This window comes from Ischnura elegans, chromosome 1 (genome assembly GCF_921293095.1).
Source record: "Ischnura elegans chromosome 1, ioIscEleg1.1, whole genome shotgun sequence".
NCBI lineage: Eukaryota > Metazoa > Arthropoda > Insecta > Odonata > Coenagrionidae > Ischnura > Ischnura elegans.
The window spans coordinates 5,808,712-6,332,288 of record NC_060246.1 but is presented as its reverse complement, the minus strand read 5'-3'; the positions used below and the strand labels follow the sequence as shown (position 1 = coordinate 6,332,288).

Sequence of the window (523,577 nt, the reverse complement as noted above, 5' to 3'; positions counted from 1 at the left end):
TCTGATGTCTCTCCATTGGCCAACTACATCCACTGGAATTGATAACTGATCTCCCAATGACTCCACCCAACCCAAAATCTCATCCTAGTGTTCCTATTTCTCACAGGTGATGTGCACCCAAGTCCCGGCCCCAATTCTAAGGTTAACCACCAGAATGTTAGAAGTTTGAAAAACAAGGTCTCTTGTACAAAAACCAGCTTTGTTGAGCTGTCTAAATTCGGCTTTACATAGTATGTTGTGAGAAACATGGCTGAACTGCAAGGTTGGTGATGGTGAACTTGGTTTTTCAACATAGCAATATATTTATCAGCATAACCGAAGGGCTAGGGGGGGGGGGGGGGGGGGGAGTAATTTTAGCCATGGATTCTTCTTTTTTCTCTATATGCAGATATGATTTCAAAAGTAACTGTGGGATAATCTGGACAGAAATGTGCACAGGAGTTGATGGGATGAGTGATTCCATCAACAGTTAATCCATGACAGGTGGAAAGTGGTTTGCAGGCTGTTTTTATCGCCCACCAAGCAGTTCTTTGTTTGCTAGAGATATGTTTTCCATCTGTTCACTATCTGTGACCTCAGCCCAAATGCAATACTAGTTGGTCACTTCACTGTATCCATAGATAGGTGGTCTGATGATTCTGGAGTCCTTGAAGACACACTGGAGGAATTTTTCCTTAACTATTTCATCAAAGGCTTGAAGATTGCTGCAGTGAAATTTGAATAGCAAAAACATTTTCAACTCCAGCCACAAATCGCTAGAGGTCCAACTTTCCCCTATCCCACAGCACAGCCATAACCCCCACAACGGAGAAAAGCACATTGGGATGCCATTAACTGTGAGGTTTCTCTTCCACAATGGGTCATCCTCAAGTATGGGTCAGTGGAGGACTCCCTTGATATTTTGTACGACTTCTTCCACAGTACCATGAATGATTTTGTCCCTACTTCCATAGAGACCCATGTGGATGTCTTGGGAAACCACCATCACCCTCTGCAACGAGGAAGCAGCTTGGGGACTCCCATCCGTCTGCTGTTTCCTCACAGCTACGGAAGCTTGCCACCATAAGTCCAGCAGGATTCCCACTACCTTACCTTTGGGATATTAAACATATTTTGGTGATGAGCATTCTCTCCCCTTCAATAACTATTTTGCAGATACCTTTGCTCAGTTGTCTCTCATCTAACAATGTCCACCCCCCTCTCCTCTTTGTTCCTACATACATATTATCTGCCATCTCCACCACTGTCTCTGTTCCTTAAATGCACTGCCAATATCTTAAATGTTCCTATACCAAAGTTTTTCAATGGAACCTTTTCAGCTGGTACTTTTCCATCTCATTGTCAGTGAAAAATGGCCAATGTCTCTCCGAGGTCTACCTTTTCTGTACTGGCCACTCGTTGAATTGCATTGTCTTCATGCATTGTGGAATAAGCTCTTCTGTTTTCTTCTAAGGTTTTCACGAGGCCTCTCTTCTTAGGCCTTTTCCAAAAGTAGTGTACTTAATAAATAGATTCGTTTGACCTCAAAGTTCTTACATGGAATTAGTCCAGGCAATACTTCTTGAACAGAGTAGAGAGACTATCATGCAAAAGGATATCTAGTTCATAATATAAGTAGTTTCTGTTTACTATTTCGTTCTAAGGCACACACACTCGATCATTAAAGAAGTTACACTCTCAAAAGAGTGAATATGATAGATCAAAGTAACCATAAAAATGCAGATTACGCATTGAGCGTGAAGAATAAATGTGATTTCATCATTGTAATTGAGAGCCTAAATCACCTGCATGGACAGACAAAATGATCCATGATCGCAATAGAAAATCATAATTTTGGTTGTTTCACGTTTAAATTCATGCCCAAAGACATTCCTCAAAAAAAAGGCACACCCCATGTGCAACATTGTGCGAAAGACAAGAGTAGGATAAAATGAATGGGGATCTGAGCCATGGACACAGTTTTAAACTTGAAGCTGCCCTGTCCAAAAATCAGTAAAAAGAGATTTTGAAAAGGCAAACGTAATGGCTGAGGATAGTCAGCACTGCCATAAAAAATCATGAGAGCCTTGAAAGTCCATCTGGTGTGCAACTTGAATGGAGACAAAGTTTATCCAATCAGCAATGTGTGGAAGAGAATTTCAACCAGGCAATACACAAATGAAGGATGGCTAACCTCATAAAAATGCAACAGATTCAGTTTTTCACCTTCGCCCTGGAGAGCAAAGCAGGATCACTTTCAAAACTAACAAGAACATTATATGTAAATGCAGTTGGATATCCCCCAATCCCTCTATTGTCAAAATTGCATGAGATAGGAAAGATTTTGTGGACCTAAATATGGACAGTGGCGTAAACTTCCATCCATAGTTGCATTGGAGCCACATGACTTCAGGAGCCAAAAATAGGACTGTTTATTTGTCACCGAAAGTGAATCATGCAATCACATTTTATTGAAATGAAAAGTTTTAGCTGCCCAATACTCAAAGCAATGCTTCAGCAGAGATGATATTAGTGGTACGCAAATAATGGTGGATCAGACTCGAGTAAACCCAACAACTCTATAAAATATGAAACTGACAGATACTGAGTAAGTTGATCCACTGCAACCAAATCATACCATATAAACAGGCGTAAGAGACAAAATGACCTATTTTGAGTATCAGAGCTAAAGAAAAACATTTTTGCAGCAATTTTTTATCCTATCGTGCCGTTTTGCAGGAGTATGCCTGGACTTTCGACAGTTATCATCACTTTCAATTCACTAAAACTTTACTCTGCATTTATCTGCTAAATTTACACGATACCCTAACAACACATGGACATCCGACGGATGTCCGTCGGATATCCAAGGCGGACGTTGCGGATGGGCCACGGATATCCGAAGGAAATCCGGCGATATCCGTCGGACATCCGTCGGATATCCATATGTCCCAAAATCCGATATCCATAGGACGTCCGCTGCCGGATATTAATACAATTTTTTGCATATTGTTGCAAGAATATACACCAAAAAGAATCCTGCACATGATAGACAACCTTATCAAGGTGGAAGGAGTCTTCATGTCCCAAATTCGACATTCTTGCAACAATATGCAAAAAATTGTATTAATATCCGGCAGCGGACGTCCTATGGATATCGGATTTTGGGACTTATGGATGTCCGACGGATATCGCCGGATTTCCTTCAGATATCCGTGGCCCATCCGCATGTCCCAAAATCCGATATCCATAGGACGTCCCCTTCCGGATATTAATACCATTTTTTGCATATTGTTACAAGAATATACACCAAATAGATTCCTTCATTCGAATGATTAATGCTTTAACTAATGACTACTGATTAAATAAAAAGAAACAAATTTGCATTAAAAACTATTTAATAGTTCTTATTTTGTCATTTGTAAGGCCTTTTTACATGATTTGAGTTATTGCATTCAAGCAAATTGACTTTCAAAATTAATGTTACCTCTTAGGAATTGGATCAATTTAAATTTAGTGAATCCAAGAATTCGAATGGAACAGGTCATACCCTGAAAGTTCAGAAAAATGATTTCCAAGGAAGATCGTAACATCTTATGCTATGAGATTTCAATAGTTTGAAGAATCACATCAACAATGGCATTGTTTATAGGTAAAATCTATATACCCAAACTTCCAACTATGCCTACTAATAAACCTGAGATGATACAATTTCTGGGTTTGCCTTTCCGTATCAATGAATAAATTCAACCTTGTAAAGTGTCCTTAATGAAAAATCGTAGCAAACAATAGTTAAGAATGATTACCACTTGGTTACAGTTGAATATTGACAAGAACCAGATAAAACAATCGTTTGATTCATCATATAAATTTAAGCTTATAAAATTAACAAAAATGGCACTTCTCTGTGAACAAATACAACATGCATGGCTTTAAAAGACAAAATTATTAAACATACATAAGTTATAACATGGAAACAAATTTCATGCTTACATTGGCACAAAATAAACTGTCCATATAGATAAGACCAATGAATTCACTTAATCTCTGAACTCCAAAACACTTATGACTAAGTAAATACAGTGCGAAAACATGTGAGCAGAGCAATACTTTGTACATTATTTTCACGGAATGCACAATAGTCTAAAATGAGATAAACAACGAAATAATAAACACCTGAGTAAGAGGAATGACAAAGTATTTCTATTCCAACGTTAACTTTTTTAACACACAATGGTTAGGCACACAACTTCACACAAGTTGGGTGCCTATAACATGGTGCATTTTCTAGTAAATTGATGCATTCATACATTTAGACAATGACTCCTACGAGTTAATGTACAGTGTAAACATGCCTTCAGGAAGAATGTGGATCAATAGATGCGAATTATCTTCATCAACCTCCTCGTTACCATTTCCGGGGATTACATGGTACATTTGCACCTCCTTGGGCTCTTCATGCTCCTGCAGTAGCTATAGAATTATTCTCTTCCTAGTTACGGGGCGGTCTGGAGAGACTGGAATGTTCTGATCCCGGCATTCACACTGTTGTTTTTATCCTCGGAGGACCTCACGTCATTTTCCAGAAGATGTATTTTTCTGCATCCTCTCCTAACTGTAAGGCATTAGCGAATATTTTACTAAAGACACAAATCAATACCTAAATGATAATGATCGGAGAGAGTTAATTGATGGCTATGTCCTGAACTGCTCATTAATTACTATAATTCTTCGACATATTCTCAATAGTTATTCATTTGTGAGAAAAACCCTTCATATACGAGTTCATTGAGATAGAGAATAATACTTAAATGCCATAAAGAACAGCTAAAAAATGGATTCTACTGCGAGAACTGATATTTAAACTTAATCGGTCTGAATGGATTGTATTTTATCACGCAAAGATCATACAAAATATTAATTACACTGAGAAATAAATTAGTCCTGAAAGGCTAGATACACACAGGTTCGTTGGTTTACTATCGAATAGAGAAACATTTTCCGTTTACTTACATTTAAATGGTCAATAAACAGTAGATTGGTCAATGCTGACTAACTGTATTCTTCTAATCCCTTTTTGCCAGTATCCACTGCAAAAAAGGGATCATTTTCCTCTTCCATGGCGTACGTCAACGTAAATTTGCTTGTAAAATAAGATTTTACACCACAGCTAAATTCACAAAGTCAAAATTACAGTAAGTACCTACGAATGTGTACACATCCGAACACAACGTTAGTGGCGATGGCTGTGGGCGCTGTAAGTCACATGTTATATAAGATGGCCGCCGGTCGTTATGGCGCAAGTTTCGAAATACGATTTTCCAAGTCCAAGTATATTTCTCGTTGTTGTTTTCCGCAGTTCCCAGCTTTGCAGCTGTCTCCTGGGGGGTTCGTTTAGTAATAATGCAGGCAGATTAGTTTATCACGTTTTACAGATTAAAAGAGTCATGGCATAATAAGACAGGGAATTAGGGGATAGGGATATGGGAAGGGTTGAGGGCACATCTGGGGAGGCGGTGTTTTGGTTTCAGCGGAGGTTCGTAGTCCCAAAGATTTTTTAACAGTGCATTATTTGTTTTATCAAATGTAAGGGCAAATTTTTCTAGAGCAGATTTTAGTTTCGCTAGAATAGAAATACGATTTTTAATCTGTTATTATTAGATAAGTACGTAATATAATGGTTCCAACGAAAAATATAATAATTATCATTGTGGAGGAAATTTGTAAATGCTATAATCACCAATTCCAAACTATAGGTGCTTTTATTCGACAGAAAACCCATATTAATAATGAGCGAAAACCAAAACTTGCAGGAAAAACTTCGAATGCCAATTCGAATAATTTTTGCATTCAGAGTTGCTATTTGTATTCAGTTAGTTTTCATCAATGAATTTGCTGTAACTGCATTGGTATTGTGCAAATCTGAATGCAATAATGGTTACAATTGTATATTATTGTTATTAAAGCTCTGTAACAGAATATCCTATGATCATCCCATTCGGACATTTTTCGGATCATCCGACTTCGGATATCCGTAGGAGATCCGACGGATATCCGTGGGAGATCCGACGGATATCCTGATTGCCGGCAGACCTAGATAGGACATAGCGGACCTGAAACGGATATTCTGCTTGCATTGCTATATGCTTGCATTCGACAGAAAACCCGTATTAAAAATGAGCGAAAACCAAAAATTGCAGGAAAAACTTCAAATGTTAACTCGAATATTTTTTTGCAGTCAGAGTTGTTATTTGTATTCATTTAGTTTTCTTCAATGAATATGGTACAACTGCATTGGTATTGTGCAAATCTGAATGCAATAATGGTAACAATAGTATATTATTGTTATTATAGCTCTGTAACAGAATATCCTATGATCATCCCATTCGGACATTTTTCGGATCATCCGGCTTCGGATATCCGTGGGAGATCCGACGGATATCCTGATTGCCGGCGGACCTAGATAGGACATAGCGGACCTGAAACGGATATCCGGTGTTGTTAGGGTATGTATGGCGCTCAGAGATAAGTAGGTATTCACTTGTAGTCTTAACCTTATGATGCTTACTAGGGGTAGTCGGATGGGGTACCTCAGATCCAGATATTCAATCATAATGCCTTTGACCTTATACTTCGGATCAAAATTCATTGAAGAAATTGAATCTGAATCCAATCTGAATCAATGCTTATGTGAATGCGTAAGATGGAGTAAAAATAGTTCTGATCATCTCTTTGCATATGCCATTGCACCGCAATGCTTGTCTGACTCGCAGACAATTCTGTTAAAAAGGTCTTGTAGGAGCACTGCAATAGAATCGCAGCCGTGGAAATTTTTAAGGCCAAACATGACAGGCTTATAGCGTGAATTTTCTCAAGAGATTGAACAATAATCGGGGGAATCTCAGTGCCGTAAGATAATAACCACGGCATAAATTTCACAAAACCATCCCCTCGGCCCTCCATCAGCCCATGCCTCTTAAGGTTTTTTTTCCTTTCCGAGACCACACAGACCATGAATCAATATCTTTGAAGGAAAATATCAAGTTCCATGGACACAATGGAAACGTGTTTCATCTTTACCCCTTTCTCACCGACTGACCTTTTTTAGTCTACCAGCTTCAATTCTTCCATTTTCTGGAGGCCTAATGCTAGATGAGTCACCTACTGAGCCGGAAGATATCTTGATAGCTTTCAGCAATGGTATGACGTGCATGAGGTTCAAAAAAAGAATGAGCTCAATGCTACACATATCTGACAGCATTTAAGTTTTTTAAGCTCTAATTGATTGCCATACGATTTATAGTTACAAAAATGCTACTAATATTCAGCATAGTCCAAACAGTACAATACCCAGACGGCACAGGAAGTTTTCGTACCTGAATACGAGGGTGGACCATCAAGATACAAAAATCGCGCTTAGGAAGTTACTAAAAAGGTTTTGTTTCTTTATTTCCTTTAATGACGAAAAAAGATGCAAGAGGACTGGCAAATTCATATGCATCGATAAAATTGTATCTCATCGATAAAACTGTATTCGGTCTGGGACTATTTTCTTTCGCTGGTGGTGCCATCGTGCCATATCCTCCTAGAAAGATCACATGCCTTCACAAGCCGTTGGAGATCGCATCGTTTACGTCACGTCTCACCACATTTCAGGGATTTTTGTGGTTAAGTTTGTGAAAAATAGAGTGTCTGGTAATGGTGAAGTTTCCCTTATTCTTTAATTTCATTCACTGGGCTTCAGAAACGTGTTTGTGAGATATTTTTGTTAAAAATGCCTTTCGTGTGTGTATTGTCGGGATGTAATGGAAACTCCGGGACATGGTTCAAGTTTTTAGCTTTCCAAAAGATCCTGAGTTGAAGAAGAAGTGCATTTGGGCGATAAGAAGAAAACATTTCACCCCTACGAAAAACTGTGAGGTATGTACTCTTTCTCGCTGTAATTATTTGGATGTAATTTTAATTCAGAAGTGGCTTCGGGATGTTGATGCATCGACATCCCGAACTATTCAGTACTGAAGTACTATAGTACTATTCAGTACTAAAAATGGTGATTCAAAATATTGTAGCAGCAATTCTTTTGAAAATTCTTGCATTTTAGTTGTCTTTTTTGTATTAATTCATTTGGTAAACGTGTGGTTAAAGGAGAAACTAGGAATAAGCTGCCAAGTTTATAGGATCGAATATTGCTTCTTAGCTTGCCCTATGGTGTATTACACGTCGGCTTTCATCATTTCAAATTATCTTATGCTATAGTTTAAAACAATAAAAATATCAGGCATACAAATATTTACTATATTTACGAGCTTAGTAATTTGATTTCTCATGCAGAAATACCAAAAATTGGAAATGATTTGACCTAATAAGTTACATGGTATTTTATTATTTATTAATTTTAGGTGTGTGAGCTTCACATCGCACCTTGTGATATAAGAAAATAATCTGTGGCCTTGGACGAGAAGACGAGGAGAAAATTCCTGCTGAATTGAAGGTGCCCAGATTGGAGGAAGGTACCATTGCTTCACTGTTACCTGTCGCCAAGAAGACAGCCATTGTGGCAGAAGTGACATATTTGTGGATGTGGATTTGATTTGTGCAAGTTGATGCTGTTGTAGGAGAGCGCGGTCGACTGCTCAGGGCAGTGGCGGCTCGTGCTATAGGTTCACTGGTTCAGTGAACCCCCAAAATAAATTGCTGCTTTGACATTTACCTAAACGGAAACGGAATTGTAAGATTTATCTTGGAAATTTCATTAAATACGTTTCAAAATTTTTGAAAGAGGGCTGAAGTTACCGCGCGTGAGCTCTACTGCTGTGCTCAGCTGTGCTGAGTTCAGTAGGAAGAATGAACCTCCTGACTTATGCCTTGTTTCCACTACGCCCTTCTTACGCGGGTTAGCGCTGACCCGGGTTACATATCGTTGTGGAAACGGCAGTTAGCGCCAACCCCGGTCAGAATTGTAACCCGGGTTGGCTGACGCGGGTTAGCAGGTAACGCGGGTTAGAAATCGTAGTGGGAACGCTAGTTTCCTGATCTAGTGAGCAATAGGGTGGTTTCCTATTATTTTTTTATTGCCTAAATCGAAAGATTATTACTCCTGGAGTACGTATTTCACGCTTTTAGATTTTTAAATGACGATATCTATTTTTCGCGATCAAATGAAAAGTGAAAAATTTCAAGCGCGCGAAAACGCGACGCGTAAGTAGGAATGAAGGGAAAAAGTCCGTACGACGCATTTCTGGTTCCCCCTCCCGCCTGGTAGGTGACCTTGATCGAGGCTCTGAGCGCTGATAGGACGCAGGATGCTAACGGGTAGCTGAGTACCTTCCTGTCTGGTAGCGCATGGCTTAAAAAAGGTTTATTAATACCTTATCAAGCGAAGAAAACTTTCCGACCTTAGCCAGTTTTAATAGGTGATTATTAAGACATGTTTCCCTGAGCTCTGTGACTCATGCATGCATTGGTAGCCTCTGACGATGCATAACTCCTATCCTCTCGTGTAGAAACTAGGTCCCTGTGACGTCACGTGGAGTGGAATCGCATGGGCGCCAATCTGGCCTTTTTCAAATGAGGATAAAATTTCACCCTTGCCATTCGTCTAAACCGGTATTTCAAAAACCAAATAATTTGTGTATTATGAATACACTAATGGTGGGTAACGAATCGCCATCAATGCCTTTTGTTTTCTTTGATGAAGGAAACTACCCTATTGACGAACGTATTTCGTCTAACAACCACGAGATCAGGCAATTATTGAAGCAAGGGGACTATTGTAATATTCGTGTATTGAAGGCAGGAAAAACGTTGCGAGTACACATTTTTTAAAATAAGAGCGGGGATGGCCAATCCTGAGAGAAAGAATTTTTTAGACGACGAGACGGAGATCTTGCTCTCGATTTATGAAGAGGAAAATATCCAACGGAGGTTTCGGGGTACATTTAAAGGCCACAAACAGGTGTGGGCAGACTTAGCTGCTCGGGTATAAAAGCGGCCTATGTTGACATCGCAGAATACCTCCACCACTGCAAGATCTGACCCAAACTTGAGGTAGTACAGTGCAATCGCTATCCTTTAGGGACGAGAATAGCTTCTCGCGTGCGCGTACTTATTTTAACGATGCTAGTCCTTATTCTATTGCACAGCATTTGAAATGTATCCCGCTGAATACGATATGTTTTTTGAAAAGCATCGGGTCATTTGGGAACATCTCCATCCCAAAACCCCTGACTGCTAACAAACCGTCAACTTCTTCTAATGTAATGCCGGGGTTTTCTTCGTAACCTATTTATAATATAGGCCCTCAGGTTCCTCCTCCGTCGCATTTCTTCTTCCATTTGTTCCGGAGGCGGATCCAATTTCGCCACAGCATTAAATAAATGTTGATCAAATGCAACAATCTAGCTACTTGAACCTACATTTTCATCACACGCTATTTCGTTACTCAACTATTTACCTCCCCCAAACTTCTGTTCCCGGCAGGGTACGGACAAACTTCCCGTTGGAACGCTGGTCAGGTTACCCATCATCCCCTAACCGCTGTAGACCCTTCGTAGTGGAAACAAGGCATTAGGCGCGGGGTTGGCGGAGGGAGGGGGGCTTGCGGCGGAATAACATGGTCTCGGAGCTGCAAAGACAGTGCAGCGACAACCGACTTCTCCCGAGAGTAACCGAACGTGTCCGAACGGTTCACGAGTCTGCCAATCCCGTAAACTGCACAACAAGAGGTTTGTCATGTCCGCCGCTAGAGTTGTTTTCGCTCCGCGCGCATTAAAATCAGCTTCAAAAATCGCCACTCGAGGCGCTGACATGCAACGGTATTCAGAGTCCTCTGAATGGCTGTTCTCGACGCTACTCTTTCTCTATATTACCAGAGTCCTCTGGATGGCAGTTCTCTACACTACTCCCTCATAGGGTCGAGTCGTTCCATACACTTCCACTATGGGAATTGAGACGTCGGCCATTTTAGTTCTTCCGTCTCTATAGAGTCTTATGGGGGAAAGTGATATAATGCCAGTTTTTTCATAAATACGCGATTCCTGTCGCATTTTCGGTAATTATAAATTATAATATATTCAGTCTTGAGGTACTAGGAACACTTTACTATCAATTTGTAAATTTTAAATCGTGAAAAATAACAAATATTCGCGCTTCAGTTAAGTTTTGATTCTTTTCACAGGACGTTTTTCTAGATATGAAACTCTCATATTTATGTCTGAAACAGGGTAAATTATTTCCAAAATTACTATTACTGCTCTCAGGGCTACTATATAGCGATTTTTTCTCGTCAAAGGAATAATTTCAGATTTTGAAAAGTACAATATCAGCTGAGAGAGAATTGTTATCTTCTGATCGGAAGAGATTTCGCATGTAATATCCGAGTAAACTTCCATGAAAACAGCGCAATGGATATTATACGAGGAATTTGAGGACAAGTCTGGTCAATTTTTAGTGCCGACAAATCGGAAATATTATCCTACCCCAAAATTAGACAAGAAAAACTACAGAAGTCACAAGCTGACATGCAGTTTTTGTACTTTTCACGAGAGTTGCAGATCATAAAAGATATCATCAAAGGAGGTATATAAAGGAAAAAATCACATTTTTCCAAAGTATATAATGTACACACACCAGAAATGTTACATTTTAAGATTTCCAGAATGATTTAACAATTCCATTGAAACTAAGATTATTTACATAATGCAAAATAAATAAATCTGAAGTGCACATGATGTAACATTTCTATTAAAATGGATTCAAATTAGTAGGAGAGAATGATGTACAGGTGATGACAGCTGCCACACATCTTGCATTATTCTCAATTTTGCTATGTTCCTTTACCACCAATGACATTGACTACTCGAGTACATGAACCTGTAATTAAAAATATAAATAAAATTTCGTTAATTACACCAAAAGCATTAATTCACAAATAATTTTCATGAACAGCATCTCAGTGATACATCAAATTCTCACAATCAACAGTCATGATAAAGTTCTATAATGTGTAGATGTTTATTAAACATGCAATCACTTAAGTTTCTATATCATATTTCATGGTTTGAGCAATAGGAAATTAATAAATTAAATTTCAATTGGCAGACAACTTTCGGGAAATTAATTACCAAGATGGCAATCTTCCTGTCAGCATACAAAATTATAAAAAGGAATAATATGACATTAACATTCCACAACACTGTTACTCAGTGGCATAACTACGGGGGGAGGAAGGGAAAGATCCCTCCCCAAAGCCTCAGAGAAATAAAAAAATTATTTATAATTATTTTATAGATTGAACTGCATCGACTAAAAGTTAAATCTTTAGTGCCAAAATGATTTCAAATGTATTTCCAGGAATTTTATTCTTCAAAAATTTTCTTTAACTGATTCGTTGTCTGATGGGGGGGGGGGGGGTGCCACCCAAGGCCATCCTATCCTTCCCAAAGCATATTCCTAGTTACGCCATTGCCATTACTCCTTGACACAAATATTTTAACATTTATCAGATCATCTAAAAATATTATCAAATTGAAGGCACACAGTCATATTAAACTACTCCATTGCCTAATCTCGACCATCATATGCTCTCCCCCTTTAAAAAATATTTACATTTTAAAACATTCCAAACAGCGGAATAGGTTGATAGATTTCACATTTAATAGGTATTCTCAAACGTATCCCATATTTTAACCCCAGAATACTGTTTAGCAAAGAATTCATGTCAATGGTGAAGGTAGGTACCCCCCAATTAATGACCCTCATTATAACGATGAACACCATTTACCTATCTCCATTAACACCATCATGGAATGTGTCATACAGTTTCCTCCGGTATTACATCCATTATAATAACATTCAGACCAGGATTAAGTAGTCAATAGTTATGGAAAAAAATTGACTGTATAAGAGGAATCTCAGAATAGTAGTGAATTTATGCACAGCAAGACCAAACTTGCTTATCAAAAGAGACACTAGTAATTATGAAGAACAGATTTCAACCCCAGAAAACTGTTCAGTGAAGAGTACAAGTCAATTTTCATGGTACCCTCAAATCAATGAGATGAACAACATTTACACTCTCCATTAACACCGTCATGGAATATATATATTTTCTTTAAGTACAACATATAATGTAGTAATTTGCCAAAAGGATTAAGCAATCCACACTTCTGGAAAGAAACTAACTTAAAAAGAGGAATCTCAGAATTGCAGTGCATTTATGCACAAAAAAACTAAACTTACCCATCAAAAGAAGTATTCTCAATTATGAAGAAGAGACTTGGCACTAGAAAAAGCTTTGAAAGCAACTGAAGCTATACCAAGAAGGGCAAGTATCGAAGGAAAAATAAATACATTGGCCTATGCTGCTGATGTAGCCTTAATAGCCTATAGTAAAAGTAACCTCAAATCAGTAGCCCAAGTAGAATAGTAATAAAAGTAGGATTACAGGTAATTGAAAATAAAACTAAATATATGAAAATTGGAAGAGTGGCAGAGCCTAACATTTCTGTCACCATTAACTGCCAAAATGAAATAGATGAAGAGATACAAATGGGGATAAATTAAGCTAATAGATGCTACAGGAGCCTATCAAAATTATCATAGATCCAACTTCTCAATATACCAACTCCAGGTATATATCAACTCAAGATAGATAAAAATTAGAATGTATACTATCATAATACAGCAAGTGCTCTTAAATGAGGCTGAGGTAAAGACCCTAACAAAGCAGCCTTAGAAGAAGTAAATAACTGTTGGAAATTAAATATTGAGAAGGATATATGGTCCAACGTTTGACGAAGGGGTTTGGAGAATACTGAAAAACATAGAGCAGGAAACTTCATAAAACAAGATATTGTCACTGTGATCAGAAGTAGGAGAATTGCATGGCTTGGTCATGTAAGAAGAAGTGAGGAGTGTGGAGAGGTCAACCAGAGGGAAGACACCCACAAGAAAGGCCAAGACTAAGATGCAATGACCCAGTGTTTGAGGGCATGGGATGAGTTGGGGAAAGGGTTGACATTATGGAGGACAGAGGAGTCTGAAGAGACAACTTGTTGGTGAGGCCAAATATCGACTTGGATTTGAGTATGGAATCATATTACTTGCAATATTTAATTTGATTAAACATGTTTTGGGCTTGAATTCCCCCCTCTCTAAGAACGACTGTTGCACTTATTTGTAATTTGATTTCAGCATTAATCTCATGAACTTAATAACATTTCATACATACTAATTTCCTCTGCAAAAATAAGGGGGTACTTCGTAACTGGAACTTTAAAACTTGACTGAAGGATAAAAAGCAGTGGCTTCATAGTATGTGGTTTACAATATCATTGATTAAAAAATTCAACCATGTTGCAATGACCTATTGCAAAATTATTTTAACCATATGCTGAAGTAGAAAATTGAAAGTAAGAATTACAACTCTACAGCATGCTTAAAACACTCTGTTGTACTTCAACCATACAGTATAGTAGGCCCTTATAATGTATTCTACTGAAGACAAAATGATTCTTTGGTGTTCTATACAAAAAATACGAGAACTAAACAAGAAACCCAAAAATTACATTTAAATATGAATTATCTTCTGCATGTTTATCGATGAAGCCATAATATCTTTGGAAAAGAATGATGCCAAGCTTAAAATGATAAAAATTCAGCCAATCAGTGATGTATAAAAAAAGTAAAGCTTATACTACAATTAAAGTTAAGTTCGAACTCAAAGAGAACCAATGCGTCTAATATTTATATGCCACTTTCATTATGAGGTTTTTGGCTTTTACTTTGCAGTGCACCATTTTCCTCTAGGAACCCTAATGAATTACCTTCAACAAATATATTCAAAGCTACAGACACTAACCTCAACCCTTAAGAAACAAATAAATGGCAATGTGGTACCCTATTCATACATACTGGTGAGAAAGGATAGTTGAACGTTCAATGTCAGGGTATTTCGTGTAAAATGTAGTTAAACTTACCCAATCAGTAATTTTAGCATCTTGCACTAGTTCTTCCTATGTTGCTCCCTCGCCAAATGACACCCTTGGAACCTGCTTGAACAGCAGGAGCAACATGCAAGTGATAATGCAAATCAAATTTATTAATTTATTCCAATGGTAAACATTATTAATCACTAGAATATAGAATCAACGCAAAAGGAAATGGCAGAAAGTCCCCCTACGGCTAAGGATAAACACCATAAATGGATTTAGGAGTACAATATCCTAGGTTTATCGCAACATATCACTAAGAAATGCATTTAATGAAGATTTTATTGCAACAGAAATCATGATATCTCCAAGATATCATTAAAACCGTATTATTTTCACACAATACCGCATCAGGTCTTGAATAAGTTATATCTACACATTAACAATAAGCTTCCACTCCACTCTTAACAATCACTATTTATACAAGATTTATAAAAGCACAATTAAACGCACAGGCTTAATAAAAGTAAATATAAAAGTAAAACAATAAGTTTTAGAGAAATGTACATGAATAATATACACACTGACAATAACGCATTGAAATTGAAATGGTGTACGAAGAAATAATCAAAAACTCCTAGTTATCCATAGCCATATTTTTTTAATAACTCTCAATAATTAGGCATGAATGGTACCGTCCTCTTTGATAATCACTGAAGCCATTTCAGAAAAACCTAATTAATTATATATTTCCATATTTTACCATTAGTTACTAAGCTCGAATACGTACCACAAGTAAATATTCGGCCAAAGATGTTGAAACTTCAAGTACACAGGAGCAGACAGCAGTATAAGCACTGGGCCACGACAAAAGTTCGGTGTTGATGTATTTTTCCGTTTTAACCAGCCCTAGGAATGTAATCCTCTTCAAACAAAACTGGAATTAAAAATTCGGAATGAGTCAAGGAAAAGATTAGTCGCAAAAGCGACTCGTCGAGATTTTAATTGCATCCTAAAATTAAGCATTCACACTACTTCGAAATATAATAGTCATTCTTCTCATGAACAACACACAAATAAAGCAATGAAAAGCGGAGTTTCGTCCACTAATATGTATCTGGATATGCAGATTCTAGTCAAAAACGTAATTTCCTTTATTGATGTAAATGACCGTAAGATTACTTCATACCGGCATTGACAAAAACAAATATTTTTATTGAATACAAAACTAGCAGCACTAATAGTTATTGTTACCCTTTCTGGTACGTAGTAAAGAACTACATCAATCATCTCTGCAACCCAGACTAAATATTATATTTTAGTCACAAAATTTCACATATTCCATTGATAAATAGAAAACACAGAAGCACAAAAACACTCGTCAAGAACCTCGCCGGATTATCTGAACCGGAATACATATTTTTAAAAATTACAACTTATGCACAGTTCAAACCTAATAATTGAAATACGTGGATCAACACTATTAAAAATTTAAGGTAATAGTATTAAAGGAACCATTAAGTGCAGAAAAACTTACCTCACGTAGGCGGGAAGACGTTGTTTGGTGTCACTTGTCCCTTCGGCGTATTTGAAGCCATTTCGCTCTTCTCTCAGTATTTTGAGGGAAACTAAAATTTTTAAACACGTCCTTGGTGCTAATGGAGCAATTAGGAGCCGAACTACAACCTATTGTGCCGTATTTCTACAACAAATAACGGAAAATCTTGCCGAGCAACTGCCAGCTACATTCACTGTCTATATGTAAACAACAAGTGCAGAGAACAAAGATGGTAGGATGCGACGACTCAACTTTGTAGTGTATTATCAACAATCCAGAGGACTCTGTATATTACTCTTCGTCAGAGTCCTCTATATTGGATTCTCAGCACCACTCCCTCACTTCATAAATAGAGGACTCTGGATACCGTTGCTCGTTAGCGTCGCAAGTGGCGATATTTGAAGCTGATTTTAATGCGCGCGGATAAGTGTGCACAGCGCTGTCAACAGCTGGCGCACGATATCGCTGCAACTCATTTGTTTACTACAATTTTTAAGTTACGTCTCTGTCAGTCAGTATTGGTCAGTATCACGAATAGTGTTTCACCGTACTGAATGTGTCATCGTGGATTGTAAATTATTTCAGTTGATTGTGAGCGACTGTATAGTGTGGGCTTAGTGCTTCGAAACGTGTCAAGGATGAACAGTGTTGCATCATTACTTAGTAGTAACTTTTGTGCCCTAACTCTTGAACAAAAATGTGCAATCAAAGCACTAGGCAGACCGACGCCGCCTTTGGACATTCGTCTACAGCAAAGTTCTCGAGGCAAAAACTACACTCGTATATTCAAGTCACATCTGTATGATAGAAATTCGTGGATTTGTGGATGTGAAGTAACCAATAGATTCTTTTGCTTCCCGTGTCTTCTATTTTATAAAGGAAAGGACACAACATGGACAACTACTGGAGTTTCAGACTTGAGTCATCTTACCCAGAAAATAAAAAAACATGAAACATCTTTGTATCATAAGAATGCCTGCTTGGATTTATCCATCTTAGGTCGTACTGAAATAAGGCAACAACTCAGTGAAGCTTTTAGGCTTAATGTTGAGAAAAATAACGACCAAGTCAGGAAAAATCGGTATGTCCTTTCAAAAATAATTGATTGTATTCGGTTTTGTGGAGAGTTTGAACTAGCTTTGCGTGGACATAATGAAAGAGATGACTCCAATAACCCCGGTATTTTCAAAGGATTAGTGAATTTCTCAGCTACATTAGATACTATTTTGAAATCACACCTGGAAGTTGCCACTGTTTTTAAAGGTACGTCCAAGGAAATTCAAAATGACCTGTTAGATTGTATGCTGCACGTCTGCAAACTACATATTCTTGAAGAAATTCGCTCAGCAGATTTTGTGTCTGTGATTGCTGATGAAACTACAGATGTGTCTGCTAAAGCTCAGATGGTTGTAGTGTTTCGCTCTGTTCTCAAAAGTGGGTTGCCTATCGAGAGATTTTGGACATTTCTAAACATCATGATGCTGAAACATTATTCGCCTGCATAAAACGTGTTCTTGTGGAAGTGCTAGGAGAGGCCAAAAACAAACTTATCTCACAAAGCTATGATGGTACAAATGTAATGAGTGGCCAATTCAATGGTGTTCAGACACGTGTCAAGGCGGAGTATCCAAATGCACACTTTGTACATTGCTACGCGCACCAGCTCAACTTGGTCATGGTTCAAGCAACAAGTCAAAACAAAGAAGTGAGGGTATTTTTTGCAAATCTTCAAGAGGTGTGTACCTTTTTTAGCCAGTCCTCACAGAGAGCTGACATTTTGGATGAAATAGTTGGAAAACGACTTCCTTCTGGCTCTTCAACAAGATGGAACTACAATTCAAGATCCGTATTAGTAGTTCACCAAAATATTCAAGAATTAATAGAATGCTTTGAAAAAATTGAAGAAACAAGCAAAATGACTTCTACTTTGAATAAAGCTCAAGGACTTAAACTGAAACTGCAGCAACCAGAGTTTAAATACTGGCTCGAATTCTTTTCAAAGGTTATGCCTCATGTAGATATTTTGTATAGCTCACTGCAAAAGAAAAATATAAACCCTGTTTGGGCAAAGGAAGCAATTTCCTCTTTCAAAAGAGAAATATAGAAAGTAAGGGAGAGTGTGGAAAGCCTGGCCACAGCAGATGAATCAGCAGAGCCTAGACCAAAGAGAAATAAGGTGGAAAACTGGCAAACATTGCGAAATGCAGCTGCCAAGGAAGTTTGTGACGCTATAGCAGCAGAGGCAGAACGCAGATTCGAATTCACTGGTCATCTAGTTGCAGCAAACTTGTTTGACAACGAAAATATGTCCGGCTATAGAAAAAGGTTTCCTGATGATATCCTAAACACGACAATAGAATCATTTGGTTTTCTTGACAAAAATAAACTAAGATGCGAGCTTCAGCTTATTTACAGCAGAGAAGATTTTAAAGAAGTTAAGAAGGCCACTCATTTGTTGTCATTCCTTCTTGAAAACAATTTAGAAGAATGTTTCAGTGAAACGGTGAAACTGCTAAAAGCACTGATCACAATACCAATGACAACGGCAGAAGCAGAACGTTGTTTTTCATGTCTGAAAAGAATTAAAACCTTCCTCAGAAGCACAATGGACGAAGACCGGCTTACAGCACTTACCATGATGTCAATTGAAAAAGAGATGGCCCGCAATATAGTGGACTTTAATGAGAAGGTGATTGACCATTTTGCCGCAAAAAAGGAGAGAAGAATGGACTTCATGTTTAAACATACAACAACTGCAGGAGTCGCTTAAAGGTTCTTATTAAAATTAGTGTGGTTTAAGTCTCATTTTAACAATGAATGTAACTTAACTGTGTAGAATATCTGTAGCTGTACGATTTTATTAGTTAAAATATACAATTGTAAAAAAATTGCCAAAGTATTAATTGCAACTTGATATTCTGATTACAGCAAGAATCTCAACTCTCGGCTCAGCTTTCGAGAGTGAGGATGGGAAAGTGTCATTTTGAGAATCGGTTCGAGTTTAAAAAATATCAAATTTCATGCAACTTCTTTATTTCATGATGTCCCTGCGAGGAAAAATCTGGGGGGGGGGGGGGGGGTGACGCCATTGAGCCTGCCTCATATAGCTATTTGTGAATTTGCAATTGCCTAAATCGTGTGTACATCAAATTAAATATGCTGGGGTTCTATTACCATTAAAAACTAAGCATAAAATATTTCAATATGCAAGCATTTGTAGGATGCTAGTGAATTCACAAAAACTTAAATAAAATAATATCATTCTTATTTTTCCTTTTCCATGGTACAACTTTTATAAAACGATAATCCATAGTAAACTAAATTAATTGCATAAAAATGTAATTGTAGATACTTATTTTCAAATAACTAAATATTTTTCAAAGCAACCAAATTGGGATCAAAATAGTTTTAAAATAGTTTTTTAAGCTCTACAAATATAAAATTTTCCTGGGATTCTCCCTCTATGGCTGGAAGGTAGACTACCCGCACCTCCCGGTTGAACCCCCGAAATAAAAGTTCACCAGCCGCCACTGGCTCAGGGCATGGACTCTTGGGGGAAACCCAAGAGGTGGGGGCGTGAAGCCCTCAACGGAAAAAAGGCTTTCGGGCCCGTTGTAAAAGAGAGAGAATAAAGCAGTTGTGGTTTGAACCTCGAAGTGAGCGAACGTTATTTTGAATATCCTTCTCCAGCGAACCGGCGCTACATTGGCGCAGTCGGTAGGATTGTGTTCTCGATCCTGAGATTTTGCGTGCGGTTCGGCGGCGGCAGCCATGGCGGGTATGGTGATGCCGGAGAAGTTTAGTGGTGCGGAGGAGTGGGAAGACTGGGTCTTCCAATTTGAGACAGTGGCGGAAATAAATAAATGGCCTGAGGAGCAGAAGACGCTCTACCTGAGACTCTGCCTCACAGGAAACGCTCTCTCGGCGTTTCGTGATCTGCCGGAGGAAAACAGAGGGAGCTATGAAAAGGCGCGGGAGGCGTTGGGGCGGCGCTTCAACCCAAGGGAAGCGAGCGAGAAGGAGAAGGCGCGATTCGTCCAAAGGGCGCGCAACCCCGGAGAAGACATCGCCGCCTTTGCCACGGACCTCTGGCGCCTTGCTCGGCGCGCATACCCTTCCTGGCCCGAGGATGCGAGAAAGGCCGTAGTGCGCGACCGCTTCCTCGATGGGCTCGACGGGAACATTCGGGTGTGGGTGAAGCAGGCGAGACCTGCTAGCCTCGAGGAAGCAATCGGCGTTGCAATCGAGATGGAGGCAATCCATTTCGCCGAGTCATCCACCAGGGGAGTGAATGCGTTGGCGCCGGCGACGCTCGTCAGGTCACAGGATATCGGTGTGGGGAGTCGAGGGTGTGGTCGCGAGGACAGAGTGGAGGCCGCGTTGACACAGAACTCAGAGACAATGAGAGAGGTGTTGCAATTTCTACGAGGGATGGTTATGTCGAGTGGTGAGGACCACGACCCCGCTCCCGCTCCGGAGAGGCGGCGCCCTAATTCCAGTGTGAGGCGCAGAGATCGGCCGCGCTGTTGGATGTGCGGCGAGGAGGGCCATCTGAGGGCCGAATGCCCACGGCTTTCCTTCTCGGGAAACGATGGGAGGCCGAGGAGACGGTAACCTTCTCGGCCGCAGACGGAAAAGGAAACCGAGACACTACTTCACCGCCCGAGGGCGTCGGAGGACGCGGAGTTAAGGAAATTTGGACAATTTTGTCCGAGTCAGTGCCCCTGGTGCGCGGATCCGTTTCGGGGATCCCCGTCGAGATACTAATAGACACGGGAGCGGCAGTGTCATTGATATCGGAAGAAATATGGAGCCGCACCGAAAATTCGGGGAAAATCATAACAGACAATGTGACACTAATAACGGCGAATGGGGAGCCATTACGGGTGCTTGGGAAGGGTGAAGTGATACTTCAGATCGGAGGGGAAGAGTTCTCTCATGATGTGCTCATCGCCCCGCGCCTATCGAAGGGATGCCTCCTGGGTGCCGATTTTCTGCGAGCACATCAGTGTGACGTGGCTTTTTCCCGGAATTGCATTCTTCTCCGCGGAAAAGCGGTGCCTTTTCTCTCAAGTGAGGGAAAGTGCGAGTGGGGCTGCGCAGTGACGTTGAAGGAGAACGTTGTTCTTCCTCCTTACCACGAAGTGGTAGTGGAGTGTTTGGTGAGCTCGGACCCGGGGTTCAAAGAAAAAGAGGGGATAATCGAGCCAAACCCAAAACTTTTAGAGCGTTATGGCGTTTTCGGTGCGCGGATTTTGCATAACGTGAAGGATACGGTGAATATGCTTTTCTTGAATCCCTTGGGAGAGACAGTGACTCTATACAAAGACACGAAAGTGGGCGTATTGCACGAGTGTTGTCGAGAACAAGTGGAAACATGTCAAAAGCCCGTTTTTAGTCTGGAGAACGCGCATCTTCCCCCAGCATCTTCCCTCTTTGACTTAAACTGTGCCGATATTAGTGAAGCGGAAATAGAGGAACTCAAAACAGTGTTGAATGAGTTTTCAGATGTGTGCTCTCGAGGACCCTACGACTTAGGGCGTACAAACATTCTTAAGCACACAATAGAGACTAGGGATGTGTCCCCGATTCGGCAACCTCCCCGGAGATTGCCAATCCACAGACGCGGAGAAGTGCGACGAATCGTAGAGGAAATGATGAGGGACGATATAATCGAAGAATCATCATCTCCTTGGAGTTCACCGATCGTTCTTGTGAAAAAGAAAGACGGATCGACGCGATTTTGTGTTGATTATAGGCGTCTGAATTCCGTGACTCACAAAGATGCTTATCCCCTCCCCCGCATGGACGACATTCTCGATTCGCTCGCCGGCGCAACAGCTTTCTCCACAATAGATATGGCGTCAGGATACTGGCAGTGCGAGGTCGCGGAAGTTGATCGAGAAAAGACAGCCTTTACCACTGGTGACGGTCTATATCAGTTTAAAGTGCTGCCTTTCGGATTGTGCAACGGACCCAGTACATTCCAAAGACTAATGGACCTAGTGCTCGCGGGTGCACAGTGGAGGTCTTGTTTGGTGTACTTGGATGACGTCATAATTTTTGGAAGGGATTTTAGGGAGCACGTAGAAAGGCTAACAGATGTGTTGATACGCCTAAGGAAGGCGGGACTGAAAATTAAGCCTGAGAAGTGCCAAATCATGAAACCATCTGTGAAATTTTTAGGCCATATAGTCTCCAAAAATGGTGTCGCGACGGATCCTAATAAAATTGCCGCGATCACACAATGGCGATCTCCAGCATCCCTTGAGGAGCTTAGGGCGTTCCTAGGAACTGTGTCTTACTACAGGCGGTTTATTAGAGACTTTTCACAGATAGCCTGCCCCCTTCACAGGTTGACCGAAAAGCATGCCTTATTTAAATGGAGTGCAGAATGTGAAGACGCCTTTCAGACTCTTAAGCGAAAGCTAACGTGTTCACCGATTTTGGCCTTCCCGCGGATGGACTGCGAATTTACGCTCGACTGTGACGCTAGCGGGATGGGTATCGGGGCCGTACTCAGCCAGAGACAGGAAGGCGAGGAAAGGGTTGTGGCCTATTATAGTCGGACGCTCTCACGTGCCGAAAAACAATATTGTGTGACGAGGCGTGAACTTTTGGCGGTAGTAAATTCTACCCGCCATTTTCGCCAATATTTATTAGGCAAACGGTTTGTGGTGCGCACCGATCATAATTCCCTACAGTGGTTGAGATCGTTTCGAGAACCGGAAGGACAAGTTGCTCGATGGCTTGAGCAATTGTCGGAGTATGACTTTTTAGTGGTGCATCGGCCGGGAAACAAACATGGAAATCCGACGGTTTATCCCGGTCTGTTTGTAAACAGTGCGCCCGGGGAGAGGGGGAGCTGATGTCAGCGGAAATCGACGCCGTCTTAGAGGCCCCCAGTGAAAGCGTGAGGGACAGGCAAAGAAAAGACCCCATGCTGAGAAGGGTAATGGAAGCACTCGAAGCAGGAATTCGGCCGTCCGAGGGAGAGAGAAGGGGTGACTGCCCGAAGGCGAAGGCTTTGTGGACACAATGGGATAGGCTAGTGTTTAAGGATGGGGCTCTCTTCCGAAGGTGGGAAGAAGAAGGAAGAGACGCCGAACGTTTACAGATAATAGTGCCTGCTGAGGCGAGGGACGAAATTCTTCGGGCTTTGCACGATTCGCCCGTCGGAGGCCATTTAGGGTATGAGAAAACTCTAGGTAAAGTGAGAGAGCGCTACTATTGGCCCGGATACACAAAAGACGTGGAAATTTGGTGCCGCACGTGTGAAGATTGTTCGCGTCGGAAATCCCCGCCTCACCAGCAACGAGCACCACTGGGTCATTGCCCGACGGGAGGACCGATGGAAAGGATTTCCATGGACATCTTAGGACCACTTCCTCAAACAAAGTTGGGAAATAAATATATATTGGTGGTCGCTGACGAGTTCACCAAGTGGACCGAAGCGTATGCCATGCATAACCAAGAGGCGGAAACAGTGGCGCATCATGTTAAGGGCTTCGTGTGCAGGTGGGGAGTGCCACGGGAAATCCATACTGATCAAGGACGCCAATTCGAATCCCGCCTCTTCCAAGAGATGTGTAAAGTGATTGGGGCGGTAAAAACAAGAACATCACCCTACCACCCGCAGTCGGACGGCCAAGTCGAGCGGTTCAATAGAACATTATTAGCTATGTTGAGCCAGTGGACGGATATGGAATCCGAATGGGATGAGCATTTGGATTCCGTCATGCTAGCCTATCGGTCGGCCAAACACAGCAGCACAGGATTTACACCTTATTTCCTTATGTTTGGGAGAGAAGTGCGCCTCCCTATTGAGTTAGAGTGGGGGATCCCTGACGTGCAGAGGGGGGTGGCGAAAGAAGGCGACTTTGTGAGACGCTTGCGAGAGAGCCTCGAGAAAGCCCATGATCTCGCACGACAGAGGCTTGGGTCGGCCCACCTCCGGCAAAAAGAACAATACGACCGCCGGTGTCACGGTGCACCCTTTGAGGAAGGGGAAAGGGTATGGCTCCACGATCCCGCTACGGCAAGAGGGAAGTGTCGCAAATTCCATCGCCCCTGGACGGGTCCTTTCCAAATCATACGGAAATTGTCCGAGGTCACGTACCGAGTGAAGAAGGTGGATAATCCTCGCCGCCGCCTAGTGGTACACTTCAACCGACTCAAAAGGTGGGAGGAAAGACCGGGAGGAGACACGGAAAAGGAATGTGATAATACGGACGGAGTTGAGGAGACAAAAGATGGGCCAAGAGAGGCCGAGACAGCGAGGGAAAAACCTGTCGTCCGCGGAGGGGGTGGATGGAAGTTTTTCTCCATTCCACCAACACATGAGGGCCAAGCGACTCCGGCAGCGAGAGAGGGGCCACCAGCTGAAGCGGTTATTGAGCCGACCATGCGATATCCCAGACGGGTGACAAGGGAACCACAAAGGTTTCAAGCTGGACTCTGAGGAAGGAGTAATTCCGGGGGTGGGGGGTGGTCTCTTTTCTTTTCCTTTCGTTTCAGAGGTAAGGAGATAAAGGCGCCAACTTTCCCAGGTCCGAAGACAGCGAAGGTTCCCGCTATGCTGACCGTCGCGAGGGCGCGACGCCTTTGAAAGGAGGGGGCCGTGTAGGAGAGCGCGGTCGACTGCTCAGGGCATGGACTCTTGGGGGAAACCCAAGAGGTGGGGGCGTGAAGCCCTCAACGGAAAAAAAGGCTTTCGGGCCCGTTGTAAAAGAGAGAGAATAAAGCAGTTGTGGTTTGAACCTCGAAGTGAGCGAACGTTATTTTGAATATCCTTCTCCAGCGAACCGGCGCTACACTGTGATAGTGGACGTTCATCGGAGAAAGTATTGAAGATAGTTTTTATGTATCGACCAGTCCTCTTTTAAATAATTTTTTATTCGAAAGAGAATAAGAGTAATTGTTTCGCTAAATTAGATATGGGATAGAAGAGAAAATTGGAAATATTATTGTGGTTGACAATAGAAAATACATAATATATGTATTGTATTTCTGTGGGTTTTTTCTTTCCTGCCTCTTTAAGATTTCTTGTGGTGGTGACTTCATGCAAAGTAAGTATAAAATCGGAGGTGTGATCTAAGAGATACCATGTTTTATTTTACAAGTGTTTATGCTGGTGATTTGGCAGGCCTTTCATATTTTTAATAGGTTGATACATTTACTGCAGTGACCTAGAGACTTTTACTCATCCCAAATAATTTTTCAAATACTTTAGCGCCTGATATGGGGAAGTTTTAGTAGCTGAGACTGAACTAAACGTTAATTTTTGCTTGCATTTTGATGAATTCGATCGTACTAATAGCAGATGTGTCAGCAATCCTGTTTCATCGGCAATTTTTATTTAAAAATTTTATTTCGTCAGGCTTTAGGGTAAGCCTTTTAATGCTCGTGGGCTATGTGATGTCTTATTTAGTGTCAAAATTAATAAGAATTTACTCTTATTAGCATCTCAAGGTTTCCAAGTAAGTACGAGCCACTTAACAATGCTGGATGCTGGGGATGCGTGAATTAGCCTTGAGAATCTCATTTTTCGCAGTTATTTAAGTGGCCGAATAAGTTTAGTAAGTTCTCATTAGGTAAATAATACTGTATCATGAATTCTAAATACCATGATATAGTATTATTTACCTGTTGAGAACTTACAATTCATAATGATTCGTATTAATGTTCTCGTAACGGTCGGTAGCTATCGATTGTGTTGCGTTCGATACATTTTTCGATCGTGCGAGTTACGATATATATCTAATTTTCGACCTAATCGATTGAGATTAGCCTGAGTGCTGTGTTCCTGCGCGCTTCGTATCCAATCGTTCGTGCTTCGTAGCGGACATTCATATGCTGCGTACGCGCTTCGTCGACAGGCCGCGAATGGAAATTATCCATTGACGAAAGGCGACGGAGCGGCACAGTATCCCCGTAGTCAATGGGTACTATGTACATACGAATTAGATACGGAGGGTTCTGTGCCGTCTGGGTACATTCAAACAAGACAGACCGGAAACTTCAGGCAATGCAAGCTGCATACATCACATTGCTGCCCCTTAGCTTAGAAGGCAACGACGTCACATGCAAGATCGGACAAGTTCATCTCTTGCTCCTTTGCTCATAACCTCGTTGCTTGAAATACAGAGGGTAGGGAGTGCACTCCTTCAGCGCTCTTCACTTAGAAGCCTTTCCGATTTCTTATATCCACCATTTTGTCCAACAATGTACACACTCGTTTGAATTTTTTTAAACTGCAGGTTTTAACACCAATATATAATGTTCAATCCTCATAATAGTGTCTTAAGATGATTTTTGAAAAATAAGGCCCTTAGCATAATGGAAATTACTCGGTACAACAGATGTTCACTATTAACCAGTCACAGTCCTTCAAAACTATGCATTTCTCTAAGTTTGATGTGCGATTACTATTTGCAGCATAAATGCTGCAGGATACCCACTCATAGCAGAAAATTTAGCCTGCCCTCTGGAGCGAAAAATCCTGTGTTCTTTTTCATAATCACCTCTGAGGTACCCACATGACGGCGCTAAGCTTACAAGTAAGAAACGCAAACAGAAGCATTGTAAAAATGTGTGTAAGAGACGCACCCCCATTTTCGGCTGCAATTTCTGGGATAAAAGGTGCGTATCTTACAAACATTTATATGGTAATTGGTTGATGTGGGGAAAAGACAGCATTTTTGTAGCTCTACAGATGCTTATACTGTGATCGTACTAATCCTTTTGCAATTGTAAAATCCCACCTCCATAATTCTGCTTACATAATACATGAGATTATCACTTGCTCATTAACTCCCATTATACTCTTACATATAGTTTGCCTGGGTAAGATTGAAAGAGAATATTTTTAACATCCTCGGACATAGCATTTTGAACAAGCTATTCTTTGAGAGGATTCTCTCTTAAACCAACTTGATTCTCTTGTGCCTATACATAAGATTGTACATATATGAATGCATGGGGGACTTTCAACAGATGTCCTAACTATAAAACCTCTTCGTACAATAGCAAGTGTCCTCTTAAAGGTACACTGCAAGCTTGTCTATAGCTATTTCTTTGGATAATTTCTATTGGGCCACAGTGTCAACCCCATCTTTAATGTATCAACCACTTGCTGACTGGAGTACCACAGCTAAGATGTACACAATAACCAATCAAACCTTAACCTGAGCTCAACATTGATTAACTTTGGTGATAAGGCCGGAACCCATGCCCATGATTCAATGTGGCTATGCACTTCCCCAATAGAGACGAATAAATTCAAAAATAAACTAAATACTTTCCTATTACATCATAGGTTTAACTAAAGAATTTGTGTATTTTATTAAATGCTCAAAGAAGCAATAATCTATCCCACAAATCAAGCATTCACTTGTTCAACAGTGAAAATCTGAAATCAAATCAAAAGATAGAACAAATTCCTTAAATATATTGATGCCTCATGGAACCACAAATGACTTCAATTTCTTCCTTTAGAATGCAACATCACTTACTCCAAATAAAGGCAATATGTTCTAGAAGTCTGGTCATCAATCACACACACCCTATCAAACATGAAAATTGTCCATTCAGTTGGCAATCACTTGCAATAACGGTCAGCTTTCATCTTGGCCCTTCGATCGAGAAGTGCTTCATGCAAGCTACCATCTTCTCTAGCTTTCTCCAAGGTATCCCTCCCTTCCTCACATACACGAAGACGCTTGTCTTGGAATTTCTGAAACTTCTTTCTGCAATGAAAAATACTGGTATGAGTTCAAAGCTGCCTCCACAAGTGAGCATGACTGTATGATTATTTTTTATATTAAGGTTACAAATATACACAGTAAACCCATGCTTTATCCATTCTGGAGAATCAATTGTGAAGTGAATTCTATTGTATATTGAATCAACATTATGTCGGTGAGAAATCAGTGTAAAGAGCATTAGCACTAATCCATCCTTCAGAGCCAATGCATATGAAATATCGGGGATTACTATAATTATAAAAAGTACTATCAAATCAATACTGAAAATTAATGCAGTAGGAATTAATAATTGGAATTTTAAAAAGTGCGCGTAATGTTAGCTTAGATTATATGTTGGATCCATCGTATAGTGGGCCTCTACTGTATAGGATTGATAACAATTTTCACTAATATTACTACATATTAATAGAGAAAAATCAATCACTTATTTAAAATCACATATGAGGAGTGCTTACCCAGCTGTAGATGACAGCATACATATATGAAAGCCTAACCATCAAACTTGCAAGACTGAGGACACATAGTGATGCGTTAACCAAAGCCTTGGAGTTTGAAGCAGTTAGGCAGTCAGTGACAGGACATCCCAAAGTACGAGACATGGAAGCTGACACCATTGGACCTCATAAAATTCAAGAATTAGTGGAGATGGCATTGGAAAAATTAAAATCCAAGATGAGAGAAATCCGATGCTGGGCTTGTGGGAAGGTTGGACACATGAGGAGCACGAGCACTGCGAAACCAAATGGGGAAGAAGGTGCAGGTATACTAAAGAGGGAGGGCCAGCTGTCAACCTGCAAACAGAAGGCCCCAACAACAATAGCAAGAGTAGCATCCCTAGCTGGCTGTAGGGGTAGTTTGTACATAGATGGATAGACAATCGAGACAGTTACTTCTCGACACAGGAGCTACCATGACCATCCTAAACAAGAAAACAGTGAAGAGGGAGGAGAAGATAAAGCCAGCAAAACGCATACTACATTCTGCTACAGGTAATCCGGTCAGAGTCTATGGAGAGGTAGCTGCTACCTTCCTTATTGGTGGCAGTACCTTCAAACATCAGGTTTTCATGGCAGAAATACAAGATGTCATCCTTGGAATGGACTTCGTCACAAAATTTGGTCTCAAGTTGGATTTGAACAAGAAGACAGTGGTTATTGGTGATGAAGAGGTCATCCTATACTCAGGGAAACCTAGCTACAGTAGAGTATTCCTGTCATTACCCATACCAGCAAGGACTCAGCTTGTGACATATGGAACGAGGACGGAAAATGAAGGGCAAGGTCAAAGTGCACTACTGAAGCCAGCAGTAAAGGAAGCCTTCACTGAGGAGTACTAGTGACCAGAACCTCATTCCTGACTGTAACCTGAGTGCAACTACTGTGTCACCCATAGGGAGCTATAGGCAGTAGTTAAAGCTGTTGGAAACTTTCACAAACATCTCTATGGAAGAAATTTTCCACTCAGAACTGATCATGCAGCAGGCTTCTTTGTTTTATAACTCCTGAAGGGCAAGTAGCAAGCTGGATTGAACGGCTGCAGGAATATGACTATGAATCAGTTCATTGAGCAGGAGCCAGTAATGGAAATGCTGATGTCCTTTCAAGAAGACCTCAGTGGAACTCGATCCTGGAAGATGATGGGGTGCCAAAAACGGTGATTGAAAATTCAACTGGAGACCTAAAGAGGCAGCAGGTGATTGTTCCACAAAACCACATACCTGAGGTTTTGAGGAGTCTGCATGATGGCGCTTTTGGAGGACATCTTGGTCTACACAAGACACTAGAAAAAGTCCAGGAAAGATTCTACTGGCCAAATTTGAATGAAAATGTCAGGGAATGATGTAGGAAGTGTACAGTGTGTTTAGCAGAAAATGGTCCACTGAATAAGAGAAGAGCACAAATGAAGACCTACATGCAATGTTGGGGCACCTTTTGAGCGTGTGGCCATGGACATATCTAGACCTTTTCCCATAACCATGGATGGAACAAATATATCCTTGTAGCCATGGGATATTTCAAGGAGTGGGTTGAAGCATATGCCCTTCCAAACCAAGAGGCTATTACAGTGTCCGATCTGTTAGTGAAACAATTCTTCAGTCGCTTTGGTGTCTCATTAGAGCTTCACTCTGATCAGGGGACATATTCTGTATTTCGTCAGTACCGCACCGATCGGTTTCCCTCTCAAGACCACCAACTGGACATCATTCCGTACCGACAACGGTTCCTGTACTGACGACGGCACTTTTAGCGATTCTGTAAGGTCGTCGATTTCAAACCAGTCAGTACGGTTCCCCCTCCTTCCCAAACAGGGAAAAACCGAATATATCCGAAGTTAGAAATCATCTGATGTGTCACCACCAATGAAAGAAGTGTAAAAACAAGTGAAGACTCATTGGCACGCAGTTTGTAGTCGTCGTTTTAAATCTTTTTATTTGCGGAAATTACGACTTATTGTTAGATTAAGATAACCATTATTGGATAACTTGTTAACAATGCTTATATAATATGTGGTAGTAATACTGTGTCTACAGAATCGAAGGAAACAATATTACAACATCACAACATAGTTTGTATGTGATGGAGATTGCTGTAGCTGGAATGAATTATTGAAACTATCCTTGAGGTCGTAGTTACTTTTTTTATGCATTGGTTCCATATATAGCTATTTATTCATGATTTGGTAATATAGTTGTCATTAAGTAGGTTCCGTCTAAATGTTATCAACGGAAGGTTATGCCATTGGCACCATAACAGACGAAAATCACATACCATGGAACGTGAACATAGTATTCAAAAGCAAATGTAAATGTTATATTAGAGGAACAAAAAAGGAAATTGTTATAAAAATATGGAGCTGGGAGTAATTAAAAGAAGTGTAACGACAACAAAGTAAAGAAATCGTGATTTGGTGAGATACATATTTATAAGTTTTGCATTCCAAGTGAGAGAAAATGATAATATTGCGGTAAACCTTCAACTTCAAACCTTCAGACTTATTACCAAATATCTTCTTTTATCGTCAAGGGAATCAATGGCTGACGATAAAATGAAATATAGTTGCCTATTACAAATGAAAGAAATTGATACCATTGCGGCAAACTTCATATTTAAATAAAAAGATCTTATTTCTATGTCGAGAGAAACGCCAAATGATGACTGAGTAAAATAATAGTTGCCTATTTAGAGTGAGATAAAGTGATAACATTGCAGCAAAACTCATATTTCATCAAATATATTTTTTATGTCAAGGGAGTAAATATATGATCATAGAGTGAGATAAATCCTATTCCAAGCAAGTGAAAGTGATGATATACATGAGAGAAAGTCATAATATGGTGGCAAAACTGATGTTTATTAACCAATATCTAATATTTATGTCAAGGTAATCAATAAACGATGACACAGGGAATTATAGTGGCCTCTTCGAAGGGGGAGAAAAGAGATAAAATTACAGTAAACCTCATTATTTAATCGGTGATGAGGGAAAAACAAAATAAAACGTTCAATGCGCACCGGGGAATTCATGAAACCCACTAGTCAGTGGCCGTACCGAAACCTTTTCGGTGCCGGTATGGCTACCGACAATCTCCCGTTTTCTTGTTGGTGCCGCACCGATTGGGTGCATACAGAATCGCACGACGTGTTGGTGTGACGTCCCACCCAACGAATCAGTGCCGCACCGATCGGTTTGGAGATACAGAATACGGCCCTAGGGAAGAAACTTTGAGTCAGAAGTATTCACCCTGGTGTGTAAGTTGATGGACATCAGGAAAACCAGAATACCACTTCACCCACAGTCTGATGGAATGGTTGAGCAGATGAACCGACCCCTGGGTAGATACTTGACAAAAATGGTTTCAGACAATCAACAGGAGTGGGACCAGCATCTCCATTTCTTTCTTATGGCCCACCGCAGTTCCCTCAATGAGACAACCAAAGAAACATCCACTTGCATCATCTTTGGGAGAGATCTGCGTTTACCCTGTGATGTCTAATTTGGGTGCAAGCCTTGAGAGGATGTTGAGAAAGAAGCTTACATCACAAAGCTCAGGAAGAGTATAGATGAAACCCATACAAGAGTACGTTCCAATCTTGAGGCAGCAAGCGACAAAATGAAGGAGAGGTATTACATCGAGGCTGACCAGGGTGGCTAGTAGGCTGGACATTAGGTGTGGCTCGACAACCCCAAAAGGATCCGTGGGTACTCTCCAAAGCTCCAGAACAAGTGGGAAGGACCGTATGAGGTAGCTACCAGGATCAATGATGTGGTGTACAGTACCACAAAACCTCCAAGAGGTAAGCCAAGAGAAGCCCATTTCAATCGTTAGGCCCCTTTTCATGGCAGTAATCGTGTGGAGAAAGGACAAGCAGCTCAGATGCAGTGCACATTGGCATCTGAAAGATTTAGGGGTGGAATTGATCCTCAGTCTCCCAAGAAGTATTAGGTGCATAATGATATATTTCGCTGCCAGGATGAAATTTTCAAGGATGAAGAGCCTGAACAGGATAGTGGCTGCTCAGAAGCTGAAGAGGATGTTGATCCTGATCATGTGACGCCTGTTGAGGGACATCCTACGGTGCAGAAAATGGCTTATTTGGAACCCACAGATGACTTACTGTCTGTAGAAAAAAGCAAGATACTCGAGTTTGAGGAGCTCTAGCGTCCAAACGAAGCAATCGATTTCAATGCAATAAAAAGCATACGAAAGAAAATTCAGTTCTACATTATATCGTGTACTTTAAAAATTCTTTGGCTAAATAGTATTTCCTGTACTTAATTTTTTCTCAAAAAAGTACCCGTTTTTTGCGCGTAAAATCAAGTTGCCCAACTTTGAGCGCTTGGCATTCTTGTAGTTTTCGCTCCTTTAACTTGGAATTTCGATATAAAGAAGCCACATCTATTACTAGCAGTTTTCCGAAAACAAATTGTTTATACCACAAAAATTAACAGAGTTGTTGTAAACAACGCAAACCTCTGCTAACTTCGAAACCAATGAGTCAATTGAAAATTGATTGGTATTGTTGTCTTCCGTAGAATGTTAGTAATGCAAGCACATATGAAATGTATATTAAATATCAATAATAACGTCAATATCATTTATTATTTATCTGGATGTTTCTATGCGCGTACCGACAGCTCCGTTGTGGGAGGGGGAGGCGAAAAGAGGCGCGTGGTTGCCACCGACTCAGCAGAGGGCGCGCTTCCTTTAAATGACGGACTCGCACGATGAAAGTATCGTTGTTGCACCCTTCAGGTAAACTTAAGGTCAGGTTGGGCTGAGCTTTCATCAAAAAGACAATCAGACACAGTTTGATACACCATTTTTTACCTTTTTGTCCATACTTTTTTCTGCTTCGCAGCGAAAAAAGCAAATTGCACTCAATACCATTTTGACTTCCGTTTCCGAAAAACCCGTTCTTGGACGCATGATTCACCGAGGGAATCTGCACTAACAATAGTCGAATCATCCCTAAAGGTAAACGTTTTAAAGCAACCAGCGAATGATTCATTAACTACTAGGGTACTGTGAGTCACGATGTGCTATGTGGCAACTGCGCACGACTTCGAGAGACTTTCTCTTTTCTGTTGCTTTGTTTAGGCTATTCCCGTCAGGCAGAGAGAAGGCGACAACAAGAGCTAAAACCAAAAATAAATATAAAAAGATATTGAATATACTGCTGACATTTAACGTGTATGATCTACGTACATGCATTACTAACATTCTACGGAAGACAACAATACCAATCAATTTTCAATTGACTCACTGGTTTCGAAGTTAGCAGAGGTTTGCGTTGCTTACAACAACTCCGTTAATTTTTGTGGTATAAACAATTTGTTTTCGGAAAACTGCTAGTAATAGATGTGGCTTCTTTATATCGAAATTCCAAGTTATAGGAGCGAAAACTACGGGAATGCCAAGCGCTCAAAGTTGGGCAACTTGATTTTACGCGCAAAAAACGGGTACTTTTTTTAGAAAAAATTAAGTACAGGAAATACTATTGAGCCGAAGAATTTTTAAAGTGCATGATAGAACGTAGAAATAAATTCTCTTTCGTATGCTTTTTATTGCATTGAAATCGATTGCTTTATTTAGACGCTAGAGCTCCTCAAACTCGAATATCTTGCTTTTTTTTACAGACAGTAGACACCCCCAACTGTCAATGGTCAAGCTCATCCCGATGAAGTGTCAGTGGTCGTGTCTCAGTAACCTTCACCCACTGTCCCAATGGTTCATCAAATGACTAGACCACCAATCATCCAGTGGGTCAATTCCTCGTGCCCCAAGAAAACCACCAACGTCTCCACCTCTCATGGCCCATGGTGAGAGCAAAGCGCTCAGGGACAGAGCAATTTCTTGGGGTGGGGGTGGTGTAGGGGTGCCCGTGTGTGACGTGGGCATTGCTGGGTGACGGGCTGTTTATTTATATAGGTTCGTTGCATTGAAGATGATGAGTTCGTATAAGATATCATTTGTTTAAGTGTTTTAAATATAGTGCTTATATAATTCTCAAGTGTTGACAGCTTATTTCAGTGTGAACCCATAAAAATATAGACTTTCACCTAGCCCCCCTCTTAAATTTCCATATCCATCCTTCACACACTCATTTCCCCAAGGACAACTGACAACTGCACTGGGTTTTCTAAGCATTGGTAGACCTTAATTCGCAAACTTGTAATTCATAAAATATCTCTCCAGAGACTTCTAGGTACATATTGCCACATAGCCAGGAGCTCAAAAAATATCCCATAAAATTACATGGCAATAATAAAAATGATGGTAAGTTTATTTCTATTGGTTACTAAGTCCGTATCAGATATAAATTGAGGTAATATATAATCTAAGAGGACATTAATATCATTATAAATAGAATACATAAAGAGACTAGCATTCACTCAGAATATACACACAGAAGGTCACAGCAACATGATGAAAGAGTTCAGTTTTCTATTGCAATCACAGTTGCATTCATTGTTTTTTGACATAATTACAGCAAAATGCTTGATGGCGAAGTAAGTTTTTCACTCATTTTGTTGAAATCATGAAAAGAAGGATGTCATTAACGTAGGAGGGTAGATTGTCGAGGGTTATTGTGGCTGAGGTGTGGTTGAGGGTAATTGTAGTGAGGACCATACAATGAAGAGTGGAGGCAGCTTTGGGATAAGTTTATGTCCGTGCTATTTTGTCTATGGTAGGCAGGCAGTACAATGTGGTGGGGGGGGGGGGGGGAGGAGGGGGAGATTTGGGTATTGAAAGTATACAGGACTTTAAACAAGTGAAGTGGTAGATTGTGATAATTGTGAAAAAGTGCTGATAAAAGGAGAGGTCCAATTCTAGAACCTTGGGGGACATCTTCATGTACTTGAGTTGCAAAGGACAAGACTGTCTTGCCAGCCAGACAAGCCAATGCTGGTTAGGCAGCAGCCTGTTGTCGAGGCAGGATCTTATGCAAAGCAGGGAAAAGCTATTTGCCCACAGCCTTGAGAGTTTTTAGTATCTTGCGATCATCATTTACAAAGACTTTACTGAGGTCATAGAAGATACCTGGAGGGCATTTCTATTGTAAATGGCCAAATGAATACGCTGAGTACCTGAAATGCGGCAGTGGAGGTAGATTTTCCAGTAAGGAGGCCACGGTGAGTTGGGCATTACAGCTTTAGTGACTAAAGAAAACTTCAAGAATGTAGAGAAAAAATGGACAAGCTACAAAGCATTGATATTGTCCAGCAGATATTCATTTTAGAATGATGACCTTTTCTTTTGGCAGGCTTCAAATAGGCTCATTTTAGTTGAATGGGTAAGGGTCCATCATCGAATGTGGCATAAATTATGTAAGCAAGGGGATTGTATGGTGAATAAGCTGCTTTCAAGATGCAGATGAGGATTTCATCAAAAACTGGTGATCATTCAATTCGGATGATATTCAACAATAAATAGACCTCATTCTGAGGCCAAGTTAAGTCTTATCCAATCATCACTAGCTAACTAGAAATTATTTATGAAATTCTTGACAGTAAACAAACAACATTTTATGATCCATGATAAAAAGTAGGCCTATTAAATCTCTGGATTGGAAAGTCTGTTTTCCCAATTTAAATTTTTTTGCCAAAGTTTCACATGACTTGATTTCTAAACAGAAAACCTAAAGACCAACCAATAAATCTAAGTAATAACAACTAAAAACAAATAAATCTAAGGGTTGTGTGATATTGACAGGTATGTCAGCAATGTTTATGATACCCAAAAAATTCATGATATTTGGCTGCTTGTAGTTTGAAAGTGAAATTGTTCATTAGAGGACTAATAACTTCCAATCATACTTACACTAGAACAAAAAATACCCAATGGCATATAAGGATTAGTTATGAAAATGTTGATAGATACAAATATTCCTAACCTTGAGTTTTAATATGAGAAAGAAATATGTACACTCCACCAGTTTAACAGAACAAGAACCATGTTGATTTGAAAAAATGGTTTCATGAAACTCAAAGATTCTTCATTTGTCAAGCAAAAAGGGAAAACAGATACGCATTTAACAAAAAACAATACCTACTCACATTACTATGATACTCACACGTAATTGATTTCCACTTGGCGTATATTTCCTTTGTCTTGATCTTCATCACCTTTACTAGTGCCAGCTCCATCCGAAGCTCGTGGAGCATTGCATCTTACCCTCACAATTTCCCCAGAACCAACTGTTTTGGCTGTAGCAACAACGTCTCCGCTACTCACGTCCTCTCCAAGGAAACGATCATTGCTACCTAAAAGGGCCATCTTCCCATCCTATTGCAGATGCAAAGAAATTAAGAGTTTTTTGTTTAATAACATCTATCAAAGTATATGATTCAAAGCTTTTCAATAATAAATTACCTATGTATAAATATCAAAATGGGAAATCTTTACCACGCAAAATCCTAGGATGCATTGACTATTCATAAACTAACAAGGTCAATACTTCCCTTCATTCAGTCAAGGCCCAGGGAACAAAACACCAGTCTTGAATCTCAATAGGCATCACGCCATTTTTGAATTTTGAATAATATGTAATTTTTCAGAACCCTAAGTGCTTATCACGGCTAGGCCCAATGAATATGAGGATTGCGTGGGAAATTTAAATCGATTAAAGAAAGAGTTCCAAGGATTCTTAGCTGATAGTATGAAGTAAGGCATCAATATTTTGAATAATGTAACCAGTTTCATCCATGTAAAAGTGAAAGTAATCTCATTAACATTCCAGGAGTGTTTAGGCACAGCTAAGTCAAAGAGTTGGACTTTAAAAATAAGGAATTGAAGTCTTACCTAAGAGGGGCATGAAAGTTATTAATAAAAATGATTCCTCAAGAACCTTAAGAGGTAACATGGGAGGGTCACCACATTTGTTATCTCATCTCTCAAATACATGCTTCTGATGCTTCCTTCACTTCAGCAATGATTTACACAGCTGCAAGGAAGTTTGAAGTCTCAATAAATAAAAATGGTTTTAAAGTCTTCTTATGATGTAATGGTGGTCAAGGGTTGGCTGGATTGACAGATAACTACCATATATTTGGTCCAGGATATCACCAGCCATCAAGAACTTATAAATATTAAACAAATTGATATTTTACATTTAAAGTATAAATACATCACCATTACGCTCCCCATATTTTAAATTAATTCACAACAATACTTATTCAAACGTTGCTATCCTTCAGAAAAATTTTGGTACATGCAATGAAGTATCCGTGCTCTTTCGCCTTGATCAGAGCATTTTCTTGATGGAATAAATTAGTTACCAGAAGTTAAATTTGTCACCATTTCACACCTGATGTAGAAATTTCCAGCATATACTAAGGGGCCTTCTTCAGAGGAATTATTCTTCAAGCATCCTACGAACTTGCCATTTACTTCAAAATCACGAGCGCTATTAAGCTCCAACACAGCCTCCACTTACCTGAAAAATAGGCTCCCACTGTTCTAAAGCTCCAATGGCATCAGACCTCCCAACAACTTTCCCAGTTCCTGGTTCCACCCGAATATATTTTCCATACCCACTCTTGAAAGCAATTTTTGTTTCTCCAACCCTCACTGCTGTTAAGATTTCCTCCGGTGAAGGTCCATCTCCTAAATTAAATTACGAGCATTTAAGGAGATTGAGGTCTCACATAAATAAATAAATTGAAAAAGGGAGGAATTGTAAACGTTTTCTTGTACACCTAAGGCCTACATTCATCAAAAGCTGGTAACTACTTTCAAGATTGACAACTTAAACAAGCACAAAGCGTTCTCTTTTCAAGACCATCTTATAAACCTTACCTTGGTCATGCGGCGCACCCACTGTGAAAAGACCATTATCTAGGGCTCTAATATAGGTCTGCTCTCCTAATTCAATGGCAATTGATCCGACAATATCTTCGGTACAGCCAGCACTCCACCATCCCCCTGAAAAAAAAACAATTTTGGCTCATTTCAGAAAAAGTTGGCATAATTAGAACTTATAATGTGACCACACTGACTTAAAAAAACGCATTACCATGATTGTTTGAGTCTTCATCTTTTCGTCCTCCCTCCTCGTCAGTTTGGTCAAGCTTCTTCCTTTTCTTCTTTTTACGGGGACTGTTGAAAGACAAAAAATATAAATCGAAGCTACAACACACCAGCAAAAAGTGTCAAATGCAAATGAATTAGTACCCTAAATCATTGCGTTTGAGGTTCAGTTTCACGGCCTTCACAGATTGATATTCTGCCATCCTTGAAAATCCAGCTCGATGCAGCTTGTTTACTGTTGTTTACTACTTTAATCGTTATTCACTTGGCAAAGCACTAGTAGTAGCACGTATACCCAGCAGAGAGCAGTGTTACTCTTTTTAAAATGGCAGCGCCATGATTAATGGCAGCGCAATATTTGTAATGCAGATATTTACAGCATTTTTAATCTAGAACATGCATTTATCAATCGCTACATAGGTTTAAATTTATTCTTATTAAAAAAGAAAACGATTCTTTGGGTGAACCGGAACTATTTAGGAAAAATAAAATATATAAATATAATAATATATATATTTAATATAAAATATCTATCCACGTAAGATCGCCCGGGCGGGTTGGGTAGGACGGGTTGTACTAAAAGGAACGGGAAATCGTTTTATCAATGGTTTCGATAATGTTTTTTCGCAGGAGAAAAATAGTTATAGAAACCGCCGCCAATACGCCAAGGGGCCTACTCCGGTCGCGCCCGATTCTTTTAGGATAAATTTAACCTCAATTGCAATGGACCAATTAAGACATGGTCCTTCTTATCTTGATATAAGTTACGTTATTGAATGCACTCGCCTTTGTACCTAATAGCCTGAGTTGACTACGAGCTTGCAATTGACTTGATTTTCATTTGCAAGTCCTTAATTGATTTGTATAACCACCTATTTCTTTTAACAAATTTTTTTCTTCGTCTTTGGCTCGTAAACTTCAAGTGTTCCGTATTTGTCCAGGATTACTTTCTATAAGGCCATTGGAGGGATGCTGCAATACATACCAACTATATGTTCTATGCTATTAATTGGAAATTATTATTATAGTATTCTACCGATTAAGGTTAGGTTTTCATGGAGTATTCAAGACGTGAGCAATAGTCGATTTAATAAATATTATGGTTTTCCAATGTGTGCGAATTGATAAAAGGTATTTCTGTGTAGGTACACACCAGAGCTCCCCCAAGCACATATCTGCCTACGTGCCTGGGGACCAGTGGCGGATCTATGGGATATCCAATCTACACTAGATAGGTTATTTTGTTCGGACTCCCGCTACTGCTGGGAGGTTGCCCTCCCCCACTTGTCCATATCCTGGATCCGCCACTGCCTGGAACCGTAGGTTGTCCGCCAAAGTTCCAGTCTGGGTAGGAAACGTAAGTATAAAAGCCATTAAACGGGGATTCGCTTTTTATGGCCTTTAACAGTGTCTCTTGATTGTCTTTGAATTTGATCATGGGCAACGAAGAGATGAGGGGTTGCAGATAATAGAATAGCCGGGAGTGGAAGTGGTCCTTCATTACACCAATTTCACGTCTTCTTCTCTGCCTTGCCTTTATTACCCAATAGTGTACTCTCCTTTTCAACCTAGTAGAGCCTCTTTTACCCTCTCACCATTGCACATTGCAATGCCACATTATCTGCCCTCCATTCCCTTCCTCACAGAGCACAATATTCTTTTTCAAATTTTTTATCTTATTCAAAACTCCATGGCGACTCCGTAGCAGGAACGAATCCATGTGCTGTTTTTAAAGATTATTTTTTTCTTCGAGTAACACAAGATACTCGGATCGTTATCACCTCGCGGCTACGGCCATTCGTCGCAGGGGAGGCATGAATCTTCATGTCGATTTTACGGAAGCGGCGATAGCTCTTGAAACGGCACTCAACATTGGGCTGTGCGAGGGAGCCGATGGAATAATGGAGAGGATTAGAAGGCAACGTCACTGCCCACTTATGGTCGATTCAAGGGTCGCGTACATTGAACTGACCGAATGAAACCTATATGTACACGACGATGAAGGCTGCAGTGCGAGAAAGTATGGCGGGAGAAAAAAGTCTGGGAATCAAAGAAAAGGGGAAGACACAAGGCCATTGCAAACCTTATTCTCACTGCAATTGCAATAGCGGAAACCTCTGACTAAAAAAAAGCACTCTGCACAGGACGGCGGTTTTTGCGTGGATGAGTGGGTTCTTGGTTGCTCAACTAAATCTTGGATTATCCAGATTTAACAGAATGGTTATGCATATGAAAGGTCGATGTTAAGGAAGAGAGAGTGTGAAGGAATTTGATGTATTGATTTGGGCCACATGCTAAACTAGGGCACGAAAGGCAATCGGGTCTGGCAGGATAAGGGTTTACCTATGCCTTTATCTCACGAGTATTCTGCTCAGCAAATAACTTAAAATTATATTGACTGTGATGCATTCCTTTATAAAAATTGCGGAGGTGTACTCTAAATAAACACTAAAAAAATTTCCACTACATTAAGTGACCACTTTTGTTGATTCCACCCCGAAACTCATCATTACCACTAAAAAAATGCCTGCAAGGAAAAGTGAAAAATTTCAATGATCTAGTTTTCATTATTTGAAATTTACTTTCAAAAAACTTTTCATTTCATTCAATCAATTTTTACACGCAGGAAGAAGTAAAACGCAATGATTAGTGATGCGATCCGACTATGTTGTGAGAGCCCAGATGGTAAACCTTCAAGGTCAAACCAACATCTAAGTATGAATTTATATTATGCGCACATATTTTTCGATAAAGGGGAACACATAAGTCAGGAGAGAAGAAGAATGTAGCATGTTCTTCCTTTGTGAAATCGTTTAGCTGGAAGTTGTGACGCTAGCACTGTAAGTTGAAAAGCGCAGTGTTGCAATCAAACAATCATGCTTACTCGTCAAGACATTATTCAGCCTGATCATCGTAGAGAGAGAACGCAATGTTAATTGCGGGTGAATTCTTCACGGGTTTCCAGCCGGGTAAGGGCCTACGTGATGGCTGCCGACTTCACATTGGGACACTCGTGCTCAGAGATGATGATGGCGATTTTTGCTCTAGACTGAAAATTGCGCCTATTCCACATGTAGTTCCTGATCGGTCCCATTAATTCAAAATCGATCAACCCCACGCGTATATTCGCCCTATTTTTTCTATGAACGTCACCATTGACGCACAGGCGCTGGAATTTCACGCTTAAATGTTCCGTGCGGATGAATTATTGCTATTTTTCTGAAAAAAAACAGCGCCTCTCTGAGGATAAAATTTTATGTTGATGGGAAAATCATGGCACTTATGATCCACTCCCCGTCCCATCACCTATCAATCAGAATAATCCTGTAATCCGCCAACGTAACGCGTTTACTTTTTAGCAAGCTCGCTTCCGCTTTATTTTTTTATTTTAATGAATTATTTTCTCTGGTACGATTCACTTTGGGGGGTTATCGAGCTTCCCACTATCCCACATCGAAAGCTTCGCGTGGCGATGCTTTTAAAACAACCGTGGAATCGAAAAGTACAGTAAGGCGTATGATGCACTTTTTTTAATTCAGCGTGTGGTGCGGCGAATGGTGCTCTCTTGCGTGGCTGCAACTTAATTCCACGCGAAGTAATGAGTCCACAAAAATGTGGAATTCGAACTTTCCACTGTATCCGTCGACCTCGGAGGGAGAGTTCCCGCGCGCCGTCGTTGAATGGTGGACAAATACGAAATGCAGACAGAGAGTATCAGAGCGGAAGAAATGATTCGCTCGATGTCGAGTGGGCTCACCGCATGTATCTTTTAGGGAGAGAAATCATCTGGCAGTTCAGCTCAAGCAGTAATAGGACACACGACCAAGTGATACGAAAAAGTGACTCCGCCCACTGTTTATAGGAAATGGGATCAGATAACGATCATATACATGAGATCGAGAGGTGTGGGAATTCATCATATGTACAATGGGAGGCAGTATTCCGGTAGAAGCTACTCGCATTTGCAGGTAGCTTTCTAGTTGGATGGCTTTCGGCTACCTAGCGTCGCGTCGCGGCTGTATAGCATCAAACAATGCAAAACCTCAGTTAATCACAAAAATACGAAAAAAAAGTGTATACAATAAATGCAATAAGTATTCATTGCATTTTACCCTTAAAATGGTTATATGATATATAATATAAAATGCTTAGTTTTTTCTCCAATAAATCGACCAAAGTTAGCTCTCGATAACACTTAAATTCTTGTTTCGGCTTTATAAATACCGGCGCGTGACCCCGCTTCTTTCGTACTCGCTTCGGCGGTACATATACTAAAATTGGAACGATACAGAGAAGATTAGCATGGCCCCTGCGCAAGGATGACACGCAAAATCGTGAAGCGTTCCACATTTTTTGCGCAACCCTATGGCCGCGCGTGCAATTCAGTTTTGGACCGGTACCGCTACGGCGCTTTTGAATCATCATCTTGTGGTGTTCTGCCCGTCGGCAGATGCCTTGCGCCAACGCCGTCTCCATTCTTTCCTCTCTCTGGCCATTTCTTTGAAGTCACTATATTTTCCTAATTTTAAGTTGTCAATAAACTTCAGCCTTCTCCTTCCCCTTCTTCTGATCCCTTCCACCGTTCCTTCCAAGGCTGCCTTCAAAATGCCATTCCCTCTCATCAAATGTCCCTGCCAGTTACCCTTCCTTTTATTTATCTTATCCACCAACGTTCTTTCCTCATCCACCCTGTTCAACACTTGCTCATTCCTAACTCGATCCGCACACCGTATTCCTTCCATCTTCCTCCAAACCCACATCTCAAACGCCCCAATCCTGTCCCTGTCTCTCTTCCCCATCGTCCAAGTCTCAGATTCATACATAAACACACTCCACACATAGCACTTCACCAATCTCTTCCTCAATTTTAAGTCCAGTCCAGCTTTTGAATGATATCGCGAATAGAGCAGATGGTATTGAGCTTTTTCCCATCCGCTTCCAATTGGCGTTGAACGGCGCATAAAAACCCTGCGTCGGTGATAACATAATTTTTTAATAATTACCAATTATGTCATGCATTTCAGTTGATTATTGCAAAATTATCAATAGGGAAATCTCATACTTTCTATAAACAGTATGCTGACATACTATAGTAAACACTTAGTACCGCAATACACTTTTTTCCGCTTAAAATTCAGTTTATACACTAGAATATTACTCCCAAAATTCTCCCGAGTTTCACGGGCTAAAAAATACCGCCACCACTAATATTACGCCGTGACGTCATAATTCAGTAGGATTCCAAGATCCAAGCCCAGTAGCTGCAGGTTTGGAAGAGCCACGTTGCGTTTTAAGGAGAACATGGCTGAAAAAAGGAACAAATATAAGTGGTGCATTGTTCCTCTGTGCAATAACACCCCAGAAAAAATTTTCGTCTGCATTCCCACGGAGGAAATTAGAAGAAAAGCCTCGATGCATGCCGTCTGTCGGGATGAGCGTTACGGGCAAATAAGAGTATAATAAACGGAATGATAAACCCGTGTGCTATGTGAGCGAAGATAACTTTAATATAAATAATATTTCCATATTTCATCGACTGAATAACTTGAAATTGAGATTTTTATATAATTCGGGCGCCGTAGAATAAAAACTCAACTTCTCAACAAAAATCGAGATACTTGTTTCTATTGAAAAGCAAATTAACTACATTCGATAGTCTGCTTAGACACTATCGATATATCGATGGTTGGTTGTAGCATGCTGTGCGATTCACACCATGTGCTCAGTTGAAGTCAATTCTGTTTCGTGTGAAGAAGAAGTTCTCATTGTATTTGTGTTTGATATTAAAATAACGTTACCACTATCTAGACGTCAATAATTTCAACAGGTTATGGACCCAGACTGCTTAATCACCGGAAATGTGCGGTCAGTTTTAGTTAGGTGTGTCTACATTTTTGAATTTTTTGTGATAAAAAATCAGAATTCAGGATAAACTTTCCTTTAAATGACGTATAGTTCATTATTATAGCATGCAGTGAATCCTGGATATAAATTTGCAAAGTACAGCGGCACATCATTTTGACGCCGACAGTAGAAGGAAACGCTGTTTTCTTGGCTGGCACTCGAATGCATGAGGATCAACGTTGCTCTTTACTTTCATATTTCCTCCCTTGATTTTAAACATCATGGAATTTTCTATGTCCTTCCGTAACTGAAATTGAACAAGTGCCATAAATAATTCGAGTCCATCGTACCCATCGAGAAACTGTTGAAATTATTGACGTCTAGATAGTGGTAACGTTATTTTAATATCAAACACAAATACAATGAGAACTTCTTCTTCACACGAAACAGAATTGACTTCAACTGAGCACATGGTGTGAATCGCACAGCATGCTACAACCAACCATCGATATATCGATAGTGTCTAAGCAGACTATCGAATGTAGTTAATTTGCTTTTCAATACTTCCTCTCAAACTAACTACACACAAGTTAAATTTATTGCATCAACTAGACCCAGCATTTCACACAAAGTCTTAAATCGTGGCCCTGCCAATGGCTTAGTGAGAATGTCAGCCACTTGTTTCAAACCCTCGACATGTCCAATGTTCAATATTCCATCACTGCACTTTTCCCGTACAAAATGGTATTTAACATCTATATGTTTCGATCTCTTATGAAACTCTGGGTTATTTGCAAGTTTTACAGCGCTCATATTATCAACTTGTAACTTTGGTGAGTCTTTTAAACATGTCACTTCAGAAAATAATCTTTTCAACCATACCAGTTCTTTAGCTGCTTCACTTGCTGCCACATACTCAGCCTCAGTGGTGGATAATACAACACTTCTTTGCTTTTGACTAAACCAAGAAATGGCACCCCCTGAGTACATACAAACCACCCCAGTCCGTGAATGTCTAGTTTTTATATCACCAGCATAGTCTGCATCACTGAATCCATGCAACACTTGCTCTGGGGAATCAACTTTATACAACAATCCATAGTCAGCTGTGCCACGCAAATACCTGAATAATCTTTTCACATTTTTCCAGTCTTTGTTTGAGGGGCTCTCAAGGGATTGGGAGACAATACTCACGGCATAGGCTATATCAGGGCGTGTAGCCACCATTAGGAACATAAGGCTCCCTACAGCCTCACGATACGGTATACTGGCATCCAAGGGTTGATCCTCAGTGCCATCGTCACCACCAGAGGCACCAGGTTCGGCGGGTGTCGAGACAGCATTTGCATCAGCAAACTGGAACCGCTCCAGAACCTTCTTCGTGTATGAAACTTGGCTCACAAAAATTGAACCATTGCTTAGCTGCTGAATTCCCATCCCAAGGAAAGAACTAAGAGGGCCCATAGTGATTTTAAACTCCATCTTTAGATGCTCTAAAAACTCACTCATTTCCCCTTCATCTGTTCCAGCAATCAGCCCATCATCCACATAGATTACAATGAACAGTTTTTTGTCCATCCTATTCCTCACAAATAGGCAATGGTCAGCAGAGCTCCTCTTCATCCCCTGTTTTGCTAAAAATGCAACCAGTCTGTTATTCCAGCAGCGAGGCGCCTGTTTCAGTCCATATATGCTTCGATTTAAGCGACAAACTCGGTTTGTACCATCCTCATACCCCTGTGGTTGCTGCATGTACACTTCTTCTTTAAGTTTTCCATAAAGAAAAGCTGTTTTCACATCAAATTGTTGAAGCTTCAATCTTTCCTCAGCAGCCACACTTAGAACCGATCGTACAGTCTCGAATCTTGCCACTGGACTAAAAGTTTCTTCGTAGTCAATACCTAGGCGTTGAGTACAACCTTTCGCTACCAAACGTGCTTTGTAGCACTGGACTGCCCCATTGGCTGAATGAGTTTTCACACGAAAAACCCACCGATTATTTATGACCTTTTTTCCATTTGGTAAATCAACTAGAGTCCACACTTCATTCTCTTTCAAGGAGTTCATCTCATCTTCCATGGCACTCTTCCACAAGTCTCCATCTTTTGAATTTATCGCTTCACTAAAAGATGATGGAGATGTTGACTCTGCTGCCATGACATAGTCCTTCAGATATGCAGGCTGCTTTACTTGCCTTTTGGGACGCAGCTGGGGCATCTCTTCATCTTCAGATGGTTCTTCCTCTACTTCTGAGTCGTCCACGGATTCAAGATCTCCTACCTCCTGATTATTGTGTGGTTCAGTATTATTCTCATCCACATTTCTCTTCTCAGGATGATTACTGATTCTAAACTCTGACTTATTGGGCAAAACTTCTATTGGTTTAAACAAAACATCTCGGCTCATTATTACTCTTTTTGAGTTTGGCAGCCAGCACCTATACCCATCCCTTTCATCGCAGTATCCTACAAATCTGGCATATGTTGATTTCTTGTCCCACTTCCTCCGGCGTTGCTTAGGAACATGTACATAGCATTCTGCACCAAACACTTTCAAGTGCTCTACATTAACAGGACCTTTTTTCAGCCATACTTCCAGAGGGGATTTTCCATATACCTTTGACGGACCTGTACGATTCAAGACAAAGCATGCTGTATTCACAGCTTCCGCCCATAGTCCTTTAGGAAGATTTTGTGCATGCAACATAGATCTTGCACTCTCCACTAAAGTTCTATTTTCACGTTCTGCCACTCCATTCTGTTCTGGAGTGTAGGGCATGGACATCCGTATCTTAATACCTTTCTTTTGAAGGATTCTTCTAACACGTGCATTGTTAAATTCAAGTCCACCATCACTCATAAAAGTTTTTATCTTGTTACCTTCATTGTCTGCCTCATTCAAAAATATTTCAAGGTAATGAGGAACCATATCTTTTGTCTTCAAAAAGAATACTCGGCGGTAACTGGAAAAATCATCCTTTAGCAGTAAGAAGTACCTACTTCCTCCAAACGATGAGGTCTCCATCGGCCCACAGAGATCAGCGTGGATGATCTCACCAACGGTATCAGGTCTGCAGTCTCGAGTTCTGTAACTATCACGGTGCTGCTTTCCCATCACACATCCAACGCAGAAATCTTCTTCTTGTTGAACTTCAATACCCCTACTTTTCAGTACCTTCTTTACGTGCTGTTTACTTTGATGACAGAGCCTTTCATGCCATAATTGAAGACTAGCATCGACTGCTGTAACGTTGACTTCAGTAGAGTCCTTTGGACGTTGGACAGTCATTTTTAATTCGTACAACCCAGTCTCCGTCTTCACCCAGATAACACGGCATTTGTATTACATCTATAATACACAAAAAATACGTGACCAAATACATATGTATAAGATGGAATACGATCGTATTACATCGGAATATTTCACGTAGAAGTGGTTCAAAAGTCCCTATGGATGTATGTATTCGTGCGTATTACAAATTGGAAATCTGAATACCCATACATGAATTATACATATGTATACAATGGAATACAATCGTATTATGTCTGTATATTTCACGTAAAAGTGGCTCAAAAGTCCCTCAGGATGTATGTATACATGCGTATTACAAATTGGAAACCTGAATATCCTTACATGTAATATACATATGTATCTGCAGGCCCTCGTACACGAATTATACATATTGATTTTCTGACCCACATCCACTTAATATCAATATGGATCAAATGGATGAATAAATATAAGGAAACCAGAACATACAGATAATAAAACATTTATTCAAAGAGAAAAATAAAATAATACACACTAATAACAAGTGTGGCCATGAATATTGCTAACAAGCATTAAGGGCCAGCAAACAGTAGGTGAAATTTAGTTAAAAAAAATGGCACAAAGATAAATCAAGTACAAACAATGGTTTGAGTTGGAAAATAGAAAAAAATGTTAGCACGGAACAAGCGTTGTAACCCATTGCACAAGAAGAAACCTGAATTCAGGAAACCAACTCTGCACAATTAGCCACTTCCTGAAAGGAGAAAAGAAGAAGTCAAGTTTAAAAGTCATGCAAAAATATATCTTTTTGTAAGATCTGAATAGGAGCTCAAGGCCTTTCAATTTTATTTTTTTTTCAATTCATATAGGCAGTCAGTATTCTGTGAAGTCTGTAATTTTAGTACTAATTCTGTATTCTGAATGCAAATGAAAGTTTGGCTTCTCTGCTAGATTCCAGACATAAGTTTTAAATTTTTTCATTTACCAATTATGTCGAGGTCCCAGCTAGCACAGATTTGACCTTGTCCTTTGAGAAATCATATATTTTGGGGATATGCTTTCATTTTACAAAATTAATAGCCTTTCTCTTAAGAAGAATGAGAAATATGAGAAAAGATCATATGACTACTTTTAAATATAAATTAACTAGGAAAACGTGAATCCATTGGTATGCTTATTTAGTACATGATACTAATATATTAGTACCATGATTTAGTAGCGGATGACTCACACAGAAAAAATATAAACTTGTGATATCAAATTTTCAAACAAATAAATTTCATACATAACCGATAATTTCAGGCTTAACTTTAAGAAACCTCTCCATTATGGATAAAAAAATTTTTCCCTCAAAGCTTACCTAGGTATTAACAATTCCACCTGGTCTTCTGGCTTTGCTTCGTCGTTTTTTCCGTAATCCATTCTCCTCTTGTCCAGGCCAAGCTATTTACATCGTCACCTGCTGGGTATGCGCGAAAGGGCATGAAAAGAAAATTATAATTAATTAATTTGGCCCGTACGCACCTTTTTCTTACATATAATGACAAACTTTCGCATGAAAATTACGTATTTATTTTGTGTTAATAATAATGACGAAATGCACCTTGATTGACTGCATTTCAAGATGAAAGAAATATTACATTTTGCTTTAAGGGAACCGATATTACACGACCAATACTTCTTGTTCGTTAAATAATTAGAAGTAGAGGGAAAAACCGCTCGGAACCTCGAGGAATCTATCAGTGACAAGGCTACGCTGATAAGTCTACGGTCAAAGATGTTATGACTAAAGCATAGGATAACTAGTAATGCAAGAACTACAATACAGTAGGTCGTGGTAATAAACAGCGATAAAACAACTTACACGCGAACGAAAACATTCCTTTAAACAATTTTTTCTGCTCTTAATTAAGAGAAGAAAAAATGTAACTTCAGCCGCGAAGCACGGGATTACTATACGACGCATAATCTATTAATTTATACGTACAAGATTGACATTACTATGTTTTACCATATAACTTCAATGGACACCAGTCTCCTCGATACATAACTCAACAAAAAAGGAAAACAATAGCCAAACATAAACAAAATAATTACCTCTATTGGCGCAATGTGTTGACCACATTGCGCCAATAGTTGTATCCAAATATACTCAAATAACATAATTAATGTAGTCTATGTAGGCGTACAATACAATAAAAGATAAATCATACCTTACCTTAATAATCCAGTGACAGGAAACTGCTGGAGCTGGCTTGCACGAATCGCAATAACGTGTGGGATTGAAGCACATTTCCAGCAAAACATAGCTTCGGGTTGAGCACACCATCCACACGCACCGGTTATCGAGGATTAAAACACTATGTCAATTCTTCCAATAAGTATAATAATACAAACAAATATAAAATTAACTATACATCAGTAGCTAGTTTATAACAGATTTCCTTTTGTTTAGTAGCGTAGATGCCGAGTTCCTCCTACAGCACGTTCTCGTAGTCTCGAACGAAATGCCGAGGTTTACTGTCCACGAGATTATAACTGTATCACTCCCACTCACTTCCCTAGCGACAGTGAGCCGCGGAATTGAGAATTTAATTTTTTGTCTAAACAGTTACATTAAAATATTGTTTAAAAAATCAAACTTCGCTTTTACTTTTGATCTGTGCAAGTACTATGTTTTGTATTTTTCATGTATTGTGAACCATTTTTCCATGTGTATATTTCGCGGATAGAAACTGAATTTTACATATGTAATACGTCTGTATTTCGCGTGCATTTACAAATTAACATAAATAGCCGCCATCTTTACTACCCTTGCTCACATCGACCAGTATATGATTTATTTTTAAGCTTTCTGGGTATAAATTCGAATGGATGAATGATCATTAAAATAGGGAAATCTGGCGTTTGCTGTGAACATATTATTTCTGGAAAAAATGTTTATGAACATTTCGCAAGACGCCACGAAAATCTAGAAATCTATACCTCCCAAGTATTACAGGAAATATACATAATGTATATTTTGTGTATTTTTGACCACATTTACATATGTACTTCCTCTGTATTCATATACATATGTAAAAGTGGTACGTGTTACACGATAAATACATTTGTATTTTTGTGTATTTTTGACCACATTTACATATGTACTTCCTCTGTATTCATATACATATGTAAAAGTGGTACGTGTTACACGATAAATACATTTGTATTTTTGTGTATTTTTGACCACATTTACATATGTACTTCCTCTGTATTCATATACATATGTAAAAGTGGTACGTGTTACACGATAAATACATTTGTATTTTTGTGTATTTTTGACCACATTTACATAAGTATCCAAATTTCAAAAATACACAAAAAATACAAATGTATTTATCGTGTAACAAGTGCCACTTTTACATATGTATGAATACAAAGGAAATACATTCAATAATACATATGTACTACAGATGTAATACATAACAAAAATATATATGTATGTGACCCATGAAAATACAATATATATACATATGTATATCCAAATGTGTGTTGTTGGGGCAGTCCCACAAGTTTCACTAGCCCATTTCTTTTGAAGATGCACTTTCTCGCATCCGCACTAAATTTAAATCCCTTTTCTACAGTCCTTCCTACAGAGAGTAAATTCCTTCCCAATTCTGGAACATACCAAACATCTCTAATATCACATGAAACAAGGTTTTTGTCTATTGACGCCTTCACACTCACAGTCCCACAGCCATGCGCCTTAATTACTTCACCATTTCCTACAGTGATATTCACAGGCTTAGTAAAAGGAGTGTAGTCCATGAAGTAACTCTTATTATTAGACATATGCTGAGAGGCACCAGTGTCTGCAAGCCATGCTTCTCTAGGCACATTATTACCCTCAACTAAGAAAGATAAAAAACTTGCACCCTTGCCTGAAAAATGTTTGTTCCTCTTTTTACCTTGTTCAGGGCACTTGTTCGCTAGATGACCACGCTGATGGCATTTAAAACATTTTCTAGTCTCTTCTTTACCTTTCTTCGATTCGGCTTTCACAGCAAAAGCAGATGAGTCTATTTCCTTTTCCGGAAGCCTCATCTCAATTAATCGAAGTCTCTCAATCAGAAGATTGATAGAACGATCAGGAATGGGTATACTCTCCCACACACTTTTGAATTCAAAGTATTCCCTGGGTAAAGTCGACATAATTCTGCTCATCAAGAGCAATTCAGGGAGCACAGCATCGGTCAATCGCTTCAGCTCGTCATTCAGGTCCGTGAAGTCCTTCTGGAGACGAGCAACGTACGCTGCGATGTCTTCGGATTCCTTTTTCTCCGACGAGAAAAATTTCTCCATCAACCGATCCACTCTTTGGCCCGAACTCTGCTATACTGACAGCAGCTTCTTCCAAATTTCTTCAGCAGTGGCACATGTCGCAGTCAATTCAACATCAGCATCACCCATGCTACTCACGAGTATAATTTGTGCCAGAGAGTCGGCTTTTTCATACTCTCGCACAGCAAGTCTATGCGCAGTAATTTCACCTTCAGAAGCAGCCGTAGCAAGCATACCGGGATGTCTTCCTCCGTGAACTACATCGGCCACTTCGTGATGCTTCAAGAATAATTCTATTTGCCGTTTCCATCTACTCCAATTTTCCGCACCCTTCAGTTTTTCAATATTGGCTCGGAAATCCATTTTATAGTCCGTTTGGAACATAGAACCGAAGAACAAAGTTGCGATTGGAGTTCACAAAAAATAACGTTCTCACTAAAACTGACCGCACATTTCCGGTGATTAAGCAGTCTGGGTCCATAACCTGTTGAAATTATTGACGTCTAGATAGTGGTAACGTTATTTTAATATCAAACACAAATACAATGAGAACTTCTTCTTCACACGAAACAGAATTGACTTCAACTGAGCACATGGTGTGAATCGCACAGCATGCTACAACCAACCATCGATATATCGATAGTGTCTAAGCAGACTATCGAATGTAGTTAATTTGCTTTTCAATAGAAACAAGTATCTCGATTTTTGTTGAGAAGTTGAGTTTTTATTCTACGGCGCCCGAATTATATAAAAATCTCAATTTCAAGTTATTCAGTCGATGAAATATGGAAATATTATTTATATTAAAGTTATCTTCGCTCACATAGCACACGGGTTTATCATTCCGTTTATTATACTCTTATTTGCCCGTAACGCTCATCCCGACAGACGGCATGCATCGAGGCTTTTCTTCTAATTTCCTCCGTGGGAATGCAGACGAAAATTTTTTCTGGGGTGTTATTGCACAGAGGAACAATGCACCACTTATATTTGTTCCTTTTTTCAGCCATGTTCTCCTTAAAACGCAACGTGGCTCTTCCAAACCTGCAGCTACTGGGCTTGGATCTTGGAATCCTACTGAATTATGACGTCACGGCGTAATATTAGTGGTGGCGGTATTTTTTAGCCCGTGAAACTCGGGAGAATTTTGGGAGTAATATTCTAGTGTATAAACTGAATTTTAAGCGGAAAAAAGTGTATTGCGGTACTAAGTGTTTACTATAGTATGTCAGCATACTGTTTATAGAAAGTATGAGATTTCCCTATTGATAATTTTGCAATAATCAACTGAAATGCATGACATAATTGGTAATTATTAAAAAATTATGTTATCACCGACGCAGGGTTTTTATGCGCCGTTCAACGCCAATTGGAAGCGGATGGGAAAAAGCTCAATACCATCTGCTCTATTCGCGATATCATTCAAAAGCTGGACTGGACTTAAAATTGAGGAAGAGATTGGTGAAGTGCTATGTGTGGAGTGTGTTTATGTATGAATCTGAGACTTGGACGATGGGGAAGAGAGACAGGGACAGGATTGGGGCGTTTGAGATGTGGGTTTGGAGGAAGATGGAAGGAATACGGTGTGCGGATCGAGTTAGGAATGAGCAAGTGTTGAACAGGGTGGATGAGGAAAGAACGTTGGTGGATAAGATAAATAAAAGGAAGGGTAACTGGCAGGGACATTTGATGAGAGGGAATGGCATTTTGAAGGCAGCCTTGGAAGGAACGGTGGAAGGGATCAGAAGAAGGGGAAGGAGAAGGCTGAAGTTTATTGACAACTTAAAATTAGGAAAATATAGTGACTTCAAAGAAATGGCCAGAGAGAGGAAAGAATGGAGACGGCGTTGGCGCAAGGCATCTGCCGACGGGCAGAACACCACAAGATGATGATTCAAAAGCGCCGTAGCGGTACCGGTCCAAAACTGAATTGCACGCGCGGCCATAGGGTTGCGCAAAAAATGTGGAACGCTTCACGATTTTGCGTGTCATCCTTGCGCAGGGGCCATGCTAATCTTCTCTGTATCGTTCCAATTTTAGTATATGTACCGCCGAAGCGAGTACGAAAGAAGCGGGGTCACGCGCCGGTATTTATAAAGCCGAAACAAGAATTTAAGTGTTATCGAGAGCTAACTTTGGTCGATTTATTGGAGAAAAAACTAAGCATTTTATATTATATATCATATAACCATTTTAAGGGTAAAATGCAATGAATACTTATTGCATTTATTGTATACACTTTTTTTTCGTATTTTTGTGATTAACTGAGGTTTTGCATTGTTTGATGCTATACAGCCGCGACGCGACGCTAGGTAGCCGAAAGCCATCCAACTAGAAAGCTACCTGCAAATGCGAGTAGCTTCTACCGGAATACTGCCTCCCATTGTACATATGATGAATTCCCACACCTCTCGATCTCATGTATATGATCGTTATCTGATCCCATTTCCTATAAACAGTGGGCGGAGTCACTTTTTCGTATCACTTGGTCGTGTGTCCTATTACTGCTTGAGCTGAACTGCCAGATGATTTCTCTCCCTAAAAGATACATGCGGTGAGCCCACTCGACATCGAGCGAATCATTTCTTCCGCTCTGATACTCTCTGTCTGCATTTCGTATTTGTCCACCATTCAACGACGGCGCGCGGGAACTCTCCCTCCGAGGTCGACGGATACAGCGGAAAGTTCGAATTCCACATTTTTGTGGACTCATTACTTCGCGTGGAATTAAGTTGCAGCCACGCAAGAGAGCACCATTCGCCGCACCACACGCTGAATTAAAAAAAGTGCATCATACGCCTTACTGTACTTTTCGATTCCACGGTTGTTTTAAAAGCATCGCCACGCGAAGCTTTCGATGTGGGATAGTGGGAAGCTCGATAACCCCCCAAAGTGAATCGTACCAGAGAAAATAATTCATTAAAATAAAAAAATAAAGCGGAAGCGAGCTTGCTAAAAAGTAAACGCGTTACGTTGGCGGATTACAGGATTATTCTGATTGATAGGTGATGGGACGGGGAGTGGATCATAAGTGCCATGATTTTCCCATCAACATAAAATTTTATCCTCAGAGAGGCGCTGTTTTTTTTTCAGAAAAATAGCAATAATTCATCCGCACGGAACATTTAAGCGTGAAATTCCAGCGCCTGTGCGTCAATGGTGACGTTCATAGAAAAAATAGGGCGAATATACGCGTGGGGTTGATCGATTTTGAATTAATGAAAGTTGATCAGGAACTACATGTGGAATAGGCGCAATTTTCAGTCTAGAGCAAAAATCGCCATCATCATCTCTGAGCACGAGTGTCCCAATGTGAAGTCGGCAGCCATCACGTAGGCCCTTACCCGGCTGGAAACCCGTGAAGAATTCACCCGCAATTAACATTGCGTTCTCTCTCTACGATGATCAGGCTGAATAATGTCTTGACGAGTAAGCATGATTGTTTGATTGCAACACTGCGCTTTTCAACTTACAGTGCTAGCGTCACAACTTCCAGCTAAACGATTTCACAAAGGAAGAACATGCTACATTCTTCTTCTCTCCTGACTTATGTGTTCCCCTTTATCGAAAAATATGTGCGCATAATATAAATTCATACTTAGATGTTGGTTTGACCTTGAAGGTTTACCATCTGGGCTCTCACAACATAGTCGGATCGCATCACTAATCATTGCGTTTTACTTCTTCCTGCGTGTAAAAATTGATTGAATGAAATGAAAAGTTTTTTGAAAGTAAATTTCAAATAATGAAAACTAGATCATTGAAATTTTTCACTTTTCCTTGCAGGCATTTTTTTAGTGGTAATGATGAGTTTCGGGGAGGAATGAAGGAAAGTGTTCAATGGAAACCCGAGAAAACTTTACCAATTGGGGCAATAATAATAATAATAATAATAATAATACGTCTTTATTGGGCGAGATTGGGACTAGAAAGTCCCATCTTCCATCTAACCCTACAAGCCTAGATCTAAGAGGGGGGGAGGGGGCAAGCCAAGTTGTGACATTTTAGCATGGGAAAGAAGAAAGAGACCAACATTTAAAAAAGTTATTACAGCGCTTATTACTTTATTAGATTATTCCTTGGAAAAATACTTTTATTTTAGTTACATATCTTTTACTAATACATATAAGTTATGGTGGGTTTAAAGGGAATTTGTAGATTACTTTCGTTTCATTTCTGTACTGATTTTGCTTAAAAACTTTAGCGATTTTTCTCTCTATTGGGGGGGGGGGGCAGCTTCCCCTCGCTGGGCACGCTCATGTATAGCGTGGTTTTTATTAAGGTTTTTAATCGCTGAACCTTTTATTTCGAAGCTGAATATAGACTTGGTGCTTTCATTTTCTAACGCAGGGCAGTCGGCGCGTCGACGCAACTTCCGCTGTCTGGCGAGTCTCTAAGGCGTCTCGCCTTGTCTGTTCCTGGAGGTCAAGGGTAGGAAGGTCGCTCATCCCTGACGAGACTGCGGAACTAACCACGCCAGCGAAAATCCGACTAAATAGTGTGCGGGGACACACGTTACGAGAACGCGCTGAATATCGATCGGGGGAAGAGCACCTCGACATGCGAACCGGTCTGCGATTGAGCAGCCAGCGATCGTGCCTTGTTTCCCTCCGGCTTCGTAGTTATAGTTACTGCCCCTCCCTCTCCTACCCCCACCCCCTTATCCGTCCACTCGGGGACGTTGTCAACCAAATGCGACTACGGGGATAGTCGGAGGGCATGGGCTGGATGCTTACGGTGGATTGCACGCGACCGGCTGCTCGAATGTAGGCACTGGGATTTCAGCATTCTACTGCTTCAAAGTATTATATTAAAATGTACTGGCGATCTTCCAAAGTAAACAGAGCTTAAAGTAATGCAAAATATATTGAAACCGGGCGTGAAATTAAATCAGAGTGTTTTTGGAGAGCTTCCAGCAAATTTTAATTTAAAAACATGTCAGAATTACCCAAAATTAAGCCTGAAAAACCTCGCTGTGCATTCAAGCGAACAATAGAGCGACCGCGACGCTGTCAAAAAAATGCATGAAAAAGTCGTTCCCTGAGTGTTTGCGCTTCCTTAAAGTAACTACTCCATTGACAATCAAAGTCATTACATATGTAATTAGTTAGTTATTTTTTACTCTCTAAACTAAGTTATAAGGCCGCAAGAAACTTCGGGACATATCAAAAATACGTGAGTGGCCTGCTAGTATGAAGCAGCTCTCCCGATGAAGATTCAATATTCATAATTTACGCCTAACTTATCATTTATTCTCATTAACACTCAGCGATTGGCTTAATCTGCGTGCGAAGCGGGGTCTAACTAACTCACTAACATGGTCTACTTCACTGCTAAAAAGAAAACTGTTTATGAATGCATACCTACTGAAAAAATGGTTGGAGTTTTCTCTCACCAAGCATACCATTCTCCAAAAAACATATAGGATTAATGAGATAAGCTGTTATAAACAATTTTAATACCATTTGACGCTTAGCAATACTAATGATTATATTAATGTAAGGTCATATGTTTTCAGCGATTCAAAGATGCAATTCACAACTGCTATTATCATCCTGGATCGTTCGAGTGACACGTCGTCGTGCCTTGTTTTAAAGGGCCGACAAAGCCAGCCGCCTCACAGTCAGCGGGTCTACCAGGGTGAAAACTCGGGTTGGGAATAGGGGTCGCATCCAGGTCGCATCTTTTTCGGCCACCACGCGAGCGAGGGAAGCGATTGCCCTACCCTCCGCCAGGTGGCAGGGCCTCCGACTCTCTCCCCCTGTGTGCGGTGTTCGCCCCTGCCCCCACTCCGCCCCTGGCGTTCTCCGTCGCTCTCCTCCTCGGCGAAGTCAGTTCGTGGTGCGCGGAGCGAGTGCAACCGACGCTCCCGTCACCGAAAACTCGCTCTCGGGCAAGAGTTCGCCGCTGGTGTTATTGTCCCGCTCTCGACCTACCCCTCTCCCTCCTTCCGCCCCTCATCTGGGTCTGCATTCGAGAGAGGGAGGAAGGTGTAAACAAAGTTTCGGATTTTAAGGAGAGGAGAAGAAAGAGAGGAAGTGCTTCGTTCCGATCGGGGGAGTTGTGGGGGGAATGTGACCCCTCTTCACCCCCCCCCCCAACGAAAGCGCATTCTGAGGAGGAAGTGGATTTTGGAGGCGGATTCAGAGGATTGCGTTTCTTGAGGTGAGTGTGGAATGTTTCGTTTTTGACGCGGATGAGAGGCATTTAAAGGGACTGGAAATTTGCTCAAAGTTTTGGCGCTGCGATGTCCTCGAATCTGCCGCGCGCGAAGCTGCGGATAGGCGCGGCGAAAATATGTAGCATCTATATTCCGCGGATAAATTACACCGGGTGACGCTTTAGACCAGGCGCCTTCGACTTTTTCAATGCAAGGGGCAAAAATCACTTTTCACATCGTCCGGAGGGCCACAATGATCCACGTCACTTTACGACCACACAAATAAAAAACATATAATTTCGAAGTACAATAATCTTTATTGGTTAAAAGTTCAATCTATCAATGCGATTTTTGACATTGCTTATTTTTGACGAGTTTGTCGATATATATTTTACATTGAGGGGGGCGATTCAATATTTCTTTATTATCGCAACAAATGAGCCGGCGGTCCGCAGGTGGAAGAGCCTTGCTTCAGACGAAAAAGAATCCCTCGAGTCCGTTATTAGCGATCATTCGCTCAAATTATGATGCCTTTGCAGTTTTGCAAAAATGGATGATACTCCTTTTTAAGAATATACATTTTAATGTTTATCATCTTAAAATATGTACACTACATCAAGTAATGCGAACCACAAGCTTTTTAACAAAAAGAAGGAATGGTACATGATATTTTCTGGGTAAAATATTTAATAATAGCTTACTAACGATTGAATTTTCTTTTGAAATCTTATAATGTCACCACATACATATTTGTGATACTTATTTGCTGAAGTGCAGTCAACATTGCAGAGTGCAACGCAACGAATTAAGAAAAATGGTTTCGCAAATGACCGAATGCGAAAACTAGCCATATATAGAGATTTTTTCGTGCTCGCCGCACTACGAGAATGACCGTTTTCATGCACATTAAAGTGCCGCAGGCGAAGCAGCTTCATTAGCTGGTCAAACGAATCGGCTCTTAAGACCGTTTTACACGGGGCACGTACTTGCACAATCTGACGTGTGTGCGAAGGTGCAGTCAAAATTGCGTCGTGTAAAGCGGTGAATTGCTAGAACACATGCGAGAATGCGTGGATGTGAGATGGCAAAATAGCCCCTGTTCTAATTTCGTTCATGAATTCGCGCAATTCCACGCCATTTTAGAAATAAATGCAGCTCTAACCTGCTCAATTCCGTGCCCCGCGTAAAACGGCCTTTACGGGAACCACCTTCCTCTCCATCCGTGCCTTCATTCGCGACTTCTGTTTTCCTCAAGCGAACTTTATCATCGGTGCTACTGAAGGCGGCCAATTTAACGAGACGACTTATTTGATTAAGGAAACTATACTCCTGCCCTAATAATCCGAGGCGATCGACACCTTGACCAAGAATCCACAGTTTCAAACGGATCTTTACACGCGTGAAGCGAGGCGGCGCGGTACACGGCATTCGAAGTAAATTGCTTATACATTGGCTTTGAAAAAAAGCCTTGGAATGCAAAAGGCGTCTCCGGCACTGAAAATACTTCCTCAGTATCGTGCACACGATCAAGTCGGCTTTGGGAATTTATTTACGTAAGCGTCAGCTGTACTGTGTTTCTTTTCATGTTTTATGTGCATTAACTATAAAGAAAGAGGATGAGGAAAGGCTCCAAGTTTTTTAAATGTAGATGTGGAGGAGGATGGATTCGGTAGATGGATTGTAGTGGTTTGCAAGAGGCTTGAAGATGCGATATTCAAGCGGTGAGAAGGGGGTGAAGAAGTCACTGGCGTCCGTGTTTCTGGGGACTGCTATGATCAATGTCTTCACGGCAAGTGTTTTTGACGGTTCAGACGTGGGTCACATTAGGAAGCAAATTAAGTCAAAAGAAAAATATTTAAATTCAACCGATTTAGGCATGATATATTGAAAGTTCAACATAATAAAATAAAATGTAGTACTTTTTGCACACATGGCACATTAAAAAACTGTGAAAAAGTGAAACTACGTTTTATTTCAATATTTCAAGAAACATATTTTTAGGCGTGGTATATACTGTTTCTTTCAAAACTTACGCAGACATTGAGTTACTTAATATTAAGAATTCAGGTTTTGTTTGTTTCTGTCAAACATTTGAGGGACTCCTAACCGTCAGCTGATATCTTCACTGGATGGTTGGGTCTTCGGCACTTGTCTCACCCTCTTTTTTAATATTTCAGCGCCGTTTTCCGTCGTCGCGAAGGCGAAAGAAAGTTGACCTCTAGTTCGCAGACGCTCTCTTCTAAGAAGCAGTTTTGCCAAACCCTAGACCCTACTCTCCTGGACCCTAATGCCCTTTTCATTTCCCTTCTTAAGATGTTTGTGATTCATCAAGCACACACATCATATGCTAGGCAGCGGAGAAATAAGGGCTTCGACATTATTCTTCATCATTTCAAATTTCGATAAATCTTAAGAATTTTTAGTATATCTCCATGCAATAAAATGAGCAAGCGTTAAATTTTTATTCATTTGCAGTCAAATTACAATTATCATTTTATATTTATCAAGAACAATTATTCCTACCAATACGGGACTTTTTAGAGCAGTATAGACATAGGAGAAAAATGTTGAATTTTGGGGCATCCTTCATTAAATCCATAGACCAAGAGGATGTTTGAAACTCACCAGAGTTCCCAAAATGGATTTAAACCTGATTCTTAATCGAGATTATTTTAAACCTAAATGATCATACGGAAGATCCTAGGGCTGGTGCTAAGTCATTTGTGCCGATGAAATTCAGAGAAAATGATTAAATCATCGTTTCTGCATACGATATTCATAATGACGCAATGGTGTTTCTGGATAGTAAGGGTAAATTTAATTATCCTGTAATATTTCGGAACTCACAGATCATCGGAAGAAATCACAAATGGTAGGAAACCACTATTCTATAAAAACATAAAGAATTAGCTTTGCTAAAATGACTTAGCAAATTTCTAAATACAATTCCTTATTTATCGCTAACGCTTCGATTAAATGCACATTATTCAAAACGGGCCTTGAAGCGAGAATTTGAAAAAAAAATTGATGGCTGACAGGAATTCAAAAGAAGATTTTTTGTAATTTACAGACTATCCAATGTTCCCGCTAGACATTGCCATTTCCAATTATACTTTCTTAAAAGAGATAATTGCCAACATATCTTTCAAAAGAAAAGTAAAGATGGAGAGTGAAATTAGGCGCTTAATTATTGGAATTTCCAAATTTTATGGGAAGAACTAATACTTTTGCTTCTCAGACTTCCTTAGAAGGCATCAAATTTATTGCTATAATTTTTGATCTTATTTATTATAAACTTAAATTTATGATATTTATACTATATCATTAAAATTTATGATCATCTAATTGTATGCAATATATTTTCATAATTTTAGACAGAATGTCGTATTCAGTTGGCTCAGCTATCAACATAAACACTCTTATCAAAAAAATAAATATATACTTAAAAATATACTCTTTAGTACCTACTGAAAGAAAGAATATACCTCTGCATACGAAGAAACATAGAGTCAATCTCCTATGATAATGTATCATAAATAGTCGTCCGGAGCAAGGGAGTGATTTAAAAATTAGCCTAAATTTAAAATTTTGGATTCAATTTTAATTATTTTAATTACTAAAGTACGTCGAAAAACTTGATAGAGTTAAAAAATATACAGATACAATGAAGTTAGGCGCGCTCCTCACGTTATATTATAAATTTATTTCCCGATGGTGGATTTTGTCGGAGATAACGCATTCTAAATTGCGCTTCGGTATGAAAACGATGTCTGGGCTGTGAGTGAGTGAAATTACAATTTCTCCGGCGCTAAAAAAAGCACAAAGGGTATTGAAAAAAGCAAGCTCGTCGGGCTGTGTTAACATGGGCGAGGGCCATCGTGCGTGAGACCCGTAAATAAAAGGGAGGGAAAACCTCGGATTTTCTCCCTTGGAAGCATCCTCACTTGTCACATTTTCCTCCGCGCTCGTGAAGTGACGGCGCCCGCCGTTGAGTTGGGCCACAAGTTTTGAAGGAGGACAAATTACTCCACCAAAACGCACATTGATATGCATCGCAAATGGTTCAAACTAGGTTAACTTCAAATCTTGGATAGTTTGAATCGTATTTTTAGGCTCGTTCTCATTTATGCGAGAATAAATAAAACGTAGGTATTATTCCGCGCGTGTGTGAGCTCTTTCAAATTGTGTAATCGCATATGTCGATGAGACATTACCATCATCATTAACCTGGATATTTAGATTAACAACGATTTAAAAGCGATTATGACAGCCCTAATTAACTGTCCAGGCTTGAATGTAGCAGGAGAAAAATTGGAGTTACTAAAACAATTATTTTAGATTCAAAATACGTTCACTGCCGCTTAAAACGCCTCTAATTGAAGTGTCATAGAATATTTCAGTTATGGAATATTCTTTGGCTTTTGCAGTTTATTTTGGGAATAAAATTTACTCCGCCTCACCTGGTTTGACGTATGCATGAATTGGTTTCCTCCCAGCGTGCATTTAACTCTCCAACAACTCCAAATCAACTCTTTTCATCCGTCGTGCTCTCGAATAGTAAAAGCAACAATCCCAAATCGATTTTTAACCGAAAATTTGAAATGCATACAGTAAATTGATAAGAAAAATAAATTCTAAGAACCAAATATTATTTAAGGAAGTACTATATACAAACCCTATAGACTGATAACGACCCCAATATTTGGGATTAATGTATTTGGATAAAAACATAATTAATGAATGTGTTTTTTGATCAATCAATTTAAGGGATCGTTTTTAGTTTACCTAGAGTGATGTTCATTAAAAGAGTATTTAGTTCTTAGCGATCGTCTTGATAATTATATTGTCATCCTCAGAGCTAGTAGTTTAATTAGGAAACTAAATTCAACCATTTTGCATTAATAAATATAAAACAGTATATGGCTGAATGTTATTCCCTAGAATTGTCATTAGCTTCCAAGCTCTGCGAATCACAATAGAACTATCAGAACGTTCTTAAAGAGATAAACACTCATCTCAATTACGTGGGGACACACGATAGTACGAGCAAAAAGAGGGGGCCATGAAGTAAGTATCACTGAACGACGCCACTTGTGTCTTCCACCTTCAGTGCCACCCTAAAAGCGTGTGTGAGTGGAGGGGCGTCAACTATTTATAACTAACTCCGCCTCATCAAGCCTGATTGATATACTGGCCTGCTAGACATCGTCCAGGGGAGGAGGTGCACCTAAGAACGACCACACCGCACTCATTCCACTTAACGGAGGAAAAAATACCGCCCAGTTATGACACTTGTGATTCCCTATTGACAGTGAGGCATATGCAAACCGAGTAACGGGAGTGAAGTTTTTTGCACGGAAAAAACAAGTAAACGGGAAGCTAGAGAACATGTTTAGAAAAAATAATGAAACAAGTAACGGCGTAATACTTTTTTGAAACAGTCGAATCTCATCAATAATGTAAAGAAACGCGAGCGCTTAGTGTTGCATAAATTAAAGGGATCAAGAAAAGATTAGAGAGTGAGGCGGTCCAAAATTACCTGATTCGTCGAAGCACCTTTAAAATCATTTGCACTACTCTACCTCTCTTTTATTGAGCAGCTCTCAAGATAAACAAAGAAAAACAATCAAAAAATAGCGTCGGCAGCGGAGAAAAAATTGCAAACGCTTGGCGATGAGAAAAACGAGTTGTTGCGAGTGGCGATCGTGCTGGACACTTTCCGCGCGTCCTCCCCTGCTGCTCGGCGTGTGGCGGGGGCACGCACGCAGACGAGTCCCCGCGCCGGGGGCGCACGTGCGTGCTGGGGGGCCATGATGCGGCCGGGGGCCATGATAGCCATCTCAGCGAATGTAACACAACGCCGCCACCGCGGGCCAACCCTGGCATCCTGCACTGCCGAGCTCAAACGACGGCTAGGGCTACGAAACGGACTTTGATGAAACTAATATCACGGGAGATCAAGGACTCGACGAAATTTCACTCGAAGAAGCTACTTTTTTACCACCAGATTTATAAAAATTCTTTCTTTCATCGGTAGGTTTTCGTTATTAGAAATCAGATTCTACGAGTAAGTTTGCTTTTGATGTTAAAATTGTTGTAAGAAAACAAGGGAATTTAAGTTAATCGAGTTCAATAGCACTTAATATTTTTCAAATCAACCCTTAAAAGCATACGGGGCTCACAAAATTTGATAGTAGAGTTATGAGCGGAACGCACAACATTCGGATTCACTCGACGGCAAAAGTAAAGCATACATACCTTATCAGATTTACTGAAAAAATGAAACAATTAGAATGCTTACGCCTTCGATGAACCGAGACAATCATTTTCCAAATGCGTGAGCTCGCCGATGAAAATGGGAAGAATTGCGACCAGTAATGGTATGCTAGTAAGTGATATTCTATGTCGCTATCCCACGTCCATCCTCTTCGTGAACCTGACTTCGATCGAATTCAAATAAATGGAAACAGCACCAGGAGTAAAGCAACAGAAATTCGTACTCTCAAAAGTACTGTGACTAAGACAAATATTTTACTGGTGTTGTGCAGGATAAGTCGCTCCGCCAGAAGTTGGCATTATTAAGCAAGAGAAAAAGTTTGTGCCTCTACTCAAGACTCTCATATTTCATCCTGCGCATGTTGATCACTTCAACATAACGCCAATAATCTACTGTCTGTATTTTGACGAAACTCAGTGAAGGGAAAATTCGGGTTCTCGCGACTAATTTACAAAAAACTGTTTACTGCTCATCAGATGAAGTGCATGGAATCGTTATTAAATTTTAATATTGACATCTCATTTTTAATGAAAGCATTTTCGCGTAAAATCAGCATATAATTTTTGCCCATGATAATGGATTGCATCGAATATACTATCATAAATGCTTTAGGATTAGAACTGTAGGTCATTCGTCTCTTTAATGACTTTGGTGGCCGATTTAAATAGGCATTAGTGTAGTATAAAATTATGAAATTGGTGCTTGATTGATGATAGATGATAAATAAATCCCGTTAATAATGGCATTAGTTCAATGAAGCTGCGAGAGTATATTTTCAGAGTGATCTCCGAATCATGTTCGGTCCCCATTAATTCTCATTTCTCGAATTCCGCGATTTATTTTTTATTCCTCTAATTGAACCAAAAAATTTCACAACACATATGAAGTTACGTTTTAAATTGCTGTTTACTTCTCTGATAAACGAGTAATTCAAATGGAATGCAACAACATGCGTCACTGAGAGTGAAACATGGTTCACGCCGCTATCGATTCAATCGTTCGAGTCAATTGCTATTTTTCATCGGGATGTGAGATGGGAATGCTTTCTGGAACGTTACCAGGCAATTAACTTCCGGCTGTCAATTAACTCGCGCGCAACATTGAACAGCCTCCACCTGCGTTCATGCATTTAGGATCACGGAAGTTCCTGCAATCTAGGACCTGAATGAAATAAATTTAAAATTTAAATGTAATGCTGTAGCACATGGTTAGATATTTCCTGTAAAGTTCTAAAGCTTATAGGATCGCATATGGCATGGCAAAAGCGGTGAAAAAGTTTATGGCATATCATTCATACCTCAATTGCAATAGATATTGAGCGAGAGCTTTCATAGCTATATGCAGAGCCATTTCATTCATCCGAGACATATCAAAATTATGGTAAAATGTTATAATATTAGCTGACATATTTTTGTCATCATTTTGATTTGATTGGCACCCAAAAATGTCGTTAAGAGAAAGTTTTCCATACGCAACTGATGACTACCGTAAATACCGAGGACTTGGAGAAGGGGATCATGATTACGTTTTTTACTGTTTTACGCCGATCAATAAAGCTGAGAAATCTGCCGGCGGCAATTCTGAGAAAAGGGAAATGTCGTGTATTCGCAGAAAGAGATGATCATTAAACCATTAGAGGAAAAGTATATTGCTCAGCCGTGATCCTTACAGGATAACAGGTCACGCTATCATTGCACCTTCTCGGAATAATACTCACCACTTCCTAAGCGAATCTTATCTGTACATGTTTAGGAATATGAAATTAAATTGGTGGAATAGAAAGAGGTAATTGTAGGATGGAGATACGTAGATACTGGCAAAAAGGTCGAATCTGACCATGCCGTTCTTTGGTGCAAGGAATTCTTTCAAATTATCTTGAATATCGTTAAAGGCATGGAAATAAAGTATATTTGTTGCTCTCTCCTATTATTTCCACTGCTTCCTTCATCCTTCTAGCGAAGTAAAATTAACTCACCACTCCAAACTTCCGTCTTTAGCGATTATCACGGCTTTTAGCGATAAAGTAAAGTCATGTTCGTCATCCTGATTCAATCTCATTCGTGTACAACGCCGCCGTCTGCCGCCTGTCAGTGCCTCTCGACTGAACAAATGAATCCCAGCGCGCACAGCACGGGCTTCCGGAATCGCCGGCAGTCTCCCTCCGGGAAGCGAATGACGCGCCAGTTGAAATCTTCCGCGGCCGCTTCGTCCCAACTAACAGCCGCGAATACCACAGCAGCGGAGGGTCTTAAGGCCTGTTTACACGATACATTAACTCGTACGGGTTAATGTCTAAATGCATGAACGCGAGAATGAACGCCAAAATGCACCGTGTAACCGCCCAACTTGTGCGAATGCATGCACAGAAAATAGAACCTGTTCTAATTTTGTTCATGCATTCATACATGTTCCGTTCCTGTCCACCAAAATCATTCACGCAAACGTACATTAACTTGTACGTGTTAATGTACCGTGTAATCAGGCCTATAGGCAAGGACGGTGGTACGACAAACTAAGTGCACGCCATTTTCATTTCAAAACTCCAAAATATACTCTTCTCACCGTACTAAATCGGCAGACGGACAAGTAATAAGGATTTCCTTAGGATAAGGAAGGCTATGATTTATCAAACTCGCGATTAAAAATCAGCAGTCATCGAAACATTGTTTAATTATTAGTTAAACGACACAATGAAAAATTTCACATTAAATTGACGAAAAAAAATTTCATAGGAAGGAATAATAATAAGTACATTCAATATCACCAACTTTTCAATTTCTCCATAAATTATGCAGCCTTTGACATCACTATTCAGAGAGACTTTCGACAGTTTTAAAATCATTTAGGTATTCAAGAGCAACATTTATAATGTATTGCGATAAATCAAGGCATTATTATCATGAGTAAAAGAAGAAAAATACAAAAGCACGACGCGTAGGAGGACTCCGTGCAGCGTCTCTGAAATGCACACGATTCGGAGAGGAAGAAACTGACAACACAGGCTGAGAGAGAAAAGAAGGAAGGTGAAAGAGCATTTAAAGGAGTAGGGTGGATCACGGGAAGGGAACAGGTGACTATCGAACCGCGTGCGCTCCCCAGACGGGGCGGGCGGCACGCGAAGCACAGATAAGTATCGGTAGGTGTGGGTGGATATGAACAGCCAGCGGAAGGAGTGGGGGTAGAGGGTTAGTGTGGGGGGGGGGGGGGGAGATTCTGTCGAGACCACGTCTATTTCCTCTGGCATCGTCTCCCGGAGCGAAATACTTATTAGCGGATTTTTCAAACCATACCAATAGATTGATGAGATAGAGAGGTCTCCACTCTCCACAGGTGAAATTATCCCCTACTCCCCAGATGAATTCCCTCTCCCCCACGAATGAATTCCCCCGATGAAAACTTGAAGACAGTTTTTATTATCTCTTCTCTGAAGACTCGCTGGTGAATTATCCAAATTTGCCATTTTCAACTGATGTCATTTTCGAGATAGAAGCCTTTGTACCGATAAACAGGGTGGGTAACGCAAAGCATATTGCAACGAATTTCAATTGTATGAGGGGATGATTATCTGCTGTGAGGGCGTGCCGTGTCTCCCAACGCTTTGGAGGCATTGCTACTTATCAACGGCCTTTTATAAGACAGCATGTGCCTCCCAGATTTGATTTCATTTCAAAGCGTTCTTCCTCATTTCTCTTAGAAATGACGTCACGGGTCTTGATTACAGAAGTCTGGCGATCGATCTCCAGGAATTAGTTGTCATCTTATATAATAATATTTGCGTTCCTAATTTCATCATCAGGTTACATGAACTAATTTGAAACATTTGATACTTAATGGAAGTTTTTCTAAAGGGTTTTTATTTTCCCGGTTAGATGCATCATAGCTACGGGCAATTACTGACACCAGGATACAATATCGAAGTGGGATTTGAACCCTTGATGTTTAGGTTGACTTGTGAGAAGCTTATCTCTTTGTTAGTGTTTAATACGCGGAATTTTAATGCCTGAGCGGCTCTTACATTCGTAAGAGAGTAGGTGTCAAGGTGAAGGATACAGCTAAGCTAGCTATAATTACTCTATTCACTAAATTCCCGCTTCAACACCACAAATAGTTGGGATAGGTTAGGCTAGAATTATCCTGGACTGCTCCAAAGGCGTAGGAACGTCACACACACATGATGAGGAGGCTACCTACATTTAATGGGTCACCTCGAACGGCGGGAAGTTATTGTTTCAATGGGTTTATCTGAGTTTGAAACTGTGATCTGCAGCTGAGCGCTCTACTCACGAAGACAACACAATGTCTAGCTTTGAAATTTCCCCAGCAGCTATGGTTGAAGCAGGCTTTCAGATACCAAAGCACGGTCCAATATAAATTTGACTACCATAGAATGTTTTTATAAAATCTGAATGCCACCCAACGAAATGATCGATGAATTATTCTCATAATCGAATAATCCATAATTTCGTTGGCAAATTAAATTAGGATCATCGGTCAGCAGAGCCATTTCATTGGTAAATTAAATAATGTTTTTGCTGGTAGCGGTCCCCGTCGTCGGGCGGCGCGCGTTCGTCCTTACCTTCAATTCCTATCCTTTCCCTGGGGGCGTCGTTGGGCGTCGTGGTGACGTCTCCTATCCGTCTTTCCTCCCTCAACCCTTCCCCTCCTGAGGAGTAAAAGTCACTGACTTGCTACCCGGCCCTGAGGAGAGTAACCTTCGCGCGCCCCCCCTGGGTAACCGTTTCCATTGTGACATCCTCACTTGCATATCCAAAAGCCGCTTTACGCATTGAAATTCCCTTGTATTAAGTAACTCTGATGAATTCTCTCCGGTTTCAACCTACACTTCAAGGGTTCGACGAAGAGCCCCGTGTCAATCGGTGCGTCCAGGGTGCGTGTGCTTCACCCTGTTCGGATCTGAAACTGAATTCATGAAATGCTTCAATGCGGGATTTTTTTTCGGGATATTTGTCGTTAAAATGTATACCTACACAATATCGATTTGGATTAAAAATATGATTAAAGCTACTATCGTATGCAATTCGAGTGATGAATGTGGGCAATTACCTCCTCAGACTCCTCGTTTGAGTACCCAGTGGGTACTCAGAACTACCCACTCAGTACTACCCAGTAGTGCTCACTCTAACTGTACCCCTACCTCAACAAGAAGTTAGAGGTAAAATGCATTATTTGTTGTAATGAAACGCAATGTGTTCAAGTTTTATTTTTGGGGAAACATACAATAGATCTTCTTGAATGAATCCCGTCGGCAGTTTTAAATGATTTTGGGAAAAGTAGCTGTAAATGAATTTGTAACTCTTATCTACTAGTTACTTTTTGAAATTGCAACTTATAATACATTTTAAAAAGTTACCGTGACTAAGGCCAGTTTATTTTCTTTTGGTACTCCACTCATCTGAGTGAAATATGTTTATTAGAAGCCCATTATAGAATTTGTGATGAATAGGTCGAGACTCAATGTTTCATCGTCGCAATATGTTTTATGGGAGGGGCACGGTTAACGAGCCTATGTCCCTTTAAATTTCCCCCTCCTATTCCGATAAGGGCGTCTTCTTATCTTCGTCTCATTTTTTCCAAGAGGGCGCAGCGTCGCACGGGGAGGTGGCCTCGCAAGTGAACATCACTCTGTGATGCTGTATGAAGGTTTCGGGCGAACTGGGGCGGCATCTTGCGGCAGTCCGCAAGGGGTGGGCAAGAGCTAAGATGGGTCATGGGCTGGCTTCCAACTTTTATTGCCCTCTTCTAGGATAGTGTGTTCCGTTGGCATATAGAAAAGGTCGATCACAAGGTCGTTTCGCCACATTTGTGAACAGCACGTTTTTTCCAAGAGAAGAATTATTTTTTCAGACTAGCGTATGCAATGATTCCTTTATGTGTATAAGGGAAACATGACCGTTATAAAAAAGAGTGACTCAATCGATCGCTTATTTATGAAAGTTCACGCTTTACATTAATAGGAACTTACTTACATTAATAGGATTAATAGGGGACGCGATTCTGTTTTCATTGACGTTATTTTAACGCTGCTGGGTCAGAGCGAATACAAGGTCGGAAATAACAAGTGTATACTCTAGCTTTGATGTTAATTTTCGACCACAAGTAGCACAGCATACGATAAATTGTGGTGAGATGTGAAAAATTAGAACCGCCCGGACGATACGTGGTGCGTGCGCTCTTTCACCGTGAAGAACGGCTTGTAAATGGCGCCAAATAGAAACAGAATTCACCATGAGTTCATGGAAATCTAAATCTGAATCCAAGCTAATATTCATTCGTCGATTCATTCAGCAAAACGAAACCTTATGTCCCAATTCTAATTTACTCCGTTACCATCGGTTTGGAATATAACGGAGAGCTAATTATATTTGGATTCGATCCGAATTTATCTTTTAATCCAATTAATAACCTAATTATTTTTAAATTGCAATCACCGTTACCGATACTCCGCCGACACTTCGCATCATATTGAAACTCATTGCTTTTATGCAAGATTTTTGATATCACAAGTTTTCACGGTCAAATTAATAGAAAATTTCTTACGGAAACCCGACCTGTGGAGTGAAGTTACACGGAGACAGCGTTTTCACAGGAAACACTTTTTGGGCTTGTTTTTACCCCGGAAAAATAATATTTCACATCAAGTATTGACTTCCGAACAGAGATTATTTTTAATGTTTCAATGACTGTTTATACTTTAGATCCAAGATGACCATTCATACGCCGGAAATCTTAAGTGCCTATAATAAGCGAAGAAAACATTACCATTCCTCTTGCATTTGGGTGTTTTTAATAGAATTATTTTGATCCTCGCAAAGCGACGACGAAAAACTTCTTTCCTCTCCCACTTGATTGCTGTTTTTTGCCCTTCGCGATCAATGGAGAATGGCCGGGGTCGATTCAATATGCCCCCAAACCAAGGTTCATGGATTTGAGTTTGGAATTGCCGCCGGACGTTCAGCCCTTTCTGCGCCACTTCCCTCCACATCCAACACCGCTTCTACGAGAGAAAGTGAATTTCGCGGCGAATTTAGTGATTAATTGTGTGCCATCTCGGCGGTGAGACCTTCCCCGTCGAAAACCAGCACGTCTGATTCCGCGATTCTCTACACTAGAGCCATTCATCCCTCCCCCTCTCCTCCACGCCGCCTCGCTCTCCGAGTTTCCTTTGTTCTCCCCCTCCCCACTCCCCGACGACGCGGTGTTGTGTTTACCGGGACAAGGCCTCCCCGTAGTCATGACAACGCTCCGCGCGCGAACCACGTGACTCCCTCCTCCCCAACCTTCCAACCGCCCACCCACAACGCGTTCTCCAGAACTAAAAGCGTTGCACGTCAAGCCGAGACCGCCAAAACCAAAAACTGCCTCTCTCTCTCTCTATCTGAAGTACATACATAACTCCCTCGACAACGGTGGAGTGAGGGGCTGCATTTGCCCCGGTATGCGAACTAGAGGGTGAGGTTTCTCCGTGCGGTCACGTGACCCGAAGCGGCCTTTTCGGCGGCCACACGGATTACGACGCGCACATGCTACGTCCGTCTGCTTCCATGAAAATATGCGCCTTCGTGCCAACGCCAATTCCTGCCAAAGTATTCTTTTTCAAGCTCTCTTCTCCACGAATCTCGCAAGGCGGAATTTTGAGCCCGTTAGACATTGCCATTCGCAGACGAGTTCGTGAACTTGGTTGGCCTAGGCACAAGTTATCGAGCGGCTGGTAGACAGGAAAATGCATGCATTGGAATGGTCTACACGGAAGCAGGGTAGAAATAAGAGGAAAAACCTTTAATGCAACGCAAATAAACACATTATCAATTTAGCCTGGAGGGTGAAAGACGAAGAGTATTAAAACATTTTAAATATCTAAAAACTAATCACTGGGGCACGCACACTCTAGATATGAGCGGCTGTTTTTTGATTTACCAGCCCCAGATTTATCCTCCCTTCTCCGGCATATTCGCAAAACAAGATTAATCTCGCACTCAGTTAACACTTGTGTGTATGTACGAGTTATCTTTATGCGACTATGTGTTGTTCCTCGCGGGAGCAACTGCTCCTTGAGAAGGCGAGGCCTTGCATTTATCATCTGCTTACAGTTCAAAACTTGAGAAATTATTGGGTTACTGCAGCATTACCCGCAAGGGGAATTGGTATACTGGCTTCATATCATAGGTCCAAGTCCCAAAGGTACTTGAATGAGGAACAAAGGTGATGAATTTGGAAGTTGACATGTACAAATTCAATCTTGCTAGACTCAAATATGGTAGAGAGCAAAAGATAGAAGAATTTGCGGCATTAGGAATTACGGATGGACCTAAAAATAAAATTCCCATAAAAGATAACTAGAGGATAAAACTTCTTCCATATTGAAATAACGAGTCTAATACGAATTTATTATAAAAATTAGAAAATATTCATCGAAGTACTATCTATATGAATAAAATAAAGTCGAAAATTGTGTAGTTACACCATGTTAAGCTCTAGAACGGCTGTACCGAGTTCAATGATATTTCGTTTTTTGGATTCATCTCAGCCCTGGATAACAAAATAAACATTAAAAAATATAATTAAAGTTCACAAAAAAATAATCTTCATCTTAGGAGTATTTTTTAGGAGTTGGTAACATTGCAAAAGCTGTGAAGTCGGTCAAAACTAAAAGCTCTTTTTTGTTTTTACCAATTCATTGACTGAGCTTCTTAACTATATTAAAATTTTTTGTTAACAATCGTTAAAAAGTATTAAATATATTAAAATAATGTTAAAAGCATTTAATTCCAGCTAAGCCCAGCTCGAGATGACGAGTCACTACCATGTTTGTAAACAAATCTCCAAGCAATTTTTAATCGGCAGTGTCCGTGTTCCTGTCGACGAATCGAGCAGTTTGATTTAATTTCCTCAGAATTTTTGCAAATTCGTTTCATCGGAAGGTGAACTCATCAATAAAGTGTTCACGAATATGATTGATCACCACAAAAATCACAAATGGTTGATTAGGCGAGCAATTGTGACGGCCTAAATCGAAGATGTGGATAACTCAAACCAGGTGAATAAGGATCAAATTGTTAGTATTCTACAAATATATTGACAGAGTAACAAACGAATACGAAGTAACCAACTATCCATCTGAATTTTTAAAGTCCTTGGATGTACCTGGCTTACCAACGCACGATTTACAGCTATAGGTAGGCTCGGTGCTCATGAACTTGAGAAACCTAAGCCAACCAAAACTATGCAACGGAACGCGTTTGGTGGTAAAAAAGTAGATAATGAATGATATTCACGACACTGCACTCAAAGAAAAATTCAAAGATCAGAAAGTTCTCATTCTGAGGATTCTTATTCCAACTTATATGCCCTTTTGAGCTTAAACAGATTCAATTTTCAATTTGTGTTGCATTCGTGATAATGATTAACAAATCACAAAGTCAATCTTTCAGTGTTTGTGATGTTTGTGCTCATGAAAAACCCATGATTTTTCATACGGTAAGTACACTAGTTGGTAAACCATGCGCTTTATCTCTTTCTTTTCTACATTTATTACGATTCATCCGATTTATCTTGCACCCGATAAAAAACAAACTGTTGTATATCAGAAGGTGCTTGACTTAAGAGTGTAAACCCAAGAGAGTGAAATGTGTAGGGCACACCGTGGTGCGTTTACGCATGGAGCACGTTTACACAGTGCACTTATTCCGAACCGAGTTACTGTAACTGAGTTACTAAAAAAATTCATCACATATCGTTGCATATTAATCCTACTCTCTAGGGGCTATTCTTACACGATTTTGAGCATCATTCAAGTGCCAGTATAGCGTTGCGTAAACTTGGCCCGTTCTCGGGGCCAAGTTTACGCAACACACTTGGACCTAAAAAAATTTTGTTTTACGGTTAAAAACACAAACAGCCAACAACTGAATGCATAGAATTTTTACTTTATTAATTGCTTTATAAAACCACAATGTCTGACATTTCTTAAGTTAAAACATCAAAATTAGAAAATTCATTGAAAAAAATCCGCGTAAGCGTCCCTCGATTCACCCTATGAAGATTGAATAAAGAAAATGTCTGTCTCACAAGCAATTTTGATACTTATTTATGTGGTTTTATTGATTTTTTCCTTATTTTATTATAAAAGTCAAATCTGATTAAAACGGTACAGCCGCTCTTGATTTATGAATGGGGTAACTAAATGTTCTTCGATTGCTAGGCCGTACGAAGTTCGCCGTGTCTGCTAGTCTAATTACGTAGTACAGATTTTGAGAAAAAGAAAAAAAATGATAACAGCAACTGGTATCTTTATGGGTGTAAGATATAATTTCTATGGGCCACATTACATAAATAATATGACCAAATGGGTATTTGAATATGGCCCTTCGATTGCTGGTTAAATGTAGATCTATTATACATTATGTTACTGCAAATTTAAACGCAACTGCTCCCCGAGTTTTCAATAGTGGTTGATGTTTGATTGAATATAGTATTGTTACAAATCAATGAAACTTAAAATTATCTGTTTTGAGTATCATTAAACGTGCAATATTTTAAGAATAAAAATTTTGGTGTGGCTTAATGTTAATGCTTATCTCATATGCGACATTTTCATTTCAAGTTATGAATGAATGCAGTTAAGCTCTGGGTTAAACTCAAGCAATTCAGACAATGAAATCGTAGTTATGAAGCCTCTGTTCAGGAATTAAAATAAAATCGCGACTGACGAATCGACGCGGAGGACAACCCAGAAGCCAAACTTCGCCCACCTCTATCATAGAACTAAGATCATGTATGAGTGAATGTAATTTTGGAAGAACTTGAACTAGGGATGTTTTTTAGTCGACAGCACAAAACATTTTTGAATAGAGTGCTATCCGAGTGCATGTGAACTAGCTCGAGCGTGATTCAATTTTGAGAGCGGGGTACAGGAAATGGTCTCTTCAGCTTGGCATATGGAAATTAATCTGAGTTCCTCTGGACAAAGTCAATTCAAATTCTCCGCATAAGTTTCATCGACGGTTTTTTTCGACGGTTTCCGACCGCTCTCGCTTCAAAACGACAAAAAATAGAATGAAGAGATAATCATCGGAATGGTCGTATATTGTTGAGAGGTGGAGTGGATCAATTGTTAGTGGATGGAGAAGTGGACTGAGTGAGTGGCAAGTGGCGTGCGTTTGTGAAAAAAGCACGCACCTCTGATGCAACTACTGCCGCGGAAAGTGCCTCAAGTTGGATTTTATCGATTGGTTCGCTTGCATCGCCTCACTATCTTGCGCATTACATGCATCTCCCCCTGAAACACCATGCCGCGAAAAAAGCAGCTCACCACTGCATCGCCTTGTCGCGTCCAACACAGCGCCCTCCCCCTACTACTAATCCACTCATGTCAGTATAGCCAGCATCCGGAATTATAGTACCACCTATTGACGATTTTTGTCATCCAATTTCCATGGCTGGATCCATGCCAGTGGCTTCAATTTCGATAATGGGCAGCGAAAAATCGGAGCATGAATGTAAGTTGAAGATTACTAATAGAAGTTCAGAAGTAAGACAGGGTGTTGGGCATCATAAACTGGAATCGTTCCGATACCTACACCGATTTAAAAAAGTATACTAGAAATTTCAAAAAGAAGTTAAAATGTAGTTAGTTAAAAATTATGCGGAAATTTTTAAATATATTATATTTTCAGTTTGATAAAGAACATCGGAGTAAGAATTATTGTTTAGATTGCGGTTTTCAAGGAAACATATTCGAATTCAATTTTTTGTGCATAATTTATGTTGGGAAATCCTGTTTTTAAATACTGCGATGTCTGTCCTATGCAGCAACAGTTGCTGTTGCAGTTGAGGCATTGTATTTTATATATTGCAGTACTCAACACGACTACGAAACTACCGAAAGTAATTAAACAAAGAGGTTATTGAAAGAAATTATGCATATTTCCAAAAACGAAAATAATGTAATTAAAGATTAGGCATGGAAAATTTAAGCAAAATTGATAATAATGGAATTAATCAAAATTATGAACTGTATTACCTTAGTTACCATGAATAAACTAATGCAATTCATTGCAAACAAATAATTCCAAATTCTAGTCTCTTATTTTTGATTAATGTATGATTATTATACAAAAAATTCTTTTTTATTTTATTGCCTTAAAAAACTGTTTTAACTTTTTAGGCATGAAAATGACGCACTCATATTCATTGATAGCCCTAATGAAGGCGGATTAATATGCCGAAACGTTGGCAAACGAGCAATTTGCATTTAAAATTCTTCAAGACCTATACTCGAAGACATTGAATCATCACTAAACATAATGGCCAAGAGAAAGAAAAAACTCAATTTAATTTCTTTAATATATATTCTTTATTTAAAAAAATATTAATTTTTTAATCGATTCAATATTTAATAATATACAAAAATATTTTTTACTTAACTCACCAAAGAAAGGTCACTGAGCTTCGTTGGATGATATTTCTTGGTACCCAAATGAACAGCAATATTGCACCATTTCGCAAATCGTACGCAAGTCACGTGACACATTTCCCACGTTACCATTGTGACGCTCGGGGTATGTTGGGACCAAGACAGTGACGTCACCCGCCCTCTTCTCTACTAATCCTTAATCTTAGGCCAGCTCGGGCCATGTACGACTGCCATGAATAATTATTATGAATGGGAAAATGATAACAGTTCGACTGTCGATAGAATAGAAGATTTTGAGGCACAGCAGCTATCTCCCGAGTCACAATCTCATGCGAGCAACATGAGCAGAGGAAAAAAATCCCATGCATTTCAATCATGCATGGAAATAGGCGCAACTTCGTTTTCACCAAAAGGACGGGGTTCGGTGGTCGCAAAACCGTTTGCCTGCATTTCCCCTCCGGCCTTAATCGCGGCGGCTTCGAGTGAAGGGGCCTTGAATAGGAGTCAGGGAGGGGTTATCGAACCACGCACCGCTGTTCATATGGTGGTAGCACTGCCGAGGGCGAGTGGCTGGATCGCGTGTTCGACTCTTGGTCAGGGTGTGGCGAGATCTGTCGACTTGGTGACCGTGTACGGGAGAAGCTATTGATCGCCATCAGAATATTCTCAAGGAGGCTCCCTGCCTTCCAACGCATTGAGCGAGAAATGGCGACGCAGAATTTGAAATTATATTAAATACAGCAATTTGCAATACGGAATATATTATTTTACTGGTTCCTTAAAAACGTAACCTCAAATAAACGATAAAATCACAGATTCATTGCCACGAAATATATTAACAAATAAAAAAGTAAGCAGCAAGGCGTGTTGATTTGCCATATCGAAAACACAAAAAAAGAAATGATTTTTGTCTAGTTGTAAACTGAGTTTATACAAGGAAAATTTCATTCCTGGTATCATTTTCAAAAGTTTTCCATTATTATGCAAATGATTCTGACTTTATTTCGCAGAGATGACATGCAGCAGTTTGAAAAAAAAAAATAGTTTTCGAAAACCCACGCAGTACCCAGCCACTTTAAATTCTCTTTCAAAAGTTGATTGATCTATAAATGCTTTGCGTATCTTCATTATTTAAAGTTGCTATGCTATCTCACACCCTTTTAGTTTGTGGTTAATATCAGAACCTATATTAGACTGATGAATTTATGGCAAAACCTTGGTTAACTTAATTATTTACTTTCATAGAAAGCCTTTTAGCTGGTTACGCGTGGCGATTACCAGTGAGTTTTCAAAGATTTCCAAAAGAGTTCGTTCCTTTTTATCGATCAATTCAAAAGCTATTTGCTTTCGCTTGCTCCAAAGTATTTTAACTACCAATCGTCGTGGATAATTCAGCGGCAAGACGGAAGGGTTACTTTTTGTATGTTGCATTCTTCTTCACATGAGTGAACAACGTTGACGAGATGTCATTTTATGGAGATGGCGCATTTAGGTCGCACTGAATGATCACGATCGCCCAACTTAAACGAGTCTATCTCAGATGATTACAAAATTTTGTGTAGAAAAATCTACTGGTTTTCAATCTTTTTCTACATGATTATATCGGGACATGTGATTCCTTCGGGGGCAATATCTTCTTGGAAATGTATGACTACCCCGTCATCACTCGAAATTCAGGTGAATAATATCAATTCGCTGAAACCGTGACGTCTCGGAAGGGCTATAATTCCTCGAGTCACGCGAAATGCACTGATGACAGCTGCACGGAGGGTGCGGGATATTAGTGGAGTGGAGCGCGAAAGCCAAGATGAGGGGAGAATGCTCAGTTGGTTTTCCTTCGTTCACGTTGCGCATGACTTTGAGCGCGCTCCATAAACCGCTTTGGTACCAATCTACGAGCACTTATGCGTGCCAATTGAGATAGTTATGGACGGAATTTTGCCCATCAATATATTTTTACCCATTCATCGTTTTTATTTTGCTATACACACGTTGGCAGACAGTAAAATTTTGATATATTTTCCGGTTGTAATATGGGTGACCTCCGCGGTTTGTACGCATAATATCAACTGCACCACAATTTAGGAGCCGTTTTCCGGTCATTCAAAATTAGTGTCGCAGCCGAAAAACCGAAGTCTATGAAGAGCGCTGCGCCGCTTCGATATCTCCTCTCCCGTCATATCATTCATTCCCTCGCACGAACTCTGACCTTGACCACATTGCTATCCCTTTTTTCCTTTCGTTCGGATCGGCAGCTCAAATGAATGCCTATCCTCTGATCCGTGGCGCGACTCGTGTTATCTCCTCCACACATTTTTCATTTCACGCTGTTTGTTGGCATTTAAACGAGAGAGAGAGCCCAACAAAAACTTTTCCGCAAATCATCTTTTCACTTTTACGTGATAGAGCGTTATTACATTCATATTGTCGCATTTCTCATGTGCCTTTTCTCCATCGATTGCTCCTTTCCTTATTCAGGGTGACTATTTTTTCCTGTATTTTGGAAAATGAGCAAATGGTAATTATGCGAAACAAAGCGAAACGTGGGGTGGCCATTTCCGAAACACATATAATAAAAAATATCTACAGCAAAGTTCATTGGACATTGTATAACTTTTACTGATCGCGTCAGCATAGCGCTTTAAGTCGTCACGGGTTTGCAAATTCCTCGGATGACTGATTGATGAGATGAAATTTTATTGTTCATTTTTTTATCGAGGAGCTGATCGAAATATGAATTTGGAATGTCTATTTGAAATAATTGCCAACAAAGAAGGGTTAAATTCGACATTTATGAGTGACAAAACTTTCAGTCAGATTCAGTAATTTTCAATCGCGGTTACTCGCTGAAAATTCTTGAACATTCAATGTTTTATAAGTGATCTCGTCAGTACCATTCATAAAAATTTTCAGCGATGGATGTCAAACATTTGATTGATATGTTGAAAGCTTGCCATTGTTTGAACGACACTTGACGTGGCTGGCGATTGATGCCGATCGGAGAGTTGTGGAGTATGACAGGACCAGCTACGTCAATCGTGGTCCCAATCGAGTTTCCATTCTGAAGTAGAACGAATTGCGAATATCGTAATTGATTTTTATATAAAAAAGGGAATCAGATAAAGCCATTTGGTCGTAAACAAAGTTACGATCACAGTGGGAAATAGTGTTTTTATATTGGAAATGGAAAATAGGTCGACTTTCGGCCGACAGCAATGGGTCATCAAGGCCTCGAATTCCATATCTCGTCGTTGTCGTGTACATATTGTCGTCACCTACTACCTACGCGATTGCGGGGGCGAGTCTACTGGTGTGTTGCATAATTTATACATTCATTTTTCACTGCGTTTCAGTGGTCATGCATGGCATTCAAACGAACCACAACTGTGATTGCGATTATTCAGCCCATTCCTTGTTTTTTTAGCATTATTTATCCTCACAAAAGATATGTTTCATAAAAAATGCCTCTCATATGAATTATACGGTCGTGTAATTTTTGACTTACTACTGTTCACTGATTTTTGCTCTAACTCCTAAGCAAGGAATTTTGATTCATTTGCATGGCGATTTTTAAGCCCGTTAAAAAAGTTAAACCTTTAAAACTATTACTTAGCAATGCACAAGACACCAATTTGTTTCTGAAAGTTAATTCTCTAACGAGCTATCATTGGACATAAATTTCTCATTTATGCATCGTAGGCTTTGTATACGACAGAAAATTCATAGTTACTATTTGGTGGGGGGATAAGGATAACAATTTCATCGCTTGTTATTTTTTTTACATCTGTTTCTCCCATTCATCACCGTTCGCCTATTTCGCATCTCCATTAATTAACCACCGCATATACGCTGCAGTAAAATGTGTCCAACGAAGGATACTTTTAATTGAATATAGGAACAAATGGAAGACAGAAGGTACGTTAGCAGTTGCATTGATATCTTCAAAGGGGGAGCATTCGTCACTTGACTTTGCTGGAGACTGGTGGCGATCAGCAAGTTCTGGAATATGACGAGTCATGCTCTATCCGTATTGGTCCCAATCACATTTCTGGTCCATTCATTTTTGTCTCTAGTCTAGTTATCTTTATGACATATAGTTTTCCAGTTAGCGCCTTTGAAAACAATATTGCTCCTCTAGATTCGATGGAAGAACTTACCAATGGTTGTATGTGTACTGCATACGTTTTGTTTCTGGTTTATGTTCGTGCAGAGACGCGCTTTCTCAGTGTCTTACGGGGCATAATGCCTTTGACATGATCTACCATCAGTCATATCACACAAATACGCCATAATTTAATTTGATTTAGTACAGATGACTTCACAAATACGTGCCAAATTCACCATACGACCAACAACGAACAATGTATCGTTGCATATTTGTTTTTCGATAATTGTATGCGCTTGAAGTAATTGTGGCAAGAATAGAATTTAAGAGAAAACTCCCAAATGGGATTCTCTCAAATGACCCATTTCGCGTGTTCTTCATTAGGCGGTCTTCATTTGGAATTGGATCGGCAGTGAACTCAGTAATGCTCTTTATTCAAATTCGCAGAAAAAAATCGGATCCGTGGACCGAAATATGCGTAATTTTGTTGACTCGCTCCCGATAAAACGTGATCTAGTTTCTTTTATTGGGTCCGGAAAACACGCGCGATATCGCGACCGCGGAATTCGACGCATTTTCGTGCCTCTTTCCCCTCCCCCACCAATCAAATCTCTCTCTGATTGTGAGTCAGTTTGCCGTTGGAATTGGGCGTACTCGCTCACATTGACTCTGCCGCTCACTTTTTTAAACACAACCGCATTCTCGCCACTCCCACTGCGGATTTTTGCGAGTCCTATTCGCTGGCCCAATCTGTTTTTCCTTTCTTTAATTTGTGTTCCCATTTGGAGAGCTTCGCGGTCGCTTTGCCATCAGCAGGAAGAGTTTGGACTCTTTCAAATGTTCGCCATGGTCGGGGCGAGGCTGGAAAAGAAGGTCTGGCTGGCGGTGGTGTTGATGTGCCTGCTCGCGGCGAGAGCTTCCGCCTCCCCAACCGATGGACAGTACGAGGCCGTGGGCAACAATAGGTTCTGCAACCGGGCCGGCGACTGTTACACCAAAGAGTACCTTCCGAGCGGGGTGTTGCGCTACTGCCGGGACGGCGGCGGTTGCAGATACATGTCGGCGGCGCAGAGCGTGGCCTGTCCCCGAGGATACGCACCCAGCGAGAGCGGCTCGTGTCGAGCGGTTCGACCTCGGCCCACGCAGGGCGCGCCGCAGCACAGCGGGAGAGAGAGGACCGGTCAATCGGACAATCGCAGGGACAGGCAGAGGCAGACATCATAGGAGACGAATGCTTCATCGCCGGAAACGAGGCAGCTTCAGATTGTGTCTTGGTTTGGACCTGGTGGACGTTTCTTCTCAAACATCAACGTATTCCTAATGTTCTCTTTAGCACGAAATTATGCCGAGATAGTGTCTATTTTTATGTTGGTGTGCGTGTTATTACCTGATAAGGAATCACAAAAGGGTTTCTAGGAAATGAAGGAACTTGGCGTAATTATGCATTGGGATACTTTAAACAATTGGTCGAATTGCAAGGCTTACCAAAGTTTCTTCGGCTTACAATATTCTGCCCGAAACTTTGAATAATAGGAAATGAAACCGTCAAAATCTCTCGATGTCACCTTCTCTTTTTCATACGGCTAACAGCAAGCTTCCGCGTTCAGAGGCTGGAGTTTGATCACTGCGGTGAAACTGTACCCTTTCCGCACACAAACGCAGTGATTTATTTTGCAATAGAAACGAACGTTGGGAAATTTTTTTTCGGTCATCGGAATTTATCTTTCATACTGTATGTAAACCCCGCTTAAATACTGGTATCGCACCTTAATAATTCGGTTCCATGATATCTGTTATCGTATTTCCCCGTTTATCTCATGCAACGAAAGCGCTGCGTATTTACCAATTTTGATTGACTCTATTTAATGTCAAATAAACTTTTGGTATATAATCACGGTATATCTGAAGCATTTTGAATAAATTGACCGCATCTTATTAACGCGGCTGTGTCGGCGGTTCTCTCCGTAATTATAAATAGAAGGGATACTTATTGCCACATCTCATCACGGTTTGATATCACATCAGAATGGCTCCGCAAACGTATGGAAGGAGCGATAACCCCATTTTGCATCCACGAAAGCGCAATATAGGCTGAATAAAATTCATGGGGAAACAATACTGCGAAATACATACTGTGTAATAATTAATTAGTTTACTTGTAATGGGATAAATATTTTTAATTTCTCCGCTTTTTTATCTGGCATACTTTGAAAACTTAGCCATAACCTTATGTAAGGTAAGTCAAGGTAGAGGCCAATTTGATATTTGAATTTTGTTTTTATCGAGAGATGAACACGTAGTGGAAAGACTTTGGAGAGCAGTTATCGACTTTCACGTCGTATCATTCTCGCGAGTCAGTGCGATGGAGATAGAGATTGCGGAGTATCCTTGAATAAGAAATTTTATAGATTTCACAGTTTGACAAAATTAACAGAACGGAAAGGGTATTATCAACGGCTGCTACGTTGACTAGTGTGAATGATGTGTTTTCATTCAATTTTTGGCCTCCAACATTTCTAAATTCGTTTCTAACTTAAATAGTTTCGATATTTGGAGACAAACGCTCAACCTATCACAGTTAAAGGACTTGAAATTTATCATTCGATTAAGGGAAATATATTAATAACGAACAAAGGTTTTCTTAGGAACTGCAAAAAATAAGTTTTATTGCCTTCAATTTTCGTCAAGTTAGTGTATTCATCCAAATCAATACAAAGAAGATATAAGAATACCCGTTTCCTATCTTGCGGGAAATTCATGCTGATTCCGTTATGGGGTCTGCAGAAAAAATAATTAAAATGAAATTAAAATCATATAATTATTGAGCTATTAGCAGGACGAGGAGAAAAATGTTCTACGCAAAATAACTGTGTATAATAATTGCTCATGTATGAGTGGCTTATACACTATTTAACGTTGGGAGTGCTTAATAAAAGAAATACTTGGTAGAAATCTAATTGTTTATTCATTTATCATTTTTATTGCATACAACGAAATTTTGGTAAGCGGGAATGTATTGAAATATTGCCGATTAACATCCTCATGACCCTACTGAAGACATATTTTTGGCTTTTTCAAATTTCTGCTAAAAATATTTATCACTAAGGAAGTAAAATCTACTTGAAATGTGGAAAAAAGATGCTGAATACCCATAATTATTTCAATACGATATATATTCCTCTCATCGTCCTTAGAATTGAGGGTAAGTAGACAAATTGAAGGTTTTTTTTCGAAATAGTTGCTATTCACGTTCGCCACGTATTTAAATGACCCACAGTTCGTCATTGTCGGGAGAAAAAATTGAAAACTCGCCTCGCTCATTTATTTAGCTCTTGACCTCTCCTGATGAATTATGCTGGGGACGTCCGTCACGGCTCGCTTAATCTCGGTCGTGATGGAAATATCTCTCATATTTCCATGACTAAATTTAGATGGACGAAACCTCGCAAACGGTGCCCGCGGTGTATACTTTTGGCCTCTAGGTTCCCATCTGATATGAGCCCGAAACTTGAAAGACCTATCTATCTAGGACAATGATAAAAAAGAAATAAGTATCATCTTTTCAGATTTATCTGATTAGAAACGATAATTATTTTGAAATCAACTTCACAGTAAAGCTTCTCAAAACGTTCTCTATGAGGGAATTATTATTCTCTTTTTCATTATGAGGAATTGTGTCGCTCAGCTTTGCTTTTCTAATTCTTTTACGTTTTAAATATTCCACTTGCATTATGAAAATATGCTCCAATGCTGTAAGTACTTGAAAGTGTGCTTGACATACGTCTGGGATTTCAATTATTTGGCGCATACACTTTCCGCCTTTCCTTTATAATACTCACCATGTTTGAACTACTTTTGTGAAATAAATTACGCGTCTTCCAGTTGATGCGATGGTTTTAATGCGATGGTACTTGCCGTTCCCGGGATGATAATTTTGGACGAGGACTAAGCCGACGTTGCACGGCATTGGCATCGAAATAAGCAATCTCATGCAATGATGGCAATAGTGGTCGAACTCTGGGTGCTATCCAATCACCTTGCGCAGATTAGCTCACATCGCAACAGATTGAAACTCACTAGCGCACACTGAAACAGACGATAGGAACGCATCTGCGCTGGTGTGTTTACAAATGGCGGACCGATAGAAAGTTGAATGTTCAAATGACCTGTCGCTTATGAACTGACCTTCGCCACATGAATAATGAAGAAAGGTGATTATTTTTCGTCTATTTCATTTTGTATTTAGTGAAAGCACTAGTGAGTATTAATTGAAAGAAAATAATGGAATTATTATTACTTAATAATTACCCCTCCTGTACCGCTACAGTGCTGACAGTTATACCACGGAAGAAGATATACAATGGTTATACTTTATTTCGCATTTCTGGATTGCGATACATATACAACTTACATTCATATCACGCAGGTAAAGCCGTAAAAATTACGCCCAGCTATCCATGTAAGCTAGTGAAATAAACCTGCTTAGAATCTGAGCGATATAACAGTTTAGTTTAGCTTAAATATTCCATTCCTAATTTTTTTGATGAGGACAATTACTCGAGAAAATCTAGTAGCCTCCTCTTGCTATCGTCTTTTGTTCATGTTACATCAGTCATTATGCTTGAAGAATAAAATACCATATTTCCCAAATTACGAGGTTAATTAAACTTACCCTAGACCAAATTATTGCTTATTATTCTCAAATTATCATTATATAATTATATTTGAGATGGTGGAATTCATTTTCCGTCAGCATTATAACTTCCCGCCATCATAATTTTCGTCTGTTAGCGCAAACGAACAACGGTGCAGGATGTGTTCCCATCTGTTTAGCGCAGATGACGTCACAGCTGCGATTGAAACACGCTCTAAGCTAAACAGTTGAAAACAGATCAGCGCAGATACGCGATTGGAAAGCACCCTCTAAGAAGCCCATACTCATGTTATGAAATAGAAATGCACATTATCTAAATGAAAGAAGGCCGCAGTTTCCAAAAAAACACGCTATAACGATGACATACATTCTTATGCAGATGCAAGTGGCTTTTATTGAGGAGTTCCCTCTTCAACATGAAACTGTCTGGACTCAGCTGGAGTGCGAAGGGAGCATAATATTATGAAAAATATGAGTGGCTTCACGTGTCTGTTGCGATCTGTCTGCCAGTATTTTAGAGCTCATTTTCACTTCGCTAGTGGAGAAAATAGTGATTAATAAATTAAAATTAGTCTATTTAAAACCTTAATGTTGCGAAAAAAATTCGTGTTCATATTTTCTGTGGTTATTCTCACACAATCGTCTAAATAATTCTCTCTTGAATCCTTTCTCAATCTCATCGATGCAAATTGCACACCCTCCGCATTTCACATCCCGAACTCATTCCCCCCAACCCAATTTAGACTGCTTACATTTATACGCTCGAGTTTACAAAAACCGAATTGGATTCATAGATGAAGTCGGTTTTCATCGGTTTATATTTTAAAAAATAGATTTCTAAGGAGCTGAGTTTGATGGGTTTGCCACCTTCTATCAATATCGAGCTTTCTCCTTCCTTTTGAAAATCAGACAAAATGGAAAATTCCCGATTTGATGAGGACGTTGGCGCTTTTTGCTCGTCATATAGTACAACCTAGATTTTAAGATTGATGTTATATCTCTTTTAACAATTTTCTTCCTATATTATCCTCATTTGTATATCTTTTTTCTACTTATATTTTGGGCACAATTACTTATAATATCTCCTATGTGCATCCTGATTTCATTTCCGCTCCCATGTTCCTCCTCTCCCGTTCAGCGCCACTCCACCCGTTTTCCACTCCACCTGTGTACGCCCCTCCCCAACTTCACCTCGCCTTTCTTTGGACCGCAGAATGCGAGGCTTTGGTGTGGGATAGATTGGTCTCTTCCGACAGTTATAAAAGCGCTGTGGCGGAATGACGGCCGGGGACGAGAACGCGTTTATGTCCAGGGGATGAAACGGTGAGGGCGAAGCGGAAGTGTAAGCGAGGAACGAGTGCAAATTGAAGTGGAGGGGAAGGAAGGGAAAGAGGGAAAAGTGATAAAGGGAGGGAGAAAGAGTGAAAGTGGGGTCAGACGAAGGTCGAGAAATTAAACAAGGGAGAAGAGGTGGGCGTAGGTGGAGAGTGGGAATTTTTGTGTGCTTCGGAAGTGTAGCAAGAGGAGCGAATGAGAGAGAAAGAGAGAGATTCTGTTTGGCGTAAAGGGAGAGAGACTGATTTGCTACAATTCTAAAGGACACGGAATCCCGAACAAATGAATGAATTTCCTATCGAATGATCACGGAAAATGTGCCTGGAAATTTGAAAAGTTTTGAGAAAATTGACGCATTAGTAATACAGTTATATCCACCCTATGTTTTTCCAAAATTATTGATGGGAAATAAATCACTTTAAAACACTATGGACGTGCGAATTTTCTAAGGAGTAACTTACAGATATTTTATTCAAAGAAAACACATTCTTGCACGTTACGATACCCGATAAGTAAATGATTCGCTTTGATTGGTTTTCAAATTCTCAGTCTTTAATCAAGATCAGCGGCCGTTGACACAAAATCCAACATTCACTCATACATTTAACATGTTGCTAGCTTAAATATTTTGTGAAGGATTTTCTGAAACAATCTTCGCCAATCAGGTGTTGAATCATTCAGACGTATTTCGACGGAGTCTTAAAAATATAATAAACTCTTGGAAATGGAAGAAGAATCCAGCATAATTTGCGCCGTCGCACAGTAGTCTGAAATCGGAAAAAGCTGGACAAAAGTCCAAAATAGATTTTTTGAGATTTAATACTTAGCATAAATACTCATTAATGATTGTCAATTGTGTATTTATACCTGTATGCCATAATTTTGATCCGTTGGTGAGACACAGTAGCCCAAGCATGACCGATTTTTAAAAAACGCGCGCTATCTCGTTTTCCTCCGAAAATCTTTGAACTGAATGCGGTGGTATGATTTTTATGGAATAAAAAACACAATATTCCTTTGACCGGATGCCTTGGCTGTTTTATCTATGATTTTTGAAGAATTTGGTACACATCTGCATGGTTTTACAACGCAAAATGGCGTACACATATCTCGCGTAAAATTTGAAATAAAGAAGATATTATCTTTCGTTAACGAAAAATATTACTCGCGTAATTTATACCACACTGTGGAGTAGAGATTCCTTAAGAAGTGTACCAAGAAATCTTGGAAAAAAGTTTGCGACCAAGGATATGATGGCGATTTTTCGATCGCGCGTCAAGTCTGAGCTACGCGATGCGGGACCCTGAGGCTCGATAACTGCGGTCGGTTTATCAATTTTTTGAGAATTAATTCTTAAAAATCGTCATTTGAAGCATGGAACATGGTCATTATTGACCTAAAACACAATTACCAGGGTAATGGATCGATCGACTTGACCATTTATCGCATTAATGTAATGAAGTTGGTAAGGATTAGGTGTTTGTCCGAACCATTCTACATATAAGAAGTATGTAAGTTCGGATATTGAAGTATTGTTCAGAGACTAAGTCGGCATACAAAAGAGAGAGAAATAAACAGTTTTCGGAAAAGGTACCAACCTATGCTTTTTGACCCTACCCATCCTTTTCAATCGTCGCCGAATTAGATCGCGCGGAAAGGGACGTTTTATTACGACGAAACACAGCCTTGGACGATATTTGGATTCCTCCAAAAGGGTTTTTGCATTTAACTACAGCAAGACACGATAATTGGCCAACTAACAAGACACTCCTTCAACGATATTGAAATAAAACAGCAAGATGACATTTTTCTCTTCCGACGACAGGAAAACATATTATTTTAAAATATTATTTAAGGTAGATTTATATGGAATAAGCTCTGGGATCAAAGATATGCGATTAATTTACAATTAAATCTGATGGATAATTACTTTTTCGGTAACGCTGGATTTAATCGGGTAGTAGTTCTATATTTTTCTGCTCATTTCGAAAATGGAATGAATATTGTGAGATAATTACTCAATGGCTGTCATTTAAAAAGAAATGCGAGGGCACCCTGAATGTTTGGAGGCCTGAGGGGCCAAGGATAGTGTTTATTTGAAGAGTTTGACGCTATGATCGGTGCTGTTGCTACGGAAAAGAGAGCTGATGAAGCAAGCAAAGGATAGTTGATGTCGAAAATATTCCGGAAATGATGGGACGCAATGTTCTGAGAAGTATTGGGAGAAGGGGGAAAATAACCACGCTTCGTCTTTCGGACGTTTTGACGGACGAATTTCTTTATTTTCCTCTTTCAGCGAAATCCAACTCTCCGTCTATTAATAGCTTGCATAGTCACGCAATCGGTCGGATGACTCACATTCCTGTCTGCGTAAACTCCATCTGAATCAATTGTGTACCGGATATCCAAATTGCCAACAATTTTGATCTCAAGTAGACGCAACCTCGGAGTCTAGCGTATATTAGCTTACAATTAGTGTAAAAAAGATATTCAGGAGACATTGAAATCTGAGATGTGAGCGGTTAATATATTGTATCAGACCATTAACGTTAAAATTTTGTGTTTTTATTTCTTACAACGACCAATACATCCTCTTTTTTTTACAACTGTTTTGTTTATAAACTCACACCTTCTACGTATAAGCGAGTAAAATACATTTTGGATTTTGAAATACGTTTCGTGGGAATTAGGTCGGTGAACATAACATTTTTCTTAAGCACTTTCAAGTCATGCTTCATAATGAAGTTAAATGTCCCTCGAAATGTTTGCATTTGGCAAGTAATAAATACGAGAAAGTTCAATAACAAAAAAATAAATATCGTATAGTTTCTGTCTTTAAAATCGTCGCATGGAAGTAGTTATTTCAAGGTTAGAAAAACAGATTGTAGTGATTGCCGCACATGAAATTATTTTTTCAAGAAATGAGTAACACTGATGTATTGTAACAGCTATACAGTTGCTGCTATGAATCAGCTATTTGTGAATAATTCTCGAATGTGAAAAAAGCATAAAAGTAAAATAACTGAACGAAAAACAAAACTAAAGCGGAGAAAGTAGAAATAATGGCCACCGCATGAGAGTTATTCTACACTTTTTAGGGTTAATTGGTATTATTGGCATTGCGATAATATTTTAATCTATGCAATTAAATGTATTTATCGGCATAGAAATACTGATTGGCTAAAATACCGTATTTCGTTTGTGTGTGGCAGTACAGAGCGGCACTTTAAAGCCATCCATTTGTACGAGCTATGACGGAGAGAAAGCGACGCTATAGTAATGATACGTTGGATATGTCGAGCCTTAGGCATCGGAACACAAATGGCTTGACGCGGATAAGGTAGTGACGGATGTTGCTCACGAAACAACGTGTGTGGTCGAAGCGTGAGGAATTGATTAAAGGGGCAAGTTGTGTGTGGAATATATCGAAGGGGCCGAAAGGGGGTGGTTTTTGGGGGTGTTGGCGAGGAGAACTACCAGGGTTCGCCACGTCATGCGTCAAGGGATGTTCCCATTCAGCGAGAGCCCCGTACCCTTTTCGCTGTCGGCGGTGTTGCCAAATCCACCCAATTCCTCCCCCCCCCCCTCAATTTCCTCCCCCGTGCCCGTCCCATCCGCCCGCAGCCAGTATCACCGCACTCCAGCTCCAGCTCCAGCACCACAGAGAATCGTCCCTTCCCTCCCAAATGTCCACCTCCACTCCTCTCTCCCTCTGTTCATGCCTCACTCTTCCTCATTCTCTCTAGTGATGGTGTCCCATGCTCTCGCCCAGCTTTCCGGAAATTTGTGAGGGGACTCCTCTCTTACCCTTCCCACGAAAAAGGGTCCTCTTGGATGTGGAGCAAAGGGATACGTGGGACCCCTGCTGGAGATGAAGGGTAGCAGAGGAAAGGGATGCCTGCTGCTCCAGAATTAAGGGGCTCTGTCGATGAAATCACGGCGGAAAGAAAGGGGAGAGGATCAACCAAGAAGCCTAGCAGCATCTGTTACGTCTAGGCGGGCGAGATAACATTTGCTCTAGACTCCCGTTTCGCTTGCTTCGTGATTAAACCTCTTAGCGCTAGTTTTTATTGACAGAGGCCGCATTAGCTTTCTGCCCTCTGGGCATGAAGGTCCGGTGTGTTTTGAACTATTTCGCTCCAGCGAAGGATTCAGCCTATGTCCATGTGCGGTTGCAGTACCTTTTGCCGCAATTTACATACTCTTGTACACATAATTTTTCATCGGAATAGAAATCTGAAGCTGTGGGATAATAAAACACAGTTTAGTAACACGAAAGTATACAAAAATAAGTCCAGAAGGAAATTGAGAGATGACGCCCAATCTTGTTAAAGAACTAAAAGGTATGAAAATAGGGCACTAAGCACTCCCCTTTTAAGGCAATAACATTTTAACTTCAGCAATGATATAGCTATTGGATCTGACATAAAATACCATGACACCTTACGGTGCATCAAGACGTGATCATTCGCGTCATAACCTATACACGCTATGGATGCTGGTCAAAGGTCCGTCAAAATGTACTCGTAGTACTCGTAATAGTAACCGAAACTAGAAATAGTAATAGTCGAGTCCGCATCAACAACAAATCAGTGAGATTCTCATAAGATTTTCACAAATATTAATACCTGCATGGCATCGAATACTGTGTTTTTCAATGAAGTGAGGATGTTAACATACTAATCTGTGAAACTCATTTCTTTGAAAATTTTGAAGTAAAATTTGCCATGCAAAAGAAATATTTTTCCTAAAGCCTTGCAACTTAAATGTTAAAACTGACTTAATGTTAAATGACTAAAAATGACTTAATGTCTAAAAGCGCCTCAAATTTCGTTAAAATGGGAAGATTTACTCGGAGATAACTCGAGAAAATTGAATTAAGTCAATGAGAGAGGAGAAAATATTTTCCTCCCCATTAAAAATATTTCTCAAGGTTCAAAACTTGTCGGCTCATTTAATTTATCGTCAACGACTGTGAAATTGAATAGATAGACCTATACTCCCCGATGTGATATCCACCTAGGAACACCAGCGGTCACTTTTGGACGACGCATTCGTAATAGAGGTTATCTTACGACAAAAATGTTCGACGTTCGCAAATGAGTTCTGCAATAATCACGATACCCTAGCAATGTTCATTTTAAAGGAATTTCCAGAGCGTGTTAAGCTCGGATTCATTTCCTCACTCCGGGAGAGAGGGTGAGGTGTTTCCACAGCATGCGAGGGGAACGGGTGGGAGGGAGGTGGTCCCAATTCCATTTCCTGTGCTGGGGACTAAACGTCCACAAAAGAGCAAATTTGCGCCCGGCTGCAATCAAATTCGTTTCCCACTTTGACGCCTCTCTCATCCCAGTGGCATTCCTTTGTTGACAGCTAGGACGATGAAAGAAAATAGTACACCTACAATGGCTATTTCCTCTAGAATGATGCTTTAAACCCAGCGAAAGAGAGGTGTGGTGCAACACAACTGTTAATTACTGATTACTGATTGTGTGGACAGCACTTAAAGATCGCCGCTACAATTGACTATTCGTGCCTGGAAACGTAATTGGAAGTTGAATATTACCGAATCACCTCTATTCTCTGCATTTAAGTAGGAGGAAATACATGGATAATCATAGCGATATTAATATTTTTGTGCCAATATTAATGGAAATAGACATTACTTAGGTAGAGACAAATACGGAATCCATTTATGAGGAAAGGATGCTAGTTTATAGGAAATGAGGAGGAGAGGATGGCTGGAATGGAGTCCGGCAGCACAGCCGACGAATGAATCTTTCACAAAATCGTCCATGGATATGATAATCGATACGATAATTCGATACCACTGGTTCCATCGTAAATGGTGGATTTTATGAATTCATCTTCGGTTGCTAGTTTTTAATGCCGAAGTGCATCTTATTTGTAAGATGAGCGTTGAAAGCGTGTAGTAGTGAAGCACGGTCACTGGGATAAAATGAATTTGTCTTAGTTAAACAATGACAAATCATTTCAATTTTCCGTATCAACAAGTAAGTATTTAAAAAAATGTAAAATTGTAAAATTTTTAAATGAATTTTTTCCTAATGACGCAACTGAGTTAGATTTTTGCTCTACTTGTATCGTTCTACACAAGGTTCTTTTTCTCTCTCTATAAAATCCTAATAAAATAGTCGTGGTATTCCATTTAGAAGATTATGAACATTTATATATTCGCTAACGAGAAATAAAGAAACCGTTAAGCTTCTTTTGTAATAGATTTTGCCATCAATCAATTTTGCAATCGATCGACTGCCAATCACTGAGAGAATTGATTAAAGTCCTTCGCATAAAGCTTCGGTGACAAAGAAATGGGATGAATGCCTCACGGGGATCGTTGTGCTTTACTAGCCATCGGCTACTTATCTGTTATTTCGCCATTAAATATAAGAATATCATCATATTAACAGGAAAGAAAATGGGTGTTCCGGTAAGATGATTGTTAGCATAATTCCTGCTCAATCGACATATCATTGTAACGAGTTCACTAGTTGATGGGACTCGCCTTTTACCTCACCTCCATAGAGCGATTGATAATTATGTAACTTCAGTTACATTGCCGGCGGCTGCAATTACGCTAACAACTAGATATTATTCGAGGTATTCAGTATTAAATCGTGTCAACCAAATGACCGCGGGGCTGAAGCGAGCAGCGAAGCCTAAATAGATTGCTAAGTACTACTTATAAGCGCAGGCAGCGGCAAGTCAGGAGCCACCGCGCAGTCGAGGAGTGAGTTGCGAAGGACGGGGGATGGTGGGGACTACGTAAACACGACTCGGTGAAAATTTCATCGACAAATTTTCTAACAACCTAGTCTTCTGAATGTCTATAACCATCCGCCTTAACCGAGAGGTCAAAAAATGACGATACCTGAGTTCAAGCGGAAAATGTCGGAGATTCACTTGTAGATTAGTACTGACAGGATATCTTTTTCTGAGTGAAATTAAAAAAAAACTGAGAGATGACTTGAAAAAAAATGGACCATTGCCAAGATCATAAATTTAGTGTGAACACTGATATTGGGAACGAATGATCATAATCCTAGTTTTGAAAAAGCGATAAAACATTGATTTAACTTACTTATAAAATGTGCATTATATGACGATCATCGAGATAACGAAAATCGTTTAACATTTAGTGAAGCGCTATGCACATGGTGGTATCCCTGCGTGATTGAAGTGAAATTAAACCGTAAGTGGTGGACTCGAAGTTCGGCTAGAAGATAAGCGACACACCCCTACAGATTAGGAGAATTCAAACTGGCTTCGATCTGGGTTTTATATTTCTCAGAAGCGCGATCCACGAATCTAGCCAATCGGACCGTGTTTCATTTCATCCTGATCGCTCTCAGCCAGATGTAGCGATCTCGCAAATGGTCTCTTCCCCAATATTTTATCATTCATGATCATCCGTCACCTTCCACGGAAACAAGACAGAAAAAAAACGAGGCGCGACAATGTTCTCCTTCTCTCAGCCTCGGGCGGCAGTCGTCGTTCCCTTCGCCTTCAAAAGAACTGGATTTCTCAGTCGCTGCTTCGCTCCCTTCCTTAAAGACACTTGTCTTGTTGTCCGAGGTTAAGGAAGAGGGAGGGAGGGAGGGCGGGCGAGGCTCCGCCCTAGATTCCTTTCTCAAGGATCCAACTCCAATCGATATATCCATCCTCGATTAAAGGACTCTGCCCAATTGACTCCCGCGGATACACCTTAAAAGAAAGTTCACCGGGTCAATAATCCCGTCATTGCCTCGGCATTTTCTCAACAACGCCGAAGAGAGAGGCGCAAATCCTTTGACAAAGTGTCTCTTATATATCGTCTGCGGTGGCGATCCTTTTGGTACATCTTCCTTTAAAGCTTTCCGGAAATAACGCCTCACCTCCGAAATGCTACATTCAGTTTTTTCTTTCAGTAATGAAAATTCTTCGGAATTCTATAATTTATGAAATAATAAATTGTAATAAATTTTTATACTTTGTCATTTTGCACATTTCAATTGTGTGTATTCACAATTTTATGGTTATATGTGGTGAACGTTTTTTTCTATTGTAAAATCCTCATTCATATAATTACGAGTGACCATGTAAGATTTCCGGCTACACTTACGGGAGCCACGATTTAGGGAAATAAAAATCACATAGTACTGGTCGGTGTTAACAAATATACAGTGTGGAACGCGCCAAATTATTTTTATATTCTCTGGCTATTTTTTTTGAAAATGCACGCGTTAAAATTCTTTTAAAGCATTAATTTACACTGGATTATTTTTCGGCATAGTTTTTTCTCAAATATCTCGAAAATATTAAGTAATGGTAACGAAGCAGAGGCATGCAAAAATAACTCAAAGGATTTCTAACTGAATTTTCATTTGGATTCCTGTCAGGTAAGATAAAATAATTTTTAGGCTTCTGATTGCATCTCCTGAATGTACCGTCATCGGAGATTCCATTCTTTCGGGAATATAATGATTTCCCTTTGAAGTTTTCCGCTCTCATCAATCACTCCTGTGTACGCCGTGTTTTTTTAGGAATTCGGAAAATAGAGACACTTCCTCTACTGTTGGCGACCAAATATTTTCAATTTTTTAGCTATCACTGGCCAAAATTAACTATCGGTATTCTTTGACGGGGATTTCTTTCCATGTAAGGAATAATTTCAGCTGTTACTACAAGCTCGGTAAATGCATATCGATAGAGAAGAGGTTGATTTTCGTATTATTTGTATGCAAAAGATAGAAATTTTAAGTGGCGCTATTGGTGCCACTTAATCTTGTCTAAGATTTTGTATCATTATGCAAGTTTGGGGGAATAAATGCTACGGTAAAACTAGAGAGGTCGCTATTGCATGCATAAAAGGAAGAATATCCAGCAAAGGTCCCTTTTTGAAAAGGATTTAATAAAAAGTCCAAAAATAGAATTAGAATAGGGCGAATATCGAGGAAAGCTAATATTTAAACAGGCTTGGGTTTCATCGTTGTAGTTCAAAGTAGTTTGTGTTGCAAAGGTCAGAAAGTCTGGGTGGACCTGAGAGCTTAAGGATATCATTTTTGCCTCTGCATGACAAGAAGACGTATAGATTAGCAAACATGGTTGTTTACAAAGCAGCTTTATAGTGTTTCCCTTCGTAGTCCTTTTTCCTTACCAAAGAATCGTTTACATAAAGGGTTGGGAGTGGGAGAGGCATTCATGGCCTTCTTTTTCCTATTTTTTTCAGCAGGCGGAATTCGACCGTCATTTCTTACGCAGACGTCCCCGCAGGCCACTGCCAAAAAGTGTGCCCTCTCACCCGCCCCTCTTCATTCCTTCCCCCCCACTCCTCCAGGCCCACCCTCATTATTTACCCACCCTGCTAATTAATTGTTGCCTCCCTCATCTTCCCAAACCCCACAACACCACCATTACCTTCCACCACCCCCTTCGCCCTGTTATTTCTCTTCTTCCCCACAGATGCTCTCCTAAACTTCAAGCTTCCTCGAAAGAATGAATAGCAAAATGGCCGAGAGCTGAAATATGGTCAAGTACTGTTCTTCAGGGTCCTTTAATGGCTCAAGACCCTCTCGTTCGGATGGCATTTTTTTTCTTCGTATCGGAAAAGTTTTAGCCGGGAGCCCTGACGGAGAATAGGCTCAACAATTATTTTTCCTTGCGAAGGGCAATACTCCCCACAACGGAGGCTCGGAGAAAAACGTAACTAACGACACGGAGGCATATCGATTTTTTGAAAAATCCAGTGGCATCTCGAGGAAAATCATTATTTTCTTGGTTTTTGAGAATATTTCTCGAGCAGTGACCTTTTTTTTCGAAGAATAGACCATAACTCAGTAATTTGGCGAATAACTTCACCTCACGGTCACTTTTGCTTTGAATTTGCGCTTTCAATCTGATCGATAACGACTCCCTCAGCCCGAAACAAGACCCGCACTGGTGATATCTAGGTCGATTTTAATCCCCGCGGCCACAACGGAGCTGGAGAGGAAGGCGGAGGGGGGGACAGGTGGGGGCGCTGAGGCCGTGGATGAGTGAGGGTCGAGAGTGGATAATTGTGCGGGAGTCACACCTCGGAGCGCCTCCTCAACGGGATCGCAAGGATTCGCCGCCGGAGCAGCTGAGGCGGAGGTAACTCCATCCATCTCTGCAGCACTCGGTCTTGGCGTTGCAACCTTTGAGACTCGCACCTACGTTATGATGAGGCCATCTCATAAACTTTTTTTCATGCTCACGGTAACGGAGATATTGAGGGATTTTATTTGGCACAGAATTTGGTGTAATCATATATAGATTTTATAATACTGTAGAAGAATTTTGAACTTTTTTGGGTTTATTGTGTGCGGTGGAAGTTTGCAAAATGGCATCAGCGGACTTTGAAATTGAGGAACATGTTGCTTTCATATTTACGTAAAAACGTCTTCCTTTCAATTGAGTGGCTGTGATAGTACCTAACTGCTCAAGTGCACAGCCATACAATGGCAGATTTTGCGTCTGCTGCGCGCCCGCCGTGACAGCCTCCTCTTAGACTCAGCCTCGTGGGCGGGCCGATGTATCCTGATGCTATTGCCGCTCCTTACCCATGCGAAGGAAGGAGAGATTCCACTCGCTCTGCTTAGCAACCGTTGCCAGGGAGGGGTGACGTGGTTTGAATTTTGGGACTGTCCACTCGGTTCGCATCGCTGTGTGATACCTTTTCCCGCTCTTCTGCGAACACGTCTCTCCATTAAATTCATTCTTTGCTCTATCGCACTCCGCTATCGTTGTGTTCTTAGGATAAACATTAAATTAAGAGATCTCAAACGTAAATGCGAACGCAATAGAAATAGTGAAAACATATTTTGCATGCATATAAGCATATCCTTCCATGGCAGTACCCATTAAAATCCGCCTTTAACTCAACCTAACACGTTTTGTGGGCAAACAATTTTTATCGATGCGTTATTTGATCGAATCAAGGCATTTTTTAACGAATGTTCTTTAGAGTCCGTGCGTGGAGTTTCCTGGATGATCTGAACTCAGGATGGATTTTTGAATATGAGGCAGAGTGGATTTTTAGGTCGATTTTGAGGTGTAGCATGACAATGGGAATGGCGTCGGTAAAACTGAAATATAAGTGGATGAGCAACCATCATTCGAATATCACTGAACAAATTCCAGAGTTTGCCTCTGTAGTATTATTATTTATCGCAAGAACAAAATTATTCTCTAATTCCTTGAGCATAATGTTAGTATTGTCTAGCGATAAAGTAAGAATAGACCTCAGGAAACGAATAATGCTGGGAAAGAATGCCACTAATGACTGGAATATGGGGGGATTGCTGAGCAAATCAATTTAAAAATAGATTGTAATTGTCTTTGAATAGAAAATTTAAATTTCGTAATAACTTCCGTTAGGTAATTTATCTCGAGCGTTTTTATCGATTGCGTGCATGAGCAGCGAAAAGCCGCGTGTTTTAGTGAAGCATGGGTTAGCTGGAATGAAAGACGTTGATTTAAAACTTGGAAAAAAATAAATTTTCAGCAGCGATCCAATCTTTTACTTTATTCGGTCGAGGAATTAAAATTCAGCTCAAATTCCTATACATATATGCGTATTTTTAAAGTTAGCGCAATAGCGGAATGCTTTGTTTTGCGAGGCTTTTGATGAATGAAGGAATGTTTACGAGCGGGGGCAGGAATTCTTCGGCGGCCGCACCTGCTTCTCACCTCTCTTTCTCACGTAATGGCCCTCATTTGGACGAATTTCATCGCTGTCGCGGCTACCTCCTCCTCCTCCTCCCCGTCACCCTCCGCCCCTCCCAATTCCATCCCACCCCCCTCTCCCTTCAACCCCCCTCCTCCCACCTTCGTCACTTCCATCTCTCAAATCTCCCCCGTCAGCGTCGCTGCGAATTAATCCTCTTTCCGTCTCTTTGCGTCCTCACCATCGACGTCTTTGCCCTCCGGTTGCCATGCAGATGAGACTCCCCCTCGAAATACATCTCACTCTATATACTACCATCTATATCTACCACAGTCTACTCGGTCCCGTAATCACATGCAATTTTCCCGATGCCGACTTGCCTTGCTCCGAGCTCAGCGCCTCTGGTTGGAGTGGGAGTGCCACTAAACTGCAGCATATCTATAGTATACTCATTGGGGAACTTTAAAGTAAAAAATATTTTTAACCTTTTCCAAAGTTAGACTTTTTCTGTCTACGATTTCTTGTCACAGCATAGTTATCCTCATTAATTATTGAAGATCTCGCGAGGGATGTCAATTTTTCAACAGCTGCTGGAAAGGAAATCCATTTCAAAAGAGTGGGAGTCAAGCGCATCAAGTATTTGCTTAAAAATATTGATTCTTAGATTTTCTATCATATGCTAAATAAATGTCGGTGCATATTTTTATTCAATGAGCACATTAAATCACAGCATTTTACCCTATTTACACTCGCTTCCCGCTTGGAGCGCTGCTAGCGCCTACTCCACAAAAGGAGCTCACTTGTCGCGACTGTAGTCTGTACAGTGTGCGCTCCTGCGATCCCTTTCACTCGACGACGAGTCTTTTGATCTGATTCATCTCATCCATTGTAGCGCATCCACCCTTCCAATGGCCTGCTCGACGGATTCCACCATTTTTTCGCCTTTTCACCCCTCCGTGGCCATTTCATTCATCTCGGGGACTAATTTGATTTCTCCAGCCGAGTGTTGTAATTTCGACCTCTTTCTTTAATCTCTCCGGTCTCCTCATCCAGAGAATATCTTTAATGGCGATTCGGATTCGGTTTTCCGAATACTCACAGCTCATTTTTTCTCCCTTTTTTCATTTTGTCTCCATTTTCCGTTTTGAGGGATCTTTCTCCGTTTAAAGTTCTGACGATTGGAGAAATTCCATTGTGAGCCCAATCAAAACTGTTCTCTCTACTTCTACTAATCACAGCGTACATGGATACTTCTGTCTAAAAGAAGAGAAGATTTCAGTCACTTCTTCCTCTTTGAAGATATCTAAATTATGCTATTTTGTGCTTTCATTTCGACGTAGGCAATATTTTGATTTCGGAACTCAGAGGTGTGGAAGTGCATTTCTTTGGAAATGAAAAATCATTTGGCACTTTCCTCATTGATATTTGTCTCTTACGATATGCTTATTGAAGTGTAAGAGTGGAACGTACCAAGTTAATTTTCATTTTCCACGGATCATAAATTAACACAGCAAACTTAAAGATAATATTTTGTAAGTAAATTTGTTCGCTTTGCGAGTAAATTATTTATTCAGTAAAAGTGGATGTATTCAGTTATGTATTCTCAAAAATTTCGCGGCTTAATGTTTTTTAAACTGTTGAATAATATTCATAGACAGTCTGGTATTTTACAAACGGAGCAGGTGTTCAGTTTTTCAAAGTAATGCTTTGGTTGTTAGTTGAAAAGTATTATGAAGTTGATTTTTTTAAATTAGCGGTGAGCTTTTCTGATAAAGAGAAGGAGAAGGAACTCGTTTCAAAGAGATTAGGAGAGAGAATCAAGAGGTCGGCGGAAAAACGGAGGGGATCTCAGTAGTTGGTGAAGAGGGTGAGGGCGGCGAGCAAGATGGGCGGGGGAGGGAATGAAATTTCAAGACTGAAGGGACGTGGCAGAATTGTAGACGAGCGAAAGGACTCCAAGTGTGGTAAAATTTCGGGCTTCCATTGAAACACATAGCAGATGGCTTCCGGAATTAATATCAGTACTACTTTATTTGACATGCGAAGGAGGAAACAGTATGGCGAATATGTTTTAGGTTTTCATGCTGTATTACTCACAGGTAAAAAAAAACTTGTTGAGGCCTCTCTCCATGAATTATTTTCGGAGCTCCTAAGCACACTAGATACGTCACACTCCATACTTGATTCCTTTTCGAACAATAGATACTGAATTATTGCTCCCTTATAACTTTTTAAGAGCGTTTGAAAGAGAAAAAATACTATCCAGGCATTAAAATAAACATCCCCTGACAACTTTATAGTTTTGCAAATGTTTTTTCTGATTATATCGGCCTTATAACACTGCTCTATATGAACTCAATTAACTTTAATGCTGAGACGGTTGGCATTAAACCAACACATGTGCATATACTTACAACATGTGCATATACATAGAACGCTAAAACAAATCCATCAATAAAACCCTTGTATGATGTAGGTGGTTAAATATGACTACTTTTTGCAGAGTTTCTGTTTACATTTACATTTTACACAGTTACAGGTTAAATTTCTGTTGAGATTTTCCTGTTTCAACGCACATTAGATGGCGCTCATTTATAATCAGTGCATTAACGAACCATATTCATGACTATGATTATTCTGGAACAAATTGGCACATTTTGCATTTGATTAACAGTGAATTACAGGACTCGCGTTTTTTACTGTCTGCTGGCGGCACATATCGGATGAGAAGAAGGAAAAACTTTCTTACTTGGCTAGTCATGAATATACCGAAAATGTTACTACTCCAGGGGAAACTCCAGAGAAATTCTGTTTCGCTTCATTTCGCAATTTTTGCGTTGAGCAGCCCTTGCCATCAATTTCCTGAGCGCCCCAAATCCCAAGTTTCCCCTCCTCCCCCGCGCATTTCGTTTGCACAAGTAAGCGCGTGCTCCGCAGGAGAAGAGGAGTATGGCGGGTGGTGCCATTCTTATAAGCCAGCTCCGTTTCTCATTCCCACCTGTCAACATCAACACCCATCCCTTTGTTCACCTTGCACTAGAGCCCCTCGAAACTACAAACCATCTCATTGGAACGCAAATAAATATTCTTCTCGAGGACATTTCTGAGGTATGAGCACCTCCCATTCCATTTCTCATCCAAGTTCATTACCAGTCGTGATGAAATCCTGAACTCAAGTCCCTTAATATGCATGCCTCAAAGATTTGAAGTTTTGACCCTCATTTTCCAACCAATTCCATTTGGAACCGAAAGCCACAATTCTGCTTTCAGGCGTAGCAGATAACATGTTCATCATGGACCAAGGAAAATGAAAAAAGTTTTCGATGGTCGTACCTTCGTGAAAACATTTTCAGATCAGAGATATATTTGGACACAAAAAGGAGATAAAATTCTTGAATGACACCCAAAAATGATCCAAAATGACAATATCTGTTTTAAATGTGTGCAAAAATTAGTAAAAGAGGAAGACTTATTTTTAAATCATTACTACAGAGTAGCCATTATTACGGTTTAAACGTCATTTTTGAATGAATTACGGGGTTCAAATATGAAGGCAATGAGGCCCAATGCTCCTCATAATTACCAGCCGACCAACCTTCGAATCCTCACAAATACCAAGACAATGCTGACGACGTTAGAAATTTATTCCTTCAATTATTTTTCCCCTCATTTTAATATTTGTATTGCATTATATCGATTATAACAAGTTGTACTATTAAAGAAATCCATTGAGTCCGAGTGGAAAATTTCGAATCTCCTTTTATCACGCCATACGCATATTAAACCGACCCCGTCGAAGTGCTTCATTATCTTTTGCTTTCATTATGCACGATACCAAATATTTCCTATGCAGTCTCAGGATAAAACCGTTGGATCTCGTTCTAATGAAAAATATTCAATGCTGTACATTAACCAGGAATTTATCACCCATCAAGGAATAAACTTATTTTCTGGAATTCTTACCTTGATAACCTGTAACGCATCGTTCCTCACAAAAATCGGATGTAAAATTCAAGGGCAAATAATTGTAAAAGATTTTACACATTCTGTATATGGATTTCCCTCGGCGCCTCTCTATTTTTTTTACGAATTTGCATTGGTATTTAGGCGCGCAGGCATCAGTGCAGAGACGCGTTTCTGAATTGATGCCTTCTTCATTCACAGACACTGAGTAATGTGCACACGCCGTGATTTTTGATCAGGAAAATCAAGCCAAGGTAAGTATCGTAAGTTGCTAGTTAATAGAATTATAAAGTTAAAACATGTTTTGAATGAATTTCCTTGTTTTATCAAGTGAGCAAGGATAAGTGTGTAGTGTTGACTCTAGCACCTGTCTTAAACAGAAGCCGTCACCTTTTCTTTATAGATTACCTCAGCCATCCTCATTCAAACAGAAGCAAACGCTTTAAATTATTGGCTGACTATTTAACGATCAAGTGCCAAATTGTAATTGCCAGAAAAAATAGATACGATCTCCTAAAGTATGCTTTATTTACACTCGTATACCGTTAGAAGGTAAATTCTGAAAGATTTCGTTGTTCCGTTCATCGAAGCTCAAAAAGAAAGGGTATATAATTAGGAATTTCAATGACGTGTCCGCCACACCTCGCCCTCACAGCCTCCAAAATGCGAAAGATCCTCCCCGCGAAAGACGCCTCCATGCCGCACCATGCATATGTATGTAGTGATGGGTGGTGCGTTGCGTCTTCCGCTTTCCCTCGATCCGCTTGGCTTTAATTCTCTTTCGGATCAACCGAGCACCCCCGCTCACATGCATGAGACCCCTCACAATTCCACGCGCAAACCAAACCCTCCACCCCCAGAAACAACCCCCACGCACGCTCTACCCCCCCTCTCAATTCCTCTCCCCTGCCCACTCTCGGGGGCGCGAAATCAATAGAGGGGAGGCCAAGTCCATCACCATACCAACCCCTCCATATCCTTTCAACCCCTAACCTAGCCCTCCCTCCCTCCCCCCTCCCTGCTAAAGCTCTAGCCCCCTCCCAAACCCGTCTTCCGACCCCTTGGCTATGAAAACCCCCCTCTGCCTCGCACGCATCCCTACAAAAAGCACCGTGGCTCAGTGTGCAACTCCCCCCTCTCTTCCCCTCGGCTGCCCCTTCCCCCTCCCGTGTGCAATGGAGCCTCCCCTCACCCCACTTTCCCTTTCATCATCCCCCAGTGCATCGACCTCCCCTTTCATGGTCCGATCCATGCATCTGCACCCCTCCCCATCCGACCCAACCCTCCACTTACCCCCGAATTCGGTCGGCTTCCATACAGCCACCACTACAACCTCTCTCTCTCTCTTCTCTTGCTCCATATCTCTGTCCTTCTCAAATCGCCACTTACGTTCTCCTCTCTCTCTCTTACCAGCCTCTCTCCTCTCGTCAATTGGCCACAGGTAGGCACGCAGACACGACCCTCAGCGCTTTCGCGGCTTTTTTCGCTGTGCTCCGAGCGGAAAGATCCACAAACATGTTTGCATCCCTCGTTATTTGACCGGGAGTTTTTTTAAAATGATTTCATACGACTTTTGTGGTATTTATTATAGAAAAAAAAATGTAATGCGAAAGCTGGAGGCTGATTTAAAAAAATAAAATTACACCGCTGGAAACAAAACTTATCCTTCGGTCAATCGTAGCTACATAAAGTGTCGTTAAGTGTCGTTAAGTCGAAGGTAGTACATAAACAGCAGGAATAATGATTACAGGCTTGATAAAATCACTTCAATAAGAAAACACGGTATATCATCAGACTGGACCACTACCACTAAGAAAATATACAATAAATCATGAATTTACGAGTATCAAAGACATCTGATTAAGGGTGATAGACCCAGAAGGTTGCATGAAAATGGAAGATCAGTTCAGGGTGGCTATTGCTACAATTTATAATGTTGGCATTGAGGGAAGGACCTCGAGGAATACGACAATATACCTTCATTTTGGTGGAATAGTTAAACGTATGTAAAATATTTTTATTAATCTTACTGCTTGGACGTTACTAACTCCTCTGCTTCGTATTAAAATGTCGTTCATTAGTTATGATCGACAGTTCCCGGCTATCGTCGTAAAAAATAAGAAAAACATAATTCCCTCTTGGAACAAGCCCTTCTTTTTTTTTTTTAGCAATAAACCCTTTTCTACTTTTACGACATCTTTTCTTGGGTGAAAGACAGGATCCTTCTTTGAACATGGTTAATTGTTAGCACAGAGCTGAGAGAACACGATGATTCATTCCGCCATTTAGATTTGGGTGGCTAAGTGTGGCGTGGACATTGATCGATCGACCTCGCTATCACGACTGATTGGTTGGGAATCCTTTCCAATGCCTTCACGAAATGCCCTAAATATTTCGGAATCGTCACATTTTTGAAGTCCTGGAGGACATCTATGGCTGCTGCTTCGATTTTCCGATGGTCATCCGTTAAAACGGCTTTCATGAAAAGCACACAGAAGGTAATTTGTTTTGTCGCTCGGAGCTTTGGAAAAAAATTCGCCTAAAAACGCTCACAAATCAGTCGACCCCTTTTGAAAGGAGGAAAAAAATGCTAAGAACACGACTGGTGAATGAATTGCCTTGAGTGAATCGTATTTTGATACTGCAAATGGCTCCGAAGGTTGTTTTTTTCCGATCGTGCATGCATTCGCCCTCGATGCTGGCCAAAATAAAATAATGATACTTTTTTAAACGAGTTCCCCAACGAGTGTTTATAGTAAAGTTTGAGTGAATTCAGTTGAACCATTTCTAAAATGTCATATTCCGAGACTCTACGTTGGAAGGCTCTGGAATATTCAGCTGATTTGATAATAATTCTTGCGTCCAGAGTCCACTTTCATGGCTCCCATATTGACGAATATAAAACCCTTCGGAGGTAGAAATTGATATCGCTAGTGGCAATTCAGAAGCGTGAACTGGATTTCGCGAGCAATAAGGAAAATTTAGCTGATAAGTGCGCAATTCTATTTCCAACTACCAAAACAGGTCTTTCGGAGAATTATCCTACGTCAAAATGTTTTCGAAGAAATGTCTCAATTGATTTCTTTTGGCCGCATTTTGTCTAGGATAAATATTTTCTCACTGCATTTTCCAGCGACGTAGCGTTCTTAAACGTCTACTTTTTTCCCACCCATTAACGCAAAGGATATCATTGGGTAAAACTCGTAGGTTTCCGTGACGGTTATTAGATTATGGCGCCATATGCGAAACAGCGGACATTTTTCGTTCGATTTATGGCACGAGAATGGCGCGGGCTAATATCGCAGCAACCTGTCGAGTTTCCGCAGCCGAGTGTTAGGAATGGATCCATAAGCCTCGTAATTGGAGTCTGTGTCACGTTGCCATCGGCAATTTGCAAAGGGGTGTGGGGGGGGGGGGGGAGTTGAGGGAGGTGGGTGGGGTGAGGGTCGCCGTAATTCCGATCTCGCCTCCCCGCTTCCTTTTGCATCGAAATCGGGCATCACGTGATCCCATGGCAGACTAGTCAAATGTCGGGAAACGACCGCTTTAATGGTCGCCATGACGTACCTTGCAACCTTGCGTTCGGTCCCTCTCATCAAACCGTACTTAAGAAAGGCCTCTGAATAATGCATACTTCGGCCAAAAATGACTCCTCACTGAATTTGGGAGATACAGGCTCATTTAGGATCTTATGGAAATAAGGTACCGTCATTAAAAGCTTTACCCTTAGTTCATGCCACCCTGCAATATAAATATAAAAGTCATAACTTCTTTGTCATAATAATGGTGTTAAAGCATAAGCTTAGTGTAGAAAATAATATAACATTAAGACCACCCATTTGTTACATGATAATACTTTCGCTTAAATTATAAAGGTCTATAAATCAGTGATATCTTTTTTGATTAAGAATGTAAGACAATTTGAATCAGTACATCCGTATCTCCAGGGCAACGTGCCCTAGGTGCGAGAAATTTTATTTTCGATATAAAAAATCGTATTACAATATATTTATTGGTTATGAGGCATACATTTTGAATGGCTTTTCGGGGAGCCTCCGACAAATCGAAACATCATAAATTACCAATTTATATTCAGACAAGTAACTTTCATCTCTGAGTAATTTCATGGTCAAATTCTCTCGAAAGTTTATCACGGTGCAGTGTGTGGCTCATATGTGCTACTCTATTGGTGCCTTGAAGTTAAAACGAACGGAAATAAAGATCATGAAATCCTAATTCTTTCCATTCCACCCATTCGTGCCACACAGCTACCTCGCCTCGACCACTACGCTACCTGTCCCTCGTTCCGCTGCGCACCCCTCTCTTTTTTTAATTCTCTCACATTTTCTCCCCTATCCTTCCATGCCTTCCGTCTAATCTTCGAGTGAATTTGTTTCTCGTCTTAATTGCACCGATATTATAATGCTTAAATTTGAAGTCAGTTCTCTGGTTCCAAAAGCCTAAATTCTGTAAGTGACAACGAGGAAGTTTCATTATTGACTTACTGAAACTCTCTTTAATTGACTGAGAGATTTCATTGGAACATACCAATTCCTAATTCAGCTCTCAAACTGTATAACACAATTTCGGGTACATGAGAAGTAAGTTATCTAGACAATTATGACGCGCAAAAACTTTTCGCTGCAGGTATTTTGAGACAATTTCGACCAAATCCGCATCACATTAGCGATTATGACGGTGCTTACATTTTTACTCCTACCCAAAGAATTATGAAGGACTTGTAATCAAATTAGAAAAATAAACTGTGATTGTAACAACGGATGTATTTTAATTCTGAGGTGACGAACTGACACGTCATGGAATCAGAGTTTGGGGGAATAGCTAGGTGCTTTATTTATGGCCGATGTTCACCAAGTGAGTTTTTAAAAAATTCCTACCACATCATTTTAATTAAGTCGTTAATAAATTCTCGTGATATCAATTTAAGGGAAAGGATATACCAAAATAAAAGAGATTTTTTGTTGATTTTTTATTTTTCACAACTTTTAGAGCATGAATATTGCAATAAGCCGAAGAAAAGTACCGAAATTACAAATACTTCTGTCACTATGTTTGATTTGAGAGTGTATAAATAACTCAGATTAATAATTGATTTCAGCCATTAACCCTATCAACTACATAAAATATTTGGCGAAACACGACAGCGAGGAATGAAAAATCTTAAGCCTGAATCACACGATCATTTTTTTCGTCATTTTCGAGTGATCACTAGGAAATGATCGTCGCGCGCAGTTGTTTTTCGCTATCACTCCAATGATGAGGATTCCCATCACTTTTTTCATCACTCGTCCGGTCGCTTATTCCGTCGCTCAAACCGTCACTAAAACACCATATCAGCCAATCAGAAAGCATGCCCGTACGGAGCGATTGCAGCGCAACGTTTGACAATCGTGGGAACGACATAGGGAAACATAAGCACGCTATGTATATATTTTCCTGATGCGGGTCCTACGACAACGAGCTGTGATATCGGAAGTGATGCGAAAAGCGACGGCGGGAGGGACCGTGTGATTCAGAGAAAAATGATCACTCGAGCGATCACTTCTCCCGTCGCGAAAAGCGATCGCTAAAGTGATCGCTTTTCGCGACGAAAAAAAATATCGTGTGATTCAGGCTTTACCACAGCTAATTCGCTTTCCCCAACTACCACTTCCTATTGTTCTGTTTCTTTTTCCAAGTATCAGGTACGTGATCTTCTTTATTCACGAGTGTATCCACGAGCACATCAGCTCTTTTTCTGGTTTACCATGCACACCACCTTGTGTGGGTTTTTTCAAGCAGTGAGTTTTTTTCTGAAAAGGATAAGCTTATTAAAGTATTTAGGTACCACCTACAAGTATTCACATCTTTTCATACATTGGCAGACACAATGTTTTGCTACTTCAGTGGATTTTAATCTCTTCTGCATTAGTTATTTCACAATTTTCGTTGAGGTGCTTAATCATTTTTACCTTTTATTATATATTATTACTGACGATGAAAAAAATCAGTAAATACTTATTATTCGTCCAAGGACGAGGGGGAAAGTGGAAGAAGGGACTCCTCCTCTCAATCTTTCCCCAATTTGGGCGTTTTATTATAATTACTAATATTAAGCGTATCCAAACAAGTGCTGAAAGCCAGGAAAACGAACAGCGATTGGCGATGGCTCTATTAAATCAATAGCGGCTCCATCACGTACATCGCGATTCGACCTTTGCCATGATTGAAGGATTATAATTATTATAACGCACTTGCAGCATTCCATGCAGCTTGAAATACCTTAGTTACCACAGTACATTCATCTCCCGCGTGCAAGGATATTTGTTGAGCTGTAGGAGTAGCTATGCAGAAGAGCAATAATGTTTAGACTTAAGTAAACAAGAGCACCGATGTCTACCTAGAATTCGCTTCGCTGGGTCTCGTTCTCGTGTGGTTGATGCAGTAGAGTTCTGGGTGTATTACCGTGGCTAATAATGCTCTGAATGGATCGCTAGTACGCAGACATGCGCAGGATGAAAATTTCCTCCTTCCGTTCGGGCTCATGGACCCGCTCTTCACTGAGCTCTTCCAGCCGAGGAATTTATTTGTACGTTCTTTTTCCCAAGTCTGAAGACCCAAAGTTACACATCACGGTTGGTGAATCGATTCCAGGGGTAAGTGGTTTCAATAACTCATAATAGCGACAGAGATGCTCACGAAGCTTCCAGAGCTAAGTACTCAAATACATCCGCAGCGCCGCATTCATTTCGTGAATTGCAGCAAAAAAATGAACAAGAGAAGAGCACAGCTCGTGCACTGAACGATCGCATGATTACCCTGAACTCCCCTTGACTTGTTCGCTAAGGGATGAACGAGGAAAATTCCGAGTAGAAGGACTTGCAGCGAGATGGAGGGGATATTTTGAATGACGAGGAAGAGGAGGAGGTTGGATGGCTCGAAGTTCGGTCCGGCAGAGCTTTAATAATATTCACCGCAATTGAGGAAGGATTCAAGTCGGGGAATTTAATAATCTAGTATCGAGTGGCCTCCCGAGCGATGAGTGGGCGCACAGGGCCGACGGCGGCGGTGTCATTGGCGGTGGTCAGGGGCGGTCCTGTGCATCATCCTAGTCCGTCTCCCACTGCCCCTGCCTACGGCAAATGTCGACCCTTCCCTGGGCCAACACAACCCTCTATAACCTCGCTCGCTCTTCATCCATTTTTAAGTCCACTTATTCGCGACTTCCTCTCTCTCGCACCGCAAAACTGCCTTCGGCTTTGGTATTCTATTTGTTGAGCGTGAAAACGACCTTCGACGCTACTTCGTCTAATCTATAAAAAATATTAACTTCTCTCTCTCCCTCGATACCATAACCCGAGTGTTTTCTTTGCGAAATGCCATTCTCAGCGGCCCTGCATTCGTCTTCACGGGCGTGGAGCAAGGGGGTTGAAGTGATTATATTTTTAAGCGTCAATGGCGAATCCGCAGAAGGGCTCATTTACGATGTGGTTATGCTTCTTGTATTACTTCTCCCCCGATGGAGCAAATGCCATTCAAAATGTAACCCCGCATTAGAGATCGTGCTGGATAGAGGTACCTGCGTTCTTTTGCAGTGGACATTTTCCATTGCGCAGCCAGTCCGACAAAAACAAGAGCTCTTCTTCGATTTGGATTGCTCTCATGATAATTGATTATTTTTTCCTAAATGATAACCTCAGGATCAAATATATTTGAATTGAAAATTTACTTGAATAAGGGTCAATCAAGGTCATGTCGCAAACACACCATGTCATCTGACGACATTTTTCTCGGTACTCAGTAGCTGTTGGTATAAAAGTGATAATGTTGAAAATGGCAGTAAAATCTTTTGATGAGCTTCATTAGGATGGCTGGGCTTAGTTTGAAGTTTAGATCAGAAATATCAGAGAAATTGCTTTTTTTAATTTTTATGCTCAACCTTTTTTCTGAAAACATGGCATTGTTAGTGCCCAAATAAAAGGTTAAACCAAAATTTCATGAACTTGTACTCTTCCTTAGCTTAAAATCTCTTGAGATGTTATATTCACAGTCCTTATAAATGCATGGACTCTTAGGAAAACGTTTATTTTTGTCCCAAAAATCTGGAAAATAAATATAATGCTTTCTTGGCGTATAAAATGAACAGAGAGGGGCGGACATTAAATGGGTAAGCAAATCGAGTTGTATGACACTCGCGTACAGAGGAGACAGCACACAGCTGCTCCAAAATTGATGGACAATGTTTTCGCTCAAGATCATTGCATTGCAATGTCAGCTATTTACCTGACCCATAGAGGGTATCTATTGAATGCGAAATAAAATTTTGTGTCACTCATTGTACACAATGTAAGAAGATTGTAATTATCTTACTTTATACAACTCATTTCGGATGCTGGGAGTAAGGTGGGGTAGGGAAGAGTTAAACTCATGAGACCCTACTCAATACGCCTTTGCATTTGTAAATAAAGTCACTGCGCCTTCAAGTAATCTTTGGAGAATTTCTGACATTTTATTGCCCTTTAAGAGTCAACTCGATGGGTTCAAACCATTGAAAGGACAAATCAGTTCCTTGCTCTCGTGAGTTAGCGCCCTGAGTAATCCGATGGTAGACAAGATAGAGAAGCCGGGCGAATAATAGTTGAGATACCTATTTATTTATCAAGGGGATTTCAAGACGGATTCCATTCCGACGGAAACAAAATTGGGAGGAAGTTCGAGGGAGCGGCTTTTTTCTCTGCACCGCTAGTCGTCAACAGCCCAGCACTGACAAAAAAAAGATAGAGACCTGGCTGGAGTGTGCTTGTTTGATTCCTTAATCGGCGTCGCCTTCTTAATCGAGGCAGCGCCACCAATTTTTGCCTCTTTCCCTCCCATGCCCAGACAGACACAGTGCACCCCTTGGCCACCCTTTAGAGGGGGGCGCCGCTCGCTTCAATGCACCCTAATAACCCCCACCGAACACTCCCCACACCCCAATTTCTCTGGAATGCCCCTTGTACCCTCACCCCTCTTGCACCCCCCTCGTTCCCTTTCTTGAGCTGGCTCGAGGAGAAAAGAATGGCTGCAAGGCATTTCGGCACATTAAAGTTCTGCTTTCTTATTTTACCCATGAGATTTGAAGATCGCCGTTACAAGGACACGGAGGAAAATGGACTACTTTTTTGGAGTTCCGGCTCTTTTCTTGATCAGGTTGTAACAATATAGTTGCTTAAGTTGGCTGTGCAGTGAAAAAGAATACAGCCTATAAAGCATAAAGTCCTGTTTAATCAGTGGCGGATCCAGGATGAGTGGAGGACAAGCGGGGCTAATTGGGAGTGATCTCCCAGCAGTAGTGGGGGTCCGAAGAAAATTACAATTCTATATATTGTAAATTGGGTGCCCAAGGGGGGGGGGGGCTATAGCCCCCTTAGCCCTCATAGATCCACCACTGTGTTTAGTAGTTGCTAGTCAAATTAATTTTATTTTATCACTAATACATTTACTTAAATTTCCAAGACGTGAATTGAAATTGAATCCGTACCTGACATCATATAATTCGATTATTACCGCTATGGGAAATGTAAAGGCAAAGATTTGATAATCTTCCTTCGTCGCAGGTACACCGAAATATACCCAAAAGAGAAACAGTCATAACATATGCTAACCATGTCGTACGCAAAAGAGGGTGGAATAAATGTTTCTACCAAGGGTACATTTGGACAGTTTATTAACATAATCTTTGGTATATTTAACTTAAGTATTTTATTGTGATTTTCGTCAAGGTACATTTTATAAATTAGGTTTCAGTAGGTATATTTTACATATATTTCTTATGAATGATATTGAATTTACAATTAAATGCGATACACTTCTGAATTTGTGCCAAATAGCTCAGAGATAACTTCATATTGCTTAAATACACAAACGTCTTATCCTTACGACTCCAAAGCTTTATTTTCAAACGGATATTCATTTCCTAGAACCAGAGAAAATATGAACGAACTCTAATGACATGACAACCTCTCTAGAGGGCTGCGTATATTAGGAAGAGCCATCAATATCCAATGCCAGAGTTTTACTACATCAAAATTAAAGTTAATAATCCATTGGATGCCATATTTCTAACAGTGATGAGCCTGTAATACCAAATTGAAATCCGAAAACAGAATAACATAGATAAGTCTATTCACCAATAAGAAGATTTTGGAATCTACAATATCCAAAGGATCCTTATGTCTTCACGTCATTCTTCCATCGATATATTTATACTGTTGCTCACATAGGTGCTTATACATATGTATTTCACCCATACTTATCAAGGAATAAGTTTTCCATCTATTATCGTTGAAATTTGTATCCAGATTCCACGGATTTGTCTACGATGGAAAAATATTAGGCTTTGGAATGGTCTTCACCTTGTTCGCAGGCGTTCGTAGGTTTCCCTTGTCTTCATCCAATCACTCCCAAAGAGAACGAGACACGCAGTTTCCTAATTACCCTCTCTGCTCCCCACCCCCTCCTCACCTTATACAATCCACCACCCCCTCTCAACCATATCCACATTTCTCTCCAATGCACCCCCAAAATACACCCCCCATTTCTCCCTCCAGTGCTCACTTCCCCCTCTTCACAGCGACCCCCCTTTTTCTCTCCCTGTCTTCATACTCCTTCGGGGCACTTCCCAACCCCCTCTATTAATCATGCTTCCCTTATATGTGCCGATGTCTTTCGGAACTAGTCTCCGCACTCAAGTAACGTGGTTATTGCGCCGCTCCCGCCTGAGGAATTGGAAACTAGGAAGCCATTCTTGCCGAACAGCATTCATTACCACTCCGCGTACGTAATCGCTCCAAATGATACTTGCACCAACGGCGAATCAGTGCACCGATCGCTTAATGCACGAGGCCTCGCCGACCATAATCCAGAACTGCAATGTGGTCCACTACTCGAGCCATTCACGACTAACAAGATGTTCAGGCGATAACGGATGCGCTAATTGTAAGCGAACGAGTTTATGCGTTGCTCGTGAAAACGGGAAGGGAATAATAAGTCCTCAGTGGAAATGGCTGAACTAATCGCTGGTTTCCTGGTAGATTGCCGTGGTACATTGTGTATTGATCCTTCTGTAAGTTATTTCCTCCGTAATAGGACATTTATCCGCTGATTTCAAAATAAAGATAAAAATTATTCTCCCTTTTAATCATTTAATAGATCAATCTATCAAAGCTGCGGATAAAATCAATTCTCACGATACCCAGAAATAAATATTATGCAAGCAAAATTATTATTCTTAAGACTTATTTAATTGCTTCTAAACGTCACATTTTCAATCCATATTAATTTATTATTAGTAAAAACTGTATTATTACGGCACGCGTCTCAAACATTCCTTAATTTGGATTAATTATAAATTATTCAAGGTTGGCGACCAAGGTAAATTCTGCTTCATCATCAATGAATGTGAATGGTATTACGTAGTTGGTAGGATTTTCATGAAAAAATAAGAGTGCAATGGAAAAAAATTATTTTTCCCGGGAAGGCATGTATGTGGTTCGGCGATAGAAAAATTGAGAAAGGCCAGTATAGAAAGTAAAGGAAAACAGTGCAGCTCCAACCTGTCCTTTGGAAAACTATGGGCCAATAATTAAAGTGTTATCTAACGAATGAGATCCAGTAATTTAAGAAGTATTGACAAGCGAAAAAGGACGGAATACGATTTTTGTAAAAAATCTCCTATGCTGCGGGTAATCAAAGAAATTCCATTAAAGTATTGCTGCTTAAAATTCGTCGAACTTGTTCACTAGATTAATGCGTGAATGACTAGACATTCACTCGAAGCACGAAAATATTATCGTTGATTTTCTAAGAATGAAGATTGGGAAAAAATTGCATGCAGTTGCAAAGGTAATTAATCCATTCGTGTTCCTGTGGTCATTTATTCTCGAATGTGGTTCGACCCATTAAATCATTATCTATAATTAATTTTTCTCGGAACGTTTAAAAAAACGCTAAAGAGTATATCTAGACGGAAATTCAAGATGACGACCACAGAAAATAAGATGCCTACTGATTTGAGAGTTTTTCGAGTTTTCCATTTCCTGGTAAAATAATTTTCCTGTACACTTTAGGCAACGCGTTTAAATATTTCGTACTACGTTTCCTTATTTATCGAAGCGTTTTCAGGAAATAAAAAAGCAACCGTATCCACTGTGACTTCTGAGCTGGGGGTAATTTCCTCATAAATGACACGAGGGTGACCGGAATCCTCATTTCACCCCATAAACCAACTTGAGCCATCAAAGATGGTCGGGAAACCAATTTAACTACGTGAGATTTTTTCCGATTGGTTTTTTCCCTCCATTATACGGCATCACTCCCCCATGGCGTTATCAGCACCGATCAGATTCAAGTCCTGCGGCTAAGGGTGTCATAATTAGTGAGGGAGGGAGGGAGGGGGGGTCTGAGACCACCAGCGTAGGGGAAGGCAGGGAGTGTGGCGAACACCCCCTGTCACCCCCTGCCCTCTACCTCGCCCCCTCCCCAACCCATTCCTGCGTCCATCCGCTCAATTCCCCGGCGCGGCGTAGGCAGTCTTTTCTCATCGCCTCCCACGAATATCAAAATGGGGCAAACAGTGTTGCAATAGACTTAATTTTTGAAATTATAAAACATTAATAAATTCAAAGTTGCTGGCATTTTTCTAAAAATACTTTAATTTCTCTTCACGACGACTTTAATACAAAATGTATGGAAATAACACACAGATAATAGTATGTGTAGAAAATTACCGTAAAATTCTGATTTAGCTAAATATGTATTAGGGTAGGGGGTTATGATCTGATGTCACCGACCGAACATTAAAATCAAGTGACAACAGTCACCAATGGCGTCGCTGATGGCAATACGATCCCAATTTCACGGAGAAATAAGGTGTGTTGATGGCTGCTGATCGGAATTTACAGTAGTGATTGTATAAACTATCAAATTCTTTACTTTCCAATGCTCTTCCTCGCGAGTTCAACTATTCCATCGCAAATACTGTAATTGGATGCATCACTCATCGCCGCTCCGAGGACATTTTTAAAGCCGACAGAAATCCGCGATTAAAAGTGACAACGTATGTACTTACGTCCTGAGGGAGGCGTCCACAAGGCAGCAGCCCCCGTGGCTGTATATCGTACGCGCATTTGGGTTCGTTTCGGTGGGGGGTGGGTTCGTTTTTCTCATTTCGCCCCTCATCTCTCCTCCCCTCCTCCCTCACACAATCAACCCCCTCACGGCTCGCTCGCTCGCTCCGAAACTCTTAATATTATTGGGACACGCAATGCGCACACGTGTCCGTCTCCCATTCCTCCCGCCTCGCCTCTCCGGATTCTTCATTTCCCACTTCCCCAGCGTAAGAACAGATGAAATGCATGGTGGACACCAGGTATATATGCCTTAGTCAAGAGAAGAGGCAAAGTTGTTGGCAGTTTTTCGTCTTCTTCTACGCTTCCAACACTTATTTTACGCGTCCCATTCCTACCTGTTGGTGTTCCTTCCTCATAGAGGATTGCACCCATCAGATTTTCTATTTACATAAAGCGCAAAATATAGGTGAAATTGGTAGGATGTTCAAAAGTACAGCGACTACTAAAAGGTGGACAGCCATTATGCTATCCTTAAATTAATCGTCTTGATGACCCGATCCCGGAGAAAAATACCAATCGTTCATTACAGAGAAGCCTAGGGGCTCTGATAGGGTAAAAACGGCTATCCCAAAGGAAATGTATTTGTGATCGATGCTAATGCCTCTTTATTTGCTCATTCAAAATTCTTGATATTGAGATATCGGATTGTAAATTTCACTGTTTGAAGGATGCAAAAACTAAGTTTCATATTTTTTTAGTTCGATTATCTATACAAAAAATATTATTTCAATATAATTTTTATACCAAAAACAACGTTTTTGTCGCTAACTAAAAAGAAGAAAAAATAAATGTTCAATGAGCCTGACAGAGCCTCTACATAATTTTCCTCATGTATGTACAACGTAAAAAGTTGGGCGGGTGTTCCACTATTACAATACTTAGCATCTTCGCATAATGAAATTACACAGTGCAATGAGCTACGGCTGATGATTACATGTTAATTGATGCTCAGAATGAATTGTCAGTTATGGTGGAGCATGCGCCCAAAGTGTTTCGTTGTATTTGAAGAAATTGATTTAGAGACTCTGTCAACCTCCTAAAAAATTTATTGTACTTATTTTGCTAACGAGAAAAACGTCGTTTGTTATAAAAATTTATTTTTACTTGGTAATAATATTTTTCATCTATTTAGCTTTAGATAAAATCTTATAATCGATAATTTTTCAGATCAGATCATTCTAATTTATTTCATTTCTAAACGATAGTACTCTTTCAATGATAAAATGGCAGATAACTATCAAATTGTGGTGGTCCATCTAAATTATGGTTTATGCATATGCAGTTGCACGTACTAGATGACTCCCTATATATTTTCATAAAAATTACATGAGAAAATTTTTGAAGGCTTTGTTGTTACGTGCTAATAATTTGAATGATCCTTCATAGGAAAAATGATAACCCTGTGCGAAGGTTAATTTTGTATGTTTCATTTCTTGGTCTTACGACAGTAGGAATTGGGAACTGGAAGAACAATTGAGTCAAGAGAATCACTGGTGAGTTAATGAAGCAAATGGCTTTTTGAATTCCACCTAGTGTTAATATATGGAAATGATAGCTGGGATAAGTCAGAATAAACATAGAATCGTAAAAAGTTGGGGTTGTGGAGAATTCTTTGTGGAAAATGTAAGTGATTATACTGGAGTGAGTATTCCTTATAATTAAAAATAAAATTTCGAAATTGAAAGCATATTAAATAACTTAACAGATGGTGAGATATCTTTCATACATAAATTGTACTTCGTTGGTGGAAGTATGATATATAATGGATAGATAGTGCGTATGAGAGTAAAAGGACAGTATTGATGCAAATGTTTGTGAAGTTGTTACATACGAGGAGACTCTGCCCACAACTTTTTACGGCATAATATAGAATTTTACAATTTGCATATGAAATTTTATTATGAAAATATGAGAAGTAAAGAGGTTATGGAAAAGGAATAAGTTATAAATAATACCTTTCAGATTCATAAGCTAGTGAATATTGCGGGTTGCGCATGGCATTTTTCCGAATGAAATACTATGATTTGTGTACCTACTCAATTTCACGCCACAGATACTGAAGACATGCTATGGAATGATCGATACTATGCTAAATAGTGCTTTGCGAAATAATGCTTCAATGGAAATAAAAATTCTATGACGCTTCCCAAATCAAGAGAATATTCCTCATGGGTGACATTTGATTATGATGAAAACATAGATTAAAACCTTATGTAAACGGAAGAAATACAACAACTCGTTAACTGATAGGAAGTGATTTACCCTAGCTTCCTGAATTATTCTCCATCAGTTTCTGAAGTAAACTCAGTGCATTATTGTAGAAAGAAAATGCGGATTTATGTGTATTCATGGCTTGAACATCTTGCCTTGAGAGTCCCTATACAAGTGAGATAAATCTTCATGTTTGACCGTCTGCAGGGATGTGATTCATATTTACGATCAAATGTTTTGATACTTATCATGCGATGGGTGTGATGCATTGTTACATCCATGCCTACGCCTGGATGCTTGGCTGATGATTCTCCTGCTCTCCGATTCATAGAGGGTGGGTGGGTGAGGGCGATGCTGCTCTCCTAGTTTCATCCTTGCAACCCCCGTGGTCCCTTCGAGCCTTCTCAATTCCGCTTCACCGCTGCATTCCACCCATAGCGCCCATAAATCAGCCCGGCAACAACCGTGGCCGTGCCGGCGGTATTATAGGTGGCCTCCACAGAAGCGGAAAGTCAGCGCTTTCCGGGAAGCCGAGGAAAAAAGGGGAAACAATGGAAAAACCATGAGCGAACTTCGTACCGAAATCTAATGGAAACGAATATCCCGGTTCAAAACGCCAGGGGTCGTCTTGTCGGAAGAAAAAACGCCGTTTTAATGGCTATAAATCATGCGAGGATTTCACTTGATGTACCGTCGCGGCAGTTATTCCGGTGCTAACCATAGAAAAGTGGTATCTGAAAGAGAATTAAAAATTTTATGCGCGTTTTTATCTCTAGTCTGGCGATAGCGAGTGTATCTGTGCACTCGTTGTCAGGAGTTGTTAACAGGAGCATCCTAAAGTCATTCAAAAAATTCCATCGATTTATCACTTGCATTACCTCACACTTCTGGGAAGAAATTTAGATTGTTTAATCTCCTCAAAAGATGATGAAATTCCCTACAATTAGTGCTGAAAAAATATGTGAATTCAATCCAGATTTGATAAAATTTCCTGTCAAAAAGTTTAAAATATTAAATGAATCACAAATTAATAGGATATATTTCAATTCTCACGGAATATTAATGACTGGAAGCTGACCATAGGAAGCAGTGAGTTCAAAATTAAAGTGGTTCCATAAAACCCCAGAAATTTCTTAAATCGGAAATGAAACTTATACCCAAACTTGTTTACATAAAACTGTTCATAGAAACTATTATGGATATGGTATCCAAGCTATGGAGAAGATGAGTGAAAGACCAGGCCTTATGCATTATGAAGCGCAAATATAAGTCCTTAAATGAAATATATCTAGTCTATTCGCCCGCAATATTGTGTTATCTCAGACATTTACGTCAATAGGCTCAGGCATTTCAGCACATTTCAATATAGAAGGACGTTCGTTGATCGGCAGACATTTTGTGTCTTTTTCTGTGACGTTAGCTCAAAGGAATTATTGCGCAAAATAATATTTTGCGCGTATTGGATTTTACAATAGATTGATGGCATGCATGAAATCGGATACGTAAGGAGCTTGAGCACATCAACTAGAAAATTCATTTCGTTTTGAGAAGTAAGAAATATGTTTTCTTTCCTCGATCTGGTTTGTATTTTTAATAAATTTTCAAAAACACGTAAGTACATCTTAAGCCACAGGCATGTATCGTATTCCATTGGATTGCCATTTATGACTCAATTCTCTATTTTTCGTATAAAAATGGCTTAATTTTTAACCCATGAATTAGGATCTCAGAATTACCTCTCTCATAACAATGAACAATTAGTTAAAAGGTAATGAGAGTAAAAATTTACCTCATCAAAGAACGCTACCTCAGCCACAATAGCTCACCCCTAAAGACCACTCTTACCAGGATTTCGGGGGCGGGGGGTGGGGGCGAAATACGTTCAATTCGAGGCGCGGCAATTTCGCAGCAACGCCAATGCATTCTGGTGTTAATACAAAGACCTACAAATGATGAGATATGTTCCTAAGTCAAAATATACGGACTATCATGATTTATGCAACATTTTATTTGAGCAATAAAGATTTCCTTAAATGGCATTGAATTTATGGCTGTCATGATCCAGTGCATTAGTTTACCCATGGGATTATCGGAGGTCATTCATTTTTTTCGAGCCTCGGGCGCAATGAGGGAGTCAAAATCCGGAAAGCCCCATGCATCGAAATTTAAGCTCCGGAAGCTTTAATACAAATGTTTTTCCAAGTACAATCGCGATGGTTTGACCCCGGAGTACCAGGCGGCCTATTGGGGCATCAATATTTATTTTTCAGTCCAAATTGGAGATATTGGACTAATACTGTGTTTTCTTACACATTTTCATTTGTTTGGCCAACTCATCGTAGGATTCATCGCTGAATCCTACGATTATGATTTACAATCGAGATTTTGAAGTACAAGCAGTGAATATCATGTAATGTGTATTGTAACGCCAAGGAATTAATATGCGTGATTAAATGAACAAAAGGTCGACGAGAACCATGATGGATGAATGCGGAATTAGGGAGGTATGCAGAACTAATAGTTGTATTTGGCAACTAGAATACAAATACATGTTGGCAATTTTAATATTAACTCCTGGTGTCGATCCACAAGGGCTAACTATCAGGAGCATTCGTGATATAGGTTCATTAGTATATCAGTGAGGAGAAGAGAGGAAGGATCGAAAATTCCTCAAAGAATAGTTTTTTCAAAAGCAAAGACCAACGCCCGAAACCAAAACGGCTCGCCCAGACAGCACAAAAAGATGGAGCTCTCCCGACCACCTTGCCCTCCCCTTGTTTTGCTCCTTTTCTGACCCCCCTCCCCCCCTCTGGTGCGGGGGCACGACCACGGAGGCGACAATGGACAGTTCGCAGCGAGGGAGAATGACGGGCAGGGGGGGTTGCTCATTCACGGCTGTGCCGTCGTCATCATCATCTGTCTGTCCGGGGGTGGACGTCCATTGTCGATTCGGACGGAGTGCGACCTTCCTTTGTCCCCTTCTCGCGTCTCACCAACCTCTCTCGCATTTCAAGTAAAGCCTATAGTACAAGGGCAGGAACACAGTGAGCACAGCCACGAGTGATCCTCATCAATGGGGATCGACGCAATTTTCAAACAGAAAAGCGAAAGGGAAGGGTCCCTTCTTCCCACTTTCTGGTGAAACTAACATAAGTCGTTAAGAAGCGATTTCCTTTCGTTCAATTACGTGCTCATCACCGCAAGTCAGCAATCTTAAGTTTGGTGTGACGCAGCTCTCCACTCAGTTCTCCAATCAGCCTACCTCATACCGCGCACTAAAACGTTATATGAGATTATTCCACGACAGCGATCTATTCTAATCAAAGAGAGGGTTTATGAAGGCAACAGCTTCAATTCATGTTATACCTACACAAGCTCTAATGAGATGTTCTCTTTTCTGCGACTGAAGCCTTGATTACTAAAGAAACGACTTGAAAACCATTTATGGCTCCTGGGACGACAGTTACGGGAAAGCTAGAAAAAGAAATATGCCGAGAGAAATGTGATCCCTAGTTACGAATTTTTAACAAGTTTTTGAGTATCTCAAGCTACATATTAGTAACATTCGTCATAAAAATTAATCAATCGATTAAAATATATTTTTCCAGAGATTTTAATTTGTACTACTATTCATCATAAATCCTTCAATAAAAACGATTTTATGACGGATAAACAATGAAAAGAGTGAATAGAGGGAGACAGAAGCGGATGAAAAGTATAGAAAACTCTCCAAAAGAGAATTTCGTGGGTATAGGGTACACTTAGCAGAATACCTTGCAAATTTTGAAGGATTTTGACCGGAGGGACGATGAGGAAATCAACCATGAGAGAAAAAAAAGCACACACGGATATCTCGGTGCGGTTCACTTCATCTGTATTTACTTCGCGGCATTGCTTCAATAAAGAGCAGAATTTGTTGTCGTTCAACGTGAAAAAAAAACGTTTACTTTCGTATGTAAGTACCTTTCAGCATTCATAGTAAAAATAAATCAAAACAGAGGAACTACGTTTTTACGAAGTTTATAATCTGCAATCTTAATTAGAAATTCTTCGGACGAAAGAAAGGAATACCTGACCATTTAGCCAAATCAGAGAACCAATTTTATGCGAAACAACAAAGTATTTCCGCTCATTATTTCTAGGTTACTACACGATTGAAACAAAATAAGCAACAAAGACGTGTATAGCATGTGTACAGGATGAACCTTGGGACTCCATTTTGTCACCCTGAGGGATTAAATGACCAACACCCGATGGTTCAACAGGGTGGGAACTAGAAAAAGGGGAAAACAACAGTCCACCGATGTCCAACACGTTCCTTGTTGATCCTCGATGACCGATCGGACGCTAGACCGCGTGCTAACTCGGCCCTAACGGGAGGCACTCCACGCGCGTGGCCATTCTGAGTTGCGTGCGTCGAGGGCACTCTCCCTCGCTCTAAGCACGATGTATACATGTTGTGAGGTTAGCAGTGCCTCGCCGTCGGAGGGCACTTTTGTCGTGTTGAGGCGGTGCCCATTATCGCCTGCATGCAGAGGAGTCACCCACCATTGGGTGCGAGACATAACAGAGGCCTATCGCTTCCTCGAGGGACGTCGTCTGTACCCCAGCTCTTCGCTGCACTTCTCGCAGGAGGGGTTGGAGGGATGGCGTGGTCGAAGGCGTCTCTTGGAGGGATAGGTAATGGCCGAAGGAGGAATTATGGCACGCGTCTGTTCTCTCCTTCGCTCAATTATGCGTAAGCCCTTCGCTTCCCCTATTCTGCCGCTGTCCACCTAATGACCCTAATCTCTCACAAATATTTGGAGACTTCCGGTGAGATAATGTGCATTTTGACAGCATCGTTTTAAATGCGAGCGTTGTAAAAATCCAAATAGGTCGCAATAATGTTTTTTACAAGCGGAAGTTACCAGTATATTTTCAATTTCTGAGTCCCAGTAGCAGGTCAACCGATGTAACTGAATGTGGATGTGAGCAAACCTGTTCTCTGGTTTAAGAAAAAAATGACTCTTCGGATTGGCTATGTCCATATATGGCTAACCTTGGTTATTTCCATAATATCCTCAGCCCAAATTTTGCAATATTTGAAGGTTCATCGAAATATTTTAAAATATTTGGCTCTTTTTTCCTCTGCAAAATCGATGCGTATGAGTAGTTTAAAAATTGCTGATCGTGCTATCTGTCAATGTAATTTTGAGCGCGCTCAATCATATGTCTAATGAGCTCCCAGAGTATAAAATGAGGCGATGAAGACCCATAGTCACGTCTCTATAGAGAATTGTGTACTGCCAGGTGTTTTACCCTTAATCCAAAACATGTGGTTATGTGTTAACTAAGCTAACTACACTGGAGAACACCCATTAGACCTGTCTCACTCTCCCCACAACATGGACATGGACAACAACATGGAAGCATTCTTTCGAACATGAGACTCAGGAATTTTTGCTATACCGTGAAATATTTAATTATTCACTTTTCTGTCAAGCCACGCACGATTTGTGTTGTTCAATCCCTATTCGTAGGGAAAGGATATATTTTTTTCCGCAGATTATCTGTATTCCCCGATTTATCTTCACCAAAAGTGCACTCTTAATGCAGAAAAAAACTACTTACTCATTCACAAATGCGTAGCCTACTGGGAAATCATTCCAGGAATTCATAAAAACGTGATTTGTGGTTTAAAAAGTCTTGGAAATCAATTAAAATTCCAATCATCGACACATTTGGGGGAAGTAAACTCGTTTGCACTAAAATAACCTAATATAGCAATGCACCAGAAGCAAATTGTGCGCCTTTGCCTCATCAAGTACCATCTCCAGACTGTTTGATATGAATGATTTTGGCGGAGGGATAGATTGGAGCATTATCAGTCTCGGAGAACGCACTTTGCAAGCAAATTTCAATGGTTGGTTATCTAGCACTCAGCTTTCCTCCTCTCCACGGTTCGGAAACCAAAACATCCAGCGTGGGAAGCAGAATCGCAGATGGCTTTTGATTCCATCGGTGCATTCTAACACCTAAAAGGTCTGTGCAGTGTTTGCATGCAATTAAGAGCGAGCATTCTCACTCTGTCTAGCGGTTTACTCGCGAGCAGGCAAACAAACGATACAACCGCAGTTGCATCATGACCGCTTTGATCCGATCCAAGTCAATCTAGGGCGAATGAACTTCAAATTGCAATGGATGATTGCATCTGGATAGTAGTCGCTATTGCTATCTTCTAATTACGTGGCAGAGATAAGGGCGGTTCATACAGTTCCACATTTATTCTCTTGAGTTGCTGCTGTGGGAATCGAGCCAGTTGTAATATAACACCTTTTTACTTTCATTTGCTGCACTGTGGTGCACCGGCTGCAGCTATCAGGATGTGAAGGCCATCGTACCTTTCCCTTTCACACCCTTGCATGCGTTGACGTAATTAATATTGTAAATGATAGTAAACGCACACTACAAAGGGAGCCGCAGATAGTATTGACAAAGATAAAACTCCTCTAGACCAGACAACAAGAGTACACTGCGCCGAGCAAGGTTTAACTATAATAATTCTATCTACGAACACAGAACCATAATCTGTGTCAATTATCAGGAAATCGATAGATAGATGTGAGCATTAATTTATAAACGGAGGACCTTTTTTCAACAGAGAGTACGAACAGGAGAAGGAAAGAGGACACCGAGCTAGTATATCATCAAATTGATAGGTATTTATAAAAAGACGAAATATGAACACCTAACGCGCAACTCATTAAATTGTAACCATGGTATGAGGGGAATGTTTCGCGACGGAAAAGATAAGTTACATTAACTGAAAAAACTACGGAGCAGAAAAAATTTCAGAGCAAATATTTCAAATTAACACAGTAATATTATTCAATCGTTAAAGCTATCAAAGCGCTAATGTCCGACAAAATCTAGTAAGTAGCCATTTAATTTAAAGCCCTTCTTGATCTCAATTATTGTGTTTTTGAAGAGGCTGAATCATCATTATTTGAGTATCTGAGCATCTGAGAATGGGAACAAAAGTAAGATCAACCAGTACGTTCAGTAAACAATCATAAATAAGCCATAAAATTACGATAGCACGGATCTTAAAGAGACTAATATTGATTTCATACATTATATTTGACATTCCCACGGGAAGAATTTTCACATTCCGCAAAATTACATTCAGTTCAAGCTTTAGCTGCGACCAAATTTGACGGCGAAAGAAAATTAACTAGAGTTTCAATAGTTTTATTTGTGGACTGCTCCACGGAATTATATCACATTTTAATGCGTGACGGAGTGTTGGCTTGTCTTCTCTTTTTAAAACTCATTACACCGGTCAAATAAAGTGGATTTGCGGGGTGTTATTCAAATTATTAATTAACACTGTTTGTCATGCGTTTGTGCTTTTATATGGGATCCAATTAATCCGAGGTAAGCGTGCAAAGAACGAATCGCTGTTCGGTGTCCCTCACAAGGCTTGATGGATGGCCGACGACGACGGGCCGAGAAAAGGAAAGAGACCGCCATTTTTGAAAAATCGTCGACCTTGCTGTCGCTTTTATTACCCACGATTAAAAGCACGGATTTAGCAGTTGTAACCGCAAGAGGATTTATTCCTCCAAAATGCCATGTGTCTCGAATGCAGACGCATTGTTGACCGTGATGGAAATATTTGCCGTGATTTGGGATTTTTGAATTTATGCATCGAATAGGCAGAAACAAGTTACCAAGCTGTCTGTCTGTCTGACAAATCCTGGCCATTAATTTTTAAGCTACGCGTTCATTTATGAAAAAAAGATAAGAGATTTCCGGATTACTCTGTTTTTCCGTCTGGAATACCAGTATTTTTTCTGGGGAGCACTAATTTCATAACGTCCGAAGCGTTTGCGTCTATTTTTAGGAAAAATTTTGATGGATTAATGGAGGTCTTGATGGATATTTTTTCTAATCTAAAAATTTAGGAAAAAACACGGGGAATAAGACAACCACGAGCATATATAACGTGATAGCGGACAATAGGGGGCAAAAACATTTTACTACGCCGCAAAACATTCAACGAAGAGATTTGACACGGCTCGAAGTGATGGCTTTGTGATATACAGTATTATTATTTCCATTTATTTATTAATCAGAGTAATGTAGTAATATGATGCCCATAATCGGCTTAATTATCAGGGCGACTGCATAATTTCTCACCGAGCTTCTTCCAGCTCATAAGAATGCACCCTTAGTTTACAGAGACTAACAGGTTCACTTACCCATATGTTGATCATCAAGCAAGCTTGTCCAATCAGAAGGCTCGCGCAGCGCCAGCAACGACATCTGCAAGTGCAGTAAAATAAATTGTTGCAAAAAAATGCGATAAAATTCAATGCTTAGCACTTTATCCTTAATGATGTTCAAATATAATTCTTGTTTAGTTATGATATGACAATATGTTACAGATATGACAATTCAAATGTCAGAAATTCAAGTATTTTCCCTTTCAGGAATTGCCTGCGCTATCCACACTCACTAGGGTGGATACGAAACAGTCTTAATTTTTAAATTTTATTTAGACTTCATCCATGATTGAATTCTTCGACGATTTTTTAACGTGAAGATAATGCTGAAGACTTCTTCGCGATTCGCGATAGTGGTGTTCTTCATTTGGCTCTCATTCGTCCAGGAGTACAGGATTTTCAGGTTTCCCCAAACAGGCAAGGAGATGTGGTAGAATTTTATGCAATGGTTTATCTTCATCATTATGTGTAGTTTGTTGTCCCTCCCATCTATTACTAATTTTACACGCATGTAATATGTAAAGTCAGTTATCCATAACATATTTATTGAATCTGTGAACAAAATGTTGCTGCCAAAGTGCTGTATCGGCGCTAATAGAGGCTAATGTAACTCTTTTACAACGAAAATTATTTACGGGGTACTGAATTTATCGACAGGTTTCACTTTTGGGATCAGTATGTCGGGCTATTAGCGGAATATTTACATCGGTACAATGTTGTCACATAATGGTTCAGTGAAAGCGTGAGAGAGATGTTATAAAATTATTAAAACTGTTCGTTCGCGTTATTGCCTCGTAAGCGTTGGGCATAGACAATTTCCCTCGTGAGCTTCTGGGTGGGCGGTAGGAGAAGGTTAATCGAACTATTACGCAGGTGGGGTCTTGGGTAGAGGATTTCGTTGAAGCTGTTCTAAATCCACTGCCGAAAAAGAAAAAAAGCTTTAGGATGCGAAGACTATTGGACTATTAGCCTAATATCGCTCGGAGAAAAAGTGGACGCAGGATGTGAAATAGACGAATGGAGGCGAGGGCAAACGAGTATTTGGGCGAAGATCAGTTTGTTTCAGAAAAGGAAAGTCAACTCGAGATGCAATAGCGATAATGAGGTCCCTAGTAGAAAGGTATCAGGAATTATATGCTTGCTTTGTGGATTTTGATATAGCATTTCACATAGGGGAATGGGTAAATTTAATGGGCATTATTAAGAAAATAGGCGTAGATTGGAGGGATAGGCGACTCATTCGTAATCTGAACATGGCCCAGACTGCGCAATCGAGGGTAGCGGACGGAGAATTTGGGTGGCCAAGCATTGGCCGAGGAGTGAGGCAAGGCTGTCCTCTACTGCCATTGCTTTTTAAGATTTACGCCGAGGGGATGGTGAGAGAGGTGTGGGATGAATTGGAAGCAGGAGTTTAAGTGGGAGGAATGTCGTTTGAATCGGTCAGGTTCGCAGATGATCAGGTTGATTAGCCAATCCGTGAGAGGGCTGCAAGATGTAGTAGACAAGAATTGCGAGGAAAATGGCTGTGAAATTTATTATTTGAAAGTCACGTGGTAAATGTGCTGTGGAAAGCACCATTTAAACCTTGTGTTTCTGCTGGGGTACATGTACATAGATCTCATAATTTTTAAAACCACACCTTTTCAGTAAATCTATCCGTAATGGAAACGGGAGAACTTAAGGAATAATGATATCAGTTTTAAAATAATTTAATTTTTAACTTATTACAGCTATTTCTATTTAACCAAGCATAATTTGGGCGGCTAGAACTCCAATCTTGTGAAAATTTTGTTGTCAACTGTTATTTAAAGCATAATAATTTTGTGTTTATCATTTTTTTTATTTCGTTACTGTACATTTTATATGCAATAAAGAAAGCCTCACCTTTACTTCCTCTTCATAATCCGATGACGCAGCATTCCTAACATTAGAGCATTACCTGTAATAGTGGAAATGTCAATTTTCTGCAAAGGTTAAGGGTTTTCTTCTTATTATCTATATCTATCCACAGTAAATTACTAATGAATTTTATTTTGAAATATGATATAAATTTACCATTTATTTTGCAATATCGTTGTAAATTATGAGGTTCTCTTCGTATTTTTACGCATTGGGGTGAGGTAGGAGATCAATAATTAGGGTAATATGTTATAACGTATTAGTCAACGGAAGAACGCACTTTAGAATTGCGCGCGAGATCTGTGGCGATACAACTAACGTATCATCACTAACGATCTTAATCGGAAGTAAGAATTTACAATCAGCTATCAAAAATCTTCACCATTAAGTATCATCACCATACCAAAAAAGAACATATCGTGGTTCTCTTTTGGTATCCGAATAAAAATAAGTGCTAATTTTTTAGACAGCAGATACAGAATAAAAATGTAATTTCCAGGAGGATTCCATTGAAAAATAGCAGGCAATTAGGTGAATTGGATGGATGAGGCAGATACTTTGTGGATATCCATTATGAGATATGAAGTGAAACACTTTGCACTTTCCACATAAAAATTTATTAAACTACAGTCGACATGTTTCCCTGCACGGAAAAAAAAGTTTGATTAGAACTATCGATTTCTGATTAAATTTATCAAACTTTTGGGTTCATATGGCACATTGAAAAATTCAGTAATTATTACCAAACCAGTTTGATAAATTCTATCAAACTGATTTGGTAATTGTTACCGAAATGGCTACAGCAGTTCGATAAAAACTATCAAAATCGAAAGGGCAATAAAATCGACGTAGCGTGCACATGTGAAAGATTTTCAACCCAGAAAACACTATTACGATTGAATATAATAAAATTAGGAGTTTGGCGTAAGTTTCTGCAAAAAAAATACAAAAAAAAGTGGAAAAATAACAAGCCTGCATGAAGCATTGAACGTGGGCCCTCCGCGTGGTAGCAACGGACTCTAACAACTAGTCTAAATCGGTTGTCATAAAATTAGCTAACTTAAACGCTGTAATATGTTATTATTGTAAGTATTTAACCTTTGTTTTGAAATGTGAATAAGGTGTGGCTACAGTTTGTATGCTTAAGAGGAATACTTGATGCACACAATTGCATTACGTAGTTACTCCATATGAATATCTAGTGCAGATGCGCAAGAAAACTTTATTTGCAGGCTTATTACATCGATATAGAGATGGCATTAACGTGCTGGGTGATATCCTTAGCATGGATTGGGTGTAGTATCACGGCTTTTATCACGTTATTAAACATGATCGCGAATGATTATACCTCAGGAATACCTATAATTAAAGTTTTAATGTGTCGAAATACACAAACATCTGCTTACAGCTTTAATATCTATGATAATATGCGATTCAATCAATGTCTTTGATGCACCAGCTAACGGGTAGTATTGCAATTTAAAGCAGGAAAAAAACAGAAAAATGAACGTAAACAAAATTAAAACGTTATCGCCATCACAAATAATGAAATCAAAAGCATTTCTACCAACTTATCTTTTATGTAAGGCCTGTTTAAGAATCTTTCAACTGCAAATGTGTATTGGTATAAACATAAGAGGAACGATAGACCGTTCGATAGATTACGAAACACTTGGTAAATTCTATCAAACCAAATTTGCATAGCAATGTAGAGCTTGATAATTTTTACCAAACAAGCAATCACCTTCGTAAAATTAATCATAACTTGTATAAAAGTTATCAAACTCAGAATCGTATTGAATTAATTCTGTTATTTTTACGAAACTCTTCCGTACTATTGACCAAATTATGCAATACCAAAATGTTTGATGAAATATATCAATAGCTCACGCTAGCGTTTGGTAAAATAAATCAAGTGCTTAGTATTTTGCATCAAAGTTTAAGTATATTTAACAAAAATACTCCCTATCACACCAGTTCGATAGTTTTAATCAAATCTTTTTTTTCCGTGTGCACTGCAGCATTATCAAGACTAAACCATACCAATATATATACACAAATCGCACACTCGCAAACATTTGAGAGTTCCCCTTCCAGCCCCAATTTCTCAAATGTTTGCGAGTGTGCGATTTGTGTATATATATTGGTATGGTTAATTTCTTGGTTTAGTCTTGATAATGCTGCAGTGCAGCGAAACATGTCGACTCTAGTTTAATAAATTTTTATGTGGAAAGTGCAAAGTGTTTCACTTCATATCTCTCCATTAGATATCATTCAATAAGGTCAGGAGAATACTTCAAGAGGAACAGGAAGGGTGGCTACGTCCCTCAGCACTCAGTTGGAGTTGGCAGGTAGTCGATGGGCCCTGAAAGACCCCTGTCGTGGTTGTAGCTTTTTTCGCTCTCGGAAGTCCCTTTGAAAAGGACACAGCACTCTCGATCGGCTTCCTGAGAGCTTTCGGTTTTCTGAATCGCCGATAGCAGAGGCCCGCCCTCTGTTGCGCGACGACACAATGGCAACGTCCATCCATTCTCGATGAGCGTGCTTCACTGCTGTCCGAGGTGAGAGCTTCCCGTCAGTCTGCATCGCCTCTGTCTGTCTGTGGTCTGCACGGACGATGGGTTTCATGTTTGCCCAACTGCGCAAGTGCACCCCATCTCACGTCTTCATTCCCCCTGGCATGTTCGTTCCCACGTACAATGGAATCAGCGACAAAAGGGGCGGTGAAGCTAAAGATTTTCGCCTTTTCTTCTTCCAACTGTTCCGCGTATTCCATTTTCTCTATCTAAGGGCGTTAAAATCTTCTCAAACAATTCATTCCGACGGGAGAAAAAAGAAGGGCGGTCGTCATGGAGGCCATCTCGTCACGAAACTTTTTTGTGTAATATCTGGCGAGGGCAGCACTTCACGTAGCCACGAGTAAACTATGAGTGAGCACGCCTTACCTCCAATATCGCAATTGCTTTGGTATCGTAACCGATACAGAAAAGAATTGATTCTCCCCTCAGGGTGCGGTGGAGGGGGGAATGGAAAAAATAGCATCATCGTTGCCCAAGGCAGCTCAGCAAATAATCCATTATATCATTCTTCCGCCTCACCCTCCGCTCAATGCTCCCCTGAGTTCGCAGGCCCCCCTCTCTTCCCTCCCCCCGTCCAATATCCACCCTCTCAAAATAAAAAAGCCCATCCCCCGACACCATCTATATTTTTCCAGCCCAATATTTCTTCTTCCTCGCTCGCCCTTCCCACAAACACCCGAGCACTCACTCTCTTATTCGTGAATTTCCTCGGCCTTTTTTAATGCTGGCGTCTGAATTCCCTTCATCGTGCTGTCGATTATACATTATGACGTCCCGGCATCTCTTGAGGGTGGATGTGCAACTGGTGAGGGGAGTTCTCCATTCAAAAAGATATACAAAGATATTGGACGCCGCTGTCATTGGTTTCCAATCCGAAATGCGGTGCGAACGCATTGTTTCAGCAATTCTTCTTTCTCTTTCATAGAGCTCTGGAGGAAGGTTTGGTTGGAATGAGTTGAATTCTTCCAAATTCATTTATATGTGTATTGATATGAATATAGTGCCATATAATATGTGATGTTTAGCGAGGCAGATGGGGGGAAGGAATGAAAGAGGCGCGATGATTGTTAAACCGGAGGTAGTGGTGAAGTGGTGCATTGGCCTGAACAGAAAACTGGGCAGAGGTTGCAAAGAAGAAGGTGGATTATGTTGGTGGGTGTGCAGGTGGTAGAGGGAAATATTGGGAGGGCTTTAAGTTTGGGGAGAAAAGATGCTGGGGGTGGAGAACATATCTTAAAGGTTTTGTATGTGGGACGGTTGCGAGGCGAGGTTAGGGTGGTGGTGACTAGCTGGGATTTTTTAAGCGGGCGTGTGGCTTTAAATATGGCACTTAACTTTGGTGGCCTTTTGAATGTGATCCTTGGAGTATAAGGGAAAATCTGTGAAGTGGGTTTGCGGTTAGAAAGAATGTGGTAGTCCTTAGGGATATTCTGCAGGGAATGAGCGCCAAGGAGTGAGAAGGAAAGGGGGAGCCGCTGTTTCTGAGCGGGGTACATTCGGAAAATACGGCGTTTTCTGATTGTATTTTTTAAAACGTTTGTCGGGGTTCCTTCGGCGAAGAAGAGAGGTGTGTAATTTAGACAGAAATTTCTGAAGATCATCAGCGGAATATATAAAAAAAAAACGGAAGTGATGTTAAGGGCTTTTTTATTTTCTTTCATCGGCAGTAAAATATGTAAACATTGTTTTCCACTTCTGGAATTAAATATGAGGATGTTTATCTTACTAAATGGATGTTTTTCTCTCCTGAAAATCAAATAAAAACTGAGTTAACTTGCTCTGATAAAAATCACGGAGAATTATAGGAAGACGTTTTACAATTGATTAAATAGAAAAATTTTATTGCATGTCCAAATTACAGCATATTTTATGTCTTTTATCATATTCCGTCTCTTATGGCTGCGAAGATATTGTTGAATGAATGCGTCGCCCCAGTTACCATGAAAACAATAGAGGAACGCGGTGAATTTCCGCGCACGTTCCCCAGAGTATGCATTTCGTTTTCCCTCCCGTACACGTGCGCTCTGTTATTTGTGGTGCTGCCCGCACCTCCACCCCCAACCACTCCGCGCAGCACCGGAAGGGAGGGAGGGTGGCGGCTCCCCGTCACTGCAACTTTGTTACGCTCCCCGAGCACCCGCCGTGCTCATTGCTTTGCACTTGATGAGTCACGGATTGGTAAGGGGGGGATTTGGGCGGTTGTTCGTGATGCTTCGGCAGGTTGCAAAAGGAATGTCTCATCAGCGTATCGCCATCGATCCCGCGTCCCTCTGCATGGGAGGACCCCTCCCACAATGTCCCAAACAATGAGTATTCCCCATCCGGATCATTGCTTAAGAGGACGCAAGTATCTCTTGACGGTAGTCATTTGTTTTTATTTAGTGACGTATTACTTATCTAAAATGTATATTATAATCTTCATTTGTCAGACTATGTACGTAAATAAGACATTGCATGAGAGCATTTGTAATCTCTCATATGTAAAAAATACATCTGAGAAAATATCATAGTAAAGCGCGAAAAATCCACAGAGGAAAAATCATTCGCCTTGACCGGGATTCGAACCCGGATCATTTCATGAATGATTTCATATTTGTGCATTGCGGGTGACTCCGTAAAAAGTTATCACCGTGGCTAGTCCCGGAATACTTAAATAAATCAAAGTAAAGCGATCAAATTTCAGGATCTGAGGTTCCTGAAAATTTCAAGATGGCAGCATAATTTTTAAGTTCCTAATACGTCGTTAAAAAAGACCGGCGGAGTTAAGAGTGTTGCCTCCTCTTAGGATCTCCTCTTCCTCCTCTCTAGCCAATACCAATCGCTCTCCTTCCCATCATGACTATCTATCCTTTAAGGCGGCGCCCATTTCTGTAAATGCTCAAGCGGTGATTGAAGGGTGGGCCGCAGCAAAGGAGTGACGTGTAGGAGGGGCGCGGCGGAAAGGTTTCGGATGGAGGCACTGCAAACATTGGGGTTCCTTTTGAAGGGGTTCTCGTCCCTCCGTCGGCATTCGCCTGAGCGCCAAAGCCGAAACCGAAAAGGAGATCCAAATGAATGCGAGAGCGAACAAAAGAGCGTGCGATTCGCATCGGAGCGCGGGGCATTGTCGAAAACCGCGAATCAGAATTTGGCTTTTCGTTTATTGGTCGAACGATGGAAGGCGGAAGTGAGGATTGAGCAGAAAAGAGCACGGAGCAGACGTCTGAGTATACAATTTACAGAATCGGGACTCAATTACAAATATCATTATTCGTCTCAGAATACATAGAATTGTTCGTTTTGCCGTACATGCTCACTATTTGAACGATGCTTTTAGTAGATATGCGGAGAAACGATTGAAGGTTTGCGAAAAAATTATGCAAGATATCACATGAAAATAAATTGAACACTTTACAAATATGAACCTACTTAAAAATAGTGCCATGGATGCAGAAGGTTTTCATTTACATCTACAAATTATCCTGCAAGTCACCAATTGTTCGGCATTAGGTACTGTTTTCAACATCCCCTCCCCGCTCAGTACTCGCTCCATCCATACCTTCTGTATCATCCGTATCTAATCTAAAAGGTGCGTCTCCTCACCCACCATGTCTAGCACTTCGTCGTTTCTCCTCCTCTCCGTCCACTTCACCTTCTCCATTCTTCTCCACACCCACATCTCGAACGCCTCCAATCTTTTCTCATCCTCCTTCCAAGGAGTCCATGTTTCCGCACCGTAAAGCGCTACACTCCAAATCAGACTCTTCACTAGCTATGCTTTACGAAACTGCCCGACCTTGGTCTTCTTGCTATTAATCCTCATGCAAGGTCCTCGCAACGCGTTCACTAGAGCTTAATGCCTAGAGCGTTCACTAAACCCAATTTCTGATAGGCTAATCAACGCCTGATCATCCGCGAATCTCTCTAAGTTACATAAAGTATTATTACACATGAAACACATTCTTTGCCTGTACAGAGAAAGCCATTCTAAAAATGTGCAACATGTAACTACGAAAAATCTTTTTTGCTCAAGCTTGTCCGATTTTGTCATCAATTTTTCAGATTTTCTTACAAATGAAAGGCGAATTGATGGGAGAGCGTTAACGCCGGCTCGTTTAAAACTCGGAAAAGCATGGAATTTCAACACTAGCTTGAGAAATTTAAGTATCAAATCATAATGGCATTTTGAACTGCATTTTAATGGCATATATGACGTACTGCAATCGTCACAGAATAGAGTCAAAAATGGTTCCCATGGAATCGCCATCTTTTTCTTTCGCAGGTCATTGAATCATACGGATAAAATAATTTCATCCAAACACAAAAACTAGAATAATCAAAGCGACTTTAAATTTGAAAGTAAAATTAGTTGGTTTTCCAAAATTAAACGATTCTTTAAATATCCATTTTTCCAGCCAGCTACAAATACTCTCATCTGATGTTGAGCGTGGCTTTTTGATTCCAGGGAAGCTTATATATCCTCCCAAAGTGGAAGAATTAAGAAATATGTTCTTTGAAGTAGTTAGACCCTCGCGTGACTATTAGGATTATTTAAGTTATTGGCTTAGGACGAATTTCTGTGATATAAAAATGTATACGATTGGTTGAACAGTAGCTTTGACAGAGGGCGCAAAAGGTCACGCAACTTTGGGGGCCAATGAGGGAATACAGCCCCGTGTAAAATTCGGGCTCTTTTCATAATCGATGAAATATCATTCATCAGTTGCTCATGAAAATATAAGAATAATGCATTTTTCTTGCACATCCTTCGATAGGTTTTCCAGGTGAGATACAGGGAGAATGGAGTTAAGACATTTCCATGCATCACATTGAAAGGGATTAACTTTAAAACATCTTTTTCCAATTCGTCACTATGGGAAGCATTAATATTTAGGTCAGCATGTAGGGAATGCAGAATGATGATAGGAATATCATTCTTCATGGAATAAAATAAATGAAAACTCAAGAAAACGAATGATTAGAAAGATTGATCTATTAATTCTTCTATGAACTTCGGTTCGTAATGTACCTCCACAGCGCAGGTAAATGTGATGCCAGCGAATGATCAATGAAATGTCAAAGGACCTTTTAGAGGTATTTCGACCTTAATTTTGAACATTAAAACTTCATAACTTTAACTAGAATGACGAATATTAAATATTTAAGAATATAAAGGAGAAACGGAGAGAATATCCTGTAAAAAAACTTATAATATCATTAAACGAGTTATGAAGTTGCACAAATGTAATCAGAAAAAATGAAAAATTCTTGTCCGCTTTCCCCGTTGGAAAATTTTCTGAAGGAGCGGGCGCCTCTCGCATTTCAAAAAAATGAAAAGAAAGTGACCTCCCTTCCAGCGAATTTCACTCAATTTTACCGAGTTGGCAGAGTTAATCAAGTTTAAGGCATTCCGATCGATCCGGCGAACTAAAAGAATAGAATCGTTTAGAAATCAGCAAAATACTTTACCACTTATAGCAGTAGCAAAGGCATCGCACACATCGTGTTTCCCACGGACACATCATACCTAGTGCTTCTGATTTAGTCATTAATCGCATACAATGGTGAACTCTCGCTTGAAATTGGGGTTTTCATGACTATTTCTTTAGGCAAAATTAAGAGTTAAAGGATTAAAAATTATCTCCTACTACAAATATTTACGACGGCCATCAATAAAGCATTCAAAGAAGTTTACTTTTCTAGTGCATTTTCTTCAGATATTAAGAATCTCCTCGTTCAAATTCTTTGTTTTGCCACTTTGAAATGTATTGACCGGCCATACTTTCGAGTTGAAATTCATTGAAGCCTCGCGTGTATGGAGTGCGTCTGCACAGTTGAGAGGCAATCTATTGCGAAGACTCAATGGCCAATGTTGATGGGCCAATTGAGTCCCGATTTCTCGTCACCTGCGGTCAATATTACAATCAATGGATACGATCAATTCCGAAAAAAGCAGGACTTGGTGAGAATATAAGGATGAGAGTTAATTTTCAAGATTGTTTAAGGTTTTCATAGCTTTCAGTCCATCTTTTCACATTCACAAGAACTCTTCATAGCATACAATGCCTCCTTTTCAATTTCCTCCGAATTGATTTTTTTTATCTTCGATTCATAATGCCTTCTTTGCACCTATTCATCATTCTGTCATTCTTTTGACATTTCTGCAAATGGCTTAAGAATCGTTAATATTATAAATATTGGATGCAATTATGAATGGAGTTAAACATTTCAATAGAAATATTATATGTCAGCAGGAGAGCTAAGTAATACCATAGAGTTAATTAGTATATACTTACGCTATGGTAATACTTACGGTACAATGAAATAAGTTATAGAATACAATAAAAAAGAACAAACTTTGCATTGATCCACCAATTTATTTTCGTGGTACAACTAGTTTCGATGCAGCGGCGTCATCCTCAGGTACAAAGGTAAAAAACGATAAAATATCCTTATATATCGCCTGTAACCTTTGTACCTGAGGATGACGCCGCTGCGTCGAAACTAGTTGTACCACGAAAATAAATTGGTGGATAAATACAAATTTTGTTCTTTTTAATTGTTGAAATGAATTTCCACAAAGTTGAGTCTGAGACTATAGAGAGTAAGTTATAGAATATAGGTTTCGGTAAAAGTGTGGATAATGCCAGAAGAGAAAGTTAGCGCTACTTTTAAAGTACTTAGTAGGTACTCTTGAAATACTGGACAATAAATTCGCAATATTTTTGCTATCCTGCATTTGATTTAAATAATTTTTGTTGTTTTGTAAACTGTTTTCTTTCACTTCATAAATTTACTTGCCAAACTTTTTTAGCGGTGAATTTAAAAGAATACCAGAGGTAACTTTGATAAGTGGTGAGGTAATAACTGTAATAAACTCACCACTTGGCTTTCCGAGACAAATATATCTTCGGGAGACACTTCACCACGAATACAGCCCATCCCAACCAAAGACTATTTCTTTTCTGTAAATTTCCTCCCCTTCCCGTTTTGGTAATTAAGTCGAGAGATTCGCCATTTTTGAGAATATTTGATGGCGAAGACTGATTGCTGAGACCATTTTAGACAATTTTACGACTTAGAAAAATATTGTATTGTACAAAAAATTATTGTATTTTAGAAATTTGCAAACAATTACAGGCTATTTCTACTGAACAAAACAAATTAATTATCAATTAACGAGGATTCAAGAAGATAATTGAGAACCATAATTAGTTTTTTGTCGTTTTCATTTAGTTTATTCGCCACTATATTGGTTAACGATTGATATTAATTACTGCGTCATTGCCTAAATTTACCCATAGTTGATTAATTGAATTTTTTATTAGTTCTATCAATCATGCATAATTGGAGATGATTTTTTGCTCTGTTAGCATTTCGGCCAAACAAAATTAATAATTTAATAATGGCATAAATAAAATTAATTATCAGTTAGTGATCTCATAGGGTCCATTGAAAAATTCCTCTGCTCATTAAATTATTGTCATCATTGGAGAAGTTGCAGTCAACTAAGAAGCGAATGATTTTAAATTCTTCCCGTGATCGATCACACAGGTCAATAGTTTCAAACGCACTCTAAAGGAATAACGAAAAATATTAAGAGGTAAAAATTTCAGCAAACGCGAAAATAAACAATTATTTAAGCAATATTTTTAAAATACCCAATTTTCTCACATGCATTGAAGGAAAAAAACATGCATAGATAGAAGGTCTTATATTTCTCATTTTACATAAACGGAGACACGAAAATAAGAGTAGCGGATTTCCTACCGCTCTTTTGGGCCCAGTGACGGTGACCTTAATTTGCGTAGATTGAATGTGATCCTGAAATAGAATCGGGCTCATCTAATCAATGAAGGCCCAAACGACCCGCTTCGGAGGGAGGTCTGTCTGTTCGTCCTCGGAACCTTTCGTTAGTTTCCACATCACTCGGCCTTTGAGGCAATGCCACGGCGCGCTTTAAGAGGTCGGAAACGAAAGTGGCGAGGTAATTCCTGCTGGGAAAAGGCAACTCCAGCAAACTTCTCCCTGGGCACTCGTGGAGAAGATACTTGAGGATCTATGGGACAAAAGACAAATGACGCCGCAAAATAATTTTGGCTCAAATAAGAAGTGTGGCTGAAATGACTCGCGAGTATGAATTAGGATTTAATTTTTTGCTGAATATAATTGTAAGCGTAAATAAATGATACATTTTTCTAGTGGACGATTAAAAACTTCTGTGCGAATCGCTAAAGCTAATGAAACAAAAAATAACAACTCTCTTGAATGTAGGTGATGAGAATGGTTTCAGGTTATTCCAAATACCAGCTTATTTACTACCTACCTAACTTATTTATTGAGTTGGTCGTCAAATATTTCCTAAAAAATATAACGGCAGATAGATAATTTATCATTTTGATAAATAAACTCGTATATCCCGAAGAACATGAAACCCATGAATTACGGAATCATTCACCAATTGTAAAAAAAAAAACACGATTTGGATAGGTGAGGGTAGAGCTCGCCCCAACGTAAGCGAGAAGCATGTAAATTTCAGGGATTGGGAGAGGCAATGCACTCGATTGGGGACGGTTCCATTTCCTGGCACCCTCTCAAGCACAATAAGGATTTTCCCATTCTCAGGGAGGAGCCTTCCATCACCAGGCCGACGCTCTATCCACTAGGTTACTTTGCCCACTCCCGTCTATCACTGGCACTGAAATAAAATAGGCTTCCTTCTTTAGTGATACATAAACTGCTCATTGAACATAATTGTCCATTAGCATGTGGATTTGAAGGGATAAATATTTTGATTATCGTAGACAGTTGACCGCGATAGCATTTGGGCGATAAAATATTCATCCGTTAGCCTCTGTGCTATCTCAGGCTCTGCCTTATTGGATGTTACCGAACCGTTACGCAAATAGAAGGGGGAGAGGCTTTTCGGCGGAAAAGCCGAACCAGCCCGGCATCAATCTTCCCTGTATTTCATTATCAGCTAATGCGTGAGTCATTGGTATCACGTCAGGTGAAAAGGGCCGTCAATCTCAATAATATTCTCACTTTTCGTACACTTTTCTTCCTCTTTCACATTCAACCCAACCCAACCCAACGTCCCGCCCTCCTGTTTAGAATACTCTCTCTTCGCACCACACACAACTTCGCTCATTATGCCCTCCACCCCACTCACGGAACACATAAAATACGCTAATTTCCACTGAGCGTACCTGAGAGCAAACGTATGTGTGAAAATCATCAATGCTGCTGGTTCTTAGAGAGCGACCGAAGAATGAATATGGGTAATGTCAAAGCTTTGACGAAGGGTATATCGAGTGTACTTCGCAGCGAATTCAAATATCCGGAAATTGATTTAACGATAACCATGGCCACTAATCGCGGTGAAGGCGGTCAAAAGCAGCATTAGATATTTATCTTCTGATTCTCATCTGTTATTCGCATCATTTTTTTTCATTCGCACCAGCTGTTCTCCATTATTCGGTGCACATATACCGGTAAATGTGATACAAAGCTCTCTCTTAACAGCTAATAGTATTGTTTAAAAAGTTCTATTATAGTTACAACATTATTCTAACGTCGAATATTGTTCTAAAATAGTGTAAAAAATAAATCACTTGTAATGAAGCAAAAAGTTAACATTGCACTTCAAAGATGTTCGTTCATTCTCACGGAGGACATTGTTGTGAGTATTCATTGAATCTCTTTGAATTCGCGTATGTGTACCTATAGCGCAATAGCGTCCTGCCCCGTCCACTGCACCCGTAGGCGGCCATTATCTCGGCCCTCCGCTTCCCTTCGTTTTTATTGCCGCCGCCCCATTCTCCGCTGACCCTCGCGTGCACCCCTAGCGGGCCCTTACTTTATCCGCCTCCCTGACCCTTTGAAGGTTTTTTTCCCTCCTTCCCGCCCTCCTTCACCTCCCGCTCCTTAAAAGGGACCAATCACTTAAATGGAGGAGAAGCACTAAATCTACTGGCATAGCAATTTCACGGGTGGAAAAATCCAGAGGAGATTTTAAAAATCCTAGGTGTTCAGAGTCATAACCCAAGCTCTGATTTCTGAGTGGTGAAATTTGCCTATGAAAAGAGTAATTTGGAGATAAAACGTGACAGTTATATAAGAAATTTTAAAATATTTGGTGGCTGCTCTTGAATTGCTATTGATTGCAAAGGATAGAAAATTCCCACATGAGTCACATCGACGGAGGAAAGAATCTAGATGTTTTGTTAAAATTAGATTCGCGATTAATTTATCTGGTGAAGAATGTTATATTACATTAATTAGTTCAAAATCACGACTCAGGCCTTAAATTGTAATGAAGGAAACTTAACTCCAAGGAAGCAACCGATATTTATAATTGAAGAGTCTTTCAACTATTTCTTTCAGATAATATATAAATACCTGAAAATATTCACTGAATTTCCATGGCACGATTTTTACTACGGCCATCACGTCAGTCATCCGGGAATATTATATTTCTTTTGAATAGACTTTTGACAAAGCCTGTCATTAAATACGTTTCATTGCCGTTCCTTTTCAACCATATTGGTATTGTGATTTAAATGAACCAAGTAAAGGGCTTGCAGAGGAGAAGTTGTTTCCAATGCGGACTTCCACGCGTGCACATCGAGAATTATTTTTTTTGGAAAATCAATACAACGTTTCACATTGTTCATGTTTCCGCCCCCTCATTGTTATTTTATAATAACCAGTGGTTGAACATAGTGATACTCGTTGCAATGTCAAATTAATATTGATTGATCGATTTCAGTCCATCAATATCAATTGGCTAAACATTCATCTATAATTAGAAAACATCGATTTTATATTCTTTTATAATAAGCAGTGGTTGAACGTAGTGATACTCATTGGAATGCCAAATAAAAACTTAGTCATGGACTCCCATAACATAAATATCAGCTGATTACAAATTCGTCTTAATTAGAAAATTTTAATCAATTATTTTTACTGACGAAGGCTGAAATACATATCATTCCGTTGGAGGCCCTCAACTTCATCGATGCATGCGCTTAATTTCAGAATCAATGTGTCAGCACCAAATACGCATCAGATGTTTCGCACTTATTTTGTAGAGTATCAAATAATAAACATTTGTCTCATTAATTTTATTGTAATTACCATTTATTGAAATCATCACAGGGTACATACATGAAATCACACACATCGCGAATATAATGTGTTACCATTTCGCGTTAAATCGTGTTTTATTTCCTCCGTATTGGAAAAGTTCCTAAAAACATTTCTGACACTCTTGCCATCAGCAAATTGAACTAAGTTTCCTTGAATCCCTCAATAAATTGTTGAAATACATGATCGTCGTCCTTTTAAACCACTCACCAAAAATCTTCTCCATCACAATACTTCTTTTGTCTTTTAATATGGATAATTTAAAATGATGAATTCCTAATGGGCTTTCCTTCCTAATAATAGTTACAGACTTCGTGTGTTTAAATCTTTTGAGCCAAGATTAATCGATTACCGATGATTTGATGAGAACTCAGGTGATATCTGCTCAAATCTGTGCTCCTATAAGTGTTTGCCTGATTATTTTCCGCCCGGAATTTTTCTCGAAGTGCGGTTTTTCCACGCACCCGAGGAAAGGCTGGATGTTTTGTATCGCGGCGTTTGGAGAGGGTGGATTCGGAATTGGGGAGTTGGTTGCGTGGGGAATGGCTTCAAAGGGCTGCGCATTTGTGATCTCGAGTGCGCGGGCATAATGCTTGCATTCATTCACTCTGCACCCGCCCCCTGGGAGAGGAATTAATATGGGTGCGCACGCGCGCGACGGCATTGGATGGAGAAAGCGGTGGACCAAGCGCTCATAAAAAAACGAAAAACGCGAGGCACAATACCGCAGATGAAAGAAGACGATAAGGAACGGAATGGAAATTTGGTGTAATTTAGAAGGGATAAAATGCTTCATTTTCGTTTTTGGAAGGTGTATTGAAGGTTTTACATTGGCCCTTCCTGCTTCCGATGGGTGAGAAAGGGGGTGAAAAATGCTTCAGTAAATCGCAAGCGAAAAAAAGAAAAAGTGAACAGATAAATACATTCTACAGATAAATACATCTTCAGGAGGTTTTACAGGTATCGATTCACTCACAAGATTGTCGATTTATAATAGAGTTCCTATTGGGACGACTTCAATGTAATCAAACAAAGTTTTCATGATCTTTGTTCAACTTTTTCTTTTGAGGGTACTTCATGCTCAACGAAGAGTACGTACTGAACAAGAAGAGTACAATGGAAACCACTACAAGCGGTTTTTTAGATCGTGAAGCATCTCAGTGTAATTGTATCGTAGACAACTGAGTAACTATAATTTCCATTCATCATAAACTTCAGAATAATACGGAACAATTAATGTGATCTCAGTGAGAATTTGACGATGCATAGAATTCGGTCTAGCTTTTCCTCTCATTCGTAGGCTTGCAATAATCTCGGCTTTGTTAAAAACACGTCTGTCTCCGCCCTTTGATATGCTCGGGAGTTAACGGAAGAGATACAAAGTAAACCACCTCGTTTTGAGGAGCATAAACCATACAATTTTAATTAGCAAAGATGGTGCCCTCAATAGTTCTACTCTTTATCGGGTCCACTTTTCATCGTTAACGGCATTTGAATGAAGTCGTTCCATGAGAAATGATCTTTTGAGGTAGTAGCGATCATGATCTTCATTCTATTTCGAAGAGGAAATATGAAATTGTAACAAACTATTTCCCGTTCACTTAAACGACATTCATTTAAATCCGTCCTAAAATTGGTTCTGTCGAGTGGGTACAGCGAGAGTAAAATATAGCAGATAAAAAGGATAAAGAAATCCTTTAAGCACGAGTCCATCAACTTTTAGCGATGAAAGGCCCTCCACGCTCAATATTTCTTCCAAATGGAAGCTAATTTTAATAGAAACGCGCCATAGAACTGTAACAATAGAATTATCAGATAAAAATCTAAAGAGTTATTAAATACTCTCATTATTTACGATGCAGTGTCATCGAGCCAGCAATAAGAGACGACAAAAAAAGGGTTAATAAAATGTGAATTGTATTTTAGATCTTTGTCGCCGTCCCAGACTGACGCATGAGAACATAGAAAAACCCCGAGCACGTGCACCTGGTAGCTCTGAAACCCTCAAATGGGAAACGGTATAAAGGAGAATGTCTCGTCTATGGAGGCCGAACTCTCAAAGTCTTGTAGGAGCACCTTCTGCTGATCTCATTCGATAACGTCGCTGTTGTCAACGAATAGAGGTTGCTTTAGGAGAGGAAGTTTTTTGGGGGTGGAAGACAACGGGATACACACCTCGCCGGGGACGTGGCTTGTATTTTTAAAGAAAGATTCTTTCATATTAATGAGACATACTAGATTCTATTTCATCTTAGCTCAGTCAATACCAAAATGCACTCTGGAACATGTTACCTAATTAACAGTCATGAAGAAACGAGACTTCCTCCGAAGAACGAAGTCTCGTTTCTTCAATGGCCAAACTTCCTAGGCAAGATTCGGAATTATCCTTTTAGAAAGGGAAAATAAATGCCGATAGATCCAATTAAACGCCTCATAATAAATTTCTGGGATAGCACTGTAGTCTACCGTATACTATATTCACTCGCGGCCCGCTAGTCGTTCCTCACTCGGAACGGGCATCACATTTGTCAGATCCGCGAGGTTTGCTTTCTTTTCTTCCACTAGAACGTCTTCTACTTTTATACAAGAAGCATTCTATCGGTCGGGTGCAATTTTCAGCAGTGAAATAGGCTCATCACGCTCCAACGATAGTAATGGCAGTGATACGTACACGTGCCGCCAAAAGAGAAGATAGCTTGGAAACGTAAACTGGAGACCAAACACTAACAATTAATCAAAGTTGGGGCTATGGTGCTGCAAAAATACGTCGCTTTTGTCTCTGAGTATGATAAAAAATAAAAAACGTACAGACAGTATAAATGTATATGCATTAGAGACGTAATGAGCGAATTTAAACCAGCCAGAGAAAAAAACAAAACAATTTTATCGTTGAATGCTGTAAGTGCTTCATGCTTTGAATGGCACATTTCACCAATGCTCGGAAAATTCATATTCTCAATCCCGCCACGGGTATAGTGCTGAAGTTTGCTGCTCTATAATCTGGGAACAACCGACATGACATTCATTATTCGCTTCATTTCACTTTATGCCTAAAGTTTTCACGACTTCACTTTGCACCGCAAATGGGGGCAAAAGGCGTTAAAGGTTGAAGGCGTCGTCTTCTTGCCAGTCACATAACTTATATTTACGTCTCATAGTACAATCTTATTGCCGGGATGTTGTCATGGTGAAGGATTTCACTGATCCTAATTTATGTTTGAATGATTTTTTTGTGACAACAATATTTATTTTGATTCCTGGCAATTTAAGTTGAGATAAATATATATTAAATTCACGATGATGTTACTTCGAATACCCCCTCGGATATTATTATACGAACACTCAAATACACCAGGGATCAATAGCGCATTCAGGTTTCCCGTATCACCTACTAGCAATAGATCAAATTCTACTTAGCTATTCATATTACAAATTCTTTTTCAGACTGCATGCTTTTGCAGAAATACTTCAACAAGTTATTAAGCCGATTGAAAACCAATATATGAGTAATTTTAACCCACTAAGCAGCAACACGAACAGTACTCTCCTTATTTCGCGCTCCGCTAAAATCATCCTCAATTCCCTACGGACGGGAGTATAGTCTCTGGGAAACAAGTTGTGGAAAACATGACGCCCGTGAATAAACTGAGTAATTAATTTGCGCGGGTCTGGGAATTTCGAGAGAATTCCCATGCAAATCCCAGACTGCTCCAAGATAAGAAGCGAAGGAGCTTATAACCGTCGAGGAGTGGGGTGAGGTGCGTGAGAGGTTAAGGGTGGGGGAGAGGAGGAGGAGGGGGGGTTGGGTAGGGGGGAGGGGGGGGGTTAGGGCACTCACCTACCACCCACTCGGGGAAGTCGAAGGGTCGGACTCTGAAAATGGATTCGTGCTTTAGACACGCACGCCCACCGGGACCCACTCACGCACCCCCCATCAACGAAATAACACATACACATGCATACATACATTCTCATACACACACACAGACGCACGTGTGCATGAGAGCACTAAAATAACAGCTCCACTGCTACTCGCACATAAAGTCACCATTGTGGAGTGGGAGAGGAAGTGAAGGTCGAGGACTCTGCCGATTATTATTCCTCTGTCAAGCCGCGAAAGAAAAGCCTTTGAAGCATGGTGTAGTCAGATCACCATCGCGTTCCAAGCCTTCCATTTGAGGTAATATTTTGGGCTCTGAGACGTATTTTCCTCTGCTACTCCCAAATGGCGCGCATTTATGAAAAAGAGGGGAAAGGAGGGGCGGGGTTTGGTGGCGTTGGAAGTGTTTTCTTGGATTTAAACTTTCGGTATCAACTTCCGCCATCGCCCCTGAAGTCTGCGATTAATGAGGAGAATGCCATTTGAAAGAGGAATTTCCACGAATAAGTTACTCACGCGGCACGGACATTCGATTAGATAAAGAGTACATTAAGATAGGCCGTAAGCTGATTCTGGGGAATTATTTCTCTCTTGGACTGCGAGAATGCTAGGTTAAAGCCGATTTAGATGTCCAACATCCCCTATCTAAATGCGTGAAAGCGATGTATTCATTTATTTACACCCAAATATGACCAAATAATTAGGAGTGGTATTTTCGTTAAATTAGTATCACGAAGAGACAATTCACGAGAGAGAAGTTAACTTTCCTTAACGATTGTTAATTTGGGTTGGAAATGATTGCGATATTAACATCACAATTTCGCCAAAATTGTGGAGTTAAACAACATATATTCTGGAATAGTGACGTTAAATAAATAATAACTGGAATTGCGCCGTAAAAATATACACTAAATAATGGAGTAAGTCATTACTTTTTGTGAAATTTCATTGAAAAAGTCTGATAAATCGTATATTTTCTTGTGAAAGACAAGTTCCTACTCTCGGTTGAATGTAATCCTTTGAAATTGAGCTACGAACTCCAACAAAACTGCACGCCGTTCACAATGAGCGACTTCCGGGATGAATCAGTTCATTTCTATACAGAATAATGAAAACGCCATAAAAAGCAGAAAAAGGAATAAAACAACGCGGAAAGCAATTCACCCGCATTTTTTCAATAAATTCTTTTCCGTATTTGACCTATCACTCCAACTTTTTTTTCCTTCGTTGTGTTTTGATTTCGCGTGAATATGAAAACGAGATTTTTGAAACCGGATTCTGAGAATGTCTGCGCGTCGCGCGCGTTGAATGAAAACTGCAAACATGAGCGAGCACCCCTTGGAGCGGCAGCTCTTTGCATTCCCTTCTCCTGTCGCGATAGACTTATACTCAGAATTCAGTCACTCAGCCGGAAGGCGTATTCGACACTTGCTGCTGTTGGCATTAATCTGCTATACATTCATCAACTTCTTTGTTGAGATTCAGCAGATGAACAGGAAGGCTAGGCCAGAAAAAACTCGCGTGATGAGACCGTCACTTAAGACTCTGGGTTCATGATGCAATCCTAAGTCACGGCTAATTCTACTTCATTTTCCCTGAGCGGAGCACAATGGTTTGAGATTCCGCGAAGAAAAGTCCATTTTTCGATATCGTTCGAAACAGATTTAAAAAAATACTTTAGTGAACCAAAATCATCATTTAGCTGAAAATGAAACATTATAGCTTCCTCCTATCCCCATTTTTCGAAATATACTTTTGTTAATGGCGGAATTTGGTTGAGTAAATGTCTCTCATATTTTAGCGGAATTTTACTTAGAAATTAAAATGCGTTTTTCTCAATTCTAAAAAGCTTTCTGAGTAACTTAATTTCAAATGACGTATGTAACTCATTGATTATGGTAGCAGGCCACCATGACTCTCAGGACAACGAGTGATAACATTATGATACAAATGTATTTTTTATTCCAAACTTTAAGAGATATTAAACAACCACGGCTTACAACCGCGTACTTATCTAATACAAAGTAAGGAAAACAGTATCCCATATCCTACACCGTGACTACTAACACTGCGATACCGCTGATTAGTCAAATCTTGTTATTTCCAAAAATTTCAAGGAAAGTAGCTTCGCAATTATTTGACGTAAATGCTTTTATATCTAAGTTAACAAAATCGCAATGTGCCGTCGATTCTGCCGCCAGGTTCTGAATTAGTAAAAGAAATATGTAGAGAACAATTAACGTTCCATTTTTAGATAGAAAAATGCTCTAATTATAATATGCTAACTATGCTTTGATTTTTGATACAAAATAGCAACTTCTGAACATTCAGCATTCACTTAATTCTAATGGCGCCTCAAATCACATAGTAGACAATTGTCGACTGTCATTATAATTATTACCTCACCGTTACATTTCCCAGGTTACCCAGGCAGATGAGCCGACCACCGGGGCATCAAAACACGGAGATTGTTGGTGACGCATGCAATTAAGCTCTGTGCGCCGTAAGGAGAATACCTCGAGTTGCGGTAATAGCGGGGAAAGGAGAAAATCTGTGTCAATCCGGGAGTGAGGGAGTAGTGTGAGAGGTAAGTGCGAGACATCCCAGATTTTGTTGTTCTTTTTATCCTCGGTTCCCTCCCAATTGTTTTCTTTGTTCTTTTATTTCCATTATACTCGTGGGATGGCCCTAATTTCGATGCGCGCCACTTTCCCAAATTAAAAGAGTTCCCGCTCACCTCGGAAGGTCTTCCGCGCTTTCCTTAATTTTAATGTCTTCAGACGCAGAGTGCAGCTGGAACGGAACCATCTGGTGGTAAGCATGCAGCGAAGTTTCGGGGACACCGATAACTCTTACATTAAAAGCACCAGATTATTTCGTTTTGTTAATTGCAATGTGTACAAAAAAATAAAAAAATATCTCGCGAAACATTTTCTCATTAATTTCAAAACGAAGTCGGGATTAAAAAATTGAAACCTTCTTTTTATAAATAGAGATTTTAAAATCAATTAGATATTCAGGTCTCATGGCTAAGAAAGATTTCATTAAAAACTAATTAAAACTAAAAACTAAAAGATGCATAAATTTTAAGTAAAAATTCGTATAAAACTGTAGAAAGGATAGAAAACATTTCCTTTACAGACTGAAAATTAATCCCAAGGCAATCAAATGTTCAAACCGGGAAAAGAAATAGAGTGGAAAGGTCTTTGGGAGAGGTTTATACGCATTGGTTTCCCACAGCGATTAAACTTGCGCGATGGCAGATATCTTTCTGGAGGAAGTTGGGTATATTCAAGGCAAGATTTATGATATCAGAAATCGACCATAAATAAGTGGAAAATCCTACAAAGACAAGAAAGTACCCAGGATGAAAACTAGGAAAGGGATGGGAAAGCCGTGGTCTTCCAAGATGTAACATTTTAACACAGAAAATGTTAATCAAACAAAAATTTTAAGAATATTATGACAGCGATTTATTATTTATAAAATATTTGCTTGAAAAAATAATAATTTTTATTTTAGCTCCATCTCTTAGGCCAATATCATTTTTCATCAAAAGAAAACCTTCGTTTTGGACTTAATTATTTCCGCTTCTGAGGGGGGAGGGTAGGGTGTTGCTTATTTTTTATTTTTTCTCGGATTTTTGATTTCTACCTCTTAAAATATGCTACTGGGTGCAGAATGGATATCCTAAAAATTTCAGCTCAACTGTTTAACATTTAGAGATCGCTCAAAGAGCATAAATGCAATAACATTAAATTTTCACAATTTTTTGAAGTAACATCATTTTCCGGGGTAACGCACGATTTTATGGCCCTCTTGGACCTAAATTCGCTCCATTTTTACGTCCGCTCAACAGTTTTCCAGGAATACAATACTCTACCGCGAGCTACAGCCGCGCGTCACACCCCTGACGGCGAGCTGGTCGCTCGCGGGCCGCATTCACGGTCAACTGATCACGGCATTACGCCCCCCTCGTGCCTTCTCTAAAGAGAGTCCGTGGAAGAAAGGAGGAGTTACCTAAAAACCTGTATGGTTTTACATTGTTATATATAAATTCTGGAGACTTTTTCGTTGAGATGAATTCGTAGAATAGAATGAATTAATGAAACCATTAAGAATGATGTTTAGAGACAACTGTGTATGTTTTCTTACCCAAGTTTGCGTGTTTTACATTTTCTTTAACCTCATCGCAGCCGGATTTTGAATGGCGTAGAGTAAATTTTCGAAGTCGAAACGCTATTGATAAATACAATGTTGTTTATCGCGCGCAAGTCTAGTGAAGTATTCCTCATCGGCGTCCCTATAACAGCTATCGCTGCTTGTTTCGTAAAAAATAAGCTGACTTTGATTCGCGAAGTGCTGCAGTTGTTCTATCACCACCACTTAACCCTGAAAAAAGGATTGTATGCAAATACGAGACTAACGATGATGTCCGTGGTCCCATTCCGGAGTATTATTTCGAGAATTCAAATAATTCAAGAAATACGGGAAATATATTGAATAGAGGCACAGTGTGCAGTGAGCTGTTAAAATTCAAGATTTATTTTTGGCGGCGATCTACGAAACAGCTAAAGAATGAGATGGAATTGAATGAATAATTGGATCAGTTCTTTGATATTGCCGCGGTAAATGCTCTGGAAGTTATTCAAAACGATATGGATAAAGTGCTCTTGAAATTACAGAGACGACCGGGACACCTACTTCAAAAGATCCTAATCTTATAGAGAGAGAGTTTTCAAAATATTTTTCTTTCTGAAAAACTTCCATACATTTATTAGTTTTGAGTTTCTGCTTGCACCAACAAAACTAATCACCCAAATCATAGACATATATATTATGCGCATAATATGAAATGCATTGTAAACTGGCTGGTTGGGGTGAACTTGGCTTACCGGGACAACTATAAAGCGCCTTTGGCTTGCCAAATAATGAGATCCTTAACGAAGCACTTAATAGAGAGAGAGGCGGCAGAGAAGTCGGCGCGACGATTAGAGAGGAAGAGAAGATATGACGAGTATCGCAGCAAGTCTGAATTAAAGAGTACACAGAAAACCATGTAGGCCTTGTGAAACTAAATTGCTATCGATTCCCTTTTCATGTTATTACATTGCTGCTAATGATACGTCATTCTTTTAAGAAATGTTGATATTTTAATCTTAACTAGTGAGGATGTTTCTGAAACGAATTCTATTGATGATAAGCCAACGGAGTTGTCAAGTAAAAGATAGATTGTTGGGAAAATCCTCATTACACCCCAAATTGCACTGATCTTTGATGCCTTGTGCATTAGCGCGAGATGAGCAGCAATAATTCTTGCTGCTACTATGTTGTAGTAACAGGGGTTACTGTCTACTAAAGGAAATATTTACTAATTCGTTGAATCAAGTAATTAAAAATTATTTTGCATATTACGTCATTAGGTGGTTCTATAAATCTCATGGCTGATTGATGAAATAAAAACAACATGAAAGATTCCATAACTCACCGGAATTGCTAGTGGCCGGGCCGGGCCACTGCTGAGATTGTTCACGACTGCGTTGAATAATGGAGATTAGCGAACATAAAAAAGCATTTTCAATTGATTCAACAAGCGTAAATAGAGGTAACTAACTGTTTTCATATCTAAGGTTCTCGGTCTTATCATTTTTTTTGGGGGGGATTTTAAACCTGAGAATTTCCTTTTTTTTCATATGTTAGGTTCAAAGAACAGTGATGTAGTTAATTTAAAGGACAAACTACAGCAAACACTCGGTATGAAAAACGCCAACATAGTATATGACTCCTCCTTTCTTCCGCAGACTTTCGCTAGGGAAGGCGCGAGGGGCGTAAGGCAATGACGGTCGCTGTCCGTGAATGCGGCTCGCGAGCGACCAACTCGCCGTCAGGGGTGTGACGCGCGGCTGTAGCTCGCGGTAGAGTATTGTATTCCTGGAAAACTGTTGAGCGGACGTAAAAATGGAGCGAATTTAGGATCAAGAGGGCCATAAAATCGTGCGTTACCCCGGAAAATGATGTTACTTCAAAAAATTGTGAAAATTTAATGTTATTGCATTTATGCTCTTTGAGCGACCTCTAAATGTTAAACAATTGAGCTGAAATTTTTAGGATATCCATTCTGCACCCAGTAGCATATTTTAAGAGGTAGAAATCAAAAATCCGAGAAAAAATAAAAAAATAAGCAACACCCTAGGGGAGGGGCGAGCTGCCCCTCCATGGGTACGCCCATGTACAAATAAACATCGAATAGTACTCGTAGTGTACCAGCGTGTAACACGATAGAAATCCATGCGAACCGTTTAACGGAAAATCATGAATCATTTTCTCGTGAACCAAAATTACCTACATTGGAAAACTAAAATCTATGACGGAAAATGCGACCTCGATGGAGAATAAGGGCTGTGTGCATGAATTGCATGGATATGCAGAGTTGTGGTTTACGGTTGAAGGGACAGACTGCTAGTGAAGCGGCGTCGTAGTGGTATTGGGACTACATATCCCCAAGGGTGGCCGTGACAATGGACAATCGTGGCGATATTCCCTTTCGAAGTCGGGATTGCGGTGGGATTATGCATAGTTAAATTACTTATAAGTTCACCATATCAGCACTAGAACGGCCGCGGGGATCAATTTGGTCCTTTTCCGATTTGAGATTAATGCCATTCGAAGACTCGAAGATTAATGCCAGAAGAAGAAGGTGGGTCTTGGGAGTATTTTTTTCGTGACTATTTATCAATTTGTATTTCATGTGTGAACATAAAAGTAGAAACATCAATTCAAATCACTACTAAGTATAGAAATATCAAATTTACCTATTACCGACGCTGAGATCAAATTACTCCCTCTAAGAGAAAGGCTATTTAAAAAAATGTAAGGTTCTTCTTTGACGTAATTTTTGACACAGATAAAACTTTTTGGTTTGTGAAATTGTACCGCAAGAAAATAATTGTTACTTCGTACGTTGCAAATGGATATATGTATGAGCAGCCAATTTAGAGGGGATCAATTGGAGCGCTAGGGCCGTTGAAGGGGGTAGACCAAGTCCAGTCGTTCTAGCATTAAATTCCGTCGCAGTCATACTGATGGATATCCGATGCAGCGTACTAGAATGAATCTCAGACAATTGAAAAACACTCACGTTCTTTGACTTCGGCCAGCTTCTTTAGGCAATGGCAAAATTTTGAGAAAAAGAAGCTAAGTTTGTAAGTATATTTGAGTTCAAAATATCTGGTATATTTCGATGAGGAATGAATTACCACCAGCCCATCAGTCAGGCGTGAAATAATAATTTTATGACTTTGATTTGATACTTGAGCATATCCATGGTGAGACTGAGGGCGATTCTCAATTCGATTTCCATTGAAAATATAGGTATCGATATCGGGAATTATTGAGAATAAATATTGCGATTTTGTTTCCTGAATTCTCACTTTGTGTACAATAACGTCAATTTGATCATCTAATAAGTAAAAAAATCATTCCAGAGGCACCGGTTCTCGGTTACTGTCCTTTTTTGCACTAAAATACGGTAAATTTAAAATTGATTAAGACAATTTGTTTGCCTGAATGCTAATACTTTCTATGATAACATCTAATTAGCTTCTATTAATATCGTCGACGGATTAACAATCATTAATGAAGCGTGTTAAAGAGCTAAGTAGGGGACGGGAGCCGAGAGCCGATATCTTTTGGACGGATGATGTTTTTTCGAGTTACATTATCTATTGATCTATTGCATCGTTGATAATCTTAGAATTCAGGAAAAAAATGTCTTTATCTTTTATTAGTTAGAGGGGAGCGCAGAGCCCACTAGGCATTACTTAAAGCACGCAAGGCTTCTTAACTCATCATGAAAAGTTACTCAATGACAGAAATACTTTTGCATGGTCCTTTAATTTTGTTATTAACCCCTAGATTTCGACAACTTACGTAATTTTCAAGGTGACATTTTTATTCGAAATCTTGGTCGGTTGACATTTGAATTCTGTAAACCAGAAACGCAAAAAAAAAAACAAACGCAGAAAGGATGCTCGGGTTTTCCACCGCGTAATTGGCTCCAGGTTTCGAAGAACGTTTCAAAGAACGACTTGTTGCTCCTCTTCAGGGGATCTTCGAATGCCGTCTCTCCCCTAATTCTAGCACTAGCGCACAAAATTTTAAAATCCTTAGTTTTTGTTTGCTCTGATCGACAATTATGTCGGCAGGCACATGAATTGACTTTGCTGGCAGAATGTCTCGGAGGAGTTGGTGGTAAATCCTCAAGGTGAACAATGTTACAACGATTTTCAATCGCACAGAAACAATGCTGAAATGGAGAACTCTTGAATCGCACAGTGCCCCATTTCTGGCGATCCGTCTTCCTCGTAGAAAGCGCCGATAGGCTAATTGTGTCGGCTGTGCTTCATTCCGCATTGTGTACGCAAAGGACGATCTTCGCCCTCACCTATCTCAACCATCTCCGCCCGAGTAGAATCACGAAGGTGTAGAAGTTCTTCAACAGAATCTATTTTTAAGTATTTAATTAACTATTACGAAGCAGGGTGTTTCATTACTGGCCTCGGTAACTACAAGCTCTTCTATAGGAGGATAGAATGGGTAAAGGCAAGGTGACATGATGGTGCAAAGCAGAGGCACTGCAATGAACTTTTCTCTGGGGTGGTCGGGACAATCGGAGAGGGGCAAGGGGGAGGGTGATATTCTCTTCTTCAGTGTCAGGATGGGATTGAGTGCATGTGTGGCGGGCCACGGAAGTGAGCGCGGGTGTTGGTGGGTGGGGATTTGTCGTCGGTGATGAGCGGGAAAGGTTTTGACGCGTGTGCAGCATGGAGGGCGGCTCCTGAACATCACCCTTACACGATCTATCCATTTTATTAAAGATCCAACCATTAAAGAATAATGATATCAAAATCATTGTACTTAAACACTACAATTCGAAAGCTCTCCATCACTGCTGCTTCTCCACTGCTGTCATAGTTTATGCCTTACCAGCTCAAAGAAGCGTGCTCCAAATAAAAGTCCTTTCAGCGCTCACATTTTCAGTTCTTAGGGGACTCCTGTTTTAGAGGAAAGCCCTCTTCGCATTGGCTACTCCACCGAATATTTCCTCCTTCTTCCCAAGTAGTTGAACTTCTTCACCTTCTCAAGTTTATGGCTTCCTAGTTTCAGGACTGCATTTAATGGATGCAGACGTTTCCCATAAAAAGGAGGGACACGAAAACAAACGCCATCGCCTAAGTCAGCCAATCAGACCCATCGCGTGGTGTAGGTTTTTGCCATTTCCATCTTTGTCCCAGAATGCGTAGAAGCCGATGCGCACTCTTGTAAACATGTTTCCTGTGCGGGTGAACGCCATCCTCGTCTTTCCTAGACTGCTTCGCTCTAGGAGGGTTGGGCGACGCTTGAATCGATGGTAGGGGAATATGCATTGAGAGGGGTGCATAGAGATTGGATGAGAATGCACTCTCGCCCCCTGTTCGGGAGGCCATCTATCTCAGGATTCATTCTTTGAAGCCGCTTTTCATGGATTCGACACGGCCTTTGGATATACCCTCACGACGCTTTGTGCTCCGAAAGAGCAAATAGGCCAGTGACTAGTCGCGTGGGAGTGCTTGGGGGGCGTCAGAGGAAGGCGGAGTGCGGTCGACCGATAGCGGTAAATTATTGCCGCAAACATTGGGCGTGGGGCTGAAACATCCAGAGATGCGGCTTCATTAAATGCGCGCGCCAAACATTTGTCGGGATAAAAGGATATGGCCGAGAAAATAGGATTATTTTCCCATCATGCCCACTGATGTAGCCATGTGAAAGTTTTAAAAAATCCATTACAATACGACTGAGGTTACCGAGTTGGTGATTCATATTAAAGGAAGCTTTTGGGAATTTCTCTGTTTGCGTTACTCTTCATTTTTGTGGTAACCTCTCCTTTGAAGACGCCAAACGCTGGCTGGAGGAGCAGTCAGTCGTAAGATTACGAGGAATACATGACAGCCTCTCCGATTCAGTAATTGATGACTTACTTGCTGTTTCTGCCATTACTATACAAAATCACATACCATGCATCTCACAGGTCTCTCTCTACTGCATAAGTTTGCCGAAAATACGAGGACTTCAATTTCACAACAAATACTTGATAGCATTCAATTCATTCACAACCAAAAATTCATTTTGAAAAATGACTTTTTTGAATAAAATATACATATTATTCCATATTGCATGTATTTTTAGTCCTTTCCTTTTAATTTTGCTAAATACGGAAAACATGAAATAAAAACTATTAATGGTTTAAGCTATAATACACCTAACTCAATTGACTGCGACCCTGCACGAGAAATTGAAAAAATAAGAGGAAAACAATCATAAAAGTAATTAGTAATAATGAAAATTATAATGAAATGCATGAGACTGAATATTGAATACGTAAATAACTGTTTTTCGTGTAACATTTTCTGACAAGAACATGCATTAAAGCACTGCATGGACAAAATTTTAACGCTATTATTTCTCTCATTAAATTTCAAACTCTGACAAATGTCAAATGACATTTTCAATTTCTAATGTCATTAGAACTTGACAATTGAATTTGAAAACCTAAATACGACATGATGACATTCTTACGCATATGTATCACTCCTGAGGTATAATAGTCCCCCAATCTAGAGTGAGGACTACTGGGAAGGGAATATTGGTCAGGAAAGACAATTGCGCGATAGTGAAGGATGAATTAATTTGAAAATCCTAATTTGCAGGACGTAATATTACAGTGAGCTGCAGTGGAGATTGGTCCATTGAGAGGAGAGGTGGGGAAGAAGGCCTCGGATTGCGGGGAAGGACCATTCACAGAATTCAAAAGATTGCGTTAATCGGATTTTCCCTTACTTCTGTTCTCCCCGGTTTCTCATTACTGAGTTTAATGTATTCAAAACGCTGCGAGAGGGCCTTGAAATCGTCCCTCTCTCTCTGAAGAAGGAAGCACTGCCGAATCTCTTCTTGACCGAGGTTCGCTTGTGTAACTTTCTCCGCGAGAAAATTAATTTGAAAAAAAATCAGATGAAGGAAAAATGCTATTCCCTAACATAAACTCGTGAAAATATATTTTAAAAATAGGCATGCTCGTAAAATGAAAAGTAAATTTGAAATCCATTTCTATAAAAAAGTCGAATGTTTTGATGATCAATTTCTCGCTAAAGGAAAAAAAAAACTTCCAAGCTCTGGTCGTATGGCTATCAGTAACATAAGAAAAACAGTCAATCAACGTAGAAGCGTTGATTTTAATTACTGCGCAAAAAAGAACGTCTTTTATACTGTAATCCAAGTTAAAAAAAGTCTGTGAGCATTTAGGATATTTCTCATCAAGGCCAATCGCAAGCACATTTTATGCACCAACTACACAATAGCTGCATGCTTTAACGTTCCCTTTAATACAAAGACGGTTTAAAAATCTCGCAGGCACAGTAAATCATTAAAGATTTCATAGTATTGGAAAATCTATTTACATCGGTTTTTAAACCTGAACAATGCTTAAACAAATATTAAAATAGATGAGCTTCGAACGCAAAATATTTTCCTCTATTTTTGTTACATTGTTAACAATGGGATCGTAATCAGATAAATACAGTTGAACATCGCGAAATGAAGTATACTTAAACAAAGATAATGCGAGTTTCAGCAATTTTGCCTAAAGACGATTATATATATTAAAGCGAATGCACATTTCCCTGAAACAGCAGTATTGGTACGCTTTGGCTTTCATGACGTCATCAAGTCGTAATATTTTAATTTTCATCCACAAAGTGCCATTCGTTCATTCAGTGATTCAACCCGAAGGTTGATTTCGGTGGGAGAGGCCAGAGCTCACCCCGAACTAAGTCACAGGCGCGTGATAATCAGCTCTTTAAGGTAGAGGGGCAAGTTCCTTTCCATGGCCCACCTAACGCCACCTGTCTTTAAACTTGGCGGAAGGTTTTTGGAAGGCTAACCCGGGAATTGAACGCGGGAATCTTTGATCAGGAAGCAAGTGCCTCTCCAACTAGGCTACCACGCTTCTCCGGAAATATTAGGTAAACAGAAATAGTGAGAAGAAAATAGTTATTTACTTCGGGTGTAAAGATTTAGAATATTATAATAGTTGACCGAAGTATACTACATATATGGAAAGAGGGATGTTTAGGGTTCAAATAAAACTCTGGAAGTGTTCACTCACGATGGCATTGACGTTCGAAGGTTAGGATGAGGGGAGGTGTGTAGAGGGGGTAATGGAAGGTGAGGGAAAGAAGCGAGGGAGTGAAAAAAATTGATGAGTTGGCCCTGAGGGGCGTGAGAGAGTGAATTCACCAACAGCACGACCATTCGTCGAGAGAAAGGGAAAAAGAGAGAGCTCCCTTCCTTCCTTACGTAGGCACGATCTTTTTTCTCCTCCGAGAAGGTCCGAAAAAATAACGAATGTGTTTATTTTATGGATTTTTCGGAGGATGGGGAAAGAGGGAAATGATCACGTAAGTAAAGAGGGAGGGGGTGGTGGCGAAAAGGAGGGGGAGAGAGGAAGAGAGAGAGGTTCGAAACGGAACGGGGAGAATGAATGTGCTGAAAGGTCATGAAACGGGTTGAGGCCTCTCTTTGCGTCTCATGCCCGCTGACTAAGTTTTATTTCATGAATTTTTTCTTTTCTTTTTGTCCCTCCCAGTGGACGTCAGAGAGGTAGTCGACCCGCGCGGGAGAGAGGTAGAGAGAATGATGAAAAGGAGGATGGAGTGGATGTGTGTGTTGAGACGACGAAGGGTTGGAAGAGGGTGAAAAGGGTTAGGGAGGGGAGGGGGCAATTGCACTGGAATTGGTGGAAAAGGAGGGATTTGAAGAAAAAATGAAAAAGGCGCGTTAATCGATCCTTGTTGTTGCGAGGGAGAGCAGTTTCTAAGCATTGGCGGCAGTGGGCGTCGTCAGGCAAGGCGATGGGCTACTGTTGGCGTGCTGCTAGGGCTGGTGGGTGGGAGGGGTAGGTCGGCGGCTGTGGGGACAAAAGTGGGGTGCGAAGGTCGGGCGATGTGAATGTGGTTGAAGAGTTGCCCCTCGGGGCACATGACGAGGATAAGGCCCATCCATCCCACGAAATATACCTACCATTAATTATATATATCAGTTTTTAAAAAAAATTTGGGCTTTTTGCCGGGACAACGAAGAATTTAACATAAAATTAATATGATAGATTATAAAATTTGAGAACAACGAAAATTTATGCTGGAAAGAGTTGTTTCCGTAAATTTGGAATTTATGCGGTATCATAAGTAAATTAAACTGAAAAAAGGTTTAGTTTTTTTAGACTAGTAAATTACTGAATTTACAAAAACATATATTAATTTAGAGAATTATTTTTCAGCGGAAAAATGTCGAAAATACTAAAAATTTAAGTACATATATAATAATTATTTATTTATTTACTCCTGCATTTTGATTTCACAGCTGAATAACGAAGATAACAAAGAGAAGGAGATTTCGGTGGTCTCCAAGGTCATTGGACCAGAATTGAGCCACCATCAAATAACAAAAATGTATGCCAATAAAATAAAATAATGATGCAGTAAATAATAAGTATGCACAACTGCTATTTATTATAAAGTTTTCATTCGTCGGTGAAAATTGAGGAAACTTTGATTGAAGATTATTTTTAATTAAAATAAAATTCAGCTCAAATATTTCATGGTTAATATATTTAAATATTTTTGAAAAAAATAATGACTTTTTGTCCAATTTTGTCACTGATATTGTGGAGGTGGATTTTCTCTGCTCCTCTAAAGTATTGAAATCAGCGATATAGGTATTGCGCTTCCCCCTATTTGCGCCCTTGCAGTGACTAAGCCATTGGTGGGGATGACGCGCGTGGTTGCGGGCAGTGGGGGTGGGTGGTGAATAAGTGATGAGGACTGCCCCGTTGTGAGGAGGGGGAGGGAATGGATCCCATGCGCCCTTTAGCGCTCTGCTTCAACACAGGACAAGACGAGGACGGGAATCTCCACATTCCATGTGATAAACATTTTTCTATCACTCCATGGTAATCGTGAAGTAGTGCGCATTTTCGTCGCTCTCGCAATCAGGCCTTCGAATATGAAAATCAGTAATTATGTTCGGATTCGATGCGAAGCCGTAAAACGTACGGCTTTTAAGGCCGAGTGAGAAAAGCTCGGATTTATCGATTATAGTTATCACTTGCGTAGGCGCTGTTTGTAGATTCTATTCATATTCGGTGTTTTTTTCTGTCCGCAATAGATTTATCAGGTCGTTATGAATCCACTGTACTACTGTGGATCGGAAATTGCAAGCCATGGTGTTGGGAATGTCGCTTCGGCAAAGTGATGGTCGCGGCAGGTGCGAAGGCAGAAAGGTCGTGTCGTGATAAGGGCGCGCTGAGCTGGAATCGCGCGATCATTTTTCTCCGTCCGTTCCAAGGCCAGCCCTCCATTGGAAGCACAAACGGTCGCTTAAAAATAATAACCGTCAGCGGCAAAACATTTCGGTACGGTTCCAATGACAGCGGCTCTATCGCTTTTTACATCACTGAGCACGTCTGTTTTTCCGTCCTTGATACCGTCATTAAGCCAAATCACGTCAGCAAAGAGCAATTGTCACGCCATGTTCGCTCTTAAACGAACAAAAGTTCTAAACTGAGAAAATAATGCAGAAAAGAACAGCGACTGTGATAAAAGAACGGTTGGTTGGCGAAAATGACAGGGTAATTGCTCTGCGGAACATTTTCACGTTTTCCCAGGAGGGTTAATCAGGAAGTTACTATTTAAAATTTACGTGACTGAAATTGGGAAGACAAAAGTCGAAATATCACATTTACGGTCATAGGATGGATATCATCGGAGCATCATCTCAGAATGACAAAAAAACAAATCATTGGATACGGGCAAAACATGCGCAGATGCGATGATGGAGAATTGAGAAGACTTTCCGTGAGCAGAGGGGTAGGGGGTTGGAGGGGATGGGCGCGGAAGTGCAGGGAGGGAGGGGGGGAAGCCCTCCCCCTCGACCGGACTCGCTCAGATGGAGGGGATGCAAAACCCTCGATAGAGCGCTTTTGTTTCGTTCCCCAACAGAAGAAGAGAGTCAGGCGAAGAGAGTGAGCTTCGTTTCCGCAATTGCCCGCCCGCCTGCAAAACTAAACGCAGAACGCCACGGCTACGAACAGTCCTGATATTGTTTTTTCGTACTCCCGTCTCGATCGCTCCTCTTCATTTCCTGATCGAGTTATTTTCGGAGGCCTAGAGTTGTAGATGGAGGCATCGCGGAAACTTAAGCGGAGCAGATTCCTTGAGGTCCCTCGCATCTGTTAATGGGAGCATAGCGTCGAGAAGTTGAGATAAAGACATCGGAAATGGAGGGAGGAGGGCGCGCACTGAATAATTCAAGTGTGCCATTGCGATTCGGTCCATCGGATGAGAGGAGTCGAACGGCGTTAAAATTGATGAAACGAAGAGAGGTTGGGAGTGAATGAATGCTGCGTGTGAACAGAAAGGCTGTGAAAGAGAATGGGACGGGGAGAAGTGTGGAGTAACCCTCGGACTCCTCACCCTCGTGACCCCAATCACCAATCAATCCCATTTAAAATGCTCCGTTTTAATACGCCTATTGAAAATAAAACCTCTTCTGGGCACTCTATTAATTTTTTTATACCTTTCCGAGATTTAACAATTTTTTCTCAATTTTTATCTTACTATTCGTTTATGATAGATGAGCTGTGGGGTGAGGGAAACAGGGAGAGCCTGGCCTCATTCGTCCGAGATAAAATAAAACAATAAATTACCATTAATGGCTCATTTTTATGCAATGGTTGCTTAGCTAATTACACTGCCTCAACAGTTCTCTTATTAGACCCCGAGGAAAAAATGAAGATTAAACAAGAAAAAGATTGTATTCCCTTTCTTATATTAGATGCCATAGATATTTTTTATGTATGTTATTAAAGAAGGTGGAGAAGTTTCTGCAATGTATGTTGCAGCTTTGGTTTGGGAAAACTGCAGAATTATTTCATCGCATTTCATGCCAGTTTAATCATATTATCTGCTGAGCCATTGAATTATATTTTCTAACGCATAACCTAAAGTTTGATTAATTGAATGGTGAGTGCGGAGGGAAGAAATACTCAATATGTATATGGCACAATTTCAGCTGAAAATGAAGGATTTTTTTACCAAGTGATTTGTAATCAAATAACCAAAGCAATAATGGCAATGATTCTCTTTGTGGATCGTTGGCAAGGTTTGCGGTGATCTATCACGCAAGATTGATTAGATATTGATTTTCGACCATAAACAAAAAAAAACGAATGCGAGAGCCAAAATTTTACATTTCATATGTATGGCGAATAGGTACAATGAAGTTCCGTAGGAATCGTAACTAAGGCAGATAAAATTCAGATTTCGGGAGAGAAAGCTTTTTAAGCTCTAATTTTCTTTTACCATTATTATGAATATCTCATAAATATCAATTATTACCTTCAGCATAACACTGAAATTCATCACTTGAATGATTTATTGCTACCGACGAGTTGTTTTCCAGTCTAAGGCAGTTATGACAGCTTCAATAGATGTACGTATTTTTTCCACTGCATTTACAAAAAAACCTTGGAAGTGATCAGGAAGAAAATAGAAAAAAGGATATTATCTATGCAAAAGCTTTGCCAAAGGAGGTGTATTGCACGAGAAGACAGATTACGAAGGTCACTTTGTGTGGTAGTGAAAAAAGGCATTCGAAGAGTGTCTACGAAGAGAACGAGCGAGGAATAAACGAGCATCGCGTTGTACTGTTGTGGTCCAACTACGGAAGGAGGATGAGTTTCAGCTGCAATCGGAAAGAGCAACATGGGGGAGAATGGCGGAAGTGAGATAAGCGGTGAGGATAATGTAAAATGAAATTTCAGACAGGTTGCACAAGGATTGTGAACAGTCGGATGAGGAAGTTAGAAAAAGGGCTGGGCTGAAGAGAGAAATAGATTTGTAGTTCGTGATGGAAAGACGCTCATGAAAAGAAAGGAAGAATATAGATCATAGGTTTCATGATTGGGAAATATACGAATAGACGTGGAACACACGTCCATATATTAAAGGTATATAAAATAGTTGCATTTTGCAATTAGCGTGGATTCTGAGACTTCCATGGTTCCAATCGAAACAAGTAGATTACTCTGACTGCCTGAAATTAATTGGACCTCAACCTTTATTATTTCATTCTTATTCGAGCTCCAAACCCAACCCCTACCCTTACCAACGGCTCCCGGAAATTTCCCTACCCAACCTTCTGCTATATATACTTGTCAATTTACCTGCAATTCTTCACCTTGATAATGCTACGCTGTAACGAAACCATGGCCAATCTCAATAAATTACCGTGTGGAAATAGCAAAGTTATTATTCCTTCCATTCCTACGATTATGGATTTCCACCAAGTTACCCCCGCTACTATTAATTATATTTCATTCATCCCCTACCTACACAGTGTGATAATTATGAATACAGCTTAGTTAACTATAATTTTCTTTCGTCACTAAGTATCGTTATTTGAAATTTGATGGTCCGTTACCCTAATAATTACCGTCATTGTATGATCATATTATATCAGCATTTATCACTTGAATAATTTCCGTAATCTTTGCTGCCTACAAGTTGTTTTCAGGGTGTATTCTACTACTTAAGACGAATATTACAGATATCGACGGACCACCACTCGTCTGAGGTTCGAATGGCTCTTGCGTGGCTCTCACTCGTGGAAGGCTTTTTTTTAAAGAGGTCTGGCGGATATTTTACGGTCGTCGTGGCAATTTTCGCGGACGAGCACGGAGCGTGGAAGGGCTTCTTTACGTGCCGCCCCTCTGTGTGTCTGTGCGACCTCTGCCTTTAATAACCCTCGCCACTTTTCCTATAAATCAGGAGTTCCTTTAACTTTTTCGTGCCTCTTATAGTCCCATCTTTATTGGCCATGGCCTGTGGATACTTCGAGAGATAAACCTAGATATAACGAGTGTCTCAGGTGTGATCTTAAAAAATCGTAAGCTTTATTACCAGGCATGGATTTAAAATTTGATAAATGAGCGAGGAAAAAGTTCTCCTTCGGCTCCTAAGATATTCAAGGATTAAATTTTCTTGAAAAAATCCATTTGAGCTTTTTTAAATTGCTTTAATTCTTCCCCGTTAGAACAATAAGGAACCATTAAAGCAGGCCATTTTCATGACTAGAATTTAAGAAATTTTGAATTTTGCTATAATTCACTTATCCTTTTATGTATCCTTTGCGGGTGCGGGAGAAGCTTTTACCTAGGATGTGGCGATGAGATTTTCCGCTCATTCGACGGGCTCTTGTTTGCTCTTTCACTTGGGGTGGCCGGCGAAGCGCGTTTGCTGGGGTCATGACCCGCCGGCCCTGCCGAGGGCAGTCGGTGCAGTTTGCCGCGAGCCCCTCGACCTCTCCTTTCAGACATCGCAGGGGTTGTATGCACTCACTCTCTCACTCTACGGCGGAGAGAGAGAAATAAAAGGAAAAGGGGGCTGTTGAAGCGTCCGAGCACGAAAAGCTGTAAAAACGGCGAGAGATAGAGAGAGAGAGAGAGAGAGAGAGAGAGAGGAAGAGAGAGACGCGATTGGCTGTCTGTTGATGAGATGGGAGGGGAGGGGTTGTTGTCGCTTTGGAGTGAGGTGGTAAAAGAGAAAAGTGGCAGGGCGTGAGACGAAATGAGCGCGTGTGGAGGAGAGAATGGGTGGCCAAGTGGATTGGAACGAGGAGAACCTTCGGAGGAGATGTAAACAAAAGCACCCGACTTGGTTGCTGCGGTAACCGAGAGTTGGGAGCAACACCGAAAACACGCAACCGATCTTTAGATGCAAAATGATAAAAAGTTGCACACTAAACCTTTGAAAAATATTTCCAACCCACAGCCTTAAAATTTGTCCCTCGTGATCTCTCTCATGAAGTGAAGATGGGCTTTTGACTACACTTGAATCATTTTTCCACTACAAATCAAGCAATGCTGTCCATGGAATCAGCTTTTTCCGAGCAAAGGAAATGAAGGGGTAAGGAAATTCTCTTTCTCAGGGAATGCATGCTATCCAGGCCACATTCATTCGCTTTACACACACTCCACATCAACTGCGCTTTCATCTCGATGCTTTTTCTGTGTCTTCGTAAATTTTGCATACGCTTGCTATTCACACAGGCTTATCGTTTCTACGGCAGCTTTTTTCAATTTATGTTGTTTCTCGCTCTTTGGATTTTGTTTAGGGATGAAATATATTAATAGGCTTCTTAGAACGCAATGAGAACAAATTTGACCATATTTAAATTCAGAATTGTTTATCTTAATCTTTCCTTTTTGATTTAACTATTATAATTACCAATATCACAAATGGAGTAATAAAATTTAAAACTAAGCTCACAAATCACAAAATATTTTGCAATGCAGGGATTCGGTAACGTTCCCGTGGATGGTTGTAAAACCAAACTCTTAAAATCGTATTTTTTTCAATCCCTTACAAATTTCACAAAATGCGCCAAATTGAGGAGAGGGTTGGGTTGAAAAAGTTACTTTTAGGCGTTGCAATGACGTGGAATGACACATATGCTGCTTTTGAATTTGATTTATCGAGCTTCACCATTCTTCATTATATGCCTAAAGCATATAATGAAGAATGGTGAAGCTCGAGTTATATCGCTTAATATTACCAAAACATCAAATTGAAAATTTAAATTCCACGTTGGAATTATTTTAAGAATTATAACGGAGTTAGTTTTGCAGGCACAAGATAAAAATGGGATCTATACCAAAAAACATTGATTGATTAAATGACGGATTGCTAGTTGCAACAAAGTTTTTTCTCTGGGAACAAATCTAGGGTTACTTTCTGGCGATAAGCCTACCTATTTGAATATTTATTTCGAAAAAAAGTCAAACATTCACCTCTCCTCGAAATATTAGGATAAAAGCATTTTCTTTTACGATATGCTGTAACTAAGACAGGGGGAGGAAGGAATGTCATAATAGCGAATGAAAACGACGCCTCTGCGCGTATCCATTCTTGTGTAATTATGGAAACTGCACAGTACAGCAATTCTAACTTCCCGAGTAATAATATACATAGAAACAGGCAAATTATGGTAAAAATTTATATTTTAGCATGAGGCCAAAATAAAGCCAATTTATTCCAAAAAAATAAAGTACTTAAATGTTAGCCTACAGTGAAAATACCTTAATAATGTGTTCCTTAAATTTTTTTTAGTTTAAATAAGGGTTAGCACCCTCCAGCTAATCGCCTATTTAGACGGATTTTAGGGAATTATGTAGATGTAGAACATTGTTCAGCGCCACTTCTGATTTTCCCTTGGTTCAGAGCGCGATGGTAGAGTTAAATAAGCGATGCGTAAGAAACACTCTCGTGGTAATCGGTGAAGGGAAGCTGTAATGACTCGATCGCGGTGAAACTCGAAACTTAGTTGGGCGGGGGCAGTCTTTTAGTCTCACTCAATTAGTCACTTGCTCTCTTCCGGACGCATCTTTCTCCTCTCTCTCCCTTGGCATATATTATTCAAGCCGGAGCAATTAATCACCACGGAATGGAGACGTGCGCTATGGATAGGAGCTGGGCTGCGAAGTTAAGAGCGCTCGCTGGCTGTGGGAAGGAGCGGAGGCAAAAACAGTTGAAGAGTAAGAGGCGGGCAGATCCTCGGATGGAGAGTGAGCACCCGTTGTGGGAAGGAGGAGATGGCGTTGGTGCAGCAGGTGTGCTGGTGGCGGTGGTGCCTAATGGAGCGAATGGAATGCCATGGGGGGGGGGGGATCTTTGCTCTCGACGAGAGAGGGGGAGAATAATGATGAGGGCGGTTGGGTTGCGGTGAGGAGTTTGACGAATATGACAGAGTTTGTGTTCCTTGGGTGCGGTGGTGTTATCCTCTGATTACCTCCGCTAAAAGATACTTCCACGTTTGATGCTTAGACTTCTTTGGATTCAGCCAATTTTCTTGTTTTTTTTACCAATTTCTCTCCTTCATTTCATCATTATTAAGTAAAATAATTAGAGAAAATTGTTTTTCGCCGCAAAATCTTTTATTGTGTCTTCAACTCATTTCCAATGGAAAATTTTTAATATGCTAAATGGGGTTCCAAGTGTGTTAGCTGAGGATGAACGAGCGTATGTGAAAAGTTATAAATCTGCAGCTAATCATGCTATCACTATGTCCCATGCATTATAAAATCATGACAGTTACGTAACTTATTTAAAGAAATTAATGGTCTCAAGATTAAAAAATTCTTTTTTGGTTCAATATTTTTGGTCTCACCTTAAACTTTTTAAAAGCCAATTAGAAAAAGATAATGGAATAAAGGAATGAGATGACCTATTTTAAAGATTATTTTAAAAATTTAAGTAAGTGAGGTACATTTGGATGATTTAAAACAGGAGAAAAAACATTGCAGCAGGATATGAGGAGGTATGGAATCATTATCGTCTATGATTGGATCGAAAACACCAATGCCATCTCTGAAGACTAAATGGAATTTAACCTAATACTATTTATTATGACTATTGGTAAAACTCATTAGAGTAAGATTTTGTGGCTCATATAAGAAAATCAAGAGGGAGTTTTGGCGACTTACCAATTTTACTGGCCCACTGATATTTTGATGATTAATAACACAGTTCATTGGATGCGGTAAGTCAGTATTTTTGCAGCACTGTAGTTAGTATTTCCACACGACACTGAGCGATTCATAATGTGTGCAATTCGAAAGCCATCCTGTTTTCGCCTTCATGGACTTGGGGAGAACCCGGAACCCAGCAGTCGTCATGAACGACGCCGCGGAACTACCAACGCACGAATTTAACAAATAGCTATTTCGAAAACTTAAAGTGAAATTCGAGCGCATTGGTTACACTCCTGATTACCTTTATATATACTTCATAAATACGTAAAAAAGAGCTGCATTTCCTGGCGTTTCCGAAAGAGGTTAAGAAAAGACATGAGCATCCATTTGCTTCTCCAACCTAACTTGCAAGCTCCTCCGGTGTAAACTTAAATCCCATGTAGAATTCAATGTATTTGGGTGAGAACCATGTTACGCATCTTCACTAAAACCACAGGACCGATTTCGATGAAATTTGAATCGTTTGTTCATTACTATTAGACAGCATTAAATCCTATTCAAAGGTTCCGGGTGTACTTGCAATCCCATGAGCATGAAATTGTTGAAATAAGGTCAAACTTTGTGGAAACGTTGCATAATAACGATGAAAGAACAAACTTTGACATTTCCATAAAAATTAATTTTCCACCACAGAAAATGTTTCACCACAGCGTCGCAATTTTGGAAAATTCGAATATTTATGCTCTAATGAGTGGTGAAACACTTTCTAAAGAAAATAAATAAATGGAAAATACCAAGTTTGGTCTTTCATTTATTTATTTATTTCACACACCACCGAAAACAGCACTGTTCGGCCTTTACATCGGGGTTGATAACATTTAACAATCGCAAACACCCATGCCCTGGATATGGGTAACGTACCCAGGCGGGACCCCGACGCCACCGAGGCGAATCATAAAAGATTCACTTGTTCATACATACAAAACTATTACCGAGTACGGTAGTTACCGAACAGAGAGTATAATTACAAAAAAAGTAAATATCAAATGCTTTCGGACGTATTACCCAACTATAAGCCGAGGTAATAGAAAAGGCGTTCCGCTCAAGGTACCATTCACTTTCCCTGGGCCAGCTGCCACTTCCCACGAAGTACCCGACAAAGAGTTTGAGGGTTCTAGGTGAACCCTTCGAAGGATACAACACACCGGGGCCGGGAACCAAGCCCGATTTTTGCCAAGAGGGATTTTCGGTGGAAGCGTACACGCGAATTTGACCACAGCATTTGGACACCCTGAGGTCTGCCGACCACGCCACGCCACCACCAACAGCAGAGAGTATGAGGGTTCTGGGCGAACCCTTCGAAGGATACAACGCACCGGGGCCGGGAACCAAGCCAGTGGCTTATACGCCCGATCACCCGGGGAGGGGGAGGAGAGGAAGGGAAAAGGAGAAGAGGCGCCGCCGCGATAGGAACCCGTCGACGCCTCTGGGAAGGGAAATGGACGGAAGGGACGGGACGAGGGAAAAACACCCCAACGCTACAGAAGCGGAGAGGGCCCTACTATTAGCGAAACCAAGCATACGCAATTAATGTGCCAGCGATTTTAGTGGGTTTTCCCATGAGGATGAAAAATCCATCAATCAAATCGCTAGATACCACCAACAGCAAGAGGGGACTAGAGGAAAATTTCAACCTGAAGTACGTCATAAATTTTTATTTATTAAATTTTTTGGGTAACGCCACGCAATTTTTTGCGTAATATTATAAATGGTTAATGGACTACAATAGATATTGAATTTCTCCTCGTGTCTTCTCAAAAAATCCCATTTCAATGTCAAAAAATGACTTAACACTTTCAGTTGTACAGCAAAATGGTCGAATTAGTAATTCCAGAGCTATTTAGAGGCCGAGTCATCGCACCAAACCAAAGAAAGGCTGTAGATGTCCATTTGAAGAGAGGACTCTCCTCTCTATGTATTCTTCGTTTTTTTTCCCTCCGGGAGGATTAGTGGATGTTTTGAGGGTGCCTTTGGTCAGAGACTAACGAGGCACCACTTACAATTAGAGGCAATACGTACACTTTACGTAGGAGAAGGAGGGTGAGTTATGCACTGTCAGGGGAATAGGGGGGAGGGGGAGGATGGAGTGGGTGGGGTAGGGTGCTGAAAGGAAGGCCCAAGTAATGAGAGACTCCTAATGGAAAGAGTTTACTCTGCACTAAAAAAATAGAACTCACTTCCCTGAAACCACTCGCGGAGCGTGTGAATTCTAAAAATCCCAAAAACTCTCGCCCGCTCACAAACGCCTTCTTCAACAGCCGCCGCGCGAGAGAATGTTACAGAGGATTTTTTGAAATTTTAGGCCGAGAGACGAGCTTTTTGCTCCTGATGGGTATTTCATGTCCTTCGCCTCTCATTACTCGCTCCGAGAGAGGAGATTGAAAACATTGATGCGTTGTTTGAGCCTGCCTCTGAATACGACCAATTATCATGTTGCGAGAGTCAACCTCATTCCTACTCTCCAGGGAGTCAGAGAAAAAAGTACAGATCGCATTTGTAGTTTAAAGGCGCCGGTTTGAGGGAAGGGTGTAAGGTAATTGAAATCGTTTAACGGGAACAGTAAAAATAAATTAAGACACGGACTTAAGTAATGTATGTAGAAGTTGGCTGAAATAATTGTAAGACGAAATTAATTATAGAGTCATATAAAGAGTACAAAAATCAAGCATAATCTTTAGACCCTCTTCACTAAGAACAATAATAATTTAATGCTATTCTTTAACTTGAGATTAATGAAAAATTCATGTACGAATTGACAACACTTACGACCGATTTGGACGGTACAAAGTCAAATTAATCAAGGGGACAGTTGAGAAGCGAGTGACTCCGCATACGACAATACATGATGAATACATGAAATGGTGCTCGATCCGATTCGATATAATTTTTCTCCCAGTACATGAAACATTTATTTAATCTCCATAAATATTGGATGCAAAGTTAAACCTTTTTTTAGGATATCCAATTAAAATATAAAATAATCCTTCATTTTACATTAAATAATCATTGCGACAGTAACATACTTTTCCTCCTACCTGCCTGCATTAGCAGACGAATTAAATGATATTCTGGATGAGTTGGTGCGCATGTCCATAAAGAAATTTGGATGTTTTTTAAACCTTTTAGCCTCAATAAAATTGCATGCAAGACAATAACGGAGAAAACTTTTAATTCCATCTGGAGGACTGTTTTGATTCGGGGGATTAAGTTCCGACCGGAGCAGTTTTTTAACAGAGGAGCTTGCTCAGCAGTTGATGCGAGTTTAATTAAGTTCAGCAGATTGCAACTCAAAATCTCTTTTGCTGGGAATAATGTAAAAAGAGAAACAGGAAAATGGTGAATGCGGAGCTCCTCTGTTGCATAAACTCCATCGAAGCTCGCAATGCAATGCTTCGCCAACGGAGTCGCTTCGGATATCTTCGCCAACGGCTGCTTTTCTGAGTTGTATTCCTTTTTATTCCACGGCTCTGCATGTGGCAAATGGGAGGGACCGGAGGAGAGGGAAATTATCGCATCAGGAAAGCTTTCCGCTGAGTTGTAATAATGGAGCGGACTTTCGGAGCCACCGAAGCTCACGAAACTTGAATGCGGGGGAGGGGGTGGATATGATTAAGCTTAGAATGGAGGAGGGGGCTAATTGTTATCCCCAGGACGTCATTAGACCCCATCACATCCCAAAATGGCGTCCAACGGCTCCCTGGGTCCCACGAAGAGAAATATTGCACAAACTGAACTCTCCCTGGAAACTCCTCAACAGTCACTGCGAGGGTGAAAACTGACCGGCGGCAACTACTAGTAGTACTACTAGTAGGGGTGGATTTTAAAGTTCTCTGTGTGAAGGGTAACCAGGCATCGTCTTCCTACCCCTCTCTTACACTCTACTCTATTCCGTTCACTTTCTCCTTCAGATTGTTCCATCTCCTCCCCCTCCCCCTCCTTTCCCCTCCACAGTTAACAATAACGTAGAAATTGAATGCACTACACACTATTAGAACCACTTTGTACCTTAAAGATGGCGTTGTAACATCCAAACCTAGGTCGGAAATAAAACTTTACATTTGTGGGAAATTTCAAGTGTTTATTTACATCAATACGGAAAAATTCCACTCCATCACGCTTCGTTCTTCCGAATTTAATTTCATTAATATCGGTGTAATACTTTCTGTACGCCCTAAGCAGTTTTTGACGAATTGCTCGGCTTTTCTATATATTTCATTTAGTTCAAACATTGTTTCCGGGATTCCAACGCGTTGTTTGACGTCAATTTCGGCGGCATCCTGCGAGAATCTTCTGCGATTCCCTAAACTGAAAAAGAAACTTCAGTATAGAGGATAGAAACCCGATTTCCAACGCTTGCGAGAGACACTTGTACGGTAAACTCTCTCACACCCCAAATATGACTTCAGCCAATTAGAGAAAACCTGAATCAAAACATGCCTTTACGACCACCTATTTGGCGTAGGTCAGGAACATTTTGCATCAAACTCCACCACAGAGCTGATGAAGCTAGCAGAATTACTGGCGAAACTGTCGTCACTAAGCATTGAAGAAACGTTGTGAAATACCCCGGAAAAACATGAATAACCACCAAATAACCGGCGCACATAGCGCCCCTTTCTTAATTTAATTAGACGACACTCGCTACGAAACCAAATAATTTCTGGTAATCCGGTCGAGGTACGTAGGATGCATAAAAAATATCAACAACTCAATCCTTAAAATTTATTTTTTTTAACATATAATAAAAAAATTGGTAAAGTTTTGGTGTCGTTTTCGAAATTCAATGATTTTTAGAGTTACAGTATACAAAGATCGACGCTACTTCCGTATTGGTAGAAAAACTAGGAATATTCATTAATTTATTTTATTTAACTCAAGGTAAGGCTTTTTGTGTATTCAAGGAGCCTGTAATTCTACGATTCACCCTCTGATATTCCGCTCGTGATAGAAGCTCTAAAAGTATAAATTCATTCTAAAAACTTCTAAGTTACTGGAATAAAATCCTGATTTTATTGAATATTTAAGCTAATGTAATCAAAGGATTTTTAAGCGTATCGAGCGAATAGATTCGGTAAACAAGAATGGCGCACAAATACGTGTATATGTGACTGAATTAAATCACTGAATATGGCCATAAGACAATCAAACGTTTTATCAAACCATTTACTCCTGGAAAATACAATTAGCTAGCATACTCTGAGAATGAATTGAAGAAGGAACCCTGAATATTCTGTAATAAATCAAAGATAAGCCCGAATATAACTCTCAGAATGTTAAAACTGAAACGCATAATTAGATCGACCTCACCAGGGTTGTCAATGAGTGCTTCTGCCGGGCCCCAACCCATTAACACACCTAATTCTCCGTTACCACTTCACCAACAGCCTTATAAGGAAAGATTTTTCATAATTGATCACTGGGTGGTAACAGCTGTCAATAGAAAATCGATTCATCTATAGTAATATGATTGCTAAAAATTGAAATGAAATATATAATTGATTTTTTCCAACCATTTTCATGTGTGCGACGCGTCTTTGCTCACAGAGCCATCGTCTGGTACATGACATCCCAGTGCACGAGAAAATCACATTTGCACATTTCAGGAAGAGGATAAGACATGTTTGAGAAAGAGGTGGGGAAGTGGAGTAGGGTGGGAAAGAGAGTGAAGCCGAGGCCATAAGCAAAAATCAGGGGCAGGAGGAGGAATCTAATAAGAGCTGTAAAATAATGACACGGAGACAAAAACAATTAAATCGAATGGTTACAGCTTAATACTGTATCTAGCATACTCTGTATTGCATGTAATCGTCAAGTATATATAATTACATTTTTCCTGAAATATGGTCAGGGTAATGGGGCTAAGATACCCTATAGCAATAGCCCGTGTGTTTGCACAGGTTAGTTCGATGGAGGTGAGCAGTTGTTTATCCCCCCTCGTCTCATGGCAACGAAGCGTCCGGCCTGAAATCCGACGCGGGTCAGAGTGCAGCGACGTAATCGAGGCTTTTGCGGAGTGACGGGGGTGGGTTGTGTTTTGGGGGTTGGCAAAAGAAGAGCGGGTGGGGTGGATGGATGGGGTTGTTAATCTCGAGAGACTTTGAGGGATCGACGCCGCTATTCGATGGCAAACGAATGCAGCGCCATGCTTTATTGCCACGTCGCAGCCGCGAGACACGAGCCGAGAGAAATATGTCTCCTTCTCGCCCACCCTGCTGCGCCTTTTAATGACAAAACTTCCCTCCGCCACGACGGCCTTTTTTTATTCCGTCGCTGGAGTGAATTATTCCGGCGTCGGGTTGCGCGCGCTCAATTTTTCTTCCCGATATGAAAGTTTCACAGCTCTGTAAATAATGCATGGGATCTCATTCGGTCGCACTTACAATTGCAAAACCGGGCTAAGGTTCACTCAATGAGGGGCCATGCCGGCAGATCCATTTTCTTATATCCGCCCAAGATGTGTCTCTGTCGAGGCTGCTTTCTTCTTGCTTTTACACAATGAGGTTTTCCGTATGACTGAATGATATTTTTCTCTTTAAGTGCACTTTTTTCATTCTTTATAATGGTTTTGCAACGGATTGAGGGCGCGTGTGGCTTTAGACACTAAAAATGGTCTCGTAATTTCTTGAAGACAGGCAATACACAATACTAAAATACTGGCAAAAGGTATAAACTCCTCCTTAAGCATAATTTTTTAAAGTAAATTGCGTTTGTTCATTTCTGAAAGTTAATGCCTAGAGAGTACACAAATCTTAAGAAAAAGACTTGAAAAACTATAATTTTCCATTAATAATTTTCGAAACTCGGGAAATGAAAAACCAGTATTTTGTAATCCATTTAAAATGGAATTCATAATGTGCTTGGAAAATAACTTTCGTTGAAGCGTTGGTCTCATTCGATATCTCCATGAACAGGTATTAAAGACTAAAGCATTATGCCATGCTATAACCATTTTACAGAATATATTTTCAAATGCAATTTGGAAGTATGGACTAATTCGAAAAACTTGTGCTCGTATACGTACGTCATTAGGTAACTGTGTTGTTATGTAGGCATTGAAAGTTGTTGAATAGAGTGTACTTGTATGAATACTTCATGTTTTGCATATATCAAATAATCAGAGCATGGCTATAGAGCATCTCTTGCAGTTGCGGTCTCTGTATCTCATCCTTCCTTCGACCCGAGTTGAATACGTACTCTTCTGAATCCGTCTCTTTCAGCCTTAGAAATATTTTTGAGTCATTTTTACTATCTACCTACGAGCACAAGGAAACAAACTCGCGCATTGACGTCAGCGAATCATGAGTAAATCCTGTGTCAGTTACGCCCAGGTCTACGTCAGTTACAGTGGAAGGGGGCTTCCACTTTCCCTAGTTTGTGCAAATTTTTCGCGGGCCGGCAGCGAGGCGTGCTTGAAGCGATCCCACTCCGCCGGCGTCGAGAGGAGAGAAATATTCGAGTGTTTGGATTATCATGCTTTCAATGAGATTCAACATCGCTTGAAATTCAAAAAACCACGGGGTTGGGGGGGGGGGGCCTTCCTTGCCTTTCATTGAGAGGTCTTCCACCTGAGGCTACCCCCTCCCCCTCCCTCACATATTCGATCCGAACACCCCCATTGAAAACCTCGACACGATGATAAAAAAAAAACAAAACGATCCTCCTCATCCCCCCCACACTCCTCCGCCTGTCGCTCTCCACCCTCCCTCGGGCACAACCCCCCCGCCTCCCTCCCACCCCCCCTTCCTCCCCGTCTTCTCTATGTTAATGCCCCGTCTCGATCGAGCGTAAAGCAAACATAAATTTATACAGCCGAAAGTAATTTACTTTTTTATAGGAAACCTATTTTTACACTTTTTCCCAACAGCATGTGAATATTGAGTATTTATTTGGTGATATTATAGAGCATACGTTAACTAAAATTGACTAAACACGCAAGAACATGCAAAATAAATATGCAAAAAGAAGTGCTCTATAAAACTTTAAAAAATCATTAGAAGTTTTCCGCGAGGATTAGTTTTTTAAGGGTCAAACATTCAACTAAGAAATTCTAGTACACTACTTTTCGATGATCAATGCTTCGGCAGACCAGCAGTTCTAGTCTGATCTGGCAGTACATTGCTGCTACAGTGATGTCATGCTATTGCGTATTGTGATCTTAGATTAATGCCCATAGGTTATTCATTTATTAGTGCAAGCATGGATTACAAGTTAGGAATTAACCACTAACGTCGATTTCGAGACTACGTGGTTTAATTCATGGCTTATATTTCACGTGAATACTCTCTCGGTCGTGCTGATAGCAGCAATAAATTTCAGATGATTTTGGCAGCGGGAAAAACCTTAAGTTTCTCAAAAAGGAACCCTTTTCCGAATTTAAGTCTACGTCATGAAGATACACAGGTCTGGTGAAGACTACCACGAGCCTTAACTTCTCAAGGGCCAAAAGTAAGATAGCATATTATAACAACAATATCACTAAATACCAATCATGGCGATCTCAAGGAGGCATCTAGCGACTATGCGGTTCAAGTGCATATCGTATTCAACGCAAACCTTTTGTGCGAGTTATATTCTGATGAGATAATGAAAGAGTGAAGTGATGTCGAAATCGGTGATAGAGAGAGGGCTCTCAGGTTTTTTGGGAAGGGATGAGAGTTTGAGGATAAATAGTGAAAGGAAGAGCGTATCCCGAGATGAAGAGGGAAATACTACCGATGAATGGGCGAGTGTTCCTAATAGTAATGACGCTCGTTCCCCGGCTTTCGTTTGATCCTAGCCTAAGCGGAAGATTACCTCCCATAATAATAATAATAATCCCCCAACGATCAAAGAATCGTTTCGAATACTTCACTCCATTTCCTCCGTATTATACCCGCGAGACCCTTTCTTAAGCACCACGGTCGAATTAATATCAATTCATTCGGCCCGTTTCCTCCGACATAATGTTATGGAACGACCACCTGGATTCGGCGGAAACGAAATCCTCATTCATTTTCTTTCTTCCTCACACCCCTCGCCCTGGGCCCACTCCGATCTCCTCCCGTCCCTCCCCCTCCGCTCGCGGGGCCCTTCCCACATCGGAGACGGCACTGTGGAAGGAGAGCGCCCAAGCGTCTTGGCCGAGGGGCGGTTGAGGCGGAGTGATTTCCCTCTTTCCTTAATGGCTTTCGGGTGAGGAAGCGAGGGAAGGAGAGACGCTGGCTGGTGGACAAACGCCACTGGAATCCAGCCCATCGATCCCGCGACTCTGGTCGACAATTCTGGAGAACTTTCATCGCTGCGCTTCAGGAGGGAGTGCTTACTTCGAATTAATATCAACTAAGTGGTAGAATTCGGAAAGGGTGAATAAGGAAATCGGATTGGTCAGCGGGGAGGTTTTCCTCTTTGGCAGAGTAGCCCAAAAGTAAATCAACAGCAACGGCCCCATTGTTGGCCGATTCGTGTTTCAAAAACAGCAAAAAAAAAAGCTTTTATATTCACGTGATGGGCAGGGCGAATCCGCAAGGGTCAGGAAAGGATGGAAAGGCTCTGGAAGAGAGAATGAAGCCGTGATTGAGACTGCGAGGAACTGGCCATTAAGCCACGGATTAACTGTTCCTAGTGAGAGGGAGAATCCTTGGATCATGAAAACAGTAGATGCGATGCCAGGGCATTGTTTTAGTCCCGAAATGAAATATTTTCCATGAGGAGCTTGCCCCGTACAACTTCCTTCGCACGCCTCATAGAGTCAGGCCGCGAAAGCGCAACCCGAAACGGTGACGTGTAGATCGCCATAAATGGGCTCCTCAGGTGAAAATTAAAAAAAAAGTAACGCCAACGACCTGTGTTACTCTCACTAATTCAACCCTCTGGTTGGTTTGGATAGGTGGGGGTTCAGATCACCCCGTACTAAGCCACGGGCGTATGAATTCCACACATCTGGCCCCCTCGCACTTCGAAGATTTTGTTTTGGAGCTTCCGAGGGCTGCTGCCGAGATGTGAACCCAGGACCCATTGGTCAGAAGACAAGCGTTCTACTCTATAATACACAGTTTATTTAAAAAATAATCGTACCCATGCATAATTGTAATAAAACGAACCGGCTAGAGTATGCGTAACGTTTCCATTTTATTTTTATCTCAACCGCGTAAACACAAATCGTTAAAATGGGATCTGAAATTTCGCTATTCGCGAATATTTGGTGCCTCTTCCTATGAGGAAATAAAACACATACAAAACAAAATTTATAAATTTTAGTAAATTATGTGATGCATTTTAAGTAGGTATACGTAAAGGATTGATCATCGGAAAACTGGTACTGTGATTTACGGGTTATAAGCCTGAACTCTGAAGGAAACTCACGCCTGGGGCAGCGCGATTGGCGCTCGTGTATAAAATGCCCATGATATGGAAAGAGGAAAAATTCATTGGGGTCTGTGAACATGACAGAAAAGGATTTTCTCTTAAGGAGTGGGTGACTTCGCCGCCGCCGCCGTGGGTTTCACTTTGACATGCCTGCCTTCTGATACATTCGTGCTGTGGGGGACCCCTCTCAAATCTCCCACCCCCTTTGCCACCCCATCCCCTTCACACCCCCACCCACCCACCCACCCTCCCCGGAGTCATTTGTAAACATCTTTTTACTCCCGGCTCGCCGCACTATCGCCCTCGGATAGACGTCCCATCATTTCTCTCGCATTTTGATGTCCACCGCGATGCCCGTATTTCACGCGCGAGATATTCCTCGCCTGTCATTCTTCCAGCCTCTGTGAATGCGTCAACCACATCGAATTTAAAAGCGTGTCGTTTGCTTACAAAAACACCACTTGTAAAGCTCGCTCCGGAAATAAATTGGTTTCGTAGAAGGTACGTTTTAAAAAAATCGAACTTTAGGCCATTCTTCTGACTCGGTGCGTGACACATAGCAGTTCTCCTCATGATTGTTACAGACTTACTTGCACGTGAAAATGATAAGGAATCATTCTTACATGTTCCAGCCATTCAATGAGCTGAATCTGTTATATGACATGTGTCTATCGAGACAGAATTCCTTTCGTAACCACTGATTAATATAATTGGAACAAGTGGAAGTGCTCAATATGTTGTTAAGCACATAACTCTATCGTAATGCGTGTTTCGTACCATAAGATTGGGACACATGCATCATGGATCATTCCTTTTTGAAACCTTTCCCTTGTGAAAAATGAAAGAAAAAAACTTTGTATGGTTCATTTAATATATATTTAAAAAGGACGACCAGGGTTTCGTAGAATGTTACATCTTAAGGGATGTAACCGTGTTGAATCTGAAGATGTAAACATGTTGCGAAACCCGGGTCGTGCTTTTTAAATATATCAGGGAAGCTTAAATTTTTTTCTTTCATTTTCCATCATGAATCACATAGAGGATCTATCTTATGCCAAACTAGTATTGATTATGATGGTTCCATTGGCCGAGAAGTAAATTTTATTTTTGAAATTTATCCTCAGTTCCGGGCAGTTTATAAATGTGAATTATCGAGATCTGGGATACCCTAAATTAACTAATTTTACACTTTTCAAATAATGACAAAAAACGACAAGTTTTACAATGAGAAATTGCAAGTTTTCAATGTTTTCAATTTTATGTTATCACTGGTAATTTGAATCAAGAGAAAATGTGCCGACGGCAAATTTTCAGTAATAATACCTGTGATGATGTCGTCTACACGACAAAATTGTTATATTTGCTAAGTTTATTTATTGAACGATTGCTATGGAACGAGTGTCATCTGCTCCGCACCATCGGACATAATAAATTAATACACTCTCGACCTTTGAAAGAACATTCGATCGAAGGCTGTGGGTTCACACTGGCTCCTTCACAGTGGTTATCGTATCAGAAAATGCTAGCACAAAAATGGTTCCACCGGAAATGGGTTCCCAACCTTTGACTTGAAACATTGAGGGAATGATTTGATGTAAACGCCCAAATATTTTTTTTACATAATTAATTCATGAAATTCCTCTGCAATTATTATTTTCATGAAATCAATCCTTTTTTCGGAAATTTTCCGCATCCTGTCGACGGGATTCTGATACAAGTATAAAGCGTGACTTGCATGCTGGCTGTGATTTTCCATTCGAACTCATACCAAGTCTTAAGATATTTGTGTATCTTAGGCGAATATAACTTTAATGCTCTTCCTGCCTTTTCTCTTAACCAGGCCTGCAGATGAAATTTGGGCGTCTATCTCTTCTTGCAAATAAGGGTTCTTTTTAATCAGACCGTAGTCTGTCCGTTGCCCGTGGAATAGCCTGCAGAAATAGGCGCCAGCACAGGCTGTGTTTTGAAAAGTAAAAAGTCGATTATTTTTTAGCGAGAGCTCCGCTTCGACGCCTTCAGGCTCGCGATGCGTGAGATGTTATCTCGGTGGGAGGAGAGGCCGTCGCGCGCTCTTCAAGTGTTGGTTGGTCCCGCCATGATAGTTGCTCCCCGGCAGAGGGGGCGCTCACGTTTTTTTCCCTCGGGATCTCCAAAGGAATCCGTGCATCGTCGAACCTTCCGGTGTCGTATCTCAAACCTCCACGTGTCTCCCTCTGCGTCGTGATATCACCTTTTTCCCCCAACTATTTCTCTTTCGCCGAGATTATCCGAGTCTGCCAACGTTGTGAAAAAAGAGCGACAGAAAAACACCTACAAAGATGGATGCGGATGACGTTCAGTATTTTGGGGAAAAAATGTACTTAAAGTTTGTAAGAGAGAAAATGGAACATCGCGCCATTGGTTTGGAATTTTTCTTGCTCCAACTACGTTAGTATCCAGAATAATGAGTTTGATATTTTGCTCTTATTTTATACATGACACAATTAAGTACCATTTGGTATTAATTGATTATTGGTTCCTTTTTATTCTTTAAAATTCAGGTAATCTCAGTATTCCATTTAGATAGCACTTTGGGCAGGACTTTAACCGCATAATGTCCTCATCGACAAAAATTCCTGTTACAACCTTGTAAAACTAATACAGCAACATGGCAATGAACAAATAAACTCTGGAGGATTTGGTGCATTCCCGAGAAGACTTCATCAAAATAAACTTCGTTTTGTATTCGACTTGGACTTTAATGCTAAAAAAACATAACTCGTTCACATTATTTTCAAATAAACCTGAACTCAAAGATGGGGCAGCTATAAAGGTTGTTTGAATGGTTTAGGAAGGGGAGAAATTGATTTTCTCGTTATTTATCAAAATAATCTATCAAATTAACAACTATAGTTGACAAACGTAGTAAAATGCTGTTTCAAGATATTCAACAATAATTCCTGTAAGAACTTGGATCTCATTTGAAATATAAGAAAACGCGACAACTCTGTGGAAACGAGATGTTATAGTTCTTAGGTATTTAGCAGTAATATTTTAAAAATAACAGAACAAGGAGAATGAATTCATAAAAACCCAGCCATTATCTATAGCATAAAATAATTATTATCCTTAGGTACTCAAGAAAAGTTTTTCTTATGCTATGTTCTAAAATATGCTTAGTAAATTCTCTTATCAAGCCTTTAACCTGTTATTTAATTGACTTTAATTGGAAGCAGGGATGTTGGAAATGAAAAGAAACCTTTGAATCGGCATATGCTTCACATTTGAGAATATGCCATCCTAGATCCACTGTTTGTTGAATACTCGGAATATTCTCAGTCTATAGGAAAGCGTTTCCAGATAAAATTATATTTTAGAAGAGGCCGTAGCAGATATTTTGAAACCACTATTTTATCCCTTTATGATTGAGAAAGTTAAATTGAAATGGAAGGAGAGAAGGAGAAATCGCAGTTTCTGTAAATTCGAGGTGTATGGGACGCTTCGCTGCGTCATGGATTCACATTGAATACGACGACCCCGGTGCGTTTCAGCTTGCGTGCTCCGGTCTTTTTTCCAAATGCTGCGATCATATGACTGCTTTGATGAACATTTATGGCAAAGTTCGTACCTAAATCTGGGTGACCAGAGCTATTGCAGAAAAATCATTCTCAGCACGATCCATGAATTCCGAATGTGTCAATAAAAATATTCTTCATGAGAGTGGGATTAAAAATGAATTCATAATTCCTATTCGTATACGAAACGTAAATTAGTAAGGAATGCGCTATCGGAGTATTTCATCTTTTTGATGCGAGGAAAGAAGGGGTGAGGATTGGTATCACGTACAGAAAGAGGCGTCACGCAAGGCTTTGTTCCTGGAGAGGGATTGTGGGGGAGCCAGTCCCCCGTGGAGGAGGATATTCACATATGTCAAAGAGCATGCGGGGGCGTAGTGCATGAGATACAGTCGTCTGGATGTGTGGGGGCAGTTTGCGTGCTTCTGGAGGAGCCAGGGGTGTTTGTCGAGGTGAACGGACGATGGCAGTGCAGGAGGGTGGGTTGGGGAATGGTACTGATGAGACATTTAATTAGGCACCAGAAGGACGGTATATAACCGCAGAAATCTGATGGCTGATGTTGCCGCATGGGTGGGGGCCCCTTGCCACCGACCGGTGTTATATTTCGTGATAATTTTCTCTCCCGTGAGACATGGCGCACACAGCGCTTCATTTGTTATGGGGTTGAGAGAGGGTCCCTTAGGCGAGTCCCCAATCTCCCCCATGGGCTACGAGGGTGGAGCTTTCACGCCGAGCACCGAGTTGTAAAGTGAAAACTAGGCCTTTCTGGGTGAAACCTTGGTAAGTTTACCCCCAAGTATAACGACTTTTTCTTTTTGTTGGGAATGCACAAAGTAACCTCGGTGTTAAAAATTTTCCACTCAGAAAGAAAGTTTTGGTGGTGTATTTCTGGTTTGCGCACCCATCAATAAGAATGGAATGATGAGAATGGAGGTGGAATCGATTCCTATGTATAATAGAATTTAATTGACTGCGCAGAGGCGCCACAAAAACTAATATACTTAATAATATGTTGATTTCATTATAACGAAGGAATTTAATCGGTGATGTTTACAAATAATAGCCAATGTTAGTTATTTGTAGTAGGCAAGAAATAACATTGAATAAAGCAGCGGTAACTTAAGTAACCCTTCTTAATTACACCTCCGTCAACTTGGTTTTTTAATTTTCACTTATACACCTTTCATTGTTAATTTAAAATGTGGCTTTGATGAAGAGCGCATTTTGTGGCACAGGGAAACGTATTTACTAGAATCGTTACAAAGAAAAGAAAACGTAATATTAGAATCGAAGAATTTTTTTTGAGAAAGAGATACTCATTCGATCGTCGGGTTTTTACTGCTCTGCAGCTGGCCAGCGCTCCTCCCTATCTTGTAATCACCTCTCAAAGGAACTCATTATTCATCCATGACCACAGGTATTAGGCACAAATGAAAGAAGAATTTTCTAGTCTTCCCCCACTTATCAATTACTTCTGTTTCCTGTCTCTATTCCATCTTTATGCATTGAAATCAGGGCAAAAAAGGGCGCTATGTTTTTTTTCTGACTGGAAAATGCTAAAAAGAAAAGCCCAACACAACATTTTCCACGCCACCCGTAATCTTGCTTCATTTTCATGATTTGAATAAGAATATCACTCATGCAGTGACTCCATCCGAAGGTTGGTCTGGATAGGTGAGTGTAGAGGTCACCCCGAACTAAACCACTGGCGAGTGAATTCACAATCCAGTTCCTTTCCCTGCGACACCGACACGCACTTGTACAAATTTATTTGGGAGAGTCCGCACTCTTTGGTCACAGCCAAGCGCTCCATTTTATTATGAGGAGTTCATTTCAACAATATTAGTGCCCATAATTGTATTAAAACGTACAAACTATGCCTAATGAATATGCCTAGATACCTCTCTAAACGTAACAGCTTTTTCTTCGAGCCTAAAGTAAATAAATATATGCATTTAAAATATTTTCTGTTCAAACTGAGCCATGAAGCTCGGTTTTGCAATGTGGAATAAAATAAAATTTCTAGAATATGAACTACATGCATTCAACATGCCGCCAGTTATTGGAGTATTTCTTTCGCTTATGCAGTTGTAGAATTTCTAGCATCCGGGACAATATAATTGGTTCTGCGATGATGTGAATTAAAATCTATTGATTTAAGGTTCAGATCAAGGTATATTTAAATCACCCGAATTAATTATTACTCTCTGCCATACCTCTCCATTCAAATTCACATCAGTTGAATATAATGCTGTATTTTTCACTCTGTTTTGATTAGAAAATCCTTCTCTGTGCAGCTAAATCTTGCTGGGGCACGGGTCTTGGATCTCGAAAATAAAGTTCTTGTAAATAGTTCTTAGAAGCCAACGCCAGTTCAAAGAGGGCCCATTATCTTCCAAGACAATAAGCCAAGCTTACGAAGCCGGGTCCATTTTTCTTCTATTTTCTTCTCATCTTTCTAATAGAAACTGCGGCCCGCTCCCATTCTTATGATACCATATCAGTATTCAAATGAAGCACGTTGGACCCTCACTACTTGGCTTGCACTCCATATCTAGCCAGAAGCGCACTTCGTAAACTTCATTATGAAGGACTTTGATGCGAAAGTGAAGAAAGAACTCCATGCATATCTTTTTCCAAGAATGCTCATATACACGTCATTTCCTAGTCTGATTTTTTTTCAATTAAGCTGGAGAGAATTTTGCATAAAGGCAGAAAATTTTTATTTAACAACTATCCTCGACATCTGAATGTTCTGAAGGGAGTAAGATAGTGTGCCGTCCTGGAAGAAGACGAGTTATGAAGTCATCTTCACACAAAATATGATTTCCATCCCTTAATTATGAAACGTAATTTACTCGCGCGGGAAATGCCCCAGCTTAATTTGAAACGTTAAGTCTAATGGGAGCGAGGCTGGTGGAAACTTGGCGGGAGGCAATGAGAGAGGAAAAGGGAGAGAGAGAGAGATTCAGAGAGGGACTCCCCAAGTCAGACGAAAGAGATGAACTCCGGCGCTTGCCGCTAGATGGGGGGTCGGGCGCGTGTGTGGCAAAGGCCCGTGAATCAAAGGAGGGCGCTCATTACCATATCGGCGAGTGCATTCTCCCCTTCGTCACTAATGCACTGGAACGCTGGGATTGGTGGTTCATTTATCTCTCAAGAGTTTAATTGGTAGATGGGGCTGCGAGCGTCGACGCCAACAAAGCTGGAGAGAGAACGCAGCAGAATGGCTTCTTTGTGCGTTCGTTGCTGCTTCCAGCCCACCTGGCCGAGCCTCACTCAAAGTTTACTCGCTCTTAGCAGCAGCATTTTTTGCCATTCTTCCCGCTTTTAATATAAACTTAAAGTGTGCCTCGAGAGGAGCTTGAAGAAGTGGCTGCAAACCACAAACTGCTTCAAGAAAAAATGTTTTACTTTAAGTTTTTACTCTTTGGCATACTTAAAAGAACGAATTCATTGTCACCAGAGTAAAGTATTCAGGTAAATGATTATAGGCAAAACTGAGACTAATAACTGGGAGTATTTTATCCCATTCGTAATACTTTGGACCATTTCATTAATTTAGATTTCTCATTTTCGGCACTGAAACCCAAGCAGAACAATGATTTATTAATGTGGCCTAAAGTGAAGTGGCTGCGAGGTAATGATTATTTCAAGAAAAATATCTTAGTTTGGGTTGTCATGCTTAAGTAAATAAGTAATTGGTAAAAAATATTATAAACTGAATAAAATATCGAAGAAAGTGTTAAGTGATAACTGACCCTGAGTACTGGCAGTGTTACAGCCCGTTAGAAATATTTTCAAAGATTGAATTATTAACTTAAAATTCTCTTCCTCGTTACTGCCACACGTAGGTTTGACGTTGGTCCTTTCTCCGAGCCGTTAATAATTCACTTCGGAATACTGAAAATTGTAAAATTGAATTTGAAGAGGAAGGGATATTCTTAAAAGCGTTCAAAGGCAAACTGTGTTTCAGTCATTTGTCCTTAGCAGCCTAACTACAAAAATAACCGAAGTTTCGATGAGGTCAGAAAGGTTAATAGTGAAGCTGACATCTCCCCAAGTTGGAGCACATTCTTTGACGGATTTATATCGCCCAGAAGAGTGGGCGTATATTCTATTCGACGCCATAACCCCTCGGTTAACTGCCAGGGGTATCACCGTCCTGCGGTGCGGCTGGTGATTGGGCGCCCTCTAGATAATTCAGGGGCAGCAGCAAGCCCTTGCGAAGGGTCACAGCCGAACCTCGAATCCTGGCAAATCACGGCAAATTGGCAACAAGACCGAAACGACAGATACGTGTATTCCCTATGAGCTCACCAAATATATACATATATTTGATGAGCTCAATTATACGAGCATTATATACGACGGAAAATACTACAGTCTTTATTTTGCTTTGCTGACAAAAGATAAGCTCGTACGCTAATTTAAAACTAAGCGCAGTTCCGTTCTCAATTTGGACGGTTAAAGAATTAATTTTTTCCCGAATGCTTGAATTAAAAACTGTTTCTGCGTGGAGGCAAATTAAATGTGTATCAATCGTTTCCCAAACCATTATTTTCACTATTTATCGCAAAAAAGTGACTGATCTAGTCACCGTGAGATTTGCCATCATAATACGCACATCCATAGCTAAGGTGGATATGGATCGGATTGAGGGTAAAGGCTCGAAAATCGATGGAATAGTCACACAAGTTCACAGTCAGTCACACCTCTGACCCAAAATAGACCTCATTCCTTCGCAATTCGCCAAATTAGGGATTTCAGAGAATACGCCCAGTGTATTCCGGGGGGCCAATAGGATTCGCAATTTGGGCGTAGTCGGTGATCCTAAACACGGGATCCCCTCATTACGAAGTATTCCGAGGCACACCCTAAAATCTACTCGTCATACAAATAAAACATCTTCAGCATTACCGAGCTTTTTCTTCAGCTAATAAAAGCACAGAACTTATATCTTGAGTGAGTGTATCTATAGCAGATAAAGCAGGTTAGTCGACTCCAGCAACAGAGAATTCAGGAGAGGAAGCACTCAAAATGTGGTGCTGATGGTGAAAATGAAATGGACCAGCTGAGTGAGCAATGAGAAATTTACTCGGCCATACCTTGAGGCATTAAGCCCTGATGAGGAGAAGCGTCGAGGGACAAGTTGAAGGCAAGAACGGAAAAGGAATACCTCGGATAAAATACACTGAACAGGTAATGTAGGACGTGAATGAGAAGGAATACGTAGGCGGGAAAAGATTAGCTGATAGGAGAATTGAGTGGAGAGCTGCGTCAAACCAATCTTAGGATTGATGACCAGCAATGACGATGGAAAAAAATACAGGCAGATGGTGTTATAACGTTTTAGAGAATATTTGTATGAACCTATGAATACGCAAGAACCTATTATTTATTTCTGATGCCAACACTGGTATTATGCCAATAATTAAAGAGAAATGCAGTCTTCTCAAGTAATGATTTCTGTGGTGCCAACCAGAGAACGTATCCGGCGAAGAACATATCTACTCATTTATTAGTGGACGAGAAACTATAATGAGGAGCTAAAAATCTTTATTCGAACGGCAAGAGAATCCTCCATTCATTGTTTTAGGTAATATTTTTAGATAAACCGACAGGTAATCCAAAGTACATATTCGAAGAAATCTATCACTTGGAATAAATTGACAAGTATTACAATGACAGCCCCCAATAATTTCCATGGACATCAAAAATTCACGATATAAAAGTCATTCAGATTTTGGAAATGACCGAAGAGAAGAATGTGGGGTGTGAGACACGTATCAGTACAAGGACGGAAGCGACGTTCCGGTGGTAGCGAGTAGCAAAATATTATGAGAAAATCCGTCTATGAATTGGATGGGTAATGCATAAATTTAAACTTGACTCTACATATTTCTACAAATAGTATGTCTACCACAATGGCAGCGTCGGTTGGCCCCAACAATTTCCTTGGCTATCAGCAATTCATGAGATACAAACACTGCTCCTTGATTTTAACGAAGGCGAATTTTCTCAAATTCATATTGTTTGCAGTTTTTACTCGATTTTTAGGATTGCAGACGTTACTTACGATTTAACCACGATTTAGAAGGAAGAAGATTTCAAACCTAGCATGTCAAACCCCAAGCAATAATGAAATCGTGAAAAACATTCGTGAAAATCTGGTGGCCCCAGAATCATGGCAATCGGCTTTTAAGCATGGTTCACGAAAATTTCGATGGAAGAAGCGAGACTTTGAGAGCAGCATAAGGAGAGGGCAAGCGGTTTCCTCAGGAGAGACGCATATGCAAACGGAGAGAAGAGATTCGGGAGGCGGGAGGCGGAGAGGCAGGTTGGTGGGGTGACAGGAGGAAGGGGGTGGAGATGGATGTGCTTTCTGCCCCCACCCCCTGGCAGCGCCCTCTCCCGGGGGTGTGGTGGTTGGATTGAAGATTGATGGGGGGGGGGGGGGTAGAGTGAGTGTGTCTGCGGAGGGGTGAAACGGGCGAATAATGTTCGGAGGCGGCGGAATGATCTTGGGAACAGTAGAGGGCGAGTGGACTCCACAGAAATGTTAATCGGAGAAATTGCGAGGGGCGGAAAGAGTTATGGATTCACTAAGTTTGAAAAATACTCTAATACCTGAATAATCATTTGGGCGGCATATGATAGAAAAACTGTTTTGAAATCCGTGTTGGTTGCAAATGAAATGTGAAAATAACAAAACAGGATGGAAGTAATACATGGATAGTAGGTACTAAGATAAGCGGCGGGCGGTAGGTACACAATTTGAGCGATAAAAATATTCCTCAATTCGGAGAGGGGGCTACCTCCTACCCCCCCTCACATACGCTCTTGATTATAGGAGAAGAAAAATGTTCCACTTGCTTCTTGAGTTCATCCCGGAGTTCAATCACCTGATTTATCTGTACACTTAATTTCGTACTGCCCAGGGTTTTATTACAATTGGGCCATCATTTGGGCGGCATATGATAGAAAAACTGTTTTGAAATCCGTGTTGGTTGCAAATGAAATGTGAATTAAAACCAACTGATTTTCACAACGAGCGTGTTTAACTTCCACAAAGTGAAGCCTGAATTAATATATGAAATCATTAAGGAATTCTTTCATATAAGATATTTTCATAAAAAACTAAGGAAATCAAACGGTTGGTACCCTTTCAGCTTCTAAATACATCGATGATACCATAAATATGGTCGGTTTCAGGAAAAAAAATTGACTGTTGATTATTTTGAAATTATTTGCGGATCGGAGACTTACAATTAGTATAAATTAGTCTCGAAGTAATTGTTCCACTATCTTTGAAACAATTCCTCATTTGGTTTGCAGGACTAGTTGATACGAATTTATTCCATACGCTCCAAATTCATTCGCATAGTTGTTGTCATAATTTTTAAAAAGATGTTAAACATGTGTAAGACAATGATACAATTTAAATGAGATGAGGCAATATATCAAATAGTTATATCCGCATCACTTTCACCAGGAGATGCGGGATCAATGTTAAGGAAACTGTTAAAACATAGTTTCCCGGTAAACTTCAGCTTAATTTTTGAGCGGAGTTTTAAACTATGCCTCATGTGACTATACTTATCGCATCAAATTCTAATGATCGCTCGCGATGCCATGCTCTTTGAATACATTCCTCCACTCCAAAAGTGCGCCTCACAGATAAAGTTCGAAACATCATTTCTCAATGGCTATTATGGTTATGGCTATCGCAAGCTGCGATGTAAGTTTTTCGACTAACGAACTGAAAATTGTTTTTCATTCGTAGGGTTTCTGAAATTCCTTTAGTTATTCGCAGATATAATTTCTTTTTTAAGTAGATAGCGATGTGATAGAATGAGGATTAAAGGTCATTACAGTTTTTGGAGATGGATCGGCTGGCATACCTGAAGAGTTTATTGAGGGATTTTTTGTGCGTTATGCAAAATGAACGTGGAGCGATTTGTCAACGCAATACTTTCTCCGAATGAATAAGGTTTCAATTGCTGAGGTGAAATGAGCTGAGGGAAAAAAAAAACTGAAATGAACTGCTCGTTCCGTTACGAGTCTTTCATTCGGAGTCGAATATAAAACAAAGGATGGAATGTTTTCTCGGCTAACGGGTACATTGTATCGCCATTAGACAATTAAAGTAGGACTATCATTAAAGTATAAAAACTTCCATTTGAAGCGCCAAATAATTTCGCTTTGTACAAATAAAATGACGTCGAATGTTCGACTGCTGTTAAACTCTCATCGCTAATACGGCCATTCAGTCATAGATATGCTCTAGGAAATGTCCTCTCCCACAGTTAACTATTTTAAATCCGTGAGGTGGCTTGCTGGTACCATATGTCGTTGCCATAATTCAGAGCTCATCTATCGCCGATTTCATGCATCCTGCAATAGCTCAAAATTTCCATGCCTTAATGTGTATCAGAAATTAATGGAACAAAATGACCCACGCTTAATGGCACTCTTTACCTTCAAGTAAATCATGAAGATATTGCTCTCATACTTAAAGGTTAACAAGGATACAAATAGCCAAATCAACCCACTGATAAGCACCACTATGTTTCATAATGTAGAGGACCCAAAAACAAACCATTGGCATGGTTACTCAGCCTTTACCTTTCACCCTCACGAAGTGTGAGATGACCAATTACAGCCCTCCAGTTCTCTGGCTTCCGATGCAACAACTCCTTCCTCAGCTGCTTTGATGATCTTGTGCCTCTCTGCATCGACACGCAATATTCCGCATTGGCCGCCCGGGATGATCAAGCAAATCTCCCACGCTTCGGAAGGAGTCTGTTTTGCTGGCGAGTCACCGGGCGAATCAGCACGAGGCCTTCAGCATTCCATTTCCAGTTCAGGATGCTTCATCTTCAACGTGTATCCCTCCACAAGCCTGATAGTTCCGAATAAGGCTGATCACCTTTTGCTCCAATTCAAACCGTTCGACTCTCGACGCTAACACTATTTAAGGAAGAAATACCAACAATGTAAGTGCATTAGTTACATGATGACTTTATTAGCACAAATATAAGCTTAAATATCTGTTCAGATAAGGGTAGCCCGAGGCTGTCAAAAGTAACTGTTATCTCCAGAAACTTGCTCCAGTTCCTGTTCTCAAGCTTTTCAATTAATTTCAAAACTTGCATACAATTCAATTGATTAATATTGTGTTATTTTAGCGCAGAGAAGAGAAAAAATGATTGAAATCAATTATATATCCTAGTTGCTGAAAAAGGCCAAGTCACGTCACGTGAGTTCATGAGTAACCGACTATTTATACGCTGTATTTTAAAACAATCTCTTTCAATGGAGACCAAAGTACTCTTTTCCAACATACCTATTGGTATACTTCTAAGTATTTTATGCAGTAAAGCTTGAATCATCTACTGAATGAAGAATTAAAACGAAGTCGTATCAATAAACCGGAAAAATGCACAGTTGGAAAAAGTTTTGTACGTAGGAGTGTTTGAGGGGCATTCTATTTTACAATTGTGCCGATACATACACATTTATCGATAGTGATGCTTACTATGAGGAAATATTGCCACAGCAGTGTGTCTTATTCATGAATGGCCCCGGTATAAAATCTCAATAGCAAGCAGTGAGTCCTTGCCATTCTTCTCACTTTCTCCGGATAGTATGACGCTTTAAATCTCGAAGCGTCCAAATTTTCCCCTCGACATAGAGGACAAAGGGCGCTGCCCATTATATTCAATATTTTCCCGATCGAATGAACTCTCGAAGACCCCCCCCCCCTCAATCTCTTCTTCTCCATTCTTGCCAATCTCGATTCGGCAAGCGCAATACCTCGCCCCAAATTGAGTCGCATTGCTTCACGCTGTGCTCTCCGAGTGATGCCACATCTTCTAAGATCTCCACGGCGGGAGTGTAATACGTATTCCTCCAATGCTTGGCACCTTATATGGGCATTACCGACGTAAAACTTTTTCTCAAATGAGAGAATATCGACGATGAGAAATTGATTTTCTTATTAGATAAGATAAGTTGTCAGTCATGATTTTTGAGGAAAGAAACCATACTTCTATGCATAGAGTTAGAAGATAATTCAAGATTTGCTAGTTGAATCGCAGTACCTTCGCTAGTCACACATTTATCTTCTACCTATTATACAACTTTTCACGATTGCATTAATGCCATGGATATAGCAGTGATTTCGGAACATATTTACATACATACTCAATGTCTACAATAAACTCCCCTATGAACGAAAAATAGCTTGCAAAATTATTCATGCATTTTTCTCTTACGATATGATTAATTGGACTGAAATATATAGTTTTATCAACCAACGTGGCAATTTTAAGGCATTGCGCGTATGATAATCGCTATTTAGCGAGTTTGAACAAATCGCACCAATAGATACGAGTTGGCAATATTCGCTGGATATATTGCAATCTGCTGCGAGTGGGAAAATGGGCCGCTCCCTTCGCTGAGCGCGATTCGTTTTTTTTCGGTCGCGCTCGCTTGAAGAGGGGATTCCACGTGCCTGCACAGAGTCGGATTGAAAAAAAGGAGAAGGGGTTGGGGTGCAATCGGTTGAAGGAGGCTGAAAGACTTGCTCATCTTCCGTAGAGAGCGAAGGGAAGTTGAAGGGAGAAAACATTTTCCCCTTTGATGGACCCAGATGATAAGGGATTGTGGTGGGGAAGTAGAGATATGATTATGTTTTAAAGCGTGGGGAGGAGGAGACGAGTATGCGATATTTATAGTCGTTGGGTGAAAAGGGAAGGGAGGGAGAAAGCATTTGGAGTGAAGATGCTTTGGAGTGGACGGTGTTGAGGGGGGTGGACCTCTCTCATCATGTTCCGTCGAATGAGTGCGACGGACAGGCAAAGGGAAGCTCAAGGAGTCTCATGGGGATTTATTTGACACGAGTTATGTCTCACCAAAAGTCTCAGAGCTTCGGATTTCTTCTAACTCGTCTATTGATCAACGCTCTAAAGTCCTAGCTAAGTGTCTGTTCGAAGTAATTCTTTCCGCTGCACTAGTAATCAATACTCCCGAGTCTGAATTCTGTATTACATCTTATAATTTATCCACTAGCATGCATTAAACAAGGAAACGCATGCCTACTTGTAGAATAAAGTGAGTTCATCCTGGTCCCAAAAATACACCGAGGTATCTTTTAACAAATAATTTTATTTATAATTTTTAATGATGCTAGTATTATAGTGACTGACATTTATTTCTTTTAGAGTAATATTTCAATCAATGATTTTTAAACAAAAATGATTTATTTTAGGGGGGGTTGATATTTATTATTGATATATTAAGTAGACTTATAGTATTTTAAATTTACTAATATTTTAATTGAAAACAACTTTTCTTGAAAAGAAGGAACATGACCGAACAGCAACTTTGTATTTGCCTAGCTGGCTGGGTGGTTCTCTGGTCTAAAAAGTATCTCAATAACGTGATGGAGTTTTATTTGAAGTAAAAGACAACAGTTTTTGAGCCATATATTCACGTAGTTAGTTTGGCGTCTTAAGGTCTATGAATGGCACCCTTTATGCAAAATGTTCCACAGTTAAGAGCCCTGCACATCTGCATACATTTCAGGGAAAAGCGAGATGGAGAGAGTAAATTGGAATGCAGGGTCCTTTTGCGAAGGGGAGGGGGCGGTTGAGACCGGGAAGAGGAAGAGTAGCATTCGTAAGCGGAGAGAGAGTGAGGGGGTGGGAGGATAAATGAAGGTATAGTTTGGGCACGCTGAAGGAGGGTGGTGGATGGAAATGTTTGGTGTCGAGAGAGGGAGTTTTCTCTCTTTTTTTTTTTGAGCGTTTATTTGGATGCGGTTTGAAGCCCGACGAGTGGAATATAAATAAGCGGTGTTTTGGGGGGTGCGGCGATCGGAGGGGTGATAAGGAGGAGTGTTCAAACTGCGCCAAAGGGAAGTTGCTGCGCAGGGAACAAAGTGAATGGTTTGCGTGGGGACGCGGTGTGCTCAGGGACGCGGGGCGCATCTCCCACTCATCCCCAAGGAGGAGAAGAGCCGTTCTTCGTTCATCTGGTCCTTTAATCGCGCCCAAAGCGCTTTCATTCCGTGCGCGCGGACGACGATGGCTAAAGTTTTGGGAGCGCCGACAAAGTGGAGGGTGGTCACGAGAGGGTGACCCCGGAGGAGGAAGTGACGCTGGCTCCGAGAGAGAGAGGGCGTGAGGAGCCGAGGCCTTTAAATGTGCAATTAAGACTTCCTTCCATGTATGCGGCTGCCCTGCCTAGCACCCACGACGACTCAATACTGTTTCGCTCCATTGCAGGTTAAACTCTTCCGGGCCGCTTCACGGCTTAATTCTCACCAGAATAACATGCGGCAAAGTGTTGCGGTTGCAGGCGTGGAAATTAATTTAAGGCCGAGAAAAGTTAAAGCAGAAAGTATTGAGTTCTATCATTGACTGGATGACCCGGCGAACTTCGTACCGCATATTAATCAATGAAAAAGTTTAGTTATGCCATTTATAAATCAAGAGCGGCTACACTGAATTTAATAATTTTTGACATATTATAATAAAATAATAAAACATTCAAAAACTACGAAAATAAATATTACAATGGCTTGTGAGAAAGGCATTTTCTTTATTCATTCTATATAGGGTAGACCGGGGCACGTAATTGAGGATTTTTTAAGAAGAAATTTCTAATTTTCATGTTTTAATTTAGTAAATTTAGACTTTGTGGACTTATAAAGCAGATGATTCAGTCAAAATTTAATGTATTCAGTTGTTGGCCTATTTGTGTTTTTAACAATAAATAAAATGTGTTTCGATTCAAGTCTGTTGCGTAAACTTGCCCCGTTCTCGGGGAAAGTATACACAAAGTAAGACCGACGCTTGGATGACGCTCAAAATCTCGTGAGAATAGTCCTCAGGGAGCAGCATTAATATCATTATCAGGACATACGGCGCGCCAGTTGTAACTTGCACAGCATAAACGTGCCCCTGTCTACCCAAAACATTCTACAATGTTCTCTTTGCTCATGGCTCTGAGTCAAGTGCCCTCTGGTATGCAGCAGTTTTTGTTTTAATATAAGGCGCCGCAACAAATAAAGCGGATATTTTACCAACACGTTAACATTCCACAAATATTTTACCATGAGAAAAACACGGGTAAAAATGATGTCTATTTTATCATGTTGATAAAATTCCTGTGGACTACACAATGGCTCATCTTTAATATAGATGCTGTTCATATAATCTATTGAGTGTTCTGTCACCTGTCATAAATCCTCTTTGTAATTGCAGGAGGTTGTCGCTTGCATGGAATATCTTATGGGCGCACCATGGCTCCAAGTGTACTGAGCGTGTCTGCTTAGAGGAACGTCCTTTTTCGACCACAAAGGTAAGCTCATACATTCCTCTTCCAAAATTTAGTATGCGCGCTATAAATATACTAAGCTTCATCCTGCTTGTGCGCCGCTGTGCGTGATCGTATGCGTGTGCAACTCCCATCCAAAGAGCCGTTCAAAGCCCCTCCAAGTTCATCGTTACGATGCGAAAAATTGAGGAGATGACATTCTGTGAACGGGCAGGAAGGTTTTTTTTACGGTGCCATGCAGATGGACGAGAGCACATAAATATGTTGAGTTTAGTTTGACGCGAGGAGAGAGGTACAGGCAAATAGTGGTGAGTCGTTGAAGTATTCAAAAGGGTGCGCCCCCTCGATATGCCGACGGTCGGAAGAAGAGAGCCGGGAAGCAGTGGGGACGGGATGAAGATAAGGCGAGTGAAGTGGAGAGAGAGAGAGAGAGAAAGGGACGACGAACGGGAGAAGGCAGTGGAAATGTGGCCAGGGTGCGTTGGGGAAGAAATTGGTCCATAAAACGGATTGTAAAAGCGAATTGAAGTTCTCTCAAGCTGAGATAAAAGGGGGCTGGACACTCTGAAATGGGGTGCATGAAACTCTGACGCTTTTTGCAAATGCGGGCCCTTGCATTATTCGGTCACCTTTGAGTTTAACGCAGTTCACTGTTCTACAAATCCACAAAAAATATGCGCGACACTTTCATGAAATGATAACATGTTAAGATTACCTAATTTAGTTGAAGACCTGTATTAAATCGCTACCTTGGTTTGACAAGGTTCTAACCGACATTTTTGCAAAATTTGGTGTTTTCACTCAAGATAACTAAGTTTATGTTTCTCTATGTGTTGCACCGGTTTTTATACCTCTATGTAAAATAATAACAGATTTAGAACAGTGACAAAGTTCCAACTGCAAGGAGAAAAAACTAATATTTGGTGTGACAAGGTTCTAACTGCATTTTACTTATTTTATTACTCATATAAACATGTAAAAAAATAAAATAAATAACATATTTTCTTAAAGTAATAATTACTAGTGTATCTATTGGATCACTAGTGTATGTGCCAAAAATCAAAAATAAATTCCTATTAATTATAGAAATAGAGCAGTTTAAAACTTTGACAAGGTTTTTCTCAAAACCAGCTGAAGGTCAGTTAGAACATTGTCAAACCAAGGTAGCGAAATGCTTACAATCAACCATCGAATTTCGCGGGAGAAAAACGTAAGCGATCATCCAGAAATATTATAATATTAACTGTAGACCCTTGTTAATATTTCTATATGTTATAAAAATGATATTTTACCTCTGAAAAAAGACTACGGTAAAGTCTATTTAATTGTAGGATACAAGAAAATTTTGAAACGGCTCTACTTGGTATACTTTGAAAATTCAAGAAGGATGATTGAGTAACTATATCGCTTAAGATGTCTCGGATCGGACAAGACCGATCGAATGTTAGTGATTAATGCCTTAAGATTTCTTCTAGCAGTGCAACTGTCTCCGAAGGAACGTGCCCTTACCATTTTGTGAACCCTAAATCTTCAATTGTTGTACAACACTTATCTATTGGCAAAAGGAGGCCAACAACTAAGACTTTGTGGTCATGGATCTTCGTCATTGATTCCAACCAAAATCTAACACATCAACTTCTATCTGAGGGTCTCCAGGTAAACCAGACGTCTAAGTAATGTATCATCGGATCATTTTTCCACAAATATCGTCCTATTTCGAAATACAGTTAATATTTCTCGAATTACCAAAATTTTAAACCTTAGAATTACAGATAGCGCTTTGTAAATCAATTGATGAGAGTAGTTACGGTGAAAGGCAAGTTAGCATTATGGTACAGGTAAAGAAAACCGAAAAACATTGAGCAAAGGATAGCTTTATGAAGACCAAAATTGTTTCCAAGAGCCAGCGATCATGGAATTACCACTGAAAAGAAAGAGGAATTGAACGACCAACAATGTCACTACACAGTAACATAAAGATGTCACCAAACTGTTTTGTCCCGAAACCTAGAATTGAAGCTAATGAATCCTTTTATAATTATTTAGCCTCACAAATGTATGATACGCAATGGAAAAAAGACACTGTGGCAATATTGAAGCTGCCTTCACGCATTAATGAGAGTGTTTATAATTGATTATAATTAATTATAATTAATTATAAACACTCTCATTAATTATTATTTAATTAATTAATTATATTATAATTAATTATAATAATTAATAACGCATTAATAATTCTTCTTAATACGGATAAATAATTTCTTCTTAAACAATTAATTTTACTTTTTCAAGACAAGGGGTCCACGGATTATGTTAATTGTTCATATAACTTTGTTTATATACATTTTCCTACAAATTTTATTTGAATATATTTTTGATTATGAATATTTTCTAAAATTATATTCTTTTTGCATTTTGCATTGGTTGACGAAAGTTGTTCATTCAACTTTATTCCCAATATATATGCACAATTTGGAAGAGTTACACCTGTAAATTGGCTATTTTTGTTTAAGGCCAATACCATCTAATAAAATGTACCTTCGAGCATTACCTTACACCCATTGAATGGCAGCGCCTTCATAAGATCATTTCCACAGGGGTGCCTCATTTCACAATTTCATATTGTTGTGCATTTTTTTGATAGCGAAATAGATATATTTAGTTTTATTATTACTATTAACTCCACAAAATTCGGTAGTTTGCAACTCAATTGGACTGAATGGCGATGAGTTGGAATGACCTGATAGAGAAAGAATATTCTTTATTGAAAACCACGTCTTTTTAAAAATTCTCCGATTTATGAACCACTTTCAAAAGAGGAAATCCCCTAGCGCTCCATAAGCGAACTAAAATTTAATAACCCGTCCCCGAATTTTATAATTAAGAGAGATTATCATTAACCCTGCGGATCGTTCCCAAAAGTGCCGTGAAGTGGTGCGTGATTCCAAGACGGCCGAAATGAGAGATCAATTCGTTTGAAAGCGATGCGTTTACATCAATGATTCGGAGGAAATAACTCCACCGATCCCTTCAATAAGCGAAGGGATCTTTGCCGTGGAGCAGGGAAGATTCCCACCCACACACTCTCCCCACTCCACTCTTGCGCCCAGATGCGTGTGGCGGGCGCGCGCCCTCTGCCCCTCAATGGGCGGAACAGATGAAGAACGCCCCTCCGCATAGCGAGAGATTCTCGAAATCCGGAAATCCTTGGAAGTAGGAGCTCCCGCCGAGGGATTAGGTCAGGTGGTATCGGATATCAATGAAGCTGGGGGATGGAGAGAGTGGGTTATTCGGCGGATTAGGGAAGAAGTTAGAAGGGGGATATAAATAGAGATTGAGGGGATAGAAACGTATTAATGCTCAAGGTAAGGGAGACGAATGAAAATAAGGAGATGTATAACGGGGAAGACAAGACGTGGAGGAAAAATGGGCCGTGAAGGAAAAGCAGTGGAGGGAGGATAAGGTTGGATTGGAAGGAGGAAGAGGAAAAGAAAAGGGTCTTTAAAAAAGGCCATGGTGTGGGGAAAGTCATGGGAATTGAACGGTAAGAGGGGGAAAGAACAAGCTGGCTTTACCATCATCCCTTCTGTGGAGCCTAACTCTACTCTATTTCTTTAAAAGATATCATCCTCCACTTAGGATTTAAGAGCAAAGGGCAAGTCCCCAGATCAAGTTAAGAATCTTTCGAAGGCTTTCCGAGTTAGTTAGCTCTATGGATACGTGTTTAGTTGAGCGATCTGCACTTTTTGAGCTGAACTGTCTGCAGTGAGGCTTAGAAAGAGCTACAAATGCGTTTTCTCAAGCCTTTAGAAGTCTCTTCTCCAGTCAATGGAATACTTTCTCAGTTCAAAGAGATGCCTTTGCAATAAAAGGTAACAAAATTATCGCGTTTCTAAATTCAGCCGCGGAACTTTCGCGTGATCGCATCTCTCCCGAATTGAATCAATATTTAATCCTTTGACGTAACCCACGGAAATTTAGATCCCTCGTAAATTTACATTATTTTCGACAAACGAAGGAGCAAAACATTTTAAAGGAATTTTTATAAATATGTCCGTAGTTTAACTAAAGATAATAAACTTAGGGAGCGAATTGTATGAGAATAATTTCTGAAAAGATCTATTTTCTAATTTTTTATTTTTTCTTTGATATTATCCCAATATTCGATAAAAATATGTTGATTTTGAATATGTTCTTCACTGGAAAATGAAATAAAATCAAAGGCATTTGAATGCGTTATTTCGGTTTTCATTATGAATATTTGGCAAACTGAGCCTAAAACGCAGATTGATAGCATGTGGGAATGATTCAACTTAGGATGTAGGTACGCATTATAGACACGTCCAACATTCTCCTCCCTTGGCTCTCATTTCCAGCATTACATCATATTTGAATGCCCTTAACTCATTTCACATTGAGTTTCTACAAAGATATTCCAAGACCCTTTGAATTTTGTCCGAAGGGTATATCGACTATCAGATTAGAATTGCGTAGATCAATGGAAGTAAATAATTGTAAGATTTAACACTTTCCCGGCGAACAACATGTAAAAACTCTTCTCGGGATAACGCGCGAGTAAGATTATATGAGAGCGCAGACGTTTTGGGTACCGACTCGCTTCCCATTCTCACGGCTACCAAAGCCGGCAGCCGTGAGAGGTAGCGAGTCGGTACCCGAAACGTCGGCGATCTCATATAATCTTTCCCGTACGTTATCCCGAGAAGAGTTTTTACAAGAAGTAAAGAATTGCTTAGATACTTTATAATCATACATTAGTACTTGGTTTTTCAAATTTTACTGTTTTTTTATATTTTTTATCATAAAGGAGTGGAAAGAGGAGTGAAATAGAAGCAATTTGTTTTCACGCAGAAATTAAACGAAGCACAGCCCACTAACTGAGCCATGATACGTCTGGAATATTTAGATCCTTCCGCGTGAACGGTGGTCCTTAATTTCACCGAGGTTCGCGGTGCTAAATGTGAAAGTCTGAAATGTTCCTGAATCGCCGTCAAGAGCGCTGTAATGGGATCTACCTCTGGGTGGCAGTCGCTTCTTGGAAGGCCTTGCGTTGCCAATCCTGACGGACCGCCATAGAACTCAACTTGCCAGAGAACAATGCCAGACTAATACTATCAATTATCAGCTGAAAATAAATCGAAACTTGAAGCACGTGTGTGGTAGAAGGGCTCCATATTAATAATCAAAGACACTTTGTTTCTTCCACAAGTTTATAAAAATTTATATTTTATGACCGGTTTCGGCTATTACACCATTATCAAATACAGAAAATAAGTGGTGGGAGCAGGTTTATATATACTATGGTTGCTAATGTGGGGGTGGGGGGTAAGAGGTTTGGTTTCAAGCTGGGATTGGTTATTACTGGAGGAGAACGGGGGGAGGGGGAACACAGTTTGTCAAGCGGGTTGTGGCGGTGGGAGAATTGGGATGGTGATGAGTAATAAGGGGGATGGGTTGGGAAAGGTCATGTCATTAACCAGGTTTCCATTTGTAGATATCTCCCGAACTTCTAAGGCATCCATCCTCCTTCCTTTACCGTCAAAATGGACAATTTCTGGGTCGAAACTACTTCGGCGCCCAAGAGGTGCCGGGCGAAATCTGACGTATACAACACGCCCTGCGTTCCTTCATCCTTGCCTGTAAGTCTCGTCCCGTTTGGCCGATGTAGCATGAATCACAGTTATTAATTACTTTAATTTATAAATGCCAGATTTTAATTTGGATTCAATAACATTTTTAGCATTATTTCACTAACAGTCTTCCCTAGGTATTGTTATTATAAATTGCAACCTTATATTTATTTTTAGGGATAGCTTGGGTTACAGAGAATTTGATAAAGGTATAAGGTGTTAGCGACCATAGTATATATATAAAATTGCTCCCACCACATATCTTTTGTATTTTATAATGGTGTAATAGCCGAAACCGGTCATAAAATATAAATGTTTATAAACTTGTGGAAGAAACGGAGTGTTTTTAATTTTATTAATAATTCTCATCTGGATTTTACGAGTACATGATTAAAGTAAATTCCTCTAAATATTTCCACTAAGGCAGGGTTTAACTGCATTTGCTGTTTCTATGTTTCAAACATGGCGATGTTTGAGTAATCCGACGGGATATGATAGTGCCAGCCAATTACTCTATGCATAGACAAAACTTAATCGAGTGCGAATTAAAAGAAATAATTAATTTCCTAACCCTAGCATTCGGCTCGCCGATGGAGTCTACGCGCGCCTGATCAACTAAGCCTTCCCTTTTGGGATTCCGCCCATACTCCTGGGAGGATAACTTCTTCATGAGGATTTCTCTTAATATCCTCAAAAGCTCTCATGGTTGAGCGATTCACAAAAATCTTCGTTCTTCTCCATTCCTTTCAACTTGAAAAGAAAAATTTTCCTGCTCTGTAGTAAAGGATTATCTACCCGTTGGAAGGCAGCCTTCTCTTCGTCATGAAAGACCCGAAGAGAAAAATAAGACCGCTGGGGATATTAAATTTGGCGAATGCAATGGGCGCTGGAATGCGAGCCCTCGCTGTACTTCCTTTAGTCTTGCGAACATCATCCCCTTCTGGTGGCGATGTAATGTTGTTGGAGGGGGCGTTGCCTCCCCCTTGTTGCCAATCCCTCCCCCCCTTTCCAACCTCCCCCTCACGCTCCGCTGGCCACGCGTAGACCGCACCACTGATTCAAAATCTCCCTCCAAACAGCGTGGAGCAGCAGTCTTTCGCATTTCTCTTCTTCCTCCCTCTCTCCTTAACATACGCACACCAATCTCTCTTTGCCTGTTTCCTGATTCATCTTCCCACGACAATGTGTTTTGTTTCCATTACTCGTAGTTAAAATCACTGCATAAGAACTACTCCATGATCAGCGTGCCTTGTAGCCAAAGAACATTTCCATTCGAAAGACCACAGTCATTATCTACCATCATTATACGAGGTATTTCAGGAGGATTCTGCAATACTTCAAGCATATAAAGTGAGACTTTAAGCATTTTTTCCCATAAAAATCGGGTCGCAAATTCTTAGTTGCTGATCGATGGCAACGCCAGCATTTTGTTGGATGCAATTTGCAGGTATCATGAAAACGCATATTAACGTAATGTGCAGTGATGGAAGGGAACTGCAACTTGTGCTTATTGCTCTTGAAATGTGTTTCGTTCATTTTATGCTATCCGCAAAGAGAATAAAAGGTTATTTATGCATTGGACTCCGAATAGTTGTAGACATTTCAGCTTTCAAACGATAAAATTATTAATTTCAGAGATAACATAAAAATTTACATGCGTAATTTTTAAGAAATTTATTTCATTTATTGCAGTTAATCTCATCTACCTATAATTATTTTTTACCGAAGCGATTCTTTCAATTTAGTTCAATGAGTGAGATTGCGCAATCGCTTTGTTTATGATTTCTCAAAGCTCTCGTTCCCGTACTGTGATTGGTGCCTTTCTTGAATGGAACCCGAACATTGAGGTGAATTCATTCATCCCTCACCTCTGTCTGAGTCAATCTTCCATTGTTATCGCTCACCACCTCGGTAACTCCGTTTGTGGCAAATCGATTGATCAAAAAATGATGGAGTGGCGATTGCTGAGAATCGAAAGATAAGATTCACATAATAATAAAAGGTACGGCTGCGTGCGTGTCTTCTCCTCCTGCGAGAGACGTGTAAGCCGTGTTAAAGAGGGTCCGGAGACTTCGCTTCCACGCACGGGTGCACCTTGTCCCTGGCGGAAGGAGAGAAATCCGACCGGCACAACTTCTGGACAGCTCCTATATTTCTTCTCCACGCCACGAGGGCGCTTGGGTGGCGATTGAGGGGGAGGTTGTACTGGCGGGGAAGGGGAGAAGGAGCAGTTCTGCGTATGCGCCCAAGAGTGCAAAGCACAATACCCGAAATCACGTGATTCTCTAAACTTTCCCCCGACCTCTCCGTGACACAGAGGAGGCCACTGATTGGTTGATTCCAACAAAGGTGTTTGAAGCGAAGCGATGACCTCGTTTACGCGAAAATTTAATTCAGACTAAACAAAGGGAGAATATGATTACCTAGTGGGTAAAGCGCTTGGCTTCGGCTCGAGGGGTCCAAAGTTTAACTCCTCGAGGAAGATCATCAAAACAATCCCAAGCAAAAATCCTTGAATTTTGAGGTGGTCCAGGGAAAAAAAGTGCCTCCTCCCCCCCCCCTTACCCTATCCTGACTGTATGCTATTAATACGCCTCTAGCGAAGTCTGGGTTTGGCTCTACCATCCAAAGCTACCTTCCGTTTAAAACAATCACAATGATTGAGCAAGGAGTTGAACTAGGACTCCTGATAGAGGATCTTGTTGGTGTGGTAGCAAGAGTGTGGGCTTCAAACCCCGGGGGTACGGGTTCAATTCCCGGTGGTAGGAGAGACTTTTCTGGGGGTACTCGATACATACTTGAGTGCTATGTGGAGGGCATTTCAAGTGCAACACTCCGTCCGTCGGATGGGACATTGAGGTATGGACCAGTTGGCGTCTTTCGTTAGGAGACGGCTGATGCCGACGCCGGATTTCTCTCCAACCTACCCTTCCCACAAATGCCCTAAGCTGTCGGTCGCCCCCTCTAAATACCTGGAAGAATATGCATCGCGATTTAAATACAATTTAAACCACAAGGCAATCGCGTTCTGGCAGTGTCCTTCGCCCCTTCGTTAGAAGCAAGGGGAGGGAGGAGACGGGTGAGGGCATTCCTTCGTGTTCGCCCGCGTGACGCCACGACAAGAAGGGACTCGTGTGAGAAGGTTGTCTCGTCGGTTTGGTGGGGTGGACTGGTTGCCACGGAGACGCGTTGGGGGTAAATAAAACAAGAGTAGCGGATGGTGTGAGGACAGGTCGTTTCCCTGGCTGATCGCCCCCGAGTGAAGAGAAGGAAGGTTAACTGATGGGAGGCCGCCGCTCCGCTTGCAAGTATCGTGTTTGTTCTCCTGATGGTCTCCGTGCTTATCTGGGAGGGTCTATCCATCCGGCAGTATTCCTCGGCGAAGGGGGGGGGGGCACTTAGGAGAGAATTATTTCCGGAAATCGCGCGGAAATCGGCAGCTGAAGCTAGGCAAAGAAAAAGAAAAGCCACTTTCATCCTTTCATAACATTTTCATCCGCAGTTTTTCTGGGATATTTCTATGTTTCTCAACTTACGCTTTTGGAGGCTTAATCATATGATTAAAGAAATTGCACGGCTAACGTTTCGCAGCATTTATAAAGATTTGATTCTATTTTAACATTTTATTGATTTTGTGTGATGTTGGCTAGAGCTTATGACCACCAAATCGAATCCATTTCACTGGAAGGGCCTTCAATTCTTGGTTTAAAAACTTGGAGTAATGTAAACTTAAGAATTAAATGCTTTGGCACTCTGCCTAATTCGTGCGGAAGGAGAAATAATGCCTGAGTGCATGCATTTAAAACTCGTGGTTTAGTTATTATTTTAGTTCAGCAACATTTGAGATCAATTTCATTGAATTTTTTGTAATTTCCGCAAAAATTTTGGTCCGAGCAGCCATAACTTAAACTTCAAATCCATAACTCTCTTTCCTCTGCTCTTAGTATTCAAGCGGAGGAATGTCATTTTCACTTTTTTGAGCTGATATATGATTTCACACAGGCAGTAGAGTATTTTGGGCCCGAACGAATGTCAAATTGCACGTTTGAGGGCCCGCAATGAACGACGAGGGCTCTAGAATTTGAAACTCCCAATAATAAACGCAAATGCCAAAATTTACGAAATGGTTTTAAGAGGCAAAAGATTCGTGGTTCGATTCCCAGCCACGACAACCATCTTAAGGCCAATTCTTCATGTGAATTTTCTGGTACTAAACAAATATTGAAAAATAGCTCTTCTGAATTTATTTTCCGTACAAATCAAGATAACATGCCGATGGGAACCATAATAATTAGGAAAAGGTATTACGATTCTTCTTATTTTAACAAAAGAAAGCACCATTTATAATTCTTAGTTTCTATTTAAGATTTAAATATTGATTAGTAATTATTGGCAAGCTACGTAAGCTCAGTGCGTTAAATACATTCCAATTCAAAATACACTTTCTCCTTATAACAATTTTTGGTGATCTATAGCACTATTTTTACTTCCTCATGAGATCTCGCACCCATTGCGGGAAGGGAAAATGCCACGACCGATTAGAGAGGGAACTTTCGGCGTTGAGGAAGTGGCTTTAAAAATCTCGTTTGTCCGAATCCACCCTTCAAGTTAATCCTACGCCTAATTCTCCGCCACTTGAGGCCACCTGACATGATAAACGGCGGTGCAAGTCCTCATTGTCTAGACGCGACACATGTTCCACGAACACCTGACACTCGTCGCTCTGTCACCTGTCATGAGTGGCGAAGCACTGCCATAATTAACTCTGGAAGCCTTTGAGGAGGCCGGGCCCTCGATGCCACCGCTCCCACCTCATTCAAATTCGGACTGCTAATATATACGATGCTAATCCTCGGCAATTTAAAGAGTTTTTTGGAATTGATTTCTGCTCCCGAGTGCTCAAAGATATCTTGTGGAAAAATAGAAAGATAGCATAAAAATTGTATTCTTGTCTGGTGCAGAATAAATTGGGGAACAACAAATAAAAGCGCAGTAAACATGGAAAACGTGCGTACGGAAACTCTGTGGAAAAACCGAATTAAAACTCCAATTATGAAGTTGGTTCATAAATATTTGGATGAATCCTCCAGCAAATGGATTAAATTTAATAATGGAACTTCAAAAAGCACGAGCGTGATGTCTCAAAGAACCACCTAAAGATCCTAATTTTTCCACGAAAGGACATTCATGTCATGTCACAGAACTTATATTAAAGCAGTTTCGTAACTATTGTATGAACGTAATTTTTTCCGAGACGGCATGCTCCAGTGAACTGTTTCTCTTGATCACACGAATTTCTCGAAGTTACCTCCGTTACTTACGATTACAACGACCTGATTCCTTATACGGTAGTGTCTCGTAAATAGAAGCACTGTTAATTAAAATTTCGTATTGAACGTTTAACCAAAAAATGATTAATCCAAAGTTGCCAAGGTCTATTGCGTAGTTTTCGGTACGTAGAAGTAGCATGGATCGCATGGATCATGAAAAATACGCTTCGCTTGGTAAAATTCAATCATTCTCCGTGTACTTCGACCATGCAGTCGCTCTCATTCCCATCACGAGAAGTAATAATGCATTCACTGCAGTGGGAATTAAATTTTCCTTTGAAGAGGAAACTTTTCCAATGGCAATGATTGCATTGATACGTGCCTTCATTCTATTCACAAACTACAATATGCAATAAAATACATCCAAGTATACCTTATTATTCCATGCATCGTACGAAAAAGATGAACTAGAGTTTAGACCAGTGAGTGTAGCCTCAGAGCGTTGTGATATCGTGCAACCACAATCTGATGAATGGATTCCTTGTGATGACATCATTAGGTGTCCGTCACCAAATCGCAGCTCTAGAATTGGGCATAAAATAATATGATCCTGACGTATACACACGAGGAAACGACAAAAAAATGGCGCAGAAACCATGGTAGGGGTGCGTCCGCAAACTCTGTGGAAAAATCGAATTAAAACTCCGATGATGGAGTTGGTCCAACCAGAGAGTGTAACATGAAAAGGGAAAGGAGGTGGGGAACAAATAGTTGAAAAAATGCTCTCAAAAAGTTTTCCAACCCATTTCTTGTGCTTTTGTTTCACTGTCGGGGCGGAAAAAGCTGCGCACATGGCTCGTCTCTTCACCCCCACCCCCCTGCACCCACCCCCACCCCTCTCTCTCTGTATCTGCGTATTGGTCCCTTTTGTTCATCCCCACCCCCTAAATCCCACTAAAAACTTTGTACTTTTTTTCCCCTCCCTCGGTGTGAGAGGAGAGAGTGAGGGTGGCATATATGGCGATACGGGGTGGGCGGGGCAGGTTGTCGGTGGCGGGTAATGGCTTTTGGGAGCAACCCCAGCGGAGAGTAGTGGAAGGGAAGAGAAGGTGGCAGGAGAGGGCAACGGACGGGGGAGAGAAGGGAATTATGGGTGCGCATGGTGAGGGAGGGAGGAAGGAAGGACTAACAAGGGTGGAACAGAGGACGTAAAATAAAGCGTAAAAATGCGAACGAGAGGGAAGCGGCAGAGCCCACGAATATTGGATGAAGGGTGCTCTTCTTTTCTCACATGCGTGAGCACCTTTAAAGCTCAAATTTGCGGTTACATAATAAATTTTGGCCGCTGTGAACTTAGTCAGCTCTGCAGAAAGGTGCACCCGAGTCTCTATTGCAGTAGTGGCATTAGGGCACGCTCTAAATGTATGAGAAATGGACGCAATGTGATTGACCTTTTCAAGACCATGTCGGAGATGCGCTCACTTGCTCTTTCTGACCGAAGAGTAACGCAGCTGCTGTTTTCCAGTTTCTGTTGGCGTTAAAATTTCATGCGGCAAAGCAATGAGACTTTTAGGTGAGGCGATTCCCGCCTGCTTATTGGGCCTGTTAAAAAATTAAGTATTCACACTGTGGTACTCCTGAGTAATTCTTAACTACGGCCTCATAGCATTGTGCTAAAAGGCTATACAACCATCTACTCCCATCCAACGCATGATGGGCAATTACGCAACAAGGAAAACTGAGGAAGCATATTCATTGAGTTTTTAGCGCTACAGACGTTTCATTATTCGCAGAGAAGTTAATGTACCAGGAGCTGGAGGGATATGAATGGCATTTTCTATTTTTAGCCACAAGAAACTCTCAGGCTTCCACAAAATCTGATCTGTGCAATATAAGAGAGTGATTTGCAACATCAGAAGTGAGTGATTAAAATCCTCCAAAAATTTAGAAACGCGAAGGCAGAATAGCGAAAAAACTTTGTAGTTTAGTAATCTGTACCCTTTCTCAATATATAGGAAGAGAATTAGGCAAAAGAGTTGAAATTAAAATTTAGCAGAAACGAATGTGGGTGGCTTAAATTACTAAATTATCAAATATTTGCTAAATTAGCTACTAATAATGATAGCTTAAGGAAGTTAATTTAAGAAAATGATCAAAAATGAGAATTGTAAGGAAAAGTAAATTCAAAAATTTTCAATGGAGTTTACATTTCTCGTGAAATCATAACATTAATGCTGATAAAAATTGTGACGCTCTTCCATTTCAATCGAGATGATGTAAGGTGCAGTGGAAATGGGTCTCATGTCCATCTGCAATGTGCACATACTGTCAAGCCATTCTATCCCACTTGGAATAAGATAGCGTTGCGAAAAGCTCTGCAGCATTGAAAATTAGATTCCTATATCTTCAATGTATACTAAAAACTGACTAGAGGGTCATTCATAGTTTCCGACCTTGATCATTTGCAGATGATAAATACACTTCGTAAAAAATAAATCAGGAACACGTTTTAAAATACATCACTGCATAAATCAATGAGCAATGTACATCCTAAAAATCACTCCATTCGCACTTTGTTAGGGGTATCATACATAGAATATGCCAAACGCGTCATTTAATATCATTCAAAAGATAGGTTGACTTCCATTTGACTTCAATTCATCCAATTTCTCCGCGCATTTTAAGCTATTCCTAGTTGCTTTCCATTTAGCCCGCCATGAGCACTCATTCATTTACTTATCCACGTGACCTCTGCTCAGTATTCGTCAATATACTCGTCAAGGTTACTTACCTAGTGAATCTCATCCACATTAATCAGCGGATCATTTTTCACGCTTATTTCTCTTTCTTATTATAAGGGGAAGAGTGGTGATCTCGTGGTTAAAGTTTTGGGAACCTGATCGGAACGTCCCTGGTTCGATACCAGTTCTTGAAAACGAGACGTCACTTGGTGAAAGGAGGTCCACGGAAAGGTATAGGTGTCCTCCCTACCTCTGTGATGCGGCATTCATTTGCTTTTCTCTCTCCGTATAAAAAAAATATTAAAATTGCTGAGAAGATGAACGAATGGCCTTATTTGAAAAATTTATTTCTCAAAACTCTCTGAATTCGATTCTCGAGCAGTTTTGGACAAAAATATTTAATCGCATGAGTGTTTCAAATGAGAGCAAAGGTGGCGGCAGGGACAGTGGCAGGTGGCAGGGGCCTCCAAACGTTTCAGCGCGATGGCCGCATCAACTGTCGAACCGCAGTTTGGACCGAGAACACACGAGGTTCAAATGAAAAAGGATGTACATAATGCCTATAGTTATTGTTTATTTGGTATTATTTTTTCAGTTGCTATTGAATAACACATTGATTAACTACAGATGGACACTTGTACGAGTGGGGATGTTTACATTGCCTCCTAAATGATAACATATACGGATTTCTATTTTACGTCACAAAAATCAAAATGGACCGAATTTAACCATCACACAAGTAAATAAACATAAAACACTACTGCGCGTCACTATTTTCATTCGGTTAAAACGTAATGTCTACGTAAGCTGTGGCACACACCGGTATTTTCCAGAGTTTCATTCCGTAGATAAAAATCATCATTTGGCATGGGATAAAATAACCCAGAATCGAGAATCGAACCACGCACCATTGACTTTGCGCTGCTCTCCTTGATGGATCGAAGACGTGTGAAGGGATGTGAACCCTGAAACTCGGCACAACAAGTGAAATGGACTTTAACGAAACTGTCGTAAAGCGCAGTGGCCAAAGGTCCTCGGATCGATTCCCGGTCCCGGGAATTTCTCCCGTGGTAATTAATGATAATTTCACCGCCGTTCACCCGAAAGACTTCGACATGTTGTTCGATGGGATGAACTGCTTGATAAAAAGGTTTCGTTGCGAGAGGCTCCCTCCAGGCGCATGTAGTTGGATGGCCTACAAGCAGGGGGCATGCGCATCGGCCACCGTGGAGTGGGATCTACGCTCCCTTTGGCGGTCACCGCCGTCCGAAGAAGCAGCCCTTCCCCTCGGAGCGGCGGTGCTTGCGACCGCGCCTCGGCGGAGATGCCATCGGGGGGCGATTCTCTCGAAGTGTGTGAGCGGCAAGCGCAGAAGGGTGGAAGAAGATGAAAGGGAGCGGGTGGCAGTGGGGGTGAGAGAGTATGAAGGCCCCTTGCACGAGCTAAGAATGGGCTTTGTAATTCCTAGCGAAATGTTAACGGCTTCATTTGTAGAGAAAATATTATTATACCTGATAGAAAAACCATAATTGTCTTCATCTCTATATGAATTGACATCTCGAGGTTGTGCCGGGGGTCAAATGGCACCCATATGCATATTCGATGCCATTAACACGCTCCATACTGACCTGCCTTCTCTCTCATTGCTCCCTAGGGATTGCAATTCACTCGTCGAGTTCATGTTGCCATGGTGCATTGATCCAGCATGTTTGGTGAAATTTAGATCCGTGGAAAGAGAGAGGGCGCAATATCAGGAGGAAAACGGATTATCATTCCTCATCTTTTAATCCATTCCGATCACAGCTTAGACGCATATCACCACAGGTAAAATAACCTTGTTATGATATTATTCTTCCGAACCATTCTTGATTTAACAACACCGAGATTACGATAAGTAAAATGAAAATAAGTGAATTAATATTTTATCCTTCCTTCTTTCAATAACTTCCACGAGGGGGAAACCTTGCACTACAATTTTCGTTGTTGAAAAAGAGGGTATCAGTGCGTAATATTTTCGTTTCTTGGTCAAATATTGTCTTAGAGCTCACAAATCATTTCTCGACCCAGATGAAGGCGTGAATGCGGTATTTCTCGCGGAGCGCAGTGGTGTTTCCTTAGCGCAGTGCTCCGGAAGGAATTGGATTTTGCCAATATCCCCCACAGCCACCCAATGTGGGATTTTTTCATAAACCGCATTTCCACGCACGGTGGATGAAAAACAAATTTGGCCACGATGACGATGTGCTTAGCAGGGTGTGCAAGGAACTCCGGAAAATAAACAAAAGAAAAAAGCGAAGCAGTAAATCAAAGTAAGTAAGTAGAGTAAGCAAAAGAGTAAACCTGATGGATAAAGTACCAATTTCCTCGTTTTTATTTTTGATTGTCTTATTTTTTGTATCACGAATATTACCGTAGAAATTGCGACGAATTACTTTTGAGTCTATTTCACTTTCAGCTAGAATGAAAGATGCACTGAATGGAATAGCCTTCAACGTACAAATCATCAATATTTAAAAAAATTGCTGTGACCAACAGTTACAACAATTTATTGCGCCCACGCCTCGGTACTAACGCCGCCTTTCCACACTCCCCCACCCCCTTTTTCATGCTCCCCTCGCTTCGACACTGACCACACCCCCCTTACCCCCCCCCGACCATAATCACCACCGGAATGGATATAAAACCAAGCAAAAACGTCTCCTGTACCACTAGCATTAAATATTCTTGATAATTAAGACACGAGAGAATACATTTATGTAAAATAACAATATGAATAAAATAATGAGAGGACCTCGTTGTAGTTAACTCCAGGGCTACCCAACTTCATGTATCGGTATTTGGCATGTCTCATTGTTACAAAAAGTAGTACAAATTACAAAAGGATGACAAAATTTTCCTCAATTTGAAATATTATACTAACTCAATTGAAATATAGTAATTCTCCTTCCTTCGATTTTCGCATAGTTGGTATTCATTGCATTACGTAAAATAGATGAGAAGTTATAGGTTTAATTAAAAAGAGCCATTTCTAGAGGACATTAAATTCTCTCTAAAATGATACTGGCATTATGTCCTGATTTACTTTCAAAATTCCACCGTTTGGCACTCTGTCAAGGATCAATGGCACCAGAATAACTTTCGAGCCGCAAAGTTCCGAGCAGACTTCATTTCCTTCTGGAAGCGATCCCCTTCACTATGCATCCAGAAATTCGATTCCACTCCCCCGAGTAATAATCTGTTTGCTTTCGGAGAATCGAATGATGCCTGCGCCTGTTATCCATTTCGCCGCTCCTAAGACGCAGTCGACCTCTGTTCGCGCGCCTCAATTCCGAGAGCAGGGCTCGAGAGAGAGGCTGTGCCAAACGTCAGCTTCCCAATTGGAGGAAGGGCGACAGGAGGAAAGTGCGGAGGGAAGAGGGTTGTGTTTGGAGGGGGTGGGGGAAACAGGGAGGCGGGGTTAACTCGTTTTATCAAATTCGATCCCGCAAATCTCGATGCAGCGCCCCCACTGTTACTCAACGGAGAGTCGAGGGAAATCTCCAACAAAAAGGGTAGTTACGAGCGCGATACGGTGGGAGGTTCAGATTAGTGCAGCTTTGGAACTTTAATACCATGATTAATCATAACGTGATCGGTTTCTATACTTGCACGTAGCTACTACATCTTCATCCGGTGACTGACTAACAGTAATGCCCGAAGGAGAAATTTAAAAGCAATTCCCAACGGAGAAATTTCGCCTGGGCTCGATATCGAAACAAGGACTCCAGACTAAAGTTTCGCCGTTCCTGGGAAATATTTCACGTGGGAATTAGCGTCATTTTTGCCGCCCTTCACGCGGCAGCCACGCAAGAGTAGTAAGAAAGGATAAACTCTAACGCAAGATATGTGGCTCTCTAATTTATAATGTAGTATTGATTTTTAGGCAACTTGAAGGAGCTTACATTTTCTGAAGTTCACAATAAAGAACTCAAAACTTTAAAATAAAAGGTTCTGAAAAATTGCACATATCTACAGTAATGAAGGAGATCGGCACAATAGCCTGTTTTATATTCTCACTGAATAACTAAATTATATATCCTATTAGCGGAGAAAGTATCATATTACTGAGCAACTACGCATCTTCACATTAATAAGTGTACGAAATTAATTATTGTTACCGCATTCTATAATCGGAGAGAGTATTTTATTTCTGGGCTACTACACTTCTTCCCTTAAAATAGAGAAGCTAAATTGTCTATTCTCACCACGTTCTGTAAGCGAATAGGTTACCTAATTTATTTCTTAGGTAAAATAATATTTCACTTTAAATTGTATTCATTTACCGCGGTGTAAAAACCATTTTACAGTTTTCTTCCAGACGCTGAAAAGTGAAAGGGAAGGAGGGATGTTCGTCGCGGAAATGAGAAAGGGTTGATGCGGGCATGTGGAGAGAGAGAGAGGGAGAGAGAGAGGGAGAGAGAGATGGGGGGGGGGGGTGAGGAAGGCGCTGCAGTCGGCAGTAGTGGCGCATTTGGGGCGGAAATATCGGATGGGAGGTAGCGAGTCGGTTCAGGAATTGGGTTGGGGGGGCCAAGGTGAGATTCGAGCGACGAGTGCTTCCGCTTATCTTGGAGGGCGTGAGTTTGTCTTGCGAGCTGCCCTGCCGCTTCCATGGCGGGCCGGACACGCTGCTATCGTAAACGAGGTCAACAGACATCACACCTCATCTGCAACGAACGCCTATTCCAGACGACCGATTTATGTGGAGCAAAAGTGCTTTTTTTGTGGTGAGGAGATTGCTATTTGTGAGCGAATCAAACGTAGACTCTATCACTGATACTGTTGCCGTAATTTTTTAATGTAAATGGAATGGTTTTCAAATGGTATATATAAGAGCAAAACCTTGAATTCATCTTTGACTTAATGCAAAATACGGTTTAGAGTAGCGCTGTGTATTATACAATGAAATTAATGAAAAATTGAACGCAGTTTTGGTACCTCTTGCTAATATTTAGAGTAAGAAATATATGGATTTCAACAAGGTGTGGATGGTTGATGAAAATAGTAAGCTTTCCTAACTTACTGTTACTTTTCTTAAAACTGAATTTATTAAGCTACTCAATAATTGCATGAGTATAGATCTAAAATATGCAAGCGTATTTCTGATGAAGGTGAATAGCTAGCGCAACAGGAAAAATACCGATAAATGAAGAGGAGGAACTAATAACTTCATTACTCCATTTAATTCCTATTTTCTCTATCAGTTTTCAAAGGGCAGACCTTTCTTTCATCCATGATCGCGAAAAATAAATTAAATGGAAGATTTCAATTTTCTCTCAACATTCGTCCATTATACCTCCTACAGTCTAATGCTCTGTGGCGGCGCATCTTTAGGTTACTATATTTATATGAACTTCGCTTAGTCCTCAGAATGCCTGAAATCAGTATCTTGTTTCCAGGGTATCTTATCACCGTAAGCAGGATAATTGTTATTTTGCTTGATATTGAATATCTTCCTCAATCATCCTCGTTCATTTACATAAATAGCAACAGCAGATGACAGCATTCAGGTTTCTTTATCTGATGAAGCTGAGTAAATTCTACATTATAGCTCTCTAGCTACTGACATAATGTAATTTAATATTTGTATTTCAGACTCAACATATTTGACCATTCAATTATGCCTTATAGATATATCGGAAGAAAGTCATAAATTTCAAAAAAGAAAACAAATAAATAACTTTTTAGTAGTGTACTATATAATTTATTTATCCGGTGGCAAAGCATTGGCATCGTATACACTTAAAACCAAATTCGATGAATCACTCGAAATATTTCCTGACAACGTTACCAATGGCAACAAGAGATCGTCTCCCAAATTGGAAGAAGATCAATTAACGAAGATGAGACCCACTCTAAGGCTAAAAAGTCATGCCAATAGGGTTTCGCTCTGCAAGAATTTGGACCAACCGCCTTACTTAGTACTAGCGTAACTACTACTACTTATTTAGTAAGCATCCGAGCCTTATGCTAGTCCCCCCGGTAAAATCGAAATATGGATTCCCTATCAATAGCGTTCCCTCTGCATTTTGTGTGTACTTCCTGTGAGATGAATTAAATGGTAGAATCTTCTTATTAACACCATAAAGTAATATTGGAAGCCACCGTTATCCGTTGACGCCTACCAAACACTTCATCTATGCTCTGTTGCCACCGAAAATATTTGGTAGGTAAATATTGGGCTTTTGGGACGTAAATACGGTAATTTTTCAGTACTTCCAGCCAAGCCTCGTTGGTATGTGGAAAAAAAGCTATATAAACCACAAAAATGGTATTCCCTTTACCCTTATTATGAGATAACCCTTTTCTTAGGAAGCCCTATTAATTCAATCTTTCGCGTATAAAAATCAAATCATACGAATCGATCGAAATACTTCCTTACGATGATCAACGAGGGATCTTCCTCAAGGGGTAAGGGTCAATTTGCGATCACCCATCGTCGTAAAGCCAGGGATAGGGTTTGGCGCTTCGGGGTAATAACGCGGCTAATTGCTTTCGAGTCCTTAATGCGCGCGACATCGCCAGCCGCGGAGGGGGGGGGGGGCGCTCATCAAAGCGTGAATACTAGGGCCGGGAGGCTGCGTGGCAGCATCGCCGTGTCACCCGCCAATTCCGAGGGCCATTAAGGGTGGGTGCGAGCGAGGGGCCAATATCCGCCCTTTCCCGGCTGCTTCATTATCGCCCACGCTGTCCTCTTTCCTCCCCGAGTCGCCGAAATGTCCGCCGCGATAAGGATGCGAGTCACAAAGTTTCCGGGAGTGTTTCGCGTGCGCACCGAGCGCACACCGGTAGTACTCGCATCATCCCTCGTGTGAATGGGGTGAGAAGTCTGTCCCTTTTGGCTTTCACCCAGATGTACACTTGCGCTGATCGTGATATTGAGATCAATGTTATGATACGTTCAGCTGTGAATTAAAACTTACCAATAATTTTCCACAAACAATGTTATTCATACCGCCTATCAATAAATTTCTTAATATCGTTTGATCAGGTTCAAAATTTATACGAACTGCCGTGAGAAAAAATTCATCTGCCCCTAGACCGGGTATCGCACCACGGACCTTTGGCTTTCCGGGCCACTGCAAAGACCACAACACTTTACAAATTCCTGAATTCCCATTGCAATTATATTGAGGCTCATGGAATTCTCATTGCAATTGCATTGAGGCATATTAGGCCTGACATCTAGTAGCATAGCCTCGCCACAATCGCCATGGTAATTAAGGAAACTGGATAGCGTAGAGGTTTGCGCAATAGCCCTGAAAGCCAAAGGTTCCATTCCCGGTCAAGGGAAATTTTTCCTCGTGGCAGCCAATATATATTTCACTGCCTTTCACGCGGCAGGCTCGAAATATTACACAGGATTGAAATGTACTGAAACCGTTCGTGAGAATAACTTTGCTTGCGAAAAATTGCTAGTAAGTTTTAATTAACATTATGTACACCAGATTAAGCCTGAATCAATTATCTGTAGAGGTTCAACTCTACAGCCCTATCAAGAAAGTATTCGAATCGAAGTAGCAGGCTTTAAGTTTTTTAGGGTAGGTGTTCAGGGATGTTCACAGTAGGACAAACATAGTACAACCTAATTGGCCCTGAGGAAGTCACAACATCAAAAGCCAAAGTATATCTTTTTAAAATGGGGAGATATTTGAGAAGGATTACAGTCACATTTGTTGCACTTTCTTGGTTGAACGACCCCGAGGTCAGCGATCGCGGATAGTACCAGCTGCAACGTGAGGGAAAGGATGGCAAACGCGTCCCCAGGCGAATGGAGTAGTCGCGATGGCGAGGTCAGGTTAGAGTTAGATGTCAATACAGGGAGGATGGGAATAAGGGAGTAGTGGTGAGGAGGGGGGGGGGGGAGGGGAGGGGGATTGAGATGGGGGACTAATCACGGATAATCGGCAATGCCATTATCCTCGCAAACCGACAAAAATCTCCCCCACCCACCTTCCCTTGCGCCGTATCGCACGTCTGTCCGTTCGTGGTCTTATCCTCCAGGGACACAGACGCACGTGGAACATAAGAGAGGAAAAAAAAACACTGTCGAACGGCGATCAACCGAAACCATGTCCCCGATCGGCCTGAGCCTATTGTCCCGCTAGTTCTCGACCGCAAGTTATACGCGTACCAATACCTACTCACGCTTACCCCCCTATAGTCCAGGAAATGAAGCATTTTGGCTTGCAATTTTTTCAAACTGAATCGATTTTCTTGAAATTTTCACAATAAGTAGGGAATATACCAAGAATCAAAATCTATATCATGCCGACGGGCGCTTTTACCCTGGGGGTGGTTTCCACCCCATCTCGGGGGTGGAATATTTTAATTATATTTTGGCCACAGGGATCGATAGAAAATTAGATTCTAAGAATAAAATGTTCTTTCCATTTTTTGCGTAAAGTTAATATTTTTCGAGTTATTTGCGATTGAAAGTAACAGTTTTTTGACGAAAAAAACAACGATTTTAATCGATTATAGGCAAATAACTTGAAAAGTATTAATTTTATTAGGGAATTGTGAATTACAAAACTGTAGCTTGTAAAAAATTAAATAAAAATCTTATTTTATATTTCCTTTATGACCAATTCGGACCGAGCTACAACTTGTTGATGGTTATATATTGTTTGTCATACGCTAAATTTGAAAGATTCAATACCAAATAGCGGGAAAAATGTAATTTTCGAGGAAAAATTATGTAATCTGTTTAAAAGTGTTTTTAAAAAACTTTCTTATAATGAGAAATAATATTTTTTATCATGAAATTTGAGCGAGTTATGATTAAAAATAAGATCAGTCCCTACTTTTTTGTACGAAAAAATCAGTGAAAACAACTCCTTATTACCACACTAGACAAAATTGATCAATTCCCTTCAGTACTTCTCTTTATTTAAGTATTTGTAATTGATCCTAGAAGTTTTTTTAATGTACAACTCTAAATTTTGAAAAAATGGAGGAAAAAGTGAAAAGTCATTTTCTACAATTTCGTTAAAAATGCTCTTTTTTTTCAAAATAACTCCAAAAAAACTGGAGATATGAAAAAAATGCAGGAGTAATAAATTGTAGCTTCTTTATTTTTAAATATTTTGGTTTGTTTTAATTTTCTATACAATAAATATTTGGTGAGATATTGATAATTAAAACCTCTATTTCCAAGGGAGCTCCACCTTATTTAAACCCTTAAATCCCTCCCCTTTCAAAATTCATGACTCGAAAAAAATATAATTCGCATGACCATGTAGTCAGTAAAACCCCTACAAAATACTATTTAAATGAACTTTCTATCATAAAAAATAAAGGAGCTATGTTTGAAATACCAATCAAATTTATTTTCGAAAAATTCGAAATCCACAATTCAGAGCATAATATTCCTCATTATTAGCACATACTTTGTGTACTTTACGTTAGAAGCTAACGATACACTCAAATTTGCTACAAAATAAACACACATACCCATAAGATATACACATACGCATATGTGAGTATGTGTGCTCTCGCTCACAGTGACCTGTGAGCATGCATGTGGTGGGAAGACTGGAAGCCATACGGTCTCCGTTTGATTGTGTTTCATGTAATGTCTACATAAATATACATTTATTTGTTTATGTTACCATGACGAAGTTTGTTCTGTTTATCCTATTGTTATATCTTTTCTGTGCTGTGATTAAAATCATGAGAGAAAAAAGTGAATACATAATAAAAGGAGCAAGAAAGTGTATAAGAAGATACAATGTGATAAATAATTTTTATTTTTAGGGTAAATAATTTTTTTACATTAACCCCGGATAAGGGTTGATTATTATGGGTTGAAACGCCTTAAAATTATTTTCCAGACAAAAAAAATAATTATACAAATAATTTAAACTAAATTTTACCCGTATTTAGCTTTAAAATATAATTTTTTAAGTTTTAGCTTTTAGGGGTAGTTTTCACCCCTAAAAAATAAAATGCGCCCTTCGGCATAATATAGATTTTGAAGAAGGGGGTATGACTAGTCTAATCCCAAATATTTATGCAAATCGATTCGGTTTGAAAAAAATTTTTACAGGAGGTATGATTAGTATAAACACATATTTTTATGCAAATTGATTCAGTTTGAAAATTCTTTTTTACATTAACCCCCAATAAGGGTTGATTATTATGGGTTGAAAAGCCTTAAAGTTATTTTCCAAACAAAAAATAATTATACAAATAATTTAAACTAAATTTTACTCGTATTTAGCTTTAAAAAATAATTTTTTAAGTTCCAGCTTTTAGGGGTATTTTTCACCCCTAAAAAATAAAATGCGCCCTTCGGCATAATATAGATTTTGAAGAAGGGGGTATGATTAGTCTAATCCCAAATATTTATGCAAATCGATTCGGTTTGAAAAAAGTTTTTAAAGGAGGTATGATTAGTAAAATCCCAAATTTTTATGCAAATCGAATCAGTGTGAAAATTCTTTTTTACATTAACCCCCAATAAGGGTTGATTATTATAGGTTGAAACACTTTAAAATTATTTTCCATTCGTAAAAAAAATAATTTAAACTAAATTTTACACGTATTTAGCTTTAAAAAATATTTTTTTAAGTTCCAGGTTTTAGGGGTAGTTTTCACCCCTAAAAAATAAAAAGCGCCCTTCGGCATAATATAGATTTTGAAGTAGGGGGTGTAATTAGACTAATCCCAAATTTTGGTGCAAATCGATTCAGTTTGAAAAAATTGCAAGGTTTTTCACTTTTATGAGCTTCATTTCCTGGACTACTAACCCCCCCTCCTCCTGAATCGCAACTCTCTCGCGCGCGATACGAGAACACTTCCAATCCATCGACATTTACTGCGATCTTCCCGCCGTGGTTGCCATGCCGACGAGATTTCGGATCAGAAGGTGTAGGAGATGAGTTGGAGTGAGGAGTGGGATGGGGAAATTTGGGGGGGGGGGGGGGGGGGAGTGTGTAGAGGGGACACTCGGCGCTCAGGTGTGATTAACTGTGGAACGAAGGGCAATGGGATTACATAACCGAGCAGCGGCTACGGAATAATTAATCCTTGTCCCACGAATGACGGTCGCTAAATGCCGTTTATGATGACCCTAGCATCAGCGTGCTTGTATTTCATCCCTATCTGCGTTAGCACGATTTTTTCCTCCACAGAAAAAGTTCAATTTTTTGGATATTCAAGGACGGAACATCACCGCTCGAATCGCGTTTACAGCGGTCACGGGTCGAGAGAAACTGAGACATTCCTTGGAGATGTTAACTTATCATTATCAACGAGGGACAAAATGCAACGGGACCAATGTTTTGCATCGGATTGCGGCTGGAATGAGTAAAACTTTTAGGTAATAAATTAAAATCAGATTCTGTTCTGTGGAGAGTGGTTAACTGTGGAGCGATGGCCTCGCTCAGACGCAGCTGAAATGTTCCCCGCCCTCTCCCAATCAATGCTCATTTCTGGTCGTGAAAAATTGATGCCATCTTAAGCTTCAGTCTCTCCATCATCGCATCGCTAGTCGCCAAAGGGAAGTGAATGGATGAACAGTAGGATTGTTCACTCTCGCTCTGTTCGAGAAATTAGGAGAAATGAATCCTCATTTGGTACGGAAGTTTGGCGAAATCATTACCTAGCGACGTTTTGTAGCATATTCCATACGCATCCCATCAAATGAGACATTAACAGGGCTCGATTTAGAAAAATCGAGCAAAATCCTCGGACAACTATTTTGAATGTTTGTTATTTATTTATTTCTAGCATGATCATCACTGTGGGTGCTGAGTTCACACTTTGGAAACTTTCATGCTTAGCAAGGGACGAGGAAACGAAACAGGAACAAAAGGGCATCCAAGTTTTTCAATTACAGTGACTTCATCTCATTACATCAGTAAAAACTGCTGAAAGACTAACGCAAGTATAACCGTGCCAACCGCGGAATCAGAGGGTATCAAGAGGGTATATAATTACATAATAATGCATGTATGGCTGCTTGTCCCGTATTCATTACTACATTATACATATCATCGCCACAAAACTTGGCAAATTAATGCACCTATCTTATTACGGACAAGATATTTAAACTACTTAATGAGCTCTCAGCTTGGGTGGCTGCAGGTGCAAGGTTATGCTCTTAACGATCTTTCCTACTGCAGCATCATCTAATTAATTATAACTAGTCGTCAGGGCCAATGACGAGCCCTCTCTGTTGGTCCATATGCTAAGTATCGGGTTCAGTGCAGTGTATTAATTATCCGTTTATCAAATTTAATTTCACTTAAGATGTAGTGCTCATATTTTTTCACCAAATACATACATGGATGATGCTTCTAATCATTTCCTTAGATTTTCCTTTGCCCCTCGCATGTGACTGAAAATCGCTCATTTTTTTCTCTATTTTCAAGACTTGTCAAAATATGGCATCGTTATCGAAGTTAGCCATAAATCACCCTATTCATGTGAATATCCAAATGAGGTTGGTGGACGGTGGCCGTTTATTTTATAATTCCAGGATTTCCGAGGGCCCCGCTTCTTCTCTTCCGGTTTTTCATGTCGCTCAGATGCTTTAAAAACCCGATGATCCACAGCAAAGACCATGATTCGGACCTGCCAAGAAGCCTCTACTGAATTTTGATAACACGTACTTTGCGAAGTTGCTCCGCCGTGAGGGGCCTGGGTTCAGCAGGAAGACGACAATTTTGGGCGCCAGCTAGATAGGCTAGGACAAACTACGAAGGACAAACCATAAATCACACAAAATAATCTGATAGGGATAAATTCAGCACTTAAGAGGACGAAGTAAGATATCATATTGCGCATGACACATCTGGAACAACTAGACGAAAGAAAGACTTTTTATACTTCAGCAATCAACGCTGTTATACGAAATTAATGGCGTTCGAATAAAATGCATTTCAAACGCAATCCCCCCGGGTGCAAATGCTCTATTGAAAAACCGATTGCAAAGATGAAGGGATAATTGCAAGCAAAGAAATCCAATTATTTTTAATACCAGAGGATCTATTTACATATCGTGAAGCGTGGTGATGCAGGAAGGGATATTTTGACCAGATCTTCTTTAATTTCGATGGGTTTTAGTGCGGAAAATTTGTGCATTTCCTTGATAGGGGTGGGATATAAGTCGTCCTTTTCTCCGGGTTCACAAAGCTTGAGAACCTTCCCCTTCGTAATCAGCGCGAAAAATCTCCCCAATTATTATCGGGGTGATGTAAAAGTGAAAATTCTCTAATGAACATCATCTTTTTACGGCCAGTCGTAAATATGTATTCCAATGAGTAACGGCCCTGTTACGCATTTCGGTGCGATCGCTTTAATCGCGGAGTAATAAAAAGAGGAGAATTAATAGCATGCACATAATGCACGCTATTACTCACATGCACGAAAAATCGCTCATTTCATCGGTTTCGTCGATTGCAATCTTCCCCCTCCACTCGTGCGCCCCTCCCCACCCCCAACCCCACCCTCATGACGTCCACCCCATTGCATCGACATCCCCTCGTGGCGTGCATTGCTATCGCATGACCCCTGCTCCTCTCAACACGCCATATCCAACCTCTATTCACCCCAGCGTCCCCCGCGCACATTCGGCCGAAACGAGCGCTCTTTCGCTGAGAAGGCAGACGGGACTCGGGAGTACCTGCTTGTGATTCACGGTCGTCCCCTCAGCATCTCATGTCTTGATCATCCCTCTTCTCACAAGAAAATAATAAATAAAGCAAGGTGTCTATAGCATTCATTCATCTCTTCAAAGCCCAAACGGATATCTAAGGGTAGAGCTAATCCCAAACTAAGCCAAGGAAGGCTTAAGCTGAGGCTAACTAAGGAAGGGTTTCTTCGAAAAACGATTCTGAGGGTAGTTATCACCCCATTGAAATTAGCATTTTAAACCATCATAATAAAAGCACTGAATTTCGCGAAAACTTTTTTTAATTTTGCAACCTTATACAATGATGAAATTAAAAATTATGATTTCCCGGCTTATTTGTGTGAAGTCTTATCGGGATTTCCATCGGTTTAAATTATTGAATTTCACCGACGTTCACTCATTTCACGACGTTCATGGACGAGTGCAGCGATTTAAACTGGTGAACATCCAGAGAAGACAAAAGAAACCACTTAACTCACCGGAACTTTGCACGGTGCAGGCTCAAACAGTTTTATTGTCGCTGTTATTTTTAAATGTTCCATGGACTCTAATGCTTTCATAAGACATAAACCACTCTTAAACTCCGATTTACTCATAGCTGATTCACCATCTGCACTTGTTAACGTTTCACGCACTTTATTAAACTTTATATGCTGATCATTCTTTGATTTTCAATCATTCTTTGGTCTTTTCCTTATAGCAAACGCTGAGCTCATAAAAACACGTTTCACTTTAGCGGCTGCCACAAACAAAGTAAATTATTAATAAAGCTGAAAATTTTAACACACTTCGGAGACACGTCTACCAACAAAATGAAAAAATTGGCAGTCGTGCTCCGCAAACCCATGATATTTAAAAATTCGCGTCATTTTCTGAATAGAGCTCATAGGTGGTAGTAGCAGTAGCAAGGGTGGCATATCCGACGGAGTCACAATTACGCCCTCCCACCTCGGTCCACCCGTAGTGACATGGCCAGAGAGAGAGAGGATATCGCAAAAAAAAAACGGGAACCTCTCTTTTCTCGTCAGAAGAGCGAGAGAGTGGAATATAAACTCTCCATCCTGTCTCGTATATCAAGCCCTCCCCTTTCTCTCCCTCTCTCCCTCTTCACCCCGCAACCCCTTATCTGCACCACCCTTTATGCCTTCCTCACGCAGCGCACTCCACACCCTCCCTCCCCTTTCACTCTTTGCCCGCACCTCTCGCTATCTCCCTTCCTGTATGGAATGTCCGCCCACTCGTCGCATGTCCCTATTCCATCCCCTACGCCCATTATGGCCGCCAGGGCGGGATTTTATTTGCGCATGGAGCCGCAAACATGCTCATAAAAGTAAACATCGTCTATCCATGCATCATGAATGACATGATAACTCCATTACGAGCATAGTTACTGGGAAATAGACAAGAGGATCTCTTCAAAAACACTTGAAAAGAATGCGTTTCGTGAATTTCATCTTGAATTTCTGCATTTACGGATGCACGTGCATGACACATTAAGTACCATTTCCATACTCGTACGAACAACTTTGCCTTACATCCATGATGTTTTATAATGATCAAATGCATGTACTTCTTACTGTACCACAGTTTTTAACTTATGGTAAAATTGTCTCAACCATTGACATAAATGGACTCTATAGCCGTGGTCATTTGAGTATCCGGACGAGTGCAGTGTCTACCCCAACTGGCTAGTTTACATCAACAATAATTTTTTTCGCATTTTTTGCGTTGTCGGTGTCATGTGTGATTTGCGTGAAAAAATATCATGTGTGTATTGCTGTCCTCTTGTCAAGTTGTTAAACCTAACAACTTGACAAGAGAACAGCAATGATAATATTGAGACGATAAATAGCAGATTAATATTATTATAAAATAATATTTGATTATTATTATTATTGGATTTGAAATTATTAACCAGATAGGAAATTAAAGTGATCATGGCTGGGATTTGGAGGGCGATTGGGTGAGACGGAATGTGAATGGAGGGCCAATTTATTAAAATTGAGCTGAGCCAAAACTGAGGAAAGAATTACAATTTTCATCAAATATGATGATTCTCAATCTCTTATGCTTTCATATTTTCGTGAAAATGAAAATAGCCAGTGATAACTACACACTATAAGAGTAGGCATACGATCTGAACAACGGCGCGAGAATCAGTTCCAAGAAAAGCGAATGAAACCCATCCCGTTCTCAAGCTCACTTATATTGTGGGTACGTCAATTTTAATCCATGAAAACTATAATAATAAATTATGCATGAAAGATAGTCTTCCTTAGTAAATTATATTAATAAATAACTTGGGATTCAAGCTGAGTTAAAATAGTTTTGTGAATAATTATTTCAGGGAACACTTTTTCATCGCCCCCAGAGCATTAATTGAGATGCAAGTACGTTTGTAATTACTGCTTTGAAGATGTTGAAAATGAGTTCTGTCGAAACGTTGGCCGCAAAAATCACCGAGAACCCCGAGAGTTATTTATAAATATTTTTATGTGACCTCGCACTAAAGGTACATTTTTCACCCAACCGACATTACTGGGAAATGCTTTTCTACGTATATGATTCTTAATTTTTTAAGAAGCGCATAATTTTTCCGTAAAAACGAAGAAATAGAAAAGGTCAAAATTTTATTGGCTACTCACTCTAAACTTTAGTGCAATGCATGGAATGAGTGTCACTGGAATTGCGACCATCAGAAACTCTCCCAAGTCACGTAGAATCTGAGTGTCAACAGGAAAATAAGCAGAGAGTTCGCACCCATGCCACAGGAAGAGACTCATGATCAATCAAACTCTTCAAATTCTTTTCGATTGGGACAACAGTTGCTGCGCGTCCAGTTCCATTCCTCAGTGACCAAAGCAGTGGAGAAACGTGGACTGTTGGGACTTTAATTTTTCCTATCGAGGTTTCGCAGTCTCTCTCTTCGGCTGCTTTTGTTTGTCTCTCGGAGTATATGACGAAACGGTACTCGGATGCATGCCTATGGGACAGGTACGTCTCTACTTACGCATGCCCGCGCGTTCTTGCTTTATTTACTGGAAAACCTCTGTCGCTCGGCAACGCCACGAGGAAACTATGAGTGGAACACATTCACATGTTGCCCACCCTTCGGCACGACGCACGCACACGAGTATGTACTCAGGGATCAACTGCGGGCGACGGTGTTTTCCTCCACGGAGGTCGCGATTAATGCTTCTTTTCGTCATTCCTCTCCGTTGCACTTGAACCATTTTCCAACCTCAAGACCCTTCATCCATTATTTTTTCAGCCTACCTCCTCTCATACTCTTTCTCTCTGCACAAATCTACATACGCATGTCTATGATGTTTAAAAATTTTAAATTCTAGAACGCCATAGGACTACATCGACCTGTTTTCACAGTCGAGGCATCTTAAGGTGCATACTAAAGATGTATGAGTAGGTAAAACCACGTTTTATGTGCCTGGATATTTTTATACAAAATTCACTAACTCTTGATATACTTTGTGGTATTCCATTATAAATTTCCTGGATATCACACAATTACTTATACCACTTATTTCAAAATAAGTGGTATAAGTAAGTAAGCAAGTCGTTTTATTTTAAAATAAGTGGTATAAGTAATTGTGTAATATCCAGGAAAACTAATTACTTTATAGCCAAAATCTCTCATGTAACTATGATAAATAATGGAGGTCACAAGGTTTTCAATTTTGTAATTATGGAGCCCATTCATCGCGTTTCAAATGAAAATCATTGTTTTTCATTTTCTACCCCGACAACAGCATGGGGAGACAGTGCGAGGGATACTACGTGCTTTTATGAAGTAGCCCACCCACACTCGTATCCACTGTATATAATGTTGTCCTTAAGTTCGGAGACTGCGATAAATAACCCCAAATTTAATTCGTTTCCGATGAACTTGCGCCGCCAATCAAACTCCGCCACCCCCATGCATCTCCATCTATCCGTTTTCTTTGCTCTTCCTAACTTCACCTACATAATCCTCCCCACCTTCCCTATCTCCTTGCGTTTGCGAACGCCTACCTACTGATGAATGCATAAACGCTGTCGTTTTATTCGCAAGTGCATCTCCAACATCTACGTGAGGAAATTGTGTGCGGAATGCGTACTTGTGTCTTCGCCTCGTATTCATATGGTGAGCACCCTCTGCCATACACGATTGACGTAAGTACATGTATCTACTGGCGCAAATATTGATTCACCATATGTGACGCTGTCCTTCTCTGAGGAGACCACGATAATATAACCGAGCTCAAGCTGTTTTCCAAACTGCTTCACACTCTCCATTCTATGCATCCTCCATCCATTTCATATTCTCTTTTCTCCTCTTCGGCTCCTAATTTCAATAATTCCATGCCTTCTGACTCAATGCCCATGGCTACACTTCGTTGTTTCATCCATTCCAAATCCACGACGCTGGACAGAATGAAGACTGCGTGACCGCTCTTCAAATAACCCACATCTCCTGTCATCATGAGCCATAGGATATCATATCGATAGTCATGGCGGATGTCATATTCATAGACTTGTATCAACAATATCGATATATGTCAGTTTCAATCTCGAGGATAGGCCACGAGATTAAAAACAAATGACTACGCCTCGTTGCAGAAATTTCGGTGTGGAATTAACACCACCATCAGGGCGGGTACAACTTTATTTTTTAAGTAAAATAAAAGAATATCAACAGTTACACCTTAAAAATCAAAGTATCGTTACATTTCGATGCAATATACAAATAATGAAGCCGAAGAAATTGTTATTTGAATATTTCAAAGACGTGACGGCATTTCATAGGTCCAGGGAGCAACCACGGGCTGCACGGCACCGTAATAACATCGATTTTATTTTGTTTGTTGTGGACATTCTCAGATGATTTCTTTGGATGGACACCATATAAGGTTTGATGTAATTTTGATGCCAATATATCGAGGTTACTCGTTAAAACTCTTTTTTACAATCCTGCATAAACACAAAAATTCGACGAAAAACAGCGTCATTTTGTAATGCAGCGACGATAAAAATCACAAGACAGTGAAGAAATCACATTATAACAAATGTAAAATAAATGTGATACTCTTATATTATAGCTTTATACAATTTACTTGCTTTTAAAGATACAGATTCCAATATCAGTCGAGTAAGCTATTACCCGTGGCCAGCAGCCAGCTCCGAACTGTGCCGCACGTTGTTATATCTGGTCTAAATGTCTCGAGGTAACTCGCTGATACTTATTTCTATAATCCTACGTAAACACAGAAATTCGACGAAAACCAGGGTCCATTTCGTAACGTATCGGTCGCAAATTAAACTGCAACCAAATCGTGAAGATTGATGTGAATTACAATAGCAAACAACAGTACAATAACAAACTTTAATAATATTGTAAATTTATGTTAGCATTGTATTACTGCAAAAGGCAAGCCATTAATTTAAAAACGGCTTCCATAAAAATATACACTAATTGAAAAACTATGAAAATTTTCAACTTCAATACTCAAATGTTTGAGTTTTTGTCCAGCTTTTTTTTATTTCAGACCACTATGCTGCACCCTCTTCTAATTATTTTCGTACTGGTTCACTTTTATACCCTTACTCCGTCTATACAAGATCAGGTTCATGTTTACAGACCCGATACACATGGGTAAACTTCGTTGTTTTCTTTAGTTTTACAAGCCTGTCAATAGATGGCATTATGAGTCTGACTGTGTGGCTGCAAGTGAGGGAATTCTGTCTTTAACCTGCTCTTTGCACGAAGTGCTGTGGAATGTGTTTCATATTCATAGGCAAACATCAATGATATCGATTTTATCAGGGGCTTAAATAATGGGAAATGAAATGCGGAAAACATATTAAGTAGTACCGTAATCTGAATTATTTTTACGACTCATTTGCGAGGGTATGCAATATGTCCTTCATATACAATATTATTTGTGTAAATTTCAGTATGGAATATCGAATATAAGGTAAGGTGTCGCGAACTATGAGTATTTAAAAAACGTCAATGGATGTAAGTAAACACATTTCGAGTATGCATGCACTGTCTTCGGTTGCCCCCACTCACTCCCATGAGCGACGCTGTCCAAAGCGCGTGTCCCTCATCCCAGCACTTCCCCCTCTTCTGCCTCTCACGCGTGTCGCACGTATCCACTCCAAGCACCTCTTCCACCTCACACGCCTCTCTCCGCCGCTCCCCACATTTTAAATTCCCTCGCCCGCATCCCCTGCTGCGCCCCCCCTTGGGGGTCACTTCATTCGTGGAGCGGATGTGCGATTCCTACCGCCCAACCCCCCACCCAAAGGTGAAACACCAACACCTTCCCTCCCTCGCACGCCCTACATCTCCTTTCTATGTAATTTTCTACGATTAGAGTAGAACCATGGTCTACAATCGATTGGCATTTAATTTCATGTCTGAATATGAGGTACATATAACCTCCCAACCTTCCTTTGAAGAAATAATTTCCAAGGTTTAATTAATAATCTTCGGTGCGCCAAAAAGAGTTAACAAAAAATAGAATCTAATTGAAAATTGGAGCCATTCGTTAGTAGGAGGATGTCAAGATTGATACCACCAAAAATATTGTGACTACTGTACCAGAGAATTACTTGATTTCCTAATCCAGTAGTCGAGTTTTTTGGAAGACCCAAAATTCTCTTCTACTATCAACCAATAAAAATGCCTGAAACAACTAGACAGATGATTATTTATGACTTTTTACTTTTTCAAATCAAAGAATCAAATATTGTTTTTTAAAAGTGTAAATCATGTTAAAAATAACGGTGAATGCTTTTTATCAGTGAAAGAATTCCATACCAATAGTCTTTCACCACACCTGCCGAAAACCTCGCACCCACATATATCTACAAATAACATTCCATTATATTCTACCTCCATCCATTTTCACTCCTCAAGACAACGACCACCTAACTAGTAATTTCCAAATTCTGTCCTTCAATCAAAATTTCTAAAGGGAAACGCGCTTCGAGAAGAGTGAAGGTGTGCGGAAATGCAAATTGTTAACATTTGTGGTGAATTTGTGTCTAGCAATGTGAATACCATGAAATTTTCACCTGACTACCCAACAAATAATGACCCTGGACAGGTCGCATTTTATCAAATATATAGTCTTGGAGTTAGTGTAGCGCAACTCGACGTTATTCTTTTCATTGGTCCATTAAGATAGAGAGATTTGTAAGTTTCAAGGAGGGATTTCAGTGAAGAAGGAAGGGAATTCCCCGAAGGAAGTCCACTCCTTTGTGCTCTTTGACATGAGCACATTCTCACAAGGAACCTCCCTCAACCCCTTTCGCCATACCATTCCCCTTTTCCCCTTTCTCTCTCTTCAGCTTCCTTCCGCCGTTTACATCCTTCTCTTGTCCTCCCTTCTCTCCGGTAACCCTTTTTACCAAAACACAAGCTCCCTTTTTCCCGTAAAATTTCCATAAACATTTCCATTTCTTTCGGCCTGCCGATCCGTTGAAGTCTTTATGCGTTCATTCTCTACCTCCGTGTCTTTCCATCCTTTTCGCCACGATTTATACAAATACTGGTGTGAATCCCCGTACATTTTTAAATGGAGGGCCCTGAGATAAAAGGACTGCAGGAGGTTCTGAGCGTAATTCATCTCAGTGACTTAATAGTCGGGTAATTCTTCTGAACAGATGGCATTATTCTAAATTAAAAGTATTATCTGTGTCTTCGATGCCATTTTATTGGCAAAGTAATTGGTCATGTTTCCTCCACTTAAGAAGCTGAAGTTTGATACTACCTTTGGTAGTCAATACATGTAATTAAGTATTTCTTCTACCACGACCATGTTAAAATTGCGATATATTTAATAAATACATAAGATAGATATAACGTTTTGGACAATACCTCATATCGTATACCCATGACGCAATCATAACATCGTTTAGGTTAATCAAATAAAGGTTTGATTATGTATTAGAAGTTCCTAGGTGCGGATATGATTATGACAAGAGGGTTAAATACACAGCAATGATTAGCTAAAAAAACATTTTTTAAGTAATAAACTAAAGCCAATGAATCCCTGTCTTTACAGCGAATGCAGTTTTTTTTAGTAGCAATTAGATACTTTTCCTAGTATTGAAAAACTTAGGATTTATGCATTCTTTTTTGTGCTCAGAAAATTCTAGCATGCAAACGTTATGTTTTTAAGCTGATCCATACAACAAAATGCAAAACGTCACCCAGAGTTAATATTTACCGAATATGGGAAATTCGGTCGTGCGAGCGCGTTCGTGGAACTATGGAAGTTCGTGGTGCCAACTTGCGTTTGTGATCTCTCGTCCTTACCGTGCTTTAAGAAGGGCACTCATAAATAGGTATCTGAAATTGAAATTGGTAGGATAATTACCGACCTCTTTTCATGTGATTAATATGCTGCTACTTGAATAAGTGTAGAAGTATAAGTAAAAAATAAGTCTAAGGAATATAAAAGACTAAACTCACTTGAGTACCTAAATGTAAAAGCTACTGCAATTGAATCTTTGTATTAAGTAAATTATCAAATGTATTTGAAGCGATAGGTAGCCCAGAAAAAGTAGCAAAGAAAGATTTTATTTTTATTGTCATAAAGAGAAATTTGATGTTATATTTGCAATTAGTTCACCTGCTACTGTTCTAATATGATTACTGTCAGATTTAAATGATTTTTTAGACAAAAATTAAAGCTTATCTATAGATCTAATTATTCCCAAAACGGCTTAATCATTTCCTTCTTCCTTCCTCGGCCTGAATTTATTTTTAACTATTAATCAACATATAACTCACTATTTTTAGTCACGCATGAACCAGATATGGTTTCATTTTAGGCTGCAATTCATGGCTTATTCATAGTAAATAAAAAGGATAATGACACGCATCGGCTTTTCATACTTGTTAGGACAAAATGATGATTAAAAGCTCACAGAAGGGAAATATATGGGATCTTGAGGAAGAAGGGCTCTTGAAGGGGCAACTAGATCTTAAGGTCTAATACTCTTTCAAATGGCTACGAAGAGCTTGGATAAATGCAGCTAGGTACCCGTTTTAATCATGACGAAGCCACCTTTCAATTTGCTTGGGACCAATTTTTCCCGGAACGGATTTATATTGGGTGCGGTGCGCATGAAAACTTTTTAAGCCCCTGCTGAAAAACATCGCCGCCTCATTCGGCGTGCGCCCTCCGAGCTTCATCCACCTCCCTCTCCGTCTTCATTTCACTTTAATTCCATTTAAAGTGGGTTCTTTTCAAGCCACCCCTCCCCTCCCCCTTCAAAAAACGCTCTCGCATCCACACGCGTCTCCCCTTCACCCCCTCCTTTACTCCTCCCAAACCCCCCCCCCCACCCACCCTCTCATCGTGGGCTGCCTTCACGCCAATTACATAGAACTTCACCCTACCGTGCACGGATGAAATAAATCTAAGAAACTTCTGAGCATTTCTTCAGGGGTACAGGAAGGTGATAAATGGCAAGTAAATTGATCTTAACCACGGCTATCGAATATATGATGCCCTGCCCTTGTCCTATTTTAATAATAGAGCGGCGTAAACAAACGGCCAGCATGGTATCGCTAGTTCAGGGGATTAAAAAGAAACGACGGTGTGGCTTATACGAAGACAGTGGAACGCGGAAAGGTTTGCTCAGAAAAAAATACTTCGCTTTTTGAGGACTTCTTTTCTTTCGTACAAGTCACAAGAATCCATTTCATCAAATATTCATCGATGTGGCATGATATTTTATCACTTCAAGTGGAAGGAATCAGGGTCCTACATGAGAGAAAATATTTAAGGGACCGATTTGATCTAAGAAAATACCCTGGAAGTCGATTCATAAAAATTACGAGTATCGACGAGGAATGTCGTGAAATCTCTTACACTTGATAAGCAATACCGCCGAGTCATAGATGATATAAAGACGGTATTGGTTGGTTACATAAACTAAGGAATACAAAAATCTCAAGAAGAAATCTTTTTGAAGAGTAATAATGGGAATTCAACCTCTTAAATTGAAACGATAACTAAAATAAGTGAATTGCGCAATGTCCCAAAATAGTTTACCGGTGAAGTTTGATATTTTCCCTCGGGTGGCAGTTGGTTGTTTTGAGATAATAATGGCGGAGGACAGCTAAGAATAACAAGTCGCAAAGTGCGAGACAGGGAAAGGCTCCGTCACTCACTCAGCATTCGTCTCCCCCTCTCGCCACTTCACGTGTGCGAGCACTCGTATCCTCCGCAGATGACAAAACGCCCTCACCCCCCCCTGCCACCACTCCTCTGCATCACACCATCTGCCCACCCCCTGCTGGTGCCTGGGGGTGCCCTCTTCGCCGAGTTTCCGCCATCCTCCCAGAGAGTTGGTGTCACAGACACACTCACACGAGCCCAGTCACTCTCTCTCGACCACTCCGTCGCTATAAATAAGCAGCAAGTCCACGGGACTCGTCTCACCCTCGTCTCTGCTTCCTTATATCTAAATGAAACATCTCAAGAGAAATGAGCTTGAATCTTCCGCTGGAATAATTCCATTTCAACAGTCTCCCATTGTGATGACCATGGTAAAAAGAGCCACCTACTTCGTGAAAAGAATTATTATTATTCCAGCAGTGAATAACAAAATGGAGTTGATTTTACCCCACGCAAACTACGTGAACGGATAACTAAAATTTCAATGTGGTCGTCCACAATGTGGGATTCTGAAATGTAGTCTTGCATAAATAAATAGGTTGAAAAATCTAAAAGCAGTAAGTCACCGCAGTAGAATTCATGAGAGGGGTAGTTACTAAATAATTATTACGAAGCTCTGAATACTTCTCTGTTAATGTCTCGATATAAATTAGGCTTACCGCAGTGTGGAACACAATTAGCAAATATTTAATAATTGATAACTTACAGTGATTTCAATAGATGGCATTATTTCACTTATTTGGTAAAAATACAAATATTTCATTTGAGTATGAAATAACTCCTGAATATATTTGATATAAACGATATAGTTTGGTTGTTTGTCTCTTATACTAGCCTTACTCCTAAAAAGCCAGAAGCGTTTTCTCTATTTCACTGTAAAGGTAACAATGTCAGTCGATTTGAGATGAGGTCGATGGGGCCTCCTATCGATCAAGTCGCGTGCAATTCGGTTCATATGTAAAACGCTGACATTATGCGTAAAATTGGTCATGAATAATAACCGGGAACGTAAATTTTCAAATGAAGAAGGACAGATATTTTTGGCGAGTAATAAGGTCTATTAAACGCAGAATGTATGTCAAAAAAGTAATTATTTCTTAGTTATAATTCTTTCGGGAGAAGGACTGCGCAAACAAAAGCCGGCTGTTCTGAACGAAATATACAGTAAGACACCCCCGTGTCCCATAAACTAAAATAATAAACAAATAGTTTGAAATCCGGGGAAACCTGTGGCGCTAGAGTAAAATAAAGTCTTGGTAGTCGTGTTCTTAGCTTCTCATCCGAGTGGAGAGTGAGCTCGGCTAGCCGTGTTGGAGGAAGATTCCGGAGCAGCGTGGTCCGAGATCATAGCGACCAGATTACGGCGCTTGGAAACGCTAAGCCAACAATAAAATGCGGCGCCACTCTCTCTCTCTCTCCCCATGGGAAAGCCTCGTCATTTTGACCTTCTCATTCACTGCCCCCTTCCCTCTCTCTCTCTCAGTTATCTCTGCGAAGCTGCGCGCAAAAACGGAAGGAAGCGAGTGAGAATGCCGAAGAGAAGAGAGGAATATAAGGCCCACGTGGATACACTGCTCTGGCAGAAAGCGTCGCCGCAGAACACCACAATATCCTTTTTCTTTGCCTTCCGGAAGGGCTTAACCACTTGTAGGTTTTAGTAAATTCTTGAACATCATGGTTCTGTACAGTCATTAGGAGATACCGTTTCTTAGTAGGCGGTGTTACGCAAAAACGTAAACGTTTTTTCGTTTTTCAACAGATATTTCAAGCATGCTTGCACTCCATAAAATAAACATATTAAATAACATCAGAAAAGATTGGTTCTTTGCATGAAAACAGGAAATCATTCTACAACTCATAATACAAAGCGAAATATATGGCCAACATGAACGCACGTACCGAGTATTTTCAATATCTTAAGCACGGTGGCGTCAGAGAGGGTACCCTAACCATGAGATCTTTCATTCCATTCAGTAGCTTATAATATAACCTTACAAAACATTTTTGCGTGCCATAAAGTTTCACCATAAACGCTTTAATAAAAACTTCAGTGAGGCCTCCTGGTGTCACAATCAATAAAAATTCTCATTTTTCCGTTGCCTTAAACCTCGATTTTCGGTTGTTGTCTTACATGCTGTGCTCAAAATTATACCATGCGTCTTAAAAAAAAAACTTTTGCGGATACTCACGTTTCACGCTATCACCTAGTAAATATTTATAAATAAACTTTTCCTTGCAATCCCGTGTATGCATGTTGTGTAGTCCCGTCTATGTCGTGTAGTCCCGTTTTCACGCGGAAATGTTCATTTATTTCCGTTGCTGTTTACATTTCGACTGTCTACAGTTTCGTACCAAATTCGAATAGGTATTCATAAATAGATTAGCGCAATCATTTTCGATGCGAATAGAAGGGACCAACCCTTATTACAACTTTTTTGAGGTTTCGCTTCTCCGCCTTGGTAGCGAGCTCCCATCATGGGAGGACAGAATCCAGGCAGTGAGATGAGGGTGAGAAGTCCCCACTCACCCCCTCCGCTCTTTTCCACCCCTCTCAACGGCACCACTACCACCCCCCCCCCGCGTCATCCAATTCCCCGCGGGCCTTACTCTGAATGGATTTTGCGAAGACAAAAACAGGCAATGACGTGTATAATCAAATGAAGACCAAAACCCGTCTCTCGGCACCCGCGGAACAATGGACCTGATTTAAACAAAAGCTCTCCATTTCATTAGCGTGTGGAATGTCGCTATTTTATAATATTTGATTGGATTCTGGTGTTCGCCCTGCCTCGTGCGAAAGAAACTGGTGCCATGAATGACAGGCACTTGAGCTGTTTTCCCCGTGAATGGATTTATCCGCTCATTATTTCCTCCTCGATTGATAATATAAAAGATAAACCCGTCTTATGAATAAAACTCTTCGTTAAATTTGTTCCTTGTGGTACATTAGAAACATATTTCTTTTTAATATTTATCAATTATTCGAATCTACTCTGTCTTATTTAAACTCTATGGATGAAGTAGATAGTTTAGCTCGTTGGTAATTCTCTCACTAATCAAACTTAGGACACCTATCACATACTGAGGACACCAGACAATTTTAAATTAAATATTAAAAAAATATCACCACACAAAAATTGCTCGGTTATTAGCCTTCCACCGAATTTTAATCTTTTAAACTCTACTTTCAACTAAGATAAAATTGATTTCGGAACCCCCAATTGTTCATGAATTCGGCACTAGGTGATTGCATTGGCGTTTTTCTACCACTTTCGAGCCACTTTATAAAGGAAACGACGATATCAAACATGTGATAGATAGAGGATATAATAGGACTAAGTCTCTTTGCGGCGAACAAGCATTCCCTTAGGTTGGGAACATCGAACGAAGTTTTCTTTAGGCTCACCACGGTGCAATCCAAAATGTGCTATGTTACGACGAAGAGGGACTCGGTTTCAGAAACATCTGTAATCAGAAAGCAGCTCTTGACTCGGATGCTGCGAAACAGTCGCAAGCTTTAGGAACAGTTTAAAATTACTGCACAATTGCACACGCCTGGTAAAAATAAATCAGAAATGAGACGATTTCTTTACCTTCATTTACTGCAGCCCTGGCAATAAAATTATAATCACGTGAAAATGATTGGCGTAAAAAAAGTGCTGGCCTTTCTCTAAAAAGAAAGAAAGTTTATACGACGAACATTTCCCGAGAAAAAAAATAAATCTCAAAATTTATTTAAGCTGCCATAACTGTTCATTGTATTTAAAAGATAGTTCCATTACATGTGAGCATGAGAAGATATATCAAAAAAACCACAGCACCGCAGAAAATATAAATTAACGATCTCACTTTGTTGCTTTTCAAAAAGACCTGAATTTAAATTTTAAAGATTTCCAAGTGTCTCTATCGAACGTAACACTTTATTTGCCGCACATTGATTTTCTAAGTTACCTACCCATAAGATTCCCAGTATTCAGGATGCAAGTCTTCGTAAAAATGTAGAGAGCAAAGGCATATTTATCTACATTATTATATTTCCATTAACGATTCTCTCATGGCATTCAAATCAAAAGTTCTTAAAGTTTCCCATGGAAAGCGTTTTCTTAGATCACGGCTTGGATACATTTTTAGCATCCATGCTAGCAGCATACATTGATTCAACACTTATTTGGCATTTCACTTTGATAGCTTTAATTGGATTACCTTCTTCTCGCAGTGAATGAAAGATATAGGAGTCCTTTTTCAAATGAAAGCTTCCGTGCGAGCAGATAATATCAGCAATTAAAACAAACCACTACATTCCGAGGCATACCGGGAAGCTCTTCATCTTCCGAGCTGAGAAGATCCGCTAGCAACAAAATTGGTCTCTTCCTGTAATGGAGCCCTTAACCTTTTCCTATAGGATGAAAATTTGCTAATGATAAGAGCGTAAATCAATTTGTTAAGCAACCGACTGAGATTCACAGCGAGAGAGTTGCAAACTAGCACGCGCCTTGAATTGAAATGCGATGCAGGAAGATCCAACTGTTTTGCGTGGCGCGAGTTCTCGTGATTTTTTCATCCATCACCTTTCACATCCCTCCAACTCAGACGCGCCCTCCCACGCTTGCCCCCTTCTTTTGTCTTCGTCCCAACGCCCTCCTTCACCAACCCTCAATCCTCCGCTCTTCATTTGTTTTCTGACCTTTCCATTCTTTCCGGAATTGCCATGGATGCAGAGTTGACAGCGTCTCCTCAGGAACAAAAAGATACAGAAAGAATCTCCCTAATTACTGTTTCGCGCCGGCAAAGAAGCGCTCCCTCTCACCTCTCCGTTCGCGTAGGATGAAAAATAACTCCCCTTCAAACCCTTTGTATTCTCTCTCGCTCTCAAATGCTTATTTTAATGCTCTCGCATATTTTGCTTCACTCACCCTTGGATCGTGATTAAATATTTCGTTTTTTCTTCCAAGAATGATTGAGCATAGTCGTTCGTGACAGCGTTGATTAAATTGCAGTGCTTACGTAACTCGAATATTTTAATTTATCTCGTGAAGATGACAGAGTAATTTTAAATTGAAAGGTAGGCCACAGCTTGAAAGGAATTCCTACAACTAGTCTTATATGGAAACTTAATGCAGGTGATACCATCCTATTGAATAGATCTATAGTGGGTGTGGCGTACCAGGAATATTGTTTAATATGAATGAATTTTTATCTCTTCCAGGAACTATTAATTCCTTTGACTTATTATAACTAGGGATCTTCATATCCCCATGTTTCGTCGGTTCATTCACTCGTCAGACACAAGTTAATTTTCACTTTTTTGTACCCGCTGATGTTATTATTTATTTTTTTATAATATATTTTAAGGTGCAACATATATCAAATATATAATATATGGATAACCTCTTTTTATGATAGAGAAAGTGTAAACACCGAACAATCATCTGGTAACAAGAACTTCATCAGCTCTCTGAACCAAAATGTTCTAACACTGATCAAGAGTTGATTGACAAGAAAAGATAGCAATATTTGCTTGAGGGTTAGAATGGGTTAAATCCAAGACCAATAGAAATGTCAGTGGTCAGCACTTAAGCAGGCGTAATCTCTCGTAATTACGACTTTTGAAATCATACTCATCAGAAACCTCGATTGAAATGGGCGAGATGTCTTCGAAGTACCTTCTATCTAAATATTTTATCCGCAGTTATCATAGATAGACCAAGAGTAATATAATGAATGAATTAATCTCCCTGTTCTCATTACGTGAGATCACCTATCTCGGCTCTATGCTACCTACCAATGTCTCAAGGGCCTCCAGATTCTTAGGCGTGGGAAGGAAATCCAATTCCAGTGCATTTTTTGGTGTTTTTCAGTAAACCGATAAATTCCTGAAGCAAGACATTCTTTTCCCTTCAAAGATACTATAGGTTAAACAAACGTATATGGGTACCACAGCTCACATATTTCAGTTACATCTCAAATGCCCCGATTTGCTCTGCTAAAAGAATAAATAATCAGGGTTTAGTCTGGTAGTTCGCTCTTTAAAATGACGCTTCGAAGTTAAAATCATCAAGTATCGGATGGCAATGGGAAGAGTGGAAAATTGAATAAGTAATTTACTACACCTCCGGAACAGCACCAAGCACAATCGCAGATATTAGAGTTTATACAGTGGAGGAATTTCAATACCATTACAATCATCATCATTAGTCAACAATCCTAAGATTGGTTTGACGCAGCTCTCCATTTCTCTCTCCTATCCGCTAATCTCTTCATAGTTACATATTTATTCTCTTTTACATCCTTTATAACCTGTCCGATATAACTCATTCGGGGCCGTCCCTTGCCCTTTTTCACTTCCACTTGTCCTTCAACGATTGTCATCATCAGACCATTACAATATAATTATAAATCAAATTGCAAGTCTTTTACGAGGACGTTTATTATGCCCATCATCGACTAGCTTGCTAGAGTAAGAAGTTGTATAATTAATCGTAATTTATATGAGATAGCAGATTTCAGAGGATGTTATATAATGCAACAAAATATGTCGTACGGTAAATATACCCAATGGATAATAATTACTATTTCATATAAAAAATTTTAGGGTTTGGCAACATATTGTACCGCAAAATATTCGATTATTTTCCTTTAATAAAACCGGTAAAACCGTTGGCAACCTCCCTCCTAAAAATAATGTAGCTTCCCCTTGGTCAATAATATGCATCAACCTCTTGTTCATAACCTCATTTGCCATCCATTAAGGGAGCAGCAAGGGGCTTCCAGACTCACCCCTCACCCACATGACTCATTGGACTCCCTCCCACCGTGCAATCCTCTGGTGACCGCCCCTTCCCACCCCACCAACAAACACACCCTCCACTGCTCCTCCTCTTCATCCACTTCCTGTTCTCTCCCTCCTGTTCTCTACTCCCGCGATTGCCGCCATTCTGTCTTCGTTCCCTCCTCCTCGCTTCGTCGCCCAAAACACGATTGTCTCTCCTAATCCCAGTCCAGCAGCTCTCTCTTTGTGTGATCGTGCACATTTCCCTCTAAACCTTCCGGAGAGCAAGCGAGATCAGTGCGGGGACGATCTCCCACGCACATTTCATCTCTTCAACTCAATTATTTTCTCTCTCTCTCACCAAAAGCCAAACTTAAGCCCTTTCCTTCCCTCCTCCCGCTTTTGCCCCTTAAACTTCCATTCACAAGCATCTTGTTGCCTCACAAAAAAGGGGAATTATCACCATGGCGAAATGCTTTCGCTGCGCTCTTCGCACTGATACGAATAGCACAACTCAATAGCGAGTCGGGCGATTATCACTTTGTTGCCTGTTTTACTCCCATACGTAACTCAATTCTATATTTTCCCAATTACTTATCAAAAATAATTACGATGGAAGTCATTTTTCGACACTAAATCGATGGTTTCATGTTTTCCTGCCGTATTTTTTTAAAGCCTTTTAGTTAGGTCAAGTAGTGCAATAGGTGAGTAAAAACGAGAAAAGGAAAATTAAATCGCAATGGAAAAAGTACCTACATAGATATATCGACAAATAATTGTGCGCTACGGGTACCTCATCTTGAATTAAATTCTATGCTGTTGTTTATATTTCCAACCATGGTCCCCGAAAGATGAAAGGCTGATAAAATTGCAGCTAATGACTGCTTCCTTATGTAAAGTCTTAAAATTACTTGAGTCGTAAACGTTACGTAAACGTAAAGTATGTAAACGTAAAGTATACAGCCATACCCAAGGTTTCTTAAATCGGATAAAGCAACTGTTAGTATATTCCACTTATTCAATATAACATAGGATGACGATTACATAGGAAGAACTCATCCAATGTGAAATCCAACCGTAATTGTCATTAGATGACGGCGGTAAAAATATTGACTCTCATGGACAAAATTGAGGTTATCCGTGATAATTTCAAGCATCAGCACAGAGTGTTTTCCCATTCGCCTTTATTATTTAAAATATCGAGCAGAATATTTATATTTCTCGATATTTTCTACAATGAACGCATAAAATATTTTTTATCGTTGCTATCACAATAATATACCTCAGCCAAGATGTATTCATACTGTTTTCTTACGTGAAAATGAAGTAACTTTTCTTTATGTATTCTTCGAATGGTAAACACTAAAACCAGGATGATTCTCGTCACAAAAGAAACGAATTGCCTGAAATATGAGCGAGTACATTTTTTGCGCTTCCTCCTATCGCTTTCAGTATGATAATTGTGGCAAACAGAGGCACAGTAAATAAAGTATGTGGTCTTTCTTGTAAGAGGGCAACTCGCATTCATCTACAGGGGTACTACTGTCAGCCTTCAGCGCCATTTATCATTTTCTGTTTCAAAACATGCCCTAGTCTATTTTAATCAAGTATGATTGTAATCTATAGATCAATTTTATTATTTTATGCTCCATTTTCCAACGAGTTCGTTTTTTTCCCATAGCTACTGCATGGGAGGGATTTTTTTCGACCCTTTCCTTTGGAATTAAAATGAACTCATAGTTGGAGATGGCCTTCCTCCCTTTTGTTTCCCGCACCCACTGCGCCCCCGCACTCAGCTCCATCCGCACCGCATCCTCATGATCTGCATTGGGTCCCTTGCCTCGGGTGGACGCGAGGGGTGATTTTGGGGGGGGGGATAGGGAGTCAGTGGCAGAGCAGTGCCCCCTCGAATCCTGTGTACCCTGGGCGTGGTCGGCCACTTCCGGCAGCGAATGGAAGGCGGGGGTGCTCAAATGAGAGGGCGCTAAGGAGAGTCGTGTTTGGTGGTGGGCGGCGAAGGCGGCGGGGGTGGGAACAACTGCCCCCGGGGTGGATTGCACACGAAGGAGGCCATCATCGTGATGACGAGTGTATCCGAGGGTTGGGCGCGGCTCTTCTTAGTGCGTTCTTTCTGGGGGAGGGGACGGAGAAGAAAAAAATGAGCAGAATATTATTACAGCTTGGGGGTCCGGAGTGTTCCTATTCCAGTTGGGGAACTCGCGGCCTACACGCCATCTATTTCTTTCCGTATCAATTCATTCGTTCGTATCCCTTTATTTTACTTTCATTCCTTCCCCCGGCAGTTTCGCCCCTTTCCGCCTCATTGAGATGAGGGAGAGACGCACCTCCGAATTGCCTCCGAGAGCCATACTTGCTCCCATTGGCCGCGAGGCCCACCTCCGATTCGAGGAAAGAACGTTGTTGAATGCGAATGGCTTCATCTCAACGAAACGAGGCTAATTTTTCACCTCGAAGCGCTCTCCTTAGTTAACCGCGCAATACAGCAACAAAGAATGGATTTTAAGTTTATTGTTTTACAAGACAGCGACTTTGTCTTTTGTAAGCGGCAGAGGACTTATCTGAGAGCCACACCATCAAAAGAACCGCCCAAAGAGCACTTTCAAAGATTAAATTTGCTCCGTGAGAGATTCGCTCGCATTAGTACTTTTTCCTAGGCGGCCCTTTGTGCCCACTCTTACTAAGCCGTAAAGTAGCGATGACAACAATTTTTCTTTACTCGTGTTATGATGTCATGGGTTCTAATCAAGGTAAAGTATCACAATCACACTGTATGTTTCAAGATGAAATTTGAAATCCAGCTTAATAAAGTAATACAATGGAGTTAATTAAAAATAATGCATATTGAAAGTAGGTGTGCAATAATTTGTAGAGCCCAAAATAATTGAATGCATCACCATAAAACCGAGACATATCACTTTACGTCTGTACGGAGGCCAACTTTGATTGAAAAATAAGGGAGGTATTATTGATACATTTTAAGAGAGGTATATTCAGGGAGGTACAGTTGATAAATCCAATTGGCACTTTTCCGATTTTAGTTTTCGTTTCATATTTGCAGTAGAAAGTGAAGATATATTATTTTCAACCCTCTTAGCGTTATGAAGATATTGTAAAATTAGCAGTTTACCAGTTTGATGAATTTAGATGAATCTGCAAGTTATACAGTAGAGCTATCTTTTACAGCATAGGACAGCATCTTCATCAAATAGCTAAACCCGTAAATTTTAACATATTTACACAGTTTAATTATTTAGAGGATCCTCCAGACTTAGTGATCCATTCGTTAATCACCATTAGCTGTAGTATAGAAGGATGTTTCAGAGGTAGTTGATGATAATTCGATTGCCTCCGACACGGTTGGCGTGATTTACTGACCTCCATCTCTAAGGGTCAATGTGTAACAGTGATAGTGCGCACCAGCAGCCAAAGTCTTCCACAGAGCACCCTGAATAATGAAAGCACACGTCACACAGGAATTGCTCACCCGGCTGGAGAAAAAAAATAGACTTCACTGGGCTGACTGAAACAATTGCTAGTGGAATCAACCGAAATTAAAGTGTTGTCAACCGCAACGAATTGATTACGTCGTTTCAATAATGGATCTATTTATCGTTTGGAAAGTTGATCGATGGGTTTGCAAACGCAATTTCGTAGTAGCATGCATTGATTCACGGTGAAATTGCATTTAAGCCGCAGATGTCAATACAGCGAGAGAAAACTACGACACATCACATCTCATTTGAAATACATGTTTTAAGTCTCAATATTTTCGTTAAATGGTACGTTTTCACAAGTGTACCTAAATTCGACTCTAAATATTAACACTCATATATTCCGAGTAATATAGTGCATCTAATATAGTTAATTATTCCAATTATATATTTCTGTTCAATATTGAAAAATAACCATATTTAAGAAAATAAGATCTCAGACAAAATTTATGGCACAGTGATAGTAATATAGGTGAAGTATTAGTGTGCTACCTAGTAATATAAAATTCCAGTGTTCATTTTCCCAAGTATAGCCGAATTTTCATTGCGGAAGCGTAATTCATGATCGTATATAGTTATATTCCCAATTCCCTCCACAACTCCAACTCATTTGTTGATACATTGATCGACTACTGGAATCTATGCCGTGATTTTGCATACAAAGGTAACAATATCTTCCTTAATCCTAAAAATGAACAGTTTGTAAGGAAATAGAGTGAACAGGTTAAACTTAAAACAAAAGACAAACAAAGCACATTATACAAAGCGTTATATGTAAAGACATGTGTATGAAACCTGGGTGGTCCAATTATTCTCATGGATATGTTGAAGATTGGGCCAACACATAAGTGACAGATGAAGTCAAATTTCTGGAAGTTAAGGTAACTTCAAACCCATCGTGGGAATCACATACAAATATTTTTGGCGTAGCCCTGAGAAAGCTAGGTTTCACCAAGCGTTGAGCGGGAAGTTGTTCAAACAGAAAAGTTAAAAGGGGGTCGGTCCTCTTTGGCACTCTAGAGGCCGCACAAATTCAAAGGAATGCCACTCGAGTCGTCATAAAATGCTTCGGGCGAACAGAAGACGTTATAAAGATATTACTGGAATTAGGCTGGGAGTCGCTGGGAATAATAAGTGGCTGATCATGGACTAGGGACTAGGCACACGCTCCTTTTTATTTATTTTTTGCTGCGTTAGCGGATGGCGTCCTTACATCTCCCGCCACTCGCCTATTGAGTCAGCTTGTGCGGAGTTAAGTAGAAGTACATCAAACTTAAGTCCTTAAACCCAAAATGCCAATGCGACGCAAATGTAAACTTTTCCTCCACAGCTGATGGGGAGCTGCTTAAAATACATTATTTTAGAACACGTTTTGCAGCTGAGAGACATTATTAGAGTAACGGAAAGTCTCCTAGTATTTTCAAAGAGGAAAAAATACAATCCAAGATAGACTTCAACGACTGTTTTCTAGTCAGCTAGAAGGAAGTCCTTTGCCTTAGTTCCCAAATTCTTGATGCCAACTTCTCCGTCGAAAAGATATTTCGAAATTATAGCAATGCACTTTATCGGCCTCGAAACTCATGAATTTTTAGAATAATATTTTCCTCGTAAAATTCAGCGTCTTGCTGAGGAGTGAGATTCCTTTCATGCGAGTGACTCACTTCCTCGGAGAAGGGGATCCTTTGGCGCGAATCCTCCCTTCCCTCGATAATGAGAGGTTGTCCGCCAGCGAGAGTGGGGCTGCGTTGTCTTGCTCGGGGAATGCATCTCCACTCTCTTCCTTTTACGCCCTTATTTACGACGCGCACTCTCCACCACCCACCCAAACATCCCTTTCTTCGCACCGTCACCACCCTCTCCCTCCACCTCTTCTCGCCCTCCCCGGGCCCTCGCCCAAAGTGCACAAAGGGGCCCGCTTCCTTCGGAGGTCCTTCCTTCCTTCCTTCCTGCCCGCCCCTCCCCTCTCCATCCCTTCATCATCACCATGGCGACAGATTACGCCCATTTGTCACCCCTCCTCCTCCTCCCCCTGTCTTATTCCTCATCTCTTCCATCGTCGCCAAGAGGGACGTTAATTGCCACGGGACAGCTTCTACCTCGCGCAGATAGCTTCAACACCGCTTGGCGCTGCCTTTTACTCCCCCCCCCCCCATCCCTCCGCCCCAGAATCCGCTCTCAATTTGCCTAACCTCATATCCATCCTTGCAGTCCCCTCGGGGATATGAAATCGTTTCCCAAAACCAGTGGATCCGCGCGTCGCTGGGAGTTTGCGCGTCATTTTCGGATCTTGTTGATTGAAGAAAGTCTGACCGCATTACGACTCTTCTTGATTCGCCCAAATTTGCCGAAGGGATTCCGGTAGATGTAGGTGGAACTCTTGCTAAAATATAATCTTCGCACCTTATAATTCTGAATTTGCGATTTCTGTATTGATCTAAGGGTTATTTCAGCCATTAGTGATACTTTATTAAATTAGGAAGGAGACGATAAGTCAAATAATATAATAAAAAGGCTATTCATAGCATAAAAATCTCTTTCTTAGTTGATTTTTGTTTCAACAAATAGAACTTTATCACTACGGCAAATACTTGGAGATACAAGCCAAATTTTATGAATATTTAGAGACAATTTTGCCTCATTTTTATCTCTTTTACTTCAAATTCAATAATTAATTTGAAGATATTTCAATCCAACGTACCCCAAGCAATATGATGACTATCAAAATTTAAAAAAATTAAATTGAGCCATCGAATTCCAATTTTTTAACAGCAAGATGTTGCATCGTGTAAAATGGTGAACTCGCAACTGCCACCGAAAAAAGTGGTAACCGATTCAATGCTGGCTGTAATTCTCTGTATACTTTTGATCATTTCACAAATTCAACCGTAATGGAGGCATTCAATAGTCGTCTTTTCCATCGAAATAGTTTTCGCAGCTTTGGTTTTTCTCTCCAGGAAAGCAAAAACACTCGTGGCTCTCCATTGTGTTCGTTACCATTGCGTGAATGCCGACGCTCTCCTGGCCACTACTCACAAACAAATCAATGGCGATTACGGCCGTGAGATAGGGACTCGTAGTGGGGTCAGTCGCTGCGATAACGCGCGGGAGGCTTTAAAGACATCCATTGCCCCTATTTATGGCAGCGTCCGCTCCAAATCCCAGAGAGCCCCGATTCGATCTCTTTTAGCACGACAATAAAGATTTTTAACTTCTCCTCGTCACGAAGGAAGTGGCCGCAGAACACGTTCAGGGACAGGCATTGCTCCCCTCTCCTAAACCATCTATCGTCGAATTTAATGGCTTTAGAGTGGTAAGAGAATGAGGAAAGGAGTGGGTAAAAAGGCGCCTAAAAACATGACGATAAAAAGATAGTGAGAGCCGTTGGAGGAGTGGCGAGCAAAGGAACGCTTCAGAAAACTTAAAATAACTTGGATTTCAACGTGCCATTGAAATTTATAGCTTTCAGGAGAAAATACTTGATTTTTACTGAACTCTTCTCTCATGATCTTTTCAAGTGTAAGCTTATGCTACATGAAGGCATTCACCGAGGTTTTCAGTAAAATTCAGCTTTATTTTTATCGTAAACGATAGAGGCGTTAACGAAGAATAAGACATAAAATAGATATATAAACATTAAAGACAGCTAGTTTGCCACTGATAAGTTCAAAAGAGATGGAGTTCCGGTAGAAAGGTTCAAAGGAGAAATAAAGGAAAACAATGGTAAAATTCTTACATATTATGTGAGGCGGAGTTAATATTAGTAGAGGAATTTACATCATCTCCCGTGGTGTAGAATTATAATCTAATGTTTTTAGCCAGCCTTTTAGGAAACGAATGAGTATTTCGATGCAATCTTTTCTCTTTGCTCTTTCTATGTTATAAATTTAAAAATGAAGTATCAATGGATGTATTTAATAAAAATTTCCCAAAAAAGAGTAGGCCCAATATTGTAAAACTTGCAAAACAATGACTCAACAACGTAAATAACTTTTGAATTATTGATTTTTATGCATGAACTTAGATTTAAGATTCGTGAGATGAATTGGAGTTTCAATTTTTTGTGCAAGGCGAAAAAATTATTAAAAATAAGAAATTCATATGCTTCAGCAGGACAAAGCGCGTTGGCATCTTCATATACTTATTTGACAATTGAAAAACATGTAGAAATAGAGCACTCATAAATTATATGCAAATCTCGTCAAATTTATTCATCATCGCTTTTCCAATGCATTTCACACATTAAATGATGAGTCTGATTTCATTCCACATATAACAAAATGCTCCAAATACTGCTAATTCATAATTAATATCTTAGGATTTTAACTTTTTATCATTGTGTAACAGTATTATTAGCAAAATTACCACCAAGGAAAAGTAGTGCATTTCTCTTATATATCCGCCATACCAAATTCGAATAATTACCTACATACATGACAGAGTAAGGTTCTTTCCAGATAAATTATTTAAGTCGTTTAGCGTCAAAAATGATACCACACGGCGAAGCACAATTAGCCAAATAATCATGAGTCAAGGGAGGAATTGAATATCCCACTCGTTTGGCGAGAGATGTAAATTGTAGCTTCAATTGATGATTAAGATTCAAAATGCCTGCTGACGCTACCTCAACCTCTGCTTGTGAATTATTCTCGTTGGATCGCCGCTGCATCTTTATCATCGACTGTTCGCTCCATAAATGCCATCTTTGGCTCGCGATGGAAAATTCTCTCCTCACAATGGTCGAGACCTAATCGAGGGATCAAGTCGTCATCGATCAGCGACAAATGGAGAAGCGTATTTGGTGGTTCGACATTCCGGTCAAAAGCGGGCGCGGTATGCGAACTGAGCGAGCCTCCATCATTATCTCGCTGAGGATAACAATAATTCACGAGCGATTGCCCTCGCAAGCACCAAATAGAAGGTAGGCTGCACCGCACGCTGAGACTGCTTAGCGTGACTGCATACTCGTAAGGAACGTCACTTCATAGTAAATGAAAGATTCAATGAATCCATTTTTTCGTAGAGGGGCTAAAATTTAGCCATGCCACGTACGCGTTTCATAGACCTTCGATCTTTTTATTAACTGCGGCTGTTTTGAATTCCAAATGACCGAAAAATAAACGAAAAATCAACGGAATGCAAACTTCCGTTTCTTGTTAGGAAGAAAAAAGGCATGAATAAGAATTTTGTGATTCGAATTAAGGTAAAGACGGCCGCTATCGTTCATACTTGAAGCAAAATACTTCCAGTAAACATTGTAAGTAAGAATTGGAACTCTAATTACACCTGTCATTCACATCCGAAATTATTATGTCAACCTAAAATGTCATTAAAATCGTTGTTAATTCATTGACTCATACATTAGCATAATACCGACTAAACTTTAGACTGATGAAATAAACCACAGAAAGAACTTAAAGATAGCACAAAAAAGAAGCCAGTCTACCACTTGAAGGCTTCATGGCTTTTAATTTTGCCGCTTTCCTATTACGCAACCTTCTTATCAAGCAAAACAGTAAAATACTGATCCTACGTACAACCTAATTTCTCTCTTCCAATTACTATTGGTACGTTGGTTACTCAGCCTCAGTGATTAAACTTATGAGTCCGTTAAGTCAGAAATACTCACATTCGACTCCGTACTGACATGAGCAGCCTCAATATAGCGATGATTAGCCCTGGCTCTATGGGGAAACTTCAAAGAAAAGAGAAGCGCAAATACGCCCGTAGTATTCGGGTGAGCATCCTGCTGACAATCATCGTAAGAGGTTTATTGCGTTGATTCGCTGAATTTTTGATATATATGTGTATACATCCCTTTTCTCTCTGGTCCCATGGAAGCTCTTAATAGGCATATTACGCACCACGAAGCTCGCAAATCCGCGGGAAGCAAACATTAAGGTCGTCTCCCCTTCAGCCATGGGGAAACTGTTGGGGATGGAATTCATATCCTCGGTCACGAAAACCCGTTGGTATACGTAGACAGGGGTCAGGTGGAGAGGGGTGGGTTTTCCTCCCCTGCAATAAATGCTCCCATCCAACCCTTCTCCGCCGCCGTGGCGCTTTCCTTTCTCCTCTCCTCCCCGCGCTCCTTACACCAATTCAAACCCGTTGACTGCGACCCCTCCCTCACAAAACGCAGGAGGAATAGGAATGGAAACTGCAAAACCTCTCACCACCATTACGTCGGCCAGCTAGCAATATTAAACACACTCTTATCTAACGCTGTACCTCTTTCTTGAAGAGGCAAAAACAGAAAAACCAATGGAAAGGGTCGATTGCTTTTACAAAATCCCGGTCAACCACAGACAATTGACTTCTTTCCAGCATTTACAACACGTGAGGACAGTACACTAATGGAAAGTAAGTCATTAAAATTCACTTTATATCATCCTCCTCGTGTTTAAGAGGCCTAATTATATTTACTAATAAGTTTTACAAGTAATAAATAATAATTCAAATCAATAAGTATTTATGGCTAAATATTTCTATAAAAAAACAATTTTCTAAATAAAACTTTCTGTCATACTTAAATCCCGAAGGGCCTTACTGATTCCACTCCAACAGTAACATCTCACCATTACACTAATTCGAGAAAAATAATAGGTACTCGTAAGCAATTTAAAATATAACAAGTTAATTAACTTTAGCAACAAATAATATTACATGTCACTAAACATTTACGGGAAAGTGATAAACAATTAATTGTTGTGAATAGTTATAAAAAATGATAAGTTGATAACCAAATACATAAATACGATATGAAATAACCCGATTACCGAAAATTGTGACAAATAACTCTCAAGATGCTTTGGCTTCCAAATTAGGCTTCCTCGTCCGTCAATCGCTCTTGTTACCCATGCAGAAAATGGCTCGTGTCTTACGGTAGCATAACACTCCTACCCCCTCTCTTTTTCTTGGAACTCCAATTGAGTCCCTTGTGTTCATTCGCAAACAAAAAGGAATAGAAATCCTAATCTCCACTTCAAAATCTGGACTAGATAGGAGGATGTTAGCAGCCTATTGCCGTTTGTCCTTACGTAAAATGGCATCAAAAGAAATTGTAGGTGAAAAGGTGTAGAATTGTAGACGGTGTAGAATTAAGACACTTCCAAGCACTAAGAAATCCTACCTCGCCCGTTCTAAATCTCAATGTACAACGCTTTTTTTGTCTTGCAGAATGGAAATTATTATGACATTAATTATGTAGACATGAGAATGACGACTCATACATCCTTACCTTCATCATAAACAGCCTGGGTTTTCACCAAAGGTTGTAGCAGTTTAGTGGATACGGCTTCTAATTTTAATGCGATTGAGAGTTTTAAAAGCATAATAGTACCATTAGCATCGAGTTCTCGTGATCTTTTTAGGACTGCATTCATTCTCCTATGCATTCAGTACAACTCTCTGACCACTGAAAAAGGATTCATTCAGATGCATGTTTGTAGCTTCGGCTTTGTGTGTGCAAAGTTTAATTGTATTTTTGACGAGGAATTCAAAAAAATTCCTGAGGGGGGTATTTGGATGGGGGAGGAGCGTTATTTTTTTCCACGCTTTTCTCTCTCGCGGGGGTTGGCAACCCTCTCGACGATGTCTCCATCCTACCCCACCCCTCCCCTTTGCCTCTTGACCCCTCTCCCCCACCCCACAACCCCAATCGTACATTAACACTCCAAATTCCCCCAACCCCTTCCTTTCCCCTCCCCACCAGGGAGCCATGGACGCTTCCTTGGCATTTGCACCCCCTATCCGCCCCCTTCCCCACCGCAACCATCTCCCCTCCTTTAAGCTCACTGCAACCACCCAAACTCGCCAAAAACAACACAGTTTCCTCTCTTACGCCTCGTCGATGCAGAGAGGATTGGAACGGGTTGGGAATTTGGAGAATGGTTGCTGAAATACTTTTGAATCCGTATTTCCTCTGCTGTGATAGTATAGTATAATTGTAGGCAGATTGGCTTACAGTACATCACAGTGCAGGCGTATTCAACAACTTTGGCATTTTATTAATGCCTTTTGGCGGTATTCATACAATAAGTAAACTTTTAGATATGGTTTCTTTGTATCTTTTTGCTGTCAACGGAGCAGTGCAACCTGTTTAACAGACCTCGCCGACCAACGCTTATTTATGTGGTATTCAGAAGAATATTGTCAAGCTTTGATGATATTAGACTCCGAACATATATATTTCATACGGAATTGTAGATAGAAAATTATTTAAACGCGTAGATTGTTCGTGAAGGAAGAATTTCGATGGTCGCCGATACTCTGCATGGATTGAAAATCGGAGAATCCCGTTTCGAAAACTCCAAACAGAATGAAAAAGTGAGAGTGTGGAAGGAAGTGGGCAGGATGGGCGCGAACATTTATTCTGCGGTGCGGCAAGTGGTGAGGAGATGAAGAGAGAGGGAGGGTTGGGTTGCACCCGAGAGGGAGGGTTGGGTTGCACCCGAGAGGGAGGGTTGGGTTGCGAGGGACGAGAGTGGAAGGGAAGGAAAGAGAGGATTCCGCCGAGGATTCGAATGCATTTCTACGATTGCTCTCTCCAAAGACTTGACCCTATGCATGCGTTCCGGTCGAAACTTTGCTCAAGGCTGCCAACATCCTCCGCCATTGGAGGGCCAAGGGATTTAATTTCATCTCGAGTGCCCGCGGATCCATTTCTATCCTTTCATGCGCCACTACAATCCTCTGCTCCGTAATAATCCTCAATCTATGCTTCGTGCGGGGATTCTATTCCGATTATTTTCTCTCTCTTGCCAATAATTACCATTCGCTTAATTCATTTGGCGTAAATATGAATCTTAATTATTGAAATATATAAAAACTATTGCAATATGTTTTAATTAGCCCGTCAATATGCACGGTTAGGATTCAAAAATTTCATCCGCGTTACTCAAAGCTAACTGAAATGAAAAAGAGACATATTCTAAAGTATTTATGCATTTTAAATCGTCACTGCGTATAATTGAACCTTATTTTCTTTCATAGGAGCCATAGTAAGTAGCTTCCGCTGTCTAATTTTAATAATGTTTCAACCGTTCTTGAACAGTTATTGTTATAAATCGAATATACGAAAAAATACCAAAAACCCTAATAAATGGTAATTATAGTGACGGTATGATAAGATATTTAATTATAGTTTGAAACTTTAAAATCAAACACTAAACATAAACTTAGCAGACATGGAGATGCAGGCACTCTTTATTTTATTTAAGTCATTATATAATCAAACTATATGGAATACCATGAAAAGGGCATCTTTAATTTCCTTTTAGTCTCTTTAAAAAATTTACTCACGATACTCCAAAATCCAAGGAATTTATTTGGAGCCGACATAAGGCTAAACAAATTGAAATACTAGAAGGGTTTTTAATAAATAGGATAAATTAATCAGGCGAAGGGTGATGTCACAGGATAATGGGGATGGTTATTTACGAATAAAGTAATGATAATCACGTCAGCACTCTTGGATGCATGGAATCGTCCCCAGGAAACGAAATGACAACCCAGACACTGGTAACAGTTAGAATAATAATGTAAAAGAACAGCAGAAGATTTAAAATGACAAGAAAATGGAAAATAAGGCTTCCAGGACATTCAGTCAGCGATTGGGCAAGAGGGATTAGAGGGAGATAAAAAATAGTCAGGGAGGGTAGTCATGGTGATCGAGGATATTTGCTCAATTTGAGGGAGGAACAGAAACGGATATCGAAGGGGTGCGGCTGTCTGAGAGCTAATTCCACTCACTTCCCGCATCTAAGCCAGATATAAAATCAGAAATAAATCTTACCTAATATTCATAAAACTAAAAAAAAAGTGTAAAATGGTGGAATGAATTCGTTTTGATAATGTATTAAATGGTGTCGACAGAATAGTTCCTCCGAAAGTTTAAGTTTATCTTGTGGCTCTGACAGCGCTAGTATCGTGGAGTGTTTGCGTACTTCGAAAACATTCTATGCTAGGGAAAAAGTCGGTGATCTCAACATGGAGGTTCTCCATAGAGGCATCTGTATTTCGCAAGACATATCGTACTGAATTGCAATTGTGTTGTAAGTGGAATACATTTCTAATTATTTAATTTTGGCTGCGATTAGTTTAATATGTTTTAAAGCAAAAAATATAACACTAAAAGTATTGGAGAAACTGAAAAGCTGATAAAAGGATGTCGCAGGTAGAGGGTGATAGGGTTATCGTAATTTACAATAACTGAAGATAAATCACGCCAACTTTCACGAATGCACAGAATTAATCTCTTCAGAGGTAAATTACAAAAACAAAGTTTGACGGCTCACTTATGTCAAACCGAACGGCAAAGGTAATGAGAGATAATCAATCAATAGGAATAAGAGAAATAAATAATATGATTGATAATTTCTCTTACCCAACGTATCTCTGATGGCATGTCAGTTGCGGAGATAAGTTTACTTAAAAGTTATATTTGCGCAAGGAACCTTTGAAAACAACTCGGAAAACTATGCCACATGCACAATTCACATTACCTGCTTGGAAAAGCACTTAGAAAAACGTTTACTTTTGAATTAAACATAGGAATTTGCTAGCATACTTAGAGTGAATTTAGTTACGCTCAGCAGCAATTAAATTACATATAAAACATTAATGCAAGAAGATTCGAACGAATAAGAAGTAATAAAGTAACAATATTGATGAATTCCTAAGATAATAGCCAATGAGCTGGGTGAAAATTTAGGAAAATTTCCGTACATATCAGCGGAAAATCTTTAAGCCCATGTCAATTTAGGTAGTCATAAAAAAATAGCATTTCCCGAGAAACGGTGAAGGCTCAGGAAGACTAATGTGAATTTAGAGAAGAGCCACCCAATTGAAGATCTACTACTAAGATTCATCATTTTCCACAGCACAAAAATTTAACTCAACGAAGTTCACTTTAGAATGCATAAAACAGGCAGGGTTTAAATTTCACCTTCATCCCTTATCCTTATTTGTTTTTGTAATTTGAAAACATTTTAATCCTTTCGCGCACATTCAGGTATATGACTCAACTGTCCGCTTTAGCCTCTCTAAGCAAATGCTTTTATATTTAACGAAGCGTAGCTTTGTTTCTTCACAATTCTCTCTCCTTACAAATGAAAAGGCGTGAGCGATTCTATGTAGCGAGCGATCAACTTGCAAGGCCGACTTACGTGTATAGGCCTTGCAATGGGTTGGAGGGGGGGACGGGGAAAAGCGAGCAGCAGTGTGAGTGGTGTGGATGGGGGGGGGGAGGTGGAGGAGTCGTGGAGAGAGAGAGAGAGAGAGAGAGGGTGGGAAGCTGTAAAAGGAGAGAAACGCATTGCAAGAAGAGGGGGAGTGGCGTTTAGAGCGGAGGGGGTGAGAAGGCGCTCGACTCCTTCCTTCTCCCCCTTCCTCCTCCGCTGCTCCCTTCCCACGCCTCGCCACCAAGGAGATGGTGGCAGCCACCCGCACTCCCGGATGAACTCTTCCCAGGAGTTTTTCTGGCGAGGGAGCGTTCGGAGGCAGGTCCACGACGACACGTTGGTGCGGAGTTTTAAAGAAGAGAAAAAAATATGAATAGGGGGAGTAATAGAGTGAGGAGGACCAACACGGAAAGGAAGGGAGACCACTGTCAAAGAGTTGGCTCTCTCTCTCTCTGTCTCTGTCTCTTTCGTCTTCCCCTCTCCATCCTTCTTATTTTATTTTTTTTTCGCTGCACTCACTCACTCCGGGCGTACGTGCGTGCGTTTTCTGGAGTCCAGTCTTCTCGCCACACACCTCCCTCCCACCGAAAATGCAAAAAAAAACAGCTCCCAAAAGACCTCTCTCCGCTGCCAAATGCCATCCCCTCGCATTCATTCCTTCCTTCCTTCTCCAGCGGCGGCTTCGTGTTTTGCTTCCCTCGTCCCGCCTTAGCGGGCGCAATGCCTCTCAAGTGGATCCTATGCAATTTTCATCCTCCCCATCCTATAACCATCCCAGCTCTCCTGGCCATACCTCCTCGGAAGCGTATCGCCGCAGACAAGCGATGCCCAATATTTAAGCCTTTTTAATCTCCTCCTCTCTGCCCGTAACCCTCGACGCACGCAGCGGGGGAGAGTCGCTCATAACTAAACCGAGGAAAGCTATTCCTGGAATATTCAGCCCCATGTTTTAAATATGATTCGATTTCCTCCCCTTTCCTGAGAGCACTTTCCAGTCATGGCAAGATATAGTGTGATTGTGGTAACGGCGCAAAGTTCACTTGATCACCGATACCAACTTCGTCGTACTTTAACAAGCGGAAATGAGAGCGAGGATAGGTTGACGAATTGCTGGAAAAATTGTTCCAGAGACTTTTCTATTAGTAAGATTCAACTGATTACGAGTGTACAGATAACTGCCTAATTATCCAATTGTCGCTCCATCTTATAACGGTATACCCTATAATAGGTTTTTGAATGTCGCACAAAAATAACCAAATCAGAATGAATTTCACTTAATAACACTAAAAGTGATTTACGGTTTTTCTGTTGCTACTTAAATCTGCTTTATCTTCACAATTTAATGTACTGTAGGCATACGGAGTGCGTGACTTAGCGTATGCCACCAGGTAACCACACACCTCCGTCAGTTGACTGGTACACAAAATATCAAACAATACAACGATACTCACAAATATTTTTACTTTTACAGCAAAATCCTATCTGATTCGTGTTTTTGGGAAGGATTTATCAAGGGTATTCGCTTTGGAAGTATTCATTGTGTTCGGTCAATTTAAAAACAGACAAATATTAAATTATTTTTGCCTTCCACGAAAGCAATGCCTTGAAAACACATTTTGTTATGACGCACAATCCTTATGTACATTAAGTAGAGCTGATGAATTGATTAATTTCTTAGATTTCTATGTGTAAGAAACTTATTTCTCTCAGAAATTATATACTAATGCTTCATTATTCCAGAGCAGAGGCCCGTGGTTTGGACTCTGGGTAGCAACACAGCCTCGGGCCCCTTTCCCTCTTCTCCAACTACGTGCCGTTACTGCAAAATTCGCATTTTCTCTTCCTAAATAAAATCCTTTTTTGCAACTAATTGAGTAACTTCCCGTACACTGCAATACTTCCGCTAAAGAACTTTTTATTCGTTTTTTTTTTCAGATATATTATTTTTCTCTCCTCTGAAATTGAAATTCTTTCAGAATTTCGTTTATTCTTCTGTTGTATTAGCAATGCGATATTCACAAATTCCCTTTTATTCAGAATTTAGTAACCATCTAGAATATTCAGGAAGGCATCCCTATTATTTTCTCTTCATCAAATTGACGTTTGTATTTTTCCACAAAGCCATTAAAATTTCATTTCTGTACCCATTCCATACACCAATTATTTAGTATTTTCATTTCATTTATTTCGTCAATTGTTTTTACATCTCAACCGGTGAATTTTTCCTTTTCAATCTTCTTGAAAGAGATATAATATTCAAAGGCGAACAATTGTTAACAGGGGATTATTCTTAGCATAACATGTTCGTTAAAATTTCTTCTTCATGTTCGCATTCCGCTAGCCACAATTATTTGAATAAGCTTAAATATTGACTTGATGAGCCGAAATACAAATGGATATTATGAATATGATACTAATTGGATAAACGTACTCATTCTGACATTTCCATAATATTTTAATGCTTAGTGGAGACAAGATACACAATTTCAGAAGATTTTCGGAAATAGTAACAACATTTCTTGAGATAATATCATATTTTACGAGCCTTTTAGCCATAATGATGACAGTGTTTTCTATCTATTTTTTCAATACGCCCTAGAAGAGCTTCCTTTGTTTCGGAATAAATAGTTTAAATAGTTATGTCTAATATTTAACGGGCACCTACAATCATCACATTGGGGAGGTTCTTTCTCTTCAGTAAGGAGATACGCATGGGTCAAAGGGCTGTGCCCTATCCTCGACCGTAGAATAGAATAGAATAAAATAGAAGTAGAATAGTAAAATAAGAATAGAAGAATAGAATAAAAATAGAAGTAGTAAAATAGAAGTAGAATAGAATAAAATAATAGTTTAAATGTACCTATCGACTTTGTAAGAGTTTACGACTTAGTTTTTCGGATTCTATGATTATTTTATAGCATTCTTTGTGAGCGGATATCATTTAGCGGATAGCCATTCAAACACTTTACGTTGTGTATTCAAACTATTTAGTTGTGATTAAGTAATATAGATGAACCAAAGGGATGGATCGTGCAAATTACAGCCTCTTTCATAAGCTATTGTGGTTAAATTTTAATTTTAACAATTCATCTGTAGCATTTTTACAATTTTATCCATTGCATTTATTTCTTAAAAATGACTTATTATGATGCTTTTCTGGGCAAAATCATTTTATTAGGTGGACAGAGAGACATTAACATCCCGTTTAAAATTTCCCTTACTTTTTCACTCAACTCATTAGGCCTAAGAGAACGCCTCAGGAACCATTTTTCATTAGCCCCAGCACAATCGTGTTCCTCCCTTTTGTTTTATTCTCCCACGATAAGTCCCGGAATCCAATAAGGACATCAACTCTTAGAAGGTTGACTTAGTTTCAGCTACAAATCTCAAACCGTTTTATCACGATCCTTCTATCGGATGTTTCTTGCTCCTTACAATATCGGGTGCTCCACTCTCTCATGGGAAACTTAGAGAAATAGATGAAATAAATGGTGGAGGCTAATACTTTGCTAAATTCCATTGTGGGGTATCAAGTGAAGATACTTTTTCACATAAATATTTATTTAAAACCGAGTTTCACTTCCCTGCAGCGTCATCAGGGCTGTCCAGAGCATAATCCATGATGCTACAGTACGCAGTAAACTCATTTTTAAATAAATATTTATGTGGAAAAGTGGAAAGTATTTTTAATGCAATTCCTAGAGATTAATAGACTTAAGAATAGTAGAGCGTTGAAATGCAATTGAAGATTCTTTGTTCGAACTGTAATTATCATGAGGTCCAGCGAATTTAGCCACTCACTTTACCACGATTTATTTGAGGCGATGTAAACTAACCTTGGGTTTTATTAATTGAATGAAAAACATTCTCTCAAATTGGCTATTTTTTCATTTTTCAATTATTATAAGCTGAAGCTTAAATTACTTCATCGCTAAAATAAAGCGGTTCAGGCATTATTTTCTGTTAAATTGCGTGCAGAACTTTGTGATGCGTTGTCATTCTTCATGGGCGAATTCCAAAAACTCGTGGAAAAACTGTTTTTCGAGTCTGTGTTTTCACCACGCGATTTTTCAGAATTTCTCATCGCGATTTATCCTCGTGGAGTACCTGCGCCATCCATATAATCATTTGGGAACACCCTATGCTATGGGATCTGTTTTCACCTCGTGGTCTACTGTTTTAGTCTCGTTTAATGTTTTAATCTCGTCGGCTCTAGTGCCTTTCAAGTCAGCATATGAAAACGGTAACACTTCCCAAGAAAAGTAGCTGTTCAATTTTTTTCTTCCCATAAAAATATTTCGGCAAAGATAACACGCAACGGTAGCTTAACTAGTAAAAATATTCTAGCACTAGACACTCTGAGATCACGCAGAGTTGTACGAGCATGAGACTAACACGGAAAATCTCGGAGGAAGGTAAAAGTTTATTTAAAATCTCGTTTGAGGCATGGCTCCGCTCGTTATCACTCCTTCGCGAGGAAAAAAGTAAAGTCACTCACGCCAGCCGCGATTTTGCTTGTCTTTGTCCCGCCGTTGGAAAAGCATTCAACTCCAGAATACTTCATTTTCCCCGCCTGCGCGCGAAAAAAAATTAAAAGGAGTCGGCAAGTGAACTCAAAGCGACGACCAGGGCCGTGGTCTGAGAGCGAATCTTGAAGGAAAGCGCCGAATTCGGGCCCACGAATCACGCGCGTGCTCTCTTGACACGCCTCTGCTGTCTACACTGAGGGCGTCGAAATTTGAAGTGCCACGAATTCCGCAAAAATGGAAGTGAGTTACTAACTAAATGTGAAGTGTATTAGTATTTACGCTTTGTTTAAGAATTAGTATCACCTGATCAAGGGTTTCAGTCATTAAACTGAACGGCATCCTGCATGAAAATTTGAGGTTTAGAAATGAATAAGAGGAGAATTATTCGAAAATTTTGGACGCACGTATTCATTCTCGAAAATATACATGAGAGTCGGAGCTGAGTATTTTGTTGGTAGTTTTCAGAATCGGGTAATTTGAAGTGAGTCAACAGTTATAATCGCTAATACGGTGTATGTATTTGCATGAATAATTAAATGAATGTCGGTGCATGTGTCGCCGCAGTATTTCTGGTTGCGGGAGTGAGAAAGGTGAGGTGGGACCCGAGAGAGAAAGAGAGAGAGAGAGAGAGGTGCCTCTAAACGCCCCCCCCCCCCCCGCCGACAACGTGAATTAATAAAGCACCTTCCTCACCTCTTCCTCCATCCCTCACTCTCTCTCTCTCTCGCGATATTCTCCGCCTAAATGCGACTGCCGAGCCAAGAGGGTGGAGGAGAGCAGTGTTCTTCACATTCGCCCTCGTCGACTTCTGTTTGCTTTTCCCACTCGCGTAATTACGGGCGGACTCGACGCTGATACGAGCGACGTTTCGTCTTCTCCCTCCTCCTAGTGGCGCCCTCAAATATGTCGTTTACACCCACGCTCTTTCGCCATTTGAATGGATCAAAGGTTCTTGAACAGTCGGGGATTTCTCCATTGCGTCTTACTGCAGCTTCTCCCGGCGGACGTATTATCAGTGCATCTTGTCTCAGGCCATCCTGTGCTTCCCCGTTCCCTCTATGCTAAGAAAATAATTCCCTATACATCTAGAGGCTAACACGGAGACCGCATTTCAGACATAGTTCATCTTTCATTCAGAGTACGGTGCAGGTTCCCTCTGAAAAACCTACCAATTGTGTTTTAGAATGAGTGAATTATGTGTTATGATTACATATGCGGAGCATGAAATGCATGCTCTAATGGTTCAATCATCGGAATTTCAGTGAGCAAGTGGAATCGCATAATTAATTCGGTATTTCAATTGAGAATGAGAAGCAAACTGAGTACTTAAAAAAACGCTCAGAAGATTACATTTTGGTCTAGAGAGCGATTCATTTCGATTATTATTATTTACCAAATAAACATTAGTTAATTTCAATATTTTTTCTTAGTTTCATTTAGCGATAGTTATTTCTTTACAATATTGAACTTTTTCAAAAATGAAGGTCGAAATTCCAATCCCATTTTAATTAAAAATTCCTAATAAAAAATAAAATACGATGAAGTTATGGAGCCATGAATTTCATCCAAACCGTATTTAACAATTCATACTGCTAGGGTAAATGAAATGTTTATTTAATAATGTTTCATTACTCCCCGTTACTATGATCAAAGAAAATAATTTTAATCATCGCAAATGGCTGTTTCAAAAAGAAAAATAATTGTGAGAGATTATCAGGCATGTTGATGACGAGATTTCGCATTGATCATAAAGGAAATTCTAACCTCCATTCACGAGCAGCATTTAAACCCCAATTTTAATTAAAAGCTTATTAATTATACATTTGAAATATTTAAAACAACAACTAGACAGTTGAAAAAATTAAACCCTCGTTTGAATACACTTTGCACATAAAGGATGTAAGTTGAAAATGTAGGTAAAAAACCAGTACTGAGCGGCACTTTCCAAATGCAGCTCCAGGAAAAAAAACTGAAAAAAAGTTTGATTTATGATGCAATGCAGGTTATCTCTCACTTCTTGAGGTAAAAATATTTCCTGAGCGAATCTGCTTCAAATCCGAGGCTTGGTATTCTTCATGCACCTTACTCATTGTGTGATGGAGGACTCAGAATAAGGTACCTCTTATCGAAATTACTCAGAGGTTCTTTCTATGATTAAAGCCCTTCCATGGCTCTGGGAAGCCCAAGTCGAGCACCCTGAGAGCAGAATATGCCGCCACTTTAATTCATAAATGGCTCAATTTTATCTACTTATCTAAGTCACTTATTCGTACGACAAGCATCAAGAAAGCGTCTATAAGTGGAAAACTTAATATTTGGCACTTGTGAGGACTTCGATTGCACATAAGTGTGGTAGTAGACACATCCTGGTAGTACAATGATTCAGCACGGCCTAAAATAAATTATGTCTTCACTCTTTTTTAAATTTTGTTTTATAAGAGAAGGAAACATAAAAAGCGTCATTGATGCAACTGAATACACAGCGAAGGTATTCACTGATCGCTGGTTATCAAGCATTGATTCGTTAATTATCCTAATATCTGCAGCGGTGACTGCTAATCGTGAAAGCAATCGATAATTGCGGGATAAAAATTTCTTCCATACTGATAATTGGCAGATTTTTCGAGAGAAATGTTAATGAAAGTAATAATTATAATACTTTAGGGCCAAAACTTGAGCGGGGAGACTATAGCGGGTGGCCCGTATTTCGACGTAAACTTCGACAAGTCCTACGGGAAAGAGACTTAGTGCGTGAGAAAGGGTCAATGAATGAGATATGAACGCGTCCGGAGCAGAAAAGGGAGCTGGTATGGATGGAGCAGGTACTTTGGGAGGAATAGGCGCCAAAATTTCATAGAGTGAGGAAAGTATTGATCAAGAGGAGAGGGGAAGAAAGAGTCAATTAATCGTGAATACAGTCAAGAGCCGCCAATGCCGAGATACATACTTTTATGATGTCGTAAACGAATTGCCAAGTATTGAAAAGTTCAAAATGTTTGCTGTTTTATGTTTTACTGTGAACTTAATTGAGTATCTAGATCAGACTTCATGATTTTCACGGGCTTCAGAGGTTCTATTGCGGATGGTTAAAAAAACGACTTAATAAACTAATTTTTATCCCTGTGTAGAACACTAAGGAACTTTGAAGGGTTGATAATATTCCCTTTATTCTCCAGATATTAAATTTCAATGACAATCTTTTTATCACCTTCAACAAATTAACGGAGGTCCGGTTCCCAATTCTGCTCCCCACCTAGCATGAATGTCTGTTTCCTATTTGTCTATTACTTCCATCAGTGAATCACAGCTCGACACGGCCCTCCGTTTTCTGTATAACTACGTAAAACCGTCTATTGCTTCCACTCGGTAGCAGTAACCCACACAATTTTCAGGGCTTACCGCTAAAATTAAAATTCTTCCGGAAAATAGGCGCGATAGGCACATTGTTTCACTGATCCAAAAGTGTATCTTATCTCTACAGGAACTTAAGTTCTCCTCATCACAAAAGAGAGTCGAGGCCGAACTGGAGATAAAATTCATACATTCTCCGGTACAACTGTTTTACGCACCAGTCAAAAAGATGAAAGTCCGCGTTGAACGTCTTCGTGAATTTTTCTTCGCACACAACGCAAGAGGGTGGGAGAGGGGGTGGGAATCACCTCACCCCCAATCCCTCCCCCTACCTCTCCGTTTATTTCCTGAGATCACGCACCTCTCACTCCCCGCCTGTCTGTCGCGAGGATTCGCCCTCACTTGCGCCTCGCATTGCAAGAATTTGCACTTTGCCTTCTTCATTCTCCAAGTGCCCCCTTGAGCTCTTCTCCTTCCTCCTCCTTACGCATTTCCCTCCTCTCCTTCAGACTTTTCTCCGAATGCCGTCATAAACCCCCCCCCCACCCCCCGTCGTTCCCTCCCTGCCTTCCCTACCCCATCGCCACGCGCAGGATTGGAGACGCACGAGATGTGGCTTCCGTCGGCACGAGGGTGTGGAGGGACGCGAAATCCGTGTGCTTTAAACCTCGCTGTGTGCCACGCGAGACGTCTTTCGCCCACGAAATGCGTTCTGTTGGAGGGATCGCTTTGGATTCCCCAGGAAGAACGTGAAAATTAGACGAATGATCAGGGTTTCGAAGACTTCCCACAGAAGTTTGATGAAATAGGAAGACTTCCAATTTTCAAATGACTCAAAAACTTTTAGCTTTTGTGACCTCTGGTAAACAGGCCAAAGTTCATACGTCTCCTATTCTGCGTTCGACTGAACTTCAAGGTATTCTCATTTCGATTAAGCAATACTGATGCCTTGTAAAGCAGTGCAAATTAAAGTTATTTAATTAGTTTGGGCAAAATATTTTTACCACAGTTAATGAAGATGCATGTTCTTGTCATGGGGCATGTCTTGAGTTGGTTTATCAGATTTTTGGGCAAAATTCTCATGCTTTTGTTGGAAAACTGATGAATTGGGTTCAAATTTTACCATACATCCGAATCAAAAGATTGTGATTTGGTGGCTTTTGTAATAAAGTTTGGCTGTTTCGAATTCAATGAAGGATTTTCATGTACCTAAATATAAGCGATAGCAAGAGGGGATATTTTTTTCACAATGCTGCTGCCATCTAGCGAAGGACACCATTTGCTGACGCGCTGTAAAGCAGCTCGGAGCCTAAACGGCGACCAATCCCTCCCCTCCATCCCCTTCCACAATTCCCCCCTCTTCCCGTTTTACGGCGTCGTTACAACGGCGTGCCTCTCTCGCACCTTGATCTTCATTTGTTCTCTCTCTCTCTCTCTCTCCCCCACACAGTCGAATGGGGATTACACACTGTAGGAGTGGCGTGCGTGGATGGGAAACCCGACTACGCCCCCTTCCCTTGGGTTGACCCCTTTGACGATATCGACCGCCCTCTCTTACTCTCTTTTTTTTCCACGAAGCCAAGCGTGGTGGTCGTGGCTGAGGAGGGAGGAGGGGTTCAAACAAATCCGGTTAGTTTCCCTCCCCCCACCCCTGCACTCCACTACTCTTTCGGATGCGAACGACTTTTCTAATTTCGTCTGCTTCAGCATTATTTTATTCCGCGGGAAACCAGCATTCCACTGAATATATGCAGCGCTGAAAGAAACGCGGATTGCGCTCCGTGGGTGATGCAAGTCATTTGTGTGACCATCTTTTGTCTTGCAGAATGATATTGCAGAGTGAGTGTCACTTGGAGTAGTGTCGTTTTTGAAAACAGATCTCTCGCAATGCCGCTCGCTTCATCTCAAACTTCAACATTTATAATTTTCAATTTTATCACTATTTCTTTTTTAGCGCAATAACCTATCGAATAAAATGCATTTCATAACTATCAGTGGAATCGAATCATTCATTAAGCTCATTAATGATTATACCGAACATTTAATTACTCAACTGTAAAATTAATTGATCCTAAAAAGCTATTTTATTTTCGAAGAGGGAATAGATTAGGGAATAATTAAGAGATAAACATAAAAAATTATCCCTCGATCACTCGATCGTTGCTTTGTATCGAAGTCTCCTCTGCGCTTAACCATCCACTGCTCTCAGTTTTCTGTTCTCCAAATCTGCCTGGCACACATTCACTTCTTTCTACTCTTTATTAATTTTTTGGACGCTAAAGAATGAGAAGCCCTCAGAATTCACCCAACCGAGGAGACCATCGGGGAATGTAAAATGCTCCCTTTTTAGCCACGGCTCATTTTTTTCATCGTCTCCCGCCACGCATTCTCTCGCCATCTCGTAAATTTGATTCGATGAAGGAAACCACTCTCCTTGAAATTCGATTCTGCTGGGAAATCTCCCGGAAGTGCCGTTTCCTTAAGTTTGTTGTGTCTGTTCGTTTCTTCAACGACTTACCTTCTCCAGAGTTTTATGTTCTTTTGAAACTGCACTGTGCTCATCTTTAATCCCTCGTCATTTTCTTATCATAAAAATAGTGCAAATACCTTTATTGTATATAGAGTGGAACGCATAGCATCATGGTTTTAAATTGCTGAATAATGAAGCCAAAATGAATGCGCCAAGGTAACTTAACAGCCATCGTTGATAATAAAAAGCACTACAGCAATATAAGTAGAAAATATTTTCGATTCTAGACCCTTTTTCACGAAGACACGGAGCACGTCTTTCCGTAGACAGTCTGCTTTTCTTACTACTGGGTGGAAATTTAAAACTTCTTGAGAGCCATCTATTCAAAAATATTTCAGAGGCTCAGTAGAGAAAGACAAAATCTTGATCCATATCCTCAAACATACTTCCATGGTATTCTTCATCTACATGAATGGCGTAGCTTTTCTATGATTCAAAGAAGTGACGCAAAGCTATGATGCATACTGCATCGCGTGTGTTTCGTAAGTGTATTCTCAACGATTGCATACATCGCCCCGTCTCCATTTCTTCCTGCTTCGGAGTGACCCGAGAGAACCAATGGGAGGCTTTGAAGATCGGAGGCATTAATAATCGTCCGTTCGCCTTCACGGAGAGATCCAATAGAGAGAGCAGTGAGTGATTCCTCCCCTCGGCCCATATATAATGAATGAATGAATGCATCGGGGGGGAGGAGAAGCAGGCCAAGTCCCATGCATGCATGCCCCTGTCCATTTGCAATGCGCGTGGCAGACGAGTAATGTGGGTGGCCCGACCTGCAGGATGGGACGTGGTGGGTGATAATTATGTGAATGCACCCCCGCACGCGATTCCACGCAGCGTGCCCCAGAGCCGTGCGAAAATCTCACGCATCTTTCATTTGCTTTACTAAAAAAACAACGCAATCATTCAGAAGAAAACCCTATGAGTAGCCTATTAATGACGCCATTCGAAACGATATTTCTATTAACCCTACACTGCATGGTGTGCCATATATGGCACAGCTTATTTAATGGCTTGCACTGCGGGTATTATTCTAGATACCGGCCTGAAATTTTCAAGCCCTATTGCCTGTAGTCTGCTGAAAACCATGAAGTCCAATGTCTACCGCTACTTTGCAGCACCATTGTTTCATGTACTCACATCCATGTGAATGCGTCAAATTTTTTTTTTGCAATTTTTTAACATTTTTACTTTCTTATAAATTGAAGTTATAGCAAACACAGGCAGCCAAAATAATTTAATTATTGATAATATATGTGTATACTATATTTCTGGTAGTTTGAATAGCACAAAAGTATTTGTTTGATGCGTAAAAGTTGTTATAAGTATCTGTGCCTGATATGGCACACCATGCAGTGGTGGTCCTTTTTGTTTTCGAGTGATTTCTTCGTCACTGGCCTACTGATATGTATGCTACCTTTTTGTTCGATAGTGACGGTCTGATACCAGCACCGTGATTTAGTGCACTTCGTTGCATAGCTGTGAAATATTTGTTCTGCATAGTTTTTGCTTTATTTTCCCATTGAAGAGTACTTCCCGTGTGTACAAGTAGCCGAAGCATATAAGTGAGGTACCTCAGTGAATACTGAAATAATGTTGATTTGAATTATTCAAAAGTAATTTTTTCATGCATGGGCAATTATTATAACAGTGAGTGCACATATTTGTTGCCATTTAATGTTGACAATTTTTCGGATGGGCGAGGACTACATGGACCTGCCAAAGTTGGTTTTTTCATGGTACTAGTGGGCTTATGTTATTATGGGCGTACATTATGTTACTCTTCAAACTCCATTATGGATAACAGTACTAATTTTTCCTATCCTACCCCTCCAATGTGTAACGCTGCCTCTACAAATTAAATCAGTTCAAATATCTTTGAACGACATTCCCATTACATCGATGACCCCTGTGACGTCACCAGATAGCTATTTCATCTGCGAGATGGATAAAAAGAAGTAAATTTTGTGGCATAATTAATCGTAACATTGTAGATGCAGTGGCTCAGTTACATTGAATTAAAACAGAAGATTGGCCAACATGAAACACTCCTTGCACCTTTTTGTGTTCAATTTTACAGTATTTATTACGCTTGGCGAGCACAAAACGTAAACAGGTGCATTGTAAATGCTATGTAACTTTTAGTTGATCCCATCTCTCCATAGGTTTTTAGATGACGTCCTCCCCCAAGTTTGTATCCAATGCCTTCAAGGTCTTTCCAAATACCGTAATATACTGTAAAAAAAAGGGACGAAACCAATCGGCGTGCTGAAGAGCTTTATGTGGGTGCAAGTGCGAATGTAGTAGTGCGTCTCTGGAGTTATATTCCACAACATAAATACCATAAGGTGTTCTTTGACAACTAGGACATATCATTGCCCTTGGTGGTTTACGTAAACAAATGAGGAATTGAATCACTAGGGACATTACGAAGAAACAGAGTACAATGTCGGAAGCTCTCTTTGGAAATAGATTTGAGAAAAAAGGGACGTGGAACTTCAGAAAAATGTACCACGACAGAAGAGGAAGTAGATGTGTCATCTGTGCAATGGATGGATAACAAAGATTTCACTCTGCCCTCAAATTCATTGGCCAGCTGTCACTCAATCAAGTCAAAACAAAAGAAAACAAACAAAAAAAAAACAGAAATACACGAGAAAAAGAAAACATACTGCCCACAAATGATTATGATATATAACCATCACATGGGAGGAGTAGATCTCCTAGACAGCATAATAGGGGGATTAAAATGTAATAAAAAAGTGGTACTTTCGCCTATTCTACCACCTTCTTGATGTCATTGTGATCAACTCACGGCTATTATATGGATGAATGTTCATTCATAAGCATATCGCAAAATACACATCTCTAGCAGACTTCAGAACTGAGCTGAGGATTACTCTGTGCAAAGGGGAAGAAAATAACTTTTTGCCGGGGTCCTCCCTAGGTCACCATTCCTGACATTGCTTGCACAGTCAGACAAAAGCAAGAGGGAAAAGGCAGTAATCCTCCATCCAAAGATGGAAAAAAAAATGATGAAGTTATGCAATCCGCAGCACAACAAAACGCCATCAGTGCTCTTCATCATAGCGAGGGTGTAGAAGGGCCCATTATTTGGATTGCGGGGTGCATAATATGCAGGAGTTTTCTGGTACTTCCCGTTACTAATATCTCGAAAATTATTGAGCGTTGGTGGCGGAACAAAAACTGCATCTCATGGGTAACCATTTCCTATCACCTACCCAAATTTGAACGAGATCTGGTGGTGACACTTGAATGACTTCCTTTGCAAGTCAAGTCGTACACTATTTGTATAATTTCTCTCCTTTACTTACAATTACTGAGTGATCAGGGCCGGCGGCAATGAGAGACAGGTGGGGGTATTCGCCTGGTGGCCTGGATCAAAAATCGATTCAATTATAAATTTGACTGAAAGCAAGTATTAAAAAACTTATATAAGGTACTTACGTATGAAATAACCTGAAAGTGCCTATATCTCGTCTAAAGTGAGTAAGGGGTGGGGGGATTTAGGATCGGATTTAGTGGCTCACATGCATCAGTAATCCAGGGGCCCATGAAAGCCATCACCGGCATATATGATATCATTTAGTCTTTTAAAGAGGTAATCTGTGCTTTACATAGGCTTTAGAAAGCACTAATAAAATAGGGTGACCACTGCATGGTGTGCCATATATGGAACGGCTACTATTTTGCAACTTTAGTACTCAAAATTTTGGAAAAAAATTTTTCATTATTTTTTCCATGAACATAAGCTTAATGTACGTACCTATGATTTATTTCATCAATTTTGAAAAATTCATGCAGTGAAGGGTTAAAATGTCCGTAGGTGATAATGTATTACTAGCACGGGAAGAAGGCAATTTAATTCCTTACAATTGAAATATTTTAAATAAAAAATTACTTTTATTTAGGGACTAGAAGCTGCCGAAATTTTCGTATTCAAGAAAACGTTCGTTAAGATTCCATTGTGTGATATAATATGAAGAATCACTGGCTAAGAATTCCATCAAAACTACATTCATTATCTTCTCTTAACAAAGTCACACGAGGCCCTCCAGATAAGATGCCAAAATCTTGACATAAAATAACACTGGGATTTTTACGCTTCCAGCCTGGTCTCCTTTGATTTGGCACGAACAAAACGAACTCCCCTGCATTTTTTATAGGATAAAAAGACTTTTTCAATCACGCTCCCGGAACGGAAGTTACGAAGACTAGTTATGAAGACTTTTTATCGTTTTTAAAATCATTTTTGTTATGAAGACAGCCATTTCATTTTAACTCGGAACACTCAAAGACGCCAAAATTTCATATTTTCATCACTAAAGTTTTGCTTAAGTAGCCATAGTTTTTCTTTTCCACTCATTCCATTGCACCTTGAAAATGGTTCAAATACGTACGCATGAGTTTGTAATTTATTACGCAATTCAAAGCCGCGAGGGCTCTAATGCCTTTAAGTTGAATTTTCAATAAATGTTTTAGCCTTATAAATATATTAAATGTAATTTTGACGAATTTTATCGTGAGTTTAATTGGAGATAATTATAGTGTAAAAGTTTAACAATATCAAATATTCATAATAAAACATATAATCAGTGTTAATGTTATGTATCACCGTATTAATTTATATCTTGTTGTATCTAGAAAATAAATATGTTTTACTTTAAAAGTAAAAAACGTCATTAGTATGAAATTGTTAATTCTCTAGCCTGAGGAGAAAATACCTGGGCTAAAAATGGAGAAATAAAATCCATCGTCTTTGTCGAATAGCATACATTTCACTGGAAATACAAAGAATGTAGCATTTGAGAAAGGGGATTTTTGCTTGGCGAGAACCATGAAAACGGCGTATGAAACCTCGAGGCGAACTCTACAGGTGATGCAGAGTTAAAAATGCACGATACACGCTCCGTCCGTACTCCCGGCCGCGGAACGCCATCCTTCGGTTCTCTCTGAATGATAAATGCAAGACTTGTCTGAAGTTATAAGGCAAAGGATCCCTTCGAAAGGAACACTGGAACTTCTTATGAACGGACTCGAGGCAGGAAGAAAAAGATGAAGCGAATTTGGTCCGCAATAAAGGAGCAAGACGAAGCAGTTGCGGCGCCGCCTTTGGAGAAAATTTAGTTTTAATTAAATCCTTTGGCAGACGCATAATGCACCGATCCCTAGAACGAACGTCCCTTTCTCCACCGATCCACCTTCTCCCTCCAACTGTAATCTCCTCCTCCCTACCTCCTTCCCTGCAGACACGACCATTCAATCCCGCCAGCCTCCACCACCGCCCACCCCCGGGCCCACCTCCAACCCCACCCCTCCTCCCGCTCCCAAGATTTCTCACCCCGGGACCCGCTCCCTACACCATGCATCACTGCTTCACACTGAATCAACAACATCCCTCAAAGACCTGATGAAATTTAACAGGGCGAAATTTTAGAGCTAGAAATCTTAACTTGAAAACATAATCTTAATCTAAGACCCAAAAATTACTATTTAATACATTTTAATGAAGATTTTTACGGGCAAAACGTGAATTATCATCTGAATTTCAAATGCTAGTTGCTCAATCTGCGTAAAAAAAAATTTTATCAGTTTTTTCCGGTATAATTACTTTCTATTATGTACTCTTTTATAATGATAGCAAGAAATGCCTGTTTTATAAATCTTAATATTTTACATGATAATCGCCTCCATTTACTCGTTAATTTGAATGAAATTCTTGGATATAATTATGAATTAATATTTTCGTGTCCTCTCGTGGACAGCTGGACATGGGGCGACTCAGATTAGGGATCTTGATTGATGCTAAGGGTTTCCGGACTGCAAAAGTGGTCCTCTCGGAGGGACAGTATCGGTGAGAAATGAAAGACACGGCATTTGCCGCAAGGAATGTATTTTACACTGTTGGTTGTTGAACAATAGTGATCTCCTCCCTCGGATTCTCCGGGTCAATCGACGAGCTACTCTTCCACGGCCCTCTGGGTGCCCGCAACGCGCGTCCCGACACTACACGAAATGACCTCGAGTGAATGATGCGTGCAGTTTTTAAGGAATCGCGGCATACGACCGCCCCCCGTGCGTTCTAGAACTTTCCACTATTGCGTCATTCTTTTCTGAAAAGTGCACACTGTGACTGTCAACGATGCATTCCCCACAATCAGCATAGTTCAGCCATTATGGAATGTTCCAAGGACTCATGCACCAACTAAAAAGCGGCGAATAAGACGGACCGGGTCGGATTGAACAATAGCCTTTGCGTTCAATGATAAATTGATCGGCTAGAAAAATAAGTTAGGATATAACAATATGAATGACTATACATGCGATCAACTTCATAAAATCATTTTTTATGCAATTTTCTTGGCTCACCACACATTTATGTTTCTCACCTTTAGCAATCGAAGCGAAGTTTTTTGAAAATAATTAATGTCCGCATCCCATCATCCCACGAGGAGTCGTCCAATTACATCGCCTCCTCCCTCACCTTTCTCATTCCGCACCCGATGCATCTTTCCATCTCTCTCTCTATCTCCTACTTCCCTTCACCATCCGTTCCTTTTTATCTTAACCTCATCCCCGACACCGAGAACCTGCTGAATTTTTGAGGCCACCGGGGACATCGAGATGAAATGAGCGTGAGAAATGGAGGTGGGGGGAAGAGGGGTTGGGAATGCGCCCTCGAATGGCACCAATGGGCATCGTGCGCCCTCTCCGCCTTCGTTTTTTTTATTCCTCTCTCTCTTTCTCGCGTGTCGCCGCTCTCTTCCTCATCCTTCCTTTCTCTCTCTCTCCCTCCCTCCCTCCAATCCCATAAATCCTCACGGCAACCGTAAACCCCTCTGAGATTGTTCGCTTCACTTGAAATTGTTGCGCTACTGCTATAGCGTGCTTTTTACGTGCCAACGAACGAGGCTTGAGCTCCTCCCGATGTATTTACAGTTCCATTTCGTTCACCATTCCCGATCTATGAGGAAAGGAAACAAAAATCTATTTAATTCGCCCTTCAAATGTTGAAAACTAAGGACGGTGAAACGTGTTTTGTTCCAAACATCACTGGAGCCCCTGAGGCCATCCAACCCAAACCCCTTTGAACAGTAAAAGTATACCCCATATGGCCGTGAAAACTGAACTTTCGGACAAAAACGATATTCATTCCGTTAAGGGCTTATAATAATCAGGGTTAGGCAATGACTTCAGGTAATCAATAAAACATATAAGACAAGAAAATGGATACCAAATGAATTACATCAAAAGCTCCACGTCAACGATGATAATTCCCTATTCCATGGACAGATTAATTTATTAAGTTAATAAGTGCGAAAAAAAATTAGCAAGCATAGAGGCGCTTCTTGGCATTTACGAATCATTTTGTGTAAAAACATTGGCTATTTAAGGAATTAAAATTTTAAAACCTCAGGATTTCGATATAAAAAATACCTTTTGAACTCCATTTGAACCAACTTCAGCTGTTGTGTGATAGTTTCTAGAAAACTAACTAATGTTCAATAGAAACAATTTAACAAAAATATGGTTTTATAAAAAATATTTTTCTCCACCAACGCACGCAAAAAGTTTTTGATGCCAGCGACTTCGGACGGAACTCAAATCTAAATCTCTCTTTGACACGTCTAGAGCACAAATTGATTTCTGGATTTATTGTGGTAAGAGTGAATAAATGCTGGATTTCAATGAATTTTATTGTTTTAGGACAACCTCTTTCGGCCCCATCATTCGAACTTTTCTTTTTTAATGTTGGCATTGGAGGTGTGGAGGCGACACGTATGCAAAAGGATCTCAGTGTCAGCTCCCTCACTTGCTCTCATCTGTCATCACACTGTCCTTGATTGCCATTCCGAAACCCCCCCCCTCTCTGCACCACACTCGCCTCGCTCGTACCAACGGCACTCACACCTTTCTCTTCATCCACTCACCTCGTTCTTTTATTTTTGACATTCGCCCTTTTCACTTCTCACGCATTTCATTTCCATCTAACGGGCTCGATCTTTTCTTTCCCTGGCAGTGTTATTGTTTAAGCCAGTACTTTTTATCCTTTGCGTATCTCTGTCGTCAGCTCTGAGCTATAAACTGCAAGGGCAAATGCCGAGAGAACAATGGCAGTCGGCGGAGGGTTTCATTTTTTTCTCAAAAGAGAAAAGGGTACGCGTATTCACGTGTGCGATAACAATTTTGACCTGAGCTAAACACTTTCGAAGCAGGGGTACAAATGCATGTGAAAGACAAGGCCTAGTAATTTTTGATAGTTACCACCGCCGAGGATAATGAAGTCGCTCTGTGGGGGAGAAGAGAGGACGTCAGTTCAGGCGTCTCCGAAAAGAAAGCGTAGACTCCTGAATCGCAGTTTTGGATTCGCATAAAGTTCGCGTCATTTATCGGTTATTCGGCGTAATTTCACCAGCGACTTCTCTGCGGCTGGGGCCATTGAAATGAGGGCTTCATCAAATATGAAATACGTCTTAAATTGGTAATTGCTAGGCCTTGGCAATACCCTCAAACTTTTCCCATGTCAGACACATTTATGTTCGTGTCCCAGTTCCATCTCTCGCCTTAAGCCATTATCCTCCAAGTAACAATTTTCTTGAAATACGACGGAAAAAAATGGGCGTTGGAAATATTTAATGGACCCCTGTGTGTGAGAAAAAAATAGAAATACTTTGCAAGTGGTCTTATTCTCCTCGTTTCTTCGAGATAACATCTCTCAGATTTCTTTCCCGAGCCTCTAATAATGATCCTCTAATTACAACTCAAACCATTGACGAGTGAGGGTACAAGCATAACTTCGGGGAAAGATCTGAGCTTTATTAATACTTGCCCTCTTTATACGTTTCCCTCATTCATACTATTCGCCTCAACACTTAAGTCAACAATTCTGCTCGGCTGTTAAAATGCGATCTGTTAATGTATAGACTGCATCTTGTGAAGGGGTAGATGTTATATTTGGAAATTACTCAAAATCCCGTTGCAAACATACAGGCGAAATAGAAATTCTGAAAAAAAGAGTCGGTAGAAAATAAAATAGCAGCAAGTATAACACCACACATTTGCTTGTCGTGCGGCGAAAATTTCATTTTTAAGACATGGTCAATTACCATGCGATGAGTAATTTTTACCATTAATAATTATTGAATTATATGTTTTCAAAGTAATAAATATGATTATCATCTTTTAATAATACGAAAAACAACTGTTTTTCAAACAAGCATTTTTGACAATAAAGAGGGTCCATTAATTTTCAAAAACGCATTTCATACCAAATAGATAATACTTTTTCATAATATACGATTAACAAATAAAAACCCTAAAGCAATACACAAAGTTCACATATATTTCGACCTAAAATTGTCAACAGCAAATTCATCTTGATACTGACGATGTGTATGACACCATTCTATACTTTCCAACTAGGCGGTAGTATCAAGGGTGAAGGATAGTATTATATTGACAATTTTCGTAATAAATGAAACAAAGACGTAATAAAAGTTGTAATCAGATTGAAGCCATTCATGTGGAACTTCCTGAAGTAAAACAAATCCTTAGGGCTAATTTTTTTCTTAGTTTAATGAAAAAGTTTTTTTCTTATTGAATGGAATACATATTCTTTAAGTATAAGAGAAAATGTACACAAAGGAGCCTGGCTCAAGGAGAACATTTATGAATGCAAAAAGTTTGAATGCTGGACTGCTTTATATTCAAGCGTTTTAGGCGAATATTCATGCAGGCAAAAATGCATTTAACTCTACTTATAAAAAAAACTTATTCTCATGCAATGACGATGCGGCCAGTTGCATTTGCATTCTAAATGGCGTCTTCTGCTCCTTTCATCTCTTCATTTTCGCCGCGCGCATTAACATTTCGTTCTTCATTCACACTCGCACTGCATGACGAGATTTCCTCTTCCCTAGTCCAATTTGCTTCGCTGGACGGAGTGCACGAGGGTCAATTGTATGCACACACCACGGTGCGCAAATGCATCCCATCTTCTCTTCTTCCTCGCTTCTGTCTCCATCCACATCTGTGATGTCATCGCCATTTTCCCTTTTAGAAATCTTACATTGGAGTATTCCGACGGGAGGAGGCGGCGGAGTATTTCGTCATACCAAATCGTATCTCGCGGGTCCGAACCGCACTACGCTAAAAACCTACCTCTACCTCTATAGGGCATGGTTAATCTTAAATGTGTTTTCCAAATATATTATAATGAACGTAGATTGCGGCAGCTGTGGTCACTAGATACATTATTATTGTTCGCAAAGGGTCATAGCTGGGACAGGATTACTTTATCAATGAAACATTGTATCTTAAGATAGTCAATCCCTCCGAAAAAAACATTTTTTGTTGCATATCGTAAATACCACGGGCCATTAAAGTTGCAATGTTATTCTATTCGATACATGAAGGAGCAAAAACGTGCTCTCACGCCATAGGTTATATTTGCATAGGCTCTATTAGGCATTTTAACACCTTTACAAAGCTGAAAATGTAATGCTTAAGGCACTACATACCTCAGCTAAAGCACGAAGCGAATGTAAATAAAAGCTTGTCGCAGCGATTGCCAGCAAGGTTTACTTACGTCACCAAATGAGGACGGTTGCGTCCGTTATTTAAACCGCATGATCTGTAATTTGGCTTTTAAATTGTTGCAGCTGATGAGAACTAAATTTTTCGGAGTTGAAATTTTTATATTGAATATTTTTGCCTTATATACAATTTTTCCGTTGTTTAAAAAAATTCAAGCACTTAACTTCCGTAATTTAACATACTCGTACCGAAATGGAGCCATGGGTCCTTCTTTTGACAGCAATCCCCTTCACCATTCATATAAGCTCTTGATAACCGTTACTCATCAACAAAAAAGCGACACTTAGTTTAAACATCAAATCGTCAACAGAATGAAAAACCAAACGCCAAAATCGTCTGTTAAAGAAGTGAACCGTTTTATACGATTTATTTACAAATACTCGGCTGGACAATAACGCTTCTTTGCATGCCTTCCAATTCATATTATTTTTATCAATATTCCCTCTTATTTAAACAAACAGTCACCAATCAACTTAGGAAAAATTTCTCTTAAATTTGAAAATAAATTTAATAATTAAAAACTAGCACGAACAGCTCGTGACAATGATAAGCCCGCCTCGGTCATCAACAGCACATTCCGCGTGGGGTACATGGCGTTACTGTTCCCTCCCCACAGAGTCTTTCGCCCTCATTCCCCGGAGAGACGACGGCAGAGGGAAGCGGGAGGCGAGGGCATCGACCGCGACCACTGGAGAGAAGGGCGAGGGCGACTGCCATGCCCCCCCAAACACATATCGGGAACCCCTATCTAAGAGCACCCAAGTCTACCTTTACACGCGGAGATAGACTGAGACATGGCACCTCCAGCCTTCAAAGACCGCTAAAACTAATACCCAGCAGAAATTTCTTGTACTGCAGGCCGCCTGGTCGTGTTTTCGTACTTCCACGCCCTACAGAAATGCACAAAGCTATAACGCAACCCTTTCCGATGGCTATCTTCTTCCCCAAAAATGCTTCGATAGTTACTTCGATGCCACACCGAGATAGGCACCCGAGCATGGCTATAAAGACGATTCTACGCACTTGGAAATTTAAAATTTGTAAAAATTAGCTTTTACAGATGATATGATCAGACGAAAATCATGAAGAATGTTTAACTTACATAGAAACGAAACAGTTCTCCAAAGATTTATTACTAATATATTTATAAGTGTGATGAGTTTTTGTTACTTTCCTCGACTGAGTTACCTAATCAATTTATAAATCGTTTTTTTCTGCATGAGTAATTAGCAAAAACATTCTTCACCTAGAATGTTTTTCTTAATTTTTATGGTAGATATAATTTTTTACACATCCATGAATTAAGTCTGGAAGAGTTCTTTATTCAGAACTGAAAAACCTCAATTCATCAAAATAACTAGCTGTCACGAATTTAATCCCCAAAATCCAATAAGGTCTTGCAAAAGATTTTCATATTACGGCACAAAAATAATCCATTCATTGACTTGTAATATATAAAAGTCAACTTCCGTGAACCTCTTCCTAGCAAGTTCCTTCAGTTGGGTGAAAAAGGATGGGTAAGGAAAAAAGCGGAATAAGAAAAAATGACACATGTGTAAGTTTTTCTTTCAGATTATAAAAAAATCGCGCGCACCCAATTTTAGAAGTAGCCTGCAAAATTTATGCAGTCTAACGTAATTCCCTGTTCTTCTGATGCTGGAAAACAAAGTGAATCCATGTAACTTTAAGTACTATAGTGATATATACGTGCAGGTGTGAGGTACATGTAAAGAGAAGTTATTTTAGGTTTTAATTGAACAGACTATTACTTCAATTTTTTGTTTCTAAAATTTCGCCGCTATCTGAAGATGTCGCTCAAAAATCACAAAGTTCTTTGCTTCCTTACTTGACGGCTTTACTGAAATTCAACCTTAAAACCATACTTTAAGTTAAAACTATATAAATGCTGAAAATACTTTTCGCCCGGAGTTAAAAAATAATAGATTCAACATCTTTCACGCAATGAAATCAGTTTTAATGTAACTAAGACTTTGAAAAGCCATTCCAATTCCATGAAATCGTGATTATGTGATAATAAGACTGCACAATTTTCCCGGAGAGATGATCCTTGTCTTATGATCTTCGTAAATATCTGCAATGCATCTTTATGCCACATCAGCGACAAGAATGAGCGATTGCCTCTATTACATATCTACACTGTTTTCAGTTACTGGCATTATTTTTCATTAATGCATAGCCAAAATTTAAGTTGAAAAGCCATATTATTATAGCCGTATTTTTCCCACGTAAATAATAAAAAATATATTCATGCTAAATTTAATTCAAGTCTCTTCGATAAATTTCTTCCAGCTTCTGTGGCAAGATTTATTTGCCGGGAATAAAATGAAATAATTGTTATAAATTGTTACAATCTGTTTTAATTTCTCTGGGACAGATGGCGCGTGGTTGAGCTGTTGCCGTGACGTGATGATGGACCCGAGTGGAACTGATCCGTGACGTCATGCTCCAAGAATGACACCGGGATGGCGACGCTGGACGGCCATCTTGACCACTTACACATGTCTTCTTTTCGGAGGTAAGAGCAACTTTTATATTCCGCTTTATACAAATCCTTCACGGCTATGGAATTCAATTTTTTTAACAGACAATAAATCAATATCACAGAAGAGTACAAAGTCTCTATTTTTCAATAGGCCACCATCACTCATTTATATACCGCAGTGCTGTTCGGCGCATTTTACAGACTCGAGATCACAGCGAATTTATGCTTCATTCTCCTTCATCTCTCCTCCAAATGAAAATTTCCAAAGCTAAAGGCAAGGTTGTGACTACTTGATTGATCTCTGCAAAATTACATCCCCAGGATACACATACAGGAATCCCTAGGATAGACATGCCACTTGAAAAAAATGTCGAATTACTACAGAAAATTAAGTCAATCCATTGATTTATACTGGTAATGCGGCCACTGCCGTAATATGAGTAGGATCGTCAAATTTTTATGAGCAGAAATCAGCCAATTTGATTCATCTTTTATTCAAGTAGTTTCTCAGTAATACTTGGCAACTGGACGCCTTCAAACAGTTTCTTAGCCATGAGCGGACTTGCCAATGAAGCCAGAATTCCTGACTGTAATTAATTTATATCGATGCATATCTTTCCGCTCGTTCACCTCTTCGTAGGGGAGCTTCCATTTTCCACTTCATGGCCACCATGCACCCAAAAACCCAATCCACACTGCCAAAAATCCAACTGCTCCATTTAGGAAGCAATCCTAAATAAATAAAAAAAATGCAAAGCGAAGGGGAACGTTTTCATTCCATTAAAACTAATAATGACATAAACGGTAGTCAAAATATACCACTCTTAAACCCTAAACATAATTTTTTATTTGCTCTAATTAACTACCACCATCAGTTATAGTGTCCATGAAACATTTTTATCCTATAATCATCACTTGCCTAAAAGCATTAAGGAAAGCATTCTAAGCATGGATCTATGGATCTTGTACCTACAATTACCTCCGAATCTCTGCTGCCCTCTACATTTTCCCCACCGTGCCTCTCTTCCTCCAATATTGCTCTGCAACGGATATCGAAGATTTTTTAAATGATCTCGAGTAGTGATGTTTTAGGCCCATAGCAGGAGAGTAAATCCGTCGAGGGAGGTAAATCCTCCAATGCGTCGTCGGCCCTTCCCGCTGCCGATCCTCTCAGCCTCCGCGTCGCTCCCACACGGCAGATTCATTGGATGCTGAAGGGGGTGGTGGGGGGCGCACGCCTTTAAGCCTGCGCCAATATCTCCTGTATCTTCCGGTAATTTCGCCCTTAAATAATTCTCCTTCCTTCCATTACACCGCTTCGGATCAAACCCCGACGTTTCCCAACTACGCTACGGGAGATTTATTGGCCCAATCAAAACGAATGAGGAAGAGTCTACACGCTGCAAAATAATGATCCGCCTTGCGTAAAAAAGGACTCGATGAATAGATTCGATGCACTCCGCCATGGTGAATCCAATGATCTTTTTTGTGTTTAAGACCTACGAGCTGAATTTTATTTTCAATAATATGAGAGCGTAAAAGCGTTGGGGTAAACAAATTTACATTGGATAGCTAAATATGACGAAAATCAGTCTTAAAATCTAGTTTACTTCACTGATTTCAACTACTAACCGCTTGATGTAAATAAGGAATTAGAAAATTTTATTAGGATATTACATTGAGAAAAGAAAAAACCGTCCACCCCAACAGTTTTCTGGACTGCCGCGAATTTTTATGCCGCCTTTAGCAAAGTTAAAATAGCCGTGAATCGCCCAGCAAAGAACAGGAGGACTTGAAGGAGTTCACTAGGCAAAGTCCAAATTTCGAAATGCTTAACAGGCAATATAAAGCGAAGGAAAACTCAGTTGAACACGCGCTTGTTCTGTGTTGTATTGGGAAAACAATTATTTTCGCCTACGCATAAAATGGTATAGGATACCCAAGGGATAAGATTGCATTTGCTAAAAGCCACGGAAGAAAAATATTGAGGCTTCATGAAGGAGCAGCGAGCCATGAACGAGAGCAATTCAAGCAAGCACCAGCATGTGAATTAAATTAAGTTTGGATAGAGCAGACGATTTGTATCGCATTTAGGGAAATCGGGGTGTATAGAGGCGGTGATGGATGTGATGGGGAACTGATGGACGATATGAAGAGGAGGCAGAAGTTGTGTATAATCATCGCATCAAGCGGCTAGGGGATGCTGAAATCCGTGATACGTACTTGGTAAACACAGTAGGGGGGAGTAAGAGATTGTGGGTTTACAGAGGAAAAGCCTCAGGGTAGGCATGTGGAACCAGAGAGAAAAGCACCATGGGATTATGGGGTCGAAGGCCTTTGAACAGAGATAGCGATTATTCTGCAAGCATGCGAACCATTAATTTCTCAAATGATGATTGATATTATACAAATGATAAGGTCAACACATCTAGCTCATGAACTAAGCTAATCTGTCTAGGCTGATAAATAAAATCTAATACTTATCCATATAATAGTTGATATTATCAACTGATTAGACTTACGCAGGTAGTTTTGATGCACAACTCTGATAATTGAAATGAAGAAATCATAACTAAATAATTAAGATATGCATATGATTTTTAGTTAGCACCATGGACTAGGTGATGGTACTAATGTCGAATCGATCATTGCTTCAGTGGTATCACATGTTTTTCGGCTATCCCGGTATTTTATCTTTATATTTTAGTTGAATATTCTATCAGTAAAAAAGTTCGATGTTCCAAAGAGTCGATAAATTCTTTTTTATTTAATGATTATGAACCCGAGTGGTATAAAACATTTTGTTTTTGTAATTTTTCCTTTATATTCTAATCCTGACTTAAGATTCACGCAGCTTTTATTTAGCCATAGGTATTTAAGACGAATAAGCTATGCTCTTCCATTGTCGTTCATTACTAATTCTATTTCACAACTGAATGGATTTAAATAGCCATCTCCAGTTTCAATACTTATCTGCACCCCATACGCAATAACCTCTAAATGATGCAATCCAAGACGCGTAAGGTCAGCAAGTAAGGCCGCGTCGCCGCATAAAATTGGGTCACGTAAATCACATTTTTTGATAATTTATTTCTCTTAATATATATCAAGTGTTCAGGCTTCACTTGGAGGAGCCGGCACAGGAAAAGTTCTAGCGGAACATTACTAAGTAATTTATTTCGCACTGTTTCTCTGGTGATTCAATTATAGAAGTGAGTTATACCTGTCTAGTTTCACCTCGCTAAAAAAATATTATTGAAAATAAAATTCAGCTCATAGATCTCATATGTGGGTATAAACTCCGAAGTGCACATGCTGATGTAATTCTGCATTTCTCCCCAGAGGTGGTTCAAATCCTTCGCGAAAGAAGGTATGCTTTGCGCATTGAAGGAAAGTGTGCAACACTTTCTCCCAAAATACTTCCGCTCATACCTTTCGCCAGAGGGCTGCGTGCCTCCGTGTGATTAAGTTGGACGAACTCCATCCCTTCAAAGAGGCGTTTCGGCAAAGGCTGACCTTTTGAATGGCGCGAGACTGCTTGAAGCGTTTGCAGAAGCTGAATGAAGAGCATGGCTTTAGGAAGGAAACGAGGAAAAAACAAAACTCTTCAGAAACAGAAACGTTATCGTCTGCCGATGAAATGGATTATTTATAATGGTTTCTAGCGTGTACAGATTGCCGTTTGAAAATAAAAAGTGAACCATTAAAAAGTAAACTTTGATGCGACGCAACCCCAACAATGGGGTCGTTCACTCAAAACATAATCGCAAATCATTCCTATAACTCGCTAGAAAGAAAAGGAAAGAGAAGTTACGATGAAGAAAAATCTTCCCTTCTCAGCCAGTCTCTCTCAAGTCTGAAGTAAGAAAACGCAAAACTTCACCCCGACAATTTTTGAGCTGGTGACGCTAGGGAAGACAATAATCTCCAGTTTTCATAAAGAGCACTCCTTTTTGTCCAAGTGCTAAGCGTCCGCATGCTGGCCACTGTACCCGCATTCCTGCGTTGCGATGGTGCTTTCCTTGAATACATGGCGACCATGCACATCTTCCTGTCCTCGATCACTCCTCCCCCGTGGAAACGAAATGATTTTGCCACAACTCAGGAGCAGAGGGAAACCTTACGATGAGATAACGGTGTCGACATGAAATGAGGCCATAAAATTTCGCACGCGCAGAGGGATGATGGCGCACCCAACCCCCGCGTGAGGAGTACACATTTTTCCTCGTGTTTCCCTGCGAATGAAGGGAGTTGGGTGGAATACTATTAATGAGATTTTGGGAGGTAAAAATCAGCTTTCATTAACTGGCCTACTTTGGCACATCTTAGAATCCTTATGAAAGGCAGGTGTGAAACGCCAAAGAACGGTTTTGGATGAATTCTTCCCTCCAAAGGAATTTTGCTTGTGATTTGCGACAGATATTCCATAATCTGCCAGATAAAAGCCAATACTTTTGACGCAAATGTGACCGATATATAGTGAAACTGTAAGGATAATAGATTCCCAGGATAACATGACATGAGTGTTTCACTATTAAATAAGTAACAAGGCAAACTAGTGAATTTTCTTTTCGTATCAACATGTTTTTAAAACATCGCACTTTAAGCTCTGGACATGTCTGTTGCATTTTTCCTCTCCCTGGATTACTCCGGCTGTTTTAGTACTAGTATGTTATTGCACTTTTGAGTACTTAGTTATGATAAGTCAGAAAAAAGTCACTTGTGAGAAGAGTAGAAGAGAAGAGAAGTGTTTTGATAACCTTGACGGGACAGTTTAATGAGTCACACCAAGAGACACGATCGAATAATGAAAATTATCGCTAAAGGACAGGAGGAATAAAGAAGTGCAGAGGTAGACCTCGGGGGAAATACAAAGAGAGCAGGTGATTAGGGATGTAAATCAGAGTGATTACGTAGGTGTTACAAGATTGGCCGTTTGGATAATGGAGGAGTGGAGATTGTCTGTTGATGATTATGATGAGCAATAAGTCATAATTAGTACAAGGATATGAAATCGCGAAGCAGATAAGATGAACTTCTCAATAGTGAAATCAGATCGTAGACTTTTCCGAGGGAAATTTTCTTGGATTGGGTCAATTCTTTCGAGGCCGACGATTCGATCCGCGGATCGTCATCATCAGAGCAGGTGACGATGCGAAAGCAATCGCAGCCCCGAATTCTACACGAATAATGGAAGTTGTAAATGACAATGCGACATCCCTGAGATTAATTTTTTCAGTGCTGGTTTATAAGGAATATTCACGCACTATTAACAAAAAATACCCTGGTCATCATACCTGGAAATCAATTCTCTTTCCATTATTTGACGTCGAATAAAACAATTGTTATTATCGACAAGAATAAGTTCCCGTCCAACAATTATACTCCGCTTTATTTCCACTTAAATGATTCCTTAAAAAACAAGTACCGACGTTGTTTTATAAAGCTTTTTTGTTTTTACTTCAGCCTTTTAGACGTTAAGCATACCTTAAGGTAAGATCTTGAAAAACCGTTTGAAAACGTATATTCCAATCAAAATTCATTATATAAGCTTTCAATCGTAAATAACTTGAAAAGAATTGATTTACCAAGAATTTTCACGCGTACTTTTTCCTTAAAATGTGTTCCCCTTTTGATTTCCCAGATGTCTTAGAGAAAATCAGTTTCCACTCCCGGCAATGGATGGAAATCAACCGTCGGCATCATGGTAGCGTCAATCTGCTCTATATCACTAATGTTTGTTAACGCATTCTCAAACTGCGCATTAAATGTCATTTTTAATTGGTTAAGTTAAATACATTCGTAAGTTACAGCTTATTTTCAGCTTCAATGACTTCACTAGTAATGGGGTTCGCCAATAAGTGATGGATTTCATAGTAGGAATAAGAATGAATACCGTACTTCACTAGATAAATTATTGGTTTCTCATTGGCCATCGTATTGACATAAGTCATGAATCACCACTCAGTGAAAGAGACAGGGAATGAAGGGGCGCTCGAGTGAGTGAAATTCTCGAAGCAGAAGGCAGGCCATGAGTTGCAAGGTTTGTAAAGGCGAGGATGACGGACAGCGCTGTGGGAAAATGCCGATGCTGTGGAAGAAGAAGACATGTGAGGATGATGATGAGAGGATAGGAGGAAGATATCAGCGCGAGACGACGAGTAGAATCGCTCGCTGCAAAATGCATGTGCCGCAAAAACTCTCGTCATCCGTCGTTCGGAGGGCGGACGCATTCCAACGCCCCCGAGTAAAATTTAACCTTTCTGGAGGCAACCCCCGAAGCAGGCAGGCACGGCGCCCGCAACCCCCCTCTGCCACCCATCCACGTTTCGATCGCCATAATTCTCGGCTCTTCTGTCTGCTCTCCTATTCATTGAGCTCCAATGTGCGACCTCTCGACCCCACAACTCACTTCCTCCACTCCGCACACTCCGCTGTGCGCTTCCTCCCCCTCCCCTCCCCACTCCGACTTCCCCGCTCTCGTACGGCTTCATTCTTTCTATCCTCTTCATCCCTCGCGAACATTACAAGCCCTCCCCACTGCTCTGCTCGCACGCACCATTTACTTCGCAGTAAGACTCCCAACTGCCTGCTTAATCCTACTACAACATCCACCCTCCCCACATACTCCTCTCTCTCTCTTCACATTCCTCCTCCTACTAATCCGCGAAAAGATCTACTCCTTTGTTGTTTTCTCATAACGCACGTCGATTCATTCACTAAAGCCCTCAAATAACGTGCCCTATTATTTATTATACCATATTGGAGTGAATTTTATCCTATGTCAAAATAGACACGAGTTATCTCCGCATTTTAAACCTTAACCGGGATAGTTGGTGAATGTAGTCGATGGAATACATCTATGAAATGCTGAACTTTGTTTATTTCAAACGATAGCTTAAACAAGCGTGCATAACCCCATGGACACAATAGCACACACACACACACCTTTATAATTAGGGATTGGGCCATGTAATTCTGTTGAAAATTATCTGACAAAGAGATCATCAACACTAGTATCCACATAATTATTATCCAAAATTCAATACAATCATAGTTCTTTATATTCTCACATTGTTCCATAATTATGAAATTCAAATATCAATTAACTAGCCCTCTCAGTTCTTCTGCGAATACTAGTTCTCATGTTAAATCTCATCACGAATTATTGAAAACCTTCCGCAGGACCGTTGCCAGCAATTAAGTGATGTGGTTTTAAATTTCTAATAAATCACATGCTTTCTGCTCAGCCTCGTATATTGGTGCTATAGCATGCCCAATCAATATTTCCCTTCTCGGCTGATTAAACAATAAATGAATCAGAGGCCTTGGGAATAAATAATGAACTAGAGGTTTCCCTTATATGGAAAAAGATAAAATTGGAATATGAAGGAAGAGACTACTCCTTCAGCAGTTTCTGATGTCAACCGGAAAAATTATAAATTATTTTGACGCAAATAATTTGCCTATTATCCTCATCATCGCCCAAAATTTATGTTCAAATTAAGCGTATAGCGTAATCAGTTTTGATTCAGTTGCCTCAAGTTTTCCTGATGTAATTTCTACATTATATTGAGTTGTAAGAGCTTTAAAAGGCTATCGTACAGGTTATAGTTATTTATGTTTTTTCTCTATGTTTGTAAAACATATATAAGCATATAAAAATAATCTCTTAAGTCTACGCCACTGTATACAAGACCAGCTGATACCTTAACCTTGACCTTTTTTCCGTAATAATGTAGATACGTAGTACGAGCCATCTCACCCGTGGCATATTTGTGTACCTATTGATTAACATGTTCAAACCAGCCCGTGTGAAGCAAAATTGGCACATTAAAATACTTCTGCGTTTGTTATAATGACTTTTAAGTGATATTTTCAGAGGTGGGGAAAATTATCCCATTAAATTTTACAGAAAGCAAAGGATATAAATTGATTGATTCTCATGTCACTTTGGCGAGGAACGACAGCGATTAACGGGTATTAATATCAATTTTTATCTCTCCGCCTCTGTCAAATATAATTTTGCCTCAAAATAGATGAATTTTCTGAACCCACATGCTTTTACATCAGACTTTTATAGGTTTAACGTGATGAAATGACTTGCTGACTATATAAATCTCAACTATAAAGATTCACTGTGTTTCCATTTGTTTGCGTAATATGATATTTAATGTTAAATCCATATGTTTTCAAAACTACATTAAACTTAGATTTACTTTACTTTGAAAATATTAAATTTTGGAAGCCTTATTTTTAAACGGCATGTGATCCCTCAGATACATTTTAGAATTTTTATCGGCTGAGTGCTGAAAGCCTTTATAAGCAGTGCTGTATTCGAGTAAAATATTTTGTTACGCATAGGAATTATAAAAAGAAAAATCATCTGAAATCAAATGGAGAAAATTTTCATATCTAATAATGCGTTTAGTTTCGGTATGCCTTTTAATTTTATTTCGTACCCTCGCTTTTCGCACCATCATTTTTAGACTATTTCTTTAAAAGCCTTGCGTTATTATTATTGCAATAAACCTCCCCTTTCAGCAACGGATCATTAAAAGTATATGGCAAACACCTTCATTCTTGTACAGAAACTTTCGCGAAAAAATCTAAATAAATAATTATTTTATTCGTTTATATTTTTAGTGCTAAATTTTCTCTCTCTTTGAATAGTGGTCATTATAATATCACATATTTATGATAACTTTTGTTGAATTTTGGAGCTTATACATATTTCTGTAGGTCACATTTTTCCCTTCGATAAAAAGCACCGGTTGCGATATCTCGCTCGTCGTTTTCGCTTTTACTTATATTATTTTATTGCTTTCGGCGCAAGACCTGTTAATTTTAATTGCCAGCGTCGACGATGATATTTTTGATGAATTTCTCGAGGAACTCTCTTTCTCATTTATCGATTCCTGTCTGGGAACCGTTATTACTCCTCCGTGAAGGTCTCGCTTCGACTCTCGCTTCCCTGCAACACTTTCCCTCTCCAGCGGACCCCTTGAACTTTGCGCCGCAATCTAATCAGGACCCTTACAACTTACAGTGCATGATTTCGCTGGCGTCGCTAAGGCGACTCTCTGGGCCGTCTCTAATAGGGCCGCCGCAACAATGGAAGTGACTCGATCTCGTAGCGTTGTTACGGAAACAGGGTTAGAGAGGAAAAGTAGACTAGGAAGCAGCGACGTACAGCAGAGGGCAGATCGGAGGGAGGTTACGGCTTGGTTCCCTTTAAAAGGGATGGAGGAGGGATGATGAAATGCGATCTGCTCCAACGGGAAAAGGGAAACCTCTACTTGCTCGTGTATGCCTGAGAATGCATAATTAAATTGATAGCTGTGTACCCACGTGGAGAGAGGGTCAGATGTCCCCGGAGATTATTACTGCTAGGAGGAATTTGCAGGAAATCCATCTTCGTGGAATAGCTGGGGTTGATACCTGGTTTACACGTATATTTGGTCGCGGTGCCTTCGCAGATTTCCATACATGAATTAAGAGTAAATTTGAACTCGTGGAACGTGTTAAATCGAGCTCAACATTTGAGCATAAAATGTCGAAAGTTCTCATTTGAAAAAAACTAAAATATGAAATTGTTGAAGAGACCGCAAAAAACATAAACTAATCAAATCATGAAATATTTAAGCAACTAAATTACATCACTTGGATTTAAGCCGGCGATCGATTTTGAAGACAGCTATCGCCTATATATAGGAAGTCATGCATAGCCATATAAAAACATAAGTTATTTTCCTTTCATTTTCATTTGTATTTTCATTGCCTTTTAACATAAATTTCTTGGGGAAAAAATTCCCCTCCACAGCAAATGGAACCAAATACATTTGGTTTTGAAAGCTCACACAATCACTTCGCTTGGTACCTATCTATAATCATGTCAATATTGACCCCTTAATTCCGGTCCATCCAAAGCCGCGCACGGCGGCATATCTCAGTTTCTGCCACGTAAACAGCGGTGAAATTCACAGTAATTGACACGGAAAAAATTCCATTGACCGAAAATCAAACAACGGAGCTTTGGATTTTCCGATGGCAATTAATGCGTGCGCGGAAGCGAATGGAATAAAAGAGCAGTGAAAGCGATCAGTAAAACGGATTTATGCCAATCGAATCAGACAAAATATCGTCACTAAAATCCAGGCAAAAATAATGATTTTAAATATGCCTAAATGCTATATAATTTTCGAATTATTTCAAACGAGAGAGTTCTTTTGCTGAAATATCTCCATCTTTAGTGTTAAGTATCAACTCAAAGTTTATAAAATACCCTCACGCATTCTGTAATTCAACATGGATGGTTGGGTGGGATAGGTGAAGGTAGAGCCCGCCCCATCCTAAGCCACGAGGGTGTGTACTTCTGAAAGGGCAAGAGGGTCGCCTCCAGGGAAAGGAAGCGACGCGGGTTTTGAAGCCGGGGCCCTCCAGTCAGAAGCTAAGCACTAGGTTACCAAGCTTACCTCAAGGAGTCAATGGTTGCTCAATTTCATTACATTCGATCTCCCAGCGAAATCAGAGTTTCAGATGAACTGCATTCTGTAGAACATCATTGATTTTAGAGGAAAGGCTATTACGGTCACGCAAGCCCCATTATATAGCTTTTACGTTTTCTTCTGTGTGTATCTACCTAATTCGAATCAGAAAATAGCTCACTTCCCGTTACTTCGAAGGGTTTTCCTTTCTTCCGTTCCTCTCGCCGTACCCACAAATTCCGTGCACTCCTCGTGTCTGGGCTTCGAACCTTCCTCTTCCCTCTGAACTACCCCCATCCATTCCCAACGCACGAGCCCCCCCCCCAAATAGCCTCTCTCCATACACCCCTCCTCAGCGCACCCCACACCCCCCAACAAGGCCCCCCCCCATTTTTGCTGCACTCCCCCTCCCACATCCCCAAGTTCCCTTGCATTCGCGTAACCTCAATGTTATTATCAATGTTTCGAATCGTAAATGAAAGTCTTCCATAGCAGATTTAATGTCATTTATGGTGATAATTTCATATTATCAATGCTGATTTGCTTTTCCCTCAGTTAGTGTAAACATTCCAAAAGGTGAAAAAATCATCTACCCAGACCTTCAAACCGTATCACAAAAACATGTGCTGAGTACTTTAAGATTTAAAAATACTATCCATTTAATTTAATAATGTATAATTTATATGAAATACTCTGCCTCGTTCGCTAGAGCCACTGAAAATCCTGCAACTGAGATAATACCATGGATGTTTGCGTGATTCACGGATTCGGGGATATAACGTATCGTGTTTCGTATTCACGAGAGCGAATAATTTTTCTCCAGTGGAATGTTTGCCACTCAAATTAACTCGTGGTTAACTGCAATAGGCTCATTCGCTAGCTAATCCGCGTTTTTTTCCTAACATTGCCGTTTTTCTCCTTCAAGGTGACTCAAACGACACTAATTTCTTTCGCCCTTTCATATATTAACACCGCGAGCATAGATTCCGCTCCACGCACGCATGCAACTGACATGAGTGTCCAACTGACTCGTGCTTCTCGACGGCTGACGCATTTGGGATTGCCGCACTGAGCGAGGCAGGCGAATGAATGGGCAAGATCCGACTGGAAGCACTTTTACGGTTTCGCCTCTTCCCTCCTGCAATACTCCACACGCCCAAACCCCATTTCCACCCCCTCCCCCCCCCCCTCAGCACACCTGAACTGTAAGAGCGGCGTGGCCCCCGATGCGTCAGACCCCTCTCAACCATCCCCCATCGCCTCCAAAGGGAGGTTTTAAGCTCTCCCTCCCTCTCTAAATAAAGAGAGGCGATTCCTACCCTCCTCGTCCTGCCTCGAAAAACTGCCACTTGCAACGCACATTACATTCCCTCGGAGAGATGACCGGCAGAGAGAGGTCTCAGCCATATACAATCTATTTTATACATATATACACCTATCAATGCTCCCTCCGTCTTTCCCGCTTCCTTCCTCGATGCCACGGGGGATTACTCTGGCTGCAAGCGGAGGGGGGGGGGGGGGTTCTGATGGTCTTCGGAGGTGCGTCGCAGGGTTTTATCGGTATCGTTGCTCAGATGGGGGGCGAAAGGGAGGGAGGGAGGGGGAGAAGGATTTCTGGGAGGGGAGGAGACACCCCCCTCCGGTGGCGCTAAAGAGAGAGGGGCTTTGGGCAATTAGTCGCAACCCGGAGGCAAGTGATGTCGATCCCCGTTTGCCATCTTCCGCCTAAACAAAAGCATCGCGGGGGCGCCGCTTATTGTGGTGTGGGTTGAGTTTGCTCTGCGGCCCGGAGAGGGAGGCTGTGTGTTGGGTTGCGAAGGAATTGCCATCCATCTGCCTCAATCGCTCTGCCCCAATCTCTCCCTCCTCTCATTGGTCGCTCCAGAAAGCACGCAAGCATTCGGTGGCGGTCGGGAAGTAATTGGTTTGAGGAAGGAGCGCGCAAATCCAACTGCAAATGGAGCGACAAAACCGTTTGGTTTCTCTGCGGCTGGGAATGGAATAGAAATTGAGGAGTGTCTTCCCAGGGCGTACATTAGGCCTCGATTCAGTCAGAGGGACGAGTGAGGGATATTGCTTGCGATGCTACGGTCAACTTACACAGTGGAATTCTTCAGGGGCTTGTAATTGTCACGCGAAACTGCATTGAGTAAAACCCAATGTCTCGCCAGATGATGAAATAAGGCGTGCACGGAAATTTATGACGTTTATGATGATCAATCCCCGAATGAATTCATCCCAATGGAACCAATACAATGAAAATTTATTTCTGTTTTGGGTCCGACATAAAATAATGGCCATTTTCAAGTCAAAAGTGAAAATTATCCGACCGTTAATACTATGGCCCGTATCATAAAAGTCCCCTCGAAGTTGAAGTTGAGGATGGCCTCGTTTGAAGCCGGCCTAGCTCGACGAGGAGATCCCTCGACCGCGTCATATCATAAAAGTCTCCTCCAGCTCGGCTCATAGGAGGAGGGGTTTGAGCCAGCGGAAATGACGCATTGTTGAGGACGATGTTTCTGGTTTCAGAGTTGACAGTCTTCCAGCATTGTTCCATGTTCATTTTTTCGAATCGTATTTGCGCAGACATGCGCAGTAGCGATATACCGAATGCGGCCGGGGATATACCCGCCAATATCAACAATAGAAACAGAAATGGCTAACAAGGGGAATACACGACCTGACGACTGGGGTGGCCGATTGAGCTCAAATTTTCTGATTCGGTAGATCACGGCTATCAACTAAATATGCCGAAGCAAGGCGACGCACTTCTCAAAACTTTTCGAGAAAAAAGCAATTAAAAATCGTAAAAAACGGGTCTACGGTATATATCCGGTATTTCCTTACCTTATACAAGGCAACGGTGGCCCAGTGGTAACGGTGGTTGACTGTGGATGTAAAAAGATGGCGAATTCGATCCTCACTCATGGTCCTTTTTTTATTTTATTTTTCAAGGATTTTATTGTTTGCATTTTTAAAGATTGTTTTCTTATCTTCGTTAGCTCAATGAAAATATTTTTAATTCATTTTTTTAAACAATAATAAGTGCTGAAAGGGGTAGGAAATGAAGCAAGGGCTATACAACAGCCTTTCCAAGGGCGATTTTGTCTTTATTTGTTCTCTCTAGATATATTCTCTCTAGTCGATGCGGCGGAGGAAAGAACACGTTCTCCGTTTTTTCGAGTAGTATCCCGAAACTTGCAAACGAAGAATTTAGTAAAATAAAAAAAGTACCGTTATTGAGGATCGAACTCGCAGTCCTTACATCCACAGTCAACCACCGTTACCACTGTGCCACCGCTGTCTTGAAGTGAAGGGAAGGAAATACCGGATATATACCGTAGACCCGTTTTTTAAGATTTTAATTGCTTTTTTCTCGAAAAGTTTTGAGAAGTGCGTCGTCTTGCTTCGGCATATTTAATTGATAGCCGTGATCTACCGAATCAGAAAATTTGAGCTCAATCGGCCACCCGAAGGTCGTGTATTCCCCTTGTAAGTCGGAGCGCATGGCCAGGCAGGAGCAGGAAATTTTGTGCAATTTGGTGGTCAAGTACAAGGACGTAATTGAGTGTAAGCGCACGGATGCGGAGTCCGTTTTAAGCAAGGCAAGATGCTGGCACAAAATAACGGAAGAGTTTAATAATCGTGGATGAATAATCATCATCTTCTCGCAATGGCGGAAGTCACCTCAAACGCTTTGAGCCGACAATAATCTAACCTCAAAGTTTGAGCCGAGGCTGGCCTCAAAATTCGACGTTTTTGTGGTTGAGGTCGGTTTTATGATATCGCATCTCCTCCTCCTGACGACAATAAGGTGGAGGCCGGCTTCGAGGGGACTTTTATGATACGGGCCTATAATTGAATAGAGGTGCCATAAATGAGTTTCGAACAAGTAGTCAAAATTGCATACGATACTTCAATTCCATACGAAAACGACAGAATTGAAGCTTCAATATACAAAGTCTTTACTTTAACTTCTTTAGTCAAAATTTGAATAACGAAGAGACAAGTGAATAGAGAAATTATAGCATAAAATGAGGTGAAAATTTAAAAATTAAGTTTACGATGATAATTTTTTCTTCGCCTTAACTGTTTTCATTTGTTTCGGTAACTATGAATTTTCAGGACGCAGTCGATTCCATTAATGTATAGATGCGAATGAATGTACAACATAGGGACTTAAACTCATATTCATACGGATTGAGCAGGCGATATTCCATAGGAATTAAAAATACCAAGGAGCCTATTAAGCCTCGAAGTGTGCATTCGGTGTACACAGGATATAATTTGTACTCACTCCAGTAATTTCTTTTTTGGCATTGAAGACACTAAAATGCAAAATCCATTAAATGACTTTGTAAGACACTTTGACGGGTAGTATTTTATTGTAATTGGGCCATTACGCAGGCTTAAAAAATTACACACGCTTACATTTAGGCTTTAACTACCACCCTGGTGTAACTTTTGAATTTATAAGAAAAGTAAAATGCTCGAAAACTCAAAAAAAGAGAAAATAACCTTATTGAAAGGAATAAATTCTTCTAAGAAAGTTCGACTGTCATGCTCCAAGATCTCAGTTTCTTGTTCCGCTTTCGCCTTAATTATATACACATCTTCACGAGAACGTGAATCAGCGGGAATAAAAAGCTAAGGAAGCAGAATCGTCATGAGTTTTTGAACCTTTCCGCCTATTGCCAATCAGAAAATCCAGGGACTCGAGCAATCTTGGTGGATGATACTCGCTGATATTGCCTCTACCTGCGTCTGCGAATGTCTCTCTCTGAGAACGTCTTTTTCCATTTGGGGTCGGAGGGATAAGTGCCTCTAGGATTGCCCTCCCGTCACTGACCTCCCCTCCCGTCCATCCTCATTCGCCAACTCCCCCTCACACATCTCCTCCCGCACCCCGCTCCCCTCCAAGCCTTCGTCTCCTTGGTAGCCGTACACTCCCATGACGCTGCTCCAATGCATTTTATGGGCGCGTGGACACTGCCTGCATCGCAGTGGTTTAAAGCCACTCCGCAGGGGGACTGGCGATGGCTCAAAAGAAACTCGACCGAACGGAGATGCTCTAACGAAGAGAGATCGTTTTCGGAACAAGGAAAATTATTGGCAGCGGGCTAGTTCATTTATTTTATTTTAGTGTTACTGAATTGTATAAATGTCATATCTGTAGTAGTCAATATTCTTTCAGAAATATTGATCGAGTATAAATATTTCTCAATAATATTTTTCGTTTCTTTGCTCATTACTCTGATCTCCATAGGGTAGTTTCCTTCATCGAAGAACACGAAAGGCATAGATTGCGATTCTTTACCCACTATTAGTGTATTCATAATATACAAATTATTTGGTTTTAGAAATTCCAGTTGAGACGAATGGCAATGGTATTTTTTAACTACGTTTGAAAAAGGCGAGATTGGCGCCCATGCGAAGCCACTCCACGTGACGTCACAGGGACCTAGTTTCTGTACGAGTGGATAGGAATATTGCATCGTCTGAGATTACTAATGCATGCATGGGGCGCAGAGCTCAGAGAAACATGTGTTTATAATCACCTACCTATGGTCGGAAAGTTTCCTGCGTTTGATAAGGTATTAATAATCCTTATTTAAGCCAGGCGCTACCCGCTAGCAGGGTACTCAGCTACCTGCAAGCAGCCTGCATCGTATCAGCGCTCAAAATCTCGCCCCAAGGTCACCTCACACGGCGACAGCGGGAACTAGAATGACGTCACGCGGGGTTTTCCCAGCATTCATACTTAGCCGTCGCGTTTTCGCGCGCTTGAAAATTTTAACTTTTCATTTAATCGCAAAAGATAGATATCATCATTTAAAAATCTAAAAGCGTGAAATGCGTATTCCAGGAGTAATAATCTTTCAATTTAGGCAATAAAAAGCAAAAAAAACACCCAATTATTGATAACTATCAACAAAATAATTTACAAATAGTGTTACTTAGTGTTTTTCTTACAAATAGGATAGTTTGGACTTGAATTTTGGCTCCAATATTTAGTCAAGAATACTCATGAAAATTGTAACCACAGATAATTATACGGATTAATATTATCACAATTATAAATACACGTCTTCTGTTCTTGAACTCTCGCTTTATTTTTTAAAATATGAAATCGTTAGGTTTACGCCCTATTTTGAAAAAAACTCGCTCTTACTCGCTGAGGGCTCTCTTACCCCCCACAAGACCCTCCCGGCAAAGGACTGCAGCTTATTATGGTCACTCGACTAGTTCTTACAATTTTTGTTTGTACCTTAAGAATCGCTTTTTTCAAATGACTAGATTAGAAATAAGTGAAATTACAGGGGGGGGGGGGGAAACTTAGGATTCGATCGCATATTTGAACATCGCGGGTGACCCCGAAGAGTTATCCCCGTGGATAGTATCGGTACACTTGAATTCGATTAGAAATAAACAATATCTCCACTTTCACTGGTAAACCGAGTGTATAGTATTATAGAGCGTTCCACATTTAGTTGACAGTACGGGCCTTATGGATAACAGTGTTGCCAAGCTTCCGCTCCGCCGGCAGGCTTCTTTACAGCGTATGCAACCACACATAATAGAGCGCCAAAATGGTTAGGTTCAAAAAGGTGTTAGGGATCGCACGAAAGACGGCGTAAATTGAGGAATTTTTTAGCGTAAATTACAATACCTTTGCTGCAATATATAAGGAAAAGTCTTTTGTTATTTTATTATGTACTTATTCAATGCACAAGCTGAATAATGAGTAATCTGTAATGTAAAAAATAACAATAAATTGAAGGATGATAAAAATTATCGCCACTCCTGAATGAGACAAAATTTCTATTCCTTCCATATTATGCATTATTGTTTTGGCTCTGGCTAGTATTACATGAGAGGCGATGTTGTATAAGACACCATCAATCTTTAATTTTTCAAAAATTTCCCGTACTTGGTTTCATGTAAATTAAAGATCTCTTTTCAAGCTGACATTTTCGAAGCTAATTTCCTTAATGTTCTCTTCCTCCACCTTGTAGTAGGCAAGGATTCCAAATTCCTTGAGTAATAAGAAGCATTATCTACCACTATAATTGATCCTTCGGGTGAGTTTGCAAGAAGTGAGTGCTCAAACCATCTCTCGTAACACTCGCCACCCACTTCTTCATGCTCATCCATTGAGTTCTTTTTGTACAGAAACAAATGCGATGCTTATTTTATGAACCCATTTACCGTTCCTGCGTGTATAATAGCAAACCGTCCTCCTCGGGAAGTGGGGGCCAAGCCCAGTATTTACAATTAGTCCAGCAAGGAAAGCTTGACGCGGATTTTCTAATTGTTTGTTTCGCATACTAATGTTCACTATTTGTCCAACATTAATCCAACTTTCGCCTGTGAATATACTCGTCCTGTGTTCGCGACGATATTTTTTTAGCTGCCTTAAATAATTAATTGTGCCACCAACGAATAATATCATCCCTTTCGATAAGGTTGCTTCTTTTCTGCCTGCGTTCGTACACGAAGCCTATGTCCAAAAGAAGACGATATAGTGTTGTCCTTTTGTAATCTGGGAGAATATTTACTGAGTTTAAGATGGATTTTAAAGTCGGAGGAATATTTTTCACGAAGGACTCATGTACCGTCCTTCTAATTCCCGATCTCACAAAATCGTCGAAAATCACTGCTCTCGAATTTTTGTTAGGCTGTCTAATTTCTTTAGTTTTTGAAGGAGTTATCAATGGACCACGGGAGCTTTTCTTTCTAACTTTTTCTAACAGTGGACTCTGAGCACCCAGTAGCCTTCGAAGCTTCTCGGCAGGCCTCACTAATGCTGAGAGATTTCCTTAAATACGAGAAGACTTTGAGCACCAACTGTCTTTCGCGGCTTATGAGCTTCTCACCTTTTCTCCTCTTCTTTGTATCGGACATATTGATTGGGCGTATTACAGCAGAGATAAGTGTAAAACACACTTCACAATTCTCAAATTCAGCAGACCACACAACACTTGTTCACTCCAAAAAAAATGCAATGACAAACTGAACGCCTTCGTAAATTCTTCCCCCGGCCCCTTCGACTAGGGTCGATTTTGGTGCAGGTTTTCTGGTACCCTACGAAAGGAACTCAGAAAAAAAAACCCAAGCCCCCTTTTGTAAAAGGCGTGCACTGGATGAGAAAAAACCCAAGCCCCCTTTTGTAAAAGGCATGCACTGGAAGGCGTAGTGTTTCGCACAGATTATGAGATATTTTCTTTCTTGGCTTATGCGGTGGGACCGAAACACCCAAGGCGAAAGCGTCTTACTTCCAAGCCGCTTGCTTACTTTCGTGTATCAATGTATTCAGATAAAAACACTAATGTTACGACGTATGAGTATTCTCTGTTTAGGATATCAAACGAATAGATAAATACATTTCATAGTATGCATTGACAAAACACTCCTTTTCCGCCCGAGAATTTTCCCTCTACGCGCAAGAAAAAGCAACAAGCCCGGCCCAGCGGCGCCGTAATATTTTTTCTTGAGATCAAAACCTTGTAACTCGCTTCATAATTGATGTAAGTTAATGATTTTTTCACCAAAAATAACTTTGTCGTTTTCTTCACATTTGATATGCAGCATATAGGGACCTACGACGTAAGAAACGTAAGTTAGTAAGCGACTACTTTTTACCTTGCAAAAATCAAAATTTTCTTGTCCTAAAGGGTGTTACGTCGGTATAGCAACATTTTAACTCATAATTTGTACAATTGTTGAAGACCTTCAGAGAAAAAATAGTGTGAAGAATTTTGTGCAGAAGATTCTATTCAATACAGACAACGGTCAGGCAGAAATTGCGAGAAGAAGATAAAGTAAAAAAATACACGTTCCTGACGGATATTTAAGGAAATGTTTTTTATAGCTTTTGTTATAATTTTTATCGAAAAACTAATGGCCCCAATGAATGCAGCATCTCTTTCTACATTAGAATGCAATTTTTAATCAGTGCATAACGCAACATTAATTTTTGTGCTGTTATTGACAACACCGCGCTCCTGGCCTTATGGAGATTAACATGGGAAACGATTCTCCATAAGAGCCCATACCCCCATACTGTCAACTAAATGTGGAACGCTCTATAGTTGCGCAACTAAGTTCCCGCTGTTTGTCAACAGATGGCTCCAGCAGTGATTGCTGGCCGATTTCGATATATTATAAACGTCACAAACCAAGCTTAGATAATTGTCAAACAAACGGCTATAAGACAATGGTTAGTGTGCAATGGCGTCATATCCTAATTGTTGCGTGAAGATGTCTGAGTTCGTGCCAAGTAACCGCCATATGCGGGAAATGTTGATTTTCTTCTTTTAATCGAAGAAAACGGTGACCGAAGCGCTTCTAGAGCTCAAAAAAGTTTACGAACATGCTGCTCAAAGTGAAGCAACGTGCCATGATTGGTTCCGTTCCTTCAAAAACAGTCATTTCAAAGGCGATCGCCCGTTCATGTTAAGGAAGACCAAAAACCTTCGTAGACGATGATTTGGAGGCATGACTCGATGAAGATCCATGTCAAACTCAAGGAAAGCTTGCTTGTGCATTAGGAGTTACCCACCAAGCCGCTTTATGCAATAGAAAGGAACATGAGTTCCTCATGATTCGAAAAAGTGATTTTACAGCTTGAGAACACTCGACCCCATGCTGCCAAATCCGTTAAAATCTGCCTCGAAACGCTCAAATGAGAAGTCCTTACCCACCCGCTATATTCCCCAGGCAGTCCGATTATTACTTGTTCCGTTCGATGGCACATAGCCTAGCTGATCAGCAGTTAAGCTAATATGAAGGCATCAAAAAATGGCTTGATTCGTGGATAGCCACATAAGATGAACGATTTTTTTGTTACGATATTCGGGCTCTTCCACAATGATAAGCAAAAGTTGCAGCTAACGATGGAAAATACTTCACTTAAAACCATTTATCAATAGTTAAGTTTTATTTCCATTAAAATAACAGAGAGAACTTAGTTACGCACCTAATATAAAGATTAAAATATCAAGACAAATTGTTATCAAACAAACTACTTTTTCTATGGAACTACTAAAATCAATTTTCTATTAGCCTGACACACTCTAAATTTTATGCTCCATACACAGAGAAAAACGTAGGGCGCATGTTCATTATAAGACTCAATTTGTACTACACTAATCAAACTACGAAAATTTAATGGAACTACGAAATACAATATCCTAAAGCAAATTTCATTTTGATCGATCTTGCCCGAAATTTGATTACGTATTAGTGATTACAACAACAAATGCAATTCCTTCCTTATCTTTCTACTTTTCATGTTTGCCCCATCTTCTTATTTCCCACTTTTTATTTTCCTGTTTTTCTTCATTTCATTTTGTTTAGTTCAGTCATTCCTCCGTCACTTTTCAACTCAAATTTCTCAAGTAACTCAATCAATGTTTCAACACGCTTTGATTTAAACAAATATTTGTTCAAATGAAAACAAACCATGAAGAATTTGACTTTTCAAAAATTACGTTGTAAATTTCCTACCTTATCTTTCTCATCTTTCAGTTTTATCTTCTTCTGCCTCTTTTCCTCTTCTACCTTTCCTATTTCACTTCTGCTTCTTTTGTTGGCATAAAAAAATGTGATTTTGCGATGATTTTTTATTATATTCTTCACAATTATCACAGCGCCACCAGAGTTTGGTCGCATATTTTATAAACAATCGCCAAATTCAATTTTAAATGAATAGGTAGATAAAAAATAAAAAATGTAGTGTTTTGACATTTTCCCAAGGGTTCCAGAAATTTTAAAGGGGGTCGCTCGTATAACTTTTCGTCGTTTCTCGTCTCGTTCACCCCAAACATTTGCATGAGTGAGTGATACAGTCAGTGAGTGAGTGAGTGGTCGGAAGTGGAAGAACACGTCAAGTATTCAAGACTAATTTCACAGTGCATCGATATCCAATAAAATATGTTGACAAATAGATGTTAAACTTAAAAAATAAATTAGGAAAATGTGCATGGCACACCTTTTATGTCGTCGTTTTATTGATTGGCTTATTCCTCAAAAATATCGTTAGTTCTTTTTTTAAGTTTTAAATCTATAAATTAAAATATTTTTCCTTGATGTTTTTAAGTTAATTTTGAACACTTGATCAATTTTTATATTTATTGTGCATACCTTCTTCACATTTCACTTAATAAGCCTCTGATATGGAAAATATATTTGAGAATCGTCATCGGCAAATATGTTGTCTACATAGAAGTACTTAAACCTCAAGATCCCAATTACAAGCATGGAATCGGTAATAATCGATACAATTCATATAACAGAGCGAGGAGAGAATAAAAAAACGCCCAGGTTTACCTGTGATTATTTAACGGAGAGCTACTAATTTCGGTAAACTCATATCAAACTGGACTGAATCTGAGGACTTCAATATTGCAGAGCAAATGGTCCATTTTCCATCTCTTCCAGATGCTGATTTCTTTCTTTTCTTCACTCAATATGTCCTACTTTTGCAATTTTGAGCTTTTCAAACGAATCCGATGATGCGTCCCCCCTCAAAGCGTTCGTTCGTACTGCATTCAAATATCTCCGTTTGAATTCGAAAACAAAGCTATAGCCGTGCATGTATGAAGTAGGCCAAGTAATAAACACCCTAAATGGATTGAGAACTTAAAAAATAACTTTTAAATATGAAAACGGAAAATTTTCCTCGAAAATGAATGTAACTGCCGCAGATTCCATAGAATCCGTCAATGCGCCATGATTTTGCGAGCGAAAGGAATGTTTACTCCACTCGATGCTTTCGTAGGGACTAAAATCGATCGGTTGCATTTGCAGAGCGCTGATGTAGACGAGGAGAGGAGCGATCGAAAAGAGGACATAGAGAGAGAGAGAGAAGATAAGAACACTGCGAAATGATATCCCTGCTTCTCGTCACTCGGGCGATCCATTGTCATTCATTGTTGCTGCGTGTGGGGTGGCTGAAGGGTGTGGGCATATTCCGCAGTTCCCTCTGAGCCTCCTCCACCCTCCACATCCACCCTCCGCCTCACCGCCCCTGCTTCGATGCCTTCGCCGCACCCTCGTCGTAATACTATTCGATAATTTTAATTCACTGCACAAAACTCTTCACCCTCCATTGCATGCAATGCATTCATGTATCCAATTTTCTAGCAGCGAGCAAAAATGACATCGTCTCACCGTTGTTCATTCATTTCCATACCTTGGTAAATCGTTAAAAAGGTTAATTTCACTATATGCTTCTACCGTCCTTCATACATTCATTTGCAGGGATGTTTATGGGTTTGCCGCAGGAAAATGCTACTCCAGTAGTTGCATAAGCAGAGGTGTATCGCTTACTGTTCACCCCTACCGCAGGGCCAAAAAATGCTGTTTTAGCTTTATAATGAAATGTAAGATAAACTTAATTGAGATCTTCTATGTTTTTCATTATTCAACGTCAAATCTAAAAAATCTCAGTTTAGTAATGAGAAAAACCTTCTATTTTTCTAAAACTTTGACCAATAAAAGAGTTAATAAGATACAGTAAAGTGCTCACACACACATGTAATCCCTTAATTCGGCAGTGTGACGAATACCTCTACGACATAAACGTTACGGACTGTATTTCTGAAAGATGTCGTACCCCCAGCGGGAGAGTAATGTGGAATATATGTCGACTTAGTCATTTGCAATTTAAGGCAAATATATTGAAGGATAGATATTGAGACAATACAATCTCTAATGATTACAGGTCGAGTTAACTGATTGGTATTGAGTGACTCTTAATTCCTAGAAAATATTCCAATTGTGGAGATTATGGCGAAAAATTTACGAGTTCCGCACTTTCATCTAATCTAAAGTGTTGATAGGGCTTGAGCATCACTATATACCAATTTTTTCATTAAGAGTCACTTTTTCGATAAGCTATTCAATGGACAGGAAATAGCCGTTTGCAAATTTATCGCAGCCTAGGATTAGCTGAATATGCGGAAATTTTTCGCCGTAATCTCCACATTCAAATCCACTTCTTCATCTTAATTTGTCGTTTCTTGATCATATCCATGGTTACTTTTTTCATCTTATGGAATCATTTCTTCTCGTCCTTTCTGACGAATGGTGAACGAATCCGATCCAAAACATTCAATGAATTTGCGAGCTCCAATTTACTCCTTCACGAACGAGGAAGTAGAACTCGAAGACTTTTGGACTTGAATCCAAAAAGTCCTCCGGCCGTATTCATAGTTTCCTTAGTAAGCTACTAACGCCCAAGTAGCGTTCTAAGTAGTAGCATACTAGCAAACTGGTATTCATAGATCGTTAGTAAGGGCTACTAAGCTTAGAATGCTACTATCTTAGTAGCCGGTTCTTAGTCGCCCTCCGGCCTTGTTTAAGGGAGCTACTAAATATGGCGGACCGTTGTGGATGATCGAACTCCGGTTTTATTTGTATACTGTTATAGAGTTTTTATGCATTTGTGCCAAAATGGAATACGAGAATCCATTCTTCAAGTAAGGCAGGCAACGTATGTAGTGTAATTGTTGGCAGGAATTGAAAGTTTTTCGTAGCTGCGAGGAAGCTACGACTTGCAGTGAACTTGTGCCTCTAGTGTAAGTGAACACAATTTGTACATTCAATCCGACCCTAAGTGAATTGATTGCATATAGACGATGAAGTAAAGAGTGAAGCGACAAGTGAAGTGATTTGTGAGTGTATGAGCTTCGACAAAATTATTTATTTCTTTCATACTGGTTTAACCATTTCGATCAAAGGTATCTACTAGCTGTTGCGAAGGGGATATGTTTCATATTTGAAGCAGTTGTTCTTTAGGGATACAGCAAACAATTATAAATTTTCATTCGTTTGTACGCTTATAATTTGTGTTTGATTATATTACTTATTCTAGTCACTTTATCGTGAGCTTTCGGCAGTGTTTACATTTCGCGTATTTCGTTGCGCTGTTGTTTTTGTTTTGGTTACGGTACGAGTGATAGTGGAGAGTGAGATTGGAAGTTTGTAGATGTTACAATTTCTGGTTTAAACATTTGTTTCAGCCTATTTATTTCATTGTCTACGTAATGGTAATTTTAAATAACATCAACTGATTCTAAATCATTAGTGATGAGTGGGAAGTGAGATGTGAAGAATTCTTTCGAACGTCAACGAGTGCAAATTCTTTTGGTGTGTGCAGAGTGATTGGAAAACTGATTATCATTGTTTACTAGAGTTACGTTATAGTGTTTTAAATTAAGTGTGAGTCAAGCTTTTCATTGAACCAGTTGATTCAGAATGTACGGATTATAAGTGTCATAAAGACAGCTCGTGAAATGTGAAGTGAAATGTTGTGTGTGTTGTAGTGCTGTTTGTGATATTATCAGCAATAAATAAGTAAAACAAGTTACGTTAATTATGCTTTGTTTTTTACATTAACCACCTCTAGTAAAGTATATGTCGTATATTTCCGCACGCTGTCAATATTTGAAATATTTAAATGTAGCGAAGCAGATTGTTGTTTCCTTGACTAACATTTTAGGAGTTGCAAACATATGTTACTAATTGCTCGCACGTAGGTGTTTGTAACGTAATAAATGTGTATCATTCACACATTTATCTCAACGTTATTTTCTTAACGATTCATTTCTGCATTGCAAAAGTTTTCGTTTCTACTCCGACATTGAGGTGTATTTCTGCTTTCCGAATACATATATGTATAGTACTGACGTTGCTAGTTATGTTTTTCCATACTAATCACGCATACACTAATGGAAACAAATATCAGAAGTGCAAACAATACGCAATGTATATGATCAATAAATATACGGCCGTTTGTAAAGCAATAACTGCATCTCAAACATACAAATGCTTCGGTATTACTCATAAATCTACCCTTTCCCAAAGGTATTGCATAATTTTTGTGTACAGCAATAAAAAAATATGTCTGAGATGCGATATCACATCGAATTATCCATTATGAAGTAAAAATTTCAATGCATTTTGCTGAATCAATTTCTTTTGTTTGATAGTGTTACGAATTTTGCGCGCCGCGGAGGAGTCAGATGCAGTGTTGTCAAGCGTAGCCTAGCGGGTTGAACCCAAATCGCTACCGAGTATCGGCTGCCGAGCTGGCTAGTAGCATACTAAGTTAGTAGCTCTTAGTAGCTCACGTAATACAATCCATGAATACCATATCTTAGTAGGCGACGAAAAGGTCTTAGTAGCCGACTAAGTTAGTCGCCCTACCAGCGTGTTTTAGCGGAAATCTATGAATACGGCCGCTCGAATCCAAAATTTCTCAAGCGCTAAAGGAAGAAACAAATGAAGAGAGAGAAGCGGATGTAAGGAGGTCTCAACGGAAGCAGTCGCGTATATTTCTCCGAGCGGTCGCTGGGGCACGAGTTGAGAGGGACTGACCCCTGACCTCGACAGCAGTCGACGGGGGTGACATCCTTAACACCCCCCAGCCAACTCCCCCCCACCCCCCAAGCCCCAAAGGCAGGAATGGAATGGACCCACGTCTTCCGCATGCAGCCGCGGTTTAATGCGAGAAGTTTGGATGGAGTGAAGAGATGGTGGGGGTGGCTGGAGGTTTCCCTCCCGCGCACTTTGAGACGCACGGAAAACCTGTGACGGCAGCGAAGGAAATACATTCTCCCGCTTCCGCCGCGCTCTCCGAAATGGAACTTAGAATTGTGACTTTGATAGCTTGTCCCTTCCAGGAAATTTTCGAGTCGGATACCTCTGTCTCGTAAGTCGAAGGACACGCTATACGTGCACTTGATGTTTAAGTAAATAGTTCACGTTGATTTCTCCATCCAATATACCTGGTATATCAACCGTAGTTCAAACGCTATGCATTTTCTGCACGAATATTCGTCAATGGTTTACGAAAAAAATCAATGACAAGCAATAGTGACAGCAAATTTTAGCAGAAATACTAATTCAAAGTTCATTCACACATAAATCAAGGTAATGAAAGCATGATCACGGGAATATTTTCAACAATAATTCACATATAATTATAGAACCACTGAGCGTGCAACTACGCACTTCTCATGAGGACTATTAAGGGAAAACCGATTAATAAAAATATGCTGTTTTAATTCCTATGGCACTGAATTTATCTCTAAATATTCATAGCGGATATTTATTCGAATATTCTGGAAGGGTGTGGCGAGAAAAGACACCACTTCCCTCTCATGAATGCATAAGCATTGAAACGCGCCACCTCTGAGAAATCAGCGATGGCACGAATGTATGTATTCTGCTGCTGTTGCCGTCGGGAACCCGAGAGGAGTTTGGACTTTGATAGCACGTTCCATTCAGGAAATATTCGTCCCCGACTGCTTCTCTTCCATTTCAAGTACTACGAGGTACAAAGTATATATTCGCTCCTGAAGTAACCTTTTCTACCTCTCCTCTCAGGAAAAGTTTGCCATCAATCTTTTTTGTTTGATATGATCATCTTTGCTCCAACTCAATACACACATAGTATACCTCATCCCCAAATATTTACCAAAAACGTGGAAAAGAGTATAATATAAATGGTAGCAGCAATATTTATACGGCTCCTAATATTAGCATGAAATTTAAATTCGCTGATATTCAGTACTAAATTAAAGCACAGTTATGAATTTGTAAATAATTGGCATATAATACAACCTACAGGCAACCTATCTCCCTCAAATCGAAACATTGCTTCATATTTGTATTACCTAATCGCCTTTCAAATCCAAAAATAATACCTCTTCAAATCCAAAATATTGCTTAAGCATTGCATTTGTTAATTTTACACTTGAATAATTCCTCCTACATCTTCAGCCTTGGGGCTGAGGAATTTTTAGCGGTGCACATCGGAGGTATTTAACACTCAAAGTATTAGGCTGGGTAGAATGAGATAAGCTAATAAAGATTCTTCCAATAAAGGAAGTAGCCTGTAAGGATAGGATGCAGACAAGGGAATTGTATGAGATCATGGCGGTGGCTATTGAAGTTAATGGAAATTTGACAAAACGGATTGAGCTGGGCAGGGGGCTCACCCACGCTATTTGGAACATACATGGAGGAGATGGTCAGTAAAACCGTGGAAAGTGAAAAAGGGAAATAGGGATTGGAGGAGGAGAGATAAAATGCATTAGGTTTGTCAACGACATGGTGATCCTAGCCGATGGCAGTTCGAGGAATGTTAAAAATTATTAAGGAAAAAATGAAAGACTATAATGTGAAATAAATGTTGAGAAAACGAAAGTTATGAGAGTGAATAATGGTGGAAATGTGAATGCTAAGATCAACCGGGAAAGGACAGAGCAAATTAGAAGGTATAGATATTTATGAAGCATGCTGACTGAAGGCTGGACGAGTGAGACAGAGATGAACTCAAGAATATCGACGGTAAATGAAGATTTAAATAAGAAGAGAAAGGTTTTATGTAGCAGTATGCGTCTACAGCTGATGAAGAGACAGGTGAAATGCTATGTGTGGAGTGTAGTGCTGTATGGATGCGAACCGTGGACCTTGGGATGAAGAGATAGTGATAGGATGAACGCTTAAGAGATGTGGGTGTGGAGAGAGAGATAGAGAGAGTGAAGTGGGTGGATAAGTGAGGCACTGTGAGTTGGGGAGGAAAGAACATTATTGAGAACCATACAGAAGAGAAAGGGGAATTGGATTGGTCGTATTTTAAGAGGGGATGGAAATACAGCAGCCGAGAGAACAGTGGAAGTAGAAAAGAGGAGAGGGAGAAGGAGGCTAAAGATGAAAGACGAAATGAGGTTAAAAAGAGGGTAAGATTAAACCAAGGAGGAGGTACGTGATAGGAGGGGGTGGAGACCACTGGGGGTGGTGCTTGGAACAGCTGCCAGTGAGAGACAGAAAACCAGTTGATGATGATGTCGGAGATCAACACGATTTAAAGTGACGATGACTCTGTATTTCCTCGAAGTGGGAGAGGTTGGGATTAAAAAAACAGGAAATAAATTAAGGGAATATTGGAATGGGGAGAGGAAAGAGAAGAGATGACCTAAATATCAAAATTCACTAACTCTTGGTTAACTATGTGGTATTCCATTATTTCCTGGATATAAACAGTTACTTATACCACTTATTTTATAAGAGCGCGACCCGGGTTTCAATGAGTAATCATCATCATCAGGCGCTAATTATAATTTGTTTATCTTGTTGTTTACAACAAGATTAACAACAAGATAAACAAATTATAATTAGCGCCTGATGATGATGATTACTCATTGAAACCCGGGTCGCGCTCTTATAAAATAAGTGGTATAAATAACTGTTTATATCCAGGAAAGAAAGACCTAAATATCATCAATCGCCCTAAAACTGGCGTTTAATTTTCTTAAGGAAATGCAGCGAAGAAGCCTGCCCAAGGAGACTGCATAATCAATCTTTCCTTAGATGTGTAGCACAAATATGCAGTCATCACGGGATATGCTCGATTGGTGCACCTACTGTGGTATAGGAACGGCAGTAAGTACGTAAAGGGGGGAAAAATACAGAAAGCCTCTGGATGTAGTCGGAACCGTTCCACATTTGCCTGAAACCCCTCCTCACAGATCAGACACTCCTCACAGATGCTTTCGCGGAAATTTCCCGAAGAGAGGGAGGCGCTCGTTGGTGTGAAACTGAAATGAAAACATCGACAAATCCACAGCGGCCAAACGCATCATGAAGGGGATCTGAATCAGCACGAGACACGTCAAACTGAAAAAATGGGGCGCATTATTTCTTATACCTTTGGTTCGCATCAACAAAAAACCAACCTAATAAATGGTCCATGAAATTATCGCTGAATGTTCCAAGGAAGGATGAGAGGCGATGAGATGAACGATCACTGATGAGATTGTGCAAAATACAAGTTTTCTTCATTTTATAAGGCAAATTGTAAGTATTTTTTACTTATTACCTCACTCATAATTAGTGTGAAATGATGTCATAAATATCCATGGCTTTGCACAATGAAATCCCATCATTTCATCTGAATAGCCTAGGCTCAGTTAACCATCTTTTAAATACGTATCTTCAGCTCAAAATGTATTGCACTATTCGACATAAAAATGGACATAATATTTGTTTCAAACGCATGCGATTTTACGCATCCCGCATTAGAAATAGTGAATGGTTTTTTTTAATCTTTAATGATTGTTCAGTTTTCGAGAGCCTAACAAGATTAAAAAACGTAGATTAAAATCCACGGGAAATTTCAATTACAGCTGAAATAGTAGATATAAAATTTTGTATTGCTGGGCTTTATAAAGAAAGGTAGGAAAGAAGAGTCATATAAGAACCAGAAAAATAGACGACCCAGCTTAATATTGCCAGAATCATAAGGCATGATGTAGATAAATGGGCAATCGCCGAGGTGCAAGTAAACCAGAAAAAGTAAAATGTAAAACCCGTGATGCGGATTGAGAAAGAGAAGATTTGACAACATTAGCTGATTGGGGATCCAATTCAATCTTGAGAGTTGTTGACGAATGACGTCGATACCAATGGTTTCAAATGCTGTGGTTTCATCGGCACTGCGCACTACCGCCATCTCAGCCGTCGCATTTTCACCGCAGTTTCTTCCGAGAGCGGTGGAGCGCGAAGAGCGGGCATCCTCGGCCGCTGGCGTCCCCGAGTGCGCGGCGACAACAAGTGTCAGCAGCGGGAGAATGGCAGCGAGCCAAGGGGGGCGATGGCCGGCGATCGAAGGCCCAGATGTTGAGTACGCCTCAAGTTTTTCCAACGAGCAAACGACCCATTCGACTGCGGAAATGTGGAGGGGGGCAGAGGGAGAGAGATAGCTTTAAAGAAATGCGGAAAAGGCTAGTGTGGATGCTGTGATATCGGAACGGCGCGCTGCGGGAAATCGGAGTCATCGTCACTCAAAAGGAAAACATAAGAGATAGCTATTGAGCGGAATTTTATTGATTTATTGAGCTCATTTGTACTTTGAATTTCAGTTTCAGGAATAACTAGGTTGCCATTGGAAAGAGATGGACCACAAGCAAAAAGAATTCTCTCTTTAAAAAAACCTGCAAATTATTACTTCATCGACCGTGGACTCGGCACACGATTCAATCACTTGTGATACGAAAAAATTACAATATTTTATACTATAGTGAAGTAGAAATTACCTCCAACATTTGCCATAGAGTGGTGGTATATTTTTGGGATAGAGGGAATTTCCCCTATCAAATTTCATGGGCTGGAATAGGATAATTCCTGAAAAGTTATAATTTTGCGGATTTTACAACATTCAAATAGCATCATAGCTCATTTTAACGGTCTAGGTCTTTCACTGCACAATAAGGATTCTAACACAAATCGAATTTAGTGCACAGGATAACTTCCTTCCTCCGCAATATTATGAATGTTCTGTGCTGTGATGGCCCCGAAAGTTTTACGCCTTAAGCCTTATTTAGGTAAACCCCATTAAAGACTCATCAATAATAATTAATGAAATGGAACAGCTCCATGCCATTGGATAGAAAATAGCCTAAAATGTTCCTGCCTCTGTTGAGTTGCCCAACTGACCCTGTTCCACCGGCTGAATATATTTTACATTCAGGATCTGCACCTTCTGAAACAGTAAATAGATAACAGGCAAATACTAACCCACTCCATAAAATCCATTTTCTTTAAAAATTATGTTGGGGGAATAAGCTTATATATCAATTAATAGTTTAATAATAGCATATTTCATAAATATCTTTTAGAAATGGGAGTTTTGAAAGTATATATTTTTACTTTAGAAGCACTCGGAGATACCGATTGACATCTGAAAAGAGTTCAATCGCTTTATTCTGAAGTCAATTGGTAACTGAACCACTTACACCGTAAAAACGTTCGATGAATAACAAGCTAAGCCAAAGACTTTCGCCGTATCGAGTGAATGGAGAGAGAGCTTCTCAAGCAACTGCAAACCAATCAGCATTACCGGGGAGGGATAATCCGTTGCCTCCCGGCCGGTGCCTTCATCAATTAATAATGGCATAAACCGCACATGCCTGGAATAAAATCCTCGCTCTGACGACGACGTTTTACAGGTTATTGGCGAGGAGAATACCTTTTTTTATCAATGCCGAATTTATTTCCAACTGATGTCATAATTTTTAGAAGAATGATGATGTTAAACTAGATTTTATTCGTTCTGAAGTGCTTATATGGTCATTTTTGTGCATAGCACACAGAAGCTAATTAATAGGTTTACAGGATATACTTGTGGAGCAACAGATGTCGTGGTTTGAGTGTTCAACATGAAAGTAGTTGGCGAACAATGACGTTGATGATGGTGCCATTTTTAATAATCTCATAGCATTTTGGCTCGTCCATTTCTTCCCTTGTCCAACCAACAGCAGCAGCACGTCCCTTTGTGGACACTTTCGGGGATGCAGTGGTGCGATTAACTCCCTCCCCCACCCCCTTACTCCTTACCTTCTCTCTCCGCCCGAGCGGAGCCAAGGGAGGGGTGGCAGACACAGAAGCCAAACAAACCCTCCCCCCCCCCTCTCTTGAGACACCCCTGGTGAAACGCGCGAACCCTGCTGGCCAAAGCAGTGCCGTGAAATCCGACGCCGGCACTCGCAGCACGAGGCCTTTCATTATCCTCTTCACGACTTGCACGCTCACTCTCTTCGCTTGTACGTATTCCGAGGCCTTCGTGACTCAACCGTAACGCGAGTGAGGGTTCGACGGGCGCACACGCAGGAAATTTTCCTCGCTCGCAAACTACTCCGGATAAATAATGATTTTTTTTTAAATAAAAGCATAATTGGAGTATTAGGACCATTTTCTAACCAATTGAATAGAGGAACAAATTTAAAATTATACAAATCGCGCATTTGCAATGGCATTTTGTTTTACGCCTTCATCGAACAGTCGCCGTCGATAAAAGCAGATGCAGAGGGGAGTATTATATAGACATTCGGTGATGCCGATCGAGCGATGATGACTGGTCAATTTTCGTACATGGTTTCATGACGGACAAGGGCAGCTCTACAAATTTCTACTGCACAATTGACGATGTTCTAGAAATAAATAAATGTATCGGCGTTAGCATCGAAGAGATCCAGCCTAAAGGTAAACGTAAATACTTACAAAGTGAGGAGATGAGGAATAAATATTTTCCGCGCTATGACTCGAGAAGGCATAATTCAGATCAAAACTTTGAAGTCTAGAGAAGGGAAGAAGTTGAAAGAATTGATGGAAGAAAGTTCGTTTATATTTTGTCTCTACATCAGCCGGTGAAATATTTATTTTTTCGATCCGAGATCCGGTAAGAAGAGTAATTATTACATGTAGTTGGTTAACTTCTTCTTAAGGAGCAATCAACATAAGAGTCACTAGCTGCCACTCGGAAGGTATCAGCAACTCACTTTCCCTAATGAATATTTATCGCCCCACCTGGTTATTACAGAAAGTGTTTCGTTCGATTGAAAGTAAATTATTGGGCGATTTTTTTTCTCCTTTTCTAACAACTTAAGCAGGGCTTTTGAGACTTCCTCGTGCAGGAATAAGGGTTATACATGCCTGTTTTTGATTCCACAGGGCTGAATTCATAGGAATGTAATGTGCACTATTACGATTAGCCATGTGAAGCGCTTACTCCAATTTCCGCCCTTCATCTTTCCGCCTCCTTCCAGCCCTCACTTCAAAGGTTTCGCGCGTCTAAGTTGGCCTTGTTTTACGACCGCTAATTTCTTCCCTTCATGCTCTTTGCTCGTCCGGTGCAGTTTCCTAACCATCACAGTCTGCGCTCACTTCTTCCCCACCAAGGCTTCCCTCATTCAACTATTCCTTCGCCAAGCCCTTTTGTTTTCCTTCGGAATATTAGATTTTGCCGTCTGGCTACCGTGCACTCCACTTCTCGAATACCAAGTTACGTGGCCACACATCTTCACCCGGACGAGATTTTACGTTGAGTTGTATTGATTCGGGACAGAGAAAAATTTGGATAGCTTACACCATTCAGAAATTTATTTCAAAAACCAAGAATCCCTCACTGCCTCGTGTAAAGCTTCCATTTTCGTACTGAAGAAACGGAATAGGTATCTACTTCCACAAAGACATCTCTGCTATTAAAATCATTTTTTCAATCGAAATTTTTCAAAAAATATTTGATTGATGATTAAAATTTCATAATATCGAACGATATATCTCAATTCCGGTGGGTTTTCGACATAGTTGAGCATGTAAACTTATGAAAAGTGTGATGCATCGGAGAAAATTCTGCATCGGTCACAATTGTTCAAATCATCTTTTCGCGTACACTTCATTTCATTTTTGCTCAGATGACTTCAGACTGTGGAGCACATTCACAATCTTGAGCATATCATTTATAAGAAATACATAATTGGTATATAAACTATAAAGGAAAACCTACTGTACAGAGCAGTGTACTCCCCACAGAAACTTAAACCCTCATCAGCGTCGCATAGAAAGTGGAACAAATCACGCTAAAGCATGGTTCATTTCAATTGATTTTGTAAGTATATCATATTTTAATGATATAGTTTTATAATTCGGGAGACAAATACTAGGGCTATAGGAGTTATAATGGCTAGAGACACTTTTAAAATCCATTGATATGATAATTTAAATATGATCGTTTAGATAGTTAGTAAAAGATTGTCACATCGTCCTTGCATACTATTCCGTCGTAAACAATCTTATTCCTTGCCATAAACCTAATGCAGCCACTAAAATCAGAGCGAAATGCTTTTGGGGATACTGTAGGAAGTAGTATTGGCTTAGTAAGAGTAAAATTTAGATTAGTGCGACCAAGTATTCCTGAAGAAAACCAAATTGTCTCAAATGTCATCACCAACAGCCAACAATCCTTGGATTTATTCGAGACAGCTCAACTCTCACTTAACTCATGACTTCTCCAATGGGCTAATCTTTTTCAATAATAATTCACCTAATTTTCTATTGACATCGTTCATTACTCTTCCTTGCATCCATTTCGAAGCCTTCCTTCACCGTTTGCCGACCGTTTCTCCTTCGTCGATGACATTTTCATCGGCGCTTCAATAGCAGCCATGAAGTATTGATTAAGTAGCTCCAACTTATCATGTGTTAGAAGACTTGTTGACTTTGCCAGGGTTATTTCATTGACAGCTTCGTGTGAATGCGGCGGTCCTCTTGCATGCTGCATGTTGGTGATTGGTCACCCCCTACCAAACACCCTAGAGGTGGCTCGCAGGGTATTATGTAGATGTAGATGTAAATAGGAGCTTCTTCCAAGACCAGTAACATAAAAACCCTCACGCCAAAAGGCACTTTTTTCCTGTGGGAAATGTAATTGGTAAGCAAGGCTCCTGCTCAAGCGAGGCAATTTGATCCTCGGCGATGAGGTAGCTCTTATGTCACAGCCACGGAAACTGCATATGTTGCCATTTTTAAACTGCGAAGCGGCGTCTCCTTTTTTTCTGAATGGACCCACGGGATGGAAGCAAGAGCTATTGGTCAAGGCGAATCCTCCGATTTAAAAATTAAAAACTGTTTCCGTCGCTTTATGAGTTTCGCAACTGTGAGCTTTTTGTTGGACTAACAATCGCTGCCAAGCGTGGTTTCGGGCACTCCGCGGAGAAAACCCTTAATTGGCTTACAATTAGTTACCCCTCCGCATTAAGGGCTGGAGCGTGTCGTGCACAGCCCCTTTTCTCTCTCTACCCTAAATGTCTTTAGGCTCCATAATCGTAATCCTCTTGCTTTCATCTCCAGAATTCTTCTTACATCTTTCAAGCGAAGCATTGGTCTCGTTTATTCTCGTTGGCGTTGAATATCATCCGATTTGCTCAAATAATTCCGCACGTAACTCCGCCTAGGAAATACTTTCGCTATCCTCTTCGCAGGACTTCTGAATTGGCGTCGAGCACTTAATTCACGAAACCAACGAAAACTCCCACTTCTGGCTCTTACTACAGGACTATTGGCATTACTAACTGTAACAGTGAAGAAGATATCCACGGCGACATACTTCGCCTAAATTTCCCACTTAGTGGCAAGATTTTTGCAGCATAAGTAAAAAAGAGTTCTGATATTTTCGCTGAAAATTACTAAATGTAATTAATTGAAGAATAATCTACATGAAAAACTACACTTGAGTGTAAATCCGCTTTGCAAAATACGAGGGCCATTTTATTTCAGCCTCCGATGGGTCATGAACAGAAGACGAATTGACTGATTAAAAATTATTTCATTGCTAAATATTGAGCACACTTGTGGTGTTCTTTCGACATTATAGCCTCCGAATACATACACCTCTGCATGCATACTCACCTGAGCTTTAATTGAGTTGATGACGTTACATAGTCACTCTTCACACGTATCGCAGACATATTGTCACGCCTTTTCTGCCATTCTTCCGCCTACTTTTCGCCACATAACTATCTCTATTCTCATACGCACCCTCTTGAGCCCAATGCTGAAATTACATCCACTAAAGTTGCTCGCGTTTAGATCAGATTACTCCAATTAGCGAAACCCAGCGAGCGTGGTGCAAAGAAAGGCCGACCACCAAAATAAACTTCCTCCAAATGAAGTCCTTCTCTTCGCTTTTTTTTCCTTTCAGAAGCCGTGCGAGCATGTTCCCCGCGCACGAGTCGCAAAATATGAACCCGTTTTCCTAAATGTAAGGCTTCGAAGTTCTTGAGTTCCGTGTTTTTCCCTCAGTAAAAAAAAACTCTTTCTATTCTTAATCCCTTAAGGAGTTAATCCAAGACAAAGGGATTCTTTTCTGTGTCCTTGCTGTTTTGTTAAGTCTTGAATATCCAATCCGCGGGCTCTTTATGGTTTTATTTCCCGACAAGTTTTTCGTCCTTTTCTTTCCTTTTCCTCCCCATTCACGACGAGTCCGCCCTCTGCGCCCCGCCGCTATAAGCAATCTCCCTCTCAGCCACAGCAGTAGTTCGTTCGGGCCCTCTCTTTCAATGGTCCTTTGGGCCTTTTTGTTTCCAAGAGGCTGTTGGCCTCGGTCTTAAAATATAACGGAGCGCTTTTATTTCTTAACTCCTTTTGGTGAAAGGGAGGTATTATATCAATCTCAACGCCAAAGTCCTCCTTTCCCAGCAGAGTGTCGAACTTTACGAGAAAACGTGATATTTTGCGAGAATTTTGCGTCTCGTGAGCATTAAAAGTCAAATGCAATGGCACGAATTCCGAAAGATGAATGGAAAAATCACTTAAACGTCTACTGATCATAGTTTTAACTCGGGTGACTCAGAATTAATTATTCACATTCTCGTACTGCAACGGTAAGGTGCCCTTCATGATGTGTGACAGACAAGTCTTAACAAGAAGTTATTAAAAAAAGATTACTAACATTCTCGTCAGATTTACAACTCGTTTTTCTCATTTGAATTAAATTGAGGTATTTTCTTGTTAATAGCCTTAGATTGGTTATGAAAATCTATTTCGATAATCTACCATTTAATCGTGATTCCACTTCCTTCAATTTCGAGGAAACGTGTTTGAACATGAACTCTTCCTCGCTCATATTCTGAAATTCAAAATTACAATTAAGTCTCTTTAGATCTACATTTCTCCGAACACATTCTTATGGATTGCTAAATCAACAGTTCTGTTTTCCTCCCTAAGTGGACATTAGGGAAATTACGTTTCAGTGCCTGAATTGGCAATAAATATGAGCGAATATACGCCCACGATGGTAATAAATTCAAGGTGGAATCTTAAAGTAGCCATAAGCTGAGAAGACGAAAAAAGGAGGGATGAGTATTCATACCTTAGTAGTATTCATCTTCACCTGGAGAAATTCACGAGAATTACTCTCCGAGGAAATACATACAAACAAATGCGCGCACCAACATCTCCGCATGGGGCCAAGGTTGGCACCCTAAAAACCTTCTTTGGTTCGATTGGCATGATTATAGCGGTAGCGTTCGTTTATATGTCGTATATTTTTATCGAGAATTTGATACCCATTGATTGAAATACGTACGAAGAAGTAAAGTAACAGGATTTTGGGGAAATTCATTTACAAGTATTTCCCATGATGATTCAATTTCCCTAAATAGCACGAAATTTGGGTTATCGAAGGCTTAGTGATAATGCGCAGCCAACACGCGCACTTCCATTTTCGTTTCCTCTTAGGTGCGATCGCTAGCGTTTTGAGCGATGCCAGCGCTGACGGCCGAGTCACGAACGACAGTTCTCTCCATTCATACAAGCAGAACTTCTGTAATGCGCATCATTCGGAGGACCGTTTTTAATTGACTTTCTAGGAAGCAAACGCTTTGAATGCCACTATCTGAGCGAGTGTTCTCCTCGTTAGGCTTGTCGAACCGCTTGCGGATTCAAATCACTGACGCAGTGTCACATTAAGCACGGTACCACAGCGTAATTGTTATTATTGGGGGTTCCCTACATATCCACATTAATTACTAGTAAATCCTTGATCAACGTTAACATGACGCTTTCTTAGTGCTATCCTAATTTTTGTTTTCGACGTATCTCTCCATCTCCCCACAGAATGTTTAAAGCATTGAACAAATCATGGAGATGATTTTCACGATATCTTGGAAAAGTGCAATTAGTAACTGCGACAAATTAGTATTATCAACATCATTGACTTGGCTACAATATACTTTGGCCATTTTATCCCTTTTTCATGTGATCTGTGTTTTTATTCTCAAAACACTTACCTCTAAATGACAAATTGATTCATATTTCCATAATTTTTTCACAATTAAAGTCGCAAAAAGTGCCGCCACAGCTTAGGAAAATACGTGACGAAGCCGAAGTCGACCGGTGCAGCGGAGGGCAATTATTTGTTGTTGCCGGTTGTAATTTGCCAGTTGACGCCTACATGTGGGAATTCTTGCTATGGTTTGCTGACAAGGTTTCCTCTTACTACTTCGCAGGCCCCCTCCAATAGCTGGAGGTGGGAGATGTTCGGACGCCAGACGTTTACAAAAAAAAAGAAGACAAAATATAGGCGTTGAAGTTGTGGTTGTGTAGTGCGGACTGAGGAGATCCACCAAGCATTCAATGAAGTCCTCCCCCGCTCGGGAGAAAAGAGAATGCTTACGCCTATCCAGATGTTCACAGTGGCTACTGAATAGAAGGGTAGTAGAATAAAGTTTTTATTAATTTGACCCATACCGGAAGATCTCTCGAATACATCCATTTATGTTTATTATGTCGCTCTAAACAGTAACCTAAGGTTAAATCAAAACTTGAAGCATTTACGTGGTGGAAGGGTTCCATATTAACAATGAAAACACTTTGTTACTTGTATCTTGTGGAAGTAACAAAGTGTTTTCATTGTTAATAGCAACCTAAGGTCCCCGTGCAGCAGCTCCGAATGCATTCGCTCCCCATTACAAGCCTCCCTCTCTCTTCGCCTGATCCCTCTCTCTCTCTCTCTCTTTTCCAGCGACCACTCTCCCTCCCACACGCCGAAACCCAATCCCTTTTCACTCGATCGCCGAGGCTGAGCCGTCGCGTGTCGGAGGGGCCAAGTGAAGAGGGCCACGCAGAACAAAAGACCGGGGTCCCATGCCTGCTTGCGCGCGCAGGCATCTTAAATACAGCGCCCCCCCATTCTCCCTCCAACTTAAGTCCGTTTCTGGTCGCAGTCCAAGGGCAGTGAAGAGTGCATTAAGGAGCTCGGTAATCGCTCGCTAGAGAATCATCCAATTAGCATAATAGACGGAGACGCTCTCTAGCGAGAAGGGCCCCTCCTCCTCGTGGGGCAGTGAAAGTCTTCTGGCTTGTTGGCGCCTGCCCCGACTTGCCTCCCTCTTGCCTTTGAGAGGGTGCTCTCGCGCGGGAAATTTGCATAGTTGGCCGACGGACCTCGATTCGCAAGGTCTCGCGTAATTAGCGGAAAACTCCTCGCTTATCTCGGACGAGGTGGACATATTTTAGCGCTTGAATTTCCATCTCATGTGCAGGCCGTGACACGCCTAGGTAATTTTAATTGCCAACAATTTACTTCCTCGGATCAAAAGTAAATTAGGTGTGACTACATCTTTAACATCTCCAGGGTGTTACAAGATTAATTCAAACATTACTTAAATTCGTTTACAAATTTCCGATTCACGTATTTTCATATGAATCTCGCAGCTGATATGCCTCCAACCTATATTGAAGAGGTTCCACCGAAGTAAATTTCATTATCGCAAAAAGTTCCAAATACGCTGTACTCATTTTTCTCATTAATTTGTTTTGACTTCAGTTGATATATTGCTGTTTTTGAATTACTTGTATCTCTCGGCAATTGCATATAAAAAATAGAAATTTTGTATACTCTTGAACCTCTGCTAAATTTTTCAGCGTTGAAGAAAAGCGACTAGAATGTAATTCCCAATAAGATTTTAAAAAATCTATTAGGGCAGAAGCCATTGCACTAGTGTCATGGCAAAATAAAATTCGGGAATGTCGGTTATTTCACTTTTGGGCCATGAAAATTTTAATATGTTAGTTAAAGTGAAAGCTTTTCAGGAGAGTTACTATGATGCTGCGATCTAGGCAAACCTCTAATTCTAGGCATACTAAATGTTACTCTTGCAATTAGAATAAAACGATTTAATCTACACAAGAATGTATTTTTCGACCTAATGCTGCAAAATAAAGGTATCAGTATGGCTACGATTTGAAGTACGCGGAAACGGATGGCCCTTCCTCAGCTTTCTTTCCGAGTACTTGATGGACGCTTTTTCAGAATATTGTAAAAATGTGAGTGCGTGTTTTTCATCGCGGATTGATTTCAAGATACCATTTGCAAAAAATAATTATTATTATAATTTTGAAACCACAAATACTAAATTTTCAATTCTAGCAGACGTTTGTATCTCTCAAAAATTTCATCACAGAAATCATCACCTTATTAAAATTAATGTTTAAAATTGAGCCATAAATTTCGCTGCTGGCCTATAATCCTCACGTAGTTATAACCAACAGCGCCTTTTAAATAAGGCGCAAACAATTATTTTTTTCTTCTATTACGGTCATTCCACGACTTTCATAGTTTACCAGAAGGATTGCGAATTATTTCTTTAAATCCGGCCAAAGGCAGGCAAAATGAATAACATAACAGCTTTATATTTAAGAATCCATTTTCATGGTATTACAAGCAAATCCACCACAAATCCCTGTCCTTATTAATTTAAAAAAATATGCATTTTGAAAGCCGTGAAAATGTGTCAATGTGGAAAAGGTTTTAATGGATATTAATGCACCTCATAATGCATTATGAAATATTCTGTCTCCATTTTTTCGCTCGGTTCAAACATTTCAAAGGATTAGTTTAAAGTAACAAAATGACCACTGAATCGATACTTTAATCTACTTTTTTCAGGGAAATCTATGCCCACCTATTACTCTTTTTCATTCCCATTAATGGTGAGCTTCCAATATAAAATTAATTTCAAAAAACAGGAACCATGTTCGCGAATGGCTTAAGGGATAAAATTTATGAACGCTACTCCGGCTCTGATCATGAGGCTCAAATTGCTATTGCACGATTATGAGGATTTTTACACGCAGGTTTTGGATAGAGTATCATATTTAATCAAATCTGCGCTGTTAAAAAATGCATTATAATTAATTTTAATTTTATTTAAACAAGATTTATCTACTCGGTTCCTGCAGATTTGCGTCAAATTGGTAAAAGGAAGATTCTCACAAATACATTAGTAGAGCTACGTGTAAATTTTCCGAATAGGACGATTCATCATGGCTGTTGTGTTTTCCTGGTACACCGCATACATTCAGTTGTATTCATGAACCCATTACATTCATTTTACGAATTAAATGGAACATCATAGTGGGGTTTAAAATGTGTACAGAGGCGTATGCTAATAAAATATAACCGTCTTTTATGGGATATAGTCACGAGATACTGCTTTTGAATGAAAAGAATGCTCCCAAAAATCACGTATGCAGAAAGGCTAAATTCGCATTGGGGCAGACTGAGTATTTGGGTCAATATTGTTTGCTTAGAATTCCACTTCCAAAATGCCAGTGCATTGGGCAGATATGATAAGGTACACGAGGCAACATACTAACGCTTATTCATGAAACAACATATGGACCTCTAGCCGTAAAAGTGGAAATAATATTAGAAAATACAATGTTTCAACGTCTCGTGAATGTGCACATTCTCATGGAATTTCAAAAAATCTAAAGCAGTGGTATGGAAGCTGTTGAGCTATTTATTTTCTGCACGCCTATTTTATAAATAAGAATCGAAATCTCCTCACATATCAAATATCAATTTAAAATATAATATGTGGAATTCTTCTCGTAACCTCAATATTTTTGGGCCTAGACATACTTTTTTTAATAAGAAACATTGCCATTAAACCTTAAAATTCATGGAAAAACCTGCAAAGGATTGATAGTATGTTTAATTGCCATTAGGAACTTGGCCTGCTAGTGTTAAATTATCACTCATCTCAGTGAGGAAGTGCGATCAATATGCTGAAGACAACGGAAAAATAATGCTTTCAAATAATTGTCAGGATATAATGGAGGGGTGAAATATGAAATAGGAGGGATAAAAATTTGAAAAAAAACTTTTGTTTCATAAAACGTATGCTTGACTGAGCAAAATTGATTCACACATAAAATTATTTCTCTGCACCCCGAAGAAAATTCTCCATAAAAATAAGGGTTTGCCTCGAGGTCCGATGTAAGGGAAGAATACTTATTGGTGATATTAACACACATTTATATTTTGATTATTATAAGGTCCAATAATTGAGGACCATTTGCATTATTTATAAAATATCATGAAATCATTTTAAATGGAAATATAATAAAAAGTGGCGTGCGAGATCAAAGTATTTCATACTAAAATGATGATTCCGTAATTTTTAATCAAATTTGGACACATTTTTACAAATAGGATTGTTATCTTCAGAAAGAGCAATAAAAATGAACCAAGTCTTCTTTCCTTTTAATTCCTACCCATAATACTAAGATTTTCTGCAAAAAACTGTCACAAAGGGACGCGCACGCCGGAAACGACCGAGAGAGATTCGTAGGCATCAGGAGTTCAGATCTGGGAATTCACCAGCAGCGCACTCTTTCAAAGAAGAACCAAAAATTATAATCGTGGAAAAATCCAGAACTGAAGGCATTTGTAGGCAAAAAGAACTTCAGTATCATTTTCCTCAGCCAATAAATCCATAAAGCCTATTTCTGGTATTCGTATCTGTCTTTCTCCCCCTTGAAAACCTTGCAAGAAATCCTCCGGTATAATAACTCAAGATGCCAGAACGCTGATCAAATGCCTGTGCATTGAGATTCGTGATTGATTAAGGTAATTGTAGATCTTATAATCATTTTTCATGCCTCACATAATGAGGTAAACTTACCGATAGCTCACAATGTGGCTTAAACTGATTCCAAACAAATGCACGGCAGTACATTTCTCGCATAGGACGTCCAATTATACCATTTATATATGTATATTCATTGGGAGTTTACATAACGACATCGGTTGAGTTACGATGGGAGTCACGACAACTTCAAACCTATCCTGGGTGGCAACAAGAAGCTAAGATTCATGAAACGTGCTATGGAAAGATTTTCAGATGACAAAGAGAAATCAGGGGGAAAATTTGAAATCACCTTTTTGAATATGCAGCGAATATATGGGATTCAATTCAGGTAGAATTAATCCGTAAACTAATTAAATAGAGAGTAAAACTGCGCGATTCGTAAAAGACCGCTACGAGCAAACGTAGAGCCCTACACATGTTCTAAATTGATTGCGCTAGTAGACGCTAGAAACTCGGAAGCTTTGATTTGTTGAGCAACTGAGAACAGATTTCTTGTAGAGGAAATCAAGAACAGGAGAACATCCAAATGGAACCTCACTACAATTGCAGGTTGGACAGAAACTAAAAATTCGAGGTATTATGCCTGACGAATAGGCACTACATTTATTTTCCGAACAATAAAGGACTTTAATAAATAATATAAACTTGATGGGATTCAGTAATGAACTCACTCCAACGCGCACCTTTATTTTGTAAAAGACTGGTGTCCTAACACGCCGATTGAGTCGTATTTCACGGTTGTATGTAAATCTTGTTTTTCTTCTTCTCCGAATGGCAGGTGCCATCGCATACCGCATACGAGTGCCCCCACCCGGCCAGCTGGTCGCCCTCTCCGGAGACGACTTGAGGGTGGAGCTGGACCTGCCGCCCCCGGGTCGCGGCGGGGCCGGTGGAGGGCCCTCGGAGGCGGCGACGCGATCGCGGGGGCAAAGGGATGGCGGCGGCGGCGAAGAGGACGGCCCCCAAGCGATGGCGCGCAGAGACGGGGAGCTGTGGATAGAGCTGGTGGACATGGAGATGGGCAAGGAGACGGCGGCGAGGAGGAGGCGGAGGATGGAGGGGGGCGGGAGGTGGAGGCGGGAGGAGGGCGGGGGAGGTAGTGGGGAGACGATGGGGAGGAGGGAGATAGGGGGTGGGGAGAAGAAGAAGAGGAGGAAGGAGGAAGGGGAGGAGGACAAGAGGTCCGGGCGGGTGCGGCCCAAAGGGGAGAAGGAAGAGAACGCACTGCGGCCCACGGCCAAGGAGGAGGATGCGATGATCGGGGGGGGTAAGTGGGTGGGCGGGAAGGTGCGGTGGAGCAGCTGGGGCGGGAGGGGCGGGAACGCAGTGAAGATGACGGAGGGGGGAGGGGGCGGGAGGCAGGAGGAGGAGGGGGAGTTGGGAGGGAGAGCGGGTGAGGGGGAGAGCGGAGAGCAAGAAGAACAAGTGGCTGATCACGGACTCATCCTGGAGACCGCCCTCGTGTCGAAGGGGTGGCGCCTCCCCCTGGACACCACCCCCTCCTCGCCACACTCCACCCTCGCGCTCACCTTCCCCGCCTCCCACTTCACCCATGGCGGCCTTTACGTGGTGAGGCTGGTGGGCACGGGGCGGGTCGTGTCCAACCCCGGCACGCAGAGACCCCAGAGGGACGCGGTGACCACGGAGGGGTCCGTGGAGGAGTCCGGAGGCGTCGGGGCCGACGAGAGAAGCGAAAGCCGCGCAGCGAACGCGAGAGGCGGCGTGGGCAGAGAGCAGAGAGGAAGGAACGAGTCGTTGGAGGGTGGGCGCGGGATGATGAAAGTGGCTGAGGATGGGGGGAGAGGCAAGGCGTCGCACGGGGGAAGGGTGCGGACGGCGGACGAGGAGGAGGAAAGCATGCGCCGAATGTACGGTCGCATCCTGGAGGCCCTGGAGAACAGGGAGCGATGGGAAGAGTACGACAGGAGCGCCGTGCCGAAAGGGAGGCGGAAGAGGGACTCGAGACAAAAGACTGCGGATGAGCGGAGGAGGGGAAGAGGAGAGGAGAGGCAGGGAGTGAAGAGGGTGTCCGATTACGATGCAGGACAGTGGGAGGGCATGGGGGGGTCCGAAAGTGATCGGGGGGCGGAGGGTGGGGTGAGTAGATCAGAGGAAGAGGTGGCGAGTGCTTCGAGTTTGTTGAGAGCGTACTTGGAAGATAGAGGGGGCGAGGGGGAGAGGAGCGAGGGCAGGTGGGTGGGGGAGAAGAGGAGAAGGAGGAACGAAGAGGGCAATTTAGCGGAAGAACCGGTCATCGAGCGACTCGGTTCATCTCCTGGGACTGAGAACTACGACTCCATTAGCCTGCAAAGCGACTTTTCCTCCCGCCTTCGTAAAAGAGACCTATCGGAATCCAAAGTAGAGGAGAGTACACTCGGGAGCACGGAAACAAGTAGTTCACAGAAAACATGGACGACCGAAGCGATTCCCAAATCCACGACGACCGATGGGAGGGTGTCGCGGGAGGCGAGTAAAGGATGCAAAGACAATTGCGAGAGCACGACCTCGAGGCAAATCCTGGCTGAGGAAAATGTGCTGGTGTCGTGGCCGGCGGCCAGATTCACACTCAACATTCTCTCGTCCTCATTTTCCTCTGCGGCGGCCAAACCGAAACCCGAGAAGTCGGCTAAAAATTTGACCTTCGAGACTTTCGAGGCTCCCGTGCGAGTGCTGCTGGAGATCCCGTGCGGAATCGACGGCGTCGGATCGAGAAGTCGACGAGAAGTGTCGATAGAGGGACTCAGAAGCACGATTTACGCTCGGGAGAGCGAAGACTCGGGTAGGATGAGCGTGCGAGTGCCGAAGGAGGAGAGCGCGGGTAGGCTGAGGGTGATGTCGAGTGCAAAGCAAGAAAATCAAAAGGAGGAGAGCGAAGAGAATACGGGTGCGCGAGAGAAGCGCAAGAGGAAGGGGGCGAGGGGAGAGATGGAAAGACTTCGGGAGGGCGGGAGGGCGAGGAGGGACCTCAAGGGGGAACAGAACCACGGAGAGCCGTGGGCAATGCGGACGGCGGGAGACGCGCCTCCCGCCGAAGAGACGAGCGCAGTACGGGAAATCGTGATGAGGATCAGGAAGGAGAGGGTGACCAAGTACGACATCAACGACGACGCGCTGGAGAGCCTGGAGGAGAAGGCGGGCCGACTCGGCACCTCGGCCTACGCCATGAAGAGGGAGGCGAGGGTGGAGACGAGGGGCGGAGACTTGAACGGGCGAGGGGAGGGAAGGACGGCGGCCGCCGGGGGGAGGGCCAAGAGGGCGCCCACGACCACCGGCAGCACGAGGAACCCAAAGACGGGCCTCTCCCCCGGACCGCCCAAACTGCCGTTTCGCGTGTTCCTCGTGCTGCGCTACTGCGGAGTGGATTCCACGGAGTGCGACGAGGAGGAGGACGCCGGCAAGGACAGCGCCGAAATATGGAGGAGACCACAGGTGAGCCGACGCTTTCTCTCTCATTCAAGAGCCATTTCAACCCATATATACTCTTCTTGGAAGATTTTAAATACTAATTCGCACAACAGAGTAGTTAGAGCTAAATAATATTCACTTCTAATGATAAGGGATACAACCCCGTTGTGGAATCGGATCATTCCTTCATGAGTTCTAATGCAATTTCATTTGTGATATAACTACATGCCTTCGGTATTATTTTATCAGATTTATGTGTTTTCACTGAGTTTACATGCATTGTAAAAACTAAATAAAGACTGTCATCCCCATAATTCCGATTCAAAATATTTATTAAAACCAATGAAATAATATCTGAATCCACAAAAGAGATGCTTAGTTTAGTTGTTTTTATTTTAGATAATCGAAGAAAGAAAGTAACGTCTTCCGTTGTCCGTTCATCGATAAGCATTAACAGTTGATGGAAGACATCTACAAAACCTTAATCTTGTTTAAAGTCTATCAAACATTTTTATAAAAAAACAATTTAAAGACGATACTGTACCAATTTAGACGCTCTTCTAGGGATGGGAGAAATGTTCAAAAGTTCTCAACACGATTTCAAACAGGTAGTGATTTTCAGATAATTCTCTAAAAAAACGCGAATATTTAAATTAATCAATTCTGAGTAATTTTTCAATTTATTTTTTAACAAATTCATAGGCAAAGTGAGTTAACAGTTGCTTCTAATTGTATCCTTCTCAACATATAATCGTAAATTCTTCCTAGTACATTTCTGAGCTACGTTAACAAATGACTGTTGAAAATACATAATCAGAAATCAAACTGAACGTTTATAATACTTGCAAGCACGTACCGCACGCGTTGTCCTACCTACGCCATTATTTTTTCTACTTCTGGATCTATTGGAGCACTTAAGATATTAAATTCCATGCTCCAATTATCAGTTTCACACACGTCACATTGGCATATTGCTTAATTATTTACTTGTTATTTACTAAAGAAATGTTTCGCATCGGAATATTGGAATTCATTTGAAGCGATTCACCTTTTATTCACCACAGACCGTGTACACTAAGGAGCTGGTGGACTTCCCGGCGTGCCCCAAATACCAGCACCAAGTGATCCTGCCGTGCGAGGCCTTCGGGCAGGCGGGTGTGTACGTGGTGCAGGTGAGGTCCAACTACACCTTGGATGCGGCGGAGGACGGAGGCGCAGGCAAGGCGGAAGCGAGGAGGCGCAGGAATATCGCCGCAGAACAGCCACCGGTGACACCCACGAGGCCTGCCTCCAACGGCGAACGCGAACCAAGCAGAGTTTGGACCGAGTCCACAACAGATGGCATCAACGGAAGACGGGACTCTGTGGATGCGTTCGCTGCCGAATCCACGAGTCGTGCCTATGGCGACGTGAGTGACGGTAAAATCTCGAGGAACACTCAAGTAATAGCGAGTGAAAGTGTAGAAAAGAAGAGCGAAGGGTCGGCTGGGGAAATCCAAGACGCTGGAGGGAATCGCGAAGGCGATGAACTGGAGGACACCGGGAGGACCTTGGGTGGCGGCACGGGCGTGTTCGATGCTGTGACCGAAGGGCCTGCGCTGTCCAGGGGCGTCCGCGGCTCGTCTTGGCAGATGGGGGGATCGTCTTGGTGGGAGTCTGGGAGTGGTGATGGTGAGGAGGAGGGGAGCGGGGGGTGGGGCGCGGGGAGCGGAGACGCCGAGTACGGGGACGACCCGGGCGAGGCGGCAGCCGCCTCGGGGCGGAGGGTGCAGCTGCCCGACCCCCCGCCGGGGTCGCTGTGGTCATCGAGCCAGCCGATGACGGCGCGGCTCAGCGCTGGCTACGTGTTCACGGTGCACGCGAGGAGCGTGTTCCCGTGCAGCGAGGCGCACGTTCGCCCAGGCACGCTGGAGCCGGCTCCATCGGGCGTGCCCGTTCTCTTCGAGTATCCGGAGTGCATCCTGGAGGCCTCGGATCGCATCCGGGTGTTCGGGAGGGCGAGGCCGGACGTGGCGGCCATCTTGCCTCCCTTCTGGATGGGAACGGACGCATCGACGGACGCCGCTGTGACCCTGTCGCACCCTTCCCTCAGATACGTGGCCGAGAAGAAAATATACAAAGGTACGCCATTATGCAACGATTTAATTGAATGGCTCATGCGAATTCAGAATATCCTAAAACAATCCAAAAAAACTGAATAAGTAAAATTTTAAAAGTGGCCGAAGAAATCACGCATTTCCACCCTTTTCCATACTTCTAACTTCTCAGCGTTAAATTTCTTGAATTCACTGCACCAACTGTGAGAGCATTGAGATATTAACAAAGTTGCTGACTTCTTATTGTCTCAAATAACGATTCCGAATAAGACGCCACCATTCATACTGTGCAAGTTTTTGGAACTAATTTCCATATTTAATTTTATTTTGTTGAAAAATCGAGAATTATTGATCGCATTGAGCTGAAAATGCAGAAAACATACATTTTCCTCTGGATCTTTCTTTAAAATTTTAAAGTTCAATCTAAGCGGTAAGTCAGTTTAGAATTGGATGCAACATACCTCCGCCACACATCAAGCTTAGAGAAGCGTTGCTGTGATTTGGAAGGAATGAAAGGATTCTCCATACCTGTGAATTAATACCGGCTAAGTCGTCGTGCAGGTATTGCTGTTATTGCCCACATTGTTTGCAGAAACATAATTTACTTTTTTAATGTGAGCAGTATTAATTATTGCTCACATTGCATTCTATTGTCTATTCATTCTGATAATAATGACGAGATTCCTGATATTTTGCAATTTTATTATGCCTGATATCCAAGCATTTATGTTACCTAATCTCCGCTATAATATAGTCTTGTTTGCCAAGATAAAGGAGAATTTTCTTCGCCAATATTGAGTGATTCTCTCTCTCCGCAGGGAAGCACAACGCCTGGTTCGACTGCTCTCTCTTCACGGAAAGATACTCGGAATACTGCTTCGCATACGCGTCCCAAGCGATGACGGGGGCCGTGACGCACGTTCGTGCGCAATGCATCCCCACCCTACCCACCTCTGGTGAGCACTTATGTTTAACAGTCGGTTTACTGCGCCTACGAGTGATGCAAGAAATATTTGCTTGATAAAACTCAATTTTAAGGCATCGGTAATTATAATTACTAATCGCTTATTATTATTAATCGTCATTCCCTTTGTAAAACAAATATCACTGAAAAGTTATCGAGCTTCGCAAAATTACAATCAAAATTAACAATTGATAACAGTCAAATTATTACTTTTTTAATTCAAATTTATCGTAGGATAGTTATAAATTTTGGGTGAATGAATTTTGCAAAGTACAATTACTTTTCGGTTACAATATTGGAATTCCACGAAGTTTCGGCCGCTATTAACAGTTTTATAAAAATATGTTCCTGATCATTTTCCCATGAAACTTCCTTTTATGAAGTGGGGTTCAAATGTATTTCTTAGGAGAAGACAAAAAAAGAAGAAGAGTTAATATCAATTGAATTCGTCCACTACATTTACTCCAAACGTAAAATAAGTGACCGACGCTAAATTAGTTTAAGATTTCGCACAGCGTTTCAACCCATCTTTGCGCGTGTTCGCCATGAGAGAGTGGTTGTCATCGGCTCCCGCTAATCCGCATCAATTCTCTCCCGCGCAGACAAGGACCGTGGCGGGTGGGGAAGCTGGAGTGCGTGGAGTCAGTGCAGCACGACTTGCGGAAGCGGGTCCAGGAACCGCTACCGCACATGCGACAACCCTCCGCCCAGATACGGCGCCCCCTTCTGCGAGGTGAGTGACCCGATCCATCCACCGAACCAGCATTCATTTCCGAATGCATTCAGTGGAAATTGGTAATTAAAACACAATCCGTCTTCTCTTCAAAGGTGCTTTCAACGTCAGGTTCTTTTAATGGTTGATAATCATAAAAACCATTCCTCGTGATGTCACTCTTGGACTACAGTGGGTCGTTACCATCGTGAAAAAAATACACCATCTTCATTACTTAGAGATAGAATTAATCGTACATATTTCATGGCTCAAGATATAAGTTTTGCATATAGACACTAACGATGACAGTAAGATGCAAGTAATTCGCTCCTACATACTAGGAAATATTTATGGAGAACTTGATCTCGTAATAATATTTTTGTTCCTAGTTTTGCAACAGAAACACATCTCGGGGAATACTGAAGCCGGTTGATCGAGAAAATAGCAACGGTGCGCCATAACTTCTTTGAGATGAAGGACGCTCAATTTTTCCGTAATGATGGAGTTTTTTTAGTCAACATCTGTAAAGTTCAGCAAATAAAAAATATTAACTCAGGTACCTAAGTAAATTCAATACTCGAATCTTGTTTTCGACTTAAAAGAGGTTGCAATGGCGACTCATTGTCGCGTGTGTTTTTTATTATGCTTCTAATAGGACCCAAATACACCTCCAGTCATTCAAACATATTTTCAATTAGTGCTTCAACACCGCTGTTCTTCCTTGTTTCCACTTAAACATTTTATATACATCCCATTCGCTCCCTGAAAATGGGGACGAAAGGATTTCCTCTCTTAATTTTCGAATATAAATGGAGAATACCCCGGGGGGTTATATGGGGGAGGGCTCCAACAAAGCCCTTTTCATAATGTTGTTCGGCAAGGGTGCTCATTCAACGCATCCACTCCCCACCCCCTCTTCTCGTCCAGAAGAGCTTTTTTCGCCAATTACACTTCAGCTTCATCGCAAGAGAAAAAATTGCAGGAACATTCATCATTTCATACATCTATTTTATCACATTTAGTGTAGCAGATATTTTTTAGCTTCGAATAATAACAAATCACAAATCCTAATTTTTAATTGACGTACGATAACTAAGCTCATATGTCGTAACATATTTACGTATTTCAACTTGATCATTGTTATCAAAAGGTAATATTAACAGGAATAATTTTATAAATATACCGTATCATAAAAAACCTGAATCTTTAAACTTTGTGATTATTTTTTCGCATATCTATTATTTTATACACTGTATGATATCATTAATATATTTAAATCTGCATACCACCACGTTAATAGCCTAAATGAACGAGTTTCGAGGGATATTAGGGGAAAAATCATTTGCCTACAAAAGTACACATGTTTATAAATTTTAATCATGTTTTGGGTGTAATATAATTTATGACTCTCCATTATTTATATTGGAAGAAGAGATTCCTCGGCTATTCCTTTGCAAAACCCTTACTTTATTTTATTCTATCGGACGAGGAAACTCTTAGCGGGTTGTCTATCGGATTGGTGTGGCGGCTGAAGTGTTGCCTTCCCAGCCCGTGGCCTCGGGCTCAAATCCCAGCGGTGGCAGAGAAGTTTCAGAGGCTGCCTGGAGCGTTAAGCAGTGGTCCCCTTGGCGACTTTCTTTAAGAGCAGGCTAATGCCGACGCCGGGTTTCTCTCCACCCTTCCTTACCTACCCCTTCCCTCATGGCGCTAATGACCTCATCTGTCGGTCGCATACTCCAAATGCCATACCAACACGTTGCCTGAGGCCTGAGGATGACGCAGTGCGTTGAAACCATGATAGTAATCTAATAAGTATTTTATGAGGAAAAACATAGTTTAATTTTCATTCAACATGTTGCGGTTCCAACATTAATTTCTCTGAGACAAATCTACATAATTTTGCTCCTTTTTCTTTTCCTGATTCGGACTAAACTCAAAATTTGAGGACTATTTGATGTCGAGCATAGTGAACTCATATGTTAACTGCAATATGAAAAAAGGGAGAATCGTTTTTTCCAAGAAATATTTAACTAGGCCATGCTCGGGGATCTAAACATTCAGCTCAAGAGTGACTTGAGCATTAATGTGCACATATTTTCGCTGTTGAATGAACTTGCAACGAAAATAATGAGGCAATCCAAAGTTTCGCCATCCCCACCCCTCTTTTGTGCCAGGGATAATGAGGGCACGGCCGACACACAATTCGTCGTGGTTCGCTTTAAAACGCGCACTCGAGGAGGCGGGCCCCTCATTAGTTTGAATTCGCGGAATACGACGCCTACGTCCCCTATGCACTGCAAACGCCTAAATCCCAAATATATTTACGCCTATCTCTCTCTGTATGCACGTCTTCCTCGACCGCTGATTCACCGCCTCTCCGGTTGTGCATCCAAAAACTCCCCTCCCCGGGTGGTCCCACGCAAACCTTATCCATTCCTATACACTCCGCAGAACTCCCTCACCCGCCTCCATGAATATTATCCCCTTGATTTGCGCACCACAGTGATTTCCTCCTCACTTAATATCCACCCCTTCCTTCGCTAATGAGTTGGCAAGTGGGAAGAGGGTGGGCTTTGCACGGAGAGAGAGGCAGCGTGATGGCTCCTTTGTATTCCGATGGTGCTGCCGATGGGCACAATACCTCCTCCCTTCCGTCCTCCCCCCCCCCCGTCTTCCACGAATAAACCCTTGCCCAGCGTCCCCAATCCTTCACCCCCCTCAACCCCTTCCCACACAAAACAAAGCGCGACGACTTGGCCCAATGCTCTCGACTCGTAAAAAAATGACAGAAGAAAGATTCTCGAGTGCTTTCCTCTCGCTCTACGTAAGTGCGGGATGACGCATATGCTACGCATAAAGTGCGTTTGCCTATCACACATGTGTAAGGGGGGAAGGGGGGTCTCGAGCGAGTTTCATTCCTCTTACATGCCCTCGCGGCCAACCAGCGATCTCGTTGAGATTACGATCCTCTTTTTTTATCCTCATCTTGAATGGCTTTTCAGTGGTTTTGGAAGGGGTCTTTGCGGTTTATTCGCTCGTCCACTTCTGTTCCCCGGCTTCTGTTCCCCTTGCCACCCTTCCCCCCCAAACGCTCCATTTAAAAAAGAAGTCATGCACGAGGGTGATTGAGCACAGAAGTCAAAAGCACGCTCAGCAATGTCGACCGAGTGACATAGCTCCGTGAACGCCCTTTAAGAATCCTTTAAGAATCGTGCTCGGGGAATATTTTAACACGCCATTCCAGCGTAATTATTTTTATACATAAATGTTAAAATATCATATTTTTAATAATTAAAATTCATAATTGATATTAAAGCAACAAAATTAAGAATAATTACGAATACGCTGCCATTAACAAGTGTGAGTGCTACATAGAAAGCTAATATTTTTCATATAATTTTTTTATGGCAGTCTATATCCTTCAATTCATAACCTTAAACGACTGCGAGGGACGACAATGGACTGACTATGAGCGTTAGAGAAAGACTTGTAGAAATAGCAAACGTATTCTATATTGAGAATTACGTCAACGTCAACAGCATCCAAATTAGCCATAGAGTATGCAATATATTGATATCCGTTAAAATACTTTCGATAGTTAAACATTCATGCGCAATTTATACTGATTGTCTATAATAACCAGTAATACCTGAATTAATACAATAAAATTTATTTCTATAGGATCGCCTCGTAGAGACGGACTATCAATACCCTAGGGTGATGGATCGATGGAAAGGGTGGATTGTAAGGTTAGGTAAACTCGTATTAAATAGGTACACCATATTGATGTTATGTATTTATGCTAATAATAATATTTATGACGGACTTTCACTGCGCGCCCCGAACATGATCTCGATCACGATTCCCTAAACTAATTTAGTATAAGATACTTCATTTTTTCCAAATTTTCCTCATTAATATGGCCTTCCTGAAACTCCCTTTTATGCACGAAAGCATAAAATTAAAATACAAATTCACTCATTCAATCCTGAGGATGACCCTCGAGTAGGAGTTTGAAACGTTGGCCGTTGTGGATAAATTAACCCGGTGGGAATCCCGAAAAGAGTTTACGCAATTCATTCGCCGGGAAAGCATATCTCCTCGTATTTCACTCCCTTGCAATGCATTATTTCTGATGAACGTGGATTTCACCACCAATGTTTATTTTCTTGTTTTTTGTTTGTTTTTGTTTGTTTTTTATGCTTATGTTTTTTTGTTTTATTACTTCACAGAGCGAAACAGATGGACCAGGAAAAATCTTTTTTCAAAGAAATCAGACTTTTTAAAATTAATTGGATGGATGAGGCAGATACTTTGTAGAGATCCATTATGAGATGTGAAGTGAATGAACTCTTTGCACTTTCCACTTTCCACACACACACAAACAGACTCACTATGTCAAATGACACTAACACACAATTGTTCGGAGTTTTCTCTTCCTGTAGTTTACTGGCTAATTCAAAGGAATTTTTAACACTATGAGTGCTATTGAAATTGGAATACTCCATGAATTTACACTTTCAATTTCACCGGAAAAAAAATTATTTCAAAGCAATCACCCGCTCTTGAAGAATGTGCACCATTGGTACCGTTACAAAAAGACATGTAGGGCAAAAAAATTCAAAAAGCCTCGAAAGTCTCCCCCGAAGGCCCTATTTGACGACGCGTAGATTGAACTATAAAAGCCAATGTCAAATAATAAAGGAGTCAAATGATAGAGTTTTGGCAACTCAGGTGATGCAAATTCAAGAGGTGCACTTAAAAGATGACAAAATTTCCGAGAATTATCATTCCTCTCACTATCATTCACGTCATTAGTGATATGAAATAACATTTACTAAATTTAAAGCTCTGAAACACGTCTGGTGAAAAATGGAACTTAAAGAATTTTACGCGTACTTTAATATGCGGTCTTGAGGACCGTTCATCTGCATTGAATTCAAAGTGTCATGATGTATGGGAAACTGGAGTAATGACGGCTACCTAAAGGAATGTGTGTATAAGGCTTCACTTAGTTTTAAATTTGGAACGCAATCGTGTGGAATCGCTTACATGTAGCATATTTTACCTATTGCAGACCTCAATTGAGCCCTAATTAACCTTAGCTATTGATAAAATGAAAAATATAGCAAAATCAGCTTTGACCGGTATTACCCCTACCCTGGGGTAGTGGCAGTCGGTCATTACATGTACTACTAAATGGTTTTAAAATAAGAAATATGAGGATTTTCGTTGACGTAGGAACGTAAACTGAAATATTTATGTTAATTTTATTTAAATGATTACGCATTTAGGAAATTAAAAAAAGTAAATGGAAGAATGGACATAATATGAAATCAATGATTTAAAAAAATCTTTCCTAGGTAAAAAAAGGGTTGAAAAATTTATGGGCATTGCCAATATGCTAATATATGTTGATGAGCTTTTAGAAGCTTAAGTTAATTTTACATTTCGGAGCACATGCCACATAAATACCCCTCAGGAGTGTTCCATCTAGAACATTCTTGATGTGCCCATTATGCACAACACTTATCCATCTTTCCGGTGTCTTCGCAATAGAAAAAGGTTTCTTTACTCATTTTCGTTAAAATTAACTCACTTTCTGATAATTCTTCAGAAATCTTTGTCTCGTCAATAGAAGTGTCTGAGTCAGATTCAAAGAGTTTCCTGCTCATTTTCTTTTGCTTCTTTTGTTGCGTTTTTCCTTTTAGCAATAGCAGCCGTTTTCTTATAATTTTTTATTGAAGATCTGCTACACGCTACTAGCTTTATTTGTTTTCCTTATTATTTTCTGGCCTTCTGATGCATACGATAAAAAATATATGAGTACTGGTGGTGTAATGCCGGTCAGTTGCCAAAGAGACTGCCATTACCCCCAACAGCATGTTTTCATCCAACGGCTAAAAAAACAAATTTCAGTGCTTAAAACCTTAATAAAACGCTACGTGATAGAACAATATGGCTTACCTTGTGATTGTGAGATCAGCCTCGTCCTATGAAAAGTAAAATGTAACAGCTGATAGTGGATTAAACTAATGTCTTTCTTGTAAGGCAAAACGTCGAAACAGTCCTTCCTATAAAATAGGCAATTTACGATAGGCAAGGCGTCGAGCACTTCCGAAGTGTATCCATAAACTGTCGTGAGTTGACTGCACCAATCAGTTTGACTCTGCGTCGTCCACTTTATGAGAAATCATAGTGACCGCCATTACCGCAGTCTCCCCTATCTCCCCCTTTTGTCTTAATTAACTGAGGGGAACAAAGAGAAGAGAGTGTAAGGGACGTAAAATATACGCGGTGTTTAATTAAGAAATCACCAAATCATTGGGTGAAGATTTGAACACTAATATCTGCACCTTACCCTTCTATTCAAACCTGCCTAAGTAATAGCATCACCTCTATTGACCATTGAAAAAAAAAGAAACACAGTACATTTTCATCTCCATGGTAACCTGCTAGCCATGTCAATGGTGTTAGGTAGGTAATGAGTACTAAGCAGTCCCTCACTTTTCCCCCACGGAAAAAGCATTAAGTGAGGTGGGCAATAGTTTAATACGAGCGATACATGCCCCTACCATGTAATTATCAATACAATTCAAACAGCACATATGACTAGGGGAAAATTACGCTTATATAAAAATCACACTCCCAAGATAAATGTAATAAATATTAATTTAAAAAAGATCATAATAACAAAACGTAAAATCAAGTGAAGATAAAGAGAAAAACAGGGCAGCAAAGAGGAAATGTAACAACATGAGTAGCAATTTATGACATAATTTGTGCAATACTGCTATCCCTATTAGTTCGAGGAAAGAATATCATTAGATATATTTCTGTCCCGCAGTCTATTTACATTCTCATCCCCTCATAAACCCTGAAATAATGTATTTTAACATCTTTTTTTTAGGGGCCAGCATTGGAGACTGAAATCTGTCCACCGCCCGCTGGCGTCACCTATGAGGAGCTCCAGGAAATGTGTCCCCTCGGGTTGGCACTCAGCGCCACCGACGATGCAAACAGGTGGGTTCGAGTGTGGAATGAGAGAGTGAGAGAGTGGAGGAGGAGAGAATGATGACCTCCAACGCGCCATACAAACCCTTTTTGGCCCTGCGCTATTCTTTCTCTCGCCTCCGCTCTTTCCCGCGTCGCTCATTCGAACGAAATTGCATCGCATGAGTTAACTGGTGCTTAAACGGCTCTTTACCTAGGAAGTGTTCAATACATTTTTGATCATTATTTCGAAACCTAATGTCAGCTCTATGTACAAAGCTGAAACTTTCTATTTATTTATTCGAATACTAAATAAAACAGCTCTGATTGGCCTTTTACATCGAGGTGTTTCGACTTCAAACTTCTTTAATATTTGTTCTCAAGATTAAACCGCCTCTCTTAGATGAAAACACTATTTTCTCTTTGAATTTCTAATCTATACTTCTTTTCCGTGGAAATTTTCTTGTGGACACTCCAAAACAGACTTCAAGGTTGCATAGAAAAATCACCGTTTTGCTTTGAGAGGTCTTAGAAAATATGACGGAATTAAAACACTAAAAACGCAGATTTCTTCAAATTGTGGCTCTTCAAAAATATGATGGTGGAATCCAACCATCTCGAAGATTGCCAACACTCAATTGATATTTTTCTCAGTAGCACAGCTGTGTCAGACTCCCAAGTATATCACTTCCGTAAAATGCATAAATAGGCTGGTTTGGATTACGTAGTGCCTACATACCTGGTGTTGATGTCCGCAGGAAAGGGAGCGAGCCCAACTGCCGCTGCGGTGGATGCGTGGTGCACCTTCAGGGCGTGGCCGGGTCTTGGTCGTCGAGGAACGCGGGGCCCATCAAGCCGAGGGCCCGACTCATCGCCTCTTCGTCGCAGGCGTGCCCCGGGAGAAGCTTCTGGCTCCTGCAGGTATCATAACTCATTATGCACCACTGCTAATCCATCTTTCTTTAACATAAATTCTCACTTAATTACCCCCGTAACCAACAACAACCATAATATTAAGTATTTCCCCCTGAAATCAGCACAAGTAATTCATCTAATAAGCCTGAGTGACTGGTTTCACTGCGTATGATTTACAAGAACGATTTTTTATCGATTATTAATCAGAAAGCAATAAAGGAAATAAATACTAATTAAGGTTTCTCATGCCAAGAGTTTATTTGAATTGCTATTACACTAGTGTAGAATGAGGTTGGTTGCTGCAGTACCCACACGAATCTTGTTCTCTGACTGAGTAGTTTTTTCGCCGTAAAAGTACGTACATTAATTCTCTTAAAATAAGGTGCAACATTGGGTATTTCCTTCAAATATCATATGTATTATTGTTTGATAATCCATAAATAATACCATTTTCTCCAGACTCAGATTTAAATGTCCATAAAACATTGAAATTAATCCATTATTTAGAATCGGATAATCAATGTACTATTTCAGAATGCGTTCGTTAAGAAACGGAAAACATACTTTCTATTTATAGTCATTAATAATTGTATTTTATTATTTTATGAATTCCAGCCGTGACTGACTTTTTTTGCATAGAAATCTTTGCATACGTCTGCTCGATGGTTAAATAATTTTATTCCCACAGTATGCACTTCTTTCCACGCGATCGCTACGCAAATTTCCTCATTTTTATTGTTAGCACCGCTGCAATGAGCTCCCAATGACGATGATGATGTTACGGGATAACACTCTAATTCTAAGTATAATCTTAACGAAAAACTTTCTTTTCCTGAATACCGACGGCAATAGTATCCCCTTATCTAATTATAGTAGTTTGGGTAGCATCCAGGACGTGGGATTTCCCCCTGTAATGCACGCAACCTCCCCGCCATTCCTGCATGTGCTGTTTGCGTTCGTTCCAGGCGGAGCCGGGCCACGTGGTGGGTCTGACGGTGTCGAGTCTGCTGCTGCCGTGTCCCCGTCGCCAGTGGCTCAAGGCCCGCGACGGAGACTCCCTCTCCTCGCGCCTCGTGCTACACCTGCCATCTTCGTCATCGGCGGCGAGCGGCGCGCCCGCCTACAGCACCCAGGCGCTCTGCTTCTCCTCCGGGCCGCACCTCCTGCTCGAGTTCTACTCGTTCGAGCGACTCGAGGCCTCCTGCAACGGCGGATTCCTCGCGCATGCGCACCAGGTGCTCGGTGAGTCATCCATCCATCCACTCCAGTCAGGATTACTCAGATGGCCATCATGCATTTGCTGTCACCTGATACGCCCACAAAAGTCGCATCGCTGGCGGGTAGGGCGCCCCGAATTTCACGCAGTAGTATTTTATAATAAGGACTATCAGCAGAAATTTATATTTGCAATAATGTGGTAGTACATCAAATTCGTAATTTTTTCAATTCTCACTATTTTCAATACTTAAAAGTAAATATTGAGAACACATGGATCATTTTCGCCGCACTGCGGACATTTTAGGGAATGTAAATAAATGTGAAATACAATGCGTCATCGAGACGGACTCGATCCTCCTCTGCGAAGTGCCCCATCACGCACTCTTTTCAAATCCATCCCTCCCTCCTTCTCCTTGGCTCTCAAGCGTACAGACAAGTTCGTACAGACTGATTGGCGTGAAGAGAGTTTCCCTTGAAGACCCGCTAGTTCAAATTTTACGGTTCCTTCTCACTCAATCAATAATTCAACCCGAAGGTAGCTTTGGGATACATTTTCCAACGCGTAGGTGAGGGTAGAGCTCACACCAGACTCAGCCACAAGCAGGTGAGTAAACCATTCGTAGAGTATGGGAGGACGCTAATATTCCTGCGCTACCTCGCATTACGAGGATTTTAGTTGGGGTTTTCCGAAGGTCTCAACCGGGATTTGAACCAGGAAACTTTAGATAAGAAGCTCTACCTATTAAGCTATCAAGCCCCCCTTAATACTATGTATTATAAACAAAGTTATCATTCTTCTTCAAAGGAGAAAAATGAATTTTTACGGCATAAAAATAATCTGATGCCGATTAGAGCCTCTGGCCCTCCATTAATTTTTGCCTTGAAATGCCTTGAAGCACTATAAAAAATTATCATAGCAATATTTTCCACTTTACCTTCAATTGGCCATAATTTCATCAATAAATCGTTGTGTGAGTAGCGGTAGATAACAATTAACTGAAGTATATACATTTGAAATATCAGCAATTTCAAGCGTTCATCAGTTCCCTTTAATGTTAGCTTCTCCGACTGAATCTTCATTCTATAACATTAGTACTAACAGTTACAATACTTTAATTTTTTCAATGGCACATACATTTTTTTCTGTACAAATACTAAACTGAATAATATGGACTCTCTTGGAATTATAGCTACCTATTTGACTTATTCCATTTAAGAATTCAATGTATAAAATAAATATTTGACATCGCCTCTGTATGACAACTGGTTATACTAATAAAGAACATTTTCCTATTGACACGATTCCAAAAGACTTACGTAGTTTTTCTAATGCTGTGGAATTCCAACTGATTTGATAAATACACCATATACGGACGTCGCCTTCCAATAACGTGGCGCGGCTAGCTTCATCCTTGACCTATAATTACGTATGTAATGTAACCTTGTCTAACCTAAAGCTTGAATCGTATCTGACACCAACCCATTGCCAGCGAGTTGCGCTAATGGGAAAGTTATTGGCAGATGTTTATTTCTCCAAAAGAAACAAAATTTTATGCGCACAAATTCAAGTGTCGTTTGTCAAAACAAGGCAGACAATTACTTCCAGTGCTCAACGATCTTGAGTTACATTCTGCGGTGTCGTTCATCAAAATGTTATCCCAGTAGTTATGGAGCGTCGAGGGAACAAAGCAAACGCTCACGTCACCTGTGCTGGGAGGCTTAAAGCGCTCGGGTGGATCGTAATCAGCGGAGCAAACAGGTTGAGCCGCGTGAGCGCCTCCACTCGCCGTTCGGACAGATGAGCCTCAACACGGCGGAAGGCAGCGGCTTCCTACGATCCATTCCATCTCTCACACATTCTCACTTTCGTCGTATACTGCTACGGTCATTATACAAATTTTCCATGAATCCGGCAAAAATATCCGCATTAGACCCCGAAGCAACGTGCTAGGCTTAGATGCTTTGAGAAATTAAGTAAGATTAAGTTAACATCTTTGAGAGCGATATGAGAGCATCACCAGCAAACCTCGTATATTTTTAGACTCAATAGAAACGATTAAAAAGACATATTTTTAACCGAACGGATAGGAATAGGAATTTTCTTTACCCCCTAATAATATTTGACTTTAATAAAAGCTAGGTGGGACTCAGTAATCAAATCGCATTGTAGTATTTTTTCACGGCTAGTATCCCAGCATTACCACCACACGAATATTGAGATGGACTGCGGGCTATTATGCAGATGCAGGTTAGCTACTTTTTAGAAACATTCATTTTTTTTAAAATAATCGAAAAAGGGGTACAGGTTTTTTTCAGAGATCATAACCTGTAATATTAATTAGAAATCATTAGATGTATCACTAATGAAAGCCTTGATGCGTGACTAATTATTTCTTACGAAGTGTCTTTTCCCTTGTTCACTTTGAGATGAACAATTGAACAATCACGCGCTTCCTCCCGTAGGTCCTTGCGCGCAGGTGTGGACATTTGATTCTACCCCATTTAACCCTGAAGGATAGTTGCACACGCGTCCGCCGTGTGGCGCGCAGAGAGGGAAAGTGACTCCACCTATCGGAAGGGAGGGAGTGGAGTGAGTTTGAGGGGTATTCTTGAGCCGGGGAGATAAACGGCCGCATAATTGCCTCCCCCATCTCCTTAATCCGCTTATCGTGTTCGCAGTGTGTGCCCGTTCGCTGGACCCCCCTCTCACTTTCCGCCCCTCCAACCTGCCCACCTCTCACTTCCTCCATGACTTTCACCACTTTCGACCGCCTCTCCATTTCACACTGTACGCATACCAACACTGACCAATCGAAATGCATTTCAATTAACAATAGGCTTACAGTGAGGACTTTGGAGTGCGGGTGACGTCACAACTCAGTGCCCAACATAGGTACCTCGAATGTCTCCATGGTAACATGCTATTGTGTCACGTGGCTTTCATAATATTAGCGAATGGTACACTATTGCCGTACATTTGGGTGCCAAGAAAAAATAATTTAGAGGAAGCTCAGTGATCTATTTAAGGTGATTTATGTTTACATGTTTTAATATAGATTGTATTTCATTATGAAATGCGCTTAGTTTTTCCTCCGGGGCTCATTCATGCATAAATTTCCAACGTCAAGTGAAACATACGTGATATGATGGGTGCACAATTTTCCCCACAGGGTATTATTAGCTTATCCACCCCCTACGCACTTATCTCAACTCTAAGATAATAAACAGCCCAGACCATTTCTCTCGTTAAGGTAGGGAGAAAAGTGAAATTTGTCTGCGGAATTTGCCTTTGTGTTGGTGACAAAAGTAAAGGTTTAAGATGGCGCATCACTCCCGTTCGGTTGGTCTTTTTTGTGACCCTCTTTTGTTTCACGCGCTATTATCTTGAAATATTCAGGGAAATTATAGCAGACCATTGACAATATTCAAGTGCATCTTAAAAATGAACATTTTAACATACAATTTTCTCTATGGTTAAGTAATTTTAACATTTTAGATACGCGTTCAACGATGATAGATACTGCACCTGGTAAATGTTGAAAAGAGCTCACTAAAGATGCGCTGAACATTCCGTGATGAAGGCGTAAATTTTAAACGAATGAAACGTCAAGAAGAAAGGACAAATGAAGAACGCACAGCGAGCGGTATTGATGCGTCGTCCTGAACTTCTTGGGCCCGAATATCACAGATTTCGTCGTTTGGGAGAGTGTGCCTCTCGTTCCCTCGCGAGTTCATTTTGCAAAAAATGCAATTTCCAGCAATAATACGTCGAGAGGCCCCTCCTCACAAACCTCACATCCGGGGTCATGAGCTCCATGTCGATCTTAAGGATCTTAATCCTTTTTGATGCCCCCATATTTTATTTAGAATAATGAATATTCTGAATTAATAAAATAACATAAATTGTAAGGGATCTACGAGACATTGCGGATGTTAAAGTTCCACGTGAGCGTATATTCATAAAATATATAGTTCATATTATTTCTCTTGAGGTCCCATCCATTTACTTTCCAAGCAATCCCATGCTAACGAGGAAGCATTCTTTTCTTAATGCCATAACAATTAGTTTATCATCCTGAAAATCTTTCAGGCAATTCACTGAAATTATGCTCGGCATATTATATTAATGTAAACATCCCATACTTATATCTTCAAATATATAACCGCAGGGATAGGGATTTTTCTATGTTCTGCTTGCGATAGGCGCACATTCCGCAGCGAATGTCGCCGCATTCGGAGTTTGGGGAGAAGGACGAGGGTGCGCCCTTTCCCGCTCGCAGAGGCAAATTTATGCGGGCACACAGCGCCTCCCCTTTCATTATCATCCGGACGACTGCTCCCTAGAGCCCTAAGACCCTCTCGACGACAAATTATCTCCGCTGACCCTATCTTCCCTTAAATTCTAGCATATTTCACCATATGCCCACCATTAGATAACTCTTGTTTGATGACATCCTCCACGGCTCCGGCAAACCTCACATCCGGGGTCATGAGTTGATCTTAAAGATTAACCTTTTGACGCTATATTTTATTAAAAAGAATGATGATTCTGAAACTATGTCCTTTGATATTACTACATTGCTTCATGACCACAATTCACCATCAAATGAAAATAGAATTACCTAACCTTGGTAACTCTTTAATAAACTCATCAGTACACCACTTAAATGAATTAAATCGACCACTGCTAAAGAGGCGATTCGTTTCTACCAATCACAGACTTCTTAGTTGCGACGTTTTCAGAAAGCTACTTTCCAAAAGTCACTCTAAAATACGATTGCGTTTCCCGGCATACATTTTAACTTCCCATTGACACTGAAACCATTTTAATATTATCACGACACATCGATAATAGTATACAAACAATGTATGTATACTTTGTATAATTTGTTGAGGAGTTTTCATTCAATGTTAAGCTTAGTTTGTCCACTGGATACTAGTTAAAATTTACTTTTCCATGGGCTGACCTAAAAATTGGGAGAAAAACTCTTCGGCATAAAACTCATATTTTTAAGAGTCACAATATGACAGTTTTCTTGGTTTACAATACGATACTGTTTCGATTTATTACTACTCCAAGATGGCATTTCTGGCTCTGGCAACGACTAAATCGGCCTCCTTTCCACATGTGATCAGATGAGTGATCACAGTGACTGAGAGATTAAAACCATAGTTATGCGATTCGACTATTTTAATCACACCCGACTAACGGAGAATTTAACTTGCAATAATTTAATGACGAGAATCAGTGCTGTAAATACGAGTTTACCCATTCAAATACAAACAAGAAGTGAGCTTTTAGCCCCGGAAGATAATGTTTCGGGTTGAAATCTCTCTTTCGGGTTAATCCGGAGGGTTTATATATATCCTCCTCAGGGATGGTAACACCTTTTCACTATTAATCCTAATGGAGAGAGAGGGAATTGAGTGGGATTTGCCGCGTTGGGGGAAGCCACACTTCCCAATCGCTCCTTGTTGCTTGCTTCCCGATCTCACCCCCACCCCACCTCGCTCATCATTTGCATACAGATTGGACAGCGAGGAGATTCGGAAAGCCACGAGTTATGACGACATCCTCCCTCCCGCACGCCCTTACAAGGGAGAGGAGGCCCTGCCCATCCAAATCCGTATTTACGCCTTGTTTCCACTGCTTCCATCTTTATGCCAGATGGCCCCGACCATGGCTCCTTTGATTAAGTCCGCGCCTGGATTCTCACCGTAGGCGAGTGTGCCGAAATTCGATGGCAGCGACGTCCGGGCATTTTATTTCCGGCAATCGCCGCTGACGATGGTCTCTGCGTCGCGTCACTAGCAATTCAAAGATCGAATTCCAAGAACTACAAAGTGCGAAGCTAAAATTAAATAGCGGCCAAGCATCCTACTACAGACTATATTTTGAGAGACGCTGATTTCAGCAGACTCGGCGTCGGCACCGCGGCGTGGACATGTTTTTAGAGACGGGCACGCACACCTCTGGCTGGGCCATGATGTCGGGTGTCGCGGGTTAGAATTCGAAACGGTACCGCTACTTAAGTGATTTTAGTTGCTCAGATGACTGCATTTCCTCATTCTCAGTTGACTGGTCCACACTTCTCCGATATCTACCTTCTCCATTCCTCACATATTTTTTTCGAAATCACGGATCGTCGCACTGATGGATTCCATGAAATGCATGAACAGTAGATCCTCTCATTACCCTTACGGAGCTTGCGTTGTGGAAACAAGGCATAAGGATCGGGACTCCCTTGGAGGGGGCGCTGGGTGGCCACGAGCGGCAGACGATCCGACCGACGCGACGGCTAGAGTTGGATAGGTAAGAGGAGGATTAGCGACTGCTGCTGAAGGGTCGCGTAAGCAGACAGGGACAATGGGATGGCAAATTTCGTCGTTCCATTATTTATGCTCGATTCTGAAAACGAAGAAAGACTCAAAATATTGAGCGGGTCTATCGTTTAAGCTAAGGAAAAAAATTCATAGGATAGAATGATTATTTCCACCCTTCTGAATAGTAAAAAATTCCTGCATCTATTTTACTTTATCTTAGGTATTCTACGGAAAACAAATATTTTTAACGCATCAATCCAGTTCAGCGCTTGAACGACTGAAATCGGCAAAATTGTTTCTAATGATATGATTCTCAATCTAAGAGAGACAATCTTTCTCGTCTCAGACTCAACTTTGTGGAAGTTTATTCTCATGTTAATGAAATGAAAAACTTTGTTTCATTCCACCAATTAATTTTAATGTACGATTAGTTTCGACGCAGCGGCGTCATCCTCAGGTACACGGTACCAGGTACCCTCTAACTAGGTTTAATAAATTGGTGGACTACAACAAAGTTTTTCATTTCGGTAATAATAACAGAGACGACATTATACTGGAAGTTTTCGAGAGAAAATGTTTTGGATCACTAAAAATGACTTATGTTAGTTGTACAACAATCAAACCCCTGCTAACTTTGAAATAAATGGCTCACTTTAAAATTGATTGAGTCCCTTCTACGCTCAATAATTTCAACATTTTCCGGTTGTTAGCTGATGTGTAGGCTGAAGAAAGAGGGTGTGGGGACAACCGCAGCAATGACTGCCCGTTGGGAACGAATTCGGGGCTCTGTATAAATAAATAGCAGCTCCAAAAAAGCATCCACTTCTCTTCAAGGGAGCAAAAAACCGATATATCCTCGAGAGAGCTCTCACTCTTAATCCAGACCAACCCGATAGCAATTTAATGCGCAGGAGACTTTTGGCCTCCGCGCTGGGCGCAGAGATTTGATGAGGTACGTTGCCCAGGCCACCGATTCGTTTCACGTTGGGTCGCAAGGATGATGGCAACGGACGACGAAAACCTTTCGTAAAAAAGAATTGCAGAGAGCGATACATCATCCACTTAGATAGGTGTGGGAGAATTCTCTTATTTTACCTTCAAGAACAGCCAGCAACACGGATATAGAAAAATAGCGATTCCGGGAGATTACCAACAGTAAAAAACTGACAGTGATGATTAAGAATGCGACTACATTCCTCCATTTTAAACCTTATTAATGATTTTGAAGCGCTCACAACCCGTGCTGCATATTATCCTAATAGAGCACGTTGATCCCTTTATCCTTAACGCCTTTGATCTTCTCATATTTTTATGATGGAAGTAAATATATTGACACACGCCTCATATTCTCAATCATGAACCAATCCATAAACCAGTAAATAGAGAAAGTAATATAAAGTAATCTGCTTAAAAAACAAGTTCATGAAGTTTAATGGGCAATATCATACAAATTATGGGCGTGAGGGTCCAGTTGAAGCAAAGTCGCCAAAAAAAGCCAATTCCAAGCAAACTGAAACTATTCAGGGAACTATCAAGGACAGTGATTTTAACTCCTTTCAAGGAAGATTCTTTATAAATTTAATCAAAAGATTCAAGTCAGCCGATTTGATGAGAAGATGTTTCTTCTGATATCGAAAGGCTCATTAAAGTTATTGCATTCGAATGACGAGGAATAACATACGTGGCATGAAAGTTTTATTTATTTCCCCTTGCATTAAGAGTGCTTTTCAGAATGATTTCAATATTTCTCAGTAACATACAAATTATTCATCAAAATAGCGAAATTCTCACATTAAAAAAGTAGCTCAAGGAGAAGCATATTTCGTAAATAGCTAAGTGCATTTCCACGATTATGATTTACATTATAGTACAGAAAATAATGTTAAAATAAGAACAACACCCAGCGCTTTAAAAATATTTTTACTGACATGACTCATTATATCATAGTCAAAATATTTCCAATCATTCGTCTGGTTACTGAATCTATATTATCTATAGTAGAAGTAATGCGGGGTCTATCAAACAGCCTTAAGTATGACGTAATCTCATCATTTTAAGATCATTTCATTCGTGATCGTGCCACGGACTAAGTTTCTACTATGCCCACGTACCGGATGGAATGCCATATGTAAGAAAACGTTATGACATACTTTGAAAATAAAGGTATTAAAGGGGGAAAAGAGGAACGCCTATACTGCGATGCATTTTAAAAATTCCCCGTTGATATTTTACATGATTATTCTTTCGCACCATTTATGAAGATAAGATGTCTCTTCTGGGCAGATTTCGCGATGTTTTGCTCAATTGCGCATAGTAATAGGGTGGTTTCCTATTATTTTTTTAATTGCCTAAATCGAAAGATTATTACTCCTGGAGTAGGTATTTCACGCTTTTAGATTTTTAAATGACTATATTTATTTTTCGCGATTAAATGAAAAGTGAACATTTTCAAGCGCGCGAAAACGCGACGGCTAAGTATGAATGCCGGGAAAACTCCGTGTGACGTCATTCTGGTTCCCGCTGCCGCAAGTGAGGTGACCTTGGGGCGAGGCTTTGAGCGCTGATACGACGCAGGATGCTAGCAGGTAGCAGAGTACCATGCTAGCTGGTAGCGCTTGGCTTAAATAAGGATTATCAATACGCTATCAAACGAAGAAAACTTTCCGACCTTAGGCAGTTTTAATAGGTGATTATTGAGACATGTTTCCCTGAGCTCTGTGCCTCGTGCATGCATTGGTAATGTCAGACGATATAAAACTCCTGACTACTCGTATAGCATCTAGGTCCCTGTGACGTCACGTGGAGTGGCATCGCATGGGCGCCAATCTGGCCTTTTTCAAATGAGGATGAAATTGACCATTGCCATTCGTCTAAACCGGTGTTGCTATAACCAAATAATTTTTATATTATGAATACACTAATGGTGGGTAACGAATCGCAATCTATGCCTTTCGTTTTCTTTGATGAAGGGAACTACCCTATTACATCCCCTACGCATGACATATCTATAGTTCTCTCATTAGCTTACAATCTTTCCTAAAATTTTGGATTGATCAATATTTATCTAAGTAAATCTGATCTTCTAATTTGACGAAGAAGCCTCAGACGGCGGCGGCGTGTTTCGAGCAATATCAGCCTAGAGAAGTGCCCGAGATTTCTTTTTCAAATGGGGCTATGAACTAAAATGTATCTAGTAAAATAATTGTATTTTTGCGTTAGCTTATCGTATGGTAAGGGGAGTATTAAAAAAATTAAATTTAGTGTATAAAATAACGCATTTAGTCGCTACATAATATTAAAAATATGAAAATCTGAGTAAAATCTTCGGCGCCGCCAAACGACGAAACGGAGGAAAACTTTTAGCAGTTGAGCTGCTTCGATTGCGTAGCGTCATCTCTTAAGCGCTGAATTTATAGCTAACCAACGTTAGATTCTAATGGAGATCGTTTATTCCGTTTGTTTGAATATGCTATGAAGTTAATACGTATATGGAGCAGCAAGGCAAATGTTTGGAGAATTAAGACGCACGAGTCATTATGACAAATTGAAACCATAATTTTTTAACCGTAGTGAAAATTTAATAAAGTCGTCATTGTATACCTGCATGAGTGCTATCTTATGTAACCTGGTGTAGGTATTAGCCTGCATGTAGTCACATACCTGCCTACATAGATTTGTGCAGCTGTCTACATGGAAAAAATTACGCGCATAAAAAAATTTTCAGTGAAAATCATGGAATGTCGATGAATAGCTGTAAAATAAGAAGTAGAAAGAAGCTGTGAAAAAAATAGTCACTGGCAAGATTCGAACCTGGGACATCATCATATAAAGCGATCGCCGTAACCACTGTACTACGGCTCCTGGTTTATAACTGGCTCTTAAGGCCTGGTTACAAAATACATTAACACGTACAAGTTAATGTAAAAATGTATGAACGCGACAATGAACGCCAAAATGCTCCGTGTAACCACCCAACTTGTGCAAATGCATGAAAAGAAAATTGAACTAGTTCTAATTTGGTTCATGCATTCGTACATGTTCCGTTTCGGTCCACAAAAATCATTCAGGAATTCACATATTAACTTGTATGTGTTATGTATCATGTAACCATGCCTTTATAGGTACGAGAATACATTAGACCTTTAACTGTATACCTGCATTTTTCATTTAAACTGTAGGTTATATGTATCCTCTTGTGTGAGGTTATACAAGGACAGCTCTCGATGGACTACAACACTACAAAGTTTGATTGAATTCTGAGATTCGGACACCCCTTCTAAGACGAATACGTCCGCCCATTCTTTTGGGGTACATGAAGTTTTCCATTTCATCTTCCAACTGAAATAGGCATTAGCACAAAGATATTTATACACAATTATATAAAGCTGTTGTATTAAAATATACAAATTCTATCTATCAATCCCTAAGTCAGAGTAACGATGCATTGTTGCACCTCCTAGATCTGCATTTTTTACTCCTTCAGTTTACTATACTAATAGTCCATTCTCAATATTTGAATTTAAAGATTTTGAATACAATCTATTATAGATGTATATACGTTTAAGTGATCGCCATTGCAAAACAAAACCGAAGAAGGAGACTAATTCATATCGGAACGTACATGTCGGAATTATGCTTCTCACCTTTTATTTTCCTTCGGCTCCATGACAAAAACTATTTCAGGCGAGTTTTCAATCAGGTATTATAACTCATCCGCACAAATTACCACTTATTTTGAGCTACAGAAGCCCTAGCTTTCGTAGCAGTAGTGTTTTCTGCAGTTCAACACCAACGACTGCCGTAGTAAACAATGCACCAGATATTCGTTATGACTTGTGACGTCATTTTCCCACAATGTCGCGTTCCTACTGGTTTCGCAACCGTTCGAATTCTTCTACTCTTTTTCGTTAACTTTTGCCTAGAATACAGTTCAATTTGCGAAAGTAACCATTAGCCACACATGAATTGACGGAAAGAATTTTTCAGTACACTTTCAGGAGCCCATTGGGGTTCAATAACTTTGCCTAGCCTAAAATAATGGAATATAAATTTTATTTAACGTAAATATCTTCTGCTAGATCACTGGAGTTGGCGCAATTGGCGTCCTAGGTTGAATAAAAATGCTTAACATGCGTCGACATAGACGCTAGCCTATTCTGCGCACCCCGTGTCCTACTGCGAACCATGTTCAAATTTTGCCTCTCTCTTTCCGCAGCCAACTCGTCCGCATCCGCCATTGGTCGAGACATCCTGCTCACGCCAACAACGAGAGCGATGCCTCGTAGTTCCCTCTCCGTCCACGCCGTGGCGCTCGCATTCATCCTCGCGCTCCTGGCACTCTCTGGCGGCCTGGCGCTCAACTACATCCTCCGCCGGCGCCGCTTCAACGAGGAACTTAAAAAGCGGGAAAAGGAAGAAGAGGAAATGTCCGACTCTGATTCGGACACGAAGTGCTTCATTGGCAGGAACAGGGAAGGAGGCAGCGCGACCAGCGTCACTTCCGTCTCGGACGTCATTTCCCTGCGGAAGCTGTCGGTGAGCAAAGAGAGGAGGGAGCGGCGAGAGGTCCACATGAGGCTGACGGAGGAGTCTGACGAAGATGAAGATGAAGAGGAAGGGGGGGAGGGGGGCAGAGGGGGAGGAGGGGAGCAGCAGCCAGGAAAGGAGGGGGAGGAGGCCTCCAAGTCCAACGACCACGACGAGCCGTAAGTTTCCCATCCGAGGATTGTGCGAATCTCTTGTTTTTTGGTATTTGTTCCTGGGAAGACGCTCATGTACCTACATGAGGTGATTATGGAATGGAAGGAGGTCAAGGCCGTGGCCACAAAAAAATCTTGGGAGAGGAAGGGTCTCCATTTGAAGAGAAGAAGGGCTCATTTTGGAGGGGGTTCACTTGGGGGGGGGGGGGTTCACTTAAATACACCATCCCTTAAGATTTCGGTGGTAGGGGGTTTGAATGTCGATCGCCACGGCCTTGAGAGGAGACAAATCACCACTCATCACTTAACGCTCGTTTCATCACTTGCAATTTATTAATAGAACTTCAAACTACCGAATCAAATAATTTCGAATTCATCAGTGTATTTTATCAGCCAAAAATTTATGAAATATTTACGCATATTTATCCATTATTCCAAAATGAATACGCACATTAAATTTCGAGTTGCTCCCGAGACATTAACTCGCACCAATTATGAAAATGAGTTCAATGACCCTGGAGTCGTGCCCATTCATAAATTCCTACTTGAGAGGATATCTGCAATGCGATTTCTTCCAACTCCCAACCACGCCCTCTGGTCAGGTGAAACGCAGGATTTGTTCGGAGATTGAGGCTGTTCTCTGTGGAGTGGCGGGGAGGAAGTCTCCGTCCGGTTCGCAGTCCACATTCCAACTCATTCATAATAACCTCAAAAATAAATAGAAAAGACTTCACCAAAGATTCCATTCCTAATCTCCCTTTCCCGTCAACCTCAATAACTCAACTTAAAGAAATAATTTTACCGAAAACATCACCTGATGACAAAATAAATATTTTAACTTGGGTTGTTTGTGCCGTCTTTTAGTGTTCTTTTAAAACTTCATCTTCCAGTCTAGTTTCACAAAATATAATTCCATTTGAATTCATTTTTCCAGATATCCATAATAGTTCCAGCAATTTCTATCATTTTACTAAGGAAAACTAAATTCCAATAAATCCTTATCCTTGAATGTGCATATATTTGGATTAGCAACTAATTCAACCTATCTTAGCCGCCGTCGCCGAAGGACCAAAATTTCTTTCACATTTCCCACAAAATATCATTGAAAGGCAGTCTGTTAAGGCCTTATTACACGGTACATCAACCCGTTGGAGGTAACGTAAGAATGCATGGACGCAAAGTTCACCATGTCACCACCCAAATCGTGCGGATGCATGAACACAAAATTGAACTAATTTGGTCCATACATTGTCCGTTCCGGTCCACCAAAATCGTTCATCCATTCATAAGTTCACACTTAAGAGCTAATGTCCCAAGTCCTTTAGATTATATCATAATTTTGCTGATATTCTCTGCACTTTTAATCAAAACTGTTCCATGAAAGCTTTCCGTCAAGAAGTGCATCCAAAATAGAGTCTTTGCGAACTAGGGCGCTCACTGGGTGGTTGTGCGGTAACCAAAAGCATAGTACGGCATTAGAGTCTCCCAACAGAATCTCCAACTACAATATTACCAAGGGCGACGAAAAAGTTATAAACTGTATACATACACATAGATTTCAATGAAATATTTGTTCGTCTCCATCTTGGTGAGTGTAAAGTTCAATGGAAATAATATGTCGAACCGAAATACCAAAAACTGGGAGAAAACGCTCTCGTTGGACTCAACCATTAACACCTTGAAATCAGAGAGATCACTCGATCTGGGATTTTAAAATTTCAGCCTCGGTTGCACGCTGAGAAGGCGAGAACAGCTCTTGTTTACATTTATTTCGAGAATTCAATTTTGACTAATGGATCCCGTGATGGTTGCAGGGCGAGGGCCATTCTGCCGAGGGTGGAGGTGTTGCGCCCCACCGCAGGCACCAAGGGAAGGAGGGCCAGGGTGGAGACGGCGGACCGGGGAGGGGTGCGGGGGGTGGTGGTCCAGGAGGAGGAGGAGGCCCAGCAAGAGGTTACGAGGAGGCGCCGGCGCCAAGCGGGGCCGGGGCGCCGCGAGTGGCGCGAATCGGCATGCCCCCTTCTGGAGCCGGAGGCCTCCGCCGTGGCACAGAGCTCCATCTCGCTACCCAGCTCCCCCACGGAGGCGGCGGCGGCGGCGGCTGCAGAGGGGGAGGCCCCCGGCCTCTCCGCCTCCGCACCCCTGCTCCTCCGGCGCTCCCTCTCATTCTTCGCGGCGACGGCCTCGGCGTCCACGGCGGGAGCGGCCGGCGATTCGCCTCCGGAGGCAACAGGCGGAGTGGCGCTGAGCATATCCGCCGCGGGCAAGCAGTGGTGGAGGAGGAAGATGCAGAGGTGAGAGGATTCGATTCCCCTTCGATCCACCTCGCCTGGTGATCGATTCACGTTCACTAACACCGCACACTAGCCAGTCCAGGCATCTGCAATCACTAAAAAGTAAGCGGCACTCGAATATCTAGGCGGTCTTCCATACAGTCCAGCACTTACTTAAAGTAGGCGTACTTCCAGTGTAAACGAATGTATTCAGCACAAAGTATTGGCGGTTACTGACAGTGTCCCTTCTTTACGTGAATGCAACCACGTATCGCGAGGACGTCGGAAGAAGTGGATATCGTGGGAATTGCGAGTACGAAATAATTCCTCAGCACTAGATGCTGAAATGCACACTGGTGGAAAAATAAGCGTAAAGCTCATTGACGTCTTAATACGGCCAGCTCAGGAACTACTTATAGACGTCCGCCTTCCAAAATGTTGTCCGTTTAATGTTATCATACGACCGGGAATTCCAACTACTTCCCCCTTGTGACAGAGAATTTCGATTCGCTAGATAGCTATGCTTTAAACACCCAGCTGAGAGTTCCTCCTCTTATGTCCGCAGCATCAGTCACCTAGCCCGCGGAGTCGATGAGCCATCACCGAAGAAAGGCAGCCTTAAATCTGATTCTGGAGAGAGAGAGAAGAGCTGCAATTCGGGTCTGGGAGCCCCGAGGATAAAACTCGGATCGGTGCGAGCGAGGCTGCACAGCTCCAGATCTAGTGCTAGACGTATTTTAGGGCCACCGCTAGCCTTCCCAATCGGCTCTCGACGACCTCTTCCGGCGAGAACCTAACTTCTCGTGCGTCAACCCTCAAGAGTTTTTAACAAATATTCGTGAGTGGAGCATAGAAGCGCAAAGACTTTTGGAAACGATAGTAACAGTATTAGTTATGAAAGATATCGGAAATAAATCTTTCTGCCCACCTATGATTATCTAGCCTTATTATTCGAGGAAATTCTTCCACGCTAGAAAAAAAATAATCTGCGCTAACTAGGATTCCCTTAAATCGTGCTCGCTGCTTTTAAATTTCTTGAGGCAATATGGTCGATCGAGAAAAGGACGTGAATTTCATAAAGGGGACCAAGCACCGTTGTATCCATTGATCTTAAATGAGAACAGATTTCATTTTGAAAATGAACGAGGAAGATTTGTGAATGTTTCTCCTCCAGTCCACCCAGGTTTGAGGAGGAGGGACATTCACACATTAACCCTACTATTATGCAATGGTACACGGTGTACCTCATGGCACTGTCCAAGACACCTCAATTGAGAATGACATCCATACATGAATTGCCATGAGAAAAAATTTCCCTGGACCGGAACTCGAACCACGGACCTTGGGCTTTCCATTGGGCCACTGCAAAGACCACTGTGCTATCCACCGAGCCGCAATGTCACACCTTACTTCGCGCGAATATTTTCATCACCTTCTCAACAGTCGATGAGGGGGAGGATTCGAATAAAAACCTTCAATTAGCGAGAGCACTTATGGAATTCACTGAACCCGCTGCACCTTACATGCAGTTTTTCAAGTGCACTAGTATAGCATGAAGAGCACTCAGTTAAATTGTTCCACCATGACGGATTACGCGCGGAGCAGCTGTTTCCTTCGAAATTCGAGAGATTTTTTTCAGGATACCCCGCATTACGAATGATCGTAATAGCCGAGTAATTCATGGACTAATGGCAACTGGATCTAAGAATCTATTGGGTGAATCCGGATTCAGAAATTCCTTAAGCTGCCATACGCTTGATTGAAACCCAGGACTCATCGGTCCAGATCTGTCCACACTATTTCTCAAACTGCTTACCATACGAATAGGTACTCAGCAGCAGTAAGATAAAATTCATTTTATCCACAACTAAAGTTCCATAATTCGCTGTAAAATAGTCCAGCGCTGAGCTATCGTCTGATTGGCGATTCATTGGGAAAGTTGTCTCTCCCGCGGCGCGCTCGTTTCAATTTTGAACGCGTGGTTGTCGTTCCAAAAAGGTAGATTGGACGATGGAATCGAGAGAGGAGACTTCCTTTTTCCGACAGTCCTCTCTCAAAGTGAAAGCGAATGTGTCAAAGAGAAGGAAAGAGTATCTTTAAAGCAACTTGTGCGAACAGATCATTGGGCCTCTGAGCTCATATGAAACACCCCTTCCTAGTTAAGGCAGTTTTCTATCCAAATAGGGAACGGGTAAATCCTACGCACAGCTAGGTAGTATGCGACGCAGAAGTGCGAATGTCCTTGGGTCTAATGATCTCGAGACCTTTGAATGGAGTGTCTCTCTCTTTCGTAGGTTCCAGAACGGGTCGGTGAGTCCGGTGCGCGAGGAACTGGAGGAGACGTGGCGCCTGGCCGATTCTTCGGGCAAGAAGCAGGAGGCGCGGCAGGGGGGCGCGGAGCAGGGCGCGGTGCCGCCCGCCAAGGAGTGCAAGGAGAAGCAGAACAGGGAGCGGCTGCTGCGCCGCAGCGGCGCCTCGCCCTGCGCCTCCGACTCCACCGCCACCTCCCCCGACATGTCCCGCCCGGGCTCGAACGGCGGTCGCCTGCGGGGGCGGCTGCTCAGGGCCGCCAGGGCCGCCGACGGCAAGTGCACCTCCGAGGCGTCGCTGGCCGGAGGCGCCTCCGAGCTAGACCTCGAGTTCGACTACTACGACTACAACGTGCAGAATGCGGGCGCGGCGCCCGGCTCCTACCTCGGCATGGACCCCGCCTTCCTCGTCTACATCCCCCCGTTCGAGGGCTCTTCCTCGTCGAACGCGTCATCCGCCTCCACGCTGCAAGCGCCCCCGTCGGAAGGGACCGACGCCCTGCTCAGCGCCCCCGGGTCCCCGCAGCCCCCAGGGGGCGCGGCCGGCCGTAGGGGGGACTACTACTGCATCAACGCGTCGTACGCGAGGGCCAACTTCCAGGAGGCCGGAGGAGGGAGGAGGGGGGAGGCGGGGTCGGAGGGGGAGACGCTGACGATGTCTGAGTTGAGGCGCAGCTCAGAGGAGGAGGAGGAGGAGGGGAGGGGGTCGGAAAAGGAGACGAGGGTGGAGAAGTCGCCGGTGGAGGAGCTGGAGGAGGACGAGGAGGAGATACGATTCGCGGACGAGGACGACGAGGAGGAGGACAGCGAGAGGGCCAAGATCACCGAGTACGGCGTGATAACGGCGGACAGCGTCGGCCTCAAGAAGCCCGTCTGAGATGCCGCCGAAACGGCTCGCGGCTAAATTTGCTGAACCACGCTGAAGTGCGCTGGAAGAGGCCTCTAGTCAAAGGCATAACGAGTCTAAGTTGATTGTGGAAATGAGTTGTAGTATTAACGCCCTGGGAAGAAATTCGCCGCGAAAAACATCATATGACACAACCAGGATTCAAACCCGTACCTCCTAATTACGGGTAAAGTGTGCTACAAGTAATACCAAAGTGATTGCAGAAATCCTTGTCAGATCAAAGAATATATTTAGGGGATATTTCTTCCCTCAGTGTTCATACCTTTGCACCTATGTACTTGATTGCACATGAAGTCACTTGCTTATACAGTGCTTCGTGAATTCATGAAAGATATTTTCATCCTTTGTCAATACAGAGACAACGGTGAAAAGATTGTCAATTCTTTTTCAAAACCCACCCGTGGTAGAATGGAACAAAGTGAGAAATAATTTTGACAAATGTGAAGTCTGACCAAATGATAAATACTTTTTTTAAATTCCAATGAGTGCTCCCATCTGGACCTTGCCTCCGTCTTCAAAGGTTTACCTCACCTCAGAAGTGAATTTCTCATCGCATAGTGGAATGGGATAAGCTGATTTTTTCCTCTTCACAAATAATTGTTTTCTCCCGTGATTTTTTTTAATACCCTAGCGTGCTAAACCTGTGATATTTTAAGTTCTCAGTACAATTGAGTAGCTGCCAGAGACACACGAGTGACTTTTGTCATTCTGCCTTCGTCCCTCCCATTCATCTCATCCACCATTTAAATGCTATTGAGGACGAGGAAGACCATTGTGTTTTATGACTGCCTTAGATATTTCCTCAAAAAGTCAACCCTTCTCTTTGCTCACACAATTTCCTCCTCACCACAATAACATGATGGTTCCACTTGGTTTCACAGGATAATGATAATCTCTGTAAATAAGCCAGTTCAAACATGATTTTGTCTCTTTCAATGGCTAGTCAGTGGGTTTTCGGAGACTGTAATGACATCACCCACCAGGAGTGACGTGTTATTTCCAATGGGAAAACTGTAAGAAATTGACAAACATTTGACAAAACTTAAAGTGTTCTGTAGATTGGGAATAGATTTTTACCCCAAGGAAAGGGTATTACGAGATTTTAAAATAAAGAGAAAATTTTAAAATGGACCTGTATGACAGTGTACATAGAAAATTAATAAAGATAGAGCAGAATATCATTGATATGTATTATCCTACGTATGGTATTCTTCAGAGCCATTGGTGGTGAGATATAAGTATAATGCATATTTTATTTTCTTCAACTCCCATCAGCGGACCTCACTCAGTTCCATTTTTAGAAGCTGGAAATTTCAACAAAGGCTAGTTAGTTATGAAGATAGATTGAAGGTTGCTTGATTAATCGCTAACTATGTCCGATGTTGCCTCAATCTTCGTGGGCTACGCAGTCGCATAAACACACATCATCTTGTCAACTTGCACATGTTTTATCTAAACAGAGGAAAATTCTCATTGGATGAGATGAATTAAAGAAAGAGTGAATAATGCAATTATTAGACGTACCGAACAGAGCCGCCATAATTTTAGGCCTTCACTCATGGGACCGTCATAACATCCAAGGCATCCAAGGCAAGGCACTTGTTTTAAGTGGATCAGACATGGACCAAGTGACATAAAATAAATTCCCCATCTAGATAACGTGTAAACAAGCAAATTGTAATAATTGTGATTATAATTCAATGCTCAATATAATTCTGCTCGCAAAATGATAGTGCATGATATAAAAACCAAATCTTAGGATTGAAAAACAAATGCCAGGCTCTGCGGTGGTGGGGTAAAGTCCTCAGCTGCCAAAATGAATGCCTACGAGTTTCAGTCCCAGCATCCCTAAATAGGGCATGAGTGCGTGTTGCTAAGGCCATCATTTGCTGTTTATGAGGAAGTTGAAAATGAGACAATTGAATTGGAATTGTTGAGTCTCCTGTTGAGTCAATAGAAGGAAAAGTATCGCTTAACAGCTAATCAAGCTAAATTAAAAATGCAATTGAAAGAGATGGGAATATCAAGATGCTCTACTGACTTATAATACTAACAAGTTTGATTGCATGCACACACTGTAATGATAAGATTGGTTCCATTCATACACAAGATCATCTCTACTATCAGCATACAAGATACAGTGGCAACAATGGAGATAATTGGCAGGAATAAACATGATGGGTAACTCTTTGGGGGTCAGAGGGAGGTCAATTCAATGTGGGAGGAAGGGCTCCTATGGCAGACACCCTGACAGGGGCAAACGGACGTAACTGCAGGGTGACTTTCACAAAGTGAGGGTCGTAATATGTATCAAGCTTTAATATTTGGGTAATAGTATATCTTATGTCTGCCCATTCATTGGGGATATTATACCCAAGTTCACATTTAAAGATGTAGAATAGAAAGCAGACCTGGAATAATCCACAAAAACAAATGAAAAAAGGTTTACCATTATGGGGATTTCACTCCTGGGCTTCCCTCCTTCCACAGACCAATCTGCATGGTTGCCAACTGTAAAGGAGAACAAGAGAAATATTTTTATGCAAGTTATCAGTTATTTCATATAATTTATTCAAGCTAGAATGTTGCAACAGCTTCCATATAGATTTATGTATGTATTATGCAAAATAACTAAATATAAGTTTGGAGAATGTTATACTTGTAAAAGTAACCATTAACAAACCAAAGAGCATCAATTAGCTCCATGATTTTTCCTTACTGGCTGAACAGCCTTCACTGCCAACGCAGCTCATGGATGTGCACGCAAAAATGTTCTCTTCAGGGGTTCCCTTCTCCTACATTACCAACGTTGATACATAACATTTCCAGGGCCCCCTTTGAATCTCCACACAACATGAGCGCCTGGGACACATGAGACAGACTTCAATCTCTAGGTGAAGACACTTTCAAACTGTTTTTACTTTCTTCCCATTTCAGGGCTACAACTCAATTTTGTTTTTCCCAAAGGGATACAAAAATAAGTGCTATGATGTACGAAATCCAAAACAAACAACTTTTCCTCTTTCTAAGCATCCCTTTAAATTCCATTCATGTTTTTTTTCATATTTTCTCAACATATCTAAAAATGGTGTTGAACTCATATGTGGCTCCATTATACAGATAAATTACAAATCAAATGGCAGCACAAGCAAGTTGACGACTCTCTCAATGTATATAAATATACATACATATATATCATTGGTCTTTCTATAGGAAGATTGCAAATGGGATATATCTGACAACTACTCATATGTACTTGCATTAATTTTCAGCGAGGAGGTCAAACTATCCAGCGTTATGATTTCTCCACACCTAACTCACTAAGCAAACGGAGAGCTGCAGGAAACACAATGTTCTGAAGATAGTTTTTCTCCTGGTCAAAAGTTGATTTTCACAATAATTAAGCTAAAATGTAGTTATTTAAAAATAATGGGAACTTGTGCCCCAAGGGCCCATATTACTAATAAGCAATAATTGGATTTATGGGACTGAAACAACTCTGTTTCGATGAAAAATATCAAAGTAAAGCCAAAAAAGTTCAATTTTTTTTTGCTTTGATGTATCTGTCGGTGTTTATGAATTTTAGTCTCTCACAATCGGTTCCACCCTCTAGACCACTACCCCGCACTCAGAACAGATTGTTGCCAAAGGTTTGACTGCATCACTTACTTCCACAGCTAGATACTTCTCCTCCACTACCCCAGCAGAGTCAATGTTCCTTGCACAAAAGATCTAGCCTCATTAAAAAGAAGAATTTTGTGCTTTCACATTAATATTTATTCACGACCATGGTTTCAACGTTAGACGTCATCATCAGATCTAGCCTCTGCGTTTACTTTAAAAATGTAAGTAAATATGAGCCAAAATTAAGCCACTTTCAGTATATCACTATTCTACCACTCAAACGATACTTCAAACCACGGTATTTGGCAGTTGGAGTAAACATGTTACCGTTTGTGCCATGATTAAAATTGATATTGAGTAATGAATTTTGAAAGTTCTCTTCCGTCTTTGTCAATGACAAGAAATTTTAACATAGTTCCATACATCTCTGGGTACAATCATTTACCACTTGAAGACTCTTAACACCTTGTGAACAGTTCTTTCAGTCAGAATTGCCATCCCGCACTAGCATGGCTGGCAGAATGTAGTGCATACATATTTCCAGGATATTATCCAGTTTCCTCAAATTGATAATAGGAATATGAGTTATAGGTAATTGTGTTGTCAATTGTAGATAACTATAGGTAGCTTAGGAAGGCCATGTTGTTTAGAAGATGCTTTCCTCCGAGAATAGCATCTTCCCTCACATAAGATGCCTGCATACAATGTGCTGTGTTTTCTTTTCAACCTCCTCTGGATTGATGAAACAGTGGAAGCAGTGTTAATGTTCAGCAACGTTAATTTAGTTCACGGGTCATTTCAAGAACTGCATCCCATTTTTGTGCGTACATAGACGCAGCTCAGGGAACAAAGGCCCATACCTGAATACATATATAAATTCAGAACAAATCGTAAAGGTGCATAAGATTATTTGCTTGGCTGCCTTGAGAGAAACTGCAAGAAAAAAAAAAACGCTACATAATTGAGGGACATTCCATTTCAAATCAACCAGGCCCTGACACCCACCGTCTCGGATTTTCATGAAACTTGCCATGGTCATACATTCTGGTATGATTAGAGATTGCGTACAATTTTAGCCTCCAACTGTCGATTGTTTATGAAATATGAGCCATTGAAATTTGGGCGTGACCCCTAAAGTGCCTCAACGTGCAACGCATGGTGATTTTTATTTTCATCCATAACTCCATTTCTATGCGATGAAAAGTCAGCTAGTAGTTCTAGAGCTAAGTAGTCCATAATGATCCCAAGATTGTCATTAAATATTAATAGCATGAAGTAATTCAGCTGCAAAAAAATAAAGTTTACAAAAAAATTTCGCTCGTACCATTTTTAATTGTTAGCATCCACAGGGAAAGGCCATGCGAATAAAGACTCAAGGTTCAGTTTTACGTAATCATTAGTGTATGAGCAAAGATCCTGAGAAAAAAAATCATGAGTCCGGCATTCCTTTTAGTAAAAAAAATACTTATTCTTAGTCACGGGAAAAAAATGGCATCTTTTTCAAGGCACATAGAAATTACATGATGTAGAGGAGAGATAAGCATTTACTTATATGATTAAACAATATTGGAGCATGTATTATCTCACTATAGTGTATGCTACCTGCTATTAGAGCATGAAAGACGCAAGCAATCATGTGAATGTACGCCCCTACGTACCGTAAATTTTGTGTTATCAGGACTATTCGAGCTGAGGGAGTTTTAATTTAAAAAACACTCCATGAACCATGGTACACTATTACATTATACATTCCTTTTAACTTCAGTCCAAAGACAAGGTACATTTCATATACAGATGTATTGACATCACAGGAATGTATATCATCAAATGTCAAAGAGAACCGTCATCAAATCATTTGAATCGAGAAATTTCTCATGTACTTCACATTAATGCTTATTTTCAGTGTTTCATTTAGTTATTCCATGTCCCTGGAAACTTAGGTAAAAACAGTACAATTAATATTACCTATTGATTTGGAAGCGAGCCTCTTCTTTTTAATTGGCTGACCACATTCTAAGATGTCCTCGTGTTTTTCACAAAGTTTAAATATTTTTTTTATGTTGGCCACTCCCTCCCTCAAGAAGTAGTATGACCTCCCAGAGCCTACGGTTGCAGGAGATTTAAGCGCACACAATAACTGTCCTAATGGCACACTGCAAACATTTCTCTCTGGCAAAGAGAATGAGGGTGAGGGTCCTTTAGGTGTCATGAATTTAACTGAAATATCACCTCCTTCACGGTTGAGAGCTTCCACTAGTCCAATGTACCACTGCTTGCTGTAAATACAAGCTATGAACCAACAGCCAAATTATCTGGGATATCCACTGTTTCAGAACAAAAATCAAATATAATGCTGTACTCATCATCCAGGCTCGTGAACTTTGCAGCAACTCTTCTATCCGATAAAGGCACAAAATGATGGAAGTTTCTCGTGCGTAGAAATGATTTTGCCTTGGTAGATCTTTCAAGAAGTTTACTGTGTGACCAAGCCACATCATTAGACTTAATGCGATGGATTTTGATGTTTTTTATATTATCTCTACAAAATTTATACATCCTCCTGCTGTTTGTTATCTGCTATGCCATTGGGCGTTGTAGGCTGGCTTTCCTCGCCATTCGTTTAATAGTACCTCCTATACCGTCACAAGAGGACTTTCCATGACTTGTGGGAAAAAAAGGCCAGGTTGCATTCATTCCATAGTCATTATTATGATGGCACAAATTTAAAAAAGACTTGCAGTATTTATATAGCCCAGCATATCCATCTGTGAAGTACTGAACTTCATAGATGGATATGCTGGGCAATATAAATACTGCAAGTCTTTTTTAAATTTGTCAATTTTAAATTTGTAACTCATAATAATTCTACATTATTACTTATATTATTACTTCCAATGACTTGATACATAGTTACGTCAGAATGTGGATAAATTTTAGGTTCAGTTCTGAGCTGAGATGTAGTGATCATAATTCATCATAAGGATACTGATTTCACATACATAATGTTTACAGAAATCGATGATGGCCACCTGACATGATTTTACACCATCTGCCAGATTAAAGATGAAAAGGCCCTTACCTCAAAACAATCAAACTTTTGGCCCTAAATAAAACTTATACTTTTGCTGCGCTAAAAAATTTTTCCATGATAAGAGAGTGGCTTTGTGGAACCAGAGAACGCTGCTTGCAGGTGGCATGTGGGATTTTTTTTAGAGATTAATACATTTATCATTGAAGAGGAGTTTTCATACAAAGATATTTTCATTAAATGATTATTAATATGCATCAGTCGAGAGCTGAAGGACTCCGAAATGCCAAAATAAGTTCAGGAAATGAAAACCTGCCTGTCCCACTGTCTGTGACATCAAATGTGTGTGCTGTAGTGATGATATGATAAACTTTTTCAAAGGCACTTAAATTTGACTGCAGATTTTTGAGAAAATTAGGATTTCTTTATTAAAACCATTAGCATGTAGTGACTACATTGATATTGGGCCACTAAAGACAATCAATGAAATCTACATATTTTCATTGCCCAGGGAAGCTACTACCCTACCTATAATCAAAAATTAAAATTTTAACTTTTTCAAACTTATTGTAATCCTAAATTACAATTTTAATCCAATAACGATTGCTCATAAGTTTACAACACCAAAGCATTTCATGTTCGTGTATTCAATGCCAAAAATTTGAAGATAGGATGCATACGAGCAAAAGGCATGTGGGTCAAGTCAATCATAAAATGGAGATGAATCGCTAATTATTCTGATGAACTGTAACCTGAGTGTACATATGATTCCTAAGTTTACAGAGAATAAGGTATAAAGAGAAATCACAATGGATTTTAACAAATGCATAGAATGAGGAATAGAAATAGAAATGATACTCAACTACGGTAAATGAATAAGATGATTATTTCTCATGCCAATTGCAACTGATGGCAGCAAAATATGACCAAAAATTAAGTTGAAATAGAATCCTATTCTATTAAAAAAAAATTCATTCTGGATGTTGCCACTACACTATATGGAGGAGGCCAAGGTTGAATACAGGATTTTTTTCTTGGGGGGTCACAAGGATCTGACAGGCAAATGGTCTTATAATATGAATTGTTGCATATATTCTAATGACAGTTTTCTTTTATATTTCCTACTGTCAATATCCAGTACTTCATTAATGTTTGTTTTTTACGAAATGTCTTAATGAGGAAATTAGAATTTATTATCTATGAAAACTAGCTCATTGAAATAATCATCTGACAATCTGCTGCGAAGATATGTTTAAATTAGCTTAAGGTGGAGAAAAGTTGCTGAGCTCAGGGTTTAGCTGTTTGTACACATGTACATGCCCATGTATAGATGGAGGGGAAGAAAGAACCTCCGACGGATAAAATGTTCTTGAGTTGCAAACGATGGTTAATACTCGCATGCCATTAACAGTCCTCCCCACAAGCCCCTTTCCTGCTAGGGCGACGTTTTATTTGAGCCCTGACTAGCAATGAGATTGAGGCTCCTTAAAACAAAATGAACGTATTGATAATGGGATAGTATTAAAAATTTTGATTATTATTTAAGCGCTCACATCTAAATAAATCTGCCTATGGATGAAGCTGTTGTATAACTACCAGAGTTCATTAATATTTCAACATCTAAAGGCTGCAAGTTTCATTGGCATAGATATATGGGAAAAAAAATATCTGTAAATGCATGGGGCAGGGAAAAAAGTACACATAGAATTACAAATTCAAAAAAATTAAGTGGTACGCCTTCCATATGCCTTGTCATAAATTAAGTGGTTCATCTTTCAGAAAACCTAGAATATAATAATAGTTATAAATTAGAGAGGCTGTTTAATTAAAATCTTTCATGGGTAGCTGACCCCTAAATTTTATCAGGAACTTCTGAACTCACCTATTCCATGATGGATGAAATGCTGGGAAGCAACAGCACTCATACACATCGCATCTGACCAACCAAGTAGGTACCGCTCGTCCCCCTCTCCTGCCCCTTTATACAGCATGCCTGTTGCTGATACCTACTATCAGAAATATTGAATATCAGGAATATACACAGAAGGAAAGTTGGCTGTGATATCACCACCATGTTTTAAATTTCATTATTTATGAGTCATATTTATCATCTGTTTTATAAACATGTCAGTGATCATGGCTTAAGTTAATAAAAAAGTGATACATAGATGCACATATATTGGCACCAATTTATTGCATTTTATACAAACTGTTAGCTATATGTTAAAGGGCATGCTTAGAATACCCTGTTTATAATTTGTCAGCTGACAAAATGATAGTTGATGTTTTGATACAGTCATAGGCGGATCCAGGGCACGTGCCCCCCCCAGACCCTCAAAAATATGCAAGATTTTTAATACGGTCCCATTATCATTGCGTTCGTTTTGTATTACGAGGTATCCTTGTGCCCCACCCAGAACAAAATCCTGGATACGGCCTTGCTTGTGCCCCTCCCAGAAAAAAATCCTGGATCCGCCCCTGGATATAGTTAATAAGGGTTCTGATCACAGAGGTTAAGAGCTCCCAGTTCGTGATATTCAATTCTGCCATATGTGATATTAAATTAATTATTTGACACCGTCAAAAATTCAAAACAGGTTCAGAACCTGGTCAATTAATAAGGTGATTGGTTGACAACAGTTTCAGTTCATGTTCAGTTTCCTACGGAATGTGGTTCGCCATGAGATAAGATATAATAGGATAAGAATGAGATAATACTCGGTTTCCTACCATACCATGCAGTAGGATGTTTCACAAACCATTTACTACCCATGTACATAGGTATATGGTTCATATAGCCAGCCAAAACCAGTTGGAAAAAATTTTCAGCAGGGATAATAATAAACTTCATTTTACTCTAAAAATCTTGTCAATACTAAATATGTGGCAATTACAACATACCTGCTATCCATAAAACTTTAATGAATTACGAAAAAACTTTAGCGGGAGTACCTGATACCTCTTCTATACTTAAGTAAAGCACACAGTAAAAAAAGTAAACTACAGGAAAATGCATTTCAATGGTAATTATAATTTAGTAATTTTAAGCACATGAAGCCTGTAAGCCTTCCTTAGCACAGTTCACGACGAATAAAGTAGAAAATCAAGATATGGCGCAATTTTAAGGGTTAGACCTAAGAGGTGACTTTGAATATGGCATAATTTCTAGCAACTAACAATAAGATGTGCATTGACAATGAAACTGATTCAAACACACCACAGTAATGATCGTCAAGATTTTCAGCTGAAATTCAACCAACCGTAGAGTTATTAGCGATCCAACTCTAAACAAACGACACTAAACCCTTCTCCCACCCTCAACATCCCTAATTTAAGCTGGAAGAAAGTAAAAATGCTTGTTGTATAAAAATAAATGCACAACTCTTTATAGACTGCTCACTTTATGTCTGCGGGTGAGTTTTCGTGTGAGCCCGGACACTCTCGGATGGCTTCGCTGATAGGGGAGGGGTTGTACCGAGAGAGAGAGGAGGAGCGAGCATAACGTTGCCAAATGTTGTACATAGCCGCCCTACTTATTCTCTGAAAACGTGTGAGTCTTGGGTGGCCACAGGTATTTTGGCCCCGGCGCCGAGACAATATACCTACTCATTTGGAAGGAATTGGGGATAATCCTTTCACAGATGCCCATGACACTGTCAGCTGCATGAGGCACCGTTGGTGGAATGCATGTCACATACAAGGAGAACGCGTGAGGTTTGGCAACACTGCCCCGCGAGCAGATTCGCGATTTTCACTCGGCCGAGCGACTCACTGAGGCCACGCCTACTGTTTGTTGATTGGTCAAGGGAAAGTCACATGTCGATAAACTTTCCCTACCCTCACCTCCACTTCCTTTGGCCACACCAGCCCACCCGCAGAGATAAAATGAACAGAGTACAGTTACTGAAACATTAGAGAAGCCAAAAACTCAGTCTAAAGAATAGAATCATAACTGGGGAAAGTTAGTACCTAACAATTATCACCATCCGTAAATATTAGTTTGAATACCTCTCATTACTTTGTACGCCATGCCCCGAATACAAACGAAGCTCACATGCTGAAACCGGGGAAATCCGTCGTCGGCGACTTTCAGAACAACTCTACGTGGTCGGAAATATCGTTAGCATCCATACGCAGTATCGCATATATCGATAGTCGCATCAGTGTCATTTCTGGATTTCTGCGCCAAAAATTCGCCAGATTCATTCACCGTTAAAAGCAGGCGGTTCAAGCGCTCACAGGCGAATGATTCTAATTCGAATGATCGTGTTTAAAGGCCTTTATCGAATGCCGATTTTATATTCGAATATAAAAATGATCAAGTGTTTTCGTTACTTATTTTATCCTAACTGCGTGGAAATTTCATGAACGCCGATAATATATAAATAGCGGAATCAGGATCGTTGGTCACAAGGGAAATGATCGCTGGCTTGTACGTACGACCTTTTATAATAATATTTTTATTCACGATTAAGGAGCTCTCTTGCAAAATACCAAGTAAAAAATAATAAAAATACAGACATTAAGTAATATTTTGAGAGTGATGTCTCAAATAATGACCAAATTTTTTTTTAAACTTTGCCAAGGTAAATAAAAGCTGGAAGAAAGAAAAGTAAAATATTTTCGCGATGAATTAAATCATTGAGATTTTTGACCTGAGATTTGAAAAGGCCCGACAAGAAGTTCGGCTCAGGACCCGACCCGAAAATTTCGTGGCCCCGTCGACCCCTAAAATCAACTGAACAACAACATGCTGATTTAATGAATAGTTAATGTCATAGGCGGATCTAGGGGGGGCACGCCCCCCCCCCCCCCCCCCAAGACCCTTCAAAAAAATGCAAGATTTTTAATACGGTCCCATTATATAATTGCGTTCGTTTTGGATTACGAGGTATGCTTGTGCCCCCCGAACAAAACTCTGGATACGGCCTTGCTTTTGCCCCCCCAGAAAGAATTCTTTTTAAACCCTGCATCCGCCCCTGGTTAATGTAGAATTAATTCTGTTGATAAAGATATTTTGGCAGTAGGAGGGTGCAAAAGAAAGCATTTTGAATGCCAAATTTACTTGTCATAATCAAGTCTGATAGACAAATGGTCAGCAAATATAATGTGAGTCGGTGGCAATTACTGCAAATATATAGGTTCAGACAGATAGACGCAGATAGTACATTTTGCGTTGTCTACCGAGGCGCCGATTCCATGGGGCCTGAGTGGGCCCGAGCCCCCTCAAAGATTCGTTATGGGTGTGAGGAAAAAATGAGTCAGGCTTGTCGATTTTCCCCGGAGTGTTATCGAGATTCGAGTTATTAGGGTTCTAATGTTGATCACATGACTCTTCTAAAATTCTTAAAAAACTTAAAACTCACCACTTATAAAATTTCCCGGGGCGGGATCCCAGGTTTTGGCCCCCCAATATTTATTTGTAAGTCGGCATCCCTGGTTGTCTACCAGCGAGCCTAGACGGTGAGCATGGATTTTATATTTATTACGTAATGTACAGATAAATTTTACGGAGTTTATTTTTCTATAGAGTACATATATGGTATTTATGGCTGTGAGAATGGCAATGGCGCTTTCAGTTCAACTAAAGTTTTTTTTCAGTATTAAAGGAGGCCATGACGCATGGGTTCTTGCATAGCGTTTATATTATTATGTAGAGTATGTTTATTAATTTCTAATAATCTCAAGAATTTATTTATTTCTTGTATCAATGAAAATTGGTTATTGGAGGAATCGATTATCGATGGCATTCATAATCGATAGGTCGAAATCACGGGCGGGAGTCCAAAACCCGGTATTTAAAAAAATTCGGTTTTCCGCCGAGAAAAATATCTTTCCTGTTTCATCACCTCAGTAAATTAAAAAGTACTTATAAAATCACATTTCAAATAGCACTTTTCATTATAAAACTAAAAATCCTTCCCATAGCCGAATTTTTTTTTACATCTTAAGGGCATTGATTGATTTTAATTTTGTAGAAATTATATTAAATAATAACCCCCCCCCCCCCCCAGAGCTCAGAGAAATTTTTAGGTTTAATCCATTTTACTTAATGGATTAGTATTACTTTTAGAATAGTGTAAGGATTAATCAAATATCTCTCATAAAGCGGTAAAACTAGTCATTTTGAACCATTAATCTTAAAAATTTCTGTAGGAGGGCCCCCGCAACTCCCACTCACCCTGGCGGGTATGCAATGCCCCCACATCCCAAAGTATTAGTTGTGCCTAAAACCCCCCCAGCCTTGATTCCTAGCTGTGCCCCTGCATACATATTTAGTTGTCATCTTACCCCTATTGGAGGTAAGATGAGGAAAACTCACAATTTGACATAATCGCAGAGGTGGTTTGTCTAGAATTTTTTTTTCACTTTCTGACAGTCAACAGTGTTACAGAGACAACAAAATTTCCTCATTATGCTGAAAAGTAAGCCACCATGGTAGCAGTTACTTTTCATAAAACTTTTGGAAAATCCCATATTTTCTATAAATGTATATTATATAGTTTAACGTCTGTTTAGCATATTTTTCTCTCTCCCTATTGCCTTTCAACACTTCCTCAGCTTTCTTCCCTATGGATGTTGCCTATCGTATGTTATGTGCTAATCGACATCCAAGGGCAAATCCAGGATTTTTTCTGGGGGCAGGGTCTAACAGGCAAACGGTCTTCTTGTGCTTGGGATTGAACACAATATGCAACAATTAATCTGCAACATATACTCTTAAATTTAATAAAAAAGTTATTAATACCTATGTATATATTCATAACTCTTATATTAAAATATAAACTGTATAAATATTTGTATTAAAAATCTCATCTGCCTTTTGAGCGTGCGGGGGGATGCCGACTTACGAAAGATATTGGGGGGCCCAAACCGGGGGTCTTGCACTGGGAAATTTTGTGAGTACATAGTGAGTTTTCAGTCTTTCGAGAATCTTAGAATAGTCACATTAGAACCCTGATAACTCAAATATCAATGTCTGGGCACTCTGGGGAAAATCAACAAGCCTGACACGTTTTTTCCTCACACCCAAAACGAACTTTTGAGGCCCCCTCAGGTCCCATGGCGTTGGCAACACTGCACCTGCCCCCATCCAAATCCGCCCTCTTGACATGCATCCACCAAATGTATGTCTGTGGGTAGGAATAACACTTTCTGCATTGGATGCCACAGGATTAATTCTCTACTTCACAATATACAAGAAACGATGGTTGTGCGCAAGGGCTGCATCCTGCAAGCCCAGAAATTCGATAGCAACTGTCGTGACCCGCCACTTACTCTGGCTGGACACACAAGAAAACAAATGATCAGAAGAAAACATCCGGCCAAGCATTCGTAACAACAACCATCCCTTTCTTCCGTTCCGACCACCATTTGAAAATGCCTGGTGAGGGACTGGCAAACTGGAAAATTGGCTCTGCTCTTTAGGTGATGAGAAAAGAAAGTAGTTTACGGAGGAATTCTATAGTTTTCCACCTCACTCATTGCTTCGGCCAATTTTGTAATTTACATTGAAACCTCAATTTTATATTCCCCCGTTATACATTTTCCCTGATTTTGCACCATTTTTATCAGGTCCCAAACAATACCGCCATTAAATAATGATACTCTATTTTACAATATCCTCAATTTTGCACTTTTTGTAAGTGGTCCATTCAAAAGTGTAAAATAGAGGTTTCACTGTATTTTTTTCCTCGCATCCTGTGAGCCTAGGCCTAACGAGAGACTCCAGGCAGAAAGCTCACACTCTTTATGCTGCCAGCAAATTAATTATGTACGTGTTGTCCAAATTGGCTGTTGGGAAGTTTTTGCAAGGTTTGATTTGCATAGGTCCACTGCCAAGTCGGAGATTGAGTGCCTAGACAGGTATTTTCAAATTGGGAGAATTCAGTGTTTTCAGATGGTTTGGTGCGCAGAGACAACATTTTCTGTATGCGGCAGTGCAGAGGCTTCCATTCCATTCCAACAGCCTAGACGGAGCAAATTTGTCATTGACCGCTCAAACTTGATTTCCAATCAGTAAAAAGTGAAAAATAAAATAATGATTTTGCATCTTTGAATGAGTTAATTTTGAGAGATTCAGGATGCTTTTTTTAGTAGACTCAGCATTTCTGCTTGGACCACCAGTCGGTGCAGTTGATGGTTTGGTGGTGCACAGCTGTCTACAGACCTGGGTCTGGTCTGGTAACATTTAAGAATTCTGCATGCTCTATTTTGATAAGAATATATTAGGTTACCTTATGCACACACTATCAGTCAATTGAAACGATATAGTAGTGCAGAACATAAAGAGCGAAGCCACGCAATGTTGCTATAAATGGGGACTGAGGTCTTCATGTCATGGGACAAAATCATGTTAATGTTTTGTTTCTCCAAGTGAAATTGCACATTCATTTGAGCCGTTCGCTTTCAAGAAAAAGAATCTCTGGCAATGCCTTTCCAACCCTTTCACTGCTCTTCAATCTCCGAAAACCTCATCACATGCGGTGAAAATGTTAAAATGCGTTTCGTTGGGCCATGGAGCAGGTACTTCCAGGGTGGGCGTGGTACTCCCTCCATAGGGTCACTAATCGGGAACCCTTTCCTCGACGAGCTCACCCTCGCTGGCCCTCAAGTTGGACCCTCCGAGCGTGGAGTCTCCCTCCCGAAAAGTGACCGCTCTGACTGCAATTTGAAAATCAACCCACCAATCCGATCATCAAAAATGATTGTTTGCATCGCACTCCTGCTAACCAAGCAATCAAGTATGTCTTTGAACCGTGATTCTGTGATGAAAAATAATGATTTTATTAACTTCGCTAAAAACGTGGCTGCGGACCACCAGAAAATGGCCATTTTAGCAAAGTTATCAAAATCGTTATTTCTCATCGCATAAACACGGTTCAAAGACGTACTTGATTGGCAGGAGTGCGATGCAAACAATCATTTTCTGATGATTGGATTGATTGATAGATTTTCAAAATGCAGTCAGAGCGGTCACGTTTGGGGAGGGAGGCTCCCCGCTTGGAGGGTCGAAAAGAGAGGCCAGCAAAGGTAGGCTCGTCGAGAAAAGGGTCCCAAATGAGGGACCCTTTGAAGTGCTTCAGCGAAAGTGTTGACCTCATGGCAGGGAGGAAGAAAAAGTACGTCCACAGCAGTCTGCCGTGCGAACGTACTAGGTACGTTCACAGCCGTGAAAGGGTTAAGGTCATCAATGTTCTCAGTTGAGATTCTCATCTGTCAAAATATTACTGATTGATGTGAATAAAAAAAGAGTAAGTATCTATCCCATTATCTCTCACATCACACAAACTTAAATTCAACCAAAAATATTGCATTGCCAATCAGGGGCGGATCCAGGATTTCTTTCTGGGAGGGGCACAAGCATGGCCGTATCCAGGATTTTGTTCAGGGGGGGGCACAAGGATACCTTGTTATACAAACGAACGAAATGATAATGGGACCGTATTAAAAATCTAGCATATTGTTAAGGGTCAGGGGGGGGGCACGTGCCCCCGTGCCCCCCCCCTGGATCCGCCTATGTTGCCAATCATCCTTTTCCAGATTCCAGATCCATATTTTCCAGATTTTTTAGATCATTGTGAACATTATAAATGCTCAGTTGACTATTATTTCCATCATGATTACATAATTAAATTCAATTCCAGTGGATTAATTTCAGTAGTAGAATGCATCAATTTTGTTTCCCAGTGAAGACTGTCTATGGTTGCCATAGTTAGTTAACATGTGACATAGATCTGTTGAAAATTTGAGATTCATAAAATTAATTGCTGGATAGGCATTCCACAGGTGCCCTGGTACCTAGAACTCTCATAATCTACTTTGCCTATGATATGTTTAAACTACTAGCCTATTGCAGTCAGCATACAAGAAGCATCATATTGCTAACACCAATTTGGTCAATAAATAAATCCAATCATAGTCCAGACCCAATATGGTTAACTCTGGTGATCTTATTAGAAACTACCTATGTAGTCTGCCAATGATCTTGTCCCAAATGGATGTTTACGAGAGTATTTTTAAATATTTTTTTTTAGTAGGAAGAGGATATATTTTGCTTAAGTTAATGACAGAAACTCACATTTATTTTTCGTAGTGGACAATTGTACTTTAATAGATGCTGGACAAAATTCATACCAACACATTCTCCCTCCAGTACCACCCTCAGAAAACATAGAGTTTATTTTACAATACAAGAAATCATATACACCCTCACTCTCTCATTGTCACTCCTCCCCCAATGACTATTTTGTTTCACTTTAAGTTGTAGAAACGAACGAGGTTTAGTGCTTAAGAGAGATAGAGAGCACTTACAAACATTTATGGTTCATTAGAAAACATACATGACTTCCATGTGGATTTTCTTCTCCAATTATAAGGTGAATTTTATCCACATATTACAATCAAGGTAAGAGGCCACTCATTATCTCCACTTTGGTCCAACAACCGAGTCGCCACTAGCTAATGTTTTTCATTAAAATAAAAATATACACATGATGCACTTTAAAAGTCACCCCAAGTGGATGAACTTTGAAATTTGCAACACAGTTAAGTACAAAATCCCTTGTTGGGCCTGTTGGGTGCATTCTCTAACATTTGCTGTTGCAAATACAATGCTATACATCACCTGTAGAGTACAAGTGTTTTTTCATAAAAAAGAATATAATGCTCTCCAGCCCAACCTATAAAGTGCTGTCATCAGTGGAGGGTCAACTGAAAAATACTCATTCCATTTGGTCACTTATCGTTGTTTTAAATATTTTTATAGACATTTTCTTTTGTGAATCATTTTAACATATAAAACACATTTTCACACGCATTTAGACACACACTCACCATGCACCATATTTTACGGCTTTAAAAAAAAACAAAAATATATATATATATTTTATATTTATAGATATATATAATAATTTGGTGGAATATGGACAAACCTTACACCTAGGGGGCCAGTAACAACACAAAAATATATATATATTCATATATACTTAGTAATAAATAAGTTAAGTGGTCTCAGGAGGCACCAGTACCGCCTGACCAAAAATATCTTGGTGAACAGTAAATTTTGGACCTCACAGTAACAATTTCCACTGCTCTATCTTTCCCTCAATGACTCTCCATTCAAATCCATTCTCCTGCGCTCACTAATATTTTATATCACCCGCAAAATGGTTCTCTGCCATCCAACCATTGAAACTTCCCCTTCATCAACCTAAAAAACTGTTTTGGAACAGTTTAGCATCCATCTAAAAATATATCTCTACAATATCACACCCAGTGTTCCCATTATGTGGGTCTACAAATTTATTTAATTTTGAAATAAAGCAAAATTTTCATTTGGGAAATGGCTCTTACGTTAGTCAAAATGCCAATGACCCAAAATCAGTTTTAGCTTCCTGAGATCCCGATGAGTGCACACATACACTCTAATGTAGCTCCTACCCAAATGAAATAAATCATGTTCTCCCATTGGATGGTTTACACAAACCTTTACTGTGATGAATGTTTACTGCCCCAGTACAAAAATGGACAAAAGCAATAGAATAAGCCATTACAATGATCTTTAGAGCTGAATACTTCTGGTCTTTAGTAAAGGCAGTATAATTAATTAATTGGCAGCCAAGTGACACTTACTCAGTAAAATTTCTCCTTGAGCTTCAAATGAGTTTGAATCATCCAAAGGGTCATATGGAAAAAACGTAATATGCTGACGCTGACGGGATACAGTAGATTGCAGGCACAGTAATGCAAAAAGTCACCTCTGAATATATGTAGTTCTGCTTCAACAGCAATCTGTATTATGAAAATTATCATAAATTTGTACTTTATGATTGTAATTTTTAAACCTGATTAATTTGTAAAGATTTTTCATCAAAATGCTGCATTTTACAAGTTGCATTAAGCCATCAGAATCTTCATGAATCATTCATTTAAAAAGTTTTCTATAATTAGTTTTCTAAAACATTTGCCGGTTCAGAATAATTCATTCTGGCATTTTCCCATTGAAAAATAACATAGCTATAATTATCATTTGAACTTGTTTTTAAATGCCAATCATGTTTGCTAATCTAACCCCAGAAAGTAATCCTTATCCATATGTTAGACCCTTTGCCATAACAACGCAAGCACTTGAGTACAGGCACACCAATTCCAGTAAAGAGATAGACAAATGGACAGAGTGATGTTTTGCATGAAAGATGCCACCATCCCGGCACTTTCATTTGAAGCTACATATTATATTGATCATTCTGAACAATGACCACTAATTTCATGTGTGTGAGCCAAACATGCCATTTTCTTAAACAAAAATATGTCAAAAAGTATTTTCAGACACCCAAAAATAGGATATTTTTTTTGTTTTTTACATCATTTAGTAACTATTTGCATGTAGGGATGGGTTTGAATCAGCCAAATAGCATCAGAAACTGGTATTTTTCATTGAATTAGAGGAAAGATCATTGATCCTCTTCTACCTCACTTAATAACAGCAAACATCATAATTTTTTTAACATTCTTTTCAGTTACACGATTTGAATTCCTCTTTTTTATAATAGTTTAATTTATTTAGTAAGTCAAATTTATCATGTGATATAAAACTCGAGCTCCTTCCAAATGAGTACCAAAGCATTTCTATTACTCCATGACAAGTTTATATTGATGAATATGAATTTCACATGACAAATTTAATTTATTGTCACCATAATTTTAAACTGAATCAAATAATGGCTACCAACGAACCCATCCCTACTTAAGCAGGTACTTTCTTGTGGTGGTATAGCAACCACGCACCAATGCCCAAAAGACCCAATAAGGGCCTCATCTCTGCTCAAAATAGTGTTTGCCTTCAACTTAAACATGTCAAGAGCAGGCCTTGGGTACAAGTTTAACTCATTTGACACCCAGCATTTTGCCCAACATAATAGCAACATGTTAACACTTAATAAAACCTTATTACAAACACTAGATCTTAATTTTTTTCACAGAACAGCCAATATAATTTCTTTTATGATTCCACCGTAGATATTGATAAACCTAATTTTTTTGTTTGATTGTCCATTGATCAGTCTCAGGAAGTCTTTAAGTGCCTTTCGATCCAAACTCACTCCGGTTATCTTTCAAATAACTGCAATATCACAAGCCTAAGCCAATACTTTTGGCTCAGCTTCAAGCTCAAAAAAAGTGTGTAAGCATTAAAGCGCCATTTACCACCTTTATCAGCATCACATACCTCTTGGTTCTCTTGATAATCACCACATTGGCCAGTTATCTCTGCAACAATCACCAATCAAAGGTGAACAATTACCTCTCTCTATGAAAGCCTTCAAATTCGAAGTTTCAATTCACTAATTCCTTTGAGCAAGGCAAATACGTATATATTTTTGCCTGCAAGGGAAATGTGAAAATACAACAATCAACGGGAGAGGAACTTCTTGCAAAGATAGCTGGCCCCTTCCAAGTCACCTCCTACGAGAGAATAAAAGCCACAATTCTGGCAGTCCAATCACCTTAATAATAGTGTATGCAGGAATTGGTCAGTGTAAGAGAACAGAGAAGAGAGTTCTTCATTCCTGAGTCTTTTCCTCAGTGGAATAACACTGCTCACTGCTCGAACGACCTTGCAAGGGGCACTCAAATAATCCACCCCAAACGACCCCACACAACTGTCAATTCCATTTCGAATGATGGGCCAAGACAGAGAGTTGAGTACTGTATCCTTCACTCTTAGAAGTCTGTACACATCCAGGCACGGCTGCAAGCGGTTCTGGCCCAACTGCTTCAACGCAATAACTCAATGTAATGCACAATGCCCAACCTCCATGCTGAGAATCACAAAGCCAATCAACGCAAGTGCTGGCACGCAGGTTGATGGAGGCTGGGCTATACTTCACATTTGAAAAGGACACATGAAACTAAAACGGAGTCTCATTCCACCTGTCTACTGTGCTGTAGATTTTCACGCTCCTGAGCAATCGATTTCCACAATGTCCTTGGGAACGTCAACAAACTGGTATACAAGACGCTGGCCATCAACTTTTGCCAAGATTCCTCTCTGGTAGTAATACCTGCGAATTGAGGAGGAGGGAATTAATTGATAAAAACACAACTGATTTGTCAACCAATTCATGAATTCTCAAATGTAACCAGGATTAGATGAAAATATGAGGTTGAAAATTTGTGTGGTGAAAAAATGAATTTCAAAGATTAGAGGAGAACAATTGTGGCCACTATCATGAGCTCAATTCGGAAGGTAGCACACATTTTGAAAAAATGGCACAATTTTTTTTCAATATTTCATTTATAATACCTCTGCTCTCAAAGGCTAACATTACAAAATCAAATTATATTTATGCTTTTTTCATCTAAACTTTTCATCACAATGCCACTATAATGAGCTATGAATCTAAATCATGGAGCAATAAAACACAGTCAAACTTCATTATATACCATATTAATCTGAATATTGTCCCCTTTTTTTCCACCAATGCCCCATGGTAAAAGTAAAGGAGGGACTGTATTAAAATGATTTTGCATAAGTATGCCTAACTGTAATGGGTACACCGTGCTAGTAGTCACCTTTTCATCGACTCTTTGGTTTTACACCATGGGCGTACCCAGGGAGGGGCACGCCCATGACCACGGGTATAGTATGAAACAGAACTGAAATAAAGCGATAGAGGGGGAAAGGTCGATAGTGCTAGATTTCTGAATGATCATAGCCTTCACGAAGTAAGAAAGCATACCGCTGTCTTCAGGCTTCCCGAGGGCACTCTATGCACTGACTACCATGGTCGTACCCAGCGAGGGGCAGGGGGGCAACTGCCCCCCCTAGAAGCAAAAATCGCAAAAGTCTTTAAGAAAAATCAGTACTGAATTAACATGAAAGTATACAGCAAATTTTCTTTAAACTCACGAAAAATGATATTCATTAGTATAAGATATGTAACTAAAATAAAATTATTTTTTCAAGGAAATAATCTCATAAACTAATGTCACAACTTGGCTTGCCCCCCCCCCCCTAGTTATAATCCTGTGTACGCCCTTGTTTTACATATGTATATTGATTTCACACAGTACCTACCTACTCATATTTTGGTCCTTACCCTTGCATGAAATCAAGGTTTTACAGCAGTAATTGGAATGAATACCTGAATACGCTGAGAGATTGAAGGCTAACTGTGTATAAACTCACCTTAGAGCCCTTCCCATGGTTTCATAGTTCATGTCTGGCTTATTCTTATGTAAACCCCACAGCCTTGATACAGCTTTGGAATCCACCAGCTTGAACACACCCCTTTCCCTGTGAGTCCATTTTATGTAACGAGGACAGTATGCACCGTCTTGCAGCAATCTCAACAGGAACTCCCACAGGTAAGTTGTGGAACCTGTTAGAAAAAACAGAACTTAGTCAGGACTTAAATCTTTATCTCTCCATTCAATGATATACTTAGCATAAATTTGTTTTGTTTACATGTAACTCTCTCCAATGAGATTATTTACCCCAAATCACACTTAATAGATAAATGAAATAGCAATAGCACCACTCATATCAACACACACATGGAATTCATTATTGCCCATAAGTTTTCATTCCCATCATTTTCTTTGTTCTTTGTGATTTCAGTGACTCATGCTATTGTTTTCACGAGAGTAAAAGTGATCATGGATCAGAAAAGTTGTTTATACATCAAGCAGTGGCAGATACAGATTGGGGTGGAGGGGGCGTCCACCCCCCCCCCCCCATTGCAGGTCTGCCCGTACTCCGTATGGCCAAACACTGCAAAACCACAAATGTAACTTTTTTATATCATAAGATGGAATTGTATTTTGCATGTGTGTAATCACTTTAAATAAAATTTTCTTATACTTTGCCTGTGACTTGATCATCTTTTATTGCAATAAAAGTAAAGACAAATCAAGATATATTTTGCACCCCCCCTTTAGTTTTTTCTGTATCCACAACTGATATCAAGATTATGACCACCCAAACTTAATTGCAATGCAGTTGATCCATCAGGGATATGAATGTAAACATTATGATTTCAAATACATACATCAATTATTTTCAGAAATTATAGGTTTGAATGTAATTACCTAGTTAAGTCTAATTTTGCATGTAAGTAGATGATCAGACACCTACACTCAGAATGAGAATGTTCCAGACTTTCAGCATTTGGAGAGGAAAATTGCATCGGACAGAATAGAGGCAAAAGAAATGACTCCCACATTATCATGAATTATTGGTCTACAAGGCGAAGATCATATTGGTAAGTATCTAAAAGCATTATGCCTGTATTTGGTGAAGATTTGTTACTCCATTGCACCCCTTTCTTTGACTCTAAGGCATGTTGAAGACACGTTACCAGTGACTATCCCCCCCTCCTATAAAGTTAGCCACCTCCATGAATGTGAATGGGAGTAGGAGTTCAATATCTATGACTAAGAAGAAGTTACAGCTTTTGCCTATTGCTCATCTTGGATTTCTAGGATTAGCGATTGCAATATCGTTTTGGCTTCCACGGCTGCTTTTTTGGTGCTTGGAAATCGTGCATGAGCGGCACAGCACCCAGCCAAGCCATGACGCCGCCTGTGCTTATGATGTTTCTCGATGAGTCCCCGCCACACTCACCTTCTCGGCTCTTCCTCTTGGCGCCTCCGTCGGCGCCCGCGGCCCCCCCAGCTGCCACGAGGCCCCCGGCCCCAGAGGAGGCCTTGGGCCTCCGGCCGCCTCCAGGGTTCTTCCTCCTGCCTCCCGGCGTGCGGCCCCCGGCCACGCAAGGCCCCGATCCGGGAGCCGGCGAGGTGGTCGACGAAGTGGGCAGCGTGGATGAGGAGGGCATGGAGGACGAGGAGGAGGAGGGGTTGAGATGGTGCGAGGGCGAGGGCGTGGTGCTCGACAGCATCAGCGGCTGCACCTGCTGCTGCTGCGGGTGCTGCTGCTGACTCGAGGCGGGTGGCGGCGGGAAGCCCAGCTCCAGGAGGTAGAGGTCCTCCGACGTGATGGGACCGGGCCCGAGGCCAGACGAGCCGACCATGCTGCTGCCGCTGTGACACCAACGAAAAGGGAAATTAGAGATTATGGGCTTTCTCCTTCGATTCGCACCGCTTGATCAACTACGGGGAAATTATGCAAATCTTTTTCATAACATTTGGCGCTGTTAGAGGCCACGGTGGTTCCTTAAATTTCCATTCCGATGCATTGAAAAATTGTGAATGAGAAAATTTCTCAGTGGGCAAATGTAAGGAAATAGAGTTGAGAGAAATTGGAGAAAATAAAGAAGAATAACATCCGCCCCTTCGTTTCGCTTCAATTTTGTCTTGGGGTCCTCTCAATTTTGCTGGGAACCTTTCAGAAGTAACTCGCCGTGATTTTGGTCGCCAAATTTTGATTCCCAATCGCCGCAAACACGCTCTCAATCGCGTATTGTTGGGAGGAAATCACAACGATTAGAAGGGCGATATCCCAAGGTGAAAGCACCAACCCCAAGAGGATTTCTATGCGCATATATGGAGGTTTTCGGCTACTTCTCAGCTTCTACTGAGGCAAACTATGGCATACCAAGAGGTCCACATTTCGGAGAGGGAATTCTCTCTCTTCCATTCACTTTTTTCGCTGTGAGGTTCGGTTGCCTTAAATAGGTATGATGGCCCCATGATATTTTATACTTGACATATATGAGAGACATATGCATACATAAATGACGGGGAATCACTGCGGTCATGCCCGCGCGCATTAAACTCATTCAGACTACTTAGGGTACGTGATTTTGCCTCTCATCCACTGCCCTTGCACACTGATGACAGTGATGATGTTTCTCACCTGCTACTGGCTCCGCTGCCGGTGGGCGTGATGACGGAGGTGGGGATGGCGCCCTGGGGCTGGTACCCCCCCTGGGGCCCCCCTTGCTGCAGGTACTGCCCCAGGTGGTGGTGCAGCGGCGAGGAGGACGAGGAGGGCGGCGAAGCCAGGACGAGGGGCGGCGGGGGGCCGAGCGGAGTCGCGGCCGCCGACGGGCTGCTGCCCAGGTACGAGTACTGGTCACCGGGAACTCCTGCGGAAGAAAATAGAGAGGGTCAGAATGGGGATGGGCGCGAATCCAAATCAACTGCAGCAGATACGACGGCACGGAAAACAGCTGAGCCACTCGAAAGCGTAGATATATGTTATAGATAATATGACATCAACATAATACCATTTTAATACAAGTTTTCTTTTAAGATAAGAGAATTTAAATTGTATACTAAAGCTGGAAAGGGTATTATCGTGGCCAACTCATTCATACCATGAGTGATTGGGCACGCGGACAATTTGAAGTTGAGACAAAATATTACAATTATTATTTCAACTGACATTTTTTCATTCAACCTATATTAACGAATACATGGAAGTGTAACTTTGACATGAATTGAGCAATTAAGTTCAAACTTTTCTGGGAAAAAGAAAAACCGCTAAGAGCAATTAAGTATGAAGGTTAGGTTTCTTAAACCGATCCGTATCACTAGAAATAAGTCGAGAATGAATGGCTGTCTTCAGACTTCGATTTTTCGACCAAAAGGATTCTTCCCCATGTCCACATTCAGGTCCACGGCTAATAATAGTGTTGCGCAAATTGACTTATCTCAGCGAACAGAACGATCAAAGAATCAGAATATCCCATTCACTTCTCAAAATGAGAGAGTAGCCGACACAAATTTCGAGAAAACAACGCTCACGATTAAAATAGACTATCAGTGGATAGTGGGATGGTAGGAGTCAATTAAGTTCGCAAATAATCACTATTCTCACCAACCATAAAATCAACAATAATTCAATTGGAAGCTTGAGTACATACAAAACCACGTCAAGCTACGCAAGTAGAACATTTACTGAAGAAAGATTTGGTGCTTTCCCGGCGAATGGACTTCGTGAAGATTTCTCGGGATCACCACCGGGTCAGGAAATAATTTTCTTATAATATAATATAAAATAAATTTCCCGACCCGGTGGCGATCCCGAGAAATCTTCACTAAGAAAATTTACTCATCATTATCGCATTCCAATGCACGATGGAACTCAAGAATCGTATTAGCCTCCGCTAAAGGCCTTGTCCCACGGGACGCAATGCTCCGTCACTCCAATCAGAGCGATAAAAGAGCAAAATTACCACACGCAATTTTTACAATTTCGCAAGCATTCCAACTCCCGCGTAAAACATCACATTTCCGCGCAAGGGATGTGAGGAGAGGAACACCATTGGAGAAGAAACGATGGCCGCGGGAGAGAGAAAGGAATGGATTAAGAAGGAAAAGATGGGACTCGCGTCGAGATAACCTGAAAGCATTCATCGAATGTAAGAAGAGGAGAGAGAGGAGATGATTGAGGCAGCCAGTCAAGGCCAGCCTCTTCCGCCGCGGAATGGCCAACCATTTCCTGGTCATTGGCATTTTAAGAGGCATCCACTTGTAGCAGCCATCTCGCATACCCTCCACACTTCTAGCCCTCGCCGTGCGTCTTCGCGAGTCCCGTGGTATTTGCAGTGCACACATCGGGAGCTACCTTCTGCACGTGTGATACCCGTTTTCCTCACTAAAATAACAATCGATATAATTGGTGCAGAGGCCGATAGGCGGTGCCTGAGTCACTCATTTCTACGCCAGTATCATTTAAACAACAGTACAGTTAGTGGGGCCGAAAAACCACATTAACCAATTACTTCGATATTAATCTCTTTGAATAAGTACTAGTGCTTGAGTAGTTGATGCCCACCACATCATGAACAATGAAACCAGTTGAAATTGTGCCATCGGATCGTAAACGAATGGAAACATAATTTTGATGAGGCACTTTTTCGTGTCTCACCGCTGCCCCACAATGCAGTCAGTCAGTCACTCGTCATGAGAGTCGCTCGCCACAAGGAAAAAGACGTGGTCTTCGTAAGGGCGCAACGGCGGCCAATTGGTGAGCGTGGAAATGGAGAGCGAGTGAAGGGCAAGTGCGCGTGCACCGAGAGAGCAGGATGCGCCAATATGGCGGAATCAAAACAAACCGAGAGAGAGTGGGGGTGGGGGTGTGGGGTGAGGGGAGGGGAGGGGGAGGGGGGAGTATTTCCGTGGGTGGTGAAAATGTGGCCTTGGCTCTCTGCGCTCCCATCACTCTGTCAGTCAGTCAGTCAGGGTGCGAGGGTGTCTGCATTCCGCGAGCTATCCGAGCGAGATATAGGGTTAAAAAAGAAGCGCATCTGTCTACTGTGGGCGTTGCTCACTTGTGAGCACTACCAAGTCCATCGCCCCCTTGCATCTATATGCACCGCCTGCATTATCAGAGTTGGGTAGAGTACTGAAATAAGAGTAACTGAGCTCAGTTTCTTTTTAAAATTTATTAATCAGTTACTAGAACCAGATACAGTTTCAAAAGTAACGAGCTACACAGTTAATAGTGCAGTTACTTTTCGTGACAACTCCTGCGCGATTCATGTAGGAGCATCTATTGAATTTTTCCGTAATTACAAGTTTAACGCATTCCTTTATGTTAGTTCTCCGGCAGAGTTACGAGAAGGTAGGTAATGATTGCTCTCAGAAAGCAATGAATAGAACATTTTTTTCGAATGTAACGATCGCAAGCAAAACAAATACCTGAACTTTAATCACAAACCGGTAACGGAGTTACTTATACTCATTGTAAGTTACTCTGCACATTATCAGCCACGTCATTTATGTCTCCCAGAAGTCGCCATCACTTAATACTGAGGTAGATTTCATGAAACAATATAGGGCGATGATAATATAACTGTATATCTTATAATATCGGCATTACTCCTTAATACTGTTGAAGAGTAATGAAATCGAGGGGTAGTAGTTATATCAAAAGGCACGGTGCCGGCGGCGCCGCTGCGATCGCGTTTCGGAATGAAGGAAAAGAAGAAGAAGAAGAAGCGAAGGGGCTGGAGCTCATCTCATCGCTCTCGGGGTTCCTCTTTGCTGACCTTTGCGTGAACCGCACGCCCCTCGCTCACGCCCCAACACTCACGCCACGGTCACCTTGACAGCGGCAGCTCCGTCGGGAAGGTTGGGATGCAATAAAAAAATCCGAGAAAAACATTTCTGGCCAGTGAGCGAAGAAGGGAAGCTTAAAATTATCTCGGTGCGTTCAATAGTTTCCCAACTCCGAAAATATTTTATTCCGTCTACGAAATAGATATTTTGAGAATCATTTCCCAGGATATCTCGAGGGATACAAGGAAAATGAGGAAAAGGTAAAGATATGACAGAGATGGGAAGGAAAGAAGCGATGCTGAGCAGGTTGATGCATTATTCAAAGAGTTATTTCTTGCATTCCGGAGTATGTACAATAATTTATGAGCTCGAGAATGATGAACGGATATATAAATATAGACTGAAGAAAACAGCAGCATGCAAAGGTAAATAAATTAAAACCTACAGAGATGTAGCTAAAAATGGTACTACGACAGGTAAAATATAAATAAGAATCAATTGCTTTATTATTTTATTATGTTTGAAGAATATTCTCCAGCTCACTCCAAAATTCAGATCGATCCTAAAATTTCATATTGAAATACACGACAAATAGATTATCTTTGAAAATCGCAGCGAAGGAGGGGAGGAAGGTGAAGCCTTCAGGATGATGAAGGAAAGGCGTGTTGTTGAAGAGGGAGAGAGAGAGAGAGTGTTGGCGAATGCTTTAAAAATAGCGGCGGATGGTGTACGTGAGAGATGGGACGCGAGGGGGGCGAGGGAAGGGCGGTCGCTGTCTTTCGGGGGCGCCATTCGGTGCTAAAAGGGGGGGGGTGTGGGAGGGGGGTGGGAGTCCTTCGCCGGACGAGCACACGCTGTCCTCCTCATGAGCTGAGGCAGTTTTGGGAAAAAAGGGCACTTATTTTAAGAAAAGGATCCACAATTAAAACAATAAGCACGGACCAATTCAATTCCTATTCACCCATACATTATGACGATAGCAACCCAAAACGGTATTTCGAATTTGAATCAAAAACACAATGTTCTGGTACTTAGATAAAATCATTAAGAAGCATGCTGCATCAGCAATATGGCTCTTGCACGCACGAACAGTTCAGCTAAAATACCATTTCAAGGAGGGGTAGCGACGAATGCCATTAAAATGATTAGAAAGGCAATTGTCCTCAGCTAGAATTATATTTACGCCGCAACAATTCTAAGAAGGATCTGCGGAAATAACTTCAAATCAAAATGACCTCGAGATCCACGCAGTGAGATGTAAGTTTGGGAAAATATCGGGCACGAAGAATGCATTCACTAAATCTAATGAGCTCCACAATCTTTGGAGCTCCGTGTCGACGACCACTGCAAAACTGGCCTCCCATTCTGATTTTCTCTCGCGAGGCAAGGGAGGTGGGGAGTAGAGGTAGATGGAAGCGAGAGACGGTTGTGTGGGGATTTGAGGGGCGTGGTGACTCTCGCTTGTTTTCCGGTCCTACCCCACGATCCACCCCCGCATCCTTTTTCGCCTCTTTGGCACCAGGGCGCGCACGCACTACCCACTAGCTGCCAACCGTCACGCACGCCTTCACCTTCCCCCACTCCTGCTCCTTCCCGTACACCCTGCGCTCTGCCGAAGACCAGAGTTCGAATCTGGGTGGGAACAAATCGATCGAAAGCAACAAGGAGGACATTCATGAGAAGACTAAAGAGCAGGGGTGCCCACCCCCTCCAATACTCACGGCGCATTTCCCACATGTGCTACCACCTTTTATACTATTCTCCCCCCCCTTTACCCCCGCCCGCATATGATATACATTCTTACTCCCCCAATTTTTTTCTATGGTGCAACCTGTGCCAAAAATCCCTGGTGAGCAGGCAAGAACTATGAGAGAGAGAGAGAGAAGCCGAGAAGAAGTTCAAGGCCGAGATATTCATGTTAGATGAGAGAGGTCGGCATCATGCGTGCAAATCCAACAAACACGCGCACGCTCTGTCTCTAGACAAAAAAAGCTAAGTTTGACGAGAGAAAGTGAAACTAACAATAAGTGTATATAACGCACATTAAGAAGGTGATGGAGATTGATTACTGGTAATTCGAATATATTATGTGATGTCGGCATAAATTTGAAATCAACTTCACCGTTAATCTTTCGTTGATATTGTGAACGCGTCATGAAAATACAACCAGCAAGCGGCGAAAATACAAGAAGACGATGATTTTTAAAACTTTGAAGAAAAAAACTTAAGAGTAAGAGGAGTTGAGCGATGGAAGGCAGATGCACACCAATGGGATGGGGAGATGATGAGGGGAAGGGTCGAGTTGAAAATGGGAGAGGATGTGCGCCGGCAGCAGCTCACTTGTTCTAATTCTGAGCGTGAGGGAGGTCGGTGGGGAAGGTCACGCGCCCCCAAGCGCCCCTCCCGCGCGAATGCGTAATCACCACTCACTCTCACTCTCATCCGTCCAACGGACGACAACTATAACACCATCTCACACACACATCTCACGAGACCATCGAGCGATAAGGGAGAGGGCTCGGCATGTGCGAGAATAGCGGTGACAATATTCGAGCAAAATCGGTGCGTCCCTCAACACTCATCCCGGACGTTACAAATTGGAGGCCGCACGTAAGAATTTCACGAGCACGAACAACTATGTCAACACGACCTCCCTTTTCTCAGAAGTGATAGTTAAGTACGAATGCAGCCAGGGAGAGTAATAAAGTATTGGAAGCACATCTCTTACATACAATTGCCGAAATATTAGAGTTATGATTAGTAAAATCGCAAAGTCTGATAAATTTACGCGATGGGAGGCACCGTCCTCACAGCGCGGTCGATGAAAATGAAAAGAGAGACGATAGTCAACGATTTGTTCGAGATGATGGGGCAGAGAACTGCCAAAATCAACAGTGAAGGTTCTAAAGAACTTCTTAGGTAAAAAACGTTCCAAAATCACCATGACTGCATCATTCGTGGGCTCCCTGAAATAACTTCGGAGGAGCACCCAACATTCATTCTGTTAGATCACGGATTCCAGATGCAAATCAATACAGAATTTGTTGATGCACAATGAGAGATGGAAAATAGGGAATGGGCAGTTTCTTAACTAGCGAGAGAAAGCTTTGCAGGAGGTGTGAGAAATGGTGGGAGGAGGCGGTGCCTCCTCAGGGCGCGGGAGCTTCGGGATGGGGTGCACTTCTCGGGGAAGAGACAGACAGTCAGTGGACGGAGACGACTCTGCGTTCTCTTCTTTAGGCGCGGAGGAGGAAAATAAAAACAACGATGATAAGAGCAAGCCAAAATGAATTTCGAAACGATCCAGCATTGTAAAAACTTGGATCATGCGAGAAGGGAAGACAGCATTTTAAAACGGTAACAAAAAACTGGATTCAAGAGTTCACATATTCAACATTCCTTTAACTGTGAACAAAAAACAAACACCTACGAATGAACGCGAAAGAAATGTAAGTAACTACATTCTGTATTCCGGAGAGGAATTTGGGGAGGGGGGGTGGGTCAGGGTCCCATGAATCATATATGTTGGCTGCGAAAGAGGCGCCGATTGGAGATGAGGCCGATGTGGGTGGATTGGTCCTCGGGCGATGCTTCCGCGATGCCCCGTTAAAAATGAAAGGAAGAGAGGGAGAGAAAAAAGATTCGAGTGTTGAAGAAAGGGACTTGACTTTACTGTTCATTTTACCAGGTCCGGGTGAGGCCACAATTCGGCCCCCTCTTCCCCAGGGCCTGGGATACCAGGGCCAGGGAGAGAGGATACAAAGGCTTACGGCAACTGGTGAATAAAAGGAGCATTGAATCAATTGCGTCGTGAAGAGGAGGGGGTGGTGTTGGGATTGGCACGCCCAAGCAGCGACGCACGCGAATGGCAATGCGCACGGTGACTTGCCACGTGCCCGATGCTATCATATCATAAGATTACTTCCGCGGTCATAATGCTGGTATTTCAGGCGAAATATTAAGCTTAAGAATTATTAAGATTAATATAAAAATTAAGCTAAGAACCAGAGTACAAGTGTTTTACGCTTCGAAGGAGATATCGCATTCATAAGGCATCGCATGTGACTCATTCTCTTCTGGAAAGAAGGGACATGGTGTTCTCTAACTTGCAATTATATTAAGCCATTAGACTCGAAGCGGACTGTCGAATCGATTTCCGGATGTGATTATGGCGTCGTGAAAACAAAAGGGAGGCTATAGAAATGAGGCATTCAGTTTTCCACGCGGTCAATACACACACGAGCACAACGGCGGGCTGCTCAAGGACTAGACGGGACATTGAACTAGTAGATACCTACGCGCAAATTCTAAACTGATAAAAATGTATGCGCTGGCACGGAGACGGAGGCTGGATGAGGAAGCGATACGAAGGCCAAAGAAACACCAATTGAAGCTAAAACGACGATTAAAATAGAAAAGGTTGCAGACAGAAGAGGCGCATAGTAATGAAGATAATCGGGGTGGAATAGATTGCTGGTGCAGTTGCGCGCAACACTGCGAGGACGAAAAACAGATTTCCAATGCAGAGAGGAGAAACAGGAGAACAACGAGATATTACGAATCAATTATGCAGATTAACTTCAAAATCCGCTAAGAATTAAAAAATCCCGCGCATATCTATCTCAACAGTTGGTCTGGCATCGAAGAGCGATCGAATATGGAGCCGCTGGCCCAAGCAGGGTGTCACAGGGGTGGCTGCGAGGGGCCGCGAAAGGGTGGCAGAGGGAGGGAGGGAGGGAGGGAGGGAGGGGGTGACCTTTTGGGGAGGAGCCAAGGGAGAAAGTGAGTGTTGGCGGCATCTCGTGACCCCCGCCCGCGACCGCTGGCGACTGTGACCTTGGAGTGAGGCAAGAACAGACGCAGCGACGAGTGCAACGCGAAAGAACAACAGAGCCTTCTTCACCCTTCCAGCAGCAGCTCCACTCTCCCCGACACTAATCAATTGGAAAAGCTTCGCTCGGCCCTAAATCCGTCGCAACGTCAGGGGCGGCATTAGGACTGTGAGGACGGGGGGGGAAGAGAGCAGGGGTTTGAAGGTCAGGTTGAAACTGGCAACTGCATCAAAACATATAATTTGTTGCTTTAAAACATGTAAATCATTGAACGACAACTGTGCTAATTAAATAAAAATAAATCGATAACAATAATTCTTTCAGACGTAAATCATATTGAAGTCATTGTATCCAGCGCATTTAAGTCAAACGGAGGGGTCTCCATCCACAAAAGCCCTCTCTTATAATTAGATCCGTCCCTGCCTCGCGTCATTTGCTTCTGTCAAACGAAAATAGATCTTTGGAAAAACATAACGCAATTGATTGAATTAGAGAATGAAAACTAATGGGACATTACCAGGGATCGTGAGGTATATTAATAAGAGCCGCGAAGATTCGCGTATGGCAGTGTAACATCGAGTAACATTGTGGCTTCCATGTCATTTGCCACAACTTTCGATATCATGTTTCCCATCCGCTAATATCCATGATTCATTGAGCTTTGAGAGTTACTCTTAGTCTTACATAGCCAATTTTGAATTAGCCATCATTAAAAAAACGAATTTATTTCGTATAAAATTCCCAATCATTTCTAGCTAGTCAAAATTTCACGATTAACGCCAGAGAATGCTGCGTTGGCGGCGTTGACGAAACGTTTTCAAAAATATAAATCTCAGCACAGTAAATAAAAATTACGCTGGTAGGGAAGATTTCCCCACTGACCTCCAAATTGCGGCAGAATCTGCTGCCACGATCAGGAAGAAGACTCGCTCGGTCTCAATTTCTGAAGACCTTACGGCACGAACGGGAGTTCGCACGATAGAATGCAGCGGGAGAGAAGTCTCAAGAAGGAAAGAGAAGTTTGCTTATGTACCACTGTATTCATCCACATGAAGCAAATGGCGACGAGCGACGCATCCTAATTCCATTGGCCTCCGAATAAGTGGTGGGCAACGTAAGGGGAGGAAGTTAGGGAAGCAGGCGCGAATTCACCCGGGACGAGCGACTCATCGCAGAGGGTCAACTCACATTACTACTCCCTCCTTCACCAGCTAAGCCCGTTCGCGACGACTTAACATGGCCTAACATTAATTAATATCGCCCAGACCAAAAAGTGAAATAATCCACCAATCACAGCTCATAGCGAGTATCAGTCGCGAAACCGGTTAAAGCGAACTTTGAATAGTGTATGTGATTGTCGATTTATTTTCCTTGCTATAGGGTACTTAGGAGTGATATTCGATTCGTTATCTCTCAATCATTCCAAGTCAATTTTTCGCTACACGGCTATTCCCGACGCTCAACTCCATGGTCACACCAAGTGAAGTTGTTGTGAAGCAGGACTAAGTCTTGGACGAGAAGACAATCTTTCTTTCTTCCTTTCTTTCCGACGGCCGCCCTTCCTCTCTCACCCTAAAAAACAACCTCAATGGCTCAATCATAAATCAGTTGCGCAAGGCAGTGGTGGGGGCAAGAGGGTGGAATAAATTGCGTAATTTGCGAAATTCAGGAGTCGCGCTCTTATCTCACATTGTTTACGCGAGTACGGTCGACACCAAAGGAGCCTCTCGCATTGGAGAAATAATCTTCCCCCTCCCCCCAACCACTCACGACACTTTTTTTTTATCTCCGCGGAGGAGCAGATGCCGTCCATCGCAAGAAGAGACTATTTCCATCCTCTCGACTGCCGTCACGACCCTCACCCGGAATACACTGGATGCCATTGTGGCGCGCGGCCGACAGCGAAACTGACCTCTCCAAACGATGCCCCTTCCCCTCTCCTCCCGTGGGGAAGGAGGGCAGTTGGATGAGGGTAGGGGGGAAAGCGAAAGCGGTGGGGGAGGGAGCCTCCAATCGCGACGACACTGAGGTCATCCATCAACACTGTCCGCTCAATTCTCGGTTTCACGAGCAGCGGACACTGCCAAATACGAAGCCAGGTTCTTCATCCAGAAGGAAACAAATCTTCAAGACGAATATGCTTCGTAAGCAGCATGTGTATCTGCGATCTGAGACAAGGAAAGTGGCAAAGCTCACGAGTCGTGGCAGTAAAGATGGGTTGTCTGTTGGGCAGGGCGCGCTGGGTTCGAATCCAGGGTGAAGCCCTCAGACGTCCCGAACACAAAAATGCTCCTGATGCGCGGAGGCCCACGGGAAGAAAAGAGTCTCATTCACACGCCTGTGGATTATTCCAGGGTGAGCTCTACCCTCACTTTTCTACACCAACCTTCACGATTCATCGCTGCGTGATTGGATTGAGTGATACAATGAAAATCGCACTTAAAACTTAAAAAAGGACTTAAGTCGACATATTAAACATTTGTTGCATCTTTTTCGCATTGCAGCTTGTATGAGGTTAGATTTTGAGTTATTCAACGACTCTCTTCTTTACAGCACACTAACGTAAATATTACAAAACTCTTCATATCGTACTTTTGAGCGAAATTTTACCTCTTCCAGGCAGATTACACTATTATATACTATTTTTCTTTGGTTTACTATACTTTCTCTTGGCTAATATCTTATTCAATGCTCCAGTGGAGTTCATCTCTTGGATAATTATCATTGACAGCTTTTCATTTCCGCCTCAGCAACTATAATCACCTTTGACAATGAATGCAAGAGTGCAATCAGTGTTGTCGTAACCAATATCTACTTAACTCTTTCTTCACTATTATTGCGTCGCTAGAATTTTTTATTACTTTCGCGTCATTGATTGACATGATCAAGCTGAGTGTGGCACTCACGAATCAGCCCTAATCACTTCATACTCTTCCTTCCCTTATTACTCTTAATCATGTTTATCTCTCGAAAAAAATACGATCCCACGATCTTCGCCACTATCGCCATTTCCTATCATTCACAATCCCGCAGTCTTTTGAATGTCCCTCTCTCAAATAAATTTCTCTCGGGTTGGCATGCGGGTAAGAAACATTAAGGCAGCCTAATTATGATAATTCATTAACATTTTCATAGTGGAAATGCCTTTTATCTTCCTCAGTACCATATTCCATTAAAATTTCAACGAATGTACGGCATCAAATCATTGGAATTGACAATTTTCTTACTCGCGCGCCACCCCGAGAGAAGTTTATTCATTCTACTCGCCGGGAAAGTATTAAATATCACTCACATCTTCCAGCACCACTCTCTATTATCGATCCCCACAACTTATTATTTGACCGCTTCTAGCAGTCTCTAAATGATACCACGAAGCAATAAGGAGGGACGAGACAAGATAAGCGCATCAAAAACTACTTCCTAATCCATGCGAGAGCAAACACCACAGCTTGCTAGGTTTGAGTCCTGTCCAATGTGAAGGTCGTGAACTTGAGCTGGCAGCGTTCCTCTAGGCCACACACACTCAACCCCTTTCTATTCCACTGCCGCTTTCATTCCGTCTGTACCTTCCACCGCCTCTCCAGGTTCCCTCCACCACTGGGCACCAGGATTGCCGCCGTTTGACCTTGAAACGGAGACCTAGGCCCATGCCCACTCCCGCGTGACACCCTCTTATCATTTTCCCCTTTCCATCATCCCCTATCCACCTCGCTACTTCCTCTTCGTTTCGCGGGCATATATTCTCTCATCTTGTTGATCCCCTCGAACCGGATTGAAGGATATTTCTTTTACGAAGACCTAATTCTCATAAACAGCAATTTAGGGGAATTAACCAAGGAATTTATCGATTTAATCCATCCCAGACTTTATAAAGATTGTTGACGGAGGCTGTGCAGCTGTTATAGAAATTTGCACATGTAAATTTTAATTTGACTAAACTCTAAGAAAAAGTTATTTATAAAAATTGCGATATTTGATATCGGAGATGCAATGTTTGTCTTTCAATTAAAGTATGCACAAAGTATTTCTAACAACGAGTGTCACAGTTATATTTTTCATATCTAATGCCTTTAAAATCAATTATTCGGTTCGAAAACAAATGTCAAAAATGCCCTGCGAATCCTGGAGCATTTTCAGAAATTCGTCAATACTGTAGCATGGGAAGAACTTGGCGGTCGAGGGAAATCAGATTCGTGGGCATGACAATGGGCGTTGGGGGGGGGGGGGGCGATCCAAGCCGTATGCGCCGCCGACGTTCGAGGTTGGTGTTTGGGTTTGCAGAAACAAATGAAATGCGGTCGCGCGGGATGCGGAGCGACGGCAAAGGGAGCGTCCGAGTACACACCGGCTAGGGCGAATTACAAGAGGAAGAAGAGATAATTTTAGACGGTGCCCGGGCAGCACTTGAAAGAATAGAGGTGACACCGGGGGGGGGGGGGGGGGGCAAGAGAGGAAGGGCGAGTGAGTGTTTGTTTGAGGTTAAGAGATAATTGTTCCAAAGGATGCTGAGAGGGGGGAGGGCAATTTTCAAGGAAAGAAAGCACTCCTTTTCGAATGGCAATCAATGCTCAAGAGGCGCTAAATTATTAGGAAGAAAAAATATGCAACAAAAATGGAGGAATCCAGACACATTTTCAGATGCGGAGCGGATGAATGCAAGGACGGATGTTCATTTGAGGGAAAGATTTTTTAATAGTTTTTTGCGCGGACCATTCAAAGAGGGAGAGAGGAGAGCCGAGGAGAAGCATACGGCGACTGGAAAGAGATTGGAGAGGAATGTCGCCTGGCAACCACGGCTGTCAACAAAATCGCCGAAAGGCAGAACGCCTCCATGGAGCAATATGGATCCCATTTCATCCTCATCTAACCCTCCGTACTTGAAAGAGGAGAAATAACGAAGGTATTTGGAATGAAATAATCATTCATTGAGACTCTATATCACTAGTTTCTTGGACGACGTGTTTAGTGTTGTGCCCACTTATAGGAGAGAAGAAATATGTGTGTGCGGAGAACGCGTGAGGGGATGTTTTCCCTCTGGACCTGCTTTCCCTTCCACCTCATATTCTAAAATTAAAACGTTTAATGGAAAAGTGAGAGAAGAAAGTGGCAGCACAGCGAGATGGTACAGAGACCTTGGAGGAGTGATGGCCGGGTAAATAACTGAATCCGCAAATAACGATTCCCCTCGTCCACGAAAGAGAGCCTTGGCAGCATCTGAAGGAGAAAAACGGCATTGCAACACAAGGAAAGAAATAAATAGACGAGTGCGGGGTAAGAGAAAGAGAGTATTTTCCCTGGGCTCATAGATTATCTCCTTGAAAATCGAAGCGACGAGAATTAACAAGGAAGAAAGATGGGTTACTGTAAGTACGAGGAAAGAACGAGATGATAGCTTCAGTTGCAACACCCAAGAGTAGAAGGTGGAGAAAATGGCAAGAGCGATAATTGAAGGGACCACCGATGGGAAAATTTCAAGCTAATAAATGGATTTGCCAAGGGATACTACCAATAACTTTTACAGTGCATTCGAAATGAGAACATTAAATGATAAAACTTCTATATAACGATATGTTAACCAAGCCTTTTAATGAAACTCGGTATGTTACGCAGATATCTTATGTCTGAAGGAAGGACAGGTGCGAGGGGGTGGATATCGGAGCGATATCTTTCGATTGCGCGTGACCCGGCAGCAATTTTTAAGGATGCACTTCATTTCGTCAAGGTCAAGAGACGATGTGTGGCTGATAATGTGGCGACGAGGGGATGGGGAGGAATCAGATATCAACGATGTTTCCGTGTATGCTTCGATCAATTCCAAACCAATCCAGAGTAAGCGGCAGATTTCTACCACGTCTCACCGAGTTGTAACATTAAAAACGTCTTGATATAATGCCCAAATGGCTGAAACGATTAAATGGATTAATACACTTTGTAAAAGCACCATCTTGTTTATTTGACATCATGACGTCTTTGCAATATAGCACGCCTGCCACAAATACTTTCAGTCTCTATACCCATAAATATAGGCTATTTTTAATTTAATATAGAGCAATTAGCTCGAGAAAATTGAGAGTTCCTATACATGACTCCACAGCAACGCAAGTGCCACTGGACCCGTATCAACCCAAGAACGACGGCAAACGATTAAATATCGGAATATCATCTAGGCCAACAACATTGAAAATATGAATGGCTGACATTTATACCGAAATAGGAGAGTGCGAAGGGAAATGAAAGGGCCGGGTGTACGTGCGATGCGCCCGAGGCCAGGCTATTACCACCAGTGGTATAATGAGGGGCAGGGGTGGGGGCACGGAGGGAGGGTTGAGTGCTAAATGCGCCGAAGGCCGAGCAGTGAAAGGGAATGCGAATGTGGGTGCGGGAGCAGAAAAAAGACCAGGGGCAGAGGTGTGGCGAGGGAGAGGGGAGGGGGCGCGCACTTTGGGGTGCCACCAACCACACACTCTGGAGGGGGGAGGGAGTTATGCGTACATTGTCGAAGGCATGAATCGAATAGATTAAGACGTACATTATCTCATTCGCGTGCTTTGACACGCAAATAAATTGAGTAACAAGATGCAAATATTTTACGGCAGCGATCCTCGCTACCTCAATCAACAGTTCCCCTCTCAAATGAAACTACATTTTTCCTGTAATTTGATACTATCGATTCGATAAAATTTATAAAGAGCCGAGTATATCGTACTGGAGATTATAAAGGCGTTTCCATTAAGAAATTCCGAATAAATTGCCGTAAGCTATGTCCTCATCCGGGGGGACACAATCACCACTCAACCTTCACGATACAATTACCACGGTAGGTAATTACCTACATTATACAGTTAACAAGCAATAACCTACCTGATAGGGTTGGTTTTCATGGATGATTTAATCAATAGTTACCGGAGGTTACGGTGCAAAGGCTGGTCCAGCTTTCCACCTTAACTTCCGTCTTCGGTTCACCATCACACTCACTTCCACCCCACTACACACAATTCTTCCCACTTTCAGGATATCCCCTTCCCAATATAACATCCATTCCCTGTATCCCTTCTTCGTCTCCTAAATATGGATCAAATAAATAGTTATCGGAGAATATTTACATACGAAGGATAAATCGTGGAAAATAGATAGAATGAGAGAACAACTTTTTACGAATTGGTAATTTGATCTCAAAGCAGATAGTGAGAGTGAGGTAGAAGTCGAGTCACGACAGAAGAGACGGAAGAGGCGTCGGAAGGGTGGCACTCCCCTTGATGATATGTACGTAGGGGGGAAGGGAGGCAATTCCACCGTGGACTTAAAAGTTAAGATGAAGGATGGAAGCTCACTGATTGGGGGGGGAAACTATTCTCAAGCCAGCGGAAAGCCCATGGATTCTTATTACGCAAGCTTCTATTGGTAGTGGACAAGAGGGAGTCGGCGTCGCAAGAGCCAGAGAGTTGCAATTTTTGGGCGTTCAAGCCAAAATATCTCGAGCTTAAATCGAGGGAAGTAAAAAAACTATGATAAGGTGACTCGTCAGGACAGTTGGGGAGGGAAGGGTTTTTGCGCAATACATGTGAGGGGAACTAAACGATAGCAGGAGTGTTAGGAGAGGGGCCGATAAGCTGGGTGATGGGATTATCAATGGGACGGAAAGATAAGGCCGAATGTATGAGAGATCGATGATAGTAGGGAGGTGTTGACATAGATTGACCGTGAATTTGTTTTCGTCAAAAATACGGCGCGATTATGTCATTTGAGCCACGGTCAATTCAAAAGTCATAACCTCTGATGTTCTTATGAATGTTGATAATTTACGGGGAAACCAAACCAAGGTACTAGAAAAATCATGCAACACAAGAATTAGACTCCAAAACTACCATCGGAAGATATTTTAATGTGTCATCCCTTGAGAACTTCATTTACTGATTTTGTGCTCGAGGTCTGCATACCTCTTTCGCTGTCTACATCGCTTCGTGTCACAGATTTGCCCTGAATCACGAAAGGATAGGCACACACATACTAAGAAAGAAATATTGGAATTCGTGCGACGCTAAAGGGACAGATCGCTTATTTTTCAAAGAGACCTGAACTCAGGTCACCACCAGAAATTGATCCAATGTATTTGACAAAGAGGATGACCGACGGATGGAGGTGTTGATTCAGAATACGCTGGTTTTGAATAATAAAGACTTGGGATAAGGACAGAGATGAGGGAAAAATCGTAGAGACGCTGTCCTTTCATCGTCTAAAATGTAGTCCATAAAGAAGTATACGGAGAGCGTTTCTGGCGGACACGAATGAAGAAATAATGAATGAATAATGAAGGAATAGGACCTTTGATTGGTGAGCATGTAAAGTTGAGAGTGCGATGTTAATAGAGAGAAATAGATGGGGTGAGGGGGGGAAAGGGATATGGGGTGGTGGGGGTTGATGCCGTTTGGTGCAATCCCATCAGCCACCGACTGCTAATCCTTCATTTCCCTCCCTCCCGTCAAGAAACCTCCGAAAAATGCTCATGCTCACTGCTCGTCCCGAATGCACTCCCGCCATAATCACGGGAAGTTCTGTAGGCCGAAGAGAGATAGAGGGAGGAGAGGGAAGCGATGGCATAATTGCACTGAAGAAATGGATTTGCGTGTGACTGACTCATTGAATGGATTTTCCACGGCGGAATTCAAACTCTCGAATTAAACAGAAAGCAGTTGCATAGCCGAGCGAGCGTTGAGATGGCTGGGAAATGGATTCACGTAGCGAAACATAGCAACTCAATAGCAACGGTCGGGGACCGGAAGAGCGAATATCGCCTCGCAAAAGAAATCCCTATTTATTGGCTCTGACGAGGTTCGGCGTTGTCAGCGGCCCAGAATGCCGTTCGGTCGCCCTCTCCCGCCATCTCGTCCTCCTCTCTAGATAATTTTCAACCGTGAGTGACAGAGGTCCGTGAAATAATGGCTCATAAAAATATCTCCCCCCATCTTGGGTAGACTGTGCCGTCAGCATTGGAGCTGGTAATGCCGTGCGCGAGTCTTTGTCGAAGAGTGAGTAAATGGACGGAGGAGATGGAGAAAAGTCGAGAGAGGCGAGTGGTGAAATGTTGGCACGGGTGAGAAGGAAAAATGGGACGACAACCTGAATCAAAATATACACTCCACGTTTCCTTCCCGTGCAGCCAAAAAAATACATCTCGAGGGAAAAAGAAATAGTATTTCTGCTGTCTCCACTAAAAGAGCAAATATGTCGATTATTGCACTCATTTCGTTCAGACTTTTTCGCCTGCCCCTCATAAACTAAGAAACAAGAGTCTAACGGAATAATGAACGTTTGAGATGATAAACGAACAGGAGTGCGGCGAGGCGAGTGGGCGAGGCTGCCGCGCCAGACGGCACGCCAATCGATTGAGAGGGGGTGCCGAGGGGGGGTCTTGAACCCCGGACTTGGGGATGACCTTGGCGAGGAGGAACCACGGCGATGGCGAGGGCCGTGGAAGGCGGGAGGGAGAGCATTGATTGAGCGTGGTGGAAGGGCGGACCCTCTCCACCACGCTCCTCTTCATTCCGTTCGACGACAACTTTTATCGGACTCTCGGTTCGATCTTCACGCAGCAATCGCAGGGGGAGGAGAGGGAGGACGGCTGAGCGTAAGATAAATCACCGGAACAGACACTCTTGGATGAACATCAAAGCGAATATCCTTGCGAAAGTCAGTGAGAACGTTACTTTGATTTCTTCAAATGCAAATGATTCTACATAAAAAATATATTTTCATGATAAAGTAGAATTCAGGTAGACGTCTTCAACAGATGGACTAGAAAGTTCTTTCCCGAGATTCCACCGCAATAATATGTCGTTGAGAGGCAAACCAAGACAATGAGCATCTATTGACTCATTCGAAAGGTAATATCCCATGAATGTAATTACGAACATACTTGAAATGGGTTACAATTATGCTCAAAATGCCGTAATTCCATACGAAAGCGTCGTGTTATAGTCTAATAGTTTTAAAACCGGACCACCCAACTTGTAAGACTTGTAAGACGGCAAAGAATTCGTCGCTGGAAACTTATTGCTCGTCGACTCCAACTGATTTATTGCTTGGTGAAAATATAAGGTGAGTGATCATTTATCGGTGGATTCGGACGGTATTACATGGAGTGGACTGAGAGAGGAACGGGAATTATGGGACACGGGGCTGGGCCACGGGACTTGCCCCTCGGCGCGACCAACTTTATCGTTCAACGTCTGGGGGGGGGGGGGAAGCAATCTCTTTCCCCACGGCATATAATTTACTTTTTCATACGCATCCTGGTATCGTCGCGCGGAGGACGCGGGCGGGAGAGTAGAAAGACAAGTAATTAAGGGACAAATGAGGATCACTTACCGCATTTTTACGCAACTGCGCAGCGGCGGAAGTGACGAACGCCCACCCCGGAAGGCTAGCCGCCGCCGAGCAACGGAAAAAGGGGTTTCCACTCTCCGGCGCGGGAACGCGACTATCCGTGGAAATACGGCAACATTACTCTGATCCAGAATTTATCACCAACTCTCTTGATTAGCCAGAGAAGGGCGAGCGCGAGCCCCACCCACCAGGCAGAGAAGAAGGGTGGGAGGGAAGGCTAGGTTTCTTAGTGCATCCTTGCAGGGGTAGAAGACAACGTATGACGTGTGCTGTTCTGATCTATCAACCTCTCTAGTAAACAAGTGCACTGCAGTAATTTCGATGTGTGAGACCCCCACACATTCTGATCACATTGGCTCGGAAATCGTTCACGAAGCAAAATGAACTTCACAATTGCTAAAATCTTGTGCTCTCGTCGCTGTAGATACATAGTATGATTGCAAAGATCTATTTGTGGGTGGACTATCACAGCAGTCGCATGATTACCATAACAAAAATACTGTGGCAAGAAGACAAGTACTCGCTTACCCAGGGATAATGGAAAATGATAAAAAAAGTAGTTACAGAGTCAAACTTATGGCAAATAAGTAGCCCAATTACCACCAGTTTCCCTCAATTAACTCTTTCGCCTCATTTTTCCTCAACTATAATTGTATACTCAACTCATAGCCCATTAGCCACAGAGTACAAGCTCGAGGCTATCAAGAGAGACGATAAGGCGGTGATCAGGGTTTGAGATTCTCACTTGCAACTGAAACGAACGAACGCTGAGGAGGGCACAAGCAACGGGTGGAGAGCAGAAAGCAAAACGGTGGCAAGGAAGAGACGGAGGGACACGAAGAGTGCCGACCAGAATCGATGCACCAAACACTTCGCCAAAACATCAAACGAAAGGAATTGAGTCTTGATTTGAATTAAGAAAAAATGCTTCATAAGAGAATCCACTCAAGAGAATAATTGAAAAAAAATAATTACGCACTGGCTATTCACCTTGCTTGGAGTGAAGAAACATAGAGAAGTCTTCGGACGGTTTCTAAATCCGAGAAACGATTAATGGTTTAAAAATTAATTGAATCCATAGTATTTCATTGCGATAGCGAAATCCTTTACAGCAAAAAGACCGGAGAGTAAGGATGCCCAGCATACTCACCGCAACCCATTAATGGATTCGAAGCCCGCAGTTTTGAAGAGCGGGACGCTGGCTCTTTCATGGCATGGCCATGTGCCAGGGCGTCTTCACAGGAAACAAGAAACTGAACAGTCAAGAATAAAATTTATTCTGAGGCTCACGTCTCTTAAAATATATCCGCTGCGCAAAATCTAAATAAAAGAGCCCGCAAGCTTTTTTGGAGATGGAAATAGAGTTGTACAAATTTCTCTGTTTTCTCAAGAACCTTAACATTAGCTCATGCACAGTACTTGGACATTATATAGAAATAAATATGCGAAGAAGGGAGTCCTCGATAAAACTCCACGATTAAAAATATAACGAAGTACATACATAGAAAAGGGATACACATAAAATGGCGAAACTAGATCGTGGAAAGAGGGCGATAGAATGAGCCAAAAACGGCAAAATCCCGATAGCAAATTTTATTTACCCTCAAAATGTAAACGAATGGCAATCGGAAACAGGGGTGGAGAGGAAGTGCTGAGAATATGAAAAGTGAGAAGAGAAGAGATAAATATAAGAGGATGAAAACCTCGCGAAAGAGGAAAGAAGAAGAGCCGAGAGAGAGAGAGAGAGTGTGGAGGGAGAGAGGGGGGGAAGTGGCAATAAAAATGAGACGAGGGAGAAGGGGAGGGGGGTGGAGGGAGGGGGGGAGAAGGGAGGGGAGGGGAGAGTGCAGTGCGCCGTCTCGCACTTCAGTTCACTTGTTTGCGCCTGACCTTCAGGACGAGACGGGAAAGTCAGTGTGTCGTTGAACCAGGGCAGGAGCGGAGTAGGAGGGAGGGGGGGATGGGAGGGGGGGGTGCCCGCCGATATGACGCTCCCTCCCCACCCACTATAGCATCGCACTCGCACGCATATGCAAGCGAGAGCGTGTGCAATCGAATAACGTGTCCCTCCCTCGTCAATTTAATAGCGACCTCCTATTTCTTTTTGCATCTCATTCCTAATGCGCTCTGACTTTTGATACGGACGCAATTTTTAGAACCAATCGATGAATTTTAGCGCCTGAAATATAAAAGAAACTGCTCGGCCGGGAAGGACGAAGCCGAATGACGTCGCTGCTTTGCAAGGCGGCTCCGTATTTCGCCATTTCCAAGACATTTCATATCTAGCACTTATTCCTTTCTTCCATCTTCACAAATTATACATTGAAAACGAAAATATTTCATATGTATCCTCGGAAAAATATGAAGGGACAAATCACGGAAGAGGAGTCAGAGATGAAATTGATGTCAAACTCAACGAAGGAGCTACAAAACGGGCAGGGGAACGAAATAAGTGCGTCTCGAATGAATAAGTATTCGTAATGCTGACGACAAACATTCCTCGAACGCCCTTGCGAACGAAAGCTTATTGCGAGATAAAAGTAAAAAAGTTGCTGCAAAGATGAGACGCGAAATGATAGTATAAGAGGCAGGGAACGTAAATTTGGCGAAAGAATTAAAAATCTCAGAGTAAAGGAAAAAATAATGAAAGATTGTGACAAAGTAGGATTCGTAGAATGACAAGGATACATGGAAATACCTTCAGCGCATTATTTATGGTATCCAAACTTAATATTGGGACTGGATAACAACCGCCTAAAAAAAGTTACATTCGTGCTGACCTAACCTCAGGCTTGATGAATGCCTGTATATCCATCCTCACGCCAATGCAGGCCCCACTGGGCCCTACCAAGCCCTGGCGATCTGCAGGAGAAGCACAGATTTCGCAACCACGGGGGCAAGGCGGCGCAAAATAAAGCAGGAAAGAAAATCCAGAGAAAATAAGAAAGGCGAGAGACATTTCGAGGCGCAGAGTGGGAAGAAGTGGAAGGAGGTTGGCGAGAGGGGTCGAAAAATCGCCAGAATGAAATCATTCGCAGCTATTTCAGCACTCCGAGGACTGCTTCGAGGGAGGGAGGCCACTGAGAAATAAAAGGAAGGGCAGGGAGGAAAGTTAGCGCATGAGAGGCGGAGAAGGAAGAGGAAGGCGGCCTTATTTAAAGTTAGGGTGAGCCTAGGGCGCGGATTCAAAGAAAGAAAGGGAGCACGGGAATATTGCACAAAATTAAGAACAGTAGAAGGAATAAGGTGGAAGTAGAAGGAATAGGTGAGGGGAGGATGAAAGGCGGAGGGGGAGGAGGAGAGGGGAGTCACTGGCTTCTTGTTCTTGGAGTGTCAGGAGAAAAGACGTTGTGGAAGGTAAGTTAGCGAGGGCAGCCCCCCGCCCTCCTCCCCCCCCTCCAACTCCCTCGCATCCGCGACTCCCTCTCCCTATTCTCTTTTTGTAACCGTTATCGCTCATGGCGCTTCTTAGACGTTTACGTGTGTAAGAAACTTGGCGTTGCACTGCTTCCCCACTTCCAACCACGCCGTGAATTTTACCGTAATGGCAGCAAAAGGCGAAGAGTGTGTTGTAAAAACATGTCACGTTTAACGCCTCTAACGAGATTTCAAACCAGAGAAAGCATTACCGGCCGACTTTATAACGGTGATAACTTCGGTCGATTGCATTCAAATCCGTGATAGTGTACACATAGGAAAATGATTTCTGACGACACTCGGGAACGAAATTCGTGAGCACACTAGCGCGACAACAACTTTACTCCAATGAATTGGTTATAATAGGTAAACAGACGCTTATCGCCCATTAGTTCTTTAGAGTTGCCCAAAATGGCTCCTTAAAATAGGACGGGAGGCAGTGGTAGCTAGTTTTTTTTTTAGCGCCCATACAACGGTTGCTTATTCGAACAATATACCAAACTGAAAGTGGAGAAAGCAGGGGGAAACGAGAGAGAGCATCGAATGGGCATTGAGGGGAAAGCGAGGGATCGATCGATTCGTTTTGTGGGGAGAGAGAGCACGAGGGAATTGAGGGTGGGAAGGCATTCGGGAGAGAGAGAGAGAGAGAGAGAGAGAGAGAGAGAGAGAGATGCGTGGTGCGGTGGAATGAAAGGGTGCGGGAGCGAGATGGAAAGGTGGTTGGGAAACGTAGCAGCAGCCGCGCACGAGGGGAAAGGCGGGTGCGCACGCGTGTGCGTGAGGACAGGAGCCGTGGCGTGTGTGGCGGTGGTCAGGGCATAAGGGGGTGGGGTGTAAAAGAGAGCGGCTAGGGGGGGTGGGAGAGAGCGGAGGGTCAATTGTGGCGAGGGTGGAAAGAGAAGGAGGATGAAGAGAGGAATAAATGAAGGGGAAGGACGTAGGCGCGGGATGTAGGATTATGCGCGCAGTTCAAAGGGTGAGAGCGAATCTCCGCAGAATATGTTTAAATGATCGTGTTTCCCACATTCCAGCTCACGCTAGATAAGTAGTACCAATAATAGTTATACGAATACTACTCGATTAAAGAGAAATGTGCAGCCTTACACGAAGGAGTATATCACTTGTGAAATTGAAAAATTGAAAACTGGCAGAAAAGAAAGTCGAGAGGCCAAGACGATCTTCGCCAATGATTTTGCACCATAAGTTGCGCGTAAAAGGCCAGCATGTATTTACTCTCGCCACGATGATGAGAGTGAAAATAGATTTCAAATCGATGCAAGATATGACATAAAAGGAACTTGCACCTTATCTAGATGAAGAAATATATTCCTATGTCGTTCAATTTATCTGGAGTCATCTAAAATCATCAAAACCTGGACTCTGGAGTCCAGGTTTAGATGAACCTATTTGTTAACCTACCTATATCCTCTTTTTCACAGTTATTATTTTTTTCCAATCATAGCCCTTTCAATAAATTCAACTTTTAAAACAGAAATAAATATTGAATAATTTTGCGCACGATAAATTAAAGTAAGGGGGAGGAAGTCCTTGCAGACGAATGAGCGAGGCGTGGTGGAGGACATCGACGGGGTGTTCGGTGCTGCCAATGGCCGTGGTCCGCGGCGAGGACACGCTGAGCCCGTCGCTTCGAAAAAGAGCTCTGCCGTCGGAGGAGATGAGCACGGAAGCGCAATGGCGACATATGCCCACAGTTCATCGCCGGCACTTGCTCATTCAAATACACCCGACGACTGAGCAGAAGTGCGGTACTTTTACCAACACTACTACCATTTGACAAACATCGGTAACCATTGCCGCTCCGCGAAATAATCACAATACATGCGATTTGATCTTGAATACGAGACATTTGAAGCGTATCAATGACCGAGATTTGTTTATTAAGTATAAAAGACCCGATAAGATGTGTTTGGATTTATCGTGATAAATGATCTCCGGATATGAGTGCAGTCAGTAAAATGATTAAAACGCCATAAATGAAAAAATGCCAATGCTTGACCTTGAGGCGGAATCCGTATCAGATATGGCCAGTCCTGTCAGATCCACCACTTTAACGACATGCGGCGATAATTTGGGATGCAGCAGAAAACAATAGGAAGAATACGACCCTGGATCACACCCACAAGGAAGATAATAAGAACGGATGGAAGCGGTTGAGAGCAAAGGGCTGAGCAAAGGGTTTTCCGACCACGGGCTATAACGTACCATCCCCAAATTCTCTCGTGCGAGTGAGCTGCTGCGCTTCCAACACGCGACTCAATATCGGGAGAGCAATGTCGTCACATGCTTGGATCTCTCTCGGGATGGCGTTCAAATGGTTTTCAAGTGACGCCCGGGTGGGGTCCTTTTTTTGCATTTGCGCCGCGCACTCCCTGCAAGCGTGTGCGACGCCTGCGTGACCCCACGCAGGATCTTCGCTTGATCTTCAGGGAGAAAGAATCAAGAGCGAGGGAGCGCGAATATCCGCCGCCACTTCCACACCATCTACCCCGCGATGCAACGGACGAGTAGACTGAAGAGCGCGGGAGTGCCGCACGCGCAACAGTGCTCGGGGCACAAGGCCCGCTCCACCAAAGGGCCCAGTCTTGGAGCAACCCCCTCCCCCCCCCCTCCGACCTTCAATGCGTGAATTTCAAAGGCCCGCGGCATAGTTCAAATATGGGGTTCAAACTCAAACCATATCTCTAACCAATCAAAGCGACAGATTGATGCACTGAGTGTAGGAGTGGGTGAAAACTGCAAAGAAATCACTCATTTCTCAGTCCAAACGTTTTGAATACATTACTGAGAGTACTCATCCTTCGATGAAAACAGCTTTCCAGTTAAAAAAAAAAAACTATTCATTGAGAATATATACTCGCATAAGAATGTAGACATGGAACATCAGTAGCACAAGACGAGCAATAGAGAACGGAATGTAATTCGCGAGGGGAAAATAACATAATATGAGCGATGGTCGCGGTGCCCTCGCGCACGCAGTGAAGAAACGCGAGATGGATGAAGGAGGGAATGAATAGTGACGCATGGATGTCGAAGAGGAATTGGCAGGGAACGGTAAAAATGAAAGGGTGGTTGGAGGGGAGGGCTCGGTTAAGGGGATGAGGGGCGGAAGTATTTGCGGGGGGTGGATGTTGTTCTCGGGGGGTGGATGTTGGGCATTTGGATGGAAAGGGGCGGATGGGAGAGAAAGGGCGAAAGAGGAGGAGGCTGAAAGCAGAGAAGAGATTAATTTAGAGATGCTTTCTTCCCAATTGCTTTCTTCTCGCGCATCGAATTATTAGACGGACGCAAATCAGACGGAGGAGTCGGAAGAGGAAGGCCTTCCGCCCTTACTCAAACGAAACGCAAAGATGACAGCAAGGTCCGGAAGTCACATTACGATGCGCTTTCAGATAGATAACACCAATCAGACAGTATCCTCAGCACTTTTATTTTTTTATTTTATAAATTACAGGCATTTGTGGAGGAAAGAAAAATGAATGACGGAAGATATTAGCTGAATAAAACGGAAATATAGGTTTGAATCCGTGGAAAGGTACTAATTATTTCATTATTCATAATGTAACACAACCCAGGAGCTTTGAAAATACTACGTGGGCTCAATCCTAACCTTCGCTCGATCTGGACGAGCAAACGAAGCCTTACCGCGAGGCATCCTAGCCCTTTTAAACTTCACCAAAATATCTGAATCCTTCTTCTGTAAGTTCAAAAAGTACGCCTGCTTCTCACATCGATTACAACCGTGATATTAGCGAGTGTACTCAGTGAAGAAGAGAGAAAACAGAAAAAAACACATTTCGTGGGGAAGGAATAAATAAACACAAGAGAGGTATCTTAAGTAAATGTCAAAATACGTCACTTCCCCCATCATGACGCAAGAGTTCTAAATCAAGCGACGGAGGATGGGGGAAGGGTTGGAGGAAAAGCGTTGGGAGTGGTAAGGGACGAAGAGAGGAGGGGAGGGGGAGGAAGGAAGCGACGCTCAAAAGATGGAGGCGGCGGGATGGGGTGGGGGGAAGGAGGGAGCGGGCGGAAAAAAAAATGAAAAAAAGTTGGCGAAAATGCTTTCGCGGAAAAGGAGACGGATGTGCGAAAGAGATTGAGGGGATGGAGAGAGTGAGGTAAATAAAGTGAAGAGAAAGGAAAGAAATCACGGAAAGCATCGCAAAGTGCAAAAAATAACTATTTAAGTAAAGTATTTAAGTTTCATAACGGTAAATAGCGATACGGAGGTAGGGATGGAGACAAATTCACTGCCTTCACTTGCCAGAAATGAGCATCCAATCTCAGAGGATCGTAAGGCCCGAATACACGCAAGTCCACAGATTCTCTGAGCCTTCGCGTGCATACAGCCTCATGCATGCATTTCTGGCTGCAGAGGCAAGATCAGCCGCAAACGTAACAAAGGGACAGATTTCAATCAACAGCAGGTACTATTATCATCATGTAGCCTCACCCAGAAACTCTCAATGCGTGTTCAAAAGGTATTATACTATTGAATACTATTATCAGCCATAATATTTCGTGACATACTCCCAGTAAGTGTCCATTTAAATATCCCAAGCGCAACTTGAGCTGCGTAACATCCCCCTCGTCCTGAAAAATCACCGATGTTTCTTCCATTCTTTCCCATTTCCCAGCAACCACTTACGACTGGAGAAGCGAGAGTCCTTCGAAAGAAGAAGAGCGATGGACACGTCTTCTCTCTCTCTCTCTCTCCTTCAATCCCATCGCCTCGCACTTCCTCCCTGGCGAGGGAAACTGCTCCCGACGGCGGCGGCGGAGCGATGAAAAGCGAGAAGAGATGAGCGGGACGAGGGGAGGGGAGAGGTGGGAAAGGAAGGCCTTTTAACCTTGTGCCTTTCAAAGAAAGGGAAAAAAAAGTTCCATCCCTTGCGCGGAGAGAAAAGGAAGGGAGTGAAAGGGGGGAGGGGGGATTGAAAGAGAGAGATAGAGAGAAAGCAGAGGAGGAGGCGCACACGCCCTTGGCCGCTTCCCACCCCCAACCACCCTCTCCCAAAAGAAACAAGACCTTCTTGTTCCCCGCACGAGGGACATCGATGCAAAAAAAAACCTTTCTCCATTTCCGAGAAGTCTGTGAAGCAAGTGCAGTAGAGCAGTGCATATTTTTCCTCCTGTTACCTTACTTTTTTATTATTTATTTATTGCCCTTTCCACAGAGTGAAAGAACGAATTTCAGCTAATAGTCTGTCGTTTGAGATATTCTATTTCAATGAAGCCCATCTAAAGCTATTAGACATCGCGGTAACGCTACAATGCTGAGGAAATGTCGAAGACTTTCATTAAAGATAATTTAACGCTGGGATAAAATTGCCGGCCTCGGTGGCGGCGGGGTAACGTCCTCGCCTGCCAAACAAGAGGTCGCGGGTTCGAGTCCCGCCTGGGTAGGTTTCCCCTGTCCAGGGCATGGTTGTTCGTGTGCGTTTAATTATTAAATTTGTTGAATACCCCGATGTAAAATGGCCAACATGAGCTTTATTCGGTGGTTTGGGGATAAAATAAAAAAAAAAAATAAAAAAAATAAAAGTAATATCCCAAAAGACGCACAAAACTTGATACTACGTCTACCAGTACTTTACAGATAACCTACCATTTTGCGTATATTTATTGATTGAAAACAATGCCACCTTTTTCTCTCTGGAAAAATCTCAATTTGATCCAATTTTCCCTTTCCAGAGTACAGAGACATCAACTGAAAGCGGCTGGCCACTCAACTTCGGCAAAATAAAAAACACGCTCTTGGAACGGACTCCGTCGTCGATAAGTATTGTGTATTATTCCGCACCGCCGTCTTGACGCCGCTATTTCTCCGTCCCTGCCACTCGACCACCCATCCAGTCCCAAGTTCAAACCCTGGCCAAGGAAAATTGGGAACTCCAAGAATTCAGCAGTGACGTTACACAACAAGGCATTCACATAGGTGGGCCTCGTGTGTATATTTTTAGGTGAAAGTTGATATTAACCGAGGTCATAGGAGTTGATGCTCCTGAAGATTGCGTCCTTGTAATAAACGCCTACATTAAACTGGACTATATTTGAAAAAGGCACATTGCCAGTATAATTTCCCAGATCTTACGAAATAAAGGACAGGCAAAAATGAAAAGTTAAAATTAACCCGAAAATCAAATGTCATCTGTAGGAGAGTACAGTTACGAAATTTACTATCCATTGACGAAATTTACTATCCATTATTATTGTTTCAACAAATTGAAGACGCCATAGATGTCTTCATTAGAGACTGAAGACAGGATACCAGAAATTTGTAACAATGATACAGACGTCCAAGTTTGTATCTGGCATTCTACTCGAGTGCACACAATTATTAGCGAAGTTAAATAAGAACGACGGTGCATTCAATTCAACCAGAGATGCGACAATTACCCTGCATAAACGAGACGTATTGATTGGCCTTAAATCGAAATCGCAGAAATCCGAGAGGGGTGAGGGAAGGTCTCCGCTCCAAACCATCCCCTCTCTCTCGACAGCACTCGCAAGTGCCCCCGCGGTGTTCTACAAAGTATTCCAGCAAACATAAAAGGACAAGCATCTGGAGCGCTTTACTTTCGATGCTAACCCAGCCTCACGCAATCTTCCCCGCCCCTTCCACCACCGCCCCCGAAAATATAAGAGCGAGCGTGTGGCTGACAGGGGCGCCCACCCACCCCGTGGCCGAAATAACAAGCCTCCCTCACTGACCTACGCGAATGGAGAAAGCGACACTCTCAACAACGGCAGAGATGGGAAGCATGGGAGGGGATCACAGCGGAAGCAAGTGCCGCCCAAGGCATTTCTCAAGCAGTTAAAGATGCACGGCGGAAGAAGTCCGTTAAAAAGCCTCTTCGTGGCGCGTACTCACGAGCGAGTCTATTTTGAAGAAGCGGCGGTAGCTGAAATTGCCATTTGCGCAAATTCGGGTATTCGCCAAATTAAGGTCCCGTGCTTAAACTCAGTCAGAAGTGCTTCGCCACAACCATATTCCCCTCCATTCCCTGGAGTTGGCGCATTCAGGGGCAACCACGTTTCGACCGAACTGAAGGGCGCAATGGAGAAAGGAAAGCGATAAATGAACGGTAGGGAAGCAGCAGCGGCAGTGATGTTAGCGTAGAATCATTCTCGCCCATCAAGTCGACAGATCCATGATTTTCGAAAATAAAAATGGAAGCATACTTGCAGCACCAGAGGTTTTTTTCTATGAACATGCAAGTGGTCACCAATTGTCGGGCGCGCAACCGACACGCTGCTCTCGCATCAAGTCGGGTCGTCAGTGTTTGAATTTTAGTTTCCAAGGGCAAGAAAAGAAAGCGACATTCCCCGAAGAAATCTATTTAATCAAATGGCTTCAGTTTAAAAAAAAAACCTATAAAAGCATACGTAAAAACATGCACCAGGTTTAGATGAACTAGGGAACTATTTCGGAAGAGAAATGTCAATGAAAAGAGGAGTGACGGTGGAAAAGAAGAGAATAAAGAAATGAAAACGGAGAGAAGTGAGGCTCCAAAAAGGGAGATGATCATTCGGAGAGGGAGGAGCAAGTGAAAATGATGAGAGCGGGAAGGAGGCGGTTGCGCACTCCGCCAGGCATCAACTAATCTGGTATAGTTTTCGCGCGGCGTTGCCGTCTTTCGTCCGGATCCGAAGTGCAGTCGCAGGGCGGGATGCTCTGCACAACGGCTACAGGTACAGACTCAAGCGATAAGCGAACCTGTGAGGATATTGAATTTGGCGCATCAAGAAAACCCACGTCCGCTCCACGAAGATCATTTGACTCGCCACGAGTTGAACAGATCGACCCGACAATGTGACCACTTGCCACAGCCCCTGACTGTGTTTGGTAGGGCCTGCGGATAAAACGACCTGAGTATTAGGTAATGAGAAAACCATGAAAGTATCACTGAAAAAGGTGGGCCCCAAATGGTACCAACAGTTAGTTTCTCTTAATGAGCAAAAAGAGTAAGGCACATTTGAAAAAATTACAATTCCGTCCTTGAAATATGGGAAAACAGAAACCACCCAACCAAATACACCTATTGAGCAAGCGATTATTAACATTTCATACAATGACTATCTATCTTGACTCAATGTTTATCTAGAAGTATTAATAAGACTTAGATAGATAAATGTTTAATTTACTTCAATATAAGGACACACCGACTTTTTTCCCACGCTTTTACGCTAATGCCATTATGTAGAAGAGCCATCGACGTTTAGCCAAACGATTGTTGGTAAGTTATAACAGAAAAGTATTCTGATGGATCTTTTGTTGTGTAGATCTTGCTGCAGATCATGGGTTACGTTTTTAAGTTTGGAATTTTGGTAAAAATGTCAAGTATAAACATGATCTTCTCTCATCGCAATAGTCTACATCTCATTTGTCTCATTCAACCCTTTCGTTTTCGCACTCCATCCAACATCAACCCACTCAGAATTCGTTTTTCTTCCCAAGAATACAGAGAAAATGTCACCTTCAAGATTTGAACTTCGGAGAGGAGGTGACACGTGAATATCGATTGCTCTGCAAACAACGAACAGGGGAGACGGGCCAAGGGATAAAGGACACACACACACTCACAATGGAGGGTTTGATAAGGGGCGCGCGATCTCCAGTGGCGTGGCTTTCTCGGTGCGCGCCACCTATCCCTCCACGAACAGCTACGCCTCATCCCTCCCCCAATGCACCCCTTTTTTTCCTCCCCCCCTCTCCCCTCGGCAAGTCATTTGAACAACGGCGTAGACTTCCGGCGAAAGACCTTGGCCAAGGCGATTCACCCCGTTCGTGAAGGACACGCCCACTCCACGGGACGCCGACCAATCGGAGCGCTAAGCCAATCACGGTGCTAGGGGAGGGGGGTTGGGGGGTGGGAGAGAAGGATAATTTCCTGGGGGGGGGAGTGTGTGGGAGGAGGGAGGGGGCGATAAAACCCTCTCTGACCCTCTCTCTGTGTGTGCATGTCTACGATTAAAAGAAAGAGAGAGAGAGAGCAGTTAGATCTCCGTCCTATTTCCACCGTCCCTCGCGTCTACGACGGAATAAAAACCATTAACCTATTATCTCCTCGAGAATTCCAGCGATCTCTTTCCCATTCCCCTCCACCGTCCTCCTCTCTTTTCGATCGGGAATCAACTCTGGGAGAGCGGAAAAGTGCGAGGGCGGAGAGGAGGAAGCTCAAACGCCACGTTTTCGATGAAAATGATTGCGCATACGTAACCAGGAAATAGTAGTAATATTTCCTGCCTTTTCTGGCGCCTCCCAACCAACGCAGAGGCCGAATGATCTGCGAATCTTCAAATGACCTGCTATAATTCCTCTGAAGACCGCATAAATGAGTCAAAAATATTTTATCAGACAATCGAATTTACTACTACAATCATTTAACGGACAAAAAGGTTCAATTTGGCTATGCAGTGTCAAACCATCTTACTAAAAAATCCCTACCTTTATGACACAACCATTTACACCAGTTCATGCAAGTAAAAGTTGACCATTCATTGGAGTAAACAAACTCCGACGGCAAGGACATTAACGTAACCAAGATGAGGCGGGATCGGAGATTTAAACGAGCGACAATTCTAGATTATGCACAGCCAACATCAATTCCCAGTGATTTGGTGTCATCGGCATGCAATTAAATTATCATTTTCGGAATTCACCAATTCATTGAATAACCCTCACTCTCTCTGATGACAATATGGACAAATAGATAATCTCTCGCGCACATGCCTGAACTGCAACTATGCATGCCATATGGCTCAACAAACGGCAATGGAAATAATTCAAAGGCATCCGCGTTCCTGTGCACGACTATTTCATCCGCTCTTTGCCAATCAGTAGAGCGCTCAAGTGCACACCCGAGCTGCCAGATTTGAACCGCAACATGTGAGACTCCACTGCAGCCTAGTGTTCCTTCTCCACCTCCATTTCTAAATGAACATGAAATGCTTTTTTATAACGGCCATCATGCGACAAAACCTATTCGCCTTCGATTGCAATGCCGCCAATAGCTGGAAAGACCCGAGACGGACCGAATCGCTCTAAAACCCACGACCATCCTGCACCGTCGCATCCCGCAAACCGGCGACCACAGTTTCCATGGCGATGGGATCTCCCTTCCGCCGCGAACCGGTTGCTTGCTGTCCCCTCAACCGCCTCCCACGAGCCCCCACCCCACTCCACATTCCCTCTCGCTCGCCCCCCGGACTTCTCTACGAGGGCTCATCGGTAGCCTAGTTGCCGACCATGAGGCGTAGCATAATGATGAGGCAGGCATTAATTTATTCATGGGAAAACCAAGCCAGTGTAAACAAAAGGACTTCCTTCCTCTCGTGAAGAGCGCAAGGCTGAATTTCCGTCTATCTTCCACGCCTTGGGATTCCGAGAAGACACTGAACAATAAATTACCCCGTCCGCGAGAGGTCGGTAATTGATTCGCTTAATACTGACACTGACAATTCTTTAACCAAACAATTTGTAAAAACAACTGACGACGATCACCCAGAATTGTTTACAATTTGTAATAGATATTGTTTTTACATGGTTTATGCATATTTTGTTTCGCCAGAGTGACTATAAAAGGCTATCGAAATGAACGAGTGATGATCAAGTGAACAAAGGCGAAGAATACTACTTTTGCTCTGGGGGTCTTGGTTGTTCACTGTGTGCAATCTGCAAGTATCGGAAAGAACAGGAAACCCGACGAGGCTCTTTTCACTCGCCTTTAAAAATAAAAGTCGTTGGGAGGGAGTGGGAAGAAGCGGTGGCGTGGAGGAAGGGGCGGGAGGGGGAGAGGGCTCGCGTTTCGTTCTTCTTTTTTTTCTTTCCTCTCCTTGGCCTTGGAGAGGGCGCGCAACCCTTTTCCTCTTCCTCCCGATCCTATCACGACCACTATTCTCTTCGGCTGACAGTCGAACAGCTTGTGACACGCAAATTGCACACACCATCCGGCTGTCAGGCCCGGGCGACGGAAAGTAAGAGAGAAAAACAGACAGGGAAGTAATGGCAGGGCTGCACTGCACTCATAGATAGGAACCACGGAGCTGGCTTTCGGTGATAGTATGATTACCGAGACGTAGTACTCAACTCTTGCCCTTATTAGAGGCAGGTAGTGCAAGAAATCAAACATGGCGATATGGACAATTTACATTTATTTTTTATTAATTACCAATGTATACCCCGACTTTTTGTTACTGCCTCACAAGTAGCGTGACTGCTGGCATTAAAATGTTCAATTCTCACTGCACGGGAGAAAATGGTGGATCCACGATTTTGAAGTTCCTCCCTATAAATACGGGAATGCAATTAGAGCCTTGCAATCCTCTCTCCCTAAAGACGATGCAGAGGTAGGCTGAGTACAAGGAAGGAGACGGAAATGCCGAGGAGAGGCTGTTGGCCACGTGAGAGGCCAAGCGGAATGACTCCATCCCCACCACACCTGCCGCGCCACCAGCGAGCGGCTCGGTAACGACCTCACGGCTATGACGAAAGGGAGGGGGGGGGGGGGGGGACAGTGGAAAAGGAAGGAAGGAATGGAATAGAGAGAGACCTATGCGAGAGAGAGGGAGGCCGACTCCAGCTGGAACGGATTGATAGGGGAATCGAGAGTTGGATCCGAGCGGACACAACCTTTCCTTCCTCTCGTGCCACAAAAAGTGCTTTCGGAGCGGCCAACCCTTTCCCCGCCTCCCCCCACGGCGTCTGGGCATTTGGCCTTGAGAGAATTTATGGGCCTCCACCCCCCCCCTCCCCTCGTCTCCTCTTCCCCCCGCCCGCCCAAACAACTCCCTCAGCGAGATGCTGGGGACGAAGAGCATGGGGAGGGAGGAAGGAATAAACGGATGCACAGCGAGTGAATAAATAGGATGGAATTGCGATAGGGATTACGGGAGCCTCTTCCCCGCCCCCAATTTTTCAATGCCACCGCTCCAACAGGGGATGGATGCCAGGGCCCCCCGGATACGACGACGGGGATGTTCCACTCCCGAAAGCCACCAGGAACGCCGCCCCACAGTCACCCTGGCAGCGGAGGTATTGATATGTAAGTGCTGAAGCGCGTAATAGCTGGGGTGCGATGCACGCATGCAAGGGCGAGCATATAGGAGAGGGCGCGGGGTGAGGATTGGAAGGGGAAAGCTCCTCGCGAGATCGATACAGGACGTAAGGGTAAAGAACCCTTTTAAAAGGACGTGATCCCCAACAACGCACTCGACTACTTTCATCCCCTTCCCTTTGATTCGCGGGAGGGAGAGGACAGCTGGATCGAATTCCTCCAACACGCAAACCCACCTTATGAGCTACTATTATTTTGCATAATTTTTTCTCATAACTATCTCGTCAGATAAAGTCTTTCCGCTCCAAAGTAAACATTGACGGCGAATAATGAACACAGGAATGAAGGACACATAATCTATTCAATCTTCTACAGGATGTCTCACAACACTTTCGGAAATCAGAGCTGAGTAATAGGAATTGTAGTAAAAAGAACAACCTACGACTACGGGACGTTTAAGTGCACCAACAATAAAACACAGAGATGAAGGTAACGACCTTCAGCCTGAAACGAAAATCTGAATGAAATCGCCGGCTTTGTGGCTGGAATGAAACTTAGGAATGGAAGAAACAAGGTTCTACTATGAAATCTTCATAAGAAGTACTTACCTCGAGACCCAGAACAACACAAGTTTCATGCGCGCGAAACTTGGTGACTTACAGCTTAAAGTTGAGGAATTTCGAAACAATAGGGCATGCTTGCCCGTGTGCGCCCCGAGACAATATTACCAAAAGAAAGGCATCAATTACATACAGTTATTCATCGCATTTCTATCATCAAATCAATTTGCTCCAATGCGCAGAATTCCAATTTATAATATGTTTAATTATGAGAAAAGTCTTAAATATTTTAAAGGCAATATTATTCCCCGATTTCCCCACTTCAAGATTAATTCACTAATTCCACTCGTTTTATTCCTGTTCAAAAGGGGAAACATGAATTGAATTTTAAAACCAACGAGAATTACAATACTTTAGGAATCGAAAATCTTGGACTAGAGACGTGTCCAAGTATTTGCTATTGCTACTAAGGAATCGGTACTCGCCTTTCCAGAGTTACCAAGATACTTCAAAACTAAATTATCGAGTACAAAATATTGGCGATTGATCGAAAGTATTCTGCCTGTGAGTGGATACAGCGAGGAACCCTGAGTACAAACTAATCGGTTACCGGCACTAGAAACTGAGGTGTTCTAGTGTCAGTGATACTGGACACTGGAAGTGAGGCTTGAAGTAAGAGAGCAAGTGGGAATGCACTCACCAGAGGTCCTTCCGGGCGTGGCCGAGCTGTAGTGCTGGTGGTGGTGCAGACGGGAGAGGGCGCCTTGTGCGTGGTGGTGGTGTTGTTGCTGTTGCTGCTGCTGGTGGTGGTGGTGGTGGGCGGGGAGGTGCGGGGGGAAGTAGGAGGAGGAGGTGGGTGCGGAGGAAGGCGAGGGCAGGGAGGAGGAGGGTGCAGCGGGGGCGGCGGCCGGCATGGACAGCAGACCCGGGCTGTCGGGCGTCCTCGACTGGGGGACTGTGGGCCACGGCAGCGGCGGAGACGAGACCAAACAAAGATTTAGAATGGCGTCCCAAGGCAGAATCCATTGGCGAGCACGGGAAAATGAATTAGCTCCAGTTTCAATGCTCAACTCGAAAGCAAACACCTCAAATACAGCATGATAATACAACGACACACCAGAGTATATGTTTAGTTCCAACGAATGTGCCATCATTACTTTAAAAAATATGTAAAAAAAAGCAAATGCCATACCATGCCCTTAGCGGTACTATTATAACTCCTTGTAAATGTCACACCTAAATATACACATGGATTACGTTAGGAGGGTGATACAGAATAATGCACTATTTCAAAATAAAAATGATTAAGTGAAAGACTAATAACTAAAATGTTTAAATTTCATACTAATGCTCTAGCTATATCTTTGAAGGAGGAAATAGGAATAAATACAATACAAGTCTTAAAAATAGTGGAAACGGAGCAGGCACAGATGAGTTCTTCCTCCGTGTAGAAGAAGTGAAAAGGAGACGTAAGGGCAAGCAAAATTAGAGCTATTCAACAGCTAAACTGCGGAGCATGCCAACGAGTAAAACGTAATTAGATACAAAGCTCTCACTAACTCAGTGAGAGAACGACAATATACAGAGATGCTGAATAGTTGCAATATCTCTCTCCTTCATATTACGGGAAATGAGGTGTCAATGAAAAACACGGAGGAATAATTGAGAGAAGGAAGTGAAGATCGACATTTGTATCACGGACAACGTAATCCATCGGGTGTTGCACCCTCGCGAGATCCCAATGGCCATAAGCCCTAGCTTCGCTGACCTGGAGTGGGAGGTGCGTTGAGTCTTGCCCTGATCTGCTCGTCATTGCTCGCGTGGCCGGATGAGCTGCTGCTGTCCACGTCAGAAACACCGCTGTCCGCTGGGCTGGGCGGCAGCGATCCTGTGGGCGAGATGATTGCATTAATGGAGGAGAGAAAAGAGTACGCATTGCATGCCTTTCTAAGAGCGAAGTTAGGACTATGATATGTCTCTTGCAGTTTCCTATCAAGCCCTTGAAGGTGTAAAACCCACTCAGGAGGGATACGAACAGTGACCACAAGGTTAGAACAAGGCGAGAACTTCAACTCTCCGCCATTGGGGCCGCCCAAAGAATAGCTCGAAGAATAACATTTGAGGCACAATAGATAAAGACTCTTCCAAGTACCATTTTTGTAATCACTAATAAACAGCGAGTAACGTAGGCTATCTACTGCCAATGGTCTTACACTTCAGTTCAAATGTTTTGAAAAAGTCCAAAACCATCGAGACGAGCACACGCTTTTGAAAAAGAACTTTACAGATTTCGCAGTGGATGAATACAAAATAAGCCACTCTTGTCACGACAGATTTGAGTGACAAGAAGAGAGAGCAAACTTAAATGTCCTCAGTTTCCGGGCGTGCGCAAATGCAGCATGAGACGCTCACTTCCCGACGGAGATCAAAATATCCCTAGAAAGCACGCCAAAGGTTCCGCAGGCAGAAAGGTGGAATAATAGGAGGGGCAGGGGTGTCAATGGCATAGGCAGGTGCGGGGAGGTCATGCAAGCTGGGTGCATTTGATGCAATAGATGACGCAGCGAGTGTTGACTGGCGGAGCGTCGCTCGCTGCAACACCCACCCACGCAACAATAACAATAATAATCCTTTCCCTCTCCATTGTCGTCGGAAGGGGTGCAGGATGAGGGTGGACAGAGAGCGCCACAAACATGTTTTTCGGCGCAACCTTGGGAGGGAGTGTTGCGGAGGGGCTGAATGAGGGATGCAGCTGCGATGTGTCCTCTTGCGCCAGCGGACGGACGTCGCAACCCTTTCATCAGCCCGTGGGCATATTTTGAAGGGGAGGCGTGCGAAAAGGGGGGGGGTAGTCCATGCGAGGGGAATGCAGGTCAGCGGCCGCCGGATGTGCAGGGCACAGCTGTTCGCAACAACTATTGCGGGATGGTTGCGACGACGCTGCATATTCTGACGCAAACAGAGTCCCCATGATTGATTTGCCGCACTGAGGCTCGTCGCGGTAAAGAACGCTCTGTGTTCAGTTGGTCAGACTGGCGGGGAGCGCCGAGCGTTCTTCATTTGGATCTCTCCCAAAAACTCCATCTCCTAATTCGTGAGCATAATACTAAAAATAAACTAGACATCTTGAATTTAGGATTGTAGCAAGAGCACAATTGACCAAAGACCGCCTAAACTGCCTTAAAAACCTCAGGCGGTATTGCTTATTTCACCCGTTAAATCTGCATCATGAATACCCAACTGGACAAGAAAATTCTCGAAATTGATAGCGAATGCTTAAAGTTATTCAGTGTTCCATTATGAATATTCGTAAATAATATCCGGGATAAGCTGTAATAATTACCTACTTGAAGTTAAATGAAATTGATCATATCGCGTCCAGTTTAAGGTATTTCCACAGATCAATTTAAAAATTACATTCCATCTAGTCAAAATAGGGAATGTTTCATTCGGAGGACAAAGAGAAAACAATTGTGGGGCCGAGAGAATGAGATGAACGGAGATGGGTGAGTGGGTTGTTTTCTTCACTCTAAACGCGAAACCAAAGCCAGGAAAAATCTGGGAGTCTAAAAGGTCGGGACTCCGTTGATGGGTAAATAAGATGGAAAAGGGTTTCGGGGTCCTTCCCGGCGTAGGGTTGGAGAATAACAGCGGAGAGTGGGGGTGGGGGAAGGGTTGAGGGGTGGTTGTCGCCGAAAACGGGGGGAGGGAGTGACGCGAAAACACGCAGCTCGCAACCCAGAGGAGACGATGGCGGCAGCTGCATCCGCGCGCGAGGGGCGTTTCCCAGGGGATGCTGCAAGGAGCCATGGTCAAAACAAGTCCGAGGGAGGACGAGGGGTTCCCGGGGGGAACGAATGATGGTCGGGCGCGTATATAAAGGTTTGCGGAGCGGTAAAGAGGAAGCGCCAGGATGTCGGGTGGCGTCGGGACGCCCGATAAAAACAGGAGACGGCGGCGCGGCGGGCGAGAGAGAGAGTGGATATTGGGAGGGGCACTGACCTATACAATGGCGCCGGGAAAGGGTGCGAAGGGGTTCGCCCCGACGACACGAGGTGCCCGGCTCAATCATAAATTGTTCTCCAATCGAAGGATACTTAAGTAGCGCAAAATGTACTCTGGAGTGTAATTGGTAACCGTAAGAATGGCAATGAGAAATTACTCAATTGATTTAGTTTTTTTTTCATGCTCCAACGATCCCACTCAGACCTAATAAACATAACTTGATCTTAATGAACTCGATTTTCTGTAGTCGGTCATACATGCATACATACAAAAAATCCAATACAAAAATTGATAGAATAACTCCATTGAGTTTAAAAAATATATTGCGCTAAACACAGAGCATAAAGAGAAGATAATAAGCCCAGCGAACAAACGGAAAAAAATTGGGCTAAAGTCAACGAAAAATTCACAATTTTCGTGAGCGGGATAGAGTCAGGGTAAGCGAGTAAAATTTATCCACGATAGAAATGGAACAAATTTTGCAAAATTTAAGGACAACATTAATCATCACCCGCGTATCGACAATTATAGCGCACTCAAAAATGAAGAAGCCACAGGGAATCAAAAACTCATGAAAATTACTCGCCTCTCTTATTCACCAATTTCGTTTATAATGTTAGGGCGTGATTGAAATTAGCTCATGTCTTTCACCCTCTCTCAATCTCATGAGAGTTAACCATTACATGCTGAATCATATCGTGCTTGGAAATCATCAAGTCCAAATGATGTATGCCTACCACACTTACAACACCAGGTAAATTGGAGATATAAATTTGGTTACCAAAGATTGCAATTTATATGAAAAGAAATAAATAATTCTCATTGAAGAAAAATGTAGCACAAGGTTAGCAGATTTTTTTCGTATCGCTATCATTATAAACTAAGTTTGATTAATGAGAATAAACAAATGAATTGTTGAATTAGATACCCTGGAATAATCATAATCTCATCTATTAATAATCTTATCTCATATCTTTAAATAAGTAGCTAAATTGTAAGCTGCAACACCACATTCAACGAAGAGGCGACGCAAAGAATCATGTCGCGCAAGTAATTCGAAAAGGGGAAGCTCTCAAGCTTTCCAATTTGCCCGCGCCACTTTCCCCAAGAGTAGTGATAGTGGGCGTTTAAATGCCGTATCCAGACATCCCTTAAGCTGAGTGCAACGAGGGTGAGCCTCGAGTGAATGTGAGCGTTGCCGGCGGAGACGCAGAAGGATTGAAAGGGTTGCAAAGAGAGCGTTGGAGGAAAGCCCGTTGGAGAAATCCCCAGACAAGATTTCCTCGTGGCTTCCCTTTTTACCATTCGAGTGTAAAGGATTAGTTTCTCAGCGGGAAAGGAAGTTTACATAACGGACACGAGAATAGCGGCAGGAAATTGCAACGTATTTCGGTTAAGTAATGCCCTGGAGCAACAATTTCGACTTTAACACGGAATTATAGAAATATGTAAGTAAATAATTTCCTTTTATTTCCGTTGAAAATAAAAAGTCATCAGATTCAATATTCTGTTTTGAAAAATATTATTTATCTCACGTTGCTCTTTAGCTTCCAAGTTGATATTGATGTTAATGTAGGTTTGGTCTTCCTCTCCTGTGATAGAATTATGATATGAGCATCAAAGAGGACGCAGTCTCTCCTACGATCAAACAAACAACATTTAAATATGCCGAATCAACCAGATAACTCATTACCAGTCAACTATCAGTTAACGTAACGTTTGATTTAATTAGAATTCCCACATGTCCTAGCTGCAAAGGGATGCTTTCTTTCGTGCTCTTCGATGCTTCGCCTCAAAGCCCCCCTTCGTGTCACCCACAGCGGCTGCTCCCTTCATTACCTCTATCCACCCTCCCTCGTCGACCGAAATCCTTTCATAACATTTCAACATTCCCTTTAACTCCTTCCCCATCCTCACAATAGTATTTTCTTGCCACCACATATCATATTAACTAATTCGTTAAGACAAATTCACGCAATAAAAGTAAGTAGCTTCTACAAAAAATTGCTAGTAGGACGAAGAACTCAACAGAAATAGCGATCCTTACATACACACATACTCTTGTATGAGGAATCACCATGATGTAGGAGTAAATGTATTTCGCTTTCCAGAATATATATTTATCAAGACTACATGCTTTTTAATGTTTGAAGATGCCACAGCTTTATCATATGTATAGCCAGCTCGCGTCATTCATGACTTAAAAATTAGCAAGTAACGTATCAGCAACATTTCTCCGGAGAATGCAAAGGCAATTCGACCGATACTCCGCATTCGATTCTTCCATTGTTCTCACCTCTACGGTAGCGCAACCGACGCGCCACCTGTCAGGAGAGAATTGTGTTTGGAGAGATAGGGCTGGAGAGGGCGGGGGTTTTTCGAAGGTGAGCGGGGATGCCTTACGCAAAGGGTAGGGCGGCCCGCGCCGAGAGGGAAGAAGGGCTCCGTTGACAAAGGAGCAGTGGGCCACTCATGACATCCATTGGAGCTGTCTTTGTGGGAGCTACTCATGGCGGTAGTAAAATGGCAGCTGCCACCCTGACATCGCATGCAATATGTGGTGGTCACTGCAAATCTTAATCCCGATTTCCACCTCGCAATGTCGAGGTGGATCAACGGCAAAGGACGAAAATTGGAACTAGCAAAATCGACAGATATTTCTGACACGGGCCGCAGTTTCAGGGTCTTCCCAAGCGTAGCCATATTTACAAGCGTCAATTTATTCTGAATATTCTGGCAACATCGGGTCCCATTTGAACAAATCGGAAATAAGCACATCCATTTGACCAGAATTTAAAATTCAACTTTAAGTTTAACAAGGCATTAATGAAAGTTTACTTTTAAGAAGTCAAACATGATTAACAAACAATATTACGTGAACGTGCCTTCATGTGAAACCCCGTAAAATGCATATATACATACGTTTGAGAAAAATGTTATCGTAAAGACGGTGCAAAGTCAATAAATACCACGTGGAACTTGATTTTGTATTTGTAAAGTATAACTAATGACTTCAGACTAAACTGTGAGAAACCTTTCCATCATGGGAATTCCACGAAGAGTGACACTTTGTAAGTCTCATTGTACTGCGACCCGGGTTCCACGACTCATTTGAAAGCACTTGAAAATGGATTGGAATTCGATGGAATTGGAGGCGCACCTGTGGAGGAGGCTGCATACGTCCCCCGGTGTTGGCCCACCATGGTCACGTGAGGCCCGTGGTGCATGCAGTGGTGGTGGTGGTGGTGCATGCCGTGGTGGTGATGGTGGTGGGGGGCGAGGTGTGCCGCCTGCTGGTGGTGGTGCGCGTGCATGCCGTGGTGACCCACGGGCGGCGCCACCGGCCGCTGCGGCTGCCCGTACACGCCCCCGCCGACCGCCGGGTGCTGCTGGCTCAGGAGGTTGTGCAGCAGCGCCTTGCTCCCAGGGGAGTCCGCCGCGCCCACCTCGGTCACCACCACGCCACCACCGCCGCTGCCGCTGCCCCCCGCGGCTCCCGGCAGCTGGCCCATGCCGCCGCCGCCGCTGCCAGCCTCGGCCGTCGGCGAGAGCGCGGAGCCACTGGTCACGACGCCTTCGATGTGCCTCTGCTTGGAGAGGTGGTGCAGCTCCGTGGTATCCACTGCAACGGCCAGACAGACAGAGAGAGGGTAAATTAGAGGGAATCACACAACTACACTTATGAACAATGAATAGAAGCAGCCATATGGAAATAACCATTTTCAACTTGCCATAAAAATCTATTTTTAGTTAGTAATGCGCTTCGAGGATTTCACAGATGACCATTAAAGGTATCTGAAAAGAGAGAATTAAAGAATTTTTCGATTTCGATTAAAGCATTCCTCACCCATTCCTCAGTACTAATTGGCAAGGGGAGCTTTTCCCAAGCGCAAAAAAGATTGCAGATCATGGAAAATGTTACCGCTCAAATACTCGATTTCGAGTTTTCCACTCTGCTTTTTTTAGCATAATATGAATTTTCACTGAAGAAGCGAGTGAAACGACGGTGGTAGAGATATTAAAATGTTTGGCTGATAGAGGTATCTTCAACGTCACAGGGCCATCATAAGGGGGAAAAAGGTGACCCGTTGAACGAATATTAACCCTGACAACAATAATAATACGTTGGGGCGGAGAACACCTCAAAAGACTGAATGGCTGCCCCATGAAACCGTGAGATTGAATTATTGTAAAAGAAATCTTTCTAATGCTCCGTTCGTTTAGCAACTACGTTTGACATATGTATTCTTCTCGAAAATAATTAAGGAGACGCTCATCAGTTTCAAAGTTTACATGATCGATCACTGAGGATTAAAAAAACACCTCTTGTCTCACAACTTCAGCCTCTACCATGAAAACTGTATATAAATACAGTTCTGAAAACAGCGAATGATGACTATCGTTATAGTGAGGGGAGAGATAAAAAGGGAAAGAAATTTGCGGGCATGTGAGGAACGGAGAGGGTGATGCGTGTGCCTCCGCCTGCGTGCACCAATGGCGAGGGACACAGAGGGCGGAGAGCATTATTTGCAGACCTTCCTGTTCTCATCGGCTGTTCTCTCGCCGAATCTGCTTTCGCTGATAGCCGAGGAGGAAGTTGCGAGGAATGCAGGCGAGAATAGAACGGCTTCGAAATGGCCAAGAAAGAGAAGACGAGATAAGGAGCGAGCGAGTCTTTGTGGTCGTGTTTACAATCCACCTCCCTTGTGTCGCACTTTGCGAGAGGTCAAGGGCGGCGATATCTCGCGCAGTGCAATCGCGACGAAAGTGAGAGCCTCACCCCCACGACAAAGATGAAAGGGACAGTGATGATCATCCCCAGCAGAGGTCACGCCCCTTATCGCCTTTTTCGTCGCCCAGCCGGAGGTACAGGGGACTTTTCTCGGTCTAATCCGAGTGAGACCGCCTAAAAAAAACAATATAAATACAGGACATCAATTAGATAGCAGTACTCTTTATTTTATTTTGTTATACAGTGCTTGGCGCCATTCAGGATAAAATTAACTTCGCGAGAATTGTTGATTTTTTCCAATTTGAAGATAAGGTTGCAAAAAATTGTCCAAAATCACTACAGAGCCTATGCATTTGTCACGTGTTGTGATCAAATGATAGGGTGAAGATATTAATGCATAGTTCTATCGATATGATATCATTAATCTATCTCAAAATTGACATGTTAAGAAGCCTAGGTAATGATGTTTCCAAAATGCAAAATATCGACGCGTATGATATTTTGGTGGGTTAAAAAAATAATTTATTTGCTTACGAAAGAGTGCAATTACGAGAAACTACGAGATAAAAATATCCAAAAAAGTTATGATCGCCAGTAAAATGAGCTTTCTCTCTCGATCCTTCCCTCGTTCTTTATCTTGAAATGACATTCCCGTCGAATGAGCGATGGATTCTAATCATCGCAGCAGAATCTTGAATGAATTCAACACTACCCAAGCGACATCAGTTCAGATGCCTTCATTCGCCCTCAATGGCGGTGAATGAATAGAGAAATTATAGCCTCCTAACTTGTGAAACGATTCATTGCTCGAATTTCAAGGCTATCCATTTATCCAGTCGTATCCTATCTTATGAAAAGTGAGAAAACAAGTGAACTCGGAGAGTCCGACTGGGTTATCAAGATGCAGCGAAATTTCAGCAGAAAATAACACGGGGCAGGACGAAGTGACTGCGAGGAAAACAGCAGGGTGGGGAAGCAATGCGTTCTGGGAAAAAGCGCCGACGCTGCCTCGTCACCACTGCTGACCCCCTTCGCTTCATTCAGGGAGAAAGGTTGTCAATGTGCTGGAGTGTCCGCGTGGGGTGCGAAGAAGGGGGACTTGGGTTTACGCCACCTTGTCGCTGAGGCCTGTCTTGTCAGCTATGGGCGGTGATTTTTCGGTGGCAGTCGCGGTATCCGGTCGAAGGAGGCTCGCTCTCTGTCTCTCGCTCAGAGCCAAACTCCCCCACGTGGAAGATTCGCGCAACTCTTTCACGTTCCGCTACCCACTGACCCCACCATCCAACAACGATCAGCATACTTCGTTTCATACCAACTCTACACGTTAACTTTATAGGTCGTGGCTCTTTCTCAAATCACAGTTACGCAGCGTTCACTGCAACTCGGATAGTTTGGAATACAAGTCGTGACTTTAAACGTTATGGGCTGGAACAAAATATTTTTCCGCGTTTTTACCTTAATTAATTAATAGAATTTCCAGGGTGGTCCCTCATTGTAAAAAAGAATTACTCTCATCATTCAGTAGAAGACATTTATCAGTCATTTTTTATTATTCTATTATTCACTAGGAGACGTCTGCACATGTGAAACAGCAACAGTAAAACTGTAATGGATTAATGCAGGAGCAGTTTTAAAAGTATGGCAAAAACGAAAAAAGGAAGCCCTCGAACAAAATACATGGAACAGGTAAAGAAGGACGTGTAAGAGAAGAAATACGTAGGTGTGAAAAGATTAGCTGATGGGAGGATTGAGTGGAGAGCTGCGTCAAACCAATCTTAGTATTATTGACCGGTGATTAGCTTTAAACTGGAAACGGAAAACTAAAACAACGACAACGGAAAATGAAATGACGTAAAATGCGGGTTATTTGGGAACGAGTGGGTAAGTTAAGAATAGAATCTACGAAAAAGGGAAAGGGTAGATGAGTGCTTGAGGAATAGAAAATGTTGTGGTAGATTGCTATTAAGATGACGTCCGGTCACTGGCAAGATACCAGGGAGAAAATCAAGGAGTGGGAAAGAAAGGTAGGAAAAAAAGATCGCTTATTTTGAGTGTTGAATGGACAGATCGAAAAGAATAGAAGGCCGAAGCAAAGAGATGGGAAAGATGAATACAGACATGTCTCGCGGACAATGTTTTGCCAGGTTCCAGTTCGCCAGATAGCTCGCGTCACGGTCATTTCGCATCGCAATCGTCTCAATACTACCCCATGCGAGGGCAGCATACGAAACGAAACAGCGAGTGTTATGTGTGCGTCGGAGGATGGTCTTAGGAACGCGTGTGAAGGTGAACTCAAAGAAAAAGGTAAAAGAGATGGAATTGTTTCGACACAATGCAAGGGAAATTCGACGGCAGACAGGAGGCATTCGCTGCCCATTTTGAAGAGAAATATTTCGAGAACGATGTTACATTCGGCGCTGCTTGATCTGAGATTAATTTCTGTCTTGAAATTTTTGTGTATCCACATTTATCTATTTCAGTTGATGCCCTTAAAGACATAACAACTGAAATGCATAAAAGTAGCTGAAGAGACGGGAGGAGGAGGAAAAGGTGAGGTAGAGAAAGATGAAGTTAAGCGACGTTAGCGGTGGATGGGTGGCTGGCATAGATACAGTTTTTGGAGAGGGAGAGGACAGCGCACCCCAAGATGCCACGGGGGTCGGATTTTCTTTCCAATGAGCGAAGTGAAGAGCAAGAAGGGGTTGTTCGAGGGCACACAATGATCGGGGCATTTGTGTCGAGGGAAGAGAGAGGGAGAGAGAGAGCTGGAGGAAGAAAAGCGACAAAGCATGGATCTGTCACAATGACAGCGTTCGTTGGCGACACCTCCAAAATCGCACCTCCGCCATTGACGCACTTCCCCTCACACAGCACGCCCCCTTCCACAGTTGCAGGTTTTTGGGAAGTAGAGAAGAAATAAATGATAGCCCCCTTCGAAGCTCAGAACATAATAAAAATGTTTCCGAGTAAATTATAGTGTATATGGACAGCGGTGCCATATCATGGAAGAAAAGAGAGGCTTATACTCCCATGGAGCAGTATCCCATGGACGTGAGCGTGCGACACGTACGCAAAATAGAGAAACTAGCTCGCTTTCAGCTGAGAGTGGGCCGTCTCTTTCCCGCTGTCGACGCGAAAATCACTCGAAATGCCCGTGATTACCAATATCCTCGCAATAACAGCCGTAGTATAAATAATCGTCACTTTCCGGTCTAGTAAAAGAGGCCCCATCCTAAGGCAACCCGCAACCCCTTTCTGTCGTCAGTGTCAGCACATAGAGATGCACAAGGGGATTTTGCAGGAGAAGCCACTCTTCAAGGCGACCTCATCGCATATAATGGGGCCCACCTTGACCGCAACCGACGACCGTCAAAGGACGCTAATGACCACGCTAGTCGAGGTTCCACGACTGGAAGATTGCAATTGTACGTAGGTGGATTCACGCTACCGTAAAGCCTTTGCATAATGGATTCAAGGCATGATTGAAGACTTCCTTCTTTTCATTCGGGGCGACACAATGAAAGGATTTTCACATACTTAACAACAGTCGGGTGAATGATGGCGTCATAGCCTCGAGGTCGATTCACTCCTGTGCTGTACGATTAACATAACATCTCCAATATATGTACAATGAGGATTACCGCGCCAGCGACAGCGATAACTACCGCTGAGTAAATTTGAAACAACGAATATATTCATTGATTATAAAACCGAAGATTTATTGATACGACGGAAAATACAAATTATGAACAATTATTTTGGAATTCAATCAATGAATGACTAAGTATAGTAAAAGGGCCGTATGTCCAATAAAAAGAGGGCCAAAGACAAGCCATTCCCAGTAATTCGATTGTAACACAAATAGTAGCAAAATATTCGTACACATTCTACCGCAATGGCTAAGATGCAATTAAAAATGGCTAAATTATCAAGAGCTCTCGTATGACAATGAAAATCAATATCAACGCACGACCTTGGGAGCAGAAACATATTTGTAGCTCAAGTTGTTTCCAGCAGCTTTCGTTACCGCTTTGATGAGCTTCATTTCTGGGGAGACTTCGTTTTTTGAAACCACCTTGTGCAACAGTTGCCATGCTTCTAAAAATGCTGAGGTCAAAATATTAACTCAGGAATATAGAATAAAATATCCTGGCATGAGTCGGTCTCAAGAGGAATCGAATGCGAAACACAAGCGAATCAAAAAATTCATTCATTAAAAAAATGCTTTTCAAAAGCCAAGAGCAAATCATCTCATTCCACACTGACGCGGAGCAATGGCTGCCATCGGAGTGAGTCGATGACGAGAAGTCTCCACGAGGGCAAGAAGAGAAAAGTCCGCGCGACGTATTTCCTCTTGGCAGTCGTAATTTTTCTGCGAGCCGCACGTGGAGCCGATGCTCGTTTTGTTTCGGAAGGCATTTGCCCGATACGAAGTCCGCGCCCGAACACTCTCCTCCCTCGGCACTGCCACCCCATGGCGATTAATAAAACATACTGATAAAAGGCCTCCCTCCTTGGCTCGTCTCGGAGGTTTCAAGGCCAGCAGCCTCCCGGCCATAGCACCCAGCAGCAAATAGCCGCAGATTTGCGAGGGAGAGGACGATGCGAGGGATTGGAGGGAAGGTCAGAGTGAGAGGCGGAGGCGAGGAGAGAGGAAAATGAGAGAAAGGCGAGCGGAAAGCGAAAGTAAAGCAACGGAGAGAGGGACGCATCACGCTCTGCGATTGCAAACAGTTAGTCCGTTGCCCACAAGAGGGTACTGGCGACGGGGCTAAACTCGGCGAGCCTATGGGCGGGAGAGTGGTCAGTATTCAAATTTGTAAGCGCTTACGATAGCAAAAACGGCTCCAAGATAGATGCGATAAGTATCCGGACGCAAATAAGATTGCCGAACTTTAGATTTCAAGAGGTAGGAACATAAATCTAGCAGAGAAGGGGGAGTAGGTATGGAAATGGTTTGCAGAAGGTAAGTACTTCTTTGAACAGTATATGTTTTCGTCTCATGTAGCTTTGACAGTAAAAGCGCTGATTGAATAATGAAAATACATTTACATTAATCAGAAGCGATCATTTATCCATGGCAGGAATAACACATCAGATTATGGAAACCCGAAGTAGCTCACTGTATACAGGATATTAAGAAAGTTACGTTCCATAAACGGTAACTTTCTAGACCAATCTTCCTCAGAAACAAAAGCGATACAATCTCGGAGAAACGTACAAGGCCGGTTGCTCTCAGAGTGCCAAGCACGAGAGAACTAGGACGAAAAGAAACTTCAAATGAACACACTGCGCTTCCATGCGGACACAAGACGTCAAAAAGTAGAGCGCAGAAGATAACAAGCAGCGAGAAAAAATCGGGATATAATCCACAAAATACCGTGAGAAAGTGAGAGGGAACTAGAAGCATTTAGCAACGATGAGTACAATTCTCATTTCATACCAATACGAATATTGATCCCTTGAATCACAGGAAATATGAATCGTTTCTTTTGATTAGTTTTTGCACAGAAGTTCGTCGCCTCCATAAGACTTCACATACCTCCACCTAAAGCCTAATCGATAACTCGGGAAAACAATCGCACCGCGGATAGCTCCCATTTTGAAAGATATAAGATCGTTCGAAATTTGGCTAGTACAATGACACACACTCTGGCTGTACCTCTCCAAGCCCATGCAACAATGAGGACGGAAAGTAAGGGTTTTTGAGAGGAAATGGAAGTTGATTTGGGATGACCTTGAAACAAGTAGAATGACGAAAGAAGAGAAGGCTGCGGGTTTTGGACTGGCCGGAGGAGGAGGAAATCAAGACACGTGTAGTTGTAGAGAGATGAAAGTGAAATATAGATGAGTGGTTTCAAAAAGAAGTCGGGAGCGAAGGAGGAAAAGGAAGCTGTCTGAGGAATGCAAAAGGCGAGAGTGGGAGAAACAGGTGCGCTCTGAGGTGGGGGGGGGGGGGAGAAATGAGAGAAAAGAGGAGAGAGAGAGAGAGAGAAGCGATGAGAAGGAAGCAGAATGAGTGCGGAGGGGGAGGGGGGGGGGTTTCAAAAGTAGACACCGTGATCTTCTTTCATTTCCTCTGTGTGTGTGTGTGATGGAGCGAGGGGGGGAATGGGGAAACCCGGTGCGGCGACTCCCTCGAGGACTCTTGAAGGTCGCGAGGGAATCCATGTCAACGGATGTGTTTTCGCGGGTGAGGACCCAAATAATTGGGCAGCCATTTATCGTAAAATAACAGGGACACCTGGGAGGTAAGCCGTGGCGAGCTTAAAAGCAGAAACATTTTTCTCGATTTTGGAGATGAATAAGCAGATCAATGCATGGAACTACCACAAATAATGGACTTAAAAATCTACAATGCCCAAAATTAGCGAATAAGAATCAAGTTCTATGGAGTAAAATTATCTTTTTGGCTGAATTGAGAAACTTAGATAGAGGTACACACATAAAATTTGAATAGTGAATAATAAAAAGTATAACATTTACTGACAAAACGGTAGTGATTCATCAGAACAGCGATCCTCCAATCAAATGCAAGTACAAATTATAATACTTTTATCCCAATTACCAGACATAATTTCCTTAAGAAATTAATTAATCGCATAAAAATTGGCAAATAACTCAAAAATAAGAAAGATGCCCAGGATGATTGTTGGATGTCACATTAAGGTATGTGGAAAAGAAATCGCGCGGGTACATTTGAGGAGGTTCACGGCCAGTTTAAAAAGGGGAGGGGGAAAGGGAGGATTCGGAGGAGACGGTCGTGAGAGGGGACTGGGCGGAAGTATGTGTTCGGGGAAGGAGTGTGAATGGAAAAAAGGAGACGCTGCGCAGGAGAGTAATTTTCCATGAAAGATAAAGCTTCGCCGGAATGCAGATATCCCTTCAAAATCCTCCAGGAATATTCGTTGCAAAGGTCACGACCAAAGAATGAATGAGCGAGCTGAAAGTAATTTGGTGGGTACTACCTCAAGATGATAACCAAATCCGGGCCCCATTTACATTTAGTTGGGAGTCAAAGCGAGAGACTTGAAATATAGGTAGTTAAAAATTTCAGTAAGGTGCCAACATTAGGTATTTTGTTTAGGAAAAGAGAGGGAAATCATGCAATGGAATTTCCTATTCTCCATTGATATCCAACCTGAAACGAGGCAAATGGTTTCCGGTCGCAAACTCTTTCCCTTTCTTTCCAATTTTACTCCCTCACGGGGAGGAGAAGCGGGAGAAGAGGCCGCAAACGCAGATCGATCACGGAGTCCGTGACTCCCAGGGGCGGTGCAAGCAATTTCGGGGACGTACGGGCGACGGCGAATTCGAGGAAGCAGCACCCGTCTCCTCACCTTCCCACGCCCAACAACCATCGCGCCATTTCATTTTTCCTGCGATCTCAACGGAATTTGCCATCGCGAGATCTTCCTCAACGTAAGAGCATCTCCGAAATAACCGATAGAAATTTTCGGATAAATACAATTCCTAAGGATTTGAGAGTAGAAAGCCCTACTGTCAAATCGACCGTTGATAGCGTTGATTTAAGCGAGCAAATTTCGAAATTATGATGACGTAGTCATTAATTTTGTTTCCCAGTGATCTTCGATGAAATCGATTCTCCGCTTCGGGGAAGGTGAGGAGGGGTGGCTGCAGGAATATTGGTCGAGATATCTTCCCTGCTGCGTCGCTCTGTTGCCGTCCACCAGAGGGACACATCGAGGAAGAGAAGCGTGGGCCGAAACGCGAATAGAGGAAGGGGTTGGGGGATTGGCAGCCGACCCCGCGAACGCCCTTGAAAGTAATAAAAAAAAGCCCGTGGAATAAGAAAAGACTGCGTCCCAGGAAGTCGAAACACACCCCGCTGCCCCCTCACCTGTCCCAAGAAAAGAGGGGCCATCAGTTCATCATTCCCTGGCTCCAACAAAAAAACGCAACCCTTTGACGCACAGTCCCTCCTCTTGGATTATTACCTTTATTCTTTCCACGCGAAATCCGCTCATTCCCTTGGGCCTCTTGGCGCACTTGGCAGGGCGATGGGCAAATTTGTCCATGCCGAGAAAGTGGTATCGAAAGAAAAGACTTCGGGGAGATTATTTTTCCTTCGCGTTGGAGAAAGAGAACAGTTTCTCTCTTCCCCCGGAAGTAAACGAACGAAATAAAACAATTGATGACGAAGGAGAAGAGAATGGACAAAGGCGCTCGCGATTACCTTGTATTTCTCTTTCAAGATACCTATCGAGTGAAATTGAGTGAGACCAATATCTGATTTTAGCCCATGCACAATACATTTAAGAGAGTCTTCTTGAAGAAGACCTACGTTGAGAAGCGGATACTATTTGCACAACAAAAAATTGGCTGAGGAGAATGTAGTGAGAAATGCAATTGATAAAATTTAATTTATTCTCATACTTAGAGCGTTTTAGAATAGCTGCCACCATGCGGAAGTTGGCGCGTGCTAATGAAACAGTTGACTACTCCATACGCATTCGAATTCGGGAGGAATCCTCTCCCCGTCCAGAGTGTTATCATGGCTTCTTGCTCCTTCTGTGTCCGATGATTGGAGCCTCACTTCCGCCGCCAAAACGGACTCCTCACCCATTCCTGCCCTCATACAGCGCCTCTGACGTCACGCACGGCTAATTACATTCCTCGGCTCCTAGAAATACGCTCCGAGTATCCCTTTTCTCTCCCCTCTCCTCGTCAGTTAGCCTTCACAGCATCTCGGCACGGCAGCAGCACCCTTCCGTCGCGGAGGTGAATTCCCTCTCCACTCCCCTCAGCGTTTTTTTTCATCCGCTGAAAATAGGGCCTCGCCCTTGCTCCTTATTTTTAAAGCGAGGATGACAGGTTGGGGAAGAATTGCTCCTCCCTCATTTTCCGCCTCAAATTCTCTTTTCGTATTTCCATCTCTCGATCTCGCCCTTTGCCAAAGCAACTCTCGTTTCTCATTGGTGCGGCGCTGATAATGTAAATTCGCGTCGTAAACCAATAACGTTTCTAATTATTTTAAATTCGATAATAATGCGACCAAAAAAAACTATCTCTCGACACCAGAAAAGAGAACAAATTGAAGGTAGACTTCAATACGATAAACTCAAATAACAAGCTTAGTTGAGTTTCTTCGGGCTGAAATAATTTTCAATTCAACGAAGACCACGCACACGTTCGAGGCGTTGAACAAGCTCTTAAGAAAAAACAAACGAAATGAAACCGATACTCTGGGCACATCAATTCCGGGGAGGTGTAGCGAAAGGGCGGTCCATGCTCAATTCGCAGCCAACCGGAAGAGGATTCGCAAGACGGCGAACGACTGAGACTACCAAATCGCTTCGTCGTCCTTCGCGAATGTCCCTTCCCCCCCCCCCCCCGCTCTCCTCGCCCCTTTCCCTTTTCAACATTCCGCTCCCACTCCTTCGCTCGACCTTGACTGGAACCGGAAATCTGCCACGGCTAACCCACGATCGCTGCTATTCGAGGTGCGCTCTCTTCTGCCGATTTGGCGACTACACATTTTATGATGGAATGAGATTGATATCTTTTCTCCCGCTGTAGATATAAAAGACGGCGAAAATCGCTCCCATCGATAGGTACAATTCGTTCGAAATTGAATTCTCCACATAATGGGCGTAACTCTGGCGGATTCAGCGACGGAATATTTGAATACTCGTTGAAGGATGGGACAGAAAAAAATTACTCTTGACTTATGCTCCGCAATTTCGCTCAGCTCATCTTGTGCTAGGACCTCTTGATGTAAAGATGATTCTATAGTTGACGTAGCAGCGCAAGATATCCGATGGAACTAAGAGGCATACCTTTACATTTATAAATTCCAATCACTTTCACTCGACTCAAATAGATATATGTATTTTCTTTTCTAACGTTGATTAGAAGCACAACATATCGTAGCTCACCCCTGCGTCCATGCATTTAATGTATTTTTTGAAATTATGCCTTCTATATCCGCATCTGAAAAGTAAAGCGCGACGATTGAAGATGTCTCCAATTCATATCACAAACTAATTGGTTTATTTACTGAGAGGGGAGCACATCTGTAACTGCTCGGGTATTAGTATTCCCCCTGTGCGAGAGACAGCCAGCCTCCTCCGATCGCGAGGAGCGGCCTCCCCCTGCCACCCTCCGTGCCATCGGCAATCGCTTACACTGCGCTCACTTGTTTCCACCCCATCGCCCCCACCACAGAAGCATTTGCTCCGGGCACACCAATTCCGGGGAGGTGTAGCGAAAGGGCGGTCCATGTTCAATTCGCAGCCAACCGGAAGAGGATTCGCAAGACGGCGAACGACTGAACAACATATGTTTGCTCACATCACTCTCATGGATGGATTCATTACGAAATTGCAAAAATAAAAATTTACCAAATAACAAATATCCAAAAAAATATCGACGCACAAATTGCATGCCTCCGAGCATAGATACGAATTAATAAATAATAAAAAGGCAAGGAAATTAATTAATTGCATAATTAATTTCCTTGATCAATGCTGCATTACTTTGTGTTAAATATTTACCTTTGAAACGCATATTAAATGAGTTTATCACGGTTGTAACGAAATAATTACGCGTTTGTGAGGGTGATGGAGCGAAGCACCTACACCGGCAATTTGGGAAAAAATCATTTCATTGCAGCCAAACTTTTGTTGACAGTAATACACACACATTTTCTATATATTCAGTAGTCATGAAAAGTCGCTCGCGGCTATCGTAGGTAGCAAGGGCAAGAGCCGGAGAACCGTTGCACACTTTTTCTCTCCGTCAGCGCATCGCGACGATGAAGGCGAGACGAGCATTCGTAAGTCCCGCATCCTCCTCCCTTCCTCTCCCTTCCTTATGCGCGCATAATAACCAATCATTAAAATTCCCCGCGCGGACATACCGACCCTCAAGCACCTCCGAGCGTGTCTCAGCCCTCAGCACGCATAACTTCTCGTTCAAGTTTTCCATATTTCATCGTCGCTCCTTTGATAGATTCCTCCGCTTCCCTTCCCTTGCGAGCACGGGGAAGAGCGCACTTAGAAAAGACTCGAATGAGTTCATTTTCGGTCCATCCATTCGCGCACTAGTTGTAATCAAAATGAGTAAACACCAAAGAATGTCCAAATTTTCCAGAAGAAGGTGTTTATTAAGCAAGCAATGCCAAGGAAACAGTGTTGATCAGTGGTAAAGAAACACGACGTTCACTCCGAATTTCAGAGAGGATAAAAAGGAGGACGGCAGTGGGTGCGATGCAAAACTCATCACATTTTTGAAAAACAATTTACTTTATTCATTAGTTTAGCGCTTGAGTGAAAGTAGGGATGAAGGAGCCCCGTGATAAATGAACATGACCTGCAATGCCTACCATCAAGCGCACGAAATGCAGTGAGGGTTATATCTTCCCAGCTACTTCACTAACGTCTCAGAGAAGCAGCCCACCCTCGAAGACCATACGAGCTGGATGACAAATGTCGTGGGGACACCACAACAGTGTGCCCGAGAAAATACCAAACAGCATGCGCCAAGGCAGACGAGAGCCCCTCCGCCCCCAAGGAGCGCTGCACGGCCAGGAAGAGCGCCCGTCTCAACCTCATTCTCACTCTGCCGTCGCGACTGCCTCCATCCCCATCCCCATATATTTCCTCTCATTGTGAAGTTTTCCTATTGTGTGCGGCAATGAACCCCGCTCACCCCTCCAAGAGATGACTACCTCGTCAAAATCCTCTTCAGTATCTACAATTTTAAAATATTTATCGATGGTTTTAGTGCCAGATACTGAACACTAACTGTGAGCAGATGTATGCAAGAGGAGAAGCCAATATTTATAGATTACTTTCGAGTTCAATTTCAATAAAGCTAATTCCAATCCAATGAATGGGCGAGCCTAAAATAAATCTCGTAGGTTTCCACCATTGTTACACAATTACTTTCATAGCTAACTTATAATATTATATGCATAATGGGTTCCAAAAGACTTGAAGTAATATTTCTTAAATTAAATACATTAAAACGTATTTCTGGTGCAAGGTATTTTGAAGATATTGGAGTCGAACTTAGCTCAAACACTAATATTAAAACGGTAGATTTTTTTTCCATTTTGGAATTTTAAATAAATTAGAGTTAACTTGTCGTTTTTTTCCAAGAGTATGGAGCAAGAAAGTTCCCTGCATAAAATGAAGAACTCGCTTCCATTTAAAGTAAAACAGTAAAATTATTATACTGGCAATAATTATGATGAAGTGATACATTTCTTGAGGTGCAACACGGATGCTATGAGCGAGGAGGGGTCGTAATCGCATTCGCTTGGGCAGGGGCGGCAGAGAGAGAAGGCGGGAGAAAGGATGAGGGGCCGGAAGGGAAAGTCTGAGCGAAGGGGGGGGGGGGGGGGCAGCGTGCGACGTTGCAACGTGTACGCACGGCCAGCGCCGACTCTCTCGCGTTCTCCTTGACCCAGATATGGAGGGAGGGGGGGGGGGGGGGAGGGAAACGGGTGCAGAGGGAAAAAAGAAACCCAAGGGTGTGGATGGGGTAAGAGGGGCGGGTGCAATGCGATGCTGAAATTAGGGGGTCTTGCGTGGGAGGCAATCCTCATTGATGCAACCGTCGACGGCGTCCAACGTAAGTCGCCGTTGGTCTCACTCCTCACAAACACGCCTCCCTCCTCCTCCCCTCCAATCCCACACGAACCTTTCCTAGAAACAGAAAATATCGCACACCCTTTGATCGACTTGCAGATTTCCTCATCAAAGGGAGACAAATATTGGACCCACCAGCCAAGGCGCTTGTTTCTGCTACCGTAATGCAGGTTTGAACAAATTTACGATGTGTACACGAGGAAATGGTGACTTCCCAATGTATGGACGAGTATCTAGATCATTCCATCATTCGTCAATCAGGAATATTAAGATACTCTAACACGTCCCACTCTCCCTTTTGGACCAACTCTCAACAACCATTTGATTGTTAAGTAAACATCTCTGGCATCTGGCATCGCCCTCTGGCATCAATCAAAAAATACCACTATGAATTAGGTCGTTTTTGGAAATAATTTCTTTTAAATTAATAAAATTGTTAGCATTGAATTCTTTAAATAGGAATTAAGGGTAAAGTAAATTCCTTTTAATACGGATAAGAATGGACGTTCGAGTATATTCTTCTCGTTTTACACATCTTAAATAAAAGCATTCAGAATTACGAGCCTAAAATATTAAAGGTAATGCAAAAAATAAAAATTATACTATTCAATTTAAAACAATTTCCACTCTTCCTCATAGACATGATCGTGCGATATTATGCGAACATGAACATGGCGAGCATTCGGACCCCTTTCGACTTCCTCGACGTTTTTTTTCATCATAGACAAGAACTTCACAACAAGAGAGTCCTTGTGCGAAATTGTTCTTCACAACAACAACTTCACAACAACATTGCACAAAAATTCGTCAAGAGAGTCCTATTTATTCATTAAAATTCCAATGAAACAAGTATATTTGTTTAATTTTCAACAACCTTGAGATAGGTGTCACTTCGATGGCATTAGCTGACATGCAGAACGTAATTAAAGGGTGTACTTGAAAACTAACTTAAATAAACCTTCTTTCGTTTCCCTTTGGCTAAAAAGAAAAAATAGTTTTCACGACAGTCATAACCTATTCATAATTGGAAAGAATCCCGCGGCTAGGAGAAATGATTCCGAAGAGAAATCATTCCTTCTTCGAGAACCGCTCGGGAACCAACGGGGAAATCAATTTCAATTGCGAAATGAAGTGACCGCCTTTCCTGTCGAAGAGCTCGTAAGGGAATGAGAGAAAACGCGCGCATGACACAGGTACACGCGGCCGGATGGCAATTGCGGCAAATTACACTCAACATGATAAGATGCACTCGAAAATAAGGACAACAGCGATTGCACACGCCAGTGATTCTCCACCAGAGCGGCACGTCCAAGATTACAACGACACCCACCACCAACTAATTATTACTCGTCACAACTAACTTAATTGCAGAAACACAATCAATGCAATTTCTATCGCAAGGAAATGCCTCCCTAAATCTTAATGCTCGAGAAAGGAAATTTTATTTTTTTTACCCATTCCTCCACACTCATTCTTAATGTGAAAACAGGATGATGATAACATTGACAAAAAGTTGTAAAAATTATATTTTGATGAGGTCTGTAATTGTTGCGGACTAATTTCTCAGGATGTGAGATATATTTCATGTGGAACTACAAGGGGATTGTGCTCGCCGTTCACTCAAATGTTTTGCCTCCTCTCATTAATCCATCACTTCCGAGCTCTACCTTCCCCAGACTGAGCGCAAGACGACCGTTTCTTTCCACGCTGAGAAAATGCAGTTCATTGTCAGTGCGACTAGAGGTGTAAGGTGCACATGATGCGCAAGGCAGGCGGCGATAGTTCCGTCATCTTTTGAATCGCTCGGCGCAGTGCGAGGGAGGTGGAGGGGGCGGAGGAGGAGGGGAGGGGAGGGGTGGCAGCGAGGGAGGGGAAGTAAGCGGACCTAAACTAGGTCACAACATTTGTAATCGCTGAGAGCTTTCTTAGCGATCGCGTCCTTTGTATTATTCCTCATAATAGGGGGCGGCGCGCTCACAAATAAAATGGTCTATCTCTCGCTCGGCCTGTCTCCCCTTCCGCCCCTCGCCCACGAGTAATTTCTATAAAACCACCAAGCGCCGTTTTTTCGAGGAAAAGGAGAGAACTAGTTGGATTAGGTAAGAGATAAATTCCACAGAAAAGCCACAGAAAAAGGTATCCATTTGTATTCGCATCCAAATTCAATATAAAACGCAATTGGAGCTGTAAAATTGGAATGGAACGTTATTTTGTAAATATCGATGAAAAATAATCAAGGGATAAAGGCGATAAGCTACTCTGGAGTAATGTGTTTGGTATATCATAGTGAACGCAACTTAAAATTCATTTTCTCCACAATACTGGTCAAACCTGAAGCTCATTCATCAAGTGTAATCAAAAAATATCTTCGAAAAGACTGTTTGCACTTCGGCTATAAGTAAGAGACACAAATATTGCATAAAAACAAAAATTTGTTAATTACGCTGGCTCACAAATTATATCTAAAAACTCGCAAAGATATTAAATTAACCCGAGGGAACAGATCGCGCGAAGTGGCATGGGAAGTAGAAGAGGAACATGAAAAAAATCCTAAAAATAGACGTAAAAATTACAGAAGTCGTCGTAGAGGAAAGGAATCATGAGACGAACTGTAGGATTTGTGGAACTAAAGTCGACAGAAATCATAAAAAAAAACACAAGGAATAAGTGTCCTGCTTCTTCTCCTCTCATGCTGTTGCATTCGCCCTCTCACCTCCCCTTCCCACACACCCCTCTACAATCCACCTTCCCCCTCCCCTTTTTCGCACCCACCCCCGTGATACCCCCACCCGTCGCTCTCCCAATTCACGTTCACGTGCAAATAGTCCCCCCCCCTCTCGCCGAATTATGCAACCCACTCGCGCGCAGTCGGCCCCGAAAGAATGCGTTATCTCCCCCACCCCACCCCACCACTCACCTTTTGCCCCCCCCCCCCACCCCCAACCCTACCCCCCATGGAGGAGCACTGCCCTTATATGGACACCCTCGTGGTGCGCAATGGCTTACCTCACCACCCCATCCCACCGCTTCGAGCCCGCCGACAATTTAGGGCAGGCAAACGGTGGGCGGGTATGAGAGGCGGCGGATCGCAAAAGCGACACATGTCGAGAGTGAATGAATCAATGTGGGACGGAATACTACCGTAAAGAAATCCACCTAGTATCCATATACTGGCAGATTACATCTTCACGCTTTACAAGAGCATTCAAAATAATTCATGATGCAAGATCGGATATTCGTTTTACACACAGCACAATGGATTTTAATAAGTTCGTTGGCTTCGTAAGAGGTATATATAACCATAAATTCAATGACATAGCAGCATATTGAATAGTTATTCTTCTGGCTAAGGAAGGTCACCATAAACCTACATGAGTGCCTAAAAAGATACCTATCACGAATAAGTACAGTAGTTTTGGCATTATTAAGTGAGTATATTTACTCTTGGATTATATTAATTAAAAGAAAGTTATAGTAATTACAAAAATTTGCTCAAATACACTAATCGCAAGCTACATTAAAAATTCTTCTCCAAGCCCGAAAGAGCAATAAACGAAATTAGCCTCACCCATCTGATTTGACGTGTTCCAGAAATCTTAACGTTAAAAAAACACAAGCAGCAAAAAGCTAGTCTCTAATGAAACTCCACGAATGTATCTATCTGTACGAGCTGCAGCCCCAAACAAACACAATGAGTCCCGTCAACACAAGCCCGCCGGAGCCAAGCATGGAATCAAAAAACACGTCACTTCTCTCTCTCTCTCGGCGTGCGCCTCGTGCGAGGAATGGGAAAAAGTGGTGAGGAGGAGGGGGTTCAGGGAGGAAGCCCTCTGTTTATTTCTCATCGCTTCTCCGAGCGGCCACCCGCAGCAGTAGCGGCAGACGAGGCGAGTTCCGGCGTGACTAAAATAGCGTGAAAGGTGATCAATGCACGCTTGCCGACCTGAGGAAGAGGACCTGCCTACCCAAATTAGCCGTACCGCGGCAGGTAATCACCAAAAATTCTTCCTTTTTATAACGATTCTCGATGTCTTTGAGCCAGCAAGGCAAAAGTATCAACTCCCGCCCCCCTCCAATCCCCCGAAGATAAGGCCGCCTGCGATCCTGTTGGCATTACATATGAGCATCGGCTGGTTGTGTGTACATTTGTTTATACCACCCCCTTCAACCCTAAATCACACAATTTGTCCCCACAGGAAAAGAAAACCCTCAAAAAGTAAACATTTTCATCGCAACAGTTATGTTACACCATGAATTAGAATAAAAAGACGATCGCAGCCAGGATGAAATACATGAAAGAGAAGAGTCACTGTGTTCACAGTCAGACAAAGGAGGTCAGCTTCAATAGATCCTTCCTCGACTCACCGCAACTCACACCGGTGTCTACCTCCATTCCAAGAGAAATAAAAACCAAAATTCCACGTTGGACGCGCGCCAGGAGCCAAAACGATCTCTCGGAGGAAGCACCTGCTGGGGAAAGGCAACGCGCCACTATCACTTCCTCTTTCCGCTCGAGACTTCCTCTCCCCGAAAAAACATCGAGCGTGGTAACCTTGAAAAGAGTCGAATTAATTGGGGGAGCCAGCCCTCGCTGGATACGAATCCTCAAGCGGCGGCGTCTTTCGCACGCACACACGCACGTAATGTAAGCTGGAATCGCTGGGAGTGGGAAGCGAGGATTTAAACAAGGCTCGTACGCTACGACAAACCAAGTCCAGTCTCGCCGGTAAAACTGTTCGAGGGATCGTTTCTGAAAATAAATAACACTTTTCCGATTGCCGTATCAGGTCAGTGATGTGGGCATGGAAGGAAAAGTGTGCCACTTAAGGCCTTTCGTAATTACTCGCGCCGAGAGGAAGAGAGTCCACGCTACGCCAACAATTTCTCCGAGAAACAGACCAAAGTGGGAATCACAAGGTCTTGTTCCAGCCAGCGTCGCATGCCATTTTCACTCGGCAGCTTTTCACGATGCACCACATCCACCTTCAAAGGGAAGGGGGAGAGTTTTTCTGCTTTTTTGCTCGAAGGAAAGTGCTGCCGCGACATCTTCTCCCGCTGAGGGGGTGGGAGAGTTCTTTCTAAGTGGCAAACGCATTGAAGGTGGCAAAAGGACTTGTAGCGTCAAGAGCGAACCGAGGGGGGGGGAGGGCGAGCACAGGACTCGGAGGTGTTGGGATTGATTGGGCCGATGGAGTGGGATTGGGGGGGGGGGGAGTGGGATGGGGGGAGTGGGATGGGGGGAGTGGGATGGGGGGAGTGGGATGGGGGGAGTGGGATGGGGGGAGTGGGATGGGGGATCGGCACAGTCGCCGGATGACGGAGCAGAGAACCGCGAGTTGGAAGGCAAAGGAAACGACTGATCTCTTCCGAAAAGCATTACGGCCAGGGTTTTTAAGTAGTTGTTAAACAGCGTCTCGACTCTCTCGTTACGTCGAGTTAGGATGTTGTGAAGGGGGCCACACCAGAGTGAGTACTGGCTCAGTGTCCGTCGGAAGAGAGAGTGGGGGAGAGGGTGGAAGAGGGTGGTCGGTGGAATCTCGCTCCAGGAGCGACGCATCCTGCGGCTTTCCACCCTCGCCACGGGAATGTGAAAGGGATGGCCTGCTTTCCTCCAGCACACCAACTCCTTCGAGGATATTAAAAGAAGGCGAATTATCGGGCATTTAAGGGTCGTGCAAAACTTCCTTTATTAGGCATCCGGGCGACAATCAGGAAAAAAGGGGGAAAACTTCCCTAGGGAGAGTGAGCGCCTTTTCACTCTACGAGCGCATACATAAATGAGAAAAATGACAAATTCACGGACTAGAATCCTTTGGAGATGTTCTCGTCGCAGAGTGAAACGGTGCGAAAGTAAGGTTTACATCACCCAACCATGCAACCGCTTTAAGTATATAGGTCACCTACATACGCGAAACTTCATAATTTGTTCATCGAAAACAAAAGCGTAGGCGCATGTTAATCAGCTAAAATAGGTACGTGGCCGGACAAGAAAAATATTGTCGGAGTTAAATTTAAATAAGATCAACTCAGAGCGAGAATTGGGTCATGCACGGAGGATGACAATTTCCAAAATCTTCATTTCATGCAATAAATATTCGAACTAAATTTCATATTTTAATAATAATAAATTCAACGAAATAAAATTCAACGTCTTCCTTTAAGAGAATTATGATGAGATTTTAGGAGAGAAACGTCAATGGGTTTCAACAAAAAGCCGTTTTTCTAGCAGGGTATATACGATTGCTGTGAGAGAATAAATTGAGGGGTTGCAGAAGGGTGGTATGAGACGAAAATGGACGTGCAGGAGCCGACATATACACGCCCCGTGAAACTGAAGGTGGCGATGCGATAGCTAGTGGAAATGCATCCCGAGACATGATGGAGGGTACGAGTGCAGGAACTTCTTCCTGCGTGGGTACTGGTTCCAGGCAACAGTGACCTACTGTCAACGTCTCTCACCCCAGATGCCAACTTCACACTGAAAAAGATTCGGCTATAAGTAAAAAGCAGCAAAATAAACCAAGCGTTGACGCATAGCTAGGACCCAAGCAAAAGAAATCAGGTAATTGCAATATGCTCGAAACAGCAAGAGTAGGATAGCTCAATTAAATATTACGGACTTGTTACCAGAAGGAGAGTCTAGCAAAAATGAAAGAGCTGGGTGCTTCCCGAAGTCGCGTCATACCAGGCTGGTATGCTTGTCAGATATCGTGCATCGAATTGCTAAGCTAGAGCAAGAAGAGCCGCAAATATAAAGTATACTACTTAAATTCGATGCATGAGGGTAAATATTTCAATTCAAATTAGGAAATAATGGCATCTCATTAGATCTATTTCTCCTAGCAGAAACAATTACGAATACAAGCAATGCATTATGAGAACGGATAGATATAGTATGCAATTCTCATCGAGCATAATGCAATCCCATTAGGCTCTTCTGAATGGAGAAACCGAATGATACTCAATTGGTAAAGGACAACGATCAGGTAGAATTCAAGAGAAAGAAAGCAAAGAAATTTCGCCAAAGAAAGAGAAAAAAATTTTTTGAGTTACGAATATCTCATTAATTGTAAGTAATATGATTACTCGCACCAATTTGTAACATGCTCAAGATATCGAAACAAAAAAGTGAGAATTGAAATAGGGGGCTATGGTTTCAAACCCCTCGAAATGTTTCGGAACTACGGTCGAACATACGATATCCTGAAAAATTATTTAGAAAACCAGACAATAAAAATAGTTATTCATAGAACACTAAAGGTAAGAGTGTATTCTAAATATTATGGGTAGCATTAAGGGCGAGGAAGGGCCGGCCGTCTCTGAGCGAGCCGTAAGGAAGAAGCAGCTCCACTAATTGAGCCACTGCACAAAAGAATAATGGGTGTGGAGGTTGGGGTCGTTACATGAGGAAGGGTCCTCCCCCACCCTTCTCCAGTGACCTACTTCCCTGGGGAGGAGACTGCCTGCCCCTCCTCGTAACACTCGCTTCAAAGGTTGGACGTCTCTCACACAAAAGCGGAGGGAGGGGTCGGCGATAGTTTCGGAGGGGGTTGGGGGGCGTGGCGCAGCTAGGCACAGTCAAACAGGTGTTCACCTCCTCACACTCGGGACACGTGGCAACGTCGCAGCGGGTGGAGTTATTTTCTTCTCTCTTCCGGAGAAAGGGAACGGCGACTTCCTCAACGCGTCGGCAAGGGATACGACCCCTCACTCAGGAGGATCCCTTTACACACCCATTTTATTCCACGTTTATGAGCGGGGGCGGTGTTGCCGGATGAGACGACTTTTTCTCCCCGTCCATTCCGTGAGGGTGTGTCGACCTATTTATTTTCCTCGGCTTTTTTGTGATTTCTTCTAGCTTCTCGCGTGAAACTAGGGAGAGCGAACGTTTCGGAGGAATGGGAGCGACCAACTTCCGGCACATTTATTTATTTCTTTACTTGGCCACTTCATTATTCAAACTCGCCTGCCGTCTCTCCTACTCTCTGAAAAATAAGTCGCCTCACCTCCCTCCCATGACATCCAATGAAGCGAATATAGAGCGGATAAAAGCCTCGAATGACAACTGGGGCCACTTGACGAGAACGGTAAGGGAATGACTATGTCAGACAAAGGGGAGTATGCAGTAGCAATTGGTGACATAATGGCAAGAAAACTGAACCAGTGACATGTTTTAAAAGCCATATACTGTTGTCGATGGAAATAATACTACAAATATTATCTATTTCATTAAATTATGATGGGAGGGAGTATGGAAGCGAGGCGAGACTAGCTAACGAATGAAAAATTATGTCAGAGAAATATAAACAAATAGACCCTAAAGGATATGAACGAAGAGAGGTGAAATTTGAGCGGAGAGAATACGCGTGAAAATGGTATTAGATTCATGTCAAATCGATTCTAAGGATGGTTCCATTGGTTTCGCGTGTGTGATTCGAGTGAATACCCATGGTGTGACTCGATAATTTCCCGCGGAAATTTCATCAATCGATGACCTTTTTATTCAAAACCTCAGATAGCTAATGAGAGACTACGCCAATGAATGGGTCGGCTCGATTGATATTCACACGTTTTCCCTTTTCAAGTAAAAGCAGAGTTGGTTGAAGTGAAGCAAAGAGGAAACCGGCATTAAAGGAGCGGATCACTTTTTCCTCCAAGCGTCGACGGGGGGCAAGCAGCGGCAACCACGGATTGCGAGCGCGGCGACCCACTTACCCCATTCCACGCCATCGGCCCCTCGCTCTCCATTGGTGAACGAACGCAACACACATATCCAGAGGACCTCAACGCTCTCCAAGATCGCTCTCTCACTCTGAGGGGAAGGGGGAGGGGTGGTCGGGATTAGCAGTTGCAAATGAAACGCACATTGCCTCACTGTGGCTTCTCATAGTCAACGTTTTCCGACTCGCACTTTGCGTTTCGTGGAACACTAGCGACATTCTGGGACAATTCTTTAATCTCTCCGTCATTTTCAGCAGACATCAATCAGTATCAAATGTTGTGGAAACGTACTCTTGATCGGCGAGCCAAAATTTGGGCGAAGCAGCAAACGATAAGCTCAGCAGTACAAAACATTTTCCCATTAGTTTCTTTTACATGATGGCCTTCCATGTCCCGAGGCACTTTCCAATGCGCGCCGCCGGATAATACTCCGTTCGCGCTCACCGTTTCTCTGGAATGTTACGAAGCACGAGGAGGAGGAAGTGAGCCGGGTAAAATTACGGGCGAACGCACCCAGGGAGGGAGCGGATGGCACAAGGGCGGATATTGCGGAAATCAGCACCACGAGAGGGAGAGAGAGAGAGAGAGAGAATGGAGGGAGAGAGAGGGCGGGCGGCGCGGGTTTCCCAAGAGCCAGCCTCCGCACGGAAGGGTCAGAGGCAATGTGACTCAACACATTCGCCTCGTTATCGCTGCCAACACAGTTCCCCCCCCCCCTTTCCCTCTCCCTCCTTTCATCTCCTGTAATCTTTCCGTAACCGCGGAGATATTCGCCTGCGATATCAGTCCTCGTATAGCTTACGGTCTAAATAACCCGGATATCCAAAGGAGAAAGGACACTTTTATAACGACCGCATAAGACCCTTGTCACCACGACAAACTTCCTCTCGCAATAGTAAATTCAAGCTCAGAGCTCCGTAAATTTACGGCTGACACGGCTATGAAAAAGTTTCAAGAAGACAGCCTAGCCTTGGACGCACTCTCTCTGCATAGAATCTCTCGGAGAGCAGGGCGAAACAAGTACTAACCAACACCAATTAAAAAGTTATAAAGCTATTGCATAGAGTGGAAAATAAAATTCACAGCAATAACTGGGACAGCGATCAATGATGACATGCTCATGTTTTCATTTGAGAGGCATTTCTATAGGTGGCGCCTCGGCGTATTATTTTGATGCATCAAAGGTCGTCTTCACCGAAGAATAACACGAGGAGTGAAACTATTGTATCATTAACACAAGGATAATGTTAAGGAGAATGCACGCAGCGAAAAAAATTCCCGAACACAAAGCAAGCTAGGTAATTGGTTTTTGCAGAAGTAGCATCCTTGAAGTTAGCCGGAAGGAGGATATTCTCACAATATTCAGGCGTTGTAGTTTTACGCTGAGATTGTCTTCATGATGGCGACGAGGCGAACGAGATGGCAACGCCGTGACGGGGGGAAGAAAAACAGAAGAATGTCGAATGTACGAAAAGGCCTTGCAAATCGGTGCTTCTCTCGGGAGCGGCGATGAGGAGAAAGGAAGGAAGGCGTGATATCCGACACAATGGGACGGAGCGATTTGGAGCATTTTCCTGAAACGCGCCTTTCCCTCCTCGCCGTCTTTTCCCTCGAGATGGCTTTCGCCTTTCTCCGTCTCCCACTGCCGCGAGTGGGAGGAGAGAGGAAGCGTGCCTTTGGGGGGGGGGGGGGGGGGTAATCCCTCGAATCGGGGCGTTAACGAATGCAGAAGATTACATCGCGACGCTAGCAAAAGATACACAAACCCACGATGAGAGATAGAGGGGGCAGATTAATTGCAACCGACAGTGTAACATGCGTTAAAAAACAGGTATCGGGGAAAAACTGATCAGTGAGGACAATAGGGAGCTCATCACGCATGGGCACCAAGTTCTAATTCCGGTGAATGAAGAAATAAAGTTATGATGCATCGCATTTTAGGTGTAATTCGATTCCTACTTATAGAAGATAGAACTTAATCACAGCAATTATCGGTCGAAATCCGATGAGATGCCGAGTCATTGGATGCAAAATATGAAGACCGGAAGAGGACGCTCACTGAGAGGCTATCCACGGCTATTGTAGAACATGACGAGGTTGGAAAATACAGAGGAACACTGACAGGAAGTAAATCTAAGTTTTGTACGAAAAGAAAATCTGAGCACTTGTGTGTAGCACGGAGGACCGTCTCCGATTTTCTGATACATTTTTTTGCCGTAAGGGGAGTTATTCATCTATTGCCATCTATGCAATGATGTAACACCGTTAGAAATAAAGGGAATTAACAGACTGGGAATGAAAGAAATGCCCTTATCGTCGACACGCAATCCTACGAAATATCAGCATCCTGTTGACTGACCAAAAAAGAGCATTCATTGTCGCGCATTATGCAATGGCAGAAGTCATACGTTATTGCAATTAATTGCTGATTATTCAATGCACAAATCAAAAATTTCTGTCACACTCGATACTGCCCCAACATTCGTCAACGATCCCTATGGGCAAACTCCACTTGACTTTGCTGGGTAAGGGTTTATCAACTTGAAAGGACCGAAGCCCCCACTCCAGTAAGCCATCAGAAGAGGAAGGAGCGGTGTCGAAGAAAAACGCAATTAACCTTAGCGGAAACTTGCCCACCCTACGGGAAATCTAGGCGAGAGCAAAAGAGGACGGAAGGAATGAGAAATGGAGGATGGAGAAGCGCGCGTGGGGTGGGCGGAGTGAAGTAATCAGGTGAAGAGGAGAGATGATGATGGGCCGGAGGGCGAAGATGAGAGAAATGCGAGCCATGAAAGATAATGGAAGAAAAATTGATGAGAATGAAACGATCTTAGGTCGAAGGCTTTAGGAATATTTACGTGGTTTTCTGAAAAAAACAACAGAGCGGTGGTCAGTTGGAGCGGAACGGGAGCGGCCGGAGTGGATTACGAGAAGGGAAGTGAAACAGTTTCACCTCGATTTCTTTTCTTTCGGAGGCGATTGCTGTAATGGCGAGCGAATAGGAAGTTCGGATCGCGCGGATAGCATGCCGACTGATTACGAACCACAAAGCACGACGTACCAATCTACACTTAGGAAATCAGGCTACAGATGGAGATTTGGACACCACTTTGGTCAATATGATTTCACACCAAATTCCTCCACTTCATTCAACGTTAATTCCCGAATAATTTCCAAGTACGAGGGAGAAAGTACCTTGCAGGTGAATTGGAAAGAGTAACGCGTCCATTGGCTTTCGCAGATTTAGTGTAAGCATTCAGTAATGCAGCATTAAATTTCCAACCGCAAACGAAAAAAGCAAGGACACATTCGCTCTCGAAATGAAAACAAAGGGTAGAGGAAAGAGAGTGGTGAAGAGTTACTATTGGGCCGTACTAAGGATGGCTTTCGAGGCGAAACGAGATCGTCACGGGTTACAACGCTATGAAATTCAAGAGCGACCATAGTTTTAATGGCGAGACTCCTATTCTGCGTTCTCGGCGCTGTAAATAAGTGCATTAGAGAAGAACACATATTGAGCAATAAAATAAACTTTTGGTGAGATAAACGCTAATCAGCTCTAAACGGTCTACATCAAAGTCGTTTTCCGAATTGAAATTTGAGAGCCCCATGATCATGCTGGTAAAGACGACTTCTCCGTTTCAAAGAGTAGATTTAATAATTGTGTGGTTCAACACACTGCCGTGAAGAGCCATGGAAACATGGGCACAATGCGTTATAATCCGGGATTCCCTTTCCTTCGGCGCTCAACCCAGTTTGCCCTTTACCTCCGCGTGTCGACACTTTTTCGCACGTGTGGGAGGAGGGGTGGGTGACGTAAGGTGGCGTCCCCCCCCCCTCCTGCTCCTCCCACGAAATCGCACCACCGCGCCACAGCGTTCACTTTTACTTTTTACGCCTCCCCCCCCCCCACCCCTCCCGCTCTCCCCCAATCCACGCGCTCCCTCCCACAGCCGGAAAAAAGCGGCCAACGAGTGACGCTGAGTCGATCTTTTGCGACATGGGCATTTCATTTTTTACTCACGCTCAAAACGACGGCTTTTTCATTGGAGAGCACGTAGACAGCATTTCGCGCCTTGTGCATCACTCTTATCAAACAAACGCCGTGATGCCGCCGCAACTTAGTGCTATGGTAAAGCGAATTAAACATGATTGCATAGTGCGGGCGATTTCAGCCAACTTCCGTAGCGTCTTCTTTCGAAAACCAAGGGATTTTAATTCCTCACAGAAGATTCTGCTCCGATTAAAAAGTACTCTGATTCGGAGAGACCGCAACAACAACCCGGACGAGGGTAATTCTCGGAGGGAGCTGCAATCTTCAAATGATTCAAAGGGTATTCTATATCTACCGATATCCTACCTCTACAGGGAATGATACAGTCAAAAGGGAACACATGAAGTTGAGAATGGAAGGGAGATGAAGAGGATATTAGGGAAAGATTCGTTGCCATGGTAGCGGAGATGGGGCGGAGAGGGAAAGGAGGTGGCCGTGGCCTCTTTCGAGTCACGTGCAACCCCCTCCCCCCCATTACACAGAACCCCCCCCCCCTCTAGGGATGAACTCCCCAAACCAAGTCCCTCGCCAACTCAATGGTGCCCCTCCAACAGGTAGCAGTTGCTCGAGAGCTTTAGGGTTTGCGCAGAACCTCAGAGGTGGAAGTCATTTGAAAAGCCCGCTCGCCAGTTGAAAAGGCAACCTACGAGCAAGCACATCACCCTCATTCCAACAAAGTCGTGACAGAATGAATAAAGAGGTGAACATTTTTCTCTAAATGAATAGAAAAAATTGAATGATACGCGAGTGAATGAATTAGGGTGCACATTGCGAGAACGCTATTCCTCTGTTTTCCATTCGCTATTTAATCGACAGAATCGACATTTTTACCTCCAGAACCATCCAGTGATCACGATAGCCGACGCATTCGTTCCACTAGATGGGAGCGACTTAAGCGATGAATCCTTTAAACTTATGACAATCCTTGAAACAAAAATAAATAATAAATAAATAAATATATAAAAAACAACGTACTTAATGAAAACAAAGATGGTGCATACATTAATACCATGAAAAGCGATTCATTGTTTTTCGTTTTGTCCCGTCGTAACAGCTGGCAGAAAAAAATGAGTTAGCAACCCTTAATAGAAGCCTCATCGAGATTATTTTAGAGGCAGGAGTTAACTTATCTCCAGCTTAGGTTTAGAGAGACATAATGGCAAAAGGGGCGTCCCACGCAGTAGTGCAAGGGCATAATTGCCTTTCGACCCAATAACGCCTTGCGAAGGTAACCATGCAGAAAGGCCACTCTCGTCGCATACTTTTAAAAGGTTTCACGCAGCGAGGGCGGGGAAGCCCACAAAATTTCGTCAAGGATCAGCTTCGACTCTCTTCAGGCAAACGATCGCCATGGAGTAAAACAGAAAATTATGCAACACAAAAATTCTGTATTTATACAAAAGTTGAGAAGAATTTCGCTACACCACAAGTACTTGCCGATGCGCAGGAGGTCTTCAAAGGTCTCTTGATTCATCAATGACCAGATACGGATGGGAAAATAAAATCATGTGAAAACTGGAGGAGGAAAACAGCGCGGCGGATTGGTAAAGAGAATACGCGTCACATCATATCAGAGAACATGACCTCCTTGTGCTCCCCGCTGGCGTATTTCATACCGACCAATTCGTAAGCGATTGCGAATACGGCGCGGAATAGCACAGGTTCTCACTACAGGGAGAGAATTCAGAAAAAAATGATCCCGCGTTAATATTGAGGTGCTTTAGGTACTACTCTTAGCAGAAATATCAGGCAAAATGGATTAACTGGATCGAATGAAAGAAAAACGCTGGTACTATAGTAAATAGGGGAAGGGTTTGAAGTTCTACGAACAGAGATAGTGCAAGACATGGTTAGGACAAAGCATTAGACAACCTGGCCGATGTAAATCGCTTCGGGCACACACATTAAATCAGAGCTCGACGGAACGGAATGTAGTAGCCATGAACTTATTTCATTAATTAGTGAGAGTAAGAAATAGACGAGTGATGAAGCAAGTTAGTAAACTTGATGCTAGGATTTCACTCGCCATGCAAGAGAAAATATGACAATGAAAAATAGGGTTAAATGATAAATTCGGAGCGAAGAGATGCAGAGAGGGCATCCCATGGGAGACGACGAATCGTTACGACAAACGGTCGGAGAAGAGAACGATGATGCGATTCAGTGCCAGGATTAGAGGCGGCGTTAGGGTTAAGAAGGCGTTAGGGAGTTATTTGAGCGAGGGATGGCGCTGCGATTACGGTGTGTGATGGCGGTGGGGGTAAACGTGGGGGGGGGAGGGGGAATAGTCGGTCTTACATGCTCGAGTAGTGGGCATGAGGTAGACTAAAGGAGATTTTTTTCCCTCCCGAGTTGGGAAACCGTGTCAGTGGGACAGTGAAAGTGAAAAAGCACTCGCTAAAAAACCATTTCCCCTCCCCCTCCAACGTACACATTCGTCTAACACATGTTCCCCCTCCCGGGAGACTCGTGCAATACTGGTATTTCGTCCGCCCAGACACTGGCTGCCTCGACAGCGGACGCAGAAGGACTCGCCAATGAGCTCGCCAATGGAGGGCCAATGCAGGACGACGGGAGAAGCGATCGGCGAGGATGTGCGAGGGATGCCCGGACGAAGTATACATGCGAGTGCACTGAGTGAGGAGGCAAAGCACTCGAAGAGGCCAACATTAACTGCTCGATGAGCGATAGAAATTCCATAATTGTGAGACACAGGAAAATGAAAAGGTTCCCAATTCCTAGAAACTGCATTCCTGTCTCTCTAATTAATTTTTTCCGGTAAATAATATTTAGGAATTGGCCTCGGTCTCTGCACGACGTCTTTGGCTTCATTTGTATGTCATATGCGTTTCAAGGCGAGTTTATCACAACGATTCAGATTTCACTCGATTTCAACCTGTTGCAGAGGTCGAGAATAATTCCCAAAGAATTAATTCCTTTGGTAGGCGGGTCAATCACCACAGGAGATATACCACGAGGGTTGAAATGGATGGAATAAAACGATATAATCATTAGAACAAAGTACTCTTTGGTATTCTGAGTGACAGTAATCTTTGCAACTAAAATTGGTTCCTTGCGAGAAGGTTCGATTTAAACTCTGCCTTGCAATGACATAGAATGAATAGATGGATAGATGATTGAATTTTTAGTGATCCCATGCCACAGAGCAGGTGGTCTTTTTTTGTTACTTCACACATAGACCGAAGCGCGGGATTGGGGGGGGGGAGGGGTTGAGTCACTCCGTGTGAATGAGTTTGCAAGTCCGGATCAGCTTTCGCTTTTATCTTCATATTTCATTTAGATTCCGCGAGATAGCGCGGATATTAATGAGGACAAGTGGTCTACGCAATAATTCATTCGCTATCCGACCATTGCGTCTGTGTACACACCAATGAACTATAAGTTCACAAAAGGCGCGAAATGAAGTCAAAGTAACCCTCTCCTTCGAAAAAATCCACCTTTATTCCGGCGTAAGAGATGGAAAACACGGAAAATACCCACTAACAACTTTTCTGTGGAGGCAACTAATTCGAGCCACTATCACGCTTTGTTTTCACTGATAAGGAGGAGGCGAGATCCGTTCCGGTGTGATCACGCAGCTCCTTTCTTCGTTATCACAATTGCCACCAACACATCAATTCAGACATAGCAGTCCTTCCGATGGGCCAACAACAAATGGACCATATTTGATCGGGTGATCACATCCAATCATCTCGTCCCAATGTTCCTTCGCTCGCTCTCCTGCTTCGTGGCGCACATCGAAAGAAGAGAGTTGGAGGGGATGTTGCGACACGAGTCTCGTCGAGATTGCGATACGAACTCGGTTGCGTTCTGCAAAGTATACGCCGCTACCCTCGAGAATGATCTCACGCCAGACATAATGCCTTCATTCCACACTAAAACAAATCGCGAAATAAAGTTACGTCCTCCCAAATCGATACGGTTTTCTAGCGCGCATGTCACTATAACAACTTCAGCGAGAATGTGAACACCATAGAGATGGCTGTCCCAGATGAAAACAATTAGATGCTCTGCGAAGGATGTGAAACGTATAAATGCTGAAGAAAAGGAATATCAGTAGAGTATCATGCGATGAATGTAGACCCTAGCAGTAGGTAATGGACGAAAATACCACCTTTCAAGACATGTTTACCGCAAGACTTCCTCAAACTTCCTCCTTCTGAGGCAGCCAATGTTGTGCAACAGATAAGGAGGAGGCGAAGATGCCCTCACATCCCTCGCACCTCGAAATGTATCGCTTATTGCAACGGGGAAGATTTAATTCCATCGCAAAAACACGATAGGAAGGAGAAGGTCCCATCGCAGTGATGGACTTAAATGTCAATTTTTGCATTAGAAAATCATCCATGACTAGAAACACAAAGGCTGGTTTTATTCGCTACTATATAACATTAATGTCGAAACAAAGATACTACGAGAATAGTGTCGAGGTGTGTAAGTAAGCAGCTCACCTCCTTGCAGCATCCCACCCTCCACAAAAAGGGCGCACTGTGGTCTAAAGCCATAACGAAAGAAAAGAATGAGCACGTAAAAATCTGTCTTAACTGTTATGGATTAACGGCACGTTATTCTCCCAGTAACTAATGTTGGCAAGTTGCGCGCGGGAGCTTGGTGATATCGAGATTTGCGATTGCAACAGGCGATGAGAACCTGTGAGAGCGACGTGACGAATCGATTGGCACTCCCTGGGCGATCTTTACATTGTTGAAGGATGATGGCAGGAAAGCCATAGAAAAGGAATTATTTCAATGCTCAGCAAAAAAAGTCCTTCAACGCTACCCCTCAACTAGATCATAAAACACGAATCACTTGATTTGAGACATTTTTATTGCAATAATGATTTTTAGAACAGGACGAAAGATGAATAGTGGTGATGGTACCCCCGAAAATTCGCTTTGTCGCATGTATTCACAAAAGGCAGTCACTTTCTGCCAGACACGAAGACACGGCGATACTACTAGACTCATTTGCACTATTCGATAATCGGGCAAGGACGAGAAAAACAGCCACAGTGGATAGGGAAGTTCAGCGTCAGGTGGGCAAGGATGAAGGAGAGGTGGATTACTCTCCTCAACAAAGAATTCATTCGGCCCCTCATGAATGGTGGCGGAAAATGGATCCTCTTTCGCTGCGATACTCAGTAGTTCGCTGAGATTAATTCCCATTTGCACTTTGAATTTCGAAAGAGAACCACGAATATTGCAGAGGAAGAGTAGTCACTAATTTTTCTGTAGCTAGGTATTAATCAACGATTGGACAGCGATGTATGAGAAATAACAACGACTATAATCAGTACTCACCAAAAAAAATAATAAACTAAGTATTGCATTCAGACAATCGCTATAAATGAAACACTGATGGTTGAGTACGAAATCATAATTAAATATCACATGGGGAACTTAAAACATAGGAGTACAAGTCTAATAAATTAGAATGACCAAATTAAAGAACGCATAAAGAAGACGCCATGGTGGCCAAGATTGATTTTTACGCTTTTTCATATAGCTGCCACTAACTCGCAAATTGCTTAGGATGGCAGTGATGATTTACTTACAACATTTTCAGTTATCAACGATTCCTATGAGATTAGTAGGCATCAGATCTGCGTTTACTATCTTTAGCACCGATATCACATCGAAATGAAATAGAACTCCTGCGTCAACAAGGAATTCTCAGAGAATATCGCAACGAGAGGCGGGAGTAAGGGAGGGGAAGAAAGGAAAAGAAGTCGATCGACGCCGAATTCGAATCCACTCCGCAGGCTTTAATCACTCTGATCGCCCGTGAAATTCCACGCGGAGGCTGAGCAATGCGAGCGAGGGGCGCCTGAGGAAGAGACGACTGCGCTCAGGGGTCCGTTGGGATCTCCCCCTGCTCCGTGGCTTCAAGGGGAGTCGCAAAGGACACCGCAGCGGGCCGTGCTCACAAGTTTCGCGTGTATCCTATGACGTCCACGGCGAGGAGTTGCGCGGCCCCCGAGCGAGCGTTGTTGCTCGCCCCGCCGCGAGCTTATTGCGGATATCGAGCGGAGACGGGCTGACGTCACTGCCTCTGGGCGGGAGGAGGAGGAGAAGGTGGGGGGGGGGGGGGGGTAATCACGGCGGCTGGACGGTCGAGAGGATTATGGGAAGGGCGCACATTGAGGGACTGTTCGCTCTGTGGAGGGGCGAGCCACTGACACTTGTTACAAACCGATCGCTTCCCAACATTCCAAAATACGCGCTAGAAGAGCGCTTTCAACGAACCCTGTGGTTGAGTAATATCAGTAACTATTCATCAAACCGTTGAGAGTAAGCGCTTCAAATCTACAACTACCATTTGTGTACGGTGGTAACAAAGAGAGTAAGCATAAACTTCTCCCGCAGCAATGAGCATGCTATGAACATGGGCACATTTTCGCTGATTCTGTAACTGTAGATTTGAGTGGGAGAAAATATATTTTAGGTGCGATACTTTGCAATAGTCCGCAGCGCTCGTCGTCGTCGCTTCAATCGGAGCGGAGAGAGATTCGTGACAACGGCGGGCCTCGGGAATTTGTTTCCGGCTAGAAATGACTAAAACAGCAAAAAACACCGTCCGATTGCAGCCCACCCGATAACGATCGGAGAAAGGGCAAGGTCGACAACATCCTTCCCCCTCTCCCGCCACATACAATTCTTTTCCTCACCCCTCCTCCCAAAAAAGTAACGATCGTGCAGACGGACGCCCCACGCTCTTTGAACCCTCATAAACAGTTTTTTTCCTCCGAGGCGACGATTCGCAGAGAAATATCGCGGCGGCGAGAGGCGGCAAAATCGAATACTATGGTAAGAGCGCACGAATGGCGCCTGCGGGTCCACGCCAAGCGCGTCGCAAGGAAGGTGCGGAAGGAGTTGATGCCACGTGCCGCGCCCTTCTCTTCTCTCACGGAACCTATTCCTGGTCGCGGGTGCGGGAGCCCAAGCACACGCGTCCGTAGCATTCCAAGAGGAGCCGGGAAGTGAAATCTCAGCCAACGTGCGAGGAGATGGAATTGTAAACGCCCTTAAACGGCTAAAAAAATCCCGCGGCGCTCACTTCCTCTGCGTCCCCGCCAGCCACCGACCGCTCACCGGATACCAAAAAACCTCACTCGCGAATCTTAACCAGTCGTCCAACCGAAAAACGAATTCCAATCTAAATATACATGGGTCTATATTAACTCCTGCCTAATCATGCTTCCACAAATCATTCTAATTCCTAAAATGCTAGAGCAAAATGGTCGTTTAAAGCGATCATTACTATGCAAAGTAACTCTACACTTTGACCTTGATAATGTTACTCTGTAACGAAACCATAGTCGGTGTTAATAAAATATTATGTGGAAATAGCAAGGTTGTTGATTCTTCTATTCTCCCCTTACATGGCTATTCTACCCTAACATGGCCAAGGTACATACTTAAGAGGATATATCAGTGGATCAGGATAATCAGTGGACCACTGGCAAGAATACACGTTGAAAGTATCATGATACGTAAGTGGCAGCCGAATGAAGCGCAAGGGAGAGCCGTTGCCGTATGATACACGTGATGGAGAGAGAGAGAGAGAGAGAAAGAAGCGGCGATCAACCTTGAACTCTGTGGGCGGTGGGCGGGCAACCCGGAAGAGAAGCGTCGCGCCATCGTCATGCGAAGGGGGGGAGGGTGGTGGGGGGTTTTGGGGGGGGAGGGGGGAGCGCAAGTGCTTGGGGGCGGAGAATGGGCAAGTGTGGAGGGGGAATCGAAGGACGAGAGAGAGAGGGAAGGGAAGAAAGCGAGGGTGTGGAGGGAGGAAGGGTAAACAAACATAGGGGAAATTTCCCTGGAGGGGAGGGGGCGGGAGAGGGAGAGAGAGAGAGAGAGGGAGAGATGAGCCGGGTGCATCTGACGGTGTGGAGTGCGAGAGGGAAGGTGATGGCGTTGATGGACGTTGCAAAATGTCGCCACTTCCTCGATTGGATAGGTGCTCTAAATGAAAGGTGAGGATAACATGGACCATTAATATGCCGTTTAACTAAGAAATAAATTTGAATAGATTCATGCACCGATTTAAAACTGCTATAAAATTTAAGCGGGAAAAAAGGAGCACCCATTCGATTCCACATTCTGGTTCCGTATTTGAAATTCATGGAGGCACAGGGAATCTAATCAATCAATATCAAAACACCCAAGGAAATCACATGCAATTCACGTAATTCCTGTTTTTATGACCGATGATATAACTGGGAGAAACAAATTCGAAAGGCAACGTCATGAAGATCATATTTCTATGCCAGAAATGAAGAATGAAATTATTTGAGTAACATCAGTGGAATACTAATGAAATTCGGCCCAAGAAGAACGATTAAAAATGCGTGGAGAATATTATTAATTTCGAAGTTATACAGATTCAAAAGTGACTACGCCATTGACTTGTCTCAATTAGAATCACTCCTGACGAAGTAAACGGGGAGCTCACAATTCAACGCAAAACGTAAATGGCAGCACGAGTGAGGAGAAGAGGGGGGGGGGGGGGTGGGAGAGTCACAATTGATGGAAAAATGCCAGGCGGAGTGAATTCCTCTCGACTCCCGTTAACGCTGAGACGGGATGCGGTGGCGCGGAAGCAATCCCCTCCAAATAATGAGGAAGGCAAATGAAAAATAAGAGCAGCGTCGCCAATCCCCGCGAGAGGGCTCGCATTCGAAGGAGAGGGAGGAAGGGGTGTAGGGCTTCTTCTGTCACTCACTCTCTCACACAAGCTCCCCCAAAAGCATCGCTTCAATGCGAACTCTCACCCGCACTTCATAATATTCGTCCTCGCCCCGCACCGCAAATCACTCTCCCCGCAAAAATGTTAGTTCACAAAAGCGCGGCTTCTGATGGAAGTGATGCTCATCTAGGAGACATGTTTGCACACATCAATCCCAAGAAATAGCGAGGAGCGGAGGAAGTGCAAACCCGGGCACATTGACAGGCGTAAAAATACTTCAGACGCTGCGCATTACAATATCGCATCAATGAGCCTCCATCTCCAAATTGTAGCTTTTATTATCGCATTGAAAATAGTTGGCGATATCACTGAAATTACATCAATTATTTTTCCTTCGTAAATAGTAGTTCGAAATTCACTTAAAAGTGAGTAATATTGCTCAATTTTTCATTTGGACAGAAGGTAAGGGTCGAGGTAACAAAGATTCAACAAAGAGGTAACTTTGGATTTCAATTTCAAACATCGGATTAAAATTCGAAATATGTGCAATCGAAGAGCAACTCAAAAGTGCTAAGAAGTTGCATTGAGCCTTAAAACATGCAATGGTATTTTAACAGGAAAGGTTGTATGCCCTCTTAACATTCCATTGCTCTGAAAAATTATTTTTGTTTGTAAATGACGCTCAGGAGCGACTCCCTTTCAAGAATTGCAATGCACATTGCGCTGAACAACTGAAGGAGTTCAGGTATCATCATATTGTTCCAGGTTCAAGCTAAATTTATGAATACCGTTTATCCCGAATATGAGACGATTCGCTTTCACTTTTCAATTCGAAGTGGCTGCTGGATATAACCGCAATGACGTACAAATCAATACGAACGACCGTGGCAATGCATGGGGAGGCAATCAGGTCCCACCCAGCACGGAATAAGCGATGATGGAAGGCTCCTTGGAGGAAGTGGAAGAAAGCGCGCTTTGGGGGGTGGGGGATGGAGGGGGAGGGTGGGGGCGACCTTGAAAGTGGAAGGAGGAAGCGGAGCGATGAAAGAAGTGGGAGAGAGTGTGTCTACGTGCGTGGGTGGGTGGGGGGGGGGAGAGCGAATGCAAGTTGTTTTGCTCCGTGGTATCCTGCACACATTCGATGGCTGACGTCCGCAGATGAGATAAACGAACCGAAAATTGGATACTCATAAGATAAAGGCTCAAATTTAACAAAGAGCATCATCTTTCAACATTGAACATCTCCTGCTAATACTATATAACATTTTTTTCAGTCAAAATGATTTTCCATAAAATGGACCTGAGATGGATGCCGAAACATGGAGAGGCTGAGCTGGCAGACACATGCCTAATCGACTCGACGTCACAATTGGACGCCATGACCTGACTCCTGGTGATCAGGGCTAGGACGACGGATATGCGATTCTTCAATTTAGGCCTAATGCTTAGGATCAGTTACTATGACGCTAATTGTAATGATTCAATCGAGAATAAATATTGCCATTTACCCGGGTTAAATCCTCATTCCCTCGTCAGTTGAGCTCGGCTTCTACTGTCCACGGCGAAGCATTCGAGTTCTAAGAGTTGTTTCTTGATAACCAGTTCATCCATTGCGATGAAGTAAACTGGAAATGAAAGGAAATACATATTCCCAAGGTTTCTAAAACAATATCAGTGGTTCTTAATCGTGACGGCTATGATTTCAGCTGCCTTTGAACGGAAAAGGCAGGATTTTGACCCCACGAAAAACGATATCTCTCACTGTAGCCACTGATGTCTTGAAAGGGGCATTTAAAAGGAGAGCAGTGGGAAGGGTGCATTGTTGGGCGGATGGTTTTCGGATGGGGGCAGTGGAGGCGGCGCGTGGTCGCGAGGACTGTGTGGCACCAAGCCAGCGAGAGCAGGGCTTCGGCTCTGATCCTCGTGTCGGGAAACGTGGTTGGAAGGTATTCGAAGCGACGACGCTGGCGTCCCGCGCTCACATGCAAGCAACACAAGAGCAGGCAGAACCCAAATGCACCATGATCACCAGAATAAAATGAGATATTGTAGAGGTCGGGAAACATAATAAAGATACACTTTCCTATGTTCCACAGAAGTATTTCACAGTTCAACTTCTGTGGAACATACAAAAGTTTATCTTTATTATGTTTCCTGTCACCAAGTTCCACCAAGTATCGCCTTCCAGCCTTAAGTTGATTGTAGAGGTCGATTACCTTAAATGTAGCATAAAGGAAACATGAGGAGGAGTCTGTCCTGAAGCAATATTACGAAGTAAATAGACCCAAGAAATGTCTTGCGTGATCGCTTCAATCAAGTAGTACATCGCAATATGTAAAATGGAAACTATACGTGAAATATATACTATATATATACTATATAATACGTGAAATTGAGCGAATGTCTGAACGGTCGAAGTACCTTATTAATTAGTGTTTATGAGTATTAAAAAGTATTTGTTGCCTCAAGTCGACAGATAATATCAAAAATGTTTGCCCAAAGTATCAATAACTGCGGCAGTTTATAAATAGCATCCTAAGCGTAAATAGAGACGGTAATATTACAAACAGCAGAGATGGCTCGCAAAGATGAAATAAAACGAAATGTTGCGAAAAAACGATGTCGTTGAAATGGTTGGGGCGGAATGGGAATGAATTTTCTTCCACTTTTGATCTCTCGTGCCGTGCGAAGGAAGAGAGAGAATTGAGGGCAGCGAAAGGAGGGTGAGGGGGAGTTGGGGGGGGGGGAGGAGGATTAGTGGGTCGTCTTTCTCTCGCTTCCCATACACGGACGCGCAATCAACGACTGTGAGAAATCAACGTGGGCTGTCAACTGAGCCATAGTTCACCGGGGTTTCCAGTAAAAAAATTGCTAGCTAAAAAGATGGTGGAATTACGGGAAAGGAGTTTTAATGGTTATATCCCACGAATATTTATTAATTTCTGGTCAATTTTCGTAATAGTATTTCAAAGTTTCAGAACCGCAGGTGAAGATTGGATTGCATTGTAAATAAATCCAAATGATCTATCAATTAGCTAACATTTAAATAACCACTGCAGCAAACTACAACTTTCGGGAAAAAACAGTTGAGGACGGACTCTATTCAGCAAATTTCATCATCATCATGAGTGATTACTGTCCTTAGACAGGTTTCCACTGGACTTCTCTCCATCTTTCTCTATCCTGAGCATCCTCCTTTAGGTCTTTGTATTTTCTTCCTCTTCTTATATCATCCAACATTCCCATCCTCCTTCTTCCTCTTCCTCTCTTTCCTTCTATCTTCCCTTCTATTATTCTCCGTTCCAAACAATTCCTTCTTAATATATGCCCTAACCAACTTGCCTTCCTCTCATGAATCATATGTATTAATTTTCTTTCCTCGCCTATTCTTCTTAGAACTTCCTCATTCTTCACTCTGTCAGTCCACTTCACTTTCAACATTCGTCTCCATACCCACATTTCAAAACTTTCTAAATATCTCTCCTCCTTCTTTTTAACAGTCCATGATTCACATCCGTACAACACTACACTCCACACAAAACATTTCATAAACCTCTTCCTCATCTCTATTGGAATTCTTTTTGCTGTTAACAATGCTTTTACCTTTCCATACGCTCCTTTACCTATTGATATCCTTCTTCTTATTTCCTCAGTACAACTTCCATTCCATCTTACCAGACTTCCCAAATATTGGAAAGTCTGTACAGCAAATTTATTACGATAAAATTAATTTAGCACGGTTTGTTGTGGCGAACTAAATATATTCCGGGTGATAATAATGGGGGCGAGGATGGGAATAAATTCACCCGCGGGATGGCTATTGGGAATAGAGGGGGGGAGGGTGGGTGAGAGGGAAGGGACAAAACACGGTCTGCATTGGGCGCGGCTGCAGCCAGAATCAGAAGGGAGGGCAAGTCGAGGGGAAGTTGTCTCTCGCGAACAGTGGGCGCAAACAATTAAACGGTGGCATCGTAATCGGATGCAGGGGGTGCGGTAGAGGGAGCAGCAAATGATCTAAGCTCCTCCACCCTCTACACTCATCATCATTGGTCAACAGTCCTATGATTGCTTTGACATAGCTCTCCATTCCTCTCTCTTGCCATATTCTAGCCTTTACATAGCGACGCACCTATTCCTTCTCTTTTCCATCGTTAATAGCCTGACCTACGTAACTCATTCGGGGCAGCCCCCAACCCTTCTTTCTCACCACCGGCCTTTACACGATTGTTTTCGTCCGGCCATCTTGCCTCACGATGCGGCCAACTAAGTCGTTCCGTCTTCTCCTTATGGCAACCTGCGAACCTGTCTTCAACCTGCGAACCGGTCTCACTTGATAACTTCGGGAAAGAAATTAATTTTCGACATATTCGTCAGTAAGAATTTTTTCGAGCAACTAAATTAGCGTTAATCACAGAAGGTAACTCTTTAACGACAACATCAATTAAAAAACAGTATCAGGCATAAATTGCCCTGCGTAAAATATTTTCGTAAGAGAGTAATGAATGAATGCGGTAGGGGAAATATATCTACAGAGGCTACAGGATTCTGCGTGAGAGATAGGGAATTGGAGAGGGCGTAGAGAGGGGGGGGGGGAGAAAAGATTCGTCTCAAGAGAGAGAAAGGGAGGGAGGGGGACGCGGCTGAGTGGGCGTCAAATAGAATGGGGGATGAGAAGGGATGGGAGCAAATGGGAGATTGGGCAAGTGGCGCCAGTAATTTTAGGATTGCCGCCGGAAGAGAGCCGAGGCGCTTAACCGCATCGCGAGAGGGGATGTGGGCCGAATGGCGACCACTACCAAGAAAACTAAATATGACAGCAAGATGATGGTGATGACCAAATGTCCCCCCCACCAAAGCGATTGAGTAAAATCTCCGATTTCCATGCACAGCCCAATCGAAGGAATCAAATGAACTTCTATTTTCCCTCATGCTTTCTTTTTCCCTAAATTTTTTTTGAAACATCTAGATTTATCTATTTAAAATATCGCGTATTAAATAGCATCATTCCTTGAGCATCCATAACTGAAATTTCTTCTGACTTTAATATCTATATTATAAAATGGGTTGGGCATTCAGAAGTAATTGACACAGTGAAATTTCGATACATTTTGATTCTATACAAATAACAGACGAAAAATTATGAAATGATGAACAATGACAAATTGTTAGGCTGTTATTATGCTTATAGTTTTCGATATCCACTTCCAACGTCAATGAAGATGTTGAATGCGTGGAATGCGTGCATGTGGCCGATGGAAAAAATGAGCAACCTACTTCAAATGAGGATTATCACTTTCCCTTATTGATACGTCTCATCAGGGATCCGGTAAAATACACCACGGCTCCCACTAAACACTAGGATTTTTTCCTTCATCACAATTAATGACTCACCGTACTCGACCCAGTTTTCACACTGACGCGTACATAGTAGCCCACGAAACACTTACCTGCAAAGAGAAAATGCACAAATAGAGAAACAATTCTTTTGAGCGTGGAAATATTTATATAAAAGCATGATTAAAACTAATAAGGAACACATGGATTAGGATTTCACTATAATAGCTAATAAAAATTCAAATATTTTTCTGAATAATTTATCGTTCGTTAGCAGCTGGAAAGAATAACTTCCCCCGAAGTCATCCTAGAGTTAACGCTACTTTGTTCACCAAGAAGTAGCATTGACTCTATAATGACTTCATTATGCAATCGACACTTTTACCACAAGGCATAGAAGAGGGAATTTTACATTATTTCTAAGAAATTTTCTAATGCGCAAATTCTAATCCTCAGTCTCTTAGTGTTTCAACCCGAAGGTTTGCTTGGTCAGCTAAGTGCAGAACTCACGCCGAACTAAGCCTTAGAAGTGTAAATTTCACGCGTTCAGGGCAGGAGGGCCAGTATCTTCCCCTGGGCCTCCTCCCTCTTTGAGGATTTTGCTTTGGGATGTTCACCCGAGATGTGGGCTCAGCACCCACGCTCCCGCTCCCAAAATTACAATGAGATTGGAACTATTTTGATCGCGGAAGGTTCTAGAGGGAGAAGGGGAAGAAGACGAACGAGAAGCGGCTGAATAACATACCCCACGCAAACAAGCGCGACCAACTCACTCAGTAATATTGAGCCATTTCATGTTGCATCTTTAAGTAAAAAGGGCAACAAGATGAACAATTAAAATGTGAAAAAATATCCGCAAAATATTACGACGACTCTTACGTGACGCGAGAGTAACCAAGTCGAAAACAACAGCGATGGTATTGATTCATTAGCTTCTCCATTTCGATTTACTCCACAGCTCTTCCATGCTTGATAATATTGACACGATCGTATTCTTATAAATGACTGCTGTTTGAGGAACTTGGATTCTGACGAATTTTCGCTGCAGCCCCAAAGAGACAGGAAAACGGTCCCAAACACGGAGCGGACACATGTCACATTCAGAGGCGATCCGAGATGGGAAAAAGTGGTTCACCGCCGACGTCAGAGGTGAATCAGAGTTGATCGATGCGCACGCGCGAAATTGGATGCGCAGAATTGCGAAAAGGAGGAGGGTGGAGAGGGCTGATCATACGGTGGGCTCCACCCGCGCCCCCCACATATTTAAATACACCTTTTGCGCACGTTTGTGAGGCTCGCGTCGTTCACGCAATACGTCACTCAAACAGTCCTCGGCGTAAGAGTGACGTCTACGAAGGCTATAATTCGCTCAGTTCGCAGAGAGATGTAATTTTGGAATAACTTGGGAGAGACACAATATATGGCACGCATTATCGTCATAGCTTCACGTTTTATACACGATATCTCCACATGGAGTCGACAGCCTGTACGGAGGGAGGAATAGCAATTGAAATCTAGTTACTTGTCTTTTATCAGGGCCATTAAATCTTCAGTTTCAGTGAGGTTAGTCCTTATGTTTTGCAAGGGGAATTCAAAATAAAAATATAAAATTGGAACCAACTCTCACTTCCACTACTCCAAAAGGTTTCATCCTAAAAAAAAATGAGCCAGCCTCAAAAGCCATCCTTTTTGATAACATCTCGTACCAAAAGGAGCCCACGACGATTGAAAAAACAGCTTGAAAGAATTGGTAAAGTTAAAATATGTACTTTACGATTCAAGTGCATTGAATAAAAATAGATTCATCGTGACGACAGTTTTTCATCACGATACTGCAATTGGGAGTTCCAGAAGGAATTCTCCAACATTTCCACAACGGATTTGCATGGCTTGAAACAGGATTTACCGGATAGCAAGAGTTCGCTTTGCCGCAAATGGGTCATGGCCGAGCGACGACTTTCCCGCATCTACCCACACCCGCTGTCTCTTCCTCTCATTTTTTGCTGCCGAGTGAAATGATTCAGATTCGCCCCGCGGTTGAGAGGAAAGAGCAAAAAAATGCTGATATAAACAGATTCAAGTGAAAATTCCAGAAATAAGAAATGCCAGCAACTCATTTTTCAGAGTACAGCTATCAACAATGTTTATCGACGAAAAATTCCCTCCGCCGCATAATGCACGTTCGATCGATGGTTCTCCGTTTCTAAGAATGGTAATGAATAATTGTAAAACTAAAATAACACTTTTAAAATCTAGCATTGATGTATCATAATTAGCAAACCATTTTCTTAAATGGATGAAATTCTCTTCTAAAAGCAACGTAATCAACGAGAACTCAGTATCACAATCAAGGCTGATCAAGGAAATGCAGAAGAATCATTAATCAAGAATCTTCAAATGGGTGAAAGGAATTTTTTTCACAAACAACGACATTAAAAATACGATTAAGAATTAAGGCCGTTTTACACGGTACACGGAATTGCGCCATCTGACGTACGTGCTAGGGCGCAATCAAAATTGCATCGTGTAAAGCGGTGAATAGCTAGAACGCATGCGAGAATGCGTGGATGCGAGACGGCAAAATAGCCCCTGTTCTAAATTCGCGCAATTCCACGCCATTTTAGAAATTAATGCAGCTCTAAGCTGCGCAATTCCGTGCCCCGTGTAAAACGGCCTTTACACAACTACGTCAACACTTCCATGAATTACTCCGCAAAATCTCTCATCTCTCTGGCAGAGATATCTACCAATTAGGAATGCTCCCTCTACTTAGGGTCATGGGCTAGGGCCATTCATTTTAATTCAACTCTGAACGAAGTCTTTAAAGTTGATTGGGAAATCTATGGGGCGCTATCTATATTTTATACTGCAGTGATGAAAGTTTCAGAGATGTTAATGTGAATCACTCTCGCAAACATACCAGGTATAATGAAAAAACTATCCCACCGCTCTGTAGCTTCATTCAAAAATACTCTCCATTTTATTCCGAGTTAATAATTAGATCAATAAAAATGAGCTCTCATAGAGGTTGGAAAATTCGAAGTATTAACCCCTTGGTTGGGGGCAGAAATTTCCTTATCTTTCACCTGGTGGGGAGCAAATCCACCGATTTTCGGAGATGCCGTTTTCGAAAAAAAATTTACAGTAAAGCTATTGTACAAAAATGGCAATATACTTAAAATATATTGGTATAGAACCTCTGGCAAAGCAAAAAACATGCAATGATGCATAAAGAATGAATATTCACGCCTTCTCCGCATAACATTGTGACGCGACATCACGTGCGACTATAGTCGCGCTCCCCACATGGGGAGCGGAGTCCGCTTGCGACTATAGTCGCTCTCCCCAGTTAAGGGGTTAACAATGAATGACATCATTGGCTTTGGGATTGATAGCCCACGGTGGATTTTAGGCAAAAATTAAAAATACCTTAAATGAATGCATGAGCATGAGTGGGCGGTATCCAGGAGAGAGGAGGCCTACCCTCTCCCCCGAGTGATTCCGCCACTAGCAGCTCCCCGCAAAGGAAGTGAAGATGTCTCGCTGGCTGCGAGAGACCAGAGCTCTCGCCCTAGATACCCACAAAGGCAGTCCACCGCGAAACGGGCTTCAATTGCACCTCCACGATTGCATTGGCGGGCGTAGAGAGTTTCGGGAGAGGAGGAGGAGTGGTTGCAGTCGGAGAAAGGCTTTCCTTTGCGATGCACACTCTCCCGCGAGTGACGCGCCAGCGAGACACTTTCAAGGATACATCGCGAGTGCACATTTCACGGCCTCACAATCCGGCGATTGGTGTGACGTCGGCCCACGATTATTTTTTACTGTATTTTTTCCATCCTCGACGGCAGCGGCGTCAAGCCTTCACTTGTTTATCAGGAGGTCTCATCTTTGAATCTCGTCTGGATGGTTTTCAACCACTCATAAAATGGATGAGCATGTTTGTCCACCATCAAACTAAATGTAAAATATACTTCTGTAACCCATGCCTTGGTGTTCGTCGGGGGGCTTATTCTTCCTTTTTTCTCGCAACCTCATTCCCACGCGCTGGTTGCGGCTCACTTGAGGGCGTGCACTTTGCTTTCGTCTTTCTCGTCGTATGTCCCTCCGAAGTGTCCTTTCTTCTCACATTCTTCTGCGCTCTTCTTAGTTTGCCACTTTATCGGCAGCATCCTTCGTCGGCATGGCGACTTTGTCAATAACCAGTGCTCCTTATTTGTTGAATGCATCTTTGCATGCTTTACCTTCGGTTTCAATAGTGAACGCAAGACCGGCGGAGAGGATTTCTGACAAAAGTTGAATACACTATCGTCGTTCGTACATATCGTATCGTAGTTGACGAACCGAAATCATCAGAAGTGATGCAATACCTTCCGTTGGCATGGCAATGGAAGGGACTGCAAATTTGGATTTCCACCAACAAAATCCAGTAAGGTAAGACGGTAAATTACATTGACCCGCGGTCATTATCAGTCCAACAGGTCGTCGGACATATTCCCGCAAGCCAACTTATCCGTGCCGCGCTCAAAATACTTTCGCTCCGAATGCACGATTTACGAACTGGCAACGGACGGCAAGTTAAGGAGTACATTCAAAGAACATGAATCACTCCCATTAGCTTCCACACACAAGTATAGATGAGCCTCTAAATGTAATCAACGCCTCGCCCTTAATTTGCATTTGGCAATAAAACTATCTTGCGTTTGGGGGGGGGGGGGGGTGTATGTTCTGGGGATAGATGATGGCCCTCCTTTTAAAATGTTAAGGGTTCTTCTGAAGCGAGTTCCCCCACCCCCTGGCCGTGGGCACCCCGCCCTCCCCCCTCCACCCGCCAACCCTCTCTCCTGCTTCACTTACTCAAGCGTTAACTGAATCTGGGTCACACTAAAATAAAAAAAAACGACGCGGCGGCTGATCGCGGCTCTCGTTACGCAATGGTCAGGAGGGAGGGAGAGAGAGAGAGAGGGAGAGAGAGAGGGAGAGAGAGAGGGAGAGAGGAGTATGAGGCACGGTGGGGTGGGAGGGGGCCAAGAGAGAAAAGAGTGTTGACCTGGATGTTGGCGGAGGGCGCACTACCTCTTCCCGCAATGGCATCCGACGAAATGTGGCCCAACTACAAACAATAAGAAACAATAAAGCTAGAGGACTGTCAGCACCAGAAAATAATTGTACTTCGCAAAATTCCACATTTCCTACAAATACATGTGAACAACGGTGGCTATGTCCTGATGACATTGCAATGCACCGAAACATGTTGACTGTAATAAATTATAAATTTTGAGTAGAATTTTCCAAAGTGCAACTACTTTTCGGTGATAATAATAGAATTTCACTTATTGTTATTATCGGCAGCTACAATCAATTTTATAGAACTATCCAGAGCCAATTTCATAAAATTCAACGCGATTACGTGCCACCAACAGGAAAACTGATTAAATCAACACGCAAAAAAAAAAAATTACAAATGCAGGCGTGTCACTGGTCTCGTTGATTTAATAGAAATAATGAGTGGAGAGTAAAGAGTTCGCCGTGAATTATGACTGAGCAAAAGAGGAACAAGATAGATATGACTATGAAGGCTATTCCTCGCATTTAAAAAAATTAACCACTCACTAAGGGGATAGGACTTAAGTAACGAGGCAGAGCACCTTTTCAGATTTGTTTACTAGCGGCAAACAGGGTAGAGGAGAGAGGGAGAGTGTTGGGATGAGGGCAGGGCATAGCGCAAGAATGAATGGATAGCGAGGGAATGAATAGATGGTCTTGGATATTAGACGAGGGACTCAAATTCAAGACAATTAAATAATCGGATGAAAAATAGGAATTGTGGAGGAGATGCGGACGAGAGCGACTAAAAGAAGATATGCATCAGACGACGCGATATGCCGGCCTCGGTGGCGGCGGGGTAAAGTCCTCGCCTGCCACACCGAAGGTCGCAGGTTCGAATCCCGCCTGGATGGCTAACCCATAATCAGGGCATGGTTGTTTGTAATTGTCCTATGTGAATTGCAGAAATCCCTCCGATGTAAAGGCCAAATAGTGCTGTTTTCCGGATGATGGAAATAAATAAATAAATATGGAATTAGAAAGAAGATCATCGGGAAAGGGATTCATTGGGAAGGGAACGCAGGCGACGCAAGAAGAATTCAGAAAAGCCAAAGAAAGTAACGACAACGTTGACAATCCGACGTTTGAACCTCGTTGAAATGGAGACTAAATATTTAAATATGTTATGAAATGCACTTAAACTGATGCAACGGATAAAATTGAAACGTGGACCGCGACCATTTTTACTAAATCCATTAACCCCCGTTCAGATTGTAAATAAAAATAAAAATATTCTATCTTTAAAGCGGTGGTATCTGAAGGGAAAATAAGACGACCTAAGATGTGTCTGCGATACAGCTCGAGGAAGCACTGATAAATCTACTTCCTGGAAAACACCATTAAGTATTCACGCAAGTGAGTAGGTGCACTCATACCCTCTTCATATTTCAACTCCGGAGACATTTGAAATCAGTTTTGCTTGCCAGTTTTCAGCTGACTGCATCTGGTCAAATTTACACTAAAACGAATCTAAGTAATTACCAGAAAAATGCTCAAGTCTTTTGATGTAGGATAACGTGAACGGCTCGATTTTTGAGAAAATGAGAGCATAAATTTCGGAGGAAAAACATTGCGACATGGTTAAACAGTGCGATTCGGCCGTTGAGGGAAGGAAAATGGGATTAATAAAGTGCTGGAGAGAAAGATTAGCGAAAAACATGAAGTTTGGAGGGCGGGGTGGCGGACGGATTGTTGTTTAGGGAGTGGGAGGAGGTGGGCACCGGAAGTGACACTTGATTGGCTGCTCCAAAGCCAATCCTCTTACGGCACTAAGCGGATGATGCACGGCGGCGGGAGCACGGGCGTCCAGCCAATGTGTGGTGCGTGCGTGCAGTGAACGCGTGTCTCCCTTGGGGGGGGGGGAGGGGGGGAGGGGAAGAGCGGCAGTGGCGATCTCAATTCACATCCACAATCACCACCCACGATCAAAATCAGAGAGATGCAAGGAAACCGTGAGGGGAGGAAATGCTTAGGCGAGCTATCGAAGTTCCGCACTCACTCACTTCGCAGTTGCGTTCAAGTGAGTGGAACGAAAGCAGAGGCCACGGTCGCAAATGAATGAAGGAATGTCACTCGCAAAGAATTTGATGGGAAAAGGAAGGCTTTGCCGGAGAGGTTGTAGGATTTTCTGCAGTTAGGTTAGAGACAGCCATACCAGAAAAACACACCCCAATTGATTCGTTCTCTTTGGCATCACTGAAATGATAACTCAGCTTCATTTAATTATTTAAAAGTAAGATCTGCAGGTTTAAAGACTGGGTGAAGAGACAGGCACACGAAGGGTCTCTGGAATTTTTGCAACTAAAGTAAAGGTGCCTACACCTTGGGAAAAAATATGACAAGCAAATTGCATATTGGAATGAGAGGACTCGGGAGTCAACGAAATAGGTTTTCAAATGAAATGTCACGAGAGCGGAGAGAGGAAGAGAAGCATACTGGAGATTCACCTCAACTGCAATTTAGGAAGCTAATAGCTATTTTACATCTAAACTTGAATTAGTAATAATAAAGCGAGAGTCACACATTTCAACGATAGCTATGAAGAATAATTGCAAAGGGCGATCAGCCACAACGGGGAGCTGCTATTGTTGTTTGCACTAATAGGTGGAGGGTGGGTGGGTTTGGGTGGAGAGCAAGGGGTGGGAGAAAGGCTGATGAGAAGCGAGAGGCAAGCTCCGATACGAGCGCCGCATGCGAGAGTTGGGCGAAGGAAAATGAGAGGAGGGAGGCTTCAAAAGGACAGCTCAGAGAAACTGAAAGTCATGGACCCAACTACACTCTACCCCACACGGCGGGCGACCTCACTCTCTTCTTTATTTCTTGAGTATGAGATCCAGCCCAAAAACCAGGGATGAGGGACAGTTGAGGAAGAGGTAATTATATTATCATGGGAAAAAATTAACAGGAGTCGAGGAAGGAGGAAGCAAACTGAAGCAGCAGTGAAGCCGAGTAGAGGGAAAGACAAGCAGAGTGAGAGAGAATATGAGGAACAGGTGTAGGCTGCTGACAGATGCAAGAATGAAAGAGGCGAACATTCACCATGATCATGAGTAATACGGTAAGGCAGTGTGGGCTCTCATCTGCCACGTAACTGAGGAGTTTTTCGTTTTTCCACAGCCAAATCCTCGATAAACGCCGGAGATATTTAACGGAGATAATTTATAAAGCATGTATTCATTAAAAATTACATAAAATGCTTACCCATCTACAACAACTGGCTATCAGTGATTCCTAAGACTGTGCACAGTGGTAGAACAATTATATATCCCGTTAAAGCCAAAAAAATATTGATAAACAAATGCAAATCAATATAGATTAAAAGGGGAATCTCCAACTTCTTCGAAGAGGAGTTGGCAGCGGCACAGCTTTTAGACCACGGATTAACTTTCGTCTTCGAAAATAGCCATTCCAAAAAAAAACCACTCATTCTTCTCCCTTCAGTCAGCTTTGGCGACGCCTCGGCTAGCCTGAATGGAAGGCGACTGGGGTGGGTAATGAAACCCATGCTGAGTCCTTAGATCCGGAAGAATAAACACGCCGGCATTACGGGTATTTATTGGTGAATCAGAGCGGATGGGAAGAGGGAAAGAATGAATTTAAGAATAGGATTGGATACGCAATTTTCCTTCTTCTTCATTTCCTTGATCATGACTCTCACGTACGCCATGCGGTGTTTTCTCGGTGAGGGGGACTGACGTCACCTCTTATGGGCCCTTTTCGTGCGAATGGGCTACGTCACAGTCGTCATCGCGGGAAAGCCGAAATAAATAAAGCGAGATGACGGCGAGAGGAGGATTGAATGTGAGCTTGGCTTCGGAAATAGATGGCGTGGTGGGGGAGGAAGGAGGGAAGGATATGGAATGGCGTTGAAGGGATTCGGTTGACGCACGGGGAGGTTCCATTCCGACCCCGGCCCTCTGACCCTCAGGCACTTCACTCACATTATTACCCAGGTCAGCATGCGTATTTACCACATCTACCGATTGTAATAGCAGCGGTTTAAGGACAAAAATATTAAAAGGGTCGAAATTGTTTCTACTCGTGGAGAGATCCAGTGCTCCCATTTATTTTATCCAATAGTTTTTACCTATGGTGTCGAAAATGTTTGGATTGTTAAACGCCTCGTCACACTGAGCTACTCAAAATATATGCATACATACATGCAGAGTATTGCAATCCTAAGATCGGCGTACACACTGCATTTCTCTCAAGCTAGTTTCTCCCCTGAGATCATCTTCCCCGTGTCCTTCCCTCTTCATCTGTCTTTCGGTCCCTTGGTCTTCCTATTCATGGGGACTTCTCCATCAACTTTTCATCCCACTATGGCTCCATTCACGTATATGCTATGCCTCATTAAGTGGCCAATCCACCGTGTTCTTCTTTGGCGAATAATTCATAGTGATGCAAGAATTAGCTCGGACCCAGGAAGCGAGATTCAGTCCGCAAATATATAGTGAGCTATTTTCACAAGTATCAGAAAGAGAAGTGTGACAGTCGATGGGATTCAGTCGGCGAGAGGAAGGAAGGGTGCGATCACGACAGGTATTAATGGGAAGTGAGTGGGATGCGAAGCGGGTGCATAGTGATGGCGATGAGTGAATCACAAGGGAGGCAAGAAGAAGTCAGAGCAGAGGCTTCGTGGACGCAACGCCTTATCGGCTGCTCTATTCCGTTGCGATCGATCAGCAAGCTCACTCATCATCGCAAACGCCGAATCAATGATTGTGTGCAATAGAATTTGAGGGAATTAGCTATTGAAATGTCGATCCAGATGCATAAATGATAAGGACAATCTTCATTTTATGTCACACTATTCTTTTAGACAGTGTTTATCTGTACCATTAAATATGAGATTTCGGCGCGTTTCGTCGACACAAAATGCAGCACGGTCCATTTAGTCAAAGTGAGTGATGAAAAATGAGTAATATGAGTGAGCACTGGGCTCTGTGAGCTCCAAAGGAGATTGTAGCATCAAATAATGTGCACCAATAGTTCCGAGAGACTCAATAATGTGAAAGTTGGAGCGGCGAGTTGATGCGACGGATGGGCAGCGGATTGATGGCAAAATGAGCGGATTCAGGTGCGTGTGCAAGAATCCCAAAAACACACAACCGGAGGAGAGCGAGGGGGATTAAATGTCGGGAAATGGCAGCAAACAGCTTCGAGGTCGCGTGTCAACGTGAGTCACGGCAAAAGTAATCGCCCTGAGCGACGCGGAATGAAACACGTTCGGAGAAACTTGGCCCTAGGGAGGGAGGGGGGGGGGAAATCACCGCCAAAACACACACGCATTCCGCGACCTCTGACGGTCCTTTCAAAATCGATTGCAGCAGGTAGGGCGGCGCGGGCGGAGCAATTCCTTGTGCGTAGACTCGCACAAATTCTGGCGCAAATATCACTTACTATCCTGGCTAACGGATTCCCGGGTCCAACCTCTCCGAGATTCACTTCTCGTGTATTTAACTTTTCAGGTGATCCAATAAGAGCCGAAAAAAGAAAAAAATCAACGCTGTTACACAAAAAACAAAACTATGGAAAGGGCTTGAGACCGCATCAGATGCAGGACGACGGGAGGTTATATCACTCAATTCGAAAAATGAGATCAACATGTAAAGGTTGCAGCATTTCGATTATTAGAAATGATTTATCAAAGTAACGCTGACTGAGGTAGTATTTTACCGTCACCTTTGGTTCAATCCCTCGATTAGACGGCGATGGATGGATTTATGTGGTTACGAATGATTACGGGCATACCTTAAAAATAAGTTCCACCCGCACTGCATATGAGCGTGGGGTGGGGATTCAATTTTCAAAGGAAAGACAACTCTTACTGTGATGGTAAAAAGGTGGTTCTTCTATAGAAGTGAAAGTACGTACAATTATAAGAGAAAGGAGAGTAAAATATTAACCCAAGTAATGTATTGCGTCTAAATATGGTGGAACCCAGGCGAACAAAAGAATGCTAAGAAAACGCACCCAATGATATCCTCCAAGTAGCAGAAATAAGCATAGAACTTACAATGCAAATACATACGATGCAAAGACACAGTACTATTATTTTAAAGCAAAGTCAGAGTATATTTATTAGTTTTTATGCTATAATTGGCGCATTAAAGGTGATATGCACCTTCTGCAGTAAGAAGCCCGTCTATTGCCAAGCATAAGAAATTTTTTGATGGTAGGAAAAAAATTATATTTTAATAATTATGTTGGATGTGATTAGGTGCGGAAAAGGAAACCTTATCCCCGTGTAAAATGCACACTACACACGCAAAAGAGGGGATTTTACTTTCTGTATGGAGTGGCGCGAGCGATAACGCGTGGATGACAATTTCCGTTCCAATTTCGCAACGATCGGTGGCAGCAGCAGTGGCAACACGGGGAAACAGCGGCTACTTAAGCGGAGCCGAGCCCATCTCACACGAAACGAACTCCAGGCCGCCGAAATGAAGAGAGGCGAAACGGCAATAATGCGCCAAATGTATAGCAAACAAAAGAGGGCCAAACTGCGAGACGAACAGCGGTGCCGATGGGATAATCACTCACGTAGCGAACTCCACACTGAATTTGGATAGGAAGAGAAACAATGGAAGAGGCGAACCAATCGATGACTAAAGAAGTACGAAATATGGAGGGATGGGTGACCAAATCAGCCGGATTCGGAATTTCCGGCTTTTGTCGTCTGATTCATCAAGGCCCTCCCGAGGAGCATGATGGGAAGAGAGGTCACGCCTGGAAATTCCATTCAATATTAAAGATTCTCACTGTGGTTGTAATCGCGGGCCAGCGAAGGGATAACTGTTAGCGAAGACGGAAGTCAATCAATCAGCAAGGGAAATAAGGGATCGCCACAAGGGGACATTTGAGGCTCATGATGAGTGGAAGTGATGCGTGTAAGACTCCGTTTAGAAGCAGGTAAGGCGCCCGGCACACACCCGGAAAATACAATGCTGCCTCTGGAATCGAGTTATTTCCAATCTCATGCATATCATCTAAAGACTGTCGATGGCCAATTCAAACAGGATACAGGTAGAAAATGATGTATTATCTATCCATGTGTAACATTGACTTCACTATATTTTTTCTTTATAGTTCAATTTAATATTTATCAGGCCCTGCATCCAAAGGGTGGAAAATTCTGGCAACTCGCACTTTATCACGTGAAAGAATATACTTCTCTGGCGAGCCAAAAAAATGAAATAGCTATTCATGATAAAAAACCCTTGAGTTTTCTCTTTGCAAGGAGAAGTAATGAGACGTATTATTATGAGATGAGAAGTAATGTTGAGCAAGAAATATGATGAGCTGTCAGTGGCGAAAGCAGTCTCAAAATTGCACTATAAAGGGAAGAACACAAAAAGATGAGGCCCGAATCACCATCGATTTCAACTCTTTCAGCCATTCACGTGTTTTGTTTTCCAAAGTCAAGACTCAATCACTCGCTCCTCTCAGCTGACATTCCACGCGCGTGAGTCCTCGCATTTGCCTCCGAGCAAAGAGTTTCCCTCGGGAAGACGCTGCGGACGGCCTCCTATTCTGGGATGTTGGGCCTCAGGCCGCGAATGGCGAAGAGTTTTCGGACAGATGATGACGAAGAGGTCACTCAGCGGGCGGCGCTCGGAGAGGCGAAGTGAGCAAGGTTGGCATCGTTCCTTTGAGTCATTCTTCCTTCAGTTCGCTTAACCATGTACCATCATTATACATATAATACATGTAACATCTTGAAATCTCGATCACGGTATTAGAAGTCAAATAATGTGCAAAGAAACGTGATGGGACATTGAATTCAAAACCACTCGTTCCGAAAAGCGAAGTCGTAAAAATTGGAAAAATAATTCTTAGTAAAATCATTGCTCTTTCCTCGTACGGTAAACACCAAGTACACTATAACCAGATTCCTACGGTTCAATAATCTTTTTCTTGAACGGCATATGAAAACAAGGCAGGTACCGCTTTCATTAAAAGTTTTTGTTCAATCGAAAACAGACCGAAATGTAAAAGATTCTGTAATGATATGACGGTATTCTTACGTCAACGACATAACCTCAACATGGCGTACACTCCGACTAATTCAATGGACGAAAAAATACATTCAGACCCACAGCCACGCGACACGGGTCATACGGGACATACAGGGCAGTGCGCGACACGGGTCACGCTTAAATCAAGCAGCTTTTTTCCGGGAGAAACAGACACGCCTTCGTATTTCACCCTTCCGGTGGGCGAGGGTTATTCGAGGGGCGCGGGAGATGTCTCAGAGGGCGCGGGAGGGGGGAGGGCCCTCACCAACCGAACAGCCCCTCCTCCTCCGCCTGACCTGGATTCTTTCCTCCTCTTCCTCAGTCGTCGTCGTCTTTGAGTGAGTGAGTGCGGCAGGCGGGAGGGCCAGGGATTGGGGTGGAGGGACGGGAGCTTTCCCCCGCCTCGTAAAAAATGTCTGGCGAAGGGACGAGGCGGCCACCCCTGGCCACGGCGGCCCTCCCTCACGCTCCACAACAAGTTGAACACACTGCTTTCCAACGAAGGAATCATTACTCCTTGATGTTAAACATAAGTACGTGAAATAAAACTCGCACACATACTTCATTCATACTCTAAAGATATTCGGTTATCACAGTAGTATTTCAAGAGACCGATAAAAAAATGCGGCCGTTAAACTGATAGCATGACGAATTGTGGTTATCAAAGGACCAGTAAAATGAAGCCATTCAATCGAATGACCAGCGCCAATTTGAAATAAATCGCGTAGAGTGGCGCTATAGAAATGGGCTGGCACGTAAATAATAATTGGAGCATCTATGCTGTAAAAATAATTCGAGCATAATGCGTTCATGCCTTTCCCCCATGCGTCAAAGGCGGCTGTACGAAAGACGTGCGTTCTTGGTGTTTTCTTTTCCCCCCGTGGAAGTTGGAGACGAGGCGAGGGTTGGAGGTGGACACAAGCAAACAACAGTCATCCCGTTCCCCTGTGGGATCGGCAGAGAGGCACCGTTAGTTATCCCGTGGGGGTGCAAATGGCTGGGGGCGCGGGGCATGCGGAGGTGACAGGAGGCGTCGACATAACGGCATGGATTGTGAGCTGCCCCAAGCAAGTGCGTTCATAAAAAATGGTGGTCCACGCATGCGCGCGCTCAGAAAAAGGTTCGCCCTTAACTCCATAACGGTGGTTACCTGCTCACGGATATAGGGTCAGGGCCGCGGAACAAAGCCCTTATCGAGGAATCGTCGGGGGCAGCAGCTCCCCAAGAGCGCATCGAAAACTTCACCAGCTGTGTCAAAACCATGGTCGCAGTAATAACAGCAATCATACTCATTTTGCATTGGGCCGCAAACACATCAAGGTCTACTTTTATCGAGCAGGGCTGTAATTTCGGGAGAACAATAACTAAACTTAATAACGTATGCTGCCATATCAATCCAGCCACCTAGCTGGACCTAGGAAATCCCTCTTGTAAAAAATAGATGGAGTTTTTACTATTTACTAAGCCTTTAGAAAAATTAAATAAAATGGAAATTTGAATTTTGGCCGTCATCGCAAATGCATAGAATAGTTACGACTACGACTTGCGAAACTCTAAACCTAGTTGTGGTGATGGACTGTTTGATCTATTGCATAAGAAAATAATGAGTAATTAGGGAATTATATTGATAAAACATTATCTTATTCATTATTATATATTAATGCACTCCATATGCTCTATTATACACTCAGGTCGTAATGGGTCAGGGGAGAGGTAGGTGAGGGGGCGGAGTACCAGCAATTGATTCGATGCGTTGACTACCTTTATTTTGAAAAAAAAATATTGGAACAAATCTGTCGTAATATTGTATCATAAGGTAAATTGTCACTAATCACCTCTCATGACGTAGATTACTCCGGATTCGAAGTTCTCAATGACATGAATATTGTATCTTACGATATAACCTCACTTCATAACCCATTCAGTAGTGGAGGCGGAGCATTTAGAGGTTACTCAAGGGAAGTGAATTCTGGGAGGAGCGTTTGGATAATTGAGGGAGCGAGGATCATTCACTGGGGTGATAGAGTCGCCCAACGTCCTCTTTATCTAATTAAGTCATTCTTCCAGGAGTAAAACCAGGCGCAAACGTAAGCTGACAAAAGTGATGAAATTTTAACATGAGAAAGATTTAGAAATTACCACATAATGTTCAAGGTGCCTCTTCAAATATATTTTCAAAACCTTTAAAATGCCTACCTCACATCCATAATTTCACCCATTCAGAAAAGAAATCTGAGCGTCAATTTGTCTCTATGGAGTTCCCGAAGTACTTCCAATTATTTTGAAATCGCTCAGAAATATTTCAAACCGTTCGTACACCATCCCCTCCCCACCTGCACGCAGCACTCGGATCACATGTTTGTGAAGAGCGCCAAAATTCATCCCCTTTCCTCTGATCTCACGTGGAACTCGCATCCTTTCTTACATCCTTTCTTAAACAACGGAGAACCTATTGCAGGGAAGAATAAAGGCTATTTCCCCAACCCCGTGCCTATTTCAAACATTCCCCAGGCTCACTTCTCGGCTCAACAACTTGGGCTCACCAATCGCCATTTCCCAAATGCGTAAATCTGGAAAGAAAACCCTCCTCGTGGGGCGAGGGTCATTTTTTGTTCCGTTTCCCTCGTTCGCCATGAGAGGGCGATCTTCTACGACACCCACGCCCCGCCGCCATTTTGCACCACTCTAGGCGAGGGCCTCTCTGCATCTCCCTCTTTTCCCCATCAAATTTCGCCAGTGCGTGGAGGTGGACCGTGACCCCTGTTCTCGCGCGAACCTACACACTCACACAACTCTTCACTCCTGGCTATTTTCAAGGGGTGCTTCTCCTCCAAATTCCATCACTCCATTGCGGCGTAAGAATATTCGCTCCCACCTCAATACCTCTTATTCTCAGCTTGAAGCGTCATTCACTCTGCATTTCCGAATGAAAACGACCGATTTCGGAGAGCTGCTGGATTTCCAAATGAGCCGTTCGGTGAGTGTCATCGCCATTGTTCGAGACAATAACAACAAAGGGTACCCGCGGTGCAATGGAAAGGAACCGTTCAGAACAGAAGTGAATCCTTTCAGCGATCACTCATTGAACTTCTAATCCATGACCGCACTGAGATAAATCAGTGCAGTCATTCGAATTCGGGCTCGCGCTTGGAAAAGCTGAATGAGAATGCCATCCCCCAGCAGCTCCCCTGGCTGGCGGATGGCTGAGGTTGCGTGGGAGGGTGGTGACAGCTTGCCCACTTCGCTCCCCTCCCAACATCACCCCTCGATTTCTCTGCCGTTTTTTTGAGGAGGGCAGCGGCGGTCGGTTGGCTGAATGAGGAAGAAAGAGAGGAGGGGGGAGCGAGAGCGCAGGGGTTTGAGCCGGAAAGGTAGAGAGAGCAGTGGCGAAAAAAGCGGGCCATTTCCCGCCCCCCACCCTCCCCCCCGCTTTCCCTCGTCATCGCCCTCACCCACCACCACCAACCCAAGACATTGTGCACCCCAGAGAGAGAGAGAGGGCGCGAGAGAGAGAGCGAGAGAGAGAGAGCGAGAGAGAGAGAGAGAGAGAGAGAGGAGAGAAGAGAGAGAGAGGAGAGAGAGAGAGAGAGAGAGAGAGAGAGAGAGAGAGAGAGAGAGAGAGAGAGAGAGAGAGAGAGAGGAGAGAGAGAGAGAGAGAGAGAGAGAGAGAGAGAGAGAGAGAGAGAGAGAGTGTGTGTGTGTGGGTGAGGGATGGAGGTGTGCTCCTCCGCTGCCAAACCCTTCTCAAGGTTTCGACGTACGTTTTTTTTTAAGCCCATTGGCAAGTAAATAATTCTTTCAGACGTCATGATACTTCAAGAAAAATAACGGAAGGGAGACGGAAGACAGGAATTGTGCCCTCGAATCCTTCTTTTATTCTGCCACGAAGGATGATTATTTTCGGACGTCATCTTTTTGTCCCGCAACATGCCAACCCTAACGTCATTTTTACAATCTTCCCAACATTTTGGAAATTTGACCATATCCTTCAATCTATCCGAAGAAAAAGTGAAATGAAAAAGGCTCACCCATCCGGGCGAGAGGATAAAGAGAGCTTCGGGAGGTTCAGAGGATAGGATGAAGCATTCGATTCCATCATTCTGGATCCACACAACGGTCTATCTTCTGTTCGCTAGAAACTTTATTACGAGCACATTTAGGCGCTCTTCAAATAATTTTTTTACTGGAATTAATTTTCACATACTTCTCTAACTATATAATTGTAATTAAAGCGCAAGCTACCACTATCATTAGGGGCATTGTGGAGTCGGTAATTGTTATTGTACAACACTAGGTTAGCATGAAACACCACAATCACACTCACATGCATCCCAAGAGAGCGTTATCACTTTGGTCTAATCAGGCTGGGACAGAGAGAAATTCCTTTCTCTTCGGAAGAGTTTCCCGCGCATCCAAGAGGGTGGGAATGAGGCGAGAGTTTCTCCAGCGAGTGAGTGCACTGTGTGGGGAAGGGTTGCGTTGCGAGCGAGGGGCGAAGGGGGGTGTTTTCGTTGCGAGGGACGGACAAGGTCGGCCGAGGGGGAAAAGGAAAGGGGGCGGGGGGGTGGCGGGGGAGGGGTTTTGGGGCGGAAAGAAGATTCGGGTGCACGGTGCGAGAAGAAGGGGGAGCAGTCTACATAGAAGAAGAAGAGGCACGCACACGCGGTGAGGTGGGGCGAGGGAAGAGAAAGTGGGCTGCGCTGAAACGGGGTCACAGGTTCCGTCCCTCCCTCCCCTCCAACCATTTCAACCTCCAGCTGAACACCACGCTCGCTCACACCCACCCATGCATATTACGTACTGAAAAGCACGCCGCTTCTCAGGCACGGTACAAGCAATCAATGAAATTATTGAACCAATGTTCCTTCAGATCTCTTCGGCTCTCAGCTATTGGGATTAGATGCGGTCGGCACTACATAGAAGCGAGGATTCCTTGCACGGTTGCACCAATAATCTACGCACTCATGCTCAAAAACATAAGAGATAGGTACTCCACCAAATGGGTTTAAGAAAGATATAAATATACAAAGTTAAAACTTCAACCTCAAACGAGACGGATTAACTGTTATGGTAAATGTCCTAAACGTCAAGGAAAATAGGAAGGGGGCATTTAAGGGCGCGGAAAACTGAGAAATAATCTCAACGCCTGTAATTTTTATAACACATTTCTTCTAATTATTTCACAAATCAAGTTTGATACATAATTATTGCAAAAATTCGTAAGAGATTTTTTTTTGTTTTTGCATCGATCCCAGTTTTTCCGCATAATTTATTATTATTTCAATGACAACATATCAACATGAAATCATGGAACATATACACCGCCACCGCCAATCACCCGTGGCACAATATCAATTTAAAAATAAATAAAGAAGACATAATCGTTTTACGATCCAGAAGAGGCATCTATGCAAGGTTGAGTCCCTCTGAATTCCCCAATAAAACAGAAGAAGGCGAAAAAATCCATGCAAACAGCTACTACGCCCGTAATAAACAATTTCATCATGCATATGTTTGGTCCCTGCTCGGCACGTGTTGAGCACACTTGGAGGCAACGTAAGGGGGGAGGAATGAGAGAGATTGAGATCCAACCAACTGACGCAGCAGCGCTGAATACTCTCTCTCTCCTGATATGAATGGAGCCAGAACGGGTGAATTGAGTTATATACTACTCAGTGGAGAATGGGCAGAATGGAGGGAGACCACCCAGCTGGAAGCCCGAATAGCCTTTTTCGGAGTTATGTACTTGTCTTCGGAATACGAAAACGGTCGAGTGACGCTGTCAAATCAATTGCAAACATTTAGTCCATTCGAGACTTCCACTTGAAGAGCAACCTCTGATCTTAAATCTTAGACCCAGACGAACAACGATTTGCATCACATCATGGGACTGCTGAGCTGCAGAGCAACATGCACCACAGGCAATGAGCCCTTCGCGTAGTGTCGGGCCCTGCGTGAATAGAGAAAACATACTAGGATACAGGGATGAAAATCATCGCGAGAAATTATAGAATCATTCGTCATGCGCCCACGCAAGTGTTCACTTTCAAAGATGCTTTTCAATTCATAAAGGCAGTGATGATTTTGTGAGGAATGAGGAGAGCCACTGCATTGACACCTCAACGCTCATTTATGCTGAAGAGAACACTCTCCCACATGAGGTGGTTCGAGAGATTCGTCGCAGTTATGTCCATCAACTCCCAGGCGAAAAGGGCGACTTCATTCTTTCCGAAGAAAAGGAGATAGAGAAGAGGAGTGCGCATTCACGCCTCGGAGGAGCGATTCGGCGGAATGAACACCCGACCGCTACTTCCCTCCCTCGCAGCTCAAATAATGAGGCTGATGCTGAAGAAACGGATGCAAAGCTAAGGATCTGCTGATCCGATAGTAATACTCAGCATTTGGAATATATTATATGACTACACTACGTACAAAAAATCTATGGTTGCCGCATCGAGGAGAATTGAAAATGACGACTACAAAATTATTCAGAGTTGGCGCACATAAAGTCGAATAAAAAGGAAAATAAGCAACGAAAGCAAATTAGTCATCACGAAAATAGGGTGATGAGAGAGAGAGAGAGATAATAAACAGGCAGATATAAAAGGAGAAACAATACGGCCCCGAATATGAAATGCGATGGCCGACGATTCGGGAGAAGTTGAACTCGAAGAAAAGAAGAGCTCGCGACCGCTCACTGAGGAGACGCCAAAGAGTAAAAAGGAAGGAGGGCAAGCAATTCATTCCATAGACCTTGAAGGCCGATTCCTTCCGCGGAGGACATCCGGAGAAAGCATTTTCACATCGGAGGAAACGCGGGGCTGCCACTGCGTCCCCAGGCGGCGAGCGAGGGAGCCTCCCTCTCTCGCCCTTTCTCCATTCCAACGGACAGATTTCTTATCAACGATCCAAGATGGAAAATACGCAAATTGCGATGGCGGGAAATGCATAAGAAACAATTATCTAAGTGCATTCTCTCACTACTACTAAGCACTATTCTACTGTGGTTGAAGCATGCATACGATAAAAAGTGATCTGATGGCATAGTTTGAGACAAAATGATTAGAAAAATTGTATTGACGGGGATAGATTACAGTTATAGGCGAGACTAAACCTAAATATCAATTCAATTAATTCAAATGTTTCTTGGAAATAATAAAATTATGAAATTCAACATTAGTAAAACAGGTTAACCCAACCAAAACTGCTATGAATGCCTAAAAATCCCTTTTCTTAAATATAGCAAAGGAAATTGCATACTCTATGGCAAAAGGGAATCGATCAAAAGAATAAAAAAAATGACATGCGTGGAACGCTGCGTGAATTTTGGAGGGCTCGGGAATGGGAATATGATGAAATGTAACCAAAATTGAGAAATTCAAAAAGATCTGGTGGATCAGCGAAACAAGAGTCCTTTGCGAAAGAGAGGGAGGGGGGAGGAAGGAAGAGGGCGCTTTGGAGCATTCGCGAGGGCGGAGCGGAAGAAACCTCGCAGCGTGTCACGGTGGTCTGTTGTCGGAATGGCGTTGAAAATCACGCACGGCACCCGCAGACTGATTGGGAACCCCGACACAGCACTCGCACGACCGGTCCTCAGATTCGATTGGGGACGCGGGGACTTTCTTTCTGCAGGGCGACACCGTATTTCTCACTCCGCAAACCGCATTTGGATAGTAAATTGCTCCGATGAATATCCACGACGAATCAGGTTCACCGTAAAAAATGGAAGTGAAGAATCTCAGGTGGGCGGGAAGGAACGTGGAAACGTCGAATCCTCAATTGTTAGCATATTTGAACATGAGAAGCGGGGTTCGACGAGTAATAGTTACCAAAAGATATGAGCTAGGTATGCTCCGAGAGACTAGACACCAAACAGCGATTGATAAGAATTCATCGTAAGGTGAGGAGAAGGGATGCGGAAATTGAGAGGAAAGAATTGAAAAATCGAGTCACCGTAGTTACAACTCTTGACAATATGCGTCGGTTACGTGGGTCATCCCGAAAATGCTTCATATCCGGATACCTTCGATTCATTATGGATTCATTCCAAATTCTAACATGAAAGAAGAGGTATTTTATCAAGATGTCGATGTCTTAAACGCGTTATAATGCCGCTTCCCAGTTCAAACGCACACATCATAAGGGACCTATGCCTTCCCTGCCCTCCGTGACCTCAATCCGAGGTATCCACAATGGCAGCAGCCACGACACGTTTCGCCAAGCACTTCCTCATCGGCCCCCTGCAGCCGGCGAGGCAGATAGAGCCTGCCTGAGAGGGAGCCGGCCACCCACGGATCACAGATCATCAGATCAGATATTATTCTCATTTGAAACAAGATCACGAATGGAATCGAGACTTTACTACCACTTCGGTAAAAAGAATACTGACGAGAAATTTGTAGAAAACTGTTACCGAACTAACTGAGACATAAAGTTGTTACCAATGTATCAATAAAAAACTCACAGCGATAGTTTGGAGCGAATAATTCGAAGCACACAATAAATGGTAACAGTTTCATAGAAGAAAAAGTCGAAATGTGTTGCAAAGAGAAAATCCTCGGTAGATGTTAACTACCACACGGCAGAAATAGGTCCTAATGATAAGAAGGTAATGATACACGCTTACTGCTAATATTAATACTCGATCTAGAAACGATGAGCGGAATCTGATGTCAGGGAAGAATGATTCAAGTAAATACCCAGGACGAAAACATACATATGAGAGACCTAAATCAATCCAAACATCCCTACGGGTGGTCTAGCAAGGAATCCCAAGGATTGTTTAATATAACTGAATGAATTTTTAGGTAAATTTATCTTTTAAAGAGTGAGAAATGAGCGAATAACAAACTTCTCCTTCGACCCCTGGGCAGAGCAGAGAGGATTTGATTTTCAACTCTGCATTCGTGAGGCAATTTAATAGTAACGCTCACTGAGGAAAAGAGCAGACATTTCAAATTTGCAGTCACCCCGAGTTATTGGCGCCATCCTGGAGAAGAAGACATTTCTCCAAGACTAGCACACACGTTTGAGTAAGTGAGATCAGGTCGAGGGAGAAAGAAATCGGATGAAGCTTAGAATATTGCCTTGAAAACACTCGTGGATGCAAAAACAATCCTCACAACCAGAAGCGTCACTCGCGTGAGAAGAAGACCTGATACAATTTCGGTATGACGTACAAATCAATATCTTCCGTTGAAAAACCTAGACCAAATTATGGTCTATTTTTCATCGCTGTTGAAAGAGCGTTTAGATAATATATAGGTACCGCCAAGACTGTACATAAATTCAAGCACGAAGGTTGAGGTAGCGCAAGCAAAAAGACAAAATGAGGTCGGGAATCCTTCCGTCGGGTCAATATTCCTTCAGACTTAAGGAATAGCGAAGAGGAAGAGCTATAAAACACGAAATCAAAAACTTCAGGCCGCTAAATCACGTGAGTACTCGGAGATACAAAATTTCCGAAAGCGAGCACTAGATATTGACGATAAAAGTGGGCGCTGCATGCCATCAAAGAGCAGCCATGAAGAAAATGTCACAACATCTCTAACTTCCGTTGTAAACGACGCACTCAGCGCTATGTTCGCACGGATAAAGAAGGAAAGAAAAAATCTATTTCACTATTTTGATTTTCATCGGTCACCAGCTATTATTCCGTATCATGTAAACATATTAACTTTCTTAGTCTGAAATATAACTCATTGATCAATCGAGCGAAACATAACGTGAAGTAAATGAATTATTTTAAATGCAGAAATTATTCACTTGCAATTTAAAATAAATTCATCACAACGAAAATCAGATCAGAGAGCGAAAAATGGATTAAATAGAAACAGCACTACACGTCTTTTGCAGTCTACGCAGGCCAAATCAGACACATAAACGACCTACTGGGAAATGGATTCTTTGAAAATCTAGAAGTTAGGAAAATGTCACTCTGAACAGAGGCAACTTCATAAAGCGATGAGAAAAAATGTAACAATATCAAGGAAAATATCTAGTCATATTTCGGACCCGCAAAGTTAAAAAAATAAGTACCTATCCACGAAATTAAAGGACTATTAGTTCGCAATAATGGATTTATACATATATACTCTGTGGAACACTAAGTACTCCAGCTACCACTTCTGATTGTGACTGAATGACGGAGCTTCCAGCAATGAGAAATGGGGAGAATTGAAAGAATTTGTGCGTCAATTCCTTACACAGGGTACTGTTCCGGGCGTACTTTTTCCCCACGGAGACGATCCGTAAAGAATCCGAAGAGGCGGAGAGGGTAGAGGAGTGAGGCGACTGCGCCCTACTTACGGGAACCAGGAGAGGCGAGGAAAAGGCCTGATGGGGCGGCGGAAGGAAAGGCCAAAGGACACAAAAGCGATCCCTTCCGGGGCAACAAGTGGCGAAGCGCAAGGGTCATCGGAGAGAATGCCAAAATTAATTCCAGTTTCAAATACATAGGCTTAATCATAACTCATCAAATTATAAATTTCCACGCGTTGTTTTGAAGGGGCCAATCTGCGAGAATATCCATTTTGATGTCATGATGAGCATCGCCACCGCACTCCCCCTTCACCACTTCCTCTGCCCAAACAGCCCACGGCAAGACGCGGAATGGGAATGCCCACACACATGGGGCAGCCACTGACTCGACCACACTCAATCGCTGCTCGCGGTCGCCGAGACGTCTATCGTCGGGAGGGGAGGGGGTATTGAGGGATTGAGGGGGTCACGCACCCATCGCAATTCTGCTGGGGTAAAAGCATCCACGGTTCGACGCCAACCTGAGCGAAACAAGACAAACCTATTAAGAGTCCAAAACGGACAACCAATAGAACTAAAATACCGAACAATTGTCCCAAGTCTATCGACAATTGAGATCACATTTAAATATCATGAATAAAACCGAATTTCTCACTCATTCACATCATATTGCATTTTCCAAAGATATGTGGAAGACCGCCGCCGCGTGCATCACGAGTGTATCATCGACGTCCCTCTAATTACTTGAAGTGCATACATAGGGTATGCCGTAGAGAAAATCGTTGATTGCGTTACAAGATTGTACCATTCTTGGTGATTCCCAAGTGGAAAAAACTAAGAGAATAGGTTCTACTAAATAATTTCTGAGATAACAATACAAGCCGACAGAATTTCAAGCAAATAAATTTCTTTGCAAAATTTACTTACTACCATATTCAAGCATTAGGCTTCTCATTAAAATTGACGTAATAGAGAAGCAAAGTAAAAATGAGGAATTTGAGGGAGAAAAATGTTCTTGAAACGATAGTAGATGATTCATAGCCATGGCGAATAGTTTCAGAGTAGAGGAGGGCATTTCTACAAGTTCTATTATTTACACGTCACAATCGCTCTCGCGGTGGGATGAAATATTAAACGCGGCGAGGGAGGGAGGGATTGGGGGGGGGGTTGGGGGGCGGGCAAGGGCTGCCTCTCTCTGGCTGGCGGATGTTGAGGAGTCGCGGGAGAAAGGGAAAGGATAACAGGCAGATCGGGGGCGATGGATCGGGGAGGGGGGGGGGGGGCAGCGGTGTGTGCGTGGCGGCGCGGGCGATGAGGGGGAGGGAAGTTTGGCGGGTGGTACGCGAAAATTATTGATTCATCGGTCGACTGTCTGCCGTTTCCCTTTCCTCCGCCTCGCTCACCCCCCCCCCCCCCTTCCCTCCCTACCACCCCCTCCCCATCCCCACCTCACACACACTCGGCCCACCCCCTTCACTCCGTCTAAGTATGGTCTAAACGCACGCCACCACCATACTGCAATCTTCAATGTACAACGCTCCCGCTAAGCACACTTTGACAAGTAGTGACACCCGCCATGCCACACGTGAGTATTTGAGCTAATTCATTGTCGCACCATTTATCTTTCTGCAAAGGTCAGATAAAAAATAGGAAGGACAATAATAAAGATTAAATTCTGGTTTAGGAGAAATGACGTTGGATCGGAGTATTTTGCTATTTTACCTAGGACTTTATAGACGATCAAATAGAAAGGTGCTCCGACCGTTCTCTTCTCAAAGCGCCACCGAAAATTGCTGAACGGAGTGGATTTGCATTCACGAGCACATGCAAAATGAAGAAATAGACGGCTACGAAAAGCCAACACATGCTTCATCAGAAATATTTAAATGAGCTTTCAGTTAATAAAAAAAATAATTTCATTAATCTCTCAAAAATACAAATCCTTGCCGTTAACAGCACCCACCAGTAATTCTTCTTTATTACATATTCATAGACGGTGGATCAAAATGAATTTTACGATAATAATGACGATATTGAAATTAGCCAAAGAAAACTATTTTTCATCAGGTTTCTTCCTACTAAATGGAGTTAAGTAACCGAATTGGTTTGGTGAAAAGGAAAATTAAAATGCCCTAATAAAAGTGATACGATGGCCATTACTTTTTGGCTAACTCTTTGAGAGAGTACCAGATGCGAAGGGAAAGTAGATTAAAAATATCAGGCGACGAATTACCACTTGAACTTCAAAATCAAATGACCCGCCCGAGAAGCGGAAACTAAAATGAAGAAAAGGCAGCGGAATATTTCGCCCGGAAAAAACAGGGAATGGCAGAGGCTGGGCAGTGGCGCACAAGTGACTGGGAAGTGGCGCACAAGTGGCTGGGCAGTGGCGGACAAGCGGCTGGGCAGTGGCGCACAAGTGACTGGGCAGTGGCACAAGCGAGGAGGAGCGTGGACACTCGAGGGCGACGCGGAAGAGCGAAAATAAGTACATGGAAGAAAACGTTGTGGAAGCATCCCTGTGGTACAGATAACTATTAATGGAATGTAGGAGGAGATAAATTACTCGTAAATTAATTAACGATTTTGTCTTTACTTTGTGAAATCAAGGAATCGTAAAAGACAACTCTCTTGTCACGCACCATACCGGCACTTAAAGACCAAAGTGTCAACACTGTTATGCGGTATTGGATAACTTAATAATGAATAGTGTCGAAACCATGGTAGGAAATTAAGTGTCAAGGTGGAGCGCACCACTGAATTTTCTTCTCCAAGTTAGATAATTCGTTAAAAAAGTATATCATGTTTTTTTTCTACGATGCAAGGCATTTTTAAGTGACAAACAGAAGGATAGAGAGATTGTAGGGTTATTGGGTTAAATCATAGAAGAAGAATTTTATTTTGCGAAGGATGAAATGATTAAAAAAGCAGGAAAGGATGGCGAGGGAGAATGATGTTCGCACGGCAGAAAAGGCGATCACAGGAGGGGCACGAAAAATGGGATTGGGATGCCATGCACTCACTAAAAGACAAGGGACAAACGAGTCCGTAAGAGAGAGAAAAAAAGAAACAAGCCGAAGGAGGGAATCGGGGATGGAGGATAAAAGGGAGGATAAAGGAAAAGAAGGGAGGAAGTGAAGGGGGTGAGGGGAAGGGCAAAGGGTTGGCGGGCGGCGGTGAAAGTGGAGTAGGCTAAAAATAGCGGAGAGAGGGTTGGATCCGGGCCACAGGGTCTGGCGGAGACCCTAGCGTGGGGGAGGCGAGGGCACGCGGTGAAGTAAGAGTGGAAGAAAGACGAAGAGCGGCCGAGAGGAGAGAGGGATGGTGGCACACACGAGGGTCACGGGGTGGGCAGGCTCAACCCCTGCGGGCGGGCGACGACGATTTCCGGCGCCCACCACGCCTACGATTGAGGCCACCTCTATCGATTGCCCCGTTTCGCATGGGGTGCGAGGGAGGGAGAGGGGATGATGCTCGCGATTCACCCGGTTGCAATCGAAGGGAATGGTGACGAGGCATGCGGAAATAATGGGGAGACAAAGAAGAAGACGAAGTAACCATCATCGATGATCTTGGAAACAAGTGGCTTTCAAAGCCGATGCTAATAGTGACCCTCTCCGGCGACATACCTTACCTGCTATATCCAACCGATGAACGCCACAAAGAAGCCGACGACGCTAGGAATTAGATCCCACCAGAAGAGATCTGTTCAAAACTCACAGATCCACTAAATAAATAAGATATTGGCAAACATAATTTTTATTGAAATTTAAGGGCTCCGTCAATACAATGAAATGAAACTGCTGATAATTTTAGATAGATTGCATGTGACAGAGAGGAAAAATATATTTAGTCGAAGGAAACCTAACATGAGACAATGTCAACAGCCTAGGGAAGAATAACTATGAAACTGGAAGAATATCGCATGTAAGCTTAAAAAAATTAATACCTATCGTTTAGCAAAAATTGAGTGAAAAAGGTGCAAGCCAAGTGATATGTTTTAGCAGAAGACTCTCCCATAAGGAAACGCATCTTATCGAGAAAAGAAAGCAGAGAATTGAAGGTAATAACATAGAAGAGGCAATGGGATTAAAGAGTGTACAAAGGAAATTCTATCAGTGAAGATGAGGAAAACATTGTGTGGGGGTGCGGTTCCAGCCCTGTCTAAGAAAAGCGTACGCAATGGAGAAAATAGAAGCGGGAATAGCCGGAAATATGGATGAGCCAAAGAATTCAAAAGGGAGCGGGAGGGGAGCAGTCGATAGGGGTATGAGAATATATGAGGGGAGCGGTTTTTCATGATTTAAGAAAAAAGAGATCATGTATAAGTAAGTCAGAGTGATACTTGAAAAGTTTCTTAGGCAGGAGAGAAACGCTTCGAATTGCATCTGAAAGAGGACATTACTCCTATTTGGAAGGTTGCGATCGGACTACCAGCAAAATAACGGTGGAGTAGAGATGAATGCATGCGCCGCCAGGAGGCAATTGAGGCGGCAACTGACAAGGGTGGACCTTCTGCTGCTGTTAGAGGGCGTTTTTAAAAACTGCTCTGAGAAGGGTTGCAGGGCTTTCTGCCTTTTCCCGGCGTGCTATTGTGCGGCGGAGAGAGAACGTGTCCCCCAGTGTAAGAGAAAGAGCCCAAGGTAATGACTGTGCAGCAGTAAAACAGATTGGTTTCGCCAACACACGGTCCCTTTGTGACACCGGACGATGGGATGGGTGCCCTGGGCGAGGAGGGAGCTTCCAAGTGAGGGTGACGAGTGCGCGTACGACAAGTACCGCTTGTTTTTTGAGGTAAAAACTCGCAGAATTCAAACGAAACAGTTAGGGCAGGTCGGATGGGGGGAGGGACAGTTATTCCATGCCCAGCTGAGGCACAACTCGGGATTCCGCTCAGAGGAGGGAAGCGCCATTTAGTCGGCAAGTCTTAAAGAAGTTACAATCGCGAAAAGGGACACGGCGGAAGACAACGAAAGCGGCAGAGAAGAGGAAATGCAGACAATGAAGTCGGGATGCAGAGCAATAAAAGTTAAGAACCGTTTTCCAGTTTTTTTTCACTATCTCCCCCGGAAGTTCTAAGGAGTTGGCGGAAGTATCAAGAATGTGCAAGGAAGGCAATTTTTCGTGTTCCTATCCAGGGGAGAGAGGAAATCAAGGACTCCGCGAAACATAGCAGCATAATACTGTAGAGATATTACAGCTGTTCATTTTGTTCGGTTAGTGCACTTACTTGAATTGTCAACTTTTCGATTAAAGATACTACTTACGAAGGTATAACAATCGCAAAATAAGACGATTGGATGATGATAGCGCGGTGATATGCTGCGACATGAATGGAAGCAAAACTAAATCGCAGAATTTTTGTCAAAATAAATTCTACAAACAAAGCCAACGAATGAGGAAGAATAACGTCTCATTTGCTAGCGCTTTTGGACAATATATATGTGGGAACAAAAAATTTCAACATATACCATTAAAACGGTGAAGGTGAAATGGAATGTCGAGCGGTAACATTTTCCACGAATAAGAATGTAACATAAAATAAGGGGTTGACAAAATCTTGGTTTCATCATTTTCAGCCACTACGATGATAAGGTCATAAGATAAAAGGGGCATCAAATACAGATAAAAAAGGCTAGTGAAGTATGCCGTCCAGCGTCGACGAGGAATAGATCCCACATTCACCTCTTAGAGTCTAGGAATGCCAAAAGAGTGGAAAGGGATATTATTCATTGGCGGGAGGAAAATGAGAGGGAGTGGGGTGGGGTGAAGTCAGTGTGAGAAGAAGCGATAAGCCAGAAATATGAGGGCGATTTCCAGCGCAGTCGGGCACGCAAAGGCAAGGGTCTCCAAGGTCACAGTTACGCTGGAAAGGAGTCGCAGGGGGACGGAGAAGCCATGCGTGATTGTCCGAATGGAAATCAAGTACGCTCTCGCGCTATATTAAGTGAGATAATGATGCGGCCCGGTCGAACTGACGGCTTACACGAACGCCTGCGGAGCTGGGAGAGGTTAATTCTCAGGGATCGATAGCCTTTGAACGAAGACGAAAGGGGCTGTGAGGAGGAGAGGAACACCACGCTGAAGAGGAACTGATGGATTTGGAAAGCGGCATGACGTGGAGCCTCGTTTGCGATCATAATTCTTCGAAATTAATCCATGCTAATTAAGGACACGAAATAAACGACTGAGGGATAACAAGAAAAAAGGCTAAATGCACCCTAAAGAGTACATACAATCCTTCCTTAATATGTAAACCATTGGAAGGAATGCGAAACATATTGTCATTCGCGAAAAGTCAACCGTAAATAACAAGCCGAAACGAGAAAAATGAAGCAATCCATATTTAGGTAGCGATGAAAAAATACCATACAAGAAATGAGAAGTTGTAACAGGAGAAGAGTTTCGTTATCTTCTCGTTCGGCGTCCCGCAGAGAGAGAGGCAACAGCAGACAAAACTTCCGGTTTCGGGGCGGGCACGCTGCATCAATCCCACAAGTCCCAAAGCAATCATGCATGTCCGTGATAATTTTATGGTTTAGAAGGTCATAGAAAGGAACTGCAAACTAATCATGAAGTACGCTGGAAATATCTGGAACAGTATATTTCGACGTCAAGACGTAAAAAATGAGATTACTCTTCCGCCGTGCATGGCAGCCATACTCGAGATTTTATAAGCCACCCTGATACATATTTATCAAACGGCGTGGAAAGGTCTATTCGCAAGCAAACGACTCTCACCCATTCCCACTCGACGACCTGGAGTGTCCTTCCAACACGAGAAAAAAATCTCAGTGCCACTCCCACGCTCGACCAAGAAAACGGATTTCAATGAAAGCACTTCTCCACTTTTCCTCTCGACGACCGCGGAGCGACGAAAAGTAACGGAAATGGATTTTTAGCTCCACGCCCCGCCCCCTTGGGGGGTGGGCGAGGGGGGGGGGGCGGAGGGGAGTTGGTATTGTCATTTCACCGACGTCTCCCCCTTTTTCACTTGCGCCCCTCCCCCCCACGCTCTCCTCCCAACCACATCCAGCAGAGATCGGCTGGACCAGCGGCGCCAGCGCCAACTAGCGGCGATCGTCATTAACCTTCCAGATTCCGCGGAAGCGGATAGGGCATAAGTAGACATTCGATTAGGAGACAAGATATAGAGGCAAGGGTGAAAGGATATAATAGGGAGAAGAAAAGACAACAGATGGCCTAGGCGCGGAAACAACAAAAAACAATCGAAAACATGAATTAAGTAGATAACATACAAGCGATGGGAATGAGCATAAGCTTTCTTCACAATGAACGAAACCGAACAGAATTACCATTTCTTCGAGGCTAACAAAACAGGTATGATTTTAAAGCGGTAGTCTCCTGGCCGATAATTAGAAAACATAATCACACATTAATTCATCTTGCATTTCAGATTACATTGTTACAAAAATAAGAGTCTTTGGAAATGATCATAGTAATTTCAATAAATAATTTACAAAAATACATTTTTTTCATTTAGAAATGCATGTCTTCGAAGAATCGACTTCAGCCAGCGTATAAATTTCTAATTATCAAGTCCACGATAAATGGACCGAAGTCCTCCCTTAACTATCTCCAGTCGGGCATGGGACAAGCGAGGGACATTAATGCTTGGAAACGGTCCCTGGCAATTATCAATTCATTTTCCTAAAAGATAATAGACAACGATGCAGCGTGATTCCCGAAAAATCAACATGTAATTCATGTGCACCAGGGCCGCTAATCAGAAGCGAGGGGACTGGAACGCCACCGCGGGCAGGATTTGCATTTTTAACTCTACGCTCGAAAGAGTACCGAGAATTTTCAGAAGGAATTACGTAAGTTAACTACCAAGCGCAGGCTAGCGATCTGAATCCGATTGGCAAAACAGGCTGTATATATCAATTAATAACTTTCTGGTAACTACAGAGTAAAATAACGATTTAAGTTGAAATAAAAATTGAGTACATTGGTTATAAAAGTGGTTAAATCATTTTATTGTATGCGTTTCAACGAGATAGCGTGACTTCACTTTGAGGCAATCTGTAGAACAGCCATCCAGATGTGTGATACTTTGTGATAATTGCCATTGATAAAAGCTCTTACTAGGCACTACTACGTTGGAACGTGACTTGAGTCTATGAAAGATTAAAGGAAGAAGAAAGTACAATACGTATATAGAAAATGAACAGATGCGTACCGCCATACAATTAATCAATTCCGGTGTATTTGGAATTACACCCGAAGCAGTGATCTTCACGATTCAGTTGTTGAAACTTGGTATACATATGTGATTGTCTGCTGGACATTTTATGCCGATATTTATCATTCTTATGTAACAGCAATACTAGCGGCATTCATCACTGATTTGACCTAAAGAAAAGCAAAATTTCTTTACTGACTGCTAAGTCAACGTCGTAATCTCAAAAAAGCATTGTATACGTTAGAATACGTTGAACGTTAGCAAAACGTTGCAATGGCTGATGGAATCGACACCGGAAATCTAAAGCCATTTGAAGTGAGGTCACATTGGAATAAAATATAATGCGTCCAAGCATTGGAATTTGGTATTACTTCGATTTGTTCGATTTTTGAAACGAAACTGATGTGAAAAACTCAAGTGGTTTGCAAGTAAATGACTCGATCGCAAAATATGTTCCTGTCTCGGCAGTGTAGGTGGGATGAGCATGTGGTTTCCTCGAGGAGTAATCTACTCACAGTATCTCTTCATGAGGGACTTCTTGTACGCCTTGCAGCTCTTGCCGCCGGGCACGCCCAGGGCGTCCAGCTCGGAGTCCGTGGTTTGACCCCCGCTCAGGCTGCTCCTCTCCTCCGCGTCCTCTTCGTCCTCCTCCTCCTCCTCTTCCTCCTCCACGTCGCCCATGCGAGCTTCCTCGTCGTCGGTGGCGTCGGCGCGCCGTCGGCGGCCCTTCCACGGCGGCAGGGCCGCGTTCAGGGGCGGCGAGGACGAGGAGAAGGAGGAGGAGGACTCGGTGGGAATGCGGCGCTTCTTCTTGGTGCGTCGCCGCCGCTGCTCCGAGCTCAGGCTCAGGTCCAGCGGCACACAGTTCTCAGGCATCATCTCGATCATGGTGCACTCGCTATAGTCACTGCACAAGGCTCACACAAGGCTCTATTCCTCCGCTTCGAAGAAAAATCCGACAAAAGTGTCACTCACTCGAGCACGCCCGCTGCCACTCGCCAATCGCACTCGCTCACGGGTGCCATGGTCTCCATAAAAGCCATAGAAGGTTAGGAAAGGAGCGATTTCATTTTATAGGGGGGGGCGAGCGTCCATCCCCGATTGAGTCAGGCACGAGATAAGGTCCTTCGGAACACCATTACCTACCCCAACGCCGTCCTCTCTCTCTCTCCCACAGACTATGAAATATATTTATTTCGCCGGGATGGCAGTGGAGGGGGGAGGGGGGCACGAGCTAATGCCATTCACGTGCACGCACGGACATCGGTTCCCAGAGGGAGCACTCACGAGGATCGGATCTGCACTATCTTCAGGGATTCTCAGTCCGCGAATGGTTCCTTTTTCGACGCCTCTCCGTCCGCTTCCGTCTGGACAGGGTTTGTCCGGGGTGGGCACGGGTGAGTAAAACTGCGGGTTCGACTCCACGAGAGCGGGGAAGGAGGGCTGATCGGGAGGTGTGAAGCGAGGGACCGCTTTCGCCAGGACTGGCCAAGTCTCTCGTTTTGGCAAATGTTTTTGCGGCGCCTCCCACCTGTTTACTCGAGGGAAGCGGATGGCTGGTGCGGCAGCGGGCGGGAGAAGGCGCGGCGTGACCGCTCGTGCGACTCACTTTATTTATTAATGTCGAGGGAAGCGGCAAATAGTGAACCGCTTCCTTTCTCCGGTGTCTCCGCAACAGACGACGGTGGAATAGATGAGTGGAGAAGTATCGACTCCGGCACCACGGGGCGCGGTACACGTGTTGTCACTGCCGCAGAAACATTTTGCACATTACAGGTTGCTGCGATTTTAGGGAGTACCACGGGAAAGGGTCAAAAGATCACAGACAAAGCATCGATTATCCCAATTGTTGTGCAGCTATTCTTCAAGAGGATGTATGCCGCAATAAGACAGGAAGGCAACAAAAATCACAAATCATTCACATAAAAACTTTTTGAAGACTCAGGCGGTTAAAATCCAAGCGATTACTGGTCGTTTTCCGTCGCACTGATCTCGGCCAAGTAACGAGAGATTTTTCGGGCAAGGGTTAAAATGCCAATCCTTCACGTCAATCACTCCTTGCCAGAAAAACAAACGAAATGGAAAAACCGGCGCCTCACAGATGGCATAAATAATCAAATAATAACATGACAGCCAAAAAAAAAGGTCCCAAAAATCAAGCAGTCGCTCGAATTTTTTTCTTTTCCTTAAGTCTTCTTTGTTAAAAATGTCACGGAATGTCAATGAGAATATCGACAAAACACCAAGTTTCGAACTCACAACACCTTCCGCTGACACAAGAGATTTGGTCGCCGTGAAAAATAAATAACTGCTTGCTGGCACACGCAAAAAGAATTCACTGTCAACACGGAGCACCTTCGGCAGCTGTTGTCACTATCATGGGTGATTGACAACTGGATCGCAAATGATATCGCTGGCGCGCGGTGTTCGCGGAGGACGCTGGCGCTGCGACTGGGAAAACAGTGGCGGCATTGGCTCGCTCCTCACTCGTACGTATAGCCTCTCCGCTGTGCTCCCAAGCGCCGACTGCCCGCACAGCCTAACCCACTGACTCACATCGCTTTCCCCCTCCGAGCTCACTTCGGCCGTCTCCGCCTCTGCTCGGCTCCTCGGCGATCGAGGCAAGCGCGCCACGCTCAAATGTGCAAGAGCGAGTCGCGAATCCGGATGGCACGAAAAGGGGCCCCGCGGAAAAGGAATGCGGAGTATTCGAGGGCGAGGAGATTTTGAAAGCAGTGGAGAGACAACGCATTCTGGGCAGACGTTCCGCAAACAGCCTGAGCAACACAATGGGACCTCCTAAAGCGAAACTCACTCGTGGACGCAGCAATTAATTTCGAAGTGGATAGACTGCACATCTCGATAAATACATGAGAATAGCTTGTACGCAAGTTCACGCTACATCTGAATCCGACCTGGATTTCGGCAAAGCATATTTATCCCGGGGTGATGATGAATTATGAAAGCAATGCCAAAACCTCGTTCAAATTCAAAGAAAGAATGGACAGGCATCCAAGTCATTTTCATTCGTATATCATGAAACAGTTCCGCAGAATAACGTCAATAGACATCTCTTTGACAAATATGCAGCCATGCATAAATCAGGCGAGTAAAGTTATGGCTGGAATAGAACAATCAAGGCAATAGTTACATTCAAATTGTCTTTTATTTGACATTTGTGGAATGAATCTACAATTTGAAGCTATTATTGGAATCAAAGACTAATGATTTCAAAATACACTGACTGATGATGACATTTGCATAATAATCAAATCATAACAACCAAGCAATAAGCCACACTCATGGTAGAATAATATGCTACAAGTGTCAGATATTCGAGGTTTCCTATTGGCGACAGCAAAATTTTGAGAAAAACGATAAATCCATTAGGTCCACAGCAATCAACCGTTTCACGGAGAGAGAGATTCCTTTGGTTCAATCCGATATTGCATTAAAATCAATACAACAGCATTAGCATGTAAAAGCATCAGTATCCATTGTGAGCAGATTTTGAGAGAGCAGTCGGGAAAAAAGAAATGGATGAGAATTGCTAGATGCAATTAAGACATTGAAGACATTGCAAATTGTTCGTTTACCTGATCATTGCTTCTGACGAGATTGCCCGTTGAGGCTGCTCGCGACCCACCAAGTATAAGCAATACGTACTGGATGTGGATACTCCATCGAAGGGTCCAACCACTCCTCCTCCTTCGCACTTCCCGTCCCACGGCCCACGAACTCTCGCGTTCGCACGGATTTTCGCTGCGTTGGGCGAATAGGTACCGCGTGGGGAGGGGGGGGGGGGGAGAGGATTGTCGGAGCGAAGTTGTGATAGGAAGGAGAGGGGCGATTAGGTAAGAGGGGTGCTGGGGGTGGCACACACGCACCAAATGAGCTCCCCAACCTGCTCTTCATTTGCATTGCGACCTTGCACCCACACCTCCGCCGAAATTGCGACAAATTCGACGTTTGATTGTGACGTCACACCGAGTGGATGGAGGGTAACCGGGAGAAGGAATTCGCAGAGCACGCCGACGAAGCCGAATTACGAAGCGAGTGCGTGCGTGCGCGCGTCGTAATGCACGAGGAAGCGGCAGGCCCGCTCCTCCACTTTCGTCATCAGAATACATATTATGTCGTCCCGCCGGAGGTGCGGTGCCGTACATGCTCGGCGAAAACGCAACTTCGCAATTCCCTTCGCAAACGCCGACTCTATTGCGTGTTATCGAAACTAAGATTTCCATGGCATTTCCGTCGACATCGAAGTCGCCGTAAGCAAATCAAAGAAAAAGGAAATTAAAACAACTTCAAGTTAAAATTTATGATTCAAAAAAGGTCCATACAATAATTTTGACAAGTTTGATGAGAAACAATTGAGAAAGATCTCTACCAACAGACGGCCATTGCTTTTGGAAGTTCGCTCTGCTACTTCATGCTTTCCAGAAATTGCAATGGGCAGAGATGTCTCTCTCTCTCTCTCTCTCCTCTGGCTCGTGAATTTTGCGAATGCAATCGAAGGCGCGAGAGAAGTTCATTCCGACGTATCGCCTGTTGATACTCTCCTAAAATAGACGCAAGGCTTGAGCTAAGCTCCTTTCATTTTACACTACATGTCAATTACCGGCAAATTGGTTGCGTATCGCCTCCTTAGCGGATATTTAATGGTACACTTATGAATAAAATCGAACAATATTTTAAGCATTTTGCCCAGGCATTTAATCATTCCACGCTTCGAAATCGAATGCCATCAACGAATGTTGCTCTGAAACGAGAGCTGTTAGGCGAAGCCCTAATTTTAGAAAACGTATAGGAAATTAGTTTTTTAAATTAAATGTGTCTCAGATGATGTTCAAAGTCCTCAGTATCCCCTCCCATGAATTCATACTTCAAATCAGCAGATTTTATTCACAGGTTTCGTTTAAGCGGTTCCTTATTTCCATTTCCGAAGATTATTTTTATGCGCAAATAGATAGAAGACTTGAGGTAAATATTCGAGTCCAAATATAATTAAGCGACTTTTGACTGAGTTGGACAAGTGAAAAATTGCTTACTTTATGCCATAAATTAGTGAAGAAACTGTTTCTAAAACCTTTTACCTCATTTGGGAAGATTATTTTTCACCGCCATCGCATATTTGAATATTTCGCGTAAAGCCGAAACATCTTGCCACAATAAATGATGGCGAAGAAAATGAAGATTAAAATGAAAGAGGTGATTCGTGACTCCAGTTTTCTTCGTCTCTTACACTAATCAGACGAATAGATTATGAAAAGGAAACATTGTTACTTTGATAATTAAAACAGTTAGGAGCAGTGATAACCGTGGAATGGGCATAAAAGTCATTGTCCGCCTAATACGAGAGGGAAACTGCTAAGAATGGCCATGAGGTCACACTCATACGGGATATACTTTAAACTCTTGTTTTCTTTAGCTCTCCTTTACTTTTCTCAATACGGGTCACCTATTAACTTCAGCGTCATGTTCAATACTTAAACACACGATCAAAGAGTGCCAAAAATAGTTCCATCACGAGGCATTGGCTCCCTTGCGATTTTACACGAGGATGTAAATAGTATCGTACTAGGCAGCGAGAGATCATTCCAACCTCAACTGCCAACTGTTACTCAATGGTCGCTGTCATCTGGAGCTAGCGCCACGACTGCAGAGGTTGGGAAGGGGGAGCAAGTGCTATTTAAGTGCAAATGACTCCTCGGTGGAGGGAGTGAGGCGTGGAGAAAGCGAGAGGGAGTTGCAGCGGAGGCAAGGGACGCCACGAATCGCGGAAATGTGGACCCCCTAACACTGAGAACGGAAGTTTGGAAAGGGCATTGGGAGGCCATCGGGGATTCAAAGCGAAAATGAAGACTGAACCGTACAAGTACCTATCAACTTCCAGTGCCATTTCCGCAAGGTCCATGAGATTATCCATAAAAATGTAGAAGTGGTGCGCTTGGAGAAACGTCGTGATTGCTTTATCAAAGATAGAAATATTATCGCTAGAGGGAGGGAGAGCGAATTCAATAAGAACCGATGACACCAGTCTTAGCGCAAGCATCGTTCGTCAATTACCCATTTGAACCACTTTTTGATTCATGTGATGTGGAGCTAAGGGAGTCATAAGTTTCTGTGAATGCCTTTGGCCATCACATTTGGCTAAAGAAATCCTCGAAGCCTTCACGGAAAAAACGGGAGCGTTAATCACTAATTGATCAAGACACTCTGGCCACTAGAGACAATCTAATTCGGCTGGGGCATACTATCAACTAAAGGGTATTTTTTTCGGCGTGCGGCGCGTGCCAGCGTCCACGCCGATGCTCTCTACGGTGCGAGTCCGTCACTAACGATTAAAAATTGAGTTCCAAGGATTAAGACGAGCTCATAAAATATTAAATATGGAGTATTTATTCTTATGAAGAGTATATTTTACGGGGTACACATATTTTTCAGCCGTGGCGGTGGACTCAATTTCGCTGTCGGCGGCGCCCGCCTCTAAATATAATAGTTAAGTGTAATTAAGAGGCTTTAACCGTTAAACCAGCCAATATCTATTGCTTTTTTTTCCGCCCACGAACCGCACACATTCGTGGGCTTGAAAATCCGCATACTCATTAAAAATGGCAAGAAATAAGAAGTGGGGCGGGGTGTCACCAAATTAAACAAATAATAAACGGAAATTAAGTGCGCTAACGTACTGAGTCATCGCTGTAATTCCGTAGGCGCGGGGAAATAGGTGGCGGAGGGGGGCAAGCCCCCCGATGCCTCCGCACGCTACACTCTCGCTTTCCGCCCCCGCCAGCGCTGCGTTTGGCATCATCCTCTTGCCCCGCACTCGGAAATATCTGCGGTTGGGGGCGAGCGTCGGTTCATTCGGGCGGCAGTCAGAGCGCGGCTGGAATGCTCACCTCACGAATACTGCAACCGAGAGTTCTCTATGATGGGCTTAATAAAGCTGCCACTCGCGACGCTGATGGCAGGGTGATCACAATTTCACTTTGGGGAAATAAACTATAATTAGGGCTGTACATCGAAATTTAAATCAAGATGATATGATTCAATCGTGTCAGGCGACACGTGATTTAAGTCCTTCATGATGTATCAGAAAGGAAAGGGACTGGTGATGATACTATGTAATCGAAACCGATCGAAGTAATTAATAAATTGTGGAACCTGCCATTGTCTTTCCTTTCCGATACATCAAGATGATATGATTTAACTTTTCAATGCTATTCCTCGCGAATGCGTTTGCTCACTTGCAAACGTTGGGATTGAAAGGATAGCTGATCGCCGCGGTGCGCGCATCAGTAGAAAGCGATTGAAAAATAGAAGCCAAGTGACAGCATGAATCAAGTTTCTGGGAGGCGGACCGCTTTCCTCCTTGAGGTGACGGAAAGATTTCGGAGGGCGGCGCTTCCTTCTGAAGGGTAGCGGAAAACACACGTTGGGGATGTCCCGCCCTTAATATGCCAATCCACGTCAAATATCGAACTACAACTCCTCACAAATATCGATAATAAATGCTGCTTCCAGTCGTGACTTCTTCTGCTGCTAAGAATCTAAAACTCAAATTTGATCACTTTATCATGAAGATTATGTTTTTCCATCAATGCTTTCGCCGGGTTCTAGTTGACTGTAATGAAATTTTAATACAAAAAGTGTTTTACAATTCCGATATACTTTTAATTTTTACAAATTTCGGAAAAAATGCGATGAGGGGCCTGGATTTTATTTCTTGCAGGTCTCTGACTTCCATTGAGCTGGCTCAGGCCTGAGGATGACGCAGAGCGTCGAAACCATGGAAGCGATCTAATAAATATTTTATGAGGAAAAACATAGTTTAATTTTCATTCAACACCGTCAGGTGGATATCATGCTTATTCAGTCATTTCTGTCCAACCGTCACGGCTAGGAGCAGGACTACTTAGGGATTTTTTAAACATCTCTTTTCTTTTCCTGCTTAAAACGAGCCTTAAATATAGATCGTACATCGAAATGAACATTTATTTGATAATCTGATCCAATTTCACGATGCATAAGTGCATCAGAAGGAATGTGAGTCTGAGCATAAAATATTTGCCAAATTGTGATTAAAGAACGTTGCTAATGGAAGGCATGATAGGAGAGGGTGACGGATGCAATGAGAAGACCTCGCGGGACGTAATAGTTAGAAATGTTTCCGGTTGTATAGAGCGGTTGGCTGACACGCGAAGATTACTGCTCGTATTTCAAAATGATCACAGTGGTTCTTTCGCCATTGGCTACACTCACGTTTGCTAAAGAGAATATGCAACGCATGAATACATTTATAAAATGGCAAACCTAACGTCCAAAATATGCTTTGTTTGATAAAAATTGGTTATCACGGCGCACCCTGTGGGAATAATACAATAAATGTTACGATAAACGATACATGACTACGGATTAAAACTACGTACCCACACAAAAATTGAATTCTACTTTCAAAATTTTGAATTTAAAATCTTCAATTTAAAATGGGCACATGGAGGCTTTGCAGTGTGCATATTTTCTTATCCTATGTTATGCTTTGAGAAAAATTCCAAATTAGTGAAGATATGAAGAGCAGATCATTCCTTCTAAACTTCACTGACAGAGCCCTGAGGGCTGCTATAGCGCTTCTCTGACCTGGCGGCCACATGTTCCGGCCAGCGAGTCGAACTGAATGAGCTCGCTTCCCACAAATTTCCTTCCGGTGCACCGAAAAGGAGCTTATCAACTTGCGCTACATTTCACGAGGTAAACGCGGGGTTTCCTACATCCCCCCCCCCCTAAAGACAGAAATCAGGGCGCCAGTCTCCGCGAATTAATGACGCACCCCACAGTTTAAATAAAAAGTCGCTGGATGAACGGTGGAAGCGAATGGAAACAGGAAGCAGAAGCTGAAGCATAGCGTTGCGCGCTGAGATTTCACTACTCGCTACTCACCGAAGTGTGCTCTTTCGAGAAACGATTAAATGACGCCTCATTAGCATGTAATCGGCGATGCCATTAATCTTGGAGGGGGCTCGCTTCTCACTTCGTCACTCCGAGAAAGAACGAAAAATGCAAAAGTTTGCACAGCACATTAATCATCGGCTCAGTGATTGATCGCTCTAATCTTGAAGCACAACAAAGAGTTCCCCGTATCTTAAGTCCTTTATACCATACGAGATATGCACATATTCGCGGGTGGGTGCGAAGAGTGGGTGCTTCGAAGGCACCACTGTAAATGCATGCACTTGCCTTTTGGGAGGGTGATTGATGCAAAAGCCCACGGTATCTGCTCGCGCACAATTTCCGAACACCACTGCACAAAATTCTTTGGGGAAAATACTCTTTAAATTTCTCCATCATGTGAATGATATAAAAAAATGAAAATTTTGAGATTAGAACGCATCAAACAAAACTCTAAAGTAATTCAGTTCAATCGTTGCGATATACCTACATATTTCCAAAAGTTTGTTTCGAAGGCGCACGCATATACCTCACCATAACGCCCACTCAGAAAAAGCTCAGGTCAATGCAATAACTCTAATGGCCCATGAAAGACGATGATATACTTTCTATCAGATACTATGCTTTTCTCTCTAACAAGCCTTTGTTGCTTGACACCAACGTTTGTCTTTTCAACGGTTGTAAAGATTATTTTGATGGTGGAATTCATGATAACAGAAAAACAACGTCAAGCAAATAAGCTCCAATCGTGCTGTACGACGTGGTCAGGGCAAGTCATCCAAAGATTATGAACGAGATGGACTTGACGATATTAAAATCAGTGAAATTCACTCCATATGAGAGGCTAACTACTAGTAATTTATCTTAAGCTCAATTTATAGGTAATTAAAACTAGGTAATTTTATATTCCACAGCAGAGGAGCTGGAAAAGTGGTAGCTAACTCTTTCTTCCGTCGAATTAAAAAACTAGGAAGACACGTCATGGCAAAATCAGCGGAAGGCAATTTAATTAATTCATTTCAAGTACCATTACGCCCAACACACCGCAGCTGTGGATTCTAAAGATTCAATGTTACAACCATTAAAAACGCAGAGGAGTTCATTGAATGCAAATGATTGAAAAAAACTGTATGGGTAGGTACATATAATTGAAAATTTTTAGTCCTAGAAAGAGAGGGAACGCCAATGTATCCTCTCACAAATTCTCGTTCCCGATAGAATGAAATTATTCATGGAAACAGCCAATGCCTTTCTTTCGGGAGTCGCTCGAGACCAGATCATGGCGAATAATTTTTCTTCTATGGAGTTTTCGCATTTTCAATCTATTAAATTTGTTATAAAGCCAAATCAAAGACCGAAATCAATTCAAAAAGCATAAGCTCGGAGTCATAGGGTGCTGTCACGGCTCGAAGTGACGTTGACGCTGCGGTTCGCTAGCCAATCAGATCCAATCTTCGAGAATTGATGAAATCATGTCGCCAGCTCGCTACAAAATTGCTGGTAGCTTCCTAATTTCTTCTTCATGCCAATGACCCAGACGATTATGCCAGTTTACAACACTTCTCAGAGCATTTGCATTAACGCTAATACTTTCTCAGGAAAACAACTTTCTAGACAATTTCTACTTCAAAACTTCCTTTTTTACTTCTTCCGTTTTCGTAACCAATGCACTTGCTCTGTCATTTTTCTCCCCTTCGTCTCTCGTTACCAAATCAAACAGTCTAGCGGTCCCCTCTCTAGAGCTGAGAACATAATCTCCCTATCATGTATTCTGCCACTGCCACCTTCACGGAATGTTAAAAATATTTTATTCTCCGCTAACTCAGAGACTGACTGCAAATTAAAATTAAACTCGGGAACATGTAGCGTGACTTGCAAACTCAGTGTGTTACCTCCACAATTGTCAGCTGCTTCAAACACTGCAGTAGCAATGCCTATGACAGGAACACTATCCTTGCCCATCAACACATAACCACAAGTCGGCTTCAATGATATAAACTTAGACTCGTCATTACAGATGTAGTCTGTAGAAACACAGTCCACAATTAACTCATTTTTTCCTGCCTTCGACGCTAGAATTACAGCTGTTACTGCCGATACAGTTTTTCTCGTTGCTATTCCATTATCACTTCTGCTCTCTCCTCCATCACGTCAATTGATTTCGCCGTTTCTATTATCTTCTGACTCTTACGGCAATCTTTAGACAAATGACCGAGATAATTACCCTTACAACACTTATTGTCCGGGCATCCTAATTTTCCACATGTGTCGCACTTCTTTTCCCCATTCATCTGCTCCAATCGGGAATGGGAAAGATTTTTCTGTTCGACCACTTTCCACAGCTGATCACGTCTACCACCTCCATTATGGACAGATGATGCCAACGCCTCACGCAGTGTTAAACGCTGCTCCTACTACAATGATATCTTCTTGCAAGAGAGCTGCCTTCACCATCTGCGTTGTATGGTCGCGGTCTCCTCCCACAATTGCTATCGTCACTCTATAATTATTTTGCGTAAGCCTAGCTATAAATATTCCAGCAAGCAGCCAATCATTCAATTTTAGGCCACAAACAGTGCTTTTTATTATTCTTTCGAGTCTCTGCGTTTCCGCCGCATATTTGCGCATACTTTGTTCTGGTTTCTTCGTCATGTTGAACATTTGCTTCGTTACGGTCAAATGTACGCCCATGGTCCAGGGTGAATGAAGCGTGTATTCTCTGCAATATATATATATCTTTAGCCAACTTACATTCTCCGATATCCTCAATATAATCCTTAAATACATGCTTCCAGATAAAACTCAGTGCTTTTCTATTTAGTCTCTTTTGATCTACATTTAGGCCATCTTCTTCTGTATCAATTCCGGGGTTCACAGCATTCCAGCAATTTTTCTCAACTAATTCTGACTACAGTAACTTAGACCACGAATATTAATAACTCCGCATTCGGCATTTCGGCATTCCACCCATTCTACCCTCTCGCAATTCTTCCTCCCTCCATATCCTCCCTCGTTCAGTCCCAGCTCCAGCCATCTTCAACCGATAGATCGTTACTTTTGGTCACTTCAGATGACCTCAACACGAAAACTCTAGTATTCACATTCTGGGCCCTTAACCCATTGGTATTTGGTATTGGCTATGGTTATTTGGTGTGATTTGGATAAATAAATATCTTCTTGCTATTGAGATACTGTTGCTTCACTCATTACTTCTTAAAACGACGTTACACACGTTCAATACATGGGTAGATACGAGGCTCACAAGCAACAATGCGTACCCAGTCACCAAAAATAAATACTAAAAGATAATTACAAAGTCTGAATCTTAATGATTCTCCAATATGTTTTTGAAATTTCTCCAGCTGGGATTATAATTTATAGGCAAGTGCCACCACTTAATACATGATTAACGATTTTATAATCACCAAATTTTCATCAAATGCAAGTTGTAATTAAGGAGGATAATTTAAGAAATAATCACCAAATTTTCATCCAATTTAAGTGGTAATTAATGAGGATAGTTTAAGTAATGAAATATGCACAAAAATGCACAAAACAAGACAAATATGTCGCAATTGGCTCGAAATAGTAAGATGCCATACTCCCGGACCGGGTTTTAGGAGCCGACGCTTCTCGCCTTTCATTTTTTTCGCAACGCATATCTGTGAAGGGCAAATGTTGCCGATTGAGCTTCGTCCCGTAGACGCAACGCATAGCTGTGAAGCCGTCCTTACGCGTTACGACTCCGAAAATAATAACAACATACATTTTTGGAAAGAAAAATCATTCTTTACATTCATAGGGATAAGTTATGAGGCAATACAAAATAAAAATATATTTTTTATAAAAAAACGTGTTTTTTCGCGGGCTAAAAGAAATGCGAACAAATTCTTATGAGCCTGACAGAATGTCAATTATTTACTTCTTATAGAGCGAAAAACGACTGGCGCATGTTTCACTAGACAATGCTCGCTCATTTTGTGAACAAATTTGTAGTTATGACTCGTTCCTTTAAACTAAAGCAGCGCCGCCATCGGATTTTGGTGGCCATTTTTTGGACTGATGTTCACATTAAATTTGAAATTCTAAATTGCAATCGAGATAATTAAAATCATTCTAAACGTGTAAGAGTATTTTATTGTCATTTGCTTCCGAGTTACCCCGAAAGCTTCAGCTTAATATCTCATAGGGAATTGGGTTAATATTGAGTTGCAAGGTGTGACCCGGACAAGATGAGTTACAACAAATGGTTTATGTCTATGGAAACGTTATAAAAACGGAACTAAGCTCGTCAAAACGTACTTATTTATAACGGATTAAAACAAAAATGATCACCAGTAACAATGGTAACTTGATGAATGCTTCTCTACCAACTCATTCGGTAAGGAACCCATGGAAGTGAAACGTGTTGAGAAATTATGTAAGGAAGGACTGAGATGAGTGAGGGGAGGAGATGGGAAGGGGTTGGCTACAGCGAGATGCGGCGAGGGGGTGAGGGGAGCGCAGTGACGGATGGGCGGGGAGAGGGGGGGGGATGGAGGCAGCAGCCGAATAGTGATGCTGCAGTATGGCGGCGATTTGGGTCAGCAGGTCGGCGGCTCCGTCGAGGGAGGGGGGGGAGGAGGGGAGCGGGTGGGAGGACGCGAGGGTTCGGCTGAGACGGGAGGGAGTACTCTACTACTACTACTATTACTATGCACCACGTCCGCCAAACAACGGTACCAAACGAAGGGAGGAGGAAGTGAATGCAAGAGCTGAAGTGAAGCTGAGATTAAAAGCCAAAAAAATAAATGATTCCAGGATTTCATCATTATATTTGAATATCAGTCAATTGTCATGGAAAAAAGTATTCATATTTTCACGATCCACTGCAGGGAGTAATCTTCGTTAATTTCATCCGATTATTAACTTAAAAGAAGGCGGATACAAGACCCAGGCCGAAAATGTTGACATTATAAGTGGAAATGACGCGAGTATTTTTTTATCGAGGAAGAATTATTCGCACAAACGGAAAACTGAAATCAACGAATCTTTTATTCGAATCCTTTTATCTGCTCCTCGCTCATTGGCTGTACTAAAAATTGGCGGCCATCTATCTTCAGGTCTGAAGACAGATGGATTGCCGGTAATTGTCTTTGGAATGATATACTGAAGCCGTTCATATTTCACTTTGCCATGGCTGCTCCTTCGCACCCCGATGGCCCTCCTAATGTCATCAACATAATCAAATACAAAAGAATCTCATACTTGCTCATGAATCTGATAATTTTTCAAGGAGACAATGTGCTCTACATGAACGTATCACCCAATTGGAATAAGATAAGAACGCTTTGTTTTAGATAATTACTTCGTCCAAGTATAGCATAAAAATTAAATTTGAACGGCAAGGAGCCAAATTTATACTTTTGAATTTTAAATTTAACTTAATTCAAATTTACAATTTATATTCACCTGAAGCCATAAGACGCACACGGAAGCATGTTCCAAATCTTAAATAAGCACCCTAAAAACTGAAGGCATGCAACTTTTGAAAGGCTTTTTCAGTAACGAAGAACGACTCTACTTCGATGAATATTCGGAGATGAAAAAAAAATCGACAATGATAAATACAAGACAAAAACCTGCAATATTTTTACTGACTCACTCTTAGCTTTTGCAAACTTGTTAAATTTTAAAATTGACTTTAGGGACTTATCTTAGCCCCTATTGTATTTATTTTTATTTAATATGAGCTCAATGAAATCAACGAAAAGATTTAACAGATCATGCATGCCGTAGAGTCCTATAGTTTAATGTTGAAAATCAAAGGTGAGAATCAAGATACCCGAAAAAATGTTTTTTTTAAATTAAGATTTGTCCGCATTAACACATATTTACAAGAAATATCACCGACAGATGCAGGAATGCGTGGAGTAAAAAACTAAGCTAAGTTCAATGCTACATACAACCAATTTAATAGCATAATATAACCAATGTGATAACGGATCGATCGATACAAACAAAGGTAAGACTGTTGGCGTGACCTCATCGTATTATTCCTTGGGCCTCCGAAACAAATTTGTGAAACAAAACAATTTTTTAAAGATAACTTTACAGAAGAGAGCTCCGAGTTAGAAATTATATGCAAAATTCACGTAACAATTCCTCCTAATATCGCAAAATAATATCGCCCATACTCGGAATAACCATCCAAGTGTCGCACAAAGAAATTATAAATTATATCAAATGACTCTAAGATAAAGAATAAGACTCCAGAAATTAAACAGGAGTGTTACCATTTAGCCATTTTAGCCAACTGCGACAGTGGCATTGGAAATGCGATGCGATGAAGCAAAACTTAAATCATTAAGGGTATAACTGTAAATTTTAGTCGAAACATGGATTTGAGGTCTGTTGTAAGTTAATTTTGCAACCTATCTTTCAGAAATACTTAATAATGAAATGATTAGTTTGTAAAATTTATATCGTAGGAGTTAAAGCATTAATACCAAAATTAAATAATCGTGCAATTTACAATAAATGAAAGTTTTCGATAATTTTATGAATATTTATACTTATTTATGCATAGAATGTACTGAATATAATATTTACTGGGAAGATAAAAAGCTCAAGGTGGTAGTTGGAAGCATAAATTGAAGGCAGGCAGAGGGGAAGAGCTGAAAGCGAAGAGGGGTGGAGGGGACAAAGGAGTGAAGGAGAAGATGAGAAGGCACGGAGGGGGAGAACAAAACACGCGGAGAACGAAAGAGAGAGTTATTCGGTGTGGCCGTATTGGTGTCACGTAATTCCAGGATGGCGAAGGGAAAAAAAGAGATAGGGAGAGGAGGAAATTTGCGAAACGAGGGGCGGGGAGGGGAGGGGAGGGGGAAATATAAAAAGAACGGTTCACCTCCTTCCCCGCTCCGCTGCCGACCCGAAACAAAAGACTCTCGATTTTTGCCGGCGGCAGCAGCGGCGAGTGGAGTGGGGAGAAATCCTCTTGCGCCTTGCCTCTCCTGCTTCGCGCGCTATTTTTTATCCATATCCGTGCCTCTCTCTCTCTCTCTCGGAGGGGGGGGGGGGAGGGGGCCGTCGCTGCTCGTTGGGCGCAGGCGCCTCTCCCGCAAAGGGGAGATGGAAAGAGGCATCGCATATTTTTGGGGACCGGCTCAAGTTTTGAAGCCCACTCCGCCGCAATCAATTGACGAGACGCGGCGGCAGCGTCTGGCTGGCTCTCGCGCGGAAAGCCACGCTCAGGTTACGACACTGAACTCTCCCTTTCTACGACTACAATAGGGAAATTCTTGGTTTTAAGTTCATGCAAAGGGTGGGTATTGAGGCCACGGCGGCGCTTCCCATTGCTTTAGCGATGCCCTCTTTCGCTCAGTGCACACCCCTTGGTGCGACTGAACTCGAAATGAAGGCATTGATAAGTTCATCGAAACAAAAAAAGGCAGCGTTGTCCAAAAGCCAACGATAGGTGTCATATCCCGGACTGAGGATGACTCATTTTGAGGAAAAATTTGACCCACATAACGCACCATTAACTTTTGGTAATTGGCAATTCTCAATCTGATTTAATTATTAATTTAAAAGATAGCACATCGATTCTCATACATTAGCTTATGATAGAAGCTAAAAAAAAAACAGATTTGACGTAGCAATGAAGACGTCTTCCCCATTACTTCATTTGCAGCAATTTTGTCACATAGAAAAACAAAAATTCACGGCCATGCAGTAAGATTCCCAAATGAAATCACACACGAAAACTTAACTACGAAAAAAACTAAAATGGGGAACATGCACAATTTTTTTGAAGTACTAGAATAAGAAGGTCCCTGCCTCAAATGTACACGCCGAAAATTTCGCGGATGAATTATGTTTTATGGCCGAGTTATGAGTCTTTAAAAATTAATCTTCATTGGCTGCTTGAAAACACGACGTCATCGGAACGTGACGTCACGGCATGGTATCCACTAATGATAGACTGAGGCAATGGATAGAAAATCGGTCTATGCAGGGGCTAAAACGTAAATTTGGCGAAAATAATTGCTGTTTTAACGTCAAAATGCAGATTATGAATGTATAGGGTTGCCAAGGCGTTGTTGAAATAAATAAAGCGTATTGTTTGGGGAGAATAGGAAACATAAAATGAAAATAAGTTGATTGCTCATTATGAACTACGTTACACACCTACATCATTTGCTTTGTGGAATAAGTGTATTGCAATATGGATATCCATTGGAAAAACGTGTGAAATCGTGTATAGTGCCCCGGCGCTCAAGTATCTCTATTTTCTCGCCGGAGAAGGTTTTTGCTTGTGTCCCAAAGAACAAAAATAATATAAGAAAGTGGTTGACGACCTACAGAATGGAGGTAAATACTTTATCTACATTGTCAACGGAATAATTCTCTACGTTAGTACACTCCTGAATCAGGGTTACCGTAGGGTTTTATCGAATTGCTAATTTTTCTCGGATGGCCACCAAATTTAGGATGTATCACTCATTTCACTTTATAAACAACCCTAGAAATGTACCTAATATTCTATAATTAGTATATTACTACTTTTCCTCTTCTATTCTTGACCTTGTTCAATTAACTTTTCATGATGTTTCTTGGAGTTTAGGTCTAATGAAACCAAGTTATAGCCAACGTTTCGATTTATGTAAAATCATCCTCAGGGCTCTTAACTTTGTACATATTTATTGATGTTAAATCAATAAATATCAATAAATGTGTACAAAGTTAAGAGCCCTGAGGATGATTTTACATAAATCGAAACGTTGGCTATAACTTGGTTTCATTAGACCTAAACTCCAAGAAACATAATTAAAAAAACCCTAATATTCTACTCATTGTAGGATTAAATGTAAAGGAGGATGGCTATTCACGAGAATAAAGGCTCATTACGATTAAACTACGGAGATAAATAAGGAATATACGATAAATATGAGGATCTTGGCAAGGTAAACTCAATATTTCCACTGCCATGCCAAAAGAGTTCGCTGCATGTCTACGCAAAACCTAAAATTTCGACTCGTTTCTGCAGTGGGTTTCGGTTCAAAAACAGCATCAACATTCAACATTTAATCTTAACGGACAAAAAATAAATATTTAAAAACGTTCGTAAGATAATTTTGATTAACTGCATAATTATTTACCTGATTGCTTCTACTCCACGCATCGCGCTAGTGACGAAGCAATCGCTGTTTTCCAGAAAATCAGCCGCCATAAAGGAGTCGACCAAAAGTGAACTGTCATATTGTGCCCTCTTAAATCCCTCTAAAGTCATATTGTCCTTTGAGGAACTACTACAAAGCTCAAAGATGAGTTTTACTTCGATATATTGCAATCAAGGCTCTACCGCTCTTCTCTCTTAGCGAAGTGAATGATGTACCGTGCGATGACATCAGAAGGCGTTTCAGGTCACGTGATTTCAACCGATATTCGAGCACTTTTAATAAGCATTTAGTGACATTCGTGGAGTACTAGGAGAGTTCTGACTTATATATTTGAACTCGTGAGAAAATTGTCTATTCAGTGAGGCCTACTAGCATGGTGAACAAATTTCATGCATGTTCCCCATTCAAATAGAAGGCGACTTTAACCGTGGGTTTTCCCGATTAATATAACTCACTAGAAAGCTGACTCTTACTAATGAGTGGAATGGGGAAGGTGAGAATGAATTGAAACCCACAGTAATGATATAGTCAACGGGGTGATCAAATTTTGAAGAGGGAATGCATGCCATTGGCAGAAACAATCACTCCTAACGACTGCCGCCCCTAACATTCTAGCTTCCAAAAATGACACTGTAAGAGGCCAATAACGTTTATCACCGAATCGTGCTCACTGATACCGTTGCCATTCCATGGAATTTCAGTTATATCCACGCGAGCAATGAGCGCGGAGCCGCAGTTGGCGAATGCAGTGGAGCGAGAGTATTTTTGGATGCACCCCCCCCACCACCACCTGCGGTTATTATTTAGGTGCCCGGAGGGGGGGGGGGCAAACGTCTATTTTTCCCGGCCGAGAAGCGCGTGAATTGAGGCCGAAGAGTCGAATGAGTTGGAAGGACGTCTGAGGTGGATGCCCCCAGGATCAAGCACGTAGATAGATGAATGCGAGCACTAGAGCTAGCACGCCTTGACAGAGGAAGGAGGAACAGGCCGGGAGGGAGCCGAGTCGACCACACTGGCCGCGCCTCTCCCAACCAGGACTGTTTAAAATGGAGGGCAAGGACAGAGGGGGAGGGCATCGCCGACTGATATATGCACTCGTAGCCACTCGAGAGAGAGAAGGGGACGGGGCCGCACGAAGCGCCGGGAGCAAGAAATGCATCCGATGCAAGGACGGAGCGGATCAAGGAGATGCGCAGGAACGATGCACAATTCAGAATGTAGCCATCCAAAAATCATTTCATGAATCAACCCTCCAAAGGACAGCAACTAACATCAAGTACAAAGAAATGGATAACCATTCAAAATATTAAAACATGGAATACGAATCTTGCCGGCCTCGGTGGCGGTGGGGTAAAGTCCTCGCCTGCCAAACCGTAGGTCGTGGGTTCGAATCCCGCCTGGGTAGGTGATCCCTATCCAGGGCATGGATGTTTGTGTTGTAATTTGTTAATGTTGGAAATCCTCGTTGTAAAAGGCCATCATGTGCTGTTTACGGGGAATATGATAGTAAATAAATAAAGGCTTGATTTTGTAACGCGTTAATTTAGACTGTATTTACCGGATCATGTGTCCCCTCGTTATCATTCTTCCAAAGAGCAAAACGCGCCTAGTTAAGATGCAGAGAGAGATTTCAGGGCCTCAATTGATTTGATGATCAATTGGTCACCTTAACGGGAGAGAAGGACCTTGGTGAGATTTGTGCCCATCAGTCGATGAAAACAACGTTGGGCTGAGAATTGATCTCAAGCGAGATAACGAGAATGGGATGTCGGCACAGCATGCTTGCAAATTAGAGAAGAAATTAACCGCTATACCGACAGAAATATAAAGTGAAAAAACGAAACAAAAAGCGCATTAAGATCAATAATGGCCATCCAGATTGTTCGGAGTAACGGGCTTGACCAAAGGAGGAAAAGCAATGCGGAGCGGTTTAGCCCCGTAGACAGGGGACTAACGGCTCGTTGCGCAAAAGCCACGAGAGCACGAGAAAAAAGCGATGACGAGATTCCAAACTTGAAATTCTGGCTCGCAATAAAGGTTAGGGGCGTGAAGGAAAAACGCTGAAATAAAGGCAACTCCGAGAAAGGGCGAAGGTGTGGTCAATGGCGGGCGGGGGAGTAGGGTCACTAGTCGTGTCCACCTGATCGGCGAATATGGGGCGTAGTGATTGCGCAAAAGAGAGGCATGAGAAGGAGGATGAACATGATTCAAAATCTCGATACACGAAATGAAGCAACTACTGAGAAAAAAAAATAGCTGCCATTTAAGCCTTCAAGACTCTGATCTCTGCTGATAAACAAAGAATTTTATTTTCCTAATGGAGAAAAGCCATCAGTTGTTAATTTTCCGGTTAAATCAGAAAATGTTGACCCTGACTAACCTCGAGAGCCAGTGGGAAGTTGTTAGATGAGCAATCAATGAAATGAGAAATTAAATGAGAAACGTAACACCATGGATGGCAACAGAAAAAATGTGAACAATAATGGAGTCAATACTCAACATTTGTTGTGCCTTAATAAGTCATAGTTGTTATCATATTCTGAAGTTATTTACACGATCAAAATATCACGTGGAAGTTGCCTTTACGTGATTATAACTAAGAAAATTGCGGTCTCAACATCCCTTCTGGATCGAATAGTTAACGAAAGATCGAAATATTCTCAGAAAGAAAAATCAAATTCGAATTTTTAAATAGTTAATTACTTGTATAAAAATTACAATTGGTCGGAAGATTTTGTTTAAGATTGTTATTGTGTAAGAAATTTTGTAATTCTAATCGATAAATTGGTGTCTTTGATACAAGCAAGTACTTGACTTCGCACACGTAGCGGAAAATGATGATGAGGGTGTTTCGAGTTGAAAAATAAATCGTTTTCAGTTTTTTGGTACGTCTGAATTAACGCAACATATTTACAATTAATGTTTAAAAAATAATAATCTTTAATTTGATGTGCTTCCTCGTTAAAACCTTATAATTTTCTACAGTTCCCGTTGAGTGCTGTAAAGTTAGCATTGTATTTTCACTAAAATGTTTCGACTCCGTAATAGCACATAATTTGCTAATATTAAAAAATGAAAAAGGTGGGGTACCCGAGTTTCACATCCATCTGGTCTCCCATGTTGTGATGGACGCAACGCGTACTTATTCACAATTGGAACGCACAACAACAGAATCACATTTCCACACGAATAAATTAAATCACGTTCCTGATCGTTCAAAATACTTCCTGAAGAATCGTTCCTGGCGTCGACGTGCGCTGGCCGGGGCAGGTGCTCATCTTACGCGCGAGGATCGCAAAGAGCCCGAAATTCACCGCCCTCCGCCTCACTCACGCGCATTCTTGCCAACGCTCCAACGGGCGTACTCGCAGCGAGTCATAAAATGGAAAGAGTGAAAACAATCTGCTTTGCAACCGCCTTCGGGTCTTTAACCTCGGGCTCGTTCGCGAGTAAGCACACAATATCCAAAAATACCTCTTACATCCATTGATTTATTTTACTTCTTGCATTCTCCAAGGGAGGCAACGGGTAACGACAATGCTTACGATGATCCAGATATTTGTCCTTGCGTCCTATGATGCATTCTGAATTAAATATATTTTAGTCGATGCCCATTGACATCAATGACAAAATTACCGCATAAGTATTAATACCAGATTAAGTTCATTCGGAGCACCATCGGAATAATTTTGGCGTCACAAATAATCCATTAATTTGTAATCGTTTCCAGATCATCGAGCGAGTAGAATAGCAGAGAGCAAATTTGATGAAATCACAAATTTCGTCATTTGCAAGCTGCAATGTGTATTGACGAATTTATGTTCTAACGATTTAATATTTTATCAATCGCAATAAATTTCTCGTTAAAGATATCCATTTAAAAAAATTAAGTGAAGGGAATTTAATCGATAAAATCAAATAAAAATATGGCATTAGCTTGTAATTATTTCCCAATATGAAAGCAAAATCTAGTAACAGAAGAATTAAGATCAATACCCTTACGTACAATTATTCAAAGAAAGATTTAGATATGATTTATATTTGCTTACAGTCGATAAAAATCATTGAGAGCGTGAAATAGATTATAAATGGCACCCCCTCATCTTATAGATTAAAACTAATAACTTTAAATTGAATGTAACCAAAAATATCGAAATAATGGATAATTTAGGCCCAAGCTCACTCCAAATGCTATAGATGATTGTAGGAGTTCAATCGCTAGCGAACAATTTAAATACATAATTGAATAGTATTCAAATTTGACGTGAGCCAGAAAATATTAAATCCACGAATATCTCTGCCTACTATGACGAAGAACGTCTTTTATCATATGCGTCAACCAATTTGCAGCGATTTATATAAGACCCTCTTCACTGAAAGATGTGGGAGTTCCGAGCTAGCAAGTAGCGCAGGGAAAGGAATTGATAAATTGATACTCAAGGAGAAAGCATGCATGCATACTCAGATGATGGGCCTAGTTTCAATAAGTGAGCCTCCCGAGCGATTTTGCACCCATAGCAGAAGAGAGAGAAAAAAGAAACCACGGGCCAATGATGGACGAAAATAAACCAAGAGACGTTTACTTTTCCGCGCGGTTATACTACTCGACCTGCTCTTTTTATTTCCGCCTCCAGGAGGTTGAGGGCCGCGAGGATAGACATTGGGGGGTGCAACACCCCTTCATACTCGGCCATCCTTCTCCCCATGCGAGACACACGACGGCGGGGGCAGGGAACAGAGGCGAGGGAGGGACAAGGATAGGATGGGCTCGCAGGTGATAAAAATGCAAATCAGGTCTCCCGAATGAGGAAAACGATAAAGGAGGGAAGGTCGAATAAATAAGAGTAGATTTTTGGGGAGGTTTAAGCGGATTATAATGGGATTAAAAGGGCATTATTCCCATAACATGACGCGCTGATCTCACCGATTCCCTTTCCCTCTCTCCATCGACTGCTTCGCTGCATCAAAGAAAGAAATGCCTTCCCCACTCTCGGGCAATAAATGGAACTGGGGGGAACATTCATGAAAATTATTATCATTTTACGACGGACACAATGGATTGCACAATATGGTGTCATTATAACTCAATGTGCGAAGTGAAAGGAGCATATATTATATAAAGGAGCGAATATTTTTTTAAATTAATTTATTTATTTATTGATCAACTGCAGCAGAAAAATGACACGTATCCCAGCTAGTGCAGAAAGAACGAGGCAATGTGAAATCTGACCAGTTAACAGAGCAATTCAAACGAGAGCACAAGCCTTGATGCGCGCAGTCTAGAGCCCAATTCAAGCTGGGAAATATATATCAAACTCCGAATCACGAGAATTCATCACCATTAGAAGAAGAATGTCACGATAACGGCGTTGAAATGCCTGTGATAAACACATGTAGACGACCTCATTGCATCTCACTTGCGATCAGTAAACCTAAGAGCAGAAATAAATGAGCTTAGGCAAGCAGTTGGTGACACGGCCTGGCGTAATTAAGAAACATATACTGTTTCCACTGCGGATACTACTTCCGCAGGTATTAACTGAAGCCTTAGTATACGTGAGCAGAAATTTCAAATTCATTCAAGAAAGCAAATATACATTTTTCAGACGTAAACACGTAAATAGGATGCCAAGAAATTTAAGATCAAAATTAAAAAAATATTTCTTACCATTTTAAATCTGGAATACCCTCTACCAAATACTTAGAAAAGTTGCCAAAGAGTAATTGGGGAATGTCATCATTCAGCTTACCTGTAATTGGAAAAGATAAAAATTAGACAAAGGTCACAATAAAGGTCATCAGGATGTTTCAAATAATTACGAATGCCATGCCATGGCAATAGCAAAAATAACCACATCATGAATTGCAAAAATGAGGAAGCAATAAAAACTTATAAAACGACAATAACGCTAAAAGTGACACGACAAGTATTCATGAGTCATTATGATAAAGTATTTTTTCCAGATAATGATGTTCAAGACAAAAATTAACGAAACCTAACACATTATAGCATAATTTAAAGCTAATTACAATGAATTACCATGATTTTAACGCGAAAGCAAACATAATACGAGCTAATCATAATACGTGGATGTGAGTCGAAGAACTAAGCAATTAACTTACTTCATTGAGAGAGGAGTAAGACAATACGTACCTATATTTTTAAAATCTTTATAGCTTGCATCTATCTTGATGAAAATATGGTTTTGGCATCATTTTTAACGATAATAATTGTAATATATATAACTGCAAGAGGTAGAATAAAAACAATCTTTCTGCTCATAAATATTTCTGCATAACCGGAGGCATAGGTGAGATAAAGAATAAAGACGATACAAACGGTAGTTCGGGCTGTGGAAGTAACAATAGAATATAACGGGAGATTAAATAGAGGCTAATCCTCAGTCCTCAAGTGAAAAATGACAATGCACGTGACAATGTGAAGGACAGGATAAAGGTCGGATTGTGAAATCACGCGGGGCCCACTTCTTCATTTTCCTATAAAATAAAAGTGCGACAAAGCCAGGGATGGGAAATCCAGAGCCATTGATTTCATAATCCTGCTTCCTCAGTGACGGAAAAAACAGAAATAGCGAAGGGTATGATGTGTTAGATGAAGCAGGCGTTTAGTTTATTAGCTCCAAAATGGAGGCAGATGGGAACTGGATGCTAGGGAAAGTGGCGAAGAAGGTGGACTATCGCGGCGCTGCACGCGACTGCACGATCGCACCCAGTTTGGTGCTGGCCGACTTCCTTGGCATGCCTCACCTTCCTCCATCTGAACCAAAAGTAGTCACTTTCTGCTCGTCAGCCCATCCCCAGTCAAGGGAGAGATGATCAGAGGGGAGAAAAATGATGTGATTTCATGGCACAAAGGCACTTTTTTCCGTCCATATTCCGTATCTCCCGCAAAGCGACTTCTTGCCACCACTCAGACCCAATCGCAGATAACGTTATCATTTCAATTTCCTCAAGCCAAACAACCGATTATTTTGCAAACATCCATCCAGAGGTTCCTCCCATCGGCTTCCACCCTTTCTGAACTAAATGCCTCTGTGCCCAACCCCCGCTTTCCTCCTTGCCTCCCCCATCCTCGACGCCCGTCCGCCTCCTTGCGCATTCTAGGCCGATGACCGCAGTCAGGGACTCTTTCAGCAACACTTCTCGTTCCCAAGGCAGCGCGAGCGAGCGTCGGCGGTGTTGCGGCATCGCTAAGCTATCGCTCACCGCTTGTCCTTGGTGGCGGCTACGGCAGCTCTATCAGGGCGCGACGCTATGGCAAAATATGAATACGGAAATATATATTTGGGCACTCAAAGATGGCTGGCATTGCATTGCTACTTTTGTGATGGATTAGAATGTAAACGGTGAAATAAATCAAAGATGCAACAAAGTATGTCAGCATTAATCGGCATATTTCGAAGTTTTTCCTAACCAATACTTACATACTACATGATTTATTCTTCCGAAATGAGCTCATTCTGAGTCATATATCAAACCTGAAGGCATTGACGTGTACATATTCGGTTGAAGAATAGAAGCTCCGATGAGATATAAATAAACGCTGCTCATATTCACGTAAGGAAGAAATATAGAAATCGCAGCCACGGGCGATGGGACGTTAATGATATGATCAGAAATATTTGACCTGAAGATGCCTAATGGTAAAATATTTTTGGTTACAGCAGTGAATAATGCTGAATATGAAATAGCTGAAAGGGCAGCTCTCTCAACCGATGATGCCATTTAAATTTAGAATTCCTGGGTTACTAAGAATCCTCATTTTAAAATACTATATTTACTTAATAAATCCTCGGCTAATTGATTTTGCTACAAACTAGTCCAATCTATAAATTTAATTTTTTTTTAACTCCATTGCATTAAATTTTTACCCCCAATATTCTTTAAAGGCAAGATATTTTTACTTTTAACATTTAAATTGAAAACTATTGCCACAAAACGATGGTTAGTTCGCTACTTTCAATTTCAAGAGAGTTAGGCATAGGAAGACTTAAATTTACTCACAAGCTCAATTAGCCCGTATTAAATGAAGACGCACAGCAGAGGATTTTTAGACTCACGTCCAAGCAGAAATTGACGGCAAACATACTAATAACCCTGAAATATTATGACATCAATTTTTCATCTGATAAGTCTAAAAATTTGGAAACTAGCCATCCACCTTGGTCCCTGAGTTGCCGTGAGTTTCATCCCTTCGAGCAAGGGCCCGCAATGTCATCATGCATCTTCACTTCCGCCGGGGACTTTTGTCAATGTCAAAAATTGAGAACAAAGTCGGATGGGATTCGCCTGCGATAGTGTAAGAGAGGTTTCTCACGCTTCAGCGGGCCCCTCGTCCGCCCAATATCAACACAAGCGTCAAGGGCGGTAAAAAAAGACAATGTCCGGTCGCGTTCCCTGGCGACGATTCCCACGTGATCAGTGAATCGGTGTTTTTAGAGCAGAGCCTGCTCCCCAATGAAAGTGATGAGTTTTTCTTCACCCTTACTAAAAAATCCTCGTAGCCTTCTGGCTACGGATTAGGAAGCCACTGTGAAACCAGTCAGAATGAAAAATAACAACATTCATGGGTAGGCATCGACGAGCCATGCTCATGATCAAACGGCTCATGCAATATCTTAAGCACCAAGACGTAATTACTATTGAAATGGCCAACCTCTAAAGCGAGGACAGGAATAGTTATTTCCAACAGCTCAATATTTAGTAAAAAACTGTATAAAAATAATATTTATATGTCAAAGGAGCCAATTGCAGAAAACATATCAATATCACAGGATGTCTTGTATGATGTTGGGCACCACATGGTGGAAGTTCTTAATATTATTATGCCTTATTAAGAACTTCCAAATAAGGCATTGCAATATTTCAACATCTACTTCAAGCACCAAGATATAAATAAGGAGGAATTCTTTAAGACTTGACACACTTGATAAGTTGTTTGTAACGACGAAACGGGTTGTGTAATAATAAAACTCAGTGGAAATATTGCAGTGTCTTTTTAAAAACATTATAATGTAATTTTAATAACATTATAGGAGTTGAAAATGTCATTCAGATTTCATTTTTCGCCATGTATTTATTTATTTATTTCACTGGGTTTACATTGGGTTTATAAACAAAATAAATTATGTAAATATAATTAAAAGCATGTATGAAAATGATCTCATGAATAACAACCGTTTTCAACACATACAAAAGGTGGGTGTTAATAAGATAGTCCCTTCAGTTGGTTATTAAAATTGGTGCGGGAGGCAAAGAGGTCAAGAGAAGAATAAGTATTTGAGATTGAATTGAAAATGGAAAGTAGGCGGTAAAAGAGGGATCTATGAGATATTGCCAGACGGAAATTGGGCTGGTGTAGAGCTTCAGTATTGCGGGTCCTGCGAGCTGGAATGTGGAGCGAAAAGAATGTCAGGAGATCAATGCATTCCCATTCATGATGCAGTAAAGAAATTTGATGTCTGATGTCAATCGGCGGTGGGTGGGGTGTAATAGTCCAAGTGAATGAAGTATTTCGGCACGTGAAGAGAATCTGAGGTGAGGTATGCGATGCCGAACTATTGCTAAGAAGAAATTGAGGGGACGGTTGAGTAGTTTTAGTGTGGTGGGAGAAGCAGTTGACCAAATGGGAGAGCAACATTCAAGGATGGGTTGCACACATCCAATGAAGAGTGATTTTAAGGCACTCGGTTCGGATATCTCGTTCACACGATATAGGGTCCCAACCACTGCCTTAGGATGCGCCGCGGTCACGATATCCAAAACGAAATCATCAAACGGTCGCATCACATTCCTCTTGTCTAATCAAGACAAGGCAACCTTCAACTCTGGAGAAAACGATATTCGTTGTTCTATGGAATTATCCGCTTTTCAAAAGTACGCTCGCGTATGAGGAGATCTTGTTTTCCCACTGGTGCAGGGAGCAGTGCATTCACATTTTTCTCGGTTCATCCTCGTAAAAGATGATCCTGTATTTTGGGGCCATGCGGTCAGATTACCAGCGTCAATAGGATGGGCGATCACTTTCCGTGAGCCGAAGGGGTGTTTGCCTCCGCGTAGGCAGTTGGGGAGATTGGGGGGGGGGGGGGGGGGTGAGGCGAGCAGCGTGTTATAACATTTGTGCTGGTTGAGTAACAGCCCAAAGAGCCCCCCCCTCCCCCGCCGCCGGCATGGGGTGGGTGGGTGGAGTGGGTTTTTCGGGAGGAGGCGTGTGGCCTCATTGGCGAACGACACACGCACGCACGCACGCACCGACGCGGCGGCGTGCAGGAGTTGTTGGCCAATGCCACCGCCGCTATTGAGGGCGACTGGAAATTCTCAGTGGTCCCCATATAAGAAGCGGACTGAGTGCGGGGGGGGAGGGAGGGCAGCAGGAAGAAAGGGAAAGAAGGAAGGAGATTGGCATTGTACCACACAACGGAGAAGGGCGGGGATAAGCATGGCATAATGCTGCGACTCATTTGATAATAGGATTTGTGAATAGCTGGAGGGAGAACCACGATATGCGAAAAGTATTAGGAAAATTATCTTCGGCTGGGATTTAACTCTGGAGTTACCTTCTAACCGCGAGTTATAAGCAGCCCTTCACGCGAAGTCTACGAATAAATGCCGAAAACTCAGAATTTCACTGTCACGTACTCTCCAATGACTACAAAACAATGGTTAGACTTACCACCTATTTCATATCATACTCTACAAATAATATTTGGCTTTTTATATTTGAATAGGTAACATTCCACTAACAAAAAAGGCCGTTTTACACGAGGAACTCAATTGCATCTCGCATGCGTTCTCGCAATTCCCGCTTCACACTCCGCAAATTTGACACACGCGTCAGATCAGATTGTGCAAATGCGTGCCCCGTGTGAAACGGCCTTTTGAGAGGTAACAGCATCATTGACTGAATGTAACACCACCGTATTGACGAGAGTGAAATGATTCCACCGAGAAGGCGCCGGTGCTCACTAAGCCAAATGAACCCAGGAGCAAGTTTTTTATACCAATCACATCGTTACTGAATTTGTCGACACAGGCAACAGCTTTTTGTAAGGTTTTTGAATAAATTACAATTAAGCCACATATATTTCGCCACACTTGATGTTTTGAAGCTGACGGTGACGGAAAGTAGCTCTCTGACAAGATAAAAATATTGTTACACCAATTATTCAAAATTGAAAATTATTGGGTGATATTTAGGAATTTTTAAATAATAAATTAACCAGGACGGGGTAAACGTTAGGAGGAAAAAAGACGACACGGTTTAAACATTTGGTTGAATATACTACTACACCAAAACCATGTTCGCAACACAAAATGTTAATTTTTACACCTGCCGCGGTACACTAATCATATGAAGTGATGAAGAAAGATCCTGATTTCTTTTGCCTCCAGTCCCTGAAACTATGCAACTAACCCATGCGTAAGTATGAACGCAGAGAACGTCCTCACGTGAGAGGAAAATAAGGGGAAACTTTTGGAACTGGGGCGCTCAATACTTGGGCCATGAAAAAAAAACAGAGCAAGAAAGTCCTAACTGGGAGTCTGGACATCGTAACGGAGAAAAAAATCACTCTGAGAATAAAATGTCTTCCGGAGAGGAGGGAATATTCACGCCAGAAACTGTAAAAGCCACATGGGAGAGGGGATGCACCTCGTCTGGAAGGGAAGCTCTACTTCTTCCTCTAGCCACAGTGCGCCTCGTCGTCTCTGTGATTCTTTCGTGCCATATTCGCCCGCGTGCGGGGAAACCGGTGGAGGGGGGAGTGGAGGAAGAGGGGAGGAATGCAGGACAGTGACGTAAGCAGGTGCACCATAAAATCGTCGGGGCGACACCCCTTCTCGTCGACCCCCACCCCCGCGCACTGATGCTATCCGCAGGGCGAGCCGTGCATCGAGGAAGATCCACTCCGAGCTTTTGGTCGCAACAGAAAAAGAAAAGCAAATAAACTCGACGGCTACCTGCCATTATTTGACAAGCTTTCGGAGCGCATTCAATTTCTCCAACTTCAGCGCGAAACATTTCCCCGAGGTGGTCCTTAATCCACAGCATGAGAGGCAATAGACTGTACCTACTGAGGTTACGAAGCCATTTCAATGAAGGCCTCTTCATAGCAAAAAATTAGATTAGCAAATGAAGCTAGACTGGGGAAGTAACAATAGATATAATTAATAATGCTAAATAACGCCATTTAGCGCGACAAATTAATATGCTAATGACAAGTTGATTTAACCAGGAAATAGAAAATTCAATTCCGCCGAAGTATTCACACCGAGTTTACAAAAGAAAAAAGAGTTTTTATATTGTTTTCAACCGATTGCGTGTCTGCTTGCATCATGATTTTTTCTGGAGGAATGATTGAAATTTAATGTTTGAATTTATCTAACGTCTCGGCAAATGGATTTACCATATTCGGATGAAACAGACGAGGAGTCAATTTATGTTTATTTTGTTCGTGAAGAGACGATTCCTCGAACAAATACTCACTTTATATAAATCGTACAGTAAACTCCGAGCATGGCAAATAAATTAACCGAAACGTTGGCTATACCCTCATATTGAAATCAAAATCTCATATTGACCAAACTTTCAGAGTTTACAAAACAAATATGTAAGACTAAATTGAATAAGATATCCTATAAAAGGACGAATAACTATCCGCCTTTCACGACGAAAACAGGAGGGTGTGGGAAGCGGAATCTTTATGGGAAGGGATTGTGCGTGTCCACACGGCGTATATAAGAGGGGGGGGGGGAGGGCACAAGGACCACCGGGTGTTATAAGCGAGTGCCTCC

General features: G+C 41.7%; 3 protein-coding genes, 3 long non-coding RNA genes and 2 other non-coding genes across 8 annotated transcripts; 3 read left to right on the top strand and 5 right to left on the bottom strand.

Moving 5' to 3' along the window:
• Nucleotides 1-11,808: 11,808 nt before the first annotated feature.
• Nucleotides 11,809-15,740, bottom strand: LOC124173902. The gene is made up of 3 exons (XR_006868806.1): nucleotides 15,700-15,740; nucleotides 14,958-15,029; nucleotides 11,809-11,850 (listed from the first exon to the last, which is right to left on the bottom strand). It is a non-coding gene; the product is annotated as an uncharacterized LOC124173902 (long non-coding RNA).
• A 12,041-nt stretch (nucleotides 15,741-27,781) lies between these two features.
• Nucleotides 27,782-39,026, bottom strand: LOC124155157 (protein FRG1). The gene is made up of 6 exons (XM_046528877.1): nucleotides 38,908-39,026; nucleotides 38,750-38,832; nucleotides 38,533-38,658; nucleotides 38,171-38,340; nucleotides 36,809-37,020; nucleotides 27,782-28,214 (listed from the first exon to the last, which is right to left on the bottom strand). Exons 1-6 carry the CDS (start codon nucleotides 38,964-38,966, stop codon nucleotides 28,067-28,069), a joined length of 798 nt encoding a protein of 265 aa, XP_046384833.1. The 5' UTR covers nucleotides 38,967-39,026; the 3' UTR covers nucleotides 27,782-28,066.
• Nucleotides 39,027-43,010: 3,984 nt separating this feature from the next.
• LOC124173792 lies at nucleotides 43,011-43,117 on the top strand. The gene has a single exon (XR_006868757.1). It is a non-coding gene; the product is annotated as a U6 spliceosomal RNA (small nuclear RNA).
• An 11,040-nt stretch (nucleotides 43,118-54,157) lies between these two features.
• LOC124173791 lies at nucleotides 54,158-54,264 on the bottom strand. Its single transcript, XR_006868756.1, has one exon. It is a non-coding gene; the product is annotated as a U6 spliceosomal RNA (small nuclear RNA).
• A 3,786-nt stretch (nucleotides 54,265-58,050) lies between these two features.
• LOC124154265 lies at nucleotides 58,051-355,236 on the top strand. Its single transcript, XM_046527881.1, has 14 exons — nucleotides 58,051-58,365; nucleotides 148,370-148,535; nucleotides 194,803-194,899; nucleotides 277,298-277,438; nucleotides 320,959-323,609; nucleotides 324,650-325,706; nucleotides 326,500-326,637; nucleotides 327,248-327,378; nucleotides 334,268-334,380; nucleotides 335,109-335,271; nucleotides 336,231-336,507; nucleotides 348,023-348,425; nucleotides 350,321-350,800; nucleotides 353,074-355,236. The coding sequence occupies exons 4-14, from the start codon at nucleotides 277,375-277,377 to the stop codon at nucleotides 353,963-353,965; spliced, it is 6,369 nt and encodes a 2,122-aa protein (XP_046383837.1). The 5' UTR covers nucleotides 58,051-58,365; nucleotides 148,370-148,535; nucleotides 194,803-194,899; nucleotides 277,298-277,374; the 3' UTR covers nucleotides 353,966-355,236.
• A 6,965-nt stretch (nucleotides 355,237-362,201) lies between these two features.
• Nucleotides 362,202-364,740, bottom strand: LOC124155142. The gene is made up of 3 exons (XR_006864160.1): nucleotides 364,656-364,740; nucleotides 362,530-362,656; nucleotides 362,202-362,431 (listed from the first exon to the last, which is right to left on the bottom strand). It is a non-coding gene; the product is annotated as an uncharacterized LOC124155142 (long non-coding RNA).
• A 5,989-nt stretch (nucleotides 364,741-370,729) lies between these two features.
• Nucleotides 370,730-495,165, bottom strand: LOC124155125 (ecdysone-induced protein 74EF-like). Its single transcript, XM_046528858.1, has 8 exons — nucleotides 493,167-495,165; nucleotides 420,055-420,516; nucleotides 414,658-414,777; nucleotides 413,590-413,844; nucleotides 378,466-378,697; nucleotides 377,275-377,690; nucleotides 375,838-376,030; nucleotides 370,730-374,710 (listed from the first exon to the last, which is right to left on the bottom strand). The coding sequence occupies exons 1-8, from the start codon at nucleotides 493,537-493,539 to the stop codon at nucleotides 374,602-374,604; spliced, it is 2,160 nt and encodes a 719-aa protein (XP_046384814.1). The 5' UTR covers nucleotides 493,540-495,165; the 3' UTR covers nucleotides 370,730-374,601.
• On the top strand, nucleotides 391,267-392,024 carry LOC124155135. The gene is made up of 2 exons (XR_006864153.1): nucleotides 391,267-391,349; nucleotides 391,434-392,024. It is a non-coding gene; the product is annotated as an uncharacterized LOC124155135 (long non-coding RNA).
• Nucleotides 495,166-523,577: the final 28,412 nt, after the last annotated feature.

Coding starts and splice junctions, on each gene's coding strand:
- LOC124155125 (XM_046528858.1), bottom strand. CDS start 493,539: ATGATCGAGATGATGCCTGAGAACTGTGTGCCGCTGGACCTGAGCCTG. Junction 414,778..420,054: donor GTATGCAGCCTCCTCCACAG/GTGCGCCTCCAA, acceptor TCTCGCCCACAG/GATCGCTGCCGCCCAGCCCA. Junction 413,845..414,657: donor CAACGCACCTCCCACTCCAG/GTCAGCGAAGCT, acceptor CGTGGCCCACAG/TCCCCCAGTCGAGGACGCCC.
- LOC124154265 (XM_046527881.1), top strand. CDS start 277,375: ATGACACCGGGATGGCGACGCTGGACGGCCATCTTGACCACTTACACA. Junction 326,638..327,247: donor CCCCACCCTACCCACCTCTG/GTGAGCACTTAT, acceptor TCTCCCGCGCAG/ACAAGGACCGTGGCGGGTGG. Junction 335,272..336,230: donor GAAGCTTCTGGCTCCTGCAG/GTATCATAACTC, acceptor CGTTCGTTCCAG/GCGGAGCCGGGCCACGTGGT.
- LOC124155157 (XM_046528877.1), bottom strand. CDS start 38,966: ATGGCAGAATATCAATCTGTGAAGGCCGTGAAACTGAACCTCAAACGC. Junction 38,341..38,532: donor GGGTGCGCCGCATGACCAAG/GTAAGGTTTATA, acceptor AATTTAATTTAG/GAGATGGACCTTCACCGGAG. Junction 28,215..36,808: donor CAAGTGGAAATCAATTACGT/GTGAGTATCATA, acceptor TTTTCATTGCAG/AAAGAAGTTTCAGAAATTCC.